The sequence below is a fragment of the Larus michahellis genome, chromosome 13 (genome assembly GCF_964199755.1).
Source record: "Larus michahellis chromosome 13, bLarMic1.1, whole genome shotgun sequence".
In the NCBI taxonomy this organism is placed as follows: domain Eukaryota; kingdom Metazoa; phylum Chordata; class Aves; order Charadriiformes; family Laridae; genus Larus; species Larus michahellis.
This window is the reverse complement of record NC_133908.1, coordinates 10,418,771-10,931,547: the sequence shown is the minus strand read 5'-3', so window position 1 is coordinate 10,931,547 and position 512,777 is coordinate 10,418,771. Positions and strand designations below refer to the sequence as shown.

At 44.5% G+C, this 512,777-nt stretch overlaps 6 protein-coding genes and 5 non-coding genes across 14 annotated transcripts; 3 read left to right on the top strand and 8 right to left on the bottom strand.

Moving 5' to 3' along the window:
- Positions 1 to 67,132: 67,132 nt before the first annotated feature.
- SCARB1 (scavenger receptor class B member 1) lies at positions 67,133 to 89,839 on the bottom strand. 3 transcript variants are annotated; one of them, XM_074606447.1, is made up of 12 exons: positions 89,590 to 89,832; positions 85,552 to 85,709; positions 83,651 to 83,792; positions 82,992 to 83,195; positions 82,584 to 82,679; positions 81,864 to 81,976; positions 79,647 to 79,813; positions 78,862 to 78,980; positions 76,594 to 76,667; positions 75,669 to 75,720; positions 75,058 to 75,204; positions 67,133 to 69,256 (listed from the first exon to the last, which is right to left on the bottom strand). In XM_074606447.1, the coding sequence occupies exons 1-12, from the start codon at positions 89,707 to 89,709 to the stop codon at positions 69,134 to 69,136; spliced, it is 1,515 nt and encodes a 504-aa protein (XP_074462548.1). In that variant the 5' UTR covers positions 89,710 to 89,832; the 3' UTR covers positions 67,133 to 69,133. The 3 variants fall into 3 exon arrangements, with proteins under 3 accessions (XP_074462548.1, XP_074462549.1, XP_074462551.1); XM_074606448.1 differs by lacking the exon at positions 67,133 to 69,256 and adding an exon at positions 71,841 to 72,094 and having other exon boundaries at positions 89,590 to 89,837; XM_074606450.1 differs by lacking the exon at positions 67,133 to 69,256 and adding an exon at positions 72,464 to 72,724 and having other exon boundaries at positions 89,590 to 89,839.
- Positions 89,840 to 92,668: 2,829 nt separating this feature from the next.
- Positions 92,669 to 94,406, bottom strand: UBC (ubiquitin C). Of its 2 annotated transcripts, none has more exons than XM_074606965.1 (2): positions 94,163 to 94,406; positions 92,669 to 93,670 (listed from the first exon to the last, which is right to left on the bottom strand). In XM_074606965.1, exon 2 carries the CDS (start codon positions 93,663 to 93,665, stop codon positions 92,748 to 92,750), a length of 918 nt encoding a protein of 305 aa, XP_074463066.1. In that variant the 5' UTR covers positions 93,666 to 93,670; positions 94,163 to 94,406; the 3' UTR covers positions 92,669 to 92,747. The 2 variants fall into 2 exon arrangements, with proteins under 2 accessions (XP_074463066.1, XP_074463067.1); XM_074606966.1 differs by having other exon boundaries at positions 94,086 to 94,221.
- A 2,960-nt stretch (positions 94,407 to 97,366) lies between these two features.
- On the bottom strand, positions 97,367 to 97,438 carry TRNAA-UGC (transfer RNA alanine (anticodon UGC)). Its single transcript has one exon. It is a non-coding gene; the product is annotated as a tRNA-Ala (tRNA).
- Positions 97,439 to 97,754: 316 nt separating this feature from the next.
- Positions 97,755 to 97,826, bottom strand: TRNAD-GUC (transfer RNA aspartic acid (anticodon GUC)). The gene has a single exon. It is a non-coding gene; the product is annotated as a tRNA-Asp (tRNA).
- A 208-nt stretch (positions 97,827 to 98,034) lies between these two features.
- On the bottom strand, positions 98,035 to 98,107 carry TRNAF-GAA (transfer RNA phenylalanine (anticodon GAA)). The gene has a single exon. It is a non-coding gene; the product is annotated as a tRNA-Phe (tRNA).
- A 416-nt stretch (positions 98,108 to 98,523) lies between these two features.
- On the bottom strand, positions 98,524 to 98,595 carry TRNAD-GUC (transfer RNA aspartic acid (anticodon GUC)). Its single transcript has one exon. It is a non-coding gene; the product is annotated as a tRNA-Asp (tRNA).
- A 213-nt stretch (positions 98,596 to 98,808) lies between these two features.
- Positions 98,809 to 98,880, top strand: TRNAA-UGC (transfer RNA alanine (anticodon UGC)). Its single transcript has one exon. It is a non-coding gene; the product is annotated as a tRNA-Ala (tRNA).
- A 1,500-nt stretch (positions 98,881 to 100,380) lies between these two features.
- DHX37 (DEAH-box helicase 37) lies at positions 100,381 to 118,184 on the bottom strand. The gene is made up of 27 exons (XM_074606422.1): positions 117,992 to 118,184; positions 117,050 to 117,219; positions 115,826 to 115,938; positions 114,744 to 115,071; positions 113,870 to 114,018; positions 113,008 to 113,100; positions 112,413 to 112,509; positions 111,906 to 112,019; positions 111,095 to 111,196; positions 110,470 to 110,584; positions 109,980 to 110,075; positions 109,289 to 109,365; positions 108,360 to 108,498; positions 108,026 to 108,102; positions 107,249 to 107,481; positions 106,702 to 106,813; positions 106,003 to 106,109; positions 105,413 to 105,601; positions 105,169 to 105,293; positions 104,772 to 104,888; positions 104,478 to 104,650; positions 103,966 to 104,080; positions 103,402 to 103,539; positions 102,990 to 103,084; positions 102,471 to 102,544; positions 101,398 to 101,495; positions 100,381 to 100,796 (listed from the first exon to the last, which is right to left on the bottom strand). The coding sequence occupies exons 1-27, from the start codon at positions 118,095 to 118,097 to the stop codon at positions 100,714 to 100,716; spliced, it is 3,435 nt and encodes a 1,144-aa protein (XP_074462523.1). The 5' UTR covers positions 118,098 to 118,184; the 3' UTR covers positions 100,381 to 100,713.
- Positions 118,185 to 118,811: 627 nt separating this feature from the next.
- Positions 118,812 to 124,760, bottom strand: BRI3BP (BRI3 binding protein). The gene is made up of 3 exons (XM_074606428.1): positions 124,528 to 124,760; positions 123,555 to 123,657; positions 118,812 to 122,903 (listed from the first exon to the last, which is right to left on the bottom strand). Exons 1-3 carry the CDS (start codon positions 124,723 to 124,725, stop codon positions 122,485 to 122,487), a joined length of 720 nt encoding a protein of 239 aa, XP_074462529.1. The 5' UTR covers positions 124,726 to 124,760; the 3' UTR covers positions 118,812 to 122,484.
- Positions 124,761 to 131,461: 6,701 nt separating this feature from the next.
- Positions 131,462 to 174,972, top strand: AACS (acetoacetyl-CoA synthetase). Its single transcript, XM_074606509.1, has 18 exons — positions 131,462 to 131,714; positions 134,905 to 135,008; positions 139,450 to 139,570; positions 142,532 to 142,645; positions 151,158 to 151,255; positions 155,013 to 155,127; positions 155,687 to 155,768; positions 156,459 to 156,606; positions 160,771 to 160,851; positions 161,988 to 162,112; positions 164,750 to 164,814; positions 164,990 to 165,112; positions 166,494 to 166,607; positions 167,036 to 167,161; positions 168,754 to 168,823; positions 169,743 to 169,801; positions 170,675 to 170,877; positions 173,643 to 174,972. Exons 1-18 carry the CDS (start codon positions 131,597 to 131,599, stop codon positions 173,778 to 173,780), a joined length of 2,004 nt encoding a protein of 667 aa, XP_074462610.1. The 5' UTR covers positions 131,462 to 131,596; the 3' UTR covers positions 173,781 to 174,972.
- Positions 174,973 to 195,016: 20,044 nt separating this feature from the next.
- TMEM132B (transmembrane protein 132B) lies at positions 195,017 to 456,069 on the top strand. Its single transcript, XM_074606166.1, has 9 exons — positions 195,017 to 195,318; positions 264,052 to 264,931; positions 304,054 to 304,194; positions 369,783 to 369,969; positions 404,025 to 404,168; positions 435,021 to 435,226; positions 442,952 to 443,225; positions 444,632 to 444,823; positions 446,041 to 456,069. The coding sequence occupies exons 1-9, from the start codon at positions 195,234 to 195,236 to the stop codon at positions 447,193 to 447,195; spliced, it is 3,264 nt and encodes a 1,087-aa protein (XP_074462267.1). The 5' UTR covers positions 195,017 to 195,233; the 3' UTR covers positions 447,196 to 456,069.
- The last annotated feature ends 56,708 nt before the right edge of the window (positions 456,070 to 512,777 follow it).

Genomic DNA, 512,777 nt, shown 5'->3' with positions numbered 1-512,777 from the left:
GTCTTTGCGAAACAAAGGTTTCCCCACTTTGGGTGTGCTGCTCTGGGCATGAATTGGGAAATTTTGTTTGTGGAAATTTTTCATTTTAAGACATTTGGTATTTTTTGAGACTGGGAAAAACATATTTCCTTCTTCTATACCCACTTAATCTCCAGTGAGAGCCCTGCTTTGGCATGGAGAAGCATCTTTTAACAAAAGACAGAAGATTTGCAGCCCAAGGAGGAGCCAATAAAAATGGGACAGAAATTTGGCAAGCCCTGCAGACGGGAGACGGACGGAGCGGCTGGAAAGCGGCTGGCTGAAATTTGGCACAATCTTAAAAAAAAAAAAACCTCAGAAAAACCAAACCAATGCTTGGGAGTCAGTCTCTAAAAAAAAAAAATCCAAATATCTTTCAGGCAATGACTTTTTCCAGGTGAATTCCACGGGAATGTCCCACAGGGCCTTGAGTTGATATTTTGGCTGTGGCTGGGAAGGCACGGAAGAAGCACAAGGAGGGGTGGCCCAGGTGATAAGGGAAGGGGACCTGGCACCCAGGTCACCGAGGGCTGGCTGCTCCCAGCTAGGAGAGCTGTATTTGCTTAAATTAGAGAAAGTTTTCGGGAGAGATCCTGTAGCCATCAGGAACCCGGCAACAGGCATCTTCCCATGGATGCGGAGCTGGGCAAGCGCCTGCGAATTCCCCGCACGAGGACTGCAGCAATTTCAAGCCCTGCTTAGAGAGGAGAAGCAGTTGCCAGGGCACCCAACCTTTTGACATCTTAATGAGCAAAGAGTTCAAAAGGAATCTCACCAGGATTTTTTTTTTTCTTTCTTTCTTCTTTCTTTTTTCTCCCCTCCCTTCTCCGAGAATTCAACTTTTCATCTCCCTCCTCCCAAGTACGAGACAGCCAAACAGGGGGATAACAAACGAGTGTCTCGCTCCACCTGAGGAGTTCAAGCCGCAATCATCCAGCTCCTTGTAGCTACAAAGAGCTGGGAAGAGCCAGCGCGCTGGAGAGGAGACGTAATTAGGTGCAATTCAAGAACAGCTCATCAGCTATATTTAACAGATGGGCTGATTCCTCAGCAAGCAAAACTCCGTGGAGGAGCCGGGCTGCGGCAGAGCTGCGCTCCCCCAGCCCCGGCTCTCCACCGCCAGACCGGGAAAGAGACGGTTGTGTTACTGCCTGAAACACTGTTTATTTTGCAATATTTTTTTTTATTATTTTGCAATTTTATTTTGTAATGGTTGTTTATCCTGCAAACATCTCCTCTGAGCAGGACACTCTCATCCAGGTTATTTTAGCGTTTGGAGTTTTCCCTTCACCGGGATTAAAGTTAGTTGGGGGCAGAAAGGCACAATGACCCCTTTTATCCTAATCTTTCCACCTGGAACAGATGGGAGAGCCCTGCCTGAGCCCCAGTGACGTGCCACAAAGGACACGGTAACAGAGGAGACACTGTGCCTTCTGCCCAGAGAGGGGAAAGAGCGCGTGTGTGCACCGGCGCCGGAGCACCCAGTGGGATGGGAGCTCTGGCACCCGGCTCCCAACGGCTCCGCTCCCTCAGCCCGCTGCTGGGATTAACATCGGGACCTGGGAGTGTGGGAAGCACCCGGGAGAGCTGGAAAGCTGGGGTGGGGGGGTTGCGAGGCTGCTGTGGGTTACGGTGACTGACTTGTTCCCAAACCGCCGTCCCTGCTTTCCAGCCCACCACCGCTGTGCTGGAGCGGCTGCCCGCAGGGAGGGAGCCCTCCCTCAGTATCTCTGCCAGACCCTGTCCCCAGTCCTTGTCCCACATCGCATCCAGAGACAAGGAACAGAGAAGCTCAGGAACCAGCCGCAGCCTGTAGAGGAGCCATGGGCGACGCTGAATCCGGCCTTGCCTGTCTGTGAAGAGCTCTTAAATACACAAGCTGCATTGAAGTACCAGCTTAACCACAAAAATCACTGAAGTAACCACTGAAGCTCCCTGGAGGAACACTCACATTCTTCTTATTAATGAAAGCCATCAAGCGGATGGCAAGTTTGTGTGTCAAACTTTGGTGATGCCTTCCCAGCCATCACACACCAGAAGACGGGACCGGTGATTATCAGCAAGATGCTCCGCAGCCGCAAGCAGCAAACCATGCTGGTGGCTTTGCCCAGCGAAACACCCCCATGTCCGAAAGCAACGTCCCCCCCCTCCAAGTTCAAGAACGTGATGACCAAAAGAGATCCCAAAACGCCCAGGGCAGAGTCTTCTGGCCCGCGGGGACGGGTGCTCGCCTCTGACAAGGCTGGAGCCGGAGCAGGCGAATCCATGGAAAGCAGGGCGTGCTTCCCTCCGCGGGGAAGGATAAAAGAGCCATTATGGAGGTGCAGGCTCCGCTCAGGCTCACACTAGGCTCCTTGCAAGCAGAGGGTAAAGAGCTACTTATGCTGGAACATAAAAGCCGGGAGACAGCGGAGTGCTATAAATAGGGCATATAAACTTTCAACTGACAAGGCTCTGATTTTGTTATTGTAGAAAAAAAAAAGAGAGAAAGGGAGAAAAAGTGCCTAGATGGAGCTGACAAAGAGGGAAATACATGCAGAATACAGGTTTGTTCCCAGGAACGCGCTTATTATAAGTCAGATGTAGTTAGAGCTATTACTTTAGCTTCAAATGAATGGAAGGAGAATAAATCTGCCTTTGTGCAAGGCTGCCTGCAAATAGCATCTCCCTCTAGCAAACCTGCAATTGTGTTTGCATGAGACATTTGTTAGAATAAATGCAATTTAAAAAGAAAAAACAGTTCACACCTACGGCAAGGGAAGGCTGGTGGTATGAATGGCAACCGGCGGAGGAGGAGGGCAAAACAAGACGGGCTTCGTCGGCAGGGAGGCAAAGCCCGTGGCACTGGAAGGGGCTCTTCTGGGGTGGCTGGAAGGATGGAGATCCTGTGAGAAGGTGAGGATTCATCCTCAGTCCCTGTCATGGAATCACAGAATGGCAGGGGTTGGAAAGGACCTCTGGAGATCATCTAGTCCAACCCCCTGCCAGAGCAGGGTCACCTACAGCAGGTTGCACAGGAACGCGTCCAGGCGGGTTTGGAATGTCTCCAGAGACGGAGACTCCACCACCTCTCTGGGCAGCCTGTTCCAGTGCTCTGCCACCCTCAAGGTTAAGAAGTTCCTCCTCATGTTTAGGTGGAACTTCCTATGTTCAAGTTTGTGCCCATTACCTCTTGTCCTGTCCCCGGGCACCACTGAAAAGAGCCTGACCCCATCCTCCTGACACTCCCCCTTTAAGTATTTATGAGCATTGATAAGATCCCCCCCTCAGTCATCTTTTTTCCAGACTGAAAAGATGACTATTCTCTCATCCTTTCTTCATAAGAGAGGTGTTCCAGTCCCCTAATCATCTTGGTAGCCCTTTGCTGTCCCCTCTCCAGCAGTTCCCTGTCCGTCTTGAACCAGGGAGCCCAGAATTGGACACTGGTCCCCAGGCGTTACATCTTTACACCAGTCACCCCAAACTGCTGAGCCGGTTTCAACCATTTTCCCACTTTCTGTCCCCCAAGGACGGTGCGATTAAACAGGTTTTCTAAGGAAGGGATGAGGCACGCTGGAGGTGGGGAGGAGGCATCTTCCCCCGCTGTGAGCAGTCACACCGTCACAGCCTTTGGGACCGAACCCTGAGGTTTGTCCTGCATCCGCGCAGACGGGGCACCACGGGGATGGGCATCCTGGGAGGGTCCTGGCGCGCCGCAGCTGCACAGACACCGACGCTTTATCGGCAAGAAACACATCCTTTATCTTCCTCCTTGTGAGCCAACAGAAAAAGAAAAGCACTTCCTTAGAAGTTTTTGATTTTGCACCTGGTTTTCCTCAATAACTTTCACAAGGTATTGAAAGTGCTTGTGTGTTTTGCTTTTTTTTCTATTTTAAACAAATAAAGTTTTTTTCCCCCCGGAGCACATCACCACCCCGTTCTGACCTCCACCCTGCACGGATGCAGAGGCTTTGGGGAGGGGACCTGCAGGGGTGGCACCTTCAGGAGCTGCTTGTCACCTCGTGATACCCACGGGCATGTCCACGTCCGCTGGCAGTGCTCCTTGAGCTGCCGTGACACGGATGGACCGTGGCTTTCGACTGGCAAATGCAGCATCTTACCTGGGCGATGGCCTAAAGGAGAGGGGAGAAAACCCTCTGCAAAGTCCCCTCCTGCCTTCTTCTGTTATTATTATTTTTAATATTATTCCCATTGAATTTATAGGAGGAACTGTCTGGGAAAACGACTTTACCTCTGGTTCCTTCATAAATTTTTAATAGGGCAGAAATAGAACCAAAGGGGATTTAAAAAAAAAAAAAAGCGTTAGCGTCAAACTCTGGCTCTATTCATAATTAATTATACTTTCAGGGGGAGGGGAAAAAGAGAGGAAACATAATTACAAGCTTCTAGTGAGAACATTCATTATCATGCTAATGCAGAAATCAGTACTGCTGCGCCTCTGTGTGTGTGTGTGTGTGTGTGTGTTCGGTCTAATTACTCCGCAGTGATGTGTGTCATTCGCCCATTTACCTCGGTGCTGCATGGGATTTTAAAGTCAAAGTTAAAAACGAGAAGATTAATCGCAGCCTGGATCAATGGGGATTGGGACCGGCGGGTGCCGGAGGGATGCTGCACCCCCAGCAAGGCGAGGGGCTGGGTTTTGCCTGTTATTTCTCAGCGCTGGCTCCCCGGACACCCCGGCCAAGGATGCCTGTTAGCGAGTAACATCCCAGCTTCGATATTTTGGGCTGATAAACCATTACAGGAATCTTAGGAAGCATTTCAAGGTGTGAAGAGCAGCGCACACCAGGGGAGGGAGGAGCAAGCCAGGCTGGGGGAGGAAGAAGCCCGGAGGGAGGTGGAAGTGGAGGAAAACAAGGCAATATTTCAGCTATTTAGTGCCTAACAAGTTCCTGAATTTGCCATGCCAAGGAGATGCTCACCTTGCAAAGCAGATCCCGAGCATCCACCCTGGGAGAAGCATTTGGGCTCAGCCGGGACGCAAAACTACCGTGGGCAGGGCAACCCGGCCAGTCCCAAGTGCATGCCGGGGAGGAAGGGGCGATTTTCTAGATAAAAAGAAGAGAGAGGCTCAATTTAACTCTAGAGCATTGATATTGCCAGCAACAGGATGGTTTTTTTTCTTTTTTCCATCCTGTTCCCTTAAGCACAATGGATGCCAGCGCCGAGGCTGGCAGCGTGCCCCAGCGTGGGACCCGGCTGCCCCCCAGTATCCACCTGAAAAACCAGCTGGGAACCTGGGAAAAACAACTTCCTCAGCATCACAGACCCGAACCGAAGGGCCCGGCAGTGCCTGGTGGGATCAGGCATGGCGCCGATCCTGGGCGCATCCTGCTCGCGTTGGACACTTGAAGCTCTAATTGAAATCAGTGAGGAAAACTGCAGGCTTGGATCCACGGCTCGAACAACAGGTTCAGTCCCAGACATGTTTATAGACATGAGTTATCTTAATTATATTAAACCTAAGTTAGGCATCTGCACAATCTGAGCATTTCTGTGGAATAATTAAACCGATCTCCCATTATTTCTCGAGCTGCCAAGCGAATGCCCTACTTTTATAAGTCGAAGCACTGCATTTCCCCAGCGATAAATCCTCCTGCAGAGTGCAGGAGCCAGAGCCTGGCAGGCAGAGCAGAGCCGAGGGGACACAGGACGGTGGCAGGACACCCAGCCCTCCTGGATGTCTTAAAAGCCTCGGAGCAGAAGAGCTCCAAGGGCTGCGCCGCATTATATTCCTGCCTGCAAGAGCCAGACAGGGAGCAGGCAGCGATGGGCAGCTGAGAAACCTGGGGCCAGGAGCAGCCAGTGGTGAAAAAACAGGGATTAAAGAGGAGAACAGGTGGAGCTGAGTCTCCATGCAGTGCCATGTCTAATTCAATGATCTTCTGCACGGAGGAGGACGGTGATAATTAAAGCAAAATCACCGTTTCCCTTGCTCACATGAGAAAAACTACTCTTGCAGCAAACTGAAGAGAGAAAAGATGGAGCCAGTAATGAATGCTGAAGGATTCACTGTGTCCCTGCCTGCCCCTGGCCCCCTGCAAACACCTAGTTCCCAAAATATCTTCCTACGCAGGATGAAAATCTCTCCCGGGCACTGCCAGGATCTGGGCTGTCTGCCGGGCATCGCAGGTCCCAAGTCACAACGACGCTTCTGCAGAACTGCTGAAAAGGTCCGACACAACTTCCTTGGAAGGACCCGCTCCCCAGGCGTGGTGGCTCTCCCGGAGCTCGCTCCTGGGGACAGCAAGGGGGAATTACTGTCCTCAAAACCAGTAGTTGCTCCGGCACCCTTGAGCATGTGTTTAAGCACCTCAGAGCATCCCCAGCAAAGGAGCATCCCCCACCTTCAAAATTCATGGATTTTTCTCGGAGTAAAAGCAGCTGCTGGCGCAATGGGCTGAGCACATTCGATTGAATGGGAAAGCATTAACAAAAAATGGGAATTGTTTGCACAAAAAAGCCACCATTAACCAGGCATGACAGAAGTTCCTCATCCAAACATGCTCCACTAGCAGCACCGAGACCCTGCCGTCACCCTGGAGGGTGGGAAGAAGGGAAAGCAAACGCCTGGAATCCCGAGGATAAGATCAGAGATATGGGGTTTTTTTACCAAGGTGGGCTTTGTGCAACATCTGGGAGCCATTCCCTTTCATGTGGGCTCAGGCAGCCAGGCTCGGGGCCCCTCTGGCCTCGCTCGAGCTCCAGCTGTGGCTAATCTCAACATTTAGGGTTGCCTGCGAAGATCCCCGACCCCCGCCAGCCCCGGACAAACGGACCACGCGACAGTTTCGGCCAGTAACCGAGCTCAGGGCTATTTGGGAACCTGGAGCATAATTGCTCTGCGGAGTCTGGCAGCTGGTTTAAAAATATCCATCCCACCTCAGCACGTTGGCACTCCCATTTTTATCTAAAAATGTATTTGGGAGGCGGAGGCTAAGACAAGCACTGGGTGCTGTGGCCTTGAAAAGAGCTGTTACAGGCACTGCAGGAAAAATAAAGGGTACAAAGGACCATTTGGCCATCTCCGCGGCATTGTGCAAGCGGTGGGGTGCTCGGCGTGGAGCGTGGCAGGTGCTCGCACACCCGCCTGCTCCTGGCGATCAGCGTTGCATCGGCTCCGCAGCATCCCCGGCCTCTTCCCTGCCTCCGTAGGGCACTTTCCCAAGCCATGAAGCGGATCTCAGGTTTCACCTGAGGGTCTAAAATGAGTTATCACACAAGGCAAAGACAAGCCTACCATGCCCCCCCTCCCCGAAAGCCCTTCCCCAGCAGATAAAAGGGCCTCTCTGTTCTTCAAAATGGTGAAATTGGAGCCAAATCCCCTGAAAGAAAACAGATGACCTCTTGTTCTGGGAACAGCCACAGTCCCTCCCTTTGACTCCATCACCGCCTGAACCCTGCCCAAATGAAAAGCAATAAGCCATGACACGAGCACCCGTGTCCCAGCCACGGGAGGGAGGGAGGGAGGCGCTTCCCACCAACCCCTAACGAAGCACCTCGTTAGGGCTAACGGGGCCGGGGCTCACATATCCGCCCGCCTGGGCTGCCTGCTTTCCCCAGGGTGTTTTTGCAGGGTCGATATTTGCTCTTTGCTGGTGCAGGCTGATGTTTAAGCCCTTGGCGCAGCCCCGGCTGCCTGCAGGAGTCATGTTCTTATGCAGAAAGGTCACACCGAGCGTCTCTCCTCTCAACTGTCTGCAGAATTTGGCACATTTCAACACCCATATTTCACATGAAGCGGATGCAGCCCAGGCCACGGTTCAAATTTTTTTGCATTTATAACCAACCGATGAGAGAATAAAACGCACACCCTTTTTAGAGATGTTTTACAATGTATAAAGATAGCCCTAAAGCTTTTCCCAAAAGTCTCCCTGGTGGGGTTTAGGAACAGCCAGCCAGGGATGGTCCGGCTGTGCCGGAGGACCCGGATCTGCTGAGCATCCCCGTCCTCTGCCCACCAGGCGAAGGCGGTGGGAGCAGTCAGCTTTCCACCAAGAAAACTTTGCTACCGAGAAATGGTGTTGGGGATAACTTCCAAAATACAGGCTCGCGGTGGCTTTTTGGCAGGACCGGAGGCTGCTGGTACAAGGACGCTGTGCCCACGCTGCCATACCCTGTAGGCAGAGGCAGCATCCATCCCGGCGCGGGGTCCATCCCGGTGCGGCAGCATCCGTCCCAGGGCAGGGCTTTGGGAAAACGCCGTGGTTACGAGGGCACGGACAGTGCGGTTTTGCAAACTCCTTTTTTTCTTGTTGCACTTTTTCCATCTGTATCGAATAGCGGAGCTATGAATATTCAAGAGAAAAATGTGTTAAAAATTTGTGACATTTTCAGGATTGGCTCGCACTAGCCAGAGAACGTCATTCGCAGTAATTATGAATAAAATCCACAGCCCTTCACAGATGACAACAAATCCAAATGGCCTTTTTACACAGTGAAAATATTACCCTTAACACTTTTTTTTTTTTTTAATATCTTCCAACCAGTTGCTGCTTTCACAGGCACCTCCGAGCGAGCCGATTTCGGAAAAACTTCTCCCGTCGCGGTTGCGTCGGTTGCCTCGTACAGAAAATGAATAGCACTTTTTTTTTTCCTCCCTCTCGTTTGAGAGTTTTCTTGGTAGGGATGAAACCACGAAACAGAAGGCCGCCTAAATGAAATTATTAACCCCGAGAAACCACTAAAGGAACTTGATTAATTTGCCAAGTAACAGAGCCCGGTTTGTTCTTTTAGGCAACACATCTTAAAGTAATTGAATCACCCCTTGAAAAAAAAACAGTAGATGATTGAGCCCCGAGGTACACTCGTTCGCTATCCTTAATAAATCTCTCTTTATGAAGGAGGCAGTATGCTTTTCTCATCAGAAACCTGTTAATTTTTTTCTCTTTTAAGTAATTGAATACAAAGTTCAAAATCTATCTGCAGCATCCTTCAAGAAAAAAAAAAAAATCAAAGGTTTATCTCTTGTTTCATCTCAGCAAGTTAATTATGCTCTCATAATTGAGTTAAACCGGCAGGTTATTAAAAATACCACAGGATCATTTTTATTTTTTTTAATGAAGTACCACAAGCCCCAAATCTTTGGCAGAACCAAGGATCCCAAGACCTGGATCGTGCCCTGCACGCTGCAGGAGATGCCCAGGATGGACCACTCCAACCTCGTTTCATTTGCGACAAGTGGCCGGCGCAGGGTTTTTTCCCTCCGTTTTCATAAGCAGGAAGATGGGCCCAACCTCAGGCAGGTGACTGTAGCCTCCGCCGGAGCTGCAGAGCTGCTCGGCGTGTCCGCAGGCACGTCCGCAGCCCGACAGCGGCTGGCTGAAGGCAACGGTGCATCCCCCCTCCATCTCGGGACAAGTGGGTCTGGCTCTACAGGCTCCCACCACAGAATAGAATCATAGAATGGGTTAGGTTGGAAGGGACCTTTAGAGGTCATCTAGTCCAACCCCCCTGCAATGTGCAGGGACATCTTCAACTAGATCAGGTAGCTCAGAGCCCCGTCCAGCCTGACCTGGAATGTTTCCAGGGATGGAGCATCTAACACCTCCCTGGGCAACCTGTTCAGTGTTTCACCGCCCTCATGGTAAAAAATTTCTTCCTTATGTCTAGTCTAAATCTCCCCACTTTTAGTTTAAAACCGTTACCCCTTGTGCTATCGCAACAGGCCCTGATAAAAAGTCAGTTCTGTTCTTTCTTATAAGCCCGCTTTAAGTACTGAAAGGCTGCTATAAGGTCTCCCCAGAGCCTTCTCTTCTCCAGGCTGAACAACCTCAACTCTCTCAGCTTTTCCTCTCAGGAGAGGTGTTCCAGTCCGATGATCATTTTTGTGGCTATAACTGAGATATCTTTGACTATTCTTCAAGAAATCTGTGTTGAGGTTTGTAATGCCTAGGGACGGAGGAGGAGCGCCCGGTGCTCCACCATGACGTGCATGGTGCTTCCAACTCCAGCATATTTCTATCAGCATTTTGCTTCAAATTTTACCCGTTCAACTAATTCCACTAATTCTAGGGAATTACAGAAATAATTGCTATTTTCCAATAGATACAGGCCTGCCTCACGAGACAGAAAAAAAAAAAAAAGGCAAAAAAAAAAATCAATGAAGCACTGTTTAAGGAAAGTCAAAATAAGCTATTTCCATCTCCCCATTTGCAATTAACTTCAGAGCATAACACAGTGGGAGGCGGTTCATGGGAAAAGTACGACTTCATTGTAATTCTCCCTCCTTTTAAGTGGAAAGATCGTTGGAGATAGATGCGCCCAGGCAGCTGCTGCTCCCTGCCAGGTCGCAGCCGCCCCGCTCCCTGCGGGCTGCGAGAGCTGCGTCCCAACGTTGCTGCCCTGGCAGGGTGCTGGGACAGTGGCTGGGCTTTCTCTGATCGCCTGCAGTCACCACCTGCACCGTTGTGGTCCTGCATGAGGTGCTCCAGCCCTGTCCTCATCCCCATCCCCATCCCCATCCCCATCCCAGCACAGCCCCCCCACCACAGTCCCCAGGAGACACCTTCCCAAAGCAGAGGGAGGAAAAGGATGAGAGGCTGATAACAGCCTGGAAGAGCAACCATCTTCTCGGGTTAAAAATAGGAGCTTATCAGGTTGGAGCTGGCAGGGCAAGAGCATGGCGGGGTGGGAGGATGGAGCTGCCCTTCCTCTCGCTGAGCTGAACCCTGCCTAAAAGAGTGCTCGTTGTTATTGTCATCTACTTATTTTTTGCAATAAAATAAAATGTGATTTTTCCACGGGAACATCCTTTTCCTCTTCCCCACCGATGACAGTCCCAGCATGAGAAGAGGTGGCCCAGCAGCACATCCTTCCCTGGAAAGCTCTGGGTACCCCTTGTAGCAGGGTCCCAGCTTCACCTAAAAATCCCTCTCTGCTTATGGGCATTTCAGCCACGTTCCCAAAAAACCCAGGCCAAGCAACGGTTTGGGGGCAAGAAGGACCTGAAAGAGCTGGTTCCCCCACATTGCCTGGCAGGGCCGGGAGCTCTTCCCTGCCCTCCATGCAAATGTTCCCGGGAGGAGAAGGCCCACATCCAGCCGTGTGCTGGGAACCTCCTGCCAGTCTCTGCCTCCCGGCAGAGAATCCAGACTGCGAGGAGGACGTCCATCATGCGCCTCATCTGACTTCTGGGTTGCGGGTTGGTTGCAAACCAGCAAGCGAGCACAACGTGCGGCTCACAGGCTGGTTGGTGCCTGTTAGTGGAGATGGCACCCAGCCATCTCCTGCACCCCGGCCCCACTGCAAGTGAGAGCAGAAACCCGCTGCCATTGCAGGATCCATCCTCAGACTGGTGACCTTGGCTGGAGAGGAGGGTGCTCCATCCTCCAGCAGGCACTTCCCATCCTTTACCCTACAAAATTAAAAGCACCGCTGACATGGCGACCTGCTGATTGTGCATTAAATATTCACCTACATGATACTTCCTTTGAAGAATTTTCCTTTTAACTGTTCTATTTTCATCGCTGTCCTCATCGCTCCGTAACGCTCCATCTTCTGCTTAAGTGTCATCTTCAGATTTTGTTCCCAATTAATATTTCTATGGCAACTGCATTTAATTTTGAAGTGGTAGCACTCGCTCTGCATGGGGACGGCAGCCTCCTCCCCACCTCACAGCTCTGTGCCCGTGGTGGACATTCGAGATGCTGTGCTCATTTCCAAAAGCCATGGTCCCGTGGGGCGGCTTGACCTGCTCGCACTGCCTTGGTGCCCCTGCTTTGCCCTCTCGATGCCAGCCTGGGGATGGCCACAGGGTCTGTCCAGGCAAGGCTGAGCTCAAGTCCATCCATCATCTTGCCATCCCTTATCGCTGAGGACCTTTATTGGCTGCAGCACGGGGTAAAGCACAGATGTTTGGGAAATTCACTCAGCAGGATCAGGATTTTGGGAACGTGATACCGACAAACATGGTACACCGCGGGCTGCCTGGGCGGCACAGCCAACACGCTGTGAGATGAGAAGTGGTTGGGAACGCAGGAGGTGGCAGAAGGAATCACTGTATTTGGAAACCAGCCTTGACCAATGTCCAGCCCCAGGTGATGGCCAGCGCTGGGTGGAGAGCTTTCGCCCCGACAGCCTGAGCTGTGAACCCGACGCGATGGGGTGCAGACACTTCCCTGGCTCCTGCGGCCACCAGGCACTCCCCGGAGCACCAGGGAAGGCACCCACGCATGTCACTGTGTGGGTCTCCTCCCCGTTCAAAAGGTAGAAGCAATCTGTGAAGGTGACCAACAGCAATGGGACAGGGACGTCCCACCATCTCAACGCCACCGGGTGCAACCCAGCACCCTCCCATGGGGTTTTGCGCTGGCAGGACGATAAAAGTGGGCACTGAGTGGTTAAAATAATCCTGGGTTATGGCCTGGAATGAGAAGTATTTGTGTGTGCTGGTTTCCCTGACATGGCTGCCTCTCGGTCTGTGCTGAAACCTTGCAGGCATCTCTGGAATGACAGCAATGCTGAACGTCCTGTTAACGGGGTTTTGCATCCGTCAGCACAGCCCGACTTGTTTGTGCAGAGGAACCTGTCCGGGATCTGGCCCCGGGGGGGTTGGCAGCCTGACAGATGTAAAGCTGGGCTGTTGCATGTATAACACAGGAGTTCAGAGATTAAGCTGTATAAATCCACCTTCAAAATAATTCTGTTCTAAGCCAACAGGCCTGCCATTACCAATCTCCTCCTGGGAACCATGAAAGCGTCTCCCCTTCACGCGTGGGGACAATACACGCACAGAGGCCCCTCTGTCACCGAGCTGCTTCTCCAGCAACGATCTCACACGGGACGGCCAGAGGGATGCGCTGGGATGTGGGGACAGGAAATGCCCATCCCTGCTGGTGCTTGGGCTCAAACTAAAAGAGGGTAGTTTCAGACTAGATATAAGGAAGACATTTTCTACGATGAGGGTGGTGGAATGCTGAAGCAGGCTCCCCAGAGAGGTGGTGGATGCTCCATTCCTGGAAATGTTCAAGGTTAGGTCGGACGGGGATCTGAGCAACCTGATCTAGTTGAAGATGTCCCTGCTCATCGTAGAGGGGAGGGGACTAGATGACCTTTAAAGGTCCCTTCCAACCCAAACTATTCTATGATTCTATGAAACATGCACCCAAGGACCTTATTTTGCACCCTTTGATATCACCCACTAAAAACTTCACCACCACCACAGTGGACCAGGGCTTTCATTCAGGAAGCTATGCTGGGCAAGGGACAGCATGGCTTGTGTCCCTCTGCTGTGTGCAGGCTGGTTTTGCCAGCAGCTTGGAGCACCTCTGCAGTTACACCATCCCTGGCAATGCCTGTTTCCACGTCTCTCTCCTTCCCAAACCACCTCAGACACCCACAAGGGATATTCTCAGGCCGTGCTCTGGTTTTGGCCCTGCCTGTAAAGTTGACATCCAGCCTTCTGATCCCAGACTCCATTTCGGGCAAAGTGACCGACCGAATTCCTACGTCTACCCAGAGCCTCGCGCACAGCCAGGACACCCTCCCTCCCGCCCGCTGTCCCCACCATGCCACCACCACCCAGCGAAACACACCCGCCGTAGGTTGGGTTTTACAAGCGCCTCCCAGGCATGGTCTGCTCACAATATCTACATTATTCCACATTCAAATGAGGGAACCACAGAAAAATGTAATTTTGGAAGCCGGGTAACTTAACTCCCCGCAGCTGTGCCTAGGGCTGGGCTCCAGCTGCTCGGCCGCCGGCAGGGCTCCTCCGCGCTCACACGAGCACCGGATTCCTCCTGAAACTAGCTTCCCAGGGTGGCCACTCTCTGCGAGTGAAATCTGGGACTTGGATGTCTTTCCTCGGCCAGTTAGGCCGCCCCACGGCGGTGGCACGAACACAGGTTTTTGTTGAGCTCGCAACTGGAAGGCAGCGCTCCCGGCTGCTGCCCTTCCCCGCAGACGCTCTTACCCGAACGAGCCAAATACGATGCAAACTCTGGAGAGGAACCGATTCCCCCTCCCCGCCCCGGCGCTGGTCGAGTGCTTTTTTCTCGGCCCAGCCCTGCGCTGCCAGGCAGAGACGCCTTGCAAAGCCCATGCCAAGATGTTGGCTATGGATTCAACCTCACCCGTCCCATGAAATAATTATTCCAATTGCAATAACACACGGATATCCTACCCAAAACCAGCCCCCCCGCCACCATTACAAGGCTCCATGTGCCCTGAAGATGACACAGGGTCATCACCGGGGCAGGGTGACAGATGAGGGACAGCGCTTGGCGGGTGCAGGGCAGGGTCACCCCCACTGTCATGAGGTCCCCTCTCCTCCCTCTAACGCCGCAGTGACGATGCAGCCGGGACCTCTGCGGTGCCATTGCCGCCGTCCCTGCAACGCTAACCACCCTTCTCATCAAATTACTCGGCTCAGCCTCCTGGAGCGATGCACACTCACCAGCTCTTCAGCTCGGGGAAGGTTATTAATGCCTGTCCCCTGCTGCTGGGCTCCCGGGCAGGCTGGTGGCGGCACTCATCCCCCAGCTGCGGTGGCACGGCTGAGCACGGCCCGCGTCAGGAGCTGCCGGGCAGCCGGCGCGTGGCAGGGAGCATGCCACAGTGTCCTTTCCCCGTCGCCTCTCATTAACTTGAAGCGACTTCATACAGCTCGGTCGGGAGCTGGCCGGGTCCGTACACCCAATGTCATCATTAAAACACAAATGACGCTCTCCCTCGGGGCTCTGCGTCAGGACATCTCTCCGGATGCACCAGGAAGGCGAGTGCAAACAGAGGCAGCTCGTCACTGATGTGAAGTGTTTTTATCCGGCATGTTTTCAAGCTTCCCAGTGCATCCTTGCCCTGACGTCCCTGCTCCAGCTCATGTGTAGCCACAGCTTCCCCGTCTGGCAGCCCAGCACCAGCCCTGTGTCCCGGCGTTGGGTTTCCACCTCCCAGCCTCTCCCGCGGGTTTATCAGGGCTGGGGACCGCAGTGACACCCAGCTCTGTGCTGGATGCCACAGAAAACCCACTTAACAACCAAGGCACCTCCAGAAATCAGTCTGACCCCTGTACATCTGTCTCGCCGCCTGAAGGACTCCATAGAATCTTGGAATAGCTTGGGTTGGAAGGGATCTTTAAAGGTCACCTAGTCCAACCCCCCTGCAATGGGCAGGGACATCTTCAACTAGATCAGGCGAGCACTCGGGGATGGTGTAATCACGAGCGAGCTCAGAAAACCCAGCTCCTGCCTCTACATCTGCACTGGCCATGAAACACAGCACCGATGATAATAATGGGCACCGGCTTTCTTTTTAACCTGAGATCCTTAAGCGTGATCAGCAAATTTGAGAGGCCAATTAAGGAAAATCAGCACTTCATTAGTTTCCTGAAATGCAGCCACCGCTGGAAAGAGAGACAGCAGCGACTGCAGAGCTCAGCACAGCCCTAACCCTCAGCGAAATGTGGAGGAGGAGGAAATTGCTCCAGACACTGTGAACTACAGAGAGGGAGAAGTCATGAATCCTTACCAAGATTCATGCCGTGCCACGGGACTGCCAGTGTCAGCTGAAGTCGGGAATCCCTGGCTTGCCGGACATGGCGTTCCCAGGGCCCTGCCATTCCCAGGCTGCAGACCAGTGCTGGCGGGGGAAAGAAAACCAATACAAAAAGGCATGGCTTGTTTAATGGTGTAAAAAGCTTCCCCACCACTTGTGCAGGCTGGCTCCTTTCCATCGGGTGAGCTCATTCTCCATCCCACTTCCAAACCACTGTGCCGCAGCCCCAGCGCCAGGAACTGGCAGAGCCGCGGTGCCACCAGCACAAATTAACCCCAGCCCAGCTCCGGGCATCGGGAAGTCCATCTTTCCCGGCAGATGAAAGGGAAAACCCTGAGGTTAAGAGTTGGCAGCGAAGTGAGATACCTCGCCCTTCCCTGCATCCCTTCCCCGGCTAATGGTAATGCTTTGTTTTGAAGACAGCCTTGCAAAAACGGCATGAAAATTTAATTGCCCCAGCACAAAATCTAATAGCTGCTCTTCACATGCATTTCACCGCGATTTATTCTTCTGCTAAAGGCTTCGAACTCCCTTAGGGCAGCCCCGCTGCCCCCAGGGAAAAGCAGCTCCCGCACCCCCTGGGCCGCTCCCCCTGTGGCACTGGGATGTGCTGGTCCCCGGTGCTGAGGAAAAAATGTGATGGAGCAGCTTTGGAGAGGCTTTGGGTGCAAAGAGCTTTTTACTCCTCTGTGAATATTGCTGTGAGCACAGTGGGGGTGTGGGAGAGTGCATTCCACCTTTGGGGACCCGGACCACCCCTGGATGGTGGTGGCAGGAGTCCCTGCAAGGCCCCACGGATCGCTCCCAGCCTGCCACCGGCTGCAAGGAAAAATTCCTTGGAAATCAAAAATGCGCAGCGAGACACCCAGTGCTGCAGGCGATGGGCTTCGGCTCTTTAACCTTCCCCCGGACTTGTGCTCAAGGAAAGCCGTGACATTTATCACGAGAATATCCTTCGGTTAAAACCACGGACACTGATTCTGTTAGCAATTTGGTAATGAATTAATGGCATTTTCCAGTGGAAAAGAAATTGTGAAACTCTCCCGGGAGCTTCTGATTCGACCCAAACAATCTGTCAAGTCAAGCCGGCTGCAGTCTGGCTGCTCGGCGTCTCGCGCGGGCTCTGAGCTCATCGCCAGCCTAACGAGTAATAAATAAGAAACCGGGAAGATGACGGCGGACGCCAGGGATGAGTCGAGGGTCTCCAGTTCCATCAATACCCCTCAATGAGAAGACCCAAGGCAGGTAGAGATGCATGTTTGCAGGACCTCTGTGTATTGTATGATGGGTTTCTTTAAAATATCAAGAATATCAACAACAATAGTCCTTAAAAATATCAATAAATCCCATGGTAAAGGGTGGAGTGCTGCAGTCCTCCAAAACTTGGACTGCAGCACCTCCAAACCCAGCCCCACGCTATGAGCCACTCACTCCATTTTAGTACGGACATCCCTGGCCACCACCACCAATAAATAACATCAAGAAAGAAAAGATGCTTAAAGCGACTAATAGCTGGGGCTAAAGGAGAGATTATCATTATCCAAATTGCCTGCTCCTTAGAGAGAGCTGGGCAAACTTCCAGGGATACGCTGGATCCCATTTCCCGGGATGGCCGGGGGGTGGTGTGTGTTCCCCCGAGCAGGATGGCTCCGCAGCAGCGCCGGGGCAGGGGGGTGAAGGGCTGAGCACCCCCATAGATTAACACCCCATGGGATCCCCACAGGGCAGGAGACACCCTGGGAGAGGCTTTCTGGACTCAAAAGAGGTTTGTGGCTCATTGCAATTCCTCATCAGCATCCTGGTCGCGTTAGGATGGAGCGAGAGCTCAAGGGTGCTGTGAAGGCAAACGCCCAGCTTATGAACAGGGAGATAAATGCTTATTTCTCGAGAAGAGACGCTATCGTGTCAGTCCCCACGTCCTGAGTCCCCTGATTTACAGTTAGAAAGTTTGCCTCGACTGTGCTCAGAATCATTAAGCTACAAACCATACACTAATTATGGTGCCCTGGGCAAGAACGTTAATCCAAAGAGCATAAAATTATAATGACTTTCTTGGCGTAATTAGACCAAACAAGATAAACAGTCCAAATAGCAACTGCAGCTTCGGCACATTTACAGTCCCAGCTCAATCCACCGCGTGGCTGCGGGACGGTGGTGGGGAGCAGTGGGAGAAGGGACATCCTGAGGTCATGGACCATCGCTGACTGACCCCATGGTACCATTCGAGCTCACGCTGAGCCTGGCGTGAAGGCATTGTGTGGCAGCAGGGATGTTCCCACCCCTCACATCAGGCAGAGCTACCCCACAGTCTGGCATTTCCCCAGCCACCACGGGCACCAAACCCAAGCCACTGGTGGGGACACGGGGAGGATGCTGCCACCACGACATGCGCATCCCTCCTGCCGAACCACCACGTGTCCTCAGGGACAGCAAACCCCAGCATGCAAACCTGGACCAAAGCTCCCATCGCATCAAGGCAGGCAGGGCTGGCCCCATCTGCCGAATTCAGGAGGAACCGCTCACATCCCTGTGCCTCTTGCCAGCCCCACGCCAAGGGGCCAGCACCCGCGCCCCGGGGCCCAGGGAAGTGGCCTCAGGCAGGGTCAGAGGAGCCGTTTCCAAAAGCACGGCTTACGCGTAATGCTCATTTTATCTGCCTCTTTATTTGTTTATTGCTGACTGGGAAGCGCAATACAAAAGCTAATTATTTGATAAAAGCTTTGGGCAGGGTATTAATGAGCCAGACTTCTAAGCAGATTTCTAAACCTCTTTTCTGTCTCCGGCTGCAGCGCAGAGGTCGCGCCGTCGGAGCGGGTCAGGTTGGGACGGCACGGGGCGCTTTCACGGGCGGCTGCGGCTCAGGGTGGCAGTGCATCGGGACAGGAGTGCCGAGACTCTGCTGCGGCAGCAAAAGGCTGTCATCCCTTTTTTTCTCCCTCCTGGAAAAACGCCAGTTACCCCCAGTGCCGGGGTCTGAAAGAAGAGGGTGGGAAGATGACGGGCACGTGGTTCAGTGGCTGAGCCGCGAACACAATTGTGTGCAAACAGCTGCGATGCAACGGCTCCTCTCGGTACATAACCCATGTGCATTTAGCAGGGCCATATATATTTGGCAAGGCCATATATACTCAGCAGGAGTGAAGATGCCCCGCGGGGAGCTGCGATGCCGAGGAGGTGCAGCGTATCGTGAGCATCACTCTGCGCTCACTGGAGCACCAGTGGACCCGGTGCACAGGGTAGGGGGAGCCCGGGGACCCCCGCACAGTGCACAGTGTGGGTCAGCCACGAGGAAAGCGAGGAGGGGGATGATGGCCAGCGGGGGGGTCCCAGCCCTCCCTGAGGGGCCACTGGGACCTGGCACCTGCATCAGACACAACAGACCCAGGAGGAGCATTAGCATCTCCTGCCCAGACGCGTTAGGAGGTTTAAAGCTGGTCATGCCAAGACAAGCCTTTGGACTCATCACGTCCGTTTCCCTGAAGCCGTTATTTTGCTGGACTACCCAGAAAACAAAATGAGGCATCCCCTCCGACGTGCCTGAACTGCCACCCTCAGCTACAAGCAGAATCTCCCCTGGAGCTCCGAGCCTGCGGTGAGGACAGGGCGCACGCGAGGTGCTGGAGCCGCTTTCTGGGCCAGAAACCCCAACTTTGGCATCCCGGCTGACCTCCCCTGCGGCCGGGCCGGCGGGGCTTTCCTCTCCCTCCCCTCTCCCTCCATCACCGATGGACTTTATGGGCACCAGCCAGAGCCATTCCCCTATAACCTGCTGTTAAATCCAGCCGTAAATCCCAGCTCCCAGCTCATTTCTGCCGCTCCAGGCGACACCCTCCCGATGAAATGTTGCTCATATTTGTGGCCACGCTGAGCAAAAAAAGGTCAGACCAAAAGCATGTGGCTGGAAGCCCCGAGGACGGGATCCCACCCCTTCTCCGGTGCTGTCAGCCCGCAGCTGGTGTCAAAACCCATCAGCAAGCCTCAAATCTACCTTTTGGGGGGAAAATTAAATAAATCCATCTCTTTTTTTCCTGCTGGTTCGTCTCTGCGTGGGGACGGGGAAGCCAGCCTTTGTGGGAAACCCACCTCCCACCCAACTCAGGGCAATGAAACCACTCAAACGTTTTAAATACAGCGTGTTAGCTGGTAAATTTTATAATCACAATATAACAGAGACAACCTCCAGGCAGGTGAGAGATTAGGAAGATCAATGACATCTAATAAAAGGCATTTTAGCCCAAAGCAATTTTAAATAAATGCAAATGGGAGATTTTGGGGGGGCAGATCTGCAGGTGGTGGGGCCGCCATGGGCAGGGCTTGGCCATCGGGGTTTCATGGGGGACGTTGGCCATCGCTCCCGGGCTGCTGGAGGGGTTTGAATGGTTTCCTCCCCGGCAGCCCAACCAGTGAGCCAAAAATTGCTCTTACACTGTAATCCCTATTGGTTGAATAATTTGAATTTCCTGTTAATTGGGAAAATGTTGTTAGAATTTAGCGTGCCTTGACACAGCAACACTTTCAAATAAGGGGGAACAACTGCACCTACGCTGAACCACGAGCACTGCCTGTGAGCAAAGCGCATCTTCTAAGTGTAGAAAAGCAAACCCCTCACTTGTCCCAGCAATTAAATCGCCATCGTCACTAGACTTGATGCGTGCTCCCTCCCATCTCCCCGTAGGGACATCCACCTTCCGTAGCCCACCACTCCTCTTTTTTTTAGTAAAACTTCAGGGTTTTTTTAGGATGTGACACATGAAAGAGTAGCGACAACGAAGGGGGTTAGCAACATGAAAAGCCAATTTCAGATCCTGTGAGCAGAATGAATTGCTCTTAAAAAAAAGAAAAATCTAATCAAGAACTTTTCCTTTCTTCCCTTTTTTTTTTTTTTTTTAGCAAGGACGGTATGTGATGTGTATAGTCTCAAAAGGAGATTTACTAGACACCGCTGTGACTAAGGCAAGATGTAATTAGAAGAGGGGAGGAACATTTATCATTTGCCAGAGTGAATTAGGTATTTCGACTTCTCAAAAGAATTGAACGCAGAGGGTGAATTTTTTTCCAATTTCTCTCACATCTCCAATATTATTAAGTTCAGCTAGAAAACACTCGAGACAAATTGACTCATCTGAGCCCATCTCTTTATAATTGTTACACATTTTAAATTGGCTTAGTTAAATGAACGCTTCACGTAGTGGTTGACAGGCTCCGTTGTCTGGAAGCGATATTAAAAATATCAAAATCAACACGAGAGCTAGAGCGGAGCTCAGGGATATTGCTTTTCTGAGCCCTGTATATTGCTTTAGTTGAAATGTAGCATATACGTACGACTTTAAAGGTGGTTTCAGACATAGATGAAGAGATATTATTCCTCTCCTATTAATAACAAAGCATTTTTTTCTCTTTTCTTTCTACTTAGCAAGAAGTTTATAAGCTGGCGCTCTAAATGATTGGGCCATCAGACGTGGGTGTGTGTGGAGAAATCATCCCTATAAGTGCATATTCACCCTGCGAGCCTACACCGAGTGCCAAGCCTTAACGTACATCGCGTTTGCACTCATTTGCATGGAATATATTCAGCTTCACTCACAGCAGTCAGGAACATCAAGCTGCCCGATCCCGCCCAGCTTTTAATGAACCCAGCAAGGGGAGGCTGGGGGCAGCCAGCGCTGGGGGCGCCGGGGCAGAGCCGGAGATGCTCAACATCTCCCCAGAGCCCGGAAAATTCTGTCTTCCAGCTGGTTCCCCCCGGTGTTGGTGCGCACGTGAGACATTTCACGGGTCTCATCCAAAGGCTACTGAAAGATTCGGAGAGAAGGGAAGAATTTGGGTCTGCGCTTTGCCAGCGTGATCTCAGACCGTGCTTGCAAGACTCAAGAGCTTTGTGAAAACTCAAAGCCAGGCAAAATAATTGCTGATACAGAAACATTTGAGCAGCTCAGGCATGCTTTAGATAAGGGATCTTGTTTCTTCTCACCCTCCCCTTGGCTTGCCTGCTTCCTTTCCACATTGTTTTATCATGAACAGAAAATAACAGGAGAGAGACAGAAGGGGAGAGCCTGCCAACTGTGTGATTTATGGTGACTTTAGAGCCGAAACCCCTGATAAAGCATCCAAAGCCTTGGATGGCTACGAGCAGGGGCTGCAGCAAGGCCGGGTACCACTCTGCCCTCTCGCTGCCTGCGGAGCCAGCAGGGGAGGAAGGGAATGTGGGCAGAAACACCACGGCTGTGCTGGGTTTGTGCGGACACCGGCCAGAAACACAGAAATGGTGACATGGGGTTGGGCTCTCCCAACCTCGGGGTCCCTTCCTGCACCCACCCCCACCTCTGCGCCAGCCCCTGAGCTGACCCACCCATCCCTGCCCTTGGGAAGGACACAGCAAACCGCCCGCTCCGAAAAAAAAGGGAAAAGCAGATAAAGTACCACACACCCGGGACACGAGGCTGCAGCCTGATGTCGATAATAAATATCACTCGGCTGTTCAACGTCTTGCTATAAAATCCCCCAAAGATGGAGATGGAGACCACGTGTCCCCGGCGGGATGGAGGGATGTGTCTCTGCAGGGACATGTCTATGGCGGGACGGAGGCTTTGTAATTTCACAGCCCAGTTTGCTCTGCGATCGCACAGAAAACTGCGTTGGCAAAATTTTTCCAAGTACCAGGATGGAAATAAACGGGTTACCAGAGCCCAATGTGTATTTATTCATTCCTATCCCAGCAGCAACATTTCTCCTTTATTGAAATAGCGTCTCCAAGGGCCTTACCCTTACTCATTTAATAAAAAAGCGTGTCAACACCAGTTCTGCACCACAAAATGAAGGGCACTCAGCCATTCCCCCATGGGACAATTAAATAAAGAGAGAAGAAAACAAAGGATCAACTCTGCACGAGCGAAGACCTCTCATCGCATGCGGCATCGTGGGTCCGGGGGGAGCGGGTTGTACCCCTCCTGCATGGGGCAGGTCAGCCCACACTGCCCTGCCCTGCGCGGCTGCGGGGGCAGCAGAGCCCACCGGGGGGATTAAGGGCTTTAAACCCACAAAAAAAAAAAAAAGCTCAGGGCTGATCCTCCAGGTGGGATGGATGGGGGGGGTCTGGCAGCAGCATGGCACCGCTGCGCTCACAGGGGGTGTAAATCAGTGGCGCTTCGGGGCCAAAATGGGAATTTGCTGATTTAGAGCAAAAAGCAACCACAGAATGGTTTGGGTCGGAAGGGACCTTAAAGATCATCTCGTTCCACCGCGCTGCCCTGGGCAGGGACACCTCCCACCAGCCCAGGTTGCTCCAAGGCCCGTCCAGCCTGGCCTTGAACCCCTCCAGGGATGGGGAATAGAGCCATGAAAACCCTTCCCATCTTGTGTCGGGCTCAGCAGCGCTCACCCTGGCCCAGCCTGCCCGCAGCCCCTCCACCTTTCCCCTTCTCTGCCCCCCCTCTCCTAGGTATCTACAGACAGGATCAGGTGGCAGCAGCATCCCTGGGTTTAACACGAGTTTTTTTAACTCTGCTTTTTTTTGTTAAAACCCTTGAGTGCTTTTTTTGCACATCTCCAGCGAGTTATTTGCCCAACACAAAAGGACGATATTTGCACTCAGAGGGTAGAGCTGTCCTGAGCCATCGTCGCCATCGAGAAATACGGTGTTTATATCCCCTTTGTTCAAGGGAAGGGGAGGGAATGCCTCCTTTAAAGCGCCTCAAAACGAATTTAATTTAGAATGGATTTCACATTCGCATTTGATGAATTAAAACCAGTGTGGTTTAACAACTATGTAATGGGTTATATATATGATCTGTTAAACAGGTGTTTGAGGTTTAGCAATTATCTAATAAGAGACTCATACATATTACAGTAGATAAACTTCAATAAATATGTTCTTAATCAACCGGAGAGCACTCAACATACAATTACCGTCCCTGCCACATCTTGTTGAAACGAGCAGCTGATTCAGTGCACGACGGGATTTTATGTGCTGCTTAAGAAAACCCCCCATGTCTCGTTTGTGCTGGGGGGGTGTCGCTGGAGGGGGGGGCCTCTGCGCGTTCCACCTGGGAGCTGGGGCAGCTCCGAGACGGGGGCAGGAACCTCAGCGGTTTATTATCCCCCACGGAATATCCCTGATGGTGATCCGTGTGAGCAGCACTAGCTCCTGCCCTCCTCTCCCCACCCTGCTACCCACGCGCGTTCGTGCACCGGGAGAGATGGAAAGGGATGCAGGATGGAGGGTTTCATCCTGATAGATCAATTTGCTCTAGGAGGCATCAAAAGTGGAGCAATCGGCGCAGTGCACACCACAACGCCTTGAGATCTTCCCAGCGGCCGGTGATCCACGCTGAGCCCGCTCCTCCCGGCTGGCTCCGGGGAGGGATGCAGAAACCCAGCCCCGGCACAGGGTTAACGCTGCCACGCTTTGGCTAATTTGCCACTTTCCTAGCTCGGGTGTTAAATCTAATTAGCACATTAGTGCTGGCTTTCCCAATCGTAAAACAGCGGGGGGAATCCCCACAAACTGCCGGAGACAAAGGCATGCATCGCTTTGGTGGCTTCACCCCATCCCCGTGCCCCGGATAGGCGGGTTTGCCCCAGAAAGCGGAAAAAGGCGCCAGTGCCTCGACCTCCCACCGCCAGGAAAATAAACATGGGCTGTTGTGTCAAATGGGAAAGTACCCAGAAAACACCGTGGGGTAAGCAGAGCCCATTTTATTTCGTGCACAGACCTCACGATGGGTTTGAATCATTGCTGGGACAGAGCAAAATTCAACCCAAGGGGATGCAACATTTTTACTTCTAATCACAAGGATCTTTGCACAAAGAGGGTTTTGAACACCCTGGTGAAGAAGCAGCATGTGCCCCCGTGTAGCTGCCCCATGCCCTCTCCTTCCCAGCCCCTAATCCACACAAAACGCCACAAAAACATTGAGCAATGGGGCAGCCCAAAGGGCCTCCTCTGAGTATCGCAAACACCCACAGCAATACCGAGCCGACCTCTGAAATCGCATCCATGTTCCCCTGGGACCTCCATCAGGTCCCCCTCGCCCCGCGTTATAACCAGGTAAGCATCCCCTGCGCTGAATTAACATCCTCCCCTCTGCAGCGCCAGAGGATTTATTCTCTGCAGCCCTTGCTGCTGAAATCAGGGATTTTGGGCCATGCAGGAGCCCCTCTCCCCGCGCATCTGAGATGCAGGATCCCAGGGACACGATGCTGCCAGCAACAGGCACGCCGAGGCCGGGGAGGCAGCGATCCCTCTTCCCAGGGAACTTTCCTCTCTCTCCCCTTGACTGCACAAGATGAGCACATTTTTAAATATAGCTTTAGTGCTGTCTAATAGCCGGCTCGCTCCGGCTTGGAAATCTGAGTCGCTTCTCATTGATTTCACAGCAGCTAAATGCAGGGATAGCAGGCGTGCCCAGGGGACACGCAGCTCCTCGGGCACAGCCTGCCCCGGCTGAATGATTTCTGCCACCACGCCGCGGTGCCGAGCCCTCCCTCGCTGCGCACCAGTCAGCAGCGCTTCATAGTCTTCTGGTGGTACTTTTTTTTCCCATCGTTACCAGTGCAATTTTATCGATGGCTGTATTGCCGGCTATTTAATTATTCCCTTTTAATCCCTTCAAGCAGATGAGACACAAAAGCAAAGGCCCTTAGCGGCTCCGGCGCGATGTGCAGGGGCACGAGCCTGGCGGGCAGAGCAAATCCCACCCCAGATCGTGCTGCCCACCTACTATCTCAGCGCTGGACAACCACGTGGGATGAGGCATGCCAGAGGGAGCAGAGCTTTAAATAGAGATGTCAAAGGAGGAAAAACAAGGAGGAAGGTGCCAAGGGTGCCCGAGCGCCTGTTTCCACCCCCGAGGGCACCCCAGCCCATGGCCATGGGCACCCGTTGCAAAAAGCAGCCAAGGACCGAGCTTCCTTGGTGAGTTTTTCTGCTGAGCCCCTATTCACAGCACCCAAAAGCCTCTCTGGCTCCGCCAAGGCTGTCACCCCCATCACCCCCTGGGGACGCCTGCTGTGGCCCCGCTTAGTTCCAACTGACGGGCTCAGGTGGAGGCAAAACAAAAGACATTTGCTTCTTTTTTTAGACCCGAACGAAGAAGTTGTACAATTTCAGCTTATAAATAATTGAAGGGCTAATGCGATCTCAAACTGAGCGCTTATTAAATGGAAACGTCCCTGTTGACAGATGAATTCCTGTAAATTTTCTTTGGTTGAGCTCAGATGCCCGTTTTCTGCTTTGACGCAGATGAGGTCACCCCGGCTGGACAGCACACGCTGTGCCTGGCAGGGCTTTGGGCCTATGGAAAGAAGAAAAAAGATAATAACAGTAATAGTAGTAATAAAGGACTGAGATGTTAAAGGCTGCAGGACAGCCTGTGCAGGAGCTCAGCGCACACGTCTGCTTCCCCTCTTCTCCAAGGACCCTAGGAGGGTCCCCCGGGGTGTCCCCAGGCAGTTGGGGACGTCCCTGGCAAAGTCCCCGGGCATCACCCCAGGGACCACGATCCCGGCAGCACTGGAAGGATGGGGGGAGGAAGGTTGGGACCCGTCAAGGACGGGCGGCACAGAGCTGCGGCCGCCCCGGCGTGGCATCGCCTCCCCCCGCGCTGCCGCTGTGTTTACGTTCTGCCTTCCTTCAATTATAATTAATAGCGGCTCATTATCAGGAGGGGACCGTTTATAAGATTCAATTAGAAGCCATTTATTTTAATGCTTTTGAACACAAAATGAGTTTGATCTCAGGAAACATTTCATTAGCATAATCTTCCCATAACAAGATCATCTTCTGAGCTTGACATATTTACAAGCCGGTACCAGGAGGAGGAACCGTGTCCGAGCGGCCGTGGCTCTCGGATGCCGGGACCGGCGGAGGTGAGTGGTGCACTGCCTGTGTCCTGCCAGCTTTTCCCAGGAACAGACACCTTTGGCCAAGGGCTTGGCTGTTTTGTGGGAGTTCGGCTCCTACCTCGCACCCTCTCCCCATCACCGGCACCAAACCGTGGCTCTCGGAGCTGGCCCGCCGTGGCTCCGTTGTCTTGCTGGAGCCACAAAACCGGCGCTGAGTCACCAACAACCCTTTGCCTTTCAACAGACACAAAGCGGGGGCTGATGGCAACGCTCCTGCTGCCCTCCCCAGCTAGAAACCAGCCTGGCTCCAGCTCTCGCGCAGAGCGAGAGGCTCTCAGCAAACCTGTGCTGTGGCACAGAGGAGGAGTGAGATCATTTTATTTGACTGTTCAGCTTAGGAAATTTAGTCATGAAGCAGGAATGAAAACTTGCATCTACTCCAAGTCAAAATACTCAATACAGCATGGCCATTTTTTTTATTCCCCGAGGATAATCATCTCTGATTTGTTGCCCATATGGAAGACGTATCGGTTTTCCATACAGCGGATGAGTTATACATTTCATAAGCTAAGCTGTCCATATATTCCAAGTAATACGAAATCATTCACTTACACTTAAGCTGTATAGTGCACCGCCATGTATTTTGGGTATAAAATTATTCCATGAACATATTTCTAAACGCTTGGTCTTTATCGGAGCCCTGTCTCAAGCTATTGCCTTTCAGAGAATGATGCTCACGATGCTCTGCCACATTCACAGCCGGCTAAAACACCCCGACCCCCCCTGCCAGCACAAGGGGCAGGCACCAAGCCCAGGCAGCACCCGGCCCTGGCAGAGGCCAGTTTGGCACCAGGGCGTGAGGATTTGGGGCTGCAGAGTGCAGCAAAGCCATGCTTTTGTTTGTTGGATGGAGAAGGAGCCCTCTTTTGCCCAGGGTCCTCCCGGACCCCCGCTCGAAGCTGGGCTGACCCTGGGCTTGGATGTGCTTTCCCACACCTGGTGCGAGCTCCCAGTTTAACCCAGGGGCAGGCGGGTTGCAAACAGGCAGGGATTTCGGTCCCCAAATCATTGCAAATGGAGAAAGAAAATAAAAAAGTAGTAGTATTATTAGAGCGCCGGCATTAGGCAGCGGGCGTAGGCAGTGCCCGCGCTGCCAGCCCCTCCGCTCCCAGCCCCTCCGCATGTCCGATGCCAACCGCTCCCTTCCCGGCTCTGCATTTCCCGGGATCACGTTTTACGGCCACCTAAAACACAGGGAAATACATTCGCCTCCAAAGAAATCTCCGGTGCCACGGCTCCAGATTATCTGCTAGTGCAGGAGGCAGTTCTCAAATATTTTAAATGTATGGGCCATACGTTCTGGGAAACATAACATACACAGCGAAAAAAATATTGCTTCCCCATATGGGCTTGGAGAAGCCGTGGATTACAGCGTGCGGAGCCAGATGGCCGGTAACTCAATGCAGCTGAACAAAAATCTCTGGGCCAAATTCATCCCCACCGCAACCACACCGACCCTGAAGGGCTTACGCCACGGTTTCACTTAGCTCCTCGCATTTGACTCCTGCAATATGCGAGTTATCTGCTCGGGGAAGTCATTTTATGACGGGTAGCTGGGAATCTTGTTTCTGCAGTTGTTCCTCTCGCTCTCGTGCAGGTCTGTCCCTCCTCCCCAAGGTGTGGGAGCAGATGGAGACCCCCCACCTCTCTCACTCCTGGGCTGGGAGCAGAGCAGTTTGGGTTCAGAAATGCCATATTGCACCGAAGTGTTTCATGTCCATACCATAGGCTCCCCCTCCTTCTTGGGGTGCTGGCTGTCCCTGGTTTGAGGATGACCATGTCCTTGCACCCACCTCTTCGGCAGCTGCCCCTCCAGCTCTGGCACCTTTGGTGCCCTGCTGGACACCCCCACCTGCAGCTTGTGGATTTTCTTTGAACTATTGGCCAGAATGAATTAACAGAAAAATCTGTTTTTGTGCTTAATTTGCTGCATAGCTCAGGCGGTGAATAATCCCCGAGCAGCCCCTGCAAACCCTCTCGACGCCCACACCAAAACCAGCCGGCACTTGCCCGCTGGCGGCACAGGGCTGCGGTGGGACCCAGGGCACCGAAACCGCTTCCCGGGTGTCCTGGGACGCCCAAACCGAGGGGCAGAGGGGCTCCTGCAGCCATGGGGGGCAACGGGCTGACCGCATCTGCAGCGGGATAAAGCAACCGATAGCACGTAGGGATTGAAAACCAAGTTATTTCAAAAAGGTGATTAAAATGCCCTTTGGTACCGCACAAGATTTGTTTTCAGTTGTTACACCCATGAATAACCAGCTCGGGAAGCAACGAAGGCTGGAGCCAGAGCTCCCCAGCCCCTGGGTGATGCCGGCACCGCCAGGACAGTCTAAGCCTCCTGCTGCTTTCGAGTCCCTGGTTTTTCTCTGGGAAGCCGGAGCACCCGGCGTGCTGTGTCCTGCCCGGCGGCTGCCGTGACTCACCCAGCGAGTCTCCCCGTGGAGGCACCCATCCTGCTCCGCTCCCTGCGCGTTACCATCGCTATGAATCATTAGTCTGAAATAAGGACACCAGATGCATGCAAAGATGAGTCATTTGAAGGAGGTGAAAGGAAAACCAGACCAGCCACATATTAAAACTCCCTGCAACAGTAAAAGGACCGTGTACGTAAATGAGTTTATTTTGACTACGGCAATAAGGCTTTTCCGAGAACATGTCCACTCATGGAGAAAACACTGAGCCCAGACACGATCCTGCTCCCCTTTCAAGGGTAGTGCTCTGAAGGCCACCAAACCCAGTGGCTTTGGTTAATATGGGGCTGAGATGGGACGCTGGGGGACAAGGACCCCGTGCGGCCTCGGAGCAGGCACCCTGGCACACCGCGGTGCTGCCCGGATGGACTCCGCTGTTTTAAAACACACATGGAGCAGCTCCATGTGCATTTGGCACACGTTAATACAACCCAGACACTCAGGCAATGCCTTCACCTTAACAAAGTTGAATGTAAAGGTAGCTCAGGGATGGAGCGGGTCCCTCGGTGCAGCGCTGGGTGCCCAGGTCCCATCCATGCGGTGCACAGGAGCCAGGACGCTGCTGCAGAGCCAGGTCCTGGGCTTGGGGACACCCACCGGACACCCAGCCAAAGAGAAAGAGCCCATCAGCCCCACGGCTAGCTGCTGCTCAAGCCACATCTGCCCACCCAAGGGAAGGCAGGAGCTGCGATCATGGGAGTAAAGTCAATTTACTTTGTGACATGGATTTAGATTACCACCCGGTTACGGCACAATTAGATGGGCTCAACATCACCCTGGAGGGGAGGGAGGGAAGAGAAAGGGAGATGCTGCAAAAGAGCCTGGTCACACATTTAATTGACGATAAAGCCCAGCTCCCCAGTAGCCCGGCTCCGTGATGGGGACAAGGTATTTTACGGTATTTCTTGGAGTACGGCGCACATTTGCACCCCGGGGCAGCCCCGGAGAGCAGGAGGGGGGAAGAGCCACCAGGTGCACTGTGCCCTGCTGGGTACTTTGCCGGCACAGGGGGTCACGGCTGGCATGGGGAAGCCCTGGCCGTGCCAGCCAGCACCGCCGTGACGCCGGCTCATCCCAAATTGTTCACGCTCCTCCCCTGATCTCCTGGTTACCCACACTACTCCTCTCGGCACCTTGGAGGGGCTGGGGGCTCTTTCCTCTCCAACCCTCCCCAGCACTGCTGAAGGAGCCTGTGCACCAGCCCCAGAGAAGGCAAAGGATGGGACGGAAACCCATTTGGGGCTCCAAAGTGATGTGGGCAAACACACCTTTTCCAAAAACATGATATCCTTCCCCCGGCTAACAAAATCACTAAAATCAGAGCAATCTGCTTCTCCCAGACCGTACAGCCCAGGCAGGCGTGCGGTGCAACACCCTGTTTGCACGCTCGGCAAGGCAGTAAATACTGACGCGTGGTCCTCCAGCCCTCGCCTGCTTCCCGCGAGGAAAACCAGGGAGGAGCGCCATGGCCAGCCAGCGGGGTGCCAGGATTCGTGCGTACCGAGCCCCTTACGTGGATAAGACAGAAAGGAAGATGATTTCGAACTGCAGGCAGAGGTACAAAGAGCTCTCTGCAATCCCTCTGGCTTCACTTCGCCGAGGTCTATGTTTACCAAGCCAGCTCCCTCCCTGCCAAATGCAAACATGATCCTTGGGGGAATAACAGAGCGAAGAATTTGGATGAAGAAGGTTTAAGAAAAAAAGAAAAGAAAAAAACAAAAAAAAAGGAAGACATCCAACAAATACTTAAGGGAACAACTGAAGAAGAGATTCCCAAAAATTCAGAAGCGTAAGTGGTTGCTCCTAGGGGAAAGGCAGTTTGAGTGTTCCCAGGAGCCGCTGTTTCAGCCCCTTTTCAGCCCCCGCAGCCGCCAATGCCCAGGAAGGTTGGCTTTATTTCTGAGCATGCCCAGTGGCTACCCACCGACAGAAACCACAGAAACAACCTCAGGACATACACAGCAGCTTTAAAAATAAAAATAATAATATTAAAAAAAGGCACAACCAATTCTTGCACTCTTCATCTTGGAGGAAGCCCGAGGTCCTTCACTGCCCCGTCCTGCCCTCCAAGGTGAGCAAATCCCGGTGAAACCCCACACGCTTTCTGCGGGGCACACCATGGCACAGCCTCCCGGCGAGTGCGAGCCCACAGGGACTGGATAAGCCAGACTTAATTACTTCTCTCTCTCCCATTTTTAATTTTCTCTGCCTCTGGTCCTCTGCCTCTAGACCACAGCCACTGCTCATCCTCTGCCGTGGTGGGACGCGGCGGTGTCCTCCCCTATGGCCCTGCATATAGGATGCTCTGTCCATTGAGCACACGGGGGGGGCGTTTGAAACATCAACACCCATCCCCAAGGCTCATTCTCCATCCGCCCAGCTCCTTGCTGGCTGACGGAGACGGATGGCCACCAGCCAGCAAGGAAGAAGACAAGATAGGGATGAGGGGACGGGAGCCTGCCCTCCATTTTATTCCCCCGGCAGCAGGGTCACGCCGGGGATTTGGTGCTTTAACTTCACATCGGTCCCGGCTCTGCCACCCCAGTGCCATCCCTGATCCCTCGCACCACAGCATCCTCCTGCCGCACGTGCACCCACCAGACGTTAAAGAGCGTTGTTCACACGCATTTAAATAAATGATGCTGCTGCAGTATTGATTTAGCTGCCCGCTTCTCTGAATGCTACATTAGCGGAGGGAGAAAAACCCCTCCTTCCCCCGCCGCCGGCACGGAGGAGCTGCAGAGCAGCCCAGCGGCCATCGTGGCTGCTCCCCTTGGCAGGGCCGACCCCGCCACTCGGGAGGATTGAAAGGGAAGTTTGTGTTCAAGCCAGCTCAGTCCAGGTTTCTGGGTTTTCCAGATGGTTTGGCCGTCTGGGGGTGCCTCCTGATGCCTTTCACAGAAGGAACTCTCCCTGGAATATGGGAAATGTGAACTAACGTTAAAGTCCAAAGACAGATTGCAGGAATATTTTCTTCTATTCAAAGCGGGAGACTAAAAATACAGATGTGTCAAGAAATCGAAGGGCGGCTTTTCCCCTTCACTGCTATGGCTGTGGGATTCTTTTTATAGCCCGAATACTGATGTAAAACGAGCCTTTCCTAAAATGTCTAAAATTAAGAGCCTGTTTCTGCGGAGGAAATTGCTATTTCAATGCAGGGTAGTCCTGTGTGTGCAAGAAACGGGAGGCTGCAGGAAAAGCAGGGGATTCCTGGGGAGGGTATCCCTGGATGAACCATGGCCGTTGAAGGTCTGTGCAATAGTGCGGAGGGACTAGATGATCATCAGAGGTCCCTTCTGACCGAACTATCCTATCCTATCCTATCCTATCCTATCCTATCCTATCCTATCCTATCCTATCCTATCCCATCCCATCCCATCCATGCTGGTGACCATCTCTGAAGTAGCAGGAGCATCTCCAGGTGCCCACGCTGTGCCTGGGCAAGCATGGGACCGGCTCACTCCAGCCACCGCATCACCCACCGAGGACCTGAGGAAGCACCCAAGCCGCTGCCCCATTTCATCTGTCACCCCCAGAGCCAGCAGAACTCACGGGGACCTTATTTTGCCCCCACAGCCCTTGGAAAACCTCTGTTTCCACTTGCTGTTTTCAGGGAGAGTTTCTGCAGCTCCAGGGTCAGCCCCGCACGCTCGCTGCCTGCTTTAAACAAGAAAATCCATACATGGTAGAAAAGTTTTTAAAAGGCATAATCATTTCGATCTCAGATAGAGCCAGCACATGATGGAAAGAATTTCACAATTGGCAGGGCGGGAGAATCAATTTAAGGTGTTTACACAATGCAAAGCTCCCAGTGTATAATTATCATTTTATAGTCAATCAATTGCAATTCTGATCCAGGAGCGCAGCACGGGAAAATTAGCATTCAGGAGCACCTTTGATAAATTAGCGAGGATTATGGAGGCTGTGTTTGCAGAGATTTTGGTCTGGCACTAAGGGAGGATTTAAAAATGGCAAAGTTTTTGCCTCTGCAGCTGAATACACCAGGGGCCGAGGAATTTAAAGCTGTTTAGTTCTGGAAGAGAAGTAGGATTAAAGCCACGGAGAGGGCAGGGATCTATTCTGTATTTGATTAGGAGTTTTATGATGCAAAGAAGCTTTGGGGAACGCTTCAGCTCTCCGTGCACAGGATTATACACATCACTGTATTAATTATTAGTATTAGAATAACACCTAGAAACCCTAGCAGTGTGCACAGCCCTCCTGTTCAAGGCACCGAATGTTTCAGGTTTGATCCAAATCCTGCTGAAGTGACCCAGGATCTGAGCCCCCCGATCTCCCCGGGGTCTGGAAGGGATGGCCGGACCCGGTGAAGCTGCTCAGGGGCTTCCCAGGGACCCCTCGCTGCAGATCAGGGCGACCCCAAACCAGGCGCAACAAGAAGCTGCTTTCCGAGGGACAGTCAGATAATGACAAAATCACCCCAAATCACCTGAGCGCAGCCACAAATCTTTCCCAAATGAAATCTCAGGCAGGGGCTGACGAGTGTTTTCCCAAAAAAGATCTTGCCTCTTAGCATTTACCCTGCAAGCCTACACACTCAATGCCATCCTTTGCCCGACACACATCCCTGCAACAGGTCCCTGTCCTTGCCCCCGAGAGCTGGATGCGGCATTTCTCCCCACCAAGGTACCATTTTGCACGGGACCCTTGCGACGGTGGGGAGCGGTGCTGAGCCCGGGCAGCTTGGGGTGCCTGGGGCACGCTTCCCACGCAGGGTTTGTTTATCTCTGGCATCCAGCTCAGCTGATAAAGTGACACTTGGCTCCTTGCAGCAATCTCATGACCTGCCCCAAGTCCTTCTGGCAAGCCTTGGTCACCGCCAGCCTTACTTTGCATGTGATGCGGACCAGAAACACAGCCCTTTCTTCTCAAAAAGCGAAAGCATCCTCAGCAGGGATGAAAAGCCAAACCCTCAAAAGCTTCGGCGGGGCAAAAAATCGGTCAGCGCTCCGGTGTCAGGAAAGGCAAGACAGGCTCATGGCAGACCAAGAGCCCCTCCTGGGAATCCCCAGCACTGTCCACCCACCTCGCCAGCTCTCAGGACCTCAGGGCAGAAACCACGCCCAGAAACCAGCAGAAAACTAGTCCAGCAAAAAGATGCAGTAAAAAGAGATGCTTTTCTGCCAGGTGAGTGACTTACAGGGGCTCACAGACTCTGCACATCGAAAAGCAGCTGCTGAACTGAGCGGCTGAGTGTCGGGGTGGCTGCTGGCAAGAGGGGGCTGGGAGGAGGCATTTGGGGATGGGCAATACCCTGCACACCAGCTCGCCCTCCACCTGCCCCTCCGAGCCTTTTGCTTTGGGAAAAGGAGGAATTTGGAAACCCCCAAGGTTTCCAACCCGCAGAGGAGCCAGGCAGCCACCGGGCTTTGCCCCCCTGGCCTGTCCCATCACGCTCCTTTCCTAAAGTGCCTTTTAGCAGCACAATTAATAGACAAAAAGGGATGGGGGGAAAAAAAAAAAGGGAAGAAAAAGGGCCCCAAGCATCAGCTGGGTACAGGAACTGTGCGACCGACAGTCCCTCATCAGCCCGGTCCTTGGGGAAGACAGGCCGGGCTCTTTTCTGCGGGGAGGGGAAGCTGCTCTGTATGCACAGCCCACCCCTCATCTCTGCCGGCTTTATCATGGTAATACCGGGAGCCCAGTCTGGTGGCAATAATCTCCTCATTCTCTGCCGTTTCCTCAAGGGGGTAAAGATCATGGAGCATTAACACAACGGATGTGCACTTTGAACCAGAAGCTGTTCCCTGGGCTATAAATCAGAGCCTGCCACCGCGGCACAATGGCCCTCAAATTAATTACCCCATCGCTTTGCCAAAGAGAAAGCGCCTTGTGCCACTGCGGATGCACGCACCAACGGGCACGCAGACCCGAGGGACAGCCCTGGGGACATACCGTGGGGTGGCTGAAGCCATCAAAGGTGCCCAGAGCCACCACCAGTGCCTGGCTGCCGGCCGAAGGCAAACCCTCGCCACCAGCCCAGGGGTTTTTCGGACACACATCTCTTCTGAAACCTCTTTGGCCTTATGGCCGTGCCTGGGTAGGTCTGTCCTGCTCCCTCCTCATCCCCACCATGCTGCTGGAGCTCCAGCAGAGCAATAAAAATACCAAGTTGGGCCATGGAGCCCAGTCATTTCATCTTGGGGCAAATCCCTGCAGTTTTGGTCCCTGTGCTGATGCAATCAGCTCGCCCACAGACCAGAGAAACCTGCTTGCCGTAGGTTTGAAGGCAGGCTGCAGCACACAGCCCAGGCTTACGGGGAAGGCAGACTTAAAGAGCAAGCTGACAGCAAAAAAAGGGCAGGAAAGGAAAATACGTTTTTCATTAAATCCTGCAAAACACAAGACATTTCTAACCGTTTTCAGTTTAAAGTGTCGTCCCCTCTTTTTACACCTCTCCGTTCTCAGAGGCAGAACGGAAGGGAACAGGGCAGAGGCAGCTCCGTGCACTGGGTTTGCCGTGGCTCTCTTCTGGGTGACTCTTGGTTCCCGGTAACAGGTCCTGGAGGTCGGCTTGCTGCTGAACACGGTTTGTCGCCCCAATTTGCCCATTACGTGTTCACCAGAAAGTCTCCCACCACCAAAGGACGCCACCACATCCCCACAAACATGTATTTTTTTCCCTCTAGCCTTTTTGGGGGAAGCTCTCTGCCAGCAGACGCCCTTCAAGGGACACATCGACACGCACACACCCCACCCCCCCAGACAGCCGTCACTTGCCGAATTTCACGCCTGGGAAGCCCCGGTGTTGCAGCATCCCCAGGCGGGAGCATCGCCCGGCAGGACTCAGCGGCAGGGCTGGCTGCGAAGCGGGGTTACCCTTGGGCCGCTCGGGGAGACGCTTTCCCTCTGCACCTCCTGCTGTCGTACGAGATGATTGCTATTTATGAGGAATACAAACCCGCTTTTTTCCCTTCCCCGCAGCCAAAAAGGTCACATCAAGTAAGCAGAGAGATTTCCAGCTCGAACAGACTGTTCGGGGGTTGTTTGCAGAAATTTTTTGTGTTGTTTTTTTTTCCCTTTTTTTTTTTTTTTTTTTACATCTCGAGATCTGGCGCAGCAGAGACCGTACGCGACATTTAGTCCTTGTCTCACATGAAATGAAAGAAAAATGAAGTTAGTGCCCAGTCCATACAGAGCATCTCCTGCCTGACCCCCAGATCCTCCTCCTCCTCCCCACTTCAAACTCTCACCTCGGCTCTTCCCATCTGGCCCCCGGGGTGCCGGGGCTGGCAGCGCCGTCCATCCATCTGCACATCCGAGACATGCCGACAGTGGCCGTGATGTGAAGCCGAAAGCATCACTGCCTTTGGGAGCCGGCACCGCAAAATTTATGTGAAAAGGAGGCCTAAAAACATTGGTGCTAATGGAAGGGAGAGGTTGTATAGCGCAACTAAAAATACGATCCCAGTGATGTACGGCGAAATGGCAGCATCCATCAGTCCTGGGCTGTTTGCGTACAAAGCGGAGGCTCTGGCTATTAGTTTTGTGACCATTGCAAAAGGGAAAGGAGAAATTACCGCGCGTTTTCAGCCTGGCTTTTCTCCCGTCTGTGCTGCGCAACCCGTCCCTCTCTGCATGAAAAGGTATAAAAGGATAAAGAAAGATGAACCAAGCAACCAAAACATAGGCCACAGGAAAGCAAGTCCATTTATTTAAGAGACATTTACATTTAAGGAAAGAAAACTAAATCCGTCCCCAAATGAAGGGCAGTTTTTCGGTGCCGCTCTCCTCTCCATCCCCATTGCACCCCGGCACCGACAGCTCCGTAAATAACACGCTGCATCCTTCTTTCACCTATCATGAAACCTCCAGCTAAGCTCTGTTGGTCCATGGCATGCTGCTTGCCTTTAAAAAAAAAAGGTTTTCTTGGAAAATGAAGATAGGAAGGACAGAAAAGCCAGCAAGGCAGCGCCTCATGCCTGTGCCCACGCAGGACCAGCGGTGCTGGGAGCACAGCTCCGAATTCCCCGCGGTGAAACCCACCGGGACATGCCAACACCGGCTCCTCCATGGAGATGCCGTAACAAAAAGGCATCATACTGGGAAGTTAAGGGTGGGGGTGGCCAAAGCGTGGCCTTGGGACACCTCTCCCAGTGCCCTGGACCCGGGCAGCGCCCAGAGTAAAGCCCACCACGGACCATCCCCAACAGGGCGCCCGTCCTGGGTGCGCATGCTCTTGGCCAGGGCCGTATTCGACACCCAGGAGCTGCCTGGAGAGGCAAGTTTTTAATTGCTTAGCGTTCTTCAGTTAAGAACTGCAACGCCCAGCTGAGAGACGGCCCAGCACTGCAATCACGCCTGCCCTGCGGCGTACGGAGCACGCACGTCGCTGTCTTGAGCACGAAAGTCATCAGCACCCAGAAATACAAGGCAACCATCAAATACACTTTCAGGGCAATTCCCCTAGAAAAACCTCCTTGCCCGATATTTGCTACTGCAGCATTAATTCTTTCTATTCCGCCGCTCTATAATTGGGACAGAGACCGAAGCATTTTGTACGGTGACTCTGGCAGGAGAATCTCTAATAGCCGTTTATAGCTGACGCGATAAAGCGAAAATAAAGAACCCTGCGCTCAGCAAGGCGAGGAACACCTCGCCTCTCCATTGCCATTTTTAGCTATCCGAATAGACACGAGTGTTCGGAGGCAGAGCCCGGGGAAGGGCCGCTCGTCAACCATGGAGTAACTGATATTGATGGAGGAGAGAAAGCCAAAGCCCTGCCCGGCTGCGGAGAGGCTGCGCCCAGGCCGTGACTAACGGCACAGAGCATCTTCTTCTAGGAAGAAACCTTTCATTTAAATTAAACCCTGTTTTCTGCTCACTCATGGTCACGCATCCATCGGCAACCTGAGCCGACATGACCACTTTATGAATTACTTTTTTTTCCTCTGAGTGTAAATTAGACCCAAAAGGAAAATAAAGCTGTCCTTGCCAGAGAAGGCTGCTGTCGCCTGTCCCACCTCCTCGCTCACCGCTGAGTTGGACCCAATGATCCTTCTGGGTCCCTTCCAACTCGAGATATTCCGTGGGTCTATGATATTTCATGCTGCTGGAGCCATTTTTGTGGTCCAGAGGAGCCGTTGCTGCCCGAAGCCCTGTCTCCCTCCCGGTTTGCACATCTAGGCTTTGCTACCCCCGTAGATGCCCCGTTACACACCACGGGACTGATGCGCCCTGAAATAACCTCCCGATGGACAGAGCAGGGAAAAGACATTTTTAATTAAGTGTTTTTCAGCTGACGTTTTTTATAACGGAAAGGCCCCCAGAACAAGAACAAAAGCTTCCTTTCAGGCCAAATAAACGTTTGATGAGGAATTTAATCAAAACCAGCACAACTTTGAGGCGGGGATGGGGGGAAGGGATTGTGCCAAGATGGTGCGTTGCTGTGTTTTGGAGGACATCAGGTCCCCCGGCACAGACCACCCAGGACAAGGCTCGCTTGTCCGTCTGGACAGCATCTCCCTGCCTGTCCTGCACCTCCCGTCCCACCACCCTGATTTTACAAGAGACAAGTGACCAAACCCTGGGCTTTCAGAAGCCCACAGGGGACCAGGGCTGGTCCCTTATGGGGGTCCCCAGGGCTGGTCCCACAACAGACCCTGCTCCACAGGAGTGCTGAGCCCCACCAGCCTCTCAACTTCCAAAACAAAACCTGCTGCTTCAAAGCCCCGGTTTAGCAGGGAGCGGACAAAAGCGGGGAGCTCCGTGCTTACAGGGACCCCACACCTCTTTATCCACTGGAGGGGATGCTCCAGGCCTCTTTTCCTCTTCAGCAAGTGACCCATGCAAGCATCCCCTCATCCTGCTGTAGAGAAAAGCTTTCCCAAAACTCTGTATCAAAGACCTGCCTTGAATATATATATATATATTATATATTTTTTTTTCCCTTCTAATAATAAAACATTTAGTTCTAGGTCACCAAGCAAAGGAGATGGAAGAGGAGAGGGAGAGCTGCTCTGATCTCTTTTGCAGCTTTTTATAGAGAAATGTTCTGCTTAACTGCCTTTCTGAAGAAAAAAACCTGTCCACAGTATAAATGGGGACTGGCCATCAGCCAAGGCTGCCCGGCTTTAACCTGCCAGCGTTATCAGCTCCAGGGTCTCGCTGGTAACCAAAGGTAAGTAGTAATTTAAAGGAGTGGTGTAAAAGCCCATTTTCCCTGGCTGGAAGAGCCAGATATTCACAGGAGAGCTGAACAGCAATAACCAGCCCCAAAAACATCCATCTGCAGCAGATCCCGAGTAAGGAGATGGGGAGGAAGGGCCCCAGGCCAGCTCCAGCTAGGGGGAGTGGGGCATCGCCTGGACCGGGATCCTCTGCACCCAAAGGACCTAATGCACCATGGAGACAGGAGACCCAGCTCTGCCCCTTCCCCAGTGCCCCAGCCCCATCCAGAAACCATCAGAGTTCCCTGGTGACACAGCATCCCCCTTCCCCCGCGGGTCCTCGATAGCACATTAATCCTTCCCCATCGGTCACGCTCTCCATCACTTCACTGGTTTTTATTCCCCTTGGCTAAATTTCCTCTGATTTGTTGGATATTGCTGGTACGAAGGGATAACTCGCAGGTGGTTTCCCCACCACCATGAGCTGCGGCACATCGGGAGAGCCTGGGCAGGGAGCGAGGCACCAGTACAGCAGATGGGGAAGATGATGGCACAGGGATTTGGGTGGCAGCAGGTGATGTGAAGTGCCAGACAGACACAGGCTCAGACCCAAAAACCCACCAGGGACCAGGATATGGCCACAGCCACGTGCAACCGGCTGGTGAGGCCATGGGGAGCTCAGCCAGCTCCGCAGCCCGGCGAGCCCCCGCCAACAGCGCCGGCCGCGCAAGGGCTCTGCGTTTAGCCTTTCACTAATCACAGAATGGTAGGGGCTGGAAGGGACCTCTGGAGATCACCTAGTCCAAGCCCCCTGCCAAAGCAGGTTCACCTAGAGCAGTAATGCGTACGTGCAGGCAAATACTGCAAGACATCAACTTGCTTTGCCCCAAATCGCAGCATATTGCAGGAATAACGCTGGAGAAATAAAGGGAAGGGGAGCGCGGAGCTAGCGCTGGGATTTGGCTGGATTAAACAGAATATGAATTTAAAGTACTGGAAGTTTATACACTCCTATAGCAATATCCTATAAAGCTTTATGCATATTGATTTAGATAAAGAACAGTTTGCTTGTTTTTTATCCCACATTATGAACCAATAAGCGAGCAAAACCCAACTCATTACTGAAAAGCAGGCGCTCACGTAAGCCTTACAGAAAATGTCTGTCTCGTGGCTTGATAGCCATAACAAAAATGATTAATAATCTGCTGCAGACACTTATAATTGCAATAGCTTCCTCTTGTGAATTTAAATAGCTTTCTTGAATTACTGCCTTTGACATAATCAATAAAGCTGAGTTATTGCTTTATCAGGCGGTTCTGTACGGCGGGGGGAGAAGCAGAAACTTGGGGAGCCAAAATCTCTCCAAAAATTCAAAGCCGGGGGCTTGTCCCCATCCGGGCTGGGCCACCGTGGCCACAGAGCCCCTCCGGCACTATTTATATCCCTTTAAACAGACTTGACAGCAAGCTAGAGACAGAATGGGAACCCCTCACAGCCCAGCAACAAATATTTAATAACTGCTTGTAAACCCAAGTGATATGTTTAACTTTTCCCATTCCCTATAAAAGGGCTCTTATTTAGCCTAAGCGGGCTCTGAAGTTAAATATAGGGTATTACGGCGTGCCAGGGTCTCGGGGGGACACAGGGAGAGTTTCTCGGCCAGGATTTCCATCCTCTCGATGTGGAAAACGGCGTGAGCTTCACCCCAGGGTAACCCAACCTGGCAGCACAGGGCAGCGACGCTTCCCCGGCCCCAAATAAGACTTTTCACAACAACCACCAGCGAGGAGAAATATTTAATTCTCTAGTTTCAGATTAAACTCAGGAATTTATAGATTTATTTTTTTTCCCCCTCCGTCCTCGGAAGAAAATAATAATATTTCTTTCTAATAGGCAGAAAAAAGCAAGAAGTCATTTCGAGCTTTCAGGAAAGTGCTCTGATTTGGCAAAACCCTGCTTTAATTCCATACCCTTTCACACAAGCTACATGAATTAAAGAAAAACGCTCCAAAACTATCAACTAAAAAACTTAACGGCCAGAGCAGAAAGTCCCAAAGAGATGGTGCCCCGTGCACCGTCCCTCTCGACTCGTGACCATCACAGCGTCCTCCTGCTCCGTAGAGGTGGGTGAGGATGGGTTTGAGCAGCACCAACCAGCTCCTCAAGCAGCCCGGGGATGCTCTGGGGACAGATCCTGCTCTTTCTGGTCCCGTCCCGCTCTGGTGGGAAGAAGCCTAAAAATGAGATGGTCTAAAAACAATCTCCCTGAGGTCAGCAGCGTCGTGGGGAGCAAGCGGTCTCACAGAAGAGAGAGGTTTCCATTTTTTAGGCCAAACTAAATGTTGACTTTTTATTAGTTTGGCGGTTTTTTTATTTTTTTTAAAGCTAATTATCTCATTCCTTGACCAGGGATGGAAACAACCACCCTAGTGAGAAGCCAGTTTCAAATTTGGCTACCCGCCCCAAACAGATAATGCATTGACAAGGTTTTATGGTCAGATAAAGTCTTTTTTGTTTGTTTCTAAATTCATGCCTTTGATAGATTTCTTGAAGTGCAAAATATTTGCTTTTAATAAATGCCGTGCTGTATCAGCATTAAACTATGTTTTTTCCATGAGAATCCTCTGCTAGATCTCCCCAGCGTGCAAAAACACCCCCAAAATTAGGAATAAAATTCTCCCGAGGTTAACAAGGACTTCCCATAACTCACTCTGACTCTCTGCCCTAATGGAGATGGATGAGTCACAGGTGGGGCCACTCAGAGAAAATCCCATTTTTCATTTTGATGGCACCTTTTAACAGGAGCTCTCAAAGTGCTTGAAAAACCTTCAGTGTCACTTCCCAGGCGTGGGGCAGGGAGGGAGAGTCCCCTTCAGAGGGAGGACCAAGGCAAGGCTTTCTGGTTTTGTTCTCCCCATGCTCAATTCCAGCCCAAGCCCAGCCCGGTGCCAGCACAGCCTCATCGCCGCAGGACAGGAGCTTGTGCCGTGCCCTAAAGTCGTCATCCCAGACCAGCGTTTCCTCGTACATGGATGAAGTCATCCCCAAGTTTTCCTGGGATCCAAAAAATCATAAATAAGTTTTAAAACCCCCTACCATTTTGCTCCATCTGTGCTCTCGGTACCGCCGGGGAGGCAGCACAACAAATATTTCCAACAGGATCAATTCTTTCAAAGAGATAAAACGAGCAAAATCTTGTGAAGTTGAACACCATAGACAAGAATAAAGTGGGATTTTCCTCTCTGGGAAGGAAACGTTCCCTTTTCTTGACTAACCAAAGTGTGCAGCGTCTTTTCTTGCCGCCTTAATTCCCCACGTGTTGGGCAAAGCCTCGCACAGCAGGAGAACACCTACCACGCTCCCCGCAACATCTCCTCTGGGGGGAAAAAAGGGGATTAACACACGTAATTGAATCCCAGTTTTAGCGGAAACCTTTCTTTAATTTAATCAGCATCACGGATATTAGACGAGCGATGTGTTAAGCCAATATACAAGGACGCTGTTGCTAAAGAATTAAAATGATTGAAAACCAGAGGCGACACCGGGGCGGTGGGTTGGATTGTGGAGATGCTCAACATCTGCCTATGAGTTCACCGAGCAACGCACAGCAGGGAGATAAAGCCAAATTTAGGAGCATCGTTTTGGGGAGAAGCTGGTTTATTTCTCTTAGATGGGGGTTAAGGAGTAAAATGAAGCTGGGGCATGAAACGGTCACCAAATATGCCCTCAGCAACACACACACGTGGGCTTGGGGTCCCATCAGAGGTGGAGATGACCAGACCTCAAAGCTGCCAAGTGAACTACCCCAAACACAGGCTTCGTTTGGTGAACGAGATTGCCCGTGTGCCAAAGCAGCTCCTGTATTCCTAGCTCAGCCTCAGCAAATCTCAGGAAATTAAGGGGGAAAAAAAAAAGCAAAAAAAAAAAAAAAAAAAGGCAAAAAGCAGCCTATTGCAGCAGTGACTGCCACCGAGGAGGCTCTGCGGGAACAGCAAGTGCTGGCAAGCAGAAGGCAATGTTCCCGAGTGAACGCCGGAGCGGTGACATCTCCTTCAAGGACAAAAATGAAGATAAAGTTCCCGTCCCCGGCCAAAATGATCGATGACGGCAAGGGAAGGCACAGGTTCTGGGGAAAGGGAAAAAAAGCAACCTGGAAATGGGAGATGCTCACTCGGACGCGGTGCTGGGCTGGATCCTGCCCCACGCGGAGTCAGCCCAGCTGGGAGCCTGTGTTGCTCCTCACCCCCTTCCTCCTGCCCTGTATCCTCCCGAGGGAGGGCTGCCTCTCACCGTGGCCTCTTGGCACCGGCGCCAGCAGCCTGCCTCTCTTCCTCCTCCCCCCACGCTGTACCTTGTGGGATTGTGAATTTTAGGTCATTTCCACAATAAAATGATTTAAAAGGCAGAGGGGCCAGCTCCTGCTCCCGGCTGCACAGAGGAAATTCCTGTCCGTCTCTCAGGGGCTTTGCCTCATCCCTGCCTCGGCGCCGGAGCCGCTCCCACCACCACCTTTTAATCGTTTTTAACTCCCGCTTCCCCCAGCTCCTCGTTCAGATGCTCCAATCACTAAATTTCATGAATCCCTGAGAACGGGGCGGGGGGGGAAGTCTATTAATGCCGAAAATAAACCTGTTTAAAGGCTGCAAACACGGGGCTGAGTGATGTGGAGCAGCAGAGGAACAGCCCGCAGAGCTCTTGCCCCAGGGAAAGCCCTCCGGGTCCTCGGGCACGCTGGCCAAAAATTGTAACCACGGCATCCAGCAAGCGTGGGATTTCCATGACGGAGCTGCAGAAGGCAGCAGGCAGGACGAGAGCAGGGACAAGGCACACATCGGCCCTCGCAGCCCCGCTCCGGCCGGCATTGCCCCAGGACGGAGCCTGCAGCGATGCCAAAGCAGAGCCCACTTTAAAATGATGGGGGTTTAAGGGTTCCCAGCCTGGCTTTTAGCAGAGTGGTTTAAATAGGGGGTAATTGGCTCTTTGGGGGAAGTTTTTGCTCTGAATTCCTAAGAAAAACAACTGCTTTGGCATCCCTCACCAGACAGGGGTGTAAATAGCCCCAAACTTACATTGGAGCACCCCGGGGGACCATGAGGTACAGCCCCCAGGGGGAAAAGCTTGCTCTGAATAAGGGAAAAGCTTATGATGGGGGAAAGAACTGGTGTTTTTTAGGCACAGATACAGGAAAGGCGCGGCGAGACGCAAACCGAAGCACGAGGCCTCCAACATCCCCCCTCTGCCTTTTCCAAATGCGGGGGGAACGGCGGTGCGAAAAGCTGGCGCGCTGGATTTAGGAGGATACCTCTGACCTCGTGCTTTCCCGAAATGAAGGCATCAGCTGAGGATGAGGGAGGAAGGCAGGGCCTTGGGAATGGTTAAGGAAACATCACCTCCCTCCAATTAACGAAGCCTGGAAAAGCCCCAAGCGCGGATCCGGATGGGAAGTCTGGGGACCGACGCGTTAGGTTTCCTCTCGCTGCTTCGTGTGCCTTCTGCCGTATCGCCATCATCTCTGGAACAGTCACATCTCTCAAGCTGTAATGCACACGTGTGCCAAGCGGGAATATTTTAAGCAACCTTGGCACCCAGGTGCACTCGTACATGGAATTATGGATGGAGGAAATGTGTGGAAATGACGATACATGGAGCGCGCCGCAGACCTCGGTGCCAAAACATTTAAAGGAGTTATAAGCTGGCTGTAGGAACAGGCTTTCCGTAGCGTAAGAGTTATGCTCTGAAGGACAGGCGGGGATCTGGCAGATCGGCACTCACGGACGGCCAGGCAGCGCTCCCTGGTCAGCCCGTTCCCCAGACGCCCGGCTGTGTTTGGAAGAATGGCCACGTAACGAGCCCGTCTCCATTTATTAACACTTATAAACATTTTTGTGATGAAGTTTTTACGACTGCTTTAGTAGCAAAAATGCAAACGGAGCCTGAAGATACACAGAGTTTAACCGTCTGCCTTGCAAGGCGGCCGTGCGATCCAGCTGTCGCTGTGCGTTACTGCTCCATGCCACCCCTACCCACACTGATGCTCCTCACCACCCACGCCCGCACCGAGGACCGTCGAGGGCTGGCACAGCTCCCTTCCAGCAAGGGCACCCAGCGGGCTCTCTGCTCTCACAAAAGCACCTGAAACTCCCTCAAAAACTTGCAAATATCCAAAATTCAAGGACTTTTGCCTTTGGCTTCTTGGGATGTGGCTGGTCCAGGGCACTGACCTGCTGGGTCCCTCTGGCTCAGCCCAGAGCCAGAGCCCAGGGCAGTTAAGGGGCTAACTAAGGAAGCAGATTTGGAGGGGTTGTTTTTTTTAGACCCCTGGTGATCAACAAGATCTTTACCAAAGCTTGGTCCTATGATACAGACCCTGGGGCTGGGGAAACACCCAGACTTGGTGTTTCCAAGACCAGACAGTGCTTGCAGCCCGCAGAGGAGCCAGGGCAAGAGCATCCATGGTGACCAAAAACTCCTCTCGCCCAGCCAGGCATGGGACCAGGCATCGTGTCCTGCCTTCCCACGGCACAGAAAGAGAGGAAAGGAGAAGCAACATCTGCTTGGCAACTGCCATCTCCCATGGACACATCTGCAACAGGAGTGATTCCGCCAGCAAATGCCCACAGAGCTGGGGCCACGTATTTAAAGGAATACATTCAAAGGCAATATCTAGTGAAGGTAAATCGGTCTTGACGAGAACCAGTTTCTCTGTTTCTTGGCTCTTGCCCTGAGTTTGTGGGGAGATTGAAGATATCACCTGCTATATTAAGCATGATATGCAGCTTAATGGCCAAAAACCACAGATCTGGCCTTCTGCCTCCTCTCCCACCCATGCTTCCAGCCCCCAGCCCTTAAATAATTTGCTCCGTTTAATGTTTTTATGTGAACAGGTTTTCTGGCATGGCAGAAATCCACCATCAGCAGTTACAGAAAGAAAAGAAGGAGAAGGAGACAGAGACAAGTTCTCTAAACCCAGGAAAACCTCGTTTGTAATTCAAGATAAACAGGCACCATATAAATACAAAGTCAGGTGATGAATCCCTGGATTCTCACAGCTTCGGGAGCTGCCCTGCTGCAAGGACACACTCGGGGCCAGCCCCTGACATCCCAAACCCACACTGATGTTGGGGAGCACGTTGGCCCTCAGACCTCTGCAGAAACACAGCCCTCTCGTGATACATCAGAAATCGGGTGCCCCAAATTAAAGGCATGAAAAGCCCTTCCATTTCCATAGAAAAGCAGGATTCAGCCTCCGGCAGTGAGGATGAGCCTCCACGGCAGCCTCCCACGGGCCGGCCCCATCCCAGGAGGACGGGGAAGCAGCCCCTGCCAGGGTTTATGCCAATTAATGGTTAGTTGAAATACAAATTGCTTTACCAGCAGCCGGAGGTGCCGGGGGACTGCCGGGACTGCCGTCCAGCCCCCCCGCACCCCGGCGGCTGCAGGCTGACAAGAGCTTAATTGCAGCTGGGGGGAGAGAGGAGCCCTTCCCGCTCGCAGCTAAGCTGCGCATCCCTAGAGGCATCCTCCCCGGCGAAGGCGTTGGTTATTTAATAATCTGCCAGAGTCAGGCACATTCCCAGGCCCACGAAACACCTCTTCATTAAGGAAAGGGAAAGCAACCGCTTCTCCACCACCCAAGCAGCAGCAGGGCTCACACCAGAGCCCCTTGTCCACGCCACGCACATTTTTCTCATCCATGGGACCGCTGCGTCTCCACTTTTCATCCCTTCGCCGGGGTGGTTTTTGCGGGCAATAGGCCAAGAGCATCAGTTCTGTATCCCATCAGCTGTTCGGCGATGCTGGGCCATCCTCCGAGACCCCAGACCGGCACAGCCCCACTCCCACTGGCAACGGGCATCCCTCCCGCGTGGCTGCCCACTGCCTGTGCGGAAAAGGAGGGGAAGTCTAGGGAATTATTCTGCATGAGACGCATTAGCGACCTAACAGGGAGAAGGGAAAGGACTGCAGATAAACCTTAATGATATAAATGTATCCTGTAATTAACAGTTAACATGCAGGGAAGATAGCCCTCGGATGGAGTCATCTCTACCAAGGAGAAACGTGGTCATTTATATTCCGTGTGGGTCCAGGAGCGGGCGAGGAAGCTCCCACACACACCGCAAGCCCTTGCATGTGTAAATAACAGCTCCCTCCAATGAGGGAAAGAATATACAGCAAACAAAATTTTGTGTGCTCGCTCAAGTATCTTATGTTTAAATAATACCAGCTAAGTGATGCATTTCTGCTCTGGAACTAATCACTGCCAGCGGCCTGCGGCTCCGTTAGGGAAATTGCCGCCTTCAATCATTTAGGACCATCTACGGCTTCTCTGGACCCAAAGCTGCTCACTATTAGCCTCGATGCTCTTACTCACATATGGGTTTTTGGAGGGAAGATCAGAAGTGGGGGTTTAACAGCCCACCCATGACTCGCAATCAGCCTGACGGCCCCGTGCAGCTCAGCATCCCCTCGCCACGACGCCCGGAGAAAGGGGGTCCGGAGGAGACGCCGTCCCCCACCTTCTGCCCATCTAAAACATCTCATCCAAGCCTGAAACACAGCCCCCAGCCTCGGCCGTGCCAGGGAAACGTGGCAGCGACCCATCAGTGCAAGCGGTGAGGGTTGCCCAGAGGAGAAGTAAAGACCAGAGCGGCTGAAAGCAATTTCTAGCGAGTGCAGCAAGTGTCTTTTCCTCCGCAAGCGCACTCAGGGCTTTCATTGCCAACCTAAACATTATTCTAACTGTGAAACCAAGACCATAATACATGTCACGGTTGGAGACTAGCAGGTTTTTATAACCAAATCTGGAAAACAACGGTCGCACACTTATTTTTAATGCATCACAGCTTTTCCCTAACCAGGTAAGAGGAGGAAATCCTTCCCCCGGGGCCCCGGGAGCTGCTTGGAGATGGCGGATCCCGGAGCAAACCAGCCGAGGGGTAGAGAGGACACTCAGCCGTCACGCTGCTATTAAGGCTGTTATACTTTTCCAACCGCTAAAATGGCAAGTACGCATTAAATATCTTATTGAGACTATCAGCACATACAATTTGTGGTCATTAAATGCATTTCCTTTATGTTTCCCTGAGGCTACAACAAACCTTACTTTCAGATCATTTGCAAGAAAACTCTCCGAAGACTATAATTTACCTGCTGCCGACACCATAAATCTTTAAAATTAGTTAGTTGACTGTTTGCTAATGACCATAAATGTGTTCGCTAATACAGCTACTTTTTAATTAGCTCACAAGAAGAGATTTGAGTGGAGAGGAATGTTCAGATTTTTTTTTAATGGAAGTCAATATTATCCCAAGACACCCGCGACAGCACAAGTTAAAGCGCACAGCATCCTTCCCCCTCCCGGCCCAGGGGTTTGGGGGAAATAACCCCGTCCAGGCTCCGACAGCTGCATCCGGGCTCCTTTCACCTTCCAGGGCTGGCAGCACACACAGGTACACCGGACCAGCCAATAACCCAAGGAATTATGGAAAATGTGGGATATTCCCACTGTCGGGAGGGAGGTGGGGATGCAAACAGCGGCTGGGTCCAGCACGGTGCCTGGGCACCAGCAGGACATGGTGAGAAGCAAAGGGACCCAGGGGTTTTCCCTGAGCCGTACATCCCCCTGCAGCATCCTCACCACAAAGCCATTCCCTTCGGAGATGGCTCCGTACGGTTACGCTCGCCTCCCGTGCAGGGCAGCTGTTCTGCCTGAATTCCCACATTTATTCTTAATTACCTCGTGAAGAAGTCAGATATATTGACCGCCGCCTGTTCAATGCATAATTCATGTGCCAGGAGAGGCAGTTTCCAAAAGTTCACCTTGTTGGATCCTTCCAGGGGAAGGCAAAGCGGGATTTTTTTCTGGGCGTCAGCAATTGCATGCCGTTAGCAGAGATGGATCCCCGCACGCTTTACAGGGGCAGCGGATTTCCAATCGCCGTCGCAAAACATGGGGGCTGCAAATATTAGCGCTCGGAGGCATTTTGCAAGGCAGACATTTTAATTTAAATCGATGAGTTATTGATTCATTTTTCACGCTGGAAGGAGAGAGCACAGTGTGTATTTCTGCCACTCGATCTGTACTTCTGATGACCTCAGGCATACAGTATAAACCTGATGTAAAATATTTCCTTTCCTAATAGGGGAGCTTTTATGGCCTTGGACCTGAGTGAGCAGAAAGTCATCTGGGAAAGGATGCCTGAATAGGAAACCGTGGCAAGGAAGGTAATTAATGTTCGGCGCATACTCTCAAATTAGCCTATCCCCGAATAGGAAGGAAATGAATCACAAGTTGAACTTTTATATAGCCTCAGGGTCTTCTCAGACACTTACAAAATTTCCTGGTGTACAGGAGCTGATAAAGGGCTTGGCTCCCCACGCCTACGGGCTCGGGGAAGCGCAGCGGAATGAAGCCGGGGAGGAGAGCCCCGTCGCCTCTTGGGACGCTGCCCTGTGCCCACCGTTTGCTTTTGGAAATTGGGAAGCTGGCAGGGATTTTTAGGGGAGTATCTGCATTAGGAAGCTTGGGGGATAAAAAGGGAAAACTGTCATTTGAACTACAACTCTTGTTGGCCCAATCCCTCTGCAATCAAAAGAAAAAAAAAAAAACCCAACCAAAACTTAATCAACCCTTCACACCCACTGATGGGAACCAACCGCTTGCCCAGCGAGAGCATCGCTTGCCTTTCGGGCAGGGTCCCCACTGTGTTCAGCTGCACTGGGCAGGACGGGGGGCCGATGCCTTTCCCTGGCCTTGCAGGAAGAGAAATACGGGCTGTGGATACAGCACTGCCTCCCAAACAGCCTGAGATTTGGGAGGACGTGTGAAGGACCAGCCCAGCATGGATATCTGCCAGAGGAGGCACCTGACCACTCCTGGGACGCCCAGTTAGGAGGTACCTGCCCTGCATCCCCCCTTCCCTGACCTGGGACCAAGGCCTGTGTGCGAGGTCTCTAAGGAACAGCAAGTTCCCACCCAAGGGACCTCATTAGAGAGCCAAAATCCAGCTGGAGAGAGGACAAGGGGCAGGACAAAGAGTCAAAGTGCAGCCATGCCCAGCGCTGCCCACAGCAGGAGCAGTCCCCAGCTCTCATGGGAAGAACATTCCCTTTTCCAGCCATTTTGCACTCTCCTGAGACGATTCTCCAACAACAGCTCCTTTGTCTCCCGTAAGTTCATCCTCTTTGACCCTGAAGCCATCACCCAACACTGTCAACATCACAGTGACTTTCACAGCCGCTCCTGCCATGTCATGGGGGATGAGGATGTCCAGCCAAGGAAGACATCAATGGTCACAGGCACCAAAGGCCTGGCTTGACTGCACTCTTCTCCAGAAATCAGAAATTTCAATCAAAGTAGCAGAAGTACAGCCTAGCTGTGGAACGGGCTCAGAAGGGAAGGGATTTTCCACAGTTTTCCATGAGATACCAGCAGATCTTTGCCCAGTCTGCGTAATTGCGTCCTTTGAAGTCTGGCTCATAAAACAGCAACAACAAAAATCACTTTCATGTCTCAAATAAAGCAGAACTATAAAACCATGAGCCAGCTTCCAAGAACAGCTGCCCTGTGCGAGTCAGGGCGCCAGCCGGGGTTTTAACTGATTGCACAGCCGCAGCCGAGGAGGACGGGAGGAGCTGGAGAAAGCGGCGGTCGAGACAAGCACGAGCAGAGGGGCTGTGCCGGGGGAGCGTGTCCCAGCCCCACAAGGGATGTGGCACAGCCCTGGGGCTCCGTCTCGCTGCGGTCGGGGTCATTTGTGCTGGGCACTGCGTCTTGGCCTAGCCCATGGGCAGAGGGAAGCGTTAACACTGCCCTGAGCTCCAACGGAGCTGTGGAGGCACTGGGCACCTTGCGGGAAGGTGTGGTTTAGAAAGTCGGGGAGGAAAGCTGCAGTTTGAGAAGAGTGCTCAGCATGGTCCTTCTGGATGTCACCAGCAGCCCCCAGAGCATCCCGCACATGCGGGTGCCCATGGCCAGGTGGGCGCACCCCAGCGTGGTACCCAGCTCCAGCGCGCTTGCACCGGGGCTGGGACCAGGTCTGCTCAGTAGGACCCAGCATTGCAGGTCCCACCCTGCAGATCTGCTTCGGTCATTACAGGAGCATACGCAAAGACATTTTTGTGACGTCCCTTTTGAGAAATACTGTGTTTAAGCCCCAACAGCAGCTGCCATGTCCCACCTTTGGCTCCGAGTTGGAAAAAGCCACGTGCAAATCAACTGCCTCCTCCTGTGCTTGTACCGCAGCCCACGCGGTGCTCCTGCAGCATCCAAGTCCCACTGAATGCCAGCGGGAGCTGGGGAGCATCAGGATCAGCCCCATCCTCTGCACTGGAGGGGTTGGAACCAGGGCAGGATCCCGGGTGCCTTCTGCCCCATCTCTGTACCAGCCTTCGGGGACAGGTTTGCTTCCCCCTGGGTGTCATGCAACGTCTCAACATTCATCCACAAGAGCAAGTTGTCACCACCCTGATGAGCAATGCAGAAGACCTCTCTTCCCAGGAACACAGCACCCGTTGCAACGTCCAGGGGCGTCCAGGCACTTTGGTGGCCTTTATTCACCTCCAAATCTTTCCTCCATAGAGAGGAATATGGTCTGGGGAAACATTTCCCCCAGCTGCCTGACGAGGGCTGCCAACGGGAAGGTGCAGTCCTGAAAAAGTCCCTAAAGCAACATCTGCAAGAGCACGAGTGTGGGAAGGTGGCACATTGGGTCAGCCCTGGCTGGTTGTTAATCAAGGCTTTTCGGTGAAGGAGACATCGCATCAAGGGCAGTTTTTCTCCCCAGCACAACCGCAGAGCACCAAACAGATGCCGAGGTTTTTGCAGGTGAAGGGAAGAGCCACCTAACGTAATCTGGATAATCATTTGGGGGATGTTTGCAGAAGAAACCCTTCTGGTAATATTAAATGATAAATTATGTGCCAATAACTTCCCCGGCACTGATCAGAAGACATTTCAGAGACGAGCAGGAGATGGGGCCGGTCCTGACAGTGACAAATTGGAAGTGCCGGCAGACACGCCGCCCTTCCCAACGAGACGGTGAGGAAATGCCATGTGTCAGCATTTACAAATTAAACCTGCAAGCGGCTGCCGCAGCCCGCCAGACACAGCCGCCCGGCTCGCAAAATAAATTCCTCTGAGTCACTCTGGTTCAGAGGCGGCTCTCTCCGAAATTAGGCTGACTATGGGCTCATTTGCAGAGGGAAATGCAAAAGCCACATTTGTCATGCACCAGTGTCCCCAGCTGGCAACAGGGCTCTGCTTTTAACCCCTTGCTTTCCTCTCCCTGTAGCTTCCCAAGGGGCAGCGCATTTTGACCGAGACCCTGACTTTGAGGAAGGGTTTGATTCTAAAGAATATTAAGAGATTTAACGCTAGAAAAGATATTAATACTCCAAGCCTAAAGCTCAGAACATCGCTGCATGAAGAGGACAGATATCCAGGGTCACTTCCAAGTCCCCTCCCTGCCAAAGGATGGGGGCATTTCTCAGTGTAGGCTCGCTGTGGGAAACTTCAGGATTATAATTAGAAAAGGCAAAACAAGAAAAGCAAATCCGAGCAGTGCCTCTGTCAAGGGACAAAGGCTGCTCCAAACGCACCTGCACTTGCCAGCAGAGCAGAAGGACCCTTGGCAAACCCGCAGAGTGCTCCAGAAGCAGACCTACCTTGCCAGAACACGGATTCCGGAGCAAACAATAGCTTTTTGTATTGCTAAAATGCACCAGATGGCTGCTGCTGGGAGGATCCAAGTTTAAGAGATGCACTAAGCTGCTGAAGATGAGGAGCAGGGGTGAGGAACAGAGCAGAGCAACCTCAGGCTCAGCCAGTGCCTGGGGCCTGGAGCCACCAGGAGGAAGGGCTGCAGAGGTAACCTGCTGTAACATCCGTCCCCGGCTCACTGAGCACCCTTGCAGGCGAGCTCCTGCTCTGCCAAGACCTACAAGTGCGTTCAAAGACAGTGAACGTGGTCTACGAAGAGACCCAGGGAAGAAACAGAGCCCAGAGAAGAGACGATTTACCAGGCTCCACTGGGAAATACACCTCTTATGTCGCACAAGGGCAGAATGTAGACATAAGAGAAGCAAATAGCGAAGGAGAAAAACTCATCCCTAGTTTGCTACAGAGAAAAACCTCTCCCAGAGAAGCGCCCTGTATGTGGCACCCCTTACAACGCTTACAGCAACAGGAAATTATGCCAAAGTTAGCAGACTGAAGGCGGGGGGGGGAACCACCAAGTAGTGAGTCAGAGGAAGAGATTTTGCCTATAGATGGTAGAAATGCAACACAGAGCGCGCGAGATATAAAGGGGGCAGGTGGGGGGTGGAAACGGCCACCAGATGAGGTGACACACCAAGAGACGCAACAAGCCACCAAATGCCAGCTGTAAAAGCGGGACAAGCATGGGAGCTGGCCTGAAGATCTCCGCATTATGCAAGGCAAGACATAAAAACTACGACAGCCCAGCCAAAAAACTTGCATTCTGCAGCACTGCTGTCATCGTCCCAGCGGGCACTATAAATTGCAGAACAGCAGAGGAAAGATACAGGCGGATATTTTGAGTAGTGGAAAACCAACAATAACATCAGTTATAACCAACTAAATTCATGAACCAAATGAGCCCAAAGCTGAAGTGAGTGGTTCCTACAAAGGAAAAACTTAAATTTGTGCCCAGAGCCACTGAGACGCAGGGAGATGTGCAGCAGGGTTACCAGGTCATCGCTGGGAGGGATGGAGCATCTTCCAAGTGCAAGAAACAGCTTGTGCTGTGAAAAGTGTGAAACTGTGGCATCAGGTCTGAAGGATGCCAGGGTCGCACCCTCCGATGCCTGGGACTGAAAGGGACGGAGGATGCAGGGGAGGAGGGGACAGACACACACAGGACACCTGCACTGAGCACAGCCCCACAACAGAACAGAAACACGCTGTCTTCAGCCTAAAAACACCAGCAGAGCCGTGCTCAGGGCTGCTCGGGGCGGTGTGTACGGGAGCTCTGCGCCCGCTGCAAAGCACGGGAGCGTCCCCCGGCAGCAGGGTTTGGAGGGCGGCCAGCGTGAGGCCGTGTTTCCACTCTCTCATACCTGTCACCCAGCTGAGCTCGCCCAGGGCAGCCTGCGAAGAGTTTAACGCTTCCCTCGGATGTCGAAAACCACATGCAGGTTTGCACCCTCGCAGCCCCGGCCATTGCGGGCCACCTGAGACCCACCCAGCACAGTTGTGCCCCTATTCCTTATTAATAAAGCCCAAGTTGTTCTAAGCAACAAAACGACAGTTTCCCACTAATTTGTACAATTTGTCCTGGCAGCCTGTCCATGCTCCTTGCCCACAACGTGGGCAGGACGGTGTCAGGGAGCCAGCGGCACCAAGGGTGCCACGCTGCCGGATGCCGCTGGGGTCGTCACGGGGCAACACAATAAATCTCCTGCAAACCCTGGATTTCCGCCTGTGCCTCACTTTCCACCCCCAAATTGGACATGCTGCAGCTTTTGCTGAGCTGAACTCTTAGGGCAGAGGGGAAAAAAAACTTCTGGTGATTTATTTCTTGGCCCAAAGCTATCCCTTTCAGACGAGGTCTCCCATGCCAAGTCCTAGCTTAAAAAAAAAAATAAAAAAAATCAAATCACATTCATTAGCCAGCTCACTTGGCTGGATCTGTAATAAGAATGTAATAAACTTTCCATATGTCTCTGATAAACTAGACAGCTTAAGTTATGAGCAGAAAAAGGCATCAATTTTTAAAATGTCAAAATTTGCCATGTAACTTGGGCCAAGCACTTGTTCTTAACGAGACAGTGGAAGGAGTGGGATCCAAGTTTAGAGTCAAAAGAGCCGGAGGAGGACGTACCAGCTCACCACTTGCGGCTCCTTTTAAAGCCCTTGTTTTCACCAGCAACGTCCGTGGCGAGCGTGTTCCCCTTGTGCTGATGGCTCTCCCTGCTCCCAAAGCAGGAGCCGTCCCCGTCCCACCGCAGACGGGAGGTGCTGGTGACCCCAGCGGCCCCGGGATGCCCATGGGCAGGAGGGTGACAGAGGCACGGCCGTCCCTTTGCTGCCAGCACAGAGGTACCAACGGGCTTCACGTTTCCAGGGGTGGGACTCTACCCTTTGCCCTCTGGCCCCAGGTATTCGACGCATTTACATTCACACTCGCCCCACCGCAGGAAGGAGAGAAACAGCGACCTTTCAGGCTGATGCATCTCCAAGGCTGGTTACCCTGAGCTCAGCTTCAAGGAAATTTCAGCATGTATTTCAGCACACACCAAGCGAGCTGTGCTCCTTTGGAAAAGGGCTCTTGAGAAGTACTGATACCCTCAGGTACAGCCCAAACTTATTCCAGCGGTCAGGATCCCACGCAGCCATGGTGGAGACCTTCACCTACCGGATTCCCAATGTCGAGCCCTGCGAACGAGCTGTTCGAGGGATGGGGGCAAACCCTCACCCTGGCCCCGGAGCGATGGGCACCGTGGATGGCCACCACGGATGGCAGCACAAGGGGTGCAGCAGAGATCAGATGTGGACTCAAGCCCTGTGGGGTCTATCCAACAGTCTGTCCGGGGTACAGAGACCGGTCCTCGGTCCCCATCCAAGCCGTGGGACGGCGGGAGCCGGACGAGAGCGGGCTGGGACCGTGTCTTGATGTATTTTGCAACCTGCTCTCCTTGCAGCTAAGGCACAAAGCCGGACCTCGCCCGGGGGGTGAATCTGAGCACCATCAACCTCAAAGAGTGATGGTCTTTCAGCACTTTAATTACAAAGCAGTAGGCGAGAACAGCCCGCCTGATGTTCAGCAGGAAATTGAACTGCACAAGCACGGCAGACATATTCCTGCACAGCTCCCCTAGCAACTCTGGGAAAGTTTCCAAATTCCTGCACCATTAACATTTAAGGAATCGTCTCTGAACTCTGGTAGTTAAACAGTGAGGAGAAACAAGACACTGTAAATGGATTTGTTCGGTGTAGGTCAGTTACTGAAGAGGCTGTTTAAATCAGGGCTTGCTGTTTCACACTGACAGCAAAGGTCTGGCTCAAAGCACTTCATCATTTTAAGTTTTCCACCTTTTATTTTTTTTTCCCCTTTGACCACTCTCAGGCAACAGCAATATCCTACAGTTGGGTCCTCCTACAGCACACAGGGAAGGTGAGGGGACACGGAGCCTATTGGGTGAGGGCTCCTGTTCACATCTGCACTGAGGCCACGGTGATGGGCGGCCCAGCAGGGCCAGTGGCCCCTCTGCACCGAGCTGGTGGTCACATCCCAGAGGCGTGGGTTGGTGGCTGTGCACAACCACGGCAGTCGGTGACGGTGGGAAGGGGCTGTGAGTGACTGTGCCCGGTGTGGGCAGCACACAGGGTCCCTCTCTCCCCGCACAGCACGGCATGCGGCTGCAATCACAGCCCGCCTCTCCTCTGCTCCCCCTTTTGCCGCACCAGGAGACACCTCAATGCTCTGGGTAGGAAAAAAACGCCGTGATTTATTTCCCTGCACTCATCGGCTTGACATCTTTATTGGTGTTTGCAGCAGGAACAGACCTCGGCGCAGGAGAGGGACCGCACATACAGACCCTGACATGCCATTGCGTTTCTCTGATGCCCGGCACAGGGTGCTCCGGGCTCTCGGGATGCCCTTGAACATCCCTTGTTTGCAGTGAATCATTTCCTGGCTAAATTGCCGTATGGCTGCGGCTGACAGGATAACAACGTGTGCAGGAGCTTGCTATGCCCCAGGCTGGGGTTGGCAGGTACAGGCCAAGGCTCTTTTCTGGGTTTCTTTTTTTTCTCGAGTGCTCATCTCATATTTGAGCTTGGTCCGAGTGCCCACTCTCCAAGTGAGCAGGCAGCAGTTGAAATTTTCCCTTTTCAAACAAGTTGGAGCTCTCTGGCCTCGGACTTTAACACCAGCCCAGAAGATGCATAGTTTCTTCCCTCCCCTTTTTCAGTTAACCTGCCCGGTGCCCCACAGAAGCATAATTACAGTTATATGCTCCTGATTCAGTGTCTTCAATCCCAGCTGGAGAACCAGTTCTCTGTCTCCACTATCCTCTTCCAAAGGTGCCAAGCCCATGGATTTGGGCCTCTAAATTGAGGAGTCTAACTGTGTTTTCTTTTTTTTAAGCCAGACATGCACAAAATGCATCGGTATTGGCAGCCAGCAGGTTCTGGGCCAATTCTCTGCTGCATTTTGAGCTTCCACAGCATGATGTGAGCGGGGCAACCAGCCTGGGCTAGCAACCGAGGCAGCAGCACCCTCCCGGCTCCCAAACCGCAGCTCCCTGCCACGCTGCCCGACAGCATGTCATGGCACACACATCTGCTCTTCCAGCTGACCCCGGCACGCTGGGCTTTGCAAGACACCATTGTCATATGGCCAGGCTCCCTCCAAAGCACCTATGTTGGGGGGGGAAGGGACTCTTCCCAGTCACTTTCTGGGGCTTTTAAGGATCTTTTAGGTCACTCCACGCCTCTCGGTGTCCTGTAATAGTCTGAGCTGGTCTCACTCCCCTGCTGTGGCTGCTCACACGATGCTCCCAGGGTGATGCTCACAGGGGTGTCTTGCTGCGAGCCGTTGGGTAGCACAGCCCCGGCGTGACCCAAGCCATGCCACGGTGGAAAGTCACAGCCCCCTCTGAACAGAGAGAGCTTTCCATGACCCTGCCCCGTCCTGGCACCAGCGAAAAGAGAAAAATCACAGTCCAAAATGCACCCCTGCCCCAGCTGAGCTGCCCTCCCCAGGCAGCCCGTGGGATGCGCTCACCCCCCCGAGCACCAGGCAAAGCATCACCAGTCGGCTGTGCAGGACGGTTATAGAAAGGACCGAGAATGCACCAAACCCCAGTGAATCTGCATCTCGTTACACTGGGGATACAGAGCACATGGAAAGCCATTTGCAGGCAGTTTCAGACTCCAGGGCTGACTGTCACCGCACCGGCACAGCCACCCCTGACCCCGGCTCCCTCCGCAGACCCTGCTGCTGCTCAAGCGTCGAGGGCATTCCTCCCCCTGCCCCCAGCTCTGCCAGCCCCCCCGGCCGGCTGCCTCCCTGCCGAGCTCTGCTCAGGTGATCACACACACAGCTGGGAATTACTGGAAAAGGAGCCGCTCCCCCCACTCCGCAGGGAGACCGGGACCACCCAGAGCTTCAAAAGACAGAGTCTGCGCCCAAAAGTTCATGCGCACCCCAATCCTTGTCCCGTGTCCAAGCTGCTGACGGCATCTCCATGCAATGTACTGCAATGGAAGATTAATGGCCCGGGGAGAGGAGAGGACAAGTTAACCGAGCAGATCGCTCGTCCGGACACCGCCTGCCACCACGGGGCTTCGATCCCGCACGGGCCCTTCAGCCTAGTGCAATGCTAGGGGACAGTTTAAGATAACCCTAAGTAATGAAGTCAGCTCCAATTAGCTCTTCCAGGACCACCCTGCATAGAAAATACAGTTAGTTGTGCTCCAGCCTAATCCCCCTGCCTCTCCTGCAAAAGGCACGGAGCTGTGGAGAGCGGATCGGCAGAGGGGACCATCCCCGGGTGAGAACCACAGGTGCCTGTGCCAACAGGCAGCTCCTGTGCACAAGGTACCAGCGGCTGCTTCAGAAAAACAGATTTGCTGTTTGGAGATGGTACAAAACACTCGTGTTCCTCTGCAGCCCGAATGTTTGCTGGATGCGTAATTCTCTCCACTAACAAATCCGGGAGAGGTGGCGGGGGCGGGAAGTCAGTCTGGAATGGCTTTTGTACAAAGCCCCTCCTGGGACTTTGCTCCAGGTCTAATTGGCATTTACACGTCTTTAATTTCAGGTGTTGACCCTGCAGTGCAAGCTGAGGCTGCTCCTCTCCCCAGCCCAGAGGCAGCAGCGATGGCAGCTGGTGTAGGTCAGACCGCAGCGGTTTTCCCAGCTCACTGGCCCTTTGCCGGGAGAGGGATGGGGCTGAGCTTGCCCCAGCCTCTGCCAAAGGACCTGGATCCACAGACACCCACCTCGGCCGGGCTCTGGGTGTTGATACTCAGCAGCACTTCAAACGTGCATAAAGCCAGTGAGATTCTCAGCCCCGTGCCGAGACCCTGCAGGAGCCCAACCAGAGGGGCACGGCCAGCCCCGATATTCAGGATGGGCCCCAAAAACCCTCCAAAGTGGTGTGAAATCGGGCTGGGGATGGGAGCAGGCTGTGAGATCGGCCACAGATGGTTTAATGAATGAGCAGCCCTGCAGCAGGGAGGCAGGCACAGCCCCGAAATGCACCCTGGCCGGCCACAGCCAGCACGCACACAGCACCGTTCGCCTTTAGAAATAAAAATCACACTTACTGGCACACCCCTGCACGATCCAGCACTCCTCGATTTACTATCAGGTGTTTCAACAAGTCAAAATTCACCTGGTCAATAAAGCTGCAAGGAGAGCCCATCGCTCAGCCGCACCCGCGGCTCGCCGGCACGGCGATGCACTGGCATCAATCACCGGGCGCAGGAGAAATAAAAGCGCTGGAATATTGTTGTCCCAGGATTAATGCCTCTTTCCGTGAAAACAAACGTCCCAGGCTTGCCTCAACATTCAGTTTTGATAAATGATTTGACTTTGCCTTGACACTCCTGTAGCAGCAGGAGACCATTATCCTGAGACAATGTTTTATTCTATTGACATTATCTCTTAATTATAATGTGAGTGATATCAAAGAGAGCGAGAGCCCACCAATTCCTCAGGCGGAGTTTCCGCAGTTTCTCCTGTCAGGGTATCTGGGAGAGATTCTGCTCCAGCGGTTCAATGATCTGCTCGAGTGCAGCCCGTAGTCGAGGAGGGCAGGATCCCTGCCTGACCCCCCTCCACCCCAGCCAGGGGAGCTGCACCCCTTCACGCACGCTCAAGGGCTATATATTTTTATATAGTAGCAACTGTTTTGGGGTTGGGTTTTTAGGTTTTTGGTTTGGTTTGGTTTTTTTTCATTTCCAGAAGCAGAGAGGGTTTTAGAAAGACAGAAAGGTTGTTCGCATATCTTAAAATGAAATTTTTTTTAGCAAGATTCAAAAGGGATTTGGCATTTACTATACCTCAGCATATAGTTAACATTCAGGTGAAGTTTTTGGAAAGGATCATAAACCTTATGCTTCAGGGATTACGCCAGTTGCTAACTGCTGGTGGGAGGAGACCAAGGAGGTGAGTTACGCGCTCGCCTCTGTTATTTTGGGGTTAGTTGCCCTCCCTGGCAGCGCCCAGGAGCAGACGGAGCGCGGACACCACCCTGCACGGCTCAGCCCATGCTCCCAGCAGCCAGGGTCGGACTGTCACCAAGTCTAATTGCCATTAATTGTTTGCAAGGTTTTGCTTTGCAAAACCATTTTGCGGGCGGTGAATAAACAAGACGACGGGGAACCAAAGCGCGCTCTCATCCTTAAATCCCCAAATCGGAGAAAGCGCGCCTGCTCCCATCCGAGAGCATTGCGGAGTGGAGGAAAATATCCGAGAACAGTGCTTTTAATATTTGAAGCGAGCCAACTTAATTAACTTGCAAGAAAAAATGGCACAGCGTTTTGTACTGGGATGAACTTTCTCTATAGTGGAAAACCAAAAGGCACCGCTGGTCGCCAGTGCAGGCTCCCACCGTCGCTCCCCTCCCCGCAGGGCCGGTGCCGCGGGCCATAGGTGCCGGCACAGCGCGGCCGAGGGCTGGGCCGGGAAAATCAGCTCTGACACGTTCAGATGAGCGGGATGAGAAGGGGGTGACGAGGCTCATCATGACATCTTCATTCCTACCCCGCAGCCTTAAGCCAAGGCCTCTTCGCCGGTGACAGACAGCACTGCAAGTCCCCCATGTGCTGCAGGGGCAGAGCAATTAGCAGTGCCCTAATGGCGCAGACAGGGTCGGGCATCCCACAGCCGCACGTTTTGGGGGGGGGGGGGGGGGGCACGCCAGCCCGTAAGGACAGCCCTCAAACAACTAGGAGCTCCATCAGTGACAGGGCGGTGGGGACCGAGTCCTGTCTCAGCTTCACGACAGCACTCACTGCTCTCGTATTCGAGCCGTAGCCGGTTCTCCATCAGCAGTTTGAAACCGAAGCGTGAAGCTCTCCATAGGGAGCATGTGTTGATTTGTTTCACGATTTCCATTAATTACCAGGTAAATGAGATCCCTGCACACTCCTTGGGCACCTTGCCTCATCTGTTCGGGCTTTTGACAGCTGCTGGAGCAGTAACTATGTTTTCATCACATGATGCCTGGCAGGGCATCCTCTCCCTCGCTCTGACCTCCAGAATCATCCCATCTGCTTTATTTCCGCATCGTCCCCCTTGGAATTTGTTCTCAGCGGCTAAAATCCATCCCAGTGCAGGCAGGGGAGCTCTGAACCCTCGAGGCGTCAATTTTCCAGGGAAAAATACCCTGGAGCCTGGCCGCAGCTCTTGGGCCAATGCCACCCGGTGCGCTGAATTGAGGGCTTGCGTCAGGCTGCGCTAATGCACGCGAGGCACCAAGCGCATCGATCGCTGGTGCGTTAAACTTTCTCTGCTGAAACCTTTCCTGGAAAGCCAATTAACGGCACCTAGCGCCCGCTCCGGCTGCTCTGATTTCATAATTAAAGTCAGGCCACAGCTGAGCAATAGCAGCCTTTGGGGGGAGGCGATGGGGGAAGAGGGGAATGATCTTTGATTTATGGCACGGGGAGAGCCTGTAGCCTGGCTGCACACGGGACTCGTGGAGCCGCACGGGCTCCGTGACTTAAGCCCCTATTGCACAGCAGGGGTCGGGGAGCAAGGCAGGGCTGCGGCACGGGGCAGGGCTCCTGCGCCATCCCAGGAGACTAACAGTGATGGAAAGCAAACCCAGCAGGGCGTGTGGCGCGGAAGATGCACATGGCCACGACTGCACTGAGCTACCGGGCAGCCCCGGCTCATGGGCGAGTGAGGGGGGATCCTGGGGGACATGGTGAGCCAGGAGCACCCAGACCAAGGCGCACGCAAGCACCTGGAGGACACCAACACCATCCCCAAACCGAATCCCTAGGGAGCTGCCCCTCGAGGCGAGCCCTCTGCTCCCATCCCGCATGGAAATGCGCCTCCCGGGCCGGGAGTGCTCCCACCCCATCGCCCCTAACCATCCCATTCCAGCAAGCTACATATCTGATTTAACGAGGCTGGTTTCTTTCTGGGGCAGGGGGAAGGTTTCAGATGAGATTAAGGGGGTGGGACACGCTCCCATACCCACTCATTTACAGCATGTGACATGCCCCAGTGATTTACAGGCAAGCAGAGGGCCTGCAGCCCACTGCAGCTTTCAAGGATTACTTAACACAGGATGAAGTAGATCAAATGCAAATGGGTGGATGGTATGTGAACTACTCCAGCCAGCCAGGGCTGCTAAACCCACTGGTTTCTTTCACAAGGCTTTGAAATGGGGAAATGTAGCTTCAGATAATTTATTTGCTGGGGGCACTGGGGAGGGCAGGAGAATATTTATGAGCCAAAGAAAATCCACAAGGTATGTCTCTGGGGAGGCACCCGCCAGGGCATGGAACGCGGCGGGGGGGGAATGTGATCCCTGCCTTCAGCCCTGGCTGCCGGGGAGAGGGGTCACCTCCTCTGGAGCCCAGCCAGAGCCCCCCAGCCATCATGGAAATCAGTGCTGTGCATGGAGCATCTTCTACGGAAGGGAGAAGAGCAACCATGGGGCTGTTCAGCAGCTCTCTGTGGGCAGGCAGAGACTGCCCCTCGGTCTCTACCACCCCGTGGGGTCACACCAGCTAGCTGGTTATCAGGGGTGCAGGCGAGACCGACCCCCCAGGGGATCCCCCCTACACCCCTCCAGGGAAGCAGTTGAGTCGCCATCCCCAGAGGTTTTTAGAAGTCGGGTAGACGTAGTGCTTAGAGATATGGTTTAGTGAGGGTTTTTGTCAGAGTTAGGTTGATGGTCGGACTGGATGATCTGAAAGGTCCCCTCCAGCCTAGGCCATTCTATGATTCCATGCTATGATTCTAGGATGCTCAGCACATCTGGACCCAGAGCAGCCCTGCGAGGGTCCCCAGTTACCAATACCAGGAACTGCTCTTTGCTAAAATAATGCTCAAAAAAAACCCCAAACTCCTAACCACCATTTCTTTTTGTTGGCACTGAAGGCAGTTTCACTGCTCCTTATGACATCCCGGATGCAGGAAACATGGTGCTCACAAGGGAGGTAGTGGCTCAGCGTTTTAATTGGGGGCACTTGATGAAGATAGAGCCACGCACTGTGAACCTGGCCAGCTCCGACCTCCAGCCCCCAATGTTCCCATGGATCTGCTCCGCTCCGGTTTCTACATACATGGCCCCAAGCCAGAGACTTACTTGGAAAAGCAGAGGAAGTCTGCAGTGAGGGGGGGAGAGGGTAATTCCTTGAAATGCTGTCTTTGGGGATGGGATCTACAGTTGCTGGAAATTCCATCCCTGGAAGCTCAGTTGCAAAGCTCACCTCCCTCCCCGCCACGGCTGCCAGGCCCATGCCAGGCCTCGTGCACCAGGACACCACGTCCCACGGCCCCACGGTTTGGGGACATGAGCTGAAGCCTCCAGTCCTTGGCACTGGTGGCTCAGCAGGCAGTTTCCTACAAGAACCAGTCTAGAAACCGGATCAGATGGAAAAAGGCAGAAAGCAGCTGGGTCGCATAGGGAGGCGGGGTTTTTAACAGAGCAGCACAGCCACAAGTTATGTTATTAAGCCCAGAAATTCAGCTGGACACCCCCAGAAGCAGAGCTCAGCAGCAGCATCTGCAGTCGCAGGGGCAGACAGTGAAGATGGGAAGGAACTCTAGCCCAGGGACCAGGCAGGCACCCCCAGGGTGGCTATTGCCTGCTGAGAACTCTCGCTACCTGAGGACAGCAATGATATGGGGCTGGCAAACTCCCCCCGGCCTGGTATGAGCTGCTGGGGACCTGCAGGGGCCCACAGGGACCACACAGCTCCGCAGACCCCTCGTCCTGCAGATGCTGCACGCATCCGAAGTGGCAGCCTGTGCCATCAGCATCAAATCTGAAGCCAGCTCGCGTCTGGGAAAATCATGAACTTACAAAAGGGGAAATAATAAACTTTTTTTTTTTTTTTTTTAAAACAAATCCCTCTAAAATAGCATTGTGTGCCTGTGTCCTAACCCCCAGGAACCATGGGTTGAGAGATCAAACCTTATTCCTCAAGGGACTGATATCACCATTTGGTATCAATTTTCCATCTGACTGCTCCTTTTTAGGAATTGTTTCTCTTGCTCCAGAAAACGAGCACTCCCAGAGAGCCACCGAGCGCAGGGAGCCCTGGCTCCACGCCGGCTGCACGTCACCGCTCCGAGCCCCGCAGCCCCACATCGCGGCAGGACCTCCCCGCCAGGCACCGTCCCACACGGGTGCACGCTGCGATGAAAAAGGGACACAGGGACTCGATACGGGGCCGTGGTCTGGTTCACCCCAACAGAGCTGGGGTTCGGCACATGAAACACCATGGGAAGGCGATGGCAGGGTGACTCAGGGAGCCCCATGCCCAGGGCAGCAAGGATGGAGCGTCCCAAGGAGAGCATCCCTGATGCTCTGTATGATGCGCTACGGCTGTGGCTCTCGCTACCAGGACACCGCAGCACCTCGGTAAAAGGAACTGCTCGAAGCAGGGAGTACGTTATGGCTTTTTCCTTCCCTTTTTGAAGGGCAGGAGAATTTCTGACAACCCTTGGTGGAGGAGCTTGTGCACGCACAGGGTTTTTCCCAGAAATGGTCCAGCCCTGACTCTGGTGACTAGCGAGGCGATAAAATTAAGCTCCTGTGTCCTCGCGAGCAGGAGGTAGAAGGACATTTAGTCACACTCTTTAAATGAGGCATTGAACACCATAAAGTTTAACGCTGACATCCAACACACGCTTGGGAGCAGAGACTTTGCTGCCAAAGCCCAGCAGCCCTTATTTGCTTTCTGCGACGATAACGCACTCGATGCGGGTCTCAACACATTTTCACGCACGCACAGGGTGCCCGTGTCACGGCTCACGCTGGAGGCGTTGCCACGGCACTGTCCCTCTGCCACACTGCGAGGGAAGGGATGCGGGCAGAGATGTCTGCAGCCCCGGGCACCTCGGGCAGGCTGGTCGGCGGCCAAGGCGGCAGACGGCTGCGCAGAGCGCTGCGCTGGCCAAGCACAGAGGGCAGCTGAGGGCCAGGGCTGCCGGGCACCGCTCGTGCCAGCACTGCGGCACAGAGCAGAAAAACACTCTGCTTGGCAGCAGGCTGAGCAAGGGCTTAAAACAGGGCAGATCCCACACACACCCCCTCGAGAAGGGGGAGAGGCTGAACCCCCAGCTCACACATAGGAGGGACGCCTGGTTTAAGCTTCGTGCATCCAGCCGGTTTCCATGTCCTACACCACAAGGCGACACAGCATAGATCCCCAACCAGGATTAAGACAGGATTAGACTCAATCAGCATGGGCGCACAGGCAGACCCCGCAGTGCCCAGGCACGGGCAGGCCACACGGGCTCTCCTCCAAAATCCCACCAGCTCCTTGTCCTCCCTCCAACTTGTTCCTCCCAGACAAAGAGGATCATTGTGGACAAATGCAGGAGAAACCAGGTGCCACAATTCACCTCATCTCTCCCCAGCACCTCTTCGGCCCCAAAGTCCCACACTGCAGCCTTGCGCAGGCGGCTGCGTGCACACAAATCTTGGTCCCCTATAGCTGGCAGGGAGAAAAAACATTTCCCCGTCAAACGTCATGATGCCACCCCTACAACTGCAGCAGCAACACCTTACTTTTTTGTGTCTGTCTCGTTTGGAGTTTTTTAAATAAAAAGCCCCAGGAGACGTGCCTGCCCACAGCCTCTGCACCAGCAGCCTCACTCACCACCCTGCGTCGCTGGAGGTGAGTCCCAGCTGTAACAGTCTTGAGTGTGCTCAGGAGCAAATCTGAACGATGAGGAGAAGCAAAGCAGGGCAAAGACTTGCTGAGGCTCAAACCAGAGCTTCCTGCGGCTGCCGGGGGTTTTAACCCAGCACAATCAGTGATGGGCACCTGGGAGCACTGGGGTGCAGGTGGAGGGGATAACACAGAGGCTGCTCCCGGTGCAGGAGCAGGGTCTGAGCCCTCTCCCTGCCCCTGCAGCCCCAGGGAACAGCCGGGCTCTCTGTGCTTCAGGGAAGATGGGATAGGGCTGGAGAAATGGAGCAGAAACAGCTCCCGTACTGCATTAAAGAAGCACCCTATCGCTGGTGCAAATGGGGAGGGCCGTGTTATCCCTGGACTGCCTTCCAGAGGAGCTGGTGGAGGCTCTGTCGCTCAGTGGGGGAAAATAAAGTAGACAACAAGTCCTGAAAGTCCCCTCTGTCCCTTTTGATCCCCCTGCGCTGCTGCCCGGACCAAAAGGCAACTGCTCGCAGGTGGGGATGCCGTCGGTGATGGAGCACCTCCTGGATGGAGATGTCCCGTTCACCCCCCCCGGCCGCGCCAGGCTGGGCGAAAGGAAGCTCCCAGAGCTCTGCACAGCAAAATGAGGTTGTTGTGATAATTACTGAGCTTGTGGAGGCCAATTAAAATCCTTGGGAGAAAGTAGACGACTTTAACCCGGCTTGGAGGCGGTGCCGTGCCGGGGGGGCTGGCTGGGTCTTGCCGGTGTTTGGGCTGTGACAAAGGGAATTGAGGAGGGACAGGGAGCCGATGCCAGGGAAGGGCTCGGGGGTTATGAGAAGCGTTTTTAAAATTAATTGGAAACTTCACCGGCAGCCAACAAGGTGACTGACGCGCAGAAGAAATCCAACGGGAGCGCTCTGAGCCTGTATTGCGGCGCGGCCGGTACCGGGAGCGGGGTGGGGGGGGGCCGGGGGCCCTGCCGAGCCTGCTGTACCCCGGGCCGGGCCGGGGACGGCCGAGCAGCCTGCTGGGGCTTCAGCCTCCCCCGGCTTGGTGGCCCCGGGAGGGGACGGATGGCGGGGGCGGCCCCGACCCCCCCACACCCCCCGGCCCGCCGCAGGCCCACAGCGCCCCCTGGCGGCCCCGCCGCCGCACCGCGCCCCCCCCCCGGGGCAGCCAGGGCCCCCCCCCCAGCACGACGACTTACTGCAACAGCCGCATCTGTGTTAAAAGTAAGAGCTCTGGCAAGTTATTTTTCTGCAAAGACCAAAAGAACGCGCTCGGAGCAGTATTCCGGGATTTTATTTGCTTCCACCTGTACAACAGCAATTAGCACCAGTACATCATTAAAGCTTCAAGCGAGTGAGCCCAAGGGCAGTTATCTTCTACATTAGCTTTGCCAAATGCAGCTGGGTCTTAATTTGCATGAGCTGATGGGTTGAGCATCCTCCAGTGCCGTGCCCATGGCGCTGCTGCCGCCGCGGCGCCCTGCGCGGGACGCTGCCTCTGCCCCGTCCCTGCCTGCGGAGGCCGCGGGTTGTGAGCCCCCGTTTGCAGGTGGGTAGTTCCAGATTCAAGGCCCGAGGGGAACGACAGCTGTGGTTTAAGCATCGGCCTCCGAGAGGGCTCATGCCACAGAAATAATCCAGGAGCGCCGGCCACAAGATGGGACTTGGCTGGTCCCATCCTGCCTGCGAGACATGCTTTGGGCATCGAGGCAAGTTTCAGGCTATGGAGCACGTTCTGGGTAGCTGCCACCCTCCCCCTTGGTGACCTGGGCTATATCACAACTGTTTCTGGGATAAGACGGCTTCAGCCGAGCCCCAGGACTGGGGACATGGACAGTCAGGAACGCACCAGCCCAGGAACTGCTGGTGTCAGTTTTAGCTCATCCTGCCTAGTAAGAGGGACGGAGGTGCAAGAGGACAAGTATTGCTTACACCACTAGAAGGTCACAGGGCTGTGCTAGACTATTGCAATGGTTTCCATTTCACAGCCATCCAACAGCTCCTCAGGTCCAAGAGAGACCAGAGACTCGCCCCACTCTGGTCTGTCCTTGCCAGAGCCACCAGCACCGGCCCTTTTGGCTTTCCTAAGGGATACCCCACTTCCCAGTTGGAAGCAGGGAAGGCAAGTGTGGTAGACAACTACTGATCTGCAGTTAGCCAAGAATATCCCCGGGCTTGGGGCTTCCTTCCTACTAAAGAGTGACCCCAGCCCACCCACCCCCTAGTTAACATCCAGCCCCACATCCCCCAAGACTTTATTTCAGAAATCTGTAATAGTTTCATCAAATCTTACTAAGGCCATGGTTACTTTCATGATCCCACGTAGCTTCCTCCATCTCAAAAGCACGAGTATGTTGGTCGACGCTCAAGGAGAGGGTCGAGCTTCTGCCTGCTCCCTTCCCGGGCTCAGGCAGCACAGGCGGAGCGACACGGTGGCCTCCTCCACCACCGACGGTGCACGGCCAGAAGAGCGGACCCTGGGCGGCTGAGAAGGCAGCTGTCAGGAGCTGAGTGACAGGTCAGATGTACCATCGGGTTTTTTGGCAAGGCTCATCTCAGTCACCCTAAAGCAAGGAGAGAGTCAGCAGGCTGAGTAAAAGGGCTCTGGACTGGAATCACTGGAACGCAAGGTCATGGCACAGAGTTGGGGCTTTAAAAGTCACCACTGTGCTCTCCAACACATGCAAAGGCTGGAGCAACCCCGGGCAGGCTGCAGGTACCCTGGGAAGCCCTTAGGAGAGACATCACTGAAGTGACAGCACTCAGAATTGATTTGCGGTGTAGTCCAGTCACATCAAGTGGTGATAAAACCATAAGTGGCTTGAGGACAGCAAGCTCCGTTTGCCTGAAATGAGCGGTGCCTTTTAAAAAGATCACTAAATCCCATCAGTGCTACATATACAAACCTCATTTATTTTAAAGGCTCCTATTAAAGTGCCTTTTATTCCTAGCAACAGGCAGTTTTAAATTGCAAAATAACTTCCCAGCGACCATCTTCAATCCTGCTGGCCCACAGGGAGAGAGGGGCTGTGGCCAATGCCAGCCCCTTGGGGACAAGGGTTCTTGAACACTGTGTTTCGGGTGGCTGGATGCGGTCTCCTGTGCCCCGGCGCCGGAGTGCTGGTGCAGCAGTTCTGTCCCGTGGCTTTGCCATGGCGTGCAAGGTCCCCGCTGAGTTGCCCAGGGTGACTTCACCTTCCAGAAGGCTCTGGGGATCCAAAGCAGGTCTCGTCCCCAGCACGGATATGTCCCAGTGGGAAGCGTGCTGGGGCCAGCGGCTCAGGCTTCGGCGTCGTCCTGGCTCTGTGTGACAGTGTCATGTAGGAGTGGCGTGGTCTCGGAGGAGGGGGGCGGTTTGCTCTGCATGGTGGGATGGCGTGGGCTCTTCTCGGTGGCGGTTCCCTGCAGAGGAGAGGACAGCGGTTACAGCCGTGCACTCGGCAGTGGCACTGTGGTCAGACCCTACAGTGCGCAGGTGTCACCAAATTGCCACTTGGGACGCACGTGCCCCAAACCTCTTGGACTTTCACATGGCCAAGAACCCTTTTCTGAAGGCTTCTTAAAATTAAGATTTTTGCACCTCCTCCCCTTACGTGTTCACTCGTTCTGTTGAATGACGCTATTTCCATCCCTGCCCACTGATACTTGTAACACCCCCCAACGCTCAGCCTGAAGAGCTGTGTCACCAAGTGGAGGATTTAGGGAAAAAAGTCAGCATGCTGCACATTGTCAGAGAAGATGAAAGGGACATGGACAGGATCTTCTCAGGGACACAACAGCTTGAAGACCCCCAGACCTCAGCTGCAGTAGGGACACAGACAGCACCCATCCCTGGTAAGTGCAACCTCTGGGGAAGGTGAAGGGTGGAAGCTGGTGCCTTCTGGCACCAGGAGGAAGACTCCTGCTCCACCTGAAGGCTTACAACTACAAAATAGGTTCAACCCCCTCAATGTTGAGGAGGAGCCAGAGAGGCTTTCAAGCAAAGCACGTGGGCCCCCTGACCCTAAATCATGCCAGACCCCCAGGAGGAAACAGCAAGTGACAGTAGTGGGTCACTCTCTGCTGCTGGGGACAGAGGCACCCATCTGTCCACCTGACCTGCCACCTTGAGACATTTGCTGCTTGCCGGGGACCTGGATCGGGACATTGTGGAAGGAGTGTGAGGCTTATCCAACCCTTTCTCTATTACCCACTGCTTCTTCTGTATGGGCACCAATGATACCACCAAGGCCACCTGGAAAGTATCAAAACTGACTACAGAACTCAGGTAGGGGGAGATAGTCAGGGCAAAAAAGCTGGTTGATATTCAAGGATCACCTCCTCCAAGCTCAAGAGTGGTCCATCCCAACGAGCATTCCATGTCAGGCAGAAATGCCAGCAGGCCTATATGGATGAACAAGGAGATCCTGGCCAAACTCAAACGCAAAAAGGAAGCATACCGAAGGTGGAAGCAGGGACAAGTAACCCGGCAGGAATACAGAGGCACTCTCCCAGCATGCAGCCATAAAGTAAGGAAAGCCAAAGCCCAACTGGAATTGAATCTGGTCAGGGATGTCAGAGGCAACAAGAAGGTCTTCTGTAAGTACACAGGTGACAAAAGGAAGACTAAGGGACAAGCAGCCCTTTTGCTGAATGAAGCAGGGGACCCCAGAGACCAGGGGAAAGTCTGGAGCAAGGAAGACATACCCTTGGAAGAAAAGGATGAGAATCAGGTCAGAGAATACATAAGCAACCTAGAGATACAATAAATCCATGGATCCTGATGGGATGTATCCATGAGCGCTGAGGGAGATGGCTGATGTCATTGCAATGTCACTCTCTGTAACCTTTGAGCAATCATGGCAATTGGGAGAGGTGCCCAAAGACTGGAGGCATCACTCCTATCTTGAAGAAGTTCAAGAAGGAAGACCCAGGGAACTCAGGCCAGTCAGCCTCCCTTCACTCCTTGGGAAGGTGATGGAGCAGCTAATCCTAGGAAGCATTTCCAGGCACATGAAGGACAAGAAAGTCCTCAGGAGTAGTGAGTATGGCTTCACCAAGGGGATATCATGCTTGATCAACCTGATAAACTTCTATGATGAAATGAATGGCTTGGTAGATGAGGGGGGAGCCGTGGATATTGTCTCCCTGGACTTCAGTAAGACTGTCAACACTGTGTCCCGTAGAGCCTTGTAATAAGCTATGACATATGGGCTGGATGAGCAGTGAGGTGCGCCGAAAACTGGCTGAACAGCCAGGCCCAAAGGGTCGTGAGATGTGGTATGAAGTCTAGTTGGAAGCCAGTGACTAGCAGTGTACACCAAGGGTCAATACTGTGTCAATCCTGTTTAACATCTTTATTAATGATCTGCAAGCTTGCTGATGACAAAAAACTGGGAGAAGTGGCTCATACACCAGAGGGTCTGCCCTCCAGAGAGACCTCAACGGGCTGGAGAAATGGGCTCTCCTCTTGCACAACAAGAGGATGTGCAAAGTCTTGCATCTGGGGAAGAACCACCCCACGCACCAGTATGTGCTAAGGGTCACCCAACACCAAAACAGCTTGGCAAGAAAAGGACTTGAGGGGTTTGGTGGACATCAAGTTCAACATGAGCGAGTGGTGTGGCTGTGTAGCAAAGGCAGCTAACTGTGTACTGGGCTGCACTAGGAGTGTTGCCAGCAGGTCATCACTGGTGAGGCCACACATGGAGCACTGTGTGCAATTCTGGGCTTCCCAGGACAAGAGAGATGGAGCTACTGAAAAGAGTCCTGCAAAGGGCCACTAAAATGATGAAGTGAGCGGAACATCTTGTATATGAGCAAAGGCTGAGAGCGCTGGGTCTGTTTAGCCTGGAGAAGAGAAGGCTCAGGGGGATCTTACCAATATATGCGAGTATCTGAAGGGAGGGTGTAAACAGAGCCGGCCTCTTCTCTGTAGTGTCCAGGGCCAGGACAAGAGCAAATGGGCACAAACTTAAACGGAGGAGGTTCTATCTGAACATTAGGAAATGCTTTTTTTCTTTTTTTTTTTGTGGGTTTTTTCTGTTTATTTTGGGGTTGTTTTTTTTTTACTGTGAAAACTGTAAAAACTGGAACAGGTTGCCCAGAGAGGTCAGGGAATCTCCATCCTTGGAGATACTAAGAGACATCTGGACATGGTCCTGAGTAACCGGCTTTAGGTGACCCTGCTTGAGCAGGGGGGTGGACTAGATCACCTCCAGAGGTCCCTTCCAATCTCAACGATTCAGTGATTTTGTGATCCTGTAATACAAACCCAGATATTTTATACATCAGAAATTCCCCCTTGAAAGCCTTTCCGTGGAGGCCCCCTGCACGCAGGAGCGGAGTGACACCCACCAGTTGACTCCTTCTGTTACTCCCCCTGAGTTTTCACCCATTTAAAAAAAAAAAAAACTTACCTCTGGATCTCAAACACTTGGAGGGGGGAAAAAAAAAAAGTGAGAAAAGTGTTTCCTCACGCATATTCTACTTTTCTTCCTGATCCCTGCTGATATTTTTAGGACTGCGCATCAGGTACACAGGGAGGAACAACAAGAGCACCGTCTTGCAGCGTGGGTAAGTGTGAGTATTAAGACACCTAAATTGCCCTCAATAAAGCCATGAGACAACATCATTACATCAGAGCTTGCCAAGAGGGCGTGCCTGGTCAATGTGGACAGTAAACATTCCCGTTTGATTGTTTTGTAGCAAAGTTTAATCAAATCAGGACGAGAGAAAAGTGTGTTACCTTGACTGGGTACCCACCTACAGTCTGGCTTCCCGCAACACCGTCCCCTTAACCGGAGGCAGCTTTTTGGCAGAGGTGGCCTGGTTGGCCTTATTACTGTCTGAATTCTTTTTATTGCTGCTCCAAAATAAAGAGCATTTTTCCTAGAAGACAATCAGGCTAGTTTACGGTGCACTCGGACATGAATTCCACACGGGTTCCAATTTTAGGAGGAGATTTTAATCACTGTTTAACTAGAATCTAGTTATTAATGAAGATTTCAAGATTTAGGTTAAACTAAGCCCTAGTTAAGATTTTGGTCAGTGTCAAGCCAGTTTTAAAATGGTCCGTTTGCCTTTCAAAAAAAAAAAAAAAAAAAATGCATCGCCACACAGGCTTTGGGCCACGTTAGCAGAGGAGAGACACAACGCTGCATCCGGGCACGTTTTATGCCCGTACAGATTTACTCATTTTTGAGAACTGCGGGTCCAACAGATGCATTTCAAACCGGCTCCACTACACACTAGACTAAGATTTTAAGTGTTTCACAGTACCTCATCTGGACTGGGTTTAGAGCACACCGCTCCCTCCAGAAGCCCACAAGACACTCCAGGACGGAGCAGGGTTCGGGGAGACCTTCCCGCTGGCAGGCACGTGAAGGTGCGGACGATGCACCGCGCGCCGTCCCCTCTGACATGGGCTGTGGCTTCAGGAGGGAGGGCTGCGCGTGATTCAGCAATCATCGCTAGATCAGCAATACTTCAATCAAATGAGGAACGCACCTTGGCTGCAAATTGCTGCTTCCAGTTTACGAGCTCTTATCTATTGATTAGGCAGAGACTTTCATGTGTGGTTGCATAGCTTCCTCAGAGATTTATAAGGTCATTGAGGGTTTTTAATCACTTCCCAGGTAGTCAGACACTTCCTGCAGTTGATTTTTAGTTCTAGCACTTCGCGACACTTTTGGCTGAGCACCCAAATGCAGATGGCTTATGCCTGGGTTTGGGGATATTTCACAAGCAGATATTCAGTTGACTTGAGTGAATTTAAAATCCAGCTTTTTTTTTTTCCTGACCCTTTCCGGCACGGTTAAGGCTCTTTGACACCAGGAATTAAGACTAGCACAAAGCAGGGTGAGGAAATACCAGCCCAGGGCTGCCTGAGGTCTTGGGAATAGCTGCCCAGCAAATACAGACATTTTTTTTAGATATGCTGGAGTGGAATCTGTTTGCCAGCGACCGTTTGCGTTTGCCGAGGCAGAGGTTCCGTGCACAGAGCCTGAGCACCCCGGGAGCACGGAAAGGGTTTAGCGCTGAGCCCTCGGCCCTCGCATCGCTCCCACCCTGCAGGGAAGCACGTAGAGGAACAAGGGGATTTGGGATCATGGGTTTAAGTCAATTAAGCAGTTGTAGGCTTGGTTAAAATCCAATTACGTGATACTCTGAGAACCCTGGCGCTATTTAAAGTGGGTTTGCTTTAGTCTTTCGGTAAGGGCAGTTACAGGAGGTTGAGCAAAAGCAGGCTCTCGCGCGTGCTCTCCCTCAGCGCGCTCCCATCCTAAGCATTGCTTTCTCATCCCCACAAGTAGCCTCTTCGCTTCTGTAGCTTTAGAGCCAGCTCAAGCCGTTTGACTGCCGTGCAAGACTAAATAAGCTTGCTTTGATATAGGTTAGGGCAGGGAGCTAGAGCTCCGCCTCAAGAGCTAAAGCTCTTAGAGGACTTAGTGTTATCAGATGAATGTTTTGGAGCCGGAGGCACGGATCTCCAAGTGTTTTAGCTGGTTTATGTTCTGCCCTTACAGCTCAGGCCAGACTCGTGTCCCAGCCAGGCACCTTCACCGCCCGCCCCACCCTGGGCCAGCTTCTGCCCGGCTGCCAGTTCCCCGGCTTCAAAGGTCTTCGCTCCTCAGCAAATCCAGATCCACAAAGGCCCAGAGGCTTTAACTTCCAGACCTATTTGGAGTAGTTCTCAGGGAAACAAGTGAGTTTCAGGGAAAGGCAGGGTCCAGTCTGGGCTGAGAAGCAGGCACGGTGTCTGCGCCCCTTCTGCAAGAGCACAGCAACTGCGTTTCCAAGTGCCTACGCCCCCTTGAGAAGGCTCCGTTCAGCATGGAAAGCTGTTGGGACCCTGCACAGATGCACAGAGTTGCACAATGGCACAGACCTGCTGCATTCCCCGGAGGCTGGGCTGAGGAGCTAGGCTTGCTCTTAATTAGCTAGACGCGCTGAGAAATGCCTCCTCCTACAGGAACCCACTTCCACCACTGCTGTGCCCTGAGATGGCCAGAAACACTTTTATGTTATCTATTTGCAGCCCGATTTGCAGACGGCCGAGGAAGCCCTGCTGCTATGTGCTGGCACCTGGCACCATTAGGACATGATTTGTGGCATCAGCCAATGTTTCCTCAGGAGCATTAGATTGTCAGCCCAATCTACATCATCTGATTAAGTCTGATTTGACTAACAGCATCTCCCATTAGACATCTGCAAGTTCTTACCTGACTCCTTGCCATGAGCACAGCTGCTGAGATAACGAGCGGGACACTCAGCCCAAGGAAGATATACTGCAGGTAGTCCAGCAGGGACGGGAGCAGCACCAGGTTGGTGTAAAACTGCTTCAGGACTGCGCCTTCGATGGATCCGCTCTGCTCAAAAAAGCAAAGTTGTCAGTAGCGTTTCCCTCTCATCCAGGACTGAGACAGACAGACGCCTCCCTCCCACCACCTCCCAGTACGGATTGGGGAATTTATGCGAGATTCAGCCAGGCTAGAAGCTTTTACTGGAGCCAGTTGGAGACGCACCCAGACGGAGACTGCACTCCCTGGCCCACGTTAGCATGGGGATGCTGGCAGCTCTCTTCTGGGCCCTATTTAACCCCACATCTAGGGCAGAGCCAGAGGGTTACCAAGTATAGTGCAGGGTTTGTTCAAGCTCAGAGGGATTAACGGCATAGCCAAGTATTGCAAAGCCTTCTGTTGGTGCTTAATTAGTCTGTCTGGCTTAAAGCTTTATCCAAAGCGGAGTTTCCCCAGTCCTGGGTGATGGGGAAGCAGTTTCCCTCCTCCCACGTGAGAGGCTCTGCAGAATCAGGTGGAGGAAGGCAGCTCACCTCTGCAAACCACAGCAGCGGCAGGACCACTGGCTTAATCTTCCCTGTTTGACTAGGGGGGAAAAAAAAAAAAAAATAAAAAATAGGCACTTATCTTTCTGGTTGATCAGACCACAACCAGTGTCACAATTCTTCCTAAAAGGACAGCTGACTGATACTGGCCAGGAAACCAGCGTAAGGAGGTAGCAATTCCTGCTGCTTCAGTGAGCTGCTCGCCCCCTTGAGAGACCAGGTCCGACTTGGGCCTTTCACGCAAGAGCAGAGCTCACGCTTCCAGCCGTGCTCGACTCCCAGACGACACCAGTACGTGCCATCCCAAGTCTGGGCTCCAGGGACACGAACTCAGTGAGCTGGAACGCTAAACTTCACACAGCTCCAAGAGGTCTCAGTCACCTCCACAGCACTACAGGGCGGCGCGGCCAAGTTCAGAGCATGGGGGCTGGCTGCTGGTGTAGAGCCAAGGCAGCAAGTGCTCGCTCACACCCTTGTGGGTGTTTCACATCTGACACCACACAACTGTTACCGAGCCCTTCTGTTTGAGCTGAAAGTGTCTTTTTGGACACAGGCTTCAACTGTTTTGCCTCTCCATGTTGGCTGCAGCAGCTTCTGAGCAGCAGCACGGGGCGGGAGAACCGCTCCTGTGCCTCACCAGGAGGAGCAGCCCATTCATCGGCTCTCCGGTCTGGTGCGGCAACGCTGCAGGAGCCAAGCAAAGAGGCAGCCACGCGCTGTACTGCTAAACACCAGTAGTTTGAGGTCACTGGGATAGCTGACATTTCACCACACAAGCCAGCTGGCTTCTGCAACTGTGACCACTGGTACTGCTAAAGCTACTTCATCTTCGGGCAAAGTCTGCAGCAACCCCAGCATCAGCAGCACTCCCTGCTTGAGAAAGGGAGATGGCTATTTCTAGGTGACTACTTACATTATACCAGACACACGCTTTATGTACTGGTTCAGCTGGAGCTTGATGGAGCAGTTCATGGGGATGCCCGTCATCTGCATAGGAAGAGACCCACCGGTTCATCAGTACAGCCAACATTTGTCTGGAGAGCTCTGCAGAAGAGCAGTCCTTTGCCTTCCATCATAGCTACTCTGGGTGCCACCTTCCAGAGCGATGGATTGGATCATCCAGAGATCCACTCCAGCCACCACACAGGAGACCAGGAGCGTGGCTGGGGTTTCCACCAAAGCACAAGCACTGGTCAAACAGGCACCAGTGCCCTGACTGCTCACGGGAGGACAACACTGTCCACACGGCAGTTTGCAGTCTGTCCCCTTCACTTGAACGTCACCGGCCAGGGAGATTGCTGCACACAGCAGCATCCAGAAGGGAGCACCTCCCTTGGGATGGCGTCTGAAGGCACAGAGCTAACCCAGACAGAGGTGGCTGCCGTAGAAGGTGTCAGCACACTTTCAGCAGGCAGACAGCAGGAACCAGGGAGGTGTTGTGTGACTCGGGGCTCGTGGGACTGAACCCAAGCAAGTTCAAATTACCAAATAGCGTATGCAACCGTTAGTTGACTCCCTAGGCAAAGTGTTTTAATAGCAACTTCATTGTTTTTTGAAGCCTGCTGAACCTCTCCTGTTGTTCATCCTACCAGCAACAGGCAGGATGCAAAAAGATTCATGCACACAGCAAAGGACAAAAACATTTCTCATAACTAGGAACCAACAGCCACTGTCCAGCAACACCCTAAGACCATGAAAACACCACACTTCAAAGTTGGTCTTGTTGACACCCATTAAGGCACTGGTTTCTCATGACACTGCAGTTTTGCAACACATTTTTAAGGTCAGAGAGCTTTTGTTGGATTGCCCTTATTTGCCCTGCAGCCCTAGCAGGCTGCAGCTAGATAACAATATAGTTAATCGTACTGTTATCAGTAGATGTTTGATACTGTAATGAACTTAATTAGATTCCCATAACTATGATAAGAAAAACAGAGAGAACCCAATGCCTAGATAAGACGCATAGGTTCACTTACCTCAAGTGGGGGACTGATTTCTTGCTTGAGCAAACATCACTGAGCATTTGGAAGATCATAGAATCAGTTCAGTTGGAAAAGACCTTTAAGATATCAAGTCCAACCATCTACCTAGCGCTGTCAAAACCACCACTAAACCATGTCCCTCAGCACCACGTCTGTCCGTCTTTTAAATATCTCCAGAGATGGCAACTCCACCACTGCCCTGGGCAGCCTGTTCCAATGCTTGACAACCCTTTCAGTGAAGAAATTTTTCCTAATCTCCAATCTAAACCTCCCCTGATGCAACTTGAGGCCATTTCTTCTCATCCTATTGCCTATTACTTGGGAGAAGACACCGACCTCCCCTCGCTACACCCTCCTTTCAGGGAGCTGTAGAGAGCGAGGAGGTCTCCTTTTCTCCAGGCTGAACACCCCCAGCTCCCTCAGCTGCTCCTCATGAGACTTGTGCTCCAGACCCCTCACCAGCCTCACTGCCCTTCTCTGGACCCGCTCCAGCACCTCAATCTCTTTCTTGTAGTGAGGGGCCCAAAACTGAACACAGTATTCGAGGTGGGGCCTCACCAGTGCCGAGGACAGCGGGACAATCACGTCCCTAGCCCTGCTGGCCACACTATTTCTAACCACGTGCAATACGGGTCGTGGGTGGAAGATCCCAAGGTCCCCTCCCCATCAGCAGCTGGGACAATGGTGGCTCAGGACACCCCAACTGATCACCACTGCAGCCGTGACTTCACCCTTACGCTATAGACACATGAGAAGTGTAACACTGCGACAGTCCGGTGCAGAAGCAGCCAGATGGGCAAGTTGAGAGAGTAGAAGCCAGGCCAAAAATTATGGCAATAGCTTCAGCTACAGCGTGGTCTTCAGACTTTGCCAGTCATGGCAGTACATGTTTGCAGATCTGGGGTGTATCTACCTGGGCTGCTGCTAGATACACCTCCTGGTGTTATGGACCTGAGTCAGTGGAAAGAATTTGACTGTGCTTATCGAAACAATTATGCTTATAATTAGTTCTGCAATTCTCTAGAAGTGAGACTCATTATTCAATTAGTTTATGGCTTTGACATTTTTATCTGCATGTGTCCTTGCCAGTCTTTGCACTATGGAACCTGCTCAAATCAGTGCCATGAGAGCGGAGGCGGCAGGCTCCCCCACCCAGCTGGACCCCGGGGCGAGGAGAGGACCCCAGCAGGCTCACTCACCGGGTGCACGTCCAGGAAGAGCGCGTGCTGGTCCTTGCTGGGGTGAAGGCCTTCGACGGCATCCACCAGGGCTGGGTCAGCATTGTAGAAGTGAGGATGGGAAAGGAACATTGGTGCTTCTGGATGAGGGGAGAAAAAAAAAAAAAAAAAAAAGAGACACTTTAAGGTCATTCAAACCCATCTGAGAATGTTTCTTGAGGTTTTTTTTTTTTAAGCCGTTGCAGCTTTTTTCCTGAACAGGCTTTTATACTCTTCTCCTCTCAACCAGAAAGCTCCTTGCCTTGCTTCCCTGCAATTGCTCTGGGAGGGTTAAGACCCAGTGTTTAAGCCACCTTCCCGCCCCCATGCACTACACACTGCCACGCTAACTCGCTGTACCCAGACACGGCTTAGGACACCAAGTCTAAATTCTCCCTCCTGCGTGACCTGCGCTCAGCGTCCAAAGTTAACATTTAATTTGGCAGTTACGTGGCCTGCCTCTTCCCACCCTTGCCCCCCAGCCTGGGGGGTGTAACGCTCCTGGCGTATCCCCGGGCATTCCCAAAACGCCAGGCTGTGGTAGGGCCATGGATCAAGGGGGCTTTGGGCAAGGATTTTCACCGTTTCTCTCCTTGCCGAGATGCCTGCGGGAGTGCAAGGCAGAATACCACGCACACAGACTCCGGCGGCACCTTTTATCACTCTGGCAAAGAGCAGAGCCAATTTCCCAGACATCCAAGCTCATAGCACATCCCTACAGTTTAATATTGGAATGGCAGGGAGATCCCAGGGAGGAAAGGACTTACTGAGCCTACAGGTACTGACGTTCTGGATGCCGGACTGCATGCAGGGGCAGAAGCCTTCATTGGGTGGATAGTCCGTGCCGTTGGCAAAGAGAGTTTTTGGTGCCACGAAGCGGTAGGTGGGCACACCCTCAAACTTCCCGGACTGCTCATACACCAGTGTCATGGATCTGGAAGGGTTTCGGTGGAGAAGGATCAGGATTAGCCAGCAGGTTCCCAGCCCAGAACTGGGCTCTTATCTTTGCTGGATAAGATGCGGTTGCAGTGGAACTTAGACTTTGAGATCAAGATAAACACTCAGAGCAGTGCTTTGGAGGGGGAATGAGTATTTAAGCCATTTGCTTTCCATGTTTTAAGCACAGATAAAGGGCTGGTCAGGACTCGTTATGGAGAGAAACCACAGGCTTGTAAGCCTGTTTGCAGTATCCAGATGAGATTTGTTTAAAGGCATGCAGTAATCCCCAGGGCTGCTCTCCAAGAGGTAATACCCTCTTTGTGCGAGCCTTGGCTCCGACGTAAAAGTGCTCCGTCACCGGGGATGGACACTGGCTAAATATCTTTCACGGCACGACTCCAGCATAGAGGCTTGTCAGGGCAGTGGAAAGTTTTGCCTTATGAACTACATTATGCAGCAAGATTTATTTTTTTTCTTGATACGACAGGCTAGTGATGTTATGCTGCGTTATTGCCACCAGCTGGCCAGGATAGATGCAAGTTTCCAAGAGGGAAATTTGCTTCCTTCGCACGTGCTCCTTCGAGTGAGGCTTGCAGGGATGCAGACGGCCTAGGCAGGCCAAGGGGATGCTTATTCCTACAGCTGCCTTCTGACGCCAGGACCAAGGAGGGGGGGATTCGGGGCATGTTCAGTGGTTACGTGCCTCTTGGCTTGCTCACCTTCGGGTAAGGAAGCAGAGGCTGCTGCAGCACATCAGCAGGATAAAGCCCTGCCTACCTTGCAGGGTCATCCAGGGAGTTGCATCTCAGCATCAGCTGCACTTAACGTGGGAACAGCGTAGGAGATGTGCCCTGCGCGCCCTGCAGCAAGCCAGGTATGCCCTTAGTCTACCAACTGACGTTTCTGACTCCTTCATAGAAGCATAGAATCATTTTGGTTGGAAGAGACCTTTGACCAAGTCAGTCCAACCACTAACCTAGCACTACCAAGTCACCACTAAACTAGTCCCTTCCTAGCCATCCAGGCTAGCAGAGAGGCTGAGATAAAGATCTGGGGAGAAGCGCTGCCTGGTGAAGAGGCAGAGCCACTTCCTCCTCAGCTCTGTCCCGCAGGACCCTCCCGTGCCAACAAGAAGCCAAGCTTGGTTTCCTCCACTTCACTTTATGCCTTGCCTGGAAACACGCTCTGTTCCCTGGAAGATTTCTGTAGTTTTACAGAAAAAGGTATGTGTATTTAAACTTTGATTATGTAAGTCCTTGGCTCCAGGTCATTTTGGTATTTGCTGATGTCCCTTGTGTAGAGGAATTCCTGCACTAATACTTGGCTCAGCTGACTTTGCTTGTTCCATGAAGAGGTCATTGTTCTCTATTCAACATGAGCACTTGCTTGTTTTGCAGCACTATCTACAAACCCTGAATTAACATTATCTTCCTTATCTTCCCCAAGGCGGGGATAGGGCTTTGTGCCACCGCCAGCCTGGCCGCCCTTCCTTCCAGCCTCAGGGAGTTTCCACACAGGCAGGCTCTGCAGGGTACTTTAACCCCGTGCCATCAGCTAAGGTCAGGCTGTCTTACATGGGACAGACAAGCACCGCAGCGCAGGAGCCAGGCAGGAAAAATAAAAATAAAAAATAAGCAGCAGCCTGGAAATGATGGCACAAGCCGCCCCGACATCACTTCTGCAAGCATTTAGTGAGCTGCAAGTTCCGCAAATGGTTATAGCTGCATTTCCTTGTGACAACTCTTACTTCTCCCTCTCGCCTCCCACATCTTATCTAGGCTGGTTATTTTCTACCAATTCCAGAGGGGCAAGTTAGGCTTCTCCAGTGATCTGGAAGGTATTTATGAATACAACAGGACGCTGCTAATTAGACAACTACACTGTTTGCAAAGCTCAGATGCTGCAATGCTGAACCGCAGATGAACTTTAACTATAGAAACTAGACCTGAGCCCTCAACATCACCGCGCAGGTTCTCTGTGCGCACAGGAGGAGCGTTGCATCTCCTGCCACCCCCACAGGGACGAGCTGGCAGCCGCAGCCCCACCTGCAGGCATCAGGGCTGTAGAACTCCAGTGACGTTGGGGACATGAACGGTGGCCACATCTCCCCCGCGGTCCCGTTGATCATGTTGCACTCGCTGCTCCGCCAGTAGTTCACCTGCGGGACAGATGTAAAGAGAAGAGCTCAGAACAACCAGCTTGCTGGAGAATTGGCTTCCACCCCTGCACGGGACATCCACCACCCTATGCTGCTTCCATAGGAGCCTGAGGTAGCAACACTGAAGAGCTTCCAAGATCTCTCCCATTCAAACACATGCCCAAGTAATGGAAAAACAGGACAACATCACCCTGTCCCAAGAGCTCCCGCAGTGGTTAATCTGTAGATTCAGTTGATTTTAGTTAAGAGCAGAATTCCACAAGGGAAGAATAAGCACCCCTTTAAGAAGGATATTTAAATAACGCCTTAAGCACAGGCCACAGGAGCCAAGGACTTCAACCATTAGAAGCAAGCAGCTCCAACAGCATTTCAAGGAAGTCCAAGTGACACTAATGATGAGCTGAACTTAATGCTTCGTGACAAGCCTCTTGTCGTATATGGTTTCTTCTGGCAGTTTGATAGAACAGAAGTTGCAGCAGATAAAATCCCATAGAAACTTGCCTTCAAACCCCCAACCCAGAGATACAACAGCCCCAACAGCTCTCAGTTTAACTGGCTTTAGATCAGGCATCGCCCTCGTATTAGAGGTTTGCTGCCTGACACTCACCTTCTTCTGTCCATTCCATGAATCCACCATGTGAACTCTACTGATGTTCTTCATGCCCGTGTACACTGTAAACAGTCCCGAATTGGAGTTGTTAAACTGCAGAGAGAAGTAACTAGCTTTTAATCCATTAGATGCAGCAAGACTGCAATGTGTTAATGACTTCGCATGCTTCGTCAGCTCTAGGGATGCCTCATACTGGAAGCTACTGCACTTTCACTTATTACAATTGCCAGTGACAGCTTCCAACACATGCTTTTCCGCTTGAGGGGAGAATTAAGGCAGCCTTACACAACCACCACCAGCTACACGTGGCCGCTCCAAATAGTTTGTGAGAGGGATAGCCCAGACACTCAATCCCAAGACCAATACTGCTGTGATTTTTGTGTTCCCAACCAACAGTTTACTTACCTCTACAAATAAGCCAAATTTTCCCTTGAAAGGGATCAGGCCAGGAACAATCGCATTTATTGTGTCTAGAAGAGGGTCTTCATACCCCCACAGGATCTCCCTCACTGTCCGGTTCATGAACGCCTCCTGTTTCAGGCCAGCCAGGGCTCCACTCAGTAAAAGCTTCACGAAGTTTGGCAGGTTTTCCATCATTACAGCCGCTCCCTGGGAAAGAGAACAAACCTCTGAGACGAGAGCCCCAGCTTTCCCAAAGAGGAAGCAATGCATCTTCAGCGCTCGGCAAGGTCCCTCTGCCGCACAGCTCTACAGCCCTAGAGAAGTTCTTTGGACAAACTGAGATTCAGCATTTATCCCCAGGACAGGAAGGAAGCAGACGAGGGCTCACAGGTTTCATTTCCCCAGAGCATGCTCAAACGAGGTTGCAGACTTGAGCCCAGCTGCTTTGCCAGCCCCTCTGCACACTCTGCTTTCGGAAGGGTAAGAGCCCAACACAACCACCAACACCCAGAAAGCAGAAAACTGCATTTTATAAGCTTAACCACCTCATGGCGTGATTAGCCTTAAGCCCTACAAGAAAGTAAGCTTTGAGTCAGCGTTGGGCATCAGCGCCCTCCCCACATGCTCAGAAGTTGGTACCCATCCAGGGAGCAAGTTCTTACCATCATCAAAATGTTTGGCACAACGATGTACTCTTCTTCACTGCCATTGGACATGTCCGGCTGGAAGAAAAGTTGGCGGTACTCCAGGAAGGAGACAGTGTCATTGTCATGGAATGTGATATTTGTTTTATACCTGAACTCTCTGCAAAAGAGATGGGAGACATCATGGGAACCTTCCCCCACGTAAACACCCCTGCCACCCCTGTGGAGCAAGGATGGGCTGCACAGGCCTGGGCTTGCTTCTGAAGAGCAGAGGAAGGAGATCAAACCCCAGCAAGAAGCCATGGACAGTAAGGGAGGCAGTGTGCCAAGGAACAGGCGGTGTCAACCTCACACCGTCACCAGGGTTAGGGTCTAGCAGGAGGAGACGGCAGCCTGCGAGTGTGGCATTCCTGACAGATGGGATTCCACTGCAACTTGCAGGCACCAAGTGTTTCTTCCCGGCTGAGAAGTCAGAGAGACAAAAGCATGTCGCCTCTGTTATTTCACCTACAGCTGTTGAAAAGCCCAGCCCTATCTAGAGAGACGCCCAGATAAGGAGACGTACACCAACCCACACACCAAAACAACCTGCAAAACAGGAGAGGACCAAACAAGGTGGCACAAGCCCCATCAATGAGCCCACACTGATTTGCCCCAGAGATCCCTGATGGCCCCAAGGTTCAAGGCAGCTGAACCCTCCACGCAGCACCGTGGTTCTCCTGCTGCTCAGGACTTCGGGCCATGCCACCTCCCACACACTGCCCAGCACCACAACACACCACACCATGGGGGCAGCCCAGTCTCCTGGGGGCTGCAATGCTCCAACAGGAGCACAAGGCTGTCCCCAACATTGTGAGCCTGTTACAGCTCCTGAGGAAGCTGAAGCTCAACCCACCAGCAAAAACAAAGTCCTTTATTGTGGAGCCTCTGTTTTATGGCCCACATTAGGGAAGGGCACTAATCTTGCTCAGCAGAAACACAAGGACACTAATAAGCTTTGCCCCTTTGTTTATTCTTATGGCAGGTGAAGCCTTTTTCCCAAGCCAAGGGACTGATGCGATCACAACATACAGAATCCACATGGTCTTAACGGTGTGACCTGGCAAGCCCAGGGGAAACAAGGACATATACATACTGCCAGGTTTCCCCCCCAACGCTACTCAAACCGCTTTGGATTAAACCAGTAATCTCCCCACATGAGCTCGCTTAGGCTGCTGACCTAACTTCGCCTATATGTGTAGGCACTAATGTCTTGAATACCGCTATTTATGGGTAAGTTCACGCGCTCAACTCAACATCAGCCATCACTTCGTGTTTCAGTTCCAGAGAAGCATCTGGGGCTTCAACCACCACCCTCAGCCACGGCAAATAGACCCAGCCCTGCTGTAGATGGGCCTGAGCAAGTTTTCGTGCTCCACACTGGCTGTCATGACCAGAGCATTCACGTAAGCAGATTCTGGGTCTCTTGTTAGATAAGAGCTCTTAGGCCATTCATTCCATGAAGTTTGATATTGAGGTGACTCCAGCTCTGGAGCTGGACTCTTCAATGCACAGTGAAGATGAAACAAGCCCACTCTGAAGATGAGGGTTTCCCACCACCCCACCAACATCCCTCATGCCTATGACTGGACCATATCAGCCCAGGTCTGGTAGCCCAACAGGTCCCAGCTAGGGACTGCACTCCACAACGCAGTGGAGCACGGACCAGTCTTACCACCCCAGTGCCCAGAAGTCCTACTTGTGGCTTTAGCAAGATCAGAGCAATTAGAGCGTATTTGGGTCACTTTAAAATTCTATGCCACTGGGCTCACGCCAAGTATGCTAATGCCGTGCTCTCCTGCCAGAGGAGTCAGCCATAAGCCCGTCAGGCAGCATGGTGGCCAGGCTCATGCCTCGCTGGACCACAAGCGGTACCTGACCTGTAAACATAGGGTCCACGCTGGTTCAGCGCCGGCTTTGCTCCCTGGAGGGTCTCCTTGGGGTTCAGCACTTCGAAGAGGTACACCGACATGTAGAAAGGAACAGGAATGTCTTTCCACATGCTGAAGGAGATGCTGCTGGGGTCGATCCTGACGTTCTGCAAGGAAGCAGGATAAAAAAAAAAAAAAAGGGGGGGAAAAAAAAAAGAAAAAAAGAATAAGGAGACACAACTCTTGGGCTTGGTGGCTACAGCTGGGCACATCCACCCTTGGCTTCACATCAGGCCCAGCCGAAGGCAGCAGTTCCAACAGGGGCCCTCCAGAGGATCCAGACTGAATCCTGTTACGCAGAATGAAACTGAGCCAGACTAAACTGGGAACCATTATGTATGCAGAAGCATAAAGTTCATGCCACAGGATGTCTGTAGGCTTATTTATTCAGGCTCAACTTTCCAGTTCCTACCCACAGGATTTCGGAGCTGTTTTGATGTGCTGGAGCCTTGCTCCACGCTAGACAAGCCAGCGTGGAATTATTCACAGCTCTGCACATGTGACCGGCCTGGCAGACACAACCCTGTCCCCACGACCTGAACCTCTCTGCCAGGTTTGGCAGCTCCACGCAGCCAGAAGCTGGCAAGGGCTGGGAGAAGGCGGCACACACATCTGCACAAACGTTTGGGTACCAGCAGGGAGGGCCGACCAAGATTCCCAAAAACCAACTAGGGAAACCAGGATGGCAACCCATCTGTGTCCCAAAACCTTTGCCTCCTCTCAGCTGCCATCCTGCGGTGACTCAGTCAGTCATAAGGCAGGTCAAAGGCAACGCACAATCGTGGATTCCGTATCGCTGTCCCGTTTGCTGGGAAATGCCTGCAGGAGCCCAAACATGACTTAAGCCCTCACCAGACTCCCAGCCCAGGAGCTGGCTCCTGGTCACATCTGTTTCCACTCCCTTCCTGCCTCCCAGGGACTCCCTGATGGACAAGAGCCTGTTCCTTCTTGTTTCCCATTTATATGGGGCATGTTACACCATAATCCTTGTGTCCTCAAGCAAGCCCTTGCCATGGTTAAGTAAGTTTATGGAAGCGGGTTGGATCTACCAATTGCTGGAGGCATGTGGGGATTATCCCGCTGCAGCTCAGCAGCCCCACAGCAGCTCTCCTGTCCCAGAGCATCAGTCTGACTGTGCACGTAATTGCTGCCTCAGCAGGGTGAGAAGGAAAGCTGCTGGTGGCTTCCCCACGATGTCCCATCTTTCTTCAGCCATTTCCTGGCCAGGCTGTGCCACCCGCCAGCAACAGGGCTTTGCAAGCCCCTCGCTCAGGCCCATGTCCTCCAAGCCCTACCCCTGAGGGGACATCTCTACGCTGCGGTGTAACCCACCTAGCAAACCCTTCCCACCTCTACATCAACGCCCACACGCTGCCGGCCGCAAGGACTTCATGGCAAAGCGCCAGAGGACAGGAGCAACTCAGATTTTACTTAGCCTGCTTTATAATCCCTTCTCCTGAGTGCCCAAGGCTCTGAATCTGCTTTCCTTTACTTGCTTATCCTGTCTTGCACTCCCTGGATCCCCCATTGCACGTGCATGTACTTGGATAATATGTACCCGGTCAGCTGGAGCTGCTGCTACCTTTACCCCAGCCCTCTCCCACCTGGGCACAGCAGCTCGCGGTACTCCACAGATGCTGCCAAGCAAGGTCTACTTAAGAGGGTAGCCTTGGAATTAAGCTACTTGTATGCCAAAAAAAACCCAAACTTGGTCATATGCCTGAAATAAAAATAGAGTATTTTTCACTTAGATGGGTTACAAAGCGTCACTGAGATGTTTGACCCCTCCCGGCCACACTGATCTCTGTTCCTGAGGAACTGAAAGGAACCAGCTACTGCTCCTCTCCTCCAGACGGGACCAGAGGAGCAGCAGCTCCATCAACAGTGCCCAGACCCTGCTTCTCCAGGACGGAGGCTTCAGCCACTCTGCTCAATAAAACCAAGAGCTGAGGTTTCCTCTTCAGATTGAGAGGAGCAACCCCAGTGTCAGATCTCATCCTCCACGTCCTTTCACCACCATCCTCACCACCCTGCTGAAACAGCAAGGGCAGTGCCGCCAGTCTTCTCCCAGCTTTCAGGCAGGACAGCACAAACGTTCCCAGGTGGAGCAGAAAAGTTAAACTGCAGATGGACGAGTCAGTGCAGATTCGGGGTGTTAAAGCTCATATCTTCAGCAGGCCTGCGGCACTCCATGTACTTCCAGAAAAATCTCTAAGTTTTACAGGGCCAATGACGCAGACAGCCCAGCTGCCAGGACGGCTACCAACACAGATTGAGTTTCTGCAAATGGGACAGGAAATGGGCTCCAGGTTCCCTCTTTCTAACGTGGGTTCCCCTACAGACTTTCCTCAAAGATATCCCTGAAACTACCACCTCTTTGCAACTAAGTGCTTTTCCATCAGGATACACCATCTTGACAGGGCTCAGGAAGCCAGGATGGGCAAACCAGCCTTCACCTGCCCAAATCCAGCCCTTTAAGGCTCAGCTCCTCTTACCCACACCATTCTGAAGACCAACCCAGGAGTTTCAGTAAGGCCCTGGGTATTTCTCACCACGCCAGACACCATCACTCAGTTATTTTTTCCATTTCACATTAAGCCTCATAAGACCTCAGGACCACTTTGGGTCATGCTGAAGATGTGGAGACCAAGGGCTTGAGATGAAGGGAAACCTGAGGAGAAACAAGGGCTGGTCTTCTCCTCATCTTCTGTTCTCATTGCAAGCTACTAGGATTTAGCTAATCAGGTAGAAAGAATCGGGATTAGCTAAAAAGAGGGCAGAAAGGTTTTGGCACCAAAAATGACACTAGTGTTCTGCAGGGGCCATTCAGCCTTTTCTTTGCAGGTACCAGTTCCTGGTGTCCATGAAACTGGAAAAAGATTGGACTTTCACTGCTTAAGCCACAGGACTCTGGCTTTGCCCAGCCAGCAGCACTTCCAGAGGGTACGTTTAAGTAGAAGTTTGCTTTTGGCAGAGACTTTGCGGCACACGCAACCACTGCCATGGGCGACATGGTGGTTATCCAACCTTTCATCAGAAGCACATTGCTGGGTGCTGACCTAGGTAGGTGGAAGCTTGGAGAAATGCCCTGACAAGGGGCACGACTCCTTTGGGCAGGGAGAAAAAGGTTTGGCTAAATGTGGGAATGAGCCAATTGGTTTGTCACAGCAGGATAACTGGTGTCCCAGCAGCAAGGACAGGAGCACTGGTTCCCAAGTCTCTGTGGAGCAGTTACTGATCTCCATCCACAGCCCCACACCTTAACCGTGGGGGACAAACACTCCTTCAGCATCAGGACCTCTCCTGGAGACAAGAGAGGTCTGCAGAGAGGCAGCTCTTTAGGATTTCCAGTTGAGCAGGAGAAGATGCCTTGGGGGCTGCTCCGTGCACGAGGCTCCTTCAGAGCACTCCTGCACACCGCCTGTCCCCTTCCCAGTTTGGGAATCATCTCACCAGGGTATGTCAGAGCCTGGTAATCCGCACGCCTCTCCACAAAAGGAGGGCTGCAGGCAAGGACAGGAGGAAGGGCTGGTGCTGGGGGCCATGCTCAGCCCGGCACCGTACCCAAAGCCAACTCCAGCCACGCAGAAAGCCCTCCCCGCCAGGGATGGGAGCCCCTTCAGCCCAGGCGCGTTTGCTGTAACCAAGGGTAGAACAGCCCAAGCAGGGATTTGCCCGCAATAAGACCGTGAGGCTGCTCAGAGCGACGCGGAAGCCGAGACCCTTGGGTGCCGAGCGCTCTCGCACCCCCCCGGATCACACCAGACAGGGAAGACACCTCCACGCACCAACGCTGCCATGCACCGGCTCCAGCACACCCCGCCTCGCACCACCAGCGCCCCCAGGACCGGGTCCTGGCCGCAACCCAGCCACGCACCGGCTCCAGCACCCCTCACCCAGCACCGCGTCCCATCCCAAGCCCCCATCCACGCACCGGCTCCAGCCTCTCCCTCTCCCCCCCATCCGAAAACCCGCGGCCCCGCTGACCTTGACGACCTGCTCCTTGATGATGACAGGCCCCACCAGCAGCATGCAGACCCCCAGGAGGGCGCAGGCCGCCCCGGCCAGCCCCAGACCCACCGACAGCCTGCGCCGGGCCGCGGCCATAGTGGGACACAGCAAAGCAGGGCCGGGCAGCCGCCGCCGCCGCCGCTTTATGGCCCCGCCACACGGCACGTCCCGCCGCCAGCGAGGGGGCGGGGCGAGGGCGGGGGACGGGGCGTGGTTATGCAGGGAGGGGGCGTGGCTAAGGCAGGGATGGGCGTGTCCAACTGCGCTAAGCCACGCCCACTCGCTCCGCGCAGCCGGGGCGGAAGAACCTATGGAAGAGAGCGCCCTATATGTACGGGTATAAACGTAAAAACAGGCATTAATATAGAAATATATGTAAATATATCGACATATTTAAATAGATCAAAGTGCATGAATTTATAAAAATATATAAATAGATAGATTAAAATATATAAATAGATAAAAATAGATATAAATATGCGTGTGTATCTATACATACATACACACATACGGCCCCGGCCACCCCCAGGAGGGTCCAGGTTCCCCCGTGGCCACCGCATGAGGAGGCAGGGCAGCTGCCAGCCCACTGTCACAGCGGGTATTTGGTGTGAGCCACCAAGGCTCAACCCCTCCAGGAGAAAACATCCATCACCGCTTAACCCATTTTACCAAGGAATTGGGGGGTTTTGTGTATTTTGTGCAGCTAAAGCGGCCCCGAGTAGAGGCCCGGTTGAGGCTCATCCCTGAAAGTGTCTAGAAGTCAGCAGAAAATAAAAAACGAAGGGAAGAGTGCAGTTTGTGACAGCCCATTTTATGACAATGACACGTGCCATCCTGCCATCCCAGCTGCCCGTTGATCCGAGATGAAGGGTCCAGAGCCAGGAGTGATCCACCTGCACGTCATGTGATGTGAGGGCACCATGGGGACACGCCAGCCCACAGCTCCCACCTGGGCAGAGGCTAGGACAGCAGAGGACCCAGCCACAGCCTTTCCCGTGGTGGAACACCCGCATTTGTATCGTTACCCTTAATTCTGTCTTTTTTTCTTCGAGACCTTTTACCTCTCTTTAATTGCCAGACCGATTAACACATCCCTGTTCAACACCAGCCGTACCCCACTTCCCCAGCAGCAACACAGCACAGAGCAGGCGCTGTGTTTTCCTTTATTTTAAAACATTTTGCTAGGAAGAAATCCTCTGAAAGGAGTTTTCCTTCAGAACCCAACAAACCCCAGTGAATCCAGGAGACACCCCACGGCACAGCGGGACAAACCGAACCATGCGGAGTGGTGTGAGTGACACAGCAGGGATTTCTGCGGTTAGAACAAAAAATCATCATTAACATTTACCCAACGCTTTGCTGTTTTCACCAAACATGGCTGTTCTGTGGTTTATCAGACCCAAGCCGCAGCCGCTGCTCCAAAGTGTTTGTGCCGCCACCGCCACACTCCAGCCCGTTACCTATTTGTACAGGTTTATATTTTTTAAGTACAGCATTGTTGTTTTTTTTCAGAGGCATTTAAAATAAAATTGTTAAGGCACAGCACCGCAGCCGTTGGTGTAGGCTTTTGACATTCACGGCGTGTCCCCACGTCCTCCCTCAGCTCTTCCCCTTGACAACCAGGTCACATTCCAATCAGATATGCTCACAGTTATTTTTTCCAGCTTTCTCCTTTTGATCAGCAGCAGCTTCCTGGGCAGGTGGAGAAAGGAGCTGTTAAATCACCCCCTTATGCAAGGGCAGGTCCCTTCATTCCCAAAAACACCCCCTCTCAATTGGGTCAGACACCCACAGCCCAGGAGCTCCATGGCTGCGCACCCGAAGTTGCTGACGGGCTGCATTTTTAATCGGTGAATGAATTCAGACGGCTCAAGAGGCCAGAAAACCCACACAAGGGCGAGCTCTGCTGTTTGTGTCCTGGCCAGCTGGGACACGCGTGGGCAGAGCTGGGCCATCCCCACCAGGACACAGCGGGAGCCGAGCTATGGCACATCAGCGTGTACCCTGGGTGAGCTGCAGCCTTCTCCCGTCATCCAAGCTTTCTCCTCACAGGCAACAAGGCACTAAAAGCACCTTCCACCCCTCTCTCCATCAAGATTAATTAATAATTGGTGTTACTCAAGTCAAATCCTATCACACCCCTCCAAGATCACATCAGGTCGCACTGAGGGCAGGGATCAGCTGAAACCTCCATTCCACCTCCCACCACATGCCCTTCCAAAGGCAAGTCACACCACCACTCCCCTTGGAGACACTTCTGGTGTCCTACTCCCCAGCCTCCCCCTTTTCCCGCTCCTCAGTGCCCCACGGCCAGCTCCACGCAACCTCCAATATCCAGCAACTTCCACTTCACCACACAATGCTGCAGCAGAGACTTCCCTTCCACCACTTTCTACAGCATGGGGGAACAGCTCGGTGACAGTGGTTTTCAGCTCATTAATACTCCCTATGTTTCCACTTAGTGCAAAGTTGGAATGAAAGCACATTCCAAACCAAATTTAAGGAAACTAGTACAGCTGAAATGACAAAGTTCGCTTATTATACTTTTTCATAAAATGAAGTCTACCCTATAACTGATGACACATGCTAGCCGGAACGCTTCCCAAGTCCCTCCTGGCCCAAGAGCTGCAGACCAGCAGTGATGTCCTACCCCCACCCACTTTTGCTGGCTGCATCACTTTTGCTGGCTGTTGCTCCCTGAATGCCAAAACACCGGGGGCAGGACCTGACAATTACCGGGCACTGCAGTATTATTAAAAGCCTCCCAGCTCCAAAACAATAGCAGTTTCACATTACATATGATGCTTACACAACCTGAAAAGCTGCATAACATCTGCAGACTGGCACTGAACTTTAGCCAGCGCTACAGCTCTTTATGAGAACACTTATACAACCTCAAAAAAACCACCACACAAGGATTATTTATGCCTGCCAGGCATGTGTTAAGCCTTGCGTAAGGCAGTTTTGCAATACCTTTGTATGTAATCAGAGTTTAATAGATAGCTAGACCTGGGCAACGGCATAAACAGTTGGTCACATAACTTGACACATGAACTTTTGTGGATGCAACAGCTTTATTGGAATGAACAAGTGCAGAGAAACTTTTACTTGGGTGCAAGCAGCAACTGGCCAGTTCAGTTACCACCTCTGAGACGCAGCACAAGATGCAGGGTGGATTCTTTCTGGATGTTGTAGTCGGACAGGGTGCGCCCATCTTCCAGCTGTTTGCCAGCAAAGATCAGCCTCTGCTGGTCAGGGGGAATGCCCTCCTTATCCTGGATCTTGGCCTTGACATTCTCAATGGTGTCACTGGGCTCAACCTCCAGGGTGATGGTCTTCCCTGTCAGGGTCTTCACAAAGATCTGCATGCCACCTCTGAGACGCAGCACAAGATGCAGAGTGGACTCCTTCTGGATGTTGTAGTCGGACAGGGTGCGCCCATCTTCCAGCTGTTTGCCAGCAAAGATCAGCCTCTGCTGGTCAGGGGGAATGCCCTCCTTATCCTGGATCTTGGCCTTGACATTCTCAATGGTGTCACTGGGCTCAACCTCCAAGGTGATGGTCTTCCCTGTCAGGGTCTTCACAAAGATCTGCATGCCACCTCTGAGACGCAGCACAAGATGCAGAGTGGACTCCTTCTGGATGTTGTAGTCGGACAGGGTGCGCCCATCTTCCAGCTGTTTGCCAGCAAAGATCAGCCTCTGCTGGTCAGGGGGAATGCCCTCCTTATCCTGGATCTTGGCCTTGACATTCTCAATGGTGTCACTGGGCTCAACCTCCAGGGTGATGGTCTTCCCTGTCAGGGTCTTCACAAAAATCTGCATGCCACCTCTGAGACGCAGCACAAGATGCAGGGTGGACTCCTTCTGGATGTTGTAGTCAGACAGGGTGCGCCCATCTTCCAGCTGTTTGCCAGCAAAGATCAGCCTCTGCTGGTCAGGGGGAATGCCCTCCTTGTCCTGGATCTTGGCCTTGACATTCTCAATGGTGTCACTGGGCTCAACCTCCAAGGTGATGGTCTTCCCTGTCAGGGTCTTCACAAAGATCTGCATTTTCGCTGGAAGGGCAAAAATCCCTGCACTTTAGTTACTTTTCCCGTTCCCTCCCATGGGAACCCGCGACAAGGCCAAGCAGCAGGAGCCCAAGGCTGCCCACGGCGGCGGGAGCAACCCGGCCCCACCCGCGGTGACGTCACAACGGAGGGACCGCCCACACCCCAAGAAGGGCGGGCCACCGGCCCCATCCCCCTTCCCGCCCGCCACCATCTTGCGGGGCCGCTGCGCCTGCGCGGCTGCCATTTTGCCGGTGGCACCCCGCACTCCCGTCTCTGCCGCCGGCTCGTCGTGCTGCCGCCGAAAGAGAAGGCAACGCCCCTGCCAACCCCCGCCCGCCATCTCCTCAGCTCGCCATCTCCTCAGCCGCCTCCCCTTCCCGCCTCGACAGACACGCTTCTCCGCCCGCCCAGCACGCACCCAAGCCCTGCCGCCACCGCCGCCACGACAAGTGGCTCTACTCCTCCGTCTTCCCCGCGGAGGCACCGCGCACTCACCGCGGGGCTCGCAGGCCAAGCCGACAGCACAACACTCCCCGGAGCTTGCACAGTTGCAACTGCGCCACACATTCCCCTCCCGACCCTTATATAGCCTCTTCCGCTCCGCCCCCACCGCTCGGATCACTCCGCCAGGCACTATTTTCCTTGCGGCGCGCGCCGCAGCTGTGCTGTGCGGACGGAAGGAAGCGAGGCCCGGCAGCGCGGAGGAGTCAGCGCCTCGCGCGGTGTTGCGTCCTAGATTGCGGGGGGGGGGCCAGCAGTGAGCGCTCAAAGGAGCGCGGGGTAAAACCTGGCGTGGATCCGTCGGAGCGGGGCTAGGTCCCGCAGCGGCCTGCGGTGCCTCAGCGAGCCGAGGCCGCTCGACTTTCGGAGCCGCCCCGGTGGCTACGGCTTCTTGTGAGAGCCTTAGGCTTTATTCAAGGGATTTAAACCCCTGCAAGTTGTGCCCCTGTGTCAAAAGGACCTCCTTGATTTCCTTCCCTGGGGCAGGGTGAGGGGCAGTTCTGGGCCTGAGGTGCCTGTGTGGAGAGGGACCATTGTTTTAGTCCGGAGGAAGATGGGTATTTCTATTTAAGAAGTCTCTGACATGCTGTAGGGAGAGAAGCGGTGGGGGAGTGCGGCCTACCAACCCACGGGGACTGGCAGGGTGAAGCCTGCGGGCAGGGTTGTGCCAGGCCCTCAGTGCCACCATGGCCTGGGGAGCAAGGGACAGGGAAAACGTGTTGGTGTCCAGCTGACATAAGGATGCCAGCATGGCCGCTGGGGCCTAAGCAGTCCAAAGGGCAGGGACCACACCAGAGCAGGGCGGTCTCCTGCCAGAGGTTAGGGATCAGGCAGCCCAGAGAGGGGAGAGGTGAAGTGAGGGACAAAGGAGACCTGATGGACAGAGAGTGGAGTCCTGCGGTCTCTCTGCATGAGCTGTGAGCTGTGTATATATACACACAGTGAGTATGTGTCTATATATAAATAAATACACACACATAAATGGGAGTACGCGTCTGAGAGATAATGGAATGTATAACTCAGGACTAAGGCCTTGCCACCGAGGTAAAATGAATCATAAACAGAAATAATGATGCCTATTTCTTATTCTGTTCTCATAGAGCACCTTCTGGTGGATCTCTGTTGCGCTCACTTGGCTCCTGTGCCATCCTGGTCAAGCTGTACAGCGATTCAAGGGCGCAGCTGAGAACAGAACGGGGCTTTGTTTGCAACATTCGCGAGATGCCGTTGGGTTCAATCCGCCGACGCAATCCTTCGTTTGCCTGCACCCACGGAAACCGTTGCCTGACAAAGGGACGCAGATAACACCCGAGGCCACACACCAGTAGGAAGGGAGCAGAGGCCCAGCAACAGCTTTGTGATTGGTTTGAGGGGAACCGGCCTGCGTTTGCCTAACACATGGAGCTTTTACAGGAGGGGGATGCTCTGGGGAGCTTCTCAACTGCTGGTGCATTGCGTTTGTATTAAAACTTGGCATTGCAATAGTAATAGTAATCTCAAACACCCGGCTCGTTTAGCTGGGGAAAAAAAAAACAACCACCAAACAAAAGTCTTTAGCTTTCTTCTCAGGTTAGAACCACGCTCAGTGGCTTGTATAAGCCACAGTGTGCATTTGGAGCTGAACGAACATAAAAGATTGGAATAGCCTTTTAGATTTATGTCTTTTTTTAAGCATCCTAAGCTTATTTTTTTAGTTACAGAGCCAGCACTTGGGACTGGTCTGAAAATAGTCAAAAAGATGAGATAAGATGGAGTTTTGTAATGGGAATAAATTAAGATGATACAGTGCTGTTCTCCATCTAATTAGGGTAAGCAGCCAACCACTGAGCACCTTGGGCAAGTTTGTACCCGATGTCCGAATCAAATGGTGGAGCAGCACGCTCCTAAAGGTTCCGATTTCTGTTATATTCCGATTGCAAGGCAGATGTTAGGTCCTAATGCAACAGAGTCGTTAAATACGTATGGCTGCTTTGCACAACAGCACTGTCCTGAGCGGGGAGGGGCTTTCTGTGAACAAAGGCACTCCGTGTTTCTCCTGCGCTGTCTGCACGAGTACCCCTTGCTATGATTTCAAGACAAGCTTGGTGACCATGGCCTAACAGACCATGGGCTCTTATACTGACAAACACTGATTTCCTGTGCCAAAACGTCAGTCACTTCATGCCTATTATTACAAACTCTCTCAGGCAGGAACCATCTCTTGTATTCACGTGCAGGGTGTATTGCAGAAGTACAGCTGCTCAGAGAGGTCCTGTGCGGGGAGCTATTTACAGCAGTGATCTTCACACTTACCAGAGCTGTAGCCAAACATTTGGCTCAAAATAACAACTGAAAGTAACACCAGTAAATAAATAGCACAAGGAGCATTTTAACCACTCTGGCAGAAAATGTCATTTTACATCTGTGGCTAGCCAGCTCTCCCTACCAGAGCGCGCTGGATATGCCGTTGATAACTGAACAGTGCAGATAAAACAGCTGGTAACTGAACTGTAGATAAAAGCTGTTTCAAGCTCTACATGGGCTTTGGTCTCTCTGTGCCATACCTTTCGGCCTCTGAAGAGTTTCCTGGGCAAGACACAACCATGCGAGCTGTACAACCTCAGGAGATCAAAGCAGGGAGCTTCTTTCCCGAGAGCCCCTCCGACCTGCACCCAGCGAAGCCTGAGCATCCAGCCTGTAAGCATCCAGCTGGAGCAGGGCAGCAGAGGCGAGGGGATGCCACAGAGCCAGGAAGAACCTCCTGCAGCATTGCAGACGGTGAGTGCAGGCACCTGCGACGTCCCGGTGCTTAGTCTTTGGTGGGGGGATGTGGTGCAGAGACCCTGAGAGTGGAGAGGGTGCAGAGAGGTTTGGAGTTAGCCAGCTGTGCTAGGTTCTGGGGCAGAGAGGTGACAGGCAGGGCTGGCAGGCTGGCAGGCCACCAACCCCGCATTTCAGGGTTTGGTGCTTCCTTCCCCCCCGGCTTTGGGGCTGCTCGGTGCCTGCAGGGCCATAGTGTGGCAACGAGATACCTGCAGAGACAAGAAAATCTTGTGTGTGCATAGATCTGAGGAGAACCAGGTCATTAAAAAACAACATTTCGTGTCACTGGGTAACCGTCACTGTGGGCCTTTTTGGGCAGGATCGTGGTGCCGTTTTCTGTTGTTTAACCCTGGATAAAATACATCCCAGAAGGTGGGGGAAAAAAAAGAAAACAAGTGGAGATGCCGGGGATTGAACCCGGGACCTCATACATGCAAAGCATGCGCTCTACCGCTGAGCTACATCCCCCTGCTCCGCGCTGGGGACCCTGCCTGCCGGCCAGGTGGGTACCAGGCGGGGGTCGCGCTCCCCTGCCCGTCTTCCTCTTCCTCCTCCTCTTCCTCCATGGTCTGTGTGCGTAGAGGGAAAGGCAGAGCGGGGCCCAAGCCTGGCATGGAGCTGCCAGTGCTGTACGGCCGGTGTTCAAACAGGTCTTGGAACTACGGGAACACTCTAGGTTCGTACGTACAATACTGTTGTTTTTTTTTTATTCTCCGTCGGAAATTAGAAAAATACATGCCGGAAGAAAAAAAAAAATACCGCAAAAGAAGAAAAAATACACCACCTCCCCGTCGGGGAATCGAACCCCGGTCTCCCGCGTGACAGGCGGGGATACTCACCACTATACTAACGAGGACGGGCGATAACGAGCTTCCAGCGGGCCGGCCCATGCTCGAGCACCCGCTGCGGGGCGCCGTTGCCGCCTCACCCGCGGGAAGCGGTTCTTGCCTCAGAGACCCCCCCTTGGGTAACCGCCCGCGGTGACACCCGCCCCAGCCGACTCCGGCCTCGGCCCCTGCTCCGCGGCAAAAGCACCCTCCAGATGAAAGAAATAAAACATCCTCTGCCGAAACCCGGGATCGAACCAGGGACCTTTAGATCTTCAGTCTAACGCTCTCCCAACTGAGCTATTTCGGCCGCTGAAAACCCCCTCGGTGGCCGTGGATACGACCCCGCCCAGCGCACCCGTGCGTGCTGCTGTCCGCCGCCGCTGCCGCCCGCCCTCCCCACGCGGGGTTCACCCACGCGGTTCCTGGGGCGCTCGGGTGTTCCCCCCACCCCCGCCCCACTTTCCAACGGCCGCAGGGCGGGGTGGGAGGCCCAGGCCCCCGCTCAGAAGGCGCCCTGCGGAGAGTGGCGGACGCCCCTTTCCCTCCCCGGCTTCAAAAAGGCGTCTCTGCCCGCTTTACCTCGCCTCCCCACAGGCTGCCGCCGCAGGGGGGAGTGAGTGTGACGCAGCCCCGCGGTCACGCGCTGCACTCGCGCGTCACTGATAAACCCCTCCGCGGCGGCCGCCAGGGAAAAACGGCAACGGGGAATAAAAGGCACGCTGTCTCCCCGTCGGGGAATCGAACCCCGGTCTCCCGCGTGACAGGCGGGGATACTCACCACTATACTAACGAGGAAAGGCGCAGCTACACTTTTTCCCGCCCTCTGATATACGGACGCAGCCGTCCCGCAGTGCGTCCCGCACCGAGCGGAGCCGCCTGCTCGCTCCGCGCTGCTCCCGCCGCCGCTGCGGGGATCAGGAGGCTCGGGGGGGGAGGGGGAGCCATTTGCTCACTGGTCCCACCGAGCGATACGTCCATATTTGCTGTGCACAACGTCCCCAACAACTAGGGGATGTAGCTCAGTGGTAGAGCGCATGCTTTGCATGTATGAGGCCCCGGGTTCAATCCCCGGCATCTCCACTTGTTTTGCCTCCGCCCTGGAGTAAAGACGGCGGAGTTTTTTTGCCAAGCCCGTTGTGCTTGTTTCCTCAGATCGTGTCCCGAAGGAGACGTAATTTCAGTTTTGTAATTTGCAAATAGGCTCGATATTTTCCTTTGTTTTCTTCCCTCCCATCAGCACTGAGCAGTTTGCAAACTTCTGCTGCAATCCTTGCTGGAGAAAGGCACCCAGCCAAGAGCTTGCAGCACCCTCCTGCCTGCAGATATTGCTAAACATTACGCCGTTGCAGCATTTACATTATAAACATAACAGGCTATTTTCCTTCTTGCTCGAAAACAAAAGTTGTTGTTTCATCAGCATTAGATATTTTTAAGGCTTCCTTGTGCCCTGGCCTGCAGCCCCTGTGGTGCGTGGAACAGGGGCAGTGATGGGCGCAGGCACGCAGCCTGCTCTGGGCTGGGGTCGCACCAGCTTCCTCCAGAACGTGGGGACACGAGGGTCACGGCCCACACCTCATATCAGGGTATCACAAGCAGCAGCAAATTAACACAGCCTGAGCGCAGGGTTCACCAAGGAGGAAAAAGATTCGCCGAAAGGGAAGGTAAACTCAAGCCGTACATTTTCTTGTGGAACTACCAAAATTTCTTGCTCCAAAAGGAGCAGGTGGCACAGTTAAAAGCGGCCCCGTTTCCAAAAAGCTGCTGTGTTCCCAAAAGTGCTCCAGCCCTTGAAATGCCAGGTTGGCCAGACCATACAGAACGGTACTGGCAAACCACGGAGCAGAGCAAGGGCACCAGCAGAGCCCAGTGCTTGCAGCACCAAGTCAGGGATGAGAAAGATTTGAAAAAAAATTACCGAAAGCAACATTAAAGGATACTCTGAACTCATGACAAAGCCCTAGAGAAGCAGGAAAAGAAATATTAGGACTGCACTGCGTCTGGCTGGGCTGGAGTTGATTTCTTCATAGCAGCCCATATGCTGCTGTGTTTTGGGTTTGTGACTAGAACAGCGTTGGTACAGACCCGTGTTTTGGCTGCTGCTGAGCAGTACTTGCACAGCGTCAAGCCTTTCTCTTTCCCCCGCCCTCTGCTTCCCCCATGAGCAGGCACCGGGAGGGGACACAACCAGGACAGCCGACCTGAGCTGACCTAAGGGACAGTCCCTGTCACATAACATCACGCTCAGAGACTGGCTGGGCATCTTGTGGGAAGGGGTGAGCAATCGCCTTTGCATCATGTGCTTGGGTTTTTTTTTTGGGGGGGGGGGGGGGTTCCCCCCTCTTCCCTTCACTAATTATCTCAACCCATGAGTTTTCTCACTTTTGTGCTCCCTGTCCTCTGCCCCATCCAGCCGGGAGCCTAGGGAGCGAGCCAGTGGCTGCGTGCTGCTCAGTTGCTGGCCAGGGTCAACCCAACACGAGGACCAAAGGTACAGTCTGCACTTGGATCTGCAGTCACACAAGAGGAATGCTCTACAAGGGTCTAAAACTCTGCTTATTGCAGCATCCCACATGGAAACCATTTCTCCCATCCCAACCAAGAACTATACATATTTATTATAGTCCATACGACTAATATAGTCCAAAGAGAAATTTCAGTTAAAAAGAACCAACCCGTAAGACACAATGGATAAAATTATCCAAGCATTAATATTACAAAATACCAGCGAAAGAGCTGGTAGGGCTTCTGAGAACACAGAAGGCTTCCCAGAGAGCCAGAGTAAGACCCAGTTCGCTTACAAAAAAGCTATGGCTAACAGTTTAGCAAGTCCATCTGCGTTATCAGATTTCCAAGGAAACCCAAGCTCTCAAAACATCTTGGAGAAGAGGAGTCCATCAAGAAAAGTCATCCGCTTCACAGTGCCACTGGAGGCCACTTCTTGGCTAGATCCTCATGCATAGCTTCAGGGATCCACTGACAATAGGCCGCAAGCAAATCTGGAATGGAAGAGGGAGCGATTAGATGGGTACGGGAGTGAGGGACTGAGGGGTTTCGCTGGAAGGACGAGCCCCCCCAGCATCGTCCTGCTCACAGGCTGAGAGCAAGAACCAGCCTCCCATCGCCAGGCCAGTGCTGGAGCTCGGACACCTGCACGCAGATATTAAAGTATCGAGTATGGGAGAATTTCTGTGAAAGCCAGCACTGCCTCACTTTGCTGCTGCTTCTATAAAGAACTCTCATAACCTGGTGCCCTAACATTGAACAAAATCCATTTTACCTGGAAATTTTTTTTCCAGTATCCAGCACCATCATAGTCTAAGTTTTCAAAAGCCCAAACCAAATGTTTCAACCGTGGTTAGAACTACAGCAAAAAGTAATCTTAAAATATAAATAAACCTTGCTTTCTAAAGTACAGGGAACTCCAGTTCTTCACAAGAACCAAACCTCAGAGCATTACTGTTTCTGGTAAGAAAACAGAAAATATTTAAAGCTTATCAAGTGAAATAATCCATTTTTTAAAATTATAATTTAATGGTGCTTGAGGTACTACAAAGCCTGCACTGATGTGACTAATAATTAAGCAAACAGAACACTTACATTTAGGATTTTTCCTCCATGCAGCCAGTAAAGCGTTGCGATTATCACAATTTTCTGCAACTAAAGCCCGCAGGAGGGATTCCGTCCTGGGCTGAAGTCTAAATCAGTCCAAAATAAAAGGGCGCAATAAAACAATGTTCGTTAGCACAGTTTAGCAAAGCGTTACAGCATTCAGCTCACCTTTCTGAATTCATACTCGTCACGTTTTTAAAAGGCTAAATATAGAACGTAGATATGTAAATATAAATGTAGAAAAACACAACCTCCAGATACAGAGACTTGCCATTGGCTCAAGAAAAGTTCACTAGAAGTAGTTTCTTCCCCCTGCCACAGCTTTCTGTTGTTCGAAGTAGCAGCAGGCTGCTCTGGTTGCTGACAGCATGAAGTTGTCAGCTCCGCACAGCGCAGCGTGAAGCACAAAGGAACCCACAGGCCCCACGCTGAACTCGGAACTGACTAAAACAGGAAAAAACTTCGTAATTGTAGGACCCCCAGATAACATCAGTTGCTTTTAACGAAGTCTTTCAAAAATCCCCGCACCTATCAACTCCACAGAAACTCACAGAAGACTCAGGGAAAGCTTAATTTTGGTAAACGGACGAGGATGGCGGGGGGGACAGCAATAGCTGACAGGCCTTTTGAGGGTCACGGCTCTGTAACTGTCATCAAAATCACACGGAAAACATGGTCTGTTGGGAACACGTCTTTGAAAAGAAATAGGCAGTGCAACTGGCCCAAACTGCAACGAAAAGCAAGGAAAGCAGTAGTTCTCAGCTGATAGTTTCTTCCACTTGTGAGCAATTTATTTGCATGAAGCAGCCCGCAGAGGTCAGTGTGACCAGCAGGTTGCGTGTGTGTGTTCTTCCAAACCGCCCTCACCATCGCCCAGCTCTCTAAAGACACGATTTTTCTTGGTAAAAAAAACTTCATTTTCCTCTCCCTGCAGCTACAGCCAAGATCACTATCTAGAAAGCCCTTCCCAGCATTGAATTTTTTTTTTTTTTTTTAATTTAAAAGGAAGTTAAAAGTGTTTGGTGGAGACAAGAAACTTAAGTTTGCATTTAACAACTTACTTGGACCATGTCTTCAGCATTATGAGGGGACTGGACAGCAGACACTGGCTGTAACAACTCAACTTCTTAATGACCTGGAAGATTTGTTATAACAAGTATATAATGAACAAAGTAAATTAATTGTTCTGTGGAGACAACCATCAATGAACTTGGACTATACAATAGCTTTCCATCCCGTATCCTCCATTACCATCTCTCTCCCATCCATGTCTCCGTACCCATCTTGTCCTGACTGGCTTGCGAGATGACTCTTGTGTCACAGAATGGACAAAGACACGAGCTATAGCTTTTTTTCCTTTGCAAAAACACGACTTAAATTTGGCGGTCTCTTTCACCCAAATACTGATTTTCATGCTGTTTCATATTTTAAAGGCATCTTCCCCCCCCAGCAACTCCTCCAGCAAGTTATGAGGAATGGGCACGCACAAAGGAGGAAGCCACAAGGCTCGTCTTCTCCAAAAACTGGGCTAAAAACTTACTGATAACATCAAGGAAATAACGCAGCTGGAACGCACTCACCTTTCCTTCAAGCAAGAACTTGGCAAAGTATTTGTAGCGATCGATACCTTCTGGGTAATCAACTTCCACAGCAGGGAGCTGCCAGCTGACTCGATCTGGAAAGAAAGATCACACCAAGTCTCCTAAAGGCCGGAAGAGGAGGGTAAATTTCCAAGGAAGATGTGACAACACAGGAGCTAAAGACACTGGGGAGGATACCGCCACCACCCAGCCAGCCTTGCTCCTTAACGGGCGGGAGACGGGCATAAAATGGGACAATGGGAAGATGCTGATATTTAAATGCTCTTTGGACAGTCCAAAGTTTGAGTTTGACCTTTCTGGGCCGCTGAGAGTCTTGTTAAAAGCGGCATTACAATAACGACAGAGCGGCTCTCGGACAAAACTACCGAGTGACACTTTTCAAGACACTTACAAAAGACACTCGGTCTGTGACATCGAATTCGGCCTGTTTCGGGGCAGTAAGACGGAGGAGGGTTTTCCAGAGGCTTCCCAAAGTGGCAGTACGGTGGCAACAGGGTAGGAATCCACTCGGGTTCGACTGCGGACACGCCTTAGGAAAGGAAAAAACACACCTGAATGAGGGATTGCTGCCAAGGGCCGCCACTCGCTAGCAGTGCCATGAGTCAGGGGTCAGGATCTCATCTCCACAGATGTACTTGTATCTCATTCTTCAAGTCAACCGTACAGATTTATGTTCTTTTGTTCAGAGACCAGCAATAATGGGTCTAACAGGGCTGGTGCAGCAGAATTATTTCAGCAGCTGAGCTTTGCTCAGCCCGTTCTGCTAGACAAACAATAAACCAGGCCAATTTTCCCGCTGTTCCAGATCTAGAAAGCACAAGGATCCAAATCCCAGGAGACACAACCACTCTGTAAGGAGAGCACTCGGTCACCGCAGCAAGGGAAACATTCCGCTAAGGCATTTCCGAATTCCTCACCATACCTGCAGGACAAGTAGGGACCGCAGCAGTCTCACCTTTCATATACATTTTCGTGGTCTCAACAATTTCTTGATACACCACAAACTCTGGGAGTTGTTTGAAGAGGACCGAGCTTGGATGGATGAACACTGGGTCGTCCAGGAGAGCAGTCTTTAAGAAAGCACAGAAGATTGAAGCAGAGTGAGACAAATTACCGGCAATCCAATTTCTTGATTGCATCTAATTTCAGCCTCTCTCAGATGTACACGTATATGGTTTCCTTAAGTGATGGAGGTTTTTAATAACCACATAATTTTCTGCTTCGCCTTCTCTGGAGACATCAAGCACTTTACAAGATGGACTAATGCTACTTCTTAGCTCTTTTATAACAATTCGTAGGTGAGGACTGAAAACTTGCAACACTAGAAACTTCAATTCTATGGAGAGATGCTGTGGAGAGCCAGTACATGCAGCCCCAACGCTGCATCCGCTCAGAAGCCCAGGCTTTGCCCTGGAGTGTCTTTCTGCCACACAGGGAAGAGGAATTCGGCCAAATCAAGCTGTTTACCTTGTAGGCATTTTTCCATTTGTCATCCAGAAGCTCTTCTGCCTGAATCCTTCGGGCAACGTGGTCCCCTAGCCCTGCCAGCACAATCTGTCTCAAGTAAGTTGCTTGAGCTTCTGTTGGGGGCTTCATCTTGGGGTCAACATAGAGGCCGGCGTCTGTGCAGACCGAGTTCACTGCCCCGAAGAAAGAGGGAGTTAAGATTCAATAGAAAGAAAAGATTGCAACAAAAATCCCAGTTGATCTGTCACCCCCCAAAAGAGAATAAATATGGCAATTCCTCTCAAACCCGCTTACCTGCTGTCGTCAGCTGCCCCCTCAAGCGCCGGATTTCCAGCATGGCTTTGTACCGCAGCCCATTTTCTTCACAGAATTTACGGGTACACCCAGCGTATTCACAGGCCCCCACTGCTCCTGGAAGTGAACAGGCAGGTAGGGAAAACGACTTAGCTGATCAGTTCTCCTTATTAAACCAACCGTGGGACAGTACTGTCATGGTCAACACGTGCGTATCACCGTTCCCACTCATCATTAGCCTGGGACACCGGCAGGCTGCCCAGAGAACAGCCTAGAAAACACACTGTCGGACTTAATCCTACAGCACGAGGATGCCTTTGGTCGCATAAAGCTGAGGGTGATGGGGAGGAGAACAGAGTGGAAATGAACAGCACAGGGAAACTGCCGCCGGCAATACCTAACATCACCATGAGGTCTCCCAGCTTTTGCATCGGGCCCTGCCCAGCCCAGATCTTTTGCATCTGTAAAAGCCTTGCTTTCTTCCCCTTCAGTTTCGCCGTCTCTTCCTCACTTACTGCTGGCCTAAAAGAAACACGAAAGAGCATAAATGAGCATCGTGCTCGTGTGCAGAGGGGCCTCAATATAAGACAGGCATCAGCTGTGACACGGTGATGCATCCTGGAAATAGGATCCTCGCTCACCTGTCAAACTCTTCAAAAAGCTCCCAGACAGTCATTGCAGAAACTATGGTGATGGTGTATGGCAGGCAGTCATGCTGCCTGCTTAATGCCAACATCTTCGCATAGCGGGGGGCAACCGGAAAAGTGGCCATTATTCTGCCCAGGGGACTAATAGGGCAACTCAGCTTTGCTGCCAGCTGCTGCTTCAACCTGGGGGAGGGAGAGAAGAGTCGTGTAATGTAGCGACTTCTGCATTAGAACAAGTTTGTGGTGCTGGTTTTGGCAGCCCAATTAATTTGATGTGTTTTCTCAGATTCTGTTATGTGCTAGTCCCAAAGGCTGGGGGAAAGACCCCTCCTTCCTCACGCAGCTCCCACCTGCAGCGTCCACCCACTCCTGGCAGTGTCTTTTCCTGCCCACACACACCCAGGGCCAGCAAAACAAACACAGGTGAACCCGAGACTGTTAAAATGATGCCAGTCTCTGTGCAAACGCACGCCCTCAGACGTGAGGGCTGAGATGGAAGAGGGAGGACATCAGCGCCCACCGCCTCCATAGCGGAGGCCGAGCAGCAGTGCCAAGAGGAAATCTGTGGGGACCACAGACGTTACCTTCCCGTCATAGGAGGTTCCTTCAAGGCACCCAGGGCTATCAGCAGCTCCTCAGCTGCTGCAAGTGCTTCTGTCGGAGGTGGTGTTGGGAATGGGAAGTTGATTACCTACGGACACCAAGAGAAAATGCCTCTCAGTATGTCATTGACACGGCTCCCACCGAAAAACAGAGCCTGAACGCAGTGAGAAGTCCTGGAAGGGAGAGAAACCCTCCCCTCTGGTTACATATACCAAAGAAAAACATTTAGGATGTTTGCCAGGAGCGAGAGGAAAGGACATATAATGGGAGGAAACGCTTAGAACAAAAACATTAGGAAACAGGAATACCAGCGTCACCCTTAGCTGCCACTGAGTCCAGGCACCGCCTAGGGCAGGCTGCTTTAAGGACTAACTTCGCATACTGTGGTTTCTGAAAGTGCTCAAGTATCTCCTGAACACCACCCCTGTTTGCACAGGGTTTTTTTACTACTAAGAATATGAGAAAGCTCTTATTACCTGAGCAAACATGTCTGTTAAGGCCTGGTGGAATTCACAGCAGCTTCTGCAGTTTGCAGAACCAAAATCAAATCTGAGGATCCTGATTTCTAACACAAGGCCCAGCCTCAAGCAACGACGACAAAAGACATTTGTGTGTGTTCCTGGCTCCTAGGGGCAACCGCTTCAATGAGTGCTGTAGTACAAAGCCAGTTTACACCTCACCTTTTCTATATTTAATGCCTTCATTTGCAGGATCAAGTCTTCTACCGGTCGCTTTGTTATTTCTGGAGCAGAAAATTTCTCGAAGTCCATGAAGACTGCTGAAGAGTATAACCTAGTGGAGCAAAAGTGCTGCTTAGAGACTTAAAAATCTTAACTCAGAAGATATGCATGAAAAATTAGCAAGGGATTTTAAAAAAGGCAGCTGTGGGTACTAGTTACATGACCATGTAATTATTTACAGGGTTGGGGCATACTGCCTTATTCACAAAAAGTTGACTTGGCTTGGAGTGGAACTCATGCTAATTTGACCAGGAAAGTAAGGGTTTTCAGCAAGAGAACGGCCCCTCAGAAGCCAAAGTGGCAAACCAACATCACCAGTCACAGTTCACATTTGGCTTCTCCTCTCCTATTTGAATGAAGAGTAGACAAAAACCGCGCTAGTTTCTTGTGAAAGGGGCAGCAGGACAAGGGAAGCTGTCAAATTCACACTAACACTCATTGGGCTTCTTGTTTCTCCTCCTAATGCTCTCCAGGGCAGGTAGCTAACCTGTAACAGTGCCCTGGTTCCGTCCGGCCAGCCCGACCTGCCCGCTGGTTAGCTGACGCTTGAGATATCCAGGTGACTCTGAAAGACGAAACCCCAGTGATTTTGTCGTAGAAACGTTTCTTGACCTTTCCACTATCCACCACGTATTTGATGCCTGGGATGGTCAGCGATGTCTCAGCCACGTTGGTGGCTACAACACAGAGTCTCGTGCCAGGAGGAGGAGCACTGAATACCTACAAGAAGCAGACGGGCGTGTGAAATGCACAGCCAACAACAGGAAAAAGACAGGCAGTCAACTGGGATGGGTCGCAGGTGAAACCCAAGAGCGAGACCAAAGACTTAACTCCCTTGTCTCCAGCTCTGGAGCTCTCTGTCCAGCTCAGTTAATCCCCAAAAACATCCACAGGGGCCACAGGTTGAGCAGACACCAGTGTTGAGTCGCATTTAGACATACTGCTGCCACCTCCAAGGCTAATTTGCATGAACCGCCTGTTGGCAGCAGGATCCTGATGTGCCCCGGGGCCATGACTAATTTTAACACACTGTCACTGTCATTTTTCATCTCTCCCGACCTGCTGAACTGGCTCATGAGGGAGACTCCAGCCCAAGCAATGCCTGCTCCGATCCCATCCCAACTCACCCATTGGGCCATTCCAGTCTGCCCATGGACGGATAGTCCAAGAGGGAAATTTTAACTCACAAAGCACTTCTGACTTTAGACAACGATCACACATACCTATAAGGATCATTTACTCCTTGTGACAATAAATCCTTTACCTTTGCTTGTTTCTCTGGCGCTAGCAAAGAATAGAGCGGGAGCACATAGAGCGGAAGGGAGGAATCCGATTTCTCATCTGTGAAGGAACAGATATTGTTAAATACACTGTAAGTCAACTCCCAGGCTTGGTCCCAACAATGTCTTCACGAGCACCACTTGGTTTAAAACCAGTGAAGTATTTGGTACAAAGCGGAAGCTGGAAAAGTCTTAATAGCTTTTCCATGACACAGGTTTGCTGTGCTATCACGTCACCTTAGCAAAGGACAACTGGCTTACGTCGCACATGTCACAGGTGACAGGAGATAGGGAATCTTTATTTCATAAGTGACAAACCTTCTTCCGAGTCTCCATCTCCTAAATCAAGGTCAATATCAGATCCTGCAAAATCATCATCAGTTTCAGCGTCTCTGTCTTCATCTCCTTCATCCACCGGTACAACAGAGTAACTGTCCAGATCAATTTTGGGGAGTGTCTGAGAAAGACAGGAGAGACAACCACAGAGCATTAAGGGGGGGGACACTAACAATGCTTTTTATTGCTTTGAAAACAAAGCTGAGGACTTACTCCAAACATCTGTTGACCTGAAAGTGACGGAGGGACTGAGAGATTTCATTTGTATTTCAAGGCTGAGGTTCAGCATTTGGTAACTGTGAGAGTCAGGGGGGAACAACCCAAGCATTTTAAACAGCACTGTGCGCTGAGCCAAGCTTCTTCACTTGGAGGATGGAGAGAAAGGGCAAAATTTCTTTAATTCAGGCCCCTTCAGCTACCAGGATCCAACGTCAGCAGACAGTAGATCTATAACATCAAGATCTCCTGCTAACCAAGTGCATGTAGGACTTGGGCAGAAGCCAAACACTACCCTTCGCTGCGGATACATCAGTCCCAATTTTGGGTAACAAACATCAAGACGAGGAGCAGCCCTGGAGCCAGCGAGTCTGGAATTCCTTCCATTAAAAGTTTTAATGGTGCGTACTCAAACAAACAAAAAAAGATAATTAAAAAAAAAAAAAAAAAAAAAAATATCAATCTCCTGCCTATTATATCCAGGGACACGGTTGAGCATTCTGCTGCTCATAATGCAGCAGTTATCAGTGTAGGTAGTATTACCGGATTTCCTGAAGGGAACATGTGTGTGCTACAAGGCTTCGGGCAAGTCTAAAAGAGCCTGGTGAGAAAGACAGCTACACAGGAGTGCTGCTTCGCAGGGAGGTACCTGCTCCTTCCTGTCTCTTGGAGGAATTCTAGCCATCACACATTACCATAACTTTCTTCCGCTTCCTCGATTTCTTAAATTTTCTGATTTCTTCCATTGATTCTTCTTTGTCATCATCTCCTCCTACAAAAACAGACAGTGGAATTATTAGCCGAGCACGCTTTCCTCTCGGAAAAGGTAGTGGGGAGAGTCTGGTCCCACTCCCTTCTTTTTGGGGATTCAAAAAGTGTCACAGGGTGAAAGAAGCAAACAGGCAGATTGAAGGCAGAGGGGACAGGGATGACGCGCAAGTTTAACGTTATCGTTCCATTTGGGAACCATACAGAGGATTGACAGCAGCACACACAGCCACTGTATGTTTAGGAGATGATTATCTGAGCTGTATTAGAATCTGCATGTCTAACTTTCTAAAGTCATCTTGGGAAATCCCACTCTCCTAAAAAGAGTCTCCAACAACCAGCAGCATTTCCACTTTAATTCACGAGCAATAGAGTAAGTGAAGAAATGCAATGAGTGCTGAGGAACTGGAAGACACCATACACGTAAACCTTTTCCCCAAACTCGAACCAGCACAAACTTAACAATCAGTCATCAAAATCATCCACATTGAGCCCTTCCCCAACCCTTGCTTTTTGTTGGGGTTTTTTTTGTAATGAAAGCTCTTAGTTTTCCAGGTGCAAAGCAAGCTCATTTCTCAGAAATTTAAAGTCTAACAGTCCTTTATTCTACAGCATTACCTGCGGTGGTAGTTTTTTTGAACGGAAAGGCTTTCCTTAGCCTCCTGCAGAGAGAGTGAACTTCTGCCTGGCCTGTCAAAAACACCAAAATCCCACCTGCAAGAGAAGAAATCACTCTCAACCACAGCATACGTATTTCACCTGGGAAAGCTTCTGATCTCATTTTTCATAAAAGACAGGTGGAATACGCTGTGCAGTAACATGGAGGAACAGGGTGTTTGACTCCATCCGTCTTCTACGACTCCCTTGAGACGCATGCTAATCTAACCGTGATTTAATCGAAGGGTAATTTTCACAAGAAAACCCTTCTAAGTAAAAATCACACAATGCACCACTGCAGTCCCATGTCCAACTTCCAAAAAAAAAAAAAACCTCACCCCAAAATAAAAGAAAAAACAACAAAAACCTCCCCCCCCCAAAAAAAACAATCCAGAAAACTTGAGACACGTTAAACGTAAAGAATTTGAGAGGTTCTCGGCAGTGACCTTACCTGCGGGCAACATTCGATGGATTTTACAGACTTTTCTGAAGCACTCCCCACTGTAGTCATCTAGGGGGGTTTTCTTGTTAAAATGAACGGTTACAGGGAATTGTCTTGCATCTACCTAGAGAGGAAACACAACAGGGGGTTTGTTCGCTGTTGTAACTCCAGCGCCATCGCGGCAGCTTTCATGGGAGGACTAAAATAGCTCGCCCTGTATTTCTGATCAGCTCTTGGGTTTTGGTAGTCTACAAAACACTGGACTCACAGAAGTTATCAGTGTTGTCTATGCTGAACACCACAAAACCAAGCTAGAAACCAAAACTTTTCTCTGTTTCAGATCATCAGCTCGGACTGAGGCTTTCTAGTTCTCCTGAACTGTAGCTTACAGTTTGTCAAGGTAATCAGATTCTGCTGGGGCAGTTTTCTGATAAAAGCGGAAAGAAAAACATCAGGTCCCTAAAGAAACAATAGTCGAAACAAAATAACTATTTTTAAATTGGTATCTGAAAGATTTCAGCACCAGCTGGAAAGATTAGAATGCCCCGATTTTTTTTAGTTAATTTTAAAGCGGAAACCCTCGCTGTATTCCAGCCGCTACACGTGACGCAGATCCCAGGGAGGAGAACGATACCTGAATAACAGGAGGCGTAACAGAAAACAGCCTGCTGTTTTCGGTGAAGTCTTCAACGCGAAGGGTAGCCGACATGACGATCAGCTTGAGCGGCAGCCCTTTCTGCGGGGACACAAACCCGTTACTCTGTGCCTGAAAGCAGGCAGCAGGTGAAGCCACGCAGCGCACAACCCCAGCGCCACCGGCAGGGCTGGATACAAGTCTCTGCGCCGATGCACAAAGAAATCTAAGGCAACGAAACCACTGCGTCAAGTGACGGAGGACAGACACAGCTTCGAACGCAACGTTGTCTTAAAACGCACAAAAACCCGCGCTGGCCGTCCTGGTGCTGCCTCTAAACCACCGCGTTCTCTCTCCATCCCTAAGCGAAACAAAACCAGGCGCCAAGCGCTGCCCTGCGGTCGCCAGCCCCCGGCACCAGGCAGGACCAAACCCTTCACGACGTCAGTCCCGAAACATCTCCTCCAGTGCAACAGTAAGCATCGTGCTTTCTTAGCAGCTGCTAATTTTAATTATTTACATACACATGGCACTGTATTATCTCATGGCACCGTAAGTCTAAAATTAGTTGGATATTGACTGAAAAATTATCTGTTGGTACTGATACATACTGGTTTTCCCCTTTTTGTAAGCTCTGTGCTTCTCCGATCGTATGGAAAGACAAACCTGTTATCCCAGTGTTATGTCATGGTTTCCGTCAGATCTCCATCCACTTCCACGTCACAGAGCACCTCCGCCACAGAGCCTCTCGTGCCTCACATCCCCCTCCCCAGCACACCCGCACCTATCGCGGGAATATTGCTCCTCTTACCTTCGCACGAAGGGGCACGATGCGAGACAAGAGGCCTATCAAGATATCCGTGTACATGCTCCTTTCATGGGCTTCGTCAATAATGACGACTTTGTACTTGGAAAGCAGAAAGTCCTGAGAAGAGAGATCAATTTCATCACACAAAGCCTCACCCAAGGCCATCTTTAAGTCAAGACAACCTACAGCTGCACAAACACCAACACCCCCATCCCCATGGCTGCACTCTCCCCCACATATCTGAGCAGAGTTTAACGCGTTTACCCTACACAAAGCAGCCTAATTCCCAAGACTCTCTTCCTTGTGTTCATTTTACACAGCGAGACAACCTAACGTTTAGGGGCTTGGGCAGGAATATAAAGGATTGAGATGAGATACATCTCCGGTGTTGAAACGGATTTTGCTTTGCAAAGTGCTTTGCTTCGTGACAAATCCACGCAAAGCAACTGGCCTCTCATCCTGGCGAGACAAAATACTTTCCTTTTTATATCACTGAGGACACCAACTTACCTTCTGAATTTCTTTCAGCAGCACGCCATCCGTCATGAACTTGATTTGTGTTTCATCTGTAACATTGCCTTCATATCGGATTTGATACGAAACCACCCTGCGAGGAAATACCACGGTAGCCACAAGACAAAGCACAGGGAGAAAGAGAAAATTCACGTTCAGACCAGGAGGCAGCCTTCAGCATAACTAAATTAAGACTTGATGCCAAGACAAGTTAAACCGAACATCATCAGCTCCCCCGAGCCCAGCACACACAAAACGCGAGAAGCCGGGATACACAGCGATGTCACTTCAAATTATTTCATTGTTTTGGGAAGCTTTCTCATACGGAGACAAAGTGGGAACACTTCCCCCACCCCATCTCCACAAAGGTCTCTCTAAAAAGTAACTTACAACCATTAGTAGCACCAAATCTGCATGTGCTTTTTTTTTTTTTATGGACAACCCTACAGAGATGTTTATAAGTAACTTTCCCACAGTTCTTCACCAGAGGCAGAAGGAACAGGCAACACATAAATCTCCATTTCATTCTATCACGCACATGGAGCATCTCAGCCTTATCTCCTTGCAAGGTCTCAGCTTTTTTTCTCCTCACCTGTGTGACAAGTTCATTTCCTTTGCGACTCGCTGGGACATGGACACTGCAGCCACACGCCGAGGCTCGGTGATCCCAATAGCACCGTTTGAACTAAAGGGGTGAAGGGAAGAAAAGGAGGGGTGGTTTGGCTGTTTGTTTTAAAGACACTTAGAGAGACGACAACAGGATTTCTGTACAACGGTTCTAAATTAAGTAGCATCACTCTCACAGTTGGAAGAAAAAGACAGCAAGGAAGCTTTGGGATTACCCTTCTATTATACGCGTATTGATCTGAAAATGTGTGTGCCACAGGGATTTTTTCCCTAACTGTTGCCTCTGTAATTCCAGCTCCCTGAACTCCAGGGCCCTCTCGCCAGAGGAACATCCTGGGGGACATTTCAGAAGAAACTGAGGTGGGGGCAGCAGCAGCACAGAAGCTGGGTGCACCCTGGTGCAGCTCGCAAGAAGCATCTTATGAGGTGCCCGAGCTTATAAATGTTACCAATAGCACCAGACAAACCATAGCTATTTTCAAAGATGTCCTTAAGAACTACGTTGTCTTGCAAAGGTAAGAACAAACCTCTGTGAGCAGAGATGGGCAGGCAACACAGCCCCTCCGTGAAAAACAGGCCAGTGGCTTTGACAAAAACTTTTACCTTAGAGGTTTCAAAAGATTGCTTCCGTGGAGAGACTTTTGCAAGTCACCACCTCATTCCCTTCAGGGCTTTTTAAAAGCCCGCTCACCACGGCCAAAACCACCGCACAGAGAAGACCAGGTGCGCTTCAGTTACATCAGCAGAAAAGAAACAAACCCAGAAGTGCCCGAGCTCAGCGGGAATCCTTCTCATTACATTTGCTGCAAATAAAAGACGGCTCATACCTGGCATAGCCAGCTTCATAGAGAAACTGCGGTACTTGGGTGGTTTTACCGCTCCCCGTCTCTCCACATATGATGACGATGGGATTCTCACTAATGGCTTCCATGATTACTTGCTCTTCAGCAAGGATTGGAAGCTTTAGTCTTGCTTCCTAAATAATAGAAAACATGTATTTTAGTTGCACTGTTTTGTCTCTCACTCCCTTTTTTTCTTCCCCAGGACTGAAAACTGTTACGTTCTTCAGATTATAAAGGCCACAAAAGGGAATTCTGCAAGCTTTGTGGCTCAAAAAGCTCTAAACCAGCTAATAATATCACACTAGCGTGTCCAAGAACTAGTCGCCAGAACAGCTTCCCAGAAAGCCGCTGGCAAGCCCTGCACTTCAATTTGTGAAACTTCAGAGTCCCTGGAGTTTATTAACATAGCACTTCAGGCAAAAACTCATTTCCCAACTCTGTCTCGCCTGCTCAGACACAAGCAGAACTTTTCCCGTTTCTACAGAACACTCCACCCACAGCCAATGGAATAAAACTACCCAGCACACGATACGGCATAAGGGAGAGCTAAAAGTGACTTCACCAGATTTTCCACTGAAGAACGATAAAAGACTGCTCATAGATGCTATACGTAAAACCAGAGACAAATGCTTATATCCTAAAACAAACCTAGTTTTCCTTCTGCTGGATGAGACGGGCTTAAAGCTCAGAGATGTCCGAGTACAGCTCGCCAGGACAAGGACCCTGAGTGCACGCTGCCGCCATGCGCCGTTAGCAAGAGCCACGAGGTAACGCTGGCGTCTGCAGGGACCTGATTTGATGGAAGGTACCATAGTCTCCAACCCTCTTGATAAGCACTTGACGGTTCACAGAGCCTCACCTGAATCTCAGGAGACCTGTCCACTGGAATGAAAACCGCAGGTTTGCAAGGCGGTTTGTTGGGCGCTGCCTGGCAGACGGGCGCACTAGGGCCAGCCGGCCGCTGGTTACACACTGCCTTCTTCACGCCTTCCTCTGGCTTGTCAGCAGTACTCAAATCACCAGCTGAGGAGTTCTCAAGTTCTTGTTTCTGCTCTTCCTTCTCCTCCTCAGAGCTACTGGGTTCTTCCTCAGGCTCCGATTCAGAATCTGCGCTGTGTCTTCTCTTATTTGCACCGCTAATGCTCCTGATCTTTTCAGGGACCACAGTCCCTGGCTCCTGTATCACCCTAGACCAAAACATCAACACGTGAACTATGCTGTGGCCAATCTTTTCCAGAACCTCAAGCCAGACAGGTCTTCCACACAAATGAGAAAAGCTGCATCACCAAAAGTCACTGCCTGAGCCTGAACCAGGTTTTACTCAAATGAAGAAAACCTCCACACCTTGGGTGTAGTGCAGCGCCAGAAGAGATCACCAGAGAGGTTCACCCAGTTCTCCAAGGATCTCCAGCCTTGGAGGTTTTCAGGACTCCGCTAGGTAAAGCCTCGGATGACCTGATTGCTGGATTCGTATCTAAGCTCACTCCATATTGATATTTATTCATTTCTTCAGAAGACATCTTTGTAGTTTAATTTATTTCAACTTCTGCCAAAATGCATCTCTTGATAAATCCAGTAACTAAGGACCACGTTAGTCGATGTTTTCCAATACAAGAAAGTAAACATTTATTCCACTAATTATGTGATTTAGCATAATTGTAAGGGTATGTGTACACAATTGTGACCCACTTTGTCCCTAATGAAAGGGAAGACCAGGTTATTTTAACTAACATCCTCTCCTTAGGAAAACAAGAAAATAACTACTATATCATCAGATCAAAATAGAAAATTTTTTAACTCCATCTGTTCTGAAGAACGTGTGTGTAATAAGAGGGGGGGAAAAAAAAAAAAACACCAAACCAAGCAAAAGAAGGTAAGAAGATGGCCAAGTTTTCAACCACAGTGATAAACCAGAATGGTTCTTTCCAAATAACACTTTACCTTTTAGTCTGGTACATGCGCTCCCCAATACCCAGTTTGGAAGTTGTGTACAGAAGTTTCATTTCCGCCTCAGAAGCCTGGACCTCGTTCAGCTTGCTCAGCAGCTCGGCTCGCTGTTTGGAAAAACAACCAAAATCAGTGCTTGCTTTCACCAGGAAATCATTTCATTTCGAGATTTATGCCTGAGTTTTAAAGGGTGTGCTCTGTCTGGCAAATCTTGCTGTGAGGTTGCAAAGCCGTTCCTGCCGCTCCACGGTCAGTCCTCCCCGGGGAAGACTTCGGCCCTGCACCAGAGCAAAAACAGAAATACAGACTTGACCCTTCATCGCTGCGATGAAAAGCTCAGCTGCACCCTTCAAACAAGGGCAAAGAAAATGGATTTGAACTAAAATGCTGGAGTGAGGGCTTGAGTAATGCAAGCTTCCCGTCAACTCCCTCATGTGGGACATGGCGCTGGCAGGAGGTCGGACAGCAGCAGTTTCAAACTATCTCCAAAAATAGAGTTCGTTTGTCAAAACCATTATTCAGACACTAAAACGAACAGGAATTTTGCCTGAAAAGCTTTTACAAAGATAGAAAAGCTGCACGTGCCTACAGAAAATACCTAAGAGCTTGAAATAAATATTTCAGAAGCACTGGCAGTAGCAGAGTTAGGGGTGCATCAAGCTTGGCCTTCTGCAGCGGGACAAAGCTTCTCATACAACCTGTGAGAATGCTTTTAAAATACCACGTCATTTACTCTGCTAGTGATGTCTTCATGACGCGCACCTACTCCATCAGGGTCAAGGAGAGAAACAGACCCAGGACCCAGAAACGGCACGTTCCTGCAACACCTGATCCATGGAGAGGGAGAGGAAGGCTTTTCTCCACAAGTTATGCTCAGGAGTCCATGGGTGACAGCGCGTTTTTGCCAAAATGCCCAGCAAAGGGATGCTTCACACTGTTTTTAACTTAAATTTCAGCATCTGCACATCCTTGAGATGCCCCAGACAGGCCATATCCCAAAAACCGCTCGCTGTCTCTGCAGAGCTGTCACCCCTCCGCTGGTTTTCCACACCAGTAACGCAACCGTGTCACGCACCAGGGACTGACAGTGTCACAGCGTGAGGGAAACCTCTGCAGCTGCTCATTAATGTCAGCCTTAACTTTTTCCACACGCTGATATTAACTTTACCATTTTAACCAAAGTCGCGAAGCTGGAGGTACCAGCAAGCAACAACGTACCTGTTTTTTCTTTTCCTTCTGCTCTAAAACTTTCTGCAGGTTTTTCTTCTGTTTCTTGCTCAGGGGTTTCTTCTGCTGTTGCACAACAGACGCTACTTTTTTCTTCTTTGCTTTCTTCGCTGGCAGGACCAGGGCGTTACTCCCATCGATTCCCTTCAGCGTTGCTTCATCTGAAAGCATTTGTTTGGTTATTCCCTGGTGCCAGGCGGATTATTTTCGGCACGCTGCTTAACGGGCTTATCACAAACCGTACTAGATTTAGCTGTTTTAAGCAAACACAACCCGCACCCCCAGCAAAAAAAAACCCCTGCATCATCATCGTCAGCAAGGGCAAAGGGCCCCGAAAGCGGGGACTTGATAGATAACCCTGTGCTTCCAACAGCCCTGAGGGTAATTTTCCTTAACTTACGTAACAACGCTACCAAATTCGTGCCTTTTTATTGCGCTCCCCCGGGCGAGGGGGCAGCCGGGGACACTGCACCGGGGGCTGACCCTGTGGCCGCCCGCCCCCCTCCAGGCACGACTCCGGTTTAACGCTAAAAATCCCTATTGGTGGAGTCTGAACAACAAAAATAGCATAATAAATGTGTTCTTTTTTAAAAGCAACATTTGAGAACGCAAATGTTAAGCGTAAAAATATTACGTATAGGAATATTTTAATAACTGCTTTAGTAAAGAATTGCTTAAATGCAGCAACTGCTTTAATAGCGCTATTAACGCAAGGCCTACAAGATACTTTAAAATAATTTCGATGCCTCCAATGGAAGCAGAGTAAACCTATAGTAAGGACACGACAACAACTCTAATCTCAGCAGCTCCGCGGTCACGTTTAGCAACGTTAACGGCCCCGGGCCGCAGTAACGAATACGACGCTGAAGAGAACCGAACGGAACCGAAACGGGCCGGGCCCCCCCGCGGCCCCCGAGCCGGGCCCCGCCGCACCTCCCAGCTCCAGCGGCACCTCCGGCGGCGGGGCGGCGGGCGGCGGCTGCGCGGTGCCCTGCGGCAGCCGGGCCTTCCAGTTGTGCCGGCGGCGCGCCCGGCCCATGGCGGCGGGACCGGGACCGGGACCGGGACCGGGACCGGGACCGGGCACACGTGCTGCTCCCTGCTGCCGCCACTTCCGGGGCAACGCGCGGTCTCGCGAGAAGGGGGCGTGGAGCGGCGCGCGCAGGCGCTCGAGGGCGGGTGTGCGCCGGGGGGCGGGGCCGGGCACGCCCTGAGCGCGGGAAGCGCCGCTCCCGCCACCGCCCGTTGCCGCCAGCGCCGCGATGGGCCCCGGCCGGCAGCCGCCCGACAAAGCCAATTCACTGCTGGGCGGAAAGTTTCAGTAAACGTTTATTTGAAGCTTTGTCACAATGGCACAGCTGAGGTGTGAAACCCGCCTACAAACACTCCGCGACGTCGCACATCGATCGGGCGGTCAGGGAAGTCATAAATAAAGGCAGGTGTAAAAAATAACTCTGATATATTTGTAACTACTTTTAACGATATTATCAGCAGAATCTAGTATTTCCCTACGGATCACACATGTCAAAAGCATACACACACATCACCTCTTCGGACCGAAGTATTTTTTACATGAACACCGTTGTGCAAACACCATCATCTCAAGTCTGACGTACAAAACGGGATGTGGAACCACCACTGCCAGCGCTAGCGCCGCGAATACCGCTTCTGAGTAACAGGAGAAGATCAACTTCGACATGTACTGTCACCACAGTTCGATGGAATTACCCAGAAAGTTTAAAATACATGCGGATACAATAAAACCTTTTATTTTTCCAACCCAGACAAAGAGAACTTATTGGTCATTTACGTCATTAGCTGCCAAATGCGGATCAGTACGTGAGGCAAATCACACTGAAAAAAACTTCTACACCATCGAAGAGCGAAGATTGACACTGGTCTATTTTCCACACGAACGATGCAATGAGTCTTGAGAAGCGAATCACAACTGGAAGGACGCACTACTAAGTACAGCACTGAATTACACCGGAGTTTATACACGGCACTCTGACACCCAATACCACTTTTAAAAGCGTTAACACCCCGAACACAACAGGTCGGTTATCTATAGGCGAGGAGTGTACTTCCAACAAAATTGCTACCCATGTTAGTTTTGCAAAAACGTGAATGTATTGAAAATACTACAGTAGTTTCAAATATTATGTCTTAAAATATGAAGTTTAAAAACACTTACGATCCTACCAGGATTTCTGATAGAGGACAGGCTGAAGCCCGTCTTACAGGGTTACGTCAGCCGGTGACGCAGCAGCCGCCGCAGACAGAAGGTGGGTGGCTCGGCCCGTGGGAGGGGGGCACAGGCGGGGAGCGTCACCCCATGTCACCTGTGCCGTGTTGCTCCGACGCGGAGGGCAGCAGATGTAGAGGAGCGCAGAGACGCTGCCGCCTGCCCCCGAGGGAGCCGAAGCCCTCGGAGCAAAGGGCCGGCAGCAGCCAGATTTGGGGTTTAGCCCCATTTCTGCCACCGACTGGAGCAAGTGTGTCCCATCCCGTGTCCAGGTTTATCCGCAGGGGACAAGGCGACACCTGCACGTCCCTGCGAACTCGTCCGAGCTGCTCCTAGCAATGGCAATAGAAAAGCAGTGCAGCCACTGTCACTGGAACCAGTTCTACAAAACAGCAAAAACCTCCATGGGCAAACTAGATGACTCGGTATGGAAAATATTTGTAAAAGGTATTTACAAAAGTTGAAAGAGATTAAATACAATACCACATTCATGTCCCAAAAGCGCTTTCACTACAGTGCATGATTAAAAATACAGAGCATTTTTAAAGTGTATATATATATATTGAAGATTAGATTGTGCTTTAAAAAAACCCAAACATTACTTTTGAATTTAACTACCGTGAAAACTGAGTGCCGGGAAAAATACTGATTAAAAATATCCAATTTTATATATACCGCTTTTCACGTAACATTTTGCTATACATGGGATGCAAGTAAATATAAAAATACTTTTTTTCCAAGCAGCAGGATGATCAAAATTAAGAGTATTAATATAGGAGGGCTGATTTTACAAAACTAAGATGAACGATTAGAGCGAGACAGGGAGAAACTACAATCCAAATTAGCTTTTATATAGTATTTTAAAAGAAATCTTTATCATAGACAACTCTAGATATATAAACCATTCAGTATCTTTACCTTTAACATTAAATACGGATTACATAAAATACAATCTTTGCAAAACTGACTCATGCACACAGTCCTACGGAAGTCGACAGAGCCGCTTACACGAGCAAGGTTTGCAGGCTTTGGTCCTCAGGCCTCAAATTTAGCAAAACGCGTAAAGACCTGACAAGCTTTGCTAACCAATTCCTAATTTCCAGGTGGGTGTTTTAGCCCAGTCCTCTGTGCACAACAGTATGGAAAACTGAGTTTACAGGGAAGACTGTAATACTATGGAAAAAGAGTTGTAAAAAGGAATATACAGCAATTTACATTTTCAGCTTTGCAAAGCGGACTGTTTGTTGCCATAGCACTTATCTGTTCACGGGAAGGATTTTAAGTTATGAAAAGCAGTTACTTTGCAACTCCAAATATGCATTTCTTGAAAAATGGGGCGTGAAGGGATTTACAGGTGACATAAAAAATTTAAATGGATTACAACAGTGCCAGCTGCATATGAACTTCAACCACGTTGAACTTAAGTGATCACAGTCTGGAGTAAAGGCCATTAACATGGAGTTTAAAATAATCCCTCATGTCAATGTCACATACGGACCAAAAGAGGTTTGGCAGGTAACATGCATTTTAAGGAGAGCATCAAGCTTCAGCGTCAAGAGAAAAATAAATTCACCCCCCAGTTACATTCAGTTAGGCGTCACACCCAACAAACGCTCTACCCAATGAAATAAGAAGCCCAAGACCAAGCGCCCGGCTCTGCTCAGCTGCCCCAGCCCCCAGGAGCCAGCAGTGTCGGGCAAAGCAACAGCACCTACTCCTGTTTGTTCCCCTTTTTAGCCGGTCCCTATCACAGACCAATTTTTGTTACATTTTTTTTTTTTCTTTACTTGTTTGTTTAGTCATTATGGAATAGGTGGTTCATCAGCTGTGGTCCATTTTACCTCTGGTGGGTTTGATACTGTGCTCATCACTATGGTTCAGACGCTTCCCCTCCCTCCCCCTTTTTATATCCTCGGATCCTGTAGGTTACCAAGCGGCACCACTTATCCGACTTTCTTCCCTGAGGTTCCCTTTGTTTCAATGCATTTCAGCAAACCTTACAAAGCCAGTGATGGTCTACCAAGCTAATCAATTCTAAGGTTACAAATACATAGAATCCTTCAAAAAAAAATTGCTTCAAAGCTCCTGTGACTCAAATACAGCCGTTCAATACACCCTTCTCATAAGGTGACCCACTTTCCCCCAAACCCAGTATAGTGAGGACACAGACTTCAAGCAAAAAGCTCCTATAAAACTATTACAATTTTAGAAAAAGATCCAGATCTTCCTGAAGATAATTTATTGCCGCTTATTGGTCCTGAGAAAGCTCTAAGCAACAATATATTTGCAAGAGTTTTAACTGCTGCCTCTTTTGAGAAAGTACATGGGTCCTGAGATTAAAAAACGTTTCATTCTATGCACTTATGCTTGGCAAATGCTTAACTGTGAAGATCAAATATGAATTACAATTTGCCACACTACATCTCTTCCTTTTGTGTTAATTTATTAAAACAGATTTCCTTTCAGACACCAAACTAAAGTTCTCGAGATGAAATGCAATGAAATAATGCCACACGTGCACTTCTCAATTCCTCATATTGGACTGGCATTTAAGGACTTCAAATTTATGAAATCTTCCTTCTCCCTTATTCCCCACCTCCTATTAAAAGCTACGGTGCAAATTTTTTGGCCTGGATACCAGAAAATTCCTCATCTGATACTCTATGAAAGGCAACTTCAAGGCAATGAAATAAGCCAACAATAAAACAAAAACATTCGCAACTTTGAAAAAAAAAATGTGGACCCACAGCAGTTACTTCTCAATGGAAGTGTTTGGTAGCTTGAGATTATTTTTTTTTTTCTTTTTAACTTTTAAAGTCTCAAATTTGCATACGTTTAGCTCAATTTCAATATTTGAAAGACTACTCAATTTGCTTTTATAAAAACTTTACAAAAGATGTTTTTAAATGCTTGTAAAAGTAAGCGTTTCTCTACTGAGAAAATTCTAGTACTGGATAAAACTCTCTGAATATACAGCTGAATTTTTAAATGTTTGTCGTTTTTTTTTTCCTACAAGTATAATGGCTGAGTGTATAATCTAGATAAATTAGTCTTACACATGATGAAAAGTTATAACTTTGCCCACTTTTTACCATGTGACGTTTTGTTGCTTTGTAACTTCGAATGAGACAGTGCTTAGGAATTTCCTAGAGCTGGTGTACAGTGGTCTATAGGGGTTGGTTCACTGGTCACCGCCTCTGTCCAGGTTTTCAATCACCCGAGAGAGACGTATGTTCAGAAGTCTGATCTGACTATCCAGGTGGTCCATCTTCTCCTCCAGGCTGCTGTTGCTGTTTCTTCTCCAGTAAAATCCAACTGGCCCCGTCATGAAGTAGACTGCTACAACAAAGCAGAGAGGCAGGACTGCGTGCTCTGGGTCACCTTCGTACTTCTGGAGGATGTACACGCATGAGAGAGTGAAAAGGGCAACCCTTGCAATCCAGAAAAAGCGACCAAACAGCATGTGCAGGAGATAGAAGAAGAATCCAAGGAAGAGAGATAAAAACCAATAGGCAAGTAAAATGGCACCAATCAGCAGAAGAGCACGGGTCGGGTTGTTGGCAATTGCTGCTGGGCTGAAATAATGAGTCAAGTTGGAGGCTGAAAAACAAAGGAAAATTTACAGAATATTAATGAGTGCATGCCAAAGTGATAAAGGTAAAAATGCAAGTGCAGCTTCAAAGGATCATGCAGTGGGGTCATGACTGTGTTTTGTAAAATAAAGGGTAAAGCTACTTCATCTATTTCTGGATGGACCTTTCTCCTATTACTGGCTCAGCTCCAGCGATGCAATCGAATTAATTCCTTCAAAGCAGAAGTGCTAAAGGTTCTTCAAAGACAAACTACTGTAGGGCCTAAGGTTGAAGTTCATATCGAGACTAAAGATACTTGTTTGTAAAGGTGATATTCTCAACGGTCTCAATTGCACCTTTCCTTCTTCTAGTGCTCCTTTATTTCCCTGAACCGTTCCTGGCCATGTGCATCCATTTAATGACAATACCAAGAAGCCAACCATGACTTGTAATGTATTCTACAGACATCCTGTAGATACACATACAGAAAGGGAACGGCTGGTTTTAGTCCTCTTGTCTGAAGGTACTAATAGCAAAATCAAAGCCACGTGAAGCAGACAGAGATACCACTGATGGATGTTCAATATAGCATGATAAAATGTAATTATTTTCCCGCTCAGCCTATGCTTGTAAACATTGATACAGGCTGATATAGTTCAAGAACAGGCATCACACTTACCATCAATTCCAAGAACATCTAACAAATCAGTCCATATTCTCCAGAATGTGTCCATTAATATATCCACCCCATTGACAAACCTTTCTGTCAACCTTGAGAAAAACTGAGAAATAAAATTGAAAATTAAAAAAAATAAATCCTGAATTCCTTAAACACGCTTTGAGACTTATCAGTCATGAGTAGAATTATAATTCATGAAACAAGAACTGCAGGCTATTTTGAAGTCCTCAAGGGAAAAAAAATATAACTCTAAATGCTTTTTAACTCTGCGAATCATAAATCTACTTATTAAAACTGTCCTTATTCTAGGTATTTTGCCATGTAAATTTATACGTTGGCAGGATTTAAAAATGCACTTTATTAGCTTTACCACTGTTCTGAAGTTTAAAGAAGAGCCTATTACTAGCAATGGACATTGGTAAAGCAATGCAGAGATTTATCTTCAATGAGCAACTGAGAGATGTCCCTGGCATCACCCCCAAATGTCTCAAATGCATTTACAGGTCAATTTAACAGTATTATTTGTTCCTGCTGGCTGAGGAAAGAAGGAGCAGAGGAACGTATAGGTCCATCTGCCTGCACACTTGATATCCTGCGAGTTCATATCTGGCCCTACAGAGGATGCTCTGCTGATGCAGAGACCACGTTTCAGCCGGAGGGCTCCTCGCCGACAGCGGTCCTCCCCCACCTGAAACAACCTTTATTTAGAGATTTCTTTTTTTTTTTTTTTTTTTTTTTTTTGGCGTTCGCTCCACATCAAGCCTCGCCTCCTGTTTTCTTCCCCAAAAAGCAACGTTCCCGCACAGCGGACGAGGCCGCCGCGGGTCCAGCGGGAACAGGGACGGCCTCCCGGGGGGACTCTGCCTCACAGAACCGCCCGGTCACCCCCCGGGAGGAAAAGGAAGGGAAGGAGAACGGGGAAGGGGAACGGGGATGGGAGGAGGAAGGTGAGGGAAAGCGGCCGGCTCCTCACCTTCTGCAGGGCCCGCACGTTGTCCTCGCCGAAGAGGCCGCTGACGCCTTGGTAGAGGCCGCTGGCAGCTCGGCGGAAACTGTTTTGTTTTTCGGCTCCCCGGCTGCGGGCTGCCCAAACGCCGGGTCCCGCCATACCCCCCAGCAGCAAAGCGGCCAAGAGGAACAGCCACAGCGCCGGCAGCCGCCCCGCCGCCATGGCCGCCCGCGCCCGGCAGCGCCGCCCGCCGTTATGGCGCCGCCTAGCGGGCGCGACGCAAACCTCCCGGAGCCGGGGGGGGGGGGGGGGGGGGGCGGTGCGGGGGGGGGCGGTGCACTCGCAGAGTGCACCGCCACCCCCCCGCACCGCCTCCCCCCCCCCGGCCAAGCGTCTTTTTTAAACTTCATAACAATGGCAACGCTTACAAAGCGCGTCTTTAAATCCCGCCAACGTATAAATTTACGTGCCAAAACACCCAGAATAAGGAAAAGCGTCATAAGTACATTTATGACCGGCAGAGCTAAAAAAGCGCGTAGAGTTATGTTTATTCCCCGCCCCCCCCCCCCCCCCCCGAGGACTTCAAAATAGCCTGCCGTGCTTGTTTCGTGAATTATAATTCCGCTCGTGACTGCTAAGTCTCAAAGGGTGTTTAAGGAACTGAGGATTTTTATTTTTTTTTTAAATTTTCAATTTTATTTGTCAGTTTTTCTCAATTTAAACTGAAAGAGGGGAGATTCAGACTGGATAGGATGAAGGCGTTATTTACAATGAGGGTGGTCCCGTCCAACGCGACCTTGAATGTTTCCAGGCATGGGGCATCAACCACCTCAACTGTTCCAGTGTTTCACCACCCTCATTGTAAAAAATTCCTTCCTTATATCTAGTCTAAATCTCCCCTCTTTTAGTTTAAAACCATTACTCCCTTAAAACCATTATCTTTCAGTTTTAAACCGTTCCCCCTCATCCTGTCGCTCCACTCCCTGATAAAGATCCCTTCCCGTCTCTCCTGGAGCCCCTTTAGGGCCTGGAAGGGGCTCTAAGGTCTCCCTGGAGCCTTCTCCAGGCTGAACACCCCCAACTCTCTCAGCCCGTCCTCACAACGGAGGGGCTCCAGCCCTTGGAGCATCTTTGTGGCCTCCCCTGGCCTCCCCTGGACCCGCTCCAACAGGTGCATGCCTTTCCTATACTGACCCATCCCAATATTTAATCTTTTCTGGTATTTGACCTGTCATGGTACTAAACCTGTTCCAGGCTAAATTTTATATTTAATAATCCACCTGACAATTTTTTTTCCCCCTACTATCTAATCAGGGTTTCCCCTGTCTCAACGGAGGGCCGTTGACCCTCCTGCTGTCAGCATCTACCTCCAAGAAGGTTCTGGCTCTGTTGTCCCTGCACCCTCCGCTCAGGTAGATGTAGGCAGAGATTCAGGTCTTGCCTTTGCCCTCTCTGAGCACTCTCGGGCACCCTGTGCTCCGGACCCCTGCACTGCTCAGTGGCTTCCATTGGACTTGCTCCAGTATCAATACCCTTCTTGCAGCGTGGAGCCCAAACCTGGGCACGCTACTCCAGATGTGGTCTTGGAAGGGCCAAACCGAGGGGAAGGATCACGTCCCTTGACCTGCTGGCTACGCTCTCGCTAACACAGCCCAGGATGCTGTCGGCCTTCTTCACTGCAAGGGTGCGTTGCTGACTCATGATCAACTTCTTGGCCCCAGATCCTCTCCCGCAGAGCTTTTCAACTATTCAGCTGTCTATCTGGGCTCTCGAGACCCATCACAATCTTCACAGAGCACACAGCGAGCTCCTTTCCTGTGTGGGTACCCCTCTCTGAGGAGATCCCCAGGTGCAATCCCCAAATGACAGAGGGAATATAGAAGTCTAATGTCAAAAAATGACATCTGTTCAGTACACTCTCAACTTCAGGTCGAGGGATTCTGAAGAACTCTTGTGTCTTTACCCTTGAGAAACTCTGACTGAGATGTGTATGTCAAAATTCAGCACACTTAATGGTGCAACACCCTCTTCTGACAGCTTTTATGTTGATTTTTCCAGACTAACTAGGCTAACAAAAGACCAGTTGGGAAGTATAAATTAGACAATGTTATCACCTCCTTCTGGGTAGTGAAACCCAACCAGGATGTTAGCAGAGTGAAATAAGAATCCCCGGGAGATAGAAAAGTGCTTTATTGCCTTCAGAGCACATTCTGGTTCACCGTTTATCAACAGGAGCCTCAGTTAGACAAGATAGGCACACAACGATGGCAACATAAACACAGATCCATTGGTTTGCAGTGGAGGTTCTGCACCAAGTGATGACGTGAGCTGCAGCAGAAGATGTTTGCTAAATTGCCCAACAGTAGCTTCAAGGCACGGAAGATCTGAACACCCTCCCCTGAGCTCCTGGTTGTGCTTGGGAAGGTGTAGGTGGCCCGAGACCACATCTGTGCACCACTGAGGATTGCTGCTCTGAACATTACAGCGCAGAGCTCTGCTTTTCCTGGCCCTTCCTGGGGAGTTCCCTCAGTGTGGGGCTCAGCTGGTAGCTCTTCCAGTCACTGGAATAACTTGAGGTATCTCTTTCTGATTTTATACCCTGTGTCCTTGACATTTAAACCTCGTGGCTGAGCCTAAGCCCAGTTGCTGAGTAGTTGAGTAGACATCTAGAATAGAGACATCTTTATTATGGCCTTTTTCCCCGTTTTAGTCTGGCCAAAACACTTATTTTCACATTTAGCAGAATGGCCTAGACCTTTTAGCATTAACTTATCTTTGGCCCTGAAAGGGCTGGGCCCAGATCCAGGAAGGTACTTAGGATCTTACTTGATTTCAGTAGGATATGGATGCTTTATATATTTATAAGGGGTGCTTTCATTCTCATTTAAGGGGGCCGTGAAATTGCTGGTATGTTACTACCTGTGTACATTCTGAAGTCTGTCTCATATTCTTCCAAAATGGGTTCGTAACTGATGACGAGTATTTTTGAGGGTCTTACGAGGTTTCTGCTTATCTGCCCTCAGTGTCATGCTGTGCCTTGACTCCCAGCACACAGCAGAGTGTCCGCTTCTGGGGCATTTCTTGCATGCAAAGAACCCTGCGCTACAAAACGCAACAGTAATGTAAGTAACTGTCAGGTGTATTGTCTCCTGTGCCAGTTAGAATTCTTCAATTTGCTTCCAGTTGGCATGGCCTTCTCTGTGTCCCCTTGTTTGTGGTCTGATGGGTCTTGTTTCTGACAATTTGGGGACATTCCTATTTCTCTATGTGAGTTTCCACCATGGGATCCCCTCAAAATCACTTCTGCAAAGTGCGTGTTGTTTCTTTCCATTTGTTCTTTACAGAGGCTCCGAGGCCTATTTTAGCTGCTGCCTTTGGAGGCCTGCGCTCGGGGTTGTCCTTCACATGAGGTCAGGATAATCTGGGAATCTTCCCTGGTATTTAATTGATTTCCTGATCTGTCTCAATGAGCCTATTTCAGGTAGGTTCATCTCTCCAAATCCACAGCTCTTATGAAATTACACAGTATTTCACCTCTCTCGTTTAAATAAATGAAATTGCGTCTGCTCAAAGAATACATTGCATCATGGCATGAAATATTGATTTCAACCACAGTGAACTTTTTAATTAGGACAACTGTGAGGTTTCTAGAAAGATCATCTGATGAGGGTCTCACTGTACAGAAGAAGCATGAGCGTACTTCTCTGTTTCCTGGTCTGAACTAGAAACTGTGTAAGATGTCTTAGTCATGTATAGGGATTTAACAACAATCTGAACAGTATTTAGAATAAATTGGGGACTTCTAGGTGTGAAAGTTTTAGCAGATCATAGAGTTCTCTCTTTTTAAATCCTATTTTTTGCTGGAAAAATGGCATAGACTTAAAGAAAACCAACTGGTGTTACTCTGGACCAGCCCTTAACTTCACTGACCCTTATTTTTCTGTCTTTACTTCATCTCACAGCCTCAATTTGTCATAGCTGATTTCTTGTCATTGTAGGCCTTTTCACATTTTTCTGCTAACTCTGTGAGGCTTTCCTTGCAATGTGTCACTGCTTCTTTTCTTCTTTTTCTTTTTCTCTTTTCCTTTTCTTTCTTCTTCCCTTTCTGCAAATGCTTTTGACTTTGATTCTGGTCACTTGTACTCCTGACACCATGTAGAGGTTGCAGAGATCATGGATGTCAAATGAACCAGAAGTTTCTCATTCTTATGCAGACATTAACCAGGCGGTGGCCACTCCAAATATAGCATTTTTAGAAAACCTTACAAAATCTTTAGATTTCCTAAACCAGGTGTTGGATCAATGGATCATGGTCAGGCCTCAGCACACTCCACAGATTACCGTGAGGTATTATTACGAAACTTTTATCTGACAGGTCCACAGATTTCATCACTCCTTTTAATTTCACAGGCAGACTACAGATCAGTTACCTCATAGACCACAAATGAGGCAGTGCCATCATTATTACTGTTAGTTGGTTCTGAAGCATCTTTTGAAAGGCCCCTAATCTAATCTAAAGCAGAAAACATGATTTAACTTTTAACCTATTATTACTATTAGTAGCTATAAAGCAAGGCTTAAAAAAGATTTGAAAATGGTCAATTCCAGTTAATCTTATTCAGGCAATTTTCCTCCAGCTATCCCAATCTAGACTCCAAACTATTTTTAGTAGTCACTGCAGTGGTCTTAATGCCCATTTTCTTGCTAAAGGCTTGATTAATTTTCCTTCTTCCCATTTTTCCAAAGTCACTTTTGAAAGAAGAAAAAAAAACAGCCTGGATGAGGAAAAACTGGAATGAGGGCAAGGGAAATGGAAGCATAACGATTCTAAATAAGGATGAAATAGCAAAACTGCTGTCAATAAAATGAGAAGGTCTGACAGGCTTTCCTAAAAGCCCAAGTTTTATTACCAAATCCCCAGCGTGCCTCTTCCTGCTTGAACAGCAAGTGGGTCAGCCCCTTTTTAAATTATTTCAGCTCAGCGAGAGGATTTTTTTTTTGGGGTCCCTTCTCAGGTGATTTGGCTGCGCGTTTTCTTTTTTAGATGCACAGGTTGGTTTGGGTGGAGGAAAGCTGACGGTTTGATGCTGCTTTTTTACCTTAAAAACGGTTAATATTGGGGTCGCCGAGGCGCCGGCACGGACTCGCCTCAGCGCTAAGGGGAATCACGGCGGGACCCCACCCCCTCCGGCCGGGCCGCATGAGAGCTCCCCCCCGATTGGGCACGCCTCCTTCTATCCGGCCGCTCATTGGTCGACACGAGAAGAAGCCTTAAGAAACCCCCTCTCCTATTGGCTCTTCACGGTGTCAGCTCTTCCGCCGTCAGCCGAGCCCTGAGGAAAGCGCGCTCTGGGCTGATGTGGGGCCAGGCGCCCCGTAGCCAATCAGACGCGCCGGCGTCGCGGCCTCCGCGCGCCGCGCGGGATCCGTCCGCAGCGCGGGGCCGCCCGTTCGCGCCGCGCCCAAGGGGCGGCGGCCGTTGGCGGCGGGGAGCGGTGGCCCCGCGGGGGGCGGCCTCGGCCCGGGGCCGGGTGGAACGGGGGTGAGGTAAAAATGGGACATTTACGGGTTTGCTGCCTGTGGTGGTTTGTTTTGCCCACCGCAGGCGGCTGTACCGGTGAAGCGGACCGGGCACGGGAGCTCCCTTATCGCTGTTTCACGCCTCGGCTGGCCCCTCGGCGCCGCTGCCAAGGCAAAGGGAGGCGCGGAAAAGCGGATGGCGTGTCTCGATTCCACCCCCTGTCTCTGCGGACCTTCTTCCAGAGAAAGTTATATAAAAACATGCGAGATGTAAGGTCTTTCTTGAGGCAAATAAAAATGGTTCAAATCACGTTGCCTGTAAATTTCATAAAGCAGTTGTGTTCCAGTAGCACAAAAGTCTGAAATTTATGGGAGGTATAATACTATTTACTACATATAGAATCATAGAATGGTTTGGGTTAGAAGACACCTTAAAGCTCACCCAGTGCCACCCCCTGCCCTGGGCAGGGACACCTCCCACCAGCCCAGGTTGCTCCAAGCCCCGTCCAACCTGGCCTTGAACCCCTCCAGGGATGGGGCAGCCACAGCTTCTCTGGGCAGCCTGGCCCAGGGGCTCACCGCCCTCACAGCCAAGAATTTCTTCCCGATATCTAATCTAAATCTCCCCTCTTTCAGTTTAAAGCTGTTCCCTCTTGTCCTACGGCTCCACTCCCTGATAAACATCCCTCCCCATCTCTCCTGGAGCCCCTTTAGGGACTGGAAGGGTCTCTAAGGTCTCCCCGGAGCCTTCTCTTCTCCAGGCTGAACCCCCCCAGCTCTCTCAGCCCGTCCTCACAGCAGAGGGGCTCTAACCCTCACATCATACATTTTACTTTCATATTTACACTGCACACCTGTACAATTTACCATCGAATCCGTATTTTTCTGACGCCTCTATGAATTAGAAGGGAAATGGTGACCTTGAGAGTACCACTTACATAAGCAGCGTGCACACACGGGGACTCGTGCCTTGCTATGGAGTACCTCATGGCCCCCGCGCCTCGCCTAAACCCGCCTGTCGCGACATGGCGATTGCCAGCCGGAGAAAGCCCTCCCGCTTTGAAATTAAACGAAGCTCGCCGGTTTTAACCCGCGGTGCCGAGAGCCCCACAGAGGCGTATACCCGGGGCAGCCGGGCTGTGGCGGAGGCCGCGGCCGCCGCGGGGCTCCCGTCAGGGCGGAGACCAGGGGGCTGAGGGGGGGCTGCCCCGCGGGTCGCTTGGCAGGGGGTCCCTGAGGGGAGACCCCGCCGGGACGGGCCTCCATCCATTCATCGTTCGTTCATTCATTCATTCATTCCTCATTCCCTCGGTTCTCCCGAGGGGGGCGGCGGGGGATGACTCCCCCCGCTCTGCGGCCGGCGGGGGCGGGGCGGGGCGGCCCCTCCCTCCCCGGCCGCCCTCTCGGCGGCACTCTTTTCTCTCCGGCGGAAGGTTACGGGGTGAGGCAACGGTGAAGGGCTCAGCGAACCTTAAAGGGCTGCGCGCGGAGGAGGGGCCCCGTAGTCGGGGCTGAGGCGCCGCAGGAGGCGGGTGACGGCCGCTCGCCTCGATCGTTTGTCGTTGTCGCCGCTATGTCCCGCGAGCCCGAGATCATGGAGTCGCAGGTGATGTGGGAGCCCGACTCGAAGCGCAACACCCACATGGACCGGTTCCGCGCCGCCGTATCCAGCAGCTGCGGGCTCCGCCTGGGTGAGCGCCGCGCCGGGGCGGGCGGGGAGGCCCTCTGGCTGCGCTGGAGGTTGGCGGGGCTCTGCTTCCCCGGGGCTGGCATTACCGCGTCCGTCCGCCCGCCCCTATCCCAGAGAGGTGCCCGCGGGGTGCTCTGGCACCCCCCGTGGCCTGCGGGGACGGAGTGGTCGGGGCTGCCGGCGTGATGCTCTGCCTGATGCAGAGGCCTCTGGTGCAGCATCTCGCGTAACGTGAAGGTACGCGCTGCTGGAAATGCAAACAGCCTTATCGGTTATTGGTGCTGCTGCTGGATGTCAGCCCAGGCGGCGCCGGCGTTGGTACCTGCTGTGTGCTCCTGACCGCCCCTGTCCGCGGCCGAGGTCTGGCCTGCGGGGGTTCCCGGGGAGAGCAGCGCTGAAGGGACTTGGGGCTTTAAGGGGGTGTGGGAAGGAGAAATCACTGCCATCGTGGCTATGAGGTTAAGGTAAGCCTTAACACGGTGCTTTAACAACGTTAAAGGCTGTGCTTGTAATCTCATCTTTAATTTTGAAGAGTATATCTTTGTAACTCTTAAGTATGCTGGGTAGTAAAAGGTGATGCATAAGTTAGTTCAGTGGTGGAAGCTAAGGTCTTTTGCTGTGCATCTGCCAAAGCTCTTGAACTTCAAGCTCTACTTCATGGTCATTCAGAATACCATGCTCATGCCTATATGGCTGTGAATAGGTGTGCAGTCCTTTGAGTTTGGATTTAGCTTTGAATTTAGCCCTACTTTGAGCAGGGGGTTGGACCTCCAGAGGTGTCTCTCATCCCAGATTATTCTGTTTCTCAATGACTGCTGACCGCAGGTGTCAGGAGTCAGTGGTGCCGGCTGTGTGGGCTCATTCACATCATGAACCAGGTGGACTTCAGTGTGTGTGGGGGTCAAACCCTCCAGTTCTGACTAGCTTGTCTTATGCTCTCTGTTCTCCGTGAGTATTTGGGGCCCAGGTTGCTTGTGTAGCTTTTCTGTAATCATTTGTCTGGGGGATGGAGGGAGTAGTTTTGGCAAGTGGCCTGGCAAGTTTGTCAGTCTGATATAAATGTCTGTGGTATAAGCAAAGATATTCTGGAGTAGTAGCAATGTATCTAGTGCTTCTAGCAGTTCATGTCTGGAAAACAATTGTGCATCTTGATTGGGAACTTACTATGTAGGCGAGGCAGGTCATTAATTTGACTGATGGGGGTTTTCCATTTGAACACAAATTTATAGGGTTTAACTTTCTTGCTATATAGGAAGCAAGTTACTACCAGATTTTAGCTCACTTCTGAGGAGAAATGTCATATAACTGGTACTCACATGATCAATATTGAATGCAATTTTGGATGTGCTGCCCTTGATTATGGCTGTAACAACAAGAACTCTTTTCACCCCATTTTGAAGTGGCTATCTCCAGTTAAAAGTGAATTCCTGTGCATATATAGAAACCTTTGTCAGCTTCCATTAAATTTGAACTAATGTTCATTGGTCTACATGCTATTCAACAACTAAGAATGGATTCTTTATGTAACATCAAGATGTGGACTGACTGAGGAGAGCTAAGGGCAATAAAACCCTTTAAACAGCATGGTTCTGTCCAACCCTGAAGATACAATAGTAGAGATGCAATGTTTAATTGCTGGAATAACAGGTCCTGAAGGAGTTACATGTGAAAGCTCATTTGGGGTCAAACTGTGAAGACAAGATAGAACAAACTGTTTATATTGTAAGAAATCAAATTAGTGGTGACTTGTAGCTCTTTGCATTTATCAAATAATTAAGAGCATGCGGTACAACTGGTTTTTGGAGGAGAGGGAAGCTTGAGCTTTCCTTTGTTAAAGTCTTATCCCCACACCAGATGATGTGCAATATACAGAATAGTGAAGAGTAACTTGAGCGGAGTATTAAAAAGTGTATGTAGGAGGCTGAGATTGGGGCAATATGTAGGCAAAAGTTGAGTTATGGAGAGGAGTCTTTGCCTTTGCCTCTACTATGTCAGTAATACCTAGAGGGTAATATCCCATGGATGGAAAAGATTGCGTGGAATAAGATGTGGAAAGGACAGACTAGGTGGGGAAACAGCTGTAGTGATCAAGTGTGAGTAACAGTGTAGAGATGGTTTTGAATGTGTTTTCTCTTACAAAGCTGGAAGAGGTCTTCCTTGTAGGAAGGGGATGCAAAGATGACTTTGCAAACAATCAGATGGGTGACAGCATGCCAAACCAAAGATAATTGGAGAAAATTACTTCAGGTGTCTAGTTGAAAGCATCAAATAGGAAACACAGTTGGCAGAGCAGGAAGCTACTACTGTCATCGGTGGCAGATATTCATATTTAATTTGGCTGTTGGCACAGCTTCAGGCAGGATCGATGTGACTTGGGAATGTCACTTTTAAGCTGGTGATGAGGAATCAGTTTCAGTTAGTTATACCTAAGACTATTTTACACATTGAATTTCAGTATTTTGTTTGAATTGTTTTTTTGGTGTGCATTCCTCAGATTACTTCATCTGTCTCACAATCATGTAAGAATTAAACTGTCTTACTTCCATGTTTACTTCCGTGTTCTTAAATGAGTTTTAAGATCTAGCTAGTAAATATCTTGTTTCACTTCATGCTGTTTTAGCATGAAAAGGTAAGCTGCAGTCTTATCTACTGAGGAATAATGCATGCTTCCTTTGTAACAGTGCTGTTGATATTACAGGTGGATAATGAGTGGATCTAATCTTCATGTTACCATGCTTTCGGAAGTCTTTGGTCCCAGACTGGAACCATACAGCAAATGTATTTTGTCAGGAAGGCTTGTTTATCTTTTGCTGTGTGAAAGCATTGTGTTGATGATATACGGAGTGGAAGTGTCAGCAAGCAGGACTCTGTCCTGCTGTATAGTCTTCAGTTTCATTGATGGGGAGAAGATGTTGCACAGAGTTACTAGAAAAGGTCCCTATCTCTGTGGTGGAAAATAGCTTGAACAGTCAGGTGAGATGATGCCATCTGTTCAGGTGTTCTAATAGACTATTTCTGTTGATGCCATAGTCACTTGCCTTGAAGAGAGAAGTGATCTACTCCATGTGATCAGTTTTATCTTCCTGATTGTTTTAGCCACAAATTTTCTTTATCTGGTATATCCCTAATTGTAGTTTGTCTAAATTCCTGTAATTCTCTGCACAATGCTAATAGATATCTATTACTTCTAGCCAACTATGATGACTTATACCAGTGGTCAGTGGAATCCTACTCAGACTTCTGGGCAGAATTCTGGAAGTACAGTAACATCATATGTTCTCGCCTGTATGATGAGGTAAGTCAGTATTTACTTTAAACAGTTAAGTGCAACACAAAGGGGAGATAAACCAGTTTTATAATCAATCTTTTGACCTGTTCCTGGAACCTTTTCAAGGGATATGAAGAATCTGTCAAGTACATAGTCCTGAATTTCCTTGTATGTTGCACAGTGGTGTTCTGTTGCTGGTATGCTTTAGGACAGTGAAATCCTCAAGTTCTATTATCCTAAACAGTTCTGCTGTAATGTCCTTGTGGTCCTGTGCTCTCACATATGTTAGGAGTCCTGGCTGCTTGTGAGGAGTCTGCTAATATACTGTCTTCTGCTTTAGGTTTGTGCTGGTAGAATATCCTCCTGATTTTGTAAATGCTGGCATGCAGTCAAGTTCATACTTGCGTTCCCTGAGTCAGCTTATCTGATAAGCACACCTGTTCCACTCCAGTTTTGTAGAACTAGTTGTGGAAGTCTCTGCAATCAGATGTAGGCTTGAAATACCTCTGAGGGAATGGTAGTGGTTGAATGCAATCACAGGTAGAATACCAGACCATAGCACAGTGTTGCTTTGGGGTAAAGGTGACTTCGAAGCTCTTGCAAATGGAGGGCAAAGCTGGAGCCCTTGTACAGTCCTGGTGTAGGATATCAACGTCACCCTGCAGTTTGCCATCTGAGGCAGATGATGGACTAATTACTTCAAAAGCTTGATGGCGTAGGAAACTTCCTGGGACTTAGTAGAGAGAGGACTGGACTTGTTTCTTAATCCCTGGAGGCCATCTGTTCCAAGAACACCCAGAGTACTGTCAGTTCTGCAGAGGGAACTGGTAAGTTTCTTCTGTCTTACAAATTTCTGTACTGCGTGCTGTGATAGATCAAGTCTTCCTGCTGTGGAACTGCGTGCTCAGGTGTCTTAATGTGACCCACCCTTTCAAAGGGTGAATTTGGCAAGAATGTAAAGAACTAGCCTGCTTTTTGAAGTAGGTAGTTTGAAGACTGTAAACACTTAATCTTTTATTTTTTCTGTAGGTGGTAGTTCAAAATCTGGCCAGGTTGTATTTGGATACTGTCTATTTTCTCTACATATTCTGTGCTGCTAGCAAGGCTATCTAAGTTCCACATGAATGTAAGTTGTCCTGAGCAAGCAGTTCAGAATAGCTGTTTTTGTACCCTTGTAACTGTACTGAGCAAGCTGGACAGTAACACTTGTTCTCTGGCCTTACAGGACTGATACTCCTGGAAATCTGTCCCTCCAGATGCCACCAATGGCTGTTGAACTGGAAGGGAAACTGAAGCAGGCAATGGTGGCCTAAAAATGGATGTTTGCTGAGGATGAGAAGCAAGAAGATGGGGATGTCTAGGAAGGCTTTAACTAGACTACTAGTGAGCTTCTAGCCCCCTGCATGCCTATTCTACAATGGTCTTGCTGTCATGCAAGGTCTTAACAGGAGAGGCAGAATCATTTGATAGACAAGTACTGCAGAAGAAGATACATGACTCGCTCTTCATGGACATTGCTGTTTGCCTCTGACTTTCCCTCAGTGCCTCAGTGTAGTGTCAGCTTCAAGGCTTTGCTGAGCCTCAAAGCTGACTTGCTGTTAGTCCTTACCATTGGTCTTGTATGTCACAGCAACTGAGCTGTTCTGTGGTAGCTAAAGAGCTGAAAAGTTTGAAGTGTCTTATGACTTGACCCCAGCTGCTTGTTGGAAGTAAGCATTATGCTTTGAGGAAAACAAAACTTTTCATGAACCAGAGTTGACTCCTTTGTTCCCAGCTGGTGAGAGAGTTGTTACTTTCAGGTCATCCTAAGAAAAAAGTAAATTAGTAGAACTTAGTAAAGGTTTTAAGTGTTTGATGTAGACATGCTCATGTCACTCTAGCAATTGATATCCATGTTAATTCTGAAAAGAACAAAGGTGCAGTATACAAAGCTATCCTGGCATGGCAGCACTGGCATTGATATGTCAAGTTACAAGTAGCTGTTGATCTCTAAATGAGACATGTAGTCTAAACTTGCTGCTTTTTGCTACAAGAAGCACCTGATGCTGTTCCTGTGGATAGGCTATGTTGAGTGTTCTGATAGTATCTGCTGTGTAGGTTTTCATGAGGCATGCTGTTTTGCTCTTCAGGTCATACAGAACATCCCATGTAGCACATATGGCAAGGATTATCTGTCTCATGGTAATGGTGAGATTCATTCTCAAAGGTATAGTCTCTGCTTAAGGTAAGCAGGAGCTCTGGGACATGATAATGCATGGTTATAGCACAACTAGCAAACCACTTCAAGGAGGGGAAATGCAGTAGAGGTGTGGACAGAGGATACTGCTAATGTGATGCTTATTTGTAGCTGCTGAGGCTTATGAAGTGGTTGCTGATGAGCTGCTGTGAAGAGCAATTGTAGAACAGGAGCTGATGGCATGGGAGTACCGGTGATACTTGGCATGTTCACCAAACGGCACAAATTGGCCTTGTATGCCTTTGTGCTGCTGTGAGATGGAGTCAAGCCATACTCATTTAATGAGGACTGCAGTCAGCAGTACTGTAGGCTGCACTTCTTTCCTTTTCCTGTAGACTTGCTGAGCGTTTGTTGGGACTGTATGAAGTGAAAGGCTTGTTGCAAAGCTCTGCATTTTTATAGACTTGCTGGAAGTGGGATCTAGCTGGGATCTTCCCCTAAATTAGCAGACCTTGAGTTTCTGTTGCTTGCTGAGAGCTTGCCTCTAAGGGAGAGATCATGTAACAAAGTACCACTACTGGAGAGATTGGGCTTAACTAGGAGGCATAGGTGTTGCCTGAGTAGAAAATAATGGAGCATCAAGTATGTGAGTCCAGCACCTTGTGCTGGTGGAGCTCTTTGAAGGGGTGTTCCACTTCAGGGAAAAATAAGGTTACATTAGATCTTGTACTAGAAAATGTTGAAAATATTCTGCTCACTTTTCTTTGAGCTAAGGAAGTTGGTAATGAGTCAGTTTTAAGAGTGGCTTCTAATTACTGCAGTAATTAATGTTGGTATAAAAAAAACCTCTGCAGCCTGAGTTGATGAATTGTGAAAGCTATAACTCAGTTCTAGCTAATTGTTATCAGCAAAGAAATATACTTGAGTTCTCATTTTAGAACATTCATTTGAAATAAATAATAGAGAACTTCTGCAGGAGCTCTAACTTGTTTTATAAAAATTAATTTTAGGATTGCCTCCATTAATACATACACTGTGCATCTCACATCACAAAAATATTAGGTTTTCTGGAATGGGAGCTATTTTGAGCTCTATCAGGCTTTCAGAAGAGCCTTTTAGTTGGTCTGAAAGAATGCTGTTTCTGTAATGCATGTGCTGTCCATGAGAGAACCTGAGGGTATGAACTGAAGCTTTCAAAAACACAACTATAAAATAGTTTCAATTTAAAGGTTACAAAATACGTGTGCTGCTGGGCAGTTGAATCTCTAAACAGTGGGTCATTTTGGAAGAAATTTATGTAACTTCGTAGCTAATGCTAAGGGGCTCTTTACCTATGACTTGTTAAAGGTGTGGTCTTAACTGTGACTTACAAAGGGTAATTTATTACTTTGAGGATTAATTAGTTCAAGATGGGGGCAAGTTATTTCAGCTGAGCATATTTTTGACTTTTCATTGCATTTTTCAATTCTTTGCATGTCTTAGTCCTAAATGAGGAATTACTTAAGGCCTGATTGGGTTGTTGGACCTTATTTTAGAAAACAGCAAATCAAGGATGGTAGAAATAGGTGCTCTCACAGTTTGTAATACAATATTTGTTAGTTGTAGAGGTTAGTATCAGTACTTCTGCACTCTGAATGAAGCTGTGGTGTACTTAAATGTTTACTGAAACTTAATCCTAAGAAATAGCGAATTGGAATAAAAAGCTTGAACTTAGTTATGTTTGACTATACGATTCACTTACTTAGAGTTAATTTGAATTACCATTGTCTAAGTTCCTGATGTTGGTCTCTGTACCTTGTGACTCGTGCTGGGGAAGAATGGGTACTTACACCTTCCTATGCTTTGGTTTTTTATTGTTTTATTTACGAGGGAGGCTGGAGTGTATGGCCTGGTAGAGCTGCAATATGCTGTAGCTCAGTCCCTGCTCAGGACATTCCCAGAGGCAAAATCCCAGCGTGTGCGGTGGTTTGTGCGTATCTTGTGGTCTGGATGTAGCCATAGTGGTTTGCTTCACTTGTGTGTTTAAGGCTGGTCCCACGGTAAAACTGTTGGCAAGGAGCTTTTTTCTTAGTCTTGTTGTAATGATGTCTTTGCTTGTGACAGCTGAAAAACAATTAATCTTTCCAGGCCTGTAATTACAGGATCTAATGTCTGTTTGCCATCTGTAAGCAGGGAGAAATGATTCTTGCCTAATAGAGTGTATAAAGAGCTTGGAATTAATTAGCTGATTTCTGTACAATGCTCTGAAAAATAAATTATATTAGTTTTCCAGGAATGTACTTTTTTTTTCAGGTGATTGATACATCCAAAAGTATTGCAGATGTCCCGGAATGGTTTAAAGGTAGTCGTCTGAACTACGCAGAAAATCTTCTGAAGCACAAGGACAATGACAAGATTGCACTGTATGCAGCAAGTAAGAAAGAATTAATGGCTTGTATTTATTTATAGTTCACAGGACTAGGCCTTAAAACAGCTCTGCTTTTTATGAAGCTGTGAAATGAACTGGCTTGGGTGAGGAGAAAACAGGAAAACAAAGTCAGTAACTCTGCAGAATCTATGGTACAGCTCTGCAAAAACCAGCAAAACATGCTCTGGGAATGTAGATAACTCTAAAAAGTCTTTGGCAAACTAATTGAAATTTTCTTAGAATGTGCTTAACTGCATCAAGGTAGTGGAGATCGTGCTGTGTTTAGCTCAAATATTGAGTGATGCTATTACTTCACATTTGTCATAAACACTGTGCTTGCCTTCAGGAAGTATTTTGGCAGTGTTGCTTGATACTGTTCTTCCTATCCTTTTCCTGTGCCTTTTATTTTAGGAATACTAAGGGCTATGCGGGGCATAGGTAAGAATAGCTCTGGCTTTGGTGATACAGAAAGGAAGGACAGTTACATGCATGGAAGACTTGGAATTTCACTTCTCTGGAACACTAATGCACAGTCTGAATTTTTTGTTATACTGGAGGAGGTTTAAGTCTAGTAAAATCTGGGTATATTCATAATGAGGATGGTAATGTTAAGACAATATTCCTATATCTGCTAACTTTGGCAACTTAAAAAAATTATTTTAATCTCTGTTAGATGGGATTAGCTTCTGCACAGGTGTGTGAACTCCTTAGGGAGTTGTGTTCTGAGCTTCCCTTTTGCTGGACCTAATCCTTATCTTAAGTCTGACCAAGTGGTGATGCTTCTTAATAGCTTAACAATAAACAATGCAGTCGTACAGCTTATTAGCAGAGAAAATTATGCAGAACTATGGATTGGTCATGTAGATACTAAAAGTCTTAGTTTCTGATTTCTGACACATGGAGATCAGTTTTTTGAATTACATGTGTGTATTACTGTTGTTCTGATGGCTGTTTAAAAACAATGTGAGACAGTAGAATCGTCTTCTGTAAGCTTACTGCTGAAGGAGAAATACTTACCAGTTGCATTTTACTGCTTAGAGGTATTGAAAGAAACCTCTCTGATCATATATATATAAAATCAACTACCAGTTCAGAGAGAATGAGAAAATCTGTGACCCAGTTTTGGTGTAGTAAAAATTGGTCTCGTGAAGTCTGATAGAAATGAGGCTTGTAACAGAACACTGGCTTCAAAGTGATGAACTCATCACTTTCAAATTTTGAGATCATTAGAAAAGCTTCTTATGTATTATTTAGTGGAGGAAGAAAAAAATCAATGTAGTTAAAGTACATCTTGTGCAACAACTGAAAGCCAAGCACTGATTAGTAAGTCAACTCTAGATGTAGGTAGAATTGATGTGATTGATTTGTTAATGTTAAAAGCTAAACATGCAACTTGAGAAAAAGTGGAGTTAAATACTTTCAGTTCAAATTATTGAAGGAATTATTATTGACTTCATTAATTATTTAGTTTGACATGTGATTACATTGTCCCTGTAGGTCTTGTTAGGAAGTCATGGGGTGTACTGGAGACTCACTGATTTGTGTTGCATAATAACAGGTGATGATACCAACAGGAGCAAAATTACTTTCCAGTTGAATGCTGTAGCAGTCCTGGAGTGAATACACTTCTCTGCAGTGAACAGACTTCCACCTGCATTTCTCTTCATGACCTTCTGCTGTATTTAATCTTCTTAAGATCTCTTAAGTCAGAGTATTTTTTAACCCCTCACTGCCAGGTCAGAGTGGTGTTCAGGGAACCTGTGGTTAGATTAATGAGTTCACTAGGGATGATTCTGTGGGAGTAATGTGGGTGTAATAGAGCATAGGAATATTCACTTGTCACTGGCTCCCACTATGAATCTTTTGTGACTCCCTTCTCCTGGGGGCTTTAATCATGGAGCAAGATCAGACTCCTGTTTACTGTTGTTCTATGGGAACACAGAATCTGTTAGCAGTCCCTGCTCAGCTGATGAACTACATGCTACATTTTCTGTGTCATTTTCCATCACAGCCTGCCCTTTTGCTCCATGTAGGTCTAAATTTACTGGGGCAGAAGTCTTAAGAAGGCAAAAGAGTATAACTACTGTTCCCTGCTGAAGAAAATCAAACTGCTGGTAGCTGTTCTGCAAGGACCTGCTGTACCAGGCCATGCAGTACATTTTTGTTGTGACGTGCTTGGCATAGGTGTTTTCATACGAAGTGCTGGATATTGGAACCAGGACAGGCCAAATGGTTTGCAGGAGTCATGTTGAGGAAGTACAGGAAGGGACATTTAAGATGACAAACTTTGCCTTTCATAACATTTAGATTTGTTCATTTTGTTTCACGAGTGATTTATTAACAGCTTATGTAACATCTGACATTCGGTACAAAAATGAAAACACCCTGCAGATCTTTTCAGAGATGAATGGAGTCCAGTTTAGTTTGTTTGCTTTGTGGTATGTTAGCAAATGCAGATGTTTAAAAAGCATACTGAACTCAGACCTTAGTTAACTCTATGTATGATTTTCTAGTCAACAGTGACTTGCTGTAATAAAACTTAAAGTTGGCACCTTGCTTCTGCTTCCTAGACCTAGTGAGAAAACTGACCAAAAAGGGAAAATTAGGTAGTTCTTTCCATGTAAGAAAGTAGCCTTGGTGAATTATCTATTTATCAGAATGCTCTTTGAGAACACACCTTTCTCTAGTGAATAGTCTGCATTTTTGCAGATGTGCGTTCCCATCTTTACAAATGTGCTGGTGCCTGCTGAATGAATACTACTGATTAATACTTCATTCACATTAAAAAGTAAATCTTAGTATAGCATAAGAGGAACTTGAAAAGCAAAAAGCATAATTATTAGTGGAAACTTTTCTCCTAAAATTGCTTCATATTCTTTTTTCTTCCAGAATTAGTTGTTTGTACTAGACTCCACTTATGTTGCAGTGCATAATTTCTCACTAGTTGTTTTAATCTTCTTTCCTCAGAGGAAGGCAAAGAAGAAATCTTGAAAGTTACTTTTGAAGAACTGAGACAAGCTGTAGCTTTGTATGCTGCAGCCATGAGGAAGATGGGAGTTAAAGTAGGAGACAGAGTTGTGGGTGAGTAACTTCTTTTAAAGGACAAGAGGTGAAACTTTCTTGAAATATCCAAGTGAGTAGTCAAAGTTATAGAAACATGAATATGAAATACTATTTCACAGAAACATTCTAAAGAAAAGGCTCTTCTGTTGCTATATTTACATTTGTATGAAATAGACTTCTAGAGGGAAGGAGCCTGGATTAGCCTGCAAGCTCTCCAGCACTGGAGGGGGAAGGAAAATACCTCATTCATAGCTTCACTAAGGTCTGCTTCATAAGTGATGGAGACTTTGCATCTAGCTGAGCCTTGACTCACAAGGCCTGGCAGATTCACATTGGAGCAGTCTTGGAAATTAAGGTCCCAGGCTGGTTGTTCTGGTGCCAGCTGGCAAGTACTGACCCTACAGCTCCAGGTAATGTGGTGCTCTGTGAATTGCAGTTCTTGGGGAACGGACTTGTACTACCATCTGCCACCAGTGCTTTTGGGAGTAATGTCTTCCAGAATGGTGGTAGTGAGCAGTAACTGTTGAAGTCATACCGATGCAGAACTTAGTGGTTAGAACCCTGTGATCCTGTCATAACTCACAAAAATTTCTAGAGTAGTATTTCCTGTCATAAGACTGTCATGTGGATTTTTCTATATAAACAGGTTTTTTGTCTTGTGAAAAGCTTTTACAGTATACAGTCCAGGCATAGAAAGAAGTTGCTGGCCTTGGTCCATTTATTTCTAAATTGCTGGTTTTGATCTTTCAGCTGAGCTGCTTCTGTACTTATGTGCTCTGTAACGTACACTCTTTAGCTTGGTCATTGTGGTGCAAGTCAAAACTGCAATATCCTTGAAGCTCCTTGACTCCTTCCTGGTGGTTCTACTGATGTGTGTATCCATCTTACTACTGGAATGACATGTTCTCTGAGCAATACTTGGCCATTATCCTAAGTATGTGTAAATTCTTATGATGCAAACCCAAAGTGATGAAACTATTTGGCTTGTTTTTGCATGTTACAAACCAGAACTTGAACCCATGCCTTCAGAGACAGAAGGGTATGCATTACTATTTTTATTAAACCCACAAATATGATCTGGGTTGTAAAATATGCTCAAGAGTTCATATTTCATGCATAGGGTATGAGTATTCTATAGAACTGGTAACTGAACATTTAATTGACACAGCTGGTGGCTTGTTTTTTGCATAGAATTAGAGCTAAATCCTTAATTGGGTATGAACCATCCAGCAAAGTCAGGAAGGTTTGTCTGAATAAAGGTTAAAAAGTTAAGATGTTCTAATCTTGCCTCCATTTTCAGTCCTAACACTGTCACACTGATACCTGACAACTTGTTAAGCAGCAACAGCCTTTGCCTAAAACCAAACTAATGAACAGGAAAACTTACAGCCTACAAAGTCTGAGTATTTAGAACTTCGTGTAATGTTTCTTATTACCTGTCTTCTGTGCACATCAAATGGTAAAAGTGGGTTGTGTGTATTTTAAAAAGTTGCTCCAAAGATATTGGCAAAACAATGTCTAATTATGCATATAACTGAACACTTGGACATCATGAAACCAATCAAAGTCAGGTTTTTGACCCCTTTTAATGCTTTCTGTAAACGTTGTTTGTCATTGTGAAACACACTGAATGCACTCTTTTGACTTTTGCAATGGAATTTCTCCTGATGTGTACAAAACAAATTGAAATGCTCTGTTTTGTAGACTGCTTGTGAGGATTTAATACACTATTCTTTATTGCTTTATAAGCAAGTAAAAAAGTTGTAACAGGGCTCAAATTGGTTCTTCCATGTGTATTGCTGGTTATGCTAAACTGAAGGATTAGATGTCATGCGTAAGTGGCAAAGGGGCTGTTCTGTACCAGTTTCAGATCCCAAAATATGATGCAATGTGGTGTGGGAAAGTGATGGACAACACAGAAGAGTAATTACTGGATATGTTTTCCTAATTTGTGTGAATGAAAACAGTGTGTGTAAACACACTATGCTGAGGGAGGACTGTAGCTGTAAACTTGTGAGTAGCAACAGCTGTAGCTTTGGTGTGTTCCTGTGAGTACCTCTTTGCTGCTGCCCTAATTCTCAGGTTAAAGTCCATTTTTCAGACTTTGCATATTGGTGCCTGATGCTAAATGTGAGGGTCTTAATCTCTGAGAAGAAAATATTGCTCACTAGGGTAATGATGTAATGCTGATGCTTAAGTATGACCAGGTGCAGTCATGTTTAATGGGAACACTCATTCTGAATTAAAAGTAAAGAATTTTATCTACAGGAGATTGTTTAGTGTTTTATGGTGCAAATTAAAGTCCTGTTTGCAACCTGATAACACTGCTTAACTCCTCTAATCAAAACAACTTAGAAATACGATGTTTGGGAAAAGAACACAAAATATGATGCTGGTTTGTGCTTGTCTCATGAGCAGTTCTTACTAAGGTATACTATGCAGGGGAAATGTGCCCTGTAGCTGGGGAAAAGGTGCTATTGAAATCTAGTTGTAGTCAGTGGTGCTAATAATGCTATTATAAATTTTAGTAACGGTCCGTCTTAATTAATGACAGTATTTTGCTTAGTACAATTGGAGGCTGGCTGACTCCTGAATCTTGTTTGGTTTAGAGCTGGCTCACCTCTTTTTTTAAATAAAAAAACATAGTTGATAATTTAAAACAAATAAGATTGTATAAATAAAATAGTATGCTTTAAATACTACCTGTCTTTATTTATACAGGTGTTTTATATGCTTGCAGAAGGTAGCAATTCCAGGTTTCTCTTTAAGATTCATCCTTAATGTCAGGGCTTCCTTCCACAGAAAGGGTAGGGTTTTAACTGTGCACTTTGCCCTGTTCTTGGGAGAGAAAAAAAATGTGTTGACTCCAGTGGGAAGCCTGGAAGGATTTTTATGATTTCTAAGAGGAGGCACAAATTGCAGTCTCTGGCTATCTGGTGGTGTTAGTGTTATTTAAAAAAAAAATAAATGGCAAAACAAATGAAAAAGGAAACAAATAGATTGAAAACATAATGAAAAAAACTGTCTCTGAAGTTAAGATCTCATCATTTGAGTAAGCTGCAGCTCTCTTTTCCCTTGGCCTCTTTGTGCATTTTCTGAGCAAAAGTTTCCTGTCTGGCAGTTCCGAAGCAGATACTTTCTGCCCAGCTGCTGTAGGTATGGAGTATCTGTGCTGGGGCCCTTGGCCATTTCAATTGCTTAAACATGTATTTACGAGCAGTTATAGCTTATTTGTGGAATCAAGCTTTCATTGTGCTTGGAGTCCTTACAAAGCCCTTTACTTTTTATAGCAGAAAAGATTAATGAATCTAGGCAATGTCTTTGTTTCCTTAAAAATCATGGTATGTTTTTTGGGCTCAGATAGAGCTTTTTAAATTATCCAGAGTCTTCATGTGCTTTTTTCTTATAGGCAATTTCTCACATACTTTTTTTTACCTCTCTGCCCTCTTACCCTGGCTGGTGAGACTCTTTGCCTTGTAATCTTGTCAGATGAACCTGTATCAGTTCTCATCAGTTGAGCTGTTGAACATTTCCCCGTCCTTCCCTTCCCTTGTGCCCCCCAGCCCTAGACTCCTGGCTCTGACAGATTGCTTTGCCTTGTATCTAAGCAGCCCATATCCAAGGAGAACTTCCCTGTGAAAGACATCAATGGGATTTTTAACAGCAGTCCAGCTATTTAGAGAGAGAGATATATATTTAAATTGTGTCTCAACTTCTTTCATATGTTTCTCTCCTATGCCAGAGGATATTGGCAGCTCTTGGAAGAGCTGAAATGTGGCATCACAGTCAGAGGTTGAGGCTGCAGGCTGTTCTCCAAATCCCAAATTGAAATGGGGGAGAGATGTTAAGTGTTGGGTGGGAAAGTTTGAGTCATACACCCACTTGTGGTACCAAAGATCAGGCTCTCCAAAGCTTGCCAAAAATATACTGCGACCTGATTTGTTCCAAAATTTATAGCACATGGCAGAAGGGAAGGTGCTGCTTCATGTGGTTTATTGCAGTAATACAGGGCATGGTTTTACTGCTTCTGAAAAATCAGCTTTTAAATAGAAGGGAGATTTTCATTAATTTTATCATAGTCGGCTAGCACTTAGTCAGCCTGCCAGGTTCTGATGCCCTTTGTCTTTTTCTCTTGAAATCACTTAAAATCTTGAGCTGTTAGAACTATACACAAGACTATTAACATTGTTTTCTTCTTGTGAATTTCCTCTTCATGCTTTACTGCTTCTAAGACAAGACTACTTTAACTTTTCATTATACTTAACATATCCCCTACTTTGTTCAATACAATTTATGGTTGTGTCATGACAGTAATAGTATGTTAAAGTTTGGAGGTGGGTGAGTGTGGGTGGACAAGCAGCAATGTCAGCACTTTTTCAGCTTGATTTCATCCTAGTGTTCCCTTTCCATCACTAAGGAGATAGCACTTAATAGTAAACATAATGGAAGCAGATATGCAGTGAAACACATCTTCTAAAGATATCTTGCAATACTGTCAATGATGCTTGAACAGTTGGAAAAAATAGGTAGGATACTTAATGCAAGCTACACAAATCCACATATGAAGTACTTGTGGTCTCCCACTGGCCACCTGCTTGGCAAATAACAATGACAGCAGCGGGAATAAAATAAAACAGGGAGTATCTGTGTTTTTCATCTCTGGATAGGTTGCTTCTATTATATCCCTATAGCCAGCTTTGTTCTACTGCAAGTCAGCAGTTAAAAACAAACTGATCTTCCCCATGTGTTCGCACAAAAAAATCCTCAACAAAACATCAATGAATTGCATTGTTTAAAGCTGGTATTTTATCTATAGTAACTGTATTAACCCTAGTTGCTTACGTGGGTTTTAAAGCTAGCTTTGTAAGAAGATTACCATGTTACTAATAGTCTCAGGCCACAGTAACATTAGGCAGGATGACCACTTCAGAGTCCTACAGGAGTATGAAATGATATATTAACATCAAAAAGAGAAATTGTCCAGCTTTGAGTTGTCTTTTCTGTTTGGGAGCTGGTGTAGATCAATAGTGTAAGCCAGTGAGAGGATATTTCAGTTGCAGCTTCCTACTTTCCTTCCTCTTGATGCATTCTTTCAAGGCTTGAACTAAATATTTTGTGCAGGGTCCAAGTTTGTGGGGTATCTTTTTTTATTCAGGTGGGTACGAATGTTTTGATGCCTCTGTTTCCAAGTCCACACTTATTCTACTTTATGAAGCCATTAGATGCAGGGAATGTGTTCTCAGCACTCTTGAGAAATGAGGCTTTAGGCAGAGTTTCTAGCATGATGATACCAGAAATCTTTGGACTATAGTTTTCACCTATTCTGTTGGTAAAGTACTGTAGTGTAAATGAGCAAATCTAAATTTAATCTCAGTGTATGCTAGATTAAGTAAATAGCAGCTGACAGCAAATGCTGTCTTGAGCAGATCAGGCTCTGTAAGTGCCTCAAAAAAAAAAAATAATAATCCATACAATGTTTTTAAGATGTCACTTGTCCTGTTTAGAGATTTATCACAGGTTTTATGTCAAAGTGAAGTTTTTATTTCTTTGTCCTTATGGAGATTTTATACATAGATATGAGTCAGGAGGAGTGCTGCTAGGACCCTTGGCATGTCGTACTCTGAATTCCTAGTTGCTGGGTTCCCAGCTCCTGTGTTTTGAGCCCACTGTTCAGTTGCTTTCTAGCTAACCCAAAGAGGGTATTAAGGTCCTTCTTTTTCTAGTAACAGAAGGTAGTTTCCACCTTCCTTACCAGCTTCACAAAAGGGGTAAGTTAAGATAGAGAAGTACCTTCTGTAGGCTATACCCATTTTGACAAATGCTGGTTTTGATCCTTAGCTGAAATATTGCATCAAGGAACATGAAGACTTTAGTTAAATATGTGAACAAACATATGGTGGATATATAAAGCAGTTCTACTATTATTCTTCTGTGGTACAGGGCTTCTGTACATAGGTCGCTGTTCTGTGACCCTTGATGTGAATCCAGCTAAAAAAGTTGGATTTTTCATCCTCTTTGTCAGCAGCACTTTTGCTCACCGAGTTTTAGACACTTATGACCTCTGTCAGCCTACTGAATGCTTCGAGGAATCAGCTGGTATCTCAAGGGGCACAGTCAAATGCAGGGGGTTTTACATACATGGCAGTTGCTGTAATTGGTTTGCAGAATCTCTGATGTGAGAAAAAGGATTTTTATTTCTGAGAATCCATTTTTTTTATCTGAAAGACTGTCAGAAGAAGTAGTTTTTGTCGTCTAGAGTTGGGAGCTGTTAAGAAGCAACATGAGTTCTTCCATTGCTGTGTTCGGAGGATCTCTTTCCAGAACAGAACCATATTTTTATTTATTATACCTGGTATTGGGGATTATGACAAATACATGAAAATCCCAGTGAGCAGGCTGCCTGCCTGCATTGGTTGGGTAAAGATACAGAAATGCTGAGTAAGTTGCCTTGCATGTTTCATACCTTTTGGCAGTTTTGGCTGATATCCTCAAACATCACCTCAAAGCCCGCTGACAAATGCAAGTAATGATTTAATTGCCTGGCTCACAATAATAAGCAGACACTTGTGTTCTTGCCTTGAGGGCTTTTTGTAGGAGTGGTGAAAAGGAGAATTTATAACAGAGCTGATACTTGTAAGCTGTGGCAAGGTAATAACTGCTTCAAAGCACAAAGAGACATCTTTCAGTTTTCATGGCACTCTGGTCCCCGATAATCCCATTCAAGAAATGCTCAGTGGGAATATTTGGCATCAATTAAAAAAAACTGCTTCCATCACACAAAATGATATTTTAGCCTGTTCTGGTTCATATATTTCAAATTATTGTTCAGGGAGGAAGACTTCTCTTAAAGGAAAAATGATGACAATTTTAGGATACTGTACTTTCTATCATAAACTTTGACCCTAAGGGAAAAATAGCAAAATAACCAATGCCTTGATGGGTTTGAGGTTTTGTTGTGCTTCGTGTACTTAACAACTTCACTGAACAAAACACCACAAACTGTAGGCAGTTCTAGGGAGTAACTTATATCTTAACATGGTATTAGGTTTTTATTCACAGTTGTGGTTTTTTTAGAGATTGTTGGGCTTAAATCATAATGCTGTTCTCAAAGTTGATACTTCCAAAAGCACAGTGGTTTACAGATTAAGTGAAGTCGTCAGTTTAAGGAACTGATTTCGCTAGTTATTGAACTGTGAAGAAAAACCTCAGTTTAAATTAAGACTTACTTTGTCAACTTTGTAAAAAGTAGACTTTAAAAGGATAGATTTTCTTCAAGATGTGTAGACAAACTGGTGAAAATCAAGCTTGGTACCCTCCTACTTGATAAAGTTAAGGTAACAGAAAATGCTACTAAGATCTGTGATCTTAGTTCCTGGCCTGAAAACTACATCCATAAAAATCTTTCTTTGAAAAGTGCCTGGCACTATTAAGTCTTTGTCTGGTAGATACTTGGGGAGCACCTGCAACTTGTCCTGCACTCCAAGATCTGTCAGTGCTCACCGCTATTGTTAAACGGGTTGGAAGGCATTTCTAATGCTGTTTAAGTTTGCTTTCAAACACTGAATTGTAATTAGATGTCCAAGTACTGCAGTTAGGCCTGTCATGTGCCTTTTTTAAAGTGCTTGGCCAACTTTTTGGTTGCTTAAGAAGGACGATCTGAAACTCCAGATCATCGATGTACTCTAGTGGAGTCTGTGAATTTCCATTGTGTGTTTCCATTGTGAATTTCAATGTTTCCATTGTGAATTTCATTTGTGTGTTGCATTCTGATCAGTTGAGAGTCAGTCTTGGCCACCCAGCACCTTTTGGAGAGTTGCTCAAATCAAGCCCACTGAAAAGCTAAATTTCTTGACATTAATTTCTTCTGTATGCCTTGATAAATTGAATTAAATCTTGAAATGTTGCTGCAAGCTAATGAGATAAACCTGAAGAGCTGTATTTGTGTGGGAGTGTTGCAGGGCTTGTCCCACTGTATTAGTCCCTTATCGGCTGAGACACTGGTTTTGCTTGTTTGTGTTTAAGATTATGGCAGTGTCTAGTAGACAATGTTTAGTTTTGTGATGCTGAATCTCTGCTTTTGAACTGAGTATTTATAATCTTTCCTTGCAGGTACTTGTTCCTTCTCTAATGGCTGTTTCTACAGACCTGCTCTATTACCTTGCGTGGTGCTGTTTTAGTCTCTATGTACCCTATTCAATCCACAAATTTACTCACAGTTCTTTTCAGCTTGCTGCCCTCTTATCCTGAGTGTCTCATTAAGCAGAAATATTTGTGAACTGGGAATAACCTTGTAGATATAAGAACTGATACAACTATTTTTATAAACTGAATTATTTCAAATTCCATGTGCAACTGATTTGACTTTGAAGGAGGACATTGTGCTTGTGTAGAAAACTTTAAAGGATGCTTCAGTCAAGGATTTTTCAGGTTGTTATCTGTTTAAACTTTTTATCATCCACATTATATTTACTGTAAGATTTGATATTTTTTCATTTTTCTTCCACCTCTAACCATTCAAATTCTGCTATAGGTTACTTACCAAACAGCATTCATGCGGTGGAAGCAATGCTGGCTGCTGCAAGTATTGGTGCTATCTGGAGTTCAACATCACCAGACTTTGGCATTAACGTGAGTAGCCTTGTTGCATGTTCCAGAAAAGCTATCATTTGTTTCAGACAAATGTGAAGGGTGATAAATTTAAGTGGTGGATAGATTCTGTTCACTTTAGTCTTACTGCCACCTCCTGGCACAATCAAGTACACCAGACGGTGGGTTCTTCTAGCTACCACAAACTGAATGTAAACCCATGCTTTCAGTTGTCAGTTCATCAGTATAGCAACTTAAGTATCATTAGCTAGCTCCCTGTTGGGATATTTTCAGGTGGAATCTGTAGTCTTGATGAGCTTTTATTATATTAAATGTGCAAATGAGCAGCAGTGCAACAGAATTGTCTGGGGTTTGGCCTTTTCTTCCCATATCTTTCCGTGTGTTGTTTAGCCACACTCTAGTTTCTTTGCCTAAGTCCCTTCCTCTGCCACCTCCGTGGGTAAACTGAGCAACACCCCAGTTGGTTTTTTCCAGAAGGCTTTGTTTGCCAGCAAGTCAGGAATTTCAGGCTAATATCACTAACCTGTTTAACTCCTTCTTAATGTAGGAATAAATGCTGTGTGTAAAATATGGTAAAAACTATTGTGATATCCAAAGAGATGTTACAATGTGCCCTGGAAGCCTTGGGAATATATTCTGCTTTCTTTGGGAAATCTTTAGCATGTGTCATAAGTAGCAACAGATACAAATGACTTCTAAAATGGAGTGTTGAGCCTTTCTTCTTTCTCAAAGTTAGCATGAAAGCATTTGGAGAATGTACTGTTTGTGCATTGCAGAACACAGAAAATACCAAAGATTTAGGTAGTATACACCCTCAATCTCAGTATTTAATCCCAGGAGCTGGTTAAATGTAGGGAACTGTCATCTCAGGATTAGCGCTAGAGGGCAGCAGCATTCCACTTTTTTATACTTGGTGTATCATTAGGAAAAAATGATTAAAAAAATCATTACAGCGTGTAATGATCAATCTGTTCTACAAATATTTTCTGCTTGCTCAGAAAATGACAGTATGGAGTATTTTCTTTGCAATGTGATTTGATCTCTCATCTGGGGGAAGATTGTTCATTTTGCTTGTGTTACAGAGTACTGGTGTTTTCTGTCCATGCTGATGTGCTGTTATTTTCAGTGCCCAGCTTTGTTTAGTTTTTGTGATAGTTTTTTATAATGAAATTTAGCCTTGGAGCAGCAGTGCCCTCGATATCATTTGTTCTCCTTTAGCTTGGCAACATGTGTTGGCATGAATTCAAACCCTAAAATCTTGAGGGAAGTCAGCAGAGGTCCCCAGGGATGTTGGCTTCCACCCTAAGGAAAAGATATTCCTCCTTCTGTGCAGTTGCGTTAGTCCTGTTAACATAAATGAAGATTTTCTTTGTTTGTGTTTTGGGAAATAGTGGAGCGTTTTCAACACTTCAAATCCAATTGTGTATACATGTTTTGTGAAGCTTAGAAATGTCACTTCTCAGAACGGCCTACACACTGCGGGCTCTGAATGCCATACATCCAAAGACTTCACAAGCGTTCAGGAAGTCTGCTGTCAGAGAACCAGTGAGCTCCCTCCCACGCAGAATGCCACTCTTGGCAGCTTTTGCTTAATTTCTCTAGTCCCTGTTATCCATTTATTTAATAGGAAAGTGGTTCTTTGCAGCCTGTGCATAAGAAATTGTTGGATGTGTAAATTTAAAAAGAGGCTTTGCTCTGAAAACTGTGTGAGAAGCCTTTGGGGAGCTCTAGCAAAGTCAGCGCGGCTCCATTCATGGGGTCCTGCACAATTTTTAGTACAGGATTTGAGGCTCATCAAATGGAACAGGCCATATCTCTTATACCTGAGCTTTTTATGAAAGCAATTCCTTGCTGTGCCATCTGGTTGGATTAAAGTTCCAGTGTAGCAATTACATGTTCCATCTGTTTGTATTCCCTTTGTATCACACCAGGCTGCCCTGTGGGATTTGATCCTGCCAGTGCTAATGAATCCAACTGGGTGTGTTAGCAGGATTAGTAAAACCCTGAGAATTGTAGTCATCTCTGTTTCTGATTCACACTTCTGATCAGATTTGATTCTTCTGTTAGGGTGCCCTTAGTTCCCTCATTGGTCTTAATTTTTAAACATCAGGCAGCGTGGATATGGGGTATGTATGCTCTGTGCTCAGCATGAATGTGTATACATACATACACATGCTGTGTGTAATTTGGCTGCTTGGTCTGTTCTTTGAAAATGGTACAAAGAAATAGGTATGATAACACAACCTAAGAGTAGGAAATTTTATTTCATGCTGCCTTAGAGTACCTTAAACATCCACTTCTGAGTTTGTTAGCTAATGCATTAGGGGCTTCTTGAAAACCTCTTCTGCCACTGAAACGGATTCTAGTGATCTTTGGGTCATAGGAGAGAAAGCTGTTAAGTGACATATTCAGCAGAGACAGCTGCATGTTTATATTTAGTCATATCCCTGTACCTTACCTGTGGTGCTCAGTGAACTTTCCTAAAAAAAATAACATGGAGAAGCTGTCAGGACAGGACCTCTGTATTTTTGCCATTGGTTTTCTTGTAGCCCTGACCTGCGGAGCTTGGAAAGGAGGAATTTAATAAAGATTAGTTGATTGTGATGTTTTTGCATCAGTCTTTTGATGTGGTAATAACTTGTCTCTTGTTGCAAAGTAGAGAACAAAGCAGAAGACAGAAGAATAAAGAATGCTGGGTAGAATAAGCACATGACTGAAGCCTGACTTTTTGCAACAAGACTTAGGAGATTTTTCTTGAACAGCTAGCTGACAATTTTGTAGTATTGAGTAATCTTGTTCTTAATGTTTCAAGTAATGTGGCTAGAGAGGGATGAACATTACTGTGTGCTGAGAGCTTTTGCTAAAAGGATTTGCTTCTGGCTGCTGAATACAAAAAGATCCATTTTTTGGTAAGCTGCTGCATGTGTGTACCTGAGGGGAAAAAAAACAGAAGAAATGCCAGAAGGGTTTTTCTTTCAAGTGTGATAATAGCTGTGGTAAATTCCTGAAAACAGTGTAAACTGGAGAACACCTCAAAACTTAGCATTTGAATGTGTCCTGCCCCAGAGGCTCTAAAAGAGCTGTGGTAGCCTTTTGTCAGTGGTGTATATGTGTGTTTTTAAATATCTAGTTGTTCCAATAAAAATCAGTGGTACAGTTCCCTTTGTTAATTGTAGCAGAACAAAGCTGTGACTTCATGTGAAGTGCCACCTTGCCATATGATAAATGCATCTTCCAGAACACCAGTGTTTTCCAGTTTTGCCCCCATGCAGACTACCAGACCACTGGTACATTGTCAAAGCAGCACTGGGGGGAGTTTACAGGGGCATATAGAGCACTTGCCGGCAGATGCAGGCAGATGCAGACAGGAGTCGTGTGGCCCTTCAGGTAAATGGAGTGCCTAACGCCTGCTCACATCAGTTATGTGCTTATCCTCTTTAGATGAGTTCGTCAGTCTGATTATCAAGGTGAATTTTTAACTGCTCGGACAGCTTTGTGAACTTGATCCCTCAGTGAACGATGTTCTGTGATCTGTGGTGATCTTCTCTTTGTTATTGGGTTGATATATTTGGGGGTCATGAAATAGGTTGTTACAAACCCATCGTGCTTTGAAGATCTTGGGTGAGTGAAAGACAAGCAGGCAGCCTTTTAACAACTTTCCTGCTAATTCCTGTCCTTATTCCTTGCTTGAATTGAGACTTGCCTTTAGCATTCAGTTGGTTTTCCTACTGTAGCAATTAATTTCATTTTTTTAATTTGCCTTTCTCTTTGTCCCTAGGGTGTGCTGGACAGATTTTCCCAAATTCAGCCTAAGCTCATCTTCTCTGTTGAAGCTGTTATATACAATGGCAAAGAACATAACCACTTGGAAAAGCTGCTTAGTGTGGTAAAAGGTATTTCACTGCATGCCATCTAGTCGTATTTATGCTGTAGTTCTGTGAGCACTTAAAGCCTGCACTGCCACTAAAAGTGACACTTCTGACTGCTTGTCACTGTCCTTCCTCCTTTACAGTACCTCTGTGGCCACTTAGAATTGCAGAACTGATTTGAGTAAAAACTAACCAGTCTTTTATGTAATTTTAACAGTCTTTTTTTAGCTTAGCTTAAATATATCCTCATGAATTAGTTGGCAGTATAAGTGGGGGAAAAGGGACTGATGATATTAGGTTTTTTTAAGCCCAAGTGAAGTGCTGCTGAAGACAAATTAAGGGGTATTACAGCACTAAAGCTTGCAGATTTACACGTGTATTTTTAAAAAGCTGGCAATATTGAGGAAATTGTATCTTAGGTAACAATTTAGTCTTCTTGGGGTTCTTAACATTTAAAACTATATCCAATACTTGGTGCATCAGAATTATTTCTCTTAGTGCTTTACACTGTATGATTCAATCAGACAGAAGAGACCTTGGGTTTATGTAACAATGTAAGAAATATTTTTCTTCTTTCTTCTAGGGCTTCCAGATATAAAAAAAGTGGTGGTGATTCCATATGTCTCATCAAAAGAAACCATAGATATTTCTAAGATCCCAAACAGGTAATGGGAGCTTCTGAGCTGTGTCTGTCGTAACTAGGGATGAGATGGATACTGATAACTATTGAAACTGCCTGATCTCTTAAACTTGCAAAAGCTAGGATTTAGCCAAATTTCCTAATGTGAGTCCAACTTCATACTGAAAACAGAAGTAGAAGCAAAACGTCTGCAGCAACATACAAAAACCACTGTTGATATTAATGGTTCTCAAATGAAGGCAAAATTCAATGGTATATAGCAGGGAGAAGAAAGTGGCTTCCAGAAATGAACAATTAACAATTTAAGTGACATTTTAAGAGAAAATTTGTTTTGCTTATTTACTGGTCTGGATTGTGGATGTTAGATACAATTTGGAAATGGTTGAGTTCCAGACTTTGTGTTGAGGGTCAGATTGTTCCAGTCTGCTTTGAGCTGTTAAGGTTGGCAGCTCATCATAGGTGTGGATTTTTCATCTTGATTTTTGTTGTTACATCTCAATATTATACTAATGCTTTATTTTAAAACTGAAAAAGGAGACGAACCAACTAGCAATTCAAACAGAGTAAAAGACTAGGAATAAAAATTATGTATATATAGTTTGAGTATATAGTTTATTGTAAAAGAACTATTAGTTACAGAGGTAATCTTATATATGGGCTGGGGTAATGCTTTCAAGAAAAAAGTGAAATATTCATTTATTCTCCTCTTATGTAGTGTCTTTTTAGAAGACTTCCTTGCTACTGGGAAAGGAGACCAGGCCCCCCAGCTGGAGTTTGAGCAGCTGCCTTTCAGTCATCCTCTCTTTATCATGTACTCGTCAGGCACAACAGGGGCACCGAAATGCATGGTTCATTCGGCAGGGGTATGTCTTCCCTCCTGGAGCTGCACTATCTATATTTAACTACCCGGGTTACATTTTTCCTTTAACAGTATCATACGATAAAGTACTTTAAGGAAGAACTGATTGCTCATAGTTTTGCAGTAACTTGCAATTAAACTTTCTTTTTGTAAGTGACTGTTTGAAAGCAAATATGGATTAATAAGAATATAAAATAATTTGGTTGGGAGACTGGTTTGGAGACCTCTTGAGGATTTCAGCTGTTTCCTGGGAACTGGGTGTCTGTCACAAAAGCACTAGTAGAACTGGCCCAACTGGTTCTTATAGAAGAAAGGCCAAAGCACTTGAATTGGGTGCTTGGAACTGATTTTTGGCCACTGTCAAGTTGAGGCTCATAGGGAGCTTGCAGTTATCTAGAATTTTTTTTACCTTAAACTTTACTCCCTACATTTATCAATTCAGAGCATGTCATCCTCATTGATCCTTTTTTAAGGAAGGAAGCCAGGTGGTTAGCATCTCTTTGGGTGTAGGTTTTGCTTTGTTTGGAAGTTTTGCTTTAGGCAGTGTCTTGTTGTGACTAAAGATATATACAATGTTACTGCTAAAATCATTTCTGCTCACATGCTTTCCACTTACTATTCATGTTCTAAAAGTTGTTCTAAGCAGCTTATTAAAGGTCAGGAAGAGACTCCAGCAGCCACAGTGTTTAACTCTGCTGTTAGTATAGTCCTTAATAAAAGGCAGGGCTTTTTCACCTTAAGGCAGGCAGGACGTGTTGCCTAGTGCATTTGTACCAACTCGTATAAATTGAACTGCTCAACTATTAGCCAAACTCCGTTGTTTCTGCTATTTGCTCTGAAAGTCAGGATGAGCGTCTTGTGAGACTGGATGTAGAGCTGTCTAGGTAGCCTGAGGGCAGGATCACTCTTCTATGCCCACAGTGTGTACATTCTCTCCTCTCTGATGGCCAGGACTGGAGGATTTGCCCACAAGACAAACCACATGCTGCCTGTAAACACTCTGCTTTGGGTCTTATCAATAGGAGATCATACCAGGCAGCATGTGACATAAAATGGTCTTTTTGGGACACAAATCTTATGTTTGTGAAGAAGAAAGAAGGAGGTGTATTTTGAAGTTTGACAGCTATTTTGAAGCTGTGCTGGCTTTAGACTGGTTGCAAAGATGGATTAGCAAAACCAGGACAGGCGTTTTGTTCAGCAATGTGTGATAAACAGTAGGGAGATGAAAAACACAGTTGTAGATCATGCAGCAGGACTCTGCAAAGTTCTTTCTCTTCCCATGTTATCTGTATGGCTGCTTAGCTTGCCCTTAATCTCATGCCTCTGCTCTCCATCAGGATCATCTCTTCAGTTCATACAGAGTTACCTTGGAGTTTAGGCACAGACCAAACTGGGGGACAGAATGTGATGGTTTGTTGAATAGATATGTTATTTCCAGGGATTCTGTGTTCCCGCTGCGCAGTTCTGTAGTTCCTGTGTTGCGGGGTGACTTTTTTTCCAAAGTTCTGGTGCCAACATGTCTGGCCTAAAATCAAATCGAGGCTTTCTTGGTGTGCATGCTTTGCGTGTCTCGGTTCGAATAGGGCTTACAATAAAACCCATGCAAAGAAATTCTTAGATGTCCTCTGCACACTTGATTGGGTTCCTCTGTTTTCTCTTGGCTTAATCTTGTTTCCACTGTAATTAATAGGATTTTCACTGATTTCAACAAAAGCAGAATTAGCCTGTGGTCTTTGTCTCACTTCTCCAGCCTAAGATTAACGGAAGTTTGGTTTTGATAGTTAAAAGTGCAAGAAGAGATGATATTTCAGTAAAGACACTTCAATTATTTTATTTGCAGTGCAGTTCAATGCTGTTTTGTTATAGTACTGATCTTACAGATGCTAATAGGCAGCTTATTTCAGATTCACAACTCTCTTTAATTCTGCAGTATGTTTCTGTTCTGTTTTCTCTGCACATATTCTCTTTTCTTGACACAGGGAAATAACACATGTAAGTAATGAAAATGAAGTCAAGTCATAGTTGATGATTTTAAAAAGTAGTACCTCAGAGGGAGTAAGATTTTTCTGGTCTTGGAGGCAAAACTGTATTGTATTGAACAATTGGGTATGCCACAGAAAGACATTTGGAGGGTTATTGAAAAACATTAGCAAGCAATTGTTATTCTGAAGTCCTAAAAATGCTGGTTCTGCTTCTTACCCTATTGATACAGGCACCTTTTCAGTTGTTCCATATTCCCATCTAAGGAGAGAATTTTTGGGTGGTAAAATTATAATCAGTTCATTTCTACCTATTGTAAAGACTCAGTAAGACCCGGGTTTAAGTAGCTGTGCTGCTACAGGGCTCTTGTGTTAACTGTAGGCAAATTGCTGCGAGGATTTTCCATGCTCAGACCGAGTGCTGTGTAGGGACTACTGCTGGTTTGAGACCAGAGCCAGCAGCCCTGAGGAGCTGCTCTCTCTCAGCTGTGTAACTGCTTAGTGCCTCTCCCTTGTGTGCCCATGGTGTGGCTCAGGAGCAGCAGTGCCTGCTGGGTTTTTGACACTCCAGATGCTCAGCACTTCATCAGCTGTATGTTAAGCCCAATGAAGACAAGCAGACCAGTAAGTTTTTAGCAGCTGCCAGACCTGTGTCATGAAATACTAAATCCTTAAGATTTGTTTTGGGGGTCATAGAAGTCCTATAAATAAACTTGAGAGGGCATCTTGGGCCATTAGCTCTTTAGAAGAGCTAGAGCTATGCCTTCTACCACAATACCTTTGTTTCCAGACTGAGAGTTACCAGTTTTTTGCAGGGGAATAGTTCATAGCCTCTACCCAAAGTCATTGCCAAAAGAACCCTCCCTTTTTTTTCCAAAACTGTGGAATAGCAACAACTAAACGGAGAAAAAAGAAAGCTAATGTTTATTTAAATTGAACTTGACTTCTAATTTCACTACTTTGGCTCTTTCAGATTGTTCTGCAGAGGCAATGTGCTTACTTCTATAAATGGAATAGTTAACACCTGCAATTCTTTTGGCAGACTTAACAGTTAAGTTTGCCACGGTATTTCTAAATCCTGAGGCTTTTTTAAAAATTTAAATGTAGATAATGGTAGCTGTAGCTAGGTGGCAGCATTGTGACAGTTTAGTGTATCCAAATGTGAGCAGGTGAATTCAGACTTGCTTCTTTTGAGTTGCAAAGAGAAAATAAGATTTACTCCTTTATTTTTATTTAATGTTTTCTGCCTCCTCTCCCAAAGCGTGTGCCAGTTTTATGACTCTCCTTTTTCATTTAAAATGTTTATCTGTAATCTATTTTCTTTCAGCATAAATCTTGTTTCATGCTTATGAGGCTCTTAATAGTTCCACTATAACTCCTCGTATAAATGCAAAACCCATCTTTATTTTAAAATCAACCATACTAATTTGTCACTGCAGTGAAGTGACTTAGTGAAGTAGTTTGTAGATTTATTTATTCTAACAAGTTATGCTTTAATGATGATCAGAAAAGTACTTCAATGGCATTTCCACCAAAAGAAAAAAGGAAGTAATATATTTAACTATGTTATTGTTAATAGTAATGCTTTGAGCAGTGAGATTTTTCACATTGCTAGTCACTTCAGTGTTTACAAGAGATGTGTGTAGTTAGGTCTTTTGTCTCCTAGATGTTACTAGATAAGATAGTTTGGATAATAGTGTTTATGTATAAACTGCAGCAGTTTTATAGCAGCCCTAGGCCCTTTGTTCTTCCCGGTTGCCTGGATGTACTGAAAATGAAACTCTGTCAAAGGGCTTATTTTGGAAAGTCTGACTGGTAAAAGCATGCTGTTAAAATTATAGCCTGCATAGAGTACTCTGCAACTCTGATGGCTGGGCAGAGTTGGAAGTGAAGGAAGTTATTTATTCCGTGGATTACAAATGATGTGCAGTGGGAATTGCTGAGGTTTAATGAGGGAGGCTGAAAAGTTGTGTGAGAAAATGGAGGAAGCAATTGCTGCTGCTGCAGGTAGGCCCTGGGATTTACTTCAGCTGTGGTTAAAAGGAAATACTTGTCTGTAATCCTGGAGTACATCCTGCAAAGGATTGACAACATTAGGCTTTTTTGAAGTCTTAATGTGCTGTCAGAGTTTTCTTTTCGCTTATGTGAACTTACTTTTTTTCTTTCACTATGTCTTTTTTTTTTTTCAGGGTACACTAATACAGCATCTGAAAGAACACATTCTTCATGGCAACATGACCAGCAATGACATTATTATGTACTATACAACGGCAAGTGTGGCTTATTAAGGCATTTTTAAAAACTTCATTTTTCTTATAAAGATAGGAGGGCTTTTCCTACAAGTACATTTTTGTGTATTTTTAATTCTTGTTCTGCAAGGGATTGAACTACTGAAATGAGTTTTAAAAAAACCAGGTGGAATAACAAAATGCAAGAGGGACCTTTCTGATGAAAGGTCAAAGCCATGTTAAATGTTTCTGATCTAATTAGTGAGGAAAATGGATTGATTTTTACGGCCTTTTAAGTTTATTGATCTAACTGCCTCATCAATATGACCTGCAAAACAGGCTCCACCTTCCTGCATCATGCAAGGATGGACCATATTGAAGATGAGAATTTCTGTTATGTCTCTTTGTTTTGGTGAGGAGGGAAGAATCTGTACAACTTTAAGTTTAGTAAAAGAAAGGGAATAAAACTGATCTATGTGGGAGTTCAGTTGTGTGGTGGCTTTTTTCTAATGTTGTGGTATTCTATTTTTAGATAATAAAATCAGAAAACTATTCTAGTAAACTTCTATTACTCTAATGGTTTGAGAAGGCTAACGTTTTCCTTATGAGTTCCTTTGAACTTTAACACTACTAATCAGTTTGTAATATCTCCATGGAGGAGTTGTTATAACTACTGTGTCCCAAGGGTGTCCTGTCTCTTAACTCATGCTTTAAAGGTTTGTGTATAGGGAGGTATGGAATCCCTGTCTCATTGGGTATTTGTAAGGATAAGTTAGATGGATGTTCATTAGGAACATGTAACTGATTCAGTCTTGGGACAGGTGAGAGGATACAGTGCTCCGGCCTTATTTTCTGTTTTCTAAATAATACAATTAGGTGCAATCAGTAGAGATGGGCATAAACTTAGGTGCTGGTTTAACAGTTTCTTAAAGCAGGAAAACTGCAGGCAAGGAGAGTGGAGAGGAAGATGGCACCTCTTGTATGAGGGCAGGGAGCGTGCTTTGGTCCAGATGATTCTTCCAAAATCTACACTTGTCCATCATTTTCTAGTTGCTTGTAGCTCCTCTACCATAATAGGACAGCAAGAAACACTCCTGATCCTGTGATAGAGCTGCCAGGAAAGCAGGCAGCTAGCTGAAAGAGTTAGAAACTAATGTGGATACCTTCTTTTTTTCCAGACTGGCTGGATGATGTGGAATTGGTTAGTGACTGCACTTGCCACAGGAGCTTCAGTAGTCCTGTATGATGGATCTCCACTAATTCCATCACCAAATGTACTCTGGGACTTGACTGACAGACTGGGGTATGTAAGCAACATTAAATGGAAGCATAATGGCCTTTGCTCGTGTTACAATGACTGCATTGCATTGGTCAGGAACCAGTATGTAGCATAGCATAGTTTATCTTTTGGCTTAGCCTTGAGTGGAACTACTTTTTAAAGTTTTGTACTAAAACAGTCTGTGAGAGAGCAGAAGAGATAAAGCTGATTGTTTCAAATTTGAGTCAAGTATTTGGATTCCAGGCAAACAAAGAATTTGGGTTCAATAGTCAGTTTTTCAAGAGCAGCCTTTTCAAAAGGCAGTAATTGGGAGCAATCTGAAGAGTAATTTCTCAGCACACTCAGAACTTAGAAAATAAGAATCCTTTATTTCAAGCAGCTCAACCTAAGACTCAATATGGCGCTTTGACTTAAAGACATAAATTGACTGGAAAGGCTCAGCAGGGTTGCTTATATTTTCATATTTTGCTTTTTAATCTATAATGTCTAATTCTCTCTGTCAAGCTGTTTGTTAATTGTTTTACATAGTTCTTTGTCTCTAAAAATGCTTGCAGTGCCCTCTCTCGAAGCCTAGAGAAATGGCAGTTATTGAATAAACAGCTGTAAACTCCTGTGGTGGTATTTAGCTTTGTACACTGGTTAAACTTTGATTTTATTTTGTTGCAACTTTCCTATTTTGCTAACTGGATGTAAGGAGTAGATCTGAGTTATATTACTGGTAAAATTAGTGTAATTTTTAATTGATAATTAGAATTAATTTGTGGTAGAAAGTGGATGCCAAAAGATTCACTTTCTGACTCTTGATAATGAATAATTTAAAGTTCACTGTGATGTGTAACATCTAAAGACAGTGTTTGTCTCTGGCTTTAGAATGGAAGGTTAATGCCTAGTCAGAATGCTTGCAGCAAAAAACCCCAAACCACAAAACAAAACCACAAGCTTAAGACACTCCACACCCCCCAAAAAAAGCCCCAGTAGAACAACAGGCAAAAAATTTAGAATTGACAAACAACACAGCTTATTTTTAAGCGTTATTTCTACATGCCAAAAGTAAGTGAAGATAACTGAAATGTGTCTGCATGTCTCACTTCTGTAATCTGGTGCTAAAAGTGGTGGCCATCTGTGTGGTACTTCATAACGCAGTCTGTTCCCAACTCACTCATATGTTACATATTAAAAAAAGGCTTCAACATGTTAAACCTACCTTACTTCTCTGAAGATGTACCATACCTTCCTTCAGATAGCATATTCTTATAGTAGCATCAAGATATCTTGTACTACATGACAAGAATTACTTAAGTGGACATCAGTTAAAGATTCTGCTCAAGTGAACTGTATTTAATCACCATCCATCAATTATATGGCATTTGGAAGGGAATAATGGGAGACTAAGCTCTACATGTGCTGTAGAGGAAGTGTCAAAGAGCTTAAAAATAAACAGAGAAGCATTATGTATTCGAACTTAAAATAAGTGATAATTTGAAGCGTGGAAGGAGAAACTACACAAGAATAGAAATAGTTCCCATGATTGTGGTACATAACTGGAGGAGCAGTATACTTCTGTGGGCTCTTGCCGTGCTGTTCCCATGCACCTGATAAATTGTTCTATGCACCTGCATTTGTGTGCAAATAGCCTGTCCCTGTCCCTACCCAAGAGGTGACAGCCTCTCAGTAACTGTCATCCACCGAAATGGCAAAGGAAGACATCCCCTTCAATAGCGTTGAAACAGGCCTCTCTCCATGTCTGAAACTATTATCTCAAGAGCTGTTCTGACTTCCATCTTGCCTCTGGAATAAAAGCAAAGAAAGCAGGATCTTATTGTAACTTCTACTGATGTGTATATATTGCCCATGTTCTGCGCACTCAGGCTGTATCCCGTACCCTTATCTGTCTCCAGATGTTTTCTTGAGTGAGTTTATTGCTGTAATCTAAAATGATTTAGCAGACGGCAGGGAAGAGCATTTCCTGAAAGTCAGCAGAAACGTTAAACTAGCACTTCCATTGATAGAGTAGGGAGAGGGGTACAGCCTTCGTTTATAGTTTTAATTATGTTGTACTGGAGAGCTCTAAATACACCTTTTACAAGGGCAGAACTCAATTGTTTAGTTAGCTAGGCCAATTTCATGTTCAGTTAGGCACCTGCAAGTCAGACTCTCATTAGTGGAAACTAAACAGGTATCTAAGAGAAAATCACTGTTTGCTGTCTTCGGAGTGAAGTATTCTTTGTTGACCTATGCCCTGAAATGGCAAAATTTTTATATGTAGGTGTAACAGGGCAGCACTTTAGTGTTAAACATCTTAGTGGTAATTATGGCCCATTAATGAAGTAAATGTTATAACATTTTGTGATGTCTTTGGCGTGTTCTACAGTTACGAATTACTGTAAATGAAAGCAAACATTTTCTACAAGGTGGGAAAGCTTTGCTTAATATTTAAAGATAGAATTACAAGTTTCAAAGCTGTAGAAATGACATGTGATCTGACTAGTTTTTGTTGCTCAAAAGGATGTGCCTTGCACTGGAAAGCTTTGAGACTGCATTGCTTGACTAATCAAAGTATAGAGTGTCTAACAGCCTCTGCTTACTGCAGTGGGAATTGCAGGTCTTTAGAATTTTAGCATATTTAAATATGCAAAACATCTAAACTTTTTTCCCCTCTAGGATCACCATACTTGGAACGGGGGCAAAGTGGCTGGCTGTGCTAGAAGAGAAAAATTTAAAACCATGTAAGCTTCAAAAAGCTATTGAATCCCTTCTATCCTCCCTCCTGCCTTTCCAGGATCTGACTCTCTATCTTATCACAAAGTCCTTTATGTAATTATTCTGGATTGTAGTTACAAATAGTTAACAAATTCTTGTAAAAATTCTACCTTAACCTATTTTTTTTTCTTACTCTTTAAGGTGAAACACATAATCTCCAAACACTCCACACTATACTGTCTACAGGATCACCGCTCAAATCTCAAAGCTATGAGTATGTCTACAAACACATAAAAAGCAGTGTCCTCCTGGGATCCATTTCAGGTGATGCTTTTAGGCTGTGTGCACCTCACTAATTCTGTTCATTGCCTGTGTGTTTCCTTCTTGTCTCCTGTTGTATATTTCGGAAGCTTAAGCCTTGGATCGTTCAGGCTTGGTTATAGTTAAACTGGAATTAATTGTCATCTTAGTGCAGAGATTTTCTGCATAATTCAGTGTGCCATAATGAAGCTTGTACACTCAAAGGCTTTTAGGTGGAATGTTTCTGACATGGTTAATGTTTTGGGTTTTAGCTTTTTTTTAAGCAGGATCATTTATTTTGACTGGCTGTCCTTAGGGGTAGCAGGGTGAGATCAAGAAAAGAGTCTATTAACCTATGGAACATACTGTTCTGCAAATAGCTGACTTCAGCAGAAAATACCTCTTAGAGAGGTTTTTCTGTGTTCCCATTACAATTCTTTTGTGCCAAGTAATTGGCACTGCAGACAGATTTTTTTGTAAATTACATAATTAGAGAAATATCAAGCCCACATACTGTGTGGTTTGTTGTGAGGAGTGCTAGCTGAGGCAACTGCTATTCACACAAAGTCCACCACAGAACTCCTCATTCTGCTTTGTAGTGAGAACTAACTTTGCAAAAGGGCTCTCTAATTCAGTTTAGTTTGATTTATTTTTTTTGAAGTATGATTATTATGCTACTGAAGCCACCTCTGACTCTGGTCTTGGTAAAAGAGTGGTGCTGAATCTTGAACTTGCTACTATAGACATTAATAGTCCCAAATGCAGAAGACTATTTTTATGAGTAAAGCTAACATGATTAATTTGGGTTTTATAATTCTACTTCCTTGAAGCCCTAGAACTATAAATATTCCAGTTAAGTAAGCACTCTGACAGTACCTGGTTTTATTAAGATAACTGTTCATCCTTTAGCTGTGGCTCGCCTCTCCGTCCCCTTCCTCTCCCCCCTGTGCTAACAAGAACAAAATATAAAGGCTAAGTAAATATTGAGTGGAATAGCTTGTCTGTTTACTTTAAACTAAGGAAAACAAACAAGAAAACATTTCCAAGTGATCTTAAATATCTAAGTCTGTAAACTGGGGCCTGTTTATTTTCTTACTCTTATATAAGTGGAAATTTCCTTAAATGAGATTAAAGAAACTGTTGGAAGAAGAAAAGTTATGCCTTAAGGAATATTTCTGCATGAAGGGTGTTCGTCTATAAAAAGACATATAAAGTAAGAAAAAAAAACTTCTTTTATTAAGTCACATAATATCCTAGATAATACTGTCTATTCTATGCTGTTTAATGTGGATCAGAAGCATTTGGCAAAGGTGGCAATTTGCTGTTCCAGAGTTCTTGCGTAGTTTTCAGTTTTACTTTTTTGGAAAATGTATTGTGTATTCTAAATGGATTTCTTTTATTGTAGGTGGGACAGATATCATTTCATGTTTCATGGGTCAGAATGTTACAATTCCAGTTTACAAAGGAGAAATTCAGGCCAGAAATCTTGGGATGGCTGTAGAAGCATGGAATGATGAAGGTAACCATTATCCAAAATATTATGCATGCTTGTGAAATACAGTAGTTACATGACCTCAGGTTTCATTCATCAGATGGGTAAACAGTCAGCTGTTAAATGGGTGATTTCACTTCAGAAATGTTCCACAAACCTGCATCTGGATCCATCTGATCTGGATCGTACAGGAGTCTAGTGAAGATAATCAATGTGTAAAAAAAAAAAAAAAAGCCCTCCTCTTCCATTACTCCGCTGAAGTTACTCTCCTGAAGTTACTGAGGTTAAGGTAGGGATGAGTGTCCATGTCATGTAGGCTAAGACCACCAGTCACAGCTCATCTTGCATCTACATCAGCATCTGGCATGTAAGTGAGAACGGTAGATGCTCTTTGCTTTGATACCCTATTGTTTACAGAAGGGAAATGCAGAAAATACCTATTTCTTTGTAAACAGGAAAACCAGTTTGGGGTGAAAGTGGAGAGCTGGTTTGTACCAAGCCTATTCCCTGTCAGCCTACGCACTTCTGGAATGATGAGAATGGAAACAAATACAGGAAAGCTTATTTTTCAAAATACCCAGGTATGTCATGAAGAGCTTTGGATATTGTTCAGACTGACCAAGGATATAGCTTGTAGTGCTGCTCTTGGGAAGGCACAGGTTTAATCTTGCCCAGTGATACGCAGGTGCAGCTTTGAATCTAGATTTCCAAAGTGAGAACTCCACTGCAGGTTTCATAATATCTCTCTCTGTTTTCTAGTCCTCTGTTTTGAATACAGATCTAAATCAATTTAAGTCTCTGGAAAGCTCCAATCCATTTTTGTTCCTGCTCTCATTAGGCAGGTATGGCTGTAACAGCCTGATAATCTGTAGTGCAGACAGAGACTGCTTGGCATGAGTGTGAAATGAAAGTGCTGAATAGGTCAGGGAGCAATCCTCCATTAATGAGTGCTACTGCACCTCTGCCAGATTGCTCCTACCTAGGCGGAGGAGTGAATCCTAAGGGATAAATGCTGACCTGCTACCTCATTAGCATGAGGTTTAAATATATGCTGCCTCAGACGTGCATATTCTGCATTCGTAGTGTCTTCCAGTGGTGGCAAGTGTAAAGGAATGGGTACTGTGGGACACAGCCTTTCTTCCTAATAATTGTGGAGGACTCTGCTTGTCCAGAGTTCTTGCTTATGTGTTCAGTGATGCTGAACTCCCTGCTGGGCAGGGGCTCTTATAGGAGCAGGACGTCAAGCTGCTTCTTTTTGGAGATGGAGCTTTTCTTATAAATAGCAGCAATACAGAGTGGATTCACAAGAGAAGTCAGGACATGCAGCAGGAGATAATCATAGGAAATCTGAGGGGACCTGGAAGCTGCAGTCTACACATAAGCCTGACAATAAATGGGGGGAAAAAAATAAATCTGTGTGACAGTTGTTAGACTGAAATCACTGTGGTCCAGAGGTTCTGTCTGAAACCCGTTTTCTCCTTCCTTGTAAATGGGCTTAAGGTTGTAACAGTTCAGTTAAAAAAAATGGTCTTATGTGCATGTGCAAATAATTAAGGCTTTTTTTCTTTAGAAAAACTTGAGTAGAATTGGCTTGTATTTCTGTTTGTGGCAAGCTGCTGTAGTGGTATCAATCTTAAAAATAATACAAAAGTTATTCCAGCTGTGAGAAGTCAAATCTGACCTTACGTTAACACAAATCAAGAATACTAAGCAAATAAGCTCCTTAGGGAATTGTCGAGACCTATTGTGCAAGCCTGGAAAGCTGCTTGCACAGAATTGTACATCATAAAAGAAGCGGGTCAAGAGAGATGGTGGGAATATTGTTATCTTTGTGGAAGATTCTTGCAGTTTCCTCGATGTGGTGTTCAGAGCAGCAATTCATCCCTTTTCTAAAGGATGCTGTGTAGTCATGCAAACAAGCAATCGGAGGATAACTTAGAGTTTGATCCTAATGTGTGACCTACCTTTTGTGTGTGCCAGCTCTGTGTAGTAAATGCAATGGGGGTTGTTTGTGTAGTTAAGTACTGCTGCATTGGCTGTGGGTAGTTCTCAAAGTATATCTGATATGTTTTTATATGTATTTTATTAAGTTACATGAACTGAGTTACACAAATGTCTGCTGTGACTGGATGAATAAGAAACCAGCTGCTTAACCTTTGTCATTCTCTAATAGGTGTTTGGGCCCATGGTGATTACTGCAAAATTAATCCCAAGACAGGAGGAATTGTCATGCTGGGTCGCAGGTATAGTATTTTGGTGAAAGTGTTCTGAGTAAACAAGTGTTAAAATTCACAAACTTCACTTTAGAGCATAATCTACGTGATTCTCCGTCATGCCTATTAACTTTATATTCATTTTGTTACATCTAGTATTGTGGTTTTCAACTCTTAAATTATAGCAGCTGGATTAGAGGGAAGGTGGCCCATTTCATAGTTCTACCCCACTTTTATATGTGTGGATACAAGACAGTATTGGACTTGTGTCGTGTCCATGGTTTACAATCATCATCTGTAAGGGAGTTTGAGTCGAGAGTGCAGCATTTTCAAGGTGGTGAATCAGGAAACTTGTCTTCTGGTCTTGGCTTTGCCATTGACTTGCTTTGCAGCAAAACTTAATTATAGGCGGCCAGGCATTAAGTCATGCTTGTGTTAGTGGTTATAGACATTCAAGATCATAAATGTGGCTGAATTTTCTGCTTGCATTTAAAAGTTGCTGTTCAAAAAAAAAAAGTTGAGTGAATGCCTGGAAGCTGTGTCTGGCATTGTCACAAATAGACCTACTCAACAGACATATGGTGTGAGGCTGCTGTATATGAAACAAGTTCCAGCTATAAGACTGGAAAGTAACAATATGTAATTGCAATATGATGGAGTACTACAAAGATTCCTGGTCTGTTTTGTCATCAGTGGTGTTTCTGTATTTGTAGGCTACTGGAAAGGGGAAGGACTGAGAAAAGTGAATGAATAATGTTGAAGTTCTCTGTACAATTTCATTCTAGTGAGCAAAATGCCTTTTTGAATCAAATTCTTTTGAAATTCTGTTTCGAATGTGTCTGCATATTCACTCTGAAATGTAGAGAGACTTGGTTAATTGCATCAATTTTTCTCTTTTCATCAAACTCTAATCACATTTTAATGTTTCTGTTTTGTGTGTGATTTTCAGTGATGGTACATTAAATCCAAATGGAGTAAGATTTGGAAGTTCTGAAATCTACAACATAGGTATGAAATTAACTTTCCACCTCTTTCAGCTATGACAGTGTTGCCTTAAATCTGAGTTGTAAGCATGATAAAGGTGTTTGGAAGGATTAAATAATAAAAGGCTGTTTTTCAACTTTTCATTTTTCAAATGAAAGATAGCACAGAGCATATTAGCATTAACAGTAAAAGTCTGTTTTGTAGACTTGAAACTGGTTTGCTTTTCTGAAGTATCTGTAGGATTGGAGATGAATAATTGAGATGTGTTCTCCATAAGATGTTGCTTTCATATAATAAGGCCTTAAAGACTAATTGTATCATTCAGTTTTATGAGAATGCCTGGCTTCTGAAGCTTTTCTTGCCCCCACCTGTCCCCCACACCCCCCTGACAAGCTCTTGACACTAGTTTTATCATATCTTTCCAAATGATTAGAAGAAGTTCCTGAGCTTGTGCTTCATATTTCAAAAGCTATCTTGTAGTGAAACTGTGTTCCTGCAAAGGTGCTAATCTGAGACATAAGGACCAGTTGTCCCGCCTTGTTCTTGTGCCATCAGGCATGTTGGTTTTCTGTCAATGCAGCAAAGGCAATTGTGAGGAAAGCCAAAGAACAAGCTTTTACACTAAGCCATTTTATCTGTTCCAAAAGTTATAGCAAAATCCTCTTCCTTCTGGACCTAAATATATATGGTCCTTAAACCTGGATTTTCATCTGAGCAGGAGTTAAAATTTCAGAGCACCCAGAGGGGAAGCTCGTTGTAGAATAACCTAGCCAGGATGTCCGTTTTGCCTTTCCAGCTCTAGGGGAAGTGATATTTCTTGTGGTGCAACCACAAAAAAGTGCATCCCCAATAATGTATAAATGCAAGTGCTAATAAGGACTCTTCCTTTACTTTCAGTTGAAGCCTTTGAGGAGGTTTCCGATAGCCTCTGTGTCCCTCAGTACAACAAGGATGGAGAGGAGAGGGTGATACTCTTCCTGAAGATGGCATTAAACCATGCCTTCAGTGAGGATCTGGTGAAACGAATTCGAGATGCAATACGTATAGCGCTTTCTGCCAGGCATGTTCCAAGCCTCATTCTAGAAACCAAAGGCATTCCGGTATGTCATAAAAAATGCTGCCTACTTTTTTTCTTTGTCACCTTGAATAGTAATTAAGGAGCAGTTGTCATTGCTCTTCAAACCCACATGCGTGGAAATTTTAGCATCTCAAAAGTGTATTCGTGCTTTATAAATAGTTTGTCGATGTTGCCTAGCAACATCATTTCATCCCCTTTTCAGCTAAGCATGGTTTTGTTTTTTAACAATACCTAAAAAAGCCCATTCTCAGTTTATAGATGTGTTGTGTTTTCTCAGCAATATATACTTAAGCCTTTTAAAGGAAAATATTAAAAAGGTAATTTAACCTTAGCTTTTCTGGCTACCCATAAGCTTATTTTGGTTCAGGTTTTCCTGTTTCAAGTGACATTCTAATGAAAGCTGAGAGCGCTGAGCAAACTTACAAAGTAATTTTGTAAACCATTTCACTTTTATATCTGTTTATTCACTTAAATGTAGCTCTACCATTGTCTTAACTGTAACAGTAACTAAAATAAAATCCTTGTACTTATGTGGTGGGGAGGAATTTGTATAGATGAAGGTTCTGCGTGCTCAGTCTTCCGGAGCTGGGTTACTCTACAGTGCTCTTCCTCGCTGTGTGAACTCTGTATTGGAATGCGTGTGTTTATAGTCCTCTCTGATGCTAGAGTCTCCTCGACAGCTCTACGAGCAGCAGAATGGAGGTGCAGAGTGTAATTGTCTCAAGTCCATTTGCACATAGCCTTCAGTGTGCCTAGAGAAAAGACTTGAGACTTCAGACCAGTCATCTGATATTCTGATACCTGTTTACTGCCAGTGTAGCTTCTACTTGAAGGTGGTCTAAGGTTTGGGACTGCCAGCCTCTGATGCACACAGCAATCTGGTTCCGATCTGAGTTCCTTCTGTTTCAGGCCACTGTTGGCAAATAATACTTGGCTCAAAGCGTCATCTTTGCGTGAGTGTAAAATCCCCTGCACCTGTTAAATGGTGAAGGCTAGATTTTCCAGGCTGTGGCTTGGCTTCTGCATGAAGTGTTGAACTTCTAAACCTTGTAAATCACCTGAACATACAGTATGAAGCTGATAGCAGTGGGGTGTTTGTGACGGGCTGCCCCTCAGGAAAACCTGCTTAAATCACTAATTAGTTCACACGTTGACTGAATTTACAATTGAGTGAATTTTAATTACCTTTCAGGTAAATATGCCAGTGGTAAAGTGATCAAAGCTGTCTCCCATCTTTCTTTGAAAGTTTTTTGCTTGGAAGGGAAACCACTATTTTCTGCTACTTTTAGAAATGTATTTGAATCCTCATTTGAAAACACAGTCTGATGCTGACTGTATACTGACACTGTATACTGTGTTAGTAGAAAATAGTAGAAAATAGTATAGCGGTGTTAAAGTAATTAGGACTTTAGTAATGCAAAGTATGTTTTTTCATGACATATTCAGGCATTAAAAAAAATACTGCAAACTCTTAGTGCAAATCTTTCTAGTCCTGTTCTGACCAGATGAGCATTCTGGTCATCATCCATAAGATGTTTATTGATTAAAGTAAACAAACTTGCTTTGCTGAACAGTCTGATTATTTTTTTTTTTTAAAGGAGGCAGTTCCCTTGCAGACCACTGAGGTGTTCTGGTTTGAGCACTTAAGAAAATTAGGCTGCTAATTGTTGAGGAGGAAGAATGTTTGATTAAGGTGGTTCAGGAGGGGTAGCATTGCACATGACTTCAGTAGTTTTAATAAGGAAAAAATTGGTTTGGTATCAACATCAATATCGCAAGAGTATATTGAGTTGAGGATTATTTAACCTGGCTCTGAAATATCTCAAATGAAAAATGGTGGTGCCTGGAGTTCAGGAGCTTCAGGGGCTTTGGGGGCCAGGAACAACCTGGATTCCTCCATCAGTAGATTCAAGCAAGTGAGGTTTCTGTTCCAGAGCAGATGGACAAGACTGAAGAGATATTCAGAGCTTTTCAAAGTTGCCACCCCCCAAAACTTCTCATACCAGCCCAAGGAAGGTGGTATTAAAGCCTGGGTGCCTATAAAAGCAGACAGATATCATCATCATCATCATCATCATCTAATGGGCTGTGACAGTTCCTGTTAACATTGGAGCAGTTCTTCCTTACCACACTTTACTAGTCAGAAATTACAGTGGTCTGATCCCAAGGAGAGAAGAATTAGGGTGGGGGTTTTTTTCTTCAGTGTCCTTACTTTTAGGTCAAAACAATGTAATAGAACTTGTGTGATTTATAAGTAGAGGTGAAACCTCTGTTATGGTTTGGTTTTGAACATTTAAATGTAGAGGACAATTTAAGCTCAGTGTTTTGCTTCACCCTGTTAGAAAAAGACTGTCCACTTAAGACAGGAAAGTCATGGTTTTTTTCTCCCAAGCCTCAGTGGAGTTGGGCTTTGGTTTTTGAGCCCACCTGTAGAAAGTTAAAAATTGTTTGAAAATTGGATATGTCAGAACATAAAACGTCAAAGATTTTTAGTATTTATACCATGATTCTGATCCGGTTTCATTGGTTTAAGTTGTAGCTTGATCAGGTTCTCACAGTATTACTGAAGAAGAATGTAAATGAAAATCACTTGTAAACTCTTCTTTAAATTCCACTTACTCTTCAAGTGATTTTCAGAAGAAAGATTCTGGTGCTTCAAGTGTAACAGAAGGGAAGACACTGTTCTAAATTTTGATTGAGTTCTGGGATTGGTGGGGATTTGTGAATATTTCCATAAAGCTACTACATGAAAAGTGTAATTTTCTTATTGCTGTTTTTGTTTTTCAGTATACAATAAATGGGAAAAAAGTGGAAGTAGCTGTGAAGCAAATAATTGCAGGGAAAGAAGTTGAGCAGCGGGGAGCTTTCTCAAACCCAGAGACTTTGGAGCTGTACCAAAATATTCCGGAGCTTCAAAACTTCTGAAGTTACTTGTTTGGGTTTTTTTTTTTGCATTTGTCTTTGTTCTGTGTTTGTTTTGTATATACCAATACTGTATGTAAAGAAAAAGCTCTATTTAATACCAGTGGTTCTTTTAAAAGAAAAAATTTCATTAAGTGCATTATGAAAGGCTTGGGTAAAGCTTAGCTCCCTTTTATTGGTTAAATATGCCATATATCTTGGAGTTTTTTCCAGCCTGGAAGGAGGAACCTGCCTGTTTTGATTTTTATATATTTGAGTGCATCTTTTCTGGTTAGATTTACATCAGCAGCCCATCAAATGGGAGCACCGATAGTATAAGTTAGTTGCAAGTAGAATATTTCTTTCATAAAATGTTCACTTTCTTTTTTTGAACTGGATTTTTAGCAATATTTTTTCAATCCATGTTTGTCGCCTGTAAGGAATATACAGTGATTTTAACTACCTGACCATGACACATGAAAGTGTTCTATGTGTAGTGTGCATTTAAATGTTTTTATAAAGCCAAATCATAATGCACTAAACCCGTTTGACTTGACTCAGAATAAATTCACTCTTGAAATATCTCACGGTACCCTTGAAGGTAATTGCTGCTTCATTTTGTGGTGTAACCTTCCTGTTGTTTTAAGCTTTTCGTTAATAGACTTCTTGGGGTTCAGAAGGTGAGGGAGCAATCACCACCACCTTTTTCAGGTGTAATTCCAGGTTATTTCCATGGAATTTACTGTCATTACTCTGGATTAATATCATTGCAGTTGAAGACAGTATTTTGCTTCCTTGTTTTGCAGTTTTGTGGGCTGTAAGGCAACAATCCCATGTTATGTTAGCTGAAGAATTCCAGTGTTTGTTTATTAAATGCTGATGGTTTTTTGTAACTCTTTTTACTAAACGTCATGTTGAAAGTGAAAGACTAAAATGTTTTCTAGCTCTGTATCCTTCCAGTTTATAAAGGGAAAAAATACTGTAATGAGCGTACTAAAACAGTAAAATGGAGGCACTAAACCATTGTTTTGTTTTTCATAAAATACAGTTGCAGTAGTTGTACCCATCCTCTGGCATTCAGTATCTCCTGCACTATTTGAATTTTGTGGGTTAAGTATTTAATGCATTAAAATCATGGATGTACTTACAGTTGTGGTGAATGCATTCAACATTGATAAAGAGTTAATTAAAAGAAATTGATTCTTTATATACTATATATACATCTGTTTCACCTTTCACTCAGTTATTGTCTTACTTTGATTTTCCTTTTGGGTGTCATGGAATCATTTTCAGCTTAATTTGTTACTGACTTTAATGGTTTTAATCCAAGTCTGCCCCACTACAAAATTATTGTTCTCTGGAAGTTTTGTCCTGTTTTCTTATGCAGAGCCCAGGACAAGTCAAATGTTGCTGCTAGTTACGTATGCGTGGTTGGCTCAGTGAGAAGGTCACAGGTGAAGAGGAGTGGAAGAAAGTGTGCTGATAATGTGCCTTGTCAGGACAGTAAGAAGTTGTGGGCTGTAATGTGTTAATGTTGCTAAAGGGATACATCTGTGCACCGAAAGGTGTGTACTCTGTTTACTTAGGACAAAATCTAGCTGCTCCTCCTCATGCTTAGCTGCAGCTAGTAGAAGTTAATTGTATATTTCTTCTACTCTATGATAGATCTCAGCTTGCTTGCTCCTCTAAGCTGAAGGCTGTTGCAGGGTATGTCAAATACTGCTGTGAATAATTCAGTAAAAGTGAAACAGCCTATAAATGCAGCTGAGGAGTAGCCCCTCTCAGGTGGTCTGAGACTGAATCAAAAGAACACAGCCAATTGTGGCCACCAGCTCCTTGTTCACTGCAGGATGCAGAAATGCCTCATTAGCAAATGAGGCTTGAAATGAGCTGGTTTCCATTTGACTTTCTGAACTGTACCAAGTCAGACAATATACCATGCTGGCATGATAAATGTGATAATATAAATACCAAGCACCCCTTAGAAAAGTATAAAAATGAGCTATCCAGCTGCCAATAATCTATGATTAAAAGTACTTTTAAATTCCTTTCCCCTCTGGCATGCTATATATAAATTTTACATTAACTGTGACTTTGTATTCATTAAAACTTCATTATATTGTTCTTTAATTCATGCAAAATGTCTGGAGTTTACAAAGCCCACAGATCCTTATTAATAAGTAATTTGGGGATATTTCATTAATTAAAGATAGTTTAGAAGCACAGATACATTAAGAAACATATACAATGCCTAGAGGCTGCTGCTTAAATCCTTTATCCTGCTGGAAACACTGTAGAAAGTTTTGTTGACAGATATAATTTGATCTCTTGCAAATGTCAGGTGTTGCAAAGCTTTTCCCAGGCTCTAGTTACAAACAAAAAATAGTGTTATTTATATATTGATCTGTGTACTGAAAATGACCTTATAGCCATAAAGCCTTGATGGGTGGTGCAAACTGTACTGTGCGGACAAATGACCTTTCTGTGCCTCGCCTGGTTTCAGGGGTCTGAGTTTCAGAAGTGCTGGATGCTGACAGCTGGTGGAAATCCAGGGAGGAGGAGAGGTACGTGGGCACCTGCATTAGGCTGTGGAGTCCCTTAGACTTGGAAGGAGGCTGTGGCAGAGCTGGGAAAACCATCCAGACTTCCTGAGTGCAGCTCCTCCCAGTCCAAATCCTGTCCTCCAAACATCCAGCTTGCGCTTATCTTTGCTTACCTGTAGTGTAAGCGACCCATTTCTTTGGGCACTGCCATGCAGCTGTGGACATGGCTGCACTCCATCCACTTGGGAACAGTTCAAAGTACCACTGGCATGAAAGCAGGGAGGTAGTCATCACAGTTTGCAAGGGAAAAGCAGAGAGCATAACTCCTTCTGCTTCCCATCCCAGGTTATAAACTAGCTGTGTCCTTGCCAGGGCTTGGGCATAGGGTAATTGCAGTCAAAGGTGGTTTCAAGGGGCTCCTTGCAAACCGGTGGTACCCAGGTGCCTGGCTACAAGGATAAGTTCTGACATCGGTGCAGATACCATGGTGTTAGCAACAAACATTCCTGTGAGCTCTGCGATGCTCCGAAGGCATCAGCTGGGTAACCCTTGCAGAATGTGTCGGAGGTGATGGAGTGCTGACCTACCTCAGGTGTTTTTATCTGAAAAGACTTGATGCCTTAGGGCTGTCAGTGTGTAACTAGCTGTACCTCAAATGTGTAGACCCCTGCATTTTTTGTTGCCTATTTATAATTTGGGGTTCATGGTGTTTTGCCTGGGAAGTTAAATATGGGTATTTTAGTAGCATGTGTGGCATGCGAATAGAGCTGGTTCTGGAAATTGCTTTAAGCTCTGACATAAATGCTCAACAGCAAGGAAATTCAGAGCAGAGGTACTTCACGCTAGCTGCTTTTTTTTCTCGCTCAGTCTTCTGCAAATTTGAGAGCAACTGTTGAGTTATGTGATGGAATCAGCCCGTTTGCCCTTGACTCATTGAGAGATGTAGTTTTATCACTCCCCTTTTAGAAATGTGCTTTTGTCAGCTCCTCTTAGAGCAGGTACTTTTCCCCCTCCCACTACCTTATGATTTCAATTAATTTCCCTGGTTAGTGGTGGTTCTCAAAGAAATAAAATGAGCTGGTGCACAACAGCCCAAGCAGGGCATAGCTGATAAAACTGTTTATTGTTATGTGCAAGAGAAATTGATCGTGTGAATTACTTATTCAGTGATTTTAAAAACACAGGTAATTGCCTGATGGAATGCAACTTCCCTGGGGCCATTATTGTCTTTCAGTTTAATGCATACATATTTAAAAGGATATCATTTACAAGGCAGGGCAGTCAGTCACACAGGTAAATGGGTGTTAAAATAATATTTAAAATGCATTAGTAAGGACTACCAGTGTAGCAGTTTGTTCTTGAGACAAAACTGTAGGGTTTTGGGGACGCCGGTGTCTATAGGGAATACTCTGGCAGGGAGATGGTGACCAGGTGGTGGATGGTAAATCTCTGTGGAAGATATTTGGGAATGGTCTTCCCCATATAGCGTCCCTGGATGCGGGTGCTGCCATGGTCCTCCTGTTGTTAAGCGCAGCTCCAGCTGGCACGCACCAGGGCTTCGGGGTGGCTCAATATCAAGACAGAGCTACTAAATGCCTTCCTAGACGGTGCGTGAATCTTGGCTGCCTGACAGGCTGCTGAGGGAGGAGAAGGCTGGTGGATAGTGAGCAGTTCTGTGAAGGAGCGAGACCTTTGCTGGAGAAGGCTGAGGATGGTGGAGCACAAGTGCAGGAGCGGCAGGAGATCAGACCCTTAAGTTTTGAGATTTGTCTCCTTGGTGCTCAGAGGTACAAGAGCTTGGGTGAGGTGGGAAAGACAAGTTTGTCAACTAAGGTATTTGAAATTGCCTGGTGCAATTTCGTGCTTGGGTCAGAGCACGGAACAGACATTGATTTGGAAGGAGTGCTGTTTTCAATAACGCTTTATTTCTGTTTCTGCACTTCCCTTCCTTCTAGTGGGTCACTTTATTGAGCACTTAACCTCTGTCTGCCTTTGAGGCTCTGAGGCTCTGCTCAGAGATGTTTCAGTACGTATGAAGGCTTTGGTCGTCTTACAGGTGATCTTTGGAGCTCCGCATTGGGCAATTTCAACACTTAAATCTTCTAACTTGTTACTGGTTTCCTGTCTTCTGGCTGGATCTTGTGATCTACAGAGCTGAGATGATAAATCCAAAAATGCTTGGCTCATCTTCCTCCCTTCGTGAGGAAGATATTTTTAGCTCTTAAATAATCAGGTCTTAGACAGCAACCAGATGCAACTTAATTTTTTTCTACATCTTTTGTAGAAAGAGGAAGCTACGTATCATACACTGTATTCTTCCAGAAATAAAATCAGGGTACGCATCGCTGTGAAGCGTGGCCGCGGTCCAGTACGGCAGCCTTAGAGCTGACGAGAACGCACATATTTGCCTTGGTGGGAATTAGGGGCCTTTTTAGATTCAAATAATGAGATAATCAACATCAGTTTGAGCATCTTGCTCTACATGATCTGTGTGCAAAGCGGGAGTGAATCTGTTATGCAAAGGAGAGGGAAGCAGTCTCTGAAATGCTATTAGTGAGTCAAAGAGCGTCTCAGAACAATTTCAGTTGCAGAACAATAAGATGTCCCAAAGTATTAATGTAGCAGGCTGCAGCTGTCCACACAATTTCTCATCATTGCTTCTGACGGCCAGAGAACTTCTTCCAAACCACCGGTCGGAGCTGAACTTAAGTGATAAAACAGCGTTGGTGGGGGTGGGAAAATCCTCGGCCTGCCATTGTTTAACTGGGTTATGTAGCACATTAGTGAAAGCTTAATTGGACCTTGTACTTCTTAATTAGAAGACCTTAACGAATTCTCATCTTACTACTTTTGACAAGTGGTTTTGCAAAGTTCAAGAGGCTTATCAGCATTCAGCCTGAGATTCTAGCTGAAAGGATAATGTCCTTTGGAAAAAACAGGATCGTTAATTAGTTTACAATAAAGTATTAAAATATACATGTAGAGATTTGCATCACTAATGAGGAGTCTGCTCAAAAAAAGTCCCTTTTCCAGTTTTGTTCCCTCTTCTGTAGTGATTTAAAGGAAGAATTGGTTGTTGCAGGGTAACGGTCCCACTGATGGGTATATTCTGGTGTGTTTTCTGTTCTAGCTTTACAAAGAGATTTCTAGACTGTTGATCTGCAGCCTGTGTTTTGCCAAGGAACAGGAGAGTATTTCATCTCACTGTATGGTTTGCATGCCATTAGAAACATGGCTTGGTTATATTACCTTGTTCTCCAAAGCCCTGGCTGCAGCATTATGGATAATGGCTCAAACACCACCCTTTGGAGGGAGGAGATGACTCTTACAAGAGCCAGTGCTAAGCTGAGCAGTAAGAGCTGGCCAAGGGGAGAGCCGGAGTCAGTGGCGGTGTGAGGGTTTCAGCGTGGATGGGTAGGGATGTGTGTGTCTGGGGCAGGGGACAGCAGGGCCAAAGGAGAGGGTCGCAGCGGTGCTCTGCTCCCTGCAGTCGTTGGGTGCTGTGATGCTCGAGAGCCCGCAGCTGAACGCCTGTTCCCAGGAGATGCCTGTTCAGCTGGGCTTTGGTACTTTGGAAAATAGATTTTTATTCTTTTTTTGGAATCTATATGCAAAATCCAGTCTCATTTAAATGATAACTCACTGAACTGATACATTTCTCTTGACCTCAATGGGGACAAGAACTCTAAGATCACATTCAAGCAGCCCCATTTTTATTAAGTTCTAGCTTAGCCTGACGGCGGTTTTTCCTCTCTAAAAAGCAGGGTTTATCTCAGGCTCTTTCTCGAGCAGACAGAGGAGGAGAGTGCCATTCTGCTTATAGTGCTGTTACACCTCTCAAACTCTGCCTGGGTCGGTGGCATCTTTCATTGCCCAGAAAAGGAAAAGGTGTTTTTTAGGAGCTCACCAACATGAGGAATGATTTCCTTCATTTGCAGTGGATTTTAAACTGATGGGATTTACCTGGGGCAGCTGGTTGGTGGGCACTCGGATGAAGGGACTGGGACAGGCACGGACTGTCTTGGCAGTTCAGCAAGTGGGTGGCTGCACCTAAAGAACTCAATCGCAGTTAACTTCTCTGGCAGTGCGTTTATTTCCCTTTAAAGCTGATGTATTTCTCTTCAGCTTCTATTAGCTACAAAGAGGTTAAAGCTAAATTGAAATAAATTACGTAAAGAAAACTATGAACATTTGTGCTAGTTTAACTAACCTGGTTTAAAAGGTGAGCCGAGTTAAAACAGGCGTGACTTCTAAGCCTCGACGGGGCCTAAGGAGGTGGCCTTGAGTGTGCAAATGTGATATTCAACCGAGAATTTTAATTTGCCTAGTTCTCATGTATAATAAAATATGCTAGATACATGACACTTCATGAATTAATGCAGGAGTATAAAGCATGAAGAGAGATTCTTGTACAGGATTTGTTCTTATAATGCAAATGCCAAGCAAGGCTTTAAACGGGCCTGGCTATCTGGAATCATGGAGCCTATTTCACGCTTCGCTTCAGGGTTGGTGCCTGTTTCCCGAGCCATTTTATTACCAGAGAGTGTGCGCCCGCGCGCGGGGAGGGAAATGAGGAAGGAAATGCCCAGACCCGCACAATCCCATGTAAACCCCTGCAGGTGTACGTGAGCCACCATCGCGGCCCCGGTGGTGGTTCCCAGTGCTGAGCTGGTTGGGAGGACGCAGGGGGAGAGGTCGGCCTGGCAGCCCTCCGTCCTCAGGATGTGCGGTGGGGAAAGGCGTTACTGAACTCTGCTGGTGTGAGTTTGGGTCGCTGGGGCTGGTGGGGAAGGGGAGAAAAGGCCTGAAAGCTTTTTATCCGGGTGCTTTGCCAAAGAGGGGAAGCACACAGAGGGATTTCTCTTTAACTTCATGCAATGGACAAAAAAAATAACAGGTATTGCCTGGGTTGGGGTAATGAGAATAATCCACGCCTGTAACCTGCGGGGGTTACGTATGCTGCTGGGTGGCAGCTGGATTCGGATTCAGAGGGGAAGCCCCCCTGTCCTGCCCGGGATGAGGGAGGATGGATGCTCTGGGCAGCGTGGGGAGAGCTCAGCTCATCCCCTCTCCGGCTGATTCTGCCGCTCGCTCCATCTGTGCTGTGGCTGTATGTGTGGACTGACGATATGTATGTCCTTCCTCCACCTGCTCTGGTCAGGTAATACTTTTGGGGGTCCCAGCTGTCTCGTACTGTGCGTTTGTGCGGCGCTGCCCCCCGGGCTTCCGGGAGCCAGCGTAAGGAAGAAGTGGCAGGTTTGCAGGTGATGCAGCCTCAACAAAACCCTGCATCTCTGCAGCGGGGAGGGGGGCAGGCAGCCATAGCACCCTGCTCCCTGCATCCTCCCGTCCGAAACTCTCTCCTGCCTGTGCTGAAGTGGGACCAGACCTGGCTCCGAGCAGCACAAACCCAGGGGAGGGCAGCCCTGGCCCCAGCGTCTTTGTGCCAGCAGTTCCAGCACGACAGATGAAGAGACACCTGCAGGAAAAAACCCCAAACAAGGCTGCTGGTAAGGTGATGAAACGGAGAGTGCCAAAGACAGCTCCAAACCCACACTGATACCAGGATGTTATCACCCGCTCCCCTGGAGAAACCTGTAATTAGATTGAAAAGATGACAGCTGGTTCTGATGGCATAAAAATATTGAGACACGGCTGCAAGAACAGAGATTTTTTATTTTTTTTTTTCCCTAATGGAGCTGGAATTAAAACTGGGGAGGGAGGAATGGAGATTTTTTGATAGCTCATAAAAATAAAACTTTTTCCTGCATCAGTTGATTAGCTTAATCTTTAGAAAAGTATAGCAGCTTTAAATGGGAAGAGGAAAGTTATCGTCACCAGAGCTCCGGGCTGAGGTTACAGTGGTGACAAATAGCGAGTGTGCGCAGTGCCACACTGTTTAATTTCTCCGGTGATGATTCTCCTCATCTCCCACCCTTTGGTCCACCCGGACCACGTGTGCTTCCTCCCTGCCTTGTGCAGTTACCGCACGCGGCACCACCAGCTCCTGCTGAAAACCAGCACTTGCTTTCAGGGCACGAGAAGTAGAGGAAACCTCTACGTATCCAAGAGAAAAAGCTGAATACATTCCCACCCTGGTTTAAGAGTTTCTGCCTTTATTCCCCAATGCAAAACCTCAGGTCCCGCTGAGTTCTATATGAAATAATTACTTTCATGTACAAACTGGAGGAAAAGAAGTTTTTAGGCTGTGCGGAGCCTGATGTGACAATTCTATTAGGTTCCGGTGGGTACGTGCTTGAACCCTGTAAATCGAAACTCCGAAAGGTGATGCTGTGTCTTATGGTATTTAATTTTTCGTGTTTCAGGAGCAGGGGGTAAAAGGAAGCTGGAATGGGTTTATTCAAATATAAGTGGAAATTCAATGCAATGAAGATAACTATTTTTAAAAAATGGCTCTAACCACGCGGAGAGCATTGCTCTTTGTTGTTCTTGCCCACTTCTGCCTCCCTGGATCCTGAACTGGAAAGGCGGGTTTGTGTATTGGCGTGATAGAACAGCTTGTCGGGGTTTTGTGGACTCTTCTGTCTGTACCATGCGCTTGTTTTTTCAGTTCTAGCATTATAGACCCATCCTCAATAGAGACTCTGATTCGTATTTTAAAGACAGAGTTGAGAAGAGCGGTGAGACAATGTCCAGCTCCGAGCTGCCTCGCCAGCAGGCTCCTTCCTGTGCTTAGGATCACCATAGATGCTATGTGTGTGTGCGTCAAGGACATTAATGTAATTAATAGTTAAGAAAGCACCAGGTTGACATAATTTGGGAATCGATAGCATGGCAAGAGCTTCAGCTCCTGGGAGGAAGTGTTTCGGTGGGAGAGTGTGGCATGATTTACTGACATCTCCTGTTCCCCCCCCGCCCCAACCTCCTGAACATTCATTATGCCTTAAATATTCTCACACTGAGTTTTTTCCAATGGTCTAATTATAAACTTCATTATAATTGTTCATTAGTTTTATTTTGTTCAATTAGCTTAACAAGTTGCCAAATGAAATACAAGACTGGCAATTAGCTTGATCTAATTGTAATGAGCCACTCAAATTGGGTCTCCAAATACGTTCGTTTATAGCACTTTTTTTCTTTTTTTTTTTCAATTGGTGAACAATAACATAAATATTCAGAGCATCTCCTGATCTAAGCAGTGGAAATTTCCCACTCGTTTATTAAAGTAGAAATAAAAATCAATCGTTTTGCTCTTGGTATGTCAGAAACGCGTGGTCCAGGTACCCGGGTTGCCCGGGTTTAACAAGGCACCGGCCCCTGGCCAAGCCCTTGTCCTGCAGCATAAACCGTGCTGCTCCGCTGCCAGGAGGTCAGCCCTGGCCTAATGGCTCTTTATCTCCTCCGAATTCCAGAGAAATCTGGTTTTAAGACACCTTGCGAAAATACTTGAGCGGCAAATCCTGCTGTGCCGCCTCTGCCGGGCAGGGAAGAGCTGCCGGGGGGTGGCGAGAGCTGTTGAAACCAGGCGGAGCAGCCCTTGCTGCGCCGGGCTCGCCTGAGGTCTCATGGTGTAGGGGCTGCGGAGGGCAGAGCCTCACCCCCTCAGCTCTTCTGGGCTTCCGATCACCGGCAGAGGCTTTGCCCGTGGCCCCCTGGTGCTGCTGCCTCGGTAACGTTGGACCCAGAGACGAGGCCAACGTGATGTTAAGGAAAACTCCTTGAGAAAAGGATTCAACATGCCAATTTCTGTGAGGTTTGCAGCGGCAACCCACGTTATGGAGTCATAGGGTGGTTTGGGGTGGAAGGGACCTTGAAAGGTCATCTAGATCCAACCCGGCTGGTGCTCTGAGGGATGAGCACACCGGGGCCGTGCCCCGATGACAGCTGAAAGGTAAAACTGCTCCTGGCAGAGGGGAAGAGCTGAGCCGTCTCCCTCCGGGGATGGGTGTTTGGGAGGCTTTGGGCTGCCAGACGTCAGTTTGGGCTGCTCTGGCAGGACAAAGGTTTTGGGCACTTTCAGCCCTGCACAGCAGCTGGGTTCACTGTGATTTTTGGATAATCCAGAGCTTTCTTTTTTGCCTGGCTTCCCCTTTGCCACGTAGCTCTCGGATCTGCTTCTGTTAAGTAGCTGCTTAGCAGCAGCTCTTGGCTCGTATGGTCCGGTGGATTTGCTGCAACCTCTTCCAGAAGCTAATATGGGCAGGAGGAATGATTTGGTATGAATAATTCCACTCGCACGTCATGAGCATCACATCTAAATCGCAGGGACAAGCAGCAAAGTCGTGGCTCCGTAGCAAACTTAAGTGGTGGCATTAACAGGGCTCATCCCCGGACTTTGATGTCTCTGGGATCTTGTCCTGCGTCTGACCGATGCAAACACAATCAAATATTAAACCAGCCCAGGGATGGCAACTACCTCTAAGTAATTCATAAAACGCTGCTGCCCTGGCAAGCGCAATGGGCCGATGGAGCTGTGTGCCAGCCCAAGTCCGTGCTGCTTCCCTGCGAAGTGTTGTCTACCAAACCCATCCCCGACAGACGGATGACTTTGGTGATCTGTTAACGCCATCTCTTAAAATTTCAGCTGGGGACCTCGTTCCGTGCAGGAACGGGGAGAGGAGTGACTCGTCCTGTCTGAGAGACAAATCCCCCACTGCAGACAGCGAACCCACAGTCGCTTTTTGCTCCGCGAACCCCCTTTGATGCGTCTCTAATTAGCCGTGTTTGCCAGCCGGGCGGCGGACGGTGTCAGCGCTCAGCGCGCTGAGCGGCTTGAGATTAAAGATGGCAACGGCGCAGAACGGCAGAAAACTCACACCTCTGCCTTTCACGCCACAGGCAGCTCCATCAGCTCTTCAAACACCATCCGAAGGCATTGTTCGGCTTAATGAACACACCCGGCGTTAACGTCTGCATCTGGGGCTGCTGCAGGAACGCGCTTTTCACTTCAGGCACATCCTGATGGCATTTTTCACTCCACTCTCTCTGCCCCGACCTGACCCTGTGCTGCAGCCGGGGGAGCCTGAGGGGCTTCGGAGGGATGCGGGGACACCTCCGTGGTGCGAGGGGATGTCCCCTGCCCGCACGGCACAGGTGACGCCGGGCACAAAGCAACAGGTCCTGGGGCTGGGATGCGTCTGGGTTTGTGCCTTTGGGCCTCCCGCTGGTACCTGCTGGGCTTTGAGCCTCCAAACGCCAGCAGGACCCTCCTGCCCGGTGCCAGGAGCATCATTCTTACAGATATCTTCTCTTACGTTTGCTCATTCTCAGCTAAATGCGACTTGGACAAGTCGCCTTAAGAGCATCTCTCTCAATTCCTAATTCACTTTGCTCACTTTATATTAGTTTTATTCCTGCTGGGCTTAAATCAGGCAGGGACAGATGTAAACAGGCTTGTAGTAAGCTGCTAAAATGGTAAAAGGGCTGCGTGACACATGGCTTTGCATTTGATTCAAGTAGTTACAGTCATAATATCCATTAATTTTTGTAGTGCTCCTGGGGGCAAAAGTCTCTCCTTTTCATTTAGAGAGACCTGAATTTCTAAAGATCCCGGTGTTCAGCCTGCCTGGCCCTTGCGCTGTGAAAACAATCCCTTTGTTTATAGAGGTGATGGCCTGGGGTGGGGACGTGGTCCTGGCACCCGGGGCCACCTCCCCTACCTTTTATTGAAGGCTCTGGAATGCTCCCGCTCGGAGATCCCAGAGCTGTGCTGCCAGGTGAAGGGTGGGCGGGCTGGTTTGGAGCAAAAAAAAAAGAAAAGAAAATATATATTCCAGGCAAAAATTTCTCTGTATAAATGTTGAAGCAAAGCGGCGTCACAGATGACAGGTCTTCAAAGCCCAAGCATGAGCCGCGCTCGGGGAGGGAGGAAACCAGGCGGATCCCCCTCCCTTGATTAGCGAGGCTTTGCAGGTCCCGCTTGCTCCCTTTCTGTCTCCAGGCTGCCTTTGAAACAGCCCCTTTGACGGCTTCAGGCATTTCTTAGTTTGGCTGAGAATGAGCAAACATAAGAGAAGATATCTGTAAGAATGACAGGTCCTGTGCGCGTCTTTTATATGCATTTCTGGAGCACAAAGACTGTTTTAATGAGCCGGCAGGCACGTAGCTTTCCCTGACTCCTGTTTTTAGCAACTCTTTGGTGACAGAGTTACCTGAGAACTTTCCCAGCTGTGACCTCCGTGGAAAACACTCCACTTTTTGGGTTGGTTTTGTTTTCCGTGGAACACTGAGTCTTGAATGCTTGAGGCGCACAGGAGCATCCGCCGGTCCTGTTGCACATAGTATCGGGGGCTGAGCTCCTCATCCTCCTCCGGGCATGGCCGTGTCCCTCCTGTCCCCATGCCCACGGGCCCTGTGCCCTGCAGCGAGGAGCGATGTCCCCCCCTGCTTTTAAGCATCACTGCTTTGCTCTGCAGGGAAAACTCAAAGCAGGCATCCCTGCGACCCGCCGTTTGGTGGCTTTTGGGAGGAGAGTAGAAGGTTTCTCAGAAAGGGCAGATTCGGGGCTCGTCTTTGCATCCCGGCCGCGGTCCCAAGTGGTAAATGAAAGCCACCTGATGGACCAGTCACAGCCCCGGGTTCACCACGGGTACGGGGCTGCGTGTTTTGATCAGTTCACAGGCATCAGAAAATGATGCAACCAAACCACGGTACGAGATAATTTGTCTTCATTTTGACAAAGCTAAGAGATAAAATCAGGTTCCTCGTAATTATGCAAATAACAGCATCTACGTGGCATACAACTGATTTTCTTCATAAACAATTATTTCCTTAAAGAATGCTTTTTCTGACTGGCTATTAGGGAAAATAAAGAAAGAATAATCAAAGGATGCTTTATGATATGAATTTCCAAGAGGCCTTGGGCTCCTGTTGTTTTCTTAAAGATATTAAGTTGGCTCACGAGAAGTAGATGACATGCTTAGGAAAGCGTGTGCCGCCTGAAGACGCGTATTGCAAATCGCTGCGGGCACACGCTGTGCCGCCGACTGCGCGCCTCATGGAGGGAGCCACATCCAGCGCCTGCGTGCCGAGCCGGCGTATGCAGCCGGTTGCAGTCGGGATAACAATTTGCCCCTAATAAGGACGTAATGGAAGTTGCTCCCTTCAACGATTTGCACGTCTGCCCCCCAGTGTCCCTCTCTCCCCCAAGGTCTGAAGTACAGAGGTGGGTCCCAGCCCTGCTTCTCCCGAGGTCAGCCGTGAAACTTCTCCCGGTGGAAATGGGAACCAGATCAGGCCTTTCACCTAACCCAACCCTTCCTCTGACCTCAGCATCCCAAACCTGGGGCTGCTTTTCTGGGGAACTGTGTCGTGCCTTGAAAAACGCTTTCCTAGCGGGCAGAGATCAGGGATGGAGCATCTGGTGTCATCTGAGATTAACTCCTTCCGCTTCATTTTTCCTCCTTCCCACGCCAGTGCGTCACACCAGCTCGCTGAGACTCTCGCTCCTGCGCTCGCAGCGTCCCAGTACCAATTTGGTCCTTTTGTTGAGCAAATGCTGGCACTTGCTGCGGGCTGCCCGCCTGCTTCGTGCCGAGCTGTGCCCAGCCTAGCGACAGCAACCCCGCAAAATCCTTCGGCACCCGGAGGTTTCCGTGCAGGCCTGTCCTTGCACAGCGGCATCTCGGGGCATCAGGGTGCAGCGCTGGGGGATGGTTTTTGGCATTTTTAGGAAGGATGGGGTGCGAGCTGGGCTGGTGCAGCATGAAAACCCTCTGCAGCCACGCTGGCTTGCGAGAGCCCCAGGCTGCTGGGAGAAGCACAACGCACGCACACAGCACACGCTCTCCTTCTCTTTATTTTTTTTTGTAGGGGCTTTGTTCTGTTTTTCCCCAGGGCTGAGCAGCTCCCAGGCTCCTGTGAGCTCCCCGTGACTGTGTGAGCTTGACTTGGTGGAGGCAGGGGGTTTTGCGCTCCGTCCTTTGAGCATTTCTGGCTGGAGCCCGAGGGACGATGAACACTCGTCCCCCAGCCCTTTTGTGCTCCCCACTACCTGGGGTGCAGGATCAACCGTGGTCCCGCTCCGTCTGGCACCCTCCTGGCCCCCGGCACAGGCTCAGCCATGCTGAGAACCCTCCTGTGCTCCCTCCCCAGCCCTCCGAGCTCGCAGAGTCGCAGGAGCAAAGCCCCTTTCTTGCCATAAATAAATAGGCCATTTCTCTGGGTCTGATCCTGCCTTCGCCCTCTCCAGTGCTTCCTCAACCAGGGGAAAAGAGGAGACGTCGTGGTGGGGCCAGGGACCAGGTGCCCAAGCCCTGTCCCCTTTGCTGGTGGTGTGGAGCTGGGGGGGGGTCTTGGCCGGTCGCTCGCAGCTGCCAGACCCAGGCATTTCAACCTGGCACACGGATACACGGGTTTTGCCAAGCATCCCCCGCCCCCGGCCCGTACAGGTGTTTTAAATTACACAGAGAGAAATCAGTCAGTCTCCCGCTCAGACCTTTCTTAAACCAATTTAATTAAACGCAGGTAAAGGAGGGAGCAGAAATTACGGCAATTCATCACCTTTTAGTCTCCGCAGGTGCTCGGCTACAGCGGGGCACCGCAATTCCCACCGCTCCGTGATTTTCCCCCTGGGAGTCATTAACCCGCTCCCTTCTGGCAAGCAAAGCCCCCTCCACCTCTGGGAAGAGGCTTTCAGGATAATGAGAGAGACAAGATGATGAAAAGCAAAAAAACCCGAAACAACCCACCCCTGATTCAGTTCCTGCCTTGCTCACAGGTTCCCTGCGTGACGCTGGGTGAATCACTCACCTCCGTGACTCACCGGCCCCACGCTGCCAGGCAAGCAGTGGCTCCTTCTCCACCCTTGGCCCTTTGGTTTCCCCCAATGCGTCCGATGCCGGTGACCAGAGAGGGGACATCCTCAGAGGACCCCATTTTTTGTATCGGGGGTGCCATGACACAAGCTGTGGTGCAGGTGGTGAAGTTCCTGTAGAGGGGGAAGGACAGCTCATGGGGCTTGGAATTCTTCAAAGTAGCCCTAAATAGTAATGCTGATGCCCTTCTCCACCTGTAAAATGGGGACTGTGATGCTGGGGATCTGCTCTAGGTAGAGTGCAACGACCTACGGAGCAGGTACAGGGCATCCCAAGGCTGCTGGCAGTAACTTCTATACCAGCGGCCACCAGCGACGTACCGGCCTCAGTCCTACAGACCACGGATTCATTACCCCAGTGTTTTCCAACATTGCAAAATGGATGCAATTATATTTTTGCAAAATATGGGTTTTCTCTGACCTGGAGCTAACACTCTTTCTTGCAACTTGCAAGCAAGCAGTCGGCAGACATGGTTTGATGGGACAGCACGCCTTAATGATGCTCTAAATGAACCCGGCTTTCTCAGGGATCCAGATGGCAGCACTGGCAGAGTTTCTGGCTGTCTGCTCTCTGCACGCAGCACTCGGGCGCCTTCTTGCAAGAAAACCAGCCGGCTGATTTGCAGCTCCCAGTGGTGCCGATTAATAGCCGAGGTTGAGCAGACTGGGGGCAGCATTTCACTTTCCCACCCGGCATCCCTGCCCCGAGTACCGTGGCGCTGGGCTCTCACAGCGTGCCGCACCGCTCGCTGCGATGGCCGCAGGGCCATGGGGACATCCGTGGGGATGTCCATGGGGACCGAGTTTTGCTTCTCTTCATTGCTGCGGTTTCTCTCCCAGAGTTAAATCTGAAGCCCCATACGAGCCATAGGACAAGGTGCCCTCATTTGACTGCAAGCTCCGATCCCTCAAAGGAGGAGATGCTAAAACAGGAGCAACTTTCATCCCAGTCACGTCAAAGCCTCTTCCCACCCCTCGGGCAGCGGACGGCGGGTTTCGGTAGCGGCAAATCCACCAGCTAAAATAACAGTTTCTTCCCAATCTTGCCCTGTGGGTCAGGGCAGTCCCCTGGGGACAGCCACGGAGCCGGGCTCGCCGGCTGCCAGGGGACCTTACTGCAGGTCATGGCACCGACGCTCCCCGCACCGCAGACGGGATCTGCTTTTATTGCCTTTTTCCAGAGCCGCTCACAGTTTTCCTTGTTTTAGAGGCACCTGATGCCCGGACGAATGCAGCCCCTCTGATTTCACGGTGCACCGCGGGACATGACTTGTCCAGCTGGGAAGAAAGTGTTTTGCTTTCCTGTTATCTCCTCCTTTGTACTTAAAACTAAATAAATACCTAAGGTTGATTTCCAAAGGCTGCTCAACGTACAAAATCAAAATATTCCGTTCAAAAGCACCAAAGATATTTAGATGTTACCATTTTCTTCCCCCAGCCAAAATCCTTTGCAGACCTGGATTCACAAGCTGCTTCAGTGATCCCCAGAACAGCAGTTTTAGGACAAATCAGGGTTGCGGTTGTTTTTTTTTTGGAATCACCGAGCTGGTTTTAGGTCTGGCAGACTTTTATTATAAATGCTGATCTAATGAGCTTGGCCACAAGGGTACAAAGTGATAAAAGCTATGGGGAGCTTTCAAATAGTGCTACACACCTTAAAGGGTAACTAAATGTAATTCTTTCCCATCATTGTTAAACACTGGTAGAGAAAAAGCTGGGATAAGAGAATATTCAACTTCTGCCCCCCCTTACCAGAGATCGCTCCGATTCTGAGGGTAATGTTGCAGATCCTTCGCTGCAGATCCTCCCTCCCCTGCCCTCAAGTCCAGCTGCGCAGGGCAGCAGGAGTGAAGGCCACCGGCCTGGTCTCGAGCCTGGAGCAGGTGTCACCCCAGGGTTTCACCCCAGTGGGGTGGCACTACCACCGTGCCGGGCGTTTGGATGAGATTAAATTCTTTGCTGTGAGGGCGGTGAGCCCCTGGGCCAGGCTGCCCAGAGAAGCTGTGGCTGCCCCATCCCTGGAGGGGTTCAAGGCCAGGTTGGACGGGGCTTGGAGCAGCCTGGGCTGGTGGGAGGTGTCCCTGCCCAGGGCAGGGGGTGCCACTGGGTGAGCTTTAAGGTCCCTTCCAACCCAAACCACTCTATGAGGATGGGGAGGTCCCACTGCCCAGCACTGAGAGGGAGGGACCCCCAGCCTTCCCAGAGAAGGGTTTCCTTGTCAGCCTGCTTTGAGTCTGTGGTGACCACGAGAGTCAAATTTATCCCAAGCAATGGCATTTCTGCAATCCCCCGTGTGCCGTACAGAGCCCCGGGGGTACTCGGGCTCCTTGTTCCCTCCAGGAAATAAGTGTCTAAACACAACTCAGGATCTGGCCTCCAACTTTACCTCTCTTTATCTCCCAGATGAGTTTTTGCCTCCTGATCTGCTAAGACATCTTTAAAATTCTCGTCCTCACTGTTTACCTAAGGGCGCTCCCGAAACCTTCGGTCTTTTGACATTTGAGTGATGTAAAAAAACAACAGCTTTCCGTAATGCTGCGAAGTCTTTCAAGTCTTCCATAACACAGGTTACCTCTGTGTGCAAAATCACGCCGGCACAAAGAAAGTATAGCAACATCCTACCAGAATAACTTGAAAGAAAATCTCCTTTTGGGAAAAGAATTATTTTGAGGATCGCATATGGGAGACCCAGATTATGGCACCAACAGGCTCCGGGCGGCTCGGCTGTCTCGGCGGCATCTCCTTGCTTGGCTTTTGCTGCTCTCGCACCAGAAGAAGATGGGAAAAGACAAGTCACGCTGTAAGCCAGCTAAGGAGCTTGGGAACGGCTCAGTGGCTGATACAGAAACCAGAAGCTCCGCTGAATTGTGCAAACTCAGTCAATGAGCATTTATTGTCCTGTTGCTTTGATGAGGAAGCTGCGCTTCATCAGCACTCACCATTGGTTTTGTTGATCCCTTTGCAATCCTTCCTTATGCTTTTTGTATTCCCCAGCGATCGCCTTCTGGTTTCTCCCACCTCTTTTAAACTCAGTGAGGGAAATAAATCCCGGTTGCCCTTATGGTTAGTGATCAGATAGATTCTCCGGGGGCTTTATCCCCCCCACTGAAACACCCGCAGCAGCCCCCAGCAGCCCCCCTGATGGGAGCAGCTCCTCTGCCCTGGGCTCGTCCCGCACCGTGCTTTCTGTGCTGGAAAACCTCTAATTCCGACACCCTTCCTCTGTGATAACTTCTGTTTTCACCTGTTTGTTTGTACACGGTCCCTAGTGTTCAGTGGCAAAACCTTCAGAAGAGTTTATTATTGTTTGTATTTTATTTTGTTATGGTTTGTTTCTTGCAACACAAACAAGCAAACCTGCAGGAAGAGGAGAGAGGGCAATGCCAGAGCAACCACCTTCATCTGTAGACATCACCCAACATTTGTTTCCAGTTCATTTTCACCTGAATGACATTAACCTTCATTAAAAGACAATAAAAGCATTAAAGCATTTTGTAGAGGAGGGAGAGGATCTTACTGTTTTATTTGGCTGAGAGGCACACGATGAATCAGTACAGCTTTAATATTCATCTTAAGCACAGGTTTGGAAAGGTCTTAACCGGACTCGTCCTGACTGCAGCCAACAGGATTGGGGCCGAGCGCCTCTCAGCCAATGCAGCTGGATCTATGTGGGTAGGACGGATCCCTTGTCGGCACTTTTTCAGGCTGCAAAACTTCTCACTTTGGATTTTCTTTCAAAGGTTGGTTATAAAATCACACTTAAAAATGCGTAGCAGCGCTGGAATAAAGTCTAAATGCTCTCCAGTGCTGCCATAAAGGTGAGGTCGTGGTCGAGGCTGTGCGCAGGCCAAGCGAAGGGGACAGGAGAAGGCGCTGGCCCAGGGTATCCCAGCTGGGGGTTCTCTCTGGTTTTGAGCCGCAGGGGAGAGATGTCTCTACTGACCCATGCCCGCGCACAGGCCTGGGCACCTGTAACCCCCCCACCTCCCTGAGCCGCTGCCCCTGAGCACGCAAGGGCAGGGAGAAGCTCGTGGAGGGTTTTGGCTGCCCTTTGCAGTCCCCGCGCACACCCTTGGGATGCCCTTCGCCTTCCCACCCCCCTGGGCACCCTTCTTTCATGGTGCCACAAACCTGCAAAGAGACCTGCGGTGTTTAGCAGCGCTTGGCCCACGGGGAGCTTCCCCAAACACCCAGAAACAGGCCCGGCATTCCTCGGGCTCCGCAGTTTTAGCCAAAGCGAAGCAGAGCAGGAGACGTTTCAGTTGGGTGCCCGCAGCCGGCAGGACCCCATGCCTGTGGGTGCGCTGCACATGGGCTCACAGCAGCCCGCCGAGGGCAGGGGCAGCCCAGTGTTTCCCCCCTGAAAGAAACGGGGACATCAAAAGTACATAATTAACTTATTTTGGATCATCAAGTTCTGCTAGCAGCTAAATGTTCATGTTCTATTTTATTATATCAAGTACCAAGAGCAGACAGCAAGATGATCTTCATTACCGCAGCTCTTTTTTTATTAGTTTTCCCTTCTTTGAGGAAACAAAATCTTTGCATTCTCGTGGGCTTTTTTTTCACCCGTGTGGACCAAGTTCCCCCTCCCAAGTTTGATTTCTCTGTGCCTGACTCTCATGCCACCATACTTTTCCCTACATGGGAGATAAGGATTTATTCACATTTCTGTTTGTGTGGAGTGGTAAAATATTAGACTTAAATTTTTTATGACATTCATAGGAGTGGTTATGGAGACAAACAAGATTACAGCAAGTACTACATAAAAGCTTGTTTATGCAGGGAGGGAAAAAAAAATCAAACTCAGAGACATGTTTGCAAAACTGCAGAAGAACCCAAGGGGATGGTTTTTTAGTTTTTCCTCTCCTTTTCTTTCCCTACCTCGCTGTTTTTATTGCCATCACGGTAACAACTCCCAGCTTTAAAGGGCTGAGTTTATTTTCAGTGAAATATTGGTTCCAGCTGTGGGTTATTTCTGGATTCAAGGGTAGAGGTGTACCCATGACGGGCAGCACTTGGCTTCGTAATTAAAGCACCACTTAACGCAGCCCACACCGGGGGTAGGGGAATGCAGCTCACCTGTCTCCTTGACCCCTGTGCCCCTCATCTCCCCCCCCCCCCGCACTCCTGTGGGTGCCCTGGGCAGCCTCCCGTCTGCATCCCTTCACACCCGCCTCGGGATGCCCCTCCGCAAACCTTTTTGTACACCCCTTTGTGCACCTTTTTGGATGCCCTGTGCCCACCCCTGTGCTCACCTTTGCACCCCCCAGCACCCAGCTCTGCCCCCCCGCACCCAGCCTTCTCGTCGCTCCGATGTTCTCCCCCAGCTCCCTGCAGCCCCCGGTGTCCCCCCCCCCGCACCCAGCTCCCTGCAGCCCCCGATGTCCCCCGCCCCCAGCCCTCTGCCCCCCCACCCCCGCTGCCGTCGGCTCCGCGCACTGACGGCGGCGGCCACGAGGGGGGAGCCGTGCTCTTCCCGGCGCTCGGCGGCCGCCGAGGGATCCCCCCCGCCCGCCCCGCCGCCTCCCCCGGCTCGGGGGTGCCGGCCCGGCCCCGGGGCGCCCCGGCCTCGGGCGGGTCCCAACCCACCGCGGGCGAGAAACTTCTCCGGGCCGCCAACAAGGGGGGGGGGGTCGTGCAGGAAACGGCACACGGGGCTTCTCTGCCCCCCACCCCTCCATTCCCCCCGAGAGTCGTGTGTCCGGGCGGCGGTGGCCCGGGGCACCGCAGCCCCCCACCACCCCGACCCCCCCCGCAGGTGAGCCCGGCGGCGCCGCCCCCGCCCGGCCCAGCCCCGGCTCGTTTGTTCGTCCGTCCGTCCGTCCGCGCCGCCGCAGCCCCCGGCACAGCGCCCGCCTGCCCCGGGGGAGCGCTGCTGCTGCTGCCGCCGCCGCGGCGGGCGGGGGCGGCGCCGGCTGCCCCCCCCCCCGCCCCGGGGCGGCGATGCGGCGGGGGCGGCGGTGAGCGGGGGGCCGGTGGGGACACCCCCCCACACCCCCTCCTCCGCGGGGCGCCCGGCCCCGCCGCCGGACGGAGGGAGCCGCGCAGCGGAGGGGAGCGGGCAGGCGCGGGGGGAGTGGTTAGCGGCTCCGCCGCGACACCCCCAGCGCCCCCCCCCGCCCCGTTAAGCCGCCCCTCTCCAAATAAATCAGCACCATGACTACTTCTGGGCATGGAACAAAGAGGATGCTCGCCCGGGGCCCCGCGCTGCTCCTGGCGCCGCTGCTGCTCCTGTGCCGAGGTAACCCCCAGTGCCGCCGCGCCGCCCCGACCCCCTGGCCGTTATTATTTTATTTTTAAATCTCTTTTTTTTTTTGGTTCTGTTTATCCCCTCTCGTTTTTACTTTATAGCTGTTTCTCTCTTCCCAGCCCTCCCGCCGATGTGGCCGCGGAGGGCGGCGGGCCCCCCCTCCGCCCCCCAAAGACCGGGCGCTCCGCGCTGCCCTGCGCGCCCGCGGATGGGAAACACGCACATCCACCTCCCTTTGGCGCGCAAAGTTGTCCCCATCCATCGCCACCGCGGCAGCCCCCCCCCCCCCTTACCCCCGCTGCGTCCACAAGTCGCCTCCCTGCCTGTCCCCCCACGCGTGTCGCGGGCTCCCGGCTCCCTGCCGCGGGGGCTGCCCCGCAGCTCCGGCCGCTGCCGGGCTGGGGGGAAAAAGGAAAAGTTTGGGCTTCCCGGGGAGTTGGGGGCCGGGGAAGGGTCGCGGGGCTGGGGCTTCCCACGGGGCTCCCGACCCCGCGCTGCTCCTCGCCACCCCTGGCTGCCCTCGGGTGGGCGGGGGGGAAAGGTGGACAGGAGTTAAATCTCTTCCGTAAAATAACGCTTGGGCCGCCTTTCCTGCGCTTAATTTTAAGCAGGGTGGGTTTCCATCGGCTGGTGGGGAGCAGGGTCAGGCCCTTAGGTGAGCTGAGGTGGGATTTCCTAATCGCGCCCAGCTGCCAGGCAGCACGCCTGCGGCTTGAGAGAGCGTGGCGTGGAGCATCTCTGCTTTTTTTTCCTTTTATTTTTCTTCTTTTTCCCCCAGCTGAACTTGGGAGCAACCTTTTGGGTCCCGGTTGCGGGTGTTTGCCGGGGAAATGCTCACCCCCAGGGTGGCAAGACGGAGCGCTGCCCCTGGGAAAGTCTTTTGCAGGACTTCTCTCCTGGCACGTTTTTCTCCTCTTGCTCGTGTGAGCTCCCTGGCAGATGTTGTTCTTAATAAATAGGGGTTGTTAAAAGCAAATTAATTAAGGTGTATCGGTGCTGAAGTTGCTCAGCGATTCGTTTGCCTTTACTGCTGCTCGGGATGATGCTTGCATTTGTCCATAGCACAGAGTCTGGGCTGCTGGGGAAACTTCACCGAGGCTTCAGATATATGCCAAAATGCAAGGATTTTAGGTGAAAAAGGAGTGATCCGTGGGAGGGGTAAAAGCAGCAGTTGTCGTTCCTGGGGAAGGCACAGGGAATGCCTTGTGGTAGGGAAGCGTTTCAGGAAAGGTCCCTGCAGGAACAGTGGGAACAATTTGTGAGGAAAGAAGCATCAGTCATGGGGACACACAGACAGGATGGACAGAAGGGGGTCCTTGCTCTGCTTACCCTAAAAAGCACTGCCTGCCCCTGCCCTCCATCTCCCTCCTTGCCCTGGGGGGCGTGCAACCACGGGGGCACTTGGAGATCCTGTTGAGCAGTACATGGGGAGTGGGGCGCAGTGTGGGGTGTGAGGTTTGGGGTGCAGGGCACAGAAAGTGGGGTGCGGGGAGTGGGGCACTGAGCACGGCATGCAGGGCACGAGCTGCCTGCGGTCAGCGCTGCCCCGGCAGAGCGATGGTTTTCAGCTGCCAGCACGACGCCCTGTGCTCCCTGAAGCTCTCCTTTTATTTGGGGAGAGTTAAGAGCAGCAAAGGAGCAGGTTTTCTGTGTGTTTTTTTTTTCTTTTTTTATTTTTATTGCTTTGACACATTAATGATAATCTTTTCTTTGATATTCCCCCCCTCCCATCTCCTCCTGTGTGGGTAGCTGCCATGGTGAGAGAGGGCTGTGGGTGTAATTCTTCCAGCGCTCTGAGTGCTTAAACATATGGAAACCCACTTTGAAACAGTTTGTGGCTGCAAACCTACCGTCGTACCCGTCCCTCCCCTGCTCTCTGAATGCCTCCCTGCACAACATGCGCGTTAGAAACTCGCCGGGCGCTTTCAGCTCAAGCTGTGAATAACGAATCCGTCCCCAGCCTGCGTCTCTTTCTCCTCATTTAGGCTGTAGCATCCCTTTGCATTCCTAGCGGAGCGCTGCCCCTGCCCTGTCCCACCCTTGGCGTGGACCGCAGCAACCTCTGTGTGTGGAGAGGGGGGTTTGGGATCTGGGGAAATCTCTTCCGGAAGAGGCAAGTGGTGGCAGCGCCTGGGAATGCCCCTCTCTGGGGCTCTGCTGACCTTCCTGTGGCTCGCTGTGCCCCAAGTCGCTTTTCTCCTCTGGGTTACAGGGGTTAATGAACCACATCTTGGTTTGGGTTGTTGCAGACGGGAGAGACACCTGCATGAGTCATGCCGCGGTGCTGCCATCTCTGCAAAGCTCCCAGCTCACACAGACGGTCGTGTTGGGCACTTGCCATTTTTCTCTATTTATTTGCCTTCGCTCCCTTCCCCCTTGCCAGGGCGGGCTCTGGGCAGGCTGTGTTTCGGGGACCGGAGGCGCAGCAGGCTGAGTTCCTCCAGTCTCTTCAAAGCGGGTGGCATTTGCTCGCCTGTCAGGCAGGTCCCCTAAATAGCTTTGTGAAGGTCCAATTAAGAGATCACTCTCCTGTCCCCGGGTCTCTGGCGGCCCGGCTGCTGGCGTGCGTGCGGCTGCGAGCAGAGGGTGTGCGTGTGTGTTTGGCAGCCGAAGGCCGCTCACGCCGAGCTCGAGGATGTCTCTTGCTGGCAGCAGGCCCCCGTTTGTTGCTGGCATCTAGGCAGGGGTTTTGGCCGCCGTCCTCGCTGGCGGCGGCGGAGCTGTCTCCGAGGTTATATGAATAGGTATGCTGTGAATGACCTGGATGAATTACCTGGATATTTTGTTTTCCTGCCTGCTGCCATCTCACCGGCTCGTTCCCCTGCCTCGCGCCCGGCCAGCGCTGGGCACCCTGGAGCAGGCGTGGGAACGCGGGGCTGGCTGCTGACGGCGGGCGGGGGGGGCCAGGGCAGGCAAAGCATATCGAAGGAACCCGCCACTTCAGCCCCTGTGGAACGCACTTGGGCTGGGGGGATCTGTGCGTGAGGAAGGACCTGTGAGTTGCTTTTAGACGCTGGCTCCAGGGAGGTGTGGGTGGAGAGACATTATGCTCATTTTATTATGTGTCCCTGTGTCACTCTACGTAATATGGAGGCACTTCTTATGCAGAGGCTCTTCAGGAACAAAAATGAAAGATCTGTATTATCTACTGTACAATAGATTTGCAGAATGTGATCACACAAACGGTTGAAATGTAGGTTATTTTCCCCACAGTAGTGCAACGTTTTATGCGCTGACCATCCAAACCGATGTGATTTGGGGGACAGCGAGGTGGGGGGCGAAGCCTGAAATTATTATAGTGCCTCTTGCTCCGTCATCCATTACAGCAATATATTTCAGATATTCTGATTTTACTTCCCATGACTATAAATCTAGAGCAGCTCCTCTGAAATCGGTGAAGCTGCTCTGGATTTATGCCTCGCTGCTGTGATCAGTGTTGGGCTCGCGGGGAATGTAGGAGGCAACTGTGTGACTTGCCCCCCGCAGCATTTTTCACTTCAAAAAAATCTCCTGTCACTGATGCCACAGCCTCCTTTGTATATTTGAAATGGGGAAGTCAACATCACTCACTGTTTGGGTTTTTGATTATTTTCGTCAGTTTGTCAGGCTTGGTCGCAAAGCTCTGTTCACTGACAACTGACTCTTTGGCTGATCAATAGAGTCTCTTGAGGTCTGAATGCCAAAATAGTTACGTTTTAAAAAAAAAATATCAATAAAGTGCAATTAATTTGCTGTATTTTATTACTGGGAATCATAGGTGCTCCAAGACTCTCACTTCAAGTCCAATTATCTCCATGTTTAAAGCAGCTCAGCGTGGAGAGGAAGGTACGAGCCCAGGAGCGGCTGCAGGAGGTCAGAGCAGAGGGTTGCCAGGACCAGGACACGGTTTGTGTCTCAGACAGGATTTTTGGATCAGGGATGCATTCCTGAGCCAGAGATGGTATCCGTTTATTTAATTGCTGTGAGGCGTTAGCCGTCATGGATTTTGGTTGCTTTTTGAGCCCAGGCAGATGTCTGATGTCCACAGCATCTCTGGGCGAGGACTCCCTTGTTTCAAAGAGCCTGGAGAGACGAGTCCACGCACCACGGAGCAGGGCAGGGATTTGGGCTGTGCCGAGTTTTAGGCTCCATAGGGTTTTGCCATTGGTGCCTATGGGATGGAGTTTTTCACCCTGGTGACCCCACACTGAGTTGGGGTCCTCCTGCCCTTCTCCGTAGCTCCTCAGAAATGTGACTTGAAGCCAGGCTGCTCAGGGGACCCATGCTGGCAGCCACCCCAGGAGGTCCCTTTGCTGAAAGGTGGAGGAAGCGAAGGGTGTCATCGCTCGTAGCGTTGGGCTGTGACAGCTCATGGTGCTGCTCTTCCCGACCGCAGTGGTTGAGGTTGGTAAGAAGCATGAGTTTTGCCGCGATGGAGAGGTGGCTTCGCCGGGCGATGCATCTTGCTCACGTGGGTGGCTGCAAATGTGTCCTGTCTCGGAGGTGCGACCGGGGAGCAAGGGGGAGGTGGCAATCTCCAGCCTCCCGCGGGAAGCAAGCGGAACTAAAATCTTCTGGCCTTAAGAAACATCCCACTGAATGAGGAGCCATCCCACTGAAATAAACGCTGTCAGCTGAACAAATTAAACGCACTGAACTTGAATTCCCCCCTTCTCCCCCCCACCTAAATGTAACTAATGTTTGTTAATGACAAGCGGTGACTTGATTTGTGGGCGTAGCATTAGCACTTAACCCCTGTCGCTGGCTCAGCTGATGTGCTGGCACGTGGTGGTATTGGAGATGCTTTCCCGACTGCCGTCAAATCCTCTCGCGTTAAGCGCCACGGAGGCTGGGGAGCGCGAGTTGCCGTGTGGCGCTCTATGTGGCGTGGAAGATGCTTGGGTTTCACGCTGTCGGGAGTTTCCCAGCTGGCATTTCAGAGGAAGCCGTTCCCATGTGAGGATGGGCAGGCAGAAATCACAAGCAAAGAAGTCCTCTGAGATAACTTGATGGGGGTCACTCGGTGGCCGGCTGTCCCTGGGTATTTCCGTTCCCCTCCGCGAGGCAGGGTGCTGCAGCGGGAGGTAACGCGAGTGCTGCTCGGGGTGTCTGCGGTGGGTAAATTCAACGTGGAAGGACTTCGCTGTTTGTGCAGTACCTTGCACGATGGACTTCAGTCTCAGGTGCATTGTAAATACTAACGCTCTCCACGCTATCCAAAAATTCTCTTGCAGCGCACTTTCAGCTTTTCTTTGTTTACATAAACGTGTTTGTTTCTGACAGCATTCAGAAAGCTTCATGAATTTATGATGTGCTCCAGATCCGAGCGCACTTTCTTTTTTCCTTTTTTCTTTTTCTTTTTTTTTTTTTTTTAAAACACTCTTTTTTCCCAAATTTTGGTGATGAAATGGCAAGAGGTATGCATATTTCAGCAGGCTATTGAGAGGCAATGTAAACACCATCTTTCACGGAAAATCAGTTTGTTCAAGTTCAAAAGCGGCCCAGCCTCCCTACTTGATCAATTTGCCTGTCATAGGAGATGATTTTAAAAGTGGCGATTACGTCCTATCTTGTCTCTCGCAACTTCAGGCGAGGAGAGAAAAATGAAGTGTAGCATTTGATTTTAACTCTGTTTTTTTCTGATTTTTTTTTTGGTGATAATGGTAGTCGGGGGTGAAGCAAGGGCGTGCCCTGAGGGGACGAGAGACAGCCAGGAGCAGAGGGGTTTCCACGAGGCTGCCGTTTGCTGAGTAGACTAATTGGAAACTGTGTAAACCAGCTCTGCTCATCTCGCCAGCTGGTCCTCCAGAGCCGCTCTGCCCCATTGCTTCCCCCATGGTGGAGGAAGAGACCTGCAACAGCAGAAAAATGGTCTTCTAGTGACAAAGGTGCTAAATCTTGGGGAGAAGGTGCTCGGGGCTCTGCTGTTGCATGGCCACGTCCTCCTGCCCCAGGGCATCGTGCTGCCCTCGGGTTAAAGGCAGCGCAGGGACCAGAGGTGTGGTTACGGGGAGGGGATGGTGTAAAGCCACCCGAGTTAGGCAGCTCTAGCGTGACATCTATGATAGTGTCACAGAGCTGCCCTGGATGGAAAGAAATGCTGGAAAAACCCCACTGGTGCAATTCAAACTGGGACAAAATGGAGAAGCAGGGACCAAAATCCTTATTTTGGCCAAGCCAAGGGGCTCAAGGGGCCTCCAAGATGGCATTCCCACCAGGACCAGCCCATGGGTGGTGTGGGAGATGGTGCTTCCAGCCAAGCAGTTGTCCCTATTCTGAGCCCATTTATCCGTACATTTTGGGTGCCCTAAATACACAACGTTGGGAGAGTTTGGTCACGGGCTGAGGGAGCTCCTGGGGGAATCGACCTGGAGAAGAAACGCATTTCTGCTAGAGAGGGGGCAAGTGTCATCCTTATTACCCGGGAAATAAAATCCTTCAGAAGATTAAATTAGAGGTGCAGATATCTTTGGGTTTTTTTTGTTTTGCTTGTATGGGAACATTTCAAAAACAGATGGCAAAGCAGAGATTTATTTCCCGTTAAGTGCAGAGGGCTGGTGCACAGGACCTTATCTGCTTGTGGGCCCTGTAATAAACCTGCCAGCAGGTGATTTAAATCCAGTTTTTCTGATTGGGAGAGTAGTGGAAGGAACAGGGTTTATGTTACTTATGAATTTTATGGGCAATGTTAGATTTTTAAGATGCGGGAATGATCAGGGCATGGCTCTGTAGCACCAGAGACGTTCATTCCTTTCATCAAGGATCTTCCCCGAGTCAGAAAAATGATCCATTTTACGTTATTTAGCAGTTGGGCTGCCGAAGCCAGCTGTTTGCATGAGTGACAGACGCGACTATTTTATATCTCAGTTTAGGTGGTGTTGTCAATTAGCCACAGCTTTTGCTTATCAGTGAGACCTTTGCCACGATGGGGAAGGAGAGCTGTTTAATGGATGCTGCAGCTCTTGAAACAAACATTTATGCTGCAGCTCAAAGAAAAAAAAAAAAAAAAGCGATGAAATTCGCACCAAAAAAAGACACCGAAAAAAAGACACCAAAAAGAGTCTGTGCACCCTAAAAGGGAACCCTTGAGCAGATGGAGCAGGTTTCTATGCAACGAGCAGTAATTAGAAACTCCACAGATAGTCGGTAGCTGATGACTGTCTTTGGTACTCAGATTTTTGGTTGAAAAAAGAAGTCCAAGATGAGTTTTTGGAAGGTGCTGGTTTGAATGGGTGTGTGGGGCAAGTCCCTGGCCGGTGTGAGCACCTGGTGTGCTGAGAGACAACAGCCGTCAGCCCCCGGTGCCTCTGTCCCTGACTCGGGGGGCTGTGGCGGTCTGAAATGTCACTGGTGGTTTCGAAAGGCACTTAGAGAGTCGGGGGTGGAGGACCGATAAAGGCAGATTGGCTTTCAATGGACGCAAAAAGGACACAATGCAGACCCGCACAATGAAACAGGCTTTTAAAAGGTTGCAGCAGGGGCATCTAGAGAGGATGGTAAAAGCTCTCTGGAAGCAGCGGAGCTCTGTCAGGGCAAGCTCGAAGGCCAGCGTGCCTCAGCCATCCCCAAATCATGGGAATTAGAGCTGGAAAAGTTGGCGAATAAGCTGCTTTTCCCGTCCCCGACGGTTGTTCGGCACAGCCTGTTCCTGAGCATGGCTGGCTTTCAGCGATGCAGGCAGCAGGGCTTCTGCCGCTTCCTTTGGCAGAGCGTTTCACAGCCTATTAGACCTCTCCTGTATTCCGCCTACATTTTTTCTTCTCTGCTTCATTCTGTCGTTTATTAGATGACCTGAATCCACAACTTCCGATCCTTATCACCCCTCCAAAACCCAACCCAGGCAAATCTGTAAACCAGGGACAAGTGGTTAAACAGCGAGTGGGGAACGGTGAAAAGGAGGAGCTGAGCTTGGCATGTAAATACATTTACAGTTGGAGGTTATTTGGAGAATAAAGGGCAAGGACTTGAAATGCATGTGGTGATGAGCCATAGATTATGCTCTGAAGGTATTCAGAAGGCAGTTACAGTCACACTATCTAATTCATCTCCCACTAAGACATTCCCCTTCAAGGTGTTTGGAAATAATGGAGTAGCTTAGTTACTAACATTATTAAATCCTCATCTCTGACAGCTACGAGAATTAATATACAAAGGTTTCCTCCTCTTTTTTTTTTTTTTTTTTTAAATGCCACTCCGTTACTCATTTCCTGTCTTTTGCCTAGGAGTGGCCCACTGAAAGTTATTAGCATGAGTATTGGTGCAAAAAAGGCTCAACTCCATTAAAGAAGAGAAACAAGCAAGAGAAAAACAGCAAATAGCATGAATTTTACTGCAGTCAAGGCTCTTTTTTTTTCTTTTCAAATATTAATCACTCATCATTCTTCCACCTGTAGATCTCACCAGGCTTTAGAGAAGAGAGCGGGCACCGCTGAAGACGTCGTCCGTGCTCTCCCGTGGTCCCCACAAGGTCCCCAGGGCAGCAGTCCTGTGCCTAAAGCGCTGCTGGTGGGGAGGGCAGAGGAGGTGTTGGGTGAAGCTGGGCTCAGGGGTTTGTGTTTTTTTTTTTTTCTGCTGTTCTTTGAGGAGTGGAGCTCACCTTGGAGGGAGGCTGCCGAGGCGGTATGGCCGGTCGGGTGTCCATGGTGTGCTGAGCTCTGCTTGGGCACCATCTCCTCTGCCATGTCTCAGCTTGTTTTGGTGGGTGAGCTGCTCAGCATCTCTGACTCCCCTCCTTGGTGCTGCCGAGGCGTCTGGATGGGTGTCAGGGCTGTCCCGGGCTGCCCCAGCGTTGGCGTTGCAAAGCTGAGCGCCATCAGTTCAAGTAGAAAGGACAGGGCTGAATTAACACTTGTTTCTTTTGCTGAGTTTGATTTGCACCAGCCCTGTTAAAACTCTTAGGGGAAGTCTTAAGCAGAAATGAACAGATGGAGTTAACGTTGTTTATTGCTAAAATCAAAGGCTCTGTCCTACAGAGCAGGGCCCAGGTCATGGTGCCACCCGCTCGCCTCCCTGGTGTGATGGAGCCCGGCAGCCCGCGGTGATCAGGGACATCTTTTCAGGGACTTTACTGAGGAGCACTTCTTCAGATGTGCCCTTTTAAACCCCAAACATCCATGTCACGCACCTTATTTCACCACAAACCCATATTTGCAACACCACTCATGTCCTAATGAGATTACTGAGGTCTGCTGTAAGGCCTGGGGGATGAGAGGCTTTGACAAGTATCAGCTCCTGGGTGCACCTTCAGCTATGCCTTACCAAAAGATCCTGCTCATCCAGAGTTAAAATATCTTCCTCCCTTTCTCGGAGCATATTGCAGCCCAACGCATTGAATGCATTAGAAAGCTTTATTGCATTTAGCCAATTAACAGAAAGGGAAAGTCAAAGAGAAGTCGTTGCTTTGGTTCTTACACCAACCAGCAAACTTCTAGATGGTTTCCCAAACTCCCCTGGGCTCTCTGTCCCTGCACCTTCTCACTTGCTGCACAGTGGTCCCCATTAGCCCTTCCGTAGCAAGCGATGCCAATGAAGCCAAGTCCAAGTGCTTATCAGCAGCGGGCGTCCCCATGTCCCCTGGCCGAATGCCCCATGCAGTGGCCTTGCCCACAAGGTGCAGGGCCCTGGCGAGGCTGTGCGTGCCCTGTCTGGCACGAGCAGTTTGCTTTGGTCACAGCCGAAAAGCCCTCAGCCGTCCTGTGCCTGGGGTCAAATGCGCTTTAAAAAGCTGCTGATAGACTGCAGCTCCCGCGGCTGCTCCTGAAGCCTGGCTGATGCCCAGCGCCGGCTGAAGGTCAGGTGGGGAGGGGGTCTGCAGCCGGCCGGACTCAATCGAGCCTGTGTCGCTGCTGTTTCGGGTGGCCACGTGAACCCGTATCCAAGGCAGCGATCGGGGTGGGACTCTGGCCATCGTGAGCGAAGGGCTGAGAGCAGGAGCAGCCCCAGCCCTAATGGGTGTCCGTCAAGATGCTCAGCCCCGTTAGGTGTGTGGGGTCTGGGAACTGCCGTACCAGACTCCCGTCTGTGGGACTTCATCATCTGAGTTATTACCTCCAAAACACAGTTATCTCCCTGAATGGCAGTCTCCTATTGAAAACGATCTCTTTCAGCAGGGCACTTGCATTTATTTACTGCACAGCTTCTCCCATTAGTATAATCATTACTCCTTGGACTGGGTTTGAATTCAGAGCATCCCACTGTGGTACTTAAAGAATTAATTACAGCGATGAAAGAATTCCTCTAAAGACTTCTATGAATTGGTCTGGTTGAAGTGTTTTAGCTTTGCTTCAATTGGTGCAGCTCTTGTCAAAGGATTGTGAGAAAATGCATGGGTCAGTGATTTAGATTAGGCAAATTACGTTAGAAAAATTGATTTGATTTAGAAAGTGAGCTTTCAGATCACAGGGAATTGCCTGCTTCTTTCTCTGCTGTGCTGCTTCTCCCTGAAGATGAGCAGAGGCAGATAATTCAGGGTTAAAGTAAGTGGCTATTGTAAAAGGTTTCTCTGAGAGCGGATGAGAGATGGGTTGACACATATCTTTAGATAAACCATTATTGACCTGTATATTCCTATCCATGCATCAGCTGGAGATACGGACGGATGGGGATGCTTATAAACAGCACTCACAGGCAGTTCATGTGGCTTGCTAAAGAATTGGGTCCTTGTTTTTAGGTTTGGGTTTAGCTTTTTTTCCCCAGAAACGGCTTTTCTGTACGGCATACCTTCAGAGCCGGCGTGGATCTGGGAACGAGTGCTGCGCAGCTGCCTTGCCTGGCTCTGTGCTTAGTCATTCCTGGGGCTGGGAGTTTGCTTTGCATGGGGTTTTTTACTTCCTCGGATCAAACTGAGTGTTTCCTCCTCCTGTCCCTCATCCTCGTCTTAAAGGGACTGCAGGCCCTGGGGAGCAGCGGGACGATGCCCAACAGTGGGCAGTGTCCACTCAGAGGAACAGTTCCTAAAAAGCACCTTCTGAACCAGCAGTTCCCTTCCCTGCACGCCAGGGAGATTCCTCCAGGTTCTCCTCCTGACCAGCTGTGTTTTGCCTGTGAGGATGATGGGTGCGAATAGATCGGCTGCTGGCTGGAGACCCAAGATGTTCACGACTGTTCCTGCAAAGGGGCTCGCCGAGTTCATCGGGGTAGCAGGGATGAAGTTTGGCAGCAAGTGTTTCAATTTTCGCTTTGTAAAGTTTCGCTTTTAAAAAATAAGGAGACAGGTTGCATCTAGCAATGGTGTTTGTTTCCTTGATACCTTGAAGAACCCTTTAAATTCCAGCTTAAACACTGGGATGTTGGCGAGATCTCACTTTTGGTCTGGCTAGCGCTGGTGGCGTTTCTCTCCGTAGCACCACCAACATATCCCTTGGCATGAAAATCCATGTGTGGGGCTCCGGTGTGCCTGTGCCGTTCCCTCTCCCCCAGTGCGCGTACGAGAGGGCTGTGGGGCTCCGGGGGTGCCGACGTGGCCAGGTGCACCCTTCGGCTCGGTGGATGCCTGCATGTCCTTGCGCCGTGCGGAAAGCCTCTCCCGCACCCCGGCCTCGGGCTGGGAAGGGAGATGGTGAGTGCAAGGAGAGAAACGATGCTGGGGAGTGCTGGGCCCGGAGACTGCTGCCAGCAACCGAATTCAGCGCTGCAAAAGAGAAGTTGCAAAAGTAGCAATCCATCTGTCCACTTAGTGGGAGAAACCTAAGATCATTTCACAGCAATCAGCCCCCTGGTGTTTAAAAAAAAAAATATAAATACTGCAGGTTTTGGCTTTAATGTGGATAACTGGCAAAATCTAAAGCACATTAATGTGCTCAGAGTCTGTGGGGCTTTTTTTTTTTCTCCTTTTGACAAATAGAAGCTGTATCGAATTAAAAAATAATACAAGAAAACATAGATTGCCTTTGCTTTTTAGATACCATGTATCTGCCATAACATTTCAGAGGTATTCTTTCCTCCCTGAAACTCTCTAGTTAATTACCAGCAGAGTTATCAGCAAGTGGATGTTTTTCTTTGCCACAGGTACAGTTGGACGGTGAACATTGTCATCGTCACATATCTCAGGGTAATACATTCTCAAGGTGATGCATTATGCAGGTGCGTTGCCATGCTATAGCTGCTTGGCTATATCGGTGTCTCCATTAAAATCCACAATATTCAGGGATTTTAATTTGGTTGTAAAACCTTGCTCCAGGCACTACCTCAGATGACAAAGGCTGTGAGTGTTGGGTTTGGTTTTTTTTTGTAATCTCATTTTATTTTTTTTCATGCATTTCCTATTTTTCCTTTCCCCTTAACACTAAGGACGTAGAAGAAACGGGCTCCAAAGGTGCTGCTTGATTCTCGCTTGTGTGAATTGGCAGGAACTGAGTTGGGGGAAGATCATAAAGATTTCTGCCTCCACGTGTTGGAGCGGTCATTCAGGTGACCAGGGCAGTTACAGATGGTGGGGTTCAATGTGGCAAGCTCGAAGGTGGCTGTAAGAAGCCCCTCGTTGCAAGAAGTCTCTGGGCAGAGGTGTTCAGGGCGGGCATTTCTACAAGGCAGGTGCAGGGGACATCGAATCGTAGAATTGTAGGTTGGAAGGGGATTTTTGAGATCATCGAGTCCAACTGTTAACCTAACACTGTCAAAACCACCACTGAACCATGTCCCTAAGCATGTCCCCACTGCCCATGGAGGGATGCACCTGCTGTCCCCAACCAAGGTCACGGCCACCTGGGTCTGTGCCGCTGGCTTGGTCTGGCGTTTTGGGGAGTCTGGGGCTGTGTTACGCGGAGCTGGACTCGGAGCACGCCACTGAGACGCAGTAGGGCTTTGCTTTGGGACCGGAGCCACTGAATTGCAGCAGATGCTTTGCTGCTACACAACAATTTGTAATTTAAACACAACTTGCTGTCCTGATTAGATTAAGCAGTTAAATTCATTTGCGATATTTTTTTCCCCCCTGCATTGTGTAATTAGCAACATATGATGCTTACATTAGCTCAATTAAAAGTTATAATGATTAATTTGCACATCAAAGCCTCCCCATGAATCAACTGGTACAGCGCACCGGAGCGAGCTCAGAGCGAGCTCAGTTACACGGCGGTTGTGTGAAGAGCCCGCGTGAGCACTGCACCCCGCCTGCTCCCAGGGCACGGCGATTGCGGCGCCGTGGATGCTGTGGTGCGGTGGTTACTGGTGTTTCGGTCCTTCTGGAAGGCTGAAGGCAGTGCATCCACCTGGGAACATTTAAAAGTAATAATGTTAAGGTTACTGGTGGTTCTTGTTGATACCTTGTGAATGTACGCATCGTTCGAAAGTTTTGGCCAAATTCTGAGTGTTTTACCCAGGTTAATCTTTGATTAACATGAGTTTTGCCTGAAGGCTTTCTAAGTCAGATTGGGGCCCTAACTAGTAAAGAATCTCATTCAAGCGAGCCAAAACCAGCAAGAAAGCTCCTATAAGCTAATTATGATGAATTATTTTTTTCTTTCTTATGTAGTCATAATATTGTCTTTCTTTCCACCTTCTGCTGAGCTGTGAAAATATTCTGCAAAATGATATTTTTGAGTTGATGGAAAAGTACACCCTTGTCAACAATATTTTTCTATTGTTCATCAGAGACAGGCTTCATAACAAAAGTGTTGGAAAAGTACATCGGCTGCGAACAGTTTATTCCAAGTCTTCTCAAATAGCAGGGACGGTTTATGCGTTCCTGCTCCAGCTGAAGACAAAATGCAGAACGTGGCTTCTAATCTTTCAGAGAAGTGGACGGGGCAGGTTGTAATAATGTATTGCCACTTTCACAAAAGATGGATTTTATATTAAAGGTTCCAGTGGAAAAAGGTCTGGAGATGTTAAAATATTTATATATTGTTTAAGTTACTGTATGAGGGTGCCGTCTCCTTCCCTCCAGCGCTGTGGGGGTCGCAGACACGTAAGTGAGCGGAAAATGAGCTCCCACCTTTTTTGGTCCGTGTACGTGCCTGTGCATACGTGCACGTGCATGTGCCAATGTTAAACTGGTAGGGTGTTAAATGTTTCACTTTTCCAACCATCAATTTCAATTGAATTTCATAAGCCATTAAAGTTCTCCGCTGCTTCCTTTGCTGTTCCGGTGACGTGAGCTCCAGCCATTTAGCTGCAGGTCCTGGGGCATGATTGCTCTGTGGAGCAGCAAAAGTAAATTGGTTCCTGATGTAGAATCTTTTTTTTTTATATATATATATACACACACACTTTTTTTTTTTTTTTTAATGTTTCTAACTCACTGTGAGTGATGATGTTGGGCTGATTATGTGAATCTTCAAGCTTGGCTTTTTCTGGTCCAGTTCTGGATCTCCCCCGACAGCATCTTTTTTAAAAAGCTTTTGTGCATAGCTTGAATGGCAAAGTCTTATTTGTAGAGGAAGAGGATTTCTTTTGTTGTTTATATATTTATCTTTTGGATCACGGTGGAAAGATTTGACTGGGATTTTGGTTTTTCTCCCTGTAGATCTGAAATGTTTATAAAAATACTTATTTAGATCAAAGGAGATCTTCTGGCAGACCTCTGACTTCGTTTCAGTACTGGCAGGGTGACAAATAATGAAAAAGGAATAATTTCTCCCACTTTTATTCTCAGGATAAATGAATGGTTAGGATCTCTGCGCTCAAAAATAATTGCTCATGGCTCTTAAAAAAAAAAAAAGGAGTAAAACAAAATAATCCCTAACACGCTTTAAATAGATGATTTGATCTTTTCCGTTGGTTTGTTTTGCACTGGTGAGTGTCTTTGCTTCCAGCCTGAGGCTAAACTTGCCAAAGTTTATATGGAGGATGAGCAGGTTGAGTCTGTGGGAAGGGAAGCTGGATGAATTATTTCACTAGGTTACAAAGCAGTTCCCACGACGGGAGCTGAGCAGTGGGGACGCAGCAGGGCCACGCCACCATGGTCCGCTGGTAGAACTGTTTTGTGCAGCATAAAGCTAAGGTATTTGCCAAAATACAGAACAAATGGGGAAAAAAAAAGAGTAATTTTCATTTGCCACGTGATTAAAATAGCTCAAGCATCTTCTAACATGGGTGTGAGCGGCTGCTGAGACCTGCTGGGCTCATGGCTGCACGTTCCTCCTCCAGCTGCCCCTGGGGGTTGACGAACGGAGGGAGGGAAATATCCACCAGTGCTTTGCCAGGATTTCTCTTTTTCTTTTATTTCCTCACTTTTATGGCGGTGGGTGTGAGGATGAACTGCTGTATTTTACATCTCTTCTCCCCTAGGAGCCCAACGGTACTGTGCAGCCGGCCAGGGTCTGCGGCGGCTGCATGGGGGCACTGAGACGGCTGCCCAGCCCGAATACCACGGACTCCACCTTCCCGGAGCATTAACCTGCCATCGTTTCCAGCAAAGTCAGGCATAAAAGATTAGGCAGGGCCTGTAATCCTTGTTTGGGGATAACTGCAGCAGTTTAATTCCTTTTTTTTTTTTTTTTTTTTTAATGCTGCTAATTGGTGCTCTCAGCCTCAGCTCCAGCTTAATGAAGGCTGCTGCCTGGGAATCATCGCGAACGGTTATGGAAATGTGTTTAAGTGCTCGGAGATCTGTTGTACTTTTCTCTTCATGGGCTTATTCCTTCAAAAAGGATAAACGTGTCCCAAGTCCCCACCTGCCCAGGGCGAGTGCTTTCCCTGGGCCCTGCGACGGGGCTCCAGGCACCTCTGCAGCAGAGAGGGTAGACGGGGGGTCAGCACTAACGCCAGCAGAAATTCCAGACCAGTGGCACCCGTTGTGCTGAGGAAGCACCATGTTCGGTCTGTTTGCTCCCTACTCCAGATGGGGCCTTTGGATGCTGGGGATGGGGATTGATAGAGCATCCAGCTCCCCCCGGCCCCGGGGAGGAGAACATCCCTCCTCCTGACCTGCCCTCACAAGCATCAATTACTCAAGTCAATGGCCCTGTTAAATCAACAGGGCTGCTAATTGGATGCTAATGCAGCATGCCTGCGATGGTCCTTGCTGATGCCATGGCTGCACCACTTGTGTTGGTCTGTCTGGTGGTCACTGCGTGTCCCTCTGTTCTTCGTGGTGGGGACTCTGCATTTGCACAGAGGCAGGAGAAGGTTTAAGCTGTGTCTGCTAAAAGCAAAGGCAAAAGGTCACTTGATGCGTTTTCCCATCGTGGCTGTTGGCTGTAGCCATATGTTCCCCAGGTTTGGAGATTTTTGGTGGTCCTGGGAGGTTTGGACAAGGGCTTGTGGTTTCTCCCAAGACAGAGAAGCACCATCCAGTTGGACGTACGCTCTCGCAAGCCAGGCCAATTAATTCTGCTCCGGGCGTTGAGCCAGCGATGGTAGGAAGCAGTGATGAATAGCCAGGCTGTCGCTTCCTCCTCCAAGAGAGCATTTTGGGAGGTCAGGAGCCACCGCGGTGGGTGTGTTTCCGGAACGGTTTGCAGCTCATTTCTGTTGGTGAGACACGGAGCTGGCAAAGGTGCTCATTCCATGAAGTATCCCCTGATGATAATGCGGGAAGTTGCTTGGTTTTAAATGCTTCTTTAAAAGCTGGCTCCCCCCCCCCCCAAATTTATGCTGCTGTTAATAAGTTGTGAGACCCCAGGGTGGTGACTCTGTGCCCTTGGGACCGTGTGGTTTGGGATTATTTTTGGAAAGTCACCATCTGATGCTTGCTCAGGGGTCACCAATGGGAACCCTGTGCCAGCCAGTGGTGTCCGGAGGTTGTCACCCCTGGTGGCCTTGCCTCGGCTCATCCAAAGGGAGCTGCAGGTCCTTGAGCAGGCGTGCAGATCTCTGTTAGTCATTGGCAGCTTTAATCAGAAAAACTGGATCGAGCATCAGCTTATCCTCTTATCTCAGGAGGTGGTTGCTTCAGACTGACGATAAGGAGCAGGACCTACCTTGTCCCTCACTTTTTATCTACGGCCTTTCCCTGGCAGGAAACGCAAAATCCTTCCCACAGTTTTGGGGTGACCTTTGGGGCTTATGGATTCCCACCCCACCTTGTGTGTAAGGCAGGGCTGTAACCTTCCTTGGGAGAGAGCCCATTCACTGACACCTTTCAGGTAGGGATTTCCAAGGTGCCGGGTGGATGTTTCTCTGTCTTTTTGTCTGCAGGCAAAAATAGGGATTCTGAGTGCTGCTCGTGAGAGGAGGCAGAAATGCTACCCCCCCGCCCACCCCGCCCCTCAAAAATACATTAAAAATTAGTTGTGTTTGTATGGAGGTATAATTGTCCAGGCTGTCTCAGTGGTTGCAAATGACTCCAACCAAGTACATGGTGCTTCAAGACCCAGAGAGTGCCCAGGGCCTCCTGAATATTGCTGTGAAAGTAGAACAAGTGCTTGTGTTTAAAGAACAACATGGGGTATTGTTTATTTTTGCTCCTAATTAGAGGGAGATGCGAGTGGTCTAATTCCCATATTTTAAGAGCAACATTCAGCCAAAATGATGGACAGGGAAGATGAGAAGAGACTGCTACAAGCCAAAAGCAGCAAACCCATGAAGCAGAGCTAGAGACAGCTTTAAAGCTATGAACATAATTGCCCGCGGAGTCTGCCAAGGAACCAGATGCTGTAAATGAAAGAATAACTTCCATGGCTTGGCATCTGCCTGCCATCCAGGGGAGGAGGAGCAGGGAACTGCATGGAGGGCTGGGGAACAGTTGCTCCAGCTGCAAAACGGGCGCCTTCTGAAATACTTAGTCCACACTGGTATTTTTTTATGGGGGAGAGTGAATCTGTCGGAAAGAGGAGAGGTGATGGCCAATGTGCCTGTCTTCTGGGCTGTTTGACCTTTTCCTGCGTGTTTGGTGTCAGCGTTCCGTGGTTGTTCGGCTGCTGGGAAGATCTGGGTGCTGCGGCAGCTTAAGCAGGTGGTGGTAAATGAGGAAGATGTAGCTAGGCTGAATTCTGAACCTTTTGGGACCCATTTTTGCCCAGAACCCTACAGAGCAGTCTGTTTTCCATGCATGGCCAAGCTCAGTTGATTTTTAAAATAAGTGGCTACACGTGACTTGTCTGAGGTCAAATCACGCTTGGCAGCGCTCTAGTTTTGAAAACCAAACTGGAAAGTTCCTGTTATTTTTCTCCCCAATTTATTTTTACAATTACTGTTAAATAATTGCAGTCCTAGCAAAGGTAAACAGCTGGGTTTGACATAATCAGTACCTAAACAATATCCATCATTTACATAGTATAAACCCTCTGCAACACAACATATTACTGAGGCTGCATCTCAAGGAAAAAGTAAAAAGCCTTTACAGGAAGGGGAGCAGAAAATCAGCTGGGGTTCTCCTTCTGCATTTAGTACACGTGGATAACGGCACTGGTGTTTGCAGCAGCGATGCTGTCTCCTTTCTGCTTGTGCTTGAACGAAGCACCCCAGAAAAAAGTGATAATAAGAGCGCTGCGCATGAGGCATCTTCAGCAAGCCGTGCCAGCGGTGCTGCCCGGTGTGCATAAACACATCATGCCTTTCACAGCTGGGGAAAACAAGGCAGGGAGCAGTAATTAGACGTAACAGGGAAAGTTCATGCAATTTCAGGCAAGGACAAGGAGGATAGTGCTGTTTTTCAAGCTAGGGAAAGGAAGGAGAGGTTTGTTCATGGGTTAGGCTTTTTAAAACTATTTTAATAGCCTTTTGTTTTCTACTTTTTTGGCTTTAATGAGTGGAGAAGAGGTTCAACACACTCCTTGGGTGCATGGGGATGAGATATGGAGGGGATGGGGGGCATCCCTGGCATCCCAAGGAGCCTGGCAGGGAGCGGGGGAAAAGCGGAGGTGGCTGGGGGCGAATTCGGCCCCTTCCTCTGCATGCCCGGGGCAACCTGCTGCACGTGCGTCCCTGTTCGTAAGGAGTTGTGGATGTTCTGCCTCCGAATAACGCAGTGTTTTTGCAAGGAGGGGCGGTGGGGGGCCTCTGTATTGCAGCAGCTCGGGGACACAGTCATGTGCAAGTCAAATAGCCACATCATGTTGAGTGCTGAATGACTCTGCTTATTAATATAATAAACCAGAGGAACACACTGTCATGACAGGCTCTGCAGCGAGAATCCAGGGGGTTATTTTAACCCAGGCAGCATTAAATCTTTCTGTCTCCTGAAAATTGCACCCTGGAGGTATGGGCTGTAGGGTAGGAGGGTAGGAACATTTAACAAGGGTTTGCAGGAGTTTTCATGCATATCGCGGTCTCTAGAACAGTGCTTTGCTGTCTGAGGTTTTTATATCTTGCTCATCACTACAGCTGAGTTCCTCAGATGTGATAAGGAGCAAAGCTCTCTCTCTCTTTTCTGTTATTTTCCCCCCTTCTTTCCTTAGTTTCAAGGTGATTTTTTTTTCTGCTGTAGCATTGATACAAGACCTTTTCTTCAGATATACTATATTAGAACATGCTGTCATCCTCTGCTTTGGAAGCTGGGAAGTGTGTGCGTGTATATGTATGTTCTGTATATGCACATACTCACTATAGGGAGATACATGTGCATATATAGATATTGTTTTTCTTTTCTCGGATGAAATAGGCCTTTCTCATCTCTTTAACAAATACTGACTGCTTGTTAGGCGATGGGAGATCAAATCTGCCCCAGGGTCCCCTGGTGGGCTCACAGCCGTGATCTGCTGTGGTGGATTGAAGGGCAGTAGCACTCCTCTCCTGCAACCCCACGCCAGGATTTTTGTCACTGGGTGCATGGGCAGGTTCACCAAACCCTTGGAGAAGACCTGACATGGGGTTAGTTAATGCCAACAGCCCGGCTGCCTCCCTCAGAGCCTGGGAAATCTCTGAGCCCAGAGAGAGACCTTTGTGGCTCCAGACGGCCCCATCATCGGGGCTGCCTGGTGTGGACAGGGCTTTCCAGGAGGCTACGGTCCCTGCTGGGGAGGCAGATGAAAATGAAAAAAACCCAAATCCCTTGGAGAGAACAAGTTGAGGGTAGTCCTTGCAGGTTCCTCTGAAGTATTTTGCATCGTGCAAGTGCCAAACGCTGAGTACACTGGGCTGGTCCGTGATGCTTTATTCCACAGTGGAGCTGGAGCACCCTGGAGCAGAGGGTGTGATGGTCTCACCTTTGCCAGCCTCTGGTAAAAAATGCGCCTGAATCTTCCTGTATTTCCTAGGTGTTGGCTCAACACGGAGGCAGCTTTCTCCTTTCTTTTTCTCATCGTGGAAAGGGTTCAATACATCATCTAAAATAACTTTTTTGCCTCGGCAGGGAGGTTCCTTGAGGCTGTAATTGACTCTTTCTCTCTTTCAAGCAATGGCGTTTACCTGGGAAAGCAGCCAGTCGGTGTTTTCAGCACAGTAGAATTCTGCCTTGCATTAAAAGGAGGTGGCTCCAGATCCTCCTTGGTTTCTTTTCCCCTTATGATGATCTCATTTTACTTTGTACCCTCTCTACCATCCTGTCCACAGTCTCTCCAGCTCCTTCTTAGAAACACTCTCATTAGACGGGCACTTCTTTTGTTTCATTGAAGCAGCACCAGCAGGACCAACAGATGAATAGTCTGGAGTCCGCAGCTGAAATCTCCTTTAAGTGACCCTGAAATGAGGGCTTAATTATTACTGATTTTTTTTTTTTTCTTTTCAATGAGGATGTGTGATAACAGTGAAGGTAAATCGAAAGTGAAGAAGGTGCAGGATACTGGCAAGAAATCTGAAGAGGCCGGGAGAGAAGAATTTCCAGAGCAGAAACAAACTGTTCTTTGTTCTTAGTTTTTCATGCCAATTTAATGTATTCATGAAAATTGCCTCAATTTAACTTCAGGGGAGAAGAGAAACCACAGGGCTGGAGTACTGAAAGGCTGCATCCTGTTTTTAGTAAGTTTGCTATACTTAAGGTTTTCACCTAGAGGGTTTTTTTTTTTATGGTCCTTTCTAGCAGCACTTTCCCACACCTGGTTCTTTTTAAAAAGCGCTCTCGGTCTGCAGGAAGAAGATGCTAAGCTCAGTTATCCCTGTTTCACAGGTGGAGGGAACTGACAGAGATGTGCAGTGACTTTGATCCCTGCCAGAGCCAGGAATAGAGATGAGCCTTTAGCTCCTGCATCCCGTATGGTGCAACACCGCACGCCCCTGCGCAGGAGTCGTCCCGGCAGCGTGTGGCTGGAGCGGGAGATGTGGGGCTGAGCCGGTCATCCTGCTCGACTCAACCTTGTCTTATGTGCCTGCCTTTGGGTACGGTGAATTACCCTCTGTGTGATGAGCAGTGAAAGCAGTGGTGAATATTTCGGATTATATGTACCTCATATAGCTACAGGCATGAGGCCTTGATAGACTTGGCTACTCATCTGGCCTCTCTTGCCAGTTAAATAATCTGGGGTTGAATATCTCCACCTCTCTGGGCATTTGTTTTCCGCTCTAGCGCTCTCCCTCTTTGTTTCTCCATCGTTAATCTGCCCATATTCAGGTGGGATTTAAGAAGTACTCGCTTGGTTTTGCCTGGTGGAACTGGCAAGTTCTGCTCAGGTCATCGAGGTACGTAAAAATACGCTAAGAATCTGCCGATGCTGCCGGTTTTACTGCTTCCTTTGCAAGGTCGGTGCAGCCACCCAGCAAATCAGTGTTAGTCACTGCCCTCTCTCCAGGACAGTCTTTCTCGGACCCACAGGGGTGGGAGATCTATTGGCATCTGGAGCCATTATGAATTTACTCTGAGATATCTTGTTAATGTAGCAGCACCACCTCTGCCTGTTCACCTCCAGCAGCTGCAGAATGTGAAGGTCTGGGACCGCATGGGCACAAGCCAGATTTGTTTTCCAGGAGGTTTTGATGCTTGAAATGCAGGGACAGAGTTTCCCACGTCATATCTGAAAGAACAAAATCCTCTGCAAGAAACTGAGTAACGCCGCCTTGCCTTCTGCGTAGGAAAGGGCTTTGAGGAATTTTATTGTGCAACTTGTTCCGTGTCTCTTGTGTGCAAGCTGAAGACTTTAATTTCTGGGTCTATTATATTACCCTCAAACTAAAAAAAAAAAAAAAGGGAAGTAATTAATAAAGAATAATACTCTATCAAATTTTCATTACTTCCTCTGCACACTTGTGGTCTTTTTGGGGAGATCATGATACTGATAGGCACAGATCCTGCAGGTGCTTACGCAGAGGCGTGAAAGTTTGCAGGATATGGGTTGTAGATTCTAAGGTCTTGCAGCCCAAAGACATTTCTTTCCCGTCTTTGCAAATGTTCCTGATGCTGTATAAATACTGTCTTTGAGGTTTACTGGCAGCTAACATTATCGCATGCTTTCATTTAAAGGAAAATCAGAGTGCCTGTTTTATATCTCTAAGAGAATTATGAAAGCCCTCTTTGCAGCATTGCAAACAAATGGAGATTGACAGTTATTAGTTTATGATCTAACTGCTCTGACAGTGTTTGACGCAGAGGGATTTTCAGTCATTGACTGTGAGGCATCCCTTGTACGTGCTCGAGAGGGATGCTGAATGCCTCACACCATCGCTGACCATTTACATGGCCCCTGCCGGGGATCCCCAGGTCCTGGGGGGGTGAAGGTACCAGTGCTGAGCATGCTGGGCAAGTCGCCAAGCAGAAACTTGCTGTTTGCAGCAGATGCTGAAGAGGAGCATGAGAAGCTGTATTTTTTTCCCCAAGGCCTTGTTTGGGGGTATTTGGGAGCAATACAGAAACTGAAGGATTATGTTACGCACATTGCAGGTCACTTTTAGCAAGAATCAGCAGGAATTTAGCACCTAGTATATGTCTAATAAATCTGAATTAAATCTTTAATTGAAGGGCTTAATGTGAAGAGTAACCAAAAAATAAACAACCTGTTCACTTGCTATTGCTCTGATGTTTGCTGACTCTTCTGTGTGAGGTGATTACTGCAGGTCATACAGTTTATTTTATCTAAGTACAAGCAGCATCCCTGCAGGAGGGAGGGTTCAGGCAGCACAGGTGCCTCTGCCCCGTTCGCAGGCACAGCGCAGGCCCCTTCTCGCAACCCGGAGCACCGCTCTAAATCCCTGCCCATCATGTCCGGCATATGGCATTGTGGCCCTTAAATATGATGGTTTTCATTTGTCACAGCTGCCGGTGACTGGAATCGATCTCCGGTGCTGTTAATCCATCCTGAGTGGAGATCCCAGCAAAGCTTTCTGGTAGTGGGCAGAAGTTTACTTTCTGCTGATACTTTGCAACAGAGAAAGAGACAAGTATGTTATTGATCGCAAATGACTGTGGATGTGCCCACATTGTCCAGTTCCCAGTGCAAGCTGCTTTTCGGGTCTCTTTCTGGGGACAGTGAGCTTTGCAGTGAAGTCACTGGGATGCCAGCAGGGAAAGCAAGACATCGCCTCGATCAGTCAGCCCCGTCTGCTGTCTGCCTGCTTCTTCTGATGTTACAGAGAATTGGGAGTTAAATTTCTGTAAATCGCATGGAAAAGGCAGAGCGCTGATTATTTATTTTGCATGCAGTTATTCCTCCTGCCTCTCCTCGTCAGTATTTTGATTGCTGTCGAAATCCCTCTCCTCCCCGGGTGTAGGCAGCAGTGTAAGGCTGGGCATGCTGTATTGCTAAGCAACACTGCGAGAGCGCTGCGTACCCCAGGCGCTGTCGTTACCGCACATCCATTTTGCATCGGCCACTGCCTCAGTGCTGCGCTTGCTGGATTTCGATCCCGCAGACCCGTCGATATCATTGATCAGGGGAGATTACAGTGATCGTAAAGTTAAGCAGAAAATGGCATTGCCTGTTGCTGGTGGGAGGCTGGCGGCACAGGAATGCCGTTTGCAGGGAATTGATGCTCATGGCTATTGATTGGCAAACACTTTGCATTGCATTGAATGTCAGTCTAGTTAGTTCATAAATTTATGGATGTCATTCTGCATTTGGCACAAACTTTCCTGCTTTCTGTGTCATTTTGTCTGGAAAGTTTGACTAAAATGGCAATGTGATCTGCTATGAATAAAATGGAGATGTGGGAATAAAATACTAGTTTTATCATTTGCATTTACTCTACATCTCAGAGCAGTGTTTAGCATACCTCTGCTTTCTAATTTTACTTTTTAACATGGTTGGAAGCCCAGGGAGACTCATTGTATGTCAATATAATGATATTGGTACAATATTGGTAAAATATTGGTATTTGGAGATGGTTGTCAGATAACTTTCATTTTCCATGCACAAGGGCATAGTAAACACACAACACCATTTAATACTTTGGGGACAATTTTAAGCCTTTCAAATATACACTGGGTAATTGAAAACAAATGTTAGCTTCTCTTTAATAGTGCTTCACAGTAGTCACAGTGCAGTGTGACTGAGTTTTCGTTTTAGTATTCTTCGGAGACATTTGAAGTATGCGGCTTCTTAAATCTGAGCTGTTTTAGAGCATGGGGATTGCACTCCATAAAACGTGTTATTGCAGTGTTTGGAGGAGAGTCCGCAGTGAGCAGGGTTTGCCCCTCTGGGTCATGCCCGGCCCCTTCACGCTGGATGCGCTCCTCACAGCTGACCAACTTTCTGAGCTGCAATTTGGTAAAAACTTTGGTAAGAGAGGCTCTCGAGTGGCACCTTCCAGCTGGGAGGCAGTCGTTCCATGCGGCATTCGGGGTGTTGTGAGCAGCACAGGGTCTCATCATGCCCCCTCGGGGCTCCTTGTGGGCGGGATCCAGCCCATGGGGTGCTGCATTTGTGTTTGGGTGTTGCGAGCAGCGAGGCTTGCTCAGAGGAGCTGACCTGCATTCGGAGCAAGGCTTGAGCTGCTACATCAGCAGAGATCCTGTACGCCATGTCCCCAAGGGGCCACCGGGCTCCGGGTGGGTGCTCAGCAGTTTTGCTGTGGGAACGGGACTTGAGAGGCAGCTTGGCTTGGCTCTGTGGTGAAGAGCCATCCCTAGACCGCTGCCGGGTGGCTTTTCACAGGTAGCCAAAAAAGTGCGATACCTTTTGCTCCCTGCCGCGTGTTGAATTTGGGCTGGTGATGCCGAGGAGGAGTGCGCCATGGGTGGGATGTATCTTGTCTAACAATTAGTCAGCTAAAAAGGATGTTCTTGGTTTAATTGCTGCAGGGGAATTGGCCTCTTCAGAGGTAACTTGTCCTGCTTTGACCCACGTGTCTGTGCGCAGGGGAGTGAGCTACCTCGTTCTGCTGGGTGGTGGGGGGCTGGCGTGGGCACAGTCGTGGGGTTGGTTTCCGACTGGATGGGGTTTTCCATCCTGTGTGTGCTGATCCCCAGCCCTGGAACTGAGAAGTAGCCTCTTCCCCTGCCACGTCTTCATGGGACTGTTTCTGAGGTGGGGAGGGGACCGTCAAGGTCCCTGTGCCACTGTGGGAAGAGGGACCGCCACGCTGCTCTCCGAGGCACGGCAGTTTTGCTTTTAGCAGAATAAACCACCGCTGAAGAACGGGACCTAATGAAGAAAATCTGAAGTGCATTTATCCTTTGAAAAGTGAGTCTAAATATAGTGCTGTAGAGTTCAATATCTGTCTCTCCGAGATGTTCAGATCAAATCTACCCATTTTGAGATTTTTATTTTTTCCCTCTCTTTTCCGTCAGCCCAATGGCCTCCTCTGGGAATTTAAATTCCAGTTGAGCTCCACTGGACTCGTGAATCACTTCCAGTTACAAAGGCACTGTGGTGCGGTCGGGACGTGGGTAATTACGTTGGTGTTCGGCAAGGCAGAGTAAAGCCCACCTCGCCTCCCTCCTATTGTATCAGCTTTTGGTGCTGTCTCAGGAATAATAATAATAATAATAGCAGCAGTACAAGGGCCGCTGTGAACGCTGGGGGACCTGACTCAATGCAGGCAGGTAAGAGAGGCCGGGGAAGCGACAGTCCTTCCCAAGTGCTCCCCTGGCAAGTCTTTACTCTCCTCAGCTTTTTTTTCAGATGAGCTGGGACCACGATCAAGTGGCGGCTTCTTTTGCGAGACAGGTATACCCAGAAAGGCTATTCTCATATGCTGTATAAAAATGGAAATTCATCCCTAAACATCCACATCCATTTGTAGAACAGTTAAGAAATGAAAACTGTCGAGACTGAGAGTCCATCTGGCCCCCCAAAAGAGCTCAATTTTTCCCTTTGCCGATCTGGGCTAGGTATATAAATGTGATCAGCAAAACAGCAGCAGAGGTGCCCGGGCTCATTTCTGTTTGCATCCATCCACTAGAGACTTCTTTTTCAGGATTTGCTAGGCTCCTGAATTGTCATCTTGTCATAAAAAGGGAAATAAATCCTTTTGTTTGCCCTGTGCAGCCATTCTCCCCAGATCTATACCAGTATTGGAAAATTCTCTGCCTGTCATGGTGAAGTTTGAAAACCAACTTAACCTGTGCCTTGTCCTGCATCCTTTCGAAAAGATGTGCTGAAGATTTGGTCTGTTTGTTCATTAAATAAAACTAGCAGAGGAAAAATCTCATTCAAATGCGTTATTTTCTGAGAGTGACATATGCTGTTGACTCACACAAATATGTCTCCTCTGGAGGGTCCCTCGTGTAAGAAATCTCGGAGCGCTTTGTCTTCAGTTATTAATGAGATTTTTTTCTTTTAGCAGAGCTATTAAAAACTCTGATCTCGATTCTCCAAAAATGCAAAAGATGTCAAATCATACAAATCCAATATTTGATATGTTAATAACCAAATGGGTTATAAGAGGGGGAATGAGAACATAACCTGAGGAAATGCATTGTCTTCCTGGTGGTGTTTTTCCCCTGGTTGCTGTTTATTACTATACATGTTACCTTGGTAGCAGTTTCCGATGTACCCCTAGATAATAACATGCACACAGTGATATGAAGCATGTGTGGTGTACAGGAACACGTATAGTACACGCAAGTGAAATGAGGTGTATTTTCTTTTTTCCTTTTCTTTTTCCTTTCGGTATTCTTGGGGCCATAAAGTCCTTAGAATTAATTTGCTGCATTTCCATATCTCGTGGGCATGAGGGTGGTGTTTCTATACCATTCCCAGGCACTACCTTTGAGGGCTGCATCCTGTCTCAGGGTGGTAACAGCTGTGATCCCAGCTGTAGGGACAGAAACTATGTTTTCCCTTTTATTTCAGCTAACAATTAGTGGCTGTTTGTGGCCTTGGTTGGATTTTACTTCCTATCTGAATTATAAGAGTACCCTCTATATCAAGAAAAAACCCCATCTCTGAGGTGGTACGTGCCCAAGTCTTTGCCTTGCAGGATGTGTAAGCAACAGATGAACTTGGAAATCTCAAGTTTTGTCCTGCTTTTGGTCAGTCTTTTGAAAGATACTCCCAATTGCCAGCTCTGATGTTTTTAATACTGTATTTCAGCCAAAAGTTAACAAGTGTTTCTTCCTTGGATTAATGTGCGGTGCAAGGCCCCGTCTGGAGGGATGGGGCGGGGGTTTGCTAAACTGGGTTTATCTTGGTGGTCAGGGGGATTAGTCTAAATGAAGCTGAAGCATTTCAAATCCTCGCCCAAATCAATTTTTCTTCCCAATGAGATAGTGCCCCTCTCCCAGCAGAGGGAATTATCGTTTCAGCCAGGCAATTTAGAGCTATCTTATTCGGTGGTGTCAGGGTCTGCTCCACGCAGGGTCGGTTCAACGTCACGATGATGGTTTTGAAAGTTGCAGTTGTATATATAGTGCCGTACTAAATTGAACATAAAGTAGTTACAGCATGCGAATGGCAAAGGGCATAACAAAAGCTAAAATCCATTTAAAGTAGGTATGAAATTCCAGTTACTCGTTTACTTGTGCTCATGTAGGAAATGCCATCGCAGTGGTGACAATATGCCCCTCCACGGTCCTGCGTACCTACCATTAGGTGTCCCCTCCTGGCAGGGGGTGGTTCCTAGGTATAGCTGGGCTATTTTGTGATGCCACTTGCAAGGACAGTGATAACTAACGAAGGTGGTGCTTTTCCACATTGTGCATCCATCCTGGCTTGGATTTCTCAGGTTGTACGTGTCTCTAGTCTGCAGCCCGTTGGTCTCTGGTCATTGGGTTGCCCAACTTACTCCCCTGACAGTGAGCAAGAGTTTTGAGTCAAACAAAAATACAGAATCAGGTCTCTCTGGTACAAACGGGCATTGGGTAGATTGCTTTCTGGGATTTGTTAAGGATTAGTGGGTATTTTAGGAGCTTTTAGAGTTAGTTTCCTTTAAGACATTTTGTATAAAAATTGTTTTTTGTGGTGCAAAGTTTTACTGAAAGCAGAGAAAATAATAAATCTGACAGGCTCTGCTCAGGGAAGTCGTCTTTCCCTGCAGTCAGATATGGCACAGTTTAGCTGCTGGTATCTCTTGGGATGGCTGCATAAGGACTGGATCTTCAAAAGCTTGTCTAACTCTTTGGGAGTCAAGCTCAGTCCTGCAGGATGCTGATTTCCTTTTTGCTACCAGAGGATCCTTGCAATGACATCACGGTTGCTCAAGCGTTCAACGTCTCTGACTTCAACCAGATATTTTCAGCCTGATGTTTTCCCCTATTGAAGTCTGCTCCCATTGGAGTGGGAAAAAGAGAGGGTGCTGAGTGGGGAAAGTGAGGCGGACCCATCTTCTGGCTTTGAATTGCGTTAGCTGATATACGGGCTTGAGGGCACTGCTGTGCTGTGGTGGAGGTTTAGGAAAAAGCCAGCTGTTTTCTATGGGTTGCAATGGATGGAAAGTTTTGGGGCTTTTGATTTCAAGATGCCTCAGTTTGCTGCTCTTCTGGAGTTATGAAATACTGTACAAGTGCTGACAAATTAATGACTTGGAAAACAAGCTCTCATAAAGAAAATGTCAGGGTTTGGAGACCTGCTTGGCAGCTAGGGAGACTCCTGTGTTTTTTGCCATTGATTACGAAGGTCCTCGAATGGCTAATTTTGCTCTTCCCTCTGCAATATTTTATGACATGTTATATACTTGGCAGAACAAATCGGGTCACTGCCTTTACTATCAGCTTGTGCAACATGTAACTCTTGGGACTGGAGGGCAACATTTGAAATTTGCACAGAAATTGGAATTTAGCTGTGAGGATTCAAGACACTTATTTTGCTTGGATTATGTTCCTGTTTATCAGCATCGGGAGGTATTTGAGAGACCTAAAAATTGAATTCTAGGTTTTGCATTAAAAAAAAAATATTCTGTTAGAATGAGTTTTTCTTTGTGGAAGTTGGATATTGAGTATAGATCTGACTCTCCTGTGTCTGCAGAAAGAGGATAAACCAAGCTTATTCTTAAAAGGCACATAATAAAAAAAGAAATAAGAGTTTAAAAAAAAAAGAGTCTATTGGACTGCTTTGAATCAACAAGACTGAACTGGAAACTTCAGAAACTTTTTAGAACAGATTGTGCTTGCTTTCTTTTTATCTCCATAAAAACTAAAACTTGAAAAAAAATAAGTAGCCTCTAATGAAAACACTGAGGCAACTATTAACTATCATTTTCGACTAAACCATCTAGTGAGGAGCCTGTGGGAGTTGGCTTGAAAAAGGATATTATTATTACATTGCTTTAGAGCAATACCAATTTTTAACCACAGAATATGTTCTTTAGGCATTAAGTACTGGGGAGAGCAAAGAAAATGAAGATCCTGAATTACATAAGGGTGATGAAAATACATTTATGGGATGATCTTTCTCTGCTGGTGAGAGAGTAAACGCTAATTTACTCTTGCTGTCTAAACCGAACTGGAGTAACAGGCACACCTATGGTGAATGTTATGACCTTTGTGTAGTGCTGCTGTGCTCCCTCCCACAGCTGGTAGCGTTTCATGGATCAACAAAGTACTTCCCATTTACATAAAGACTTTTAAACTCCTCTCTTGAATATATGATTCACTTTAGAGATGTGCGGTTGTCTAACAGAGCAATGGCTGTTGCAGTTAGCAATGTATTTTGAGATCTTTGAGACTGGAAGATGCTATCAAACTCTATGATGTCTGTTATTTTAATTTTATGTTCTGCTCTATACAGTCCTGAAGCCTAATATATCTTCTATTCTGCTAGAGGGGACTGGCTTCTTTTTAAGATTTTACAGGCTGTTTCTGTTGTGCAGTGGAATTCAAATTAGGAATTATTCTGTTCTATTCAGAAAACAAAATCTTATGTTAGGATGGAAAGATAGGCAAGGTTCAGTGTCAATAAAACTGCAGGGGAACTGAGTCCATGACAGTTAGACACCTGTTGTAAGGTCCTTTGCATACAGATAATAGCTGGGATTTTCAGTCAGGGTCTTAAAGAATATAAGCCCCTTTCACGTTACTTGGTGTTCCCTCTAAATAAAACAGTTTATCTTCAGTGCTTGTGCCCCATTCTCAAGGAACAAACTGTTTAGGCAAACCTTGTCTCGGCTTTGCAAAGAAAAATAGGGGATGGTTCCTGTTCCATGCTCAGGGCACTGGTGTTCGATCGCAGCCTTTAGGGATGACAGATATGGGCCTGACAGCGATGCATTGATGCGTATTGATCTCAGAAAACTGATGAGGGACCCAGACTTGAGTGGTCTATGTACATGGAAGCAGCTGCAGTCTTATCTCACAGTTTAATTGATTATTGAAGGCTTTTCTGGCTCGCAAGCCAGCATGAGTTCTTATTAGATTTGGCCTTTAATGGCAGCGTAGTTACCTGAGGGCAGAACTGCAATGTTACGGCTCCTGAATGTTTACTGACTCCTCCCTTCCCTCCTTAATGCTGCTCAAGGTGACTGTCAAACCCACAGAAGGCTTTCCTAATGAAATGTAGAAACTCTGTAAATCTGTCTTCTGCATACAGAAGTTTTTTGTTGTTTTTTTTTTTTTTTTCTTTCTCTGTTCTTTTTATCTCCTAGTAATTGTTCCCCTTAGGATTGGCTGCATGATATTAAAGAATCTTTTCGTGTTGTGCAATTAGTTTCAAAATGGCATATTCTGCCGGTGCATCAATCTTGTTCTGCAGAGGCAGGCGGCCACGGGCCAGGAAAGACCTTGGCACCGCTCCTTGAGGGGCTCTTTTTGCCCTTGTAGGCTCGGGTTTTTTTAAGCCTTGGTGGTGAGGACGTGTGCCAGGTGCTAGGTCTGCCTCCCGTCCTACTTGTGCTTGGGTGTTTACAGGTGACTCTACATCTCCCATCTCCCCGGGGAAGTGCCGACATATTCCCATGGGATAAAATCAGTAGCATAGAAAAACCTAAGGTCCAATAAGGTATTTAAGCACCCAACTCCCACTAATGTCTGCAGTGCTTCAGCAAACCGGGTTTATAATTCAGTTCAGCAAACTTATAATATTTGACTAGAGTTGCATAGGAGGCACTTGGCATCAAACTTGGATCTTCCAGCCCCAAAGCTGATTCCTCACTGTTGCATCGTTGTCCTTTTGCGGCAACGGGCGCTTGCGGTGCTGGAGGAGGAGCAGCCACCACTATTTTTGTTGCTTGTGCTGTTAATGCAGATTCCTGTGCTGGCAGACCTGCTGGCAGGCTGTTACGTGAGGGCCTTCGAGCCTGCGCACGCCCTTGTGTCTCACTCATGCGAATTTCAAAATGCAGTCCCTGCTACTTGTATGGTGGAAGGGCAGCAGGGTGGGTGCTGGGTGTGAGGCTCCATAAAAAAAGAAATAGATCTGTGCAGTTCTTTCATGTCAGTGAACAAACCTAGATATATTGTACAGGCCTTTCTGGGCTTCTGACTTGTCTAGATTTAGTCAGAAATTCAGCGTGGATGGACTGAACACAAACTGCTGAATGAATTTAGCTGGATCAATTTTTCAAGGAGAGTGACAGCAATCTGCGTGAGTAAGGATATAAGAGCTGTTCTCTACCATTTTGAATAGGTTTCATATTCCTGCAAGCTCTGGATCTTTTTTTGGTTTTGTTGAATATATCCTACCTGTTGTAAAGCAACCTAGTCTTGTTTTAATAAATGCTACATAGCTCTGTACTGTAGCTCCACAGCAACAAAAGAAAACTGGGAAAAAATATTCTCGGCTTTCGGCAAGCCTGTAGAGTGACTGAGTTGCTATGGGTTGTATTCTTGCATGTGCCACAGTGAAATTAAAATACCAAGAACGCTGGAAAAAACCACAACAATGGCCATACCGACCTTCTTATTCCTGTCTCTTCAGCTAAGTTACAGCAGCGGTAACTAGAAAAGATCTTTTCAACTGTCTTTCTGTCTCCCATTCAGAAAAGCAAAGCTAATAATGTTGCTTTTTAAAGACTATTTCCATTGTGGATGTTCTCCTGCACTGATCTAACATTAATCTAAAGTTTGGACTGCCAGCCATGGGAAAGAATATTTATTAAATAAGCCACCCCCATCATGAAATCTCTTTGGACTTAAGAAAGAGATGTATAGAATTGAAATGAAATGTAGCAAACAGAAATTTAATAAGGTTCTATAGGAATTCCTGTACAAACCTAAGGAATTTAATAGAAAATGAGAGGTTATTTTTAATCATCCTCTGGAACTCCACAGCACGGTTTTAATTAAATTATGTAGGATGGGTAGGAAAAAAACCTAAGGAAAGATGACTAATTTTCTATTAACCTTTATTCAACTTTTTCATAAAATGAATTAAGTTAATGACTCATTTCTGTTTGTGTCGTCTTGGTGAAAGCTCATATTTACAAAGCTTAAACTGTCTCCAGTATTTCCCATCTGTCCTTGTCCTTCCACCCCTGGTTTGGTTATTCTGTGCCCCAGCGTGGGCACTCAGTAGGAAGATGAACCTATAAAGTACATGCGACTGTAGGGTCCTAAGCCCTGCTGACCCTTTGATTTACTTTGGGACCATGGGGATTTTTAGAATTATTTTTTCTTTCCCTGATGCGTGTGATTCTCCCTGGAAAGGGGACGGTCCTGAATTCCAGGTTCCTCCAGGCTAGTTGGAAGTGGGTATCTGAAAGAACCACCTCGGTTCTGGCCATCAACAAGTCAGAGTGGAACCATATGGACCCGCTGGCTTTTTTTTTCTTTTTTTTCTTTTTTTGGCCTTGTTGAATTTGATTCGCTGTGCTGCTTTAATAGCTGTAAAATGAAGTAATTAAAGAAAACTTGAGAAAGTCGTCAACCTTTTGGACACTTGTAATTTTTCGCTAGGCCGCATCTGAGCCTGGTAATGATTGCACTCACATGGGCCATTGGTCTCTTAAATGAAATTTCATCCTATGCTTTGAAAAATGCTTGACGTTTCCTTTAGTATGAGGGAAACCAAGTCCATAGATACCCCCTTGAAAACGGCTTTAGTAATTAATCCCAGAAGGCTCATCAATGTTGCTGGTGTATCCATTAGTTGAATGCAGAAATAAAGACAAATGGCTCTTGTTAATAGCCCCAGGAATGCATAAATCTTGCTTGTTTATGGGAGAAGGCAACACAAGGAGACATTATGTTATGAGGCTTTTTGTTCGATTTATGGTGTGTTGCCTGCCTCTACAGTCATGGATTTAAGTCAGAAATGTGCAGATGGGTACAGTGTCCTGGTTTTCTTTGCATTAGCCCAAGGTACGCCCCGCTGTCGCTGCAGCCCTTGGGGGTGGGAAATGCTTCTGCTGTGGGACGGGGAGGCTGGTGGATGGGCTAGGGTTCTGGGAGGCTCTCTGTGCCGGCCATCTGCAGGGTGGAGGGTCTTGAGCCTCCATCCTCAGCTTGAGCGGGAAGGGGTGCTCGTGCTGGCTGAGCGCTTTTCCTTTGCTGCAGGTCTCAACTCATTGCCCTGCAAGAGATCAGACAGTTTTAATAGAAAAACTTTTTTTGTAGAATGGCATGTCATCCTCGGGGCTCCAGCCTCCTACTTTTCCTCTTCTTCATGGCCTGTGCTCTCCTGCATCCTCCTCCTACCAAATGCATCTCATTTAATCTCACAAAGGTGGTATCTCATGACATTGTAGAAAGGCTGCTTGTAAGGATATTCTGGAGGACTGCTGCCCACACGAGGTCAGAGCGGCAGTGGCTTCGCTGAGCTGAGCCTCAAACCACCCCCTGGGATGGGGATTCCTCCCCTCCCTGGGGCCTGTTCCTGTGCTCCCTCTGAGGGAGGACCCTCCTGACCCCCAAACTAAGTGTTCCAAACTATGACTTGTGGCCATTGCCCCTGTTTTCCTGAGGGATCTCCTTCTGGGATCGCTCTATCTGATCTTTGCTGCACTCAATTCAAGCTGCTTCTGCTTCTCTGCAGTCCTTGCTGACCTGTTAGCACCTTCCCTCCTGCCTGCCGAGCCCCCCCCCAGTCCAGCAAGGTGAACAATGTGTTATTTCCTGAAAATACCAGTTTTTCAGCTATCACAGCTCTCACCTTTCTTTGCCTTTCCATTGCGGTCCTGCTCATCTTTTATTGCTTGTCTTACAAGAGCACCGTCCCTGTTGGGGACGGACCCCTTGTCTGATGAGGAGCTGGCTGTGGGTGCTCACAATGGCTGTGTTCATCATCTTACCAGAAGGCTAGATTTTTCTAAAAGGGTGCAGATGAGTACTTTTGAAGATCAGTTTGGATATGTGTCTTAGAAAATTTTGGCTTAATTTTTCTCTGTGACTGAGCAATGCTTCATGGAGTCAGATCTCCTGGAAATCAGTAATGTAGCGGGAGGGGACTGTGACTGCTCGAACCATCACTCGTTCCTCTAACAATGCAGGAAGGATTGAGGAATTTCCTCTTGATTTTGAAGTAGAGGAACAACCACCCTGTGTAGCTTGTTTTAACAGCTGATGTAATTAATTCTGCTCTTTTAGCTGGGGCTGCTATTTTTATCAGCCCTGGACTTGCGTACTGCTGTAGTAACAGCTCTGGGGCAGACCTCCTGTTCCTCCCAGTCCCGAGTGTGAGGTACAGCTCTAATTATATTTACAGTTAATTCACAGTTCACTGAGCGGAGCTTGGGGCCAGTTTCACAAGTGCTTCGCTTTGTTGTCAAACTGCTAATAAATACGGGGAGCCATTGTGAGCGAACGCACGCAGCAAAATCCGAACAAGAGTGGAAACTCGTGTGTCATTAACTCCATGCTACAGCAGTTGATGAAAAGCAGAACGCCACAGAAGGAGCGCACGAGATATCACAGCGCATCCATCATAAAAATGATATTTTACTGAAACACGATTTAATTGGTGTGTAGACTTTCCTGCTCCCTTTTGAATCTTTAATGATTACTGAGGTATTTGGATGGAGGAGAGCAGGAGATAGTCTTGTGTTTTAAGTTATTAGACTGGGATCAAGAGATGTGCATTCAGTTTTGTGCAGTGGCTGGGCTTTGAATTTCAGGGGACGCTTCATCTGTGCGTGTCTCAATTCTCCGATTGTAAAGCAGAGATAATGTTTGCAAAATTAGGCTGCCATTGTAACTCCTGCCTGGCCGCCTCCAAGCCAGACGGAGGTGCGACTCCTCCAGCTGACAGTGCCGGCTGTCTTCTCTCCTGCTGCCTGGCCAAGCGCAGTCCTGCTGGCTGGGCGACCATGAGTCGTCTTGCTTTTCCATGCCGGGCAGGCACCACGCGGGCAGTGCTGGCAATACCTGGGGTGGGCAGCATGGCTGGGAGTTGCCACCAACCCTCCCACAAAGTTGTTTTCTTTGGAGTATGTTAAGGCAGGTCCACTATTGCAGCTTTGCTGCCCAGGCAAGCCTTGTGCTGTATTTGCCTCCGGATCTTTGTTAGTTCCATCCCTGTGTCCTCCCCAGTGTCCCATGGGATTCCCTGTGGCGGGACGATGGATCTGGGGGGAGATATCCCATAATCCTTCCCTTCTTTTCCTGTAGTTGCATCTGTGCACAGCGGCTCCTCATTTAGAACCTGATTCTATGCAACTGTTTTCAAACTGTAGGAACAAGGACTAAGGGGAGAAGAGGGTGTTTGGGTGGTGGAACACTTCCGTGCACATCTGTCTTACCTACTGACTTAGCTTTTACTGCAGCACCCCCATCTCTGAGAAGTAAGGTTTCTTCCTTTTCAGGTCTCCCCAAAACTCTCAGTGCATTTCTTCATTAGGTTTTCTCCTCTCCAAGCCAGTTACAAGCTCAACAGTGGGAGCTGGTGGGACCAGAGATGGGGTGTCAGAACAAGCAATGGCAGCCTTGCCCTTTAGTGGGAGCTTCCTCAGGGGGTGGTGCGTTTTTTCTGAGTTCCCGCTGTTAAAGTTGGGGTTAACTGTAAAATTTTATAGCAAACACCACAATTGAGGTCAGGTCACCAGACCGGTTCATTGTGGTATGGAAATATTTTCAGGCTGATTGAGAACCCTGTGCACCACTGAGGAGGGGGAAGGGTATGGTACAGCCTTGCGTTCAGAAAAATCATAATTCATTGATATTTCCGACTGGGGTAGTGGATATATAACATGGCACTGTTATACCATGCTTTCCTTCCAAGGATAGGCTGTGCATCGATTAGAAGCTCATCTGTATTTTCAAATGTCTTAGCCAGGCTAGAGGTGTTGAAGAGTTTTTCAGTGAGTATGGAAAAAATGTCAAAGTTATTTTGTGGATTAAGCCCTCTACCTTGACTAAAAATCCCCTCCTGCCTTGACACTCTTTGTGATATGAATGTTGATGTTTATATTTTAACTTTATTTTTAGGCTACTGAGCCAGATCAAAGGGGAACATTGCACGTGGACAGTAGGCAAAAGGCTGGCCATTAAGAGATATGGAAGTCATGCAGATTTTCTATGCTGAAGCTATGCAGGAGGCTAAAGTCCCTGTAGTAACTTATTTTCCCCAAATCCACTCCTGTATGGTTAGTGTGAGCACGTAATTTAGGTCAAATTATGCAAAAAGTGGGGAAGAGCTCCCTCTGTCCCTGCTTTCGTCCTTCTCAGCCGAATTTCATCCTCCTGTACCTCCCATGGCTGTCCATGTGCGGCAGGCCTGTGTGTCCCTGCTCGCTGGCCACGTGGTGGTGGGGCTGATGGTATCCACTGTGCAGAACTGAACACCATGCAGTTTTCCTGCATTTTGGGGCTCTTTATGTCTCTCACTAATATACCAGCTTGCTTTGCTTGGTAAATACCAGGACCTAGTGGCAGGGAGGCTCAAAAGACTGAATTCACCTTGTATAAAATTGGTGCTCTGTGTTTATCTTTCTATGCTGGTTGCCAGCCATAGGTTCCCTATTAGGTTTCATCCAGTTAGTACCTATTGTATTTATTTAATGTTTAGATTCGAAGCAGGGTTTGAATGCCATTGCCCTGTACGTGGTGGCAGAGAAAGGGCAAGTGCCTCAAGTGCACTGATGTCCCATTTCTGAAAGCATTGGCTGGTGGATTTGCTCACCTGTGAGTTCCTGCAGAGGAGGAAAGGGCAGAGCTGGAGCTGGAGCAGCTGCTGTTGAAGCTCTCTGTCTGCAGACAGCTGGTGGCTGGTCAGCGTGGTATTTCCCCATGGACAAGCCCTTAGCAACTCTTGTGTGGGAGAGAGTGACCTTTTTTCCTTTTTTTTTCCTTTCTTTTATTTTTTTCTCGGCATCCTCTAGTCTGCTCTAGAAGGGGATCAAGTCACCAAAAGGATGGGACTGGTATCAAGCTGTAGCTGCTGTATCAGTAATTATAATTAGCTGTTACAGTGGGAATTATATTGGGAAGGAAGCTCTGAGCCATTGAGTCCTCCCTATTATTTAAACTCCTTAGGTGCTTATGTTGCGCTTGAGAGTCAGAGTTGAGCTCTTAAATCACTTTGAATCCTTTTGGACAAAATAGTTATTAGAGCTGGGGGCTTTTTTACAAGACCTCATATGCGTGAGATTTCCCTGTGACGCACAGAGGTATTTGTAGAGTCGTAGCCTATGTGTTTTAATGGAAGAGACGTGGCAATGATTAATAACTTGGTCAGCCCACGCTGGCCCTTCTGCTTCTAAGGCAGTAGAAGATGGAAAATGCTGTGCAGAGGAACACGTCTCCTCTTGGGATGCTGGGCTGGAAATGCCTGGTGAGGCTTAACAGAATACCACGTAAGTGACACAATAATGCTGTTTAACTGAGGATTTTATGTAACGGCAAATAAAAATTTTGGAGTTGCATTAAGAGCCTTTGTAAAACCTGAGACGGTGAGCCTTTCTGTGACTTTAAACGTTTAAGCACACAGTGAAGTGCTTTAATAAGCTGAAGTCCTTAATTGTGACCTGTGCAGTGCTAGGACTGTCCTCATGCTGTGAGCACAGACCTACAAGTTATTACAGGTTATGCACGATGACACTGACAAGGTGTTGTGGGCGTTGGAGTTGCCTGAGACCACGTGCCCCTCGGCATGGATCGAATTTAGCACCCTCTGGTCTAAAAAGCTGCCGACCCAGACCTGCCCCTGTGCAAATTCACGGTGGTATTGTCACGGAGGAGAGTTTTGCATCCGGATTTCTGAGAACATGGATAATATCAGGGATTATGGCCTCTATCAGTGGGTAGCAATTAAGGGGTGTCAAGATCATTAATGCATAATTAATCTTAATCTTTCTACTGCTGTATGTACTTAACAAACTAATACAGAAGCAGGGATCCGTGTGCTCGTTTTGACACTCCTGATAATAGAGGCCAGCAATAAACTTCTTCACTGCATACTTTTATTCTTCCTTGTAAGTAAGTTCCGAGCTCAAACAATTAAAAATTGCCTTAAAATTTATTCCCGTTAGAAATCACTCTAAGACTGAAGAGACTAAAGAAGGAAATGCAGTGCTGGCTTTTGGGCTCTGGCCTGCAATAATTGCTTGCCTCCGAGTTGCTCATTGAAGTGCAAGGTAGGAAATATAGAACTTTTAATTTTTTTGCTCATGTTTGTGAGCAGTCCTGAGTTAGTAAATCACCAGGAAACTCACTAAAAAGAAACAATTTCTTAGCAAATGAATTGTTAATTATTGAGCTCCTGTGAATTCCTGTAATTTTAAAACCGTGTTGGCAACGGATCAAAAGAACATGTGGTGCCACAGTGTTAGAGTATTTTTATTTATATCTGATTCACAATTGTCTCCATGGCAATGTGAGAGATGAAGGCAGAGGAAAGAAATGAGTTATCACATTATTAAATGACCCAGTGGAAAAAAAATTAAGACATGTTAAGGATTAATTTTACATTATAGAGCTGCCTAGCAAGCCATTATCATTATAGTTAAGGATTTGTTAGCATTTCTATTATAAACGTGTTTTTGAAGTGTTTATTACTGTTTTAATTTGCATCAGGCTGCAACTTTGCATACAGGTCCTCTGAAAAATGAATTCTAATTTTAAAATGCACTGAGTAGACCAGTGTATTAATTTTAGAACATTTCAGTGCTCTGTGTCTTGTAGAGAGTGATATTTCTCCACTCTAATAACTAAATAATGGTTTTTTCCCTTCAAGAAAGAAACCCCAGCCCCTCAGTTAGAGAAGCAACCCCCCTGGAATTCGGGGCAAAACTGTATATGGCTTTTGTAGAGGTTTAAACAGCCCAGCTTTTTGCAAATTGAGCTGTTTCTGCTCTGCTTTTGTCAGAAATATTGTCAATAGATGAATGACTAAAATGGAACAAATAGCTGGTAAAAGTGAACATCTCTTAGAGGACAGAGGTTTTGTTTGTTTTGTGTGGGTTGTTATTTTTTTTGCCCCCTAGGAGAAGTGGGGGGAAATGCTTTTCATTACAGCACACAGTTTATGCAAAATCCCCCTGTTCTCATTGAATTATTGCATAATGCAGGATAGCATTTTCAAGCTTGGCTAGCTGTGATTAGGAAGCTAAATGGGGGGAAAAAAGCAACAATTTTTGTTGTAAAGCAAAGGCATATTTGCATCTTTCACCAACCAGGGTGCTGGTTGGGAGTGCTGAGCAGGAAAAGGCCAGAGGTGCCAGGCTTTCTCAGCAAGGGCGCTGCGAGTGAGAGGCCCCACGTGTGCCTCTAATGGAGGGGAGACCTCCCCATCAACTGTAATTTTAGTATTTTCATCGGGGTCTTGGGACCTTCAGATGTTCCAGAGACCTGGCTGCAGCATCACAGAGTGCTTTGGATGTGCGTGCGAGATGGAAGTTGCCTGGAAGAAAGATAACAATAAAAGTGGTGCCAGTGTTTAAAACAGAGGGGAAAGAAGAGTCAGGGCTTTATGGACCAGCCCATTTATCTTGGATTCCCAGAAAATCTGTGAGGCTCTGCAGGGCTGGCTCCTGTCCATCTCTGTTCAATATTTTCATTATCAATCTGGGTAATGGAACGGAGAATGCGTTTGTTAAACTGACAGGTGATATAAAGTTGGGAGGGACTGCAGATTCTCGGGAAAGAAGAATCAGAGTGCTTTCTTAAAATAATCTGGATAGACTCAAATGGCGATGTGGAAAAAAGGATAAAAGGGCCAAGTGATAGCTTGGGGCAAGAATTGCTGCAGATGGCAAATAGCAGGGTAGGCAACACTTCAGGAAAAAGATCTGGGGTTACAGTGGGCTATCAGCAGGACAAAAATCAGCGTGCCATGTAATGATAAAAAGGCACTCTGCTGGGCTGTGTGCACGTGAAGTGATGCTTCTGCTCCAGCAGCCCTGGGGAGGGCTCGGCGGGATGCGGGGCACAGCGTGAGAGGCTGTGACTGCTGACAACCTGGCTGGAAGGGAGAGAAAACCTTCCAATCTTATTTGAAATCTCAAAGCAATTCAGGTAGGCTACATGGCTCGGTGTGAGAAGACACTGGGAGGAGCACTGCTCTTCCTAGGAGATGCTCCGTATAATCCAGGACCACAGGAGCACTGAACCTTGCTTTATATTCCTCCAGGAGCTGTGGTGTCTGGCTGGGGTGTTTATGCAGAAGTAATTGGTAATTGCAATTGGTGATTGGTAATACACAATTTTTTTTCAGCTCACCCGTTTTCTTGCAGGTGTCTCTGTTCTGAGCACTGACCTAGCTTGACTCTTCTTGGCTTTCAACTTTAATTTTTAAAAAAGTTATTAACAGGTTAACAGCACTGAGCAGGACAGAGCTATCTGAATTCCCTCTATGAAATGCTACTTTACTTGATTAAGTCCAATGACATCTTTGCATTCAGTTAACTAGCTCTCTGCAGGTGATAGAATAACTAATCAGAGTAAAAACATCAAATGAAATGAAATATAGACTGTAAACACCATTCTAATTAGTAGCTTTATGGGACTCTGTCAGTGAATGATCATGGAGCAGATTTCTTGTTTTCCGTCTTGAGAATATTTGGGGTATTAGTCATGGCTGAATGCCTGCTTGTGTCTTTCTATATGGGATTTAGGATATTTTAATCCTGGTTCTCTGTGCAGACCCTGTCTATTATGAAGCGCTGAAAGCTGTCCTTGGGCTCATGCTGGCCTCTGGTTTTGCCTTTGTATCAGTCAGATAAACTTGAAGAAGGTGACCTGGGTTTGGTGCTATCACCACTATCAGAGTGATTGAATGATTTGCTGTTTTAACTGAGTCTTCTCTTGGTGGTTTTGTTTGGGCTTGGGCTGGACGTGCAGGTGGACAGACGAGCAGCGCAGGGGGATGGGGAAAGATGGGTTTTGGTCAGTCCGTAACAGCTCGTCTCCATGGCTCCTTCCTCCTCACACCCTTCTCCTGCTCCCCCGTGGTCTCTCCATCATGGCTGCAGGGGACTCTGCCCTGGCGCCCACAGCACCTCCTCCCGCTCCCCCTGCTCTGGCCTGGGTGCTCACAGGACTGTTTCTCACACTTTTTTCCTCATTCTGTGCCGGTTTTGCCCTTCCTTAGCTGCGTTTTCCTCAAGGCCCCACCAGCCTGGCTGCGGGGCTGGCCGGGCCCTGCGCTGGAACCGGCTGGAACCGGCTGTGTCTGGGCGGGGCAGCCCCGGCCTCCCCTCACAGTGCCGGCCCCCACAGCCCCCGCCAGCGCCCGGCACGGGCACCCAAGGCCGCGTTTTAATGGATTGTATTTTGAACACCGTTATTTCTTCCTCTGTCTTTGGAGCCAGATCAGCCCTGCTCCGTTTCTGGAGCCAGCAGCCTTCGACTTGGAAGTTCATCAAGGGTGATTTTCCATAATTAACTTTCCAGCCTGGAAAACAAACAGACTTTCTTGACTGCAGAATTACTGCCTGTTATGTAAGCAGAAACTTTTTTTTTTTTAAAAATACCTAAACACTTTACATTTACATCTACATCCATCTATCTATCTATCTATACGTGGAGAAGAACAAGTGGCAGTGGCTACGCCCTGCATTTAGTAGCTAATGGCTCCTGAGCTGTAGGGGTGTCGCATGTCTGAGAAAGAAAGTGGTGTAGCAAATCTGGAGATTACCCTAATGATGTATTAAGATGATATATTGTGGTAGTGCCCAGATACTGGGGTCGTGTCAGCCCAGGGCTGTGGGAGGGGGTCACCGGGGGCCACACGTGGCCTTTCCCGGCCCGGCAGAAGGAGCTGCCAGGGCTGTGGTGGTCTTCGGGGGGAGATGTGGGGTGGCTGATTGCTGGAAAAGTGGTAGAGCAGGGGGCTGGTGGTTGGGTGGTTTTATTTGGTTTTTCTTTTTTTTTTTTTAAAGCCTTTCAGTAAGATGGAGAGGAGGAATGATTTCCATGACAACAGTTCAATTAGGGAGAGAAATGAAGGCTCTTAGAGAGGGAATCTGAAGGGAAGGTGTCACTGCTGTGAACCTGGAGGGGGCTTGGGGGAGAGCGGGGGACCGAGTATGATCAAAACATTAAAACACAAAAGCCTTGATTATCGCTCATGAATCAGCTCTTTCAAAAGGAAATAGACGATGGGAAGAGCCATGTGAAGCAAGTGGGTTGTGAGGAGATGGAGGGATGGCGGGGAGGAGGAGGAGGAAGAAGAGGAGGACAGACTCCTGCCCTGTGGTAGCTGGGTGTGGGAGAGCAGCGGGGATGGGATGTGTCCACATGCTCCGTGGAGCTGCTTGCCTTCGCTCCACCGCTGCAATTCCTCCATACCTGTAAATTAAACCATCATCTCTGTGATTCAATGGACATGGCGGGTTTGAGGTCCAGCTCTGACCATTCAGGCTCCTTCTCTGTTACTTTGCGCATGTGGTTTCTGTTTTTTCAGGCTTTCTCCTCTTGCCCTGAAATCTTGTAGTTGTGTGTGTCCCAGCAGTCTGGGAGTCCCTGCAAGCTGCTCCCCAAGTCAGTTTCTTGCTATTTTATTTTCTTTTGTCACTCTTCTTTAGATGATTTTCTTCCTGTATCCTTGAAGCCCAGCTCCTTTTAATGCTAACTAGAAATGGCCTATCATCTCAAAATTACTTGGACCTTGATTATGATTATTATTCTTTTTAGACACTATGATTTTGGGCAATTTGTGGACAGGGTGACTCGTTTCTGACACTGACACTGATGGTTCTGAAAAGTTTGCTTGTCCTTAAGAATCCCATCCTAAGACAATACTGATTAACAAAAGACAAAACAAAAATGTGAATCACATCAAAACTAAAGTTTGTAAGAACGATGCTCATTGAGTTATTTGAATTCTGTGCAGCAAGAGCAGGCTTGAAAGGCACTTGGATGCATTTTCCTGCTGTAAACCAAACAGGTTGTCAACTTGAAAGGTACTTGGTTATTGCTGATAAAAGACGTGGCCAGTAAAAGGCAGGAAGATACACTGGGAATAAATAACCTAGTCTATAAACAATTGGTATTTGTTATATGTCTTTGTAATGCAGTGTTTGGGCAGACAAGTGTACTGAAATTGCAATTTAACAGATTAAAAGAAACAAAAAAAAAGTAAATAAATTCTGCTTGGGATGGGTGAGATAGTGTTGTGCAGGGTAATCACTCTCCTCTGAAAGTGCCATGGGAATACGTGAGCATGAAGTATTGCTAAGTGCACAGCAGCCCTGAGCTGCTGAGGGGCTGTGCTGGATCCAGCCAGGTGCCTGCAGTATAACCCTGTGCCTGCTGGCACCGAGACCCTCCCCAAGGCTGTCTGCCACTGTGGGGACCCATACCAGCACGGGGACTAGGGCAGCAGCTACTGGTTCGAACTGGTGCTGGTGGGGTGGAGGGCATACGCAGAGCTTCCTTCACAGAGGTGTGCTTGTGGCCATGTGTCTGTGACTGTGTGACGTGGTGATAGACAGTGCACGCTCCCAGGAAGTGCTAATGGAGAAGCAGAAGTCCCCTTTGCTTTTGGTAAGCCCAGACATCAGGTCGTTAATCATTTGGGCTAGAACAATCCATGGGCGGAGAGAGATTGCCACTAAATTATGAAACTTCTCTTCCTGCCATCACCACACATTTTATGTGCAGTGCCAATGAAGTCAGTGCAGCCCATGCTGCCATGGGGATCTCTGGTTGCCTTTCCTTGTTCTCTGGGGTCCCACCTCGGCATTCGCAATTTGCAGGAGAGCTAAGAGGCATCCTTGGAAGTGAAGTGCAGGGCAGCTGTGATTTGAGCATGTGCTGTTACATATTGGAAGTAAAGATTTGGGGTTGAGGCACCCCAAATTGTGTGCTGGGGATGGTGGGTGAGGTTTTAGGCTTTTGCCTTGTTCCAGCTGTGGGGCTGAGTAAAAGCCTCACTGAGAGCTGTGTAGAGAAGATCCAAGAAGGTTAGCTGAGCTCTGGGATACAATGTGGTGAAAGAAAAGCACTGAAGAAATGAGTTGCCTTGTGCTCAGGGCAGCCCAAGCAATGTGCTGGAAACAAAGCACCGATGGGCAAGGAGTGAGAGAAGCAGTGACTTGCAGCTCCCTGAGCGAGCACCCAATTTGCTTCACCCTGAGCAAGGCTGGTGGAAAAAGTCTATATACAACTAGACTGTATCATAATATGAAGCCAGGCAGCTGTGCAGCCCTCGGCCACATCCTCCTGTTGGAGCTGTGACAACCCCTGGTGCTCCCATTCCCAATGTGATTCTACAGGGAACCTTAATTCTTGAATTTTTTGATTGTTGACTTATGTAACTGTAAGGTCATTTTGGGCTTTCGGGGCTTTTTTTGTGTGTGGGGTTTTTTTGTTTTGTTTTGTTTTTTTGCGTGGGTTTTTCTTTGTGATTTTTTGTTTGTTTTTTAACGTCACCTTGTATGAAATAATAATGCCACCTTAATTTAGGAGCAAAAGCTGCCCTGCAATAGAGCAAAAGTCCTGGATTGATGTCAGGTTTTTCTGTGCAGCATCTGCACAAGATTGTGTCTGCCATTCATTTGCACTTTGGCGTGATCCAGCCGTGTCTGAAATGAATGCCAGAAGGAGAAGTCAGCGCATGGTTCTCCTTTTTTATTTTTAACTGATATTTACATACAAGGAGGATTTCACAGACCCCCCCTGGCAGTGTAGCAACCTTGCAGAAAATAATCTGCTCAGTAGTGTGTGTTGTCTTTGGAGAGCTGCAGAGGAGCAATCAAGCCACATGTCCATGTGGAGGGGCTGGTAAGCAGAAAAAAAATCTGTGGAGACTCCTCTGTGTGTGACACGAGGCGTGTGTCTTCCTCGTTTTTATTTCAAACCGCTTGGGGTAGAGCGGGAAGGGAGGAGAGGAGAACCAACCGATTCATTTTCAAAATGCTCTTTGACATCGATAGGAAAAGCAAGATTGTGTGATGGTGCATGAGGCATTGGGAGTGACTGATGAAGGACTTGGGCCAATGTATCCTGCTTTTTTTATTGTTTTATTTTTTCCTTTTTTCAAGAGATGATCTCGCTTCTGTTTTCTGAGCTCATTGGCTCCTGCTGTGTTGCTGTTCTGAGTTTAGTCCCAGGTCAAAAAGTCCCAATAACCCTGGCAAGAGTGGAAGGCGGAAGGGCAAAATGCAGTCTCACATTCCCAACATACAGCTTAGCCATGTTTTTTCAAGTGGTGGTGTTAAAAAAGTGGATATGCTTTAAAAACATACACAATACTGAAGCCCTAGTTTAATTGCTGGTTACAGATGCTGCTTTTGATCCAAGCTAAACTTCTGAGCCAAGCCGAAGTTCTCACAGAGAAGAGTTTGTGAAATTCTAAAGAGGAGGAAATCAGCATTAAAATAGCATTTGTAGAGAATCTTAAGCAAAATGTACACTTTTCAGTAAAGGCCTTTGCATCATAAATTAGCAACATCTGTCCTCCTATTCTATATGTTATTTCCTCTCCAAATCCCCTCCAGAATCTGCCATTTTTCAGAAGTATTCTTGGATACATTGAACTGTGGTTGAAGATGCTTCATAAAATATGCATAAGCACTTGTCGCTTGGTTAATGCTTCTTAGTACTTGCCACTTTGCTGTATTTTAACAAATTAACCCTCTAAACATGACTGATACCCATGGTGAATAGAGGTTGGGTTTCTCAAGTGCTTGGTTCCCACCATTGGTGGCAAAAAGCTGTTAAATTAGTCCCCTGTTGTGGTGGGTTTGGACTGTTTTTCAGGAAGCCCTTAGCCCTTGCATCTGCCATGATTCTGAAAACCTGCCCAGGCTTGTTCCCTTCCCTGGGGCGTGGGCTGAGAGTCCCTAAAAATCTGGTTGCAAGGGCCAAATTTGGCTTGCAGCTGTGTTAGCACGAAGTTCTGGGAGCTATAGTTGGAGAGAGTTGGGGCCAAAACTCAGGGGTTTTCTGCAATCTGCTGGAAGGGCAAGGACACTTCTGCTGTATCGTGCACTGGAAAAATAACAAGGGGAGAAATTTAGGTGCAAAACTTGTCAAGTTTTAGCAGCGTAGGGCTTGAGTTTATAAAAAAAAACACCTCAAACCCCTTAAAGAAAAAAAAAAACACGGCAGCTTGTGTGTGACCACAAGGGAAGATGTCCCATGGTGGAGGGGTTGGATGGTGTGGGCTCAGCTCTGTCTTGTGAAGTGTCGAATCAACATGAGCCTTGACTGGAGGAGAACAGGGTTTATTGCTTCTGTGGGGCCAGAAGGAGGTTTGTATCCTTGTTGTCTCTCTACCCGTGGATGTTTGACTGTAGGTAATGTTGCCTGGAAGGCACTCCAGGTTTGGTCAGCTGTGGGCAAAGTGGTTAGTGGAAAAGAGAAGTGTTATGGGGGTGTCATCAGGCAGGATGTTCCTGCAGTAAATCCAACCTTTAAAGGTGAAGGCAGTCCAACAGCTGATGTGCCACAATGCACTGACTCACACAGTGAACCACACTGACCTTACACGAGTTGCAGGTGGCATGAATCTCCCTCTCAACATTTCCCCTCCTTTGCCCCTAAGTGTTGTTGCTTTCTGTAACTGCGTATTAGACTGTTGCATTTGATAACACTCTAGTGGCAAATTTTGGAAGTAATTCATTTTGTTGTAATAGTCTCAAAACTGTGCCTGGGTAAATACGTATATGTGTATTTCCAGTCTTGAGTGAACAGGTCAGTATCAGGATGAGACTATATTGGACCCAGGAAATACTGTTGCAGATGTGTGTTCAGTTCTGAGAAGTTGCTGCTCTTTTTGTACGATATATTGCGGTGACTGATAAGATCTGGGAAATTCAGAGTATGGTTTACAGATAAGCTCCAAGAGAACCAGATTTTAGAGGGGTGGCAAAAGGTAGGGTAACCTGTCATCTTCCCCACCACCGAGACACTGCTGATGCTCAAAGGGCAGATAAACTCTCTTGGTTGTTTCAGGTGCAGAGTGTGCTTGACTGCTCATAGAGAAGTAGGGCTGGGAGGGAACATGAAGAGTCTTCTAGTCCATGTCTCTGTCCCAAGGAAAGCTCAGCTCTACCTATGAAATTCCTTGAAGATAGCCTGTCCTTATGGACTCCCAGTGACGAAGACCCTGTAGTGCTCCCAGGCAATCTGTTCCAGTGTTTCACTGTTCAGCGGATAATATTGAAGAATAAAGTCCGATCCTGGAAAGCTTCTAAGTGTGAATGAAAACATTTAAAAATCAATACTGTGCTTTACAAGGAGAAAATAGGTGTGCAGTGACACTGGAGAGAGCTACCAGGCAGATTTAATGCCTGATCCAGGAGTCCTTACTCAAGCAGAAGTTTCATTTTATTCCTAAATTCTTGTATTTCTGCTTTACTGACTTAATGGGTCGCATGCATCCATTAGCAGCACATCCTGTGCTTTGGGCCACACTGAGGCCAGCTTTGGGGTGGACTGACTGGCGTTTGGGCTATTTGTTATGAAACCACCAGCAAGTGTCCCCTGCTGCGAGTATCTGAGTGGGATGGAAGCTGTCATCGTCTCAGGAGTGAGCAGGACAGGGACTGCCCATCCTCAGTCCCTGCAGAAATAAGAGTCTTTCCCGGTGATCACTGAGTCCCTGTGTGGACAGGCTTTGCTTGCATCTGTTCTGCAGGTAGAAATAGCTTGGAGGTGTCTTCGTGCTTCCCTGATCCTTTGGCCCCACTGGACTAGTCAGGTGTGATGAGGAATTACATGACAGAAGGGAGAAGCCAGCTCTGAGCTTCACTGAAACACTGGGCTTTGCTTTTTGGAAAATGCATTGCAACTACTGTAAATCAAAGAAAAGAAGGTAGAAAACGCGACTGTATGCTACACTAGTCACTGAAGGGTCAGCTGGCTTCATGCACGTTAGTAACACGCATAAAAAATTAATGAGTCTCACTAATTGGTTTGTTGTGGTGGAATTTTATTAACGAGACACAATCGATTTTTAGTTTACGCTAAAAACATAATAAAGGGCAGTGAAAGCTGGTCTTCACACATTTCTGATTCTCATTGATAAAATGACAAGATTTGAAGCTGGTGTGGGCTACGCTGTCGAGGCAGCGCAGGCACAGTCCCAGAGCTGGGGATTGCACAGGTCTGTGGTAGAGCAGGAATTCAACCTTCACTGCCTCCGTTCCCCACTGCTGCTCCCATGGCCCAGGCACCCTGATGCTTGCTCTGATAGCAGTACTGTCAGGAGCCCAGACTTCCCGGGACTTCATTTCCTGCTGTTGTGGGATATCTTTATATTCAAAAGGTGAAGAGCGGCTTATTTGCTTTATAGGTTTTGTAACGCTTCTTGCTTTTGGAAAATTAGCTAGTTTGCGTCTTTGTTGCAAGCTGTATATGCTGGAAACACTGTGATTAAATGTTCAGGAAAGAGTAAGATAAGGCTGTTGATCAGTTAAAATTGTATTTTTCCTTTTTACTCCTACAATTAGGAGAAGGAACGGATATTTTTGTTTTTATTACAATCTATCCAATTAACTGCATGAATAAATATACTGCATTTCTGAAAAGTAATACTCCTAAAGAAAACTGCAAACATGTTCTGTTTGAAATATGATAATCTCTTGTGAATCCTGCACTTATTTGTGTTCAGACAACAGGCCTCTAAGATTCCTGTTATGGGGAAAACAGGGTGAGCTCTAGGGCTCTACAGGTGTAAAGAAGTTGGCGGAGACAAAATCTACTTGCAGTCCATGCAGGGGTCCAGTTAAACATCTGCATCTCTCCTGATGTGAGGAGAGGAAACCCAGTAAATCCAGATGTGAGCCAAGAAGAAGAGGAATAATGGCACCTCTTCTGGGCTGTTGTCCATTCCTTTGCAGATACCTCCAGTTTCTGTGGACATGTGCTGGGGAGGTCCCTGCCATGGGGACCTTGCATTCCTGGATGGAGTTGCTTTAAATTTGATGCTTTCCCAACCATGCTGTAGAGCCTCTCTCAGAGTGCCTTCGGCAGCCTGGTGTCCTTGGAGCTTGGGGTGAGGGTAAACATGGGATCTCTGCGTGTGCAGCCTTGTGCCCTAGTCAGATGCGGTTATGTAAAAAGTGGAGGAATGATGTGCAAGGCAAATACAGGAGCATTGTAGAGCCTGTATCTGCATTAAGCCTTTATACAGTAATTTTTCTTCTCCATAACTTACTTGGAACTTGTTGAGAATTCGTTTGGTTGCAGGCTATGGGAAGCCTTGACGGATGCGTAGCAGACAGGTGCATTTTTCCTTGCTGAGTTTCAGAAAGACTTCTGCAGCATCCTTGTTCTTCAAAGCAGGTTGCTGACAAGCAGTCAAAGTGCCACATTATGACGGGTGGTCACTGCTGAGGTTAAACTGGAGTTTTGTTGTGGTCTTGCATTAGCAGCTTTGATTGACAAGTTCCCCCTCTTGAGCTAATTCACCCTCCGTCTTCATGTTTCTGTCTTGCCTAGCCTTGAACTGAAGGCTAGAAGGGTGATATCAAAAGGGAGGTTCATTTATAGTCTGGTGCCTATAAATATTTGGCTCTAAGTTTCATCTAAAAAAAAATTCAGTGGAGATGGCGAGGTTCAAAGGGTGTGTTTGAAAGGTAAGGGCTAGGATTTTTGCTTTTTATTAAGTAAGTCTTTATTTTCCCGCTCTTTGTTTGCTTTTTCGAAGCTTGCAGTAGGCTTTTATAAGAATTCTTAAAAGTAATGGCTCTCAGAAGGGACTCTTAGCAGATTTTGGGGTCTGGTGATGGATTTTTCCATGTTAGCCAACAAAGGATGCTGGTCTGCACCCCACTGCAAAGAGCAGTATTCTGTTTGCAGTTCTTGAAAATTTTCTGTATGAGTGGCAGAGCATTTCTGGAAGATTAGCCAGGAATAGATCTAGAATAAGCTGTCTTTGGGAGGCATTGCATCCTGTTGATTAATATAACATCCCACCTTGGTGATCCGAATGTACTTGGTGTTTATGAGATGTTGGGTGAGTAAACGGCAAAATAACTTTTTTTTTTTTTGCCAACAAATGGATTTGCAGTGCGGGATGCATCCGGAGTTGTTATTCCATATCCAGCATTTATATGTAGAGGCAGAAATGCCCGTGGCTCAGTACGTAAGCCTTATTTCCGTACTCTCACAACAGGACAACTGAGTCGTTCAGCTCCTTACCCTGAGCTGAAATGCAGAGACGAGACTGTCGGGTGGTGAGGATACCTGCATCTCCTTGGTAGCTGCTCAGGGTGGGACTGTAGAAATGGATGTCTTGGTGTGGACTTCCCTACTTGGTGTGTTTGGTGCTCTTTCTTCTTGTACCAAATTAGCTTTTTCTCTCTTATCTCTGCTGATGCATCTGACTGGCAGAGCAGCGGTATGGATCAGGCACTGGTTGTGCTTCAGGGCTGAACACAGCATGGTCCCTGTGCACTGATGGGAGTGAGTGTCCTCTCCTTCTCTTCTTATCCCGTGCCTGGTTTCTCCCCCTGGGTGCGACCTGTGCTTGTGTCTCAAGTGGGAAGCAGAGGAGAAACTCAGACTTCTTACCACGAGGTCCAAGTCCATCAGAATACGGGTGGTAAAGTTTGCAGAGGACAGTCTCCACCCTGCTGTCATGATATTTGTCATCATTCAGATGTTGATTTTTATGGTCAGGCAGATGTGAGGCCAGCAGATAAATATGCTGCATGGAAAGTTATCTAAATGAATTTTCCAGATCAAGGCACTGTGCAGGAGAGGAACCAAGAATAATTAATCTCAGAGTGCCTGGAAGAAGCAGCTGTTTTCCCAAAGTAGGGGGAGAAGCATAGGTGGAAAAGGAGGTAAGGATGGTCCCAGGTAAACTGCTGCAAATAGTGCTCAAGACCAGCGGTGTCTGAGGAGCTTTAGCCTCCCAGGGAGGATGCTGTGCTGGTGGGACCTCTGGGACAGGGATGCCTTTCTCCCTATATGACCCAGGTGGGTTAAGGGTAGGACATCTTCATCCCAAGGAGGAGCGAAAGGCTTCAAAGAGGCCTTTTGTTTTTTGGATGAATGATTATTTTTTTTTTAATGTAAATAGCAGGTTTTCAGTCTTTGTACAGTCAAGCTTTGTTCCTACTCCTGCTACCTCATCTTTGCTCACTGCTCTTCCTGTCACTCTCTCCTGGATTTTTGCCCCCTGCTTTTCCTTGGGACTGTTTTCCATGCCTACTGCTGTCTCTTTTCTCCCTTCAGCCCAAGCCTGTCAGCCTTGAAGAGTGTATGAGCTCGGGGTCTGTGTTGTGCCTCTCCTCCTATTGGCACATTCTCCCCAGAAAAGCATCCTGCTGCAGCTGGGCACTGTGGCCTCAGTCTTCACCTGTGGGTGTCTAAAAGGATTGGGCACTTTCCTTGGCATCCAAGACAAGCCCACCCCTATTAGCAGAAGTGGGAAGCATCTTCATTTCCTTTAATGTCAGTGGGAGGTGCAGGTATTCAGGCCCTTTTGAGGGCAAGTCACTTTTAAATGTGTGCAGAAGTATTGGATTTAATTTGGTTTTAAGTACTGGCATTTGAAATTTCTGGTCTTGCTGCTGTGTGTTTGTCAGTAGAAACAAATACAGCCAGGAACTTGGATGAAACTGGTTTCCCACCAAGCTTGGGGGTGTCTGGTTTCATGGATACCATCCTCCTGGTACAGCGCATGGCAGTCACTGAAAGCTCATTAATTCTGAGAACCAATCTTGAACCTAATCCTAGACTAATATTTCATTGCATCCCTTTAAAGATTCAGCATCTAGTGTTGTGTTAGTAGATTCCTGGCAGTTGCTTCTGATATAAATCTGAAATGCTGATGTTATGAATGAGCTCTGATCCAAAGTGCTTATCCTGCAGGTGAAAGTTTTGGCTCATAAATTCATTAATTGTCAGATCATTATCAAAATCAATATTTGTCTACCATTTTTTGCGTATTTATTTACCTTAACAGTTGTTCCAGATTTACAGTTGTGATCCATTGTGGGTGTTGTCTATATTTTAAGTCCACATACTACAATGGGGCTCCTATCCCAGCTCTGAAGGAAAATATAGGACCAATTTTAATGACGATGTACAATTGTACCGACATGTCCCAAAGCCTGGGGAAACCTGTCCGTTAAAAATTAATGGAGTAGGAAGTCCTGGCATAAAGTAAAGCCTTGAGTGAAATTCCGTGGCTTCATGGACTGTTAATTCTTTATTAGGTTTTCCTAAGACTGAGATAAAAGGCATTTTATCTTTTTTAAGGTTTGCATTAACATGTCATTGAGTTTTATAGATACATTGATCTTCATTTGGCTAATCCAGAAAGGGTAATAGAAATGTGTGTTTTATGCTACAGCAAAGATAACTCCATAACACTTAAGATTTTTTTGTTATTTTTATTTATTAAGTTTTCTTCAGATACAGAACTGTGGTCAGTGTCCAGAGTTGTGAAATTCAGCTCACTGTATATTTTTATTGGCTATCCTGTCGAAGTTTCTCTCTTTCCTTTTTCTTGATGCTTTTTTAACTGCCTTTACTTTCTAGCTAATTTGGCAGTAAGGTTGATGTGTCTTCACTGAAAAGTAGCAAAGAGGTTTGGCAGTATTTTTTTTTAAATACTGTCTCTGTCTGATGGATTCTTGGCTTTCTTGGCTACCTGACAGGTTTGGGTTTTTTTTAAAAGTGTATTCCAGTTTGAGATGGAGCAATGAAGTGTGTCTTCGGATTCAGAGAAAGGACCTGAATCTGACTGATGTCAATTGTTTTTTTTGCTCTGCTGCCCATGAACAAAGATTAAGTGCTGGGGTCTGCAAATTTCCAGAAAAATATACCATGCCATAGGATGTAGCTGGGATCAGAACGTCTGGGAAGATAAAGACAGTTCTTATCCCCTTACCTTAAAAGTGAAAACTCGGCTTGGTAAAAGTTGGACGGACTTTGGCAAGTCAGGGATTTATCTCTGCCCTTTGGGTTAGCAGCCCTTAGTGTTCATTATTGCCTCATACAGCTTGGGAGGCTGTGTCTTCCTGCCGGGGGCTTTTTATTGCGCCTGTCTTCAAGAGAAACAAATCATCTTCACGAGAGTCACTATATGCATTTATTAAGGAAGCCTCCATGGACAAATAGCTGTCATTATTAATGAAGATTTTGCAGTGGTCAGTGTATTAGCGCTATGTATGAAGGTGTGTGGAAGCGGAACAAAGTGACAAATGATTTTTGGCTTCTCTGTGTTGAAACTGTACATTCTTTCTTCAGTTCTGCATGTGCATAAAGTAGGGCCAGGGGAAAAAAAGAAGGTGGCTATGGAGCTCTGCACTTGGAGAGAGCTCAACCCCAGCTTGGATGCTTGTTCCCAGCCTCGTTGGAGGCTCTGGACCTTGACAGATGGGGGACAAATCAAGCACCAAACTACACAGAATCACAGAATGGTTTGGATTGGAAGGGACATTAAAGATCATCTGGTTCCAACCTACCTGCCCTGGGCAGGGACCACCTCCTACTAGACCAGGCTGCTCAAAGCCTCATCCAGCCTGGCCTTTAACACTTTCAGGGATGGGGCATTGACAACTTCCCTGGGCAACCTGTTCCAGTGCCTCACCTCCCTCACCAGGGAATTGAGTCCCCTGTGCAGCACTCTGTGACAATCATTTTCCCTACTTGTTAGTTCTGAAGTGGGAAATCTTCCCTTCCTTCACATTGGATGGACTGCAAGGACAACATTCAGAGTGGAAGAGTACAGGAAGCTTGATTTTGGAGATCGTCCCCTTCATATCAGGGGTTTATTTGATCCTTTCCCTGCCAACCAGTCTTGCCAAGCCAATGCGTCAGAGCAGCTTAGATCTCACTCACTTCTCATCTTCGGCTCACACTCTTGCAGCCTCTAGCAAATGCTTATTTTAGCACCAGCTGGCTGTGATCCCTTTGAACTCTCTGATATGAGATTAAATGTTAATTTATTACATATCATTATAGGATTATATGTTATCTCTAGGATAATGGAATCCAAATGTTAGAATAGCGTGTTTGAGATTTAGTGCTTGCACGCGTTTTCCTCCACTCAGGAAACAAGAATAGTTGAAGGTAGAAGACTGAAAAAGAGGTGAATTAATCTGACTGATCACAGCTAGCCAAGAGCTCAAGCCCTGGAAGAATACAGCCAGAGGTTCATAATCTTTTTGCAGAGTTCAGAAGAAGCAGAAAAGTTGACTGAATTTTCTGAAAAATAAATAAGTCTGAAGAAATTGTTATCTGCTTTGGGTGTTCCATGGGCTAAATCCTGTGGATAAATTATGCAGTGTGAATTATGTGGTTGGCTGTAGTTATAAAATGCCAGACGAAGCAGTGCTGAAGTGACCTGTATGCTGAGTTCCTGCAGAATTTTATTCTCTAGGCTACAGGTAGGTGAGCAGTACTGGATGTAATAAGATATGACTTGAACTTGAATTGACTCAAACTTGAACTGCACTTGTGATGTTTCCACACAAAGACTTATAGGAGATGCCACTAAGCAGAAGGTAAACATGGCTTTTTTGCTGCTCCCTCTCACTGCCTGTTACGGCAGCTGCGTATGGGCAAATGCTGACATTGAGCTGTGACGGAGCTGCATCCTCAGCATGCACAAATGCTGGGCCGTGCACATGTGCAACTGCTGTCTGTTACACATGTGCAAAACCCTGGGCTGGCTCTCTGTTGAGCTCAGGCGGTTGTAGGTGTGAGTCCGCAGGGTGGGAACAACGCTGCTGCTTTTGGCGGGAGCGGAACAGACCATGCATTCAGAGGCACATAGATGATATTGGGGTTGATTAGGTCACATTGGATTTACAGGGTCTTATTCCAGCCAGAAACTGGGACTGCGGACTTGTGTTAATGCAAGAAGTGTCCCAGAGGAACCAGGGGCAGCTGTTCCCCTCTGCACTATATTATTACTGGTCCAAATTTGGTTCAGATTTCTTAAATGGCTCATTTTCCCTGAGATAGCTGACAGCTACTACTACAGGCTAACCCTATGCATAAACACTCCTGGTGTGGAAAGGTTGTTCCTAGGTGTTCCAGATCTCTCAATCCTCAGTCTTTTTCCCAAGATGATAGAGGTTACTGTCAGTGAATTGTTTCAATTCAGAGGTAATAGGGTAAATTGGGAAACACTGCTATAAATGAGTGTGCATCCAGTTCACACCCTTGGGGATAGTTTATCCAGGTAGGTGAGCACTTCCTGCTCTGGTTGAGGCACTGGCCTGGACTAATCCTAAATTAATCATCATTCTAAACTAATAATCTGATTATGATCTGGAGTTTCCTAACTAATATACCGGGTTGGGCTATGGTAGTGATGCCCTGTCACTGAGAAAAGAATCAGATCCAGCTTTTTGCCTTCTCAGGCAATCTCAAATCTGATCTAATTTACTTCTCTTAACTCTTGAAGAGTTTGAAAATGCTGTCAGCTAATACTCATTATTTTTTATTACCTTAATATATTAACACAAGTGAACCACACAGCACATTTGACCTCATCCAACTTTGTTTTTTGCTTGAGAGTTTTTATTATTTGCCTTTAAGTTAATAATTATCTGTGAGCAAGTTAACCGCATTTGGTGCATCGCAGTATGAAAGCCACAATAAGGTTTCACTTTCTTTACACACCAATATTTTGACAAGATCTCCTTGAACTGCCTCCTCCAGAGCTATTGGGAATTTTCCTTGTGCTTAGAAAATCGAACTCTAAATGGGTAATCGGCAACAGACAGAGAAGCAAACACCCAAGAAGTCCTGGGTGAGGCTGCAGGCTCCTTCTCTCCCCAAGAGGAGCCGTTCTCCATGTGTGAATGACAAGTTGCAACCTTTGATCATTGTAGTAAGAGAAAAGCGGTACCAAGGGATGGTTATTTTGTCCTTTCTGACAGCATCTGCCGTGAATTTGTAAAATATGTCAAATGTGTATTCATAACGTAAAATAATGCATTCAAGCGTGAAAAATTATGCTTTGTTCTGATACCGGGATGTGCTTGAGCAGGACTGTTTCAATAAGCAAGAGAGCAGGGGAGGAGGTCAGCAATCACCCTAGGAATTCAAAGCTCTTTTTCTCTGTAGCAAATTAATGGAGTTGCTCGAGGCTGTTGTTATTCCCAAAATAAAATGTTGAATTAAGTAAAGGAATCTGAGAGAAAACAGAAACTTTTGTTCTGGGTATTTTGGGTTGGGTTAAAAAAGAAAAAGCTTCCTTAGAAAGGAAGGATTCATGTTTTCATGTGCTGTTCCTTGAGAGGCAGATATAAATTGATAACTTAATGATGTCTGAACTGCAGAACTAGGCCTGTGTGGTTGCTCCTGTGGGAGCCAGAGAGCACATATTGCTTTGGGAGTCTGGTTAGTGTAATATTGGTTGTGATGCAAAGAGCAGGTTAAAGATTGGGTTCAGAGAAAAAAGGCGCAGATATCCCTGAACTAATAGTGGTGAATCTGTAAAGCCATGGAGCTTTTTCCAAAGCAGTTTAAAGGCTGGGTGGCCTCCATCCTGAAACTTCACAGCTTGTGCTTAAATTTCGCAGTGGGAAAACTCCCTGACTTGGTGAGACTGCACACAAACAAATGATAAACGTGCATGTGTGCTTGCAGGATGGGAACACAAATCTTGCTGGAGGCAACCGCCTGCACCTCTGGAATTCGTTGGGGAAACCTAAGTGAAAGCTGACTTCTTCCCACAGACCTAAACAGTGCAAATATTTAATCAGGAATTTAACTATCTGCATTGCGAACAGTCCCAAAAATCAGCATGTGTAGTCAGGGTCGCTATCCAGGTGAGAAATGACAATTGCTCCCAGTGCTCGGGCAGAGCTGTGGGGCTGGTGCCGGACCCAGGATTTTCCTTTGTGTGTCTCTGCATCCTGTTTTGTTTTATCACAGTCCTCCAGTAGGGCTGTGCATGGCATATACTCTTCTTGGGATTACAGTCACAGTGGGATATGGATGAGTGCTGGTAAGACAGAGGATTTTCTGTGCATTCAAGACATATCTGTGTTCTTAATAACTTTACAGGGGTTTTATTGTAAGCTGCTTTTGTGGTTTCCTGTGGCCGTTCAGGCCCATTGGTGTGGAGCTCGTTTCCTCCAAGAGCTTCAAAGCAACAGAATAGAGAATCCAGTGAAAGCCCATTGCTCTGGAGAAAGGCTTTGGACCAACCTTACCTCCTTCTGACAATGCCTTTGGAGAATCTGCTGCCAGCATTTTAATATCCTGTAATTTCTGTCTCCTGCAAGGAATTTTTCAATATCGCCAAAGGCAGAAGCTTCCATGGGGAGAATCAGAAGTAGTGTAAAATGATATACCTATGTAATCTGTGGCTGCAGGAATGCAGAAAGTCTGTATTATCTAGAGCTTCAAGTTGCTTTGTTTCATTTCATCTTTAGGTGTAATACTCAAGGCCATTGACTGCAGTCACAAGCTGGGGTTTGCAAAGAGAAAGGCAGCCAAGATCCGGGTCCTCCAGGAGCTGAAGGAGAACTGCCAGGGAAGGGTCAGCCCAAACTGGGCCAGAAGTCTGGATCCAGGCTACTGCTGCTTATAGGAAAAGTTGAAAATGCTGAAGCAGACTTAGGGAAGGATCCTTTTGAAATGGCATTTTTTTTTCTCCTTCAAATGGGAATGCAAGCAGTGCAGTCAGCACTGTGTTTCTCTGTATTGTTTTAATGGTGAACTCAGTCTGGGAGTAACGGCAACCTGCATTAGTGATTTGGGGAGCAAAATGGGCTTCCTGAAAATTTGGGAAGTGGGGTTGCGGGGGACTTTCTGGTTCCTGTAAGGCAGCTGTGCTGTGACGCTGTGGGATGTTATTTATACCAGTGCTCCTGTCTCTCTGCCTGCTTCTTTTTGGGGTGCCATTTGCTGGGGTTGTGAGGGCAGTTACCCTGGTGCCTTACTGCTGTACCAGTGAGTAACTTTGTGAGAGATGGGGATGCATTTCGCTATTCAACCTTAGCTGCTTAGATCAATATCTACAGCGGGAGAGTGATTTTAATAAAAGGGCTCTTTCTCAGCTTTCCTATCTCCATGACAGATAGACCCCAGCTAACATAAATCCTGGCCTTTCTCCTGTCAGTCTCTTGGCTTTGTGTGACATAGATATTTTGACACTGAATACAAATATTTCACAGCTGGCTAATAGTTTAGAGCATATATTTAAGAGATTTACTTTTGCAATCACCTGGTGCCTTTAGTGAATGTGTTTGCCTTGTAAGGCCTTTCTGTTATTTGGAGAATATATATACACACCTCCATACACGTATTCATTTTCTGTTGTTTATGAAATATCACTGAGGGAAAATGAGTTTTGCTTTGGATAACGGTAGTTGGGAGCCCTCTCCTAACCTCCTCTTTAGCAATGAGAACCTACAGTGGCTGTGACAAACCTTATTTATCAGGTCTCAGGAGGGATGCACAGGGGTTTGCAATGCTGGCAGCTGAAAGCACCGACTCTGCACCGGGGTAAGGAGCAGTACTAGGACCAGTGCTGTGCCGTGGGGAGCTGGGTGAGAGGTCCAGCAGCCCTACAGTGGCTCCAGGAACCGTCACCTGGCTTAGCTTCCCCTGGGGTGGCTGTGCCTCTCGACTGCCCCCGTAGCAAAGGTGTGCTGCCTGGCTGTGCAAATTGCCCTTCCTGGCTTGGTGGTGTCCTGGTTTTCAGGATTGGTTTTGGCATCTCGGCCTCCAGCTGAGAAGAGGTGAGGGGTGTCTGGAAGGGAGAAGGAGGTTTTAGGGAATCCTAATGTTGCTCACGCCTTGGGGAGGCACCTTGAGGTGGGCTGTGGTGTTCATGGTTTGTATTTAATGGGGTTTCTGCCAACCAAGTGGTAGGTTGTACAAAACCTCTGTGTGCATGTGCGTGGCCTTAGCGATCCCGAATGGAAACCCTCCTTGGTTAATCAGGTGTGTTTAAACTTCAGCTTAGCTTGCATTAGTGGCTCTGTCATTCAATTCTTTCAGCTGATGAATTTGTGACCTTTAGCCACTGTGCTAATGCCTCTAATTGTAACTGGCAGGACAATTCCCCATTGCTGTTGTACGAGAGATGCAGAGAAACTTGCCAAGAGCAACCTGTGACTTTTAGACACCATATCAACACCCCTGATCAAAACTAAAATGGCAAGTTAGGCCAGTGATCAACCCAGCAGAGCAACCTGAGTGATTGCAACAGCCACATTAAATGAGAAAACTCACCTCCCTGCACTGAGGTTTGGGCAGTTAAAGTAGCTTTGTCAGTTATCTGCACTGAGCTGGCCTTGGCTGTGTTGAGCGTGCTATGGAGAAAAACTCCCTTCTAGCACTCAGGGAATTAGTCTGGGCTGGAAAACCTTAGTTCTGCAAATACCTGTATTACCTATGTCAGAGAAGATGGGAGCTGGAGACGGCTGATGGAGACTCGAAGGAGAAACCCTGTGAATATCTCATCTCATTTCTGCTTGTTTTTTGGAGAGGGAGTGTTCAGTGGCCCCTTGCTCTCTCCACACTCACACTTTTTCTCTATAGGTTCACCCTCAGTATTTGTTCTGTGTCCTTCACCCACTGGAATGATCTCCTTCTTAATGGAAAGAATATTTTACACCCAAGAGATTTGGGCTAGAAATCACTGGCCGTGGGAGGCTGTGAACACCTGGCTTAGGAGCACCGTTTTCCTGTGCTATGTACAATCCGTGGATGGGACCACATAGTGCTTCTGCACAACATATAGGTAGTACTATGGGCATATATTTTATCTAACTTCTAGATTTTTCTATCAATCAGACACATTTGAATAAATGGTTTTAACAACGAAGACTTTGGCCAGAAGCATGCGTGTGAGAGTGAGGTGAAGATGAATAAATAGAATACGTGATGACATAAAGATTTTATGGGGTATAAGGATGGGCACATTACTCACAGATGGTGAAACCATCCCAGTATGTTTCAAGAAAGCTATTTTAGGGATGTTTAGAGAGTTTTAAAATTTTTTTTTATTGTGACTATTTTTTCTATTACTCCAGCCCATTCAACCAGGTGTCTTAGTTACTATGTTTCCTACTGTACAGGGTTCAGAGGGAGCAATAAAAGCCTCTAAAACTTACCTAAAAGAGCATTCCTACAGTTACAGATGTCACAGGTTTACTGTCCTGTATCTCAGGTCCTTCCAGGCCTTGACATGATGGTAGCATTTGGAGGAAAGGGGATCTCTCTTCCCCATGGCAGAATAAAATTTCCACTTTATAACCTACAGAGATGCTGTATCTTTGGCTTAAAAGCTCTAAAAATTTAACTATAAGAGCTAGTGTTAATGATTCAGGAGGAATTTGCATGCCTCAGGTTTGGACAGCATAATTTTGGGCAATTTCATGTTTGGTGGGAATTGTGCTCAAGTCTGGTAGTTATCAAAGAAATGATGCTGCTGGGGGCAGCAGAAGGGTGTCCCGTCTAGGAAAGTCAAACCCTCAGGAAACGTGAATTTAAGTTGTTAAAATGCTGAAGTGCATTACATGTATACTCTTATTTCATCCATAAGTACTCTGATTTCATCCTAACTAACATTTTTTTTGTTTGTTTCAGACTGTGTCATCTTTAAGCTAAAAGAACTCCACTCTTTGGAAATAAACCTATCTGCTCGGAGAACCATTCTCCTGTAGTGATAATGGCTCAGCTGTAGCTTTATACCTGATAAAATCTTCTTATGCAGGCAAATCTGATGTCTGCATGGGCTAGCACGGCAATCAGAGGAGGAAGCAGAGTAGCTTTATTGCTTGGGTTGCCTGCTATTCCCTGGCTAGGATAAATATGTGGTCTATTTTGATAAACAAGCCTGAACTCCTCCTTCCCAGTAATAAAGTTGTTAACAATCATCTTCCCAGAGAATGGCAGATAATGAGGTAGTGGCTTAACAAGGCAGTTCCTCACCCTTTTATAAGTAGAGCCTCATTTTTCTCAGAAAAAAATATTCTCTAATCTGCTGGATATAGTGCTGCTATAAAGGTTCTTATTTTCAACTAAATAAAAAAATCAGGGCAAACTTTGCATATTTGATGCATTTACTTTACCCCATTTTGTTTCTGTGCTTGCACGTGCTTGCATGATGTTGTGTGTTCTTATTTTGCAATTGCTGTAGGGATCTCCTCTGAGGTGTCGCAGACAAGGGAGTGCAAATTAAGAATGGCCGTACCAGGTCAGAGCACAGATCCATCTGGCCCAGCAGCCCATTTCTGATAGTACCTAAAAGCAGATACTCAGTAGGAAAGAGTAAGATCAGGCAAGCACAGAGGATGCTTCCCCTAAAAACGCTTTCAGCAGCCCATGGCAGGGGTTCTGTTTTTGCATATCGCTGATTTAGGGAGTGCAGCGAGCAGTATTCTCCCTGGAGTCCAACAGGTCACGTGCTTTCCTTGCTGGAGTAATGGTAGTTTTGAGCCTTTTTGTTTTTCTCCAGTTTTCCAGACTTCTGCTGATAGAGAACTCCAAATTAATCTTCAGGCCTTTTGGGTATTGGATTACACTCTGCCTCACTCCTTTCTGTGCCAGCAGTGCTGGAACTGGCATGGGATGCTAATCCTGCCATACCTATTCACTCAGTCGTAGAGAAAAATGTATGAAAACAAATTGCTAGTCCAAGCTAAACTTAGATTTATTCAGTCGGAGTTAATTATAATCTTTATTTAGTCCCAAATGATGCCTTCTTATCATACACTTATTATAGCTGAGAAAATTAATTTTTATTCTACCATAAAGGTGAATGTAATAATCTGGGTTCAGGGAAGGGATTACTTTAATAAGATTTATAGGCAGCCTTTCAGACAGTACGGTTTTATTACTATCTGTAGGTGGCCTTGCTGTATGTATGTCTTTCAGTATGGGTGACTGTGCAAAATGTATGCAAACTAAAAACTGTAGTAAGTACCAGCTCAGAAACTTCCACATCCAACTTAATTTTTTAGCAGGTAAGCAGGCAAAGCACTTGACTTGCTTTGGAACACAATACTACAATTTATTACTGAACTTGCGGCCTGATCAGGGGTTTCATTCATATGCCTGGTTCAATTTCACACTGAAAAATGTATTTTAGTAGACAAAAGATTTATGAGGTCTGAGATGTTCCTTTCAAGCTTTTTGGAAGCAGACTGATGGGCAAACATAGGCATGTGGTGTGGGAAGAGAAGCTTTAGGGAAGAGTTACCCATCAGAGCTGATGGCCCAGGACCCCTTTGCCCATAGATGTCTAAACCTCCAGCATGCAGGTCTGCACGGGCCACCTTTAGCAATCGAACAAATGGATAGAAATAGGCTCCTCCCAAGGGTGATTTATCACCCCTAAGATGTAAGTGTCTAGGAGAGGATGAAAGCATTCTGAGATACCCTTCTCTGTGATTTACTGAAAGGGGAGGCTGGAGTGTGTGCTGGGCTTCGATCCCTATCTAAAATGAGATGGGCTGACTTCATGGAGGGTGGCCAGAATGAGTAGCTGCAGTGAAGCTTGGGTAACAGAAGTTTGACTGAGGCATTTGAAGATAAGTACGTGAGACATTGTCCCAAGCCTAGAAAAGTTAATTAACCTCTCTTCAGTTTTAGATGTTTGGATTAAATAGACTTCTTCTTTTTAAATTGCATCCTTTTTCTTGTCTTTCAAGACAAGCTGCCCGACTAGCAATGTTTTGCAAAGTGAAACTCTGTGTCCACAAATGTGTAATCAAGATTGAACATAAGGACTGTAAACTGGTTGTGAGTCCTACATCAAGTTCTATCCTTACATCAAACTAGGATAAGAATAAGAGAGAATGAGAAAAGCTTAAAGGGATCCTGTCATCTTTTCTCATGCTACAATTTTTTATATATTGACGGATTCTGGGCTGACTTTAATGTTAAAAAAGTATTGGGAACTCTTCTTAGCTCTTTCTTGCAGTGTCATTTGTATCTTCAAATTATTCTGCTATGGTTGAGAAGACTGTTTGTTGTTATGGGTTTTTTTTCTGTGCCAGTGTGGTTCACTGTATACCTCAAGTACTAAAGGAGTAAGGCTTGTTTTTGAATGGTAGGTGATAGAAGTTGCTCCTCAGTGGGACTGTCGAGGGTTTCTTCTCTTCCTTTTCCTCCCTAATGTAAAACTGAGGAGATGAGTCACAGGATGGACTCTGAATGTGGGAAGTAAACAGTGACATCCTCCTTTCATAGTTATTTTATTAAATTTTGAATGAGTCAGGGAAAGCACGAGGCGGGTTTTCATCTAGGCTCCTTAAATCCTCACACAGTCCAAACTTATCCTACTCAGAGTGCTCAAATGAAGCCTAAATTTATAGTAGATTTTCACACTGTAATCATCCTCCTCGTTTTCCTGCTGCCAGGATTAAGAGTCAGAGTTTCCCCAGCTGCAGCCAGGCCAAATCACCTTGCATAACCTCTCACGGCTGGGATCCCTAAAGAGCATCAGGTCTTACCCCTTGCATGTATGAGCAAAAGTGGCCTACACAGCTGGTCCAGAATTAATTATTCTCCTATAATTTATTAGTTCCAGAATAGTTTTCCTTGTGTAGACACCCTATTCTGGGATACAGTGTGTTTTTATTCAAGGATAATGCCCGCATTACCAGAGCAAAATAATTATTATGAATAGAGCCATTTTTATAGTGGAATAATGTACATGTGTAGTTTGGTCTTTATGGTCTTTAGTGAGGGCTGGTGGGAAGGGCTGGTGATTTTTCTCCCATACAGACAAGCCATTGATTGCCTCTGTATGAGTCATGGATAACATCATAGTACTTACTGGCACCACATTACTTGAAATTATTCCTCTTTTACAAAGAGGAGTGTCTGTATGATCTCATGCTGCAATTCTGATGATGCTGCAGGAAAGATGAATTTTTAACATTTTCACAGTTTTTCCACAGGTGTAGGATTGGCTTTCTTGTTTGTTTTCAGAGAAAAAGAATATTGAAAAAGTGGCAGTTTTAAATGCTTCTTGTTCCTTGTACCTTCAACTTTAGAATTACTGAGGGCTTATGGAAGACTTGGCTTCTGTTAAGTAGTTAGCTAAAGTAGAGGGAAGATTTAGATGTGAAATTTGGATTTATGCTCCAACAGGAGTTATTTTCCTTTTTAGTTACAAAATGATGAATTTTAAAGACTTTTCTCTTACTACAGCTTAACATAGATGCATTAGTTTTTAATGCCGACCTGTCACTGCCACCACTACGTTCTAGTGGGATACTTGTTTTACTTCTTATTAAAATGTATGAAATCTAAGAAACGTACCTTCATGAAATCTTGAGTTACATTAAAGGCAGATTTTTATTGCACAGTGTGACCCACAGCTATGGCTTTGCACGTGCCATAGTCCTGTGCTGCTATTTGTGGCATCAGATCAGGGTCACATGAGATTTAAAAAAGCGATGGATAATTTTATGGTTAAATAAAAAACTATCAAGACAACAGAAAGTATGCTTCGTTTGAGGTCCGAGCTGGTCAGAGTAAGGACCAGGAAGAGGCATCTCCCTAATGCAAGCATTGCATGATTGGTTATATGCATGGTGGCTTCCTCTCTCTCAGATCTTCAAAAACATCAGAAGGGTGTTCCCTTTCCATCTGCGCACTCAGATTTTGCAGGATGGACTGGGCTATGAGGCTATTGCCCAACTCTGGAGAGAGGTTTTGGCATAAAATGGGAGTGATGAGATTTTACGAGTTGACCTGTTGCTTTAGGGGTCTTGGTATTTGGCTAGTCCAAAAAAGGATTTTAAAAGGGGCAAAGCAACTACTGAAAAACTGTTACAAGGTAAAAGTTATTTTAGAAATTCAAGTTAAATATCTCAAGTCATGTCCAGCAACATGTTATTTCCATACGTCTCCCCTCAATTCCCCCAGTGCCACAGTAGTCCGAGAAACAGACTATATTCAGCCTTTGAGATTGCACTGGGCTCTGGGGATGCTCATTTTGGCCTCCATTTACTTTTCTTCAACTCTTGCTCTCTTTTGTTACATAATTAGGACTAGCCCACCTTCTGATCTAATGTTCTGCCATCTTTTGGTCTTGCTGGAGTGCTTATTAAAGGAACAGGTGATTTATTAGTCACTTTGTTGCACACCAAAAATCTGGAAATGTGTCCTATTTTTGATTGTTACTGTAAGAAGATTGATGCTGTGGTGCTGACGTGCTGAATTAAAAAGGCGGGGTTGTTGGCCTGCCATCGTATGAAGTATTTCTTTTTAGATGTTTCTACAGCATCATAAAGTGCTGCTAAATTCAGATATCATATTTTGTTGCAGGCTGGTTCTAGGACGAAGCCCAGCCCTGTCTACTGGTGTTTATGGCTTCCCATATAAGCTTTCAGACAAAATTTGTGTCTCATTTTGTTTGAGTTACAGCAGGCTGATATCCTAGTCCTCGTACTAGTTCTGAGAAGAGGCACTGAATGTTGCCGCTGTAATGAAAAGGAGGAAAGGCAAAAAAATACCTTTTAAACTTCCCGTAAATCACTGTTTGAGAGAGATAAAATATCTGCATAAAGGATGGGGGTGAGGAGGGGAGGAAAGTCCTATAATGTAAACACAAATACATTTAAGCCTTGCCTCAGTTTTGTTTCCTGTTTAGGCTCAGGAACTATGTCAGTTTAAATCTCCTCTGCTATCTGGTTTATCTTGGGAGAAGGTAAATTTTAGCTCTTCTCCCAGAAATCAGAGGATACTCTTGCTTCTGTGTGTCTTTTGCTTATCTGTACGGCTGCACAATTTTTATGATAAACGCAACTTCTCAAAAGTAGTTCAATTTATCTACAATTAATCCAGAAGGTACTTGTCTGCATTTGACTTCTCAGTGAAGGAACAACACCCTTCCTCCCCTCGCTGCCTCCGCTTTCACAGGAGCAAAGTTCACTTTCAGAGACTGAGTTGTGCGATTGCACAACGGCGTGGCAAGCCATACCATGTCAAGGTGCTCTATAAATAGCAGAGCAGTAATGGAGCTGCTAAAACATCCTTTGGTGACTTTGGTTCTAGAATTGGCATTGATTTCTCCTTTCTCCCTTCTCCTCCCCCTAAGAGCAGATGAGGTTTGACCTGCAGCGTGTTTCCCAAGCGCTTTGTTATTCAGTGGTGGAATAAAAGCATTGGGGCTCCCACAGATTGCCTGACCCCTGCTAAACGGTGGTCACCAGCCTCTGCTCTTTGCCTCCATCCCTGTTGTAGGTTGCTGTGGGTTCCTTGTCTTGTGCAGCCTCCTGTGCCCAGTGCTAATGGGCAGCGGCGTCCATCTCTGCTGCACAGCACCTACTGCTTTCTGGGGTGTCTGTCTCACCTGTGCCTCCTGCCTCTTACGTTGCTTGTAGCTTGGTTAGCCTCTTGCCTGGGGAGACGACATCTGTCTTCTTCCAGAACTGCTTATTACTACTCACAGCCTATGGCTTCCCATAGAGAACTGGGATCTCCAGTTTCTGCGTGCTGCAGGGAGTGTGCCAGCTAAACATTGTTCACATTGGAATGAAAAGAGATATGGAAGGGAAGGGCCAAAGTCAGTTTTCTCCACTAGAAAATTGGGTGTCCCCTATGTGAGCTATGATACCGTAGCAAGCTGGCCCAGGTCAGTGCTCACATTGGCAAGGGAGGAGAAAGTTTCTCATCATCTGGATTTCTGCATTTCAGCTGGGTGCCCAGGTCCATGCCTGCGTGCAGCTGAGGGAAGGTGTTGGCTGCGCTGGTGCGTTATGAGAGATGGGCTGAAATGTTTATGCATGGCATAAGAAATGAGAGGACGCCCAAGTGGGGCAATTGCATGGCAGCTGCTCTGCAATTGCATTTGCTTGTGGACCTAAGAGGAAACCCTGATTTGATCCCCGTGTGGAGCAGTGAGTGAAGAGGCTGTTGATAGTGGTTCTTGCTGAGGAATTTTTTGTGCTTTTATATATTTTTGCCTGTTTACTCATTCCCACAAAGAATATTCCAATGGATGAAGAAAAACCTTGACGCAATTAAATATAGAGCGAAAGTAAAGGTATAAGTATTGTGATGAACTGAGAAGCATTTAAACACGCGTAGATAATATTAAGCCATCGAAAATAAATGAGCGGAATTTCAACTGAGAACAAGAGTGGAGCAAAGTCAAATGTATGAGATTTGCCCTAGAATCTGTCTTCGATAAGTGTAGGCTTTAAAAATACACAACCTGAAAAAATAGCTTAAATATTAGAGCTTTTATCTGTGCTAAATTGTGGCTGCAAGTATCTGAGTCATCTTGCATGTAAGAGGTGTAATTGTTTGTGTGGTTGTCGCGTTGTGTATCTGCTCTCCCCAGTCCTGACAAACAGTAAAATCACTGCTAAGCTTCAGTGAGAGACAACGAGAGCTTTGACCTTAGGATCTGTCATTGTTCCTTTGTTATCTCTGCGCATTATGGAACTGCTTCATTTTAATTCATTTGGTTTCTGTTTATTTCTTCTGTGGCGGTCCCATGAGCTTGCATTCACTGGCTTTTTGTTGGAACGTATGAATTGTTAGTTTGAAAGACCCACCATTTCTTTCTGCTAGAATCGCAGCCCAGATTGAATATATCTCACTATTAATTAGAGATCAGCCCAAACCAAAGACGTCTTTTTGATCCCTCCCTCCCTCTGGAATCTTTTCTTGCCTGGGAAAAATTGTTCAGTGCTGGCTGGAGGATTGACCATTGTGTTGTAGAGAAACTTTTGTGGTTTCCAAATGTGTTTCATTCTCCTCTGGAATTAAACCAAAAAATCCTTCTAAGCATCTGCGAACCTTCTGCATGTAAAGGATTTCTCTCCTTCTCTCAAGTTCACTCTTGCCTATAAATCCATCCCACTGAGACGTCTGTCGAACGCCATATTTTTTGTGTGAAAAGTTTTGGTTTCCAGAATACAAAGCTTTTATCAGTTTGCCACCTGCTTCCAACCTGCTGACCTGGCAAAAGTGGATTGGGAGTGATGCAGATTTGCAGCGCCCATCGCATTTTGTGATAACGATGTTAGACTAAAGAAAATGTTCTGGTTTACTGCCTGCTAATATTCAGTATGCCAGTTTCTTACTTATATTGAAATGTGGATGAGGAAAAGTTGTAAGTCTGATCTGGCGATAAAAGAACAATAACCAACCAGTAAAAAGTTTTGGAACTTAGACTGGGATCTGGCCAATCAATCTCCTCCTGGTTTTATCCAGTACTTGAATGGCTTTCAAGTAGATATTAGATTGGGGAAGGTGGAAAGGGAACTGTACAGCTGATGCAATGAGATGTTTTCAGTGTATGAGCTTTGAGTCAACAGTGTTATTCCATGGTACCTGTGTCAGATTGTTTCGTAATTGTGGCTAACAGTATTGATCTCTGGCAATACTTTGCTTTTGAGAAAAACTGAGGGACATGCTAAGCAAACATTAGAGTTGTCTTTCTGTTTTCTTTTATCTTTGGCCTACAGTGGTGGAGAGCCGAGGAGGGATCATGGACAGCATACAGAGATTTTCAAACCTGCCAACATATCTCCCCGCAAGCTATCACATCTGCAACGCTGATATTTTCTTCTTCCTCAAAGAAGCCAACCAGGATATCATGAGGAACTCCAGTTTGCAGTCTAGGGTGGATTCATTCTTTATATACAAAGCCAAACTGCCACCTGTCCTAAATGCCACATATGGACCCTTTTCTGTTGAACAGGCTGTTCCCTTGGACCTCATGCTGACTTCTGCATCTTTTGGTTTCACAAACAAATTCACTTTTAATTGGAAATTAAAATCTCACATAATCGACAGCTCAATCTATTCCAACAAACCTAAAATACAAACCTTGTTCTATATTGCTGGGAAGGACTGGGATGACTATAATTCTGCGGAGAGGTTGCCTTGTGTGAAGATGTTTGCTTTCCTGGAGTCTAGAGAAGTTGTGGCCAGCTGTAGATTGACAGGTCATCTAGGATTATGTGTTGCGGAGCTGGAATTATCTCCTAGCTGGTTCAGCTCCCCTCCACCCCTGGTTTCAGAGGAAACAGCCTCCCTGGAAGGGATTACTGTGGAGCTCTTCTATAAGATTTATACAGCAGATGGGGAATGTTCTCCAGAGGATGCAAAATGGGAAAACAATATCCATACAGGTCAAGATAATGAACACCAGGCTTTGTCAGCTATGGAGAGGATTGGTAGCATCATTGTTTACCCAAATCAAGACAAATTAAAACAGTCTTCACTGAGGCTAGATGAAAATGTCGTTATTCGCTTACCACTCAACCCGGTCAGAGAAGGTGATGTTGTGACCTTTCATATTTCCCTGGCTGATGACTCCCTAGCAGACCAGTTTGTATTAAGGTAAGTGAATTTTTAAAGTGCTGTATGCTAAACAGTCTACAAATAGGGACAAATTGATGTCAGTGTAATTTCTTTGGTTACATTCAGTGTTTTCCTGAGAGAACTTAAGCATTTCCTCTCCAAGCGGGGAAAACTAGAAATACTCTTGAATTATCTCTGTGGATGATGCTTTTTAGAACACGGGAATTTATTTTAAAATATGAGCTATAAATGTTTGTATGATTATTTTTTTGTTTTAATTCTATTTGCTTCTAGTTGTAATTCTGCCTCTTAAATTATGCCTCTGTAGGTCAGCCAGGGTAACTGCTGCAAACCGTTTTGCTAGACAGGAGGGTTTTCCATTTCTTTGGTGAAGCTTCCTCTCTTTTTATCAACTTTTGTATCATCTTTGCAAAGTACATGGGATACATCTTGCACAGGTCATATGTGGTGAGGAACTATTTTGTTGCACTGTACAGAGGGGAGCTGAGAGGTGAGAAAATGAGACGTGCCTCAGCTTGCGTAGGAAGTCTTTGGCAGAGCCAGGATTTGGATCCAAACTTTGCAAGTTGTCTTCAGTTTTTCTGTAAGACAGCCCATCCTGCTTCCTCAAGCTTTTGACTGCTTGTTGCATGGCCCATTTTTGTTTTAAGTTTTGAGACTTTCTGGTGACCTTTACTTGTGAATCTGCCTGTAATAGGAGAATTCAGGCATTTCTAACCACCCCGAGGGTTAGTGCTGCATATTTGTTATGTCCTTAGCTGTCAGACTGTGGGTTCAGAGCTGCATAGAGACCAAATTCAGAGAGAAATGTGAGCCAGACTGGGGGAATAAAAGGGCCAAAAGGTAATTGGAAAGTGTCATAAGCTGTGAGAATGTGAGACGCTTGGGAAAGAAGGAGTTGCAGCCTGCACTAGTAAACCTCAAAACAGATTCGTGCCTTACTTCTAACTTTTTGATCCGAGAACGATGGGAGCAGAACATGACAGAAGTGTACTTTGGGGACAGATGTTGAGAAAACAGACAGCAAACCTTATGCAGCACTTTCAAATCATTGAATGTTTGTGAAATAGCACATGCATATTAATAAACTTACAGATTGCTGTGTGAATCAGGACAAGTAGCGTAGTGCACAGGCAGAGGGAAAGAAATGGTTCACAATATCCCAAGCACTTCCATCTACTCAGAGTGTTGGGGGGAAATGTGTCAGAAATATCATAGGGTTTAACCAGACTGTAAAGCGTTTGGGTCAGGAAGGGTCTTCCTATAAACCAAATGTATTCTGGCCTTTACCTGGCTTTACTGGTTTTTCTTCATTAAATACAGTTTTGCACAGCATCCACTGTCAGCAGATGGGCCAGCCTCGTGGAGCAGTCAGATTTCAGCAGTTGGGTTTTGATCCTCAGTGCTATAGCAAAGAGATGATGGAATTTGCCTAAAGCTCTGCAAGGATTCAACATCAGCTCTTAATTCTCAGTTTTTTGTTCTCTTTGCCACACCACAGATAAAATTCCCTAGGAAACAACCTAAGATGAAGATGTTTTCTTTCCATTGAAATTTCTAAAATAACATTCACCTTGTAACAAACAGACCGAGGGTAGAGTTGTGGTATTTCTGCTGGCCAGGAAAGCACCAAAAACTTGTTGCAGAGGTGGTTTTGAAATGCTCTCTTTCAAAAGCAAAATAGTTTCTGGAAGTGCTGAGCATAGTAACTAACCTGGAGTTTCAAGGAAGCTCAAATTGAAGGAGTCAAAAGCCTCCAAACTGGGGAGCCCCAGGATGAGCCACAAGAACCTGGCTACCACCGAGACCTCATCTTCTCCCACAGGCCCCCATGACTTGCATGTCTCCAGCTGTTAGGTAGGAGTCACTTCGCGGTGCTCTCCTGGCACACAGAGCGTGCATCTCGCTGCTTCCCAGCTGCTGGGAAGGCAGTCAGGTTTCCATGGGGATTTCCGTCTTTGAAAAGTGTGCGGAATCAGTCCATCTCCAGGAGACGTTTCTGTTACAATAAATCAGCATGTTTTACGTGCCCAGAAATATTTCCTTGGAAAATTCACTATCGGCTCTATGTAGTCTAGCCTGTCTGGTCTTTTATTTACCTTTGCTTGCATTGTGCTTTTCATCAGAGAAACTGCGAGTATTTTTATTTAACCTTCAGTTGAATGCTGAAAGTAAGAGGCAAAATGCAATTCTGCTGATGGTTCAGCCATCCTCCAGGATGGAGAGCATCAGCAACTGTTGCTATGATTGTTTTGAATGACATATGGGGAGCCCATGGAGAGATTATTCAGCTGAAGTTTACACAGTAGGCAGGGAATTATGCTGAGGGAAATACAATGACTATAGTGCCTGCATCTAATTTATGCAGTTTCCCTCACAGGCTTTCCCTGTTTTTCAGCTCAATGCTAATGCCCATAAAAACCCAGAAGGTTTTTATATACATAGAATTTCTGTGTGTTATAGCCAGAGAAAAATACATTGAAGTGAATGTTTGCCTTGGGAAATATATTTTTGCCTAATATAACTGATTGTTTTTAATCATATCTGTTATAAGTGTAGTGGGGTGAACTGCGGTTTGGCTCATATGAGACAATAGATCAAAATCAAGTCATTATCAACACAGCATTTGATGCCGACCTTGAGCTCTGACAGTATGCAAAAGAACAGATATGCTCAATTTTATGCGCCTCTTTACTATTTCATGCTGTGTTGTGTAGTATTTTATTTTATCTTGGATTTTGTTCTAGCAGAACTGACTTCAGTTCTCATATGACAGCAGATTCTTCGTCATTTTGGTAAAATTTGGGATTCTTAAACAAGCTTTCAAACCGAAAAGCAATTGGAAACAGTTTCTTGATTCATCAGTGTGCTGTGTTGAAAGGTACTTGTTAAACCCCGTCTGTCCAGTAATGTCACTTGCAGGGTGATGCTGCAGGTTGCATGTGAAGCTCCAGCTATCACTTCCAGTCCCTTTCATCAGTCCAAACTGTTTTCCTCTGCTCAAGCTAAGTCTTCGTTCTTTGTTTTCATTCAATAACTAGAATTTAAAATTGAGTTGGAAGTCTAGTTGTGCTGTGGTCCCAGGAATTTGTTTCTTTTCATACTGCAATCCTGCCAGCATAGCTTGTTGTAACTCAAGGACCCAGATAGGTCAAGGGGCAGAACTTGGAGGCTAAGCATGCATTTAATGCTTTTGCTGTGCCTGACAGTCATATTGCTCGCTTCGTTGACAGATGATCTATACATGTGTGCAATGAAGTTCTTATGACACTGGAGATTAATTTTTGGCCTTGCTGGTCTGGTCTGTTCTGTAAAATTTACCATCTGTGAACATAAATTTTGCTTATTATGTTATGTGGGTTGCCACTAAACATAGTTTAACCATAAAGATAGGTGAGATGGGCTATGTTGCCATGATTGAACCTTTTTATGAGCTACCTAGTTTGAAGAATGGGAAAAATGATGCACAGCTTTGAGATTCCAGCAGGACTAATACACACAGCAATGTCACAAATTTTCAGGCATCTTTTGTCTTTGATGCACAGGAGTATCTGTTACCTTCTTTACTGATAAACTTAGATGAAACACAGTAAATGAGGAAAGATGGAAATCATGAGAAAAGAACAGGTAATGCCAACTTTTGTGCTATTTACTAAACTGAAGAAGTCTCCTGATATACATGGAAGAGTTATAAAGGAGGAGAGGCAGGAGAAAACAATTCTTGCTTAACTGGAAGGAAGCAATGGAAATCTCATCCAATAGCACTGGGAATAGCTTGCATTTCTTTTGTGGTGTATGTTATTATTTAACACTATCTTGGGACTCAAAGGGTGTATTTAAAAGAAAAATGGGAGTCATTTTGTACAGCAGGAAAGCGCTTAATGGAATGAATGGACAATTGCCCCTTGGTTATAGGAAAGAAACCAGGACACTCTTGTTATAAATAAATGGCAGAGTTTTGTCCCGTTTACCAAGTCTTCCCATTTAAACAGTGAGTGAGGATGTGCTGGTAATGAAGGCTGAGAACTAATAGCATTTTGTCGAGTCGCAGACAAAAAGTGGGTTTGTCGGCATTCGTTACACGTCCCTAACACGAACGACTCACCCTTCTTTTATCCCCGATCAGAATAGAAACGGAGATTGGAGATATTCCAGGAATAATAGTAAAGGGCTGAAACCAGGTAATGAATCCCACTCCAGAGAAATGAAAGCGGCTGCGGTCGGGATGCGGTCCTCTGTCTGGAGGGGAATGGTGGGACTGTGCAAAGAAACCTTGCTGTCGTTCGGTGTCTAGGCAACCTCAGGGAAAAGGATTATCTGCTTCTCCCTGCCATGCTCCACATATTGCAGGGCAAAGATTACTTTTTGATTTTTGGATGAACCAGTACAAGGTGTAATACACGCTGGTTGGCTTTTACTGATTATTCTCACTAGGAAAAATGATATTAAGGATTTATATTAATAAACATATATCCATATGGAGGAGGTTATGTCTCCTGCTAAGGAATAAAAATTGCACAGGCCATTAAAACTGACTTACAAGGCTTCTGCGTTAATAATGAAAGATCTGTAGAAGTCTGAGCAGTCGTCTAGAAGGCCAGAAAAAGATCATAAAGAGGATGTCTCCTGCCAATAGATGCCAAGAGCAAACAAGGGAAAGAAAACAGAAGGTTTCAGATCTGGAAATGCATAGAAAATGAGAGAATACAGACTGTGGGGAATGCAGCTGGCTGCGTGTGAAGAGGAGGCTCCATGTGGCCTTCATCGCTTGTAACCAAGCTAGTAGGAATGGGGAAGCAGGGTAGGATTATTACTGGCTAGAGAAATAAATGATTAACTGAAGCATCATTTTAGGATGAAAATTCAGCAGAAGTGAAAGTGTTGAGAAAGGGAAAAATATACTTCTGAAATTAATCAGAAATGCTAGTTCAGATTCAGAAATAATTACAGAATTAAAGCATTAGTGGCAATTTGGGAATATTTGTTTTTTACCCAAACATTTTAATAAACCCAGAGTGAATGTTTAAATTTGTTATTTCTCTCTTTTCTTTGAATGTACATCAAACTAAATGTAAAATATGAAATAGTAATATGTAACAGTAATAAAAAATATCAAGCATTGCAAAGTCTGGAAACACCAAAGATGTCTTTGCAACCTTAACTCGGTCCTCATGTATATATGCATTATAACATATTCCTCAAAGACAAATCCACACTATTTATTTTCCAGATCTCATGCTTCATTCGATGCCTACATTGTGTTCCTCCCACTGTTTTCTTTTCTTTTTGTCACTGAATGGGAAAGGGAGTAACATCCTTTCAGGACACTCCTGCAAAGCCTGGGGGAGCTGTCACCAGAATTTTTTTTAGCTTGGATAAGCCATTTCTAAAAATTCTCTTTCAGAAAGGGTTGAACCATTCTTTTATTTTTCTCATTTCTATTTGAGACAGGCACGTGGCCCAGAAAAAGTGGCTTCAGCTGATGAAAGCCTGGCATGGTGGTATGGAGTTACAAATTTCAGAAGGATGTTCTATGAAGTAGTTAGACCTGAATCTGTGTTGACTGAAGTGAAAAATGCATCCTCCTGTACCTCCCTGGGTACCTGCAGGCAGTGCATGGCTGTGCTGCACCCATGTGCATGAGCCAACCTGCCCTGGCAGTAGTCGTACCACAGCGCCAGGTTTTCTCTCCTTTTCATGTGCTTTAAGATAACCTTCTCTGCCCTAGCCACACTGGAGAGGGAGAAGAAAAGAAAGCACCCTCTCATACAGTCTTAAAAACTGTTAAAAATGACAAAAAAGAATAGCTTCTTCCTAGGGCTCGAGCAGTCCTAAAAGCTTAAAAACCGATGGATATCCGACAGTGAATAAATGACCCAGTGAATCCTGAAAGACCCCGCAAGACTACAGTCAATAAAGCTTTTTAATGGAATTTTAGATAAAGGTCAACTATCTGCTACAATAATCAGATGTCTGCGATCACTCTTCATAGGAATAAACCAGGCAGAGTAGCAGCCCCACGCAACAGCGAGAAGCTCTTGTTAGTTGTTGGATATTGGCTTTGAAGCACTTCGAAATGGGATTGCAGCGTCGTGGTGATAAAACACTTTTTTTTTTATCGTGACATTTTCTGACGGTGGCTTCTCTCACCCTGCAAAAGGGGTCCTGAACGTGCTGCTTTGTCCAGAAACACAGCTACTCGTTACTGTGTTATTAAGGTGTTGTTAAGGTAAAGGAGGATGAGACAGTGATGAGAGGCTGTGGTGCTGAGTTTGGGTGACTGTGGCAAGTGTCCCCACTGTCTGCCCTTTCCTTTGCCCTCGGCAGTGCTGGCTTAGGGATGCTTCTGTCTCCCATGGGAGTGGGGAATGTTTGTAAGAGTTGGAGAGGAGGGGCTGACAAAAATACAGAATTAGGTTAATTAAAAATACTTAGCCTCTGGGTGTATTTCACCAGGGTGTTTTTTACTGAGGAGGGGAATAGCTTTACTGCAAGTTCTTTTTAATTTTGACAGTTTGGGAATATTTCATCTTTATGGTGGGGGGACACTGAATATAGCTGGAATGAAACAAGAACCCACTTTCCGTTGGAAAAGGTGTTTGATTTGCCTTGAAACCCCACTTTTGCTTCTATTTGAGTCCTGCCAGCAGCACTTCTATCTCATTCAGCTGCCCATCTGCATCTATGAGCACTAAGGGATGTGAAAATGTTATGTAAATTAATTTGCTGTATCTCACATTCAAAACTATAAAGTGGAAAAAAAGAGATTTATGTTAGTTTTAAGTCAGTTGGTGTGCGAGCAGGCATCTCATCTCTGCAGCACTGAACTGCAAGTGGGTAAGCAGTGCTGTGTGTAACTGGTGGCAGTGCATCTTGTTTGACACATCAGATCGTTTTGCACGTGTGTGACAAATAAGGTTTATAATAGGAGCCCTGACAACCTCTTGTCTGCTAGCATGTTAGCAGACACTGCTATACGCTGCAAACAGAGATGATGTGAAAAGCGTTTCCCGTGGATTTGGAAGGTGCCAATATGCCATGTGACTTGACACAAACTCAGCCTTGTTGACGGTAATGGAAAGAGATTTTACATTTTTAAATGGTTTGGGTTCTACAAGCTTGTTCCTAGGCTGATGCCCGTCTCCAAAAGCTTTGACATGACAGCTCCTGCTAATTAACTCCAGCCAGCTCCTGCACAAGTCACTGCTTGCTTCGGGGCCGGGTGCGGATCTGCAGAGCACTGTCAGCAGATGTGGCACGGCACAGTTGTGCTGAAAGCAGGGTATAAGCTGTGGTTAAAATGCTTGTGATGCAGAGCATGCCTGGGAAGGAAGCAAGTGGATTTTGGAGGAGACCACCACTAAAAGGACACCCTTGGTTTGTTGCATCTGCTCAGACTCCCTGTATGGAATGTGAAGGTCCGCTGGTGGTGATGCCTCTTTGATGAGGAGCTGCATCAAAGGTGATGCCGAAGGGCATCCCAGTCTGCACAGGGCATTGCCACCGCCATTCTCCAAATCCTTCTTTTGCTGGGGGCTACCCTGTCTGTAGTTATTACCTTGCAGGGAAAGCCGAAGACAGAATTAGGAGTTGAGTTTTGCCTGTGAGCACCTGGCTCTGAGTTCAGTTACCTCCGTTAAATGAACACAAAGTTGCCTTCAGGTGACAAAAATATTTAAATACAGTGTCACAAAGAGTAATTTAAGGAAGACAGCTGCAAGATAAACATTTTCTTTGTCCTTTTTTTTTTTTTTTTTTTTCCCTTTTTTACCTTGTACTCGAGTTGGGAACACAGGTCAGAAAAGGTTCCTGTCTTTGATCATTTCAGGTTCAGGGATACACTGTGGCATTTTGCGAACTGTGTGTCCTAGTGAGCAAGTCCTTGGCAGGGAGCTTGGGAGAAGGTCTTTGTTTTGGACAATATGCTAAGTGGTCCCTGCTTTGTGCTGCCAGACAATGATGGCATTGATCAGCTTCTTGTACTGCTCTTCATTAGCTGGCAGTGCAGTTAATCAGGGTCTTGTTTAAACAAGTCAGACACAACAGTGATTCGGTCCTTGATGCAGTTACTTCTAGTGTTTAATGAATACTATTAAAAGAAAAGTATAAAAATGTGTCTACTTTGAAATTTACTTTCTTCCTGAGATAAATGTTTTGGGCTGTGCATTTTGTCTTGGTAAAAAACAGATTACTGTCCCATGAAGCTGATGAAGCATTGCTTTGAGTGAGCGCATTGATCTCAATTTCTTCATATTCCTGCTGATGCAACAGAGAGTTGCTTTCATCCTCGTCTTTACCCATAAGTTTTTGCACGGTCTGATACAAGAAGACCAATGTGATGGTTAGCTGACAACTTTGTGGAGGGAGGACTTTCAGAACAACCAGGAGACAGAATATTGCAAGAAAATTGTCAACGTATCTTATGTTGGGTGCTCCTCCTGCACCCCATGCAATTTATGTCAATAAAGGACTTGTAAGAAAATTTGGTTTTGGATGAAGCAGAGCAGGGACGTGTGTTTTGTGTGAGGCTTTTAATGCTTCAGATAGCTGTCATGTGTGCCTCGGATGCTGTACTCGGCCAGGGTATGAAAGAAATCATATTAACAAAGTTATTGGATCCCAGATGAATCAAAAGAGCTGCAGGAGAAGAAAACAGTGACAAATGAGTCTGCCATCCTGAGGCACAGCAAATGGTGCTTACAGTTAAAGCTATTTCAATTCTTGCACCGTTTGGCTGCAAGTCCTCCAATGCTGCATGGGCAGTGGGAGCAGGGCAGCATGAGGAAGGTGATGCTTCGTGCAGGCAGTGCTGGAGAAGACACCCCCGCAGTGGGGCCAGTGTTACTTCACACAGGGGTATGGCAATGGCAGCTCTTCTTGAGCTTCCCAGAGCCCAGGGAGCTGCTCCTGCATGGCTGGGTTCATCTGTCATTTTCCCCCCAGCTTTCAGTCTGCCTCTGAAAAGCCCCTTGCCCTGAGCAGTGCTGGGTGTCAGTGCCCTGGGTGGAGCAGTGATTCATCCTGTATTGACAGTTATATACGACTACAGGAGAGGAAAAAGTCTCTAAAATACGTTCTCCTTAGGATCCCTGCAGAGCTACTGTGGATCTTCCCAGCAGAGGAGATATTGGTCAGAGCAGCAGTATTTCCAGGGGTACCCCAATGAAGAAGGCCCCACGGGGAGGGCCGTATTGAAGCGTCCCTGTGTTTGTGGGGCAAATTTTCCACCCATATCACTCTGAGCCATCAGGCATGGCTCCAGCAGGTCTCCCGCTGCTCCTACCATGCTTTTGTTCCTCACTGGGACCAACATATAACTTCTACTCCCTGCTACATCCTTCTTAAAATTTTCCTGCCAAGTGAACTTTCTTGGTTGCTTTTTTTCTCACTGTGTGGCCCAAGCTTTTGTGGTATTACTGAAGGAGTCCTCAAATGTATTTTCACTGAATCACCACCTCTAATTGCGCTGGTCCTAGAAGACAACAAGTGAGAAAGGAAGAGAAGCAGAAGTGTGGGATAGATGGTGCCTTGTTCATGGGCTTTCTAAGCATCTGCTCAAGTTAATGAGGGTCTGGGCAAGAAATGTGCCAAGTGGCCACAGGAAACACACGTATGAGCTCTTTGATGCAGATCCCTGATGAAAGACGGTGATAAAATGCACCAAGTGATACTTGGGGGCAGTCTGAAAAGTTTGTCCCGTCCTGGGAGGTGGCAGAGGGTGAGCGAGAAGCTGTAGCAGACTGTGAGAATCTGGACCAGGATCCAAATGCATTGTGAGTTTTGGGTTGTTTTGGATCTGGGAATTTGGCTCTGGCCCATCTCTAATTTAATTTGCCTGGCCAGAGTCTTCTCTCTCTTACACAGAAAAGAGGGGTGATTTAATTGACTTCCGTAGAGTTGCTTAGGATTTGCGCCAGTAAAACTATTTGAATTTGGTTGTGTGGAAGGCACGTGTGCATGCCAGTGTTCTGGCTTCGTGTTCCTGATAATTACTGTGAAATTTGTTAGGGGCAGTAGTAACCCTTGGTGGGTGGGTGGGTAGGACACAGATGGATAGGGAATGGTCATGTTTTGGGTACTGTTTTTAATCACAAACAGTAACACTAGTAGTATAGTCTTAATTATGGCATTTCCTGCTGTTATGTCCATAATGTGTCATAAGTACGTATACTCTTCAGCTAAGATGACTTTTGACTCATTTGCCAAAACTAATAACCCTTTAAAAATAATTTAAACCTTTTCAGAAGTATTTCACTGATGCTCTTGGGACTAGTAGTCCTTTATTTGTTATGGAGTAGATACAGAATGAATAGCAGTACTGTGGACTCCTTCAAACAGTGACCTTATGTGAGATGTAGTGATTACAGCAATTAAATCCTCTTTGCCAAGGCAACCAGGGCTTTATTTCAAACTGAAGTTAGGTTTTTTTTCCCCAAATGAATCTCTTCTGTATGCATTATTCATTTTTCTTTGGAACATTTAGCCTGTACGAGTTGCATGAGCTCAAATTTAGTATTATTATTTATTAATTATTGCATTGAGGTAACGTCTAGGACAGCCTGCCTCAAGGGGTCAGAGAGCACGGAGTTCCCCCATGCAGCCAGAAGAAGAACAAGGCCATAACCCTTGTCTCGGGGTGGGGGTTGAAGACTTAACAGCATTTCTAGAACAACTTGTGAAGAGTTTGCATTTGCTTTTTGCTTGACTCTATAACACATGCCAAGGTAGTTTCGGGCATTTTGGTCCGGTGGATGTGCAGACCATACTCTTAAACAACACTCTTGACCATACTCTTAAACTTTTTTAATTAAGTATTTGAAGAAAAGTAGGTCTCGTCACCTCAGGCTTTCTAAGTCCAACTACGTTTGGGTGACTTGAACACTGAACTTCTCGTCGCACTGGCTCTTGCTTGGAGAGGGAAAGATCATCAAGATCAAGATTCATCAAGAATTTTGGAAATTCTAGCTTAGAATGGCTTTTCAATTCCTTTTTTTTTTTTTTAAAGAAAAAATGTTAAAGGACTGCCTGTAACCCTTGTCTTGAACTTGCTACATCCTCGTTTTAAGATTAAGTGAGTTCATTGTCTGTTTCTGCTATTATATAAATAGCATCTTGATTGACAAGAAAACTAAAATGATTCTTTTTAAATCTGTACTGCTCTCCTAAGAAATCTACATTCATTATTCCTGGGATGACTGAAAGATTTACAATAGTTTATAATCTGGTATCTTTTCATTCTTCTTCTCGGTATTATTAATCACCTTGTCATAAAACGTCAGGAGAACTTTGTTCAGCTTGCGTGATTTGGGATGAGAAAGCCATACTTTAATATTAATGTTTCTTAGGAAATTGGGTAGATATCTTTGCATTCTGGGAACCATAAAATGGATGAATGATGTCCTTTGACTAGACATTAGATGCTTACAGGATGCTGAATTTGAAGAATGGCTGAAAGAAACCTGCAGCTGTACCAACTTGGAAAGAAGAATGACCAGGCAAAGCAGATCTGGTTCAGGTCAATGGTTGGTTGTAGATGTTTGAAATCATGAGTACCATGGAGGCTGGTGTTTGTGGTTGATCCTTCTCTGTGTTAGTGCCGGATGGCTGTCCTGGTGTGGCTGTGTTGATGATGGTGTCTCGTTGGCGACATGAAACCCAGCTCCCAATTATTTGGTCGTTTAAAGATTCTGGGTTGCATTTCACAAGCCCAGAGGCAGTCAACCAGGATCCTGGCTGGGTTTCAGCTTCAGTAATTACAACTTGCCAGTGCAGAGTCTCTCTGCCTCTTAAATCACATTCGCTATTTTTCATTTCCTCTGCTAAACTGCTGTGTCCCCCATGCTGTTGTTGATGATAATAGTTCTAATGCTTAGCCTACTTATGTAACGTTATTTTATCTGTAACATCTCACGGTGTTTTTACAAGAAACAGACGTCTGTCATTGCTTTCATTTTACAAGTTACTATTTTTATTGCTCACGTTCCAGTGATAGACCTCAAATGCGAGATGCTTTCCAAAAGGATGGAAGGCAATGCCCCTTCTATCCCCAAACTGTTATTTTTGAGTGAGGACTGTGGGGCCAAGGGGATGTTCCTGCCCTTCCTTTTAGCTTTCTTACCAGGGCAAATGTATTTGGGATGGCAAAAAGAGTCCCCAGCACAAGGGTGGTGAGTTTGGTGGGCAGGGACGTGCTATCCCGTGTGTGCATCCTGTACTGCCCCCCCCAAACGGTGATGCCCAGTCCATCTTCCCTAGGGCTCTGCTCCTCCAGCTGTCCCTCGGGAGATCCGGGCTTTTCCCAGCCTACGTGTATCCACTCCATCCCTGGCCTCCGCACAGGGGAGATTCGGGACAGCTGCACAGGCTCGGATCTGTGCGCAGGCCAGGAGAGGGCAGAGTGGACTTGTGTCTGGCTCGTGTCTGAAGCAGAAAACCCAGGCAAAAGTCAGCACCAGGTCGAGAGGGGAATAATTTTGGGCCCCGGCTGGAATGGGAAGCTACTTCACCGGCTGTGACCCCGCTGTGTGGACTCAACCCATCACCTCAAAAATGCCTCTATGGAGGGAGCTTTAGCAACTTGTTCACCCAATGTTGCAAGCCCTCTGCGAAGGGCTGGAGTCCTGGCAGGCCAGAAGGTTCCCCCAGGTATTATTTCTTACTGAGGAGGAGCAGGTCTCTGCTGGGGTGTCCTCCACACATCCTAGGGTGCACGCGGGCAGTAGATGATGGCAGTGTGCTCGTGTATGCAGTCTTGCTACCCGAAATTGAAATGCACATAAAATTATTTTTTTTCTCTTTTTTTTTCTTTCCATCCCTTCCTTAAATGATTTTTGAAAGCTGTGCATTTTTTTTTTTTTTTATGAATGCACTATGCCCCTTCTGTGTGCGTTGCAAACGCGCTTAACAAAGTGAACTTCTCTGCTGGTCTGTAGGTTAAGAATCTGTAAGTGAGCTTGTCTCTTCGCAGAGCAACTTTCTTTTTGGACTTGAAAAACAATGGCAATGTAGTTAATGTTCAGCCTGACAGAGTCTTAGCAAACATATTAAGGGCTTCATTTAATAAAATCATATTTCACTTCCATAGACAAGAAGCAGAATAGAGTTGAGGCTTTTTTAATGAATAAAGTCCTTAGTAAGGCACTTGCAATCTTTCTTTATGTGAGGCTTATTCTCAGCTTTTTATTTTAGGAGCCAGGGAGATTTAGTGCAGCATTTTCTAAATTGTGGTGCTTCCTTTGGAACAGAATGGAAAGAGAAATGTATCTTAAACAGATGTGAAACAAAAATGTGTTTTTTTCCAAAAGAAAAGTTAAAACATTTGCAAGAAAAATGTTCTTCACAGAAATTTCAATTTTGTTAAAAACACATTTTCTGTCAGAAAATAATGGTACTGGATGAGCTTTAATAATAAACCGATTTGTGTGTACTACAGGAGTGGACCTTTTTGGTCTTTTGTTGTTAAGTCATGCTGGAAGGGCTACCACTGGGCTAAAAGAGCACAGATACTTTCACACTGGGATTTGTCTACTTGAATTATGTGAATAACTCCATTGAAATACAACTGGGAAAAAATTCATCGTGTGAGTTGTTATGAAAATGTTGCTTTTTACTCCATTCGGCGATGTTTGAGCAGCTCCATGTATTTTTCTTTCAGATTTTTTTTTAATTTTTTTCGTAAATACCCTCTTTGCACAGTGCCTCGATTGTACCGCACGCAGACCATGTGGCAGCAGACTCCTCACTTCTGGGTAACTAGGCTGCTGCAGCTAACGAAGAACATTAATGAGCTGGGTGCGCGCTGCTTTCCCAGGGCACTGGGGTTGCACAGTGCTCTCCTTTCCTCCGTTGATCCGTTTTGTTGAGATCAGCAGGTGCACCAAAGCATGCACATTTAGAATTTGCTTTGAGGAAAATTGAGTGGCGCTTTTCCCTGAAATGAGCTGTTTCTCTGAACATTGCTGCCAGCTAGCTTGCTTGGGAGAATATTTGCAGAAATGGAATGCAAAAGTGGTATAAACACAGCCAAATTGAATACGTTTACAGATGTAAAAGGCAAAAAGCTTGGCTTTTTTTAGGCTTGCAAAACTCTTTGGGGTGAGGACTGTCACTTTGTGTAGATTTTACAGCATCTTACATAATAGGTCCCTAAACACATTGGCCTTTGGGTGCCACTGCAGTCTGATGGGTTTAATAATGGTGACGGTGACAACGCTGGTCCTACTCAGCTTATAGACCTGCAGGTTTCTAGGACAGCGCAGGTACCTTTTATCCTCTGTGGTCCAGAGGCAGTCATGCTTGATAACAGCATGAAAATTGGATTTGTCAACTAGTAATCCCTCAGTGATCAATAATTAGTTGTAATTATGGGCTTTTTAAGTGCTATGGAGAGAAAATTGAAGTTTGTGGCCGGAGTAGGAAATGAAGAATGGCAGGTACACCAAGCCATTTGGCGTAAGAGAAATTCATTTAAAGACTTGAATTTGCACAAATAACAGTGAGTTAAGCTGCCTTCTACAGCTGGACCGTGTCACACACCTGTAGGGAAAGTGGTGTTTAGGCTCAGCAGGCTAATGTAGTCCTCAGTGAGCTTGCTGACCATAAAGCACCACAACCTGAACAACAAGGTTTACTTTTTATTTATAGTCTCCCAAAAACGTGCCTACTGTGAAATGTCATGAACAAGCCCTTATTTGTGGGGGAATATCCTTTGAAACTTCTACTGTGTTTATAATCAAAGATCCTCCCCCCACCCTGGTTTAAATTTTTGTCTAAATATGTGTGCTAGGAGAAACCGAAGTCACTGCTTGGGACTATGCCATCCTTTTGCACTCTGTCTCAAAAGGTGCAAGCCTAGACACACAGTTTGTTTTTGGATGGAGGACGAAAAGTCATTGTTCACTTCTCTTTGCTTTCTTCTCCGCTCAAAAGAGCACAACAGACCAAGTTTCCAGATGGACACACATGTTATTCCAGCTGTGTCTGGGGAGGCTCTGAAAATCCAGTTGTGTGTGTCCTGGGATTTCTGCACAGACTTTGAAGTTAACTCTGCCACCAGTAACTCTTCTAATTCAAGGAGCCAGAGAGGGTCTTTGTCTCTTTATCTGTATACTCATGGGTGATTTCTGCTACCTCATATGTCTGATTGTCATTCTCTAAATAGACATGCAAAATTAAGCCGTTTAACTGCAGGAGGTGTGAGTGAAATAGCTGGAGTAGACCTATTATCCAGTGGTATGTGAGAAAAAGCCAGCAAAATTTATGGTTTCTGAAGGACCAGTGTGTTTTTAAGCTTCTTGTATTCCTACACTTCACAGCCAAGATTAGCAGATTGGTGACAGCTCCATGATATATTTGCCGTCACCTGGCTAGAGTCCGAAGCAAGTGATAAATTTTTAGTTTGAATGAGCTTGCGTGACGTGCAATGACAGATATATTTTTGTTACTACGGGTATGTAGTATGTCCTACGGTTTGGGGATTTTGGTGCTATTCTTGGTGTGGCCTTGAGTGATTTGCTTGCTTTACTTGTGCTTCTATTTCACCATCCAAGAAAAGATGGAGAAAATGACATATTCCTCGTTTGCTGTGATGGCTCATTCTTTTTCTGTGATGTTGGAGCCTGACACAGGTTCGTATCATTTTCATTGAGTTCAGTAAAGACTGTCTGCTGGCAGGAGGCAGTCAGCGCTCTGCAGAAAAGAATGCAACATTTCCAGTTGCTGTTGCTAAATTTCATGCGTCTTGGGTATATGTCACATGAACTTAGATTCAAAAACTTGGAGTGTTTTTGGAGTGATAATGCTATATTCTGGGAAGATTCCCCTTCCAGAATACACATTCAATGTGGGAGAAGGGACGGTGTGCATCGATTTTGTCCTCGCATGACCGAACACCTAGACAAACTGAATTTGCAGACTTTGGCAGGAGGATAAAACCGTAGCGCTATATATTGGTGAACTCTATTCAAATGAAGAAGAAATATAAATGATAGTTTATTGGATTCCCTCATCTTTATACTTTCTGGTGTCTAAATTTATCTCAACAAAGTGAAATATGTCTTCCCCAGGCCTTTTAAAAGGTCTCACATATATCAGCATTAATAGGATGCAGCTGCGTTGAAGCTGGTGGTTCTGCTGCTTGAGAAAAATGGGAGTCAGGCGCACTGGCTTTGCTTGCAGTGGGAGAAGGAAGAGAAGTACAGTGTTACACCCCAAACCCGTGGCTTCTCTTTGCTGGTGGAGCTGGAGTTGGCTACGGACTGCGCTGGAGATGTTGTCATCCGTGGCAGATAAGCGAGGGAAACGGTGGTGCAAACAATGTTCGAAACCACTGCACAGTGTAGCTGAAAACTGGGAGGTCTGTTTTGGTCTAGAAATTGTCTATCACTTGTAACAGCAGCTTTTATCAGCTTGAAAAACAGGATGTTTGAAAAGCAAGTAATTATTTTATTCCCTGGAATAGGAACATTGAATTTTCTCACTGAAGACCATTCAGAAATGTATGCACGCTAACTACTTCAGTTCTTCACTTGGAGGATAAAACCAGAAGTTTCCAAGCCAGGTAAATACACATCTGTTTGATGTGACTGCTGGGAGGAAGCAAACAGAGAAAAGAAATTTTCTCTGAGAAGGCTGCTGAGTCTGCCAGGGAGGAGAATGGACAGAAGTGCAACACTGCAGCGCAAAGGCATTTGAAAGCAATTCTACTTGTGCGTGCAGCACAGGAAGCTGTCCCTTCCCTTCAGTCACATGAGGAAGGGAGGACCTGCTCCTGAAGGTATACATAGCATATGTGTGGCAAATGGACTCGTGTGGGGCCCCATTAGCTTTTGCTGTCTGCTTTCTGTGGCTGGTGTGCCATGGGGGAGCTTGGCAAAGGTTCATTTCAGTGGAAAAGAGTGCCCCGTAAGGGGATTTTATAGTACACGCACATTCCAACTCCCCAGATCAGGCCTGATTAATGGATTTGGCCAGAAAACTGAAGGGAGTAGCCAGTTTGGGAAGTGGCACTGCTGTCCATGTGAGTCTCCCTGAGAGCTGGGAGCATCTGTGCCCTCCAAACTGCCAAGGAGGGAACAGCAGCAATCTTATGAAGTGGGTAAAATAAGAAGCTATGTAAGTACAGTAGGTATATGTGTAAAAGACCAAAGCCCCCACCTCTACTGGGTTGGGTATTCGCACTATTCTGGAGAAAGGTTCAAACTGTATCTAGAAATGGGTCTTTCTGAATTTGAGAGCGGTTTAACAGTAGATCATAGCAAACAAAAAAATGTGAATATGCCTAAGTAAAATGTATACTTTAAACTTCATGTCTTATGGATTTAGATTTGTTAGACAAGTTTTATGAGGTTTTAAACCCTGGATGCTTCCAAAGAGCAAGAGATTTGGATCCAAAAGTCCATCATGTTATAGGGCCTATGCCATTTTTACATACCTTGGTGTGAAGGATACAGGAATTCATAGATTACAGGGGTCAATATTCTTTCTTTTACATGTACGTATGCAAGGCAAATATATTTGAAATGAAGGAAGTATCCATGTCTGTACACCCAGTTTACTTTGAAACAGGTTAGTTGTTTATGTAACTTATTTTGCCTTTGTATTGCAAAAATGGAGTTGGACAGGGATGCTGGGAAAGCCAGAAGAGAACAGAGAGCAGAATTAGCTTGAAAACGCAGATCTTGTTGGTGGAGATTAAGAATCATCAAGAGACAGGAAAGCTGCTCTTTCCATATCAAGGAATTTTTGTGCTGTCGTGCAGGCAGAGCAAGGAATTAAGCCTGAGCAAAAAGCTTGAGGTTTGTGTCTGTTCAGCAGTACTTTGAAAGTTGCCACGTATGGAGCTGGAATCCTCTGTCTTGTTTTAGTGTAGCTGTGTTTCATGGGGCAGACAAGGGGCAGGAGATGAGGCACCTCTCACTCGTGTTTGATTCTGCCTCCATGGCAGTTCTCTGCTGCCTGCTTCTCGCTCAGCTACCCACGCGTCCTCCTCCAACAAGGCTTAGAGACACTCTCCGAAGCACCTCTGATGTGCTTAGACATCAAAAATGGAGGGTGTACCTCTCCTGCTACAGAGTCGTGGTGATCGCTTGCCTTAGGGGGGAGAGCATATGTACAGCAAATGGACACTTATATAACCCTATTAGCTTATACTGTATGATTTCAACTGTTGGTTTGCCACGGGGAGTTGGAGAAGAAGAATTAGGTAATATAAATAGAAAGATGACATCCTCAAAAAGAGTGCCATTCAGCACATATTGCTGGCTGGCCTCATGGTTCAGAGCTGATAAGCAAATTTGGCCTGAATCCTGTTGCAGCATTTTATGATGGCACCAGCATAGCAGAAGAATTGGCAATATCAGCAGAGGTGGACGCTGTGGATGTGATTTTTGCCATCCCCTCCCCACAGCTCTGACTGCAGGAGCCTGCTTCTCAGTGGCAGAAACCTAGGGCCAAATTAATTGTGATTAATTTTGATTACGGACCATTCCCTTTGAAGTGACTCTCAAGATGAATTTGTCCCATGTGTGCTTTAAATGGCAAGTTGCTCAGAAGTGCTTCTGCTAATGCATCCTCCAGGTTTATTTCAAATAGCCTTTGTCTTTCTCTCAGCAATTGGTTCCTGGTACAAATGCAGACACTTTGCATTAATTCCCTGCAGGGCTTCTATGCCATATTTTTAGGCTTTTGAGTGGCATTGTGGAAAACATGAAAGCATTATGGTAATGATCAGGGACAATTCCTGTGTTCTTTATTCAGATATCAGTTAGGAAAAAAAATCTGTGATGCTTAATCATGCAAAAATCGTACTAAGAACTCATTTAAGGGCGGTTTTGAGTGGGGACCTTGAGATTTGGCCCGTAGCGCATGATGGATTTTAACAACAGGTAGGTAGTGATTAGGTGGAAGAATGTAAGTATAAATGATTGAAGTGCTGGAACGAAAAAAGAGTTAATAGTATTGTCCGTTCAACACCACAAGGAGCTGTTGCATATTATTACACTTAAAGAAAAGGAAAGTACAATGAATGCACTTTTAAGCCAATTCCTCCCACTGTTCTTTTCATTTGTTTGTGAATATTCTGTGGGACTGACTGAAGGCTTTGTCTGGTCTAGCAGGAGCCTCTAATAGCAGTGCAGAAGGTATGGCACAGCACCTTTTCTTATTTATTTATTTACTTATGAAAAGGAGTGTTTACAGAAAGCTGTGCTTTGACCCAGGCTGTTAGAAAAGCCACCTGTGCTTCACTCCTTGCAGTCTTCTGAAAGCTCACATGTTGAGAAGCACTTCTCATGACGAACAAACTGCCAAATGCATTCGAAATGGAAAATTTCTGATTGAAATGGGTACCTTGGAGCTTCCAGCTGCTGGCGACTCTATGGCAAAACAATTGCAACATTTGCAATTGCTTTGCAGAAGCTGCTTATCTAACAATCAGGACAACTTTAAATATTTATTTGAAACTGGTTGGTTTTTAAGTATTGAAGAGCACTGCTTTTTTCCCCTCTTTGTCTAATTAAAACAGGGTGAAGGGAGCCAGGGATCCTGCTTACCCACGTCATGAATGCTGAAGGTAGGTCGTTTAAGGGCCTTACAGGTCTCTGCAGAGAAGGAAAAGAATTTGTAAATGCTTAGGTTCCTTTCAAAGCCATATCTTGAAGACCCTTCTAAGCAAATGTGAAAATTTCAGAGGAGGGATCAGGAGCACAGGAAAACTCTGCAGATTTTTTTCCATTTGTAGACAGGGATTGAGAGCAGCAGGAAGCTGCCCATTGCATGGCAGGCAGCAGGCCCCAAGGCTGGGGCACTGGCCCGAGGCTCAAACTTGAATTGAGTTTCTTCTTGTGCCAATTTTCCTTGTCATCTTTCCCCATTTTCAGCTAGGGTAGACACTGACCTCCAGCTATGCTACCTCCTGTGTCCTCTGTTCGCCCTCCAGCTCTGTGGATGGGTAGTTTGTACTCTGGGGACTTTTTGGGTTCAAGGGGTGAAGGAGAACTTTGCCCCTCACTTGGTCTCCAGCTTCTCTTCCATTGCTTGTTCATGAGTCTCCAGCAAAGCTTTTTCTTACTCGACAACTGTATGTCTCAAATGCAGGCCTTTGGAGAAAAAGTATTGTGCAGCCATTGGCGTGGCTGCAGCCAGCTGCCATGTCACGGGCTGATGGTAACTGGGGAGAGAGGGGCTGTCCATCTCTGTGTCCCAGAAAGTCCTGCACGTAGATGGAGCGGCTCTTGGGTGCAGAAAGTCCTCTACCAACTAGCAAATGTGATTTTGAAAGTTATACTTACAAGTCCTTCTGACAACTGTTCCTATTAGGAACTCAATCAGTACAGCATTGTGAATTCAGTCAAGTTTTCCCTTGACATGCTATGAATGTATTAAGTGATGAAATGTCAGTCAATCAAAGCAAATTTGCACTTATTCCAGAAAGAAATCTGAATATGTAACTGTAGTAGTGGTGCCTGGGTGAGCAGGGACTTTCACAGTCCTTTTGCTCCATAATGAAAGTCCTGAATAGCTGGGTGGACCTCCCAGCTAATGTAGTGGTAATCCTGCCATAGCGAAATTCTTTCTCATTTCTAACCATTTTTGTCCAAGTTTGAATCACGGTGTTTGTATTTGGTTGGTCCTGGTTTACAATTGCATGATTTAACCTAATCAGGGTCCTGACTCCCCTGTCGTATTTCCATGTATGCTTTGCAGAATTCTCTTCCTGAGCTGTAGAAAGTGATCAGGGATGAAAAGAGGGCCTTCTGGCATCCAGCAAATCTCTTCTTGTTTAAGCAAACCGCCTCTTGTCTTGAGTCACCTTGAAGAAATTAGGCTTTTCAGTAAACAAAAGGGAAAATCTGCTTAGTACATTTTTGGTTTTGATTAAGACTGTAACTTCTACCAGGCTCTGCTGCTAATCTGCCTGATGTAGAAATGACTGCCTTATAAGAAGCTGAGCCCAAAATGAATTTCTGCAAATGTATTCACTTTTTGAAGAAACCCTACTAAGGGTGTGAAATCTGGGAATGCTGAGGCTGTTGGGAAGCTTGTGTCTGGCTCAGGAAGAAAGAACTGAGCTGTAGCGTGTGCTGGATGTGTGCTGGGGTTGAGTGTATTGGGGTCGTCAGCCACGGACGTTGTGGCTGAGCTGGCACTACTTTCCCCGCTGTGCACCGCGGGACCCCGCACTGAGGTCGCAGGGTGGGCATCGAGCTGAAATGCTGCCTCTCTTCAACCCTCTTCAAGTCCTTTCCTGGCAGGGAGATGACAAACCCATTATCCTCTCCATGTGCTGACGTCTTCTGGCTGCTGAGCCATCAATAATACACACCGCCATATCCCAGACGAAGCTTTTCTGATCTTTGGTTTTTGTAACACGTTTGCATTCATCGCTGCCACTTCGGCGTAGCAGCGCCTGGCTGTGTGAGCCTTTCGCAACACATTGCTGTGCTCAGCGGCGCTCGATATCAACAGTGTTGAAAAGCAAGTTGAAGGCGCTGAGGTCTCCTCCTTGGCTTGTTGCAAGCCTGCGCATCCTGAGTTTTGCACAGTTTTGTTCGTGCCAAAGAAAACTTCCATGGAAGGAAGACTCTCAGGATTTAGCTTTATAACTGTGCAGCTGACTTTGCTACATAAATGCGGGGTGGTTTATCTGAGTGAGGGCTACAGCATTGGCTCCTTTTTGGGCCTCTTTTCTCCCTCATTCGCCCTCCCTCTCTGCAGTTTATAATGCATTTGGAGCTCTCTGAGGCCATTTCCATAGTGTTGTGATTCATTGATAATTAAACTGCTTTAAATCTATTGTTCATTTACTTTTCATAAAAGTCCCCAGCTTTAGAACTGCTTTTAAACTTTTATTTCATTCAAGCTTCTATTGGTCTGCCGAAAAAAAAAAAAATCCTATGCACTTTTATTGTCTTTTAGCCTCTACTTCATTATCCATTATATTTCAATACTTATTTATGTCAATGAATAGAAATGTTGAAACATTCTGCAGAAAGCTAAATGAACTGCCAGCAGTAAATAGCATTTTTGATCAATTTAATAATTTTTCTTTCTGTTTGCAAATCAATTGTAAAGATGCCACAATTTTTACAACTTTGGTTGCTATTTGAAATTATTCTGCAAAGAGGTTACTTGAATTGTTTCATACGAGGTGGGCTTGCAGGATTTCATCTCATCAGCTATAAGCTTAGTGGTATTTTTTTTAAGAGTAACTCTTCTGTTTATGTAGTACGTGTTGGCTGGCAGCACAGGCTCTCCTGATGCATTGGCTTGCGTGCTTTCTCTCTCCAGATCAGATTTTAACTGATTTGTAGGAATTAAATGAATCTCAGTGTCTCTACTGTTTTATTCCTACCGTTGATAAAATTCCAGCCCTTTGTCATTGCGTATGTTTTAAGATTCAAATTCTTTGTCTGCATTCAGATTACAATTACTTTTTTCCCCAAGTATTTTCTAGCTATTCCTGATGGGTATGACCTGCCATGTCCACTTATTAGCCTGTTCTTTATAAAAATTCTTTAATATAGCACTCTCAGAAGCATATACAACATATGAAAACCTGAAAACTCTTCTGCTAAGCGTAAATTTCCCTTCAAATTCCCATGCCCCTTGGGGCAGAGCTGACTTGTGCACAAGTTCTTAAGGTCAACAAAATTGTTCCTTGTGAAATATTTAATGAAAATGAAATTTAAATCAATGGTCATCTGCTGAGACAGCATCTTCCTAGAAATTTAAGATTTGAACTTACTGGTACTTCATGACTGACATCTTTGTATGATGGTCTTGGGGAATTCAAGGAGTCGTAGCATACTTTCTCCCCTTATGCAATGCTTTACCTGGCTACCTGAAAGTAATCTTACATCAAGTGTGTGGTTCAGTGTAAATCGAGAATGTGGAGGAGGCTGCACTTTTAAACCAGTGGCAGGAAATCACATTAAATTCAATGTAATTACATTGTTCTAGAAATGTGATTATGTGTTTCAACTACCATCCTCCCAGTGAATTACTTCAGATCAGTCTCAATCTGTGGAATGAAATCTGCCTGATTTAGATGTAAAAGATGTAATAAATATGAAGAAATGCATTTTGCATTTATATTTTATACTCACCTGTGACTGTTTATTACATTTTCCAGGTCTAGCCTTTCCCAATGCATATATCTCACCTGCTGCACGCAGGGAAATTGAACCTTGACTTCCCTTAATATCATGATTTAGTCTTTGCAGCACCACGTGTATGACATTAGCTACTTAATTTCATGTAAAACTGCAGAGAGATCTTAACTGCAGGAATGGTCTGTAAAGGGTTTCCCCACATGAAAATGAGATAAAATGTTCCCAGGAGTAAGTACAACCGTGATTGTAATGGTACTGCTGAGGTTTCACAATTCTAAAAGGTAAGAAAGAAGGATAATATTGGTATTTCTGATAGACGAGCCTTAGACTATAGCTTGGAGGCCCACTTTTTGAAGCCTACTGCTATACTGACAGGCAAGGTGTTATACCTGAAAATAGTTACGCCTGAAGTTAATTGAGGATGATAGCTTGACAGTAAAGATTCAAGTCAGGAAGGCAACACCACCAGGAAAGAACGGAGCACTTTCTCAACGCCACTTAAAATCAAAGGAAGTCATCTATATATTTAGTGATCTGTTTTGAATGATGCCTTTGTGATTTGAGCCCTTCATCAGCAAATCAGATAATTTATAGCCTAACTATCAGATTAGAAAGCAATCTCAGCCCCAGTAATATACTGACTTCACTTTTAATATCCACAACCTATTGACGTTAGTAATTGAGAATAAGGTTTTGTATCAGCAATTACTTGCACAGAAGATGTTGTCACTTTAATGCCTCAGTACTTGACTTTAGGATAAGGTCAGATATAGTGACAGTAATTGCTGGAGGAAATAATTACAATCACACAGTCATCGACAAACACCACCTTTGCGGGAGACTGGTTTGAAAGCTGAGCTCTAACTTGATGTTAGTGTTGCAATTAGAAAACAATTGTGATTTGTAGGTGCAAAATTGTGTCTACAAAAATACAAGGCAGGTTTCTTGCTTTCCCTTCTTCATCCCTTGGTTCTTCTGTAGGAATACCAGAGTCACCCAGTCGTCAGAGCAGGCTGCGTTTCTCAGCCCTTTAGTCCCAGCAGCATCTCCTGTGTGCAAAGCGCTGCAAGGCTAGGTGATTCTTTGAGGGTGGAGAGTTTGATTTATGAATAAGTCTTCTCCAACTGTCTCTTTATCTTAAGTACAAGATAACTTTAAGCCTCCCTCCCCCACCTCCTTTCCATACTAAGTCTGTGTGAATGGGACTTCCCCTTAGGTTTAATGAGTCTTTGAATATCTCAGCAGTACAATCAAAAGGACCCTGGAAATAAAGGTTTCGCAGATGTAGAAGCTGCTCAGATGTGCCATGAAGATGAAATAGGGAGGAGCATAATTAATCTTTCTGTCTTCTTCAAGATGTGTTAAGATCAGACCAGGTCATTTTCTCTGAAGAGCTGGGGAGGAGCTGGAGGGGAAAAAGGGCTTGTCTCCAGGAATTAATCTCCTGGTCTCTAGGATTAGCCTCCTGAATTATGTCTGAAAGTGACTACTGTAGCAGAACAAGGAACGTTTATTCGATCTTGGTGCATTTTATAAACCATTTCAAATATAATTAAGACACCACTCCCCACATCTCCCCCCCCCCCCATTATTTGCAGGTATTGATGGGTACATGATGGGCGACTTTATTTCATTAAAAATACTATCTTTTTGGTTTTCATTGTTTTATCAGATTTTTCGTGGCATGGCAAATATATTTTCTATTAGAATCAACAAGAAGGATGGGCTGATGAGACTGCATATAGGGCTTTCTCTAGCCCTGCTATCAAGCTTGGAGTGGAGAGCTGTCCTGCCTGTCCCCATGTCCCCAGCTGAGAAGGAATTCTGCTCCTCTGGACACTGTGGGAGAAGAAGACTCCCAAGGGACATTTCTTCCCTGCCAGGCACAGGGAAAAAGAGCCATGAAGGCACTTGTGTTACTTGTCCTCTTGAAGCAGGAGAGGAGCAGCTGCTGTTTTCCTGCTCAAGCATAGCTAGTCATAATTAGTTTAGCCCTGGGTTATTGGTCCTTTGCTGTATTACATCAAAAGAGTGTGTTTGTGGGTGTGTTTGTGTGCATGTTTCGCATAGTTAAGAATTCTGGTGGAAAACCACACTTGCACCATCCTTATTTCTGTCACAGCCATTTTTGACCAGCCCCAGATTTACAAGCAGATGTTAAGCACCGTTAACACGTAAAGTTGATTTTGTCCCCAGATGCCAAGCTGTGAGACCATCGCGTGGCACCGTGGAGCTGAGAGCACAGCATGCTGCCCCTTGTTAAAATGACTTAACAGCTGATTTCCTTTATTGAAGGTTTGGAATCCCCCCTAAGCACAGAAGATTCCCTCGCTGAATTAGATCGTCTTTCTGTGGTTAGAGCCCATATATCAGAACAATTTCAGTATTCACATCCTCTAAACAAGGCTCATTAATCGCAAATTCATGACTAACAGGGTTAGGGACTAGTTAGAATTGAAAAAGCAGAACAGGAATGGGAAGTGCTTAATGCTCAGTGGGATACAGTATCTCACTGTGAGTGTTTTTCACTGAAAACCACTGAATATGTTATAAAGGATTGTAGCCATTTTTATAAGTAGTTGATTCAGTGCCCCCTAATTCCCACAGTGGGAAAGCCTGGTTTTAGAGTGTTTGTTATTGCACACACAATGTATGCTTTGAAATGCTGAAAGTTTAAGCAACTTTTTAGTAGCTAGGACCTAGGTATGTGTATCCTTCATTGAATTTTGAATTGTTTCTTCTCCCCCTTTTTTGTTCGTGGCCTTTTGCAGAGACAATTTTTCAATTGGTTTCTGAGAATGTGAATCATAAAGGCTGGTCAAGAAAACAGAGGCTAACCAAAATCAAAACTGTGGGAGCAGCTTGTTCCTATCCTCAAAAATGCTGTGCGATGTCCCTTGCTATTTCTCTTACTGAGTTTGTGCTGGGTGTTGGAGCCCACTGTGCTACTGCTTATAAGAATCAGCTCCTCGTGAAGGACTTCTGACCTGCCACCTAATGAATGAATGTTGTCTGCACCCAAAGTATTGAAGTAGCTCATTTAACAAGGATGTTGTGACTGAACGGGGATGGAGGATCTGCCATCCATACAGAGGGAATGCTGATACTGCAGGTAAAACCAGATGAGAGCAGTCCTGGTGGCAGACAGACCAGTTGCAATGATAAAGCAAAAATGCTAAAGGAAAAAGGAAGGTTTAGTACTGGTGTTAGGAAGGAAAGGGAAAGCCACAGAGGGAATGATCCTATCAACTCTACTGATTTAGGAAGTGAATTGACCCCTAGACTGATATACTTTTCTGCACGTATAGACCAAATGGGAGCACCTTCCTGTACCACTTAGATCAGTTGTCTTCCAGTTTTTGATTATGGCCTTTTTGTCCTGCTATTTCCCCAACTTTTTGTTATGTGCACAGTGCTAGGACGTAGGTCTTTGTTAGAGATTAATGATCTGGAAATGGATTTGGTCCCCTGAAATCTGTAAACTTTTTTAAAAAAAGTCAGAAGCGCAGCATGCAGCTTTTCACTGTCTTTTATTGCTGTGCTGGACATTATCTGCCCATGTGCTCTGTCATGTTTGAATCCATCCTGAAGCAGGCAGCTGTCTGTGACTGGTCTTACAGCCCTGCAAACACTAGAGTTTAATTTAAAAATTGCTACAAGGATTAAAGAATCATTCCCCAACCCTGCTGGCCCCGGGTGAGTAATTTCTTTTGACAGGCAAGTAAAATGCCATTAGTTTCTTGCATTACCATCAATCACTGTAGTAAACGGCAAGCAATTTTTGTGTGGTGGCTGGTAAATTTTCCTGACAGCTCTGCAAGGCTGGATAAGTTTCTGGGCTGCGGCAGCTCTGTGAGCAACAGACTTTGGAGGGCTGAATCCTCCTGGCCTCTCTGCCCATCTCAGGCTCTGGGGCTGCCGGAGTCTGTCCATCAGGCACCAGCTCACAGAATGGCATTTTGTCCAGATCCGCAGAGCAAAAGCTGGGACTTGGAGCTTTAGGGCATCTAGAGGGGAAAAACCATCTCTTCGTCTTCATGGTTAGAAATATTGCAGGCAAATCGGGCGAGCCAGCACTTCGTCACCGTCCATTCGCGGGGCTTTCTCTGGACTTTATTACAGTAGATTCTGGACCCAGCCAGCCTCTGCTGCACAGCCTTTCCCAGCTGTGCTCAGAGGAGAGACAAAGCTTGGGACTTGGCAAAATCCTTGCCAAATCTGCAAATCTGAAGGGTGACTCAAAGAACCAGTGGTGAAAGCTCAATCTACCTGCAGAGAGTCTTGAAAAAGCTTCTGAGAAGCACCACCCTAAGAAAGCAAACTGGGGCTGTCAAAGATAAAGCCAGTTGGAACAGTGGCCAAAGGGCTAAATAGCACCTGAGCACCAGAGTGGGATAATTTCACTGTGAAGTGCTTACTCTCTAGGAGAATCTTGGAAAGTTGTTGTCTGCAGCGAGAAAAGAAATCTTATGGTAAAGAAAGGAGAATGGAAGAAAAACAGGGGGGAAAAGTCTTTGATGTTTTATCCTAGCTGGAAGGCTGGTTCTCATCAGAATGCACACATAATAATAGCCTGCTTGGTGGTCATTGGTGCCTGGAGTACAAACCACATAATCATAATGCTCACTAAAGTTTTCACTAGCAGCAGAAAAATGCTTTTTTGCCATAATATATGGTGCCACCTTTTCAAGAAAAGTACTGGTCTGAGCTATACTGGAAATTGAATTCTATCTCGTGGAAAGGGAGATTATTTCCTGAGCTTTCCTTATTCACCGTCCTAGCACATGCTGCTCAAGGTAAAGGTGCACTCCAAGATGATTGATTGGCAAGCGCGAGAGGACCGCTGTTCCATGTGACAGGGATATAAAGAACGATATTTTTATTTTTTGACAGTGAAGGGGAAATGGCATTACTAGCAATATTCAGCAATGTACTCTGCAGCCCCAGTTAGCTCTGCATATTTTATGGCATCCATTTTCTTTCTTCGATTAAACAACATAAAACCCCATAAAATAATCCAATAAAAACAACAACTACTAGTTCAGGCTAAGTTCTTGTGGCCTTTTTAATTCTGGAAGGATTTTCATTGCTGTGCTTTTTTTCCTCTCCCCTCTAACTCCATCCCTTGTGCTCAGGTCAGTGTCTCCTTGCCACAGCCTGGGTGGAGTTCCTAATAACAACCCTTTCTCTGCTGCTTTTTTATGAAGCGTATTGAACAAGTGTGGAAAAATGTATGAAAGACCCTTTAAAGATCTCTTCATGCTGTTAAGCAATTGTTGGATGTGCCAAGGATTGGGTAAAAGTTAGAGGTGTATACCAGTTTCAAAAATCTGCTCCTAATGTTCTTTTTTTTGTTTATTTTTTTACTGGTGCAGTTTCAAGCAACCTTTTAGGTAAAGATGACGATTACTGAGTGACCTCTTGCCTTCCGTCTCCTAAGAGGAGGAGACATGTCAATGTATTGTTGTCCCATCAACCTCACTGCTGGTCTTCTCCCTTGCGCTTTTTAAGCAACTGAAAGAGGCACATTAGCAGTGTGCAGGTCAAGGCCAGGCGCCATTCAGTGCGTGCAGACTGCCTCCCTTGTGTACTTTTTTGGGCCATACTGCCTGTGCTATCTTAAGACTAGCCACAGACTGGCTGTCACTGGCCTCTTCTGGGCATCTGCCAGTTGGGGGATTTGCAGTGACAACCCTCCCTGAGCTGAGGGATTGTGCCACAAACAGTCTGACGAGTACAACAAACTCCAGGGTTGACTGTAGTACAGCAGCAACACAGGAAAGTTTTTCTGATCTAAGTCATATGTGTTGCTGCCTGGTAAAAGATAATTAATTATATTAGTTTGAACTGTATTTAATAAACGTTTTCCTTACAGGAAACATATGACTCTCCAAGGTGGTTAGCAAACTTAGTCACGTTGATGGACTATTTTAAATGCTGTAAACCCCCATCCACTGTTGTCTGAGACAATGCTGTGGAGCTCATTATCTAGTTTTGCAGGGAGAGGGATGGAAAGTTTTTACTTTGTTGTTGTTTAGGTGCTTCCAGAAACCATGACCTTCAGGGCTTCTTTTTACTTGTAGTGGTAGAAAAATGACCCCTTTATAAAAATTCTTTGTCTCCCAGGAGGCCTGAACTCTATTCAGGCTGCAAACATTTTTGCAGTGCTGATTTCTGAAAGGAGCCTTTCAATAAAAGGAAACCTGTAAGTATCTTTGTCTTTGCAGGAGGAAACCTCTGACTTACTTTGATTTTTTCATTATAGCTTTCAAAGCTGTGTTTCTGCATGATTGCAAGAATTCCAAGTTCAAATACTTTGGACACCTTCAGACTTGGTAATGCATTTTCTCCTGTACTTCTGTGCTTTAAGGAAGAGTTTCATCTATTATAGCATTGCATTGGTTTCAAGGTAAAGGACATAGTCTGAGTGTTTTAGATCTTTCAGAGAAAGGTTGAAGAGACTGAGAAGGCTTTGATTTTTGTTCTGTAGACATGTGTTACAGAAAACCACTCCAGCATTTTACCTCTTCTCTCTACAGGGAAGGTACACCACAGCTTGTTGTGTTGGAGAGAAGAGGGCACATACTTCAATTCTTGGAGATATCTAAGGGCACATGAGAGCAGGCACTCTTGAGCTCTTTGAATAATGATCAACACATCATAACTCAGTTAACCGAACGGAGACAGTGGAAGAAAGGAAAATATCTCTCCTCTTTCAGCGGAGGCAGAGCTGTGAGCTGGTGGTGCATCCTAATGAGAAAGGGATGTTATGAGTTGTTTGGTAGCACAAGGATCATTTAGACTTGTAAAAAGACCTGCTGTCTCCTTTGGATCAATAGTAATAATGGTTAGTTCACGTTTATTGGATACTTTGAAAGTATAAAGTGTCAAACAAGTTAGGAATTGTGTATTTATTTTCAAATTACGGGCAGTGTTTCCTGCTCTCCAGGCAGGCAAAGGACAGAGGACCTGATCTGCTTGTCCCTGCTGGTGTAGTGGGAATCGCTAGTGGGATGCCAGGATCGGCAACCCAAACATCAGACCTGTTCTCCTGGTATGAAGAGTTTGCTGGAATTCAAGAGCTTTCAGCACAATCTAGAGCCATGTTTGCTTATACTATGATTAAAGTAATTTGTACGTCAAAGGCACAACAGTGTTTTCAGGTGGACTCAAATAAATTTTGGCTTTTAGTTTTATTAAGAAAATGACAATTGCTACAGAACTCTTTGACCCACAGTTTTAATGACTGTCCTGGTTTGGAGTGAAGCAGAGACAAGTTTCTGTTCAGCGAGAGGCTCTTGCTCACACAGCTTGCCCACCAGGGCCAGCTGAGTTGGGTGTTTGCCCTGTGGGGAGGAGGGGACAGGTCAGGTGACCCAAACTGACCAATAGGGTGTTCCATCCATCTTCCATGCTCCATATAAAAGCTGAGGGATCAAAGGGATCAGGTTGGCTCTTCTCTAGTGGGCTCTTCTTTGATGGTGGCTTCTTCAATGGCTCTCTTTCTTCAATGGCTCTCTTTCTTCAATGGCTCTCTTTCTTCAATGGCTCTCTTTCTTCAATGGCTCTCTTTCTTCAATGACTGATGTCTGAGGAGGACCGTGCCAGTTCGTCCACCTTCGATCCCCTCAGTGTGTTCCGGAATCCAGTTCCCATTTGTCACTGAGTCCAGTCTGGAGCTTTCCAAGCGCGTGCTGGTAACATCTCACTAGGAGCTTGATACAGTTTTGTATGTATTTGTATATATTGTATCTATTTCATGATTTCTTCTTTATTTTATTTTATTTTATTTTATTTTATTTTTCCTTTTTATTTTATTATTAATATTGCGCTAAAGTAGTTTAGTTTTTTCTAAACTCATAAATCTCTTTCCCTCTCTTCTTCCTCTCCTTGGAGCAAGAGGTGGGGGAGAGCATCTGTCATCTTGTCATTGGCCAACCCGGACTAAACTGCAACAAGTACCTACAAGGAAATTATACAAATATATTCAAGTACGGTATTTCACAATGTTTAAGTATACAAATGCACAGTATCTCCGTAGAAATAGGATTTTTTTTTTTTCTCTTGGATGAATTTCTGAGCAAAGGTAAACAGCCTTATTCCCTTTTTGAAGTTGCCTAGACAGTTAAATGGTTAATAAGCTGCCTTGAGTCGACAGAATCAGACCCGAAATCTCCTGCCCTAGTGCCTGGAAACCCTTTTTCTCCCAGAGGGACAAAATTCCACTGTTGACATATTTCAAAGAAAACAGCGTTCACTGTGGGAGATGGTGTTTTCATCTCATATTACATAAAGACTTCAGAACCTCTCAGGTTTCCATAGCAGTGTTAGAAACCCATATAAACGGGTCTGGTTTCTGACAGGAATAAATAAGAATAAAAATTAATAGCTTTAATTTCAAGCCAATTAGGATGTCTTTCTACTGGTTTTTAAAGCTCTATTTGCTTATCTGAGTGAGAGAAGGAGCAGATTGAAAAATAGCGTTTCTGCTGAAATTTGAAGATGAAATCTTAAAACGCCTTTTTTCCTTTAAAAAACTTGGCAAAAAATGGCAATTTTCCATTGGATATGGAAATATATCATGATGTTAGACTGTTTTGAAGACGTTCACATAGTCTTTGCTGATTTTATGAGCATGGTTTTATATATAGAAAATGTTTCTAAGATACCTTCCCCTTACAAAAAATTCATAAGGGGAGACTCCTTTTTTCTGACCTTGCTTCATTGATGTGAGATTTAAATTTTCAGTGTTAAGCAATTGCTATAGAATTCATAAATCTCTTGTGATTTAGACCAGCTGAGGATGTCTCCTAAAATGTTTAGACTTTCTTAGGAAAAATGGGCGGCTCTTGAGAAAATCTGCTGCACTTTTGTAGAGAATCCATACAGTTTGGCAAAAAGAAGGATTTTTGACAAAATACTCCCCCTATCACTATCTCCTTTTTTTCATCCTGCCTTATTTTCATCATGCTTCTGTAAAAGCTTCCTCAAAATCATAAGCCATCATTCTCAAGGGTAGGTTGTGTTAATTTGTCTTCCCTAATAGTTAATTTATCACATGGAAAGCACTTTACTGTCAGAATCCAAATTAAAATCCTGTTTACTCTTTTCATTATTCAAAATCCAATATGCTAGTGAGCTTGATGCTTAGCATACTTTGAAACATTTGGTGGGCTGAAAAAAAAACCAACGGTTGATAGCTTCACCTTTTTGGGTAGAAGAGTGGTAATTGTATCATTCTAAACCTTTAGTATTGATCCCCCTCACGATTTCAAAGGGTTTTGTGTTCTCTGAGTTGTTGGGCTTTTTTCATGTTAGCCACCATGTCTGTTGAGCAACTTTGTTCCTGCCTTGCATTGCGCTGGTCACTGTACCTCTTTTGTCTGCTCTGTCCTGCCCGGCGCCTTGGCATTGACTTTCTTCCTTGAGCGCGTGTTGGATAGATGTTCTTATATACGACAGTAATAACTGCTTTCATAGAAACTGCATCCCCAAATGCTTGACAGGGTTAAATAAGACAGCTACAAAAGGTTATATAAAAATAACAGATGCAGAGAGAAATTGAGGTATATCGGAGGGAGGGAAAGGCAAATTTCCTGATACGGTGTAAAGGTGAGAGGGTGCTGAGGTCACAAGATGCAGAAAGGGCATTTCCACGGGGTGAATGGTGCCTGCCGTTGCCATTGAATGGTGTCTGCCATGCCATTGCCACGGAGTTTTGGCCCTGCAGTGGGAGGTGTTTTGGGAGGAAATGGGGCCAAGGCAGGCAGAGTGCAGCAGATCCCTGTCTTATTTTGAAAACAAATTTGGGCCAATTATGCATTGGACTTGCAATGAAAGGGCAGTCACCAGAGTAGTTTTTAGCATGGATGAAATGTGGAGGTCAAATCTTATGTAAAACTCCAGCTGACTTTGGAAGTTGCTGCTTCTATCTCTTAAGTATTGGGTTGTCTTTATCCCCAAGGGCAAACGTGCTTTTTTTGTTGGGTTTTTTTTTTTTTTTTTTTGTGTCCTACCATGAGTTCCCACCTTGTTTCACTGGTACCACCTAGTCCCACTGGCACTACCAGGGCCATGTTGACTTTTTTTACCCCCGGTACCGTTTCTTAAACCCTTTTTCTTGGGGTTTCCTTTTGTTTGATGCATTGCAGTTGCCCTCTGTTCCACATTGCCATCTGACTACCATCTACATACATCTCTCCGCAGGGCTTTGCAGGCTGCTTGTTTTACTTTATCATAAAGCAGCATAGTATTTGTGGTTCTACACTTGTGACCTTTTGGAGAGGCCTAGGATCTTTGTGTACTTTGATGTGTATTCTACATACTTAGAAAGATAACTTTACTTACAGTGACACTAATATGGAATCGTGGAAACAAACACAGCTGGCCTAGTGTTGGTATTTTAAGGAGAATTTGATGGGGAAGTAGTTTGAACATAAATCTGTGACATGTCTTTTAAAATATAAAAGAACAAAGAAGTAAAGTTCTTGGAAAAATGCTTTGGAAAATAAACACTTGCTTAGCTTGTGAAGATTGTTGAAGATTGAGAGCCTGATCCCCTGAGTTGCTGTAAATCTGACTTCCATAAGAGGTGAGGATGTGCAGGATGATTATCGGCTAGGTGGGGCACTCTCATTTCACACATACTACAAGTCCACAGCCACAGAAAGGGTATTTGCCTACAGGCTGATCTCACATGGGCATTGCAGGACACACTGTCTGTTATTAGTGGGTGTACAGTAGGAGCAGGAGAGTGGTTTGTGGTGGTTTAGTGGGTTTATGGTGAAGATACCAAAATATTCCTTGGCAGCTCTAGGCGTAATTCCTGGTTCTGCCATGTGTTTTCTGGATGACTTTGTGTCACCTCATTTTCCTCATATTTCTGGATTATCCGTAGTGAATTTTGACCAGGAAGCTTAGGAAGACACAAAAGAGAGGGATGGTGCCTCTCTTGGGGGGAGCTCTGCTCCTACCTCAGCCCTCCATCCTCTGTAACATTGCTTCCCAAATGTTTTTTCTTTTATATGCTCGCACCAATAAACTCCTGACTGTGACTCCCTCCCAAATGCCATGGAATGCACTTGGATATGGCAGTTTAGCATCACATACCCTCTTCTCCTTATATCTCTCAGAAAACTCCACTTGCTTCCTTCTCCTAAGAGGGATGCTTCTATTCCTTCCTATTTAGAAACTCTGCCCATCTCACCCACACCCCAAATGCCCCCAGATGTTATGTCTGAATTCAGTGATTATTTTAATTTATAGTGCTTGGCTTAATGTATCTTAAAACACATGTATTTTAACTAGAAACTCCTCAGGGACCTCGTTCAGAACTAATTGCTTGCTGTTTGTGCAATTCTTCAAATATGTAAAATGCTCTGTGAGGGCTGGGAATTACTCAGTTCTGCTCTGATTAGGTCTTAAAGATGGGTAGGGGTGTCTAGCCAAAGTGGAAGCCTGGGAATCGGGATGTATCGACCCTCATTTTGGCTCTGCAGAGATGGTATAATTTTAGGCAAGTTAAATAAACTGGCCTAAAGCTTGGATTTCCTGTAGGGGAAGGATAATGATTTTATTTTTAATTGGGCTAAACATGCGAATTGAAGGGCTGAATACAGAAATGGCTGGAAATTACAAATGAAATTTGTTATCATAACTGTTATTATTAGTACGTCATTGAAAGTTAATTTAGCTCAGATCATGTTTTCCCCCATAATGGCGGGAGGGGGGGGGAGGGATAAGAGGATTTCTAAAATAGCTCTGAAAAAGTCTTTTTTCTCATAATTTTGAGCATTTTCCATCTGCTGTGAGCACATTCCTGTTTTATTTCCTAAATATCTTTTCCTTCTGTTTCTATTTTAAAGTTCCTTTTGCCGAGATTTTACTTCCCGATTACTGCTGCCGGGAGCGTTGCTGGGGGTGTGTGGCAAGCAAGCATTTACCTTTCAGATTTTGCAGTTAATTGACGGGGAGGCAGTGGAAGTCCCTGCCCCACTTCCGTTAAGTGCTCGGCTGTTTAAATCCCTCTTGCAGCCCTTAAGTTACTTTCCAGCGCTGGCGATTACTTGTACCTTCTCCTTTCCTTCTGTTGTAATAACTGAAAGAAGAGGTTTAGAGGGGCCAAATTCATGGGGTCGCATACATTTAAGGCTGGGATTGCATTTTAAAATAGTTTCTGGGCATTCCAAGTTGGCAGGCTGGGGATGATTCTGCTTGCCTGCTCTATTCAGTCTATCATGTTTCCATCTTTATATTCCACAGTAAATGGAGGACACACTGTTCAGGGAAAAAACACTGCCAGGGATACCAAATGTATTCTGCAGTCGAAATCGAAAGCAGCTTCCTCTATTCTGCATCTATAGCTGGAGAAGAGGGCTAAATTCACCTATGAAGTAGTTGTTTCATTGATTCTCTGTTCTGAATAGCTTTGCTATTCCCCCCCCATACCTCTTCTTCAGATCTTACTGGGCACAAGTGTTATAAAAAGGCAGTGCTCGAGGGTGTCACGTTTCTGTTGGATCTCCTCCACCCCTAAAGAAGAGAATAAATAGTCATCACCTCATTTGTGATACAGGCTGTGGATATAGGCTGTAATGTGGGTGCCCTGTTGCAGGCTAACTTGCGGTGAGCTCAGTCAGTCTTCCTCTCATTTACATCTCTGCTAGTTGTGTTATCTAAGTGCTATGTAACTTGTAATGTTTTAAAGGTGGGCAAATGCTTTTTAACAGGACAGTTTTCTGTCTGAAAATTATGCTTTTCAGAAAGCAAGTATTTAATGGAAATGAAATGTCAGTTTTGCCAAATTTCCAATTGGCTGTCATGTTCCCCCCCCCCCCCCCCCCCCCATTTCACAATTATCTTTATAAAAAAGGAATTTAGCCATCTTAATGGTAACAGTTACTTCTTGGGTGATGCTTCTGTGAAATACTTCAGTGCATCATTTACACATTTTCAAGCCCAGAGATGGCAGAATTTTTGTCAGATGGTAAATTTAAAGGACATCAGATTTTTCTCGAGCAATTTTGTTTATCCTTACAGCTCTGCTGGAGTTGGAAGAGCAGCACTTCCCAGTATTTTATATGTGGGGAAGGGAGGGATAAGAAAATGAAATGACCCGCCCAAGCTTATAATTGAAGCCTGGCAATAAACCGAGCTCCTGGGCTCACACACTAACCGTTCACCATCCTTTCTCTGGTTCATGTCAGCTCTGATAGCAATTTCTTATTCTTTTTCAAAGCTTCAGTCCCCGACACTTACAACAGTTTTTGTGCTTGTGGAGTTTGGGGGCAGATTTGAAGATATGAATCACTTATCTGAAGAATAGTAGGCTCAAATCTCCCATATGTAGGCTGGTTTAATTTGAATTTCTTGACTTTTTCTAAGTGAGAAGCTGAATTCAGTTTCTTCCTTTTTTCAACCTTTCTGGCTCTACTGATATCCAAAAATGCAAAATGACATCTTGTCTCAGCCCACCAGAGCAGATGCATTGCAGGGGATTAGACTGGAAATTTTCCTAAAATGCAGTGTTCTGAGACGTTTTTGGAAAACGTAGCTGGGGAGCAGAGTATGTGATGTTCACTTGATGCTAACGCAGCAAGACAGTGGATATGCAGCAAGCAAAAGCTGTAGGCACAGTCAACAAGGCAGCATGGCGAAAACCCAGAAGAGGCCTTCTGGCCTCCTGTTAAGGGACAGTGCCCTGAAGGAGAAGCCAAGTGGTGAGCCAACAGGACAGGCATTGGGAGAGTCTCATCTGCTGTCTAAGCAGGCAAAGAGCATCTTGTAGCTGTATTCAGACACAAGACAAGAAAGAGCAAAGCTCCCTGGCTGAGGGAGGAAGACACGGCTGAGGGGTTGGCCCAAGAGGGACGCCAGTGTTTTGGGGTGCAGCATGTCTGGAAAGGTTTGAACAGCCAGGAGCGCAGATGTGGATATTTGAGGTTCTTGCATCCGTACTCCTATGCTGTGTGGGGACCAGTGATGGGGGGTAAAGAGGAGCAGCAGCTTCAGCTTCCATGAAGAGGGAGCTGCACAGTGTTCCTGCATGGTTAAAGCCTGCTCAGGTGTGGCAGGAAATTGTACCATGTTTCTTTTCATCCTTGATTTGGATCAGAGTAGAAGAAAGTAAATGCTGCAGAGTGAAGATATCTGTAGTGCAAAAGCTGTGTAGGAGGACATAACAAGCTTCTGACAGATGGAAAAAAGCTGATGAATCCTGAAATCATGGGTGAAATCCAGCTGTCCTGCCCTCCTTCCCCCCTCCTCCTGCCCAGCATCCCCTGCCCTTCAATTAGCCTTTAATTAATCAGGGCTTTGACTGGATGGAAAGTCAGGTTAGAGGTCTCCAGACATGTTGTGAAGAAAAAAAATGGGAAATTGAGTCGGTGGTGGGGAGGTGAATTCGTTAAAAAATATAATTTTTGCTGGGAAAGAGAAAATGTAGAAAGTGGTGGTTTGCTTTTTTTTTTTTTTTTTGGTTAGGCCCTAATGATTTTTTTTCAAGAGTGGTTGACTAAGTCTAATGAAAAAAATTATTGAATCTGTTGCTGAAGGCCTAATTCTCTATCTCATGTAAATTACAAGTCAGTCTGAAATGAAGCCATGTAGGTGTCTTGCAGGAATGATTTGGTCCAGTGTAATTACTACAGAATAAATGAATGTTCCGCTGAAAAAAGAAGAGGATGTGATAGGAAGGGGGCACATAAGCTTTGAGGCATGTTGTTCGGAGATACGAATGTCTGTGGAGGAGACAATTAGAAAAATAGCAAGTGAAATTCTCTCCTTACAGGAAATGTTTTTCATCAGATTGGTTATGCCAGACATGAATTTGGTCCACCAAGTCAGTAAAGCCTTACAGGCAAAAATAAGGACGTCATAAAAGCAGGATGAGTTAATTCATTCTCAGAGGAAAAGACCACCCATTGAGTCTTGATATTACTTTGATCCAAACCCATGAACTCAGCTAGAACTTAAAGGAAATTCTTAATAGTGTAACAAGAGCACCACAAGGCATCGGCGCAAGTCCATCACCGTTCACTGTTAAGTAACGCTTCAAGTCTCAGCAGTGCTGTTTCATTCCACCATACAACTAAGAGGTCCCTCTTGGCTTTGCTTTTAATTAATTAAGTCACAGTAGTGGTGAATGTGGTGCTACAGCAGTTGCTTTCCGCCTAATTGTTCTCCAGGCATATTTGCAGCACTCCTGTCGAAATCCCAGGCTTGTTTCAGGAGTCAAGCTGCACAAATGAAGTCCCTGCTATTAAAAGCAGTTTGTTTCCTATTCCTTGGCAATCTGTTCCTAACGCTGAGCCCCACTGGAGCATGGACTTTTTTTTTAGCAAATTTTTTTAAGCCAAAGAATGGTGACATTTACCCACTACTGAACTGCTTTCAGACTCTAGACATGCTTAGGAAATCAGGGTTTTCCATGTCAGCATCCTATTACTTTCAGCAGCAAGAGTTTGACGTGTCCGGTTTGATAGATCTCAGTACAGTGGCATAATTATTTTCATCCCTCCGTCCTGGATCTAGGATAACGTATTCCTTCTCCTTCCTGCATTATGGTCTTTGAGCAATGAAACACATTTTTCCAACGCAGATCATTCTAATATTAAAAGGCACCTTGCTCCCAAAGGTTTGCAAGCAGGAGGAAGTATTTTATATCATAGTGCTCTGATTCTCCATCTAAAACTGCAGGACAGACACAGCAAATTAAATCAACTTAGACTTAGTCACATCTGTTTCATTTGTATCAAACTGGTGCCACTGAAGCAGAAAGCATTCTTATTCTCTCCACATTGTTCAAGCTGAAAATTAACTGGCTTTGCATGTAATGAAACTCATACTTCATCTCTTTACAATGACTGGACCTGTTTTATATTTTTAAAGCACAGTGACTTAACAATTGCAATGTATCAGTCTGTTACTAATGGCAGAGGGAATATTTCCTCTTTCATCTTCCTTGTTTACCTCTCTGGATTTATTTGCAGGAGATCTGTAACTAAAGCAATCCCTGTTGTTCCCCAACAGAATTAGGACAGCCCCAGGTGTGAAGATCATGGACGTCAGAGTCAGTGATGCAGACCAGTGGGGGGTCCAAGAAGAGACAGACAGCGGGAGGACCGCTGCCACCATCACGTGTATGCACAACGACCCAAACGCAGAGAACAGGTAAGCTGCCAAGCGCTTTTGCACGTTAACCCTTGCTAAAATGCCGAGAGAGACACGCAATAGCTTCTTTAATGGGTCATATTGCTCTTTTAATAGCAGTATTTTTTCCTCCTCAGCCTCCTTGGAAAAGCTGTAGGTGATCTGATAAGAGCTTTTTTCCTTTTGTTTCATTTCTGAGTTTTGGAAGTGGATGATCTAATTAAACTGGAGGCAGCCAAGTAGTCTGGGCTCACGTTTGCTTTTCACGCATTGTCAGGGCAGCAGGAGAATTCCTGTTGCCAAAGAGCCAATGGAAAGAAGTGGATTAAAATAGAGAAATGTGAGGAATAATTGAGAGCAATATAGGACAATGCTGTCTTCTTTATCTGGAAAGCTATGAAAGTAATAGCTATTAAGTGTTATTCGTTATTGCTGCAAAACACCTATGAGTGTCTCTGAACTGTCTCATGAATGCTGTGTGCGTTTGTTATGGTAAAGCTCCCATAAGCTATACCAAAGGTAATGGGAAATTTACATTGTTAGTCAGAATTATGTATTTTACAATACAAGCCATTTCTCTCCATTATCATGCAGTTACTTTACACTTAAATTACACTGTGCATAAATTTAGCTTGAAATTGTATCATAATTAGGAAATCACAAAACTTCATGTCAAAATTTTTAGTTGAGGAGTCTTTTGCATCCATCTTTTTCTGCAAGATCCTGCAAAGGTGAAAAATGGTTGTTAGTAATTGTTTAGACCTAGGAAAATGGTTGTTAGAGGTTCGGAGTGCAAAGTTTCTACTTTGTTTAGTTGCTGAAGCTGTGTTTGAGGAACAAATAAACCCCATCTAGCTCTGGGTACCTGCCATACAAGCGTTGAGGTGAAAGCTATTTATCCATGGGTTGGCTTTTTTAGCAACAGAGATAAATAGACACTGTTAAGGTGAGAGTCCTCTTGGATATGTAAAACAGGCCTGATCAATAGCAACCGAAAAGTGCCTGTTTCTCTCCGGTAAAGCTGCAGAGTGGAGGCGACTGAGCGGGAGGCAGAGATTTGCATTGTAAAGGCGTGAAGTGAGGGGAGGTGATTCCCCGCTCAGTGTCTCTGGTTAAGTCAAGTGCTACAGAGCTTTCTGGCGTGAAACGCCAGGCAAACCTTTCAGTTCATTAGCTGTTTCATGCAATTCCTCCTCATTTTAAAAAAAAAAAAAAGGGGGGGGGGGAAGTCCCCTCTTATTTCCTAAGTACATTTGTCAAAGTCGCAATTCTGAGATTGTGATATAGGAAAGTCTAGCAACCTTCCATCATTATTTTGCTGGGGTTTCATGGGCTATTGTACTGATAAAGCAGAGCTCTGGCAGCTGGATTTGGTGCTGTATGCTTTGTCTCCAAATCCTTTGTCTTTGGGCAAGATTTCCTAGTTCCTCCAAAAGCTGTTAAAGAAGCCAGTGAGTCCCTTTGGTGGGGAGAGAGCTCGGCCAGTAGAGATGCTGGCTCAGAGGGGAAGCTTCGCGCTTGTTCTGGAGCTGCGCAATGACACACGATGACTCCAGCAGTGAAATCTCAACCTGAATTAGCTCAGGCGGCTCATCTGGGGGTTGTGCAGTATCTGCTCTCTGCTGAACCTCGCACTCAGGTTTTTTGCTGAAACAGCGGTGACCTCTGTTCCGTTCAGAGCGAGGTGGAAAGCCATCAATTTGAAAGTGAAATGCTGAAGCTAAAGGAAAACTTAAGTTCATTTGGTGTTACAGAGGAATCTCTCTATTGAAATGAAACAACTATTTTTAAAGTTAGACAAAAATTAGGATGAACGCTGGAACTTATTGCCTTATACGTGGTTTCACTAATCCATGAAATTATACCTGTCACAGTAACTTACTTTTTATTAAAACTGATTTTTGCTTTGTGTTGAACTGTTAAATTGCACAAAAGCAACGAATCTCAAGTTAATTAATACTTTGACCCTTTCCTTTGTGAGATTAGTTTAATATTTTTGGATTAATTAAAGTATGCAAATAGAAACTGCTTGAAGATCGCTTCCAGATTTGCAAATATTGTAGTGCTTAGAGTAAATATTTAACTTTGATCTTTATTTTAATTTGCCTTTTTGGTCATAATGGTGGCCCTCTTGTTTCTCTTGAACAATGTGAAGTCTTTATGTGGGGGGGTTCTGCTGTTTCGTTTAAATGAGCAGAGACCTGAACTTGCTTTGGTTAAGGTCAATGTGGCAAAACTGTCGCTAGACCTGATTCATCTGTTCCTCCTTTTAGTAATTCAGGGAGCTCCATTAAAGGCAGTTTACGTATGAATGAGAGTGCAGGATCAATCTCTTTCATTGCAGAGCAGAGTTATTAGTAAACAGAATTGTGTCTACCTCGGGGGAGACAGTTTTTTCTCTCTTGGAAGTAATTTCAGTTCTGCTGACTTGCCTGGCGTTCGCTGGGAGTAGAGAAGTGGGTAAGCCGGGACCGAGCCCAGCTACTTTTCCCCGAGGAAGAGATTGCCAGGTTTGTTGTGGTTTTGCAACCTCCCTTGGGCTTCGCTGAGGGGACAGAAATCCCCGGCAGCCCTACAAGCTGGCTGGGCTGGCACAGCTTGGGGAGGGCTGGTGAAAGTGAGAAACTCCGGCGAGTCACAGCTGCATTCGCTGAAGCCTCTGACTCTCCTCGTTGCCCTTAGCTCAGAGAGAGGTCTGTTCTCCACAGCTTTGCACTTCGGTTGCTCTTTATTCCCCAGTGTGCAACTCTGATAAGAGCCACCGACAGACATTGCCTGCAAGGAGAACAGTGGCTTTGGACTGTGACTTGTTCATAATCCAGTCTGCATTCCTTTTAGCCAGCATTATCGGCTGGAGCCTTTTCAAATTTGCTTACTTTTCTAATCTTTCTCCCTCTCCCCTCTGCAGTGTTATCGTTATCGTGAGTTTTTCATCTCCATTTCTCGCATTTCCCTACGCAAATTGAGTGTTCATTAAAATGCTTTAAATTAAGACCTTTCCTCCTTTCATGCAGAGTGCATCATGCCTTGTCTGTGCATTACTTTAAAAAAATTCCTTATCACAATGTTTCAGGCAGTTTACATTATATTCTATTAAAAATCCATTTTGTCCAAGGTTGTCACAATTCATAGATTAAAGCTTTCCAGAGTGTGTTTTGTTAGGAATACATTCATAAATTCACCTCTTTAGTAGTCCCATAAGCTTGTATTTAAAACCTCTTTTTGATAATGTAGTTGAACAAAGAGCATAAAAAGAAGAGATTTATTTTAAATATACACACACGAGTATATATGCACACATCTATTCTGATATCTGTTGAGCCCCGATTTGCCCTTATTGCTGCCATCTCAAAGGACTTTTTTGATAGCTCATTGAGCGAGGAGATTGATTGTTGTCATCTGCATTTATTCTCGCTCATATTCTCTCCTTGGGGCAGAACTCTGTGAATCTCATTTTGGTAGGGTTAGTCGAAGCAGCAATGTGCTTTGTTTCAAAAAGGCAGTTTCTACTACGAGCACAAATACTCTTGCATTATGCCTGCAGCTGGGACCCATCACTTCCATTCCATAGGAGAGGATCTTCATGGATTTCTGCATTGAGGGCAGAGTGCATCTTGGAAGGGGTAGAGGAAATCAAGGCCGGTGGGCTTAGATAAAAATCAAGTGCTTTCAGCCTTCTATGCAGAATAACTGTGTTTATGAATGACTGGGATCTTACCCTGTGGTATAGGGCTATATGTTGAATTATTGCAAAAAATGCTTTTGAAATAATACAAGGCCAAATTTTGGGAGTCTACCAGACACAAATCCTTCATGGTTTCCGGAAAACTGATCCTATTTCTTTAAAGACCATGCAGGGTCTTTCCATGATATTTGCCAAAAGATGGATTGAGGATTGCAAGTATTCTGTCCTTTGCACCTCAGAGTTCTCTGGAAGCATCTCAGAACATGCCACAAATTAGGCTGCAGTAGGACTAGGGCAAGAGGACTTGAAAAGATGCCCTGAGAGCATGGTCCGTCTTTCGCAAGCTATGGTACCTCATAACTCAGTGCTGAAATCCAGAGGAATGGGATTTCAGGAACTTTGCCAGAGTGATTTAGCATTTTATAGGGTTAGGTTATTTCAAATCATTGGTGAATGGGAGCTGAGTTTCCATGGTCTCATTTGAAAAGCCTCACAATACAACATATTTCATGGTGCTCGGGGTCTCCTTGCTGGAAAGCTGAAGAACAAAAACTTAATGTGACCTGGCCTTTGGCTCAGGAAAGATGAGATGGCACAAACACAAAAACTTAGGCCAGAGAGTTGCAGCTCTGCTTTGAAAGAGAGGATATGAAGAGATCATTTTTCTTCCTCAGGAAAACTGTCATTACATTGTATTGGATTATTACCCAGGTGAGGAGAGTCTGATTGTCTGACAAACCAGCACTTTAATCAGAAAGGTTATATTTATGCTAACTGGCAAAGTTAATATTTATGCTAACTAGCAAAGTTAATGAAATTGATTTTACCTGCAGTGCTGAGTATAGTGTTATTGAGACCAAACTGGTTCTTCTCACTTAGGGATTATTTTATCTCCACGTCTATAATACAGCTTCCATCTCTCAGGATATCCATCACTGCATGAATTAAACTTGCATGAGGGAGACTCAGAATGCAGAATTAGGGAGGGTGAAATCTTCAGAGGGATTTTTTTTTCAAGTGTCCTCAGAAGTATTTATTCTGTTGCCTGGAAATTTATATTTTTTTAATTGATGCAGACCAGCTCAGCTGTCTGGCATTTGACATCATCTATCTTTAAACTTGAATAAAAAATTAAGATTCTATAATCATTCCATTTCTTTACCATTTTAAGAGATGGTCACAGAATTCAAATAATTTGAATGACTTTATAAAATTATAATTGTAGTGTGTGTGTATATGTATATCTTTAAATCAGGAAAAGCTGTTATTTCATGTATTTATAGGTATGCAAATAGATCTTTCTATTTTAAAATAATTCACTTCTTTTTTTCTGTGCTTGGGAATACCCTTTGAACCAGAAATATCACTCAAAAGGAAGATGTAAAGTTGGTGCCAGTTAAGATATGTGCACATATTTATTTAACGTAAATATATGTTGTTGGAGCTCATGATCAACTAAGCAAACATGTATTATTTGGTTTTGTTTTTAAAGCTGTGGATATGTCTTCAAAATAAGAGTTGAGGTTCTCTCCTCTCCCTCCTTACTTTGACAAACAGCCTTGAGACTCTTATCTCTTTATTGTGGGAAATACCATTTTCCCCACTACATATTCCCGTCCCCCTTTACCGAGGGCAGTAAGCAAACACTCTACCTGGAAGTCCCCTGGGTGCTATGAGGCTTCTGGCTGTATTCGGCACTGGCTCTGCTTGATTTGAACTCTCTCTCACAGCTTTTTGGAGGTGTTTCTGCATAGAATTCCCCAACACTGTGCTCCAGAATGGCATACCTGGGTCCCGTGTTGCCTCCAAGCTCACATGCCATCAAGAAATGGCAGTGTGGTGCAGAGATTCCCGCTGTCTCCAGAACGGAGCCTGCTGTATTCCTGGCTCTTTGATGAGGTGATTTACTGCAGTGACTTGGCCTTCCTGAGGATGCAGCTTGGTTGTGTGTGGAGTGTCTGTGCTCTTGGTTGGTACAGCACAGGGAATGCTGAAACTAGAACGAGGAGTTTGGTTGCTTCTGTAAGATAAATAAGCCTATAAAGATGGGTGGGCGCAGCCCGCTGTAGCACACAGCAGTGTGCTGTTAACCGCACTGGGAAAGGCATCGGGAAATGCAGTGAAACACTTACTGATGTGTTTATTGCCAAAGGAACTTTGCTTGGCCCCAGGACACTGAGCATGTAAAATGCCATTAGCAACAACAGTTGGCTGACAGAAGATCAATTGCATGTGGTGCTTTACACAAAAGAGCAGTAACTGGTACAGAGAGACAGCCTGTAAACCTCTGTCTTATTTTAGGCCCATGCAAAGGCAGTGGGCTGGATGCCATTAAGTTCACATAGTACTAAAGTGAATGAGTAAGAGGAACAGAGGGAGGAAAGAAATGCAAGGAGATGTGTTAAGCAGAGAGGAAAGAATAGAGAAGAGGAAAAAAAGCTGGAGAGATGGGGAAGGGAAAGCTGATGGCTGTCACCCGCTGCAAGGCTGATCTGATGTAGGTGAAGTAGTCGGACTTCCTTAGCCTCTCTTTCCATCATGAAAGCCATACTTCCATGAAGCCATACTTCAGCTACCTTGAAAAGAAAGGTTTTGAATTAAAAAATAGAGGAGCTTAAGGTGTGGGAAGAAGTCATAGACTATGTGGTGCAGTGTACTGGCTTGAGTGTTTCCCTCCTATTCTTATGCACTTGCTGCTTTACTTAGGTCAAAGGTGTCATGGGCAAAGAAATGTGCTTTGACTGTAGAGTGTGCATGGCCTATACATCCTGCAGGAGTTCATTCTCTGGCCTTTGGCCAGACCCCAAGGCACACTGTTTCTTGAGCCATTGACGAAGAGGATTTTATCTTTAATGCACTAGTTTTAAGGTTGTGACCTCTATTATGAGTGATGGAGTCTGTTCTGCTTTGTGTAAAGACTGTTCCAGTGAGAAGCATCCACACACATTTTCAAACAGAAATGACTCGATAGAGTCACAAAGAAAACCTGAGTTATAAGAATTTTAACTAACCTTTATTCTTTACATGTATGCCTTTTTGTATAAAAGAACCCAAGCCTGCTTGGAAATGTTTCTGTAAGATAAAGTACTGACACCTCTCAGTAGCTTAGAGAGGACATAAAAAATAATAGACAAATTAGCAGCAATAGGAGTGACAACTTACTGTAGACAGCTGTGGTTCTTCTGGAGGGATTTTTTTTTTCTCTCTCTCTGCCTTTTTTTTTTTAATTATTTTTTTTTATTTATTGATTTCATTCAAGGCCAAGAACAATGAAATTGTCTGTCCATCTCCCATTGGGAGCCTAATAACCTGATAACTGCATGAATTCTCTCCTGGCCAGCCAGCTTTATCGGATGACTGTTTCTTCCTCGTTCTTAGTTAGGCTCACTGCTGCTCTGGTAAGGACTCCAGTAGAGATGGGTCAGAGAGATTACTGACTGGTAGTCCAGATAATTGCTTCCTGGCCCCAGTTCACCAATCCAAGAAGGTAATGACTTAGTGACTCCTTTTATTCCATCCTTGCTGTGCTGGTATGCTACCTTTCTTATGACCCAAGGATATCTTTTTTGAACAAATATACCTTTAGTAGTTGGATAAACCTGTTGGGCAGTGCAGCAGGGAGCCCCAACAAAGTAAATATACAGTTGTCTTGAAAATCTGGAAAATGAGGAATGTCTTGTTGGAAGAACTCAGTAGTATTTACCTGTCTGCAGTGCAGTGAGATAATGCAATACAAATAGACGCATGAAAATTACTAGAAAATGAACGTTTGATAAAGACCTCTTAATTTGCCAAACTAGTAGGAAGCTTTGTGTATATCCAGAGATATATGCGGAAGATTCCTTCTAACAGTGTTTGTTTAATTGGCAGACAGTGAATGGGAATTTTTTTTTTTATCTTCTAAAACTTGCATCTTGCTTAGAAGGTTTGGTTATGCCTCAAAAAATATTACTATGTACCCTGCTACGTAGAATAGCCTCTGATTACAAACTACCTTTGTACAGGGTAGGTATGATGTCACATGAGAAGTTTCAAACTTGGGCTATGTGTAGCATATCTTGGTGAGCAAAGGCCCGAGGAATTAGAAGACTCAGACTGAGGAAAAGGGAAAATTCCTTGGGTGTAGAAAGACCTCTGCTGAGAAGTAGCAAGTCCCTTCTTGCATCCCATCCTCTACCTTTTTGGCAGTGATGGGAAGAAAATTATTACAAATAGCAGATTTGTCACGAGAGGAACATACAAGTTTGACCACCTGGTCACGTTGATGCCCAGTTTTGATCTTTGCCTCAAAAAAGCAAATTCTTATTCCTCGGTCTGGTCAACTTGCTTGATAGGTCAGGCAGTTGTTTGTCAGCTGTGTTTGTGACTGAAGACTTTCTTCCAGAAGTCTGATTCCTCCTCCTAGAAGTGGTTCGACAGGCAAATTTTTAGCTTATCTTTCAAGTCCTTTCAGTTTTGATTTTCTGTTTCTGTATTGGCAGTTTAGGTGGTATAAGGAAAATGGAAGCCATTTCTTAATACCTGACTTTGCTATTGTATATAACATGGGGATAAAAAGCAAAAAAAAATTAAATAAATAAAAAATCAGTGGAACTGCCTGATTCTTTGGCCTCTTCCTTGATGCAGCAATGGACATGCAAAGAAGTGGCTTCAATAAACTCTTCACAAGTGTGGTCCACAGAACCTGATCCGGAGCCCATTCTGAGTGACATTTCTTTTGAAAGATGAGCCCAATCATTCTGAAATGAGTCTTGTTTTTTAATTTGACCTAATTAGCTTCATTTTGGGTATATCATTCCTAGATGTGAATCTTAATATTGATGTAACAGTTGGGAAAGTTTAATTTCAGGGTAGGGTAGTCTGCATAATTAGACTGCAAGAATATAGCAGGGAGGCTGGGAGCAAATTTCCAATGCATGCTGATGAGCGAATGACTGTTCAAATAGTTATTCATCCGTTGGTGCTTGCACGCTTTTTCCATACTGGATGCCAAAGGGAGTGATGACATCTTCAAGAGTCAATGGGCCTCTCTGAGTCTCTGCGGGTTTACTGGTCTGTTATTTCCTACGCAGTATGTTTTAATGGTCATGTGGATGATTGTACGTGAGTTACCACAGGATGTCCATGACAAAAATTTGCACAATTCTGGAAAATTTCTAAAGCTTTTCAGAGATATGCATGCGCATTCCGTCTGTGCTTAATTGATAACTTAAGACTGAGCGATAAAGCCCAAGTAAGCATGGCTGCTGAACTCATCACTCTCATAACAGATGTTCTGACTCAAGGAACAAAAGCAAATGTGTGTTGGATTTTTGGGGTTTGTTTTATGATTTAGTCACCTTTTTTTTCTTCCTTGATAACTTAGACTTGAAGAAGCCTTTTTGTAGGTGTATGCTGATCTGAATATCCAGGAAACACAGTTCTTAATCACAGTTCATCTTAAAAATGAACACATTCAGGTATCTGTGCAGCACCTTTAGATATCTAACATCACCTTACTGATGGGAGTGTTTCAGTGAGCCTTAGGGAGATTACAGAGGGAGGGAGAAGAAGTGATCAAAACCATTATGCCACAACAGCATTACCTGAGTCTTCTTTAAATATTGTACTTACTCATATAGTCCCATTTTAAAAACCTATTCTTTTGGCAAACTTAAGTCTAGATTCAGAAGAGCACCTTTATGTAGGGTGCCACTTAAGTATGTACTTGGTTTTAAGTACCTACCTTGGTTCTGTTGATGGCAGGTATAATGATAAAGGAGGTACTTAGAGTCAGCAATTAGAGGCAGCAATATGCGGAAAATTTAAGTCTTGATGGTAAGGCATGTTATATATAATGAGAGGCATTAGTGTGTCACACCTGAAAATGTTGTGGAAATCAGAAACTGAAATATTCTGTAGTGCAGGAACCTTTCTGAGTATATTGGAAGTGTTGCTAAGGAATTTATTTTTGGCAACTGTACACAGAGATTTAAGTACCATAATTGGATTACTCTTTGATATAATAGGTCTGGAAAAGATTATTGAATGAATGTGAAATCGGGGAGCTGGTATTGAGGTATGTTTAATTCCCACCTTTACCAATTTATGAGTTTGGCTTTAGCGGAGTCTACTGCACACATTTGAATTCCATTCAAGGTGTGTTGACTTGCTTATTTAACAGCCAGTGCATTAAAGTACAAAAGCTAACAACTCACTTATTAGGCATTTAGCCAAAATTTAAACTCATTTTATTGTTAGGAGGTGCTGTTGCTAGACAGGCAAATATTAAGTTTGTTACTTTGATTTATTTGAATCCTCTGTGCCAAATACATTATAAAACATCCCAGCATTAACTATGCATAAATTATTTTTTGCTTTAGTTAGAATTTTTCACTCATTTTGCCATTGATATTCCTCACCTGTGTTTAGAAGTTAAAAAGTTATAAACTCTTTTAAAATTAAAAAGGGAAAATTGGCTGATTCTTCTGTCAGCATATGAATTTTGTTTGTTTCTTTTAAACCTCACTGTTTCCTTGACAAGAATGTTAAGTCGGAGTTAAGCTAAGAGCCTTCTCACAGTCATTAAGTGTCATGAATCTGTAAACTGAGAGTTGGGCACTTTTGCAAGATCCCTGGTCCTCCTGGGAGTCCGAAGGATAACCGTGTAGGGATTATACTACTGCAGAGGGCAGCTGGTGCCAGTACAGAAAGGCCAGAGATAAAACGGACCTTCTCGGGAGCACTGGTAATTAGGAACACTCTGTGGCAAGAGGCAAATTACTGGGGAGCACATTTGACCACAGTAGCTTCCCTGTTGGAGGGAACAGCTTGCATCAGGACTGTTTACCAGCACATCTCACTTAGCCTGTAATAGGAGAAGAGTTATGTCTCCCTTGTCACCTGGCTGAAAATATAGGACACTGTTTCATTATAAACTTGGACATATTGCCTTTGGGAACCTGCACACAGGTACTTGAAAGCTAGCTGTGTTTGTTCTTTCTATACAATTGGGCCTACGCGGATTTTCCCGGGATACTTGTTAAGGGGCTTGCTGTGAAATATTGCAGTCATTAAGGCAAATTGCTAAACCTTTAGTAAAAAAGCTTTCCTTAAGACCAACTGCCAATAGCTTGATCTTGCAAAAATTCCTTTTTTATATTGGTATAATTAATGAACAAGTTTGATTCTCCAGAAATTCTTAGACTCACTGGGCTCAAAAGCTCAAGAAGACATAGCACTTAGAAGTCTCTTGAAGAGCTTTGTTGTTGGGAAGTGCTCTTCTGCTGGCGTCCTCTAGTGCTTTTTGTTTCTTAGCCTGTGCCTAGACTGGGAGCAGCCCTGAGCTGGGGACCGGCAACCACAGATCCACCCTGATGTTTGCCAAGGTTGTGTTGGGCTGGTGTGCAATAGTAGGACCGACAGTGTTGCACTCTGTGATAGCCTTTGTGAGCTCACAGTGCTCCCACAACTGCCGGGATGAGACTGAGACAGCCAGGCTCCCCCAGGGAAACGTCCCTGTTACTGGCAGCCAGGGAGGTGGCTGCCTTGCATCACCCACACGCTTAACACATTTTAGCTCTTTAGCCAAGGGAGTGCTCAGCATTGCACAATCAAAAAGAATTATTTGCTCTTTTCTCTTAGGAGTTTTCAGTGCAGAGATTTAACTCCAGGAGTTATTGACCTCAGCAGTGAGTGGATAGTGGAGGTACTTGGAGATAAGGGGTTACTGTTTTCACTCTCCCTCTTTAGGCAGTTTTTGTCCATTTTGGTTTTCTGTATCTGTGGCTGGTGTATCTTTTTGTTAGATTAGCACTCTCCTTAATGGTGTACCATTTAATTTCTCTAGTGACAAGAGGAAGAAATAAGTTATTCCTCTTTTAAAAAGAGTGATTTAAGTAGGGAATAATGAATGCAAAATGCTGTCATTAAAAATCAGCAGATAAGCTGATGGATCATCTGTCACTCCCAAGCCTTGCCATAAAGGAAAAGCAGATAATAATTTTTTAAAAAAATAAAAGTGGTAACGATGAGTATGGAACGTGTTGACTGTTAACGCCTTAATAATGAAATCTGTTAATTATTCAGTGAACAACGCCTTGCGACTCCCTGCTGACCAGCACATTTTAGGAGAAAATAACTTATTTCAAGAGCCTTCCAAAAAGAGTGTAGCATGAGAGATGGGGTATTTTTCTCTTCTCCGTATTTCACCACTTTTCTTCTGGCAGATATTGATTCTACACTGTAGTAACATACTGGCATGAAATTGGATTTGCCACAGTATAGACTCAGATGTTTTGAGTGGGAATCACATGTCTACACTGGAAGAGGCATTTGGGTGCCTGCAGTAGGAGATGCCTGGGTCTGACCTGCCTGTGTTCAGGTTCAGTGCTTCCAGGTATGACTCATTTCAAGGGAGGGACCTAAAGCAGCCCTCCAGTAATTGTGCAATAAAAGTGTTTTTTCCCTGCACAGAACATACACGGAGGCTGCTGGGCTAGTTCAGATGGATGCATCTAAATTAAAGAAATACTAAATGGAGTGAAGTTAATCCAAGCCTTTGTTTGTTGGAAATTTTTGCCTCCCTTTTGATACCATTAAGGAGTTAATAATTTGTGGCATTCCTCAGCTGGGACTGTTATCTGGGATAGAACAGCTTTTCCCTTAGTTCAAGACATGGCTTTGCTGAGTGATAGCCCTCAGCAAATATTGACTCTGTTTCGTTGAGTGTTGTCCTTACTAACCTACCCCGAGCTGCTGAAAATGCATTAATTGGGTTTTCCTGTTGCTTCTGTATAAAATTAGAGCTGGTGCAACAATGGAAAAACAGCATCTCAGTTCATAGGTATGAGGCTGGTTTTCCCACACTGCAGGTGGGTGCATCACGCCTGGGCTGCTGGGAGGATGGATCTTGTAATCCTGCAGTTTTCAGAAAGACGGGATTTTTACCTGAAGTGAAAAGAATGTATCTCTTAAAAACAGTTCCTTTTTTTAGGAAAATTCTTTCCATCGTTATTGTCCTTTTCACTTCTGACATACACTGAACATTTTCATTTGATTACTGATTGTCATCTTATTACTGTTGTTTATGAACTGTTTGTTAATCAATACTACAGTATTCTGAAAAGTCTTTTCCATCTCTGGCATCTGTGTTAGGCGCTGAGTGCACGTGTAAGATGCTGTCTTCAGAAGGTCTCAGTAGACTTGTACTTGGTTCAGGGCCAGGCTTTCGGAGACCTCATTCCAGAGCCTCAGCTGAAGTTCACAAAGCCAAAGAGCAGCTGTCGTCTGCTCTGTTTTGTATGCCCGTATTTAGGTTTTTTTGAATGGGGTGCTCAGCTCCTCTGCAATGTAGCCAGTAATCTAGGCATTAGGCTGAGAGTTTTGGAGTTCAGTAACATTGAAAACTTGCCACTTATTTACTTGCATGAAATAGGACCTGACTGTCCCACTCTAGCATCTGGTTTAGCCAGACACAAGTGCTCTGTTCCTCACTACACACCCTAGAACATCTATTTTTCTCATTCGTTACGAGGAGACAGGGAGGGAGAAGTTCAAGCCCTCATCACTGTATACTCTCCATCCCACAAAAGCATTTCTATCGACTATGTCCAAAGCTTTGTGAAATGATGCTATCGTCAAGGTAATATCAGTCCTTGGCCTCTGCGAAGAAGGCTGTCATAGATACAATGTAAAAAATACTTTTACTCTTGGTGGTTGCAACCAACAGCACTTTCCTCCCTTCACCTTTTGAAGTTTCTCACTCCAGCTGGATAAAGGTGGTTCCCATCACAGCACGTGACGGAGCAGATGTGGTCAGTCTCGCGTGGCTGCAGGAATTGCCCGTTCGTTTTGAAGGGGTAGCAGCAGAGCAGAATGAGTCAGGTGCGGGGCTGCAGCTCCCTTCCTGTTTGCCAACCCACAATTAGCTCAACTTTTCCAATTACTCATGTTTTACTTATATTATTGCCTCAAGCCAGGTGAACATATGCAGGGTCTGAAAAGACTGTGGCCGAGGGGAAAATAAAAGTCAAATATGTTCTTAGAAGCTGAAAATACCGGCAGATTTTTGTTGGTTTGGAGATGCCCAGGCATATGTACTTTTATTCTTTGCACAAGTGTTTAAAAGCACTGTAGGGCTCCATTCTTTGTGTTTTACAGAATAAATTCTCTGAAACTTTTTTTTTTAAATACATAATAACAGTAAGTATCATAAAGAGCTGGAGAACTGGATGGGTGGGAGCAGGATTTTTTTCAACCAGTTGAATGGAACAAGAAGTTGATCACCTGCAGAGGGACAATTTGTGCTTTTGCCTCTTATGATTCGGTGAATTCATGAAGCTTTTGGATTGGCGTCGGTTAGTCCTTAAGTTTTACTTTTTTGATGAGGGGATGTCTGCTGGACTTCTTCCCTCCACCTCTTCCTCCGCCCTCAAGCTCCAGCGGAGATAACAGAACTGATGTGGTGATGTGAGCTGTAATTCTGTTTCAGCCATGATTATATGTCAGTCTGCTGCACACGGTAAGTGGTACTTCGGGATTCCTGCTGTGAGCAGTTGATTAGATTCTAGTACCTTTTATTCTATACATAAGGATTTTTTTTTAACAAAGCACAGTAACACACAAAAGCCCCAGTTTATTCTTTATTCTCTTTTTTCCACTAATACCTCATGCTTAAATACAAAACTAAAATGTTTTTTGCATGCCTGACCTTCCTTAACTCCCATCTGTCCTCCCATTCCAAATAAAATTCAATGGAAACGTTCATGTCGACCCTAAATTGTAGGATAAGTGTGTGACCTAGGTAGAAATTTCCTACAAAATGTGAATCTTAAATTCAGTTTTTAACTCGCTCTGACAAAATGAATGCTAACTGCAAGTTTATTTGTAGTCCTGCTTGTTACGTTTTTCTTTGTCAGCACAAGCTTTATTCCTCCAAATATATTATTGAATGAAAGAAAGAAGCTGTCCTTTTATCTGTTAATGCTGATGCCTGTAATCCATCCTGTTCATTTTCTGTGCTGCTATTTTCTTTGTATGGTTCTTCTCCAGCTTATATAGCACAGAAAAACTTAATTGCTTAAGTCTGATGTACTTTTCTATTCCTGGCAACAGTGTAGGTTGATAAACCATTATGTGGGAGATGCCTTCTGGAATATGAAGTTTGTGTTGCAGTTGGGATATGGCAGGGTTAGGGCCTGGCCTAGGAGGAGTCTTTTAATTAGCTTGTTGGATATTTTCTATAGAGCTGCCAATTAGATTGTCATTTCCTGAGCAGTTTTTGCAAGTGGAAAGTGTTCTTTCCCGAGGTCTCATGTTACAGGGCTTTCCTAATGTATGTGGTACCACTTAATTTTGGGAAATCAGGAGTGAAACCCTGAATCTATACCAGCAGCTAATGTTTGACAAAAGCCAGGAAACAACTCTTCATCTGATGACAAGAGGACAGACCCATTTCCTTTCATATAACTAATCGCTCTTGTTTTCTTGCTGTTTAAAGCTTTATTTGGTTGTTAATATTCGCAAATAATATGCTTGGTGCTGGATGGCGTATAACACTGGGGACCGATTGTGCCCCAAAAGGCTAGGGCAGCTTACATTTACTCATTTGCACATACTGTGCCTGAGTCTTAATTTTCTTTTAAATAGAGCTTTAATTGGGTCTCTGGATGAACACGTTTGTTCACTTCTGGCCAGATGCAAAATGGTATCTTGTATAATGAAGGCTGTTCAAAAGCCCAGACCCTGAGGTTGGTCAGCATTGAATTATTCCCTGATCAGCACCTGGCCCTTGGGCAACTGGTTGAACTCCTTTGTAAGTTTTCAAAATGCTATAGAGGAATGACGTGCGATACATAGGCTCTTTGTGGGTTACATGAGCAAGGTTAATTTCATCTGTAGTTGTACTTATTTACCATAAAATACTAGGACAATGCTAGTACTGTTATGTACAGAGGAGCCTAGTTAAGTAGTGATGGTGTTACTTATTGACAAGTCTTGCAATTTTTATCATGTCTTTTCAAATATTTACATTCTAAGTCACTGACTTAGGCAGTCAAGTGGTTTTGAAGAAGGATTCTGTTTCCATTTAAATGCAAAAGTGAGATTCTGCTTGTTGTGACTGATGAAAAATCTACAAAATTTCATGAAACTCAAGAGATGAGAAAGCAAAGGGAGAACACTTAAAAACTTTGGGAATCTTTAGGTTGAGCTTATGAATGTGCAGGATCTGGTACATGATTTTTGCACATTGGTGATGCAGAGAAGGGCTGCTCTTAGAGCCCTTGCATTAGGAACAGTACGGATTGTAGTAAGGAGGGCTTCCATGTTTTCGGGCATAAGTTATCTGTCTTCTGAAAGTGGTCATTTGATTTCCTGTCTTGGCAATTAATGATGGAGCAGACAGTAATTTTAAGATGAGCATGGTCAGTCTACTTGTTAATACACCATGAACACAAACACTGTAAGTTCTGAGGATCCCTGCACTGCTAATTAGTATTTCTGTGGTTTCACTAATCACTTGAACTGGGAACTTGGCCAAAACTAACAGAAGAGACTTCCAGTACAATAAATTGTTTTAATTTTGTGATCTGATCTTATGCATGGCTCAGTGTTTCTGAAGGCAAGGGTAGAATAAAATCTCATTTTGCATGATAACATATGCAAATCAGAACTCTTTGGTCCCAGATGAAGCTCCGCTTCTATTGACATGGTGCTAGCAAAATGCTGTTAAGAATAAAAAGCCACTAAAACTTTATTTTGCTGATAATATTTCATTATTGCTTTGTAAGCTCCCTTATCCATAGGGCAAAATCTGCCAGAGAGATAAGATCCCATAACTCCTGTTTGCTTATATCATTCCCTTTATGATTTATAGAGTGCCGTAGATGTTCATGGCATTTTGCAGACATATAAAAGATTGACATGTTCTTGCCTCAAAGAACTTAAAAATCCTGCAGTTTAGCAGCAGTCAGCAGTTCCTCCTATTGGAATTTTACTTTTAATGGCACTGTATAAAATCACTATTACACAGCCACCAAATGAAATGGCATTTTATTTTTAGTTACAAATGCGATGTTTTTAAAATGTTTGCTAAAGGTCTTGGGCTGTCTACATGACGGGCTAGAAGGCTGTATTCCCTGGCCTAGAAGACAGAACAGAAACGGTACAAATAGCCCCCTATCCTCTGAGCGGGAGAGATTACCTGAAACGTCCCTGTGACTGCCGGTAAGGGGGCCGCATAACACTAAACATGGTCGGGACATTTATGATATGGGTAAGATTCACTGCTGCGGAGGGGAGGATTCATAGCTCCTTTCACAGCAGGAGCCAAACTGCGTTCCCGTGGTAATGACTCCCAGCCATCACTGCTTTATGCGAGATTTGAACTAGTGACCGAGCAATGAAACGCTCTGTATCCCGGTATCAACTTCTTGAGTCTCAGAACAGGCAGTGCTGACTCCTAGCGAGGGGCTTGGGATGATTTTTGTAGCTCTTACAGAGGTCAGGCAGCTAATTCCTCACAAACTACCATGAAAATCTTTCTATTAAAGTTTAAGGGTCTAGGTGAGTAAAATTTTTGATGTGGATAATACTTGTAATGTCCCTGTCTGAAAGACAGTACAGTCACCTGCTCAACTCTTTACTTAATTCTATATAAAAAACTTTTCCCACCATTGAAACAATTGGATGTCATTTTCCGGTATTTGGAATGTTGTTTTGCTCCTTGACACGTCTTTACATTCTCCATTATTTCATTATAGTAAAATGTGAGTGTAAAAAAAAGTTCCACCTTACACATGCAATTTTTGGATTTCCAGGCACTTGTATAAAGTAAAATCTTTCTGTATCCTGCCCAGGTAATTTAACAGAATTACATGTATAAACGTAACATTAAAAGCAATTTTCTGAGCCTCATGATTACACTGATTTTATTTGTCACACACCTGCATGTACTGACTTACCATATTCTGTCAGTCATAGTAAACTCTGTCCCACAGCGTAATGTGACGGATGCTAATGAATACGATGCATCATAATTTTTCAAAGCAGAGATACTTTGAAAGATCTTACTTTTACCTTATTAAATGCTTTGAAAATTAATTTTGTTGGAAATAAAGTAAGATTCTGTGGGATTCAAAGGGCTGTATGCTTGACCTTAAGCATAAATGAAATTAACTTAAATTTTACGGATTGCTTTGATGAATTCCAGCCTAAAAGATTTCTGAGCAGCAGACTGGTGGGAGGCTGGACTTATTTGGAGGGGTTTCGTTTCTAAGGAGGTGAGTGAAAAAGCTCCCACTAATTTCAGTGGGAGCTCAAGCAAGCTGTTACGCTGTTGTCCAGTTACATTTTCTCAGTGCAAGACAGCAGCAGGGGTGGTTTTGTCTGGATTCTTGGGTATAACGTAAGGCACTTGGAGGATTGCAAGGTCAAAACTGCTCGACTTTGTCAGACACCCTGCCTTTCTCTTTGAACAAAAGCTCAGCAGAGAGCACGATGTAACAGAATTAACAAAATACACAGTTTCAAAGACGGCAAACTTTCTTAAGGACTTTGATAAAGGAGAACTACTGTTGATTCCTGTCAGCCTTGAAGTGCATCACTACACCGGTGCAAATATTCTCACATGAAAGTATGGGGATAGAGACGGGTATAACAACTCTTTTGTAATTCTCTCATGCACAGGTTTTTATTCCATATTTGCTGTGGGAGATCGGTGCATGTGCATTGTGATGGGCAAACACAGGCTCCAAATCTCCGTGCATCCACAGCTCTGCGCTTCCCTTGTTCCGATTTTCTCTCTTTGTATTTCTTTGTTGTTTACCATCTCTGGTTGCCTGCAGTGGGTAATCACGCCCTGGTATCAGCTTTTTGTGTGTTGCTGGGTGGCACCTTCCTTTCAGGTTGTTGTCTTTTTCGGCGCAGTGAGTGCTGATCTCCTTATCCGCAGGCTTTACTCTGCGGTGGGGGAGAGCTCGCCTTGGGCAGGGCTGGGTTTTTACCCTGTCTCTACGCTGCTGAAACACCTTTTGACACCTGGTGGCAACTCAGCGTTGCCCAGTCATGTCTCTAGTCGAGGAGGAAACCACTGAAATAGATTCTAGTAAAACTTTATCTGCTTGTCACTGGCTTTAACCAGAAGCGGGGTGGGATGTGGAGGGCGAGGTGCAGCCTGAGGGGAAGAGGTGGAACATTCCGGAAACAGGAGGCCCTGCCTGCCCAGGCTCCCTGCAGCGGGAGCGCCTCCCAGGGACGGCACACCGTGCCCGGCTCTTGCCCCGGGGATGTGGGAAGAAGCACCCAAAGGCACAGAGGAGGTGTGCGAGGAGGTGTTCACGCATGGCTGGGCTGACACAGCACCCAGCGCAGCACTGAGGTGGGCGCTGCCAGCATTCCCTGTGTCGTCTGGGGCATCTCTCCCCAGGCCACCATGAACCAGATCAGCATCTCTCTGATATGCACAAATGTTTTACCAGTCATGCTTTTTAAACTACAGGGATTGTCAGCATTTCAGTCACACGCTCTGCTGGGGGGAGTTAATATCCTTCCTGAGTGAGTACATTGCCTAGAGGGACCATTTTGTGTGTAACACTCTGGTAGAGAGAGCGATACCAGGCGCGGAGTGGCTCAGGGTAAAAGACTAATGTGCGCTATGTTAAATGGTGTCTTGGGTTTTGCTGGGTCCCTATTCATAAAACACAACAAAGTGGCGACAAGGATAAACCTTGTCAGCTAAAGGAGCTGCTGGGAATAGCAGAGAGTGCTTAGTGACTAAAACAAATCAAATTTTGAAATCCTCCCTTCTAAAGGAAAGCACAGAGGGGATTTAACTAGAGTGAACAAGTGTTTTTGCAGTAAAATGGCAGCGTGTGTGTGAGTGGGGCAGAGGGGAGAGGGGGCTGTAGAATTAGCTTGGCTGCAGCAGGGCAGAGCGCTCTCTGACAAGGTTGGTGTAGTGGCTCCAGCTTCAGGAGGTGGGATGTGGAGAAGAAGGGCTGCCTGGCAGTTGCGGGTGACCATCTTGAGCAGTGAACCTGGGGCCTGGGTTATCACTGAGCCCTCAGTCCCTGTTGTGGCGGTCAGCAGCAGGCATGTCCCAAAACCCTTCTGTACGGTAAGACCCTGCCTGCTCAGTGTAGAGTCCTGCTGTAAGGGGTTAACTATATGTTGTGTGCTGCTACCCTATTTGGTTCTGGGAAGATTCCTTTTTAATTGTAATTAGGCTGTCCTTGTGTTCATGGCTTGTTTCCATATGGGAATTGTTCCTGACAGAAGCTGTTCCAGGAGTTTGGCTGCTCGCCTGGTGCTGGGGAGCTGGGCTTCAGCTCTCTGCTAAACCAGATGCTCCCTCTGCGACTCTGGCCAAGTTGCTTAGACTCCCTGTGCCTCAGTTTCTAACCATAAAATGGGAATATTAACATCTACCTGTCTCACAAGGGACTTAGGAACATAGTAATCAGAGAGAGTTAAACACTTAAGAGAGAGGGTTGCGGTGAATGGTACGTGTTCCTCAGACAGGCAGAGAGCAACACCCATGGATTTGGCTCTGGCTTGGACTGTGTCCTTCGTTGAGGCAGACTAATGCACCAGCTACAAGTTTTGACTTCAGTTCCACAGCAAAGCTTCAGCTGAATCTCAAGTCTTTGATAGCCATAGAAAGAGCAGTAACGAAGAAGACACCGTGAAATAGATATTCCCTTCACCTGCCTAAAAATGCAGATAAACTTCCTTGGGATTTTCAGAAATACTTTGTACCTAACTTGTTGAAGTGTGCAGCAGTATGACGGAAAATCCCACTTGGCCCTTACTGTTTATAGCTTCTGGTACTTTTGTCATTCATTTTACCCTTTAATCAAGGGCTGCTTATTTTCCTTGACTTGTTCCTTGCAGTGTTGCCTCATGAGCTTCAGTTGCACCACCATTAGTCACCTCATGGAACTCAACTGAAGAGGCTCTCAGTCCTCTCTGGCAGCCATTGGTTTGTCCAGCACAGCCTGGTCACTGGTATCCTCAGGCTCTCGGGATGGGACAAGAGCTATGTAGGCTGGGACACTGTAGACCTGTCAGGGTTGGGTCCTTTCTTTGAATGGGCCACAATGGTGTGTCATTACTTGTGTATCACCAAGTAGCCCAGAATACTGGGCTGAAAGTCAATTTGTATGTTGTTTTGATTTAACCTTTCTTCTCTTTCATTTTTTCTCTGAACTATAGCATCGTATCCCCTAAGGACAGGATAGGGCATTTGCTCTATTACATGGAAAGTTATTGAAAACTTGTGGAAAATTACATTCCATTTCACCATTCTCTACTATTGTATTAACTTGTTCAAAGAACTCCATCAGGTATATGAGTTTTCTCCAGCAGAGACTCTGTGGCCTGAAGCCTATCATGTTAATCTCCCCTTAACTAGATCCTTCATCCTATTCTCAGGAACAGATGGGAGGCCCAGGGCTGTGAAATATTTGGGATCTCCTGAGAGACCTGAGGAGCATCCTCCATCCCTTCACAAATTTGGTCGTCAATAGCAGTCACCCCCATTGAGGTTTTCTGTGAGGGTCCATTCAAGGGCATTGTGGATCTCCTCTCTGCTGCCTGTGGAGTGCTGCAGGCCCACTTTGGCCTTACAGTTTTCCCCTCCTTCCTGCTGCCTCCATCTTTCTCCTGCACCTCAGTAGGCCTATGAAAGTGGCAGGGTGAGCTGTCCTTCTTTTCTGCAAGGATTTGTGATCTTGTAATGGATTTTGGCTTAGCCGGAGCACAGACCATATCTTATTTAATCTGCTTTGTTACCAGGGCAGATGTCACCTTTTCACATGGCTGTAAGAACCGGTTTCTGTCCATTTTCCTTCCTCTCAAAAACGTGCTCTCTCTGTATACAGTTCCACATCACAGCTTCAATGGGTACTTTCTCTTGTAACAAATACAATGCAACTGATATTCAGTGGTGCTCGCATCTTCTATTAATGTCCTAATATCTGCTAAGACCAAGTGGAGAAATTAGCTCTCTTGTTTCTTTAGCATTTGGTCTAACAGTCAGTGGCTTATGGGAGTGTTGTACTTTTCTGCCTTGCGCTAGATGTTGATACTCACAAGCCTGTCAATGGGTACCGGGCAAAAGGCAGTAAACCATGCCTTATGCTACACTATATGGCAATGCATAGCTCACATTATTGATGAGAAATCCAATTACCACTGGATTTCATGAGCTTTTCTACATGCTTCTTTGGTATAGCACTGGAGCATTCTGCCAGAAATTCATAGCAAGGTGTGTTCCTGTCATGTGTCCATAAACTAAGCTAGATACAGCACAGCTGATGAAAAGAGCATGGCGACAAGGGAAGGAAACTGAAACACAAGAAATCTGACCACTTTTCTCCTGGATATTGTAAAAGAAGATGTACCACTGTGTGCCTGTGGTGACAGTTATTTTTTGTCATTATTGTAACCTGATTACTTTCTTGGCTTGTCAGCCAAATGTGCTAGTCAGCAGTCATTCCTGTCTTTGCACTGATACATGCTAGGAGCTGTGTTTCTCCGATAGAAAACCTGACGTACAGTTTTGTTGACTTATCCCCTCTTCATTCCTCCCTTCACTGGTCTAAGCCTTTGGTCCAGCTTTGGAGATGCCAAAGGGTTTTTAGTGAAACAACTGCACGTTTGGATTTTAGTCTGGAACAGAACACTGCAACCGTCATTTGGGAACTGGGAGATGGTTCGGACACTGAGCTCAGCCTGTTGAGATTGGTTATGTAAAGGGTGAGGAAGAAGCTGTGAGTGAAATCTCTTATGGAGGGTTTTTGATCTGGTTTGTTTGCTGGGTCTTGGAATACAGACAAACCCATTAAAATGAGACCATAAAACAAGGCACTGGTTTTGGTATATGTGAAAGTTTGGCAAGACCCAAAGCAGAGAGCAACAAGATTTAAAGCAAGTATCCTTCTGAAATTATAGTTTCGAACAGTGAGCTCCATGCCAATCGATGGGAGTCTGCTTTTGTTATGGTCACAAAAATCGTGAGTCTGACTCATGCTATTACAGTGATGCACAGTGTTGTCAAGGTAATGGATTTGGGCACTTGGCATATACAGAAAGGGTGTAAAAGAGAAGGAGGTATTCTGCAGGCCTCCAGGAACAAGCTTCATATTAAGGATTTTTTTTTTATGGCTCAGATAGAGAATACTCAATTTTTGTTGTAGAACTGAAAGTTTTATGCCCTGGCCTGTTGCTGTTGTTGTGCACATTGCCCATGGGAATGCTGTTCTTTCCCACACCTAGCAGGGTTTGTGAACTTCTCCTGCCTTGCCTACTCCTGCTGGTACCTAAGAAGCTTCCCTCCACAGGGCTTAAGTGGAAATTAGAAAGAGGGAGAGCGTAGAGATATCATGCATATTTCAGTTGCTTAGGAAAAGAGCTTGGCTGTAAAGGAGCTGTTGGTCTGAATTCTGAAGAGACTACGGTAAGAAGTAAGCCTCTAAGGGCCATGTTTACAATTTATCAAGGCCTTTTCTTCTTTCCTTTCCCTTCATTTTCTTCTTTTTTTTTTTTTTTCAATAGTAGCAACAAAATTTTAGAGCACTGTTTAAAGACAAGCTTGAAAAAATCAACCAAAAAGGCAAAAGAAGTAGGCTTTCTGCTATCAAAACTTTGCAATCCAGTCAGCCTACTTAATTGTAGTTTTATAAAGAGAGAAACTGATAGGAGGAGGGGGAAAAAAAAAGAAGAAAAAGAAAGCAACTAGCTGTTAAAAATTATCAAGATGAGGGATTGCTGTCTACGAAGCTTCTTAAGACAAATCCTTCATTATATAACTCCTTGTCTTTCTTTCACTAACTTAAATGAAATCAGAAACTGACAGTAAAAGCAAAATGTCTGCACTAATGAGATAAACTGATTTATAAGGACCAATAAGGCAAAGGACGTGTTAAGTATTTGAATAATAGAGCTGAGGACTTGTCTGGAGAAGTGAATGCTTTGTGGGAATGCATGTGAGAGCAGAGGCAGGGGCTCAGAGGAACAGCAGTGAGTGGTACGCATCAGCGTGTGTGCAAAAGTTAGCTCCAGTCTAGGCTGGGAGTACAGCTGTCCAGAGAACCAGTTTTTCCTACTCTGTCGCCTTTTTTTGTTTCTCCTAAAAGAGACAAAGAATGGCAAGGGATAGGAAACCCGGAGAAAGAGAGGAGAGAATCCATCCAGAGGTTTGGAAAAGAAATGTTGTCAGTTTTGGAGACTGAGATACATTGACGTGCATTGCCAAGAATAAGTGGGCTGTTTGTCCAAACTCACTGTGTGCTCCTCTTATGATGGTCCTAATCCAAACCCCAGCAAAGCTGGTGGGAAAGCTTCCACTGATTTCTAGTTTTTTGGATCAGGCCTTTGGTGGGAGAAATCTGGAATCCTGCATTCGATACAGGACAGGACTTAAGTGGAAAGGAAGTGTGAGGAAAGCATTTACACCTGTGTTTAACTGCAAGCTTACAGTTCATGAGCATCATGGCTGAGTGTTTATGAGGCTTCCTTGAACAAAATTCAAGGTAATGTTTGTTTTTATGTGCATGCACCCAGGTTCTCTAATAGCCTCCGGGTTTGCCTGAGATGGGAGATAGCTGGGGCTGGCATTTGTTGGAGATTTATCTTGTGAGAGGTGCACTTTCTGCAGCTCAAAGTGGATGAATTAACTTACTGTTTGAAATGTCAAGCTTTTCCATGAGTGTTTAGGATTCACAAGCATTTTTATATTGTAAAGCCATTTTGGGGGGTTTTGTGTTACACTTTGGCAACAGAGATGTAGCCACTTCAATCCAATAGCCATTGTGCCTGTTGGCAGCGAGGCTCTGAACACTTACTGCTCCCTAAGGAATAGTCAAACAACCACTGCTAAAACAGAGCTTACAAATGGGATAATACAGCGTGGTAGCCTGTGGTAGCTAGCAAATGGCTGAGATGATTCAGTATGTCACCTCCATTGCTACTTTGTCCTTTCTTGTGTGTTAGGAAATCTTGGAGTCAATTTAGAGTGTCCTGAACTATGTTAGAAGTGACAGTATTTTACCTTCCAGTTCAGAACACGCAATGAACCTGGATTATATGTGTAACAATTCACTGGGGCTAAATAAACTGCTGCTTAAAGATCATATGGCGGTGGACATTTACTCATTGTATTCAAACTGTAAGATACAGCACTAATCCTTTTGTTTCAATAAATTAAATGCCAACAAGAAAAGCAAAGGAAGTGAGGGTGAGGCACCATGAGAAACATGGCACAGTACATTAAAAACCAACTATGGAGAAAGGCGTTTCATTACATTAAATACCAACTTTGAAAGAAAGAATATAACAATTTATTACTGTAAAACAAATAACAGTTTGTAAGTGGTCTTTTGCCATCCCATATTCTGTTATTCCTACTTTGTTAGGGAATACAGAGATCTGACAGCAGTGATGGAAAAGTTCAGGAGGGGCAAACTTTGGATTGTTTGGACAGTGTCAGCATTTGCCAGCTTAAGCAAAGATATCAACAGTCAGCAGACTATTTCTAGAGGTAAAAGTTTGATGTTCAGGAGTCACTCTGAGCTCAAAGTTTAACCTGGGATGCCAGGTCTCAGGTATGTTGCTAATTAGGTTTGCAGAGCTGCAGAGGCCCACTGAGATTTACAGCAGTTGTAGAAAGCTACGGATTTTATATGACGCTTTTCTGATTTTAATGTTACTTGCGCAGAAAGTCTATTTCTGTTTACCTCAAGACTTGAAATTTTAGGTGAAAATAGTTTCTCTAGCCAAAAAATAAAAAAAATCCTTAAGCTCTTTACTTATGTTGGAATGTCCTAAGAGAAATTATGGCACACCGTAATATCTACATAAAAATATCTTACAGTTCAGTGTCTTTTATTTTGAAAGATCTCCAAATTCTTCACAAAGTCTGACCCGTGTTTCCTTCTCTGATCTGCAAAGTGTATTTCACAACTTTTACTGTGTTCTCTACGGGACTCAGAATGCTGTTGATGTTGATTTACCGTGAAGATTGTAAGGGCTGTTGTATGTATATGTTGGGTCTCTCACTTCCTCTGCATACCATCTATATCTATTTGAGTGCGTGATAGATACTTACAAAGCATCTCAGTTTCACCAGAGCAACATAAAGGGAAGTATACCCTTAGCTGTGTTGAAAAGCAGCCACTCTAATAACAGATAGGAAACCCTGCGATAATCCGGCTGTCATCCCAACGCTTTAGGAAGCAGAATAATGCAGAGTACAACAGGCCAGAAACGCAGCAGATACAAATCGGCATAGTTCAGCTGAAGCCGGGGGAATGATGTTGATGTGTGTTCCTTTCGGTTGTCATATTGAGCTAATCAACATAACATTTTACCGCTAGCTGAGATTCTGGCCCAACATCACAGTTTCCAAACCATACTGGATTGAATTCAGAGTTTTAAATACAGTGTTTTATTATATGTATGTATGCATAAACACCTAACTTTAAAGAACATTTTTTTACGAATCTGTTGTGAGGGAGTGAAATGTAATTTCTTGTCCTGGGCAACTAAATACAAACTACTGATTTAAATGCTAGCAAATATGAGGAGTCTCTCAGAGAAAACCAATATCCTGTGGAAAGATTTTTTTTTTTCTTTTTTTCTTGAGTCTGTTTTCCCTATCTTGGATGCTTTTATTTCATCACCTTTACTATTACTATATTTGACATGTAGTCATAGGCTTTCCAAGGCAATGGAATATTAAATTCATGGTCATGTAAGAGAGCTTTTTCCTGATTCATCCTCAGCACATTAGAGCATCACGATGAGTCTTTCCTGGCTCTTAGCTAAAAGGGACTGTGGGAACGGCCAAAGGGAAGGAGAAAAAAAGTCTCTCTGCTTTGTTGCCAGCAGACAGGCCTTTGCTTCTGCCACTGGGAGGAGCATGAAAGCAAGAGAACCCACATCTTCCTCCTTAGGAGCAGAAGGCTACAACTCCCAGACTGGAAAGACTAACGTTGAAATCTGTGTTGATTTTCCTGCTGATACATGGAAATAAGGGGTGTCATCTTTCGGGACGTCGGTGAATACAATTTTTTGGGCTTGAATACTGAGATTACTCGGGCACTGTGCTTTTGTTTCCTGTTTCCAGCCTTCCAGCCAAACTGTGTAGGGATGTTGGATGTTTGTTTAAGTGTGCCATTAAAAATGGACCAGTTGTAACGTTGTGTAGTCCCAACCCTGTTACAGCTCCCGGGCTGGGATGTAGCTGTAATCCTGCTGGCCCTGCTTTTGTTCTGGGGCTTCCAGAACAGGTTTGTGCCCCCTCAGCATGCCCTAAAAACTTCAGGGATAGAGGGGGTGTTGAAACAATTTTCAAAATTTTTAAAATTATTACTACCTGTTGCTCTGTTTTGCTGTGTTTAGTTAAATTAGCTGGGCAGCTGTAAGCAGGTTTTAGAAAAATGAGTATTCTCCAATGGGGTGAATTTCTGTTGTCGGATGCAATCCTGCAGTCTGGGAGCTCACAGGCAGAGGCTCCATCCACAGCAAGAGTGCAGGAAGAGCCGTGCTTATCCAAGGAGGAGTGATGCTGGAAGTGACGGTAGTCCTGCTGTGCTAACATTTATGTTTCTGGACACACACAAAAAAAAGTCAAATTGCAGTAAGTGAATGAATCCAGGCCCTTTGTGGTGCGTAGGGGAAACACTAGCTTTGCCTCCCTGTGAAATAAACCCACGCTGATTATTTAAGACCTGCCTGGAAGAGCTGAAGTTTTGATGGCTGCCTTGGATACAAATGCACATGCATGCAAGGCAGTGTAACGACTGGTATTCATGATGGGGAAACACAACAGGATGAAATGTCAGTGCAGTCACTTTGACGTTCAGTACAGTAACAGGGCAGCACTATAGGGATACGATCCCATAAAATGGAGGTTTAGAAATGGCAGCAAGGGTTTCTGCCTGATGCTACAAATTAACAATAAACCTCAGGGGCACGGTGTAATTATTTACTTTGCTAAATAACACAGAGGAACTATGGTTTAATTACAGTAGTTTAGCTATGCAATAGAATTGCAGAGACTGTAGCTTCAGTGCATTGCATTAATGAGCCTTGCTAACGGTTACTTCTAATATTGGATAATGTTTCTTTTGTTTTAAATCATCCTTTTTAAATGAGTTCCATGCAGATGAGAAGGAACCTTTCCAGAGTATCACAATAGATTGTTTTTGTTTCCAAAAGACACAGCCCAACAAGGCACTTGATATTACAATTACACTCAGTAAAGCCAGATGCATTTGGCTCTGTTCTTGTGTCATTGACATCCCTTTTGTGCTAGCTTTTGATGAAATTTGAGCAAAAAGGATGTAACTGGGCATCTTCAGATGGCAAGAGTCTGTATTTCTCAATCCTATCATCAATCCAATCAGCTCCTTTCATTTAAAAAAGATTGGAGAGGAGAATAATGCCCATTAAGTAATAGCATTTTCCGAACATTTAGGGCATACTAATTAATAAATAGTTCATTACATCTTTAAGGCCCAGTTTTATTTTTATTGAAGTCAATGTCCCAGCTCCCTCAACTGAACAAGAATAGTGTTAGCCATTGCTGTGCAGTGTCCCAGAAAATGGATCCTTCCTCTGTTGTTACTAATCCCTCCCCTTTTCTAGCCTTTTCTCTAGCTTGTCTATCCCGCCTGCTCTAGGATGATCTTTCTCCCCACAATTACAAGCCTGCAGACACTTCTTTAGGTGCTGGTATCCAACTGACAGTCCAAGAAAGTCCCATTTCAGATAACGACAATTTTGTACTCTATGGTGGAAAATGCCATACAACCATTTGCATTGCTGTCACCGTAGAATTGTTGAAGGTATTTATGGTCTTTCCTCCCTTTCTGCAATAATTTTCAGCTCCTTGTCTTTACCTTCAGGCTTCTCTTACTTCTTACATTGAAAGCTCTGCTTGTCTCTTTGTTCTCTGCTCTGAGGAGGCTCTTCTGTATTATCGTGCATCAGTTTGCCATCCTGTACTAGTTATTTTTGAGGAAGGTGAGGGTTGTTTTGGTTTTTTTCATTTTCCCTCTTCATCCCAGTATTCATTTTCATTACTATCAAACACTTATGAGCCCAGAGCCTCTCTGTGTTATTGCAGGCTGAGAAGCTGTTCTGGGTTTTGGATGGTCTGTGCTGTACAGGAGATCATTCTTACCCAGCTGGTTTGAACTGGGAGCCCTCTTTTACTGGACATGATCAGAGTTGTGGTTAGAGCTTGCTGAGGGAAGGCCCAGCAAATTGTTTTGTGGAAATGAGAGCAAAATCTTTCCAACTCCAGAAATTAGTCAGTATTCTTCAATTATATTCCTCTAAATTCTAGACCTAAGGGGTATCTTGGGCCAGCCAGTTCCTCAAATAAACTCTACAATAAATTAAGATTGAACTGTTGCTTTTAAGTTCATGTCCTGCAGTCTCTTTTGTTATGAGAGGAAGGAATCTGGTTTTCTATTCATCTGTTTTGTGCTGTTCCTCATTTTATGTAGTTGTGTCCCATTCTATCTTTTTCATGCCCTCATCAAACTTTTAAGCTATGACAATATGAAGCATGAACAGTGTGTGACTGGAACAGGAGCCTGCGTGTCAAGAGCAGTTACCAGTTGGGCAGGACCTGGCACTGATGGACGTCTGCATTTCCCAATCGAGTCGGCTGCCTGGGAGATGTAGGGCCCGGGGGAGTGAAGAGTGAGGACTGGGCCTTGTCCCTATTTTAAATGTGTTGTGGTTTTGGGGTTTGGTTGGTGGTTTTTTTTTTTTTTTCGTAGGCCTTTCACTTACTCTCAGAATAACAATTTATTTGCCTTTCTCATAGACATTACTTTAAGCTGTGCTGGAGGAGCTTTTGGAAGAGAGAAGGGGGATTATGGTTAGGGCTTGCAATTCACACCTGACAGGCTGTTCCTTTCATTTTAGTTATGGATGCTGATCTAAGCTGTACATCTCAACTACGCATGGTAAATTCATAGTTACGCAAAATATGCTTTCTTTGTCCTGCTTTATACTTCTAAAGAGATCGAATGCTTTTCACAGACAAGCTGATAAAATACCTGAAGTGCTTTGTGTCAAGCAAGGTCATATTAACATGGAAATCTAGGTTGTTCTCTGATACAGCTGTCCAGGCTTACTTAAGTTTCATGTATTGGGAGCTGGTAATTCTTCAAACTGTCAGTTTTGGGGCTGGATGAGTGACTGAAACAGATATATTAATGTCTGGCAGTTGGAGTACTGTAGCCTGTGGTTATACAGACTAGGTTAGCATCTTGCCAAGATTCAGAAAATAAATGGCCTAAGTGGTAAAAAGGGGAATGCTATGTACACCAGGAAAAGCTCTGGTGTGTCCTCTCAGGAAGAAAAGGAAATAAAAGACTGCTTTAGTGCTAATTTTTGCTGACGGGGTAAAAATAAGACTGTAATACTTAGCCATGTTGTGGTTGGGTAATCACATTTTGGAGATCAAAATGTCCATTGTTGTTTCAATTTTCTGAAGCTATTGATTGTTCAAGGTTATGAAGTTATTAATTTTCATTTCAAAATGCAAGTGAATGACACCAAGTAATTTCTTTCTGTTCTTCCTATTGTGGTTGTGAAATTTGGCATGGAAAGAGCATGACAGGCCCTCGGTACCTGGGGTATACTGGGAGCTAGAGAGAAGAAAGAAGTTCTCTAGTCTCGTTACCTTGCTTTGTTTCAAAACAAACAAACACCCCCCAAAATCTCATCTGTTCTCAGTTATCTGTAGTTACTTGTGTAACTGGTTGAAAGTTTATTTGTTCACTGAAAAAAGTGAATTTTTCTGTCAACCAATAATAGGTATTCATTTATACCATTTAGGTTAAAAATAAGGAAAAACATTTTATCCATATTTTCTCTAGACCTTGGAAAAATAGATCAGTCGGGGGGGTTTGTTTTTTAATATCCTTGTTTTGAATTTCTATTTTCTCTTAAAATTTTCTTACTGTGGCTTTCAAAAGGTGCAGGCTCTGACCTTCCAAGAATGATATAAATTTTTTAATTTTGCTTGATCTGATCTGAAGAAATGCTGCAACTTTTTTTCTTTTTCACATTCAGTCACATTCCATTCTTTGCACAGCTGTATACATTAGGGACATCTACAGGTCCGCAAGTCTTATTTTCAGAGAACTGAGTCTAGGAGCCATCTAGGTAAGATAACAAGGGCACAACAGTAAACTGAGCCCTGGCGTTTCTGTCAGGTTTGCTTGAAGAAATGCCAAGGGTTGTGTACAAGGAAACCTTGTGCAGGCAGGAGGGACATCTGAAGTCACTCCAGCTCAGGAGCAAATAGAAGCAACAGCAGGACTGAAAATGCAAATAGCATTCAGGCAAGTCTAAAGAAAACTGCAGCAGAAGTGGTTAAACCAGCCTGTTTGTCACCAGGATCCCATGGTACGCCCCATCCATTTCCCATTCTTGTGACCAGCACACTGTATGTTCAGAGTTGCAGAAGTGATGATCCATAAAACGTATAAATATAATAAACTCAGACAGCAGCAGCAGAGTTACAGAAGCCTCATGCCACAATCTCCTGCTCCCCACTGTTAAGTACGTGTAGCCAGAGCATTGTTGATCTGCCTGGTACAATCAAAGATGTTTGCATGCTGCACTGAACATATGCTCTAGGTACTCTCCACAGGGGCTGGCAGATTGCTTCCTCTGTGCAATCATTTGTGGTGCTGCTGCTGCAGCTATTCTCCTGCCCAAATGCAGGTCTGAAACTGAAACAATAATTTTCAGCTCTGATTTAAGTACTCCTGATGCTGGGACTCAGAGGACTGCAGTTTAAAAAGGTACTATTTCTGGGCTGGCCCTAAAAAGCAGAAATACCCAGAGATCTGTGGACTTGTGTTTTGAAATGTCCGCGTCCCCCCCCCCCCCATTATTTTAGGCTAGAATTTTAAGAGTATAACTTACCAGCTGTTTGAATAAAAATTCAACCCAGCTCTGGTTTGGCTTTAAAACCAAGTTCTTCCTTAAAACCAATCTTGGCGCTGAAGACAACCCTCTTTATTTAGCTCCTCTCTGTGTGATATATGAGTAGCTTATGAAGTGTACACTTTGATAACAGCTTGATGAAAAATTTTGCCTTATATAAATAGTGTCATGAACGCGGTTTGCCATTTTGCCTTTATTAGATGTATGTGGGCTGCTCAGATCTGCAACATGCACTCTGTGATCCCCAGCAGGTCTTGGAGGTCCCTCATTGTAGGAGTTTGGGCCCAGAGGGGGGGAAGAAAGAAGGAGTTAGAAGAAATTCTTGTGCTGTGTCTGTTCAATTCCTAGATGCTGTATTGTACAGCAGAACAACAAACTTTACCTTTACACTGCTGAGGTGTTAATCGACTTTCTGTGTTGACAATCCCTCTTTCCTTCCAGCAGAAACAACTCAACATTTTACTCTACTTCCCCTACCCCCCCACCCCCTTCCTTTTTTCCAGCGGCCATATGGGCATTTTGGCTTTGAGTTGAAGCACCGGACACTATGGTGCAAACAAGCAAACTTGCATATGGGCTGCTGCTTTGTTACGGCAGCTAATGTCTGTTCAATTGTGAGCAGAAATCTGTTTAAAGAGGCTACGAGACAGCAATACAGCTGGTTAGGCAAAAGTTTCAACTTTAGAAAATTCTTGAGAAACTTCTTAAGAAGAAGAATGGAGTAGATGCCAGAAGAACATAAGAATGATCCTAACTGACGTGGTGTTATTAGGATAAAATCGCTCTCTGGATCCATTCAGGCAATGATGGATGGGACGCGTACACAACATTGATCACTGCACATTTTATTTCCTTAGCCTGTCTGTTACCTACCAGGAGGGTGTACTGCTGGATTCTTAACCAGTTTCTACTTGTCTGTGAGAGGCCCAAATTTCACCTACCATGAGACTCTTTTCCACTATTTTGGCAGTGTGAAAGGATCTCTGTATGGCTTAGAATCAACCTCACCATCTTTGTTAAGCTCCTTTTCCTTTCCTGTCCACCATCAAGCCAAGATCAGAATGTGTTCTTCTTTTATCAAGTGTCAGTATCTGTTGGACCCCTGGGGTTAGTCTCCTGTCCCCGCTTACGGGAAATGGTAAGGGAGCTTGAAAGGCTCAGAGCCATCGGACAGGCAGGCATGTTAGGGGATGCTGCATCCTACCTGGATGAAATGGATTAGAGGTGGGAGTTGAAGTCAGATGAAACGGCAAGAACTCAAGACCTCAGTCTCTCTCTCTCAAACATCCCTCCTAACTTACTCTGAAAGTTGAGTTTTTTCAGGTTTTTTTTTTTGTCTTTTGAAAAATTTGTCTGTATTTTCCTGTTCCTTTGTGAGGCCTAACCAGTAGTGATCCAAAAGGTCACAAGAGGTTGTTGCTGCTGGAAGCAAGCACTTGCTCTCCCAATACAGTGTGTTTAGAGGTTGATTTTCTAGGCTGTGGGTCGGTTCCTTTTCAAACAGACACTTCTCTGTCTTCTAGGAGTGGACTTACAGGGTCCTATAGGATATCTTTTAATTGATACCATTGGAATATATTGTCAATGCTCTAGGGACTGAAGAGCAAAGTCTTGCTACTGTGCCGTGAGCACCACAGAAAATCAATGCCAAACAAATCCAAAATGTGCCAAATCTAGCTGCTTTGTCAATACTGCTTTGGCCACCTCTAGATGCTGCAGTGCCGCTCATCACGTGATACTGAAATAATCTATTGTATTTTAAACAAATCCGGAACTTCAGACTGTGGCTCTTCTTCAAGCGAAAGGCACAATTATCTCCTCTATTAAATATGCTAATGAATCCAAAATGGGGTTGAGTGGTGGGCAAAGCCATTGTTTGATTTTAATGAAACATATTTTCTTTTAGCATTTTATTTTAATGAGAGATGTCCTATTAAGCTTAATACAGTCAAACTTCTGATAAAAGCCCTTATCAAAAACCATGCCATAGGAAAATAAATTAATTTAATTGTGGCAGCTAAACAAAATGGATCATTTTCTTGGGTTGGAAGTGAAAGCGAATATGATCTAATAACACCACACTTATTAGTATTTCTGATATGTAAATTAAAAAGCATTAAGTGAATAGCAAGATGATCCATAACTTCCCTAGACAGAGTAATAAATGCGAGCCAGTTTTTTTTTTTTTTACACAGAATACTGATATAATTAGAAGACTGTTAACATTTAATTTTTTTAGCTGCGTGAAATGAACAAGCCACAGGAGACTAGTTCGTCATAATAATTAAAGTTTTTGAATAGTTTTATATTACCATAAGTGAGATCCATAAGTGAGATTTGATAGATAACTTTTTAATTTACTGTAAATAGCTGCCTTTTTTTTCTTTTTTAGATTTTAACAGAAATTTGTCTCATCTTTGGGTGATGGTTCTGTTTGTTTCAGATGCTCCATAGTCTGTTATTTGCCAAGGGCATACATTAAATATCTTCCTAATGTGAGGAACATATGGGCTACCACTTTGCAACAGCAAACAGACACAACAATTTCTCTCTCATGCAGAGTACACATTGAGCGTGAACACTGGATGTTGCTGAATTTCAGAATTTCTTTAAATTCCAAATGCATTCTTTACAATAAAAGTTTATAAAGCGTTGAGTATGAATTAATGACAAGGAAATGATGTCTGAGCTTGGCATACTTTGTACTCTTTGGAATTTAGTATCATTTACCCTTCCTGTTATTTTGGTGTGGCTGGCATGATTTGCATCGTGCAGTAGGCAAATATGACGGTGCAGCACGATGAGAGAGCACATGTCAGACACAGCAGCTCCTCAGCTTGGGCGTTGGGGCTGGCTCCATTACGACACCCACTGAGCAACAGCCAGCAGAGGAGCTTGTGAAGCTCTCGGGGAGAACACTGTAATGGGAGGCAGAGGAAATGACAGTAAGGCTTTCTGTTTTAAAGTGTTAGTGTTTTGGGGCATTATGAAACAAACAAGATGGTAGTTTTGGTTTGGTCGCTGCAATCAAAAATCCCTTGGATGACTCTCATGGTTGTCCCTTTTGAGAAGGGTCAGGGTCTGCTCCTCAGATCCTCTGGCAGGTATGGAGGTGGGGGAACTGTACTGTCCCTTTGCCCCCCACCCTCCTCTGACTTCATTTTCAGGATATGCCTTGAGCTACAGGTCTGAGGAAATGTAAGACTCATGTCCAAACTCTGTGCAAAAAATGTGCCAAAAAGGGAGTATCTCCAAGATAGGAAACCCTTACTAGCTTGGACTTGAACTGGGTCCTTCAGTAGCTGTTAGGGTGTCTGAAAACCCCACCCCCATAGCCTGCGAGACTGTGGCATCCTTCTGGCTGGTGCGTGGCATCCTTCTGGCTGGTGCATGGCCTGCTCTGAAAGTGAAAAGTTATCTTTGTGCAGTGCCCGTAGGAGCACTGGAGGCAAAATTACTCTTCCATTCTAAAATATGTTGCTTTCTGCACCCCTGGCTCTTAAACCTATCTTCAGTCATGTTCTTTTGGTGTATCCAGTCCTGTCTTTCCATATTCAGTCCTAAATGCCTTCTTGATATATTTGTAGGCTTTCTTTAGTTGTTCCTGTGTGGATGATTTAAGGCCAGGCAAATAACTTTTTCCCAGAGTATGCAAGTGTCTTCTCCAATAAATAAAAACCACATCTCACATCAGTGGGCACCTTGGGACTTGTGTAACAATTCCACTCCTGCTTAGTTCAGATGACATGGAAGCACAGTCCAATTGTTGTGTGTCGCAAAGGCCTGCCATTTCAATGCAGGACTGATTTTCCACTTTACTTATAATGAACAATAGGACATCACTGTGTTGGGAGGGGAAAAAACAAGAAGCCATTGTATCTGCTTATGGCTGTTCTGCTCTATATAGGTCTCTAGCAGAGTTTAAGTAACTTTAGTTATGTAGCGCAAGAAGCCAAACCTAGAGTTAAAAGGATTCCTCCGCAGTTGGTCGGAGCAGCTATGGGTGTGGTGAACCCATAACTATTGTCTGCTCCTAACCATTGACATTCGATTTATTTTGGTTTTCAATCATCATTTAAAAAATATATATTTGTGTCAGGAATTGCTGTTTTCTCAGTAATGCCCAGGGACATACATCCGGAAGCACGCGTTACAGACTATAGAAATGAAGGGGACTGCAATCTTTCTTTGTGACAGTTGCAACACTTTCTAGACATGAGCTAGTGAACAGCTGTTCTCTAGGAGCTGTATCTCAATAGCGTCTTTTAGCCCTGTTGTGGAAGGGAGAGCAAAGAATAGCATAGGTGGACCATAAATAAGAGAGGCGAGTTAGTATTGTTTAGGAAACGAGCATCTGGAGAAAAGCGCAAATTCAGGAGTCAAAGAAAATATTACTGGCAAACAGAAACTTTATCTGAATGTATTGATTTATCTGTAGATCATAAATAAGCTGGCAGTTTTGATCTTTCCAAGCGCTTTAAACTTGTCATGATTACTTTTTACTAATACCCAGAAGAGAATTTAAGAATTGGTCTGGGTTAAAACTCTAGGGAAAAGTTGAAATGATCTGGATTAAATTCCTGGATCTTCTGTGGACTTCAGTGCTGTGCTGGGTACATCACTAAATTATTGCATTTTGCCTTGATTCTCCATCTTTACAATCGGCATAACAGGCCTTCCCTGAGATAAAGGGCTGGCATGATAGCAACTGAAGCCCTGCTTGCTAGGCTGATGGGAACTAATTGACATAAATGTTCGGAAAAATCTCACAAGTTGAATTAATAATGCCCGTCCTCAGTGAGGTAAAGACAGGAACTGGAGCAAATGTTTGTGGTGAAGTCCCCTCCACATACTGCAGTGGTATTTGTGCTGTTAGTTTAAGTTCTGTCAATGTTACAGCCCTTGCTATAAAAACAGCTGTAAAATTTTGCTTTACATTAAAACTCCTCATAGAAAGCTGCTGCTTGGGAGGCAATAGACCTTGGTTTCAGTTCTCAACTTTGAGAAGAGATGAAAAAATGAGGTGGGGTGATAGCCCTTGTTGTCTTCCAGGATGCTTTCTAGGTGTATGTAACCACTGTGCTTTACAGTAATGAACCTTGTGGTGATGCAGAGCTGCTGCTGGTGCCTCCCCTTGAGCTTTCTCTGGATGGGACCTGATGATGGAGGGTAAGAGCAGAGAAGACTAGAGAAGCAGTTGTCTGTGGGGACTTGGGCACTGAATCTTTGAGAGAGCACAGGGGTTTCTGTATGCACCACAGGGCCAGGTTTTTTAAGGAGACTCAGCACAGTTGTAATATAGATTCAAGTTTTTCAAAGGAAATTCATCGGCACCATGTTGAGTGATTTTTTTGAAAGCCCAGCTCTGGTAATGAGTGCCAGGCTCAATTTCCCGGTAGACCTAATATTACTATTAATGCTGCTGCTACATAATTCAGAGGATGAATGTGAGATTAAATTTCTTCTTTTCATAAAGGCTTGGAAGTTTGGTGGTGACAGGTGTTCCACAATCATCGTTGATGGGATTAAGAAGACTATTGATAAGGGTGTACTTGGGGAGGGTAACAATTTACTTCTGAGCTCCCATACAAGCCAGCCTTAATTTTCATCTGCCATCTTGAGGCACGCTAGGGAGGAGAGTAAATTCCCACAGTCAGACGGGAAAGAGCATTCCTATAATTCTGATTTAGTACCACTTCCTATTAGTCCCAGCCTCTCATCAGCTATACTCAGATGATAATTTATGTTTTAATGGGCAGAGCACTTTACTGCCCACAGGGTTCTAAACCAAGCCAGAATTTATGTCCTACGCCTCTGAAACACCATATATTTATTTGCCTGGCACTCGATGGAGTTGAATCCGTGAAGAGCCCTGCTCTGCCCCTCTGCTTTGCTGGGGGGGAGCCTCAAATGTGGTTTTCATTTGAAACCAGAGACAAGTGGCGACAGATGCAAGAGAAAAGCAGTTTGGTCCTGTAATGAAGATGGAGGAGGAATCATGGAAGGGAGTGCTGTCATAGGGTGGTTATCTGTTTTTACCTCAACTTATTTGTAAATTTATTCTCTCCTAAAGGTACAGCCTCGTGGCTCTCCTGGCAGAGGGCAGGGACTTGCTGCCTGCAGCTGTGTGGGAAGAGGGCTCTCCTGGCAGCACTGTGCTCGGGGCTGGCTGCGAGCCAGGGCACTGGGCTGCTGCTCTCGGCTTGGGCTCGCCCTTTGCTTTTGCGTTGCAAGGAGTCCTGGGATGATTTTTCTGAGCACAGGAGTGACAAAAGTAGCAGAGGGCTTTTTAAAGAAATAGGACTATTATGTATATCTAAAGCTATTTATATTTCTGCAGACCAAAACGCTGCGAGAGGCAGAGGCAATGGAAGAAGGCACTGTGCAGTGCTGAAGGACTGTGAGAGTGAGCGTTGAGGGAGGCAGTGAAACCTGCTAGATCTCCTGGTTTTTCAGGCCTGTAGCATGCCAGCCCTCTCCATCGTGTCGATTTAGAGCAGCCAACCAACATTTGGGGCTGGGCTGGGAGTTGGTGCAATCGGAGCACATTTAGGCATTGATTTCTCTTTCCACCGGTTTTAGGGCTCAGCGCATCCTGATGGCAGAGATATGGAAAAGCTAGCCACATGCCTTGCCTTGCTCTTTGACTCTGCCAGCTTGCTCCTCTCTGTCCTGAAGGGAACAGAAAAATGCATTTTCTTGACTATCCAAAAAATTGGAGAGGTTTTCCCTTTCCTTCTACCAAAGAGGTGTTAGGAGGATTCCCATTTTTAGTGCCGAAATTATCACTGTTGCTTGGAGCAGAGTGAAGGTGAAGTTCCTGCGGACTGATGCTATCAGGAAGGACAGTTTGACGATGATTGCAGTAAAACCAGTCCTTGACACCTTGTGACATGTGCCAGTCAGAACTTGGAGCTCTGCAGTTAAAATTGTTTCTAAATTATCTGCAGGCCTCAGTTTCCTCAATCTCCAATTCTAATAAGTCTCAGTTAAAACTTCCCACTCAGGCTGTCTGACCATTCACTGCTTTCAGTAAATTTTCTTCTGCTAGTTTCCAACTAGTAAACTCCACTGAGCATTTCATTTAAATACGTGGCAGACAAATTTCTTTGCTGTAGGTGTGGGGTGGGATTCTTTTACATAAGTTACATAAAAATCAACTGTGACAAGTTTGTTCCATTTTATTAGACACAGAAAATTTTCCCAACATTTGAAATGCTGTCAGGCACTTGGTGACAAGAAATGTGTTTGTGTGTGGCTACATGAAATAATTACTGTTTGTAGTGCAGAAGGCTGGTTTCATCTAAAAGAATATGCAGAATTTTTTCTTAAAAACATATTACATCTAAGAAATAGAGGAAATTTAAGAAGTTGGAAAGAAAAATAAAGAACAGAAAAAGAAGTCACGAAGGAGAAAGATAACTATGATGGTAAAAAAAATTTAAAAATGTATCATTGGAATTAGTATTTACAGCAGATAGTGCTTCCAAGCCCTTGGAGAGGTGAGGAATTGTAAATGACAGGTGCTGTAGAAACAAAAAAAAAATAGTCCCTACTGCCAGGCTTTTGTGAATGTGGTGTGAGGCAGAATGCAAGGAGGGGACAAAGCAGGCAAATGGGAAAAGGAAAGGTGTAGGGTTCCTAGGAAAGCAGAAATTAACAGCTTGCCACTGACAAATAGCAGCAGGGGCTGAATTACAGTCACCACAACTTGAACTTTTCAGAAGCTTTGCAGAAAAACGGTGTTTTCTTCTTTCTTAAAATGAAGAAGTGCTGATGCTCAAAGTAAGAGGAGTTGGAAAGGCTGACCAAACCTTGGACAGACTGGACTAATTCATCAAATCTGAATTTCGTTCAGTCTCTAAGTAGCATCATTTATGTGCTGTGATGCATAGCAGAAAACACAAGTTACACCGTGTTAGATGCCCTTCTGTTACCCTGAGGACTGGTTGGAGTATCCCCGCTTCTCATGGTCTACTACCAATTGGCAATCGTGTGTAACCAGTTCTTGTTTTTATTCGTCTGCCCTGGGAGTAACTGCTATTGTACTGGGCTGCAGGCAGGCCGCTGGCCCTGCCAGTGAGATTGGCAGTGCTCTGTCACAGTAACTCCTGTGTTGTAGAGGATGTTGACTGGTTCCCTCTCACAGACAGGGTATCTTCTGTCTTGAGAGATGCTGTTGTTAGGAGGTATAGTTATCACTACTTTGTTAAAGGCACTTCAGCCACTGAACATCCCATTACTGTTAGCAGCTCTATTTAAAACTCAGTAGTTTTGTAGATACATTTTTAACATGTGTAAACATTTTTCTGGCTTTGCCCAGACGCATCCCCAATGTTTGCTTTGTATTTCACCTTTAAGTGAAACCAGTAGCAAGGTTTAAATAATATAAGCCCACTAAACAGGCTTTCTTTGATTGAGGAGCTGCCAACCTCTTGTGAGCCTCCTAACAACATTGTTCTTGACTGCTGACTTGGTAAAGGAGCTTCAGTCAAGGTGAGGTTCAGTTGATGTGATACTTCTCAAAGGAAGAATTTTTGGCATCCCAGCAGAAAACCAGGCAGCTACTTTTTTTTCATGTTTTACTGGCTCAAAGGCATGGGTCAATTGCCTATGACTTGGTGTGCAACCTTGTCACATTCATATGGATATGGGATGCAGGAGAATGAGTCAATTGAAAGCTTGTGGCTAGTTTACTGAATTTTTTCTGTAGACAAAATTTGGGAGATTGTTTGTGCATAAATAATTGTTAAACCATAGGCCTCCCCAGCTAAAACACCGGAGTGCATGATCCATCCTTCCCTCCCCCTGCACCTGACTACTGCAGCTGGGCTCAGGCAGCCATCGCTCTGGGGTGAAGGGAGGATGCTATCTCCATTCAACAAAGACACAGGATAATAGCGGCTGACCAACACAAGGAATTAATGAACGTGGCTCTTTTCTAAGAGCTCTTATCCTCTTATCATCACGTCATCTTCCCAGCAAGTCGTATCTACCCAGGGAGCTGTGCTGGCTTGATAGTACCTCTCCTTCCCTGAAGGAATGCTGCTTTGATCTCACTGTTGATGAGCTCTGAGTTGCTCCTTAGACTCCTCTTTGGGTCTGGATGCTGAGGCTGACCTGTCCTGTCCTCTGTATGTTACTGTGCTCAAAGTAGATGCTTTGAAGCTGGAGTTAAAAGGAAGTCAAAGCTTTATTTCCTGACACAGGATCATGCCCTTTTAATATGAAAGCATTTTACGTTTATTTAGTCACTGCTGCCTGGAGGAATTTCTCTGAGCATTTAATACACGTTATTGTTGAGAAGCTGTTAGAGAGGTTTAATTCATTTATATTCATTTATGTTATATCACAACAGAACATCCACTTCCCTCTAAAATTACATTGTGCTGAGTACTGGCATTCCTTTCTTGTAACGTTTGGTTGAAGGCTTATTCAGTCATACTCTGGTTACAGGTTTCATAATATTTGGCAGTCATTGTTACTCCAGGTTTTAGCTGCTGCAGTATGGGACTGGGGAGATATCTGCTTCTTTTAAAGTATATTAGCTTATTTTAGTAATAGGCATCTTTCCTTTTGGATCCTCAGGTTCTTTGCAAGAAACGCTGCTTGTTTGTCATGTCAGCACGGCGTTAGCCTTGCTTTGTATGCTCATTTTCACAATTGCAAAAATTAAAGGCTTTAGCTTTTGAACAGGTAGAAAATCTTTTTCTGCAGGAGATAATCATAGAATCATTTAGGTTGGAAAAGACCCTTGGGATCATCGAGTCCAACCATCAACTCCACTCTACAAAGTTCTCCCTTACACCATATCCCTTAACACCTCATCTAAACGAGTCTTAAACACATACAGGTCCTCACTGAGATCAGCGCAAGCTTGGCTGTTAGGAGGGTTGGCTGGCAGACCCAAACGCGCACATGCTGATAGATAGGGTTCTTGGTAAGTGAAGTCAAAGCTACTCCATTTCCTTAGATGCAAGAGCTATTTAGTTCTCCATCCTTACATGAGGTCCAATGGCATGAGCTGAGTTAGATGAAATTGTCAGGTCAACTGCACGAAATGCTCCCATGTCAAAAAAATAACATGATACCATGTGTTTTGCAGCCACAGAAAGAATGGACTTTGGAGTGCTTTCTAAATTTGAAAGAAATTATAATTTTTAACTATGTAATTTCCAAGTATCATCATTTCAATTTACTTTAGCGGGTATCCTTCTAATATTTATTATTTGAAGAAATTTGACTACTTTCTTCAACTGAATTTCTATGAACTGCATTGCCATCAACATAAGGGACATTTAGTTACAAAACTAAGGATGCAGAAGGTAATTTCAATTAAGAGAAAAGATAAAAATTAGCAGCTAGGAAGGCAACATCTGTTTTCTTCCGCAGGAAAGAGAATACCTCCACTGGCATGAAGATGCTTATTTCAGTGAGAATGAGTCAGGTCTGAGGAAATTAACATTGTGTCAGGTGAACAGGGAAATTACTATCTTTTCCAAAAAAGAATTGGTGACATGACTTGAAACTGGCAGATGGCAGGTTCAAAATGAAAGGAGGTACTGCGTCACCAGCTGCATAACCTGTGGAAGTCCTTGCCAGAGAATGTTGTAGATGATACGTGGGTTTGGAAAGGGAGGGGGCATCTTTACAGAAGAAAAATCCATTCAGTAATATTAATTTCTTTTTTTTTTTTTCTTTTTTATTTTTCCCCCCTGCCCCTGGAAACTCCCTGCGCTGTGAGCTGCTGCTGGCTGGCGGAGGCTTGGGGTGTGTGTGGCTGCATGCTTGCCCTGTCCTGACACTCTCCCTTAGACATCCTCCCTCAGGGATCTTTGGGATCATAGTGAAGAGCGGTGTGCCTGTGATCTGACTCGACTCCTAACCAGAACAGTCACAGCAGCACAAAACTGATGTCAAAGACAGGCCTCAGGTAACAGGAATAGTCCCTATTCCTCCCTCTGCACAGCATTGCCTGTTTCTTAATTTATTTTGAGATGGTGAAGTGAGCTGGGACTGGGCAGGGATGTGACCTGCTGAACCCACAGTGTCTTGTTTTCAGTGCCTCCAGAAGGAAGGAGCAGTTCAGCAAATGGGAGAGTCGGCTCTGTGTGGGATGTTTTCTCTTCTTCTCCCTCACCTCAGTCTGGCTGAGTACTGGTTATTTATGGTGCGCAGTTCACTGGCCTGCATGTGGCCATTTGGCTGCAGCATCAGGTCTTGTCCTTTAATATGTCCCTTAGCTAGAAGCCATCTGATAAACTGCTGACATAGGATTTGAATTTTCCTAAGGCAAAGCCTCTATTTAATTCTAAAACAGTATTAGAGATGGTGTAGGCATGCCTCAGTTAATCTAAATTCCTAGAAGGAAAGTTTAAACATTTCTGGTACATTGTCATGGGAAGACGTAGGCTGCAAGCATCGAAATGCAAAGCATCAAAATGATCGCTTGCTTTAAAGCACTTAATGTCTAAAGTAGAAACAATGCACTTGAGTGAAGGTACTCATCTCCATTCCTGCTTCCCCCCCTGCGTAGCAGGCTACTGCAGAGATAAGCAGGGATCGGCTTGCCTTTATTTTTGGTTACAGCACACTGCAATCACATCATCCCTGTTTTCCGACACATCCTCTATGGGGCCTTGCTCTTCCATCCGCCACCCAGGGAAACAGTCTGTCAAATCACGATTGCCATGACTTTAACTTCAAGCTGCTTCATTTTCCTCATTAACCCTCTATGTTACACCCTCTTTCAAGGCCTCACTGCAGTTTTCTTCTCTGCTTTTCCCTGGGAGTTAAATCAGCAGATGTTGTATCATCCGCTGCAAATTTTGATCAGCTTTTGCTTCCAGGATATCTTGGTCACTTATGACTGAGCTAAGTACAAGCAAAGGAAAATGAAGAAGAGGAAGAGGACGAGGAAGAAACAGATGGTCACTGGTGTTGCTGAACACTATCATCCACGAAAATCTCAAATTGGCAGCCACAAAGCATGGTAGTGCCAGAGTGCAGATGTACTGACAGGGCTTCAGGCTTTCCATTTACTATGAAGCTGCCCTTGCAACAGTAAAGGCTTAACGCTGATCCGCAGAGACCGTATGCATCATCCTCAGCAGTGAGAGACTAGGCCAGAGCAGGCCTTTTTCTGCATGGCATTGTATGTGTGCTTCGGGAGATAACAATTCTGCAGTTTTTTATGGTCCTGTTGAAGAAAGGTTAAAACAAATTGAAGGCAGATGTAGTTTCTGCTTTTGCTCTGCTGCAGTTCCTGTGTGATTTTGAGCAAGTCATGAGAGGCTCGATTCTGCAGTACCTCCTGGGAACTGTGTTGGCATTGATTAGTTGGCCATCCATGTGAACATCAGGTAACAGTGGCAATACTGTGCCCTTTTCCCTCAACTCTCTGGAGTGATGCAGTTCCTTTTGCAATTGTGTGCAAATTGTGTCGTCTGGTAGTAGTAAGTCATTTCTCTTTTTGATAATACATGTCAAGTACTGATAAATTCCTACCTCTCTGTCTACCAGTACTTCATTCTTTAATTCTGTTCCCTTGTAAGTTCCTCCAGTAATCAACTTCTGTTTCTACATTATCTGGCTTTTATCACTGATATCCTCAGTAAAACACACAAGCTGCTTCTTGCAGTCTACTGGAAAATCTTGTTTCATCCTTGGTGTTGTCTAAATGTGATGGTTTGGTTTTGGCCTGCTTTCCTAAAGAGATGAGGTGGAGAGGTGTGTGTCCCATTTTCAACCAAATTTGACAAACATAGAGTTTTCAAAGATACTGAATACTTATAAGTTTAATGAAATAAAAATGCTAGATAGAGAAGAGAGTCCGTATTAGGGCTCCTCCTATTAGAAAAGCCACAGCATCATCTCTGCACCTGTTGGACACCAAAGAACCCAGCAAGGAGAGCACTGTTATGAAAAGCCAATGTCAGGAAACGTTTCACTTAGACCTTGTTATATCCAAGTCTGAAGCTCAGTTTCATTAGTTCTGCTGCTCTCCAAACCTCTTGGCATTATTGTAGCGTATTTTACACAGATCTTCCCGAGTTGTATCACTTCATTTTTATTTTTCCATGTAGATGGTTATTTAGTGCCTATATATATCATCTCTTTTGGTGCCTTTTTCTGATTCTTTGCCCTGGCTAATGTTTGCCCTGGCTAATGTTTGCATTTCCTCCCAATATAATATTGTACATTTAATATTATTATTTTTTTATAGATAAAAAGAAAGCGGCATGCTAAAATATATTAGTGATCTAACACCAGTCCTGTTTTTTTACAGAAACTGAACTAGTTTTTTAAAACTGAGTTTATAAACTGGGCTTGTTTATGCACCTTATTAAGGGTCTTCTACTTAAATAATTGCATATTAAATGTCCTTGCAATTCATATTTTCTTATTTCAATTTGTGTCCCTTTACAGTCTTCAGAAGCATCTTTATTTCAACTGAGTAACACGCATGTGTCTACTTTCTATTTAAAAAAACCCAAACAGCAGTTTTCCAGACAATGTCTGTTTTATAGGACTGTTTATAGAGATCTATATTTCAAGCAACAGGGATCATGGTCTATATTTCACCCGTGCCCTACACCTGCAAACCATATAAAATCATTGCTGAAAGGAACTCCAAATAGGATACATCCATTCTTCAGCAAAGATTTTTGCTCTGTGCTGTACCATAACAGGTGACAAACCAAAACATAACAGTGAGTTATTCAACCTAATTTCTTGAGCTGGATGTGCAATTTGTAGCAAAAGCTTTGTTTTGCTTCTGCTTGGTTTGAATTGTTCACAGGCTGTTTGTGATTTGACCCCGTAATTTAACATTTGAAATAATTTCCCAAGTAACTTTCACAAATTAGTCTTTAGATTTGTGTGCAAGTGAGGTACTGTGAGTTTTCTTTCTGCATGCAGTAGTCACCTTGAGTAGGTAAGTTCATGGCCAGTGCCATTGCTTATTGTGTCTCTAAATAAAACCCTTCTCAAAAAGCTTTTCAAACCCAGAATACGTGAAATACTTGTGAACGAGTTGCGCAGGCAGTAAGTGTGGCAGGAAGTTCTCCTGTGGATAAGACGGGTCCTGCAAATGTGACATAGGGTCTGTCTTGGTGCCCACAGGTTCTTCCATCTTCCTCATCCGTATCCGATCTGCTTGTGGTTGAATGGCAGCGCTATTTCCTCCTGGCACTGAGTGATAACTGCTTTTTTGGTTTGCTGGTGACACCTCTAAAGCCGTTATTAAAAATGGTGATAAGTGGATATAAAGTGATGATAAATTGATTTTGAAGGAGTCAAGGCCCAAATAGGCCAACATTTCAATTTTTTAAGACCCAGTTAAGTTGAAATTAAATTGAAACACACAATTCAAATTAAAAGATAAAAATGTTTGATTTTTAAAGCATAGGCAGTCTTTTAAAACAAAAAAGAGGGCTTTTTAATTGATTTTGTTTTTCTTCACTGTAACAACTGTGGTACAGGCACCTGCAAAGTGTGCTGCTGCAACTGTACTTTTTAGTGTAAAGAATTATTTGCTCTATTTTTTTTATTTTATATTTTTTATTGCTCATTTTTCTAGCATTGAACAAATCTGCATGCATATAGCTGAGTAATATGAAAGCATATATGCACTGTTGTCCCCTCAATGAAAATTACTACAACATGGTATAGAGACACATATAGAAAACATGATGCGTTAAAGAGAAAATACCATGAGAGCATGTTATTTGTAATGTATGCAAATAAATTTACTCTGGCAAAGCTGTCCTAAATTTTTAATTCATGAGTTTTTTAAAATAGTGAGAGGTAATTATCCTTTTAATTATAACAGAACAGTTTCCAGATTGCCATGGTAATAGTTAAATGTATTTCCCATAAATTTATTATGGTGAGTGTAATGACTATTAGCTTTAAATCCCTTTTTTTCTTTTTAATTACAAAGCATAGGATTTTATTCCAAGGTTAAAGACCAGAAGTAAAGGTGTGGGAAGGAAATACGTTATATGTGAGAAAAAAAGTATCATTATGCTACTGATTGTAGTACTGATGGTTCAGTTGGTAGCAATTGCTCAGCTGTTCCCAAACTGGAGCAATGATCCAGGTGGATCAAGGACAACTTCCTTATAAATCAGAAAATGATGGGCCTCCTGACTGGTTCTCATATCTGTAGGTCTCTAGTATTATTTGTGGAAACATTGCTGTTAGTTCCCGTGTCTGATTTGGTTGAGTACGCTCTTTCTCCCTAGATGTCTTTGTATGCTCTGTGGGATATGATTCACTTCCATTCTAAACTCACGTGGAGTATCGTAGTGTGGCTGTTATGCGGCTGCTGCCTTCCATCTTAGCAAGTCCTCCGGTGTTTCCATGGCAAGCAGACAATCAAGGTAACAGTGGCCATCGAGACAGAAGACCAGAGCCCGTGTATCTTAAAGTAAATAACCAAGCCCTAGTGAAGGAGCCACCTCTGGAACAGCCCTGTGATAAGTAGAACTGCTCAGCAATTTGTTTTTAGAATGGTTTCCTGACAGGAAACCCAGGATATCCTAGTTTTTGTGCAAGTGTTTAGTGTTCAGCCAGGAAACTATTAATGCAATGCCTAAATTAGCTCTGGAGTGTTTCATTTTATTAGATTGCTCTGAAACATTTCAATTGAAATCCATTCAACAAAACCATTAAAAAGCTGGATCCCAGCATGACATTGCCATACTTGATTCCTGTTTTCTCTGCTGAGTCAATAATTCTAGATGGAAAAACCTCTCCCATTGACTCTCTGGGTCACCTTAGAGTCCGCAAGAGTCTTTCAGTTGTAGCAAGTACATCAGCTGGAGGGCCAGAGAGATCTGGTGTTCAAGTATCTGGCCAGGAGTCCCTGCAGAGAGGCTGACGTTGTGCTCCATACTGCAGAACTGTCACTTTCCTCTGTGGTCTGAGATGTGGGCACTGAAGGATGCTGCAGGGCACAGCTTGTCTTCGTGGAACACAAGGGCCACCACGAGGGCATGCGGCTGCTGCGCGGCCTGAGCAGAATCAGAGCTGCTCTCTTGTACGAGTCGGGTCTCAGAGGATGTACTGAATGGGGGACTCGATATCAAGGAAATAATGTTGTGCATGTCTTCAAGAGTGAGAATAGCATCGGGCCTTATCTCATTACTCTGCTTTACGGAAAATCTCCTGTACCTGCTGGCCTTTGAAGCAGGTGGCCTGGGCTGTTTTTTCTTGGCGACTGAGGACATGAGTGCATCTATAGAGACCAAAGCAGAGGAATAGTTCTGAAGAGATTATTTATGCATTTACCTTCATCAAAAGAAAAACCACTTCATTAAGCATCCAGGGAATGCAAAAGTGAGGGGAAAAGTGGATTTCTTGATGAGATAAACACATTACAAGTTACTCATTATACATAAAATAATAGCATGTACCACACGTTCCAGGGAGTTCAGGCTGGAAGATGTGTCACCATTGCCATGCTCCTCTCATTTCCTGTGCATTCATCTAAAAGGTACTGATTCAGCCTCTGTAATTGGCTTGTTATACACTTTAAAAAAAAAATTAAAATTCCACAACAAAACTCTTCAAACTTTTACTCTGAAAGCTCTGCTCTGTGCTTGTATGTGTTTCGATTTGAATATGAATCGGAAGAACAAGAACTTGAATTTTCAGTACTCCAATGGGTAGATGAATAGATGAGCAGAGAGAGAAAGAAGAGTAAATAAAAAAGCCCTAAGTAAAAGAAAAGGCTTGTAATAAGCCTCGGTTTTGTGCATCGTTCTGGGAGCAGAACCATCTGTCCTTTTGCCTCACACACCATCCCATTTATTCACATGGTCCTCTCAATTTTAAATTAAAAGGAAAAAAAGAGAAGAGTTTTTAGGGATGCCTCATTATCTGTATTTTCTTTATGGAAACAACTCCCAGTGCAACTTGGTGTTTACTTCATTGCCTAGTATCTGAGCAGGGGCTGGATGGGAAGGAAAGCCTTTTTGGATACATTTTGCAGCTCGCTGTTTTAATTAGAGTATTGTCATCTCTTGGCTGCTTGCAGATCTCCAAAGAAGCGTTGTGGCCTGCTGGGTTATTCACTAGACATTTGTGTGATTGATCTTCTTGCAGTTTTTTCCTATTGTGATTCTTTCATTTCGGGAAGTGGGTTTCCAGTCAGGCTTTGGGTGCTTGATAAATAAAACTTGAAATGGAGGGGGGAAAAGACATGGTCCTTGCCAAAGTGGATTTTTTATATTTTCCATGCCACCCTGCTTCCACGGCAGGACCTGTCCAGGGCTGTGGCTGGAGATCTGGGCTCTGTGTCTCTGCTTTGTGCCGGGGAGCTCGGTCTCGTGCTCCTGGGGGCTGACTTGGAGATGAAGCTCTTGCGTCCCACACAGATTGTCACTTGTGTGGGACATGGACCCCTCTTTTCTTCTGAATGGAGAGGATGGAGGGGGGCTTGTTCTCAGTGAATTGAAAGGGAGTTTTGGAGAGATGCCACCAAATCCAACACCACAGCTCACAATATGCTGCTTTTCGCTCACAGGAAATACTTTGTTTAGGGGAAGGTGATAGAGAAGTGAAGTCTAGGAGACAAAGAAAAAAATGAGGAGAGGGGACTCCAAGAAACTGAAGCTTCAACCGTAGACTGGGTCCATGAAGACCTTTGTGTTCTCAGTCCCAAAAGCCAAATGCAAACACTTTGTACAGACCACTATTAAAGGTAACTAAAGACCAGTGTGACTTCAACTACTATGTAAGGGGAAAGGAGGCTTTATCTTGTTTCCTCTGCTTTGTAGGTCTCCTTGGAACACTCACATTTTAACTTTCAAATTCAAATTTTTTTATTTTAAATTAATTTAAAGTAACAGCTTCTGCAATCACTCACAAATGGTAAAAACCCCTAGTATTAAGACAGTTTGATGAAAAAAGGTGCTAGTAAGCTGCTCTATAGACTGCCTTTAAATCTGCTTCCAGATTTTAAGAGTTTTTCTGATTTTTTGCATTGCCTCTACTGAAAACAATATGCAGAAGTACAAGTCTTGCAGCAAAAGCTGGTAATCTACACCTACCTCCCACAGTCTGCTTTGTTTGTATGGTGTCCTGGTGAGAAGTATTTTGAAGCGTTAGGCTTCTGAAGGCAAAAGGTTTGAATAAAAAGGGGTGCTGAAAAATACGAATTTTTTTTATTTGTATTTTTTTTTAAATAAATAAAGTCCCAGTCTCTTTTTGCTCTGATTCTTCACTTTAAAAACATTTTCCTTGCTTTCTGAAATTTCTCATTCTTTTCATAAATTCTCCCCCCTCTCCTCTCATGTTTCAGTATATCAGGATTGCCAGACTTTCTCGATTGTCCCATGGTCCTATGCTGAAGATGTCATTGTTTCACCCCCAAATAAATAATAGGAATTACTTTATTCTTTAAAAGAAGCAGACTTATACATGTGCAACATCTGCTTCAGTGCCTGCAGTCAAACTGGATAAAACTCATTAACTTGATGTTCCTGTGTTAAAAGCAAATTAAAAACAAATATAACTCAGAAACCTAAGAATGCTGTTTAATACCACGTTGTGAGAAACATGGTGTAGAGGTTGCTTTTCTCTTGTAACCCGGTTTAAATATTCAGCTTATGAACAGAGTAAAATACCCTCAAGGTTTTTTTGTCTTTCAGAGGCAGTTTTTGAAAGTGGACTTTTTTAAAAAAAGCACCCCTCCTGCTCTTCAGACGAAATCTATGTCAAAAGCTAAATTTGACCCATGGTACAAGATTTAGGTGCTGTTTATTTAGCAGCTTCACAAAGCAGGAAAAAAAAGCCTGTAATTTTTTATATGTTTTATTGTCTGTGTTAATTGCACTAATAATTATTCGCTTTATATTTGTGGTCAAGGTAGGGCACTTGTGTTTGCTGCTGTCTCTGAAATCATCATTAAAAAGTGAGCTGATAAAGATTACCCTAAATTCTGGTACAATACTGAGGAGTGCTGTTGATTGTTCACCCTGTTTAGCTTATGCAGTTTCTTTTGCTTCTTACTGGTGTTTCCCTCTGCAGTTGGATCCTCTGTATTCTGGGTGATGGTCACAAGTGTTTCAGAAAGCTGCGATTCGGTAATGGTGATTACAAATGAGATTGTAGGGGGTGGCAAAGATAATTAAGCCAAGGACCTGGTGGTGCTGCTGGAGTTGGCAGAATGGGGATGATGAGATGGGGTTGGCATCGAAGGGGTTGCCAAATGGCAACAAAAAGGGAAAAGGAGGTGAGAAGCCAGGGAAGCAGCGTGGAGAGGGAAGCTGCAAGGAACAGGATATATCTCTAGGGACAGAGGTGGACTTTAAATGAACAAGAGCAGAAGAGAAGCAATTTCTGTGCAAAGGAGGAAAACCAGAAAGGATAGATGTCACCGCCTTCTCCTAGTACATGTTTGAATCCTTATCAAAGCAGTTTATCAATTGATTTCATTTTCAATTATAACCTGCAGAAGCATTCATATAATTAGACGTGCTGTTGTAATTCTCTGGAAAACAAAATACGGGCATGGTGCAGCTGATAAATTGAAGTAGTAGAGAACAGCTAATATATATTTTAATAAGCAATAAGTCTAAAGTGTGTCTCTAATGAATTCTAATGGTACCTTGTTTTTCTTAAATTTATCTTGTAATGGCAGAAGTAAACTTTGAACTTGTTATTCTAGCCAGAATTTATTACAGTTGGATTATTACTTTTTTTAATTTAGGAAAAATGATTACATTTAGATGTAAATAGATCTTTATCTTCTGCCTGCTAAAAGCAGCTGTAAAGCTCCCATGGACTTCAGAGAGTTAAACTTCCTGTGTGGTCCTGCCCCGTGCATTGAGCTGGCAGTGGGACTCGAGCATGCTCTCCATAAAACCTCCCAGGGAAGGGATGGCAGTGGAGAGGGGCCGTGGCATGGAGCTGGTCACCAGTGGCTGGTGCAGAGACGCACAGGGGAGCAGGAGCAGCCAGCTGTGGGAGGGCATGGAGGCATCTGCCCGGAGACTGACAGGTGTGGGGCAGGGTTTGCTGCAGCTCAGGAAGTCTCTTTGTTAGCTGGGACCAAGTGTGGAGGACCTGCCTGCAGTGACACCATGATCTAGGGGGAGAGCAGGGTGTAAGCCTTTTTATTTCTCTTCTGTTTGATCTGGCTGCTCTGAGTTTTCTCCGTTTCATAAGTTACATATTCAAGGTTTATTGTGATGAAATCTGGCTTTATTTGAGTTATAAAGGCTTTTGGTCTTCTTTAGGGAGCTCATTATGAAGAAAAATCATAGGCAGTAGATGCTGAAGCTCTGGCTGACCCAGGAGCTTATTATACTGGGCTTAAAAAAAAAAAATAAAGTGGTCACAGCATGAGCTCTCCCTCCTCGTTTTGCAGGGGTTACGCAGGAACTGGAATTTCCTTCCAATATAGAGAATGATCCTGCCTCTTTGGGTAGAGACATTCTGAGCTGCTCATGCTGGCTTTGTGTCCCCTCTCTCCAGAACACTGGGGCATCGTGGTTTTCCTTCCAGTGGGAAGAGCCGGGGAGAGCTCCTTCAAAATTCTTGCTGTAAATCCTTTAGTAAATAAATCCTGAGCAAACATCAACACCTAATTTTCCCTCTGTGGGTGGAATGTGAGAACAAGAGTGATGAAAGCTGAGAAACAAATGAATTTCATTCTTCAAACAGTATTATTTGCAGGGCTGTGGATTGTTTTGCGCTCTGTCTCCCTGCCTGCTGCAGATTAGCTGGGAAACACAAGCCGACTGGTTGAGGACCATGCAGGAGGATGCCAGGATCTACAGGGCCATTTCTATCGTGCTATCTCCCTGACGGTTAATTTTCTATAGGGCTTACCTCTTGGGGTCTCTTAAGTCCCATCATCCTTTGTTATCCAGCATGAAGTGTTGGACTGCTCAGCCAGGAGGCCAGGTTTGCTTTACAACGGTTTTTTACTGAAGTGTTTTATGTTCTGTTCTACAATCAGGTTGCCCTTTGTATGATTTTTTTTCCCCCCTTCTTATCTACATTCCATAAACAACTTCAAGTTGTTGTGTCCTGCTATTTAGCAAAGATAAATGATTTGGGAAACTGAATTCTCCTAGTTCAACTGACTGTCCAGAATGTAATTATAAGCACGTGAGGTAAGATTAATAAAAGCACCAAACTGCTGGGTGGATATTCCCATTACTGTGTACAAGCTAGACAACATCCTCCTCCACCCGTATCCTAATTTGATAAATGCCTTGAGCTGATTTAAAAATGTGTAGGTTATTTTTAACCGTGGTGGCAGAGCCATCTGTATTGTATCTGATGAAGTTCTGTGATAGAGCAAATTGATTTATTCTATCTCCTTACAAGTTATACTAAGCTTTATGTTATAAATAAGCTGGTTTGAAGTACATGATGTCATTGAGCTTGAAAGTCTCTAGATAAATTTGTACTTAAAGGGTTTGTGCTTTCTGTATGAATTTAAATTGGTGCAGATTGTTATATCTCTTTTCTGTCTCAGTCTTATGGACTGCAAGCTTGCTGGGGTCAGGACTGTCTTTATAGTTGTGTTTGCATCAAATACACAGAGGGCCCAAATCCAAGACTGATGCTCTCATCTGATACAGCGATAAAAATAAGAGCAATCAACAAAAACAGAACGACACATTTGATGGCAGGATTTTCAGAAGCACTGCAAGGAACTGTGTGCCTGAATCCTACTATTTGTTGTTATAAAATACAGGGAATTAATTGATGAGGAGCTCATTTCACTTGAGGTATAGAGTCCTGGCTATTGCAGGGATGTGTCTTATGCCATGGCAAGCCAGAACTGAGGTCAGATTTGGGGTCTCTGCTGTAATTTCTGTTCCAGGAGGTGAGTGGAGGGCTGCTGGTGGCACAGACTGGGCGTTCTTCCCTTTGTCTTGCTCTGAGGTCACTGGGGCTTCTGTGAAAGACCATGGAAAAGGTGCCCGTAGCAGTAAGAAGGATTAATCAAATGCTGGGAAGAATACCATAATTCCTGTCTTAGTTGACTGCTTACAGAACTGGCAAAAATGGTGGCTTAGATAAGATGGAACTTCTAAGAGGTGGACTAGAAACACTGTCCCTGGGTGGTTTTTTTTAAGGGTAGTTTTTGAGAGACATTGAAGACAGGACGTTGCCTAATGAGGGCCACGTATGGTGCAGATTACACTGTAATTAAAAAGAAAATGAGCAATGCTTTAATTGAGATCTGAAGATTAAAAGTTAAAAGCTCAGTATCCTCTGTTACTTATTGTCAGATAGGAATTACGTTGCATATGTGTAACAAACCATTGAATTTTAAAAATGGAACCATAAAAAAGCTGCTGTAATTTAAAAGCAGCCAATTTACTAGGAGTACAGTTTGCAGCTCTGTCACTTGCTAATCAGTCTGTTAAACATAATAGCCATTCTTGTCTGGAGGCAGTTAATCATGTTGTGAATGCACTTATCAGCGCATATTAGAAATACAATACAAGACTTTCCGACAGAGGAATGGATGCAATTACTGCAATCAGTATACATTTAGCTACTGTCTTATACCATGTTTTTCTTTCCTCCTTTTTTTTTTTTCAAGTAGTCCAGCAGTGACAGATTTTCTGTTAGAAAAATATAAAGGACGCACTTGAAAGTGTTGTTCAACTCAACAGAGATGCTCAAACGCAACCTGTCGATCTAAATGAGAGATGGCTGCTGGCTTGTGGAACCCTTCCTGCCCCCAGCAGTGTTGGCAGCTGCTGGCTTTGAGTGTTGTGGCGATGGTTTTCAAGGCCTTTGAGCGTTTTCACTGATGGGCTGGGAACGTGGCTGTGGAAGCAAGTGTTTGGTGGTGGGGAGCTGAAGTTGTTGCATTTGAATTAGACTAAAAGAGCTCAGCATATGGATGAACTCCTCTTTTTTTTTTTTTTCCCTTTTTTTTTTTTCCTGCGCTTCTCTACATCTAAATCAATAGCAATGAGGGATCTCAAAGTTTTTGAAAAGGGATATTGAAAAAGCATGAAAGCTAATTGCTTCCAGCATGACTACCCCCCAGCAATGGGTGTAAATACAGCTGTCTCAAAGAATGCCAGGACTCGACAAAATCTAAGGATTTCAGCTAACCAATTTTCCAGGGCTGAGCATATTCTTGTACGGGGAGGAAGGGAGCTGGGAGGGCGGCAGGAGGAGGGAAGGGATTATGAAATCCTGAAAAGGTTCCGAAAAGAGAGGAAGAAAAGGAGGATGATTTTGTAAATTCTGCTTTACATTAACCCTTAATGTTAGGTATATTTTATGTAGCTTAGTGTGATTTGCAGTGCTTGCAGGAACCTGCCTTCTTTTTCTAGAAATCCTTTTATCTGACGCACTGTTCTTCATGGCAGCTGGTATTTTGGCTTAGGTAACATTTTTAATTGTAGCAAGGAAAATGAAAAAGCAATACAATCTCCAAATTGTTTAACTATTACAGCGGGTAATATGGGAGTCAATATGCCATCATATCCACCACACCAGAATTTTTGTTACTGTTCTGTTCAGGTCCCTCCCTGAGAAAATGGGGGAGGCCCTTGGTGCGACGGCTTTGGCGGTGACCATTCCCAGTGGGCCGGGCGCCTGGTCTGCCTCACTGGTGAGCAGCTCAACTGGGACGCTCAGCCCCGCTCCAGCCCCAGGCTGTTAAAGCCTTCCTTTCTGAGGAAATTCATTGAAATGAAGTCCTGGGGGGATGTTTTATCATATAAACAGGGGAGTGGGGAAGGCGGGTTGGAACACCACTTCTCCCCTTTCCGTTTCTAATTATTCCTTTTCAGAGCCTAAATGAATTAACCTCACTTATTACTCACTTGTGCCTGAACTCATTTATTCATGGTATGACCTTAGCTCTGAGCAATATCCCAGCAGCCGGCCATTAGCTGTCACTACATTTGAATTCATCACCGGTTGGGAAATCATTGTCTTGCAAGTGTGAGGAAGTAGTGATTACCCTTTGCAAAGGTGACCTAGAGACATTAAGTGCTGACCGTTGTGTTGACCTTACTTTCATGCCAGTAGAAAGTAATTGTGGAATGATTTTTAAAAAGAGAAATATTAAATCCACCCCTCTGCTTTTTGTTATTTGGAGTTATCTTTGCACTTCTGAGGAAATTTGGGTTCATTTTTAGGACAGAAATAGGCTTTTAATGGAGCGAATTACATGATATGTAATTGCTTGTTTCTCTCGTGCTTTTAGTTTTGTTGCAAAGATCGGGACTTTAAGCCGATCTCAACTAGCAAAGGGTGGAGGTACATAGAATTGCTGCAGATGGCTCTTTCTCTTCATACACTGAATGCAGACCCTGATCCACCCTGTGTTTGCTCAGCTGGATGAATTAATCTTGTTTATTAATTAAAACATGGGAAACTGATGTTTTTATGCCAGTTTCACTTTCATGTTTTTACTGTCTGTTCAGTGGGTATCAACAGCGAGAGGAAAAGCTTAACTCTTTTTTACATAATTATCGGCCTATAATTATCGGCCTATAAAATAAAACAATTATATGCAGGCCACGTGTCTCTCAAGGAAGTGGGGAGAGAGGAGGTCCCGTTTGTGTTCATGTTAATGAGCCCTGACTGATCCCTGCCTTAACTTCTTTGAGGATGTTGTCATGGCCGTTTATTTCTTTGCAGAAGTGTGAATTAGCCACAGGACACCCTGCACATTATCTCTCCATCTAAGAGTACATTAGATTCAAAGAAAGCTAGGTCTAATTCATTAGATGCTTAATCTTGTTTAAATCTGAAGAGAATGTAGGAGAAATAAAATAATTCTTGCCCATGCCCCTATTTTGATTTGTTCTTTAATTATTTCGTGCAGGTGGTATTACAGTAGCTTCTACGGCAGACTCCTGAGTTCTGTGCACTCTTAGCAAGCTTTGGAAAGAAAAAACCCCAACTGTTTAGTAATTTCCCATTGTCCTCGCTATCTGCTTGGCATTCTGTTATTTACTCGTTTACACTGTCTGCCATTAAGCAAAGGATTAAGTTCAAAAGGTGTTGAATTCGGCCTTTTAAATCCTCAAGAGGAGAGTACCATTTGTCACTGTTTTCATGTATCCTCCAGCACATTAGGTATATTCATGTCACAGTCTGCAGCTTGTCTCCCCATTCCTTTCATTCATAAATTCAGCGCATTGGGAGTTTGCAACTTTAGATCCTCTCTGGTTGGTTTTTCTCCCCAAGGAGATCCAGGTGTCAGCCTCAATTGTAACTCTGAAATCAAACCAGCAACTGGATTGCTAGTAACTTTCTGCTAGGTCTAGTTGTGATTTTCTTTTCTGATGCACTTGGTGTATACAAAAGAGTCTGCTCACTTAATGCTAATGTCAGGCATATAAAAATCATAAGGTGTTTAAAATGCCAAGGAAATAGGTTGTTGGAAATGCGGTTTGAGCCGTTAGGGTGCATCCAGGTCGCTTACCCAAGCTCTTACCTAGGAAGATAAGGAAGCTGTGTACATATTTGTAAATATAATATTTGAGAGCCTTACATAATTGTATGAGTTCCGGAGCTGTTGTGTGGAGTCACTCTTCCTGAGACCGGCAAGAAATCTGGAAGAATGTACAGGTAAATTAAACTGTTGCACGTCTTCCTCTTCATAGTTGACTGGGGAAGAGCAAGACTCTGAAGCATCTTCAGCTATGCAGAGCTGGTAGCCAGTAACCTAGTGTAGGGGTAGTGGAGGAGCTGAATTTGAAGAGTGGCCTTTTTCTTCTGCTTAATTACCTGCAGGAAACTAATTTCTTTGGCTGTTATGTAGTGGTATTACAGAGAGACCCAGAGTCTGTGCCATTGTGTTGCAGTGTGTCACCGAGGATTTCCGGCAGGTAACTTTTAGGGTATATTCCCCATCTCCACCATCAAGTCTCTGGACGGCCTGACCATCCACTCTGTTTTCTTTGAGATCAAGTGAAGTATTTACTGTGTTGACTTTATATGTAGCTTGGCTGAAGATACCTGTGCCTTGGGTTATTCGGCTGCAGCACAGGTTGTGGTAAAAAGTGCCTCCCAGGGTTGTATTCTTGTACTTTTAAAGGTCTTTTGAGAGTCTGTGGAGGGAGAGTCTTTGTGAGTTCCTGCATTGCAAATAAATTCTTATATCACTGAATTTATTATCTTGAATTTTCAGTCATTGGTTCTTTAAAAATCCATCTCTGCTTTATAATGTATTTCAGCTGCTTGCACAGCAATGTTGAAAATACACCATGTGATTATGGTATGTAAATATGTAAGAATTTCTGAATAGTTAAAGGAAAATTATAAGCACCATTTGGGCTGTTGATATTTATTAACTGTTTAGGATTCTGCATAAATCTTTCATCATAAAATCATTCTTATTTTTTAAACAACAATAGCGCTCTCTATATTTGCATGCAACATCGGCTAAACCCTGGCCCCAATTTCTTGCTGGATGTGTTTGTTACATTCCCCAGCAAGATACTTTCTCCTGGCAAAGAAGCTTTATTTTAGGAAATACACAGCACAGCAACAAAGAGGTTCTATATAGTAGTCAGGAAAATATCCCAGTGCAGTCAAAATGTTTTTTTAACCCCCAGAAGATTCTATGCTGTTTCGAAAGGGGAGAGTCATGACAAAGGAACAAATAGAGTCCCAATGCCTAGCAATACATGTTACCAATGGAGTGCACCAATTATACCCATACTGAATTTGGTCCTGAAAGTACTGTTTTGTTAAAGGCTAGCTAAAATAGTATCTAAGGACTCTTTTACCAGAAGAATTTCTGTACGCTGTCACAAGGGTGGAAGCAAATAAAAATAATTGAAGCAATTGTCTCAGTTGTCTCTAGGGTTGTCATGATGATGTTGATAAAATCAAATAAAGTGGAAGTTATTGCAAGTTGTTAGTGAGCAGCACAGCCATGAATTGTCAGTGGAAGAAGCTGAAGAGCTTAAAAGGTTTGCTCATTATCTAGATTTATTGTTTTCAGTTGTGGGGAAAATGTCGGCTAAGCAAAATAACGTGAATAATACCTGGTTTGGGTGGTGTGTTTTAAACAAAAATATTTTCTTCTTGGTTTTATGGCTTTTACTGGATTATTAGAGAGCGCTGTGTCAATCCATACATTCTTAACAGATTTAGCAGTTTGGTTTTATCCTTTGTAGCCATTTACATTGCCCATGTAGCTGTGAAGAGCATGAATTTTTACAGCAGTGAAAGAAAAACAAGATCAGGCAAAAAAGCCTGTAGCTGGTATAAAGTAAACTGGACAACAGAGCAAGTTCTCTGTTAGAAAACAGAGCAAGCTGTAAATTGTCATTTTGAAATGCATCATGAGAGGAAACCACCCCTTTTTCCATCCCGTCAGATTTACTTGCAACCTGCCATCCATCCTGTCTTTGTTCAACGTTTGGGACTTCTTCCTTGCACTTCTGTGCTGTTGCAAGGATGAAGAGTGAGCAGGGCTTTTTTCAAGTGTTTGTGCCTTCCTTGCACCCCCAACTGTCTGTTTTCCCTCAGCAGAACAAAGACCTCTGGGGGCTACGCACTAAGGGGCAGTGGCGCTGTGTCATCTGAAGGTTTCCACGTTGATGAAAAATACTCAGGACGCACAGGTAGTTTGCCCTGGCCTCTAGGGACGTTCATCCACACTGCAACACTCGACAGGGGTACCTGCAGGGCTCCCATCTCCACTGCTCTTCAGGATGAGGCCCTTTCTCAGCAAACTACCCTGGGAGAACAGTGTGAGTAGGCTGCTTCCAAGCTTGGACACAGCTTTGTGTCCTTACAGCTTAATGGAAATTATATATGCTGGGAGAAAAGGGTTTAGGTTTTAACATCCATTATCAAGTCAAACTTTGTATTTAACACAAGGTGTAGCCGTCTCGCACCAGTAAGTTGTTCTCAAGTATGATCTATGCTTAAGGATGTTGTAGCTGCTAAAAGATGTCCTGGCTTTAAGAGTCTTAGTTGCTGCCAGTTCCTGTTAGCCAGTGCCCGCATTCAGGAGAGCGGCACTCAGCAAAGTATAAGGGCTGACAGTATGCAAACCTTCATAATTCAGAAACCGGATGCTGCTCCATTAGTAGGTATTTGCTCTCATTTTCTTCATCTTGGGCTTCTGGGATCTTAATTTCCTTAGGGGGAGAAGGTCAGGACCTTTAGTCTGGATCTTTTCCCCAAGAGGTCCCGGCTGTCTGCTGCTTCATTTGACTTCAGCAGGAAATTAGGGTCTTGTGCATTTCCAGTCAGTCCTTGAAAAGCCTCCTCTTGTAAGTGTTTGCTCTTCAGTAAACCATACTTATGAAATTAATCCTCTTGAGATCAAAGGAGTGACCTATATTACTGAAATGTTTTATAAACTAATGTACCTTGCTTATGTAATCCTGTTCTCATTGAATTTGATGACAATTTGTCAGAGAGAGAAAGAATTGACCATTATTAACCTTGGAAAGATTCTCAAGCAACATGGTACCAGATATTTTATTATTTTCAAGTACCTAGTGTCTGCTCCATTTTTTTAGACTTTTGTTTTTACACTGTTGTGGGCCTCATAAACAGATTGCCATTTACTGAAAACATTATTTTATGAATGAATGAAACTCATGATTTCCTGTAATAGCCAACTGCACTAATAGAAGGGTCTGACTTTTATCAACTAAATTGTTGATGAACTGGCAGTGGGAGCCAGCAAACCCTCTGAGCGGCAGTGGCACGCTCCGCTGAATGCACTGCACAGTGCCCTGCACGGGCATCTGTCACTGGGCCGTTCTGCGTATTTCATTCTCTCTAAAAAGACATAGGCTTTTCAGTTTGGTTAGCAACATAAATCTTTCTTAATAGCTAAAAATAGACATTTGTTTATTTAAGGTAACTACTAACTATTTAGACTGTCACTGCCATCATAACATCAATCACTGTGTATCATTCCAGTACTTAATTCAGTAATTCCATGTTTGTCTTAGACAAAAATTAGGAATAAATTGAATTCAGTATTATTTCAATGCCAAGTGATTTTGTAGTACATATTTAAACCTCTAACATTAGAGCTGTGGTGGACCTTCACAGTAGTCTATTATTTTTTTTTTGGGGGGGGAAGCCTATGCAGTTCCATATAAATGCTTAGTAAGGTAATAAATGTAGAGAAACAAAATCTGATATTGGATTATTTTTTTTTTAGATTCAGATTTAAAATATATATATATATTTCCTGCTGTTTGCATACGCTAGCAGATTCGGGAAGAAAATCAATCAGAATATATGTAACAAGGTAACATGATAGATAGCCCTCCAAAACCAGTGTGAATCTGTGCAAAGCATCTGAATGCCATAACGCAAGAGTTCTCTAAGGTGCTCAGGAGCACTTGAAACCCAGGCCTTGTTTTTCCAGTGGCTTGTGCAGCCTGTGATTTGTTCCACAGGGAGAGTGTTTTTCACTGAGGAGAGGCTTTGCCTCTGGGTGGAGTGCTCACTCCTTTGTGGCTGAATGTACAGCCCGAGGAGATGCTTCAGGTTCAGCTTGATGAGCCGAGCAAGGCAGGTGGGCTCTGCAGCCGCCCGCCTGGACATGTCCCTTGCAGGACAGTTCTGGGACTTAGCAACATTTTCGTGTCCTGATTAACTCTTCTCTTCTTATTCTGGAGTCATTTGGAGCTAGCGTTGGCTTTATTTGGCGTGGATTTACCATTCTGTGCTAAAACCCTGTTCTCTTCTATTCCAGGTTGGGATCCCAACCATGCCTGCTAACGGCTGGGTACAGAATAAGGCTTGCTGGGCTGTTGGGGACCCGGTTTGAATGCCTTAGATTTATATGAGGCTAGACAACAGGAAATTCTGCAGAAATCTCAAGGTTTTGGGGGTTCTTCTAGCACCTAACAGAGGCAGCATTGTGAAAGTACACAAACAGGATTATAAATTGCAAGTTGAAGAAGAGGGCCTACTTACTGGAGTTGGCGAGAGGAAATAAATCCAAGCCCATGTTTTCTTTTTCTCCTCTCACCAGAAAGAAAAATGTGTAATGAATGTCTCATGTCTGAAACACTGGGATGGATTCATCAAAGGGAGTTAGTAATTACCAAATTGAGAGAATCATGAAGCGCTTTTCTAAATTTGAAAGGCTCATCAAGAATAGATCAGGAGCAGGCAAAATTAATAGTTATGAACTCATTTCCATAGAAATGGACTTATTAGCAAGCATGCCAGCTGCCTAAAATTATAAGGTCTTTTCCTTGTGCTTGCAGGAAATAATCTTTTTTTATAAAAGTAATTTTGACTTTTTATTTTTTATTGCTCCTCTAAACTAGGGTTTGGCAAAATCCTTCTAAACCGGGAAAAGACTTCACTGGACAATAGAAATATTTAACTAAAAAGAGAAGAAAGATGTGGAAAGGGGAAGTGATTTATAATCCTTGGATTCCATCAGACTCTTCCCAATTGTGCAAACTTATTTAAGAGAAAAATGGAATAAGTTGCAAGAAAAAGCTGAAAAATCTTTATAGGATAAAGTTTGGTTTAGCAGGATTTAATGGCTGATAACAGCATGAGTTACAGTCGTTGTCTTCTCTGCTAGTGGATTTTCCCACTGGTAGCGTTTTGTCTTCACCAGGCAGTTGCAGATCAACAGTGACTACAAAGACCAACATATTGGCCACCAGCTACAAATCAGGCTAAAAGCTGAAGATTTGCCGTGGTAGAGTGGAGGGACTTCTTTTAAAAAGGGTTATAGTGTAATGCTGTATAGCCAGGAAAGAAATGTATATACAGGTGTTGCAATGTGGATTTATCAGCTAATGGAGCTGACATAAGTAAATGCTAACCTTTAAGGTCTTGATTATGGTTTAATTTATCTCTGGTTTTACTTTAGCAACCTCCATCAATTTCAGTGGAGAAAGGCAGTGGTCTCCTGCACGGTAATATAGAGGATGGTTAATAAATTGCAGGAATTATGAATATAGCACAAATCCTCCCTCTAGGAGAGAAGCTCCTGTAGGATAAGAGATGCAGCGGCCAGTAGGAAGGCACTAGTCTGAGCAAGAAAGAAATGCACTTCTCAGGTTTTATCATGGGTTCATTATAGTTGTAACCTGGGAAGAGACTTAGAACAAAGAGGGCGGATTGGTCCGTGGGGTACTCTGTGTCCCAGATACTGTAACGCTAGGCATTGCTTGAAGGCTGAATCTTTGTCCTAAAGAGGGAAAAAGGGAGATCATAATTTTAGAGAAAATTCATTGACCTGCTGTTCTGAAGGTAACTGGAAACCTGCTGGTGAATAAAGGAGTCCAGAAAGTTGAATGCTGGTTTGCTAAAGCTATACACTTGATGGAGAAACTCTGTAAGTGAAAGATGGTTAGATACAGTAAGTCCATCTCTTTCAGCAAAAGTCCAAGTGAAAAGAAGTGGATCATTCTTTAATCAATATTAATATTTTATGCTACGTGATTTGCTTCTGAGACAGCAGAAAAGATTTGACAAGCCATGTTGCTTTTCCAGGTGATGCTAAGGATTCTTTATGGAATGAGGACCAAGGAAGTCCTGTGTCCTGGGAGACCTGAGAAGTTGGCTTTGCTTTAGTTCATACATTAATATTAGTTAGATCTGAGGAAGGTTTATGTATGTGAGTTGCTGCTCTTTTCTAGATGCACGCAGACTTATTTCTAATCCAGCAGTGTATAACCACGTCTGCCTTTAAATGAAACTTATGTCTTTTATAGCTACACAGCCGTGCTAAGGATGCAGTGAAGGTCTTTGCATATTTACAGCCACAAGAGTCATTTTGCTCCCTGGCAATTACTTCAGCTTGCTATATAGGCAAGGCACACACACGCTTCTCTTAGGGAGATCTGAGTCCCAGACTGTCTTAAAAATGTAAAAGCACTATTATGGTTACTTTTTGGATGTGTGAAAAGAAAACCAGGAAAGGAATAATTGAAGGCATGGTGGACCGAGCTCAAAGGAGTGCTCGTCAGTGGGACATGTGGAATGGATTTATCAGGGCAGACTAACCTGACATATTATTTAACTGGTGAATCTAAAGTAAAACCCTTTTGGTTTTGTTCTGAATTTGAAACCGTTTGTGGCTGTTTTTGTGAGTGGCAACTATTGACTTGAACAGATTGAACCTAAATTGCAGATCTAAACATACCTTGAAATGCCCACTATCTAGATCCATAGTTAGTGTAAAGCTCATCTCTAAATTTTATTTCTGTGTTGTGAGAAAATTAATTTTATGGAATTTAGATAAAACAAACTGCCAGAAGTGATACGCAGAAAACTATGAAGTTGAGTACTCCATCGTGGTGCCCACAGTGGTTATGTTTTTAACAGAAATGGTTTAATTACATCCCTAGTATTGTGTAATAATACTTGTCTTAAAAGGGGTTTGCTGATGTCTGGTTGCCCACCCAAAAGATGCCTTAATAGCTTCTAGTTTTGCCTTGAGGTGGATATTATCTTCTGTCAGCATGGAAAATATTTATCCTCCAGGCATTGAAGCATATGTTTGTGTTGTTTGTTGTCAGAAAGAAAACACAAAAATCAATAATTCCTGTTCAGATTTCTTTCCTTTACAATGCGCCTTCAAAAACATATGGCAAAAACAGATTCTGCCTCTGTGCAGTTGGGAAGAGGAAAAGGATGTTTTCAGTCTCTGTTCTTTGTAGCGGCAGGCTAAAACTTTCTGTGGACACAGCTCTTGGAGTCACTTCTTTAGGGTAAGGGCACAGAAATAACATACCGTGGGACAGGATAGATGGTGAAGTTACAGAGGGCAGGTGATTACTGTGGGGTGTCTGCATGCACAGGACGCATCCCTAGATTGGGAGCAAGCTATCTCATGCTCACAGTAAGAGCACATTCGAGTTGTTACAGAATGGCCTAGCATGCTGCAAATTCAGATTTTAACCTATTTTATGAGCATGTACCCTGAAACTTCAGTAATTTTGATAACATCGTTTGTCTCTTCAACAGAATACAGTTAAGCATCTGGGTCTGCAGTCAGGTTAGCTGCCTTTCCGTCCCACCTCCCTGTTTAGCTGCATCAGGTCTCCACGCTGCAGGTGTCTGTCTGGGAAGCTGGGGCGGGAATGTGTATGCTGCTTTGTAAAGTACCTTAATTTTTGTGGAAGTAAAGTGCTGATGAGCAAAGGTCTGCTTTCTAAATAGGTCCCTGCTGCGGATATGCCAAGTGCTGCTGGTTAAAACTTGGTGTCTGCTTTCTTCTCTGTAACAAGAAGATAAGATCTGTCTTTCTAACCTGAGGATTAATTATTAATATTTACATAGTGTTGGACCAGAGGAGAGTGCTACATGTTGTTGTTAACAAAAGATGCAGAAGTAATACAGTTCTGAATGCTGTGCATTTACATCCATTTCTTTACCTTTAAATTTTTATTTCTGGGTGAGGAATATATATTGATCGCCATATAATTACAAGTCTGCACCACTGTCGAGAAGAATGTTTTCATGAATTGAAAATAAGGATAATCTACCTCCCATTTTTTGTCATGTATAATTTCTGCAAATCCATTTTTTCACTGGAATAAAGACAAGTTTGGGTTTGAAAGACTTCCCTCCCCTCCCCAAAAAGCTCATTTCTGATACAGCATGAGGAATGGCCAAGTGTTTTGTTGTTTTGGAACATCAGTATTTGCAGCAAAAAAATTATAATAATGCTATATTAAATAATTTAGCAACATCTGTGCAATGCAGTTCCCAGGGTTTAGGACTTGTTCTGTAAGTTCATTGTGATTATGGAAAATGAATGCCTGAGTTTAATGGGAAAAATGCCTCCATTTCAGGAAACTAAAAGATACAGTGTCACCTTATCTATGAAGTCTGGCTGTTTCCCAGCGTGTTTGATTTAGGTTTCTGTCGGTGTCTTCAAGCCTGCATGTTGAATTTGATGGTGAATAGAGAAGACAAATCAAAATGTATTTTGTCATTGACATCCTACTGATGTTGTGGGCAATTTTGTTTGGTTTTTTTTTTTTTCCAGAGCAAACATGTCCTCCTACGAGATCCTGCAGATGGACTTTGAGATCGACAACACGAGCAGCCCAGCCGGGGCCCAGCAAATTACCTGGCAGGTGGAATACCCTCGAGATGACTCCGTGAGCGAACTGGTGGTCTCCGAGATCTTTGTCAGCCGAACAATGTTTGTGGGGATTGTTCCTCTTGCGATGGTAAGGACTTGCTGCTTCTTCTTTTTGCTAAATGTGTCTGTTGATTCTCATTAGTATTCAAGGGAATGTGAGCCATTTTATTATATGCTACTTCCTATGCACCTGCTGCAAGTGATTTAAATGCAAAAAATACATTTCAATAATATTTTATTTACCTGATATGCCGTAATGGCTCCTTGGAAACCATTTGAGCCTTTTGTGAAAATCCTTTACCGTTTGTGGATTATTGGCCTGGTACATGGTAATAGCTCCTTTGGAGCCATTGTCTTCTGGTGTATTAAAGTGACTGCCATGCATGTGCTCTAAGGGTAAATGTTGCAATTAGTTGGGACATTTTCAATGAAATAAATTAGCATGCATGTGTGGGAAACTTCATTGCTAAACCAAACAACTGGACTGTTTTCTGCTTTGCTTTTCCCCAAAGAGCCACACAGTCTAGTGAGCTGCAAAGTGTCAGTTTAATAAAAGGTCCGTTTTGAGGTATAAAGAAAGGACAAAATACTTTCTGAAGATGAAGGTGTTGGCCATATTTTCTAGGCAGGGTTTAAGGTGTATGTGTGCAGAAAGCTCAAAGCCGATGGTTTGTTTAAAAAATGCAAATATCTCTTCTAAAATCAAACACACCTTTTCTAGGAGGGACCTTTGGTCTACATTTGGGCCTGATGGACTTTTTTAGTATTAGAGCTTTTGCATGACCAGTGATTTCAGTGAGGGTGTTCCGGTGTAAAACTAGAGAAACAGCCAGAGAGCCTGAATGTTACAGCAGTTCCCTCAGAAACACTGGTAATTTTTGTTTCTTCTCATGAACATTTGCTCTTCCTTTCTGAGTCACTCTGTGCTGGTTTTCTTTCTATTACACCATATAAAGAACAAATACCGGTGTTTTCCTCTGCATGACCACTAGCTTCTCCTACTGGGACAGAAGCAAGGAAAGGTGCTTGTAAAGGTAAACAAGACCTGAAATTATTTTAATTTCTAGTTCCTCCTGACAAACGCTACGCTACTGGCAGCCCAGTGATAAAGGAGAAATTATATGCAGAAAAGTCAATAGATAATTTTTTTCCCCATGCTTTTTTTTTGAAGTATGTAGGGGATGAAACAAAACTCCAGTTGCGTGGATGGAATATTATCAAATAGTAGTGGTGAATCAGATACAATAATGACAGAATGTGGTTCATGAACAGTCTTGCACACAGCATTGCCGGTTTCAAACAAATAGCGTGGAGAGCACCACAGATAGAAAAGAAAAGCAAATCCAACCCAAAAGCCCATTGTGAATGTTGGATCAGAGCTTTGCTGCTGTCTCTGCCAGGGTTTTGCCGGGGTTTCGCTTCATCTCTTTGCTGTTATGGCAGATGTTGGCCACTTCAGCTGTCTCTAAACGTCCTTGGACAAAATCTGAGGCTGAACCTGAATTTTAAGTGGAGCTAATCTAATCTCTGATGCTTTGTCATTGTAAAGTAACCATGGAGTAAAGCAAAAAGCTTCTTTTGTGAATTTATGATCTTAGTTCTTAAATGGGGGTCTCATGTGGGCTATTACTTTGTTGTTGCATGTGAGCATCCCTGACTGGCTTGGCCCAAGGCTGGTAGGAGAACTGATGACAGCCATGGCAGGAACAACAGCTTGTATTTGCATTTCTTTCCCCTGTGTTTCCCAGTTTGCAGTGCTGCTTCATTTAACACTTGCTAACTGGTGCAGGTTCTGGCACTGCATTGCCCAGTCAGGAGCGAAAAATAACTGCTTTGTGCATCATCCCGTGTTGTTCAGGGAAACACGTTCCCGAGGCCCAGGGTTTCTGACTGAACTAAATGCATTTTAATGTTCATTCCTCTTCAAGAATTGCCTGGCTCGTTGGTAAGGCAGTCTCCCTCTGAGTGCAGGTGGTAGCTGTAAAGGAGAGTTTTGTCATCTCCTGGACCTTGGTCCCCCAGAAGAGCACCACAGAAGGGTCCAGAACCCAGTGTGTTCTGTGCCTTTGCCATTGTGCTGAGCATAGATTACTTGCCGTTCCTTTTCAGCATATCCACTGTTTTGTTATAAACATTGAATGCTTATAGATGAGAACAGAGAGTTCTTTGGAGAGTTTAAAGTTTGAGGTAAACATTTAATCTTTGATTTGCAAGAGTGAATGTTTTGATGGGATTACCAAAACCACATGGTGGTTCAGTGGTAATGACAACGGCATTTGCACGAAGAAGTGCAGCTCAGTCTCATGAAAAGGAAAAATTTCTTTCCAGTAAGAATACTGAGGTGGATTCAGTAAGAGTTTACTGGAGGAGAAATTGGCTGTGAAATCCTGCAAAACAAAAATGAACTTCAATGTGTGGATCTCTTTCTGCAGGACGCTTTGGTTCTTTTAATATGATGACATCCTCTTCCATGTGGTTTGGAATATTGCTGTTTTGTTGCTGCAGTTGGTCATGAGTTTATCTTTGTTTTCCATGCTACTTTCTTAAACAGGAGAAAATCGAAAGAGCCTGCAGATAATTTATTCTGTCATTGCATTGTGGTGACTCTGGAGATAGTGGTTGGGATATTTTTCTCGTTACTAGCTTGCTTTTTTTTTTTTTTTTAGATAAAGATACGGTAGACTGCATGGTAACATTTGAATAATAGCCTGATGAAAAGCGCTGATTTTTTGCTTTAGTGAGTTTATGAAGCCCTTAACATCAAATCTCATGTTCTTAACATTTACATTTGGTAGCAAGCTTGAAAGGCATTTTTTTGGTTTTATTGCTTTTGGGTTTTTCTAAGTGAAGATACAGCTGATTTTTGCGCATTTTGTAGCAAAAAATAGCTCCTTATTAGCAGACAATCTTGCTGTAATGAATTGGTATTGCAGATTATTTCTGGCTAGTCCTTTGGTATCAAATCAGCAGTGCATTAATGAGCACTGTTTGGAGATGCACAGAAGGAAGCCGGGGCAGGGAGAGTCGACAGGTGAAATCCTGGCCAGGGTAGCACCTGTGGGCTGTGCCCTGTGCCTGCTCCGGGGATGAGCTTATCCAACACAACTCAGTGAAAGAGCATTATGATAAACTGCAATGCCTACACGCTGTGACTAAAAGGGAACGGAGATTTTTCAAGCCTTGATAGGGACATTAGGAAGTAAGTGGAAACTTGTTAGAGTGTGAGAAAAGTCAAAATGCTTAGTGAGAAAAGTAGAAATACTTAGTGTAGCAAACCCAACTATTCTGTATGATAACTGTAAAAATACTGTGGGTTTCGTGGGGTGATTTGCATACTTTTTTGAAGAGGATTATAATACAGTCTTGGAATATTGGGAATTCCTCTCAAACTATCCATTTTAATTTGAATGATCCTCCATATAATGAATCTCAGTGTTATTTATTGCCAAATTCAGTGCCTTCAAAATATGTAAATAGATAAAACATTTGCACTGATGAGATAAAATACAAACAAAATTTCATATTGAAAGAGAGCCCCCTTTCTGCATCATCTGACAGTTCTCCTCAAATCCTTGAGCTTCTTCTAATTGAAACATCCAGTCGCAGCAACCGCACAGGGCCAGAGAGTTGGGATTTCCAAGGGAACCACATCCAGATGGAAACAGCACAGTCCAGTAATTTAGGATTTGCTTTATGAAAGTCGCATCTCTACTTCTGGGTGGGCAATGTAGACTCTGCGCACAGTGGGAAGGCACACAGAGAGGATGCCATCAGAGTGCAGACCATCCTGGGCTGGCACGGCAAAGAAAAGAGAAAATATCAAGATGGGTGATCACAAATGCGTGCAGCCTCCACCGCTCTCAGGAGCTGGTTTGGATGGCAGCTGTGGTAACCCCACTGCTGCTGTAAGGGTCACCTTTCTTTGCGGAGTTGTTCTTAGGGCTCTGCCTGTAGATAGATGCCTGCTGAGAGGCTTCTGTCCTGTAGCACTTATTATAGAGGAACATAGTGGGGAATGCTCTTGTTAAGCTATACTCTCATTTCCATCATTCGCAGCTGCTGAGAAGAATGTGGAAAAGGAATTGACCCAGTCTGCATGTGTACAGCCAAAGTTGTTGGAGAGAACACAGCTGGTTTTACTTGAGGAATGTTTTCAGACGTGAAACTCCCAGTTTTTGTTTAGTCCAAACATGGCTTTCTTACCTCTTAGCAGGTGACTGGAACACCAGTGCAAAATCAGTTCAGAGTGCGAAGTGCTTATCGTCTCACTGGCACCATTTCCAGCCTCATGTAGGATCTGATCCCAGATGGTATTGCTGTGTGCGTTTTACACCATTTTAGAAACAGATTGTTTGGGGTTTTTTGTATTCAATGGTCATTGACTTATGCTGAGATGAACCCTGGGCCTCACCTACCTCTCCTACCTGGTCTTTGTTTTATAAACTAACTGATCTCCCAAAGTGCTTATACCAACAGCCTGTGGTTTGTTCCTGGAAGGTTTTATTTCTGTAAATGAGGCTGGATTGGGAAATTCACCCTTTCTGAGCGTGAAAATTGGATATATGCATAATTGTCCTCTTGTATAGCTGTAGAGGTATAAAAATACCTGTATTGAGACAAGGTGTTCTAAGATACCCATCTGTAAGTATGCAGGGAAATATACGATTCTTTCTTAGTTACTTTTTTTCAGTTTGCTTTATAAGTGGTCAGTGAAATTCTGCATTCTTTGGACAACAGGCTGAGAAGACACAAAGCTCAAAACGTAGCAATCTGAAATCCTTCTGAGTGTTGCTGTTCTAATCTCGGAAGCTGTGCAGCTGGGTTCCTGTTAGGAGGGAGAGTGGATTTGAAAATGAATGAAAACCATCTATGTGCGTGCATTCCTCTATAAGTATGACTTTGCAAGTCATTCTAAATTCATTTTCTGTGAACTGTGGCGAATAAAATACGTGAAGGTGCATTGTCCTGTAGCTGCTAGAGCATTTTCTGATAGCTAAAAGGGATTGGATGGGCCTGCTTACATAAGGAAAATAAATAAATGCTAATTCCTAAAACTCCATGCAAATTAACAAAATATTTTTTCCTTAAGTACTCTATCATTATTTAATATTTATGTAGTGTTTTATATTTTGAGAACACTTTATAGACATTAATTAATCAGACCTGAATAAACCAAGCTTGATGAGAATGGAAAATTAAATGGAAATTAAGTCACTCTCACTCAGTTTTACCTGTCTCTGAGTGATTTGTAAATCACTTTTCATACTCCTATAGGTACTTTTTAAAACACTTTAAAAAATTCTTACAGTACTATTGCTTATTATCTCTAAAAACTGTTTCGGTTTGAAAAGAGGATAGGATTTATACTGTCAAGAACTAATGACAGCACAGATGAGTGGCTTTGAAGAATGGAAATGCTGTTTTATCACCTAAAGCTGTGCATAACTATGTAAGCCTATTTAATTCAGGTAAAAATGCGTGGATGGGAGGATTACCCTCCTAATTTGAAGCCTATTTAGAAGCTGGAATATTTGACTCCTGGAGGGTTCTTTGGAGGAGACCGGGAAGCATATTTAGTTTTGTCTAAGTTTTTACCGTAAGCTTTTCAGATAAAAAACTGTTGAGAAATTTTACCTATAGAAAAGAATGAGACTGAACACCGTACTGAGGCCGCTATTTTTGGGGACTGCACCGTCCTCTTGCGTCCGCCGCGTTACTGCACCGTCCTCTTGCAAGATACAAATACTTAAATACTTTTGAAGATCTGGGCCTGGCTGCTCAGTTTAACGTTCCACAATGCGCTGAGTGACAGATGAAAATGTCAGCTGCTTTGCTCCTGTGAGGCTTATCTTGTTTCCTTTTTGACAATGAATGTCCCTGATAATTGATTCTTCCAACATCTGGTGTACAGATTAACATGTGGAACTAATGTCCTAAAAAGTAGAAAGGTGATCCATTTTCATCGTGTTTAATAAAATAACAGATCAAGGTGAGAAAGTGGAACACAACCACATTTTAAACTCTTTTTGGTTCCGCTATTTTGTTATGTTACTGAATATGAGGAATAGAATCTGCCTTCTGATATTACGATTACTAATGGTAAACTCCGCAGGTGATTAGTTTAAAACAAGTTTTATGGCATTGAAGTAGGATGCGAGTTGTGAATCTGGTTGATATCTAATGCATCACAAAGTGTGTTTTAGGCATCCAGCAGATCTGTCAGAACATTGTAAAGCTGGATCTAAACAAAATGCCTTGATTTCTCTTAATATAATAATTTTGCAGTATAATAACCTGCAAAGTGGAAGTGTGTGTCCTGCTAATTATAGAAATTGATAGCACAAAGAAATCTGTTCTATCCAGTGGTGATACAATTCTCACAGTTATCTCTCTTGATCTAAATAGACATAAACTTCAGTTTCCACAGTTTTGGAAAGTTGCTGGTAGCAAAGTAGTCAGTGGACTCTGACTCGTGGGGTACAAGAAACAAACACTTCACCAGCTTTGAGCCTGTCATCCAGGTTTCTGTCACAAATAAATGTGATTGGATTAATCTGTTACCTAACTTAGCTGGGGAAAAATATTAAAAAAAGAAAAATCCAGGTCTTTTGGAGAGTTTCTAGGCAACCAGGAACTTAGTCAAAGTAAAGAACAAGACATTGAAGAGATGTATTTTAACTTTTTTTTGTAAGAAGGCTCCAGCTGAGGCTGAAGGCTTGAGGAACAATAGGTTTAATAATAGACGAATATCTAGCATTCTCTTCTTATCGAGGAAAATGATGGCATGGTCTGTGACTGGCAGCACTGGTGTTTTAGATATATGCGCTACAGATCCTTTCTTGTATGGTAATAGAATTGTAATTCCCAGACTGCCATTATTCTAAAGTGTTTTGCAAATGCAACTATCAATATTTCACCAGTGCTCTGAGCCCCTCAGCCTGAAACATTTCTGTATATCCTAGAAGTATTTAATCTATGTCTTCAGAAATCTTGTTTCCTCCCCAAAAATGTAAGCTATTGGTTGACTAATGGTTTACTAATGTTGTGAATCACGTAGAAACGCAGATGGCTGTTTGTACTCCAGTGAGGTTTCTTTTAAATGGGAGGCTGAATAATAGCATCTCCAGTTGCTGCTGGCAAACGTACTGACATGAACACCCAGAAAAATCGTTCTTAAAGATGCCCATTTCTATAACTCAGGCTGAAAGGGAATTGCTGAGTGCAACACTTTGCTTATTTGTTTTAGAAAAAGCAGGAATGCAGAGTGAGGGTGGGGATTTTTTTGGTTTTGTTTTGTTTTGTTTTTTCTTTTGGTTTGTGGGGGTTTTTTTTGTTTGTTTGTTTTGTTTTTTTAACGTATTTCTAACTTTGGCTGCCAAGTATCTACTGAGGAACAGGAGGCTAAACACCATTTGGAATGAATGCCACCAAATCCCCATTTGCAGAGACGGCATGGCCTTGTGCTCTTATTCATGGAGAGTCCACTGCTGTCATGTTCTGATATATCTTTCCCAGTAAGGGCTGCGTGCCTTTCCAGCTTTAAGGTTCGATTAAAAACGTAAAATGTTTTTGTGGGAAGATTTTCCAAAAATGATGGACTAAATAAAAAAACCCTCTCTGAAATACTTGGTTTTGTCTACCCTGCATAAAAGAGCCAGGACTTGGGTGCCTGGATTGTGCTGGGAATTGTCACATGCCTGGAGAGCAGTAGACTCCATATGCAAGCCCTCAAGCAAGCTGGGGCCATGGCACAAACTCAAGACAGATCCACATGCATCCACAGCCAGCCATGGTCCGCGGTGGTTCTCCATGCAGAATGATGCCTCTAGTCAAATAAGCAGTCATTTTAAAGTTTAGAAATGATGTGTTTCCTGGTACTACTTCTCCTGCTTCGTCGCTTTTGTCTATGAGTCTGCTGAGATAATGTCCTGTTCCATTATTCAGATTCTGTGACGGCTTTCATTCATGACGATTCCTGTGCCCTTCTTTGGGGAAAAGATTTCTTCTGTGCATTCCTTTTAATTCAGTACAAGTTAAAAGGTGTCTGAAGTAATGTGAATTTGAGTGTCCATGTTCCTACATAGACCACTGTTCATTCCAGCTATCAAAAAGGGAGTGTTTAAAAATAATAAAAAAAAACCTTTAAAGAATTTATTGTTCCTACAGAAATATTTTTTTCCTAATGGCAGCATACTTATATTCAGATACCAATTAAAGGAGCACATTTACACCAAGATGGAAATTGACCCAGACTTAGAAAGAAGCTTACCTTCACCTTAAACTAAAATAAGAAAATGTAAAGCTTTAGCAGCCTCTTTTCTTTGCCCTCTCTGAGGTCAGTTATAAAACCCTAGAACGTTTAATCCTGAGTGTCAAAAATATCAGAATAGGATCAGTCACTTCTAGCAAACCCAGATGATTTACATATTTTTTTAGGGGTTAGTTAAAATGTATTTATGTGCACAATGTCCCATATGTGTTTATCCATTGCACTTAATGCATATTTCTTACTTGAAATAATTTTGACCTTTGGCCTTCCAGTTCCCTTTAAATTATACAGTGCATCTCTGTTTTACTTTGCATGTAAAGTGAACTGCACAGAACATGATTTTGTCATTCACAAAATTCACCGTTTCACGGGAAAAATATTTAAAAGTTAATTCAGTATAGTGTAGGTCTTCATCTGAGAAATATCAGGGATTATCAAGATTTTTTTTAAATAAAACCAGAATCTGTGAGTCCCAGATCACAGATTTCAGTGTGATTTTAACGTTAATTAATGGGAGCAGGATTGAAGCCTTGAGCTTCCATAAACCCCACACTGGGGGGATTGATTTTAAACTCAAAGCAAATTAACTGCTGTGGAGAGAGTACAGAATAAGAAAAAAGAAAATCTTCTTTTGTATTATTATATTTCCCATGCCCACGGCGAGTGTTTTATGTCTCTGTAGCAGAGACAGTATCTTCTGCAATTATTACCGTCTTCAAATTAATTGTCATAGAGAATTAAATGCTTTTATTTTGTATGGCTGTTCTGACAATCACAGGGTGAATTTTATGGAGAAAGATGAAATTTGAAAAGATTTCTTGAAACATATTAACCAAAATACAAGCCACTGACAATTTGATTAAGTTTGGTCCAGGGGAAGACTTTGACTCTGAAATACGCTGGAGGAGAAAGGCGGGAGCAGCGCATGTCCCAAGGAATGCCTGCGCGGGCTTCGCTCCCACTGAACCAAGCCAGGAGATTCCAACATGCTTTGTGAACGGGCATTCAGAAGAGCTATTTTGGATTGATCAAAATTGTTTTACAGTGGAAAACCATATTTCCTTGAACTGAGGTGTTTGATTAAACTTGATTAAATAATGTGCAAATGTTTAAATTTGAAAAAAAAAAAAAAAAGCTTTTTTTCTTAAGTGAAAATGCCCCATTATGAATATGGCAGAGTAGGAGCATTTTGATAATGTAAGCCTTCTTTCTCAGTGTTCTTCTGGAAATGAAATTCCAGCCAAATCTCCTCAATTTCATGAAGTGTTTCAATTTTAACTGGACTGTATTTTCTAAAGGATACCGCATTTTTTCCCCCCCTTTCAGTCTCATTCTGGGCATCTGAACTAGGTCTTGGAATTGCTCATTGTGAACCATTATCCCTTTTTTCCTCTGCTCAGTTAAGCATACTCTACCATTTAATTTTGAGAGTAAAAAAGAAAGAAACCAAACGAGAATTTGCTATTGGTGGGACAAAAATAATGACATTTCGAGTGTTTCCATGAAAGCAATGTGACATGACAAATTTTAAGAAGCTGGGTGAATACTATTAATATTTATGATGCACTCAAGAAAGCAGCTATTGTGTGCCACATCCATCAAAGATAAGAATTGTATTCAACTGTGTTGGGTGATAAACATTGAATGACAATAGCTAGAGATTATATGAGGGATTTCATACTCATGTTTTATGCCTGCTTGAGTAAAAGCACCATGTTATTCCACTGTGAACCAATAATTTTCTTTCATGAAATTAGATACACTTGCTGATACTTGTTACAACCATAGTCCAAAACATTAATGAATATGCAGGGAGTGCTGATGCCAAGTGCTTCAGAGATCCTGTTGCAAACTACTCAGGATCAAGTCCTAAAGGCAGCATTTTCCACTAATCCTCCTCTTGGAAATCACTCTGAAGCTCACCAAATTGCAGTCGTTTGTCCACATATTGCTGGTTGTTTGCAGTTTGGATGCATGCTAACGATTACCCCATGAAACCAAGGCCTTTCCAGCCTAGCAAGCTGGCTTTTTATATCCCGTGTTTCTCTTTAAAAAAATTCTGTCTCTTCACCACTAGGAATGGGTCAGAATTGCCCATGCAGTGGGAACGCCTGCTCTGATCCCACACCAGCATCTGTCTTTAGATAATGTGCCCATGAATGTGCTAAGTCTGGCATCACTTTTCTTCATTGTCATCACTGTAAAATGCAGTTTTGGAACTAATTAATGATCATCTAGGCAAGCAACTGCTGGGGAGGGATAAAGGGGCCATCTCTCCCCACTCTTGCTCTTAAACACTGCACGTCTCCTCCCTGCACCGTGTGGCCATGCCTGGCAAGCTGCGTGGTCTCGTCCTCCCCCGCTCCCGGTCGATGCTGTGTCTGCTCCTGTGATTAATCTCTTTGACACAGAGGCTGTAGGCTGTGTGCGTTGCCACTTCCATGGTCTTTCTACCCTGCCTTCTTGTTTAAAGTGTAATGCTCTGGAGATACTTCTTTCTGAAGATTGAACTAATGATACCTGAATTCTGCACTGCACACCCCCATCTTTGGAAAAAAACCTGTAATTCAGAGTTGATTGGCAAATACCTGCAGCATCTTAGGTCAGGTGTTTCTAAATAAAGCTATATGTGGAAGAGTTAACATGCTGTCCATATATCAAGGGTAGGAGGACATCCAGGTATTCTTGCAGCCAGAGTGATCTCGGGTCTCTTTGATCCATGTGGAGAGTTGCTATTCTTAGAAAACCTTCTCCAAGGATGCACAGGCACTAAATTCTTGTTAGAAGCGGTTCCAATAATAAATGTGCAGAGGAAAATGCTAAGAGGTGCTCTTCCACTGAGCTGACGGGGCTGTGCTGCCTCTGGAGGGCTATTTGGTTACCTCTGTTCCTCTAGGTTTGCTGCTTCTATCTTTATGAAAAATTTGCTGATGGGAGTTCAGTGTAAGCTGATGGAGGGATCCCTTGACAGACTATCAAGAGTGGTAGGACCTCCTGCAGGCCAGGAATTAGGGCACAGCGAACCTCTTGACAGAGTGATTGCAAGAGGGATGAGCTGAGCCAACCTGAAGTGATTTTTGTGAGCAGTACAGACCATTAACAGAACCCAGACTGGGGAAACAGAGTGTGCTGGATGGAGCTACAAAGCTTTTACTTTGTCTACCTAAAATGAGACCCTCCTTGTTCCTTAACAATTAACCAATAATTTGGCTCATCTGTAATTTTTTCCAGAGTGCTCATTCTGGTTTTACTGCCAATTAACTTATCGTTCCAGTCTTGGTCTATAGCTGATTGGCCAGTAATTTGAACCAAAGCCCTCATCAAAAGGGCATAATTTGTAAAACAGAGAAGAAATCTCAGAGATACTGAAATTACTGTTAATTAAATCAGTACATGAATATAATGGGCACATGTGAACAAAATTATGTTTGTTTTTGAGCTGTTCTGCTAGCTGGAGAGTAAGACTTATTAGGACTATTTAATTGTCAGCCTGTATTTATAATATGTACAGCGAGCTGAGTCCCTTCTGCATTAATTAATTTTGTATTGTGTATACATGTACAAGTGATACATATAGTTCTTAGCTTATGCAAGTAGACCATATTCTTGCCAAGCAGATGCTGTACTATATTTCTTATGCATATGTTGTAGTGAAAGCTTTTCTTTTTAAAAGGTCATTTGTATTTAACACAGCTCTTGTTCAAAGCTGGCATTGACCTTAGTGTAGTTATTTCTGATTTACATAGCCCCAATATCAGTTAGGCTTAGGAATTATTTCCATCTAATTTCTATTTTTTTAATTCAATTAAAATAGCAGGGCAGAGCAGCAATCAGAGCTTTAGAAGTTGTAACGTAGCCTATAAACAGCTATTGTGTATAAAGAAATTTCTTCCAAAGGTGCCTCAGCTTTACTGAAAATGCTAAGCTACAGCTTTATGAAGATAACCAAGATACTCTAACACGGTGCTTTGCGACAGCCTTGTAATATTCTGTGTTGCTCAGTTCTGAAGTTCTTGAATTAGCAGTTTCACAACTCTGCCTCCTGCGGAGCTGGAAGGCAAAGCTGCGTGTCGTACTAGACACCTGTCTGTGAGCTCGTTCAAGATCAGTCCAAGGCAGAGGACAATGCTCTGTCGTGGGGGTGGCAGGAGTGGGGGCAGCAGCACCGATGAGGGCAGAGAGGAGCAGGCGTTGCGAATTCCAGGTTATTTGAGAGGTAATACATGCATTCCCTGCTGTGGCTAGAGGAAGAAATGGATCCAGTGAGTTTCAAGGGATGAAATGTTGGCATCGTGCTGAAATCTGTGGTCAAGGACAGGGAGAAGCTAATTGAGTTTTGCATAATCTTTGGGGCCTTCTAATTCTGGGTTGGTAAATGCATTGAAATGGCAATGACTCTTGTTAATCTGGCAATGACTCATGTCATTCCAGCTTGCTTTCCACAGCTTCTGGGAATACCACTGCCCAAAAACTCAGTGTCGGGAGACCAATACTGGCAGGGCTCCTGTACCAGAGCTTGGGAGGGAGCCCAAACACGTTCTTCTCAATTCCTGCAGAGGAAGAACTTTGCCCTGACTTACACACTGATGTGTGCAAGTATTTGCTGTTGCTGCTTGTGCAGCCCCCCAGTAGGGTTGTAGTAAAGAGTAGAAGGAAAAAGGCAGAGAATATAATTCAAAAATCGCACTTCATTCATCCCCATTCCTGCACATGTCCTTTCTCCTCATGTTGTGGTCAGGAGCAAGCTAATTCCTGTAGTGTTACCCTGGCCTTGTGAAAGAGGAGGAGCCACAAGAATTGAAGTTTGATAGGAAGAAAATGTGGAGCCATTTGGACGCTGCAGCATTTTGCTGTGCCGAGCATGGGTTAACAGGCTTGATGTGCTTCACGTTGCAAGAGATTTAAGCGACAAACAGAATATTTGATCCGTGTCTCTCATTAGTGTGTCACTTCTTCCTTAGAGTATGGATGTCAAAATGCATTTGATCTGCTGCAGAGTTAAAAACACTCATTGTTTCAGCCTCCATTTTGAAGCTCACCTAATGAAGAGCAAATTTCAAAGAGAAAAATATGCCATTGAATTCTGTGTCAGAATAGGGAGCTGTAATGGTTGTTTAGCATTTTGTCTCTAGATTGCCAGCTCAAATTTAACTCCGCTGATAGAAATCAGAGATGTTTACCATGTAATATTATCCGGTTTCTAGGGACCAGCAATTAATGTTAAAAGCAAAACTCCAGCCCTATGAAGAGTGGTAGTCCTATGACTGAGAAGCACTGCGAGCCATGTTTATAGAATTTGAGATGAGATTTTCAAGAGCATCTCATGGCTGGATTTCTGAAAGTTATTAAGATACCAGGCTACTGATAGTGACTTCATGGGATTTTTGAAAGGACATTGCTGTTTAACTCTCTTAGACACCTCTCTGCAAATTGTGGCTTGTACAGGTACTAAAGAAGGGTATTTTCAGTGTACTTTCAGGGAGTTGTGTCTGTCTAAGTCAGCCCAGGTACATTGACAAGAGGACAGGACAGTGACACTGTGATAGCGGTAAGCAGAAGCTCAGCTGCCCGGTGGGATCAGGAGTCCTACCCGGGCTCCCCGGCACCTCGGAAGAGCATCCTTCAGGTGGTGGGACGTGGGAGCTTCCTAGTGGGGCCAGTGCTGAGAATGGAAAAGGGACCACGTCTCACCTGGTGCTGGGCAATATCATTTAGTCAAGTAGTGATGTTGCAGAGATTTTAAGAGAGTACATAACTTAGGATGGTAAAGAGAGACACAAATACTTGTTTTCTTTTCAGGTAAATGACACATTTTTTCAGTTTTCCCCCAGTTCAGCTATTGCCTTTTTTTTTTTTTTCCTCCCCCCCCCCCCCTCCCCGGGCCTTCTGCTTGTGGGTTTTTAAACTCGAAGAGAGGATGATGTACTTTCCACTTCGTCTCGAGTTTATGGATTGTGAGGAGCAGCCTGCTCTCACTCCCTCATTTGGAACCTTTCCTGCTCTACTCAAATACTCACAAAATGGGTATAACTTTAATGGTAAGGGCAAGGGGGAGACTTGGGTCCTTTCTCTCTTCCATTTACTTTTCTGGAAGTTTTTAATGCACATATGTATTTAGGGACTTCAGTTGCTCAGCCTAAAAGGAGCCTGTGAAATGATTTTTACTGGGGTATTTGCAGGAGGAGTATGAGCAGGAAGTGACCAACGGGTAGTTTGTAAAAGTAAGTGTGTTAGAGACCTGTAACACAGCTAGAAGTGCTATGATGAATTCCCAGAAACACATGCATGCTTGAGCTTTTATAGAACAAATAATAGCATTCACATACGTTCATATTTATCAGTTATTTTCAGTTGTAAATTTGCCATTTAAAATTTTGAATTAGTTATTGCTTATGAATTGCATAGGTTGTTTTCTTAAACATAATTTATATAAAAAAAGAGCTGCAAATGGTTTGGGTTTGTTGTTTTTTTTGATAAGAGCACTTCTGCACTGTTGCTAGTTACATGATTGTCTGCTCAAGAAAAGAAGAATAACCACACCAATGGTCTCTGTAGGTTATATCCCATAATGTGAATTTCAACCCACAAGTTAGAATAGTTTTGTTTGGTGAAAACATGTTCAGGTTACGAATTATTCACAGAAGCTGATAAATGAGTACATTTTCAAGTTTTCCTAACTGGTCATGATCAATTCACGAAGAAGAAAAGGAATGCAAAATTCATCAAATAAATTATTCATTATATTCACTCAGCTATAGCTAACAGTGAATTGTCTAGACAGTAATTACTAATTTTTAACCTATGTATGTTCACATAACACTGTTGTGTGAATAGCTTCAGAATACAGCAGCTTGAGATAATAGTAATGGATGTAAGTCAACTAGCAGGTGATTTTAATTGGGAAATTATATTGGATTTTTCTATTGAACTTCCATAAAACATTATATAAATATTGAATCTTCTTAATGTTTTTCTCCAGTTGAAAATATAGGCACACAGAGTTCTGTGCTAATTTGATCAGTGGATAAGCAAACATTTTTTTTAAATTTTTTTTTTTAAATTTCCCTGTAAAATTCGCCAAAGAACCATTAAATCCACAATACAGAAGAATTTGTAAGGAGTCTGATGCAATAACAACGTTTTCCATTTCAGTGACGATTTTCCACTAACTAGTTTGTATGGCTCCCTAAGGGGGGTTCATGTCTATCTGTTTCAGTTAACTGGCGTGCTGTAACGCACTCCCGACGGCACGAGGAACAGAAACCTTAGTCCTTCCCCTTTATTGCTATGGCAAGAAATCAAGACTTTGGGGGGATTCCCTTCGTTTCCTAGGTGATGCAAAACCTCTGCAGTGATGGATCTCACCTCCTGCTTAGCTACCAGCTGCCTGGGGGAAGTGCTTGCTGGGATTTGCGTGGTGGAGCTGGGGCTTGAAAGAGGACTTCAGAAGAGTTTCACAAGAAGATACTTGGCCACTGCTGTTGGCAAGCAGGTGGTGGTCCTGCGGGTCCCTCAGCGCTCAGCAGTGGCACAGATTTGTGCTACCGATTGTCAGGTTTGTGGGTGTGACAGTGAAGGAAACAGGCTTTTATATTCCTTTGACTTTTTTGCAGAAATCTCTATTACTATTACATTTCATTAGAGAAGAGTTAGATTGAAAATAAAGCAGAAAATCATAATCTCGAATGGATTTGTTATTGAAGGACGTACCCTGTGGACTAATTGCAAGTTAATAATTTTGTGGTGCTCAACTGCTCTGAGTTGATCAGAAACTGTCGTTTATTAAGCTCCTCCGTTTCACTCAGGGTAACATGCCTTGGGAGAAGAATAGCAGGAAACCCACACAAACGATTGGAAATGATGCAAAAACTAGGACATTGTAAAAGAATATTTGCATAAAATTTTAGTTTTGTGTATGTCAGTTTAAGCTACATCCTTCGGGGTATGGTTTATAGAGAGGTGCATTAAAAACTAACCACGTATAACTCCCATTAACCCTAATACAGGCTCTGATTCTGACTTCCTATGTGCTTAATGTTATCTTAATGCAATTTGATTTGATATTTAATTGCAGTAATTTAATTAATGGCTCTGTAAATAAAAAGGCTAAGTTGTTCCCTCCTACACACACAGATATGCACAGCAAGCAGCTCTAGTGGCTCCTGTGAGACTTCTGTGTCTTAGAGAAGAATTTAACCCTAAGGATGTATGATAAAATGCCCAAACCCCAGAATAACACTGTAATGGTGTTTGGATTGGAAATGTTACAGTATTAGTTCAAGCTTACAGGAGGAGAGTGGCATTTAAACGCCAAACCTAGAGATTTATCCCTAATACTTGTCAACAGGATAGGTCACAGAATTGCTTCCTTGTATAACAGGATTCCATTTAAAGTAGTTTACAAAGATTTAGTTATTAATAAAACTGTTATTAATTGGATAACCTGCTATTAAAATTGTTACAGAACCCTATTGGTCCAACGGGTTACTTACAAGCCAAAGCTTATAGGCGTTTATAATCCTTCTACTGATGTGCCTATAACCTTCTCTAACACATGCTACTCATGTCTGTTGCACACTTAAAATGCCTATTAAATATTGATTAGTCTCCTTATAAACCATTTATAAATAGAAGCATGTAATATAAAATGTAACCTAAGATCATTAAGGCTACATGGTGTGCAAGTTAATAGTAGCAATCTTGAAAAGATAGGGAGTGCATGAATTAAGGGAATTTATAGTTCATAAACTATTTTCATAGTACAAGATAGTGGAGCTCCCATTGAAGTCAGGGAGTTCCCATAGCATCTACTGAAGATTTTGCTCTTTTTTAAAATCTGTGTATATACAAGCGTTGACATAATGCAATTTGAGATGTGCCAGATAAGCTGTATTCTTTTTCCATGTTTTTTAGGATAGAGTAGAGCTGTGTAAACTACAGTTCCAAATATTTATGCAAAGGAGGATGTATTCACGTATGGAAAAGAGGTCCACGTTCCCTGGTGTTGCTGCTGTAAAATGCATAGATATTCTGCTGATGTTAATGGAATTATACTATATTCTCTATATAATAAATCACAGACAGCTGTTTCTAAATCAGCCCCTAAACTGAACCAAATTCAGCATAAGTAGTGTCCTACTTCAGCATAATTGCCCGCTGTTAAGCTTGGAGGTAAATCACGTTTATGTCCCTTCAAATCCAAAGCTGGTATAAGGGAAATCTGAGTAATGCCCTTTGCCTGAATTTGCCTTTCCCTGAGTTTGCGTTACCATTTAACTTAGTATTATTGCAGATACCCCTAACATACTTTAAAAGTAGGTTTTATTTTCGAAATGGCCCTTGACCCCTAAGGGTAGAGCAGATTCAAGTGTACCACCATTCTGTTGTGATTAACAGGATATTTGGATAGGCAAGATTCAACTCTGGTCCAAAGACTGATGTACTCTGAAAAGCTACAAAACGCTTACATTCAGTGTGGGAATGACAAGTACAAAAACCTCAGGCAATAACGGCAATCAGCAGGCCTTTTTGTTATGCAAAGGAAAAAAATCAGATAGATGGAAACAACAATAAACCAACAATGATTCAGAGTGCTTTCTTTCAAAACATCTCTCGCAATTTCCAGCTGCTTCCCGTCTTTGTCACATCTCACTTCTCAGATAAACAGCACAATTGGTCAGGATCTTACTTTGCCTTTGCAGTTTTCACTCATTACGCAGTGTCTGTACCTGACCCCCAGCTCTTAAAAGCCCAATAATTAAGCAAATTCCAAAGAGGATTACAGTTGAGAATCAGAGGGTATAAATGTGATTTAGCATGGAGTGCTGAGCATGACAAATCATTTTTGTGCCTATGCCTTACTTGTTCTGAAATGAGTTTCATTTTGAAACATGGGGCAGATTCAGCGTGTTCCAGTGCCAAGCGTCAGGTGCAGCCGTGCAGCTTGTGCAGATCGGCTCTTGCAAGGCTTCCTGAGCCTGTCATACCTTTCCTTAAGACCAAAGTGCCATTTTCGTCAGCTGCTTAGTGGTGGGAGGAAATAGAGAGACATGCCTGTGCAAACCAACCTCCCGGGTTATTCCATTCTCTTTGGGAGAGCTTGACTGAGAGCATTGCATTGTAGAGGGGAAGCACAAGGACATTGTGAGGTGGACTCAGGATTCCTTATTTATGTGGCTAGAAGAGACAGGAGATCTTGATGCAGGAAGTTGCCAAAACACGTGATCTAAGTGTACAGTGGAGGGAAAAGTTTCTTTAATGTTTTCCTGCTATGAGTTACTCTGTGAGTTTGTCTTAGGCTTTCCCTAGTACAGAAGCTGGCTAGCATTTCATTGATAAATGAAGAAATCTCTCACATCAGAAAGGAATATTAATAGCATGCACGTGTGTGTTTGCATGTGTCTGTGTATTGAGTTGCCTTGGAAACACGGGGAGAAGGCGCCATGAACCAGCACATGCTTTCCATTTAAGGAACACTTGTGCTATTGTAAAACTACATACAAAAATAATCAAATTCATTCATCCATTCTGTAAGCATCTTGCTACGGAGAGCAGCGTGCAGCATGTGGATCCCATGTAAAGATGACAGAAAGCCACTTGACTTTGGTTTTCAGCATACTGTTGAGCAAATGAGTTGACATCGGCGAAGTTGCTAATAATGTGGAAAAAAAAGTATGCAAATTATAAAAAAAATTGGCAATGCTCCAGGTGTACATTGAAGTTACTAAGATATGTGATAGACCTAGAGTATTCACATTGCAAAACAAAGCGGACAATTTTACCTTACATATAAGAACAGCTGTTTCACCATATTGGCCTCAAAGACAGGATGTTGAAACAGCTGTCCAAGTGTTTTGGAGGTTAATTTACTCAATTAATCATTGTGTATTTTTTCTCAATCTACAATGATGTTCGTACCGTTCCTTGTGGGCATGTGAACAAAATATTAAAGTTTCAGTCATCAGTAAAATGCATATCAGAAAACTTTGCGTGAGAAGGAAGTCTGTCTTCAGAGTGAGACTGGGTCTTGTTGCCAATACAGATGCTGATCTCAGCAGCCAAGTTGTGGTGGTTTTTTTTAAACATAAATTTCAGGGGAGAATCACTAGCAAGATAAGTCAGTGAGACACAAAAAGCCTGGACTTCTGCATGAAGTTCTGTGAAATATGTGAATAAGGACATTTTCCGTTAGCTGGTGTTTCTAAGTCATCTGGGAGCTCCCACCTTGAGTAACCTGCAAGCTGCAATTTCACGTGGTCTAAACCAAAACTCTTCAGGCTGCAGCCTGGAAGTGCAAACCAGCTAAACCATTTTGGTCTCAGATAAGTAGCCAAGGGCTGCCAGTATGGAGATTGCACGGCAACCTGAATTGTCTTGCTCTGGTGCATTTGGGCATGCGATGCTCAGGATCGGGCGCTGAGCAGCACGGTGCTTTCCTCATTGTCTACACAAGCGCTCCTTGGAGCGGCTGGAAGTCGCACGTCAGCTGCTTTCATGGGGTGCTGCAGAGGCAAGAACTAGAGAGGTGCCGTACAATTACCACAGGTGTGGTGGTTGTAATTGTCAAAAATAATCTTCAGTGAGACTTTGACCTGGATAGAGGTGTGTTCTCAGGTGTGTTGTGATCTGAAAATCGTGCACACGTGAAACGGCTACTGCTCCCACCTCATCTGAATTCATTTTGCAACACTTTATCAATGAAATTCTAGAACCTAGCACATTGTCTGCATATTCACTGCCATTGAATTGCAGACAGCCACTGTCAGAAAAATCCTCTGGCAATCCATTTGACCAGAAGTAGATAAATTCTAAACATCATTTCCAACCTTTCTAAATATCACTGCACATGTAAAAATAGCAAAATCTTTATATATCATATCCCAGTCCACCTTTCATGTCAGTGTTTTTTAATCAAGTGTGGGGTTTCTGGCTTTGTTTTCCCCAAGAGACCATGCAGAATAAGTGGGATGAGTTATCATAAAAGTTGGTGAAATATAGACTACAGCAGCTACGCGCAGCTATGCTTAATGGGTTCTAAAGTCTGATCTTCTGCACTATTTTTCCCAGATTCTAGGTTTATTCCCCTCTGGACTGAATAGCAGTGCATGCTGGAATAAGGCTTTTTAGATTGAAACTCTGTTTATGAGATTCTTGGCCAAGAAAAGAGGGGGAGAGGGAAACAAACCAAAACAGAAATGCTGCTGCAAGCCATGGCTGCCTGGAGACAGCGCTGTCAGATGGCTGCCTTGTGAAATGCTTCTGCGCAACGTGTCCGAGGTTGACTCTGTCTCAGGCTGTTTCTGTTTCTCAGCCTCATCAGCGACACGGCCCAGCGTACTTGGACGGGAAACTTGCACATCGTCTTCTCTTCCACTCCTGTCACAACTTGTCATTAGGAAGAAGTAAGGTCGCAGTTTTATACTGGGTTGTTCTCTGTAATAGCTTTTGTCAGATTGCATTGGATATGCTTACAGGAGTTCAGTTACAACACTACTGGGGGGGAAAATCCAAAACTAAATCAACAACAACTTGCACAATTCCCTTCATTAACAAAGAGGAAGAAAAACAGTATTAAAATGCCAGGTACTGCTGCATTTAAGAGAGTGTAGCCTTTGGGCAGTTAGTTAAATGTCAATGTCATTTAATGAAAAACGAAAAACAAATATAAAGGTATGTTTGATGTAGTTGTTGTGCTCCTGTGACTTTAGAAGCTGGGCATTAGTTGAGCACTTTGTATCATATTGGCCATAAAAGAACAAACATTTGTCCTTCAAAACTAATGTGCAGTAAAGTAGGAGAAAGTGAAGTGAAACTTTTGATCATCTTTTTCTGCTTTTTGTTACGAGGTGCCTTCTGGCAATAATTCTTGGGCTTTTGGAAAATGATGAAGTTGCATCATAGCAAAGGAACAAAGATGTATTGAAACATAGTTTTTGTTTCAAGATCCAGTTTATCTGTTTTCAGATCATTCCTCTTGCCTAGAAAAATTGAAAATTCACTTTACTCCCCATGTTCTCACTAATTTCTTCGTGTTGACTTTCTTGTTCCCAGACACAGGTTCAGCTTTTTTAGATGACTATTCTCACCTAGGTTTTGCATTCGTATCTTCATGGCGTGGATTTAAACATAAACACGCTTCAATCGTGACATGCTCGTTGATTTTATTCCTAAAGTGTTGTCTGTCAAAAATCCGAGGAGAGCACGTTGAGCTGTGCTGAGATGGTGTGGGAAGTGGTGCGGTGTGGGGAGATGTTCCGTCTCTGGGTCCACAGCTCACTGCGGGGTCACCACACGCGCAGCTGTGGAGCTGAACTTCCTTTGCTGTGTTGCTGTTTGTATTCTTGTGAAGTAGACGTAAAATTTTACTGGTCTTTGAATGACAGTGTTTATAATTTGATTTATGTAAGGCCATCCCTTTCTGGAGGAACACTTTGAAAACAAAATGTGGGAAGTGCTGTCCCACATCTGTGCTGTGCTAGTGCATTTCAACCACCGAGGAGGCGAGATGTCATCAGGGAGGGAGAACGTGGCTGAATACTTCAAGGTGTAACAAAAGAAGGGAAAGAGTCAAAATTATAAGGAGAAGCGGAAGGTGAGGAGAGTTTGCTCTTTTCTGTGTGGTAATTGTGTAGGGGTGCTCTCAACTGAAAGCACTTTTGAGCTGGAATTCTGTGTTACATTTATGAAGACCTTTAGGTGCAACACTTTTTCCTTCTTTGTCAATCCTTCGCTAAAATGATGTGTCAAAATGCCAGAGAACCTTATCTTTTCTTAAGCTGCGTCTCCTGTAAAAACATCCTGCCGTATATTCGTCTGTCCATTTAGCAGGAGCAATGACCATGCAGCAAGAGGTCCCCATCAGCTGCAGTACAAGAAGGAATATGGCATTAGACCTGGCCGCCTTCCCTTCTTCCCACCTTAGAACAGAAAACAATTTGACATTGGTACTGCAAAAGAAGAAATAAATGTACTGTCATTTGGAAATCTGCCCGTTTTTAGAGGAAAAGTAGAGAATGAATGGTTAACACAGACAATTTTAAGGAAGATAAATTTCCCTAATGGAGGCGAATAGCAAATGTTCATTCCATTTGAACAGTCCAGTAGTGGTGATCTAATTTCTCTTTGCAACTGAGTCAGGCTGTGTAATTTTGTGTCTCGCACAAAATATAAGTAAAAGTAAAATGGCAGCAAATGGGAGGCGTTTTCCTCCACTGAGATAGTTCTTGTAGATGAGTTCTTCAGCATGAATTGGGTAATTCTCTTTTTCCTCTCTTGCTGTACCTAGTTTATCTTTCTGGAAGATCAGTATTTTTCCCATTACTCATATTGTAACAGGTTCTAAAGAAATAGATTTTAAAGTTTGAATTCGAATAATGTCTTAATGACTTCTAAAGGCTAATTCTGAAGATAATACTTTGGAAGCAAAGATAGAAGTCTTTTTTTCATTTTCTTTCTGTCCTTCAGTGCCTTTTGTTGAGATGGAAAAGCAAGTCAGACACTACTTCATATAGTCTGCAAACAGTTTAAAACTAAAAGTTTTAAAAATACGCTGGAATCCCTCCTCGAACTGAGTTTGGTGCTGAGGGATAAGGATAAGGAACCATTGTTAAAATTCTTTATCAAAGAAACATGCTGTGATTTTTATATATACGTGCTTTCATAGAATAATAAGTGGAAGACCTTTGTCTGTTTACAGAATGCTTCTATCGAAAACCAATAATACTGTCACTTTCCATTTCTATTCCTGAGAAACATTAATGTCATCCCCCTTGTCTGCCATTGTCTTGCCCCATTTCAAACCACCTGTGAGATGACATAGTAAGCCCGATCGGAATCCCTCTCAAAGTGGAACGTTTTGCAGTAGTTTCATATGAAGAGGTATTCTGTGATTTTTCTTTTGAGCGCATTCATCTATCTGTGGTGTTAAAGTATATGCGAGTGTCACGGTTTAACCCCAGCCGGCAACGAGGCCCCACGCAACCACTCGCTCACTCCCCCCGGCTGGCACAGGGGGCAGATTTGGAAGAGTAAAAGTGAGAAAACTCGTGGGTTGAGATAAAGACAATTTAATAAGTAAAGAAAAAGCTGCACGCATAAGCAAAGCAAAGCAAGCAATTCACTCACTGCTCCCCACGGGCAGGCAGGTGTTCAGCTGTCTCCAGCAAAGCAGGGCTCCATCACGCGTAACGGTTACTTGGGAAGACAAACACCGTAACTCCGAACATCCCTCCCTCCCTTCTTCTTCCCCCAGCTTTATATACAGAGCATGACGTCCCATGGCATGGAATATCCCTTCAGTCAGTTGGGGTCAGCTGTCCCAACTGTGTCCCCTCCCAACTCCTTGTGCCCCCCCAAGCCTTCTTGCTGGTGGGGTGAGAAGCAGAAAAGGCCTTGACTCTGTGTAAGCACTGCTCAGCAGGAACGAAAACATCTCTGTATTATCAATGCTGTTTTCAGCACAAATACAAAACATAGCCCTATACTATGAAGAAAATTAACTCTATCCCAGGAAAACCAGCACAGATAGTATGCCGTTATCGTTTTCCGCTTAAGAAAGGTGAAAAGTAATAAAGTAATTCTTTCTTTTCTTGCATCTGTTACTGGTTGCTTTATCTGTAGCCCTCTATATTTCTTTATAGTCACTGATATTTGTTTTGCTGCACAGCTGCATTTCAGTTAACCAACCAATAAATTAACTGTTTGAGATGATGCATGCTCAGCATTTACTTGTTATGCAAAAAGGCCATTTAGTAGGAAAGATGTGGGAATTGGTATTTAAACTGTACAGAACCAACAGCCTGAAGACAGCAAGTTTAAGCGTAACCTCTCAGAAAAAGCGTGGAGCTAGGACATTGGGAATATGGATTCCGTTTTTTGGTCTGTCACTGGCCTGGTGGGATTTCTTCTGCCTCAGTTATTTTAGCTGTATAATGAAGATAACTGTCCTGTTGTCCTTGGCAGAGCTGAGGACTGGTTTTGAAGTATTGTGGAAAGACAAGGTACCATAAGGAGTAATTTAAATAAATCGTTCAATATGTAATTTTTAGAACAGATGAAAGAGAGACGGGGGAAAGAAGAAAAATTAAATAGTTTGATCCCAGTGTCACAGGACTTTTACACTCGTGTTACTTCATGATCTTTATTATAATTACTTCCAGAATCCAGTCAGTCTTTTTTTCTTTTTCTCACAGGTTCTTAAAACATTCTTTAGTTCGAGGGACTGTCTCCTAAAAACTGGTGGACTCTGGAAAAATACTGATGTTTTGAAAGCAGTAGCTTAGCTTTTGAAACACAGATGATATTGTCCTGGTCTGCAGGAAATAAATACACTGCACAAGAGTTCACTGAAAAATTCAATCATGAAAACAAAAAAGGGATTTCATTCTGAACTTGAATAAAAAAGAGGTTGTTCTTTATAAAAGTTGAGCAAAAAAGGAAATAATCAGACATAGGGGCATGTCAGAACAAGGCAGCGCTTCTGAACAGGTACAAGGTGACCAGAGTGAAAAATTAAAACAGGGAATAAAATTCAAGCCAAGAAGAAGTAGAGGAAGGAAGAAAAAAACCTCCAGTAGTCCTTAGATCAGTTATAAGACTCTCAAAAACTCACTTCAAAAAAATCAATATTCTCATTTGAAAAAATTCACAATTTTTAATTTTTGCTTTTTTCAAAAGAAAATATTCTCAAAGGTGTCTTTTTTATGCTTTTTGATTTTTGTCAAGAAACTTTTTTTCCTCTTTGTCAAAAAAGTTTCCAGGCAGTTCTGAACGCAGGCAGGAGACATCTTCTGTAGTGTTTAAGTAGAAAGTAAATGTTGAAGACTTGAAAGGCAACACTGCGTTCAAGTGGAGTGGCAGATCCAGGATGAGCAATGTACAGTTGACGGGTGCTCCCAAAATCAGTGAATAAAACCCCAGGAGGCTCTGAGTGTGCAAGGATAGTAAAGGCTGATGCTTGGACTGGCTACAGATACATTCTTCTGCTTTTAATTTTCACTGCTTCGAATACAGCAGTAGGCAGCTTTATGAAGCAAAGTAGCTCAAAGGCACAGTTGTATCGCCTGTGAAGTCTATGTCACTGTAGGAAACATGCAGCGGTGTGAAAATTTTAGTAAAGGAGCTAACAGTAACGTATAAGCACTGATTGTTTAGAATTTTGAAAGCGGGAAGGGATAGAGTTTCTCTCCCCTAATTCTAGACATCAAGTCTAAACTAGACATCTGAGCCCTTTCATAGGCAATGGAGGGAGATGAAACTTCCAAAGTGTCACTTTTGCTGTCCTAAGACATGTGCTTGAGACAGGAACTGCCAGAGAATGAATCACTCGCCGCAGGCACTTTGGGGGAGAACAGCCTTTCTGAGGGAGCGCAGACAGTGGGAAACCGTCTGCTTCCAAAGCGTTTGCTCTCTGAAAAGCCAGTCCTGCAGCACATCAGAGAGTAGCCGAATACAAGCCCATGAAATTACTCCAATAGCTAAAATAAGTAAGTACAACAGTCTGGTCCTGACAGATAAGGCAGACCATCTTCAGGAAAAAAAAAAAAAGAAACTTCTTTGAGCAAGGCATGGGTCTTTCCTGTCAGATCCATGTTCTTTGGAAAATGATATCCTCCTTTTGCAGGACGATGAATGTGAGCATCTAGTAGATCTCTATTCCGTTTTAAACTCCATAATGCGCTTCTCAAATATAGTTAATAGGTACATGCATCTAGTTATGACCAGAAAATATACTTCTTTATTGAATTTACTTGGTATGTTACGAGCTCTGTACTTACACCAGTGTTTGAACTATGCTGAAGGAGAAGATACAAAGAACCCCCTGTTTAGCAAATGCTAGACAACTGTCTTCTGGCAGGGCATTGCAGAGGACTTTGCACAATGTCACCGTCACTTTCCCATGTATCTTTTTCTGTTCATAAATAGGTAATCTTAAGCCATAGCCACTCTGTGAATGGCTTAACGAAGCAAGTCACCGTGTCCGAAGCACAAGGAGAACCCACACTCCCGGAGCGTGAGAGGATGCTCCTGCAGGATGTTGGGAAGTTGTGTGGACATGCTGTAATTAATTTGTGCATTCTTCTATAGCATTAAACAGCTGTTATTACAGAAGGACATGGATTTCTGCCCAGGTAGCACTCATGGTAGAAGATGAGCACACAGATTGCGGCAGTAAACTCATGTGATACGCAACCTTATGTTTCAGTGTCTGTAGTTTTGCACTTGTGAAACTGAAGCCTTTTCAAGCCAGTAAGTTGCCAGCTCTCCCATTGCACCGGTGGCGTAGAATTTCCTCTAGAAAATCCTCCTTCCAGCCATCTCCAAAAGAAATTGTGATGACTAGGAAAAGAATTAGAGAGACGTCTAAAAAAAATTCTTCAAAATGGCCATACACAATGTTGTTAAATATTATTAAGCTTGTGGGACAAAGATACAGGGCCAGAAAATGATGTCCTCAACTACTGTTGGTACTCAAGTGGATCCAGTAGTTATGTTCCATACACTAGCAAAGCATGGCCTCCCTACCTTTTTCTGTGGAAAAAGTGCCTCAGATGCCTTTGAGGAGTGTTCATACCATTATTATTTCATGGCCATTTGAAAACAATCATTAGTGTGTCAGCTTGTGCTGAGGCTCTTGAGTAGACAGCTCTACCCATTTTGTATCCTCTTGAATTCAGGGGAATGCTGTTCGATTTCAGTGAGAGGTGAGCCACAATTTTATTAAGTCAGAATATGATCATATTTTTCTGGATTAAAAAAGGAAAAAAACCCAACATCTTTAAATGAACTTTGAGATTCTAAATATACTTAAAAATGGTTACTTCCTATTGAGAAGAACTGCAGAAGTCTGTCAGATGAATGCTCAGGTACTATACAGATCTCTAAACATAGTGTAAATTCCAGTATGAAATTCCAGTTTACTATACTTTCAGGCTGACCTTAGGTCCTGTATTTCTCGGTGTACTTAAAGGTCCTGAAACACAAGCTGGGAATTCTTGGTGCCTCTGTTCTCTGTGCAGACAACTAAAATCAGATGCGTGATAGTTGCTCTCCAGCTGTAAGAATTTCCCCTTCGTTCTACCTCGAGCAAGCACTTCAGAGCAATGGTGTCATGATGTTTAACACAGCAGGTTTGGAGAATAAACTCTACTGGGACATAATGGGCTGAAGCGAAATAGCATGAGCCCAGTCTCAGGAAAGGTCTTTTGCTCCTGTAGAAGGCACCGGTACTTAGCTGAGATGGTGGAGGCTGCCTGACAGGTTGCAATTACTTCTGCCAAGTGCACCAGGCTGCGTTCTGAACCTTTGCTTAATGGGGGCAGATCTGTTTGGAGTTATAAAAAATAAAATAAAATTGCCTCAGGTCATAGATATGACAGTATCTGTGCTTCTAATCAGGTTTCACCTTCAGCAGCAGGTTTTGCTTATTCATCCTACATAAACCTCAAAATGAGCTGAATTTCCTTCATAAAAAAACATGGAAATGGAATAAATCTCAACTTTAGTTTTCATGAACTCCATGACAGCATTACCACTCTGGCTGATTGCATGTGCCAGGTACTCTCTGCTAAGGAAAGAGCTTCCTTCAGAATACCTGCGGCAAAAAGACAAGTTAGCAAATAAGATGCCATTTTGGAGTCTATATTTGCTATAGCAAATTGGTTTTGCAGCACACACTGTAATATACATCTAGAATAATATTCAATTAGGCTAATAGTAGCTGCTTACATTGTTCTGTAAGAATTGTGATTAAGAACCCCTCTGTATGGTTCAATCTACATTAATTAATTTCTCCTGCAGAATATATGCACCTGCCTGTTCTTCCTTTGGGATCTCAGTATGAAGTAAAGCTATTATGCAGGTAAACAAAAGGAGATAAAGGATGACCTTTAACTTTGACACGATAGCCTGCAGTATGTGTGATTTGCCATCTGTCATAACTGATTGCTCCCAGTAACGATATGCTGGATAAGAAACTGAAATGAGGAAACAGCCAGAGACAGAGGGAGGTTGGAGGGGAGCAGGAATGACCTTCTAGCAGTGCGTGTGCTTGTCAGGGCAGGAGGACTCGTGCGTGGTTATGCTTTAGACCTCACTCTGACACCTGAAAACTTGGTCAATAGTTGATTCCACAAGTGGCTCCACTGAAATGATGTTTGCAGAATAAGTAATTAGCTGTTGTTTGGCTCTTTGTTAGGACTCCTAACGTAATTCCTTTCACATGCACGGCTTCTGCAGACTTGAGGCAAGTCCTGGGCAGGCGTGATTGCCAGTCCAGCCCACCAGTAACGACTGATGGGCATCTGCCAAAGCAGCAAGCAGCTCTCCTGCTAGCATGACTGTGGGGTCTGGCTCCTTGGCATGAAGCGGACTGACTGTATGAATGTAGGGAAGAAAGAGGGTCAAAGAACAACATGAGCTCTTTGCAAGATTGCTTGTTTTCTACTGTTTCATAAACACATAATCCTAGTTCATTCTCACCATTAGGTGACAAAATGGTATATCTCACCTGATACAATGGTGGAAAATATAAATAGCTTTCTAGCAACCAGGCTTCATTAATATGGATTGGAAACCTAAAATGGTATTCAGCTATGAGGGGGGAAAAGTACAGAATTGCTTTGGATTATAATAATTTCAACAAAGCATCTAATTTATATATTAAGCTTGCTTAATGGATTTATATTGCCTTGCTCTTTGATCTGAAGAAAAAGGTGGTGAATAATTTATCAAATAAAAAAAACTCCCCTAGCCCAGCCCACACGTCACAATCTGCCCTATAATTTACATTTTTAAGAGATGCTGTTTCCAGGCAGGAGAACTGGTTCCTAAAGATTCCTTCTAATATTACAAATGTGTTTTCGCGAGGTACACTCTGGGGAAAAAAATAATAATGAAGGAATGTAATTCTGCAGACAAATGTTTCAGCTCTGTGCCTTCTTTGCTGAAGACAGTCATTTCAACTAAATGCCAAAAGGCATTTAGCTGTAGCATTTGTCAGTGGAATAGGGTTGGCTTTAGGTCTCCCTCCTGATTTACAATTGAGTGTTTATTGGGTTTACTGTACTGTAGCGTGTTTTGTTAACCTCTGAAAAAACACATCCAGCTTGTGCATTAATCACAAGGATGATATCTGTCACATTAAACTGGGTCGGCGTGGGGCTTTTGTGCCCAGACAGACTTTGTGGAAAGGATGCTGTCTGCTCCCAAAGGGGCAGGAAAGATGCGCTGGCACCTTTGGGCTGGGGTCTAGATAACCTGTGTCCTGTGCATCCTCCTGAGATGGTTTCTTGTGAGACGCGTAATCTTTTTCTCCATGTCTTTATTTTTCGGCCAGAAGAAGGGGGGAAAAACTGTGTCATGTCGTCTTACAGTAGCTGGGTGAGCTGCTGTAGAGTCACATGCCTAAGGAGGACTTAGGTTGGTGTGGTGTTGTTTAAAGGCTAATTATTGGGAACTTTGTGCCTGGAGTTCCTTGATCGGTTTGTGCTACCTATTGTAGTCATTCCTCAGTAATCCCTGCGTATACTAGGGAATACATAGGGAACAGCGGTGCTGGTAATCACAGCTCTATCATGACTCTCCACGTGTCTCCCGTTCACATTTCTCCCCCATTTGTCCAAAGCAGTGAGTTGTCAAACATTTACTATGGCTGTGCACAGAGTTTATTCATATTTAAATAAAGCCATTATCCTGGCCTTGAGTTTCAGTAGTTTTCTGCTCTTCCTCTTGAGTATTTCTCTCAGTAGTGCCATCTAATCAGCTTTAGGTTTTAATTAAACAGCTGTCATTTGCTTCCTAGTTCTGTTGCGACCTGATGTTGTATTAAATTTTAATTTAGCCTAGGCTGGATAAGAAGTAGATTCCTTCAGACAACAAAGAAATGCTATTAGCAGGTTACAGCTGTAATTAAGAAGAGCTCTGCTGAAGTGCTAATGCATTCAGGTACAGAGAAGGAGCTGGAGATAAACATGCATGTAATTATTATTCAGGGGTAGAGCCTGCAATGTGAATGTGTAGCTTCCACCTGGGTTGCTTGAATGGAAGGTTTTGGTCAAGATCTCACAGCTGAAACCCTTGACAAGAGAAATACGAAGGCATTCCCGGTTTTTCACCTGGGACTTTGCAATGTCAGCAGTTAGAGGTTTGTGCCGGTGGTCCTGGGTGTTGTCCCAAATGATGCTGTGCCATATGGGAGGACCTGCCTATGTAAATCAACACTATTACCCCTCTCTACAGTTCAGATGCTGTTAGTAATAACCAGCACAGGTATCTTAAATTCAGTAACACTTCTTTTCTGCAGTAAACCCACTATGGAAATACAAAACAAGCCTAACAGAATCTAGATCAAATGCTATTAGTTGTTGAAGATGCACTAAAAAAAAATAGTCTGTTTATAAATCTAATGGACATTCAGTTATTTCAGTTCTGCCTTCATATTTCTTCCTCAGAGGAAATATATTTTTTCAGTCTATAAATAGCCAGCTCTTAAAGAGGTCTTTACACAGCCTATTATACTTGTGTAACACTCAATCCAGGCATCAGGCATCTGAAATATTGATTTATATAGTAGAATTGCTTACCAGTGAAGTGTAGTTTTTGTGAAGCAGCACCAGCTAATTAGCACAGTGGGTACCTGTTCGTGCTGGGAAGGAGGGAAGGTTCAGGACAGTGCTTGTGTCGAGTAGGATGAGTGTATTTCTCAGAGCACCCGCAAATAGCGGGGTCATGAGGTGTCTCTTCTAAGACCTTTTCTCGCATGTTCATCTTCTTGGAGAGTTTACGAAAGTAATGCAAATGTCTTTATAAACTTTGCATTATCCTTCAGAGCATCGAAGTCCGACTTCACTTGGTAGCGCAGCAGCACTTAGAGTTGAAAGGAGGCTAGAGGTTTTGTTTATCCTTTGTCACACGTGAGGGTCAACATGAGGGTGATACAACGAACAGTGCAAAAACCAAAGGAGAAATTAGTAGAGGCCTGCTGAAAACCTGATTCCAAATCCACTGAAGTCAAGAGAAGCCGTTCTTCTGTGACTCAGTAGGGCTTTGGCTCAGACCGTAATTGCATGCAAGCGCCGCCTGCCCCTGCCATGTAGGAGTTACCTGGCTGCGCTAACAAACAGAGCGTTTGGAAGTAGAATTAGTCGTGTGTTCATTGCTTGTGACCTTGGCAAAAATACTGTTTCCCCTGATGCACTGAAGATGACTGCCCTTGAAGAATGGCTTAGAACTAGCATACTGGCAAACTGCTTCTTGGGAGGGCTTTGACACAGGACCACCATGTCTTCATCATATATCTGGCATATGTTTATATTGGACCGATGGCTTTGGATTTATGGGATATTTGCTCTTGGTTTGATGAAATCGAACTACCTCTTCTCTGATGTAGTTGTGGATGAAGCACCCTCAGTCTTATACAATCTCTTTCCACCTGAGGAGCATCTAATTGCTTTCTTTCACCTGACAGTGCATTTTCTTCTTAGTTTTGTTCAACCTTGGGCTTTGTTAGGGTTTTACTGTTGTTCTTTCACACTTCCACTTTTGTCACATACTTGTTGCTTTCCCAGTGTCCCTTCCTCATGGATGCCAGCTGGTTATAAATGAGCCCATTCAGCATAAACAAAAACTAGACAGTCATTTACCGTGTAAAACATCTGGTTTGTGCCTCGCAAAGAACAGAACAAACACAGTATATTTATTTCATGAGGTATTATTCAGAAAAGCATCTCTATTCAGGACAACGCTTAAACGCATGCTTAAATCACATTGAAATCTAAGTGTCAAGTTAAGCACGTACTTTAGTGCTGTTCTGAACAGAAATGGACTGGAGTACATGCTTAAATGCTTTTCTGGAACATGACTGCCCATAAAGCTGTAGTAGACTATATTAGTTAGCTGGCACTAGTGTTATTAGTACTTCAACACATTTAATTCAGGGTGCTTTTTGTAGAAGTTTCAGAATATTGATTAATAATACATCTTAGTTGCAAGTATTTATTGGTCTTCTCCAGCTGTCCTTAGCTTGTGGTCAATGCCCATTATTTTCTATCAATCTAGCTAGCAGACACAAGCAAATGATAGTGAATATATCTCCCTGTGCAAGCTGCCATCAAATTTTTCACTAAAATCCATTTCTTCTTCCACCCATTCTAATAATGGAATTTAAAGTTAGATTAGTTTGAAGCGACTTTTTTTTTTCCCCCCAACTGGCAAGCAATTAGTTTTATGGAAGTTGAAAAATGAAAAGTGGATTGATTCAAAGCAGTATTTCCTATTGCCGGCTTTTCGAGAAGGCGGAATGGAATCTCTATGAAAGCAGATCGTTCCTTGCCCCGCGTGTGTGTAATGTTTTGGGCCTGCCGTAAGCACTGCTCAAGCAGAGCCAGGCTGCTCTGTAGGCCTTGGGAGGCTGTTCCCCTCCAGTCTGCATACCTGCTTAGGCAAGGCAGGGACCTCTGCAGCAACTCATTTGGAGTAATTAATCAAACTGCAGCCATACTGAGACACAGAGGAAGGCTGTGTTAATGGAGTCATTAGAATGCCAGCACTGTGAATTCATCAGGATTAGAGACAAACGTGGTAAAACATCTCTAGGTGGGATTTTGCTGGGGAAAGATCAAAAAAATTGGTTAGTTTTGAATACCCTACCTCATGCATAGTTTTTCTCATCATATATTTATGTCCCAAAAAGGGAAAATGGTCAACTCACAACAATGTCAACTGGAACAGTAAGGAAGAAATGCTGTTATTGTAATGCTTGATAATCACCTCCCAAATCACTGGCATGATCTGGGGGAAAGGGATGGGAAGAGTTGCTGACACCCTCTGGAGGTTGTCCCCAGATAGCACTGTGGTTCTGCCAAGCTGCAGACGTGCCTTCGCGTGCAATTACGTTACAGATACCATTGTCACAGCAGCCAAACCTGTAAACGGGCTCAAAAAGAGTAACTCCATGTGTATGTCAAAACAAGCACGTCATCGTCCAGATGCAGCCTTTGGCTCAGAAAGTTGTTAAACCATTGACTGCAGGGAGCTCAAAGGGTGTGTGCAAGGAAGGGTTGCTCCTCTGCCCCGTCCTTGTCAGAGGCAGGGTTTGGTTCATCAGTCTGACCCCTGTGGCATTCTCATGGTTTTATACTTCTTTAAGTATAGAAGTATATATATATATATATATATATACATACATATATATATACTGCCTGTATCAGGAATAGTGTGGTGAGCCGGACTAGGGAAGTGATCATCCCCCTGTACTCGGCACTGGTGAGGCCCCACCTCGAGTACTGCATTCAGTTTTGGGCCCCTCGCTACAAGAGGGACATTGAGGTGTTGGAGCGTGTCCAGAGAAGGGCTACAAAGCTGGTGAGGGGTCTGGAGGACAAACCTTATGAAGAACGACTGAGGGAGCTGGGGTTGTTTAGCCTGGAGAAGAGGAGGCTGAGGGGAGACCTTATCACCCTCTACAACTACCTGAAAGGAGGTTGTAGAGAGATGGGGGCTGACCTCTTCTCCCTGGTGACAAGTGATAGGACAAGGGGAAACGGGTTCAAGTTACGTCAGGGGAGGTTTAGATTAGATATTAGGAGACATTTTTTCACTGAAAGGGTTATTAAACATTGGAATAGGCTGCCCAGGGAGGTGGTGGATTCACCATCCCTGGAGGTGTTTAAAAAAAGGGTAGATGGGGCACTGAGGGACATGGTTTAGAAGTGGCTCTTGTCAGGGTAGGCTAAAGGTTGGACTCGATGATCTTAAAGGTCCCTTCCAACCTCAACAATTCTATGATTCTATGATTCTATGATTCTATGATTCTATATATATATAAGTGTATATATATATAATATATACATGCTTCATTTGTGCGTGTGTGCATACAGGACACGGAAGTCCTTAACACGGCCATTCTGACGGGCAAAACGGTGTCTGTTCCAGTCAAGGTTGTTGCTGTGCAGGAGGATGGGTCGGTGGTCGATGTTTCGGACTCCACTGAGTGCAAATCAGCTGATGAAGACGTCATAAAGGTAAGGCACCCACATGAGGTGGAGAATGGAGTTTTCACCCTTTTCTCCTCCACCACCACCATACTGGGACCTAGCTGACATTCAGGATTTTACATAAACCAGATGTTTTACAGTCATGGCTGTTTCTGCGGTGGCAGGTTGCTTCCCCTGTGCGATGAGGAGAGTGCTCTCCAGAGGTTGTGCAGGTTTAGCATGTTTCCATAGCCCAATGCAAAGCCATTTGTGCCAGTGTGTTCCATGTGGGAGAGAGGGCCAGGGATGCTGAAAGAGCAGTCCTAGTCTTTCTTCGCTGGCCAGCTGGGGCTGATGAGAAAGAACGTGTTGTCTGATACATCACACTTGGGAAAACTCAGCTCCCCATACAGGGATCTTTGTTCCTGTGTGGCTTTTCTGCATCCATTATTTCATAGTAATGATGCAGTATATTGTAACAGTGTGCAGCGAGGTTTCCTACACACTTCTGACTGCATCACCTGCTTGCCAAGCAGGAATTTCTTATAAGTAAAGATACTGAACTGTACCAAAATTGGAAGAGTGCAACAGAAAACAGAAAATAACCATATTGCAAAATGAGAGTTGGGAGCTTTTAAACAATGTTGTGGTTGTTTGTTTTTTTTTAAATAGTATGTTCAACTGGTTCTCTCTCTCCCTGATGTTGAGATGAAAATAGCATTAATGTGCCTATCAAGTCTATCAAGACATAGACTGCATGACTTCTGACAGCACTGCATGGCTGTTGGCTTTTAGCTCATTATTATTATTTTTAGGCATGAAAGAGGAACTCTTGCATATCTTTAGTAAGTTTATTTGTTATATTATGTGGTGTGGGGGTGTTTTTTCCTTGTTTTAAATGACCTTAAGAATTGACTACAATGAATTTTGTATAGGGGTGGCGTTTTGTTGTATTACTTATGAATTTCTTAGGATAATCCTAGAAAAATAGTTTCTTTGTCTCAAGTCCAGGGAAGTGCAGTATATTATATATAAATGCTATAAAAGTAGGGTAGTATAGTCATCCTTTTTACATAGTAATCCTGTAACCTATAGATCTTGTGGTAATCTCTCTGTGTAGTTTTCAAGAAACAAGTTCCTCCCCACATTCTGGCTATCAGTCGTGTCATGGGTGAGTGTAGTCCAGACCTGAGCACTTCTTTGAGTTTTCTTCAGATTGCGTTGGAAACCCACATCCTTTACGGTGTACTTTTAACCTATTATTATAACCTCCGTGTAGCTAAGACTGCAGAGGTCCTAATAGATAGCTTGTACTTTGTCAGATAAATTTTCATGTTCTTAGCTGGCTAAAGAATTGCACACAACAAAGTGATTTATTTTGAAGATGATATGCTGGAACAAAAAAATCACCTTCTTATTTTTGACAGCTCTGAATAAGCTTGTTACCAATTTTTGCAATAAATTCCATCCTCTAAATCAAACAAAATTTCATTACATTTTAGGTCCCACAACAAAGACATTCTTTTGCAGTTAAAGAGCTTACGGAACAACTGTACACTTTGTAGATTTTTTCTCTTTCTGAGATCAATGGGTAGGTGAAAGATGGCAGGCATATGATCCTAGGTAGCTATTGGAAAAGCAGGATGGGTTTTGGCAAAAGCCTTAGTCAGGCAACCTCTACTCGCTTCCAACTTTTTTCATAAATAAGATTCAAGTTATTGGGCAGAGGCAAGCATGCCATTGTATCCTCAGAGAAGTTTTTAGCTTGGGCTTAGTTATACAGTAACGACACTTAGCAGTTTTCAGACCTCAAAGTGTTTTGCAAAGGACATCAGTGTAATACTCTCTTTTCATGAAAGTGACTGTTGCAATGTTTAGCCTCAGCCGGTGACGGAATAGGTCTCTTCAGTCTCTAGCCTGTGCTCTAGCTTCTATATTTTCCCTTATATATCAGATGGAGAAATTAAAAATCACATTTTCTGGAAATGAAATTTCCTTGAAAGTCCTTACCAGAAGGAACACGAATGAATATCTTCATTTGTGACTAATGTAACTGTCAAAGGAACATACTCTTTTGATAAATTTTGCTATTCTCTTTTTGCTGTATAACATACAGCTATTATCTGATTAGTGGCTATTATTTATCAGTTCACAATGAATTTGTTTGTATTGTAAACTCAAGCACCAAGTTATATATCATCAACATATTGCTGAGACTGTCTTTTCTTTGCACTGCAGAAAACCAGATCCAGATCTAAAAGATGGTGTATGTGGACTTTTGTTTCTATTAATTGAGTTTCTAGTATTTCTAGGACTTGCTGGAGTTAGAGAATACTGGACTGAACCAAATAGGGAAAGGTCAGGAGAAAGACTCCTATTCCTCTTCCACTAATAAAATTAGTATCTGCAGCTGTCAGGGAGGTGTTCCATTCCAAAACACTGCCTGTTTGAAGTTCATTTAGTTCAGTCAGTCCATATGTATATCCTGTCAAAGCTGGGCCTGAAGTTGTTCTGGTTCCTAAATTTAAAAGGTCCGCTGAAGCTGGCGACTAATAAGACTTGACATGACCTCCGTGAGCAGAGACAAGATTTCCACTTGCAGTTGTGGATTTATACACTTCAAGAAAACAAAGCTCTTGCCCTTTGACCATCTTCCTTTCTCGCTTCTTCAAAATGGGTTGTATTTCTAGATGGAATCAGACCTGCTCCAAAGCATCTTCAAGTTGATGAGTGTCCTCCCATTCCTTTCAGTAATCTGGATAGAGCAGACCAAAACACAGGCCAAAATTCTGTACAGGTTTTACAAAATTTGCACTATAATTCCCCCTTTTTTTTTGGTAGTGACTAAGTTGGGTATAAATCAGGCCTTCATGTGACTGGTCTCTGAAATTATTTGGGTATCAAATCACTGGCAGAAGAGAATGCCTCTGGGACTCTTTCCCAGACCTGGTACCCAACTCTAATATATTAGACTTCATGAACAAAAGCAAAGGGTGTGAATGTGGTCTTCACCGAGTTCATCTTGCCTCACCCTGTGATATAAAATGGGAGTAATGTTATTTTTGTGAAAATTGCAGCATCGTTATAATGGATTTCAGTCACAAATTATCGAGACGTGCTCTCAGACTGAATGCTGTTCAGGCATAATTTTTTAACTGGAAGTATATGTATTGGTTGCAAGATTGAATCCATAACGATTAATTAGCTGAGTTAAAATTTAGTACAGCGTTTATGTGCCTGTATTTTTTTCAGAAAAATGCATATTCCCTTTACAAGCCCCTTTGGTAAAGTCAATATTGACTTTGCTTCCAAATTTGTGTTGCCTTTTCTATATAGGTGGAACTGCTAAACCCTCTAATAAGAGTTGTCAGGCATTTTGGATGTAATTGCCTAATCTTAAGCTTCTTTTCACTGTTAATTCTGCCTTTATTGTTTCTTTGTAATTGGAGAGATATTCATATTCTTTTGGGCAGAACAGAGAGTGTTGCATTCTTAACCTTTTATTTCTCTTTAATAGCTAATGATTTAATAGACAGTTAATGAGACAATTGTTTGATCACTGCTGTAACACCATTATTTTCAATTAAGACACGATGAATTGAAGCTAGTTTAAATAAAAACAGACCTTGGCCCAGGCTATTATGTATTCATACAAAACATGCTTCTCTGGGCAGCTACCTAGATATCACCTTGATATAAACACTGGTCTGAGATGGTCAAATAGATAGATGATGTACAAGTGATTTATTTGTAGGCAGGAGATGTGAATCTTTCCTATTCCAAGCCGTATATTCCCTCAGCCTAACAGTTTAATAGCTTCCCAGCAAGAGAATATTTCAGTCCACATTTTTCAAAGCCTACCTAGTTAGTGGTAAATATAATGAAAAACGCCTATTACTTTTTGACCTTGCATTTTCTGACCTTAGTGCGAATTGATCCTGAAAGAGATCTCACAGCTAAACTTGCTCAGTTCAACTACAATCCCTGGTCCCTGCAATTGCTGGTTCCTACAGTTGGATGTAGGTCGAATACTGACCAACCATTTTAACTTGAACTGACTACCCTCTAAAAATTTTTGATGGAAACATTACTGTAAGTCACTGAAACTCTTATGCTTATTCCATTATTGAAAAGGAACATTTAATGCTGTTGGCATTTGAGGGAAAAGATTAGCTTTATGATTAAGGCACTGAAATGCTTCTCAGCATTAATTTCCATATCTCTTGCTGATTTCCTGTGTGACTGTGGGTAAATCACTCATTCCCCTCGGAATCTCGCTTCCTTATCTGCAAACAAGGCAGAGAAATGCATCCTTTTCTCAGCCTCAGCCTGCTTCAGTAGTTTCTGAAGCTACTGTTGACTCTGAATGGACAAAATCCTTATATCCACTGGAGTCTCATTAACTTCAGTGGTCTTCTGCCACGGACTCACTTGAAGGACTTCCCTCCCATGTCCTGCTTTTCCTGCAAGCCACAGCTAAATAGGGTTGTGAAGATGAAAAGAAAGAAGTGGTGGAAACTTGGTAGAATTTATGCACAAATTATTCAGCTACTCTGGTGGTGGGCCATACACTCAGAGATAAAGGAGCTGTAGGCATGGTGGGATGAACCTTTCTATATGTATGCAGATCCATGGAGCCTTAGTCTTCACAAGTGGGGAAAAAAGCCTTGAAGAAACAGATTAAAGCATTTGTACATGGCAAGGACCTCCTCCGCTCATCCATCCTGCCAGGAAGTATAAGCACTGCTGGAGTTTTGCTGGCCTGTTCGAGTGGATTTCACTTGCTCCCTACTGGCCTTCGAGCCATAGTTAGGAGGAAATAAAGATTTAGACCAACAACAGTGATGGAAGGAACACCTTGAGATGGTTGTATTACAGAGGGAAGTCTAACCTGAGGGGGCTTTGGCACAGTCAATCTTTACAGCTGCTTAGAAGCTCCAAGCAAGGTCCATGCCCTCCTCTTTCCTCCCTGTAAAAGTGCCTTTAAAAGCCTGAAGCGTAGGAATTTCACATGAAGACAAATTCTGAAAACGTGGTAGTCATAAACATCACCCACAAAGCAGCACCAAGTGAGGAAATTATGACGAGGACAGCTTCTTAGTCCAAATGTTTATCTCAGTAGTGTGCAAATGAAAGGGAGACAGCTGCCCAATTAATTCATTCTTAGATCAGTCATTTTTTCATGTCCTTTGCAAGTTACGCAGAAATTGACTGATGGTTCAAATTAATCTCTGCAGTAATTCAAATGGCTTCCATGGTGTTACACCATCGACTAATTTAGCCTAATTTTTTGTAACAGAAAGGGCCCTCAATTGAACAGAAGGGAGTCAGAGGGTCTCATCCTGCCCATTTCTGCCCACGTGCAAAGGGCAATGGAAAGAGGCTCCATGTGCCCAGGCAGAGCATGCATTAAGAACAGTGGTGCTTTGATAATACACCATGAACTCCATCTGTGTGAGAATGCACTTTTCTTGTTAGCTTGCTAGAGGAAAGCACTTCAATGAATTATTTTTCACCTTTTCATAATTTCCTGTCTAATTATAATGAAAGTAAAATTCAAACCATTCCTCCCCCCTGCTTTTCTAACACAAACCTTATCTTGAACTCTCCATAATTAATCTTAAAACAATAGAAGACCTAATTTTCCTAGCAGCAGTCAGCTAGGCTTTATCTAATGTGCAGTAAAAATAGTGTAAGAAAGTCAGGAAAGGTAATAGCTGAAATAGATTGAATCTGAGGAAGGTTCTTCCCGCTTTCAGACAAAAAGTAGATGAGCTGCTGAGGACCGTATTCAAGAACCCTGGCACAGTTATCTCTGACCCCAGCCCAGAAACTGCTACAAGGAACCAGGGGGGGGAAAAACCAAGGGAAAGGGAGGGATACTGCAGTTCTCCAGTTTAGATGATAGTGATTTTTGGGGAACAATTCCTTGCTGCAGAGTCACAGCACATTCTTAGGACAATTTAGAGAAAGAACCGCCTGCCTGGAGTTGTTAAATACAACTGTTTATGCAGGAGCTCTGAAAACAAAGCCAGAGCTTGTAATTTGCAAGTTCTGCAGCTGCTTCGCCATTAAAGTATGTGATCAAGAATGTAATGTACTTGTACATAAAATGGAGCTAATCTTATTTCACCATCTATCATATTTTTGAGTACCTATCACTACATTACCTAAGAGCTTTATTTTGTGGTCACTCGCGCAGAAATTAGCTCACTCCAGGAGTCCAAACTCTTTCTGGAAGCAGTGAAAATACTCTGTACTTGTTTATATGATGGATTTAGTTTGGTGCCAGTTGGTTTATTACACAATTCATTTTGAACTAGATCTTATTTTTTAAGTGATTTTTTTCTTCTGTGCTTCTGAATGGTTGAAGATTGACAGCCCTGGAGGCTTAACCACTCTGTCTTGCCCCAGAACAGGGGACGGGTCGGGGCTGCGGCAGGCAGCTCTTCAACTAGAAAGCTTTTGAAGTGCGAGTGTTTAATTTGGCGAGTCCGTCTCCCTGTCCATGCTATCCTTTCAGTCTCACCTGATTAGTGCCAGTGAGTCAGTACCATCAGCTCCATGAAATCAGCTGTTAACAACCCCAAGTCACTGTCAGCTTCATCCCCATCCGTCCGTGGGAGCTGGGAGGTAATGGACTCTGCAGTCCATCGCAAAGCCCCTGAAATAATGACTCCCCTGATGCCTGGCAGAGGCAAGAGGTTTACGGCAGTGAAGCATTCCTCAGCTGAACAGAAGGATTACTGAGGAAGTGAGGATCCTTCTTGGGACTGAGGAGTTCTGGTTTACCTCTCCGCTTCACTCCAGACCTCCTCTGTGAAGCTGCTGGTCTGTGTCTCAGTAACGCCATGGTGACGGTAAGGATACTCCTGGCCTAGGGGGATTTATTGGCACGAAACCTGTTGAAGACTGTGCATCTTATCTTTTGTATCTGTAGACAGGTATGCCTAAGTTAAAGCAATAATTAAATATCATTGAGATGCTTGCAATTCATCAAATTTATAAATTAGAACTTCTTATGATTTCTAGTTATTTTGGCCAAAACCCCCCACCCCCTTTGCCCCTGTACAAAGTTCATCTTTATGAGTCATAAAGAGATAGTAGTGCAGAGTCCTCTACAGTATGTCGACTGTTAAATTACGGATTTTGCTTTTTGTTGAAATATCAGAGGTTCTGACATTCAGGTCACCAGATTCTGCTAATTAGTTTTCTAGCTAGACAAAGTGTGATCAGAAAAGAGTAACACAGCCACTTACTGCACATCTTATCATTTATCTTAAAACCCACTGTGGTTACACAGCAACAGGTTGAAATCTATATAGTTTTATGATTGTGCCAAGCTAAAACTTTGGGCCTAGAATCGTATTTGCACACAAAACAGCTCCATGTATAGCAATAATGATGCCGATGAGGCAATCTCACAAAATCACATATTGAAGAATTAATATTCTGTACACAGTACACATTATACACAGTTTATAGCAAATATATGTGTGTATCTTCCTGAAGCTATTTTTAAACACACACAGTCTTCAAAGCCAGCTTGAGAAAACAGTGTTTTGTCTGGGAGAGGATCCGTTAAGAACAGACCATGCCGACATGTGCAATTACACAGATTTCGGCAGAAATGCTTATGGTGTCTTCCAAGGGAGCAGCTGCTGCTTCAGAGGAAGAAAACAATTCTATGGCTTAGCATTTGGCTGCTCTGAGAGCAGAAATGCAAAGGGCACGGATCCCAGCCCTGGGAAACCATCATTAGCCTGAACCGCGACATTGCTTAGGATAAACTCTGAATATTTTATACTAAGAGATGCACAGAGTAAACAACTCGGTCCAGGCTCAACAAAAGCAAATGCAGCAGTAAGTAGCTGTTGTCGAGAGAAAATGACAAACTTCTGGAGGCTTTTTCTCCAAGTTCTGTAGGAAATTAACTCTGCTTTATAAACTGTAATGCAGCTGGCCATTTAAATATTTTAATTGCGGATGCATGAACCTCATGGATTCCAAGCTTTTATCCCTCTTGAACTATCATTCTGGCTGGGAAAATTAATTCAGATTCCCATTGTCATCAAAACCCCTGGGGCCAAAACGTGCTCACAGCTAAAGTCATGCAACTGTGTGAAAGGCATTGGGATGACAGAGGTTTCCCAGAGGGCAAAATTTACTCCATGTGAAAGTTAAAACAGCCATTAGCTGTCAGCTACGGGATGAGAAAAAAGGTCTTTATCATCCACCCTCTTCACTGGTGTGAGTTGAGAGAAGTGGTATTGGGCAGCAAGTGATGCTTCCTGGATGGCATGGCATCCCATTTTAAGGACGCAATAGTGTTCTGGGCACCCAAAATGTACATTAAAATGCCCATACAGTGCTGAATCTTTCACCCACAAACAGGCTTTATTTCCAGAGGACTTTGTGCTGGGGCAGCTCAGCAGCGATGGGCACACCCAGCATCCAAACCTTTGCGTTCCCCTGGCCCTGTGGGTCACAGTCAGATTTTGAATGCAACTTGAGTGCACGTTTTTGTGGTTTAACTTCCCACACCTGTGTTTTAGTAATGTGTTCTGAGGTGCATTCCCTTGAGATACATAATTGGAGTTGAGGATGGAGATGATGAGGCTGACACGCCACCGTCATTTTGAAATGCAGTTAATTTATTTGACATAAAAAGCACCTACCATTGATAGTAACCAGCTCCCTCTCTCCTCTGGTAGGAGGCATTTTTGTTCTTGCTGGTTTTAATTATTAATATTTTTGCTTTCTCATCACACAGAATTGGAAATCAGGATGAAAACTATTTTGATTTCTTTCATAGGAACAGAAACAAGAGGAGAAATAACAGGTAACTAGGCAGATCCGTGCCTTCGTACATCAGGATTGGGCTGTATCTGGGATTTTGAGGGGAACAGGGAAAATCCAGCCTCAAAGAATAAATACTGGATGAATGAGTTTAACAACTCATTAAATAAGGATGAAAGAACAAAACGATTTTCTAAATGGTATTTCTTTTGCCGTTTGCACGAAGGACGGGGAATGGAAGATACGCACTGGGGTGGGGCTTTTCTCTTCTTCCAATTGTGTCACTCCAGTGAGAATGCCCGGCGGCTTCAGTGGGAACGGTGGCTTCAGGGTGAAATAACTGGCAGGATTTAGCATTTTGTTTTGTGTGGTGGATTCTTAAGGTCTGATTTGTACTAACATCACTGTACCGAAACACTCACTCCCACATCAAAGGCTTCCTTTAATTGCTAGAGAGGTGAAGAGTTGCTTTTGTGAGTCGAGTCAGGCTATTGGAGCATGGTCCGGCTGTATCTTTAAAAAATCAAAAGCGTCAAGCAGTGATTAAAACTTTAAAGTTTGCATTTGTTCAATAGGAAACAGAAACTAAATCCATCACCTCTTTATTTTACAACTCCGCAGTGGGGCAGATTTGGAATTCTGTGATGCTTGGCTGGGGATTTAAGCAGCTTTCCACTGAATTCAGTGTGAAAATGAATCACTGTTTTGTTAATATTAGGTTGTTTTAATTTTACTCCTTTGATGAATTCCTCCTGAGGAAAAGCATTGGAAGTGCTCTGCGATTCTAGAACAAACAAGCATATTGCTTGTGTGTTTCTCTTAAAATAGTCAGTGGTCAGACAGCTACTGGAGTCCGTGCCCTGGAAGACGAACAGAACTTCAGTCACCTTAGTACTTCCGTTCCAGGCAGCTGGTCAACATTTTTATTTTGCATTTGATACAGATTTGTTTTCAACTGTATGGCAAAAACTTGATTTTGTTTAAAAAGTATGGCAGTTTACATTCAAAAGCACACAGGAGGTACAAAACTAGATTCCCTCAGCAAACTGTGAGGCAATAAAATACTGTTGTATACAAGGCTTTATGCATAGATACACATACGTATAGAAATTAATAGATGCATTGGGGGGCATATAAATGCCCTTCTCATATATACATATATACACACACACACACACACACATACACACACAGACTGTCTGTAGACATATAAAACAAAGTCTTTGCTTGGAAGACTTTACAGCAGAGTCTGATCCTGTTCTGACATTCTTCTGCATCTTCTTACCTTCTATGCCCACCTCTTTTTAAAAAGAGCCAATAGGCATTTTTACAAACTTTTGTGTATTCCGTCATTCCACAGACAGCACAGCGAATCCTTCCACCCCCACCGCTTTGATCTGCCATCGCCTCTGGAGCTCTGGAAAGGATGGGCTCCACAGCAGGCTGGACGGGTCACCGCTGTCTCATCGGTGGGCTGAAACAGGGGTGCAGCCGCTGGGCGCCTGCTCTGCTTTTCAAAACGCGCCCAGGGCAAAGGTCCCGGCAGTGACTGACAGGTTCGCTGGGTGACACATCCAGGTGGGACAATCCTGAGACCCAGCATTTGTAATTAGCACAGGGAGGCACAGTGTCCACAAGAGTGACTGATGCGGGTGGGTGGTTTGGCTTCCTAAATAGAATGGGCACTTTTAGAGGTGAAACGCTCTGCTTTGGTTCATCCACCCAAAACAGGAGAGTCAGAGCCTGCAGGTCTGCTCTGACCAGTGAATCAGTAACACTGCAAAGTCAGACAGATCTATGCTATATATAGATGTATGTATCCCTGGGTATAAAATCTATGTGATATACATTACAGGTATAATAATGCTTGCTCCTGTTCTGGTTTTGCAAATGGCCCCATTTACTGAGTGAGAGTAAGGACTGCTCGTGTGAGAAGCATTGCAGGATACAGCCTTCCAACACTAAAAATACATTTTAGGAGGATGTAGCCTGCAGCTAACGAACTCTTTCAGAGAGGATTCCAGCCGCCTGCTGCTAGATAGCACCTGTGATGTCCTACGGGCTGAGCAACACGGTCCTGCCCTGGGCTGGAGAATAAAACCTCCCTTAAAGATGAGCCCAAATCTGAAATGTCATGAGCCAGAGAAAAGGAGATATTGTAATAAACACAGGAATAATGAGCAGAGATGCATGAACTCTGTTCATGTAAGTAACTCACACATGCAAGTGTCAAGAAAAGGCTGTAAAATGCATGTACATTTGGGTGTTGAGTTGCATGCATTTGTACTCAACCCTGACAACGTACTCAACCCTGTATGACAGTGGTGTGGACACAGTACCTACCCTACAGATCTCACCGCTGAACACGAGTTACACAGGGCTTGCTACAATATAGACATTCTGGGAGGTAATCCTTTATTGAGTTACTTGTACAAATAACCAGTGCGGTTTAGCAGAGAGGAGGGGAATGACATTACAGAGGGAACGGAGAATGGAGATGGCCCAGCAGGGCTGCCAGCAAGGGGGAGTTCTTTGTTTGAGCTGCATTGTCAGAAATGATAAGTTCCTAGCAGGAAATGCTATCTCCTATTTATATGGTTTATTTATTTGCTCTTTTCCAATTGCTGCTTCTGAGATTACTGTTTGGATTTAATTTGCAGCCCCTCTCCAATGGATCTTAGGTTTTGTCTGAAAATGTAAGAGAAAATCCATAAGACACACAGTCCTTCCTTAGATCTCTTACACTCAGCATTATCCTCTGCAGAGCAAAATTAATGTATGCCCTTCCTTATTGTTTTCCTTCTTAATTCATTTCTTTCTATAGAGGCTCAGCAAGCGCCAATTTTCCAAGCGAGTTTTTAATCGCCTGAGCCCAGCGTGATTACTGTCTTCCAATCTAGTTGCCATTTGATGCAATCAGTATTTCAGAATACAATGATTTTTTTTTCCCCAAAAAACCTGAATGCTGTATGACCAGCCGATAACACTTGCTGCAAAGCCACATAAAATACCGACAGCACTGTGTGAAAGAATATAACCTTTGATTGTGAGGTCTTCCCCAGCCAAGTGCATGAAGGTGATGTGAAACGGTTTCATAAGATAGGGCACAAAGAAATTTATTATTCCGTTCCTAAGAGCATAGGCTGGGGAGGTGGGGAGGGAAGGAAGGAGAAAACGGGAACGCAGCGTGCTGAAGTGTTTCTCACTGCTGGAATGTTTGCTTTGAAAGGGCCTTTCAAGAATACGTGTTGCCAGGGGAGATTTTCTCTCCACATCTTTTATTGCCATCCCACAAATAAAAGATTTCAATACACCAATACTGGAAAACCACAGACTTAAATAGTGCCTGCCACGCTGAAGCTGTAGCCTTTTAGATTTCCCCAACCTGTAGTGAGTTTAGCGTGAGAAATTATCAGTGTAAAATGAGAAAATCCTTCCTTGGAGTAGATCCTTCACTGCTGTGTCTTTAAGCACATTTTGTGCACTATAAATGCCAAGCAAACATTTGCAAAATTTCTGAGTGAAAATCAGGACCCGAGTACCATAAATAAGGACAAAGTAACACAGAAGCAAATAAAGGGTAGAAGGGAATCAGTGGCTGCAAACGTGGGACTGTATTTTGCTTAGAGCGGCCTGCCAGAGTTGTGCGTCTCCTCCTTCCAGCCTGTCCTGCGACACCGCCTGGGTTAGCCTCCTCCTGCAGAGCTCCAGGGAGGGCTTTTTCCTTTGTGCGGCGTGACACTGGGAGGAAACCACATGGAACCAGCTCTATCCTAAATCATTGCACTTAACCGTGGTGAGATGGGGAAGATCCATCCAGCACCCTTACAGTGGAGAGCTGAGATACCAGGAGGCTTCTCTTTTGTGCTATTTGTTTAAGAAATCAAATGCCCACAATATATGGATGTTTCCCAGTGCGCTCTGTGGATACCATGCAACTATAACTATTTAAGTTACAGCTTGTTTGTTTTTCACAATGTTGTTGGCGAGTACGGTTGTCTGAAGTGTAGTAGACAGCCATTTGCTAAGACCTTCTGTTCTTTGCAAACTTGACAATGTGGCTTGTTTAATCGCCTTATGTTATTATTGATATTTTCATCTTGTGTAACTAATTTTGCTGAGGAAAAATACGTTATTGCCAACTTTGATTTCCTTAATTCTTGTAAGAAAATGCCTCCAGCTTTGGCCCATTTGAAGAATACACAGATGGTTTTTATAGAGGAGCATGACATTGCTGACGGTGTGTGAGTGTCCGAGGGTCAGGATGGGAAGGGATCCTGTTCAGTGAGACTGAAGAGATTTTGAAGGTGGCTGCTGTTGCCTGTCTTTCAAATAATTATTTTTCTGTCTGTCACTGGGTGTTCAGAAAGAGCTGCAGCAAGCTCAGGGAAAAGCCTGAGGTGCCTGAAAATGAAGGTGATTCTAAATAAAGGCGGCTAGGATGAGACTGAAAGACAAGGAAAGAACTAAGGAAAAGAAATATAAGGTATCCTGAAAAGCAGGAATCTGACTGGAGCAGCTCATCCCTTCCCCACTCCCTAACTCAGAGCAGGATGTTGGTGCAACCTTGCCTGACCCCTTTGCTGTAGCTACAGCCACTGCGCGTGTGCTGCTCTCCAGGAAGGCAGAGGAGATAGATACCCACCAGTGCTGCCCCACTGTCCTCAACTGGGTTGGCCTTTTTAGCTCATGAGAAAGGGACCCTTTGTACCAAACCTTTTCCACGGCTTCTGAAGGCTCTGGCAGTGCCTTTCAGGTACTGTAAAGTACGTGAGAGGCAAGCCTCAAGGTGCAGGTGTGTTTTCTAGACAGCAGCCTCTTGAGCAGCACAGGAAACCAGAAGCGAGTTTTGGTTATTTTAGTTTGAATAAAATCTTCGCTGAATAATCCCCTTGAACCTGAGTGCATAGCTAGAAATGAAGTGCACTATAGATCAGCAAGGCAGAATGTATCTGCACAAGAATGGCCCTTAATGCGAAAGCGCCCTGCATTGAACATTAGTTCACTGAAGACTGGTGACCTACACCAGCTGCAGAGACTGTCGCGTTAGGCAACAAGGCAGGCAGCAAAGTGTAGAAAAGCAAACATCTTACTACCAAAAAAAGGGTGCTCTTTCAAGTTAAATCAATAGAACTACATCTATGAGCTGCATAAAACATGAGACTTTAATAGAGTATTTCAGTAAACAGAATCTAATAGCTTTGGTAGCCACAAACTGCCTTCAGAGATGCCTGCTGCAGGGGCATGTCATCGTATAAAGATGAGATTATTGGCAGGCAGAAATAATTTCCTTTAAGCTCACGAGCTCTCCCCTCCTTGAAAGTTTGGCATATTTACACTTAAGGAGCACATCAGTGGTGAGAATCCTTGTTTCCTTTTTTATGTTATCCTTTAGCAACCAGAAATAAACTGGACATGTGATAGTCCCTGATACTTGCCACACCGGCCAAAGTGATTTTGATGGAAAGACTCTTTTGGGTTTGTCAAAGATCAGTGCACATCCAGGAACGTGTTCTCTCTCCAGCGTGTCTGCAGGCAGAGCTCCAAGCCGGTACGTTGTAAGCTGGGCTGCTCTAGCAGTGTAGGCAAAGGTCACAAGAACATCCTCACTCTGCCCCACTGCTGCGCAGTGGTAAAAGACATCTCCTAGCAAGGCAGGAGGTTTGGAGAAGTCCCAGTTACATTAGAAGCTCGAGAGCTCCTATTTTAATGGTGGTTTTGATAATCCATCCTTAGATGTTGAGATTTCCTCAGGCACAGGGGGAGACACCTCCCATGTGGCTGCGTATCCCACTGCGTATCACATCGCAGTGCACTTCTGTGCAAGTGTAGCAGGCTTCGAGACATTGCCCTGCTCTTAAATGTGTCAGAAGGGTCATCTTGGGCACTCATCACCAACATAAATGAAGATGATGTGGGCATCCCACTCTCTTAAGCCCGTTCTGAAAGTCTGTATGTGTGGAGAATAAGACAGGGGAAGCCACACAGCTGTAAGCTCTAAGAGCTTAAAGGGACAAAAACAAAAGAAGAGCTGAAAAGAAACAGCTGAAAGGGAAGAATATGAAATCTATGGTTACTGGCAGCAGGTGTAGTTAAAATCCCAAACAAAACTTCACTAAGCCCTCTTTTGCCACAGCAGTGGGAGATCAATGCAAGAAACTATTAGAAGATTTCAGGACGAAATAGGAAATGAAGCTACAGAAGAGGAGGTGACAGTGTCCTATCACAGTGTCCAACGTTCACCTGCAGCATGAACACTGTAAAACAAATAATCCATGGGATGTCAGCTGAGAAGCCAGTATTAAGAAAGCTCCAAGATCTGTGAAGAAGAGTGAACGTGAGTTTATTAGAGAAAATAAAGGCAAAATCATCTAGAAAGCCTTCAGTGCTGATTTTCACAGAGTAGAGAACCACAGCATAGCACCCATTACCCTGTGGTAGGGATGCCTGGGATACAATATTAGTTGCACAGGATTTGCGTTCCGCTTGGGCAGAAATGTGGCAGCCATAGCACTGGATTACATTGTCTCGATTTAATTTGTACAAATGGGGAAGGAAGTGTCTCCAGGGAACAATAGTACAAAAGGAAAAGTATGCCTTAATTAAAAAATGAGATCTGTGCCTCACATTAACTTGTTTTTTGTAGCTATAGCGAGCTAGGAGATGGAAGTAAGACAACAATCTAGCATTTCATGTGAAAGAACTTTCTGTATTTGTGCATGGAATACCTCCCATCTGGACTGCACCTCTCCGATTGTTCATTTAATCATATCCCTCTGAGTAAGCCCGCATGGGCCTGGCAATGGAACAAAAATTAATTCAAAATCTCTGCTAACTTTAAACTAACGAGTTTGGGTCACAACCACAGCAAACAATTCATCTGGGGCTAACTGACCCAAGCCTGCAATACATGTAGTATATGTAAAATCATAATGCATCTTAGCAAAACGTGTGCAGCTCAGTCACGTACATTTGCCAGTGCTGTCCACCTGCTTTGTATTCAGATTACCTACCTAGTTTATTTCCATTTTGCTTTCCCTGTCTCTTCTTCTAGGGATTTTTAACACAGGCTTTCCCTGTCCTTTTTTAAAGAGATTTTTAAGAAAGCACCATTTTTAATTACACCATTTCCTTTTCGGACACAATCTGGAAGTATTGTCTTTTTTTTGACATTGTCTATATCTTCACGCATTCAGTAGCTCTATACGTGTAAAAACAGCAATAAACCCAACAGACCTGTTTGCCCCGGTGTCCGAGCGGCCTGCAACTCTGACATCGTTCCACCCTCTGAACAGGGAGTGCCAACAGCCCTCTCTCCTGCAGACAGGCACCAGCCGTACGGTCTAATGAAGCTGTCAGGCTCCTCCTATGGGCTGTCAATGGCAGAGCCTTTAAACGAACCCGTGTTTGCTGAGCTCCATACCAGAGGCTGTTAGGGAACATGTCTGGGTGAAAAGGCAAATGCGGCATCATGAAAGAAATACAAAGAAATGCACATGATCAAGACAAGCAACCTCTCCTGGTGTGCTCACCCTTTACGCTGCTGATTGAATATAATTCCTGTTAAGTCCATAATGTGCCTTTAGGCTTTATGGTTAGCAAAGAGAAAACAGATCCGTATGTTTTCTGTGATTATATATATTTTTATGTTGTACATAGCTTTTACATATACTTGTCTTGCGATGAAGTCAATTGGTCTAACTTTAAGAAAGAAACCTTTTTGTTCTGTTCCCATGTTTTTTTCACATTCTTTGACTGTAGCATGGTTTTTTTGTATCGACACAGTCCTAAGGGAAGATATTAAAAAAACCAAACCAAAAGAGGAAAGTCCAGAAGTACAACAGAAAACTTAGGCAGCATTCTGCGGTTTGTCACTTATCTTTCATGCATGAGTTGGAATTGTTACTTTTGCCCAGATTCAATAGGGGAACTGAAGAGCTTTACAGCTCTATCTTGGCATTTAGATAGAGTTCATACAAGTACATGCACTGTGGCTGTAGATGGGAGAAAGACTGACAGAGAGGAAGAACACTCATTTGTAGCTAGATTTTATCAGGGTCTTATTGGGTGAGACAGAAGCTCAGTCCACCCAGGTCATATGGGCTTTGGAGCAAAGATGATCCAGTGAAAAGAGCAATGGAGGAGTCAGGTAGCTCTACACTGATTTTTCTGATAACTCAATCTCTGCCTTTAAGTTAAAGTCAATAGTAAACTATTGATCTTGATAGGTCATGGTTTTTGAAGAGCTCTGTAGAAAAAGGTAAATTTTCTGTCATCCAAAATGTAGGCATTCTGACAGTTGTTCTCGCTGTGATTATCAGGTTTTAAAAAATTCTCCTCAAAAAAGAAAACTCTGTGATCTGTTACGTGTTTTGCAGACCCTAGTAGTCCTTAGGTCTGCACCCCCAGCACAGTCTTTCTCCTGTGATGGCTTGGAGCTTTGTACCTGGCAACCCCAGGCTGCTCAGTGTAGGGCCACCCGCCCAAAAGCTACTTTTCTATTTGAGCTCCTCTTCTGTTTGAGGGTTTTCGTAAGCTGTGTTCACTTCTTGGTAAAAGGAAGGATTGTTAATTCTCTTTGTAAAATACATTGAGATGACCAGCAGAGAACCTCTAGAGAAATATAAGCACCGGTCAGTGACTTGTTGCAGGTATGTGTCATGTGGGGCTGAATTGCATGTTTGGGTAGTAACGTGTAGTAAAATACTGGAAAGGTGTCATCCTTGGCAATGCCATTTCCTTAACAACATCCTTTGCCCACAGTAGAAGACACTTAAAGGTCGAAAGCTTCAGCATGCTAATGAAAGAGGAAAAAAAAGGTGGGAGGTGTTAGCAGGAGAAGTCAGCAGCCCCTTAGTCCTGCAGACCCTTTAGATAGTGAGCACATACACCGTTGGTGCATGTCAATGAAAAAACACTTCCATCTTCAGTACAACATAGTCATTACTATCAATGCAGTGGCCAAACACTTGTTACAATTGCACTAGGCATTTTCTTATTCTCCTCTGCGTAGACACTCTAGCCAAGATGTGCTGCTTTCCCCCTTGTTGGAGTTTGGATTTATTGACACAATAAGTGTCAAACAGCAGACAGCAACAGAGCAGACTTCACTGTGAGCGGTCTGCCCAAACAGGGCTGTTCCTGCAGGATTTGTTCTGTTCCACTCCCTGCTTCTTCCTGCACCAGAGGGACAATTCGCTCTTCTGTTCCAGTTGGAGAACACAAACGCAGCTGCTACTGTGAGCAGATCAGATTTTCATTCTTGTAACAAACTCCTGAGCTATCTGTAACCCCTGCTGTGACTCAGCAGTGCAACTGCTGTCCCCGTGTGGGTAACACAAGGGGACCTTTGCCCCAAGACACTCTCTGTCTCCGTTGCCTCCCTCCACTCTTAAGCTTCGCATGGTTTTACCTGGGACTTCTCCTCCCCTGGTCTGGCAAGAAACCTTAGCTAGGAGTAGGAGTAGGTGTAGGTGTAGGTGTATATACAGGCCTATTTTCAAGGGATTCCATCTGACTGAGGTGCAGCTTATGTATGTATGGTATAGTAATTCCTCTGAATTTATATGCAGAATTTAAGCTTCTAAGTTGAGACTCTGTCACAACTGACGCATGCCACCTTCAGCACTCTCTTTGAGATCTGTTTATATACAGAAGCGAATCCAGACCTTTGCATTAAGAAGTTAAGCAAAGTCTCATGATTGTGCCATTCTGACATTAAAAAGAGTTGAAATATTTTCTTGGAAAGATCTGCTGTGTCATTCAGTCACTTCCTGACAGTTTCAAGAGCCCCAAGACTGTACACTTGAATGGAAATCTGGCCGTATTTTGATACACTGAGACTTTTCTTTCCAGTGCATTCATCCAAAAGGACCTCACTCTGTTTCCCCGAGTGACTGTGCAGGAATATTCCCTGCAAGCACCATCCGCAGGAGCAGAGCTCAGCGCGGGCAGTCAGCAAGGAGACGACACAGCACAGTCCAGTGGGAAGCTCCCAGAGCCAGCGCTAGCGTGGGAGCTGGGACACCGGGGACAGGGACAGAGGTGATGGGAAAGAGCAGAACTCTCCTTTTCACCTTCGCCATCTGCTCCTCTGTAGCCAATGAACGTTTTTTTCTCATCTTTCCTGTGCTGTAGATAAAGCACCCTGTATTGTTACAATACTTCTGTCATTTTAAAAGTGCCTTTTGCTATACACAATATATAGGAATATTGTAGTTAAAATACTGGCCTTACAGTATTTTACTGTATTTACTGACCCTCCCTCCAGAAAAGTGACAATTCTGGCTAGAAATTAGGTTCAAAATACTTTGTGGGCCCTTTTGGAGCCCATCTGTATTTTCAGCCTTTAAGGAGTCCCGATTTTTAAACTGTTCATGGTACCCACTACAGCTAGATGCTTTTTTTTCATTTGAAAAATTTAGTTTTTTGCAGACTAATGACTTCAGGAATGGGAATTTTCATAGACAGCACCAAATACTTCTCCCGTTGTGCTAAAATTACAAGCGTTAGCAGGACTGTAGTGCATGCAGTGCAATAGGATGTGTGATCTAGTGATGTCTAGGAATTGTTTGACCATCTTGTATATGCAAGGAAGTTGCACCGTCTTTGTATATATCTAAATTCAATTCTTTGAATTACATCTGTCTACGTTTCTTGGCTTTTTCCATTTACTGAATAGGGAGCTCTCTCCTAATGCTGGTCTTCTGCATTATCTTGTATTAGATGAATAAAACAATATAGTATAGTCTGGTCTTGTAAGACCAGAGAAGGAAGGTAATTTTTTTAGGTAAAGGCTCTTGGCATTCTCTACAAATAATTTTATGGAAGCACTTGGCTGAATTAATGCAGTTTGAGGGCTGCTTTTATTGTCTGTGTTTGCTGTCTGAATGTCCCTTTTTCCTTTTTTACTAATTAATGAATTATTTGTTGCTCAGAGACTAAAAACTAGTCGGAAAGACTTACGAATGTTGATGCACTGAAATCTAGGCATAGGACCAGAGTTTTCTTTATAAAATAGAAGTGTACTGCTGTGTATTTAAAAGCTCTATTTGGTTTGGGTTGGTTTTTTTTTTCTGGTTTTCTGTTCATCCTTTGAGATAAGGATAGTGTATTCTTTCATTACTGGGACAAGATTAAAGGCTAGGTGAGCGTGGCTAACATTCATGACTTAACACATTACTCTTAATACTGTATTAAACTCACAAGCTTTATTACTTGGCTGTCTAGTCTTCTGCTGGGCTTGTGGCCTTACAGTGCTGTTGTAGGTGCCATATATTGGAATTCCATTCACAGGGAAGGGTGCAGTTGTCCTTCGGTGGGAGAAGCAGCATATAGGGCTCCTTTCCTCTACGGAGTAGTCCAGGAGCAGCGCGAGGACTTTACGTGCAGTGCCCTCCTGCTTGCAGCGGTTCTGTGCAGCTGGGAAGGGCTGAGGGCCGGTGTCCTGCAGGAGGGCCGTACACACTCAGCGTCCTTGAGCTTTTTGCACACTGTTGTAGCATCTATGTAACATTTGTGGCAGATGAGGAAATCTGGAGGTGACTTTGCATTCTCCAGGAACATCAAGAAACAAGCAGGCACAGACGAGCTGGTTAGCTTCAGCAGTTACAACTGACCTGCTGGTTTTTTTCAAGTACACATTCTTTAGAAACCTCTATTTCTCTGTTAAAATTTTATTGGAAAAATTGAAGGATGTGCAATACATGAAATTGAATGAATACGCATGTAATTGTTTCTTTTTCTTTTAATTTCATGGAGCCTTAGATCTTAAATTTCAGTCACAGGGATTAGAGCCATGAATCATGAACACTAAGTTTCCTTAGCACACAGAAGATTACTTTTAAGCCCATTACTTTACAAAGAACTTCAGTGGAACTGAAGTATGTTACATCTGCCTGAATATTCTTCCCTCTTACTTTTCTCAACAATGTGTAAATTATTCTGTCAGCCTATAACCCTGTTTGTGTAATTCAAGGCCGGGGGCGGGGGGGGGGGGGGGGGGGGAAGAGAGAGGTACAAAAACCCACCTTGACTTAGAGCTCAAACATATGTGTTAGTTTCACCTAATTAACAGCTTTTACAGAACAGGTTCCGTGTTTGCAATTAGAACTGGTGCAAGAAACCTGGCACCATATCCTGGGGTTTCACCAGATAAACAAATCTTAAACCCTTCTGGGACACCAGCTGATGAATATGAAGCTCGTGGATGTTTACTTAAACTAACAAGTGTTGGTAATACCTAATCTGCAGAAGTTTAAGGATCAAATATTTAAGCAAAAGCCACCTCAGACAAGCATATGCTTAGAATTTGTGCTGGTAATAGATCCTTTATCTCAGCATAAAGGATGAAGATGTCTGTCTAGAGATAAGCAAACCTGTCTGGGAAGGGTGTTAGCCCAGGAGAGGGACTGCATCATGGTCACAAGGCAAGCAAAAGCCATGCTGACTTGCATACTGGATTGCTTAAAAGAAGCAAATTCATTGAGCAAGAATGGGGCTGGCACAATTTTGATCGCAAGTGAACAAGGAAGCAGGAGATCCTGCTCTGAGCTCTGGTTCATGTATTATCATTATCAACAAAAGTAGTGGTTGAATGAAAAAAAAAAAAAAAAGAGTGTTCCTGAAGCTTCCCCCAAACACAAAGTGTGCTGAGATTTAAATGAACTTGAACCCCATGAGATAAGTTTCATGTCCACCTGCTCTTCTGCATCCTGGCAGTGGAAGTGCTGCTCTATCAAGACATAATTGAAGTTTGTCCAAACAACTTGAAGTGTGATATACCAAAGAACTTCAGCCTCTGAAAAAACACTGCCTAAAAATGTTCCTGTTCCAAGCTTGTGTCACAGTTGGCTGTCATTGCATTACAATAGACAGTGAAGCCCTCACATCCTTTAAAAATCTTGGTCTGAGGCCAGTAAATCAGTAGAAAGTCTTTCATTTACTTCAATGAGTGTTGGATCAAACCTACAAAAGTCATACTGGTATCCCTACCAGTTACATCCCATTTTTCTTTCACACATCAAAGGAGTCCCATCTGGTTTCCCAACCGACTGTATAAATGCCTGTGCTAAGACCAACAGCAACACAGCCACCACTATCTTTTAGTTATTGGTGTCAAGCATTGTTTCTTCCTGTGCAGGGGAGCTGCCATTCCTGATGGACCAACCACTGTCTATTCCAGGTACCGTGAACAAAGGCATTCTCTTATCTTCCCAAAACACCAGCCATTGATTTGACCTAATGAAGATGATCTATCTCTCTTAATCTGCACATGGTGATGATAAATCAGTGGGGAGAGCAGAAACAGTAACTTTTAATTCTGACAGAATTCCTCAGCTTGATTTTTGTAGAAAAAGTGCAACTAAAAGCTCAGCTGATCAGTAAAGGAACTCGGTACATGGAGCAGAGAACATTTTGGCAGCCACCATGTACTGCCATTACCTGCCCCCCAGTCACTTTCAGTATTCACTCTACATAATCAATAAGAATGAAACGCCAGAGCATCTGCCCTTCCTAGCAGCTGCACCGCCGCCGTGGCTGCACAGCAGTTATTACTGAGCCGGAATTAAGTCAGGCCGAGCAGCAGGCTGGAGTCTGAAAGCACACCCACCTTCTTTGGTCCTCCCCTTTCAACCTGTGCACCCGCCAAACTTATCATCTCCAGCAGGAACGCCCCTGCACGGCACGCTGGAAAGTGAATGAGAGCAGCTGCTCTGCACCTGGGACTGAAATCCTGGCAGATCTCATGTGTTGTTTAATAATTTTGCATAGATCAACAGTTTTTGAATAGCGCATACTTCATTCAGTACAGCAGGTTTTTAAATTCTCATTGTACATTCATGGATCATTGCACCTTTTCTAAGCCACAGCAATTGTCTCTATTGTAAAACCAAAATGTTAATGTCTTCCATGCTGTCCTTCCCTCTAGTTCAGTGCATTTCAATGGGGGTTAAGAGGTAAAAACACTCTAAAACTTCAAATACCCATTCACATCATTACAAGCTATACCTAGTCTCATATCCCTCCTCCCTCAATATCCTGCTTCTCTTCATCAATAGTGTTAAATAGTGACATCTACAGAGGAAATGAGCAGAGGCTTCTTCAATAAAACAATAGGGTATCACTAACTCTATTGTGCTAATTGCTGCTGAGCTGCTATTAAAATGGTCTCATGTAATCCCTGTGGAGCTCTGTGCATCTGTGTAACTGATAATCCCCTCCACAAGCCAATGGCTGGGACCATCGTGTTTTTCTGGTCTCTTGAACACACAGCTCTTCAGTTTATTATCTGGTTTTTTCAAATCTTTGCTTTCCTGGACAAAGGCTTTTCCTTTCAATCTTGCTTCTAACTCTATTTTCATTACATTTCAGACCTGAGTATAAATTAGGGTTTGTATTTTGTACCACTGCCATAAGTACTCTTCAGGATAGGCTCAGTCTGGCAAACACAGTTATGGACGTTGTTATTACCTGTGTCTGTAATGCACTCTGCACGGCTCATTGTAGCCATGGGGATTGTTCTTAGGGGCCCTGAACTGGGTCCAGGTTGGGCTGAGTGCTGAAGCACTTGTGCTCCCACCAACTCCTCACCTTCAAAGCAAGTGCTTGTGAGATCGTGCTTCTATCTCTAACAAGAGAAAGCCAAAGTCTATGAGTCTTGAATCTCCCGCCTTAGTCCGTTAGAACAATAAAACCGGGAAGAATGACCATTACAAAATGATCATTTCAAAAATGGCCTGGATTTCCCAGTGGATTTGTTTGCGTGGTTTTGGAAATCTCCACCTACCTGCTTAAATGCCTGCTAACCTCTGAAACTCTGGCCTTTGATGGTTGATCATCCTCCACTTAGTTCAATTGCATTGACCTCAGCAGATGTAAGATCAAGATTTTGGGTAATTAAAAAAAAAGAGCAGGTGCATCTGAAAATAACTGACCCAAACACGGCGGTACTCCTGCTAACAGATGATGTGACTGGCCTCTTGTTACAGGATACCACAGTGCTGGGGGGGGGGTGGTGAACAAACTTTCCTGCCCTGATCCAAATTTCCCCAAACAACAAGATTAGGGATACCTCTTGTTTCCGCGTAGAAGTATGTGGTTTTCTTCTTGGTAGATGTTGCAATTTAAGGCTACTTATGATGAAGAGCATTGGAAACGCTTCAGGCTCATCTTGACATATTTCACTTTCTACGTTTTCTCCAGTGAAAGCTGGTAGTAGAGGGGGAAAAATCATTAGATTCATATTTGTAAGTATCGCTATTGGACTGCATTGAATCACACAGTTTCTGTTTCTGTGTAACATTATTATTCATTGGTAAGATGAAGTGCAAACACATACCAAATACATGGGATGGGGAACACTTGACAAACTATTGCTATTGTTTCTAGGTAGGAAACAAACCTGAGAATACATCTCGAGGGTTTCCTACAGCCAACACTTATATCTGAAACTACTGAAGCTATTCCAGAGAACAGTACTTGGAGAACTCATTTGCCAATAAAAACAAATTAACGTGAAAAGATTGTTTCAAAAAGGACACTTCCAAGACTATTCTGCACATGTCTAAAATTAAAAGGGAATAAAACTTCTGTTTTCATTAGTTTCAATTTCAGCATCATGTCATTTGCCATCCTTTACTCTGTGTATTTTTAATCTACCATTTGCCTCAAATTGCTTGGAGACAATATCTGCAGACCCTAGTACACGTAATTAGGTGGGACAGGGGGAAACAGAACTATTTCCAGAATTAACTGCTTAGAAAAATCCCTGCTTGTGGAAGAGGCTGAAATAAATGCATTGTTAAGCCTCGCAGGCCATATACAATGCTTTGATACGTACAGCGCAAGGACTCCTTTGGAAGTTGGATTGCCGCACAGGTGTCAGAAGCAAGGTCGATGTCTCCTCCTCATGGGGTGCTTCTCGCCTCTCTGGGTCCTGGTGGACAATAGGACTTCTCACGGCAGGAGTCCCACGCAGCAGGGCTGCCACCTCTACAGGAAGAACAGGAGTCTCACGGGTTGGCCCCCAGAAGCGCTTTGCGGAGGTTTGCGTGCAGTCAACAGCACAGGGTGAGACACCAGACCCTCTCTGCCACTCAAGCCCGACAGGAGATGACATGTTGTTCTGGGGCAGAACTGTAATTCAACCTTGGCCAATTAGTTTTAATTTTAAAAGGGAAATAAAATCTAATGAAAATTTATACTTTTATGTTCTCACTTGACACATGCATATGGGCAAATTTTGTGCACTAGAAAAATTAATGTCATGACGTAGCATACAACTACAGCTGAAACAAGAAGTCTGACATTTTCTGGACTGACTACTATCAGGCATAATTCTGAATTTAAATAAAAACAGCATTTCTTAGCTGAAAAGTGTTTGGGAAAACCCTTTGTTTGATTGTTTGTCTCAAGACGTGAGGCATATCTTTCCATCCCTTTGTTGGTTTAGGCGAAACTCCAGCAATGGCTTCAGGCAGTGCGTAGTGCAGAAGGGAGCAGGAGCCAGGGAAGGCACAGAGGTAAGTAACTGTTTGAAAGAGAGAGAAGGAGGGTGATAGGAAGAAGAACAATCCTTTTTGTCTTCAACTATTACCCAAACACTAAGGCAGATTCCTCAAGCTGAGGAAGTAATTTCAGACTGTGCTTCTAAAGCAAACACGTAGCAATAATAAAGTACAAAACAATCCAAACCAGAAAAAAACCTGATAAAGCCATGCTGTGACCATATACAAAGATGCAAGAGGCAGAAGAAAAACACACAGCGTAAGGTTTGAAGTATCTCCGCAAGTCCTTGCTAATGGGCTAGTAAGACAATGCCAGGAACAATGCTGCAGAAAAGGTGGAAAAGAAGGCATTCAGGAAATACCATAAAATTACAGTTTTAAGATCCTTATGAGAATGAGCCATTTACTCTAGGCACCATTCACTTTAAAATCTTGTTACAATTGTTGTCTTTATAGCCTCAGCCACAATAATGAGACTTTGCATCCCTTACACATGCACTGCAAAGGAGCCTGTGTGCTGTTCCTCTGACCTTTTATAAACATCTGTGATATTCCAGTCTGTCGTTCCTACCTCTTCTTCCACAAGAGCTCTGGCTCCTGAGACCAGGGCTGGGGGAGCCTGTTTGCCCAGGACTTAGGTGGCTGGACCTAAGTTGTTGTACACTGGACATCAGACATAGCATTGTCTCAGGCAGGGGTTGGAATAAGGTTGGGTTTTGCTGTTGTAAAATCAGGGTTACAAAACTGAGATGTCTGCACATCTGTCCCATTAAACTTCAGTATTTTTAAATGCCAGTGGATCTTGACTCCAGGCAAAAACCTCCTCTTGTAAAGGCCAGTTCTGCTGAAGTACTGGTGAGGGCTATTTTGAAAGCGAGTGTAAAAAGGACCTCTTTTCAGGGTGAATTTGAAATTCAAATTTAAAAGTCATTTGGGGATCCGACTGGATAACCAAACGGCTATAGCTCTCAGATGAAAAGGCTGCGTGTTAGACCCAATTCTGACACACTGTTTGTCCCTCCGTTTCCCCTTCTATAAATGGGTTCTAAAAATAACCACCATCCTTTTGGGTTTTGTGTGTCAAAAATTCACAGATGAGGAGTGCCATAGGACAATCTGGCATTGTGCTTGGTATCACTCTTACATCCATTTAGTCACTGGTGCTTCATACCAAATTAAACAGAATTAATTCCTTTGAGTAGTAGTTTTTCCTTTACAATTCATTATACATGTTAACACACAGCTGTGTGCGCACACACCGTTCATGTAACTCTCAGTGAAATGCATATGTCTGAAGGTGGAAAATGAGGAACCTGGAGCAGCAGGATGGGCTGGGAAAGCCCTGAAGTGCTGCTGACCCTGAAGAGATGCCCAGGTGACAGGTAAGGCCTCTCCTGAAGCATCTTCCTCTCCCCTCCCACCCGAGAGAGCGCTGGAGGAAAATGGATGTGCTAAGCAGGCATTCAGCAGCAAAGTCTTGTTTAACTGAGAAGCTCCTGCGTGGTTAACGGGCACAAGGATTGCAACTGTTTTCTGTTACATCCGTCTCATTCAGTCTCCTTAAAAAATGACCTGCAAGCTGAGGGTAAAGTACAAGCTTTGGAATCAAACCAGCCCATGAAGATGAACCACGCGGCAGGCGTTATTTGTTTTCTTGTCAATTCACATTCCCTCCATTTTACCTGTTGACCCAAAGGGTGTGTAAACCTTTGCTGACCTGAACGTGGAATGGTTTCCCAATTACTCTTTTGGACTGGTAGCTACTTTTGTACAGCATTAGTCCAAACCGAGGCGGCTGTGACAGGCTGCGCAGGGCAAACTGTGCTTTTTACAATCACTTGTGGGGATTGGAGCCAACCACCTGCTTCAAAGCCCGGAGAGGTTAATTGTAGCTTTCTTTCTCCTGACCTGCATAGCAGAGCACATCGCCGGCCGGCCTGCCCTCCTGCTTGCAGACTGGCTCAAATAGCACCTTCTGATTTTGTCAGGCAGTTGCCAACGGATAGTAACAGACTTCCAAACAGGCCTGCTCCCTGCATTTTAGATGAGAGGGTGCAGTTATAAGTTTGTGCTGAGTCTTCTCACTGTGTAGTGTTTGCAGGAGAGATTTAACTGCATTTTTCCCTCTCTGTTCCCTCAGATTTGGCAGCTCAAAAGAAATCTGTGCGTTGTCACCTGCTACTGTAACACTGCCTGTGTCTCCCTGCCGCGTCAGAGCTTGCCCCACGGCAAGCCTGAGCACTTTCTGATGTAAACAGGCATGTACTCCTCAAATTCCAGCAGCACGTTGTACGAGTTCCTCTTCCAGCAGCATCACGAGCCACTTCTGACAGTGAGAGAATGATTAGAAAAGTATGGAGCAGACTTAAAAGGGGAGAAAGTGAAGGGGACAGAGAATACAGCTGGCACCGAGTCCCCAACGCTCAATGTGTGTTTCTCATTCTCTCTTCACTTCGGAGGAGTGTCAGAGTCCTGTTAGCATGAAATCCCAGCTCGCATCTAAGACCTGGATGAAATTAATTCTTTGTCCTGGGTCTGCAGTAGATCCTGAGTGAAAGAGGAGTGCTGGGCATTTTCTGTACATGCTCAAGTTTCTTGTTTCCTTCAGATGAACCAAATCTACTTTCAAGTAACAACTGCTGTAAGGTGTAATGAATGAAACACGGCAGTAATTAAATGCATGTGAGTGTAACAGAGGCTTCCTCAGGTGAGCTTTAGTCTAGCCAGAAGGGTTAACAGTGCTAATGGTTTCACATATGTCATCACGGGATTCAGATGGATTCAGCTGATTGCTGTAGTTTTCATCCTTATTTGCACAAACTTTATTTTCGTTTAAATTCTTTGGTTTGCTTGTACCTAACAGAGTAAACCTAAATTCTAGATAGAGAACTGAAACAACAATAATGTCTCTCTCCAAGTTTTCTTATCAAGGCTGGATTATTTTCTGGAAGATATGCTTAATACTCTAATATATACTGATTTACACTTACTTCTTGGTCAGTATATAAATGACTGAATGGCTCTGTCTAGACATATAATCTATGAAATTTGTAAGCCTAGCCTGGTATTTTTACAGCCACAATTAAAGTCCATCTTTCAGTTCCCTAATTTAGCACCTTTCTTGCCTGCTGACAAGAAGACAAGAACATTTTAAGCAGCAAGAAAAGAATCTAAAATATTAGCTGCTGTCATGTCAGATATTAGTTATTCCCCTGATCCGGTCTTGATGTTTATCCCTCCCTCTTTTGAGTATTCTTAATTATTTCTGTCTTGTATTAATTCTCACAAAACTCCCTAGATGGAGGCTTTATGATGTAGAATCTCAGCTGCTTATTCAATTAATGGGCTTGATTAATGTGCTTAAACTTTCCAGAGACACTTGTGACACATTATGAGAGGGAAACAAAGATTCCAAGTGTGCTCCGTATCGTTTGTGGTACTCGTGAGCCTGGAGACCATTTTAAGCTCTTTATCAGATAGCTAAGATTTATTTTTTTTTAAATTCTTGAACTCATTAAGCATTAAGTGGAAGGAGTATTCTCTCCAGAAGAGTGACTTAGTTTCCTTTGCCGCATTCCTCACAACCTGGCTTAGTCCCATAGTAAAAAAGCAACTGATTGTAGTTTCAGTACATTGATGAGGATCTGAGAAGCTGACTTGGAAATGGTAAACATGGAAGTGCAGCTCTTTTGCTTTATATATGGGTATTTGCAGATGGAGAGAAAAACATCAGACAGTGAGCTTTTCTAACAAGAATTTCAAGGCACTTGATCATATTTTTAGCAAAGCTATTACCTAATAATAAGCAGTACAGAAGAGTGATATTAGGTGTCCAGTGATGTTATGAAAGGGATGATCTGAAAAGTTTGGCTGCATGTCTCACTGAGTGTGAAACAGTCATTTGATGCAGTCGATGTTCAGTGGATATGCACCAACAGGTCAACTGGCACAATGTTTCCCAAATGTTTCTCCTTCCATGCTTGCCTTGAGAGTGGCCATAATTTCGATGTCACAATAATTCTGGAAATAAAACTTATCACTGAATGACCTGCATAAAGGTCTTTTGCTTCCAAAGTAGCTGATTCTTAGGCAAGTTGCCTATAAATCTTAAAAGAGTTATGAGAGCCATTTAGGCAAAATTTTGTTAATTAAATGTACTCCATATGATAGTAGAACTCAGGTACTGTCCATCTAACAGCAATGTACCATGTTAGAGCTCAAGAAAAAAATTATGTTATTCTGAGATTGAAAGCAGGACAAACTTAATTTCAAAGTCATATGTGAGGACTGCGTTTTGGGGGGGAGGGGTGGTGGTGCGTGAAGGCTGCCATACATTTTCTGTAATTTTTCTTGGCTCAGTAACCCCTAATTCCTGTTAATATCAGAAAAGATTGGAGGTATGTTTGCAGAGCAAAAGCAACCTGTATTTCAGCATATTCCCCACTGAAGTCTACAGGAGTTATCTCAGTAACTCCAGTAAACCAGAATTTATTCACCGGTTTAGCCAGGATCCCTGCAGATCTGAGCCCCAGTGCATTATACAGCATGACACAGAACAGTCCTGACAAGAGAACAAAGTCCACTTCAGTAACACAGCTACGTCTCATAAGCCACGGTTTTAAAAGATTAAAACCACAGTACATGGACTCTGTTGGAGACTATAACCTCTCTCTGGCTTCAAAGCAGAATGCAAACCTCTGTAGAGATACCGATACAAGTACATATGCATGTACGTACATATGCATATATACATGTATATACATATATAAAAACATGTTATACATTAATCTAAATTTGCATATATATTTATATAATCTAAAAGTATACACACACACATTCTCATAAATATGTTAAAAAACCGTATCTCGTGAAGAAGGAGTTCCGTCTTTCCAGGATGCAGGTCAAATGCATTGCCACATCACGTTCTTTACATAAATAGGATCTGTGCTCAGGACCTTGATTTTGTGCCAAAGGATACCTGCGACCAAGAAAGTAGATGAGCTGTAGTGTAGAGCCCACGTGCTGGTTTTGGCAGTGATTTCATATAACGACACAAAGCAACTATGAATACATTTTGCTAAAATGATTATTGAGAAGTTCTAAAAATTAATGCTTCTGCTGCACTTCTGCTCATGAGCCATAAGGGGATCTTTGTCTTTCAGCATTACACTGCTCAAGGAAAAAGGAAAGGATTCTGTTTTATAGTTCTGAGTCAGTCTTTTTCTTACTAGCATATGGCCCCATTTTTTCCAGGTTCTTTAAGCAAGTTGTAAACATAAACTTTGATGCACACGGAGTTTGATTCATGAAGAGTTTAATTTGCCTAGTATAAAAGATTCATATAGGTTATATAACATCATTAAATTATTTTTGTAGTTTGCGTAGTATCCATTGAGGACAGCACAACTGTTTCCCTGGAGTCCATTTATCACCGTTTGCTACTAATTAGAAAACTGAAAATACAATATGCATGACTTGCATTGTCAGAGTTGTCTTTGCACTGATGTATCATTCTTCGTGCTTCCTCAGGAACTTTTATTCATTTCCTAATTAATCTTTTTTCTTTTTCTTCTTTTTTTTTTCTCTTTTTAAGGTTTCTGACAGATGTGACTCCATCTTCGTTAATGGCAAGGAAATGAAAAGCAAAGTGGATACTATTGTTAACTTCACTTACCAGCATTTTACCACCCAATTAGAAGTGACGGTCTGGGTTCCCCGGCTCCCGCTGCAGATAGAGATCTCTGATACAGAGCTTAGCCAGATCAAAGGCTGGAGGATACCCGTCAGCGCCAATAAAAGGTATGCTCACAGCATTGCTGCAGTCCAGATACGTGCCCGGGCCTCTGATTTTAGAACACAACAATTTTTAGAGTATTCCTCAGAATCTAAACTCTTCTGTTTAAAATTAGCTTTACAGTCTGTCTTAGCCTTCATTATAACATCCAACAATGATATAGGTAGGCTACATTTTATGCTGATCTATACAGTTTAAAAAGTTAGTGCTTTTGCCTGAAGCATTAATCAATTCCACACAAGCTCAGGAAATCGTATCATACACTTCGATGTGCAAATCTGAGGAAAAGAACCTGGACCTGCGTGTGTGTGTGTGTGTGTGTGTCTCTGTCTGTCTGTCTATATTCTGATGAACAGGTTGTACCAGGACCAAGGTGGATGCGGAAAAAAAGAGAGGAAGGAGTGCAGGGATTTTGAGCTCTGTTCTGTCTGTCCCTACTGAAATACCAATTGTAGAATAACCATCATTTGGACAATCTGCATGATTAAGAACTTCCAGGAATACTGATATATTGGTGGATTTCAGGCTATGCTGTAAAATACTACTGGCGAACAAGGCATGACACCAGCTCAAATTTATAATACAGTGAAAAAAGCATTTCTGGCAGCAGTAACTGTAGTGCTAAACACTGTGGCAGTTCTAGCTAAAGCACTCGATTTGCCCAGGAGAACGTCCCGGCTATTGAAGAGCCTTAAAGAGCCCAAACAGACAGCAGTGGAGTAGAATTATCTAACACTTTATGAGGGCATAAAACTAAGGGTAATAGGAGACAATTTACAGGCTACTCAGATAACGAGTTCCAAACAAGGGGACTGTCATACCTCTTGGCTGTGTGGGCATTTTTCTGGCTATGACAGAAGAGGTGGTGAGGATCTGGCACAATAGAAATTTGTATGTTTGCTCCAGTGATAAAGGCAAAGTTGCCATTTGTGGCAGGAAGAGATGTGCTAGGTGATGAATGAACTGAACGTATGCCACCTGCTTAAAGTTTCACTTACCTTCTTCTGTCTGTAATGTGCCTAGTGCTGTAACACTCCCTCATGCGCAGCTCCTGCTAAAACCAGTGGGGATTTTGCTGAGTAAAAGACTGCAGGATTAGGCTGTTGATGTTTATTATAGGAGTAAACTTTTCAGCAGCAAGCTCAGTGAGTTAGACATTCAACTGTGGTTAACGGTCGTGGACATTCTGACTTTAAACCCATTACACACAGTGCTGGAAATTTACCCCCTGGTGTCTAGTTCTGATTTATTTGGCCAACTGAAATAAAGATAATGGTCTGAGAGTCTGCGCTGTTTGCAAGCTGGCAAGCAGCGTGAGTTTGCTGCTGCTCAGATTGCATCTGAACTGCTGGCACATCTTCAGCAAGCATTTTCCGTGAAGGGTGGAAGAGAAAGTATGGACACTGTATCATTCTCCAGAATTGCAGCTGGTAGTTTATGCCATTGTGTCAGCAGTCCATGCCCATGTGAACGGGAAAGGTTTCAACTACAAATAAATTATCCCTTGTTTTATGGAACATTCACGTGGATTTGTTTTTAACTTTGGGGGGTTATTCTCAATCAACAGGCAGTCTGGGACTAGCATTAGTTGTGCTCACTCTGACATTTACTTCGTACATAAGGTTTTTACATTTCCTTTATTTTTAGATTTGGATAGGTTTTACCCGAGATTTATTGGCTTTTCCTTCTGGGTTTGGTTTTTTTTCCCCCTTTAATTTTTAATCTGTTTATACCTCCTCTCCTTCATAGCTACATGTTTCCCAGTATCCTAAACACGGGGGAGTTTTTATGATGAGTTTTTAGAAGGTGACCTGAAGCACAAAAGACATTTGGACTACAGTCAGGAGCTGCAGGTTGGTTTCCTCACTCAGTTATACAGCCAGAAGGCCACATTCGCTAATTCTGAACAAAGGTTCAGCCTGTAATTCTTCACAGGGTTAGTGCTCTACAGTGAGAAGGTTGTCGTGTGATACCTGAGAATAGGTTTGAAAGAGAGGGAAGAGAGTGCTTTAATCTTTTACAAAAACCTAAAATCCAAGCATTTCCCAGCAGGTGTGGAAGCCATAGCACTGTATTGCTTCAACTTCATTTTCATTGCCAGTATTCACAATTTGCATGAGGTTTTTGGTATCTATCCTTAAAGGAAACTCATTTGAAAAGGGCATCTAACTTCTGGATTCTTTTGAAGCACCCTGACAACAGGCTTAGGCAGTCTTAAATTTAGGTTCAGTCGCACAGGGCCCACAGGTCAACTGAAACTGTATCACTGTCTTCAGGTTTAGTCATGGAAAGATTGTAATGTGTCTTCTGCATTCCTCTCCCCGCCACAGACAAAACAATTTTCTACTCTCGTCCTGTCCACTAGGGTTGGTATCTTCATACCACTCCCTTGTCTTCTTGGCAAGAACTAAACGTTGCTATAAAGTAACTCATCAATATACAGAAGGTAAAATTTTCAATCATTTCTTACAGGGGTTGTGCAGAGACGCTTCAGCAACCTCCAGACATTCCTCCTCCTCCTCTGGCTCCCCCACTGCCTTGTTCCCACATGCTCAGCCTGGCTGGGCTGGTTCAGTTGTCTGAGGGGCTGAGCCAGATGGCAAAATATAACAATAATCTTTTAAATGTTTTTATTGGTGCTGTTGACAAAAGAAATGCCTGTGAAACTACTGCCTCAGCATGGCTGTTCTTCATCTGAATATAGCTGCTTCTATTTCAGACCTGAAAAAGAGTTTATATGCCCCAAATCACATCTGTTCTTTCCAGTGGTGTTTGTCGATCTAATAAAATGTATTGCTTCTCCCTATAAACCCTGTCATGTTTGTAATTGTAAATTACATGTGATTACAGACATGTTTGCTTACCTAACTTCTTGAATAATTTCCACAAAGCAATGAAAAAGACAGGGTCTTTACAAAAATTCCACAAAAACCACATGTGTAGCTCAGTTTGAACTGTATTGGATTTTACCTGGTCTGAACTGCTGTAAGAGCAGGAACTTGCTAGAGTAACAGAAAGAAAAACCAGGCTGCTTTTATGCCAGAAACTAGAAAAAAAATCCCAGTCTCCCCTATGTAAGAGCAGTAATACATTTTACCAGATCAGTCTGTAAATATATGGCAAACCTTTACTGTTATCCGGAGGAGAATTTGATCTATGGTGTGTGCTACTGCAGATATGAAGAATCTCCTTTTCCAGATGAAAGTCAGCTCCATGGATCAGCTCATGACTAATGCATGGTACGCAGTCCTCGAACTAGGACGGGCTAACAGGAACTCTGCTCCTGCAATGGGCTGCAAAAAAGCCCACACTGTCAGCAAACAAAAGGTGTATATTTAAATTAAAGTCAAATATTAGAGCATACAGGAGGTCCAGGCAGACTCTGCTAGTCTAACAAGAACATTTATTTTGATTCCTCATGCATCTGCAGAATAATTGCCGCCTTCTTGAAGTTCCTGCACTAGCTCTATGCACATACATTTAAATGGGACGAGTGGCTTCTACTTGCATTAACAGGAGTTGCACGGCTAAAGTCTCACAGAACAAGCTGGAAATTTAATTTAAGTAAATATTTACAACTGGGAAAAAGCACATTGTTTCCATGAGCTCCGAGGGAGGCAGACATCACAGAGTGTGACTCCAGCATATGCTTCAGTATCAGGCACAGAGTTTACCGGCCTTTTACCAGCGTCTGCCCTTACTGAACAATGGCTGATAAAGCCATTACTGCAAACCTCTGAGTAGCATAAACCTTCGAAACCTGTGAAACAGAGTTAAGCCAGACCTGGCATTGCTTATGAAGGGAAGTCTGTTGAACTGATGGTTAATTAGGTGGTAGCTCTACTTTGGTCCTGTCCAGTACTAGAGACAAAAGCAAGAAAGTTAGCCTAAGTTAAATGCAGGAAAAAATAAGCTGCTTTAGTCAAACCTCTGTGTGAGTGCTGCCACTCAGAAATAAAGCCATACTTTAAGGCGAATTAAGTGAAACTGGATTCAAACCATTCCGTTTGTGAATAACAACATCTGCACTAAGCGTGAACACGCTGTAAATTCACTCATTTAGTTAATAGACTTTAATGTCCTATGGAGATAAGGCCATAGAGAATTTTGTTAATAGGTAGACCGTATTTTCAAGATCTGTAAAGGCACCAAATTGCATTTCTTCTTGAACGCGAGTGGGGCTATGTGCAACTTATTTCTGTAGCTTCCACTAAATAAACTTCTAGTGGCTTGTATTTTGTATCTGAAATAGATTTTTTTGTTTTCAATTAGGGGTTTTGAAAATGTTTTTTAAATACATGACCCTTTTTAATGAGTATTTCAAATTCAGAACCAGAAAAACTGATTTCTTTAGGGGTTTTTTAAGAGAAAATTAGCATCTGGCCCAAGAAAGTGATGCCTGGTTTGAGAGTGGTGCAAATTAAAAGAGACACACTTAAACTGCTCAGACAGTGTCTATAATATAAAGTTGACAGATCAGTGATTAGATCAGTGCTAGCAGGCACCCTTGTAACAGGGCTGCTGTTTTAACTCAGCTCTCTGGCAAAGGCTTTCTCTGTGTGAAACGTAAATTAAATGTAATTCTGGCAACCCTGGTTCACTCCAGAAAAGCAAAAAAATCTTCCAAGCAAGTTTGCCAACCAGCAAGTACGATAAGAAGGATTCTGAGAGATATCCAGAGCTAACCTCAGAGATGACCAAGGGGAAAAAAAGCACAATTTGCAGCAATAGCTTATATTCATGAGGACATGTCTTAAAAAGAAAATGAGCTCACTGCTTAATGAAGAATTTTAAGCCTATTGAGAACAGTGTAACAAGAAGTTTAAGACTCTAAAGGGAACTATGCAATTCAGTGGATTTCAGAAATTTTGTTGGGCCCGTGGAGACAAAACACTGAAATGCTCTGACTTACTGAATCGTGGATTTGTGGCTTTGAAGTGGAAATGGATATCATCTGCTTTAAAAAAGAACGAACTTGAGTTGGTTCTTGTTAAAGCAGATTTGCAAAGCTTGTGTTGAAAATTCAAACACCTCTCATTTTACTTCGCACTGAGACAAGAAAGTGCCTTGCCCATTCCATGGTTTAGGGATGCTTTTCTGACGTTCCACATTTGCATGCAATAGAAACCATGCATTTCTAAGGAGAAGTATACCAATACAAACACCTATAAATGTTTTTGTAGGGAAATGGAGACCTTACCTTTGTTTGTTAGAGATATCACAAGGAAAGAGCTGGACTTGAGTCTTTTTGTGGTTGGTCGTGCTGGCTGCCCGTACAGTCTGAAGCCTGGTAATAGGAGCAGGAAGTGCTTCCTCTGGGCCCTTAGGCAAAACTCCTTGTCTCTGGTCATTCTTCCCACAACCCACATTTCTGAGCTATATGACACTAGGGTTGAAAAGTTCTTTCTCTCACAGTTGTTTTGAATATTTTTCCTCTTGAACAGTCCAGTAGTCTAATGTTTTAACCAGCTAAAGTAGAAATAAATAAGCACAGAAATAAATATGAATAACACATTGGATCTGAGTAAAACATCTGGCTATGTGACAGAAACAGAAAGTTCTGTAAAAAAAAATAAGTCATCATGAATGTTGAACAGGTGAACATTTTTCTTCAAGCCACAGAACACTGGTTCTGTATCTCTTTTCTCATAAGAAAACTGGTTCCCACTGGTCCTGTGCCTCTTTTCCCCCAGATCCCCTAAGTACTTCTTACCTGAATAGCTCCTGCACATTCTTCTCCAATTCTGCACAGGTACTAATGTTACTGTCTGTATTACTAAAAGAGGGTTAAATCCTGAAATCTCAGAGCTACACCTGGTTTTCCCAGAGTCTGAGATTATTCAGAGATGGGCTATGATTTAGATGAGCTGAAGAGGGTTAGAATACAGGAACACATTGGAAATGGGAACGGTAAGGAGTTCAACTAACTCTTTTTAGCATTATAAAGCAATCGAAATAGGCATGGGCCACATTAGCTCTATGAATATCCCCCTTCTAGTACTCTCCTTGTGGCTGTTGTGCTGACTGACTGGCTTCAGCTCATAGTCCAGATCGACACTTGTGTTGGGAAGGAGAGAACAATTGAAAATTTCCCTGAAACACCCAGCTAGTCTAATTCTGTTAGACGAATTTCTTTCTGTAATGTAAATCCTGTTTTAGGATCCTGTTTTTTTCTTAACAATTCAATGGTTATTCAATAATGTTTCATTCAGCAACTAATGATGGACACTGTTGTTATACACACACAAAACCAAAAAGGCTGTGCCAAATACCATGTACTTGAGGCCAAATACATGTATTCAGCTAACCATTGATGCATTGAAAATTTATTTCCCGTGTATTAGATTCTGTAACACCAGGACTTTCTATCATTTTGAAGAGCATAAAGGCTTTTCTTAGATACATTTTCAGCTTACTGTTTGCCAACTTTGTCATAAAACAATTTATAAGAAAAGCAATTCTGTTTTATAATAGTTTTTCATAGCTGGTATTTCAAAGGAGAAGATAAAGAAACACAGTAAACACAAAGCTACTTCCCGAAATACTGTGAAAATAAGAGGCTTACCCCGTATTTCCCACCCTTGCTATGGAGGTGGCTTCAGGCTCAATAAATAAGTAAAGGAGGAAGGCAAATTATTTCTGAGCAATGAATTCCACAGCATGGGGGCATAATGAGTAAAAGTGTGACGACCTAGTGCTTAATACCTGACTTGAAAGAGATACGAGAATCCATGTGTTGGTCCCAAGGAGTAAACAATAGCAACAATAAAAAGAGAATTGATGGGAAACTGGGTTTTAAACCAGACAAAATTCTGTGAGGGGTGACGCTGCTGCTATCACATACAAATCACTGTCATGCCTCATATAAGTTTTATGGAAAGCTATTATATTGTCACAAGTTAGATTTTGCAAGGGGGACAGATAGTTGGAAAATGTTACAGAAAGCGTGTCTAACGCTGCAGTTGTTTCTGTGGGGCGAGTGGGAGTCTCACCAGTCTGGCATGGGGTTTGTACATCTGAGTAATTGATGTCTGAGTGGTAACCTAAGTGCCTCATTTGGCTTTTTGGAAGCCCCATGTGGTCATTACATGACTAAATATATCACCTGCATGAACTGTAGGAGATTTAAGGTGAAATCATGGTATACTTCGCAAATGCAGAGGGCTTAATGAAGCCATGAGACAGAGATATGGGACAAGGTGGGGCAGCATTACCTAAGCAGGGAATCCCGATTGATTGTATTAGAATAGTTTTGAAGAGATGAGCAAAGTGATGCAAATGTTATGGGCAAAGGTGAAGGAAAGGATGCTAAAACATCTTCTCCCATCCCTGCTGAGCTGCTACAGGAGTTTGTTCCAGAACTGCCCTCTCGTAAACATTTCACGCTGCTTTCCTTAGCCCTCTGCAAGATTTGACTGCCGCTTGGAGACATAGTGAACAAGCGGTGGTGCCACTGAAATCTCAGCAGTAGCAGACATATTTTTAAGTTGCTGGGAGGTCCCACTCAAAGAATTCACTAACAGAAGTGACAGTAGCTTTTAAATTGTATGGCCCAAAAAAGCTGTACAAGCATCTCACTCAGATCTAGTAACCTACACATCCAAAATGCGGTTTCCAATTTCTCACACAGTAGCAGATGATGATAACATTAATCTAATTGAAAATACCATGCAACTGAAGCTCTGCAGCGTTGTAGGGAAATGATGCAGGTAACAAACCTCTATTTACAGGCCTACCCGTGACAGTGAGGACGAAGAGGATGATGAGAAAAAAGGAAGAGGTTGTACCCTCCAGTATCAGCATGCCATGGTCCGAGTCCTCACACAGTTTGTAGCTGAATCCTCTGAGTTTGGAGGCCACTTGACCTATATGCTAGGCTCTGAGTGGCAGTTTGACATCACTGACCTTGTGACTGATTTCATGAAGGTAGAAGAACCCAAGATTGCTAAGCTTCAAGACGGCCGAGTTCTGGTTGGTCGTGAGCAAGGCATCACCACGGTCCAGGTACAGCCTAAGATCTATCTGCAGCTTCCGCAGGGAGAGTTCTGGATGGACACACACAATAGCTACTTAGCTTATAAAATTAGTTGCTCTCAGAAAAAAACAAGCTGAAAAAAAATTACATGCTAAACATAAAAGGAAGTTTGAATGGGTTTTCATTTTTACTGTTTTTCACTTCCATAAAATACCTTTAGGTGAAACTTCTGAAGGGATTTATTCAGGTTAATGTGACTAGCAACACAGTGAGATTTTTCTGAACAGGTGACATCATGCACACAACTAGCTGCTTTTAATTTAAGTGGGACACTATGAACCTAACTGTTAGGAAATTCTACCAAAGATCTACATGCACCTTTATAAGCTTAAACGTCTTTGAAAAATTAGTCCCTTTGTGTTCACAAAACGAAACATAAAAAATGGACACAAGAATAATCTTCAGAAATCTTTCAGAGTGTTCATGTTGACCACCTGTCTCTCTGTCTAACCTCATGCATATTTCTTAAAAAAAAATAAAGGAATATGAGCATTGGGAGTCTTCTTATTCACTGCAAACATCCATAACGTTCCAGTCATTCTAAGCTTCCTTTGTAGTCAACACAAAGAAACAGGTACTTTTAGGGCTCAGCTCCGTTCAGCCTAAACCAAACATCCCAAAGAGGTCAAGGGGTGTCTGCCCTTAAAATGTCTCTTCTGCTCCAGTGACTAAAGAAGAGCAGAAGGCAGCTCACTCCGATGGAGGAGCTTCACTGTAGATTTCTCATATTAATTTAGACAAATCGCACCTCAAATATTTTGGGCTTGAACCGGCTGTTTCCGGCATCAGTAGAAAGATGACTGTCTCCTGAGTATGTTAGAAACAAGGTCTTAGAGCAAACTGACAGGACTATTTGGCATTGAAAAATGCAGAGGGGCACCCAGTAGGATTTTCAAAGTCCTTTTGCAAATCTCACTCTCATTTCATTCAGGTCCTCTGTCCCTATAAAGGCAGCGGGCCAAGTTCCTATCAGCCAGGCTTTGTACACTTATTTATTCCCTTAGTGAGTTTCAGCGTTAATCAGTGTCATACACTATGTCTTGTGCTATACTACATTCATTGGAGGTTTTATAGAGCACACAAAAATTACTTTTTTTTTAAAAAAAAAACAAATCTATGTAATATAATCTATACTCCATTGTTGAGATGAAGCTGTAATTTTGAAGTGCTTGGTTGTTTTATTAACTTATTTTTGTAAATAACGTAATTTAGCAACAAATGAGTGTAATGTCTTGGGGGAAACATCAATTATAGCTTATACATGGATGTGACAAACCTGAGATTAATCCGAAGTGTTATGCCGATTAGAGTCTAATCTTGCTTTACAACACAGTTAGTTGCTGTCTCATGCAAGACGTTTGCTTTCTCTTTCAAGGTTCTGTCACCTCTTTCCGATTCCATCTTGGCAGAGAAGACAGTGATAGTTCTAGATGACCGTGTAACCATTACAGATCTAGGAGTACAACTAGTTTCCGGCTTGTCTCTCTCCTTACAAATCAGCAAAGGAAATAAGAGAGCAATTGTTTCTACCACCTCTGCATATGATATCCTTCATAGTCCAAAACAGGTATGATCCAAAATAGTATATAGGATTAATTTATTTGTTTACTGTGCTTTGTCAGAAGCTAGGGAAAAGCTACTGCTGTAAATTTTAGACAGCACGTATAACATATGGCTTTGTCAAAAGCAGTACCTGCACATAGTAAAGGCTGTTTATCTTACTGACCAACTCCTACAGCTGCAAACACCCGTACAGACTGACCATTAAACTCTTCAGAACTGGTTTGGAGACCTGCGCAGCACAGGGAAAAGTGATGGATATGTCTGTGCGTGCATAATGCTGTAGAAAGCACGTACGTGCCACTCGACACTTTTTCTATGGGAAAATGCGGCTTAGCTCTGTAAGCAGAGGAAGAAGCCCCGTGCCTTGAAGTCAGTTCAGCCAAAAGAACCTTTTGGCTGCATGTGCAGAAGTTTTCATGATCTTCATTGCTGAAATCTGATGAGTTTGTGCTTACTTTGAACCATATAATCTCAAGGAATTAAACAGCTTTCAATGAGACCACAGAATAAATTACATATATCTTTTTTATTGTATTTATTACAGAATTGACACACTATATCACTAGAGAAAGAGTAACTATCTTTTAAGCACTAGCAATTTGCAGTAAGAAGGCAAATTATTTTGGTCAAAACATCCTTAAAAATGGCATCTTTGCGAGTGTTTTCTAGGACCCAGAAGAGACTACAATCACTTTTGTATATTTCACATAATCTTGAATATTTGAAAGCATGACAGAAAATTTAAAATCTTGCATTGAGATGTGTTCGTAACCTAGTTTGTTTCTGTGGGCTGAATGGGATCACCATTCCAACACGTAAACAGCTCTGCACATTGTATGGCATTAGAACTGCAATATTACAGAAATTCCCCATTATATGTCCTTTATAAAATTAATTAACCAGGACTTTGGAAATATGATTATTTTCATCATTCAAAAGAGGCTTCTCACTTCAGACTGAAAAAAGAATTGTCTTTTTTTTTCGTCAGCAGCTTTTATTAAATTTAGATGACAACGTCTTTGATAGTTCCTGAAGATGGGATAAATGCCTAAGTGGTCTAAAGAGTAGACATTTTGATTTTCTTTTTTTAAAAAACAAAATAAACCAAAGTTAAACTGTGTATTTATTTTGCCAATGTCAACAGATTTAAACGACTGATGTCTGATATACACTCTCTTACCTTTCACACCTATTTTTTTTTCTCATCCTTTCTCCCCTCAGGAAGCCATAGTCAGTGCTTGGATTTTGTTCAGTGATGGGTCAGTGACGCCATTAGATATCTATGACTCCAAGGACTTCTCAATCACCATCACTTCACTGGATGAGATGGTAGTGTCTGTACACCAAAACCTTCAGTCCAAATGGCCTGGGGTAGTGGCGGAAGGGGACGGGCAAGGACCTTTGATTAAAATTGAAATGGTGATCAGTGAGCTGTGTCAGAAGACTAAGCGGAAGAGCATTCTGGCTGTTGGGAAAGGAAATGTCAAAGTGAAGTTTGGTCAAAAAGATTCTGACCAAAAAGGAAGCACTAATGACATTGATGATATGGATAGAGATTTTAAAAGCCATGCAAGCAATTCTATAGAGAAACCTGCAGAACAAGAGAGGACAGCACAAGAATGGTCCAAAAACCATGAGGACGTGTCCAGTCATGAGGACAATGCAAACAAAAGCACAACTTTCATATCTCCCATTGATCAGGAGTCCCTGGAGGATGACCAGCTCCAAAATAACCCAACTGCCTTCACAGGTTTCCCTACGCAAGTAGAAATACCAGGAGAAAACAATCCCAGTGATCTCACATTGACTTCAAGAGGATTAACAGATTTGGAGATTGGCATGTATGCCCTGCTGTGTGTTTTCTGCTTAGCAATCTTGGTCTTTTTGATTAACTGTGTGGCATTTGCTTGGAAGTACAGGCATAAAAGGTTTGCTGTGAGTGAGCAAGGCAACATCCCCCATTCCCATGATTGGGTCTGGCTTGGAAACGAGGTTGAACTGTTGGAAAACCCAGTTGACATTTCGCTTCCGTCAGAGGAGTGCACGACCATGATTGACAGAGGAATGCAGTTTGAAGAAAGCAACTTTCTCCTTAATGGGAGTTCTCAGAAGACTCTTCATAATCATATCCTCAGGTCTTCTGAGTACCTTTGTGAAAAAGAAGTTAAAAGCGAACCTATAAATCCTTCTGGGCCAAAGCAGAAGCGAGTAAAGTTCACTTCATATACAACAATACTGCCGGAGGATGGAGGCCCCTACACCAACTCAATTCTATTTGACAGTGATGATAATATTAAATGGGTATGCCAAGATATGAATCTTGGTGATTCCAAGGAACTTAGGGACTATATGGAAAGACTGCAAGACAATATGTAAAACTACTTTCTTATGTTTGTAATCACCTTTATGCCTTCTGTTTATGGATGGTGGAGCAGTCAGTCCAGTCAGCAATAGGAACAAGACAGTTCAACCTTGGAGTTACTGAGACGATAACCTGATATCACTGAGCAGGTACAAGAGGCTGGCTGAGTTAAACCTGTTTCACCGCAAACCAGGATGTGCCCCTAAAACAGCTACCTGTAGGTGTTGGAGGTGTCACACGCGATGGCTGTTTTTGTATACTGCCTGGTACTAGCAAAATGCTAATACAATTACGCTCAGACTCAGAGGAGACTTCATTTGTTTGTCATCTCTCATGATAAACGGTAAATCAGAAAAGAAAGGGATATTTGTTCACATTGATTTTTCTAGTCGTCGTCCTTTGTAAAGCACAGTGGACATTTCTTGCCTACAGCCTGAAACGAGGCTTACATTAAAAGGGATCTGAATGAATATAACTTTATTGCCTATGTGCAATGCAGCCAAGTAGTCTTATTATTTTTTACAGATATAAAAAACCCCATGTGGTTAATTTCTTTTCCTATTGTTTATGAATTTTATTTGACTTAGGGAACATTAGGTATTTTCTTTGAAGGGTTTTTTTTTCGGTTGTACCAAAGTGTAGTACGGTAATATTTATAATGATTTACGTTTTCTATTCATCTGCATCAGCCCCTAGAGATACCTCCTTCATCACTGATTACCTTTCCCCTTTCCATATGGATATATGGGTCGTTAGTATTTGAAACATAGAAAGGTATTAGGACTCTTACTGGGAGAGGGTTGTATCTTCTTACAGGGAACTGTAAATACAATAATAAACCCTGGAAAATAAAAACCAAGGAGTAGCCCTGGGTTTACTTTTGTCATTGCTAACATGAAAAAGTAACCTCCAACAAAACAGCACATACGTCAAAGGAAAATGCTTTGCTGAAACAGCAGCTTGGTTACAATACACATTATCATCAGAATGAGAAAGTCAAATATGGTATTGAAGTGCATAGAATAAAAAGGAAATTTCCTAACAAATAAGCAAAGGCTTGGAGTCACTGTTACTCTGTATTAATTAATACACTGATGGTAGAGTTTAGCAGGACAAAGAAGTCCATGCTGAACCGCTAACGCCCCAGACCTTGTCTAAAACATCTCTGGCCATAAGGCCATTAAAGAGAAAAACTTTATACCAAGTTTCATTAAAAAATGAAGAAGGAAAGAAAAGACGCACTGGGCACATTATGAAGTGACTATTCCCAATTTTAACAAGGAAGACACACTGGGGATTCAAAGCAGCCATTCCATATGCATTACATGTATTTTTTTTCCTGAAGGATGACTGAAATAAATTGAGAATTGCAGTGAGAAAAAAACCTGAATCTACATAATACTTAAAAAAACCAATAAAGCACATGTTCTTATGATGGATCCTGTGCAATAAACACAAGATCCAAATTACAGCTGCTGTACATGCCATAGTTCCCATCTTTTGGGTAGCTCAAGCTAGGATTTGAGTTTTATAATTCAATTCTGATACTAGAACAGACCAGACAACCGTAACTATGGGAAATTCTGCATTTGGCTTCTAATCCACAACTGGGAACATATTTAATATAACTGCTGTAAAATATGATAATTGTAATGGTGAGACTAGAAAGTGAGGACACCAGGCTTATATAAGTGATTAGAGACTTACGTTTGCTGGCACTGCACTGCATAGTGAGGGGATGGCATCTGTTATAATCTAATTTTAAGTAGATAACATTGTAGTGAAATCTTGGGTTGTTTAACAAATGTTCTCTCCTCTTTAAGTGATCCAGACGTCGTAAGGAAATATTAATTCCTGCTATGATCCTTATTACTAACAACATAAAAATCCGTTTTTAGAATTTAACATCTCTTCCAAACGTATTATTTTGTATTTAGCCCAGCCATAAACCAAGCGTATTGTTTGCACAAGAGTAAATGAATATAAATCAACCACAAATAAATTTCGCCTTGAAATCAGAGGCAACAACTTGCTGATGGTAGCTGCAAAGGGCAATAGCACAGCTGTCTTCATGAATGCATAGCCACCAGTCTACCAGCCAAGCCATGATCTCACAGCAGTGTACTGGGCTCCATGACCCATTTCTTCACTGTGGCCCCAGTTCTGCTAACTACACCAGCAGCTGCTGAACTCCATCCTCAGTCAGTGCCACACAGACACTCCGAGTGCCAAGGGACTCACAGCTGGGCTTAGCTGCTCTTCTCACCCGTTAATGGGTAACAGGAGGCAACAGTTTTACTTGTTTGTTCGGGAAATTTCCCTTCCAGGACTATGGCTTGAAAGACGGAGGATCTCCATGTTAGGGTGCCTCTCTACTGTCATATTGTTGAGTCCCTGAACTTGCACCTGAGGTCTAATCCCTGGTTGCCCACACTACCTTCAAGACGCTATACATTCAGGCTGCACGCTAGTGTGTGGAGGAAGGACAGTCCTACACGCAGTATGGACAGTGCTAGAAGCCACCAAAGGAGACCACCAAAGGCTTTTTCAGCGTTTACTTGCCACATGGCTTGGAAATCCCTGTGCTTTCAGATGTGGCTGCTGAAGATGGTTATAAATGCAGGATTGAGGACTGTCAGCGTTGGACCAGAAATACTTCTGTTCTGGTGTTTGATTGAGCATGCATCTAAAATACACTCGAGTAGAAACTGAGAGGTAGCTAGGGTCTGTGTTTTATTTACCATAGGGTGGTAAAGTCCTACATCGGTACCGCATCTGTCAGTGTGGTCACGATGTTCTTCAATGAAGTTCTTAGGTGGCGCAGTGGCTGGATGTGGAGCTTCTTTAGAGTCGTGACTTTTGCAGTCATGAACATCAAACCTGTATCTATCCCAAAGTTAAATTACAGCCCATTAGAAAGTAGTACAGCCGCTACTGGTGATCAGCAAACAATGGAGTTGGATACAGGTGTCCACACAAAAAAGACCCCTTCCCAAATCTGGCAATGGGGAAAAAAAAATAAATCTACAACTGCAGATTCATATAACCTTTCTTTTTGTTTTACATCACATGTTGTTACGTGAAAAGTTCTTATATGGAAAAATGGCAATATGAAAAAACGAAGAGAGAATTCTATTCTCATAAAATAGGGATAACATCAATAAAGTGGAGTTCTGGATTTATGCTAGTTTAAGCGCTTGTGCTACTTCTCATAAAATCAAAAGGAAAAGAATTTATATTAATATATTTGATGCAAAATATAGTTCTGTGTTGATCAGTCCTTTTTTTAATGAAATATTTCATATTTTAGTTTCAAAATGATGGCATACATTATATGTAAATGATTTTAATTTAAAATTATTTTAAAAAAACAATTTTCTGATTAACCTAGATTTTTTTCAATGACTCTTTTAAAAAAAAGTCTTTTATTCATGGAATATATAATATTCCACTTTGCTGTTAAATGAACAGCATTTATGTGTTGATAAAAGAATCTCTGCTTTTGAGATTACAAAGCAAAGGTAGCCAAATGATCAAAAGGCACAATACTGTTTGTATGTATGTATGCAGGAAACTAGAGTTGTCTAAAAAAGAAAATAGAAACGATACTGACAGATTAATTAGAATTATGCTTCAGTAGGTGCCCAGGAAAGCAACACCTGTAATTTAATACTGAACAAACAGCACATCTTACTTACAGCATGTATAGCGAAGATACTGTGAGCGAGTTTCTTTGCCTGCTCTCAAGGAAAGACAGTATGTAGTACCAATACATATCCCAGGAGACACCCAGAAAAATTCTGTAAGCAAAGAAAGAGTGGATTAATGGAACCTGGGGAGTTTGCAAACTTTAAAAATAAAGCTGATGCCAGACCCTCAACTCGTGTAATCAGAGGTGAGTGATTTACGGCAGCTGAGCACTCGCATACAGAGAATGGAGAAGCAAGAGCTAGTAGTTCTCATCTGTGCAGAACCTTTTATTTCATGTGGCCACCACACCCCCCCTAGCTCCATGTGGCTCGTCTACGCCTTCTTTCTCATTTAAGTAAGAACTTGGGAAACCAGCGCCCTGCTCTCCTCTTGATGTAGAATCACATAGATTAACGTTTTCAGCTGCTGTTTCTTAATTCATATTGGGGAATGTACAAGAAAATCTTACAGCCATACAACACAATACAAATAGTCCATTATATAATGGAAAAAACCCTGTATTTCAAGGTAGAGTACTCTATGAATGAAATACCGATTTTTCATAGCAGATATGCTCTTTTCTGAAATATAAATCATGTGCACTACATTGAAATACACTCTAGTGTATTGTGAAATGCATACATTAATTGCTGAATCTATAACACTGAATATGTATATAAATCACACCCAAGATATTTATACAATATAAGTCTTAGATGTATAACATAATGAATTCTGTACAAAATAAACTGTAAGTTAAGACAATGAAAGAGAACTTTTATATCTGTGTAATTTGTACGCTGATTAAGTTATTCAAGCCTCAGTTTTCATCTTTAAATGTGCCATTTAAAAAAAATACTTATTTTCTATAGACAGATGTCTGAAATAAAGACTTCACTCTTCAGAAAAGAAGCAACTGAAAGACTGTGAAAGAAACAGATTCTACTGGAGTAATAAACATAATGTTCATGTGATATTTTTTTAAAACTGACTAAACCATTTTGCATTTATACTGGTCAGGGTGATCTGCTGGTTGGGTTGAGGGTGATGTGCCCGTGGAGGGTGAACAGTAAATCAGCAGAATCACCAGCGTATGGGTTGCTCATGTGCCTCTTTGCTGAAAGCAACACAAATTACTGGATTATATAATTCTTCCCCGTAAACAGTGCTCCAGCCCTCTCTTCCTGCAGGGACTCATCCTTTCCCAGCACCAAGCATAAAGAACAGAACAGATGAACACATTAAATGACCATTGCCTTGCAAAGAAGAGTAGAGAGGTATGTTTGGATTTAAAGGAAAAGGTAACAACCTGTCCCTTTAGCTCTTCAGTGTGAATCATCGCCGGTCACATTTTTGATTCAGTGTTCTGAATTTCCTTACATTCCCATTAGAATCAAAGTCTCAAAATTATTGTAGCCACTGACACCTCACCACAAGAGCTACAGGAAAGTAGCTTGCTAATGCCAAAACAGGAAATTGAGCCTCAGTTTTTAGCTTTTCCTCAAAGGTCTTGGAGATGGTGGCAGAACCAGAAACACAGACTCTCCTGAAACCTCCCGGGGTAATGGGGACTCCCACAGACAACACAGTACTGGACATCAGCTCAGGAGGTGCCTCCATCGTCTTTTTGCTGTTTTCAGCTGGACCACGTTTGGGATCTGACCATACGAACTCACTGCAAAGGTATGGGCTGCCTTTGTACTAATGGAAGCCATTTAACATCACCCGAATGATTTAATGATCGCTACTGTAATTTCTAATGTATTGAAACGCATTTTTATATAAAGTCAACTGGATGAATGGCATGAAAACTGTGATTTAGGAAGTGCCTCAGAGAACCTAAACTTTAATGTGCTTTGGGCACAAATTCCAGTCAGTCACCACTTCATATTCTCAACAGTAAAATAAGAAACATTTTTTGTAAATGACACTTTTTTTTGTCCTGGTAGTTATATTTGGTCCCTATTTGACCATTACTATGACACCCTTCCCCTTAGCAGCATCTTTCTAAAGAGATGCCAGTGATCTATTCACGCTGCAGTGCTCTATTCAGGGTAACTAAAGGTATCGCAACTTTTACAGGAAAATAGTCTTTACAGTTATATTTTACACACACACACTCTCACACTCTACTGTTCAAAACAATTACCATAGGTGTAAATTTTAACTACCAATGTGTGCACACTATGTAACCAAAAAAATTACCTGCATTCATTTATGGAAAAAAATAGCCCAATAAATAAAACTTTTTTATTTTTCCTTCCAAAAAGTGAGCCTGAGGCAGACAAAAGGCCTGCATTGTGATGTTTGTCACAAATTAAATAGGCCAAATCCTGAAGGCTGTCTCAGTTGAAACTGCCCCCGCTCTTGTTAGGAGCTGGACTGAGACAGGACCAGAGCCAGACAATTACCAGTCAGGTCTGCAGCAGGAAAGGTTGGATACGTCCTCGTATTACACCAACCTGGACCCTGCTGTTTCCAATCAGTAGCACCTCCGGCTGCTCGCAAACGGAGCGAGTGATGGTGTTTAGAGTGTACATAAATGGCAACGCATTGCCTTATGTATTCATGAAGGTTAAGAGATTTTCTTCAGTTAAAACGGAGCCAGTGTGCAAAATTAGCTATTAATTCTGCATCCTCCCAATGTAGTTCTTGTAGCATAACTTTTTTTTTTTTCCCTATTGCAGTGATCCATGTGGCCAGTGTCTGCAAAAGTTTGGTTACTGAGGGAATAAAATAGAGCTGTTTAATTGAAAGAGGCAGCTTATTTAAGAAAGTAAAACAAAGTGGATGATGGTTTTAGACCTGTTCTGAGAATCCTAAAGTGTATAATAGTGTTACTTGCTTCCAGAAACATATATATCAACGTAAGGATTTATAAACCAATGCAGATGACAACTTGTATCATTCCTTCTGATAATCTTGGATTAGTCCATTTAAAAATCAATGGGATCTGATGATATTAAGTAAGGAGCTCAAGGTTTAGTGGAAATGAACAACGCATGTTTTTAATCCTCCAATTTAAAACTGTGGTAGGCAGAGAAGGATACACTCTCCTATGCCATAGTATTATCTGTAGGAATTTTTTTTTTTTTATCAGTAGGATTTAAAAATGAAAAATCATTGACTATGTGAACAAAATTCTGATCTCACTGAAAGCTACGACTATTACAAAGCATTAATTTTTAACTAGATCTATCTATACTATACTTATAATTCACATATTCATTACAAAGAATGATGCCATTTTCCAATATATTTACACTGAAATCTTTCCCATTAGTTATTTCCTGTGCTCAAACAGCACACTACCAAGCGTTACAGTATGCTGAGCAGGATATAATCCTGGTCCCACTGGAATCACGATTTTAAATATGAGCAGGATTTCCTGGTGTTCTGGGTACCACTGCTGGCCAAACCAAAGCCCACAGCAGTTGTACTGGCCAATGTCTGACCCTAGCCGCTGGCAAAGGGAGCACATGTAAATCCCAATACTTAACAATATTACAAAATTCTCCTGCTTATTGTTCCAGACTCCCTTTTTTCTGAGTACACGTGCCAGTGGAATTTATAGTGTCTGTATTTTCAAGTGTATGTACTTTCTTCATAAAGTGAAACTAATACTTTGTAGAATGGATTTTTGTATGAGTTCAGGTTTTGCTTCTCAAGATACTTCTAGCTTAAAGCAGAAAAAAGTTCATTAAAATGCATACCCATTCTTGAGAAGGGATCCATACACTATGCACCCAATATTGATCAAGATATCAGATGAAATACACAGGCTGGGCACAGGTCTAGTGTGGCTTAACATCAGCCCTCACATAAGAATTGAAATTTGCTCTATAGTTGAAGTTCGTGGTCTATAATTGTTGCAGTGATTCTCTCTCATAACAGAAAATGTCACCTATCACGAAAAGTCCTTAAAAAAGTGAAGCACAAGTTAATTACATCTTCTTTAAAAAGAATAAACAAACAGAAACACAGAAATCCCATAATGAAAGCTTAACCTGTCTGAAAAAGCACAAGGTGGCATTATTGTCCATTATGAATTAGCAATTTATTAAAATATTCAAAAAGTTGTAACATATATAAACAGATGCCACTTACTATACTACTTAAGAGTGTGTTTTATTTTCACAATTTAATTCAATTTTGGCATACAGTGAATGGTCAGAGCCAAAACCCAAACTAAGGCAAACTAAGTAAAGCCACCTAGTTAGTGCAAGGAAAAAAAACTATAGAAGGGAATTCTTTGTTCAATCATCGTTAAGCCTTTGTTAATGTTTCTCTGGTTTGTACAAACTGGGCGTAGGTATCTCTTTTAATCCCAGATACATTAAATAAAACATGTTTATACCACTTACACTATGCTATGTATGCACGTAGCATACAGGCATACGTATGGCGTCATTACTAATATCTGGCTGATAGCACTAAATTGGCCAATTTAAATGAAAATGTTGTGGGTTCTTTCTTTGTAAATCTCAATCACTTGTTCACTTCCAAAAGCCTGATTTACAAACACAGGTTACAAGAATCTCTTTTTCTGGGGCAGTTTAGCAAAGACTGAAGAGTTCGGATCCCCCCCTGCTCTACTGTAAGCACAAAAGGCCGTCTTCTGCAGTTGTTTTTCACTGAAGAGTAAGGACACATTGGTACTGCTACCGCCCCCCCACCTTCCAGAAGTCTGCCTACAAGAAGAAGAGAAGGGGCTTATACTGATGTTATTTCAGTGCCCTGAAGGTTCCTGTGTGTGACGCAAAAATGGCAATGGCTGATACAGTCTAGCTCTGTTACACAGTAAGTTACTGAAGGGACATTTTGAAAACACAAACAGCACTCACACGAAGCTCTGACAAAGTGCGGCTTCAGTGGAAAAAAAAAAAAAAATCTAACCTGAGAAATGCTACGTTGGCTCACAATAATGGCCAGCTGACACCGACATGAACTCTATAACCTCAACGAGATGGTTCAGCAAATGTCAAGAAAACCTACAGCGTGGATTTGTGCAATAACATCTCTGTGAGACCAATGTGGAAAAAAAGTTTTCAGCCAATGCTAGATAAATACAGGCTGTGTTTCAATACAGTAAATGCTGTTACTTTTCTAAAACTGCTCCATAATGTAAAAGCATGGAGGTATATACACTTGTTTAGGTACATGGTTACATGATTACTGGAAATAAATGCATAAATTGAGCTCCTTTGTCTGGCATATTCAAAAATACGATGTATGGCGCCTATGTTGACTCTGGGTTAGATCTGGCCCAGTGCAGAAGAGGGTTGCTCAAGTCCTTTTCTGGCTTTGAGTCATCTCCAATGCATCATTCTAACTTAGCCCATGGTTTAAAAGCACACATCACCAAAATATAGACTAGCAGAAGATTTCAGGCTTTTAGGGTTTGTGCCAGAAGCAGCTGAGCACTTAACTAAAGCCATTTAATTTGCTGCCCCACAGAAGCCGCACTCCTCTAGATAAGGTTTCTAAAAGGCAAAGTTTCTAAGGGCATTCCCTAATTTGGAAAGAGTTCCTCTTCTCTTCCTGCATTTCTTTCTGCTGACACCACCAGCAGAAAGTATATTGAAAAAGAAAAGTTGGCAGGATACCTGATCACAGTAGAGATGTAATGAGACATTTCAGGATTCTTGATTACTTTTCAAATAGGAAGATGGTGATGCCTACCACACCAAGAACCACGCCACTGCTCCAGCTCCTGAGGTGGCACATCGGAAGTGGCACGGAGATGGCCTTCCTTGGTGGGGGCTTGCCTGCACACAGGGGCAGGTGTGTGGTACATCAGAAACCGAACAGTGGCAGCACCGGAGGGGAAAAAAAACTCAGAGTAAACACAGAAGCCTCACGTGCTGGTGAGGATTTTGCACATCAGTAACAAAGTGTAAATCAGCCAGCCCTTTTCTTAACAAGTTTATTATACACCCAGGAGCCACTGTGGCATCCCTGAGACAACTGCTTCCACTTTAAACTAAGCTTCATTTAAATAAGGACACTTGACATAGTATTTCTGAAGGCAAACAAAGATCAAAGCAAGGATTTTGCTGTATGTTCAGCTGTTATTTGACTGTGCTACCTTTTTTTACCATGGCTTACTTTGTTCGGCTCTTGGTTGTTGTTAACGCATGAGGATGTATGGTATTTTAAAAGAAAATGCTAGTGATCCGAGTCAGTGCTGTCTGTACCAGCAATCCAAACAGTGGATGTATGTTTTTGTCAATATAATACAGTTTGTACATAAGTCAACTAGCTCCCTTGACTTGCCAGAAGTTGATAAGAGTGTCCCTACCTAGAGACATGCAAGCCCATGGAGCTGCCTTTTGCCTTCATTTTCTGACATTTTTAAATGTGAAAATTTTGAAATTACTTCATACAAGCCCTTGGAGCCATTCAATCTGGCCACTAGTTTGGACTCATGCTTAAAATTAATCAGCTGCTGCTTATGTTCAAAGCCTGTTTTTTTAGCAAGGACACAGGACTCTTTATGACAGAAGTGCCCCCGTCCCTAGGACCTAGGCCTAGGACCTCTAGTAAACAACACTCCTCGTATTAAAAATTCATGCCAGAGGATGGGTTATGTTGAGAAGAAGGCTAGTATGACTCACATTTAAATGTATCATATCTGCAGGTTTCATAGATATTAGATGTTTCTGCAGTTAAAGGACTGGCAATTTTCATGGAATAAAAAAAAGAAAGATTTCTACCATCTCTCTTGGAAATCCCTTTCCTGAAAGGTAACAACACATAGCGCCAGACAAGCACCAGACAAGATGCTAGAAACACAGGTAACCACATCAGTACCGAAGTTGGGAATAGTCGGCATTTTCTCAGTAACAGCATCACATATTCTGTAAATGACACATCATGCAATTATCTGCATGCTGTAGAAAGAGAAAACAGAATAGATTCACAGCTTTTTTCTTTTTTTTTTCATGAATGGGGCATATGTGTTAGAAGTGTGCCAGATCTCCTAATTACTTAAAACTGTATACTTTTTACTGAATCTATTTCTGCCTGGTTTAATATTTTTTAACACCACTTTTATATACTAAACCTGGCTTGTTTTTACTGTGAGACTTGTTTGGTTTTGCAGTCAGGAAAAAAATAATCTCACAAACAAAAAATGTTGCAGTTGTCTTCCTACACTGCAGTAGACCAGAAAAAAGAGGCCATAATGGACCCTTCTGCTGTTCAAGGGGGAAGAGGAGTGCATGGTCAGGGAGAAATACAGCAGCTACCCGAGCTCTGTCTTCCTGAATAGCGTTAACAACTGTCTCCAGTCCGGGTTGAGAATGAGGCCCCAGTAAAAAGCTACTAGAATTTTCAAATAGTCTTTGGCATCTACATCCATTTTGACATCTCTTACAGAGTCCAAGTACCTTTAACAAATCTTTTAAGCAGGAAGAAGGTTAAATCTTCCCAAAAGCTAACAGGGCTTGTGTTACCAGGTGCCACTGGGTAACATTCTCCAAAGGATCGTAAATGATTTACAACCTTGACCTGACAGTCAGGCAGCACAACTTTGTCACATTTGCAGGTTTTTTGCTTAAGCATTACAGTAAGAAAAGCTTATCGGAGCCACAACAACAGATACCTGACACTCACTTTGCCACCTAAATGGAGAAACACTTAGTTCAACCATTTTGCTATTGAGAAATATTAGCTTTGTTCTCTTTCCTGCAAGAGGGCACTTGCCCATACACCTAAATTAGAAAACACATGCTCTGTCATTTCTATTATAGTCATAACTTAGTGATCCATTAAATATGAACCACTTCACTGAACAGAGAAACTAAAATGATAAACAGACCCCCAAATTAGTAAAAATCAGTGCTAGCCAAATAACCCCACATTTTTTTTAAGGGTGCCATGCTAGTTCAGCATCTACTGAGACATCTGTGTCCGAGGAGAGCTCTAACAAAGGATGGTACTCTGGAAGCTGGAGGAGCTTGGAATCATGATGGGCTGAATATGACAGCCCTAAATAAAGCTAGCAGGACTCGCTTCTGCTCCCACAACTGCTCATGGTGAAGGTACAATAGATAGCATCCCATACCATCCATCCCTTGAGGAATGCTGCAGAGCTCTCAAGTTGATATGGCCTACTTTTGACAGTGGCTTCCATGAAATGTTCTCTCTCCTCCGTTTGTAGACATGCATCACCGCCCAAGGGAGCAGAGCCCTGGCTGACCACAAACCATCTGTTTTCTCTTGGCTACAGATTTCGCAGCAGCAGCAGAGCAGGACCCACATCAGACTGCACCGCTTGGTTGGTTCCTCATGGCATGTTCTAACTGACTGTCTGATTTAAGATGTTTCAAAAGGGGCTATTTTTAGTGACACATATTACACACTTTGCACATTTGCCTCCCACAGAGGCCGCCCACATTTGGTGCTTCATTGACCCTGTTCTAATGCTGGAAAGCACCTTGGATGTCCCTCTCCTCTGGTGTAATTTCAGGATAAATTAGAGAAAACAATGTACAGTAAGTTTTTTGCATTCCTTTTTCAAATACATATCATCCGAGTCTGGGGCTCCAATGTGCCATTGGCAGAGTATCTTCCATGTGGTTCCTGCTTTTGTGCATGTTGTGCTCCTGGAGACCAGGTCATATGAGGAGAGGCTGAGGGAGCTGGGCATGTTTAGCTTGGAGAAGAGGAGGCTGAGGGGAGACCTCATTGCCCTCTACAACTACCTGAAAGGAGGGTGTAGAGAGGTGGGTGTTGGCCTCTTCTCCCAAGTGAATAATGACAGGACCAGAGGAAATGGTCTGAAATTGTGGCAGGGGAGGTTTAGATTAGATATTAGGAAGAATTACTTTACTGAAAGAGTGGTCAGGCACTGGAACAGCCTGCCCAGGGAGGTGGTTGAGTCACCATCCCTAGAGGTATTTAAGAAACGTCTAGATGTGATGCTTCAGGGCATGCTCTAGTGGCAGAGATCGTAGGTTGTTTGGTTGGACTTGATGATCTTAAGGGTCCTTTCCAACCATGAAGATTCTATGATTCTACTCAGGTGTTAGCATGTCTCTTTGTCACAGTTTGGGCTGGTTTGGCCAATGACAAGATGACAGATGCTCTCCCCCACCTATTGCTCCAAGGAGAGGAAGAAGAGAGGTAAAGAGATTTATGAGTTTAGAAAAAAAATAAACTACTTTAATGAAATAATAATAATAAAATAAAAAGGAAATAATGAAATAGATACAATATATGTAAATACATACAAAATTGTATCAAGCTCCCAGAAAGATGTCATCGGCAGGCACTGGGAAAGTTCCAGACTGGACTCAGTGACAAATGGGAGCTGGATTCCAGAACACACTGATGGGGATCAAAGGTAGACAAACTGACAGGGCCCTCCTCAGACATCAGTCATCGAAAAAAGAGAGCCATTGAAGAAGAACTCATGGAAGAGCCATTGGAGAAGAGCCAACCAGACCCTTTGATCCCTCAGCTTTTATACGGAGCATGGCAGATGGGATGGAACACCCTATTGGTCAGTTTGGGTCACCTGACCTGTCCCCTCCTCCCCACAGGGCAAACACCCAACTCAGCTGGCCCTGGGGCCACAGACATAAGTGTGAGCAGGAGCCTCTTCCTGAACAGAAACTTGTCTCTGCTTCACCCCAAACCAGGACACCCTTGCACACTGGAAAAAGTAAGCAGCATTTTTTCCCCACTTTCTCTAGATCTTTTTGCACTGGTGTTGAGATAAGGTGGCCTTTTTCTAGCCCCCTTCACTTTTCCGCAGTTACTGTAAGAGGCGCAGCAACTTTACTAATTTATTTGAAGAAACCATTGAAGATTCCATCTACTGTGATCAAATCCCCTTAAGTAAAATATAAACCGCTACTTCTCTGAATGTAAAGCCTAAATCAATAATGGACATGAAATCATCAAGTTTAATCTCAAACACAGTGAACCCAAGTAATCGCTCTTCTTGATATAAAACTAATTCTGTTTGACAATAAAATACTACTAGTCTGTGCCATAAACCAATGGAACAAATAACTTTCTTAACCCTGACAGTTACTGTCCAAAATCATTACATCTTCTCTCCTTAGTGATCAAGCATGTCACTATAGTACTATTTCAGCTCGATTGCCTTTCTATAAAACACATCATATGCACCAGAACTTCGAAAGAATTTCTTTTTAAGCAAAGCGTTATGGCATTTTCTCTTCTTCTTTTATTTGCCAAAATTGCACAGGTTGTACAAGGAACACACAAACTACACTGAAGATGTTCCTTGGCATATAGCTAGATTGTCTCTCAAGTGTAAGTGTCAGTGATGAATGAATCTGAGCCCTAAATACAGGTACCACAAAATCCATGATCAAGAGCAGGGAGCTGAGGTTTCTTAAAAATGTATCAATGTAATTTTTCCAGAAGGTGCACGTTTCTCTCCTGTGCTGTCAAAGATTTTCAGAATTCAGAGGGCTTTGCCAAGGGGTCCACCCGTGGGAGCAGCTTTGTAGGTTGGTGCCTAAAACGCTGTAGCATTTGTTAGCACATAGGAGACTGAAATGCATGCCAACATCAAGCCCAGCACATATGGATGTCTGCAGACACATGCTAAGAGTACCTGGCCACATTCTTGTCATGTTTCTCTATAACTACAGCTCCTTGTGTCATTTTGACACCAAGCCCATAAATTCATGTTATTGGTAAATAATATACCAGGCATCCAAGATACGAAAGCTGCTTCAGTTGCCCATATACTCCAAGGTTTGCAATTACAGAAAACTGAGCCTCGCTGTTCTTTAGGGTGATAGCCAACTAAAAACCAAAACACTATTACTCCAGAAAATACAAGTGATACCTACGTAATAACTTGTCCTTGCAAGGAAATGGAAGGCAGGCCAGCAGCATGGGAACAAGGGAAAACTGAGCAGACGCACCCAGCCAAGGCTACAAACAGACAGTGCTGCTCTGCCGCTGCCTTGCGGGGGGGAGGGTATGTAATAATGTACACCCAGGTGTTTGCTCTGGGAAGGCTAACTGTTTGCCAGAACGCATGGCACAAGCAGCAATAGAAGAGTTCAGGGGACATAATCAGTTCTGTTCCTTGAATTTCCTTGCTGAAGAGTCACTGAATCAAGAGATTACATGTTATTATTAATTAACTTAGCATCACTAAAGCATTGCTGCATTGAGGAAGCTTTTAAAAAATACAAATTTTTGATATAAGATGCAAATACGCACTGGTGTCTCAATTATTTAAAATAACATGAGGGACCTAACTCTTAGCTGTCAGCATTTAACCACCGGCTTTTATACACAGTCAGAAATCACATGAGAAGAAAATCTGAAACAAGATCTGCAGGTCCTCTAGCCAGTGCTTCTTGGTTCCTAGTTGCAACTGGAAGAAATTATGTGAAAATCATCTTACGAACTCTCGTTTTGATAACACCTTCCATGCTTGTAATACTATTTTGAAGCATGAAGCCACAACATGCTTTTTAGAGCAGGAGCAACGGCTGATTTCTTTTTCTCTACTGGCAGAGTATTTCACGTTGAGGTCAGTACTAGATAGATCCTTCAGTCTCCCAAGCTTTCCAAGCTCTGGATTTCCAAGAGCTCCACTTACATTCAGACATCACAAAAGCGCAGAGCTAATCCAAGGATCTGGACTTGTCTATGATCTACCTGTCTGGCACACAGTCTCTGCTCTTGAAAACCTCACCTGGGGGGCTGTTATTTTTGTCAAAACTCTTCCAGTGAATAACTCCCCATAATAACAGCCAGGCCAAAGAGCAGAATCTGATCCAAGTCAGATCCATTCCCATACAAGTCAGTGAAAGCCTGATTATCTCACTGATGAAATTCTGGGCAGAAGTTAGTGAACAAGAGCCAATGGCTGTTATCGTCTTGTTAATGTCAAAGCTTGATTATTTTCCCCTCCTTTCAATATTTCTCAAAATTCGTACACTGTCACAATCCCTGAAAATAGTTTGGTATCTCTGGAGCTGAGAACTTTTACCATTCTGCGTTTTTGTGTTTTTTTCCCCAGCACTTCTTTATTTTTATGAAAAAAATAATTTGATATGGCCATTTTATTGTGAGAGGACAAACAGGAACATTTGCTATTGTAGGAGCAAAAGACATGTTCCAAATAAGTGTTGCAATTTCATAATTATAACTTTTTTTGGGTAACTGTAACAGGAATGAATAGCTTTGAAACAGAATGGACTTTATATTCTTTGCAGATAGCATTTTTTAATTTCATTTTTTACTTGGGCCTTAATATTTAGGTTTAGGAAGATCTTAAAAATGTAACAAGGCAATAGTCTAATCCCTTGTCAGAAAAAAGAATGCCTGTTCCTCTACACTTGCAAATGTGTTCAGAGTGATAGTTTAGATGTATAATTACAAAGATTCTGAAAGATAATGAATTTAGAATTTCAAAAAACATGCCAGATTTTAAATGACAATTATTGCTTTCTCTGGTTCAAGAATCAACATGCTGTTTTTCTTCTGTTGGATAAATACTTATCAGCACCATGATGGCATTCTGGCAGTAATTATTTAGAGCTTAGTCAGAAATAGATTTCCATTATTACCTATCACAAATGATGCAGAAACCTGTCTGGCACTAGGTACAAAGCTTGAATCCTCTGTCTGAAGAATCACCTTTCCCCCCCCCCCCTTCACTGGAATACTTCTCATGAGGCTGGACACATTTGCAGTCTGGATAGGTGGAACAATGCAGCCCTGACACCGGAACTTCCCTGTGTCCAGGAGAGGGTTTGTCCTACCCGGCAGTGGTTCAGGGAAGGAAAGAATAGGGACGGGAAGTGGGGATTGCTTTTCCCATCGGCTCACTGAGCCCCATACTGAACTGGAAGTATGTTTTCCAGCTCTCCAACGTGTTCCTATGTTATAACGGGACAGGATCAAAGCTGATAGACGCCCCTATGACAGTATTCAAACACCCTGATGATGAAAATGCTCATGTCTGCAGTGGGAGACCTAGATTCAAGGACTGTTTTTGAACCGGAGCTCTTGACTTCTACCTGATTGTCCTGACAATCCAACTGTTCTGTTCTACTTGCATCAGACAGCAGTTATTCTCTGCCGTGCCACCCTCCATTTGAGAAAACTTTCCCAACAAAAGGTTAATTAAAGTGGTGTGTCCCTGTAAATCCCAGTATTCTAAAGAAAATGACCTAGAGAAGTTGCAATTTCTCCTTAAGCATAGCAGGAAGCTCCAATTATCAGTTTCCTATGTATCAACAAGCTCTTTGGCTATATTCTTTTCCCAAATTGCTATCTACCCTAGTCTAAACTGTCACAGCATACTGTTACGCACCATTTTATACCATGCCCAGTCAGAAAATCTGATGCTTCTTTGGTGCGTCTAATTACTGGTGTTGATAAAAACAATTAGTTCTAGTGGGTGGAAATTACATGCAGAGCTGTAAACAAATGGTATGGTTACTCTGCACAGTCTATCATTGTCAGCCACAACTTGCTCTCTTGAGAGAAGAAAAAAAAACTTAAAAGTGCTCTGTCCTTAGGAATGGTGTATATTTGCTCATTCATATGGATTAGTAAACCAACCCTGATAGTGTCAAATAGACAAAGTAAAAAAAGGCAGAAGTCTCCACAGCTCCCAGGTAATGTTTCTATACCTGAAAAATGCTGGTTTAAGAAAAACATTCCACTTAACTTTATAATCATGATGAAATTCCACTGAAAAATACTTGAAATGAAATGTTTTAATTAAGTTTCCTTTAGAGATGGGAAGAAAACACACATTTAAAAGTCTTTTAGAAGTTAAGGTTTTGTTTTGATTTCTGAGTCTCAACTGGAGGTTTTCTATTTTCCTCCTTTTTGAATAAGGAGGAATTCAATAAAATTCGTGGAGAATATTTTGGAGAGACATTTCTAAACGACATGGCTCTTTCCACTTCAGAGTGAAAATCAACATGGAATTGTTTGAATTTCCTGCAGAGCCCAAATTCTGAGTCTAAACTAATGTTAATTAGCACTTTTAATTATGGAACCAAATTCAAAGCTTGGTGTAACCTTGCCATGGTAATTGAGTTGTTCCAGGAGTGGGCTTGACACCGTTTCCTCACCAAATGAAAGAAACTAGAAGAAAAAATGTCAGTTTTACATCCCAGACTTGAATTTTGTGCTATTCTAGGCAAAGCATGTGGCTCACTATGGTTAGAATTGTAAGTAGGTCATGAAAGAAGATCCCTGCATGAAAGAATTGCCAGGACCTTCACTCCAGTTTTAGCCATGGGAAAGAGAGGCCACGCAGGTTACCACCTGTGATTAAGTGGATTCTAGCACCTGCTGAAAGCTTTGCTCAAAACTGGATAAATTTTTAATCCCTCCAAATTGCCTATGCAGCTGCCGAAGGTTTCTCTTTCTTTCCTAAAATATTGATAAGGTTGGAGCAATATTCTGCAGGGAGAAAAGATCAGCATAAAAAATGTAATCTCCGCCTCCTAAGCAGCATTTTTATGGGAGTTGTTCATGGATTATTCTTCATGGATTATCTTCAAAATGTCTGTGTTGGCTGTTTTTCCTGATAGGTATCCTGACTTTCCATGGTGATGACATGTGCATCTTCTTGTGGACTTTGAAAGGCTATGAAAACATAGGCAAATCATCTTGTGACCATCTTGTGACACAGATCGTGAAGTTAGTGACAAGCTGTGCTCTCACCTAGGGTAAATCCAGCATACTAATTTCAAAATTGTCATAAAGAGCAACTTTTCCCCTCTGATTTGCATTTTCTGCAAACCCATTGCTTTTCAAGGGTCTGTGTGGCCATGAAACAGGTTAATCCAGACATAATGAAGCACTGCATCAGGAATTTAACTAGTTTTTTCCAAGTACTACCCAGAATAGACTGGTTGAGTATTTTCCAACAAAATGCATTTTCAGAAAAGAAAGCAATTGACATTTCAATTCAAAATGAGAGAAGATTGGTTTTGATGAGTTTTATGGGAAGGCTGGTGAAGTCTGGGATAAAATTTCTGTTCAAAATACAGAGCAAAACACACCTGGCTATCCCCTAGCAGGGTCTATAGGAACTTCAACTTTAAGCAGGGACTTGAACTTTGCTCTCCCACACTCACAGTAATTCACAAAACTATAAGATACCAGGGATTCTGGTGGTTCTTCTGCATGTAAAATAGTCAACTGTACTTGGTTTGTTCTGCAACAAACTTGCAATTTCTATGCGTTTGACATCTCAAAAATGTTTCCGGCACAGCAGAACGACTTCCTAACCAAGGCAAACCTACAAGACCCAGTAAGTGGTGGGATGCGGTAGTGGGACACGGTAGTGGGATTGTGCTAAGTGCTACTGGGACACACTAAGAAATCAGCTTCTGCCCTGAAGTATTGTCATCCTTGTGTCATAAGTGAAGAACAGGCCAAACGACATGTGGTCATACAGATTTTCACCCACACAGGACTGAACCCAGAACTTCAGGACCTTGTCCAATGTCTTTTGCATGAAATCATCATTCAGATGTCTTCCAGCTGACTGGCTGTCTGCCATAGGGATGAAACCGTTGATCTCTAATCTCTAGTTTTGTTATCTGTTACACTCGCTTTTACAGTCAGATTTCTTCTGCTTTTATTACTTTGTCAAAAAATATGCTTTTTTCTTTAAAACAAGTTTTATTTTTCTCGCTACTGGTGTTAACATTTTCGATTAATGGTATTTGAAAGGATCACAGATGGGTGGACAGGCTTGGAGAAACCAAAAAATGACCTCTACCAAAATGTCCAAAATGCGTGAAGCAATCCTGTCTTTATTTTGATGTTAGATAAAAATGCGAGTACTTGCTTTTCCCAACTAGAGTTTGTTAGAATTCTTTTAATTAAAAAAATCTTAAAAACTTTTTTCCACTTTCTATACAAGTGCTAAAAATTTTGAAATGTCATTTTTGTATTATCAGATTATCCTCAAAACTTAACCCTTCTTAGGTTCTTAATTTTCATACACTCCAATATTTTTCCTGTTTCCATAACATAAAATTACTTGTAATTTCAATTGTACTTCTCACTTATATTTTTAGATTGAGCCATTGAGAAACTTGGGTGTGTTGCCAAAGCAGGTAAGAACTGCAGTTCTCATTTAAGAAATATTGTGAAGGATCAAGCACAGAAATTTTTCTGTTACAACTAGTTTTCGAACGGAAAATTCATTTTCAAGCATTATCCAATTCTCGCAGAAAAAGCTGTTTTCTCCCTGAAAAGCTGAACCACCACAATGCAGTATATTTTAATTCTGAAATACTGCAGTTATGCTCTGTGAGAACTGTAGTTCATTTGCTTTTTTCCTGTTCTCCTCTATGACTGGAGCTCTCCTGGCCTACATCTTCCAGGAATGTGGCACAGACACTTGGCAGCCATCGTTCATTACCTACACTCTGGTCATGAGCAGAGATACCTCATGGGATGTACAGCCTGATCCTGGAACAAGCACTACAGAGAGTGGCAAATTCAGACAGGATGACAATGCCTATGAGGAACCAACGCTGCAATAAAATACATGAAGAAAGTTATATGTATAAATAAAATCAAAACCTAAATAATACAGATAAAATACATAATTTCAACCTTTCACTGAAAATTTCACACTTGCAAAGGAAGATAAATTCCACTTCCTGACTGAATCCAGGTAAAGATTCATTTTATAATCTCTCAGTAACTCGGGGGTAAATTCAGGACTAGAATTCCGCAATGAGATTTTGGATTGTTTTGGATGCATTTCCATTGCACGTTCATGTCTTGAATTCTTAATCTGCTTCCTGCTTTTGAACTACTGAAAACTTAAATCTGATTTTGAGTACCCCACATTCTGAAACTTGCCAGTCTCCCAAGGGACAGCATGTGTAGGTGACTTCTAACTCAGGCATGTATACTGTTTAAATCTCCTTGAGTCACCTCATCTAATGTTGTAACTACTTTTTTCTTACACCGTTGTAGGTGTATGTAGAATTTTCTCTAACCCCCAGCTGCTGCCACCCATGTTTATAACTGAGCAAAAGAATTTCACACTCTTAGCCCTATATGTTTCTGTCTCACAACTTCTCAAATTTAAGTAGTGAGAAAATAATTTGAAAATCAGAACATCTCGAGAGCTTTACTAATTGTTAATAGGTAGCTGAAAATGAGCATACCCATGTCTATGCCAATCAGAATTAACATTTCACCAAGTATTAGAAAAGACTGATAGTATAACACTAAGACAGAGTTGTAATTATTAAAACATCCCACTATGTGACATAATCCAATACAATTCCAAGCCTCTTTCACTACATCTTTTGATTAATTCTGGATACGATGCTATAATAGCTTGAGCTAATCTAAACATAAATGGGAAGCCATACCAACAATTTTTTTTTTTTGTTAGGCTAGTTTTCAGATGGATCACACACAGGGGAAGGTACGGGATTGCACAACCAGGGGCAGGAAGACAGAACATGTGGAACCTCCATCACTCAGTTTTAGCTGCTTGGTAACCACAATTTAGAATTTACTAGTTCTCTTCCTTTCTACTTCTGGTTGCATAATAGCAGACCTTTTGAAGTAGGGCTACAGTTTGAGAAGCATTTAAATTGTTACTATTAAATTGGCCTGTCTGCTAGCAGAAATGTCTAGGATAGCAGGAATACTGCCAAAACATCATGATGTTGCAGCAAAACACTAACAACATTTATTCAAGACTAGTAAATCATGTTTGCAAAGATCATAGTAGGTTTGCTAAATGCTAAACTTCTTGTTAGAGCTGCTCTAGCAACTCCATTTTGCGCAGAAAATACTAGGGACAGCCAATCTGGGAGCTATGGTTTCAGACCAGGTCTCCTGTCTTACCATACGCTACCAATGAACATATACTCTCACCCCACACAAAAAAAAAGGTAGGAAGATCTTTCTACTCGGCAGTATCTTGGGGAAAAGTGGCTAGCAGATGGAACAGTTGTCAGCTATTGAAAGGAATGTTTCCTTTTACATTAGGCCAAGTGAGTGTATTTGTCAGCAGGCTCCAGGAATTGGCTCTGATGTTAAAGTCGTCCCCTGGGTTGGAATGACTGGGATACAGAAGTACCTTATTCTTCTGTAACACCTGATGCCTTGGCTTCACCACCGAGTCCAAACTTTTCTTTAATCTACTGTGTGGGCCAAAGGAGAACAATTTCACTTAGATATAGGTCTCTATTATAACACTGCTGCTCAGCCACTTTCCCTCAGCTGAGCCTGGTCCAAATGGGTCTGTAATTGGAATTAGAAAAAGGAGCATTCAGCTACAGTTAGCAGTGTATTAATTATTAAAGGCTAAAGGGCCCCACAGTTATTAATATTACAGTGTGAATTTCTCTTCCTCATTTGGGGAGAGAGGGGACTCTGCAGTGCTGTTTGAGAACTGACAGAGGCAGTAGCACAATTTGGTTCTTTCTCCACTGTTGACACAGTCACCAAAGTAACTGTGTCAAACAAAACCAAAGAAGGATGTGCCTCTCTCTATTGCTAAGCTTCCTCAAAGTGTTCAGTACAGCACTTATGAGAACAAAAGCTCAGCTATGTATCCCTGGAGAGAATGCAGGAATTGTGGTCTTCCTCTGGGACACCTAGAGGTCCTTCTCTATGCCCTGATCTTAAAAAAACATTTACATACACACTTACTTTGAATATCTCTATGGAATTTGTCTTGACCTAATTAGGTATCTTGATTTCAGTGAGATGGCTGCATATGCTTAAGCATTTTTAGTATGGTGTTGCAGTAGTTGTACCATGCAATCCAGAGAGACGCAGGCTGCTCATAATAGCTTTTATGGCCATTATTCACTTCTAATTAGAAAACAAGTACATTTATGGATACTGATTACGATCCTCCAGCCAATATCCCTGTCACTAGTTTTATTTCCATAGGGCCCCTGTGTGTGTCACTCTAAATCCTACTGCTCTGGACAGTGAAGTTGTAGCAATGCTAACTTGACATGAAGTGGGCAGAATCTGAGAAGTTTGCAGTAACTGCAGTTAAGTTTTGCGTACAGCAGAATGAAGAATTTGGGCTTCCTCCAACAAGACTGTATGAGAAGTCACTATAAATAACTTATCCTGCCTATGTAGAACAAAACCGTTTTGCACATTTGCCATAACAAACAAGACAAGCCATGTATGAATAAATAGTGGGGTTTTAAATGTATTTTGGAAGACAGAAAAAGGGAAGGTGTTCCCTCTCCAATTCACTGAGTTCTCTTTCCCTCTGCCTCCCTGCCTTTAGTCATTCTGTAAACACCCATCACTCTCCCACAGTATCAACTTACAGAGACAGTGAGCTGCTCCTAGTCGGACCCCGCCAATGGGTTATTTTTAAAAAGCAATAATTCTCTGAGATTACAGCCACATGTTGGCACCATTTCCTGTCCCTGACAGTTTACAAAAACACCAAGGTATGGTGCCACCTGCCTGACGCCACAGAGTAATGAATGGCTGTTCCGAGCAGGACTGAGATGTCCCTCTATAGCGCGTGTTCTGCTGGGTAGCACTGCCACTCACATGGCACCGTGAAACAGCACCTCAAAGCACGGTCTCTTGTCAAGACCCATTCAAAGCAGAGCAAAATACAGATCATCCAGACCAAACAAAATTCAGACCTTCAGAAACATATTTTTGTCCCACATTGACTGTCAAAGATGATATTTTCCCTGGGACAGCATTTGAAAGGCTTTTAAAAATACCAAAGTGTTTCATTTTCCTCATAGTAAGACCATTACATTTTTGAGAGTTTAAGTCCCTAGGATAAAGAAACCCTATACTATTAAGAATTATATTGAAATTGCATATCCATCTAAACTAATAAACTGGATCAATAAGATAAGGGAAAACGAGCTAAATTGAAATTATAAAGTCAAACTGAGTAATTTACATTTTTCTCCATTAAAAATTCATTGAGAAGCGACATGTGCCATGAAATGTTTCAATTTCGGCAAAACTGCTGTTTTCAATGGAAAACTTCCATCCAAACGTTTCTGAAGTGTTACATGGGTGTTTTTTTTAAGTTTCCTTGCAACAACAGTGCCACCCACTGGCTATTGCAGCGCTGTCTATGCACGAGTCCTTCACGCAAGAACACTCGAAACTAACTGTTTCTCTAGGGAAAAAAGGGTTCTGGTCTGTCCTGCAATCACCACTGACCAAATACTGCAACTGAAGAGCTGACTTCTCTTCCAGAGCCTACTAAACAACAGGAGCGTGCTAACCAGGTTGTTACAGCGATGACAGCACTGCAGAGGATGATGTCTTGCTAATTTTCACCACCATTGCTACAGCAGAGGACTGCTACCGTGTCTCCATCTCCATAATAGAACACGAAAGGTAGCTGGAGCGTCATATGCCAAAAATCATTAGGCTATTTTTTCTTAATCCCTACCAATCAGTTAGTGCCCAAACCCATCATTTTTGGAATAGCATCAGAACAACAATATGGCATCAGATCAAGGCTGCATCTAGCTCAGTATCCTCCTCTGACAGTGGGTAAAACAGACTTCCCAGACAATATGTGTAAAAAATCAGATAAGTGATCCTATCCCTTTTAAGACCTTCCTCTGGCAGACAAGTGTTCAGTGACTTCTTCAGCTGGAAACTGCAGCCAGGCCATTTTCTTTAAAAGCCACTTATACTGGCCAATCTCTCACGAATTTGCTTGAGACCGTTTATTCTTTTGGCTTCTACAACAGCCTGTGGTACCAAGATCTGCAGTTTAATTACACTTTGTATAAAAAAATGCATTCCTCTTATTTGTTCCGAACCAGCATTTTGAGAATGTCACTGGGAAACCCTGTGTCTTGTGTTACAAAAAGCAATAAAGTAATAAATAACTATTCTTTATGTGCCTTCTCCATCTCTTTCATAATTTTATACATCTCACACGTAATCCTGCTCAAGCTAGTAAATTCTGCCCTGTTTAATTTCTCCCTCTCTGTAAGCCATGCTCTGCCTCCGAGCACCTCCATGCCTTTTTGCAAATTTTCGGCACTATCCACGTGTGATCTGGTGGCAAGTACTGTCCACAGCATTCCAGCCAGGTATGGGGGTAACACAGATTATAGGGCAGCACAATTAATTTTACTCTGATTTCTCTATTCATTCCTATGATTCTATTTGCCTGTTTGACTGCAGCTAGCACTGAGCTGTATTTTCAAAGAGCCACCTTCACAATCACATCAATATTGTATTTTGCCCTCTTCTGTGCTTTGTGCCAGTGATGTCAAGCAACCAGCCAGAGCGTGGATTAGGATCAGGATGCTAAATCCTTAATTGGAAAGATGGCCATAAGCTGCAGGCTGCCTGGTGTTCCTGGATGAGCCCAGTATCATTATCACCTTAATATATTCAAGAGGCAAGTAGAAAAGCTATGAATAGGCAGCAGGTCATACTCAGGGCCCAATTCTTTCTGCAAACATGTTTAAGTGTACCATTTCCCTGATTTAGGCTTGAATAGCTTGGTTGTAAATTCTCACAGTGTCAGAGATATCATTTATACTCATATGGTGATGATTTCTTCACTAAAGCAATCCATCGCATGAAGCAGAGTGCAAAATTACATTTTTAAATGGACTCAGTGTGTTGATGCATACTTTGCTTGTCAATATTTTGTTAACTGACCAATAAGAACATGTAGAATCTCAGTGGTTTTCCAAATATTTTCAACAATAGATATTGCTCTATTACATACTCCTGCACTTCAGTATCTGTGGGGTACCTGCATCTAGCATGTTATAGTCTAGTCTCCTTCCAGTTAAAATGCACTAGACAAGTACTGCATGCCAGAGGGTCACTCACTTCACTGGACCACATTCACTCCAGATGTAAATCTACTGCAATGGACTTGTGTCAGAATGAAACAAGCTACCTCTTCTAGGAAACAAAGGTGATTTTGTTAATGTATTTATTAATATTGTTATTTGCAGGTTTCTTTCTGCTTTGTTGTTGGGTCAGCTGTTTTCCTTTTTACTAATTTACATTCTTCCTTGTTTATAATATTTTTTTTTAATTTCAAGGTAAGGGAAATTTAAACACAAAGCTAAATCAGAATTCAGAAGCAGCTTTGCATGGATGTCAGAGATTTACAACAATGTGCAGGTTTTTCCTTTTCTTTCTCATTGTGCTGTGTGTCCTTTCTCTTCCCTTATTTCAGTAGCTCTATCAAACTGCAGACACTAATCTGGATTTTGTCTCCCTCCTATAGCTTTCTGTATGCACTATAACCATTTCTGTGCAGCAAGTCTCCCCTCCACCTGCTCGTGCCAACATCTCCATAGACAGACCCAGAATGGCTGACTGTGGAGTAACTCTTCAAAGTTACAATGGGCTGCTCAAGAGTTGCCTTCTCTCATTCCTTCAATCATGTATTAAAACAGCCTTGCACAATGGATTAACTGATTTTCCATCTCACTTAAATTCACAGAGCAAACTGAGAAATGACAGGCACCAAAGCAGGCTTCATAAAATGTGAAGCCCCATTTTCTGCCTCCCTTCTGTTACTACTCCTGTGGCAACTCTGCCCTCGAATCCCCCAGCTCTGCCACTTACAGCACAGTTTACATACCTGTAAAATACAGCCTGTAATTCTCATCTGTGTCAGTTTTCAGATAAGATTTTGAGAGTTCACTCCAAAACATTACTGTTAATACATAATTCATGATTAATAGCAGCCACCCAAGATTCAGGCTCTATTATGAAAAGCACAGCAAACATTATGAGAACCAGTCCTTGCCCCGCAGAGCCTGGCAATCTTGGCAGGCAAATAGTGGAAGACAGTAAATAGAAACTCAAAATGGGAAAGGATTGTCCAAGAATTTACAGCAGGTCAACATTACAATCCGGCCTTTACCACTACAGTAATCACTGCCTTAGCTCTAATGTGATTCAGTGTCCATTTTTGTTTTCACACTTGTTTTGTTACTGTTTCTGAAAGCAGCAGGATCAAGCTGGAAAGAGGCAATACTGAATGTCTATATGCGAGTTAACGGGGCTACACGCTTAACAGGAAGCGTTTGGCTCTTATAAAATCAGAGCTTCAGTTATTGAGCTTTACTGCATACTTCCCAAACCCAGAGGGTGGTTCTGATGTCTCTGCAGAAACTTTGTGGTGTCTCTCAGGTGACGTTTTCTCAGAACACAAACATAAAAGAGAGGTGAGATTTCCCGCCGCAGATTTGTTTGGCGTGAAGTCTTCACATGTCGGTATTTTTTCCCTCCATTAATGAGATTCCCCTGCCAGTCTTAGACAGTTGTTTAGATTCATCAGATGAAGCAAGAGGACAATTTTGCTGACAGTCTAGATTCTAGCCCGTCTCTTCAAAACTGAAGGCATTAATATTAGATATAAACAGATAGCTCTAACACTCTGTCTGTCACGAGAGCTAACTCTAGTGACATCTTTAGGAGACCCATTACTACTAGCTTCCTCTAAAGCTTTCTATGTCGTCCTGTAAGGTGGAAGCAAAGTGCTTGGTAGCATTACACTTTGAGGAAGAGCCTCTAAAGGCAGCCTTTGGGACATCAGTTTAGGCTTGTACTCTCCATAAATCAGAAAAGGCAGTAGGCTTTCCATTCAGGGCAGTGTTGGAGGAGCATATTCCTCTCACAAAAAATAAATCATTCCGAAAGAGGCAGATACAAAAGGATCTATCATTACCAGTAGATAAAACTAAATAATGCTTCAAAGTTCTCCAGTAACAGCATCATCATCTGTCAGTTGGATCCATTGGCCTGTACAGATACTAGCTCACACAAATCCTGCCTTTTCCCCCTTTTATCCTACCCTCACCCTAATCAATGCACAAGCTCCTATCCCTGCAAGGAATTCTTTTGCCCCCACAATACAAAGTAGCTTTGTCCATAGTGGAAGTGGTCCTTGACTACTCCAAACCATGGCCAGGCACCATCTGGCAAAGGGCCAGCTGACACTAGCCTTAACAGTGTGAATGTTAAGGATGGTCAAGCACTTGTGTGGGAGCCTGTGCCCAAAGCCCATTTAATTTATTAGTATAGATGCAGTCACGGAGTCCCAGGTAAGAGACTGGGAGCATGGTTCTCCCTCACTGTTAATATCAGAGACAGGTAATTATCTCACTGTCTGCAGGCTGGAAAACAACAAATCAGATTCTGAAATGTGTTCAGCACTTACAGCTGGGGTCAGATTTTTCAAAAGAGCTCTTCATCTATTCAGGTACTAAAATAAGTGACCAGCTTCTCATAAAAGCATGCCAGATATTGAGTTCTTCTGAAGATTATTTCCAATTAGAGATCATGATGCACACGTGAAAACCTGCCCCACAATCTTCAGAAAAGGAACTGCTTTTCAGACATAGCTATAACTAAAAAAATGTAACAAAACCTAGCCATTTCTCCAGGATCACAACAGTCTAAATCAAGGAGTGGATTCGGTATGTCAAGGATAGAAAGATTTTTCAGGAAATAAATTAAATTAAATCATTATTTTTAAATGAAACCCAATAAAGAGAAAATACAGGTTTTATACCAGGTGAGCCAGACAGAGCGAGCTGCCTATATATATATAAAGCAGATACAGTGTAACTTTTAGGAATCCAAGAACAATTTGTTCCCACCAAGTTTAACACAGTCACCTTCAGCTAGCAAAAGTTTCTCATTTTGATCTGCAAAGAATCCGTATTTAATTGGAAGCACTCTTCTGCCAGTTCTGTCATAAGAAACTCAACGCAGATTTTCAAGCCATTACAGAGAGAAAAAATGGCGATGCTTAGGTACTGCCTTTGAATCTAGGTCCTTCAATTTGGTTTTATTTCCCTCTTTAAAATTAATGATATATTCCACATGCCTGTGGAATAATGGGAACAGAAGTTAAGCAAAGAATATAGCTGTTTCTAACTATTCACTTGCTCTAGAGATTCAAACCATCCATCTTCCCATAATTGCTAGCATGGTAAACAGTTTTTAAAAATACTGTGTTGACTTTCACTACTATCAGCTTGCATGACTATATTTATTCCAGGTACTTAGGATGCTGAGCGTATTATAAGTACAGGACAGCACTGCTCTGGGTCCAGAAAGAGAAGGCTGTCACTGGTTGTCAGGCAAGCAGGACCAGGCCTGCAACATTTCCTAGCTGGCTATGCAAAAAAAATGACTCCTTGCCATTGTACCTGTTTGAGAAAAGTTCTGTCTGGCTCCGGTAAGGAGGCCAGTACTAAATAATAAATTTGAAAATGCAGCCTTATATAATCATCAGATCCACTTAACTGATCAGTCACAAGACCCGTCAGCGCTCTCTCCCATCAGTGGGGCAGAGAATGAACCCTGCCTTAAATTAGACACCAACAACATTTGCAAACTAGTACCCTTAAGGCTAACAAGACAGAAAAAACGTTAAAAACAGTAGTAAAATCATACATTCCTGAAAAATATTGATGAAAAAAAAAAGGAAAACGCTATCTTGTTATGATAACAAGAAAAATTAACTCCTCTCTGACAAATCATGTCAGCTAGTGTTCAACTTGGCACTAACCAAGGCTGTGAAAGCACATAATATAATTACTTTAACACAATGATTAGGCAGTAATTAGCATTGGCCTATCTTACATTAGAATCCTGGCTTTTTATAATACGTTTTTATCTTTACCTACATTCATTTAGTACAAAAGCTGAGACATGCACATCACGGCAAATAATTAGGGCATGGATTTCAGCTTAGTACTTTGCAACAGTGCACTACAGTCCAATAACTGGAATAGAATTTAATGTATAACATAAGGGCTAATTCACATTATCTATATGCTAATTATTCATTTGTTTCTTTACCATTTAATTGAAAAACTGTTACATCCTGCCATCAGTAGGCAAACTAAGGTTCCCCTAATCCATGGAATAATGCTTTTGGTCACATCTGCCAGATATCTCTTAATATATCTGGAAGGGGGTTTATTCCTGCAGGCGAGGAGGGGCAGGCAGGACAGATTCAGATTTGATTCAGTCTGCTGGAATCAGCAACAGATGCAACAGCACAGGAAAGCTTATTGCACTAGGGCAATGCTATCTCTGACACTGAGCTGCTGCCACTTTTCAACAGTGTTGAAAAAAACCTAACAGGTGACAAGAGGAAAATTTCAGTTGCTTCCACATTTTGAAGGGATACAATGCAATGGAGGATAGTAGAGAACCTGTCCTTTTCCTCAGCAGCAATTCCATTATCACCAAGAGAAAAACTCACATTCTAATAGAGTAAATCTTCAGCTTGGACAAACTATTCTGGTTCCATTAAATTTGCAAAATGACTTCACCACAACTTCAGATTTCAAAGTCACAGGCATGCGCTGTGGTCACAGCATTTTTCCTTTTGTGTGTCCCTGCTGTGAAATCTTTCCCAGTTGTGCCTTTCAGTGGGTTCAAAATACTCTGGATGTCTAGGAATAAATACTATATGCTGACAGTCGGGCAATCCTGTTAAGACCTGCCATTGTGCGTCCCTCAGGGGTAAGTCTGCTGTACTACTATTCTGTAGCATTTCTAACCTCTGACCCTTCAAAATGCAAGAAAACATGACCAAGAAATGAACTTTCCTCTTGTTTATCATAAATAGCACGAAACTCTTAGGCCGACATGTGGGAGCATCACTTTCTATTGCCGGTGGTACTAGACTTCGTAACCATACACACAGGGCCAGACATTTGCTGAAAGCTTACAAAGATTTTTGTTTGTTGAAGTGAGAGAGAATTATGTTTGAGTGTGGCACTACCCAAATCTCCCCACAACACAAACATACCGTTTGGTGTGAGGGCAACACATGATAACTGAGATAATCTCACATTACTTAGAATGCTTTACACTGCTGCAGTTCTTCCCAATTGATTTTCGGAGCATTGCATAAACACTTTTGCTAAGCCAATCAAGCTCCTGAATCAAACGTTGTGTCCTTATTCGGCTGTTCTTCCCTTCTCGTCTTCAGTATATGGGTCACAGATGCTCAGCTCTTTATGGTTCTGTTACTGTAAGCAATGAAATTTATGACAAAACCTTGGCAGATCCTATTAATACACAAGGTGACAAGAATTCATGACCCAGAAGAGGATCTATCATTTGCTGGCAAACTCTTTAAAACGACTCATCCTCCTAATGTAGCTCCTCTCTAAGAATAGAGCAGTACTGAAAACAAGATCTGTCAATTTGCTTTTCCTGCATTGCTGGTGTAAGTTTGAAATCCAGAAGCGTGGCTCTCACAGCACCACTTCATTGCAGCCACCAGAATGGATACCTCCTTCTGACAGGAGGCAAGCATCTGCAGAAAATACTCATGTGAGAGATGCTAATAGTGACAATAGCGAGCTCAGCTATTGAAGAACATTTTTGTCCCACATGCTAAGAGCCATCAAATTATATATAACTGCTGTAATGTGATTGGAATTTATTTTTGAGGAAGTGTGTTAATATTTGACATTAGGAGTTTCTATTATGGTGCTGAAGAAAACATTCTCGCTGTGGTAAAAAAATGACACTTCTGATGAGAGTCTTTAATTTCCATTCTGTCTGGTTTGTATCTATCTCCACAAACAGCAGGCACATTGTTCATTCATCCCATGTTACATTTTTTCTGAAGCACTTTTTCTTGAACAATAAAATGTCTGATAAGGGGGAGAAAAAATTACAGTATGTTTCCACTATAGCATATTGTTGCCTTTGAAGAACAGGAATAAACCTCCCTCTCATAACTTTGCTATCAAGCCGCCCAAGTCATTACAGGAAAAAACAGGCTGTCCTTAGGGAGAAAGACTATGTTAATTGTATTATTTCACCTAAGAATGTTGCTGGGTTTATTACTTTGCAAATATCACCAGAAAAAAATCAAGTTGTTATCTTTTGTGTATGGCTGGCTCAATTTTATTTTGGAAATGACTAGTGGAAAATGTGCAAGATTTCAACCACTTCATTAGGACAAAAAAATAATGACATTCCAGATAATTATACTGCCTTCAAAACAGTTTGAGATGCTCCTGTCCAAATGGTTTCCAGGATTCTACTCATTGTTGCAGAAACCCAAGCTTCTATAATGACTGCCAATTAAACAAACGGTGACCCAACAGCCTGTCCATTCTCTCTGTACACACTGTGTCCTGATCATACAGGAACTGATGCTAAGGCTGGAGTATCACTGAGCACCTGTGGTCTGCATTAACGTTACACTGACTTTAACAGGTAACCTATATCTCAGAATTTGACTCCTGGACTTCATATGGTTTAAAGCATCTTATTTAATATCAGTGCTCTAATCCTTCAACTGCCTACTTCTACTCTCCACAATTTCTGTGTTCTTTAATTTTCTCTAACAGAGAGAAACTGGTGTGAAAAAGAGAGACATTATATACACACACACACACACACCCCCACCTGGCTGGGCAAGTACTAAATATTACTAAACCAGTAATATAGTGATCATATCACTACTGATTTTGGAGACGGGTAAATTGAGATACCTAAGGTGGGGCTTACCTGTTAGAACGCAGATATTCTGTGCCAGGTGCCTTTGCAAGTGTCTGTCAGAGAATAAAAGGCAACTGCATTACCTCAGATTCCTTAGCCCTTTCTAAAGTCTTGGTTTATGCTTTATCGGTCACCGTCAAGAAGATTAGCCTGAAAAGTTCTCACTCTCAGATTTCAGCAGTGGGAAGTGTTCTGCACTGTTCTGCTCTCTCTGCAAGGAGGTGGTGAGAAATATCAGCAGCTCCCAAAAAACACATTTGCAAATTATGATCTGGCTCTAGTACAGCTCAGACACAGCAACATTTCTTGTTGCAGTCCATTTAGCATGACACTGCAAGCTGCAGGAAAACGGGCCTTGGAAGTTCATTATCATCAGGATCCAGCTAAAAAATATTTGGAACAGATCCTGAAATAATTACAAGAGAATGTGAATAATATTACAATTAACAGGAACAGGTTGGTGAAGGGTTTCTGTCCTGCTCACCTCTAGAAGAAGAGATACGAGCCTTTTCTGAAAAATATAATCAGCCTTCAAAATCTGCCAAATGATATTATGAAAAATTAAAACTGAGATTCTAATTCAGACATTATTAAAGCAAATATATACATCCCTCTCTCTGTGTGGGAGTCACTATCTCATTCCCAATGGTGACACTTCTCCAGTACATTTTTTTTCATCTATCTTGATATTGCTCATTGCTTTAAAGATGATTGACATCTAAAATACAGCCCAGTTAATCTCACTAAATTTTACCCTATCGATTCATCGTGCAGCATTGTTTAATGAAATCTGAACTTTTTTTAGCAGGACTGCAAAGCCATGACTGATGAAGTCTTATTGGAGTCTTAGCCCTGCAACACACGGTAGTGAATGCTAAACAGTGAATAGGTGAGGAGAAGAATGGGATTTTGTCTTTCAAGGGCCACACTCCTGCTTTATTTCCATGTGAGAATGCAGTCACTTGAAGAACCAGTAAGAGTTTTTCTTCCAGTCCAGGCTGGAAGGACCCAACTTCTCGATGTGTAAAGCAAGCCATACTGGTGTAGTGTCAAATGGCACAGAGAACCCAATGCCCTTCTGTAACCTCCTATATAGGCTCGTAAAAGAAAGGAAAGACAGGACACTAGAGCCAGCACTCGCTTATTCAGCACTGGAATGGAGAAAGCAAGCTTAAGGAGCAGTGGAGGGAGATACAATTTCCTTTCCTTTGTTGACATTATATTTTAACATTACAATGCTGGCACAGAATTAATTTTTTGAAGCTTTATCATGACATACAGCTATGGATGGTGACAACAAGCATTACTGAAGACTGTGGCAGCAGGTAAAACCTCTTTCTTCCTCTTCCCTCATCATGCTCTAACCAGAAATTCACAAGTATGGCTCTTGGTCTCAGGACTGTGCCTATCATTTGATGGTCTGGGACGTAACAAATAAATATTTGTGATCAGGAATTAATCACTGAAAACACATCTTTTGACAAATTGGGAAATTAAGCAGGGTATTTCCAAATGCACAGATAACCATCCAAAATGCAATGGATTTACATGCTTGAATCCTTTATGTCAACTGGAAACCTCTGCTCTTGGTCACATTATCTTTTCCATGTAGCCACAGCCACTGCACTTGTGAATGCAGACCTTTGTCCTGTCCAGTCACTGCCAGCATGGAATTGCAGTGGACATGCAGATAAATGCTGTTGATGGCAAATACTCAACACAAGTTTAACCACAGGAATCAAGGCAAACTACTGTCTGTCTCTTGATTTAGTCATTGTTTTATGTCATTCTTAAACCTGCGACATGGAGTTATTTATCAATAACAATTTACTTACTAATTCTAAGATCCAAAACCTATTTGGGCTCATACTATTACAAAGCATTCTTACTGACTTATGCTCGGAAAGCTCTCCGTGTTGGGATGTGCAAAACAATTCCCAGAGTAGTTTGCAGTCTACGCCTGCTTTCATTATGCTCCCAAGAAGGAAGATTATGAGTACTATAAGAAAACACTACGCAGAATCCTTAAGACATATCCACAGAGGAATGTCCCTTCACTCTTACGATAATGGATAGCCAAAATCCAGTTATTCATTAGCAACAGCACATATAGTGAAAAAAGCTTTGCATTTTTCACAGAACACTGATCTTTGTTGTCAGAAGTCAACTGTTTCCTGAACTACGTGATATCTGGATGCTCTTCCAAATATATTCACATAGATTACCAACAAGCAAATGAAGAAGGGCAGAGCACAGCTGGGCATAGAACATATATAGCCAATAATTTAGTTCTATTTTGGACAGACCAGAACATTAAAAAACATAACAAAACAAAAAACAACCAAAACCTCCAAACCCTATCAAAGCAAATTAATTCTGGTGAATGATTCCTGAGCTTTCCACATCTCAGGGACATTTTTCCCCCTTGATATTCAAATTTTCAATCCGTTGGCACTGGACAAGTAGATTATGTGTTCCCATAATAATAATAATTTATCTCTAGATAAATCTACAGAGAGAAAAGCGCCTGGCATGAATACTCATGGTGGTGAATGTGACACTATTTATTTCCTCTACCCTTTTCTATTAAGAAAAGAAAGAAAATTAAGTAAGCACTCCTGTCATCGCAGTCAAAGACTCAGAATAACAGTAGAAAATTAAATATAGAGGAAAATATAGATGAAGAAAAGTGGTTTAAAGATTTAAATAAGTGCTGGCCAAGTTTGCTTAGCTGTGGTTCAGATTCATAAACGCGCTTTCAGTGGAGCAGGAAGGAAGTGATGATGGATGCTACCATTTGCAGTTGGGTCCAGCAGCAGCGAGGCACTGTTTGGCTTGCACAAATCTCCCAGTGTCCAAGAAGAGCGCGGACGGTGCAGTACTCAATCCACATTGGGGCAATTCACATGCAGAGCCACCGAGAGCTCACAGACTGACATAGCTGAACCCTGCCAGGTAGCCAGTGAAAGGCTCTTTTGGACAACTCTTCGGAGAGTGACAGCTGGTGTAATCCAGTGGGGTGAGGATGATTTATACCAACTAAGTACCTGGCTCATCCTGTTTATCATTTTTGAAAGCATTTACAAAAGCTATCAAACAGTATGACAGGCTACTGAAAAGGGCTTTTGTCTTCTAAATGCTCTTTGCAGAAGGAAGCAGTAATAGAACATAGAGCTGTGATACATTCACTGCTCAGTAAATATTAACAATTAAAGGTAATACTGTGAAGTTTTACTAATTTTTAAAAAATTTATCAGTTCACAACACAACCCATCCCTTAAGGTCTAAATTCCCTGGCAAGAAATCAATGCAGCAAGAGTCATGACCTTAAATACATCAATCTCTTATAAGGAACAGAAGAAATTGTAGTAATACTTGCTTAAATAATTGCAATGCTGTGGTGCACTTTTAAAGCTAGGAGCTTTTGTACTGAACCACATAATTAAAGAACAGGAATCTTTTCTTTGTCTGGACTGGACTATACACAAACAGACCCTTGTGTACATTGCAGCCTGTGACTGCTCTGTTGAAACCTGCACGCCAAGGTGAAGAGTACCTTTCTGATCACTACAGCCACCTGCCATACAGTGCTGCTCCATAGAGATTTAGCATGAAGGCAATGAAGAGGGAGCCCCACTTCACCAACACACACAGCAGACACACCTGTCTGGCTTCTCAAAAATGGCTCCAAATGCTGAAGATTCCTCGTAGGGCATTCTTGGCTTTGAGCTAAGATATAAACAAGTAAGGCCTTGTTTTCCTAGGTGTTTCAATTTAGGAACACAATTTTTTATACTCAGCATGCAAGAGATGCCACAAATTTCCACTGAGCCATACCTATTTGTTGATGCATTCAAAGAAACAACTTCTTGAAATTAACTCCTAACTCATAGCTCCTTGTCATTTCTCCTGCCATGGCCTGAATTCCCAAACAGGTATGCATACTGTAATCATCCTGACAGGTGCCTCCAAGAGAACAGAGAAGATTCAACGACCTATTCTGACACCAGGTTGAGAGCTGGGGAGTGGTCAGACATTTGCGCTTTTAACTTCAACAGCAGCACAAACATACTGGCTGAACAAGGGTCAGGCTGGGGTGTTTTAGTTTGCTATGCTGAACTACTCATTGCTCAGGTATTGTATTTCTTCATTCTGTGTACAGCCTTAGGTATCGACAGCTACCTCGACACATTCTGAATACTTAAGTTACCCCATGGCCGGAGTAAATGCCAAGGAGGCCCTGCAAGGGCAGCCAAGTGCCACTATCCAGATGGCTGAAATACTTTTATTTTAAATAAATTAACTGGCTGCCTTCCACAGAGGTAGGGGAGGGTAGCCACTCGAGTGCTCTCTGCCCTCAATCTTTTTTTGTGTGTGTTCAGTTTTGGATGGCTGTTCTATGAGACTTGAGTCGCTCTGGCTTGCTGACAGCTATACAATAACACAGCTAAATGGATATGGGTATGGATGAAGGATGCCAAAGAATTAGATTTTTATTTTAGAGGTGGAACTTTTAAGGCCAAATTTGTAAGCTTGTAACTGCAAACATTACTGGAAAAAGGAAGATCTTTTTCCAGTAACACTGGGAGAAGGCAGGAAAACACTCCTTGAGGGAAGAATTGCAAGCTGGGAACTAGACCTCTGAGGATCTGCAGCTGCTCAGTCTGGCAACCCTGAGCACATTACTGGACCTCTGTCTCACACTTCTCCTCTCTAAGTGTTCACACTTACTTGACAAGTGTTACCTTTTTTCAGGAAGTTTTGAATTTCTTAAGTAATGGAGCTTTTATTAGTGGAAAGTAACTTCAATGACTTTATTACATTTTTTTTTTTTCATCTCTGCCAGTTTTTGGCTACCTCTAGTATAAATTATTTGAGTATCACGAAGAGCTGTTAAAAAGAAGCCTGCTTATTTGCTGCTGTTGTAATGATTGTGTATCAGTGATAAACATTCAAGGAGTATTTGACAGTGGAAGGTAATTTTCTACACTATGGCTGAGATAAAAGGCAATGATGACTTCAATGCATTTCTCTAAGCAAATATAAATCATAGCAGCTGTTTTCATGTTTAGCTTAACTGTTTCACAGTTTCAGTTTACTAACTCCTGCAGCAAAGATCAGTATTTCTGTTTGGATTAAATTGATACAGGAGGCCCCACTAGAGAGAGCTACTTCTCTCATACAAGTGTTATGTGCATCATAGTGGATTTTTGGCTTCCTTGATATTTTTTAATTTCTTATTATTTGACACAAAGATATAAGCCCTGTCCCAGTGAAGAGAAGAAAACCAAGCTGCCCCAGATAAATATCGGGACACCTTCCAACATTTTTTTTTAAATTGTTTGTGAATTTAAATTGAAACCCTTACTATTTGCTATTGCCAAGATGAAAAGATATGCCAGGGGAGATGTCCACAGAAATTCACTTTCATTTCTCCCCTCTTCTCATAGCACTAGATGGATTTCTTTTTCCCCCTCAAAGACAGAAATTAATATCACACACATATAATAATGGAAACAAGAACTAGGATATGAACTGGAGACATTTTGGCCTCCAAACAATAACTTCTCTGGACGAACTAAATGCCTTTGACTCAGTCAATAGAACATTTCTATCTATAGAGGATAATCACACCCTCCAGCACAAACGATAACAGATGTAATGTTTGAGCTGGGAAAAAAGACAACAGGAAGGTGGACCCATCAAATTACATTACTTTAATATACTGGTTAGTTGTTAGGTTGGAAAAAAAAAAAAAAAAGGCCAAACTCTACACATGATTTGAACAGCTTATTTCTGAAAGTCAGAACTCTGAAAGAAGAGGCAGGATTAGTGTTTTATTACAGAGGCAGTGGCATATACTACTCATTTCCTCCATTAGACTCCCATCCCTACTCCCAGGGACCCAGTATTGCAACAAATGCTGCCTGAAACACTACTTTTGTAATAGACCCTAAAAGCTAAATGAACTTGAATACAACTTTTTTTTTTTTTTAAAGCAATCTGAAGAGCTGGGACCATATTATGTGGCACCTGGCATGCTGCCTGTAGCTACAACTCTCTAGTGAGCTACCGTGTTTCCTCCTGCAGTGAACCAAGGTGATATATGGTGCTTACTGCTGTCCTAGAGGACAGCTATAACAGTTCCCCTTGGAAAGAACACATCTTTTGATGCCCTGTACACCTGGCCAAGGGCAGCTTTAGGGACAGGGTCTTCTATATTGCAGCACCACCTGCAGAAACTCTGTGCTTTCTGATGTTAAGGATTCCTTCAATACTTCATCCTTCTACGCTTTACCCTTCTGTGGTGCAAGAGAAAGTAAGCCTCTTTAGCAAGTCTGTGCTCTTTTAAAGTTCTATAAAGAGGTTCCTTCCAGTGTTCACTCCTCTCAGTATTTCATGTCTTCAGATGCACTGGCTGAACAGACACATTTTCTCTCAAAAGCATCAGCAGTGTTCCCGCAACCAGCACTAACAAGCCCACCATTTCGGCTGAAAGTTAAATCTAAGTTACAGGAAAACATGAAAAGGTATCTGCCCCAACTGTCTACATTGGAAAGGATCCTAGCTTCTGAACTGACTCTGATGAATAAATATTCTCAACATATTAATAAGTGAGCAATAAATTCATTTAAACAGAGGCACTTGTTCATATAGATATCTGGTTTCTCCATCCCCTCCAATTTCCTCTGATAGATGCTGGAATCCAGCAGGTAATCCATACATGTCAAACAATTCAGCTATGTATAGTGCAGTCCTAACTTAAACCACTACTGCAAAATTTCTTGACGATGGATGAAGGTGGGGTGACAAGGTCACTGCTTCTAGATCCTTCATAAGACAGACTCCCAAACCATCATTCATAGCTGCTTTAACGCAGTATCATTTATAGGGTTGCGAATTCAGCTCATTTGCTAGATTTTAAGACACAGATTTTTCTCCCAGAAAGGTAAAAGGAAACAGTTCAAGTCAAAACACTTACATCTCACTTGTTAGTGACGCTCTGTATGCTTGATAGTATGCAGAAGCGATAATTAAAATGTTATATCAACTTTGTCCTGTTCAGAAGGACTTGGGTTCACCTCTCAGATAAAAAAGCCTTAAGTCTAATACAGGAGGCGACTGTACACTTACAATATAGATCAGTTCTGTGATCTACTGCCTTCATTGCCTTGGTTAATTCATTGAATCTCTTTGCCTCAGTTTCCTACGTGCAGAACAAGCAAAATGACTTTTTTTCCCCCCATCCATTTTATTTCTATATTTCCATGTAATTTTTTTAAACAGGAGCTCTCTGTTAGCTTCAGAGCACTGTAACTGCTGCCTTATGCTGGGGATGAGGAATACGGGCTTTTGGAAATTGTAAGAAAAGGGGAATCCACAACCCAAAGACTTTCTTCTTTGATCACTTAGATTCAAAATGGGCCAATAGTTACGATACAAGCTCAACAGAAAGACTGAACACTCAAATGCAATTTGTGCCCAAATGGAAGGGTTGCCAATTCAAAACAAAGTTGTTCTTTGCCAATTCTCTAACTACATTGCATAGCTTTCTCACAGAAGCTGACATACAAGAAAGCCTTGAAGACCAAATCAATAGGTTGTTCATCTCCTGACAGCTTTTCCCTAAGGTCTAGATCAATGCTAAAAATAAAGCCAATGCTTTAAGGGCTGGCAAAGCAATTGGTTTGGCATCAGCATTAGGTGTTTGCCCGAGTTCATTAATGCACCATTTTTTAACAAGCAACTACAATGTCCCACACTTCCTGGAGGGAGTACAGAGCTATGTTCTCTTTCTATTAGTCAAGCTTGAAAAGTTATTAACGAAGGATGAAGAAGAACAGTGCATGTGAGGACAGACACGGTGTGTTAAAGTGGGAGCTCTGAGAAACAAACTTAAAGAGTATTTATCCCATACACTGCTTTAACGGTCTGACAGAGTTAATAATGACTTATTTTTAAATAAAATACCAGCAAATGAACAGTATTAAGTTCTGAATTGCCCTAATTTCAGTTTTAGTCTCCTAAAGTCATGAAGTATATTCACTTTTTTGACAGGACAGATAGAAAATAAAGACCCGGAGGAATGAAACCACTTTTTAAAGGTTTTTCAGGAAAACAAGTTTTGCTGTTCCTACCATTTTCTTACACAGGAGACCCTCTTGTCAAAGCAAAGAATAATCTGAAATACGACAGCAGAAATTAAAAAAAATAAGAGCACGGGCAAGGGCTTAGACACAGAGGTCTAAGAATCTATAGCATCACCATGTGAGTGCTAAAAGTTTCAGTTACAGGCTGCAAATTAAGGGAGAAAAGATGTATTGTAACAGGAGGGGGAAGGCAGTGATGACCCAACCCAGTGGCTGTGAGAGACACAAGTACTTTCTAAGCTGACAGAGTGTGCCAGCAATGATGGCATGCAAAAGGAGAAAATAAAGCTACAAGAGGATATAATGGCAAAGACAGAGAGATGATCTGATGTCTAAGAGGGACAGAACTTGGCAAAGACAAGAACAGCATCACTTTACTAAGAACAAAGTGAAGGGGGCCTGCAGGCAGCAGTAGGGAGGAAAGGCCTATTAGAAAAGGCAGGAGATGGAGGGGACGAGTTGAAGATGACAAGAGAATGATACCAAAGGCAATGGGAGCTTGATGGAAGAAAATCATATTCCAGGGAAAAAGTAAACATCAGAAGAGAACCTGCTCAGGAGAAAAATATGGGACTACCCCTGTACACATTATTAGCTGCTAGGAAAAAAGGTTATAGCTTGTTTTTATATAGATACATGTTCAAAATACTGGCACCAAAACCTTAATAATAAAATCTTTACTTCAGCTTGAAAGAGACTGAAAAAGATTCTTCTGGTTAGATAGGCCTTTCCAAATTTCATTAAAGAAATATTACACGGTCTTATAAAAATACGTAGTCTGTTAATAACTCATCCAATGAAATGACAGTAGCAGTCTTGTACTTCAGAGGATGGTTTCTATCAAGTGTAATGTTCCAATACAACATTCCAAAGGTTCAGAGACCTAAATTCCTTTCACAAAAGAAATTTACCTGGATAACATGCATAAAATATTGTGGCAACATTTTCAAATTTTGGGGCACATTTTGCCCTCAGATATGCATGCCTGAAACTCATATGGGCCTATGGCTTATTATGTTCCTTTAAAAAAAAACACCAATGAAATCCCTTTATAAATATCTATTACAAATACAAATGGTACTGTCAGACATTTGTGGGAAGGCCTTCATAAATTGTTTCAATTAAGGGTTTAGGTGTCATCGTCTCAGCTACGTTTTCATGAACTCATGACCTTACAGACACCTCCAAGGAAATAAAAGGCTGTCCTTTCTATTTGCTAGCAGGTGCAGAGAAGGAAGAAAGGAAAATGATTTAAAAAAATCCTCATTTTTCAAATAAAATGAAAAATTTATTATTTTAATTGGAATTGTTTGGGTTGTTTTTTGGGTTTTTTAAGTCCTCAATTGTCTTCCTCCTCCCATATTTGCTCTTCTGAGTCTGTTAAATAAATCTACAGGCAGTGTTGAAATTGTATTGCCATGGCAAGTCTATTTTAGTAGAGTCCTTCTAATGTTTGCTCTTGATAGAACAGCATGCAGTTCACATTATTGCCTTTTTCAATTCTGCCTCAGCTGAAGGAGATTTCTACTCTTGGGAGTGCCCTGTTATCTGTTATGCTGAGGTCTGGTAACTGCTGCTGAAATTTGGTTATGTAGTTTTCAGCTCAACTAGCAGCACTTAGAATCTGGAAGCTTGATTCTGATCTAACTTACATTGCTGTAACTGAAGAGTAACTCCATTAGGGTCCATGAAATTACACAAAGTATGAAATAAAGCTAAGTGAATCCAAGATCAGACCTTATATTTTTCTCTCCTTCGAAGACAAAAGAAATAATCTTTAAACAGAAGTAAACAGACATAGTCAAAAGGCAATTCTAGTTCAGTATCTGAAGAGATACTGATACTAAATGGAAAGAGACTGGCAGCATTAGCAGCGTTAGTGGAGCAAATTCTAGCTTACGCCACATGAGGTTCTAGACTTACGGGAAACAAATTGTGAACTGCACTTTTGATTGTGCATTCCCAAACATCTCCTAGTCTTCAAGTAAGCCCACAGAAACATTGTGAAAGGATTGCTATTTTTACCCCTCCCCTTTGAACTTCTCATCTGAGATCCATTAGAGAGATTCCAGCATTTCTTCTAGGTAACTCTACTAACACAGAAGAGGTAGTCACAGTGTGGTAATTATTAACAAAATGTGTCAACTGAAGGAAGAAGTAGCAATATGAAAGTACAAAATTGTCTTTGTCTAAAAAGCGGCATTCAAGAATATGGGCATGTACATTTGAATCCAAATGTATCATAAGGAAGAGGCAGTGTTCCTTACTTTAAGTCAGCTGTGTACCCATGAATTTAAAGATATTCAGATTATCCACCACTGTATATGACTGCTTTCTGCTGGAAATTATTATTTTTCATGGCATATAATTGACTTGTCACTGTAAAATTTTATCTGGCTATGCAAGAAATATCTCAGATGACAAAAGACAGCTTATGATGGTCTCATTTTTCTACTTTTGTTGAAACAAATGGTTATCATTAGCACAGAGTTTTCATGTTTTTAACTAGAACACACCCTGCATGTACATGCATGTATAGGTGCAAATATACGTGTAGAGTGTGATGAACTGAGGGAGATGCATGTCAGTGGTGCTTAAATACAGAAAGAACTGCTATTAAGAACAAAAGCAACAGTACGTTCATTGTGAAAGATGAAATAAAAGCAATATGGTAAAAAAAATGTAGCAAGGAAATTCCAGGGTAGATAGCGAGAAGAGCTTTCAAGTGTTAAAGTTATTTCAGCACTGGAACAAATGGGCTGGAGAGCGTGTGGACTCTTCATCTTCATAGAACCTTAAGAACAAGACAGAAAAACACTTCTCTTGATGGAGGCGGGGTACTTTATTCAGCCATAAGGCACAAGGATAATCCAGAAAGGCCTCTTGACATCCATAAAGCTTTGAGGCCTAGTATACGGTCAAGATGATGTTTGAACTCCTTCCATGAAAATGAATGTCAGCAGTAGTGTCATTTACACCTAATTTTAAAAATTAAAAGTAACAGAAAGGAGGTAAAGCTAATTTCTTCTAATTTGCACCATGACTGAATTATTTGGAATTGAAACCCTGATAGCCCTAGGAAATAGAGAAAAGCTGAAAAAAAAAAAAGCCATCCTATCTGGCCTCCCCAGCAGCCTACACAAAACAGCTGACTTTGTCCAGAGAACTGTGTGCTAAGTACTTTAATGAGACACAAAATGTTTTTTGTTTAAATATCAAAGAAAAGAAATTTTGCAAGGAGAAACATGCATAAAAGGAAACAAGTCCTTTTAAGTTATTCAATTTTTACATGCTTTTTGTTGAAACACTTTCCGTCATCCAAAATAATGCAATTAGATAGCAAAACCTGAAAAATTCTATATTAGCCAAGTGAGAATGCTCATTTTTTTTCCATTTAAAAATAACTTTCCAGAATGAGATATACTCCATTTTCTATTAAATCATCTAGTATTTTAAAAAAGCCTCAATGTAACTAAATGTTAAGTTTGTGGTTTTTTTTTTTAAAAATCAGATTGCTGTACAGAGGCACCAAAAATAAACATTCTTTTTCAGAAACTAAGAAAGCTCCTAGGAAGTAGAAAAGCCACCTTATACACAATTCTGTTTTAAGAGAGACAGAATTAAAATCTTTTTTCCCCAAGAGTCTTCAGCTTTATTTTCTGATGTTGCAAATCTAGCAGTTGTCCAATTTTCAACTTTTTAATTAAATAAATAGGAGAAGAACAGACCTCAATTTCTATCATATAAAACAAGCCTTAAATAATGTAATACTGTTTACAGGATAGATATCAGAAACCTTCTGTTTGCATTTGTAATTGTGTACTGATAACACTGCTTTCACAGACAATGTGATATAACCACTGTTCATACCATAATTCTGGGCTGTTATCTCAGTGCTACAAGGAATCTCCTCTGGACAAATCTTACTGATCTCTGACAAGAAGTACAACTCATAACTCTGCTAGGGAAGTCATGACCTAAGTGGTTCCCTCCTCTATTAATTGAATCAAGAATTGCATTTTGACTGAACACGTTTTGACTGATGTAGGATCAAAGTTGTGGCACCAGCCATCCCTGGCCATACACTCTGGCGTGCAATAGAATTTAATAAGCATGAACTGCAAAGGAACAAGGTGAAGACACAAAGTTCTGAAGTTGGAGGTTCTAGCACCCTCTATTTCTTCAGGATGGGGCATTAGGGTCCTGTTACCCCATTGGTTAAACACCGTTCAGCTAGTAAGCCATGAGAAGAATCAAGGTATTTTAACATCTTTGCCAGGTGACCCCCACAGCATGCTACTGGGAGATTATTTTGTGGTGAAAACTATAAAGCTCCATTGATGTGCCTGCAACTTCAGCAATTTACACCAACAGCAAATTTTATTCACAGTTTCTTGCACATGTTCCTCAAAATGATGAGTTCTGTATTTTTCCAGCTTAAAATAAAAATTATTTGGTTGAATTGTAGAGGCAAGATACCCAGTTGTACACAGGGGTTTCAAATGAGTTTTGCTTGAGTAAGATGTGTAAGGGCCAGACTCGCTGCATTTCATTCACTTAGAATGCATTTGTTGATCATAATAGATAATTGTGAAGCCAGGATTACATCAGTTGTCGCAATTTGGATGGAGTCCACCTCTCCTTTCATGGATTGAAATGTGTGAAATTCAATTGCTCTGGTGAAGTCTTAATTTTATACCAATTTACTTACAAACATTGAAAGGAAAATAAAATTTAAAATGTGCAAAAGATTAAAGCACTCTTGTGCTAATGAGAGCCATCTGTTTATTTCTTTCTTTTTAAAAGCATTTTCAATAGGTGGAAATGAAAGACTTCAGACACATTTTCATGTCTTGAGCCTCAGCAACAAAAAAATAAAAACACAGACTCATCGTCTTCAGTCAGCAAACTTACACTAAGAAAACATGCATCATTCCAGCTTGCCAATTGCTTCAGGGCCAATTTTAATTGCACCACTGATAGGAAAGTGGCTTTGCCCCACACCAGGATTCTTATCCATGTCAAGAATCCCCTCATTTTAACTGTGTCACCTTGCCTGAATGCCACCCTCTGGTAACAAATTGGTGGCTGTATATTGCCCAGTATTTAGAGGACGGCCAGTATCAACAGAAGCATAACAGCCAGTTCATCTCTTCTCCTTTGGCAACCAGGGGCAGTGGGTTGCTGTGGTACTGCAGTGTTGTGGCACCAGTCTTTGGGACTTCATCACCAGTATACCGCAGTATCAGAAGGTCTGCACAAATCAGTCCATATATAGCTTTTATGTATAAGCACCATAGCACATATATATATAAACACACATATACACACACACACACATATATATATATATAGAAAAACCCACAACACAGTCCAGAGGACAATGGCCATACCAGGCCATGTTTAAATAGAACAGCAAGAATCCTCTGAATATGAAGTCCAGCAGTAGAAAGAAATTGCACATTAGCAAACCACAGGAGCCCCAGCTTCAGCCTACAGTGCAAACTAAGAATTTAATTGGCAATTCATCGCTTCAAAAATTTTTGAATGCCAACCATATATTAAACACTTATATAGACAGATTTATACTGCTTGGAATTGCATCACAGTAGATATATGCTTAACATTCAGCCAAAGGTGTCTCTAATCAGACATATGGTGCAAAATGACATAAGTCTTAGTAATGAACTGATCAAGCAAAAAATTACTGATTTTTGAGGAAGGTTTATTTTACAGTTAGATCAGTTACCTCTTCCTGGTATAATTTAATGAATGGTGAAAAATAGGAGCGATGAGCTGGTGACAGCCATCTGGGGAGCTGCAAAAGCAAAAGCAGTACCATCACACATTGTCACATTCTGGTCTAAGATGTAATAGTGGTCAAATGCCAGTTAACCAGACAGCCAACATTCAGAGAAAAATAAAGACAATTTGAAGATTTATATAAAGGATCTTTTCTGTCCTTACACAATTTTTTAAAGTTTCAAAAAAACAAGATGCATAGATTAATGAAGATTAGGGGATTCTTAAGAATCCTTGTTTTATAACAACGACTACCTATACTCTGTTGTATAACTGGAGTTGCAAATTTTAGGACTATTGACATAAAGTTCCCAATGTATCATAATTAGAGCAGCATCTGTACTAAATGCCCATATGCTGTTGCTCAGGGAGAATTAGTAGACTATTTCCTGGCCTTTAAAGACCCATTTCCTACATAAGCTTGTTAGGACAGTATCACGATGCTCTCTAAGGACTGGCAACACAATGACATTTTCTAAGGACTGCATAGTAACGTTGGAAGGAGACGAGGATCCAGGATTCTTGGGCATTGCTTGTCACATGTTATTCACTTGGCTTCAGTCAATGGATTTTGCCATGTTTGTTAGCATCTATAAAAAAAAAAAGAACAAATCCCACCTAAAAGGCATGCTAGGGCATGCTGAAAGCAAACAGCTCACTTCAGCTTACATGAAAATATTAATATTTTGCATAAGTTTACTCCTATTGAAAGCTTTGTTGGGACCTGTGTAGCTACAAAAGAAGTTCCTGTTGTTAGGAATTATGGTTGAAATAAGCAAGACAAAAAAAAAACCATAACAGGCAGTCACTTAAGTACACATAAGAAGTCAACAGTCCAGCCAACGCTGGAATCTACTTTCCCTGAGTGCTAACACAACAATTTAACCATGAGACTCTACTGATTTTTTGCAGAGCACATGTATGAAGAATCAGAAGAGCTGAAGGAAGTATTTTGAAATATATGTTTTAACAAGAATTAAACTAGGTAGGGTGTGAAAGACTTGTAGTTTATTGACAAGCAGCTGAACCCTCATTTGGCCAAACTAAGATTTACTGCACTAACACTACAGGATATAACCAACTAATAACGATGTATGGATTTTCAGTAGTGGCCTACTGTGTGAGGTGGGATTTACATGTGGAGCATCTGGAGCAGAAGTCAGATGAATAAAATTACTTTAAAGTATACAGATTATGAAAATCCCCCAAAGATTTAATGTTTGCAGTAGCATTCCACCTTTTAATTTTTCTTCCTTTTATTCAACTTGGCATGAATAGCTGCCTAATAAATTAACACAACCTTGATGTGACAAGCTTTTCCCCAGTTGCATTACAATGTCAAGTACCAGGGCCACTGCCTTCAGCATAGCCTTGACCATTTGTCATTTTCTTATAATTAATTACAGCTCTTCAACCAAGGCTGCTACAGAAAGTGATAAGACTATTATGCATCTTTCAGCATTCATTGTCTATGGGTTTTTCACTCTCTTCATTGTTCTCTGAGGGGGCATTGTCCAATGTTTTTTATATAAAATTGATTTTATCATTAATAGGAATCCAAAGCCCAGATTCTTGCAGAACTCTGAAAATTTTTTCCTTTATATTTTGCTAGTAGCTGGCATGGTAAAGAATGCAACACATTCAGAATATGCAATTTTTACCCACGCTGTAGGTAAATCCGACTTGAGTCAAATTCCAGATCACTGTGGGATCACTACTGACTTGAGTCAAACTCCAGAATTTTAGCCTGCAGGAAACACCTGTATTTCAAAACTTCCTTCTCCTCTGAGTCAGAATACTTTTCCCCATTAGGGCTCCCGTGTAAGAAATGTCTAGGAAAAAAAGTCTGTGTTGGAAATTTTGTCCTCTAATTCACTTTACAGGTTTTGGTTGGCCATATCTATTACTTTTTTACATCATCTCATGACACAGATGTCTAAACTTTTGCCAAGTATAAGTATACCTGCCATAAAGGTACAGAATTTCAAATAGGACATTCCCTTACTACTTTAGCAAGGCCCCTTCCTTTCCATCCCACATATCTATCACATGCTTTGAAAAATTTTTATTCTTACTTATCCAATATTGTCTTGATATTTGGGCACAGATTTCTCAGGATAAGTAATTTTTATCATATCATTATCTTGGATTTCTTACTTATGAGATATTGTTTGTATTATAATAACACTTGCTAGCTCCATCCAAGACTGAAGTCGCAACCACCTGAATCAACCCCTACCCTAAAGATCTTGAGATTTACGCAAGACAGACCAAAGGTAAAAAGGGAAACACCACCACATATTGGGAAAAATATACTCAGCTGCTTAGAAGTAAACTTGGAAAGAGAAACCAGGCCTCAGACTTTGTTTCAGTATTCAGCCAACTAATCGAAACCGTCAGTCATGACCTTCACCAAAAGAAAACCTGTCAGCCAGGTTTCCAGCAACACAGGGTATTATCACTTTTCCTTTTCTCAAACTGCGCCATGCTTTGAATATTTTGTGCGCAAACTTTCAGTGCACTACTTCAGGAATAAGTTTTCTTTTACTTTTATTACACAATTAGGTAAATTGGACAGATGTTCTACTTTATTTTCCCACTCTTTACTGCTGGCATCTATCTGTGTCATTCCTCACTAGCCTGCTCCTTTCAGCTTCCCATGTTGCTCACTTGGGTTACTAATTGTTCTATTTTTGCTTCAATGGCCGCAGTTATTGATCCCGCATGGTGGGAGTTTTTGATGGAGTTCTGCAACAACACAAACACCAAATCTGTCAGGGAAGGTATCTCTCTCTCTGGATTGTGTCCTGACCTAGATAAGTAAGGGAAAATGGGTTGAAGGACCACACCTATTTATACTACCGCACAACTTGCCTTTGTCTCTACTTTGCAAGGACAGATGATAAATTTCTGCTACTTTCACAACAGGGTGTGGATACATCTGCCTCATTATTAGACACCCTGAATAAATCAAAATCTGTCTATTTTCAGTACAATATTTATTTCCAGATGCATTTGTAAGACTATAAATATACTTCTAGACACTCATATGTGTATTATAAATAGCATTTTAAAGGGAACACATTTTAGGCATCTCTCCCTATTTCTGGAAAGCTTCATTCTAAGAAAAGTAAAGGTTAAACCTTGCATTGAAACTTAACCATTAACCTCAGGGAAAATATTATAAGCATTCAACAAAACTATGAAGAACTCAGCATTTATAATTCTCTGCCTGAACAAGTTCTCTGAATTATAATATAAGACTTCTGGTCAAGTAACATATACCACCATTTTCCATGAGAATGTGTAAATGCTTTTGTTTTCTCCCCTAAAGCTTCCAATGAAGCTTTCCATTTTTGGATTAAAAAACCCACAAAACAAAATGATGCCAAATATTCAACTTTCAACAAGAAAAGTTAGCTTTTATCAAATACATTATATTCTCACCTTTTCAATGAAGAAGTTGGGATATTTAAAACAAACAAACAAACAAAAAAACCAACCTGAAATCTTCCTCTTCAGTTCTTTATTCTAATTTGAAAAGCTGATTCTTATCATGTAATTTTCAGAGTTGGAAGGGACCTCTAGAGATCACCTAGTCCAACTCCCCTGCAGGATTGCCTAGAGCACATTACTCAGGACTGCATCCAGGTGGGTCTTGAAAGTCTCCAGAGAAGGGGACTCCACAGCCTCCCTGGGCAGCCTGTTCCAGTGCTCTGTCACCCTCACCGTAAAGAAGTTTTTCCTCATATTTGATCGGAACTTGCTATGTTCCAGCATGTGCCCGTTACCCCTCGTCCTGTTACTGGGAACCACTGAAAAGAGTCTGGCTCCATCCTCCTTAAACCCACCCTTCAGATACTTGTAAACATTAATAAGGTCTCCCCTCAGCCTTCTCTTCTCCAGGCTAAAGAGTCTGAGCTCTTTCAGCCTTTCCTCATAAGGGAGATGCTCCAATCCCTCAGTCATCTTTGTTGCCCTATACTGGACTCGCTCCAGTAGTTCCCTGTCTCTCTTGAACTGGGGAGTCCAGAACTAGACACAGCATTCCAGTTGTGGCCTCACCAGTGCAGAATAGAGGGGGAGAATGACCTCCCTTGAGGCCAAACCTTCTTGATCTGCAGCCCAAGTTTGTTCTAGACACTCACCCCTTAGGGATCCACTTCATACAACTGGAACTCCCATTTTTCTTAAGTTCTGCCTTCGACATCTATGATATTTGATGTTTTATCTTTGGGGTAGAAGCACTGCCCAGCATTCTAATGGGAACAAGTTCTGCTGCCATTGAATTTATTGGCAAAACATTACTGACTTCCTTTGAAAAGGATCAACCCTTTAACATGTAACATTGTAACAGAGTCACATTTCTGTTGTGTGTCGATGAATGCTGCACCATTGGATATTTGCCTTTTTTCTTAAATCCCCATTCCACCTATTTCCACTAATATCGCTCTCATGAGACTCCCCGTAAGACTTCAGGCAGTTTGCATATATTTAATAAGACCTTCCTCTCCAATTTATCTATTGCTCTGTCAATATCTTGGAAAATTGACTGAAAGATGAAAGTAAGAAGTGTTCGTATTTTTATCTAAGACTGTCTCTCCTGCTACTAATTTTGTGTGAGTATTATTTGCCATGTCAAAGTATCCCTCTACTTCTAAAAGAAACACAATATCAAGATAGACAGACATGATGGTTTACTCTCAGAGACACCTGCTATTATTCACCATCTCCAAGGACAAGTAATTTCAGTTTTAAGGAACAGTTAAGCCTGACACCAAATCAGAGTTGCTAATGCCTACAGAAGCACTTTCACAATAAAGTGCTGTTCTTCAGTTGCAAAATTGTTACTAATTCAAGTATTGAAGTAATACAGATATGTTTTTATCTTATACAGTGTGTGAAAATGACCTGCTAAAAAGAGCTATTCTGAAAAGGTAAGGGGTGTCACATCATACACACACAAACACATCATCAAGATACAAATCACATGGAACAGTTTTGATAAAAACATGTACAGCAGGACTTTCAGGGCTTTCTCTGGTTTTATACCTGGCTAATGGATGGCTCAATAAAGAGAAGCACCTTGTCAAGGGGACTAACCCCTCAGTAGAAACTGTACAAAGTGTAAATTATGCTTATCTCCATTTAAGGTCAAGTCCCTCAGACTTGGAAAGCTCAAAAGTTACTGTGCTGTGCTCCTTCATAAATAGGGACTGCAGGTGATTGCTTTCATCTCCATCTTCCAGGTAAAGCCTTTAACGCAGGTGCTCTTTTGCATACCCAGTGCACCTCCTCTATCATGGGGTTTAGTGGTCCTCTGCGCTGTGACAGGATGAAGGATTAAGTAAGCGTCTTTCAGGTCTTTACCACCTAAATATCCTTCTTTGGAATGGTGGCACAGATTCCACAATTTAAAAAGTTGACTGAGGTGGCAGCCACATTCATTTCCAAAACAAAGCAATGAATGACATCCAGAAAATTCAACTTGCCAGAAAACAAAAGCCTGGCCAATAGTGAAAAGTTCCTTTGGTGCTGCCTCTAGCATAGTATTTCTGGCACTTCAGAGCTCCCTTGCTGTGGCTAATACACCAGTATTCCAGAGCCGAGGGCTCTTTTAAGTTTTCCTGAAGTGCTGTGTAAAGCCTCGCCATTACTCCTAGAAAAATCCCTTTTTAGCATTCAAAATTCCACTCCCTCTTTGGTGCTTAGATCCTTCAAACATTTGTGTGCTGTTATGTCTCTCTGTAGCCACTGCTCAGCCAAACTATATGTATTTCACTCTTTTAATGTTTCCTTTTATGTGAGTCCCCACAGCTCACTCTTCCCTCTGAACTACCTCCAACATTCAATACCTCTTTCTGATTCCAGAAATCTGACAATATTTGAGTTGGATTCTGTTTCCTGCAGTCAGGAACACTCTGTACTGAGTTATTCTTGCAATTTAAACTATTTCTATGAACATATTTTAAAAGTTTTATCTCCTGTACATCTTTTTTGGTGCCAAACTACAGTTGTGTGTGAGGGGGAAGCACTGATATGGAATTACTTTAAATACGTAGTCTAGATGGGTTAGAGAGGCACAGAAGTCTCAGAGGGGAATGGGACTGGGTGGACAACACAGGAGCTGGTTCTGACTGTAAGGTTAGACCTGTGCCAGAACTTCTCAAACACATCCATCTGCCCCAGCATACAATGCACTGAGCATCTCTGAGTTGACTTTTGCAATGCACAATGTTGTTTAGTTACTTTATCGCATAATCATCCAAACTGAAATTGGACTGGGAAGCACACAGTAAAAAGCATAAATGGGTAGGGTAGACAGCACAGCTTTAGTCCTGAAGTCAACAAACAGTTTCTTTTATTGCAGTATGGACAGACATTGGGTCCCAACGACTAAAAGGCATTTTGCCTAGCTCTATGTGTGTTACGATTTTGGCAAGAATATCTCTTCATACTCCTATAGAATCATCTGTGGCCAGTCAAAACTTTTAATAAGATTTTCCCCCAAAATTAATATGTTAATTCCACAACATCAAAAGTGATGTGAAATTTCAAGAGGAGTGGCCTGTTCTGACAAATTTCAAATTTAAGTTATTTTTGAAAACTCCAAAATGCTGCTTCCAAAATTTTTCTAGTGAAACTTTTACATTTTATTTTGAAATTATTTTCACTCTAAATTTCATATATTCCTTTTTTATTGTAAGAGCAAGAAATCATCAAAGAAGTCAAAATTCTAAAAACAAAAGCTCAGCCAGAAAAAAAACGTTAAATATTCTGAAAGCAGTTTTAAAGAAAAGTCTAAACGAGTAATTTTCACCCTGAATTTCATAGTTGCCACATTTTCGTTCTGCTCCACTCAGCACGTCTATGGACACTGCCATAAACAGTACCTATGCCCAACCTGTATTTTTTTTTCTGTACTAGCATCTGCCAATTTGGTACAGATCAAGGAAATGTATTTGTCACAGCTGTAATAAGACGTATCCATGCTACCTACATTGTTTGATTGTTATTAAACAATGAGATGGATATATAGCAAATCTTAACACTGGATTAACACTACTTTTGTCCGATTGAACAATCTACAGTTGTTATTTCTGCTAACCCTGATTAAAAGTATAATGAGAGACATAAGAATTATTTTGCTTGATTGTCATTCTACTGACACTCCCACTAACCCATGCTGTCAATAAATTAGCTGATGTACTAAACCACTTTGACTCTACTGACATACAATGGTTGTAATTTCAATAGGGCTGAAAAATCAGAAATATTTAATGACAGTTATAATCATAGTCAATGCTTTGTAAGGTTTCCTTAGAAACAATGTTAAGCTTAAAAACCACAGGGAACAAAATGTTTGAATACACTGAAAGACAAACAATACAAAAAACCTTTTCAGATATAAACCAAGAATGTAAGGAAGCAAAAAAAATATAAATTATTCTCATACTCACTAAAACTGTCTAGGACAGAATCATGTGTTAGAGTCATGGTACGGTCATTTTTCCTTCAGAGTTTGACCCTGAAATATATTTCTTCCTTCACAAAATTCCAGTGAGACCCAGTTTAGAAAATAAACTTTTATCTTAACACTCATGAATGAGTTAAAAGAAAAACACCACTCTGGAGAAGCCATTAGGGTTTGGGAATTTTTAGTTCTAGCAAAGGTGCGCTAGAGATGAATAAAACGATAACCAGATTTTCAAGGGCTCAAGTTATTCTCTGGCAACATCCCTTTGTTCCCAGTGAGATCTTCCAGCTGTGTAGCCACAAAACAAACGTGGCTTCACTTCAATTAGGTATCAGTGTCAGAGATGACCCTTTCCAAAAATATGGCTTTGCTCAGTCTTTAAAGGACACTAAAGGTAGCTTGTCTGTTTCCTTCATTTTATATCTCATTTGAAGGACAAGTAGTCATCAGATACTAAATAAAGACAGTACCACAGTCCTCAGTGTAAACAGGGTGCAGCAGAAGGAAATACTGTATATGATACATTACTAAGGGTGAATTGTTCAGAAGCATTTCGTGTATAGCCTATTCTGGCTAAACTTTTAAGGACAGATGCCTTACACTTTAAACTGACGTTACTTTGCAATGCAGGAGAAACAAAAACACTGCTGACCCACAGCGTGGTCAAGCTTACATTTCAAGGCAGTTTCCTTGAGGGTAACTATGTAAGTATATTTTTTTGGACAAGGGTTATTCAGTTAAAAAAAATGCATGATGTAAATGAAAGATGAGGGAATTTTTCATAAAAACATAAACATCAGTACCACACACTAACAGCTGGCACAAATTGTCTTGCCTCCAGGGGAGTTAAGAGCAGTTAGGACTAACAGTCTGAATTTAACTCTTAGAAAAGTGAGACAGTTGGACTTGTTTTTACTGTCTTAATATTAAATGAGCTTAATTTCTTTTCATATGTTACACAATCTTGCTTTATATTTTATTTCAGAGATATAGCCACATCCACTGCGGAAGACTCCATACCTGTTATAGTGCTAAAACAAGTAATCTCATTTATTCCATTTACAGGAATAAATTACAGTAAAAGTAGAGCTATATGTGTAAGGTCATACACACACAAATGTATCTATGGGAACATTTGTGTGAGGAAAGTGGGAGACAAGCAAGTCAGTCTGCCCATCAGCTTAACTTTGTACTCTAATCACACAAAATATCCATGAACTTTGGAGACAAGCATGACTGGGCATGAAGTTAACCCAAATAAACTAATTTTACAGCAAGATCAAAATTCAAAAGGCAGTAGTCTAATATATATTAATATCCAATGAATAGTTACTAGCTCTTATTTTTGTAATAGGCCACAAAGTATTAAAAAATTCCAACAAATATCTATTTCAGTCATTACTAATGCACTGTCACTGACCCAGGAAAACAAATATCAGATTTTGGGTGCCTCAAATATATGCTGCCGGGTTTCTTATTTCAGATTTATGCAGAGAAAGTGTCTGCTAAAATAATTAAAAAAAGAAGCGCGAATGCACAGTTTCACCAAGAATAGATCTCAACATGCTCTTTTCACAACTCTCTGTAGGAAGACAGAGGAGGAAGGAAGGAAGGAAGGAAAGTAATTGCTATTTAATTATATCATAAAAACATCAGCTGACATTGCCAGTAAATGTGCCATTCTATGTACATTTTCTCAACATGTGCACCTTTGGAGCTCATGGAAGCCTAGAACAGAGGAAGAAAGCAGGTTGTCCAGTTCAGGACACAGTCCCCATTCTCACACCCCAGAGCCCAGCACCCAGAGACACATACTTATTTACTACCTCACACCTCTTGTATAGGCATTTTCAGTCTGTAGGCTCACTCGGGTCCTTGAGCATTAACAGGAAACCACCTAGCAATGGAACACCTGAAAGCAGTTATACCCCTAATTTCTTCAGCTCTCCCAGTCTCTACTCCTGGCTGGTTACTGGCTTTGCCTTTGATTTTTGGCAAATGTGACCCATAGCATTTAAGGGTTCTCCAAATAAATCCAACTGCATATGCTAAAAGGTTTGCAACAAATAGGCTAAAAGAGCTCACAAGAAAGTGATGTAAAATGCTTTCTATGGAACTAACAGCAACATCCAGAAGAGTAGTAAAAAAAGGTTCCCATCATATTCACAAACAAAAGCCTACAACCACAGCAGAACATACCTCTTAGGGGAAAGCAGGGACCCTGACAAGTAAATGTAGTGGGCTCTTTCCCCATAATTTTTATGTGGGATTCCCCATCAACCCCTGCTCGATACGCTGCACAAGACACCAAAGCCCAGCAGACAATCAGGAGTTACTGGGTCCTCTCCTACCGTAACTGGCATTCAACCCTGTGAGGCCAAAGAGACTCCAGTCTGAACCGAGCACCCCATCATCCACCACAAACCTTGACCTTGGCCCCAGCTCCAATGGCAAATGGCAGCTCAGTGTGAGCCCAAAGCCCTCAGGAATTACAGTGCCAGCAGCCAACAGGTATTAAACCACTGCACACCATAATCAAAGGGCAGGAAAATACACACGCACAGAGTTAAACTCACCCCAGTCCTGGGTGCTTGGCCGGCCGAGTCAAAAGGCCCTCGAAGAGCTGTGGTTCCTGTGAGAGGCAGCAAGACGCAGCCCTGCACCGCCGCCATTTTGCAGCCACCCTCACCCGCCTCAGCCAGGCCCAGCCAATGCGGCTCAGGCTGGGGGCTGAGGTGTTCCCTGATTGGTGCACTCCCGCTCTGCTGCCGGTCCCTGCCCCGCCCTCAGCCGGGTGTGGCTGGGCCCGTCACACGCCGTTCCTGCGCTGCTGAGGGGAATCTACCTCCACAGGACGGATTCGGCACTCGGTAATTCCTTATGCTACTGAAAGAAAAGGGAACTTTCTCCTGCTGTAGCCCAGTGACCGGGAAGTTCCATAACGTGGAAGATTTCTGATTCACATAAAAGGCTCATGCATGTTGTGCCTTCCATCAGCAAGCCTAGTTTTGAAGGTTCTTTGTGTTTTCCTCATATACCAAACCAGTGGGTGTTTGAAGGAGCCCAGCTACGGCCTGAGGTGTGATACCTCGGCTCTGCTGCAGAGCTGAAGCTGTGTTTCCCCGTGCGGAGGCACCCTGTGTCTGGCAGAGCTGCACAAAGGTTACTCCAACCCAGTCGAGTTGCGCTGGCTGGTGGCTGGCTGCCTCCTGTGCCATCCTGCAGCACCTTCTGCTCGGCACGGCGTTTCTCCTGTTCCCACTGCATCAACTGTCTATATAATAATAGCTTTTTCTTCCTTCTGTTTTTTTTGTTTGCTTTTTTTTTTTTTTCCCCAGAGGCACAGGAGCGTTTTTTAGTACATCTCTGAGTGCATCTTAATACAGAACCAATACTCATTTTCATTCAGCCGTGTCAGAGTATGTTTGCTCTAGATATTGGGCTGTAGAATGCAGATAGAGTCTTGTACGAAACTCAGGCTCCGTATCTTAGCCTCTGCAGTGGCTTATGTGATCCACTAGGTAAACAGAGCAGTGAGTTTCAAACAGCAGGTCTGGAGTTTCTACACTGCTGGGTTTCCACCAAGGAACATGAAGAGCTCACTGGTATTCCACTGAGTATTCTGACAGGCACATGTTAGCTCCCCTCATTTCCAACAGTTAAACCCTATTAAAATAAATCAGAAAAGCATAAAATATTTTTCCAAAGTCACAAGCCTGTGGAGCAATTGCTTTAGCCACCATGGGGAAGCCGTTCCTTTTCCCATGTAAGGGGAAACGATATACAAAGGAGAGAAGATCAGTCTATCAAACACCCTCTCAGGATTCCCAGACACACCTTGGCTTGTTCCAGCTTTTGTCCAGGGACTGCTCTTTTTGCTCAGATTTCTTAGCTCTGCAGGCACAACAGACGGAAACTCATTCTACTCTGTTGTGGCAGATGTGCAGTTTTCTCCTCTATTCACTTCACTGAGCTTGAGAGGGTTTAAAAAAAAAAACAACAAAAAACGCTAACCTGCCTTCCTTACTGCAGACTGCCTCCTTGCAAGACCCAGTCCAGATCCTTGATCCTCTTTTCTGGATGGTGGAGGTATGAGAAAAATACTTTCATAACTCATACTCTGCTGGGATGTGTAGGAACAAATAGCACTTGCTACTGGCCCTACTGCTGAGGTGAAACAGGATGAAGAAACAGGCAAATTAACAAAATAAAGGAATTAGATTTCAGGAGTGCTGAGGCTTTCCATATTTGAGGATGCTGCTAGCATTGGATGTTTTGACTATAGCTTTCAGATTTGTATTAGGACCTCTTAGAAGAAGATTTGAGTTTGGAGCTTCAGGTCAGGCAAAATCCACAAAGAGCTCTGTACATACAGGCGAGGACTCCTTCGGTCTCTGCAAGATTTTTCTTCACACAACTTCACAGCCCAGGACTGTGGTGTTGACTTTGATTCTGTTCACGTAAACACATCCAGACCAGAACATTCCAAATCATCAGCTTTCAACTGGAGCCAAATGGAAAATGCAACATAAAAGTCCATGAAAGGCAGCTCAGGCTATTTTATACTCCAGCTTAGACAAATAGTTTGATAAACTTCTTGTGAATTTTGAACTGACACTGAAGCACTGTAGAATGAATTCACCCATTTTGTGGTTTGTTTTGGAAGTTTTGCATTCCTCTCAGGAAAAGCTATCAATGCTGTATAATACCACCATTTTCCCTTTAAAGTATGTCTCCATAATGAAAGAACTTGGGTCCTCCAATCAAAAAAATTATGTTTACAGGCCTCTTTCTATAGCCAGATTTCACGATGTGAGAGGATATGGATGTAGGACTGAACTCCTTTTCATTTTGTATAATAGTCAATAATGGCTAATCACATACTACATTTTTACTTGGGGGAAATGATCTCATTATATCTGGTTCTGATCCCTCATGATTCCTGAGACTCAGTAAATGGGAAGGTTTCCGAGTGAGTAACTGCATTCTTGATGAAACTGATCTCTTTTTACATAATCCCATAAAAGACATCTTTCCTCATCTTAGTTGGTTAGGACTATGTAATATACAGTGTTTCATCGTTAGCTAGCCTAAATGGACATTCATTGGATTAACATTATAATGTTTAAATTTCCCCTCCAAAATAATACATTAGAGATTATTGCTGTAGTTTTGCTCCAAGGCACTACTGCTTGTAATCAAAATCTCGTTAAAAGGAATTCATATATTCTAAAGCCCAAAGGATCTCAATTTCATTCCTTCTCCTGTCCCTGTGCCTCCCATGCACTGATTTATATGGGTGTTTTATCTAAGGAAAAACTGTCCAATTTGTCTCTTTTAAGAGCAAGTGTCAAAGGTACAAACAGAATTAGACACCAAGTTGTTTACATACACTGAAGATCTTTGAAAAAATTTTACTTCTCTCTCTTTGACAATTTAAGTCAAACATTTAAAGTAATGAGAACTTCTTTACACACCCTGCTCTGATGTATGGTCAGATGAGAAAATCATTTGACATTATGATCTCTTTCACTAGACGGGAACATGACTTTAGATAGATATCTGGCCTTGTAACTAACTACCTCATCTTTTATTTTTGCCTGTCCTCGTTGCCTAATTTTATTTCAAATAACTAATTTCTGTTAAACTGAACCCAGTGATTAGCAGAACCAAATCCTATTGAAATGAGATGTGAAGTCTTCTGCATTTTATATGGAGTGGGATTTGCCTGTCACCAAGCGGAAAAAATAGACGATGGTTTGCAGAAATCACAGGTTTATTAATCCTTTTTTTTTTTACTTGAATATCATGATTATCAGGAGAACATCTGCATTGCTTCTTGTTTTAGCAAAAATAGCTAGCTTAATTTTTCTCCTCTCCATTAGAAACTGACATGCAGGAGACACTCATGAAAACCTTGGCTAGGCAGAGCCTCTGGTCTAGTTTGTACATTTCTCTGTATTTCAGATAAGTCTTTTTTCTGCGATCTGTAGTGGTACAAAGACACCAAAGTACTAGGTTCTTCAGGTAGAATTCTTCTACCTTTCTCTACAACACCAAGGTGAGATAGCACTCCCAGGGCAGCCTGCATTATTTGTATTTTGGTAGCACCTTACAGAGATTAAATGATGAGCTGGTTTCATTGGCGACATGATTTATAGTGTCAGTCTGAACAGACAGAGGGTGCTAAGAGGTATCATTACCTTGGTATGATCCATGAAGAAAATGAAGTTCCTGTACCTCTTCACACTGATAGTGAAATCCAGATGGAGTCTGAGAGAAGACAAAAATCAAGCTTGAGTCCAGAACTACAACTGTCCTCTTTATTTGTGACAGTCTTTTAATATTTTAATCCACATCGTTAATTCACAGCCCACCTTAGTGAAGTTGTTGCTTCTGTATCTAACAGATCTTGTGCCCAGAGAGCATAGCTTACTTCACACAATCACAATGTACAGCCCAATTTGAACACGATTAAAAAATAATAATATGTTTCCAACTAGGTCTTTGTTTCAATTTTGAATTCTGTAAATTGTATATTAGTATCCAAACACAGCAGATACAACATGCTGAGGTTCCCTAGAAACCTCTCCTTGGTCATTTTACAGATTGATTGCCTCAAATACGGTTTTGACAGTAGATCTATTATACTTATTTCTTGGGCTCCCCATTTTTCTCCTCTCTGGCTTAACAGTGGCAAGGTGGCGACGAAAGAGTGTGACAGAGCAGTGTTTACAAGGAGTGCAAATGGGTAAGTCTTTGAACTGCTAGAGTGGCACAAAAAATATTGACCTCAATTTTCGGTCAATTTGGAATCCTGAAATATTTTTAAGATGAACGTGATGCTTGAGAGCTGTTGGAGGATTTGAAAGGTTTTTCTGTTTTATGTACCTTTTGGCCCCTTTGAACTTCCTTGCTATATGCACAGAATGCAGGAATGCTGTTTGTTTTCTGAACCCAAGCTGACAATTCACGTTGCCCAGTTCGTTTCCTTGGTTGGAAAAAACTACATAGATTTCCATGCCCATCTTTGAGCTGTAAATTGTCTTTGCAATTGCTAATGTAGAGAACACAGTTTAATGACCTTCCCAAGTGCTAAAAGTAATTCATCACTAATTGCTTTTAGAAATAGGTTTTCCAAGGTATCAGTTTAAAATAAGCTTGTTTACTGATGCTCACTCATCCATTTAACTCACATCTTGCAACTAAAATCGCTTTTTCTTTAAGATAATGGGATTTTAGAAACTCCTCTACAGGTTTCCCAAATGTTCAGAGAAAATACCAGAGTGCCACATTGGTATGTTAATAAACATTTTATTTATTTCACATTCAACACAGGGACTTGTAGCTGGAAGAGGATATAACCCACAATTTAGGAAGAGCTGCTCAAAGGCAATCTTATTCATAGTCCTTCAGAGCAATGAGTTCTAAGTTTTTTAACCTCGTGTAAAATCCTTGAGATTTCATTGCCTCTCACTCAGTTTAAACAAAGCTTTTTGACACAATATTTTAAGGCTGCAGAAAGTTCTGCAATGAAAGATGCTAGAGGTTTATCTAGTTGACTATGTCTAGTAATAGATTTTCTATTGAACTGCCTGTTCATCACAGTAAAGTAATAATGGGCTCATAGGGGATGGTCCTCCTTAAACTTAGGGAATAATTGCCGTGCTTGTGCCTCACAGCACTGCAATTTATGACACCAGTGTGCACAGAACTAAAGCACATGTTAAATCTAAAGCAGTTGATTAGTACCAACAATTTTAGTGAAATTACTCATGCTTAAACGTAAGCATCTCAGCATTACTAAGTTCCTTAAAGATATCTTACATCTCCAGTTAGATTTTTTAAAAAAGTCCATCTTTGTGTAAGAAGATGATTGAGCTGTGGGTAGGTAGTAGGATACCTTTCTTTTAATGGCACTACTCAGATTTTTTGTCCTTAAAAAATTATTTGAGGTGAAATCTTTCCCCTCCCTTCCTTTGCAGTCAATTGGAGTTTTTCTCTGATATTACTGGGGACAAGCTTTCACATACAAGGAGTTTTCTTACACTTATCTATCCAGATGATGTCATCACCATGATATATGGGTGCTGCTGCTTTTCTCTAATACTTATATCCACATACAAAGATCAAAAAGAAAAATATTTTCTGTTAAATCCACTTACCACAAATCTTCTCATTATGACTTCTCTTTTTTTTTATTTTTTAATCACATATCAAATTGGCTTCATTTGATCTCGCCTACCTTTGTCCTAAAGCTATCACTTTTGCCTTCTTTTTCTGAAAACCAGGGTTTGTGATTTTGAGAAAAAGAGATAAGCCTTTTTCTTAAGTTTTCTTTCATTGCTGTGTGCTCCCCTTGGAAGACTCTAGCTTGAGGACAGAGAGTTACATTGATGTGGGAAGAGGATGAACCTAGATATAGGAATTTGCATTCTATAAGCAAATTTTAATTCTGCTTCGATTTCAGTCACTGACAGAATTTGCTTTCCAGATTCTATGCTCTTGAAAATTATTTTGAAATTCAGAATTAGTCCATAATCTCTCTCTCATCTTGTTTTTCCTCATGAGTTTCATCTGAAATTGGTGATTATTGAGCATTAGTCAAGCTGCCTTCCCCCTAAATGCCTGCAATTCAGTATTTTAAATTTGGCTTCATGGTCCAGATGCTATTTAGAGCTATATTTATGCTCACAACTGGAATCGTAAACCCTCCTCTAGCCTCTGGCTAAGGGACATATGTGCTTAGGCAGATGTTTCATGACTACAGAAAAAGCCATCTCCTAAATACATGACCTGCTTAGCAAATGGATCCTGTTTCCCCAAATGTCAGGAGATGATAACACTGATAAGAAATCCTCTCTGAAACATCAATCTGTTCTTTTCTGATCACAGACAGCAAACTGTTAACAAGGATTATGAATGCATGCTACTCAGGCTAGGGTTTTCAGAGAAGTCCATGACACTGGGATTTCTTTAATCATTTCTGAAAACGCTTGCCCCTGTGTCAGTCTGTGTAGGTACTGTGCCATTCATATTCCACCCTGATAAGAATTATCCAGGTTAGGATCAGATAATCTTTGTCTACTAGGACAGTCGTAGAATACACCCTTATCCCAACATTCCAGTCTTCCTCCACGATACAGTTTCTTATCATGCGCCTTAACATTTGGGAAAGAGTGCTTCTCACATGATCTGCCTTCAGTTGGGCATATATTCCATGCCCTGTTTTGCTTTTCTTATACTTGTACGCCCCCAGTCTAAAATATGAAGTGAATAAAATATTGTGAATCGAAGTGTAGACTTTCTTATTTTTTCTTATCCTTCACTCACGTCAGAAATGCCAGATTCCTGAGCTGTACAGTCAGAGAGAAAATAACTGAAATGTCCTTTCCTGAATCAATCCAGTCTCTGCTGACATGGCAAGACATCACAAAACTCTGAAGATGAAAAATTGCTTACTGTACACAACAGCAAATTAATAACAATACAAATACTGGAGCCAAATCCTACAGGTGTTACTCAAATCTGATGCCCATCAGCTCCAATAGAACCTATTCAGCTAATACCATAGGCTGTATTCTTCACATGCTACTGCCTATAATCATGCAGTATCCATAATGGATTTGCAATACTAGAACGCAGTGAAACTCACCTCTGGGCACAGTGTTTGCATGCGTAAAACAGAAACCAGTAAAGTCCAGTTTGGTACCTCAGAAGCAGGCTTATGTGGTACCTCATTACTGGTGGGATTTCTAAATGTGTTTCAAGCTGGCCTAATTTGTATTCCATTAAAGTAATTTGTATTCCATTAAAGTCACTGGGAGAATTCATTAGTTTGGTTTGAGCAGAATCAAGTTGAAAGCAGTGCATTTCTGAAGGTCCCTTGCCAAGGCTAATAGTCACCACTGACATAACCACGATGAGATAGATATTTCTTTATACAGTTATAGCATGCTTGGCCCTAACCAAGATCAGAGTCTCACTGCCCAGGAGGAAAATAAGAGACAACTGTATTCTCATGAGTTTTCTATCTAAACACACAAGGACTGGAGAAAAGGAATTATTACTAATATCCCAATTTTACACATCGCAGCTGACAGTAGCAACTTGTCTAAAGTACCCTTTCCTGTACTTTAGAAACACAACAGATTTTCCCTTCCAGGATCGTTCTCTCAAGATATCAGAGACACTTGTAAACAAAGGCTGTTATGGTACAAATATCTCAAGGCTCATTATTGCTTCCATTAAAGACAGCAGAATCCAGGGAGAGCAGGCGTTAGCTTGAAATAGTAAAACCAACAACAGTTGCAGAAAAGGGACACAAAAAGCCCAAGCGAGCAATAGCATAGTTATAACCACTAGCTCCCTCCAGCAACTTGCCAGCCATTCTTTGTATCCTTTTTGTTCCTTTTTTTTTTTTTTTTATTCCTTTTGATTTCCCTGATACCACAAGCTAAGTAAGTTTGGTTAGTGAAGGGCAATGCGCAAGGAAAGCTGTGTACCTAAAAATCAGTGATGAATTTAATCACTTGTTCTCTGCTTATTCAGCTAAAGAATAATCAAATCCAGAAGCACAGTTGAATTCATTCAGTAGATTTTGATTTATATTAATGAAAGAGAAGGCTCTAAACCTTCCCAGCATTAGAATTACCTTAGCATGAGGGCAGCGCTTGTGTTGGCCTATTACCTCTCTTCCCTCTATTTTTCTGTTGTATAAGTTATTAAATGGCAAAGTTCTCAAAAGAAGCTTATTTCTGCTTGTCGATAAAATGTTTCTTACCATTGCAACTGCTAAAAAGTTGGCAAAATCAATTGTTTATGTTATCATGCAGGACATTTTCACTTCTAATCTGTAGAATTTTGTCTGACTTTTCCAAAAAGTGAAAAAAAAGCTTTTCTATCACTCATTAAAACTATAGAGACTCTGTCTGGTAGCTTTCTACTGGGCCTGCCTCTTAAAACATTGTGAATTCTGCATGGAGAATGGCAGCAGGCCCAAATCTACATGAAGCTCCTGTTTAAATATGACATTCGAAGTGAGTCTGAAATGTGACAGGTATACAAAACAAGACCTCAGAGGTTTTGGCCAAGAATAACTAAACATTTTTCTGAAACTGAAAAGGGTTTAGTAATTCAGTTTTGAAGCTCTATTCAAAGGCCTCTGGAATGAGAAGCACATTCCCTCAACCTCCCTGAGGAATTCGGAAAGATCTGTTTCTGAAAATACCTGCTGCTAGCTTGGAGGATTGTGAAGATCAACAATTGAAATGGCTTGCCCGTCTGCATAGACACCTCTCCATGAGAAATCTTGCTGTAAGGGGCCAGCTGCATGTGGGCAGCAGGAGCCTAAGACAAAATTTGGCCAGTTAAACTGGAACTTAAATGCAAGTCCTAACGGACATAGACCTGGCTATCATTCTTAGCCTAACAGTGAATTTTAACCCAATCAGAGGACTTCAAACAAAACAGCACAGCCTATTTTTTTTTTGCTAATTTATCCAGTCCCTAGTCAATAGGGAATTACTGGTGACTCTTGGCCCCTGTCCCTGCTTACTTCCAAACTTCCCAGGAAATTACTATGACAATTAAATCCATCACTGTCACAAACTCTAACAGGAAAAAAATATGACTTCCAAACAAGCAATGTTGCACCTTTTTGGATGTATTTCCCTTTCTTTCTCCATCCTTGATTTCCTATTACGTTAAGTAGACACTCATTTTGCTTTTTCTTAGAGCTGGTTCTGTATTTATTTGTTTGCTTAGAAAGATACTGTTTTTCATAATGTCTGACTATAACAGAAATATATAGCATCAAAGACCAGAATGAGACTTAGGCAAGGTAAGATATTTTCCTAACTTGCAACTGAACAAGAGTACAGTTTTAAAGTCCTGCATTTTGGGGGTAATTTTCACCAGGGATTAAAAGTTGCTCTAACCACTAGATAATACAAGCCTTGAGCAAAGG

Excerpts from the sequence above, each read along its gene's own strand:
- SCARB1 (XM_074606450.1), bottom strand. The coding sequence starts at position 89,709 with ATGGCCGCGGCCCGGCGCAGGCTGTCGGTGGGTCTGGGGCTGGCCGGG. Across the intron at positions 83,196-83,650 it reads TGCCAAACATTTTGATGATG|GGAGCGGCTGTAATGATGGA; the intron begins GTAAGAACTTGC and ends TCTCTTTCCCAG. Across the intron at positions 82,680-82,991 it reads AATTTGGCTTATTTGTAGAG|TTTAACAACTCCAATTCGGG; the intron begins GTAAGTAAACTG and ends TTCTCTCTGCAG.
- UBC (XM_074606965.1), bottom strand. The coding sequence starts at position 93,665 with ATGCAGATCTTTGTGAAGACCCTGACAGGGAAGACCATCACCTTGGAG.
- DHX37 (XM_074606422.1), bottom strand. The coding sequence starts at position 118,097 with ATGGGCCGGGCGCGCCGCCGGCACAACTGGAAGGCCCGGCTGCCGCAG. Across the intron at positions 109,366-109,979 it reads CAAAAAAACTACCACCGCAG|GAGGAGATGATGACAAAGAA; the intron begins GTAATGCTGTAG and ends CTGTTTTTGTAG. Across the intron at positions 104,081-104,477 it reads AATGGAAAAATGCCTACAAG|ACTGCTCTCCTGGACGACCC; the intron begins GTAAACAGCTTG and ends GCTTTCTTAAAG.
- BRI3BP (XM_074606428.1), bottom strand. The coding sequence starts at position 124,725 with ATGGCGGCGGGGCGGCTGCCGGCGCTGTGGCTGTTCCTCTTGGCCGCT. Across the intron at positions 123,658-124,527 it reads ACGTGCGGGCCCTGCAGAAG|TTTTTCTCAAGGTTGACAGA; the intron begins GTGAGGAGCCGG and ends TTTATTTCTCAG. Across the intron at positions 122,904-123,554 it reads AGATGTTCTTGGAATTGATG|CCTCCAACTTGACTCATTAT; the intron begins GTAAGTGTGATG and ends TTTGTTTTTCAG.
- AACS (XM_074606509.1), top strand. The coding sequence starts at position 131,597 with ATGTCCCGCGAGCCCGAGATCATGGAGTCGCAGGTGATGTGGGAGCCC. Across the intron at positions 168,824-169,742 it reads ATTGTCATGCTGGGTCGCAG|TGATGGTACATTAAATCCAA; the intron begins GTATAGTATTTT and ends TGTGATTTTCAG. Across the intron at positions 170,878-173,642 it reads TAGAAACCAAAGGCATTCCG|TATACAATAAATGGGAAAAA; the intron begins GTATGTCATAAA and ends TTTGTTTTTCAG.
- TMEM132B (XM_074606166.1), top strand. The coding sequence starts at position 195,234 with ATGACTACTTCTGGGCATGGAACAAAGAGGATGCTCGCCCGGGGCCCC. Across the intron at positions 195,319-264,051 it reads GCTGCTGCTCCTGTGCCGAG|TGGTGGAGAGCCGAGGAGGG; the intron begins GTAACCCCCAGT and ends TTTGGCCTACAG. Across the intron at positions 404,169-435,020 it reads CTGATGAAGACGTCATAAAG|GTTTCTGACAGATGTGACTC; the intron begins GTAAGGCACCCA and ends TCTCTTTTTAAG.